This window comes from Lagenorhynchus albirostris, chromosome 16 (genome assembly GCF_949774975.1).
Source record: "Lagenorhynchus albirostris chromosome 16, mLagAlb1.1, whole genome shotgun sequence".
Classification (NCBI taxonomy): Eukaryota; Metazoa; Chordata; class Mammalia; order Artiodactyla; family Delphinidae; genus Lagenorhynchus; species Lagenorhynchus albirostris.
Window position 1 is genome coordinate 7437544 of NC_083110.1, and position 570635 is coordinate 8008178.

At 46.0% G+C, this 570635-nt stretch overlaps 3 protein-coding genes and 1 pseudogene across 5 annotated transcripts; all 4 read left to right on the top strand.

Annotated features, from left to right (window-relative positions):
- The first annotated feature begins 41008 nt into the window (after positions 1-41008).
- Positions 41009-116960, top strand: ACTN2 (actinin alpha 2). Its single transcript, XM_060127098.1, has 21 exons — positions 41009-41196; positions 74563-74677; positions 75592-75711; positions 76598-76684; positions 80947-81034; positions 82838-82916; positions 85858-85939; positions 90252-90337; positions 91896-91988; positions 93569-93799; positions 96270-96417; positions 98271-98421; positions 102740-102848; positions 104527-104667; positions 106610-106792; positions 109300-109434; positions 110356-110535; positions 111316-111462; positions 113413-113478; positions 114388-114546; positions 116732-116960. Exons 1-21 carry the CDS (start codon positions 41071-41073, stop codon positions 116888-116890), a joined length of 2685 nt encoding a protein of 894 aa, XP_059983081.1. The 5' UTR covers positions 41009-41070; the 3' UTR covers positions 116891-116960.
- Positions 116961-129672: 12712 nt separating this feature from the next.
- On the top strand, positions 129673-425335 carry MTR (5-methyltetrahydrofolate-homocysteine methyltransferase). Of its 3 annotated transcripts, XM_060125740.1 has the most exons (33): positions 129673-129706; positions 138275-138489; positions 144145-144234; positions 146277-146346; positions 148113-148205; positions 149563-149669; positions 158056-158115; positions 158881-158975; positions 162094-162194; positions 163307-163368; positions 164465-164532; positions 168658-168737; positions 171763-171875; positions 175089-175229; positions 176382-176567; positions 190782-190961; positions 193713-193829; positions 194143-194283; positions 200200-200289; positions 201679-201831; positions 205102-205209; positions 207190-207290; positions 215645-215712; positions 216292-216412; positions 224812-224893; positions 413386-413484; positions 414793-414868; positions 417402-417557; positions 419071-419267; positions 422142-422342; positions 423035-423227; positions 424683-424795; positions 425249-425335. In XM_060125740.1, the coding sequence occupies exons 1-33, from the start codon at positions 129673-129675 to the stop codon at positions 425333-425335; spliced, it is 3798 nt and encodes a 1265-aa protein (XP_059981723.1). The 3 variants fall into 3 exon arrangements, with proteins under 3 accessions (XP_059981723.1, XP_059981724.1, XP_059981725.1); XM_060125741.1 differs by lacking the exon at positions 201679-201831; XM_060125742.1 differs by lacking the exons at positions 215645-215712; positions 216292-216412.
- A 953-nt stretch (positions 425336-426288) lies between these two features.
- On the top strand, positions 426289-430427 carry LOC132506832 (large ribosomal subunit protein eL34-like; annotated as a pseudogene).
- A 108348-nt stretch (positions 430428-538775) lies between these two features.
- Positions 538776-539205, top strand: LOC132507351 (mitochondrial import inner membrane translocase subunit Tim8 A-like). The gene has a single exon (XM_060126614.1). The coding sequence runs from the start codon at positions 538776-538778 to the stop codon at positions 539067-539069; it is 294 nt and encodes a 97-aa protein (XP_059982597.1). The 3' UTR covers positions 539070-539205.
- Positions 539206-570635: the final 31430 nt, after the last annotated feature.

Consider the following 570635-nt stretch of genomic DNA (forward strand, 5'->3'; position numbering starts at 1 on the left):
TCCATTAAGCTTGTATAGCACTGGCTGTGAACGTCCTCTGAGGTTAAGATACCGTTCAGGCAACCCGCGTCATCACTTTCCATTCCTTCCGGCGCCTGGAGTCCCATTTTAGCTGCGGGGATCATGCAGTGTGTCTATCACGTCACTTGCAGAGATACCAGAACTGTTTTGCGTCTACTGTCCAGTGCCCCCACTCCAACACCCCGTGTCATGTACCGTGTGTGTGATTTAGAAGAAGGGCATCTGAGCAGAAGGCTTTGCCTGCAGCAAACTTTTCAAAAAGAAAGTGTGAGACATAGAGAACAAACTTATGGTTACCAAAGGGGTAGAGGGGGGAGGGATAAATTAGGAGAGTGGGATTAGCAGATATACACTACTAAATATAAAACAGATAAACAACAAGGTCCTACTGTATAGCACAGGGAACTATATTCAATATCTTGTAATAAACTATAATGGAAGTATATAGTTATAAGATATATATATAACTGAATCACTGTGCTGTACACCTGAAACTAACACAACATTGTAAATCAACTATACTTCAATAAAAAAAAAATACAAAAAGGAAGTGTGAGCAAGGCAATTTCTCAGTGTTCAGCAACAAATTCAGTCCAAATACCTAGGTAGCTGTAACCCACATCACCTTTTCCCTACAATAAGAGACAGTAGGATAAAAAGTCCCCCTCTGAGTAGCCAGGGCTCCAACTGTCCTTCAAGTCCTCCTGAAATTCCATCAAGATTACCATCCCATGGGTAGCAGCAGGGATTTTTAGTAACCTATTTTTCCACCCGGGAATATCTCTTTAGGACAATCACTTTCACTTCATTGCTATTCAGTTCCAGACGCAGAAACGTAAAGACGGAAATCCAGAAATAAAATCGGAGGGACAAAGAAAGCAAGCAATGGAACAAAATACTTTCTGAGAGTTACATGGACTTTGTGGAATTTCCTTTCTTAATAATCCTCAGGATCATCAAAAATAGGTCCCGGCTGCCCTTTTGGGTCCTGCAAAGTTCTCGGTCTTGTACCCCTCCTAACTTGAATACCAAGCTGGGCAGGTGGGAGCCCTCAGGGCAGGGGTCCCTTACAGAGCAGCTGCACAGAAGCTTCAGGAGCTCAGGGTTGCCAGCACTCCCTTAGCTGGTTGCCAGGTTTCCAGAGTGCTAGAATAGTAAACAGTTGTTTCTCAGAAACAGAGATGGGGTTATCCACAGCCTCACATGCTAAATTTAAATTTAATGAAGCTCTTTCCTAACAACCCATATCAGTGATTTTCAGCCGGGCTGGTGGTGAGACAAGATCCATCTCCAGGGGGTTGGGGGAAGGAACCAGCACGTGTACTTTGAGAAAGTTCCCCAGGCGACTCTGTATCCCACCTGCAAACCCCAATGCCTCTTCAGAAAACCACTGGCACAGATCTTGGATGCTGGTGGAGGGCCTCTCTAGCTTCTTCTGCAATTTGCCCACAATGCTCCTGACATTTCGGAGTTAACTTCTGAAGCACTTAAGGAAGATGACCTAAGCCTCCCTCCCCCAATGCTGCCCTGTGAACTTTCTCACACTTAGGAGTGCGTAGCTAAGGAGGCTGAATAGCATACAGAGAATGAGGTGGGTATAATTCAATATTGACAACAATTGACTGAATGTCTTAGGTTTATTCCTTGGAGCTGCCGAAGATTTCAAATGGAAATTTGGATGTCATCAATCACGTCTTCCATAATCCCTGCAGAACACGGATGGTTGCATAGCCTGAAGCCAAGGGCTGACGGTGGAGGCAGATGCATCCTTCTACTGTCCCATCTCAGACACATCTTCCTGCTCCATATCCTTCTCTCGCCACGAGCTTGGGAGGGAAGCTTCCTTCTTGCAGAGAAGGGAAGAAGGAAAGCACAGGCAACATTTATTTGACCCATGACTGAAAAGACCCTATGACTTTCTGAATCCAAATGCATATTAGGGAAACCAAAATGGGCCTGTAACTACAAAACTGCCGGTCGTTTTCTGTTTGGTAAGCCGTTAAGAGCTGCACATAATCGTGGGGAAGACTGTTCCTTGGTTCTGAGGTTAACACTTGAATTGACCATTTAGTTATGCAAATAAAAGGCAAAGCTGCAAATTGGAAAATGAGACCATGGCAGACACCTCTCGATGGCTAACCCAGGGCTTCCCAACTAAAGACCACATTTATGCTGCACTGGTTCTCAAAGTGGTCCTGGGACCCTTTCAGGGGGTCTGTGAAGCTGGAACTATTTCTTCCAACACGAAGACAGTACTTGCCTTTGCCACTCCCATCCCTTCACGAGCGTACAGTCACATTTTCCTGACGTTATATGACATGTGATAATGAAACATTGCAGGAGCCGATAGAAGAATCCAGCTGTCTTCTATTAAGATACGTAATAGGGTTTCCCTGGTGGCGCAGTGGTTGAGAGTCCGCCTGCCGAGCCAGGGGACACGGGTTCGTGCCCCGGTCCAGGAAGATCCCACATGCCACAGAGCAGCTAGACCCGTGAGCCATGACCGCTGAGCCTGCGCATCCGGAGTCTGTGCTCCGCAATGGGAGAGACCACAACAGTGAGAGGCCCGCGTACCGCAAAAAAAAAAAAAAAAGATACATAATAAAGAGATGTGCAAAAAAGGCAAAACAATGCTACTGTGCCCACCCATTTTTTTTTTTATTTTTTTGGGAAAATAGAGTTATGGGGCTTCCCTAGTGGCTCAGTCGTTAAGAATCTGCCTGCCAATGCAGGGGACACAGGTTCAAGCCCTGGCTTGTGAAAATCCCACATGCCACGGAGCAACTAAGCCCGTGTGCCACAACTACTGACCTGTACTCTAGAGCCTGCGAGCCACAACTACTGAGCTCGCGTGCCACAACTACTGAAGCCTGCGCGCCTAGAGCCCGCGCTCCACAACAAGAGAAGCCACTGCAATGAGAAGCCCGCGCACCACAACAAAGAGTAGCCCCAGCTCACGGCAACTAAAGAAAGCCTGCACACAGCAACAAAGACCCAAAACAGCCAAAAATAAAAACAAATAAATTAATTAAAAGAAAAAAATCATTTAAAAAAAGTTATGTTTCATAAAAATATTTTTTTTTAAGATGTTGGGGGTAGGAGTTTATTGATATATTTATTTATTTTTGCTGTGTTGGGTCTTCGTTTCTGCGCGAGGGCTTTCTCTAGTTGTGGCAAGCAGGGGCCACTCTTCATCGCGGTGCATGGGCCTCTCACTATCGCAGCCTCTCTTGTTGTGGAGCACAGGCTCCAGACGCGCAGGCTCAGTCGTTGTGGCTCACGGGCCCAGTTGCTCCACGGCATGTGGGATCCTCCCAGATCAGGGCTCGAACCCGTATCCCCTGCATTAGCAGGCAGATTCTCAATCACTGCGCCACCAGGGAAGCCCATAAAAATATATTATTTGTGTGAAACCTATATTATGGGTTTGTTACTGTTATTCTAAAATGAATTAAGAAATATTCTTAACATTTCTGAGTTTTCTTTTTAAAATTATTATTGTGATAAAATATACATCACAATTTAACATTTTAACTGTTTTAAGTGTGCAAGTTCAGTGGCATTAAGTACATTCATATTATTGTAGAACCATCACCACTATCCATATTCAGAACTTTTTCATCATCCCCAAATAAACTCTGTCCCCATGAAACAATAACTTGCCAATAGCCCTTTCTCCCAGTCCCTGGTAACCACTATTCAACTTTGTTTCCATAAATTTGACTATACCAGGTACCTCATGTAAGTGGAATCATACAGTGTTTGTCATTTTCTGTCTGGCTTCCATCACTTAACGTTTTCAAGATTCATCTGTGTTGCATCAGAATTTCATTCCTTTTTAAGGCTGAATAATATACCCGTGTAAGTACATACCACAGAATTTCTCAGTTTTTATATCTGCTATGGTAAATATTGAGAGATATAAGCCACAGAAATAAAAGCTCTTTATGGTTCCACTATAGAAAGTGGGGAAAACAAACAGGAAATAGGTATTTGCGTTCCTGACTTACCTTGCATCCAGCATCCTTGCATCCAGTGGCCATGTGTCTGAGTTCTCACCAATGAGACCTAAAAGTAGGTGAGAGTTGTTTCTGAGAAAGCTTCTGCTTCCTCCCAAAAGGTCCAGGTAAGAGACAAGGACATGCTGACGTGACCCTGTCCTCTCCCTCTTGCCTGGAATGCCTGGGCTGAGGCAGCTGTATTGCAACTGTGAGGGGCCGCACACAGGAAAACTGGCTGCTCAACGTGCAAGATCCTTCATGCTGCATGGCACGGCCTAAAAAAAAAAAAAAAAAAATCTAGGCACTAGGTAGGACTGACGTTTCCATGTAATTTGGTATTGGAAAAAGGAAATATTATAGAAAGAAAAAAATCACTGGACAAAGAAAGAAGATTAAGGGGTTTCTTTTAGGTTAATAATAAGAGACAGACTAAAAGCTAATTCTCAAAGCTATGGGAATATTCTTTTGTCCATAAGGATTACCATAAATAACAGGAAAAATGGAACTTGAATACTTATTTTATTGTAGCTAAAGACAGCACTGAAGGAGAAGGAGGAAGGCGAAGAGGAGGAGGAAGAGAAGAAAAAGAGTAAGAAGAAGAAGAAAAGGGTAAGAGGAAGCAACAAGCAGAAGCAGAAATGATGCATCTAATGTGTAGTAAAATTACATTTTAAATATAACTAGTAATATATGCTAATATGCTATATATATATGTACATTCACAATCAGTATGTAATTATAATTTCCTAGATCATTTGCCATTTATGTCTAATTAGAAAATATTTAATTATAATATGTATAATTACATGTATAAATTAATAGCTTTCCTGAATTTATGGAATTACTAAGAAATGCAATTATACAGAGATGTCGTTTCAGCATACTATTGGAATGCACATGAATGCGTGACTAAGCAAAGTGAATGTTTTCTCTTTCCAATCTGCTTTTCAACATTTGATTAAATGAGGTGACATAAGCAATGCACACTGCATTGTGTTGGCACATAGTACGTGCATGCTTCATAAACTTTAGCTGTTTATGTTCTAATCTTGGGATTAACCAATCAATATGCATTTCCTGAATGGCTCAGTTACTATTGTACACTTCAGATTTGGAGGACGAAAAAGCCAATTCATAATCTATAAGGTTATTATTATTCTTTTAAATTTACTTATTTTATTTATTTTATTTTTGGCTGTGTTGGGTCTTCGTTGCTGCGCACGGGCTTTCTCTAGTTGCGGCGAGCGGGGGCTACTCTTGATTGTGGTGCGCAGGCTCCTCATTGTGGTGGCTTCTCTTGTTGTGGAGCACGGGCTCTAGGCACGCAGGCTTCAGTAGTTGTGGCACACAGGCTTTAGTAATTGTGCTGCACGGGTTTAGTTGCTCTGCGGCATGTGGGATCTTCCTGGACCAGGGCTCGAACCCATGTCCCCTGCCTTGGCAGGCGGATTCTGTGCCACAAGGGAAGCCCTACAAGGTTATTTACAATCTACCTTCTGCTTTTAGAAGTGATTCCTTCATCTTCAATGTTCTTGTAGCATTTTGCTTATACCTCTAGTGTGGTTTTTCATTCTTATTTTTGTATTATATTTTTTTGCATGTGTATCTCCTTTATTTGAATCTAAATTCCTTGAAGTCAAGCATACAGCACCATTACCTGTGATTTGCACATAGGAATAACTCAATAAATGTTTTTTGAATATAAAAATTTGATTTACAGAGTCAAACTTTATAGATGACTTTTGATACATTTTTTTCACGCCACATGTACAATGTCCTAAAAGAATATAGTTACCGGGCTTCCCTGGTGGCGCAGTGGTTGACAGTCTGCCTGCCAATGCAGGGGACACGGGTTCGAGACCTGGTCTGGGAGGATCCCACATGCTGCGGAGCAACTAGGCCCATGAGCCACAATTGCTGAGCCTGCGCGTCTGGAGCTTGTGCTCGGCAACAAGAGAGGCTGCGATAGTGAGAGGCCCGCGCACCGCGATGAACAGCGGCCCCCGCTTGCCGCAACTGGAGAAAGCCCTTGCGCAGAAACGAAGACCCAACACAGCCATAAATAAATAAATAAATAAAATTAAAAAAAAAAGAATATAGTTACCAAATTACAAGTTTTCTTCTGATACTTATTCATAAGGTAAGGATACACAAGTGCGAGATTTTCATTTACAGTTGAAAGTGTAAATCTTGACAAAAGGGTGAGATCACGATTGAATTAAGTTTAAAAAAAATTTTGGGGCTTCCCTAGTGGTGCAGTGGTTGAGAGTCCGCCTGCTGATGCAGGGGACACGGGATCGTGCCCCGGTCCAGGAAGACCCCACGTGCCGCGGAGCAGCTGAGCCCGTGAGCCATGGCCGCTGAGCCTGTGCGTCCGGAGTCTGTGCTCCGCAACGGGAGGGGCCACAGCAGTGAGGGGCCCGCGTACCCCCCAAAAAACACAACAAAAACAAAAATAAAAACAAACAAACAAACAAAAATTTTGGTGGGGAGGGATAAATTAGGTGTTTGGGATTAACAGATACAAACTACTATATATAAAATAGATAAACAACAAGGACCCACTCTATAGCACAGTGAGCTATAGCCAATATCTTGTAAGAACATATAATGGAAAAGAATCTGAAAAAGAATACATATAAAGAATATATATATATATAAATGAATCACTTTGCTGTACACCTGAAACTAACACAACATTGTAAATAAACTATACTTAAAACAACAAACTTTGGTACGTTATACCATGGAATAACAATACAGCAATTAGAAAAGAATGCAGAATATCTACATGGCCTGGTGTAAAAGACCTCTAAGACATGCCATTAAGCAATGCTCCTTCTAAGCGTCCCTCTTCGTATTCACAGTAGTCCACTCTTCTAGTGACACAGGCTCACCTCCCTTTTTTTTTTCCGATAGGCGGGCTTCTCACTGCAGCGGCCTCTCCCGTTGCGGAGCACAGGCTCTGGACGCGCAGGCTCAGCGGCCATGGCTCACGGGCCCAGCCGCTCCGCGGCATGTGGGATCTTCGCGGACCGGGGCACGAACCCGCGTCCCCTGCATTGGCAGGCGGGCTCTCAACCACTGCGCCACCAGGGAAGCCTCTCACCTCTCTTTGTCTCCTCACATCTAGAGTCGCGTAGTCCTTTCTTCAAGATCTGCCATCTTAATTCCAATCCATAGCACAGCACTCACGTTGAAGTACTACAGTCTGTTGGTTTCTAGTTTCTTCCTGTTCTTCTAGTCCATGGTGGGTCTTCCTAAGATGTGACTTCACATGCATCATCCTTCACCCACCAATATTTTTTTTCAGAAGCCTGCATTTAACAGGTTTAGCCAGCAGTCAAGACTTTGAATAATTTCACTGCTACCTAAACTGGGGTTTTAATATTATCTCCCACTATGTACTTGAGTTGTTTTCTAGACAAACTCAATTAGGTTTTGCTCCCAACAGTCCACTCTTGTTCCTGGGATTCTAGGGACCATGCTGCCCTCCTCCCTGTTGAGTGCTGTAAGAGGGCATTAGACCCCGTTTCAGAGCATCTGGTCTCTGTTCTCCATTCTGTCATTTACTAGCAGTGATGTTGGCCGGCAAATCCAAGTCCTTGGATTCTACTGTCTCACCTGTGAGACAGACAGATGATTTTCACCTTGCCAACCTCTCCAGGTTGCTATGAGGAGTAACTGAGCTATGTCTGCAGGGGTTTTAGAAAGTGTAAATAACAATACAGTGGTAAGATTTAATAACTAATAAAAATGCAGACTAATAAGAAAATGAGGAGCAATTGAGCTATGTCTGTAGTGTAAAGAACAATACAAATGTAAGATTTAATAACTAATAAAAATGTAGGGGTTTTAAAAAGTATAAATAACAATTTTAAGAGATGAAATCTAATAAATAAAAGTGTCTTCAACCAAAAATTTCTCAGCTTTTAATAATCACTTTCTTATGGTCAATGTACCTGATTCAGCTGCTTCATGGTGTATTTATTTTTTGTAAATATCTTCTCTTTCCCAACTAAATTTTAGCCTTGTATGGAAGAAAATACACTGTGTCCTCTTTGTAAATCCCAACATGTAACACAATCCCTGCATGCAAGGAGTGCTCCATCAATAGGGTACTTGTCCCTACCATAACCATTAACAGCCTCTCCTTTCATTTTCAGATGTATCCCAGTTTGGACAACAAATTTTCTGGTCACTCTATGAATAAGTGATTGTGGATGGTGATCATGGTGCAGAAGCATCCTTCACGCTGCCTTTTATCTGGCTTCTTTTTCCACTCTTCCTTTCCTTTCTCCATGTCACAGCCAGATTTTTGATGTTTGTTTTTGAAAACAAAACAACAGCATTCATTAGCGGTTCTTTCACACAGAAAGATAGAATTGTAATTTTCCTTTCAAGTCCAGCAGTATGTTAGGATGAGAGAAGCATCTCCTGACAAGCTGTATGCAAAATATGGTTGTTCTCTTTTCGGCTTAGCTGATGGAGACAAGGGCAGAAGCAGGTTGGCACAGAGGCAACCCGGAACAAACTCGATATTCTTCAAGTAGCCTGAGCTAACCCTTTGAGCCTGAATGTAAGCACAGTGTAAAATCAGCAGGTGACACAATAAGACAGCAATTAATTCTCTGATATTTTAAAACATCATTATAATGACTGGCACAAGGAAGATGTGCTTTCGGATGTCAATTATCATTGGTATCAAAGGGATTAAGAAATTAAAATTCTATTTAGTCCTTAAGCAGTCATTTAAGATGTGATCCACCCAAGCAATGTGATTTGAGGATTTAGAGTCTGGTTTCAATCCCTCTGAAAATAGCAGACATTGCTTTGATCTGAATTTAGCATGGCCCTTTTGGCAATAGGCACAATTTGTGAGAAATCTCTGGCAGTGGTGGAGGCCATTTTATCCTCCATGTGCAGAGGGCTGCCTTTGAGTTGGGTACCTGTGTGAGTCTAAGAACCCTTCATGTGAGACTTGCACTCAGTTCAGACTTGGAGGAGACAAAACTGTTACAGGACGGGAGGATTCAGAATTGACTCTTGTGGCCAGATTTCCCCTCCTGGAGTATGTATATTTTTGGCACAAGCAATGTTATGGTAGTGTTCAGTATGCTTAGATACATTTTGAAAAGCACAAAGTTTCAGAGGTGAGTGGTATGTTCAATTAACCCTGTGCGGCAGAATAAAAGCCAACTCTTTGCTGGAACCTAAATAATATCTTGTTGCTTTGGAAGATAAATCTTACCCCAGGTACCAGCATGCTGATATAAATGTTAATCCTCTTGTAACTCGGTTTGATTGAATTTTGATTCTGGGTTCTATTTTTGGTCACCTTCTTCTGGAAAATGTCTTATGTGCCCCACAAACATCATGTAAGACCCACATTCTGAAGTGGATCTCAACCTATGCTCCTGCAAAAACTCTGTTGCTCCAATGCTGAACTCAAGTGTCCTGCTGGTAAATTCAAAGAATGGTAACTGTTTCTTAACTTTCAGAAAATGGTAATTTAATGGATAGGATTCTCTCAACTTCAAATTATTTTTTTCCCCTACTTTTCTTCACACTTAAGAACTTGGGTAGGGCTTCCCTGGTGGCGCAGTGGTTGAGAGTCCGCCTGCCAATGTAGGGGACACGGGTTCGTGCCCCGGCCCGGGAAGATCCCACATGCCGCAGAGCATCCGGAGCCTGTGCTCTGCAACGGAAGAGGCCACAACAATGAGAAGCCCACGTACTGCAAAAAAAAAAAATCAAAAAAACAAAACTTGGGTGGACCAAAGACAAAATGAATAAAAATTTAGCAAATAAATAAAAATTCACGCACTTCCTGTTTTCCTTTTTTAAGTTCATATTGATTGTTGCAATTTTACATGCATCTATTAAACAGAGTTATCCTTTCTTTTAGTCAAATTATCTTGGTTTTGGTGAAGGATTTGAATACTCGGTATGTATCAGAGCCTAGCACAGTGCAGACACTCAGTAAATGTTTGTTGAATGTCTGATTATGGGATGAATACATCATGGTCTTCCAGGAAAGCACCATGGGATTCTGCAAAGAGTATCCTGTCTCCTGAAGAAGTTGGTGAAATCACCCACCAACCAAAGGCAAGACACTGTTCTAGGCCCCTGGAGAGACAAAGAAGAGCTAGATAGTTTCCACCCTTTGGAGAATTGTTAATCTTTGGCAAAGTTTGATTGGTAAAATATGGCAAGAATACAGATTACTGTACTACCATATAAAGAAAGATGGATGTCTTGGATGGACCTAGTGATTATCATACTAAATGAAGTAAGTCGGAAAGAGAAAGACAAATACCATATGATATCACTTATATGTGGAATCTAAAATATGGCACAGATGAATTTATCTATGAAACAGAAACAAACTCAGGGACACAGAGAACAGATTTGTAGTTGTCAAGGGGGGAGGGGCCGGGTAGGGAACCATTGGGAGTTTGGGATTAGCAGATGCAAACTACTGTATACAGGAAGGATAAACAACAAGGTCCTACTGTATAGCATGGAGAACCATGTTCAATATCCTGTGATAAAACATAATGGAAAAGAATATGAAAAAAGAAGATTTGTTTATAAACCATAAAATTGAATCTAAAAGAGAGATTTAAATGTTCCTATGCACTTGTCTGGACTATGAAAATTCCTTAACTGTGGAAAATTACTATAATATTTCTCCTTCAAAAGGAAAAAAAAAAAGAAAGATGGGTGTCAGAAGAGAGGTATTTTTCAATGGCAGAGTGAATAATTATATCTGATTGGAGATGATCAGAATAGATTTCACGGTGGTTCTAGTACTTAAACTGCACCCTGAAGGACAAACTGGATGTTGCTGAGTGAACTTAAGATGTGTAGAATGAAATGCAGGGGCAAAAGCAAAAAGTGAAGAAGCATGAAGGGCAGATCCAGCAAACCTTGAGTTCTATTTGGTGTGTGTGAATTACAGTGAATTGGGACCCTTCTGTGTGGAAAGTCCTACAGGCCTGGGTTGGGGTTATGGTTAATTAGGAAAGCAATGGAAACCCAAGAAGGTTTTGAATGGGGAAGGTGATGTTACCAGAGCTGTTCTTTAGGAAAGTCAGTATGTATGGAATGGATTTGTTCCCCCCAGGAAGCAGGTATGATCGCACAACCATCCAGCGAAGAAATGATGATTAATAGCAATGCTATGTTCTTTTGAGTTCTTTTTTTTTTTTTTGCGGTACGCGGGCCTCTCACTGTTGCGGCCTCTCCCGTTGCGGAGCACAGGCTCCGGACGCGCAGGCTCAGCGGCCATGGCTCACGGGCCCAGCCGCTCCGCGGCATGTGGGATCTTTCCGGACCGGGGCACGAACCCATGTCCCCTGCATCGGCAGGCGGACTCTCAACCACTGCGCCACCAGGGAAGCCCTCTTTTGAATTCTTATCACACAGCCATACCAAGGTCAATAGGCAGTAAGTATTAATTCTTGACAATGATCTGTACTGTTACCCGCAAGGAGGTAATAGCTAACAGACCTGTCTAACATCCCCACGACTTTGGATCCTTAGAAATGGCCTTTGTTTAAAGTCTGGGTAAGTTGTGCTGGCCCAACTGCAAGGAGCGCCACGCACTTCAGGACACCACAAATTTATATGGTGATGACAACAAGAAGCTGTAAAATGTCCTTAAGCAGGGGATCCCTTTTCTAACTTGCACAGTCTCCTGTATGCACAAAGTGGGGTGGCGGGTACATGATCCTTCAGAGGAAAAGACGCTTACATTTCTTGGTAATTTTAGAGGGGCTGCTCCACGTTTGCTGAAAGCTAACTAGTGCCTTTCATTTCTAGTTTGCTAACATCCTATCATCCCAGAAACTCTTTACTAACCCTGGTAACTCAAACACCGGCTGAATCACTCCATTCTTAGTGAGCGTGTCCTGTCCTCTTCCTACCACCTTGAGACCAAGAATCTTTCTCAGTCAGTCCAAGAAAATCTTAATTTAGGCAATGGCTCTTCCAATCTCCCATGCTTTTTGTCCTCTTGCCAAAACTTATGTAGGTTATCTGCTTCTAGCAGTTAAATGCCAGTTACCCCAGAGAAGCAGAAGAAACAGATTTTGGCTCTACACTTCCCTGCACTGTTGACATGCACAGTAATAGGACTGTATAAAACCCAAATGCTATTATTAGCTCTGACCCCCTGCCTCCCCTTCCCCCAAAAAATAAATAAATAAAACTCAAGTCAAGAGGCATTCCAGGGTAGACATAAAAAAGGAAGTGGATGTCTTCATTTTATTACTCCAACCATGATCCAGTCAGTTGGCTTGGCCATGTAGTTGGTCTTACTTGGGTATTTTCAGGTCAGGCCCCTAAAGCATCTGTCCTCTTAGGGATAAGATAATGTTGCAGCCCAGTCTGAGAGACAGGCTGGGCAGACAGCACTTGCCTGTTATGATTCAAAGGGTGAAGTCTTCCACCCTCAAAAAATATGTCTATTTATATAATAATATCGCTTTCTCCCTGTAAGTACAGTTACCCTTGAACAACACAAACAGTGAGGGGTGCCCACCCTCTGCTACAGTTGAAAAATCCACGTACAATTTATAGTTGGTCCTCCATATAGGCAGTTCCTCCATGTCTGTGGTTCCTCCGTATCCCTGGTTCTGAATCCCTGGATTCAACCAAGCATGGGTCTGGACCATGTAGTACTTTAGTATTTACTACTGAAAAAAAATCCATGCATAAGTGACCCACGCAGTTCAAACACATGTTGTTCAAAGATTAACTGTATTCACCTTCTGAAACGTAGGCATTCCTGCTACAACCTGTTAAGGCTTTTCTGCCTGGGGCAGTGAGGAAGGCCCAGCCCATCTGGTGAACAGAGGAGAGGAAGGAGCAAAAGAAGGGGGAGGATAAGACTGGACCTCACCTTGCCCTAATTTTGCCAAGGGCTTGCCCACGTATGCACGTGGATTAGCAGACTGGCAAAATGCCTGTAACTAGAAGAACAATTTTTCAATAAGCCTGTTTCTTGGGGTGGAGAAGCAGCTGAAAAGTTCTTAGTGGTTTTTTAAGATGCCTTTTCCAAATGACATTTGTTCATTACCCAAAGTTTATTTGTAAAACCGAAACTATGAACAGGACCGGCTACGTAATGTATGGGGCCCAATGCAAAATGAAAATGCAAGGCCTCTTGTTTGAAAATTTAAAATTTCCAGTGGTTGGTGAGAGCAGAGCATTAAACCAAGCATGAGAGCTTCTGAGGGGAGGCGGGGAGCCTGGGGTGCTGCCCAGGTTGTGTGCCCATGAAGAGGCTTTATTCACCAACCCTCCTTGGACCAGTTTTCTCCACTGCCGAAATCTAGTGTTCTCAGGGGTGAGGTCCCTAGAAAGTGGCATCAGTGACATCCAGGAACTTGTTGGACATGCCCATCTTGGGCTCCTGTCTGTGATTTTATCAACCTTCCAGGTGATTCTGTCTCATGTTCAAGTTTGAGAACCACTGCCACGTGATGGAATTCGATGTCTAAAATGATGGATCTCGGTAAGTCAGACGGAGAAGGACAAATACTGTATGATATCACTGCTATGTGGAATCCAAAATATAAAACAAATTAGTGAGCATAACAGAAAAGAAACAGACTCACAGATACACAGAACAAACTAGTGGTTACCAGTGAGGAGAGGGAAGGGGGAAGGGTCAAGGTAGGGGGAAGGGATTGAAAGGTACGAACTATTATGTATAAAATAAATAAGCTATGAGGGTATATTGTACAACACAGGGAATATAGCCAATATTTTATAATAACTATAAGTGGAGCATAACCTTTAAAAATCATAAATCACTATGTTGTACACCTGTATAATATTGTACATCAACTATATTTCTATAAAAAAATTAAAATAATAAAATGAAATAAAATACAATACCATGGGGCTTCCCTGGTGGCACAGTGGTTAAGAATCCGCCTGCCAATGCAGGGGACACAGGTTCGAGCCCTGGTCCGGGAAGATCCCACATGCCGCGGAGCAACTAAGCCCGTGCACCACAGCTACTTAGCCTGTGTTCTAAAGCCCGCGAGCCACAACTACTGAGCCCATGTGCCACAACTACTGAGTCCACGTGCCACAACTACTGAGCCCGTGCGCCTAGAGCCCGTGCTCCACAATGAGAACCCACCGCAATGAGAAGCCCGTGCACCGCAACGAAGAGTAGCCCCCGCTCGCCGCAACTAGAGAAAGCCCGCACACAGCAACGAAGACCCAACACAGCCAAAAATAAATAAATAAAATAAATAATAAAATACAATACCATGTAAAAATAAAATAAAATGATGGATTTCGGAATGGAAGCAATCTTAGGGATCATGTGGCCTAACTATCTTGTATTGAGGAAATGAAGCAGAGCAGGGCCTAGAGTTCGTGGTTAACTTTTTTTTTTTTTTTTTTTTTGCGTATGTGGGCCTCTCACTGTGTGGCCTCTCCCGTTGCGGAGCACAGGCTCTGGACACGCAGGCTCTGCGGCCATGGCTCACGGGCCCAGCCGCTCCGTGGCATGTGGGATCTTCCCGGACCGGGGCACGAACCTGTGTCCCCTGCATCGGCAGGCGGACTCTCAACCACTGCGCCACCAGGGAAGCCCCCCGGGGTTAACTCTTTACTCATCCGCTGAATAATTTTTAGAGCACCAAATGGTCTACGTCCCAGTCAAGCCAGCTCATATCCCAATTTTAAAGATGAGGAAATCAAAATGCCAAAAGTGTTCAATGAGCCGACGAATGGAGCTGGGATTAAAACCCTGAGTTCTTAAATCTCCTACCCACTGTCCTCTGCTTGGCCTACAGGTAACATGATACAGGTGAGCTAAGCGGCTAGCCACTCTCCACCAGCATCAAAACCCAACACCGAGACCCATGGGCCCAGCAAATGTGCAGCTCAGAGTGGCTCAGTTCAGTGTCACGACAAGGACTGATGGGGGCCTTGGCTGTTTTGAAGAAGCTGGTATTTGTGCTTCATGCTGTGTGTACTCGTGGATCTCAGCACTGGCACAGAAGTGAGCCTTGGAGTTTTCTACCCTAGTCTAAGCAGCCAGCAGGAGAGGGATGCAGCCTAAGTCCTCTGCACTCAGAGGTTCTTCAGGAGGCCTGTAATACCCTCCTCTGTATCCTCAGGTCTGCCCCTTGCATTCCTGGCATTCAGTCACTTTGAAAGCTTTGGCCCCAGCTTATCATTTTTTCCATTCTTAGGCCAAGGCTATTTGTAGTTTCTCCACCTGTCACCATGTGTGTGCGGCTGCAAATGGCGAGTGCAGCTTCATGCAGCACACGATCCCAGCTCGAGCTCATTTAGAACACCATGCTTTCTTTGAATGTTCCATTTGAGGGACACTTTATGAACCTTCACAGCTTTTCAGCTGTGCCGTTTCACCTGGGTTGTGTGATACATATTGAGTTAGGTATATATGAAGTTAGTTTCACTTAGGGTCTGAATTATTTCCCATTTTTTTTTTTTTTTTTAAGGTACGCGGGTCTCTCACTGTTGTGGCCTCTCCCGCCATGGAGCACAGGCTCCGGACACGCAGGCCCAGCGGCCATGGCTCACAGGCCCAGCCGCTCCGCGGCATGTGGGATCTTCCTGGACCGGGGCACGAACCCGTGTCCCCTGCATCGGCAGGCGGACTCTCAACCACTGCGCCACCAGGGAAGCCCTATTTCCCATTTTTAAATGAGAAATCTTTGACTTACTAATTGCAAAATATGCTCATGATTAAAGAAGCTACTGTACAAGTCCAAACCATATAAACGTTATAAAAGGATTATTGCAGAAGGAATACCAATGGAAAGAAAGCAGAAAAGCATAGTGGAATACAAAGTAAGAACACAATTTTCAAAGCGCAATTTATAGCGTGAATGGAAAATAGCCACCAATGCAATAATTAAAATGGAAAATTATGGAGAGTATTAATTAAAAAAGAAAATAGAATGTATCACAGATCTAAATGAAAAACTCCTGGAAGATAACACAGAAAAAATCAAGGTGACCTTGGTTTGCTGATGAGTTTTAAGTACAACACCAAAAGTGCTATCTATGAAAGGAAGAAATGAGTTAACATAGAAAACAAACATGGTTACCAAAGGGGAAGGGGGAAAGGGATAAATTAGGAGTTTGGGATTAACATATACACATAACTATATATAAAACAGATAACCAGCAGGACCTACTGTAGAGCACAGGGAACTATACTCAATACTTTGTAATAACCTATAAGGGAAAAGAATCTGAAAAAGAATATATATATATATATATATCTGAATCACTGTGCTGTACACCTGAAACTAACACAATATTGTAAATTAACTCTAGTTCAATAAAAAAAATTTTTTAAAGAAATAAGTTGGACTTCATTAACATTAAAAAAAACCTTCTGGGGCTTCCCTGGTGGCACAGTGGTTGAGAATCTGCCTGCCAATGCAGGGGACACGGGTTTGAGCCCTGGTCCAGGAAGATCCCACATGCCACGCAGCAACTAACCTGTGCGCCACAACTACTGAAGCCCGCGTGCCTAGAGCCCGTGCTCCGCAACAGGAGAAGCCACTGCAACGAGAAGCCCGCACACTGCAATGAAGAGTAGCCCCCGCTCGCCGTCAACTAGACGTCAAAGCCCGTGCATAGCAACGAAGACTCAATGCAGCCAAAAATAAAATAAATAAATAAAATACTTTTAAAAAAACCTTCTGTTTAAGTTACTATTAAAAGAATGAAAAGGCAAGCCACACACTGGGAGAAAATATTTGCAAAAGAGATCTCTCATAAAAGACCGTTATCCAAAATATAAAAAGAACTCTTAAAACTTAACAATAAGATCTGAACAGATACCTTAAGAAACAAGATATACAGATGGCAAATAAGTGTATGAAAATATGTTTTATATCATATTGTCATTAGGGAATTGCAAATTAAAACAATAATGAGATACCACTACATACCTGTTAAAATGGCTAACATCTAAAACACTGACAACACAAATGCTGGTGAGAATGTGGAGCAACAGGAACTCTCGTCATTGCTGGTGGGAACGCAACATGGTGCAGCCACTTTGGAAGACAGAGTTTCTTACAAAACTAAACATACTCTTACCATATGATCCAGCAGTAGTGTTTACTATTTACCCAATAATTTAAAAACTTATGTCCATATGAAAACCTGCATATGAGTGTCTGTAGCAGTTTTATTCATAACTGCCAAAAGTTGGAAGCAACCAAGACATCCTTCAGAAGGTGAATGAATAAACAAATTATGGTACATTCAGATAGTGGAATATTATTCAGTGATAAAAAAGCAATGAGCTATCAAGGCATAAAAAGACATGGAGAAAGTATAAAAGCATGTTACTAAGTGAAAGAAGCCAGTCTGAAAAGGCTACATCCTACATGACTATTTATGACATTCTGGAAAAGGCAGAAGTATTGAGATAGTAAAAAGATCAGTGGTTGACAGGGATTTGGGGGGAGAAGGCAATAAATAGGTGGAGCACAGGGTATTTTTAGGTCAGTGAAACTATTCAGTATTATTCTGTAATGATGGACACAAGTCATTATACACATCTGTCAAGAGCCAAAGACCGCAGTACCAAGTATGAACCCTAATGTAAATGATGTACTTTAGTTACTAATAGCATATTAATGTTGGTGCATCAATTGTAACAAATGTACCACACCAATCGCAAGATGTTTGTATTAGGGGAAACTAGTATTAATAGGGGAAATAGGTGAGGGAGTAGATGGGAACACTCTGTACTTTCAGCTCAATTTTTCTGTAAACTTAAAACTGCTCAAAAAATGTCTATTAATTAAAAGATTATATAAACTTACAATAGAATAAAGGATTAACCAAGCCTGAATTGCCTACCTCTGGATTTCTTGTTATGTGGGGCTATACATTTTCCTTGTTTAAGTGACTTCTAGTCAAATTTCTATTACTGGTAGCCAAAAGTGCCCCAACATAAAGTTTTTGTTTGTTTTTGGTGGTGTTTCAGAATTATGCCTTTTACACCACTCTGTATTGCTTTAACACATTCATTCTCAATGAAGGGGTGAAAAAATCTTACTCTTTTTATGTGTAAAGCACAGATATACATACAGTGTCTAAACAGATTTACAGATTTTCTCTCATATTTTAATTTCATGGAGAAGGGACAGGTTTAGGGGGAAAAAGACCAAAGAAGACTCCTGGGGATATAATAATGAAAAAGTGGTTGAGAAGCTCTGCTTTCACAGAAAAGACTGGAAATTTAGATAGCAGCATGATGTACTAAAAAGAACATTTAATTTGGTGTCAGAACACCAGCTATACGACCTCCATAAAGACACCTAAATCCTCTGGCCACATTTTCTCTGTCTAAAATATGGGATTGCACTAATGATCTCTAAAGGTGTATTCAAGTTTCAACAGTCTATAATTTTTTTTAATTTTTACAAATGTGACATTTTCTACCATTAGAATACAGTGTTATCGAAAGCAATCTCAGTGCTAACAGCACCATGTAACCTTAGAGTGAAGGAAACAATAGAAAAATAAAATCATGTTGTCTACACTGGAATTGATAACTCTTCTTAGTTTTCTGTCTACAGGAGCCTCTTCAAGATGAGCACTGACTAGAAAACTTTATCTTGCTGATGGAGATAGGGCTCTGAGAGCCAACTGCAACTGGTCCAAGGGTGATTGATGTGCGACAGGGCTGTTGCCAAGGTATGTGACAGCTCGCCTCTCTTCCCACTTCCACCCTCCCCCCACCCCCAAACACACAGACATAGACACAGTCACGCGCACATCCTTTTGCCTCAACCGATATGCAGCTGGAGACTGTGCTTTCTGATGAAGGTAGAAAAAAAGAGGGAGCAGAAATCAAAAAGAGAAGGGAAAGGATGGACCAGCTTCTGTTTATAAACTCAGGTGTGTGCAGGGGACTGGAAGTACTCTAGGTGGGAGAATGAATCCTGGAAGTTGAAAGAACTCTTCAAGAACAGAGCCTCTGCGTGCAAGCAGAGCTATGTGGTATTCCAGATGAGAAGGTTGGAAAGGAAGCCCATCCCCTGGCCTCTGCGCAGAACCCGACAGTGCTCTGACATCCCAAGTCCTGGAAGCACTGGGGCTCGGAGGTTGGTGGTCCACGGATGGGCAATCAGTGAAAGTGTCTTTCAGGGCCATTCCACCAGCCAAGAGGCCAAGGAAAGGCAGGCCTGGCACTGGGAGGAAGTGAAGGTAACAAATTGCTTTATGAGCACTTGACAATCACTCTTTAAATTCTCCAAAAACAGCTGGGAGATGTTTTGAGGGGGGCTGAGACCCTGTTGTTATGCATATGAATGCTGTTGAGTCAGTCAGTACGTGGGTTAAGAATGATACCCTGAAATGGTACAGATGAACCTATTTGCAAAGCAGAAATAGAGACACAGATGTAGAGAACAAATGTATGGACACCAAGGGGATAAATGGGGGGGTGGAATGAATTGGGAGATTGGAATTGACATATATACACTACTATGTATAAAACAGTTAACTAGTAAGTACCTGCTGTATAGCACAGGGAACTCTACTCAGTGTTCTGTGGTGACTAAATGGGAAGAAAATCCAAAAAAGAGGGGATATATGTACACATATAGCTGATTCACTTCGCTGTACTGCAGAAATTAACACAACATTGTAAAGCAACTATACCCCAATTAAAAATAAATAAATAAAGGCAATGTAAGGAGAAAAAAAAAAGAATGAAAGAATGATAACCTGTTTAATGGGTCCAGAGCTTTAATTTGGGAAGATGAAAACCTTCTAGAGGTGGATAGTAGTGATGGGTACACAACAAAGTGAATGTAATTTGTGCCATTGAAATGTATACTTAAAAATAGTTAAAATAGTAAATTTTAAGTTTTAAAACAATAAAAAAAGACCTGCAGAAATGCTGTCAATCATCTTGTATTGCCAGAGTCTTCTTTTTAAATAAAATTAATAAAACAGATGTATGCCAATCACTTTGCTGTAGACCTGAAACACTGTAAATCACCTATACGTCAATTAAATAATTAATAAAACAGAGGTCTGGGAAAGGAAAATTTGATTAATATTTCTGGGACTTTCTCCTCTGTAAAAATGATCTCCAATTTCCTCCAAGCTCGAAGATACCAAGCTTCATAGTTCTGTGACTTAATTTGACAGGGATGTTTGCAAAAGAGGAAGGTTGGATGGATAATGAAGCAAAAATGAAATGGAAGCAAAAATGAAATGGATAAAGCATTTTCTGCTTTATCATTTCAAGGTGGGCTCAGCTCAGCTGTAGTTCTAAATGTCTCCACAGTCTATTGATAGAAGCAGACTTCCAGGGAACGAGACACAATTGTGAAGGGGCGAGTTTTTCTCTCTTGCCATTTGTGGTACTTTCTGCCCTTTTTGGGCAGCACTGCTGAACTCTCTCATACCCCTCGACCCCCTCCCTCTCCCTCTCAGCAGATGTCCTTGCTTCCTCCACTTCATTGGTGACTCTAAAAAGCCATCAGACAGAAGCGCCTCATCTTCTGGGGACCATGCCCATAGCCACCCAGTATCTGTGCATGTCTTCACCATCCCCCCACCCTGGGAGCCCCTGCCTCATCCTCATGTGCTCCAATCCCATTCCCTTCCTTTTCACACACACCTTCCTCTCTATTTCTCATTTCTTCCTCGAATGCTTCCTCTCTTGCTCTCTTCTGGATTGTTTCCGTCCACATTCAAATTTGCTCTAATATGTTCTACTTTTCTGTTTTCCTTTCTTTTTTCTTGCCTTATAATGGATAAAATGTTTTCTTTTTTCCTCAATCCAATTTTTCCCCTTTACTACTTTGAAAGTTATAAACCATATTTCTATTCTGTTAGTAGTTAGATGGGAATTACAACATGATAAATGCTAACTTCTAAAGTTATACAACATATTTAACTTCCTCCTGGACCATGCAAGGACTGTAGACCACTGTAATGCGGAGCACCTGTTCCTGATTTATATGCTATTGTCCTCATGCCTTTAAATATACATGACAGGGATTTCCCTGGTTGCCCAGTGGTTAAGAATCCTCCTGCCAGTGCAGGGGACACGGGTTCGAGTCCTGGTCCGGGAAGATCCCACATGCCGTGGAGCAACTAAGCCTGTGCACCACAACTACTGAGCCCACATGCCTAGAGCCAGTGCTCCGCAACAAGAGAAGCCACCGCAATGAGAATCCACCACAATGAGAAGCCTGTGCACAGCAACGAAGAGTAGCCCCTGCTCACAGCAACTAGAGAAAGCCCACGCACAGAAACAAAGACCTAATGCAGCCAAAAATAAATACATAAATACATAAATAAATAAAAGAAAACAGAAACAGACTCACACATAGAAAACAAAGTTTTGGTTACCAAAGGGGAAAGGGGGAGGGAGGGAGGGATAAATTAGTAGTATGGGATTAACAGACACACACTACCATATATAAAACAGATAAGCAACAAAGATTTTCTGTATAATACAGCAAACAATATTCAATATCTTGTAATAACCTAGGGTGGAAAAAAATCTAAAAAAAATGTATGTATATAACTGCATCACTTTGCTATAAACCTGACACTGACAGTGTATTGTAAATCAATTACACTTCAATTAAAAAATTAATTAAGTTGAATTAAAGGCTTGTTACTGAACCGGGTTCATTTACCTGACACACAGCAAGCTGAACGCCGAGATGCCAAGGTCTGCAGCAGATAAAAGGTTTATTCACGAGGCAACCAAGCGAGGAGAAGAGAGAACAAATATCAAATTGTCCTCCGCCAAGGCACAGAGCTCAGGATATTGATGGGCTGAGGCGCAGGATGGGCTGAGGCGGCGGGGGCCCGTGGCAAGGTGAATGTAAGTAAGAAAAAGGTGAGGTAATCATGGTTTTGCGCAGGTGCAATTAAGCTACAGGCATCTTCACAGAACACGTATTCAGAAATTTGGACATTAGCATAATCTGAGTGTGGAGCTTCCAGCCCTCTGTTGTCAAAAGTTCAAAAGGTCAAAAGGTCATTGAGCGGGGCTTCCCTGGTGGCGCAGTGGTTGAGAGTCCGCCTCCCGATGCAGGCGACGCGGGTTTGTGCCCTGGTCCAGGAAGATCCCACGTGCAGCGGAGCGGCTGGGCCCGTGAGCCATGGCCGCTGGGCCTGCGCGTTCGGAGCCTGTGCTCCGCAACGGGAGAGGCTGCGACAGTGAGAGGCCCGCGTACCAAAAAAAAAAGGGTCATGGAGCGGACACTCGCGCATGCCCGGTTGGGGGGGGGGTCGGTGGTCCTAACCAGTTTTAACCGGCTCAAGCTCCAACTGGACACAGCTGACTCCAGGTTCCTAAAAATCAGCTCAGGCAAACATTGTTTCTGCCACGTGACGCTTGGAGGACAGGAAAGTCTTTTGTAGCAACAATTAAAGCGAGCTTGATCTGTGAAGGCAGGTCACAGGTGGAAGAGATCTCACTGATGATTGATTGCCGTCAGTTTCAAGCTCCCAAGATCCATAACCTTAATTACATCTGCAAAATCCCTTTTGCCGTGTAACATAACATTGTCACAGGTTCTAAGGACTGAGGTATAGACATTTGAGGGGAAGGATATTATTTGATTTACCAAAGTATATTTTCATCTGTGTTTAATCTGTTGTTAAATTCCTTTGGGTTTTGTTTTTTTGTGGGGGGGAGGGAGGTGTTTGGCATGTGGGATCTTATTTCCCCAACCAGGGGTCAAACCTGCACCCCCTGCAGTGGAGGCAGGGAGTTTTTACCACTGGACCGCCAGGGAAGTTCCTCCTTTGGGTTTTAATTTTCCCTTATTGTAGGCTTATTTTTTTTAACTTTTAATTTATTTCATTATTTTGCAGTATTTAAAATTATTTTACAGTCCTTTATATCTTCATGTTTTTAATTATCTTTTATTTCTTTAAACATAGGAAGCATATTTTATTTTATATTCTGATTTTGTTCATTCCAGTATCTGAAATGTTAGTCTGATTTTGATACCTAATTTTTTTCCTGCAGATTTTTTTTTTTTCTGCCTTCCTTCCTTTGGTGTTTTGGGAGTTTCGAACATGAGCTCAGAATCCTTTGAAGCTGATTGATGGGAATTTTTCAACCCCAGTGTTTAAGGTGTCTGGTCTTCCAGACAGCATTTGGATTTACTTCTACCAGGAGACTGTGGGCACTAGCGATTGATAGCCCTTTATATTTTGTTTTGTTTTGTTTTGTTTTGCTTTGTTTAAAATGTATTAAGGCATCATTAACATATAATAATGTATACACATTTAAAATGTGTAATTCAATGAAGCTGACATATGTATACACCTGTAAAACCATCATCACAGTCACCATAATGAACCCCTCCAAAAGTTTTCTTGTGCCCTTTGTAATGTCTCATTTCTGCCCTTCCTCACCCCCAGGCAAACACTGATCTGCTTTCTGTCTCCATAGTTTGCATTTTCTAGAATTTCACAGAATTTCATAGAAGTGGAATCATGCAACATGTACTCTTTTTTTTTGGTCTGGCTTCTTTCACTTGGCATAATTACTTTGAAATTTAGCCATATTATTATGTGGACGAAGTGTTCATTTCTTTTTAGTACTGAATAGTATTCTCTTGTATGTATATTAGTTTCCTGGGGCTTCTGCAACAAATTACCACAAACCAGATGGCTTCAAACAACGGAAATGTATTCTTCCCATAGTTCTGGAGGCTAAAAGTCTGAAATCCAGGAAGACCACTCTATTTCCACGGGCTTTAGGAGAGAAACTATTCCTTGCCTTTTCCTGCTCCTGGGGAAAGTCTCCATTCCTTTACATGTGACTGCATCACAATCTCTGCCTCTGTGGTCACAGTGCCTTCGCCTCTTCTGTTTGTCTTCTCTTCCTCGTGTCACTCTTATCATGTTACTTACGGTGGTATTTAAGGCTCATCTGGATAATCCAGCATTATCTTTTCTTCACAAAATTCTTAACTGAATCATAAAAACAAAGACCCTTTTCCCAAATAAGGTAGCATTCAGAGGTTTCAGGCATTAGACTTGGGTGTCTTTGGGGGGCAATTTTTCAGCCTACTGCAGAATGGATAGACCACAATTCTTTTATCTGCTCACCTGTTGATGGACATTTAGTTTATTTTCAACTTTTTGGCTACTACAAATACTGTAAGGACATTCATGTATAAGTCTTTGTATGTACATATTCATATTTCTTGGGTAGATATGGAGGAGTGGATTGATTGGAAGACATGGTAGGCATATATTTAACTTTTAAAGAAACGTCCAAACCATTTTTCATCAGCAATGTCTGAGAGTTCTGTTTCTTCCACATCCTGGCCAACACTTGGTATAGTAAGTCTTTTTAATTCCAGCCATTCTAACACGCATGTGATGTTATCTCATTATGCTTCTGATGTGTATTTCCATAGTAACAACTGATGTCGTGCATATTTTATGGTGCTTAGTTGCCACCCCTATACTTTTATTGGTGAAGTGTCTGTTTAAATATTTTGCCCTTTTTTTATGGGATTGCTGGTATACCTAAATATAGGTATTTTACCGATAGGATTTGTAAATATTTTCTCTCCTGTGTAATTTGTCTTTTCATTCTCTTACCAGTATCTTCTGAAAAACAGACTTTCCTAATTTTGAGGAAGCCCAATTTGTCAATTTTTTCCTTTCATGGATAATGCTTTTGGTGTCATATCTAATATAATAATGCCAGCTCATTAATGCATTTACAGAGATGTTTTAAAATAGTACGTCCAGTCTCTTAATTGATTTATTGTATTGAACTTCTTTCAATCCCAGGCTCCCATTAGAAAAATTCTGACATTTCCTGGATGAGAGAATGAAGAGGATGGAAGAAGCCTTCCCATCATTTCATAAACCTCACTGTGCAGGTAATTACCTCTCTCTATAAACAAAACCCATCCTATCAACTTCTCGAAGGTACTTTGTTCTACTATCAATAGAGTCAGGATTATCCCCTTTCTTTCTTTCTTTTTTTTTTTTTTTTTCTGTACGCAGGCCTCTCACTGTTGTGGGCTCTCCCATTGTGGAGCACAGGCTCCGGATGCGCAGGCTCAGCGGCCATGGCTCACGGGCCCAGCCGCTCCGCGGCATGTGGGATCTTCCCGGACCGGGGCACGAACCCGTGTCCCCTGCATTGGTAGGCGAACTCTCAACCACTGCGCCACCAGGGAAGCCCTAACTGCTTTCTTAAAAGTTGCTTCTCTGTAATAAACGTTTACAAAGTTCTTTTGCATATATTATTTCATTTGCTCTTCATAATACCCCTGATGAAGTATGCAAGGCAGGAATTATTCACATTTTACAGCTGGGGAAGCTGGAGCTTGGGGGATAATTTGTCCAGCATCACACAAATAATAAGTAATAATTCTGGGCCTTGAATCTAAATTCTTAAGTCCTGATAATGTGAAATGTGAATTTGATCCGAACAGTAAGTAATTTGTTTATATATGCTTCTAATTTATGTTTTTAAAGTGTAAACACATTAATGTAATGTTAATATAAATATAATACATAAATAATATAACTATAAATAAATAAAAATAAATAATATACATATAATGTTAATATAATTAGGGTGTTTGTGATCAACACTACAGCACAGAGTGTTTAAACACAGTGCTTCTCAAACTCTAAGCCAGTAGTGGATCTTGTTAAAATGCAGAGTCTGATTCACAAGGTCTAGTCTAGGGTTTGACCCACAAGCTCTGCTGTATAATAAGCCCCCAGGTGTAGCTGAAGGTCTGCAGACAGACCACTCTTTGAGTAGCAAGCGTTTCACAATTTTTGCAAACAAGAACTTATGGTGTGAGGGGCAGTAAAGTGTGGTTAAAATGTCCTGGACGAGCGACCAGGTAATTTTGGCTCTGATCTTAAAAAAGCCACTTGGGGACTTCCTTGGTGGTTCAGTTGTTAAGACTCTGCACTACCAATGCAGTGGGCGCGGGTTCAATCCCTGGTCGGGACGACAAAAAAAAAAAAAAGGCACTTGACTGCTCCCCATACCCTTCCCCAGTGTGCGCCTCCCCAGCCCCGAGACCTTGGTGGCCATTTGACTGAGGCAGTGGCTCGCCCCCCCCCAAGTTCACATGGTGGCGCAGCACTGTGCATGCAGGCACCATTAAAATAAATAAAAAACAATGAAAAGCCCAACCAACCAACAACAACGAAAAGCCATTTTCAGGATGCTATCACTTGAAGTGATAGTAGAGATTTTATAACCCAGGTTTTTCTTTTTTACATGGATGGAAATCTAGCTGAGAGAGGTAACTAAAGCTGCCTGAGGTCTCAGAGCAGGACCAGAAAAGCTGGGCCAAACTGGCTCTAGTACCAGTTCTTTTTCTGCCACCACACATGGCCTCTCCAGACACCAGTGCTGATTAGCCCTAGGGCAGGCCCCTAAATCCATCAGCCTCAGTAAGTATATCCTCACCTGTAAAATGAGAGGGTTAGACATGATCACTATGACCCCACTACCTCTAATACTCTCTGAAAGTTGTATCTCCTTTACTTCTCATGTTGGAAAAGAATAGAAGGACAAGAGATGGGTCCCCCCTCCTACTGTAGCAATTTAGACCTAAGGCAATTAACTCAAGCACAAAGTGTTGTTTAAAATAAAATTTCAAGTGGGAATGTACTCTTTCCACTGTTAGGAGAAAGTCCCCTGATTCTCAGTCTCTGTCAAGTGAGAAAATTGTTTTGCCTTTTGCCTTGAAGCACTTGTGTTATTTTCAGCTCAGTTGCCTTAAGGACTAAATTTTAGGGTGGGCTTGGAACTTGGCTTCTTTTTTGTGTCAAAGAGATAACAAAAACTCATCACCCTATTCCTTTGTCATTGCCAGACCTCCCAGGAGGGAGCTTTACTAGCCCTTCAGTTGTGGTCTTCCTACATTTCCTCCACTGCTTGACTTTTTATTTTGTTTAAACTGTCAGGGTCCATTACTAGGGATTGGGAAAGAGACAGTGGAATTGGTCTTTAGAAGATGTATTTGAAGATTTCTTTTAGATGAAGGAAATAAAAAATTCCTAATGATTTTATAACTTTCTAGAAAAAAAGCATATTTGTACGAACATTCAGAAAAAAAGAAACTGTATTACTCAATCCCACATACAAAATAAAGAAAAAGGAGACTAAAATAGAATAGAAAGTTTTCTGGCTTTTTGCCAAAGAAAACCAGCTAGCCTTTTGGTATATTTGGTAGATCCATGCAACCTGATTAAATTCAAACCAACAATAGCTATTTTGAATCTCTACTAATGAAAGTAGGATGCCATTAAAAAAATGATGGTCAAATCAATGAGCAAATCTGCCCACAACTAGTTAATGCTGCAGTCAGGATTCAAACATAGATCTTTCTGATTTCAAACTCCTTAGCTATTGTGGCATACTGCTTTTCTCAAGGCAGTAATCTCAGTCTATCTCATTTTAACTGGTATATTCTGATCCAAGCTAGGCAAATATCCTCTGATGCAATTTTTTTTTTTTTTTTTTTTTTTTTTTTTTGCGGTACACGGGCCTCTCACTGCTGTGGCCCCTCCCGTTGTGGAGCACAGGCTCCGGACGCGCAGGCTCAGCAGCCATGGCTCACGGGCCCAGCCGCTCCACGGCATGTGGGATCTTCCCGGACCGGGGCACGAACCCGTGTCCCCTGCATCGGCAGGCGGACTCTCAACCACTGCGCCACCAGGGAAGCCCTGATGCAATTTTTTTTAATTTTACTTTTTAAAAAAAAGTATAGTTGATTTACAAAGTTGTGGCAATCTTTGCTGTGCAGCAAAGTGACTCAGTTACATGCATAGAGACTTTTTTTTTGTACTCTTTTCCATTATGGTTTATCACAGGGTATTGAATATAGTTCCCTGTGCTATTCAGTAGGACCTTGTTGTTTATCCACCCTATAAATAAAATAGTTTACATCTGCTCATCCCAATCTCCCAGCCCTTCCCTCCCGCTTCCCCTTGGCAAGCACAAGTCTGTTCTCTATGTCTGTGAGTGTGTTTCTGTTTTGCAGATAGGTTCATTTGCGCCATATTTTAGATTCCACATATAAATGATATCTTATGGTATTTGTCTTTCTTTCTGACTTACTTCACTTAGTATGATAATCTCTAGTTGCAGTCTGATGCAATTTTGAATTTAGTGATTCTCCCCAAGAGAGCGTAAGGAAACCCAAGGCAAAAGAATTTACCAGACCTGTGCTTGGGGAAAAGTAGGTTCAACTCTTGTTCTTGAATGACCCACTTCCCTGGACCACTCCAATTTAGGAATACTCCCATACAAGTGAGAAACTTCCAGAAGTTCCTCTGTTCTCTGAATCAGCTCTGTTGCAGCCGAACAATCAGGACAAGGCAGGTCAAGAAGGTCACTCCTTTATTCAGCAAATATTTTTTGAGCAGGTTCTAAGTACCAAGGACCTCGGTGGGTGCTGGGGATACGAAGAAGAAAGCAAATTGCTCTTACCTTCAAGGAGCTCACAGACTAAAGGGGAGAGAATCACAAATGAAGGGCTACACAGTAGAATCATTTAGTAGCTGTGATGGGAGTTTGTACAAATGCATGGGTGTAAAGGAAGATGGGACTCAGGTCTGATCAGGTGAGACAAGGCAGACCTTACAGAGGAGGTGGGGTTTGAGCTGAGATGTGAAAGTTGAGCAGGAGTTTTCCAGGTACCTAAGCTGGAGTCGGTATTTAGGGAGAAGGAAAAACACATGCAAAGGCATGGATGCCTGTTAGAGCCCTGAGGGTGAGAATCTAACATGAGGTGGTGGGGTGAGGCAGAGCAGGAAGTAAGAGCAGACACATCACAGGAGGGCTGGGGCAGGCCCTGAGGAGGGGCCTCGTGTACTGCACTGGACAGTGTAGACCTGGTCTATAAGACAGGGGGGAGCTACTGGAGAATTTACTAAGGGCTCATAATTGGATTATCATGTTAGAAAGATGCAAAATTCAGGCCCTGGCACCCTGTAGAACCATAAATCTGCCAATGGCATTAGAGAGTTTTTTTTTCTTTTTTTTCCTGTACGCGGGCCTCTCACTGCTGCGGCCTCTCCCGGCATGCGGGATCCCCCCGGACCGGGGCACGAACCCGCGTCCCCTGCATCGGCAGGCAGACTCCCAACCACTGCGCCACCAGGGAAGCCCCCATTAGAGAGCTTTTAAGGAATTATTCCAGCCATTACCCAAGTTCTATCAAAATTACGAAGTACATAAAAGTCTTCGCCCACCTTTCTCACTTCCTTCTTCTCTTCCAGCACTGTGTTCTGTCCTTTACCATCTAACATCCTACATCCCACCCACCCAGGCATTCCCATTTTCCAAAAGTCCAAATTAAACCTTGCTACCTAGTACCTAAACTCAAATTCACAAGACCATCTCAGACATTGCCTCAATAAAACAGTTGTCACAAATGGATGTTTATGAACAGGTAGACTTAACACTGTGTCCTCCGGCCTTCTACCATCCCCCCACCAGGTGTGGGAGAATGCTGTCCTGGGGTGAACTTGGCTTGACTGAATCCAGAAGGGCAATTCTGGCAGGGAGAGGGTCTCTTCTCTGGAGATTACCTATCAAAAATTGTAAATGTGCTCTTTGACACAGAAATTCCATTTTTGTGAACCTACCCTACAGATACAGACAAATGTCCATGTGTAGGGGGTTGATTAAGGAAATTATGGAACATCTCTAAATGTTGATGTCTGTGATTTAGAAATGAAAAGCAAGTTGCAAAAGTGATTTCTTTTCTGGAAGAAAATTACATATGTCTATAAAATGTTTGTATTTAGAAGAAAACACTCCAAGCTCTTCATATCAGCAAACCATGGCAAATGGGTAGGGGGTGGAAAGATGCGGGGACTTCGACTATTTATTTCATACCATTTTGTACTATTTGTATTTTTACAGGGAGTACGTCACATTTATAATAAATGATAGCCTTTATTACTCCAGCTGTGTTCTCGCCAGCTCAGAGAACAATGCATCATCTAGAACTGAATGTCACATCTATTAATCCAGTTTAACTTTGCATTTGATTTTTTTGGTCCGCCTACAGTTGGCTTCTATTGAACTTGCTGTCAGTTAAGACACCTAGGTCTTTTTCACAGAAGCAGAAAGCAGTGTGGGTAAAAAAACAAGAGATAAAATTCAGTCCAATTATTGTTACTTATTGTTAAGAACAGACTTAAAACAACATGAAATCCTTGGCATTTCCAACATTTATTCATGCATCAACCCACATTCTCTTTCCTATTGATGATGTTTACGGTTTCCTTGAGTTACCATGAGGTTCAGAGTCTCTTAAGAGAGTGAAAAATGGCAGGTGGGTGGTGTGTGCAGGTAGAGCTACTTGACTGTGCTGGGGGTATTTCAATTTGTTTGTTTTTTTTTATAAATGTACATTTAAAAATGTGATGCTTTTCCATAAATTTTTTTAATTTAAATAAGATTAAACTATATGAATGATTGTACAATTCCTTTTTTTAATGTAATACTATCTTGGATATGTTTCTATATCACTGCATGTAGATCATTCTTCCTAAAGGCAGCATTGTCTCAATAATGTTGATTTAACTTCTTGACAATCAATCTTTTTTTAACTGAAGTGTCGTTGGTTTACAATGTGTTGTTAGTTTCTGGTGTACAGCAAAGTGATTCAGTTATATATATATGTGTATGTGTGTGTGTGTGTGTGTGTGTGTGTGTATTCTTTTTCAAATTCTTTTAAATACTGAACTATTGAATATACTTCCCTGTGCTATACAGTAGGTCCTTGTTATTTATTTTATATATATGGTGTGTGTTTGTGAATCCCAAGCTCCTAATTTGTCCCTCCCCACCTTTCCCCTTTGGTAACCATAAGTTTGTTTTCTATAACTATGAGTCTGTTGTATAAATAAGTTCATTTGTATCATATTTTAGATTCCACATATAAGTGATATCATATGATATTTGTCTGTCTCTTTCTGACTCACTTCACTTAGTATGATAATCTCTAGGTCCATCTATGTTGCTGCAAATGACATTATTTCATTCTTTTTTATGGCTAATATTCCATTATATATATATATATATATATATATATATATATATATATATATATATACACCACATCTTCTTTATCCATTCATCTGTCCTTGACCAATCTTTACATGTAGGTGGGAGGAGTTGGGGAGAAGGGGCCAAAGGAAGGGTAGAGATTTTATAAATTTTATTGTTTAAAAATGCTAACCATCATCTGAGCCTTCAGCAAGTTGTAATCTTTTTGCTGGTGGAGGGTCTTGCCTTGATGTTGATGGGTGGTGGTGGCCGAGCCTGGGGTGGCCGTGGCAATCTCTTACAATAAGACAACAAGGAAGTTTGCCATCAATTGACTCTTCCTTCCATGAACAATTTCTCTGCAATGCTGTTTGATAGCATTTTACCCACAGTAGAACTTCTTCCAAAATTGGAGACAGTTCTTTCAAACCCTGCCGCTGCTCTACCAACTAAATTTGTGTAATATTTAAATCCTTTGTTGTCATTTCAACAATTTTCATAGCATCTTCACCAGGAGTAGATTCCATCTCAAGAAACCACTTTCTTTGCTCCTCCGTAAGAAGCAACTCCTCATCTGTTAAAGTTCTATTGTGAGATTGCAGCAATTCAGTCACATCTTCAGGCTTCACTTCAAATTCTAGTTCTCTTCAATTACTTCCTCCACTGAAATCTTGAACCCCTCAGAGTCATCTATGAAGGTTGGAACCAACTTCTTGCAAAGTCCTGTTGTTGATATTTTGACCTCTTCCCATGAATTATGAATGATCTTTATGGCATCTAGAATGGTGAATCCTTCTCAGGTTTTCAATTGACTTTGTCCAGATCCATCAGAGGAATCACTATCTATGGCAGCTATAGCCTTAAAAAATATATTTCTTAAATAATAAGACTTGAAAGTTGAAATTACTCTTTGATCAATGGGATGCAGAATGGATGTTGTGTTAGCAGGCACTAAAACAACATTAATCTCATTGTACATCTCCAGCAGAGCTCTTGCATGACCAGGTGCATTATCATTGAGCAGTAATGTTTTGAAAGGAATGTTTTTTTTCCTGTGCAGTGCCTCAACAATGGGCTTAAAATATTCAGTAAACCATGTTGTCAACAGATGTGCTGTCATCCTGGCTTTACTGTTCCATTTATAGAGTCAGAGAAGATTTAGCATAATTCTTAAGGCCCCAGGATTTTTGGAATGGTAAATGAGCACTGGCTTCAGCTTAAAATCATCAGCTGCATTAGCCTCTAACAAGAGAGTCAGCCTCTCCTTTGAAAATTTGAAGTGAGGCATCGACTTCTCCTCTCTTGCTATGAAAGTCCTAGGTGCTGTCTTCTTCCAATATAAGGCTGTTTCATCTACATGGAAAACCTATTGTTTAGTGTAGCCACCTTCATTAATTCTCTTAGCTAGATATTCTGGATAACTTGCAGCAGCTTCTAGATCAGCCCTTGCTGCTTCACCCTTTACTTTCATGTTATGGAGATGGCATCTGAGAAGAAGCTTCCTCACTTCTCTCAGCCATAGAATTGAAGAGTTAGGGCTTTGCTCTGGATTAGGCTTTGGCTTAAGGGAATGTTGTGGCTGGTTTTTTCTTTTATCCAGACCACTACAACTTTCTCTGTCTTAGCAATAAGGCTGTTTCACTTTCTTATCATTCGTGTGTTCACTGCGGCAGCACGTTTAATTTCCTCCGAGAACTTTTCCTTTGCGTTCACAACCTTTGCTCACTGCTTGGCACAAGATGCCTCGCTTTTGGCCTGTCTTGGCTTTTGACATGCCTCCCTCCCTAAGCTTAATCATTTCTAGCTTTTGATTTAAAAAAAGAGATGTGCAGCTCTTCCTTCCACTTGAACACACTTAGAGGCCACTGTTGGGTTTAAGTGGCCTGATTTCAATATTGTTGTGTCTCAGAGAATAGGAAGGCGTGAGGAGAGGGAGAGGGATGGGGAAATGGCCAGTAGGCAGAGTAGTCAGGAAACACACACAACATTCACTGATTAAATTTGCCATCCTGGGCACAGTTCATGGCACCTCAACACAATGACAACAGGAACATCAAAGATCACTGATCACAGATCAGCATAACAAATATAATAATAATGAAAAAGTCTGAAATATTGAATTACCAAAATGTGACACAAAGACACGAAGTGAGCAAATGCTGTCAGAAAAAAATGGCACCAATAGACTTACTCAGTGCAGGGTTGCCACAAACCTTCAATTTGTTAAAAAAAAAAAAATGCAGTCTCTGCAAAGAGCAACAAAGTGAAGCACAAGAAAACAAGGTAAGCTGGTAGTATATCCTCTCAGGTGAATTATCTGTTCAAGCCATTTGACCATCTTTTTACTGGGTTGATTGTTTTCTTAGTGTTGCATGAAGAGAGTTTTAAAAATATATTTTGGATATAAGCTCTTTGTTGGATATGTGATTTGCAAATGTCTTTATTCTTTTTATACATAACCAGTTCAGTTTGCTAATAATTCATTGAGGACTTTTGTATCTAAGTTCATGAGGGAAACTGGTCTAGTTGGAAGAGACCAATTGGAATAGACTAATTAGAATAGTTTTCTCTCTCTCCCTTTTTTTTTGCACTGTCTTTGTCTGGTTTGGGTACCAAGATAATGCTGGCTTCATAAAACGAGTTGGGAAGTGTTCCTGCCTCTTCTATTATCTGGAAGAGAATGTGTAGGATTAGAGGTATTTCTGTTTTAAATTCTGTTAAAATTTGCCAGTGAAGCCATTTAGATCAGGATATGTCTTAATACAGTTGATTTTTTGTATATTGATCTTGTATCCTGCAACTTTGATAAATTAACTTATTAGTTCTAGTAACTTTTTTGATGATCCCATTGGATTTTTTGCATAGATGATCATTGTCCGTGAATAAATACAGTTTTACGGGACTTCCCTGGTGGTGCAATGGTTAAGAATCTGCCTGCCAATGCAGGGGACATGGGTTTGATCCCTGGTCCAGGAAGATCCCACATGCTGCGGAGCAACTAAGCCCGTGCACCACAACTACTGAGCCTGTGCTCTAGAGCCCGCGAGACGCAACTACTGAAGCCTGCGTGCCTAGAGCCCGTGCTCCGTAACAAGAGAAGCCCCCGCAATGAGAAGCCCGTGCACCGCAACTAGAGAGAGCCCGGGCACAGCAATGAAGACCCAACGCAGCCAAAAATAAATAAATAAAATAAATAAATTTTACTTCTTTTCCAATCTTGATGACTATTTCTTTTTTTTTGCCTGATTGCCCTGGGTTAGAATCACCAGTACAATGTTGAATAGAAGTTGTGAGAGCAGACATTAACAGTTTTGTTCCTGATTAGTTCCTGATTTTAGGGGGAAAGCATTCAGTTTTTCAAAATTAAGTATGGTGTTAGCTATAGTGTTTTTTTTTAAATAGATGCCCCTTTTCAGGTTCAGAAAGTTCCCTTCCATTCCAATTTGCTGAGGGTTTTATCAGTAATGAATGTTGGATTTTGTCAAATTTTTTTGTATCTATTGAGATGATCATATGGTTTTTCTTTTTAGTCTGCTTATATGATAAATTAAATTAATTGATTTTTCAATATTTAAATCAACCCTGAATTCCTGGAATAAATCCCACTTGATCATCAGGGATTGAATTGGTAAAATTTTGTTGAGGATTTTTTTTTTTTTTTTTGCGGTACGCGGGCCCTCTCACTGTTGTGGCCTCTCCCGTTGCAGAGCACAGGCTCCGGACCCGCAGGCTCAGCGGCCATGGCTCACGGGTCCAGCCGTTCCGCAGCATGTGGGATCTTCCAGGACCGGGGCACAAACACGTGTCCCTTGTATCAGCAGGCGGACTCTCAACCACCGCGCCACCAGGGAAGCCCCTGTTGAGGATTTCTGCATCAATTTTCATGAGAGATATTGATCTGTAGTTTTCCTTTTTTTGTAACATCTTTACCTACCTTTGGTATCAGATCAATACTGGTCTTATAGAATGAGTTGGGAAGTAGTCCCTTCTCTTCAGTTTCCTGGTTATGTATAACCAGGTCTTCCCTGGTGGTGCAGTGGTTAAGAATACATCTGCCAACGCAGGGGACACGGGTCCGAGTCATGGTCTGGGAAGATCCCATATGCCATGGAGCAACTAAGCCCGTGCACCACAACTACTGAGCCTGTGCTCTAGAGCCCACGAGCCACAAATACGGAAGCTCGTGTGACACAACTACTGAATCCCACGCGCCTAGAGCCTGTGCCCCACAACAAGAGAAGCCACTGCAATGAGAAGCCCGCGCACCGCAATGAAGAGTAGCCCCAGCTCGCCGTAACTAGAGAAAGCGCGTGCGTAGCAATGAAGACCCAACACAGCCAAAATAAACAAATAAATAAATAAAATTAAAAAAAATGTTTGATTGAATTCACTACAGAAGCCATCTGGGCCTTAAGAGTTTTTGTGTGCCTGTGATGGAGGAGAGGGGTGTTTTAAACTACAAATTGAGTTTCTTTAACAGATACAGGGCTATTCCAATTTTTTACTTCTTCTTGAGTGAGTTTAGTAGCTTGTGTCATTAAAGGAATTTGTCTATTTCATCTAAACTGTTGACTTTATTGGAATATAGTTGTTAATAGTATTAATAATAGTTGTTATTATATTTTAATGTATATAGAATTGGTAATGATGCGACCTCTTTCATTCCTGATACAGATAATTTGTGGTTTTTCCCTTTTTTTTTTCCTGATCAACAGTGTGGCCTGAAGTGTATCAATTTTATTGATCTTCTCAGAGGACCAGCTTTAAGTTTACTGGGTTTCTGTTTTATTTATTTTATTGATTTCTATATTGATCTTTATTATTTCCTTTCTTTTGCCTACTCTGCTCTTTTTTCTAGTTTTCAAGGTGGAAGTTGAGGTTACTAATGTAAGATCCTTCTTCTTTTTTAATATAGGCATTTAGTGCTATAAATTTCCCCCTAAGCACTGCTTTAATGGCACCCCACAACTTCTGATATAAAGTGTTTTCATTTTCATTCAGTTAAAAAATGCTTTCTAATATCCCTTCTGATTTTTCCTTTCATCCTTGGATTACCTAGAAATGTGTTATTGAATTTCCAAATATCTGGGGATCTTCTAGAGGTCTCTGTTTCTAATTTAATCCTATTGTGGTCTGAGACCATACTCTGTAAGACTTATATCCTTTTAAATTTATTGAGAGTTGTTTTATGGCCCTGAATATGGTCTATCTTGCTGCTCATGCTGGTTTTCCATAATTCCTAAGTCCTATTGGGGTGATTCAAAGGACCCATAATGGAAGCCTGCACACACTGTGGGTTTCATTAGAGGAAGACTGAGCTTGGGGACTCATGACTTTCATTGCAAGCAGAAGCAAGAGTGTTCTTTGCTCAAAGGGGTGAACATTACCTCATCTGTCAAGATTGCTCATTGCAAATACAACCGGGTGAAATTGCCTGGATAGAGTGGCCAGGGTTCTGCAATTCTGGCATACCTGCAAGAATGTGCAGGCATACTCAGGACCCATGGTGGATTACCCCCCAACAAGGTCACTGAAGTTCTTTTGATTCTTCTGGATTATTTTTTTCTTTCTGTATTTCATTTTGGATAGCTTCTATTTTTTTTAACTTATTTATTTTTGGCTGTGTTGGGTCTTTGTTGCTGCTGGCGGGCTTTCTCTAGTTGCGGCGAGTGGGGGCTACCCTTCGTTGACAGTGTGCGGGCTTCTCATTGCGGTGCCTTCTCTTGTTGTGGCACACGGGCTCAGTAGTTGTGGCTCACGAGCTCTAGAGTGCAGGCTCAGTAGTTGTGGCACACGGGCTTAGTTGCTCTGCGGCATGTGGGATCTTCCTGGACCAGGGCTCGAACCCATGTCCCCTGCATTGGCAGGCGGATTCTTAACCACTGCGCCACCAGGGAAGCCCCTTGGATAGCTTCTATTTCTATGCTTTCAAATTCACTGATCTTTTCTTCTGCAATCTCTAACCTGCCCTTAATCCCATTTGGTGTATTTTTCATCTCAGATATTATAGTTTTATTACTGAAGTTTCATTTGGATCTTTAAAAAAAAGAATCTTCCATATTTCTCTTTAACTTTTTGAACATATGGAATACAGCCGTAATAACTGTTTTAGCGTCCTCGTCTGTTATCTCTAACATCTATGTCAGCCCTTGATCAGTTTTGATTGATTTGCTATTTTCATTATGGGTTGTGTTTTCCTGCTTCTTTGTATAGGTGGGAATCTTCGGTTGGGCGCCAGATATTTGTAATTTTTACCTTGTAGAGTGCTGGATATTTTTGTGTTCTTATAAATCTTGAGCTTTGTTCTGTGATGTAGTTCAGTTGCTTGGAAACCGTTAACTTAACTTGCAAACAAGTTACTTGGAAAACAGTTTTATCCTTTTGGGTCTTGCTTTTATGATTTCATGATTGTTTTATGATTTTTTAGGCCAGTTTAGAGCAGTGGTCATTCTAGGACTAGTCTACGAATAATTAATTCCATACCACTACCAATCTAGGAATAATTCATTCTACACTATTGAAGCAAGACCTTAAGTCCTCTACTCAATGCTCTGGGAATTAAACGTTTCTGCAGTCCTGTGGTTGAAGCAGGCACCCACCTGGCCCTGTGTGAATGCCATGCACTGCTCCCTCTAATCCTCTCAGATGGCTCTTTCCTCGGACTTGGGTGGCTTCTTCACAAGCATGCTCTGATCAGTACATGCTCAGGTGGGACACTCCGAAGATCTCCAGAGCTCTCTCTGTGTGTGGCCCTCTCCTCTCTGATACTTTATCCTCTGAATACTAGCTGCCTTCTTCCCATACTCTCAGCTTCATGTCCTCAACTCAGGGAGCCCTCCGGACTCTACCTCAATGGTCTTGTCTACAAGCCAAGGCTATAAACTGAGGCAGTTATAGGACTCTCCCCATTTGTTTCCCATCTCTCAGCACTCCTGTCCTTCATTACATGATTTCTGGTGTATTGGAAAACCATTGCTTCATATGCTTTGTCTTTTTTTTTGCCCCCACAATTGTTTCAAGAGGAAAGGTGATTCCAGTCATTACTCCATCTTGGCCAGAAGTAGAAGTTGCTTTATTAATTTGACTTTAGCTGTTATGTCTTCAAGTTTGTTTGTTTGTTTCCTGTCCTCCCACTTCAGGGACTCCAATTACACAAATATTAGGCTGCTTAAAGTTTTCCCATCTCACTCATCCTCTGCTTATATTTTTAAGTCTTTTTCTTCCTCTCCATGTTTCATATTGCATTGTTTCTATTGCTAAGTCTTCGAGTTCATTCATCTTTTCTTGTCTACCCTGTAGTTAATCCCATTCAGGGTATTTTTAATCTCAGATGTTGTACTTTTCATCTCTAGATATTCAATTTGGGTCTTTTTTATATCTTCCATGTCTCTACAGAGCATGTTCAATCTTTCTTTTAGCTTCTTAAATACATGGAATACAGTAATAGCTGCTTTTAGTGTTCTTTTCTACTAACTCTATCAATCATGTGCCAATTTTGGATCAGTTTTTTTTTTTCTTGTTGTTTTTTGCCATGCCACGGGGCATGTGGGATCTTAGTTCCCTGACCAGGGATTGAACCTGTACCCCCTGCATTGGACGCATGGAGTCTTAACCACTGGACTGCCAGGGAAGTCCCTGGATCAGTTTTGATTGATTGTTCTCCTCATTAGAGATCATACTTTCCTGTTTCTTTGCACACTTGGTAATATTTGATAGATGCCAGAAACCGCAAAATTTACCTTAAGTGTTGAATGTTCATGTATTACTACGTGTTCAGCTTTGTTCTGGGACACAGTTACGTGACTCGGAAACAGTTTGACCCTTTCAGGTCTTGCTTTTGCGCTTTTTCAGGTAGCACCAGTACATCGTTTAGTTTAAGCCTAATGCCCCTTCCCCCACTCCCCCACTTCTGAACACTCTATCTAATTAATGCCCTGTGAATTATGAATGGAAACAGGAACTATTCCCAGCCCTTTGGAAATTCTAAGAATCATTCCTTCTAATCTTTTTGGGTGCTTCCTTCCTTGGCCCCAGGTGTTTTTCTCCCACACATTCACTGATAAGACTCAAGGGAGACCCTCTGCAAATCTCCAGGGTTCTCTCTCTCTTTGCAGCTCTCTCCTCTTCTGCAACTGGCCTTGCAAACTCTACCTGCCTCTGTCTCTCTGAACTCACAGTTGAGGGAGACCATTGAGCTATGCCTGGATTCCCCTTATTCTGGTACATCTTGGAAACCTTCTCCAGGCAATAACCTGGGGCAGAGTGCTCAGGTCATTTGTTTTCTGCCTCTCAGGGATCATCATCTTTCATTGCCTGATGGTCAATGTCTTAAAAAGCTTTGCTTAATATATTTTCCTCCAGATTTTAGTTGTTTCAGGCAGCATTGTAAATCTGGTGTCTTTTAATACATCTCATCTGGAACCTGAAGTCCCCACAATTTTTGAAGCCTAACATTAACAGTTTTTGTAATTGCTGGTCCAGTTTCTAATAATTAAATTTACTCATAAACTTGTTTAGAGATTATAATTTTAATCCTAATTTAAACTTTAAATTTTAATTTTAAATCCAAGCAAATTAGCTCAGTCACTGTTTCTAAGGATACTTATTTTGTCAACAAATACTTGAGCACCTAGTGGTTTCTGGGGATTACAGCTGTGAACAGGACAAGAGCCCTGGCCTCATGGAGTTCATATTCTAGTGGGCATGTTTTAAAAAAATGTTAGCATGATGTATTTGCTAATTTGTCAAAGTTTTTTTGCAGAAAGCTCAAAAAAATAAAACTAAGTGATGTAAAAATTCTAAGGAACAATGATGAATCCAGACATACTTTTGGCTTGAAATCTGTCAACAAAGTAGTAGACCTGAACCACAGTTGTGTAGCAGCGGTGGGCAACTTTTATTCAATTTGGACATAAGTTGCACGAGGCAAGTGCCCTGCCTGTCAGCTGGCCTCTGGATTCCCGGTGTCTAACACATATGTGATAAAAAAATTTCAACCTCCTCTTCAAGGGACCTCATCTTGGTTCCTATAGGGGCATAAGGCACAGGAAACAGCCAGCCAGGACGTTAGGGAGGAAAAGCCTTAAGTGCAACACATCAGGGGAGATGGAAATGTAACATGAAGCTGGCTGCTTGTCCTCAGTTGTCAGTTGTTTTAAGACTGGCAAGTGAGAGCAGACACTTCCTGCCTTTGGTTTGGTTCCTGACTTTTTAACATGGCTGGGCCAACTCCCTTGCCTCGGTTTCCGCAGGTGAGGGCAGGGAGGAGAGGAGGAAGAAAGGGGATGCCGTAGCTTCTAAACTTTACTTTTTAGGGGTGTATGTGTGTGGTATCTATGAATATGTGGGAATATATGGAAAACGTGAATACACTGGACAACTTGGATGTGCTGGGGGTGGTCAGGAGCCCAGGCCGTGTGTCCCTTCTCTGATCCGCGAACATCCACTCACCCGGGTAACCCACCTGGGCGCCCGCAAGTCCAGCCGCGCAGCGAGGCAGACGGTGGGTGGGAGGCGTGGGCTGGTGCCGGCGGCCTCAGCTCGCAGCGCCGGAGGTTTGGGGCAGCACCGGGAACGCTGACGCGAACCCCGGCCCCGCTGCCCGCCAGCAAGTGCTCGGAGGGGCGGGGGCGGGGGCGGGGGCGGGGGCGGGCGGAGACCCGGGCGGGGCGGGGCGGGGCGGGGGGGGGTGGGGGCGCGGCCGGGCGGCCACGTGACGGGCGGCGCGGGTATTAAGCGGGGCGGCCGCTGCTCCGCAGCCCGAGCTGGTGCTTCGCCCGCGACCCAGCGCCCAGGCGTGCCGCCCCGAGAGGACCGCGCGAAGGTCACCCCCGCGCCCGCCAGCCCGTCCGCCGCCCGCGCCTCCGCCGAGCCCCGCGCGCCTCGCCGGCCCCGCCGCGTCTCCGCCCGCCCGTCCGACCGCCCGAGCCCCGCGCGCCCCGCCGCAGCCCCGGCCACCCGAGCGCCATGAACCAGATCGAGCCCGGCGTGCAGTACAACTACGTCTACGAAGATGACGAGTACATGATCCAGGAGGAGGAGTGGGACCGCGACCTGCTCCTCGACCCGGCCTGGGAGAAGCAGCAGAGGAAGGTCAGCCAGGGCCGCCTGCCCGCCGTCTGCGGGCTGGACCCGCGTGTCTGTGTGTCGCCTTCCCCGGGGGGCGACCGCCCGGGGGCGCCGCCGACCGTGTGGACTAGCGGGAGGGAGCTTGATGGAGGGTCGTGTTGTCCCATGTCCTCGTAGCCGGGAAAAGTCCAGGGACAGGCACGGACCTGGGCGTCGTGAGTGCGCGCGCGCACGATTGTGCGTGGGTGCGCGCGTGTGTCACATAAGAGTCACAAAACGAACAATGTTAGGGGAAGAACAGTGCAGCCGTTTCTGTTTTAACCTGCATTAGACCAGAATGTGAAAGTCTCAGGTCTGCTCCTGACCCCTTGAGTCTGTGACCTTGGCCACAGAGTTGTGTCTTCTGGTCCCGTTGTGTCCCATTTCCCCCTAACCCGTCTTTCTCCAAGTAAAAGAGGTCAAAAGAACATCGACTTCGTTCCGATTTTCACAGAGCTGCCCCAGAGAGTAATTGAAAATCATTTATTACATGTTTTGGGGTTCCCTGGAGAGAGATGCTGTAAGAACACTAGACATTCACCGATAAATTAATAGTTATTTCACACTCTGTTTACGGTTCATTGAGGTGAGCGCACAGGGACGTGGGAGTCAGCCAGCTCTAAAAGTTCCCTTCCCATCTTGGTTGGCGCTCTCTGGGGGCCCAGTGGAACATTCCACTATCTCAAGGTTTCTTCTTGATCCCCTTGGCTAGAATTCTAGGGACTGCTCACCAGGAGGCTAAATCTTGCCTCCTGTTTGGGCACAGAGCCTGGCCGGGTCAGGGATGCCAACCCAGACCTGCTCACCCAACCTTATGATGACAGTGTCCTGGCAAAAGCAAAGTGCCCTCTGCTTTTCCCCCCTATTTTTCTCGGGGTGGGGCAAAGTGGGTTTCCCTTCTAAGGGCCTGCCATTAAGTGGATAACGTCTGTTGACCATCTGTGTGCCTGGGATTGCTCTGTGTAGCTGCCACTGTGGGGGATTATCTGATAGTGCCTGGTGAATGTGTCTGACTATAGGAAACACATACTCCCAACAAACAGTGTTAGCTGAAGGAGAGAGGTCCCACATTTGGATAATTATCAGATAACCATTTTAGGGTTGGTTTTTTTTTTTGTTAAATAACCATGATATTTTCGAATCAAGATTTTTCTTTTGTTGTCTATTCTCTTTTAAAACCACTTACTATTATTGTTTTAAAGCTCTAATTTAGCTACATTTCATTCTCCCCCTTAGTTCCATCATCCCTGCCTTCTTGGAAACAGTAGAATGGGAGTGATAAGTAGAAGTTGAGTCTATAAAGGAGAATAAAATTTCAAACCTTCTACAATTTTTTAAACACCTGGCTTGAAGATTATTAATGTGTTGTTATTATTAGTTCGTCATCTGAGCTAATTGCTGCATCATCAATGAGAAAGAAGTTAAATAGTTGCTTTAATTTTTAACAGTGAGTGTTTCTTTTTAAAAATTTTCCCCACAATTTTGATTACTACATTTTTTCATGGATTTTTAAAAAAGTCTTAAGTCTTTGTTGCAGAGATTGCTTTTTTTTTTTTCCTCATGAGGAAGAGCAAAATAGCTAAGGAATTGGACAGGTAGTCTGCCCATCATTTTTGAAAGTAATAGTCTAATCACAGTGGTTTCTGTTGATTTTTTAAAATTTCAGTACAGGATAGAGTTAATTTTAGTTTCCAAAGACAACATTGATATATGTCTTCTGTCATATACATATAATTTTAAAATTATTTTTAATATATGATATATAATTATATATATTTTTAAATTCACAGTATTTTTGGATATAATTTCATTGTGATTTTTTTAAAGTTTGGGGTTCCTGCGTGAATATATTATAATTGTATAGCACTTGTATATTATATATTAAAAAACAGACATATGTCATCTTTTTCTCAGGTAGGTTGAGTGCTGTGTTGTGACTTTAGTGACAAACAAAACAGAGCCAAACATTACGTTAGGACACAGACCTGAACAGATCCAGAAGATCCTCTGTTTCTACTTTTGGTAGAGAACCCACTCAAGTCAGTAAAGTAATACTGAACTGTGAGGTCCGGGCAGGCAGAGCAGTAGCCTCTATTTATGTCCTATGAGCCAAACTGCTGGAACAGGACAGGGATAAAATGCCATTGTTTCTATTGTGGGCTACCTTTTCCACACTTGCCATTTCAATGATATGCTGGGTATGAGATCTGTCAACAGATGCTGGTAACACATGATGACGTCTGTAGCGTTATAATGGATGAGGGACCTAATTATATCCACAGTTCACAGAGTCTCATGGGCTGTGGTAAACCTTGCTCTGGTATGGAATGCCTTGCTACAGAAGGACTTAGTAAAACTGTAGTGCTGTGTGTGTATGTGATGGGAGATCTTTTTTTTTTTTTGCATAAAATTTACCATCTTAACCATTTTAAATTTTTTTTTTTTTTTTTGCATTACGCGGGCCTCTCACTGTTTTGGCCTCTCCCGTTGCGGAGCACGGGCTCCGGATGCGCAGGCTCAGCGGCCATGGCTCACGGGCCCAGCCACTCCGCGGCATGTGGGATCTTCCCGGACCGGGGCACGAACCCGTGTCCCCTGCATCGGCAGGCGGACTCTCAACCACTGCTCCACCAGGGAAGCCCAATCTTAACCATTTTAAAGCCTCCAGTTCAGGCGTGCTGTGTACATTCACATTGTTGTGCAATCAATCTCCAAGACTCTTCATCTTGCAGAATTAAACTCTGTATAAAACAATAACTTTCTATCCTCCCCATCCCCCAGCCCCTGGCAACCACCCTTCTACCTTCTGTCTCCATGGATTTGACCCCTGGGGACCTCATATGGATGGAATCACACACTATTTGTCCTTTTGCATCTGGCTTACTTCACTTAGCATAATGTCCTCAAGGTTCATCCACGTTGTGTCATGTGTCAGAATTTCCTTCCTTTTTAAGGTTGAGTAATATTTCACTGACTGTATGGACCACACTTTGTTTATGCATTCATTGATTGCTGCACACGTGGATTGCTTCTACCTTTTGGTTATTGTAAATAATGCTGCTGTGAACATGGGTGTACAAATATCTCTTCATGTCCCCGCTTTCGGGTTTTTTTTGTTAGATACCTAGAAGTGGAATTTCTGGATCTTGTGGCAATGATTGGTTTTCAATTTTTTGAGCACATGCAGTGCTTTTTCCAAAAGAAGGGCAATTTAGAAGATGTTGAATTTGGCATGAGTATGTACAGGCATTTCGAAGTGCTCTCCTCTTGCAGGGGTGTTTAAGAATATTTGTAGGCACATAAGTGAAGCTCTCTTTAGTGGACTTCTGAAACTTCTAGAGCTTTGGTGGTTAGAAGTAAGCTTCTCCTGGAAGCAAAGAGCACATTCAGCCTTTAATTCAACTGCGGCCTAATCGGGAGGTGACTTGTCAGAACAGCAATGCTGAATATGTGTGCTATCTCCGTGGGCACAGGGCGCTGTCCTTCACCACTCTGGGAGGCTAGAACAGACCTTTTAAGGAAATGACTGTGTGTTTCGATACATAAAGGGCCCTTACATCCTTCATCTGTATAGGGCTAGGTGATCGATACTCTTTTTCACCAGCTGTGGAGAGCATAAGAGAGTCGTTCATTTATTCCACATTCAGAATTCTGATTAGTTTTCATTGTTCCTAAAGAAATCCAAGTTCTTCCGCAGAGTCACAGTTTAGATGGAGCAGCTCACTGTTCTCCTCAGCACACCTGCTGCCTGTCCTGTCATCAGGCTGAAATGTTGCCACGTGGGGTCAGGCAGTGGGGAAGGACGCTTGTGTGGGAGCAGCTGTGCACAGGTTGGATTAAATAGAGGATCCAGAACCTGCCAGTTGCCCCTTTCCGTGTCTCAAGGAGCAACTGCTGGTTAAGGGTGCAGGTCAAGGCTCTTCTCCCCTGCACAGTGGAGTACGCTCTTGCGGGAATTTTCCCTGGGGAAAGAAAGGCACAAATCGTTCCAACGAGGTGAACGATTAACGAGCGGCCTGGGAAGTGTCTCAGATTCATGAGACCCAGATGAATCTCAGCTCTGCCTGGTACCCTCTGTTTGGCCGTAATCAAGTCACTAAGCCTTTGGAGTTCCATCTAGAAAATAAAGATAAGGGATTCCTGTCTTTCTTGCCTCACAGAGTTTTTCAGAATCAAATGGTCAAACTAGTTTACGTCGAAGGGGCTTTGTACGCTGTACAGGGATCTGTAAATGTTCAAATATTATTACTATCCTAGTGCAGCCTAATAATTAATTTCATCAGGTGGTGTCGTAGTAATTAGCACTGTGATTGAATTTGTGAGGTTGAAGAAGCACGTGATTTGTTCTTTAGTGACTTGGATTTACTTTTCAAAAAAATTGTGGTAAAATCGACATAACATAAAATTTACCATTTTAACCATTTTTAGGTGTACAATTCAGTGACATTAATACATTCACATTGTTGTGCAACCATCACCACCATCCATCTCCAGAACTTTTCCATCTCACCCCCAAGTTAAACTCTGTGTCTATTAAACAGTAACTTCCTAGTACCTCCTCCCCCCATGTACCTTTAAAGGTAGGGTTTACACGCTTCCACACTTAGAACAAGAAATTGTTTAATAACAAGTGCCAGGTGCTTGTTGTATAAAGAGCAAAAAATTTAGGAGATCAAGTAAGGAAAACCATTGTGGGTGAGGATAATGGGGAAACAGCTTTACAAGGGAGTAGAACTTGGGGTGGGCCTTAATTTGAGGAGTAACTAAATACTAGCTGGGTGGCGAGGAGAGAGAAACAGAACATTCCTGGCTAGAGAAATAGAGTGAACAGTCTAGGCTTAACTGAAGCTAAAGATACAGATTCAGATTTAGAGAGAAAATTGCATAGGTGATCCAGGGCCAGTTTACAGAGGACCTAGGATGCCAGGGTGAGTGTGGACTTCGTTCTTCAAGCAGTGCAGAGCTCTGGGAATATTTGAGCCAGGAAGAGCCATGCTTCAAGTAGAATATTGTTTGCAGACTAAATTGCAGTGGGTGAAGGGCTGAGGTGGGGAACCCAGGTAGAAGCCCATTATGGGAATGATACGTTTAAAGTGGTGAGGATTAGAAGCAGTGGTGAGGAGCCATCAATTTGAGAGTGATCAGGAGGGATTATAAAAAGTATTAAATAACCCCATGTTGTTGCATGGCAGGCTGTTGTATAAATCCAATTAAGCAGACATGATCTCATCATTAGAGCTCCTGGGCTTAAAACTCAAGATAGTGATATTGACAAGTAACAAACTAATGAGGAGTGTCTGCTTATCTAACCAGGAGAGGTGTCTGGGTGGAAGGCTGACCATTTACAGGATGTATCATTCAGTGCAGGGGCTGAGTGCTGAGGGGCAAGTTGTGTGTCCAGGTGGCCATTGCCTAAATGCAGGGCTGGAGTTTCAGGCAGCCTTTGATGTCCAGAGAGAGTTGCTGATGGGCAGGCTTGCAAAGGCAGAATCTTGTATGAGCCCTAAGAAATCTCTGCCCCCAGAAGGGCTGTTGTTCTCAAGATGCCCTTGGTTTGCTATGGAGAAGCACAGGTGCAGGAGTTGTAAGGTGGGGAAATCACTCTTTGTGATTTCTGCATCTTCTCTTAGGCACGGCGGTGTGTCCTGGGGTCTGCCCTACCCCTTCAGCCACATTCACCAAGGAAGAAACTTGAGCCCAAGATACGATTTTCCGGGAGCGTGGGAGGAGGAATAGAACTCTTAGCTGGGAAGCCTAAAGAACAGCAGCTTCAGAAAACTGTCAGAAAGCCCTACAGTCGGTTGCTGCAGCTGGGCTACAGAAAAGGTGCAGCTCTGGGGTGGGTGGAGGCACTCCCGTGATGAGCAGAGGAGTTGGTACGGAATACGTTGGAGGACAGTCAGAACTGTACCGCTGTTTCCGTGGGAACGGTACTAGTTCTTCCAGAAAGAACAGAAAGCAGAGATGAGGGGGAAAACGCTTGCTAACTACTGTGCTAGACTTGGTTCAAAAGAAGGAAAATCTTGAGTGCCAGAAATGTGTTTTTCTAAAGAAGCTGAGGAACATGTTTTACACAAGCACGTATCCGTCTGAGCACTTGCGCACTGGCCTCTGAGCCCACACCACACCTGTACCCCTCCCCACGATTTTCTTGATCAGAAACTGGATGTTTTCTCCTGCAGCCGTACTGAAGGGCAGAATAGAAGTGGAGCACAAGCATGGCTGTTTATCCTTTTCATTCCTTTGGCAGACGTTTATTACGGTCCCGCTAGAGGCCGGGGTTAGGGAATGGAGTTGACACCACCCCAGGCTTTAAGGAGCTTGCAGCTTAGTTCAAGAGACAGAAAGGGCAGTGAGAAGTACAGAGGAGGGACACCCAGTTCACCCTGGCCGGTGGAAGGGAGTGGAGAGCATTTCCAAAGCCCCTCCTGCATGGTCCCCTTTCCCGGTGCCTGGAAGCATCTTCCTCCCTGGCGCCCATGCAGGGAAGCTGGGAGTTACCCTTGAGGCTTCCCTCTCTCTCAGCTCCTGTGAGCCCACCTCCTAAAGTCCTCCGGACCCTGCCCCTTCCTCCCATCATGTGCTTTAAGGCCTTCAGGGCCTCTACACTTCCTGCCTGGATGGGGGTGGTGGCCCCTGCTTTGTCACCCTTCCACATACCATACTTGCCTTCAGGCTTTTTTCTGCCTGACGCTGCAGGAGGGATCTGTATAAAACACAAGCCTGGTCATGGTATTTCTGCTTAAAGCCCCTGTGTGGTTCTTTATTGCCTTCAGGAGGGTGTTGGGAGCCAGGCCTGAGCCAGCCTCTGTCTGATGCGCCTCTCCCCCTAGGGCTCCTGGAGCCCACGTGTTTGATTCTCCTCTTGGCTTATACCCGAGACTACCTCCTCTACCCGCCCTGGGAGTTCTTCTTCCTCGGGCCCCTCCTCTAGAACATGGGTCCCTGGGTGCTGTCCTGGTCTCCCCTATGAGCAGACACTGTCCTGTGGCCCCCTGGCCCTGCAACGGTCCTGCTTAGAGTCTGCACTCACATTTGTGAAATGCAGGAATTATAAGTCATATTTCTGAAAAGAATTTAGTACCATTAAATTTTTTTTTTGCAATCTTTGCAATTCCTTGAGCTACAAAAGTATTAACTCCAGCTCATACTTGTTTAATGCTCCTTAAAGAGCAAGTTCCCCAAACGATGGACTTCTCCGACTTAGCTCTTATTCTCAGACTGAGTCTACGAAGATAAGATGTTTAATTAAAAAAAAAAACAATAATTTGTAATTTAGAGATTTGGGGAATAAAATAAAATCATACATGTAGATTTATTTAAATGATACTAAAATGTGTCACCATATTAATGAACAAAGCTCTGGGAGCCCAAATTGGATTGGAAATGACTGTTTTGTCCAGATTGAAAACCTTTACCCACATCATAGAGAAAATTCCAAATTCATTTAGATTCAGAGAAGTATACATTTAAATTTGTTCTTCTCAATGTAAAACCTGGTAAGACAAAAACTTTTGGAAGACATGGTAGGCTTCACAGTAGCGGAAATGGAAAAGAGAGAAGAGATGCAGATGATTCTGCAGAGTATGTGGACCCTGGAAAAGAATTGGCCTGGGCGGTATTGATATAAGCCGAACCCAAGACTACAGAGTTAGCATGGCTTTGAGTTGTCTTGCTGTGTTTGTTTGTTTTTGCTAGGGGATAAATGTATTAGTCATCATTCCTAGAAATTTCTATATAATGAAAATAGATTCTCATTAGTCTCTGTTACAACCTTTTCATTAAAAGGCATGCTATCGCGGGAAAAACTCTTATTTTTTAGTGATTGTAAGGATCAAGTGGGCAAGTAAGTGAATAGGAGGTTGAGGGGAAATGAGAACAGTATTTGATATTGAAGGTATGACTGAGTCTTATACAGACAATTATAATTGAGATTGGCAACTCAAGAAATGCTCGGGAATTCCCTGGCTGTCCAGTGGTTAGGGCTCCACGCTTCCACTGCAGGAGACACGGGTTGGATCCCTGGTCGAGGAACTAAGATGCTGCATGCCACGCAGCACGACCAAAAAAAAAAAAAAAAAAAAAAAAAAAATCCTGTCTTTTAGAGTCATGAGGAGTCTTTAAGTTTCTTCATTATAGTCCAACAGGATGGGAAGATAATAATTATTTAGAAGGTAGGTAATCTAATCTCATTGTTTTTTATTAGGATTTTAAGATATTTTGTATGCATTAGGTTGAACCGTAGGAAATTTTTGACACTGACCATTTTGACCTCCAAAAATTGCAGTTTCTTACGGCTCAACCCAATAAAACCACTTTACCACTATTGTCCCACTATATTCAAGTTACTTGACCAAGACCACACCACAGCCAAGCCATAAAACTGAGTTCAGCTTGTTTCTAGTCTTACCTCTAATGCCTTTGGTATTCATTTGGGAAAATAAGGGGTGGTTAGGTTTTGTAGAAGTTAAAAATGTGAGGTTTGGATTGAGGGCTTGACAGCCCATGGAAATATCGAGAAGGAAGGTCAAGCCTAGAGATTTAGGTGTGGGAGTTATCTGCTCAGAGGCCATGGTTGAAACTGTAAGGAGGGGATAGTGGAAGATCTACCTGCCAGGTGCTGAGGTGAGCTTAACATCGAGGGCTCCCAGAGGAAGCAGTGATTACTGGAATGTGGAAGCCTCGCTTCTCTGGATGAAAACATGCATTTACTGGATGACTTAAAACTAGATGAACTGTTGAAATGTCTGATTTTCTTCCGGGAGAAATCTCACCTTGGTATTTCTCTGGAACTTCGCCAGTCCGTCTGAATCTGACATTTGAATCCGTTTAGTCGCTGGAACAGAAACCCAGGGCTTTGGCACCGTGGAATGGGAGATCTTTTAGCTCATGAGATAAGTTATGCTTGCAAAGGAAGTGAGAAGCTGTAAGAAACTATTTATGGCGGTGTGCTCAAGTCTGTGACATAAAATCCTTCTGCAGCTGGAATGGCCAAGGCTGGGCTTTATTGAGGAAGACTTTATTGAAAATTTGTAAGGATTACTGAAGAAAGTAGTTTCATTACTGAAAAGAATTGGTTTCATCTTAACATACCAAGTGTAGCATTCAACCACAAGGTGGGTTTCCCTTTTCTGTTTTATCATTTATAAAATTAAGAAAATAGGATGAGTGGTGGTCCTCATTTAGGGGTTTTGTTTTAAGGTTTAAAAAATATTATTGATATTTTGGGTGTATCAGTCATGAAAATAGTAAAAGACATAACAGAATTGCAATCAGTTTCGAGATTACCCATAGAGGGTAATATTTTCCTATTTTAAAACAAATCCATGTTGGAGGGGCGGCAAGGGTAAAGATCAGGTTGGGCTGGGACGTGAGGAGGGGATATTCGTTGGAAAAATGCAAACCATGTGTTTTACATTTTGTAAACTGTACAATTTCTATTCTGTTACTGCAGTTTATGAAATAGGAAGTATCTGAATATTTCATTGCATACCTTTCCTGTTAAATTTTGGGACAAAATGATGTTTATTTTCATTTTTTCAGTATAACAGCAAAACAAAAATATTCCAGTAAGACAGTAAAAGTGATACTTTAAGATATGGATTTTTTTCCAGTGGATTAAAAAAAGAATGGGAGGGGATTTGGCATATGGTTCCCAGTATCCCCAACTATTCAGTATATAGGGCAGAGCAGCTATTTATTGAGAATTTGCAGGCACTGTTTAGACCATATGTATTATTTTATTCGAACGTCACAACAGTCTTAGGAGATGAGTATTGTGATTCTCATTTCTCAACCAGGGAGGTTAAGTAACTTACCTAAGGGTGGTTGAGGGTGGGGAAGTGGCAGCTGGAACATGCACACAGAATTTTGTCTAAATTACAAGATATTCTCTCTCACAATCGAAATTTTATAACACATGGAGATGCTAATTATTTTATTGCACATTTTGGTCTGCAAGAGCCAGAGCTGAAGTTTGGATCCAGGATGCTTAACTCCAGAGGCAGTGCTTTTATTTTTATATTTTTAAAATTTATTTTGTTGAATTTTCGTTGATTTATAATGTTGCGTTAATTTCTGCTATACAGCAAAGTGATTCAGTTAGACATATATATCCTTTTCCATATTCTTTTCCACTATGGTTTATCACAGGATATTGAATATAGTTCCCTATGCTTATACAGTAAGACCTTGTGGTTTATCCATTATATATATATAATAGTTTGCTTCTGCTAACCCCAGACTCTCAATCTGTCTCCTTCCCCCTTGGCAGCCACAGGTCTGTTCTCTATGTCTGTGAGTCTGTTTCTGTTTTACAGATAAGTTCATTTGTGTCTTGTTTTACACTTCACATACAAGTGATACAATATGGTATTTGTCTTTCTCTTTCTGACTTATTTCACTTAGTATGATAATCTCTAGGCCCATCCATGTTGCTGCAAATGGCATTATTTCATTCTTTTTAATGGCTGAGTAGTATTCCATTGTATATATGTACCACATCTTCTTTATCCATTCCTCTGTTGATGGACATCTAGGCTGTTTATTGGCTATTGTGAGTAGTCAAAGGTGGTGCTTTTTAACCACTAAATTTTTCTGTTTTCGTTGCTTTTTTGCTCAGAGTTTTAACCAACAACCCAGAGAAAACACCTGGAATTCAGTATTCCTAAGTTTTCACTTATCCAAAACCTACTGCCCATGCATAAGGGTGTGTGTGTCTGAATTTTTAATTTCTAAATGGGTCCAGGGGGAGCATCTGATGAGAATGAGAAGACTAAATTTTGAGTTATGGAAAATACTGTCCTTCCAAGGTAACCCCAAGTGAGGGCCTAGCAATCACTCTGTCCCACAAAAGTGCCAGAGGAGGAGGAAAGGGACGACAGGAAGAGCCAACTACACCTCTCACATGGAGGCTTACAGGACATGCCATTAAGGGCACATCTTTGGAATTGCCTGCTGGTCTGTCTGACACAGTTCCAAAAAGAAGCCGGAGTTCAGGATGCCTAAGCATTTGAGTCAGTTCCCATTTGGAACTAGAAAAGGAGACTTCCAGTGGCAAGAGCATAGATTAGAGCCGTCCTCCTGCAGACGTGATGTCTTAGTGGACAGGGATGTTCTCCAAGATTTGGGCTCCACAGAGATTCGGCCAAAGGCAGTGCCAAGGACTCCCTTCACTTTACATTGAAAAAAATCCTGCCTTTCTTTTATTTATTTTTAACTTCTTATTATGGAAAATTTCAAACATATATAAAAACAGGACATATAGCGAATCCCTCTGAATCCCACTGGCCAAGGAAAACCAAAGTTTCATGAATAGGGGATGCCTGGTTCTTTTTTCCCCCAGCTTTATTGAGCTGTCATTGACAAATAAAACATTTTATATATTTAAAGTGTGCCACATGTTTTGATAAATGTATACATTGTGAAATAATTACCAGGGATGTCCAATACTAAAAGGAAAAAAAAAGTTTTTATGTTCAATAGATGCTTTATTCTCTAAACGAAATTTTGAATCAAAACTGCCAATTAAGCCTACAGTTGCCTTCCCTGTTTTGAAACATCAGTCTCCTCCCCCCCAGACCCCATGCTTCCTGCTACCCCTTTTGGCTGTCCAGGCCTCCTCCCTGCTCTGCTGGGATACCTCTCCTAACCCCCAGTTCTCCTAGTAATTTCTCATGCTGTTAATGTTACAACTGGCTATTTCTAAAAACCAAAGATTGCCAAGACCTGCTTTTCCAGAGATCATCAATATTTTAAAGGTGACCTTTCTAAGACAATAATGCTGTTATCTAATTCCAATGGTGAATTTCAGGCTCTGTAGGAGAAGAGGACAGAATTGTGCAAAGAAAGCACTCTTGGCAGAGGTAAAGCCTTTTAACATCCTGTAAACGGGGATGGTTAACTGCTGTTTGTGGCCCCTTGTAAAGTCAGTACTGATAGGGTATTTCTCTTCTCCTGCTGCAGACTGATCTGATAAACTGACCCCATAACCTCCTTCGGGTTTATTGGTCTAGCGCCCGCGACCACTGCTTTTACTTCTTTGAGTGGGGAGCCTGAATTTGAGACAGGAGGTGGGCACCGTGTCTGAAGAGGCTGAATTTGATACCTCTGCATCTTTGTTTCCTCCACCACCCCAGAGTGCAGGGAGGAAGGAGCAGAACACACGTGTTAAGTGTTCTTGGGGAAAGGTTATTTTTAGGGGCAGTTTTGCCAAGACTGCTTCTGCAGCTTTTCTTTAGGTACAGATCACATCCTCACCTGCTTAGGTATGTGAATTTCTAGGGGAGCCCTGGGAGGGATGGGGGCTGCTGCCTGCACGTAGCAGTTCCAGGCCACCCCCTTCCTTACAAAGATTCATTTTAGTTTGTTTCCCAGCTTTATTGAGATGTAATTGACATGTAATATTGTGTAAGTTGAAGGGTTACAACATCTTGCCCATCTTTCAGGTTCTCTATTCTTTTTTTTTAAGAAGATGTTGGGGGTAGGAGTTTATTAATTAGTTTATTTATTTTTGCTGTGTTGCGTCTTAATTTCTGTACGAGGGCTTTCTCTAGTTGTGGCAGGCAGGGGCCACTCTTCATCGCGACGTGCGGGCCTCTCACCATCGTGACGTCTCTTGTTGCGGAGTACAGGCTCCAGACGCGCAGGCTCAGTAGTTGTGGCTCACGGGCCTAGTTGCTCCGCTGCATGTGGGATCTTCCCAGACCAGCGCTCGAACCCATGTCCCCTGCATTAGCGGGCAGATTCTCAACCACTGCGCCACCAGGGAAGCCCAGGTTCTCTATTCTTTATGGAAGGAAATGAGGAAGGAGGGTGGACTGATTCCAGAGGTAGGGTGACCCCTCATCCAGGTTTGCCCAGGACAATCCCAGTTGTGGCTCTTGTCCCAGAGTAACTATAAATAGCATCACCTTTGACTCTCAGAAGTGGTCCAGTTCGAATTCTGTGGTCACTGTTCAGAGGAGATACACAAGGCCACCTCAGAGAAGGTTACCATAATATTGAGACCCAAATAATTTGTATATTGGACAGTAATGCCTTTTCTCAAAGTTCTGGCCTATTTCTGAACTTGAAAGAATGCAAATATTGGTGAAATGAGAGTTCTAAAACTTCGACAGTTTTAAATATCACTGTCTAGTAATTTCTGAATCTTCTAACTCACGAATCCTTTAGAAGACCAAGCCTTGTAGCCAGCGGTGGGAGTGAGCCCTGCGTCTGGAGGGTGTGGGACCACGGACCCCGCTGGATGCCTACTGTGGGCCAGGTTTCCCTCTGAAATGCACATTGTCGTCGTCCTTATGGTAGTTTGTATGCCGTCCGTGTGGTTTTATAAATAGTATATATACTCATATGCAGATAGCTTGCTATTAATATGTGCTAGGCTTTAAGGATGCTTATTTTGCACATCTAAAAAACTAAGGGTTAAACTTTATTGAGATATCTGGACCAATTTCCAAGGTTGGATCTCTGGGTTTGTCCTTATGACAGCTTAAGTCTTTTTCTAATAAAATTGTATATATCTTTAGACACTTGAAAGTCTGGAAGTGAAGTGGTGATAAATATATTTACTGTGGGACAAAATCGTGTTTCATGTAAAATTGTCCCTTCTGTCATGAGACACAGGTGGGGCTGTCACCATTCGAGTCCATTAAGGACTTGGTCGGGAAGCAGGGTGAATGTTGTCAGAAATACTTGGGGAGTGACAGTGGGTTCTATTGCTGTCTGTCACTGGTGTCTGGGTAACTGGATACTGAGGATTTCTCTGCTGCGGTCCTTGGACTTGGACAGTGTGTACCTTCTCCATGGGCATTTTAAAACTTCACATTGAAATAGGGATTTTAGTGTCAAACTTAAAAAAAGTCCTGAAGTAGCACCTCACCGACTGATTAACTTAAGAAATGTAAGCTTGCTGGAATGTATCCAATTTAAGTAGTTTTTCTTTTACAGGTAAAAAGATGGAGGCTGAGTGAAAGAAAGCTAGCTAACATAATTACAGATAACCAGGGAAGGGAGAAGAATCTAGCCTAACAAATTATATAGACTTTCCCAAACTACCTTTTTAAGATACATTTTCAAATAATCACATTACCCAAGTCATGTCTTCACTACAGAAAATATGGAGAAGAAATTTAAAAAGTCATACTGTAGGGAAAACTAGTGTTAACATTTTGCCATATTGCCTGCTAGATGACTTGACGCTGTACTAGAAAAGCATATATTTCTGTCTTTTATACTATAATATATAACTGTCTGAAATGGCTCAGGATACGAAGACTTTATTATCTATTTTTATGAACACTTTTTAGTCAGCATGAGCCCTAGGGAAGAACCTCTCGATGGAGGAAATCCCAGCCTGGTTCCCCCAGGGCGGAGTGGGCAGGAACTTTGGAAGTGACCGGCTTTCCTGGTTTTTAGCCCTTCTGTTTTCCAGAGCTTTCCGTGTATGTAGAGCAAAGCTGTAGACGGACCTAATTGGAGGCTGTTCCTCACTTAGAACTGTGCTCTGTCCAAACTGCCAACGCAGAGACTGGCGTATTATAGAGAGCTGTTCCCTTTGAAATGAACACTTGAATTTCTCTGTGCAGACAGCCATTTGTTTGGGTCCCTGAAAATAGTAACAGTATGGTGAACCTGAATTAAAGAATATTTATTTTGGTGTCTGGGTAGTACAAGCTGCTTCCCCGGTTGCTGGGATGGACCGGGGTTGGGGAGGGGGCCATCAGTGTGCTTTTCTTTAAACTTGAATTCATCCTCAAGAAGAGAATCGTGAAAGTACAATTAATGTTGCTTTTGCCTATAACCGAGCAACAGTTGGGTCTGCCCTGTCCCAGAGCCATGTCTTACACATAATTACCCAGGCTCCAAGGGAACAAGTTATTTTGGAAAGCATAACTTAGGATCAATCGTATGTGAGGCTGTTGGGAGCCTTAAATGCTTGCTTACCAGAAAGTCGTCAAAGGAATTCTCCACGGAGGTCATGCCAGCTTGGGGGAGGCAGGTGTGACCCCACAAAACTCCCAGCCAGCGGCTAAGTCAGGCTCTTGACCTCAGGAAATCTTTAAGCTCAGGTGACCAGGCACCAATAGCTTTCATGTGGTTCTTTGAGCTTACCGCTTTTTGTTTTTAATACTTTAGAGCAAAAATGACCAAAACTTTGATTCTGTAGAGATTTGATTTGGTTAGCGTATGCCTCCAATTGTTTAGGAAGTATCTGCATATTTCTAATCTTAACTTTTTTTTTTCCCATTTAACAGTTAAAATGGGGAAGTTTCATCAAGATCATTTAACTGTCCTTTAGAAGACAGAAGGCTGTAACTTTTTTTTTTATAATTAAGATTTTGTTTCAAGCATTGCAAAACATCCCTTGGAATTAAAGGAGAGGTAGTTTGGATTGCAAACTAGTATTGGGAGTCAGTGGCTCACAGAAGTGTTTGATGTCCTTGCTTAGGTTGCTTCCCTCTACCTTGAGGACTACAGAGATGCAGAGATGAGTAACTGCCCCTGAAAAATAAGAATTAGGAGAATGAGTAATAAGGACTCCTGTAAGTGGTAATAAAATGTTTGTAGGAAATTTCATGAGCTGGGAGGAAATTAACAGATGGAGGTACTTCAGCTTCCAGAGAAATGTAAGATTTTTTTATGAAACAGAAAAGTGCTAAATAATTCAACCCAAATCCAATATTATTTCTGGTGATCTGTATAAGAGGGAACACGGGGACGCACATTGGGTTTTAAATGAAAAAGGAATGCAGTAAGCTGAGACTTCAGACAGTTGTCATTTTCACAGGACAAGCAAAGTGTACTGTTATTAACATCAGCAAGTGATAGACCTCAGTTATTTTAGTGTATCATTCTTTTTGTAAAATTTTTGCTCATGTCCTTTTTTATTTTTTATTGAAGTATAGTTGATTTACAATGTTGTGTTGATTTCTGGTGTACAGCAAAGTGATTCAGTTATATATATATATAACTTATAACTATATACTTCCCTTATAGTTTATTACAAGATATTGAATATAGTTCCCTGTGCTATATAGTAGGACCTTGTCGTTTATCTATTTTATATATATTAGTTTGTATCTGCTAATCCCAAACTCCTAATTTATCGCTCCCCCACCCTCTTTCCCCTTTGGTAACCATAAATTTGTTTTCTGTGTATCATTCTTGTGCATTAATTACTATTTGTCTTCATCAAAATCAGTAAAATTTAGACCAGAATAGTGAATATTTTAGCACATGTGAATGTTGACCTCTTTTTAGAAGAAAGACTAAAACTATTGAAAGATAGTTCTTAAATAAAGGTAAAACCACGACTCTCATACAAGAAGAAAAATAAACACGTTAAAGATGTTATTTAACTTACTAATGAGAAAACTGGAGAGGTGTTCCAGCCAGTTCAAAAGAGACTCTGAAGAACAGTAACATTGATAGATCTACATATTGAAATTAATGTCCAAATGGTGGCAGATACTTTTCTGTGGGTGGAAGGAGGGTTGTCCCTGAACTGGACAGAATGCATTCCTTGTCTGAAGACAAGAATGACTTTGCATTACTCTTGATCATCTTTGGCTTAGATAGATGAGCTGTAGAAGAGCATAGAAGTGATGCCGTAGACAATGCACAACTTTCCCTTTGGAGCTCAGATGCTTCCCAACATAAAGTACCTCATTTAGCTGTTTCCTCTTTCCAAATTTCATAACTTTCTGTTACATCCTTTCTGGAAGTTACAGAAGAGACTCCACATAGTAGGCAGGTCATTCCTTTTTTATTTATTTACTTATTTATTTTTAATTTGGTTGAGACTGGGTCTTAGTTGCGGCAGGCAGACTCCTTAGTTGCAGCACATGGGATCCTTAGTTGTGGCATGCGGGATCTTTAGTTGCGGCATGTGAACTCTTAGTTGCACCATGTGGGATCTAGTTCCCTGACCAGGGATTGGACCCAGGCCCTCTGCATTGAGAGTGTGGAGTCTTATCCACTGCTCCATCAGGGAAGTCCCAGACAGGTCATTCCTTAAACCGGAATTAGTCCGGGCTAGACTTGGCTTTGTTAAAAAAACTGAAAAGCATTTTTGTCCTGTTAGGCAGCCTCAAGGGTTTTTATCACATTTCTTCATCTATTCTGAACATCCAGGGACTAAATGGAAGTCAGTCTTATGAGCCTGGTGATTGAAGCCTAAAATTCACGATGAAAACCAGACCTGGTTAAGACTGTCTTTTCAGAGGCTGGGAGAGCCATCTTTAACCTCCCCACTTCAGTCATCCATTAGCCTGATTCTATTTTTAGGTCCCCTCAGCAGTAAGGTTGCCTTTTACTTTTTATGAGGTGTTTTTTGGGAAACAAGATTACAGACTCCTTTTTTTTTAACGTTTAAGGATTCTCTAGTTAAGTTTGACACGATAATAATAATTTTCAAAAGCCTGGAACTTGAGCAAATAGAGATTTTTAGCTCCGCGCTGTTTTTTATTTTTTCAGTTTAAAAAATCTGATTGCTATCTCCTTTGATCTATTCCAGAAGGTCAAATAAGATGTTATTCAGCAAATAGTTACTGAGTGCCACTAGGTCCCGGGCACTGTCTAGAACACAAAACAAAAATCCCAGCTTCTCTGTGTGGCACTTTCACAGATATTTTTAGAATGTTCCAGGTGGTGGTGTCACCCATCAGGTATTTCTGAGAGGATTATTCCTGCTTCCCTACCAAGTCCTTAAAGAATTCTAAATGGTGACAGCCCTACTTGAGTTGTTTGTAGGCTTTGATATTCCTTAATTAGAAATTGTTAGATATTCTCACATTGCCTACAAAGAGGTCCTGAATCCTGCTTGAAGGCAGTATTTGTTGGGGATGAATAAGTGGGAAAAGGCTGCCTCTGTTTTTTTCTCTTTCTTTGTCTTTGAGTAATCAAATTTGTATTGATGAGTATTCCTGTTACTCAAGTTAAAAGCAGTATGTTGTTACTGTTGAGGCTCCAATTCATTTATGACTGAAATTGTCAAGTTTAAGCTTGAAGTATTAAAAATTTGAATGAGTGCTAGCTCTGTGTGCGTGAATACAGGTGTCCCTGCTTGGTGCTGATACAAAGGTGAATAAGGGAAGACTAGGGGCTTCTGTGTTCATTTTGTGGTTCTCTGATTCATAATATGTATGCCTGCGGGCATATAAAAGCCTGGGAAACCAGTTGTGGGCCTTCCATTTGCAATGGAATGCAGTGATATTTGTCTTCTAAAATTTTTTAAATTTATTTTATTATTTTACTTTATTTAAAAATATTTTTTGGCTGAGTTGGGTCTTCGTTGCGGTGCGCGGGCTGCTTCTTGTGGTGGCTTCTCTTGTTGTGGAGCACGGGCTTCAGTAGTTGTGGCATGCAGGCTGAGTAGTTGTGGCTCACGGGCTCTAGAGCGCAGGTTTAGTAGTTGTGGTGCACGGCCCTAGTTGCTCCATGGCATGTGGGATCTCCCCGGACCAGGGCTCAAGCCCGTGTTCCCTGCATTGGCAGGCAGATTCTTAACCACTGTGCCACCAGGGAAGCCTGGAATTTGTCTTTTTACACGAGTGAATTTTAAAGTTCATGGGAAAAATATTTTTACCCTCTATGAGCAAAAACTAGTGTTCTAAGCACCTTGTACCTTCAGGAAATTAAGATATGCCAGTGGGTGTCCTTGTTTCTTTTAATGGTGGGGTGAGTACTTGTGATAAACCAGCAAAGATGGAGACCTGGCATGGTTCTGGGTTCTTGGATCACAGACCTCCTTGTATCCTTCTCTGTGTACAGCAGTAGGCTATGAAATGTGCTGAGTGACAGCATGTTTATGTTCAGTTATCAGAGGTGGAATATCTCCTCTGTTCAAGTAGACATAAATTGTGACCATGGGCTGTCTTCATTTTTCTATGCGATGACTTACTTCCATTTCCATTGTAAGCACTTCAGGTTTCTTTGAATTGCCATCACCGACTGCTGGTATTTCTGTGTGTGTTCCTGTAGCATTTATATTTGCAAAATATTTTCCAGTCGCTTACAATTCATCACACTTCCCAGCCAACTCATCGAATTAGGTCCATGGTGCATTGCTTAGGGGAAGAAATAAGCCACATGATTAGCAGAGGCAAACTATTATATATAGGATGGATAAACAACAAGATCCTACTGTATAGAACAGGGAACTATATTTAATATCCTGTAATAAACCATAATGGAAAAGAATATGAAAAAACATATATGTATAACTGAGTCACTTTGCTGTACAGCAGAAATTAACACAACACTGTAAATCAACTGTACTTCAATAAAATGAAAAGAATACAGGATAAATCCAAGGAGAAACACGCTAAGACACATATTAATCACACTATCAAAAATTAAATACACAGAAAAAAATACTAAAAGCAGCAAGGGAAAAGCAACAAATAACATACAAGGCAATCTCCATAAGGTTAACAGCTGATCTTTCAGCAGAAACTCTGCAAGCCAGAAGGGAATGGCAGGACATATTTAAAGTGATGAAAGGGAAAAACCTACAAGAAAGATTACTCTACTCAGCAAGGATCTCATTCAGATTCGATGGAGAAATTAAAACCTTTACAGACAAGCAGAAGCTAAGAGAATTCAGCACCACCAAACCAACTTTACAACAAATGCTAAAGGAACTTCCCTAGGCAGGAAACACAAGAGAAGGAGAAGACCTACAATAACAAACCCAAAACAATTAACAAAACGGGAATAGGAACATACATATTGATAATTACCTTAAATGTAAATGGATTAAATGTTCCCACCAAAAGACACGGACTGGCTGAATGGATACAAAAACAAGACCCGTATAGATGCTGTCTATAAGAGACCCACTTCAGACCTAGGGACACATACAGACTGAAAGGAAGGGGATTGGAAAAAGATAGTCCATGCAAATGGAAATCAAAAGAAAGCTGGAGTAGCAATTCTCATATCAGACAAAATAGACTTTAAAATAAAGACTATTACAAGAGACAAAGAAGGACACTACATAATGATCAAGGAATCAATCCAAGAAGAAGATATAAGAATTGTAAATATTTATGCACCCAATATAGGAGCACCTCAATACATAAGGCAAATGCTAACAGCCACAAAAGGGGAAATTGACAGTAACACAATGATAGTAGGAGATTTAGCACCCCACTTTCACCAATGGACGATCATCCAAACTGAAAATAAATAAGGAAACACAAGCTTTAACTGATATATTAAACAACATGGACTTAATTGATATTTATAGGACATTCCATCCGAAAACAACAGAATCCACTTTCTTCTGAAGTGCTCATGGAACATTCTCCAAGATGGATCATATCTTGGGTCACAAATCAAGCCTTGGTAAATTTAAGAAAATTGAAATCATATCAAGGGATTTCCCTGGTGGCGCAGAGGTTAAGAATCTGCCTGCCAATGTAGGGGATACGGGTTCGAGCCCTGGTCTGGGAAGATCTCACATGCTACAGAGGAATTAAGCCCATGCGCCACAACTACTGAGCCTGTGCTCTATCTAGAGCCTATGAGCCACAACTACTGAGCCCGCTTGCCTAGAGCCCATGCTTTGCAACAAGAGAAGCCCATATACCGCAACGAAGAGTAGCCCCTGCTCACTGCAACTAAATAAAGCCCGCATGCAGCAACAGAGAGCCAAGACAGCCAAAAATAAATAATAAATAAATTAAAAAAATATAAGACATCATATCAAGTATCTTTTCCAACCACAATGCTATGAGACTAGATATCAGTTACAGGAAGAAAACTGTAAAAAATACAAACACATGGAGGCTAAACAATACTAAATAACCAAGAGATCACTGAAGAAATCAAAGAGGAAATAAAAAAGTACCTAGAAACAAATGACAATGAAAGCACAACAACGCAAAACCTATGGGATGCAGCAAAAGCAGTTCTAAGAGAGGAGTTTATAGCAATACAATCATACCTCAAAAAACAAGAAAAATCTCAACAACCTAACCTTACACCTAAAGCAATTAGAGAAAGAAGAACAAAAACCCCCCAAAGTTAGCAGAAGGAAAGTAATCATAAATATCAGATCAGAAATAAATGAAAAAGAAATGAAGGACACAATAGCAAAGATCAATAAAACTAAAAGCTGGTTCTTTGAGAAGATGAAATTGATAAACCATTAGCCAGACTCAGAGAAGAAGAAAAGGGAAAAGACTCAAATCAACAGAATTAGAAATGAAAAAGGAGAAGTAACAACTGACACTGAAGAAATACAAAGGATCATGAGAGATTACTACAAGCAACTCTATGCCAATAAAATGGACAACCTGGAAGAAATGGACAAATTCTTAGAAAAGCACAACCTTCTGAGAGTGAATCAGGAAGAAATAGGAAATATAAACAGACCAGTCACAAGCACGGAAATTGAAACTGTGATTAAAAATCTTCTAACAAACAAAAGTCCAGGATCAGATGGCTTCACAGGTAAATTCTCTCAACATTTAGAGGGGAGCTAACACCTATCCTTCTCAAACTCTTTCAAAATATAACAGAGGGAGGAACACTCCCAAACTCATTCTACGAGGCCACCATCACCGTGATACCAAAACCAGACAGGGCTTCCCTGGTGGCACAGTGGTTGAGGGTCGGCCTGCCAATGCAGAGGACACAGGTTTGTGCCTCAGTCTGGGAAGATCCCACATGCCGCGGAGCGGCTGGGCCCGTGAGCCACGGCTGCTGGGCCTGTGTGTCCGGAGCCTGTGCTCTGCAACGGGAGAGGCCACAACAGTGAGAGGCCCGCGTACGGCTAAAAAAAAACCAGACAAGAATGTCACAAAAAAAGAAAACTACAGGCTAATATCACTGATGAACATAGATGCAAAAATCCTTAACAAAATACTAGCAAACAGAATCCGACAGCACATTAAAGGATCATACACCATGATCAACTGGGGTTTATCCCAGGAATGCAAGGATTCTTCAATATACGCAAATCAATCAATGTGATACACCATATTAACAAATTGAAGGATAAAAACCATATGATCCTCTCAGTAGATGCAGAAAAAGCTTTTGAAAAAATTCAACACCCATTTATGATAAAAACCCTTCAGAAAGTAGGCATAGAGGGAAGTTACCTCAACATAATAAAGGCCACATATGACAAACCCACAGCCAATATCATTCCCAGTGGTGAAAAACTGAGAACATTTCCACTAACATCAGGAACAAGACAAGGTTTCCCACTCGCACCACTGTTATTCAACGTAGTTTCAGAAGTTTTAGCCGCAGCAATCAGAGAAGAAAAAGAAATCAAAGGAATCCAAATTGGAAAAGAAGAAATAAAACTGTCACTGTTTGCAGATGACATGATACTATACATAGAGAATCCTAAAGATGCTACCAGAAGACTACTAGAGCTAATCAATGAATTTGGTAAAGTAGCAGGGTACAAAATTAAGGCACAGAAACCTCTTGCATTCCTATACACAAATGATGAAAAATCTGAAAGAGAAATTAAGGAAACACTCCCATTTACCACTGCAACAAAAAGAATAAAATACCTAGGAATAAACCTACCTAAGGAGACAAAAGACCTGTATGCAGAAATCTATAAGACACTGATGAAAGAAATTAAAAATGATACAAACAGATGGAGAGATATACCATGTTCTTGGGTTGGAAGAATCAGCATTGTGAAAATGACTATACTACCCAAAGCAATCTGCAGATTCAACGCAATCCCTATCAAACTACCACTGGCATTTTTCACAGAACTAGAACAAAAAATTTCACCATTTGTATGGAAACACCAGAGACCCTGAATAGCCCAAGCAATGTTGAGAAAGAAAAATGGAGCTGGAGGAATCAGGCTCCCTGACTTCAGACTATACTACAAAGCTACAGTAATCAAGACAGTATGGTACTGGCACAAAAATAGAAATATAGATCAATGGAACAGGATAGAAAGCCCAGAAATAAACCCACGCACATATGGTCGCCTTATCTTTGATAAAGGAGGCAAGAGTATACAATGGAGAAATCACAGCCTCTTCAATAAGTGGTGCTGGAAAAACTGGACAGCTACATGTAAAAGAATGAACTCCCTAATGCCATACACAAAAATAAACTCAGAATGGATTAAAGACTTAAATGTAAGGCAGACATTATCAAACTCTTAGAGGAAAACACAGGCAGAACACTCTATGACATAAATCACAGCAAGATCCTTTTTGACCCACCTCCTAGAGAAATGGAAATAAAAACAAAAATAAATAAATGGGACCTAATGAAACTTCAAAGCTTTTGCACAGCAAAGGAAACCATAAACAAGACCAAAATACAGCCCTCAGAATGGGAGAAAATATTTGCAAATGAAGCAACTGACAAAGGATTAATCTCCAAAATATACAAGCAACTCATGCAGCTGATTATCAAAAAAACAAACAGCCCAATCCGAAAATGGGCAGAAGACCTAAATAGACATTTCTCCAAAGAAGACATACAGATTGCCAACAAACACATGAAAGGATGCTCAACATCACTAATCATTAGAGAAATGCAAATCAAAACTACAATGAGATATCACCTCACACCGGTCAGAATGGCCATCATCAACAAATCTACAAACAATAAATGCTGGAGAGGGTGTGGAGGAAAGGGAACCCTCTGCACTGTTTGTGGGAATGTAAATTGATACAGCCTCTATGGAGAACAGTATGGAGGTTCCTTAAAAAACTAAAAATGGAACTACCATATGACCCAGCAATCCCACTACTGGGTATATATCCTGAGTAAACTGTAATTCAAAAAGAGTCATGTACCCCAATGTTCATTGCAGCACTATTTACGATAGCTAGGACATGGAAGCAACCTAAGTGTCCATCGACAGATGAATGGATAAAGAAGAAGTGGCACATACATAGAATGGAACATTACTCAGCCATAAAAAGAAACGAAATTGAGTTATTTGTAGTGAGGTGGATGGACCTAGAGTCTGTCATACAGAGTGAAGTAAGTCAGAAAGAGAAAAACAAATACCATATGCTAACACATATATATAGAATCAAAAAAAAATAGGTTATGAAGAACCTAGGGGCAGGACAGGAATAAAGACACAGACGTAGAGAATGGACTTGAGGACACAGGGAGGGTAAGGTTAAGCTGTGACAAAGTGAGAGAGTGGCATGGACATATATACACTACCAAATGTAAAATAGATAGCTAGTGGGAAGCAGCCGCATAGCACAGGGAGATCAGCTCTGTGCTTTGTGACCACCTAGAGGGGTGGGATAGGGAGGGTGGGAGGGAGACAGAAGAAGGAGGAGATATGGGGATATGTGTATACGTATAGCTGATTCACTTTGTTATACGGCAGAAACTAACACAACATTGTAAAGCAATTATACTGCAATAAAGATGTTAAAAAAATTAAAAATAAAATGAAAAGAAAAAAAAGGAAAGTTATAAGCCACAGGAGAGATGAGCTGACTTACCCACACCAGATGCTGAGCTGGTCACAGAGCCAGGCTTTGGATTTTAGGGTCGCTGTTTTTTAGGGACTGCTAAACTGAGCTGTTGCATGCCATGTTATTCAGCAGGATCTTGGAGACTAAGCAGAGATTTGTGGGTGGAGAAGAAAGGGCTGCCTACCGTGTCGTTAGCTGCCTGGTTATGCCAGTTATGAGAACAGGAGGGCCCCAAAAGGGCTTCCGAGATATCTGGTAATTGCTTGTAGCACATGCAGCATCCTTAGAAGGAACACTCTTCTACTTACGTATTTCTTGCTTTGATTCAATTTTTTAAATGTCTGTAGTTGAGAAGTGTACTTGGGTGCTTGGTAACCTTGAAGGTTTGGAATGTTTTCAACATCAGATGATGATTCAGCGTTCACTGTGCTGAACAGTCGGTGACAACTGTTGAGTGACTGCTGGGTCCAGAGAACTATCCTAATGTTAGTATAAACTCCAGCAGAAACACCATTTTTTTTTTGGCAATTTACATTAAAAAAATTTTGGGGTGTTTTTTTGTTTTGTTTTGTTTTGGCAGTACGTGGGCCTCTCACTGTTGTGGCCTCTCCCGTTGCGGAGCACAGGCTCCGGACGCGCAGGCTCAGCGGCCATGGCTCATGGGCCCAGCCGCTCCGCGGCATGTGGGATCCCCCCGGACTGGGGCACGAACCCGCGTCCCCTGAATCGGCAGGTGGACTCCCAACCACTGCGCCACCAGGGAAGCCCCTGGTGTTTTTTTTTTTTTAATTGAAGTATAGTTGATTTACAGTGTTGTGCTAATTACTGCTGAACAGCAAAGTGGTTCAGTTATACATATATATTCTTTTCCATTATGGTTTCTCATAGAATGTTGAATATAATTCCCTGTGCTCTACAGTAGGACCTTGTTGTTTATCCATTCTATGTATAATAGCTTACGTCTGCTAATCCCAACCTCCCACTCCATCCCTCCTCCAACCCCCTCTCCCTTGGCAACCACCAGTCTGTTCTCTATGTCTGTGATCCTGAGAAACACCTTTTATTTAAAGATGGTTGAGTGTCTGAATCTTTCAATTTAAGGTCATTCTGCTGATTTTTCTGATGTGACGCTGGAGTGGACCATTTTTCTGGGCGTTGTGGCATTGTCCAGGCTCACCCAGTGCTATTCCCCCTGTGATTTGTGGGTCAGGGTCTTTCTGGCTGAGGGGTGGTGAAGCTTTGTGGTGAACCAGCACATCTGCTTCTGCCAGCCACATGGTTTGCAGGAATTTCTGCCCTCTCAGAGGAGCGGCTCCCTGCCCTTCAGGAGGGCAGTGTGTCCTTTCTTAAACGCTGGAGCTGCCCCCCTTCTCCCTTACAAAATGTGTGCATCTTTCTAGATACCTGCACCCCTGCCTTACTTTTTGAATATTTAAAAAGAACAAGGAAAGCAATTAGGAGGGATCCTGGCAAATTGAGAATTTGTGAAGTGGAAAAGAAGACACTGTTCTAATGATTATTGTAAATAGAAAAACAAATGGAGCATTTTTAGAAAATCAACTTAACAGAGCTGTGGTTTTCAACAGTTTTTCATGGGAGGCTGTTCAGAACCACTGTGATAATAGGTCGTGTGGCCCGGCTGGCCTTTGTATTTCTTCTCCTCCTGATAACCTTTTGAATTGTTTCATTAAGTTGATCATGGCAATTTTTTGGTAGCTGGGAAGGTGTCAGGACGTGAAGGACAAATAATTGCATGGTGTCAGAGTCAGAAATAGAATCCGAGTTTGAGCCACGACTGTGGGCAGGACTGGGCTCCACCTGCCCTCCCTGCTCCCTCTCAGGGACCACTACCCCTGCTTACCTGGGGCTCAGTTGTCCCACCCCTAGGATGCAGGCCAGGAATTCCCATGCTAGCCACTCGATGTCTTTACTCTCTGAGAACAGTAAGTGATAAGCAAACTCAAAATTGTAGAACACTCTGATGGTGCCCCAAACCTGTTTAGACCTGGTAGACAATGCTGTTTTTCTTTTTTTTTGGATGTATAGTTGATTTACAGTGTTGTGTTTCAGGTGTACAGCAAAGTGATTCAGTTATACGTATACATGTATCCATTCTTTTTCAGATTCTTTCTCATATAGGTTATTACAGAATACTGAGTAGAGTTCCCTGTGCAATACAGTAGGTCCTTGTTGATCATCTATTTTATATATAGTAGTGTGTCTATGTTAATCCCAAACTCCTAATTTACCCCTCCCCCCAATCTTTCCTCTTTGGTAACCAGAAGTCTGTTCTCTATGTCTGTGAGTCTGTTTCTGTTTTGTAGATAAGTTCATTTGTATCATATTTTAGATTCCAGATGTAAGTGATACGATATTTGTCTTTCTCTTTCTGACTTACTTCACTTATTATGATCATCTCTAGGTCCACCCATGTTGCTACAGATGGCATTATTTCATTCTCTTTTATGGCTGAGTAATATTCCATTGTATATGTACCACATCTTCTTTATCCTTTATTCTGTTGATGGACATTTAGGCTGCTTCCGTGTGTTGGTTATTCCAACTGACATTTTTCTCAACCACCATGTTTCAGGGGTTGAAGAGCATTTTCTGGATCTCTTAGATTATGTTCAGGAAGATAACGGGGCAGCGACCACTGATTGTTTGAGTATCCTTCAGACTTATCCCAGGAAAACAGAATACTATAAGTCACAGGCACATGGCCTTAACCCCCAGGCCCTCTTCTTCTGCTCCCTGTGTTTGGAGAGTTTCAGTACCATGACCAGAGAGGGTCCTGTATGAGCAGGGAGACCAGTCTGCACCCACAGGACTGTCCATCCTGGCCAGTGACTCATGGGTTATGATTCTGTATGTTTCAGGAAGAAATGCTACTATTTGCTCCCATTGCCTAAGGAATATACAAAGTGAGACAGTGACTCCCATGCCCTTCCGTCTTTTCCTCTGTGACTTGAACACTTGTTCCCTTAGCTTTTTTTTTAATATATACATATATATTTATTTATTTTTATTGAAGTATAATTGATTTACAGTGTTGTGTTAATTTCAGGCGTACAGCAGAGTGATTCAGTGATACATATATATCTATTTTTCAGATTCTTTTCCCTTAGAGGTTATTACAAAATATTGAGTATAGTTCCCTGTGCTATATAATAGGTCCTTGTCGGTTACCTATTTTATATATAGTAGTGTGTATTTGTTAATCCCAAACTCCTAATTTATCCCTCCCCCCACCGTTTCCCCTTTGGTAACTGTAAGTTTGTTTTCTATGTCTGTTAGTCTACTTCTGTTTGGTATATAAATTCATTTGTATCACTTTTTATTTTTAGATTTTACATGTAAGCAATATCATGATATTTGTCTTTCTCTGTCTGGCTTACTTCACTTAGTATGATCATCTCTAGGTCCATCATTCCCTTTGTCGTGCACGTCTTTGAAGGGTGAGAAGGACTGGAAGCATCAGTCTTTCCTGTCTGCGGGTAGGCGGTTCATGCTTTCCCATCCTGGTTCTCTTTGTGTGGCTCTGAGAGGTTTTTTTCTTTTTTTTGTTTGTTTTTTTGCGGTACGCGGGCCTCTCACTGTTGTGGCCTCTCCTGTTGCGGAGCACAGGCTCTGGACGTGCAGGCTCAGCGGCCATGGCTCATGGGCTCAGCCGCTCCGTGGCATGTGGGATCTTCCCGGACCGGGGCACGAACCCGCATCCCCTGCATCGGCAGGCGGACTCTCAACCACTGCGCCACCAGGGAAGCCCCTGAGAGGTTTTTTTATGTGCTTGTTTTCAAGATGCAAAAAGTGTATGTATTTCTCACTAGGTGAACAGGGGCAGGGAAGAAACTCTTCTCTAGGAGAGAGGTAGAGGAAGATTTGAGTTGGAAGCAAGGGAGGAGGTTGGAGGACCTCAGATGTGATGAGGCAGCTTCTGAGGTGAGCGTTGGGCTGGGGAGACGTTGGCCTCTTTCCTTGAGGGTCTCTGTCTGGTTTGTAACACCATGTCTTTTTTTTTTTTTTTTTTTTTCCGGTACGCGGGCCTCTCACTGCTGCGGCCTCTCCCGTTGTGGAGCACAGGCTCTGGACGCGCAGGCTCAGCGGCCATGGCTCATAGGCCCAGCTGCTCCACGGCATGTGGGATCTTCCCGGACCGGGGCATGAACCCGTGTCCCCTGCATCGGCAGGCGGACTCTCAACCACTGCACCACCAGGGAAGCCCAACACCGTATCTTTTAAGAAAGGACACCTGCCTTCCTAATCTGGTTTGAACCAAGGAGCCTCCCTCCAAAACCACGTGGACCTACATTGGTTCCATTTGATTTCTCCCAGATTTAGTTCACAGGGAACTTGAAGATGCATGTTGCCATCAAAGAGCAAGAAAATCCACAAAGAAATCTTTTTTTTAAAAAAATTAATTTATTTTATTTTTGTCTGCACTGGGTCTTCTTTGCTGTGTGCAGGCTTTCTCTAGTTGTGGCGAGTAGGGCCTACTTTTTGTTGTGGTGCGAGGGCTTCTCATTGCAGTAGCTTCTCTTGTTGTGGAGCATGGGCTCTAGGCGCGTGGGCTTCAGTAGTTGTGGCACACGGGCTCTAGAGCACAGGCTCAGTAGTTGGTGGAGCACGGGCTTAGTTGCTCCGCGGCATGTGGGATCTTCCTGAACCAGGGCTCGAACCCGTGTCCCCTGCATTGGCAGGCGGATTCCCAACCACTGCGCCACCAGGGAAGTCCCCACAAAGAAGTCTTTTAGGTACAATATGTGGGATTTTGTTGCTGCTGTGATGGCTTTTGTTTTTATCTCCTCCACGATTAGCGGGATTTTCACAGAAGCTGAGGACAATGGGGAAGGCCTAGGAACAGTCTCTGTAGGCCGTGGTAATAGAAACTGTAAATAGAATGAAAATTAAAGTCTAATAAAGCTTAAAATTCCTTTTCAGAGTGCACTGGCTTCTTTGCAAGCTATTATCACAGAGCCTTGGGGTCCTTTTTCGCATTTGAGTTGGTTAGTCAACCACCTTTATTGGCTCTTTGGAATACTCATTAAAGAAAGCGAAACTTCATTAGGCTTAACTGACAAAATTGACCTGGTAGATTCAGTTCATTCTCTGGATTTGCACAGCTAAATAATTACCTGTGGTAAGTTACCTTCATCACATGCATACCTATAAAAAGGTGGTATCCAGGGGCTTCCCTGGTGGCGCTGTGGTTGAGAGTCTGCCTGCCGATGCAGGGGACACGGGTTCGTGCTCCTGTCCGGGAAGATCCCACATGCCGTGGAGCGGCTGGGCCCGTGAGCCATGGCCGCTGAGCCTGTGCATCTGGAGCCTGTGCTCCGCAACGGGAGAGGCCACAACAGTGAGAGGCCCGCGTACGGCAAAAAAAAAAAAGGTGGTATCCAGCAGATATTCACAGTGTTCCATAGTGGGGGTCAGGAAACCTGCATTGATTTCATGAAAAGCTTTGGGGTTCTATCCAGAAGTGCTTCTGATACTTATATTATGAAGGGGCTTAAATAACATGGTAATAAGGTAATTTATACCAGCAATATTTGCCTTTTTTTTTTTTTTTTTTTTTTTGTGGCACGCGGGCCTCTCACCGTTGTGGCCTCTCCCATCGCAGAGCACAGGCTCTGGACGCGCAGGCTCAGCGGCCATGGCTCACAGGCCCAGCCGCTCCGCGGCATGCGGGATCCTCCCGGACCGGGGCACAAACCCTCGTCCCCTTCATCGGCAGGCGGGCTCCCAACCACTGCGGCACCAGGGAAGCCCTGCCCATTTTTAATTAGAGTATAGATAAAGATAATTCAGTAAATATTTTATATCATTATATTTTTTTCTCTGTCAGTTCCATAACCCACTGTTCTCTTGTGCCTTCCCCAAAAGGTTATGTATATGGTTAGTCTCGGTATTGTGAAAAAAAAAGAAAAACAAACAGAAAACCTTTAAAGTAGTTTTGCTTGCTGAAAATGGGGCCTGGGAAGTTTTTCACTGTATGAACTTAGTTATCTGGAAGCAACCTAAATGTCCATCCAAGGAGCTAGTTAGAAAATAAATGTGGTATAGTCACGAGAGTGGAATACTATGCAGCCACAAAGAGGAATGCTCTTTGCTGATATTGAATGACCCTAGGTTATAGTTTTCTTAGAAAATATAAAAAAGCCAGGTGCAGAACAATGTGTATATTATGATTTGTGTTAAAGGGATAGAAAAAAGATGTGTGTGCCTTTGTGTTTACGTATGTATACAATATTGTTGAAGAGAAACACAAGACACTGAATCTCTTTGTTGTTCCCTCTGGGGAAGGGAACTCAGTGGCTGGAAACAGGAGTGAGAGGGAGGCTTTCCACTTTATACCTTTTTGTACCACTTGAATTTTGAACCCAGGTAATAATAGACTCTTGTTAATAATCTTAGCTTCAAAAAACAAAATTTGATTATGTATAGTAGCACTGTCCAATAGAACTCTCTGTGATGCTGGAAGTGTTCCGTACACATCTGCACCATCCAGTACAGATGTGCTTGTACACATGTGGCTTTTGAACACTCGAAAGATGGCTTGTACAGCTGGAAAACTAAAATTTTAATTTCCTTTCATTTTAATTAATTACATTTAAATAGCCAAGTATGGTTACTGGCTACCATATTGATTGGGTGCAGACCTAGAGTATATGACTTAGAGTATCTCTTCTGTTTAGACCTGACTAAAGTTTAGATGTGTTTTAGGAGAAATAACTATTAGTTTTGGCTCTCACAATAACATTTATTATTGGAAATCCAAGAAAATACCTATATTTTCTTTTTGTCCTAGAATTTAATGCCATCACATATTTCTTTTTCTTAAATTTATTTTATTGAAGTACAGTTGATTTACAGTGTTGTGTTTATTTCTGCTGTACAGCAAAGTGATTCAGTTATACATCTATATTCATTCTTTTTCATGTTCTTTTCCATTATGGTGTATCACAGGATATTGAATATAGTTCCCTGTGCTATACAGTAGGACCTTTTTTTTTAACATCTTTATTGGAGTATAATCGCTTTACAATGGTGTATTAGTTTCTGCTTTATAACAAATTGAATCAGCTATACGTACACATATATCCCCATATCCCCTCCCTTTTGCGTCTCCCTCCCACCCTCCCTATCCCACCCCTCTAGGTGGTCACAAAGCACTGAGCTGATCTCCCTGTGCTATGCGGCTGCTTCCCACTAGCTATTTTACATTTGGTAGTGTATATATGTCCATGCTACTCTCTCACTTCATCCCAGAGTAGGACCTTGCTCTTTATCCATTCTCTATATAATAGTTTGCATCTGCTAACCCCAAACTCCCAATCCATCCCTCCCCCAGCTCCCTTCCCCCTTGACAACCAGAAGTCTGTTATCTGTATCTGTGAGTCTCTTTCTGTTTTGTAGATCAGTTCATTTGTGTCCTATTTTAGATTCCACATATAAGTGATATCATATGGTATTTGTCTTTCTCTTTCTGACTTACTTCACTTAGTATGATCATCTCCAGGTCCATCCATGTTGCTGCAAATAACATCACATATTTCTTGAAATAAGTGCCCATCAGTCAGATTTGAAAATCCTTTTTATTACCCAGAAAAATCATTTTTATGGAAAACTGTGTCTTTTTGTAGTCTTACTTGCAAAAACTCTTATTTTTGAGAGGTTCATCTTCTCATCTATAACACAAACCCTGTTTGTCTCGCTGCAGCGTAATGTGCGGGCACTTTGTTCCGGAGCCCAGCAGCTGTTGTGTGACAAGGGCACAGTTTGCATTCTTAGCCAGCAGCTGCCAGAAGCATTTCTAATCTGGTTTTGGCAGGAAATAGTGCACAAGTGGAAACCAAGTTAAAAGAAGTTTGAAAAATAAACAGAATGACTTTGTATGCCACTTAGTATAGAGTTCATCTTTCTGCTTAATATTGCCCTAGTTATTTGTTAACATGACTAGCCTCTGAGCCCTTCCAGGGCAGGGCTGTATCTAATTGTCTTTGAAATCCGGGGTCTAGCCCGGGACCTGGAATATGCCAGTAGGAGTTCATTATTATTGCTACTACTACTATTATTATTATTAATGATTGACTATACTGCAAATTTGTTTAATTGATTCAGTTACTAGCTTAAAACTGTTGTTCATCCAGGATAAACTAGTTGTAGATAATTAGTGGTTACGGGTCCCTCTTCTCTTCCCCTTTCTCCTGCACAATGCCGCCCACCCTCTGCTCTAAAGTACGACATTTTGAACATTCTTTAAGCATAATTTATTCATCCATTCTGCAAGCACACTGATTTCTGTTGTATGCAGGGAATAAGCACATCCTACTTTCCTACAGAATAAGAGGTTTTCAGAAGGCAAAGGCATAGGTGTAAACATGGTATCTTTTAAAAAAAATTTTATTAGTCTTTTAATTGAAGTATAGTTGATTTACAATGTTGTGTTAGTTTCAGGTATACAGCACAGTGATTCAGTTATATATATATTTTTTATATATATATATATATATATATTCTTTTCCCTTATAGGTTATTATAAAATATTGAGTGTAGTTCCCTGTGCTATACAGTAGGTCCTTGTTGGTTATCTATTTTATATATAGTAGTGTGTATATGTTAATCCCAAATGTGTTACCTTTCTAAACTGAAGGCAAAAATTCCTCAGGTGGTTAGACCCAAAAAATGATTTTTTTTTGGTCTCTAAAGAAGAAAGTTTATTAAAATCTTACCTTCAGGGCTCAAGTCATGCTTTCCATCCAATTCGGTCTGCTCTCTCTCAAAGGTCCAGGATGCCCCAGCCTCCTGTTCTCCCCACGATGTGTAAGATGTCAGGCATGGTCCATGTGGAGGCGCTCTGAGTGCTGATGGGGCTGTGCTCAGCACTGTTTGCTTCTTGTTGCAGACCTTCACTGCCTGGTGTAACTCCCACCTCAGGAAAGCTGGCACTCAGATCGAGAACATCGAGGAAGACTTCCGGAATGGCCTTAAGCTCATGCTGCTTTTGGAAGTCATCTCAGGTGAGTCTTAAACATTTTTCATATATGTTATACCCAATCTTGCATGTACTTCTACGTCCGAGCAGTAGATACGCATCTGTTTTTTTTTTTTTTTTTTTTTTAAAAGAGCTCCCTTTGAACCTGGCTGGGGGAGATGGTATTATTGGCAAAGCAAACCTTTCCAAAGAGTGGTCTGCCTGGAGTTATTTTTCTGTTCTAAAAAAGGAGTGAATTCTGTTTAAAATTGACTTATTAAAATCATGTTTCTACCACCCACTTCAAAACAGAATAAGAGAAGAGAAAATGACAGTTATATGACTGCCCACCAGGCTGCCCTCTCCACTAAGTCCAGCTAGTGTGTATTCCAGAAATTGTCTTTCATGCCGAAGGCCAGTGTACATGTTGGCTTAACTCTGAAAACAGGAGTTCAAGTCCCAGAGGGGTTATCCTTTGCCCTAAATGTCAGCTGGCTGGTTTAGACTGTGGACTGGAGAGTGGATCGGGCTTAATTAAAGAGGTGTGAGTGGGAAGGATGAGGGCAGGGTGGCCCTGATCCAGGTATCTCCGTAACTCCACATCTGAGATGAACCCTGTGATTTGAACGAAGCTCCCTGACTCTCTCCCACAGCTGGTCAGCACCTCTGAATGCTGCAGGGGCACCAGCCAGCTTCTTTCTTACTCATTCGTACTTTGGCTCAAAGACCAAACCGGACTCTCCCAGCAAATCTGAAAAGCATATGGCCTTAATAGCACAGCTCCCCTCTGGTCCATTTGACCTTGAAAGTACTGTGACTTACAGAAACCGAGAACACATAAGGAACAGTCAAATAATGATTCCCATTTAAGGAGGGCACGGACTCTGAATTTTGGCATCTTGATTCTGCATCAAGGGTCTCCTTTCTCTGTGTCTACATGATTCTTTCTTCATCCAACAGGGGAAAGGCTGCCCAAACCTGACCGAGGAAAAATGCGATTCCACAAAATCGCTAACGTCAACAAAGCCTTGGATTACATAGCCAGCAAAGGCGTGAAGCTGGTGTCCATCGGGGCGGAAGGTAAATGGGGTGTGATGCGAATGACCCTGACCGCGCACAGACCTCCCCGTGGGGCAGTGGGCCTGCAGCTGGATGCCTGCTTCCCTGCCCCCTTCCTTCCCCCCATCTCCTGGGTCAGCCTCTCTTGACAGGCTCTCCGCAGGCACCATGAACGGGAGACAAGGCTCTAGGATCATTTGTACATAATAGAGTCAAGGGAGTTCCCTGGTGGTCCAGCGGTTAAGACTCTGAGCTTCCACTGCAGGGGCCGCAGGTTCGATCCCTGGTTGGGGAACTAAGATCACACATGCTGCATGGTGTGGCCAAAAAAAAGGAGTCAAATATGATGCTGTCTTTTTCAAACTGATCATCCAAATGAGAAAGAACTTGTACATCCCAGTGACTCTTAATAAGAACTAGTAGGAAGGATCTCCATTCTCTGTGGGAGACTGGGAATCCGGGTGAGTCTGGCAGGAGCTGAGACTGCCCTGCCTCTCAATCTTTACAACTGAGCCCGAGAACCTGCCGACTGGGGAGCTCGGGAAGAGGGTAAAGATGGGTAAAGATGACCCAGTGTTCTCTCTGTTTGATTATTTAGAACCTTGGCTCATCTAGTCTGTAAACCTTGGAAACCCCTGGGTTGTTTTCAGTGACTTTGCATATGCAAGCTTTGTGTTCATCATTAACTCATAACTCATTTAAACTGTAGACATTTGGTTATGAATACCACATTTAGAACTAGACACGCTGCGACACTTACACAAACAGAAACTGGTCTTTGCATAGGTATATCTTCCAGTAGCTCTGAAGTCAAAACTTTACAGGAGACTCATAACTTATAGGAAAACTTTATGTGCTGATTATGTTACCTTTACCCTCATTTGTTGCTGTTTCTTCTTACCTAAAGAAATTGTCGACGGCAACGTGAAGATGACGCTGGGTATGATCTGGACCATCATCCTGCGCTTTGCTATTCAGGATATTTCCGTTGAAGGTAAAGGACAGGGTTAAAAACCTGATCGTATTAAGATACTTAGCGTAATCTGTAAATTGAGCTGATGAAGTTGAGTTTGGATAGGCTTTTGTAAAATTGAACAATCACTGACAGGATTGAATGAAAGATACGCGACTTGGGTTTTCACAAATTTTCTATTTGTATGAGAAAAAGACCCCAGCAATGCTGTTTCATTCATGGGGTTGGAATCATTTTGGAAAAGATGAGTACATGTTCAGAACAGAAGTCACTTTTTAAAATGAGCATTTTTTGAGCTTCTTTATGACTTATTATACTAGTAGGTTCACGACTGTAACAGTTCTTTAGACTTAGATCTTGAAACACTTGAAACGCTTTCCTTCAGGTGCTGAAAGATAATCGATTGAAATCTGAGTTTGTTCATTTGTTCTTTCTTTTTTTCTCTCTCTCCCCTCCCTCTCTCCCTTCCCCCCCCCCCATTTTTTAAACAAAATATCTATTGTCATTGTGTCTTTTGGCCCAATAACTGTTCCATCATTGTAACATAACCCTAATCCTCAGCACTGCCACTGAAGATGCAGCTCTTTAGTCTTTTACGCCCACTGCACTCCAAAATATTTTGATGAATTCAGCACTGTCAAAAGTGTCAAATTGACATTCTTAAAATTAGAACTTGGCCTATTTAGCACTCAAATCAGAAAAGGTATAGCTGCAGAACATAGTTAGGACTTCCCTGGTGGCACAGTGGTTAAGACTCTGCGCTCCCAATGCAGGGAGCCTGGGTTCGTTCCCTGGTCAGGGAACGAGATCCTACATGCATGCTGCAACTAAGAGTTCGCTTGCCACAACTAAGACCCAGCACAGCCAAATAAATAAATAAATATGAAAAAAAGAAGAAAAGAATGTACTTAAGGGTGGTCTGACTTATCCAACCAGGCAGTCTCCTCTAACTTCGTCACCTAGAAGGCAACCACGCACCCGAATGGTCAGGGCTGGGAGCGTGGGTCATAATTCTGTCCAGGAATTTACTTATGCCCTCTAAAAATCAAACTAAGATATAATGATATTAAAACCTCAAGAATTTAGGCTCAGAAATAACAGCCAGCTCGAATTTATGAAGAGTCTGAATTTGAAAACTTTCTTACAATGTACTCTTATTAAAGTACATTTCTTTCATGCTAGTGAAAATAATAATCTGCTTTTTAAAAGTTCCTGCTTTATTAAAAAAGAATAGTTTGTAATCATTTAATCAGTTTTATATACTTAGGCATTTAAATATTTAAGCAGTTGAGCCCACTTGATAGAACAAATATTATTTTTTAAAAATCTTGTTCATACCACTGCATTTGCTACACTAGCAAATCCTTTTCCCACAAATATTACAGAGGTGAGCTTGACCTCAGGTTTTCTTCTGATTGGTTACAGATTTCAAATTGTGATAATACTAATTGAAAACTTAATTCTATTTCAAATGTAACTATGAATGGTGTGATCCATTAGAGGTTCCCCAATTTATTATTTATGTGCCCAAGATAAGATAATTAAAGCATAGTATTTCATGAAACATTATGATAGAAAGATATACTAATCTGCTCTTCAAAAGACTAAGAAATAAACATTCAAACGTGTGATGTCACTGACAAGGTGCTTAAATCTCTTCAAGCAGAAGTCTTCCAGTGTCCCACACAGCAGATGAGTTAGTTTGCTAACTTATATTTTTATTTGTTTTACTTCTGTGGGGTCATTTCTTAACAACCTCACTTAATTTCTGTAAATCTACAGAAAAATTGTCTAATTTATTTTGATGATGTATATTATGTAGGAAAATGACATTGTCATTAAACTGAATTCTTTTGAGGAGCCAGTCTCCGTCAACAGAATGATGGACCTCTTCGAAGAAGGGAAATGAGAGGTTGACATACCTGTTGGTGAGGGCGGTGCAGAGATGCCCAAGTAGATGGGGCTTCTTGGTGCATCCTATGGTTTTTCATGATGGAATAACCAATGACATTACCTATTTATGACATGCTTTTTATACCCACCATCAGGGTTCTGTGTGTGGACTTCTCAGGTTTAACCTATACCTGCGGGGGCAGGGCAGAGGTACCACAGTCATGTACTATTTGGCACAGGCTTGTAACCTTTTGCTGAATGCCTCAGAATGGACTTGGGGTGGGAGAGAGTCAGCTTTGTTAGAGTAGCCAATTCAATAAGGAAAAAACTTTGTTCAACATTCATAGCATAAGAGTGTTCAGACGTATTCAGAAAGAAATGAAGTGAAACTCAATGACTTATAAATCTAAGCTTAAGTGGCAGTTGTAAGCTTGTATTGATCTACTTTACCTCTGTTTACTTTTCTAATCTAAGTGCCATTTAAACTTTATAAAAAAGTTTGGATTATTTCCTCCTGTTATACTTTTTCTTACTAATTCCGTTCGCCAGGACCCCAAAGGCAGGCAGTTGTGTGTATAGCAGAACAGCTGGGTATGGAGTTCCATATTTCGATATCTATACCAGTTAATATTTTAATAAAGTCTTAGAACTTTCAGTCGTTTTCCTTAACAGGAATTTGGTAGATAAGAGACATGATCGGGAATCATTCAAATTATTCTTAGAGCATGTGGAAGTTTGCGAGGGGCGGGGTGGATATATCATATGGGTTATGGGTCAAAGAAAAGTCTGAACAAGAAATGGAGAATTGAGATAAATAATTACAGAATACTTACTTTGATTTGAAAAAATCAACTTAAGCTGTTACTGAAATGGAAGGCCAGGTCCCAATGTTGGTTAGGAGTCCACATGTTCATAGGAGCTTTCTAAATTGTTAAGATGTAAATACAAGCAGAATCCCAGTTATGTAAGTGGCTTTGCAGAGCTGTTTGGTTGTATAAAACTTTGAGTCCTCTAACAAGCAAGTGCCAAGATGGTGTTAGAAGTTGTCTTAGTCTGTTCAGGCTGCCATACAAAATACCATAGACTGGGTGGCTTAAACAACAGAAATTAATTCTCTCACAGTTCTGGAGCCTGGAAGATCAAGATCAGGGTGCCAGCATAGTTAGTCTCTGGTGAGGGCTCTCTTCTTGGCTTGTAGATGGCTGCCTTTTCTCTGTGTCCTCACACGGCAGAGAAAGAAAGGGAAGGGAGAAGGAGAGTGGAGGGAAGAGAGAGAGAGAGGGAGAGGGAGAGAGAGAGAGATTGAGCAAGCACTCTGCTGTCTCTTCTTAAAAGGGCACTAATTCCATCATGAGGGCCCCACCCTCACAACCTCATCTAACCCTAATTACCTCCCAAAGGCTCCATATCTAAATATCATCACATTGGGGGTTAGGGCTTCAGTCTATGAATTTTCGGGGGACACAGACATTCCATCCATAGCATAAATGCAAGAGATTTGTTGGGGGAAATGCCTGTGGAGGATAAGGGTGGGGAGAAGCAGGAGATGGCAGAGCCCCTTCAGGCATAGTGCCTGGCTGACACCCGTGCTGGGGAAGGAAGAGCTTGAGAAAGAAGAATCTCATTCTGCAAAGTGGTCCTCAGGCAGGGTCAGCGGGCCAATGGGGAGTTCTTCAGCCTCAGTTGCTCTCAGAGGAGTCCCATGTGTGGCAGGCATGGCCCAGCTCTGGTGCCCCTCCCTCACTCAGTCTGTGGCTGGAGGAGCCCTGAAGAAGTGTGGCCTCTGGGGAATGCAGGGGAGGATTCAGAGTGTGGTAGCTGGGACATCAGTTCTGTCCTGTGGTCCCTGCAGCAGGACATCTGAGCAGCACGTCTTCATGGCTGCCACAGGGGTGGTTGCTTTCTTAACTTGGTCAGAACCCAAGTGGCCAAACTTGGAATTTGCCAATAAAAGCCTTCAAGTATTTTAAAATCAGTGGGTAAGGGAATACATTTCAGACACAGTGGCCTCTGTGAATTCCAGTTACCTAAGAATATAAATTATAATTGAGATAAATGACAGGATAGTTAGGTCATAAATTATGCACATTAAAACAAATTTTCATCCGAAAGGTACGTTAGCAGTAACCCTGAAGTCCAGTTTTGTATTCATCATGTCATAACTTGCTGTAGCTCCTGCACTGTCCTTTTCAAGTCCCTTCAAGTGGCCTCAGAAGTCAGTCCCTGGGAGCAGGGTTCCAGCTCCATCCTCTTGCAGAGACTGGAGAAGAGAGGTTGCCTTTGGTGTTGGCCCCCTGGGAGGTCTCTTTAGCAAGTGGCTAGAAGTTGGGTGAGTGAGCAGTGAGGGTGAGTGTTTCCCTGTGGACACTTTTTCTTGGCTGTCATTACAGAAACCTCTGCCAAAGAAGGTCTGCTGCTTTGGTGTCAAAGGAAGACCGCTCCTTATAGAAATGTGAACATTCAGAACTTCCACACCAGGTGCGCAACCAGGGCCCTGGGGTCCTGGTATTCTCTTTGGAATCCGGGTTGGCAGGGAGAACAATGTTTATTTACTCCTGTGTCTCCTCCTGTCTGACACGCGTTTTCTGTATGTAGTAGAGCTCAGGCTCTGGAATGATTGATGTTTAGGGTCTCTCAGGGGAAAACGCTGGATTAAGGTTTGGGAGGCTGGCACTGTTATAAGTGAGTGTCATGCAGGGATGCGGCAGGGATGGATTCTCAGTGACAAGGAGACACCGTAGCAGGGTCTGCGTATCCTACATACGAGCTCCACCCCGTCCCTCCTCTCTGTCGTGCCCAAAAGATGCTTCATCAGTCAGCTTTGTAGGCTGGGATTGGAGAGAAGTAGGCAAATCATGTTTGAAAAACTGTAGGGAACTGGATGAAGGAAATCCAGATATAACCTCAGAGCATGATATTGTCCCTTGCTTCAGTCTTTTTCTCGCACAGATCTTTTGTCAGGTGTTTATATTTTCTCCCTCTGTGTGGTGGGTTACCCGTGAATATAAATGGGTCCCTGGCCCCCATAGATCAGAGAAAAGAAATGAAGGATATGGGGCTTCCCTGGTGGCGCAGTGGTTGAGAGTCCGCCTGCCGATGCAGGGGACGCGGGTCTGTGCCCCGGTCCGGGAGGATCCCACATGCCGCGGAGCGGCTGGGCCCGTGAGCCATGGCCGCTGAACCTGCGCGTCCGGAGCCTGTGCTCCTCAACGGGAGAGGCCACGACAGCAAGAGGCCTGCGTACTGCAAAAAAAAAAAAAAAAAAAAAAGAAATGAAGGATATGGACGAGCTACCAGGACAGACTGGGGAGGTAATCTAGGTAGATAAGTATTATTAGGCCCTGAGCCACTCCCTGAGTGCACACAGGTGAGGAGGAGGCTTCCTGTTCGTACATCACATGCCATCGGGGTGTGGGACCTGCTGGGTAGAATGTCTTAGGGCCCAGCCTGGTCTCCCACTCACCTTCTTGCTTTTCTTCTTCTGGCCCAAGATGGGCCCGAGCCCTTCAACAGTGTGGCCCCAGGGGCCTCCTTCTTTCCCGACCCTTGGAGGCATAGGCTCCTGGCCTTCAGTGAACCCGCCGCTCATCACTTGGGAGCTCGTAGCCTGGGGGTGTCTGGGAACAGTGAACGCTGGTGTCTCTGGGCAGACAGACTGGAAATCCAAACCCTCCCTGCTAAGTCCCTGAGCTGCTTACACATCTTTGCCTTTAAAAGAAGAAATCCAAAACAAAAAGGAACCTTATGAAGAAAGATAGAGGAGAACCGGAGAGTACTGAGTATACTAAGGAGTGTGCTCTTGGAGGAAAGTGTGTCCTGGGCATTTCTGGGTGGATGTCCTTGTGTCTGTCTGTTGGGCAGACTCTGGGGGTCAGGTCTAGAATGGAGACTTGGAGAAGAGAGGAGAAAGCCGGGCCTGCTGGGCACTGAGCGAGGTGGGGGACAGTAGGGGGCATCTTCCCTCCAGTCCCTGCCAATTCTCCCAGCACAGCAGGGACCGGGGCAGGACATGGCGGGGGTGTGGGGAGGTTAGGGGGAGTCCCCAGCAAGGCTGGGCCTGAAGCTGTAGATGGAAAGGAGACTGGTAGGGGGGTGGCAGACCCTGGGAGGGAGGCGAGAGTCCAGGGAAGGGGCCAGGGTGTCACTGGGTGGGGGAGGGAGGGAGGTACCTGGGGCCCCAGGTCCGAGATTTCAGGCCAACGTCTGACCAAGGTCAACCCCTTGCTGCTGCCTGTCCATTAACCCGTGTTCCTGTTCCTCCCGACCGTGACCGTCGTGCAGCTGGAAAGACGGCCTTGGACTCTGTGCACTCATCCACAGACACCGGCCCGACCTCATTGACTACTCAAAGCTGAACAAGGTCATTTGCGGGGCCCGGCATGCTGTGTCTGCCCTGCCCCCAGCATGTCGTCCTGGAAGTGAGCCCACTGGCATTGAACTCACACCAACACCTAGGCTGCTGCCAGCATGCCCTCCCAGCTAGCCTGGCACGGGATGAAAACAGGAAGGGTGGCGGGAAAGTACTCACCTGTTATAATTAGGGCAGGACAAGACCCAGAGCCAAGTCACCTTTCTGCCCACATTACGATATGTTTGTTGACTTGGCCTGATCTCCTACGAAAGCTGTTACACATGTTTCTCAGAGACTTTACCTTCCCAGGTTGTAAATATGAGAAGTGAAGTGTCTGTTTTGCTGCAGGGCGGGCAGGCTGGGGGGAGAAAGGTTCAAATACCCCAAACCTTCTTTTTAAATTCCTTTTTCTGAAGAATTTAGTTGCTGACATATTTACTTAGAGTTGATTAACTTGTTTCTCGCACAAGGGATGCTTATCTTGCTATTGATACAAGGTATGAGTTGCACCCTTAGAAAAGAAGTTTGGGGGATTTTTTTTTTCTCTCTCTTTTCAGAAAATTCAACTTAGGGAACTTATGTTTTCAGCTGAGGAAACTTTCATTCTCCCTTTAAGCTTAAGCTGTATTGTGCTTAAGTTTCAAATAGTCTGCACATTCTTTCTTTAAAAGTAGTTTGCACATGGGATCTGTGATGGAGAAAAGAAATCCTGGCCCCTTCTAAATCTTGTGGTGGACAGTCCATCTGTCCTAGAAATAATGCCGTGTAAAGACTTAAGATGGAAAGTGTTGCCCGCCCCATGACCATTCCTGCCAGGAGTAGTGGGGCACATTTCCTCTGGTTGCTGGTGTGCTTCCTTGGCCGTGCACCTCGTGTCGCTGTGTTTGGTGTGGAATCCGGCCCTGCTGCATGCTGCCCTCCCCGTGTGGCACAGGGGGTAGTAGGAAGAGTGTCCTGGCTTTTGCCACCTTTGCAGTTGTCACGTGCTCACCACCCTTCCCCTGGCCTCTCTCCGCTGACGACAGGATAGCACATGAAAAATGTACTTGTATCCTGAAGATGAGAGCTGCCGTACACGAATGGAAGGTTGCCTAAGGGAACGAGGCAGCCAGAGTTGCTTGACTTCCCCAAGCATATATTCTCATCCCTGAGTTATTTTGAAACGTTTCAAACATAGAGACGGTGTATATTTTTTTCAGTTACTCTTTAGCTCATTTGCAGAATGAAGGGATTATACTAGATAGACCTCATTTTATTAGCAGTTTATAACGGTCAGTTTCTATCACAAAAGGTCAACAGATGGGGTAATTGGCCACCTATGATGGGTGGAAAAATGATAATAATTAACCATAGCAGTGAATACTTCTATAGCTCTAGATTAGACACTGTTAATAAATAAGTATATATGTTTATTATATATATGTATTAATATGTGTTACATATGTGGATATTACATATATTAACGTTTTATATACATATATGTATGTTAATATTAATACATATATTTTATGTATGTTATACATACACAGTCATTCAATCTTCAAAATGTACAGTAAACTATATAATATCATGCATCTAGAAAGGAGGTACTAATTATCCCAGTTTTCCAGATGAAGAAGGGAGGAATTCTTTAATCTTCCCACGGTCACATACCATAGCTGAGCCAAGAAAACACTTAATTGCTACATTTTGTCTAAGTTACAGTGTAAATGAGATAGCTTTCACAAAGACTCAGAATCATTACTCTGTTTTTAATGCTGAAAATTTTCTTATATATTAAGAACAAAAAGAAACTTGTACTCAGCTATTTGGTTTTCTAAACATTTGCATAAAATATGCAGGTAAGACTCACCTTATTATATGGCTGCTTTTAGTGAAATGATTATATGCTTTGTTAAAATAACATGGAGTTGAAGAAACATTTTGCCTGAAATGATAGTAAACTCTGAGAGGCCAGGAAGCTTGCTTTGGTTTCTTCCTTGAGCACCGAATGTTTTTGAAGCCTCTATGTTTTAGATGTTTCACTGTATTAAAATGATTGTGCTTATTGCAAATCATTGCAGTTTCTGAAATGTTTAAATGGCTTTGATGTTAAAATTCATTACAGTCATCCCTGTACTAACACTACTTTTCATTTTGATTTTTCTGTCTTACATACCCCCATCCCATTTCAGATTCACAATACTTAATCTCTTTAGAAGATTAAAACAGGAAATGTTAAATACCTCTTTTAATTTTTCAGTATTTCATTTACACACCTCTGGTTCAATGTATTTTGTTACGTTACATATATATTTAACCAGCTTTACCGTGGGAGGCAAACGCAATCGGACGAACAAAAATTTCTTCACAATTTTCTTTTATAATGTTAAGTTTCTTTCATTTCTTGTGGTCTTTAACATCCTAGAAACCTAACTTTTGCTCTTTGTAGCCATCTTGTAATATTCTTTAGTGACCTAAAAGTTTCACCTAAACATGCTGAAAGCAGCGTGTTTTCTTATATTTAAAACAAAAATAAACAAAGTTAGTGTGGTACTAAATATTCTCCATGATCACCTTCCAGATGTGGAAAATGTATGTTTCATGCTTCCTTTTGGAATCATCTAGATTTTTGTTACCCAGAGTTGAAGCTCAGCGCTGAGGTATCCAGGTGTTTTTCCATCCATGAGAAAATACCTCACAACTTTCCTTCTAGCTGCACAGTATCTGTTCTCTTCAACCTTTTGCTCACGTTTTATGAAGTTGGAGTGTGCATGGATTGGGTGATTCTCATGTCATTTTTGATATTTCTCTAAATGTTTGAAATGTTTGGGAAAATATAAGAAGGAAGATCTTATCCTATTATGGTTATGTGTGGATGGGAAAGTTTCCTCCCCAGAATGAGGTATATAAAAAACAGTCGTAAGTCCTGTTATATGCTAAAAAGCTGGTTGTGCTGTTTTCCATGCAGGATGACCCAATAGGAAATATCAACTTGGCCATGGAAATTGCAGAGAAGCACCTGGATATTCCCAAAATGTTGGATGCTGAAGGTGAGATGAAAATTGTGTTTTTTGGCTTACAGAAAATCTGTTGCCTCCCTATGTGACGACCACACATAAAGACCTGTAAACGTTATAGCCAGGTTACATCTGAGGGACTTAGGATTCCTAAGAAGTTTCTGTCATTGGCCTCGTGAATATTAGAGAATTTCTTATGTAGCTTTTGCTCAAAATTATTTTCTAGAATCCTGCTCAAAACCAAGCCAGCAAAACTACAATGAAAGGGTTGGGTAAAAGGTTCAGCTTTGGCAAAGAAACAGAATGCTTTGGTTTGTGATTTTCAATGGAAAGCTTCCTGTTTTTATTTTAACAACATTTTTTCTTTTTAAACCACATAGAAATTTAACAAATAAATCTCCTTGCTCTGTAAGACTCCACAAGGAAAAAAATGCTTCCTTCCAACTGGAAGTCATAGAAACTCAATCTAGACTATGGAGCAGTCATTCATCATGTGCTTCTCAAACTTTCACGTTGCATTTTTAATTTGTCCAAATTAAATTTAGTTTTGTTAGAGCTGGAACCTCTCAATGTTTTGCAGCTTTAGCGGCCCTCATGCTGGAGAGTAGTTTCAGTGCCTCTTGTGCCCTTTATCTGAGATGAGTTCATGGGAGTTTCGCCCTGGCACAGCATTTAAAGCACAGATACGTGGAGACCATTCCTTCGTTTCACTTATGCATGAGTCACCGCTCACTCAGCAGATGCGCTTACCGAGCACCTACTATGTATAAGACCCTGGAGATGCTGCAGGAGATAATGTGATGTATAAGGCAGGGCCCGGCCCTCAAGGACTTACATTACTGTGCTCGTTGTTAATCTTATTATTCTTTATCGGCTCCTTGCTTCTGCTAATTAGCATTGTTGGGGAAAAGCGAAGACCTTGATTCTAGTCAGTTGTCAGTCTTCTGTTCCTCCTTATTTTTGGTGACTGCATCATGGCTGCTGTACCAAATCACCACAAAGTAGGTGGCTTTTGAAACAACAGAAGTTTATTCTCTTGTAGTTCTGTAAGCTGTAACTCTGAAATCAGGGTGTTGGCAGGGCCATGCTCCCTCCGAAGTCTGTAGAGAAGGACCTTTCCTTGCTTCTTCCAGCTTCTAGAAGCCCCAGGTGTTCTTTGGCTCGTGGTAGCATCACTCCAGTCTCTGACTCTGTCTTTACATGGTCATCTTCCCTCTGTGTCTGTCTCTGTGTCTTTTTCCCGCTACTTATGAGGACACCAGTCATCATGGATTAAGGCCACACCTCATTCCAGCACAACCTCATCTTAACTTGATCACGTCTGCAAAGACCTACTTCCGAATAAGGTCCCATTCACAGGTACCAGGAGGTAGGACTCCACCTATCATTTTGAGGGACACAGTGCACCTGAGACAGTAGTCTGTCGATTAGGATTCTAATTTTGCCCGTTTGTTAATTTAGCCATTTTATCAAACACCTGTATTATTGGGTGTTGAACACACTTGAATATGCTCTTCAGAATCTACTTTTTTCAGAAACTCTTTAGAGGGAGAAAGACAATAAAACAGTGAAGTTGCCACATAGGAAAATACCTTTTCCTTCTTGTCTGTCCTCTCTATGCTAAGTTTGCATTTGGGTGCTCTGCTCTGTCCTTTGACCTTTCCACTCGATAAATAACTACCCAGAGTTTACCACTTGAGTCAACAGCTAGGCTACTGAAGACAGGAGAAAACAGGCGACATTTAGTAAATTCATCTCTCCGTCCATTGATGCCTCCCTGATTTCCTGCAGTTGAGGGTGAGCTCAGGATTACTGTCGTTATTACTCTGGGAGGCTCACCATCCTCTTGTTCCTGGGTTTCCCTTAGTCTCTGAGTCCTGGTCTGGGCGTGTGTTCTGTTTATCCTCTGAGTGGATGGGATGCGTTAGCACTCTATTCATTTCTTGCTCCCTTGTGACACATCCTAGTCTCTTATTACTTTTCTTTTTCTTTCCTTTTTAATGGCTCAGAAAAATGCTTGCATACGATATTATTTTCTTTGCAGAGCAATTTCTGTAAGAGTCTTCTGGTGAAAGAGTTATGAACTTGACTGACTTGGGTGAGGGGCGAGCTGTGGTATAACCAACTCCCCAGTAGATCAGCCCCCCATTTGTTAATTACCCTTTGCATCTTTGCCACCTGCACCCGGACTTACCTTCCCCACAGCTTCCTATGAATGTGTTCTTACTTCTCCTGCTCTTTTACTGTAATGTCTTATACTGATCTCCTCCCCTCAGATCACTCAATCCCTTTGGCGAATCCTTGCCTCTCCACCGCCTGCTGCGGTTGACCTTACTTCCTGGCATTTGTGATAGTCTCTGAATCCTAAATGGGGATTTTGAAGTGGCTAATTGGGCTGCTCACCCATAAACCTGTAGTGAAAACTGGTGAAACTCTTCCTCATCTTAACTACCTTGCATGCTTTTTTTTTTTCTTTTTCTTTTTTTCTTTGCGGTATGCGGGGCCTCTCACTGCTGTGGCCTCTCCCGTTGCGGAGCACAGGCTCCGGACACACAGGCTCAGCAGCCATGGCTCACGGGCCCAGCCGCTCCGCGGCATGTGGGATCTTCCCGGACCGGGGCACGAACCCGTGTCCCCTGCATCGGCAGGCGGACTCTCAACCACTGCGCCACCAGGGAAGCCCCCTTGCATGCTTTTTAAAAGGTTATGAAAACTGTTTCTCTATTTTCCTCCCTCCGGTGAGTACTGGTTGTAGATTTGTGGGTGCCCGTGTTCTGTGTGGACTTGCAGGAAGGACCTTTGCTGACCCCTGGGCCCTCCATCTGTCCAGAGAGCGAAAGTGCTGTTGTGTGCACTCTGCGGAATTCTGGAGGTCCAGCTCGGCCATGGATGTGACTTCCTTGCTAGTTTAGGGCTCTTCTGAGCTGGCTGTGCCCTTCTCTTTGGTGGTTCTTAGAAGTGCACACAGAGTAATGACTTTGCAAATGTGACTTCTTTGATTTGAGCCAAAGTTTGAGCAACACAAGTGTGTGGGGCTGCTGAAGGAAGATTCATGACCTTGGCCTCTCTGAGGCAGCCCTTAGCAGGAGCCTGCTGCTCTCGGAACATCCGAGCAGTTAACCTTTTTTCCACACAGATTTAGTATACACCGCCAGACCCGAAGAGTCGTAATGACTTATGTCTCCTGTTACTATCATGCTTTTGCTGGTGCACAGAAGGTGAGGAGGTAGAACACAAGTCATCACTCATCCTTTACCTCTGTGTCTTGATTTTTCTTCAATTGTTTTTCTCTTTTCCCCCCACCGACTCCTCTGAGTAAGGAGACCCCGTCTGGTTCTGAGGAGGCAGTCGTTTGTCTTTTTCAGTCCAGTTTTCTTTGAAACTCACTTCCTGTCCATGCAGTAGTATGCCATTCATCTTTGGTTTCCAGAAGATTCCATGCTGTTCCACATCCCCACATCCTTTCTATCAATATCCTCTGGAAACCCAACGACTGGGTGTCACCTTAGGGAATTACGAGGCACCTTTTTAATGGCATTCTGTCCAGTGACTGAACTGAATCTGAAGTTAGAACGTAATTCAGCCGAAACTGGAGTGAGGCCAAGGTGAGGAAGGAAGGGTGTGTGTTCCCGTGGTTCTGTTTTCTCTCTTCCCGGTAGCTGTCTCAGCAGCTCATACAAATAGTGGCAAGAGTCATAGTTAATAAGTACAAGCCGTGTAGACCCTCCTCTTTAGATGCTTTGTTACTCTGGGTAGCTTCTAGCAATGGCATGGCAAGTACGTACAGAAGGATTAGGAAACATGCCATCTTCAATGAACTTCATCCCCACACAAGCCAGGGCTGTGCACGGAGCAGAAAGCCAAGGATTATGAGGGTGGGGGCGGGGTGTGGCATCCGAGATGGGGCCAGAGAGGTCTGCGTGTGTCCCCGCATCTTGCAGAGGGCCACGCCTTGCTCACAGCCAAAGTGGCAGATGACCTGATCCAGTCAAAAGACAGGAAGACGGGGCCGCCCGGGTCCTTAGGAAGTGGTCACCAGCTCTGATAGGCAGCCCACGGGTTCCCATAGGAATGTCTCGCCTACACTTTAGAAAAACAGCCATCCAGGGTAGGGGAGGAGGGAAGCCCTTGGTTTGATGATGTGAAAACAAAAAAACATGCTGGTTGAAAGCTTTCTGTTCACGAGTGTGTCAGTTCTGTACAGGCTTCCTGCGGGTCAGGGTTGTGGGCCCGAGGAACACAGAAAGTCAAGTGTAAACCAGTTCGTTCTTCCCTTTGTTCACCCTGGTTTCTGCTCTTCATCTGTGCGTGTGTCTGTTTTCTCTGTTATTTTTCCCTCCCTCAGACATTGTGAACACTCCCAAACCCGATGAAAGAGCTATCATGACATACGTTTCCTGCTTCTACCATGCTTTCGCGGGCGCGGAGCAGGTATTTAACCCTCGTCCGTCCGGTTGCCGTGCTGCCCTTGTGCATCGGTTTTAGTTGTGTGGGTGTGCGCGTGCATACCTGGGTGTGTGTGCGTGCACTTCACGTCTTACCTTGGACTCTTTCTAAGTGGCTTGTGATGACCTAATATGGCAAGTTCCAAACTGCGAATGCTTTTTTAGTTAACAGCTTTACCCTTAGACGGTTCTGAAGTGTTCTTAGCTCTCTGGCTTTCTAAGATATTGCTCTTATCTCATTAATCAATGGTGGGAAACATTTGTGCTTCAGGAAAAAACAAGGGCCATGAAAATTGAGCCACACTGATTGAGCGGTGAAGGGGGACTTGGACCAGGAGAAGTGAACGCCTTTCCAGGGCCCTTGTCCCATTCTCCGCCTGGAGATTGCCTTCACTGTTCAGTGACGTGTTCAAGCATCTTGCGAGATGAATCTTAATTTAACTGAAATAGTGAAAGTCTAACAGTGTTAAAACCTCAAAAAAATTTATACTCCTTAAGATAAACAGCCTGAGGGACATCATGGGTGGATGTCCCTCTGCTTTCCCGCGTTCCCCTGTTTCTGCTTCCTGTCCCTCCCCCTATCTCTACTTGCAGAGTCCTGAGAGATGGGGTTGGACAGAGTATGTGTCATTTCTGTGATCTCTTTAAGACCATCACTGGGGGACTTCCCTGGATGTCCAGTGGTTAGGACTCCGCGCTTCCTCTGCAGGGGTTGCAGGTTCGACCCCTGGTCGGGGAACTAAGATTCCACAAGCCACCTGGCGGGGCCAAAAAAAAAAAAAAAAAAAGACCATCACCAGCAAACAATGATAACTGGAAATCGGCCCCTACTAGGGCTTCAGAGGCAAGGCTGGGGGCCAGGCTGCAGGCCCGGAAGCCGGACGGATCTCATGGTCATGGTTTAAGGCGCTTGGCCCCTCCCGGCCTCAAGCTCCCCACAAAACAATGATCGGGAATTATTGATACCTCAACAGCTACTCACATGGGTTAAACAAAGTATTAAAGCAGGTTCTGCCCCGTGGAAGGATCCCATCTAGCACATTCGATGTATTCATTTCAGGAATGAATACGTAGAGGCCCTCGTGAACTCAGTGCAATGACAGATATACATTCAGGATCCAGTCCTGTCTGCTTTGATTTCCAAAGGCTAATGTAACTCAGAGAGTTCTCTCCCTGTAGTTGTGAGGTTGGCAGGGGGCTCAGGTGGACGCCCAGGGACCATTGTTTCCTCAGCCCATCAGTTTCTGTTACTAACTTGCTTGATGTTTCACAAAGCTTGTGTTTGCGACTAATGCTATTTCCCTGTTACTCCCTACAGTATATTCAGCCTGCCATGTAAGTCTGTGTGAAAACGGTCCCAAAGGTGTGAAATGACCCATAGTGTGAACAAGCTGTGCCCTCAGGCTTACCCCACCCGAACCCAGAACCTGCACCACTTACAGCACATGCTGCCTCCCTGGTCACCCCCTGCCCTGCCACCTTCCACCTTGTGTATGCACGTCCCTGTCGACAGAGCCGTCCTGTTTACCTATTGTGTTTTACAGGCCGAGACAGCGGCTAACAGGATATGTAAGGTTCTTGCTGTGAATCAAGAGAATGAGAGGCTGATGGAAGAATATGAGAGGCTAGCAAGTGAGGTAAAGGAAACGGGTCCCCGCAGTCCTGTCCATCCCCACCCTGAGGGTGAGGCACAGAGGGTGAACACGCATTGTCAGTGTTGGGTTTTTTCTTTTTGCATTTTTCATCTCAGACAGAATAAAAGTAGGAAAGTACACTCGCTCTCAGGGGTTGTTCATCTTGCTTAATTACTGGCACAAAGGTAGTGCTGCTGGTCTTTCCAAGTATTGCAAGGCACAGAGGTAGTTTGCATGTTACAAAACGTAGAATGTGATTCCATCCTCAGCTCTGCACCTCCGGGGTCGGGCTCCCCTAGATGACATTGTGTTCCTTGTTTTTTTCCTGCTTCGTCGGCTACTGACATCACGTAGGGTGAGCTCTGTATTCAGAATCCCAGCTCCACGCGGTGACTCAACATCTAAGGAACATGCCAGTGAGACAAGGCTCAGCCTTGTGTGTGTATTTAAATACCTAGAGGGAACCTCGGGAGAGGCAGAGCCCCTCCGTCCAAGACATTTGAGCATGAGTTTCCAGGATGCCTTTCTACAGCTCTTCAGCTAGATTTCTCAGTTAGAATAGCACTTTCCATGTGGCTTTTCTTTTTGTTCTTATTATAGTATAAATCTTAACTAAGCAGGATCTGAGTGAGGTCCATAGCCACCTTCTCTCTGGATTGAACTCAATCACAGAGACAATGTCAGAGACCAAATTAATGTTTGCTCTGACTTACTTTGGCTGATACTTGGTCTGTACTGTGCAAAGCATCAGGACACTGGGAATCAGTCTTCCCCAGTAGTGGTGTATATTAGTCCAAGCTAATGATACTGTTTATGTTTCCTGCTGCTATGGTAGAATTCCATTTGGCAACATTGTTTAATGCCAGTGATCGACATCAGGGTTGAAGTATGACCAGGACCGAAGGACAGATGCTCCTCAGTGATGATAGCCTTTCTTTTCTTACTTGGTCCTTCATTTATACCCCTCAAACAGACTATGCAGGGCCTTAGTAAGGCCTTGGTAGTAATTCAGGAGAAGGGGGCGTACTTCATCCTTGGAGTCACTGCCATTTTCACTTTCATCCTGTGGCTTTCCTTGAAAGCTAGCTATTAAAATAAAATATACTTTGGCATTGAGTCAGTCTCAGATTTAGGATACTTTCATCTCGTAAGTAGACCCGTTAGATTTGAGCTGATTTAAACCAGAAATACATTTTGAGTTAAACCCAGTTCTTTCCTGATTTTATTCCACCATGTTCCACCACGTGAGGTTTTTGTTTTCTCATTTGAAAGCTCCATCCAGCATTTGTCTGCTAATGTCTGGTCCCCGAGTTTCCTGTAAATGTCCCATTTTTGTAAAACATGACTCGTGCTGACTCTGAATTTTCGACCTGTGCGTGGTGTCATGGGGGCGATGGTGAGTGGCCCTGGGAGGGCACAGAAGTTTGTATTTATGCCCTCCTTCCAGTCAGACTTCTGTAATCTCGGGAGCATTCAGTCAATCCATTCCCAATCGTTCCGTGCCTCTGTTTTTTAACCGGGGGCGGGGGGCAGTTTGCTGGTGTTGTCAGCAGTTTTTTTGTGTGCGTGTGTCTTGGGAACAGCTTTTGGAATGGATTCAGCGCACGATCCCCTGGCTAGAGAACCGGACCCCTGAGAAGACCATGCAGGCCATGCAGAAGAAGCTGGAGGACTTTCGGGATTACCGCCGGAAGCACAAGCCGCCCAAGGTGCAGGAGAAGTGCCAGCTGGAGATCAACTTCAACACGCTGCAGACCAAGCTGCGCCTCAGCAACCGGCCCGCCTTCATGCCCTCCGAGGGCAGGATGGTGTCGGTGAGGAGCCCCCTGGCCCCGGGGGCAGCCCCCGCTTTTCTTTGTTCTTTTCCCAAAGTCCTTCCTCTGATGGGCCACTGAGAAGAGGCACTGACTGTAATTCTGGCCCTGTGACCACTTCCTTCTGGATACTTTTCCCCCTGCCGTCATGCAGTTCTTGACCCTCGCTGCTCTTGGTGCCTCACGCAGGACAGGCCTCTGACAAACACCTAATGATGACGGTCCCCTTCCTCTCCTCCCCGCCTCTAGGTGGACCAGCATCTAGATCACAGGCCCTCTGTTCCCTCCTGTTACCATCTCCCCGATTCACCTTCTCCAGGCCTCAGTCCCATATTTACATCCCTCTTTGCATCATCAGTTTCTCCCGCTCTGCTGAAGCTTTCACATCCGCATAGGAAGCGCTCTAGCATCTGCCAGACGAAAATGAAAACCTCCTGTGACTCCACACCTCCCTGCAGCACCTGTCCTGTTTCTCGTCTCCCCTTTGTGGCAGGACATCTAGAGAGAGTTCTTTATGGTACTGGTTTTTGGTCACTTCCCGTTCCTTTATGTCTTTTGCTCTTCAACCTGCAGTAAGTAATCCGGCTTCCGTCCACCCTAAGACAGACTGTTCTGTTCAAAGGCAACGGCGTTCGTGTTGACAACCTAGTGGTCACTTTTTTTTTTTTTTTTTTTTTTGCGGTACGCGGGCGTCTCACTGTTGTGGCCTCTCCCGTTGCGGAGCACAGGCTCCGGACGCGCAGGCTCAGCGGCCATGGCTCACGGGCCCAGCCGCTCTTTCGGCATGTGGAATGTTCCCGGACCAGGGCACGAACCCATGTCCCCTGCATCGGCTGGCAGACTCTCAACCACTGCGCCACCAGGGAAGCCCCCTAGTGGTCACTTTTATTTTCATATTCGCTGTAGCTGTAACCATGGCCTTCTTCTTGAAACTTCTTCCACCCTTGAACTTAGCTGAGTTCCTCCCACCTGACCACCGAGTCCTTCCCGTCGCTGTTCACAGCTTTGCCTCCTCCTGTCCCTGGGCTGTATGTAGGTGGATGGTTTGTGGGTACAGGGATGCTGACCTTCTTCTCTGTCTTGATACCTGCAGGTGACCTCATCCAGGCCCGTGGCTTTAACTACCAGCTGTAATGGCAACACCTCCCAAATTTTACATCTTCAGCTCTGATTTCTCCCCCAGTTCCAGGTTCATAGAGCCGCTTGGATGTCTCAAAACCTAACATCCAAGAGTCCTCCCGCAGTGATCTCTGTCTTAGTAAATAGCATCACCATCCCCTAAGTTACTAAAGCCCCAACCCCAGGTGTCATCACTGATCCTCCTAGTCTGTCCCTTTCTTGTGCCTGGTTCCTCAGCCAGTGCCACTGGCTCTGCGTCCAGATTATATCTTAAGTCTGAGCAGCTCTTCAGCTGCTGCCACCTATGCTAAGCCACCAGTGTCTCTCCTTCAACCTTGCAGTAACCCTCTCACTTGCTTTTCTTGTTCTTTTTCCCCTAAAATGCATTCTCTACGTAGCAGCTGCCGTCATCTTTTTAAAATATAAATCAGAGCGTGTCTCCTTTCTTCTCAGAACCTTCCAGTGACTTCCCGAAATACTTAGAGTAAGATCCAGATTCCTTATCTGGGATCCGATGTGGTCTGACCCCACGGCCACCCTGCTGACCATGTCTCTGGCTGCTCTACCCCTCACCCACTGTGCGGGCGCCGCGCCTGCTGTGGTCCTTCCCCTACGTGGAGTGCACCCCGTCCTCGGGCCTTTAGCTTGTCCCCCACTTCATCACATACCTGGCTTTTCCATGAGTGAGGTCTGGGCTCCAATGCCACCTCCTCAGAGGGGTCTCCTCTCAGTAACCCGCCTAAAGGAACTGCCCCGACCGTGCTCTCATCAGCATCCCTTGACCGTGATTTGTTTTTCCTTCAGAGTGTATCGCTATCGGAAATAGGAATTACACTTGTTGTTGAACGCCTTATTTAATGTCTTTCTCCCCCAACAATCATGAAAGCTGCACAGGGGCCCAGGGAACTTTACAGGTGCTGTTGTTCACTCTTATATCGAAGGCTCTCACTGTGCCTGGCACGTGCGTGATGCCGGGGAGACAGTTAATGGCTGACTGAACCCAGTCGCTGAGTCAGAGTCGTTTTGGGCTGAGTCACTGTGAGGCTTCGTCTTCTCGTAGCCAGAAAATTAAAGCCCCGTTAGCCTTTGTCCACATCCGGAGAAGCATCAGGTTAAATGTTCGCCGATGAGAACCGTGATCTTAGTCCTAAAAGGGTGCAGTGGTAATGAAGATGTTTAGAAGCCAAAACATTTCAATGGCTATTTGGGGCGGGTGTGGAGGCACAGGGGTGAGGGAAAGACAAGAAGACACAAAGGAAAACACTGTTGGACGTGGTGGAGGGGATTCGTAGAGAGGCCCAGGAGGCCAGGGCGTAACGGACGCGCCTTCGCCGGTCCCCACCCATCCCAGGACATCGCGGGCGCCTGGCAGCGGCTGGAGCAGGCGGAGAAGGGCTACGAGGAATGGCTGCTGAATGAGATCCGGAGGCTGGAGCGCGTGGAGCACCTGGCAGAGAAGTTCCGGCAGAAGGCGTCCACGCACGAAACCTGGGCCTACGGTGAGTCCACAGGATGCGGTGGGGCTCCTGGAGAATCGGGCCTGAGCTATGGACAGAGCCCCACGTGCAGTGACCACTGTCCCTGTGACCCTGTGGGCAGCTGCCCTCGCCCCTCTCTCGTCTGCTGTCCCAGGTACTGCGGTTCTTCAAGAGGTGGGTGTGGGGAATTCCCTGGCGGTCCAGTGGTTAGCACTCGGCGCTTTCACTGCCGTGGCCCGGGTTCAATCCCTGGTTGGGGAACTAAGATCCCGTAAGCAGCGTGGCATGGCCAAAAAAAAAAGAAGAAAGAAAAAAAATGGAGGTGAGTATGAAGATGGATGTTTTTATAAAACAGGACTCACAATGCGTTCTTCCCACACTTACCTGCATAGGTATCCGCCTCCTCCTGACTCCCCCACTTTCTTCTATCTGATTCCACAAGCATCTGTTTATTCCCTAACTGCGGGTCAGACAGCCCTGGCCCAGACACTAGCTTCTGCTGATAGAAGGTTTATTAAGTGCCGCAAAGCAACATAATTGCCCACTTAGAAAATCTGCTTGGAAAGGAAGAACACGAGGTGTGATTTTCTATAGTCTTAACTCCTTTGTTTCACTGAGATTCATCTACTCCTTTCAGGCCTTGCAGACATTTCCATGGCCGTGATACTATGGTCATGATTTTTTTGGCTCTGCTGTTTGCTGAGGTTAAAGAACAAAACATTCACCTCATTGCATGGTAATCTATTTCGAGAGAGGGCAGGGAGGTTCCCCTCATCCCTTGGGTCCCTTTTGCTTTCTTGCTGCTTGATTGTTGGCGTTGCTCAGCGAGACGGTCACAGGCACAGACATGCAGTTGATACTTCCCAGCTGTGGGCCTTGGATGCATTCTCACCTCTCAGGGCCTCAGCGTCCTCTCCAAAGTGGAATAACAGTCATACCTCCCTCACAGGGTTTTGATGAAGACTAAATGAGTTTGTTTTTATAAAGTAGTAAAATTGGTATCTGGCAGATGGTAAGTGCTGTGTTGTCATTAAACATGTGAACATTTGCTTTCCATGTCTAGCTTTGTGGAATTAAATTCTTAAAGGTCATCAACCAGGGAATAAAAATGGGTCCAGTTATATAACCACAGCAGTTGCTTAACTTAGGAAGTATTTGTGGGGAAATAGGTGGAGTTTCGGAGAGAAATTTTTCTAATGTTATTACATAAAAAATCACAAGCTGGGGGCTTCCGTGGTGGCACAGTGGTTGAGAGTCCGCCTGCCGATGCAGGGGACACGGGTTCGTGCCCCGGTCCGGGAAGATCCCGCATGCCGTGGAGCGGCTGGGCCCGTGAGCCATGGCCGCTGAGCCTGCACGTCCGGAGCCTGTGCTCCGCAACGGGAGAGGCCACAGCAGTGAGAGGCCCGCGTACCGCAAAAAGAGAAAAAAAAAAAATCACAAGCTGCACTTAACCACATTAAAAGAATAAAGCTTTCAAACAAAAAGAATTGGAGTAAAGGTTGAGCCCATGGGCAGGCAAATAGAGTACAAGTGTTTTACCTAATAATTCCAGGTAATTTCTGTGAGCTAATAATTACTAACTTAACTGAGCATCTCACGGGAAAGTCAGATACTTGTTTCTTAGGTTTATCACAGACTTGTTATTTAGAAGGTGCTCAGCCTGCTTTCCGCCCTGTATTTGTAGACACGAGCTTTCAGAACACAGAGGGACTCGGGGCCTTAGCAGAGTGACAGCCTGAATTCCAGTTGAAATGTGGCCTCTGCCTCTCGGGGCTGTCCTTTCCTCCTTTCGGTTCTATGGAATCACCCAGTACTTTGCATAGAGGCTGAAGTGTGACAGCACTCACATTCCCTTGCTACAACCATTGCAGGCAAAGAGCAGATCTTGCTGCAGAAGGATTACGAGTCGGCGTCTCTGACCGAAGTCCGGGCTCTGCTGCGGAAGCACGAGGCATTCGAGAGCGACCTGGCGGCGCACCAGGACCGCGTGGAGCAGATCGCGGCCATCGCGCAGGAGCTCAAGTACGTGCTCTGTGTGGGTGCCAGTGCTGACATTGAGCCCTGGGTCCAAGCGAGGACTCGGTGGAGAGCTTCCCCAGGCATTCCCAGAGAGGGGCAGGGGAGCTTGCCTTTCCTGTCCTGTCTTAGATGTATCCGTAGAACCAAGCCAGAGGACCCTGTGATGGGATTGGTCCTGTTTTTTGTTTTAATTGAAATATAGTTGATTTACAGTGTTGTGTTTGATAGTTTCAGATGTACAGCAAAGTGATTCAGTTATACATATATATATCTATTCTTTTTCAGATTCTTTTCCCTTCTAGGTCATTACAAAATACTGAGTATAGTTCTCTGTGCTATACGGTAGGTCCTTGTTGACAACCCAATCAAAAAATGGGCAGAAGATCTAAATAGACATTTCTCCAAAGAAGACATACAGATGGCCAACAGGCACATGAAAAGATGCTCAACATTGCTAATTATTAAAGAAATGCAAATCAAAACTACAATGAGGTACTAACTCATACCAGTCAAAATGGCCATCATCAAAATGTCTACAAATAATAAATGCTGGAGAGGGTGCGGAGAAAAGGGAACCCTCCTACACTGTTGGTGGGAATGTAAATTGGTGCAGCCACTAGGGAAAACAGTACGGAGGTTCCTTAAAAAACTAAAAATAGAGTTGCCATATGATCCTGCAATCCCTGGGCATATTTCTGGAGAAAACTAAAATTCAAAAAGATACATGTACCCCTGTGTTCATAGCAGCACTATTTACAGTAGCCAAGACATGGAAGCAACTAAATGTCCATTGACAGATGTCCATTGACAGACGAATGGATAAAGAAGATGTGGTACATATATACAATGGAATACTACTCAGCCATAAAAAAGAGTGAAATAATGCCATTTGCAGGAACATGGGTGGACCTAGAGATTATCATACTAAGTGAAGAAGTGAAGTAAGCCAGACAGAGAAAGACAGATATCATATGATATCACTTATATGTGGAGTCTAAAAAAAAAAGTCCTTTTTTTAAAATAAATTTATTTATTTTATTTGTTTATTTTTGGCTGCGTTGGGCCTTTGTTCTGTGCGCGGGCGCGGGCTTTCTCTAGTTGCAGCAAGTGGGGGCTACTCTTGGTTGCAGTGTGTGGGCTTCTCATTGCAGTGGTTTCTCTTGTTGCAGAGCATGGGCTCTAGGCGCGTGGGCTTCAGTAGTTACGGCGCATGGGCTCAGTAGTTGTGGCTCACGGCCTCTAGAGCGCGGGCTCAGTAGTTGTGGCGCATGGGCTTAGTTGCTCTGCAGTATGTGGGATCTTCCCTGACCAGGGCTCGAACCCGTGTCCCCTGCATTGGCAGGCAGGTTCTTAACCACTGCGCCACCAGGGAAGCCCTTTTTTTTATATATAAAGAGATGCACTGACTTCCTCTCTGGTGCTTTGATTGTGGTAGCATCCCTGTGTCCTCCCATTGGGCAGCACCCCCAGCCCCAGCACAGGCAGCTTCGTATCCAAGAGAATGAGAAACAAGTAACAGGACAGAGCACGGCTCGCAAAGGTGGCCTCACCCAGGCCTGGGTGCAGGAGACGGGACCACATTGCCCGCCCAGAAACCAAAAACAAGACACCTCTGAAAGAAGAAACATTAAGGCCCCACTTTTCTTTGTTGTCAAATAAGTGCCATTTCTTTTTCATGCTTTTTATTTTATGGGAGGAGCTAGCATGAGGTTGAGCCCAGGCTGGTTTACCCAGTGGGAGTTGTAGGTCCTGCTGGTCCAGGTGGTGCTGCCTCTGGCTGTGGCCACCCTCTGGGAGAGGGGCCTCCCTGCAGTGTTTCTAAGCTTTTTTTTTGCTTTCTTTTTTTTTTTTAAGACCCTTGCTTCTTTTTGATAAATACAGAATTTCATTCCCTACTTCTCTCTCATTATAACCACGGATATATATGCACAATTTTTAGAGCCTGTCACATAATGATAACTTTAAACAACCAATAATACATGTTTATCATGATATGTTACATTTTAAGACCCCCATGTTGCTCATTCTTAACCAGAGCAAATGCCTTAATTAACAGAGATGGCCTCTTTTAAGAGTGTCTTCCTATTTGGCCTTGCCTAAATATATTCTTAATTATTTGTCATCTTCATATCTAATTTGTTCGCTGTGTTTGTGGCCTTACTCTTAGTTCTCATGCTTCTTGCATGTTGGCTGTTTGGCTGCTTGTTAACAATTACAAATAAAATAAGGGGGAGAAACTCAAGCAGTTGAATGCTCTATCATAGCTCCCATAAGTAATTTGGAATGGTTTTAAGTGTTGCCCTTAAAACTTAAGTAATAATTTTATATTATTATTATTCTCGGTTATCCTCAATGCGTATTTCTTTACACAGTCGAGAGAGGAACCACAGAATTTAAAGATGTGCTCATCTTACTGTTATTAGTCTCCCTTTCCTTTTTACCTTTTCTAAAATAACAAACATGTTTGTGCAGTTCTTAAAGTACAAAAAATAAAAACAGGGCTTCCCTGGTAGCGCAGTGGTTAAAAATCCGCCTGCCAATGCAGGGGACACGGGTTTGAGCCCTGGTCAGGGAAGATCCCACATGCCGCAGAGCAACTAAGCCTGTGCACCACAGCTACTGAGCCTGCACTCTAGAGCCCGTGAGCCACAACTACTGAGCCTGCGTGCCGCAACTACTGAAGCCTGCGCGCCTAGAGCCCGTGCTTTGCAATAAGAGGAACCACCGTAATGAGAAGCCTGCTCACCACAACGAAGAGTAGCCTCCGCTCACTGCAACTATAGAAAGCCCGCGTGCAGCAACGAAGACCCAACACAGCAAAAAATAAATAAATAAATTTATTTTAAAAAAATAAAAATAGTATGCACAGTTATGCAAACCCTAAGTTCTTGAAAGCAAGTAGGTATAGAGCTAGTACGTATGAATTAGAGAAGAGGGAAAAATGTACACCCTAAAGATAACCACGGAGAGATTAGCATTGATGTCTCCATTGTGTATCAGTAGACGGTTCCTAGGTTTTTGTTTTTGAAATCTTTCTGTTCTTTAATAGTTGCATTTTGAAGGGCCATGGCCTTTTCACTTTGTATTCAAGGCTGTGCACATTGCTGGTGTATTTTGGTTGGTTTTGGTTACCTGGTTATAAAAATAAGCACAGAATCTCAATCCATCTCAATTAGTGAAATGTGTGTATGTAGAAAGCTGCTCTTAAGAACTGGACAGGCTTTCATTAGGTGATAGGGAGCTTCTTACCCACTGAAATGACACTCAGATCACAACTGTATGCATCTTCTTTATTCAGTAAAAGAAACAGTAACATTCAATAAGGACAAGCTAATATCACTTAAGAGAAAAAAACAAGTAATAAACAACCATTGCCTTCATTTAGAGTTGGAAGAAGAAATAAACTTAAGCTTCAGGGAAATGGATTTGGATGGATAGGAGGGAGTTTCCTAAAAGCCTCACCTTGGACCATTTTTGAAGGAGAAGTCTCCTGAAGATGTCTTTAAACCTCCCTGAGTCTTGCTTTCATCTTAACTAAAAGGGTGATTACATTTTGTCCAGGATTCAAACTTTTTACCCCCAGAGATAACAGGTTAACCATCTAGTCGAGAATCTGCTTGAATGGTAAGTTCAAGTTACTTCACGTCACCAAGATCCCGTTAGGATGTACAGACGGGGCTGGAGAGGAAGAGGGACTACGGAGTGAGAAATCATTTTGTTCCTGCTCTCACACGATAGGCATAAGACGAGTTGGAATCTTTGTCAGAAGAGGAAGGACTCTGTCCTGCCAGGGTCAGCAGCCCAGTGCCCCTCCTGGACGTGGTGCCCCATCCAGCCCTGTGCCCTTTGAGGGCAGCCGAGGACACGAAGGGGTGCAAGCTGATCCCTCCCTCCCTCCCTCCCTCCCGCATGACTCATTTGATGTTCCCATCCCCGTGGCTTCAGCACAGCCCCTGGGACTGTCCTCCAGGTCAGATACTTGGCTTCATTTACAGGTACATCACCACTTAAAAATAATGCACTCCGGAGGCCTGGCCAAGAAAACAAAGGGAGAATAGAGTTAGCCTACTGTGTCGAAAAGACAGCGTTTCTCTCTGTTTAGAAATCTGCTGACCACCAAGAGTTTTACTAATTCTTCTCATGATGTGAGGGAATAGTGATCATGTTTGCGATGGTGATGATGAACAAAACCCTGAAATACCCTGCCAGTTCCCCATCAGATCTTTTTTTTTTTTTAAATTATCATCTGTTTATTTTGAGCCCATGTCCACTTTTCTTCACGTCATCTGGGAAAGTCAATCTTTATTTTCCCTTCTGATAGTGAACTGGACTATCACGATGCTGTGAACATCAATGATCGGTGCCAAAAAATCTGTGACCAGTGGGACAGGCTGGGAACGCTCACTCAGAAGAGGAGAGAGGCCCTGGAGGTGAGTCTCCAAGCCACCTGTTGGCACGAAATCTTTTAATAGGGGCTCTTTCAGTAAGTCACTGTTACTTTGTTTTTCTGTGGTATGGTGTGTATAAATCGAAACAGATTATCTAGGGAAGGGAGCTTCTACAGAGAACATGAAAAGTAGGAGAAAGAGGGAAATGGAAAGTTGGTAGTTTTGTACTGTAATTTATCCATACGGCAGTGACGCATCCTTTTGAATTAAAGAAACAAAAGTCCAGTAGTAGTAATGAGATAACGGTATAAACTCATTTTGTGTGAAGTAGTAATGGCAGATAATTCCCCCAGAGTCCTTATCTGAGAGTAAATTGAGCCATGAATGAGTCAGGAAATCAGGAGGAACGGAAGTTGAGATGTGCAAAGGGAAAATGGCAACACATGTTGAAGTAAGGAAAAATGGATATGAAACAGAATCAGGATGAATTTGGCCTTGTTCAAGTATAAGGCTTGGAGAAACAGCTGTTTTTTAGCTGAACCTCATCGTCTCTCACCACGGAAGACTCAGACGACATGACAGAAAGAAGCAGTTAGCAGTCTTCTGAGTCTTTTCACCCTGACTCTGATGAAACTTTTAACACATGTGATACCAAGCTTCCTGGATGCCAGCCAGCGGTTAACATATCCACCTAAAGAAAAAGGCTGAGAGAAAGGAAGGACCAGGCATATAACAGAGACAGCTCAAATATTTTAGAACAGGAGGAAAAATGAATCTAATTATGGAAGACTTGAAGATACCAGACGCTTCCATGCCAGCTCCCCGCCCTGTCTGCCATAGGAAACGCGTAGTGCCATTCTCGGTGGCTTAAAGCCTTGTGCTTTCATGTGCTCAGAAAGGCAAAGAGGGTCTCTGTGTGAAATCCTGAATGAGGATTTAAGAATATGGAACTGTAGTTCCTTCCGTCTTCTCTAGGCGACTTTTGGGAAAGGCACACTGTTGATTATAAAATGAGGAAGATACCGTGAATTTCCTGTGAACCAGCACGGTTAGGGAATCAGGTCCTATAACTTACAAAGTACTGCTTTAGCTGAAATCAAGTGCCTCTATACCCTATGTGGAGTCTCAGTTTTCAAAAGAGTAGCATGTGGAGGAGGATTTTAAATACTTTCCGAACAGTGTGACTCTGGATGTTGTTAAATCCATCTCTGATGCACAGGGCACTTCGGAGACCTGCAGGGCTCAGCCTCATCATTTGAACATCAGTTCATCTTTTGTATACACAAGCTAATGATGAGAGGATTGCGACCATCAAAACGTCAGATAGGGTTTCCCTGGTGGCGCAGTGGTTCGGAATCTGCCTGCTAATGCAGGGGACACGGGTTCGAGCCCTGGTCTGGGAAGATCCCACATGCCGCAGAGCAGCTGGGCCCGTGAGCCACAGTTACTGAGCCTGCGCGTCTGGAGCCTGTGCTCCGCAACAAGAGAGGCCGCGATAGTGAGAGGCCTGCGTACCGCGATGAAGAGTGGCCCCCGCTCGCCACAACTAGAGAAAGCCCTCGCACAGAAACGAAGACCCAACACAGCCAAAAATAAATAAATAAATACATTAAAAAAAAAAAGTCAGATAATAGTTTACTGCTCTGGAGTGCATCTTTACATGTTCAGAGAATTTTTATGATTTAACCTATGATAACACTGGTTTCTCTTTGATCTCCAGAGAACTGAGAAATTGCTGGAAACCATTGATCAGCTTCACCTGGAGTTTGCCAAGAGAGCTGCTCCTTTCAACAACTGGATGGAAGGCGCCATGGAGGATCTGCAAGACATGTTTATTGTCCACAGCATTGAGGAAATCCAGGTAACTGAAGCCAGCTCTGTGCTCTCACTGTACCAGAAATGAATCGTAATTTTAAAAACTTAGAGTTCTCTTTTTGGTTTTGTTTCGTTTTTTAACTTAAAAAAAAAATGTGGTTAGAAAACCCATATTACCCTTTGGCCTTTAGCTTAAAAATGTGTATACCACTCTTTAATGCAACTAAATTAACATCAGCCAGATAGTGGTGACTACATCTAAAAGGGTCTGTTCTTTAAAACGGAATGTAGAATCATACGAGCAAGACAGACATATGCTCTTGGGGTTAGTCACAGCAGGTTATGAGTTTACTGGCTGCTGAGTTAACTACTTTGCAGATGTTTGCATATTACCCCTCGTTAAGATCTATAGGGTTTTGCCGGATCGTAAAGCATAAGAAGCCACAAATCAGTACCCTCTGCTTCCCACCAGCCAAAATGTTCTGCTTTTGATTTTTGCTGGAGCTTCAGATTGTAAATAAGACCTCTAAGTGATCGAGTTAGGGAGGAGCGTTCCTCTCCAATAGCCAGGACCCAATATATTAGAGACCATTATATACTGAATTTGACGTATAATGGAATATAGAGAAAATACTTTTAGATTCTCTTTTTTCTGTAAAATAGATAGGTCATCGAAAAGAATCCAGATGTAAAGGAAATACTGAAGGTTGGGATTTGAACCCATATCTCCCTGCCAAGGGCCATTCTAGAAGGCTTTGCAGCGGGGTGTAAGAGGCAAGAAATTTGTTGAACATTGCCTTTGTCTTCTGAAAGAGGCTGTGATGGTGTTTCTTGCATAGACTCTTAAGCAGAGGTTGGCAACCTAAAACCATTTATTTTTGGAAAAAGTGAGATGTCTAAGTATGCCTTGGAAGCCATACTTGATGCATGAAGTAGTTTCTCTGTTTAGTGAAAGGTGTGCTAGCAGCTGATCTGTTGTAGCATCTGAACTGAGTGTTAGCTTCGCCCTGGAAGGTGGTCCATGTGGCACCTTCCTACAGCTGAGTATAAAGGGCTGCTGTCTTATACTTTAGGGTCCAAGGGTATAGGGTTGTTAAGTGGAGGTTTTATAAAGCCTGAGGGGAAGGAGTTGGTTTCTGTGGCCTTTTCTTTTGGAGAAAGGGATGTACTTCCTGGTGATCTTTAGGTATAAAGGCAGCAAATGTGAAAAGGTTCTTTTCTTGGGCTATAGGTAAACTTGGTCATTAGAAAGGGCAGCTAATTTAAATTCTTTTTTTTAAGTGTTACTGGGACACAGCCACACATTTATTTTTTTTTTATTTTTATTTTTGGCCACGTTGGGTCTTCGTTGCTGTGCGCGGGCTTTCTCTAGTTGCGGCAAGCGGGGGCTGTTCTTTGTTGTGGTGCACGGGCTTCTCATTGCGGTGGCTTCTCTTGTTGCAGAGCACAGCCTCTAGGTGTACAGGCTTCAGTAGTTGTGGCACGCAGGCTCAGTAGTTGTGGCTCACGGGCTCTAGAGCACAGGCTCAGTAGTTGTGGCGCACGGGCTTAGTTGCTCCGCAGCATGTGGGATCTTCCCGGACCAGGGCTCGAACCCGTATCCCCTGCATTGGCAGGCAAATTCTTAACCACTGCCCCACCAGGGAAGCCCTGATTTAAGTTCTGTATGTCAGTGGCGAGTAAGACCTAAACAATAGCTGGGGATCATATAAGATGAAATCAAACATAGTTTTTTAAAAAGAAAACAATTATTTTTTGAAGACTTTGGATTAATAGCCACCAAGGAGTCATCAGGAGATCTTTTTTACCCCTTTCGAGGAACTTGACTTTTGTGCACCAGGTAGCTTTTCTAAAGACATCCAGAATTTGTCTTCCACTGGAGATTCCCGCAGTTATAAAGTCATTTATACGCATGCTGAAGGGAACAGCAAGCCTGTAAAATTCACACTGAAGTAAGTCGGGTTTTCTCCTCTCTGTCTCTGGCTTAGAGCTTGATCACCGCCCACGAGCAGTTCAAGGCTACACTGCCCGAGGCCGACGGCGAGCGGCAGTCCATCCTGGCCATCCAGAACGAGGTGGAGAAGGTGATCCAGAGCTACAGCATCAGGATCAGCTCGAGCAACCCCTATAGCACTGTCACCGTGGACGAGATCCGGTCCAAGTGGGACAAGGTGGGCGACTGAGGGGGGAGGGGGCGAGGCTAACGTTCTCGAAGCCGAGGTGGAGGGAAGAGGTGAAGCCCTGGGGGAGTTAGAGTGACTGTGTGACATTGCCTCACGATCAGGGTTGTCTTCATAGACATGTTAAAAGGGAAACTGAGGCATAGTAACAATTTTAAGTGTTTGAGCAAAAATCGATTCGAATTGGGCAGCATCCAGTCTAGCTGGCAGAAAGGGACTCCAAGGAGCTGAACAAAATGAAAGGCTTTTATAGGCAGAAGGGAGTAGGAACAGGGAAGTTATCTGGCCAAAAAAAGGCAGATTGGTTATTGCAGAGTTACTTTCCTTTAGGGGAGGGAAGGGGTCCACCCAGATGACTGATTGACTAAGATTCCGTTTCTGGGAGAGTGGAAACTGTAATTAAGTTAAATCTTGGTCTGGTGGAGTGGGATTTAGCACTCGACTCTATTTTGGGCTTGTTTTTAACAGATGAAATATGTTATACTCTTAAATCCATTCAGCAGCTTCTGTGATTTGTAAGGAAAGAAAGTAGAAATGATTGTCCTTAAGGAAAACCTTATCAATGTTGGCAAACTCAGTACAGGTTATGATGCTAATACCATAAAGGAAACTATTTTTAAAACCCCAACTGAAAATTTGATGGTATCAGCTTGCCGCTAGTACTTCGTTAAAGAATTTTTAGAATATGGGATAGACATGTCCCAAGTGTGTGTGAATTTTAAATGCGGGAAAATTACTTAGAAAACTGTATCTGGGGAACCAAAGGACTTCCTGCTAATTTGCTGCCTCTTATATTTGGGGAAACCGTACAGACTTAATTATAGTCCAATGGGATCATTTGAGCCTTTTTGTCTCATTCTTAAAAAAGATTTATTTTCTTGTTTAAATTGAGGCACGATCATCTTAGTATGCTACTACATAGTCTTTAAGAAATCCACCACATGCATTTGAGGTGGCTTGCTATAAAAACACACATTCAGTAATCGTTTAGTTATAAACGATGCAAAGAGGAAAAAAAAATACAGGTATGGGAGTGTTCATCTGAGAGACCATAATTAGTTATTGTGTTTGACCTTAAAATTAGCTCTGTTCGTGTGACAGCCGGAGTGAAGAAGGAAACGTGTTGAGCTAAGTAGTTTCCTTGAAAAAAATAGGGAAATGTGTCATTTCTTAAAGTGAGACAAACTTTTCTCTTGTCACGAAGTTATAAAGCAAAATTTGCCAGAGGGAGTTTTGTAAAAGGTACGTTGAATAATAATGTCTTTAGCAGCAGTTTTGCCAACACACAGAAAAGCCTTCTTGAAGTAGCTCTTTTGTCTGCGGATTCAAAAAGAACTGAGACGTAGCATTAAAGTGTAAATCACAGGGTACAAATGGAATGGAAAAGATGTAGGCAGGGTAGGATACTTTCCTGTGGTCCAACATCATATAGGACTGAGCTCCTGAAACTGGCAGGGGTTCTCAACTTTTTTTGTGTCTTGGATCACTTGGTAGTCAGGGAAGCCCGTGGATCCCTTCTGATAATAACATGTGTAAATTCATAAAAAACATTTAAGGTTACAAAGGAAATAAATTACATTAAAAATAGTTATTAAAGGGCTTCCCTGGTGGCGCAGTGGTTGAGAGTCTGCCTGCCGATGCAGGGGACACGGGTTCGTGCCCCGGTCCGGGAAGATCCCACATGCCGTGGAGCGGCTGGGCCCGTGAGCCATGGCCACTGAGCCTGTGCGTCCGGAGCCTGTGCTCCGCAACGGGAGAGGCCACAACAGTGAGAGGCCTGTGTACTGCAAAAAAAAAAAAGTTAGTAAAATATTTTTTACATATATTTGTGTAACTGAATCACTTTGCTGTACACCTGAAATTAACACAACACTGTAAATCAATGGTACTTGGATAAAAAATAAATTTTAATGAAGGCTATATACTACCACATTTTAAACCATGATCTAATAGCAGGTCTAATAATTGTGAGTAGTGATGAATGTATATGATATTTTGAGAGGCAGGCAGTAACTAATATATATGAGAATGTCTGTGATTTCTATTGTGATAAAGTCACAGTGGATTTGGTGCCCGCATTCATAATCAAAGGAAATGCTCATTTTCCATTAGGGGTGGTGAAAATAAGGATGCCACTTTTCCTTCATTCAAGTTCACAGATTCTCTGCACCCTGGACCCAGCTCCCCGTAGGGTTAGTACTGCAGGCCAAGAGCCCCTGGCTAGAGGAACGGTCAGTGTCCCTCTTGCAGACTTAGCCAGTCTTTCAGCAGGCAGTGGAGGCACTGGGTGGCAGTCGAGGCTAGACTGAGCTCTTCCTTTAGTCCCTAAAGTAGGGACCCCACTCCCCTTCCCCTCCCTACCTCTCCTCCCCTCCCCACCACTCTCCCTCCCTCTCTCTCTGCTCCCACCCCTGCCCTCCAGCCACCACCACCGATCTTGGTCCCTCCTCCTAGACCACAGCTGGCCTCTAACCCCTGTTGCCCTTGAACCCTGGCAGGTGAAGCAGCTCGTGCCCATCCGGGACCAGTCGCTGCAGGAGGAGCTGGCCCGCCAGCATGCCAACGAGCGTCTGCGGCGCCAGTTCGCTGCACAGGCCAATGCCATTGGGCCCTGGATCCAGAACAAGATGGAGGTGGGTTAGTGACCTTCAGAGGGAGCCTGTCACAGCCTCCAAATCGGTCCCTGAGCTGACACGACGACCTGTCTCCACTCAGTGCCGTGAGAGCACCATCCAGGTCTCCGTGGGCCTTACTCTTGATGGCCCCTGAGCTCTTGCAGCCTGGGCGCCCATGAGCGTCAGTGCGGGGCGGGGGGCAGGGAGGGCACCTGTGCACCAAAGTTGAGGCTGTTCTTGCTGCCATCCATTCATCCTGTCCTTAAGGATGGTGACGGGGCTCTTCCTCAGTTTTCAGCCTCTGCAGGACCTAGAGTTTTAAACCGTCCGTCCCTAATGAGTCACAAATACTTGGCATTTTCAGAACATTCAGGGAAAAGTAATCTTTGAATGACACTGATTGCTGGGTTCATTTTATCACCAAGAACAGCCAAGAGACATTTATTGGCCTATTTATTCTTCTCCCAGCCTCCCTTTTGGTGATAAAATGTTAACTTTTTTCTTAAGAGGAGGACATCTAAAAATCTAGGAAATTCTTTTGACCGGTGATGAAGCAAGCATCCAGTGGTCCGAAATCTCCCTGGCAGCTGCATTCGTGCAGACCATCCCCTGGCCTCCTGCAGAAGAGGCAGCTCCAGCCTGGGGAGGCTTCTTTGTTCACTGGAAGAGGCCTAAATGGCTCCTTTCTTACCTGTCTTGCTTTGCTTTTATGGATCTTGGTGGGTTTGTTTTGTTTTTTCCCCATTCTCTAGACAGACTAGAAATAGAGCTTGCTTCATGCGGCAGTACTACCCTGTTTCCCACTTTATCTGAAAAAGCAAGTGTCTCTAGCTGCCGCCTGATGCCGGCGTGGCATTGGAAGCAGAAGCAGGAAGGCCCCCGTAGTAACCTGAAAGGCCGGCTCACCTTGTTTTCTTCTCCTGTTCATGCCTCCACCAGGAGATTGCCCGGAGCTCCATCCAGATCACGGGAGCCCTGGAGGACCAGATGAATCAGCTGAAGCAGTACGAGCACAACATCATCAACTACAAGAACAACATCGACAAGCTGGAAGGTGACCATCAGCTCATCCAGGAGGCCCTGGTCTTCGACAACAAGCACACTAATTACACCATGGAGGTACAGCCACTGCACAGGCCTGCGGTGCTCTGGTTTCTGGTTGTGACCACTTCGCCTTCTCAGGGTGCTTTCCTCCCACGTTGGTCTCCATCTGTTCCTGTTTTGTTCTATAAGTATGAAAGGGATCATTAAACCTTTCCTGTTACTGTATGTGAAAAAGCTTTGTGAACTAGATCAAGCGCTACATAGTTGTTAATTATCATCACCATCCTCAACAACTTTATCATCATCATTATCACAACAATGAACTGAAATTGGACTATTACGTTTTGGCCAGTTTGATCCAATTTGATCTTGCAATTTGGCCAGTGGGTATAATCCAGGGCCCATCCTGCTATTTGGTAAACGCTAATGACAAATAATACACTGTACATTGTATATTTTATCTTTACAGTGCCAGTTGTCACTGCTAGAACCCCGGTCTCACTTCTGAGTATTTCCCAATAGAATCTCGAAAAAAGTGGAAAAGTAGAATTAAAAAAAAAAAAAGCATAGGGAAGCCCTACTTATCTCCCTTTGGGTTGACTCAGCTCGGTGCTTTGTGACCGCCTGGAGGGGTGGGATAGGGAGGGTGGGAGGGAGGGAGACGCAAGAGGGAAGAGATATGGGAACATATGTATATGGATAACTGATTCACTTTGTTATAAAGCAGAAACTAACACACCATTGTAAAGCAATTATACTCTAATAAAGGTGTAAAAAAAAAAAAATGAAAATGAGGAGGCAAGATTGACCTGCTGGGAGGACCTGGAGCTGATCGTTTGATGTTTCCCTCGGTAGCACATTCGTGTGGGCTGGGAGCTGCTGCTGACGACCATTGCCAGAACCATCAACGAAGTGGAGACCCAGATCCTGATGAGAGATGCGAAGGGCATCACCCAGGAGCAGATGAATGAGTTCAGAGCCTCCTTCAACCACTTCGACAGGGTACCTCACTCCCTCTAGTTATTTGAAAGGCACCACTGGGGACATCAAAAGATGTATTTGAAATAGTATTCATGCTATTATTTTAAGTTTTAATGTCCTTAAAGGTTATGGGGAAACAGGACGATTAAGGCCAAAGGAAAAGAGCCTCTGACATGAAGTGTGCTAAGTAAGCTCTGATGTCGCTGAAGGTGACACAAAGTCTGGGTTTGTGGGCTGTTTTATACAGAGCACTTAACGAATGCCTTTGCAGTTGGGATCAACACTAGATTTGTTCTAAGTGAAAGTGTATCCTTACCAAAATGTGGTTTTGGGATTTAGGACATTTTCTAAGTACGTAAATACAAAGCTGTAATGAACTTTTCCTAATTAACTATTTAGGTGAAGCACCTGATGAAAATTAGCCTACTCTTTTGCCATAAAATTTAAGTTTCTTTTTTAATTAACAAAATTATTCACGGAATGTTGAAGGAAAATGCACCAACAAAATGGGGAGCATATAAAAAGTTAAGTGCAGCTCTTAAAATATTATCTAGTGTTTTGATTTGAATACAATTGAGTAAAACCAGTTCTTCACAAGAAAATGCCCAGTTTGCTTATCATCTAGTTAAAAGTGACTCCTAAGGCCACATTCCATTCCTTAAAAGATCCGTAACAAAGTAAGTATATTTCATTACTTTGCTTGGGACCCTGTTTATGGTTTACAGATATCAGTTAAATGGTTCTTAAAATGCCTCTGCTCTAGACCAGCCATATTCAGGCCTATCAAAGAGTTCAGAAAGTAGACTTCTGATCAGGGAGCTGAGGCATAAATAAAGAATTATACACAGAGGTGGACATTAAAGTTAGCTTGGCTTCAGCACAACTGTACTGTACAAAACACGCTGTAACACTGACCTGACTTCCTTCAGGTTGAGTCATTTTCCTCCTGTGGAGGGAAATAATTGATCATCGTCCCTACACACATCCACCCGGGCTTATGCGAAGACAGCCCTCAATCGTTTGGGCCACCTCATAGGAAAAAAACCCCAAATTTATTTGAATCTAGGATAACGAGACTGTCTTTTGCAACAAAAGTTCAAAGGCAGACAATGCAGAACCTGCCAAGTTTAATAGTTTAAATTAAGGATTTTTGTGTCTTGGAGGGACATGGGCCTGAGAGTAGCTGCGGGGTAACTTTCCAGTGTGAGTCCTAGCCATGCTTTAATCTTTGGGGGAATTTTACAAGTGAGGACTGCCTGGGGCCACGAGAGCGTGAGGATTTCTCAGAACACTTAGAGTGTGTTCAGCCATCGGTGGGTGGCAGTGGGCAGCTCCTGACGAGGTCATTTTCTCTGGCACTGGGTAGTCCCTCCTGCTTTCTTGAATGTGTGGTCTCCTTTCATTCTTGACTGCTGTTTACCCTCCTTTCCTCCTTTCTCCTTTTTAAGAAATTATTTTTTAACATCCCTGTGTCGGGTCTGTCCTTCCTCTAAGTCAGTGATGGCATTTACAAATTATTTGGCAAATCTCAAAGTGTCCCTTCTTGTATTGGATTTTGTTCCCTGGTCAAGTAGAGTTTTTTATTTTGCCTCTAACTCTCAACTTCTTTTTATTTATTTATTTATATAATTTATTTATTTGGCTGCTTTGGGTCTTTGTTGCTGCGTGCGGGCTTTCTCTAGTTCTGGCGAGCGGGGTCTACTCTTCATTGCAGTGCGCAAGCTTCTCACTGCGGTGGCTTCTCTTGTTGCAGAGCACGGGCTCTGGGCATGTGGGCTTCAGTAATTGTGGCTCGTGGGCTCTGGAGCGCAGGGTCAGTAGTTGTGGCGCACGGGCTTAGTTGCTCCGCGGCATGTGGGATCTTCCCTGCCCAGGGCTCGAACCTGTGTCCCCTGCATTGGCAGGCGGATTCTTAACCACTGCTCCACCAGGGAAGCCCTCAACTTCTTTGTTCTTTGTATTTGTCGGCAGAGGAAGAATGGCCTGATGGATCATGAGGATTTCAGAGCCTGCCTGATCTCCATGGGTTATGACTTGGTAAGACAGAAGTTGAAAATTTTACTACCGTGTGATATTCTATTGAGCTTAGATTTGTATTATAGGAGACAACTGCCTTAAACTATGGCAGCTCATTTGGGGTTCATTGACTTACATTGTCTAGGGTAACATTTTTGAAGGTTTGCCTGGTACCATATAAAAATAACTTCACAGAGCCAGAACATATATTTTCATTCAGTCATCGGTCAGCTGGTTTTTTCCTAGTGAAGGACGAGAACATAAACTTTCCTGATGATTTTTAAACAGCTTTAAGTGAGAGATAATTCACATACCATACAATTCACCCATTGAGAGTATACACTTCAGTGTCTTTTCTTGCTGATTTTAAAGTATTTTTTCCTCTAGTATTTTAGAAGATAAAAAGTTTTTAGTAAAAATCAGCTAAGAAATCTTACATTTCCCTGTGGGCTGTGAGTGTGCCCTTATACCCTCACTTCTCTATTACCTGCTGATGTGTAATGTTGAACATAAGCTGCTTTGATTCCTCTCAGAACTGTCAAATAAGCATCATGAGAACCCTTTTCTGACCTGCCTTCTCTTTTGCAGTATTATTCTTCTCAACTGTAGTCTGAGAAAAGGCCTAACCCTCTTTGAATTCCTCTTCCATAACTATATTAAGTCCCAACGGCAACATGGGTTAGAGAGAGGAAGGAATTCTGACATTCAGGAGCTTCTGGGTTGATGCTACAGCAACGTTTAAAAATCATTTGACGGCAGTAAACTTAAGTCACCCATAAGGGGAATGTGTTCCAAAAGTGGAAGGGAAGTGCAGGGACTATGTAAGTTTTCAAGCAGAAAGGAACTTGCATGCCAACAGGTAAAAGCAGGAGAACGGCACTGCTGAGAGTTGTCGGTTGAAGTAAATGTTTCTTTGCAACCTTGCCTCAGGGTGAAGCTGAGTTTGCCCGCATCATGACCCTGGTGGATCCCAACGGGCAGGGCACCGTCACCTTCCAATCCTTCATTGACTTCATGACCAGAGAGACGGCCGACACCGACACCGCCGAGCAGGTCATCGCCTCCTTCCGAATCCTGGCTTCCGACAAGGTCTGCATCGACATGTTTTCTTCTGCTTTTGTGACAGCCCACTGCTTCATTCTAATCAAAAAGGAAACAGCATTGCAAATAATAACCATTTTGATGTATTGCATTTTGTATCACGACAGCACTGAATTCAGAAATCACGTAAATATAACAGTGATGCCCCTAGAACAGGTTAAACACAGACATTCTGTCCTGGCATTTGTGCTTGTCCTTATGGGGAGTTTTATAGAAGGAACCAAGAGTATGTATTTTGCAGTTTTTTTGTGTGTTTTTCTGGTTCGACCCTACTTCACATTCTGGGTTGGTAGATATGACTCTGAAAGAAGGAACAATGCAATTCAGATGTTATAAAACTGAGAACCTTCTCTCAAGGATCAATGACCCTGACACTGTGCCCCGCCCCTGGAGCAAAGTTAAATAGAGCCATTCATTCATTTAAAAAATTGGCTACTTTTTCATTATCTGAAGCCTAGAAATTAAGTAGGAGTTTAATTGCAAATACAGAATTTTTAAATCTCTTTCCCAAAACAATATAAAAACATCTCAGTATGTATAAACTCAATTTGGGCTATGATTCCTTTACCCTGTGTTCTAGCTGAGAGGGAAAGGAAGTTAGGATTCTAAAACACATCAGCATGGGACTTGCCCTGCAGTCTACTGGTTAAGACTCCACCTTCCAATGCACGGGGTGTGGGTTTGATCCCTGGTTAGGGAACTAAGATCCTACATGCTGTGCAGTACAGCCAAAAAAAAAGAAATGCATCAACATGGCCATGTTTATTACCTTAAAAAACCCTTATCAGACAAGATAAACTATGTTTAAAATAATTACGTTTGTTTTAAAATGAATCCTTTATCATGGGGATAGGGGTGGAGGGGAGGAAGTCCAACTGATGTAGGAGATAATAAACCAAGGCTTATTTAACCCCCCAAAAAACCCTACTATAAATTACAATATGATATTTGCTATTTATCTTGACCAGCCAATCTTTTTTTTTTAAATAAATTTACTTATTTATTTACTTTTGGCTGTGTTGGGTCTTCGTTGCTGTGTGTGGGCTTTCTCTAGCTGCGGTGAGCGAGGGCTACTCTTGGCTTCTCTTGTTGTGGACCACGGGCTCTAGGCGGGCAGGCTTCAGTATTTGTCATACGTGAGCTCAGTAGTTGTGGCTCATGGGCTCTAGAGCGCAGGCTCAGTAGTTGTGGTGCATGGCTTAGTTGCTCCACAGCATGCGGGATCTTCCCGGACCAGGGCTAGAACCTGTGTTCCCTTCGTTGGCAGGTGGATTCTTTTTTTTTTTTTTTTTTGTGGTATGCGGGCCTCTCACTGTTGTGGCCTCTCCCGTTGCGGAGCACAGGCTCCGGACGCACAGGCTCAGCGGCCATGGCTCACGGGCCCAGCTGCTCCGTGGCATGTGGGATCCTCCCGGACCGGGGCACAAACCTGTATCCCCTGCATCGGCAGGCGGACTCTCAACCACTGTGCCACCAGGGAAGCCCAGCCAATCTGTTTTACGAGAATTACCCTATTTCCTCTTGGACATTTGACATGAAAAAGAAAAAAAAAAAAGACTCCATTGTTCAATGTCAGTTTTGTTTTGTTTTAGAAAGAGCTTTTCTCCAGTGGTAACATGCTGCTAGCTTTTAATAAACTGTGTAGGAAAGTGACTCCATTTTCTAAAAGCGCACATCACATTATTTAAAAAAACAACCACATTGATAATTTCAAATTAAATAATCCTGCGTTTTCATCAACATATGATGTAAACCAGCCTACCCTTAATCTTTCTGGTATGAAATTTACCTCATAGTATTTTTCACTTGCATTATGGCTCAGTTCAAGAAGTGCTGATGGTACTGCTCCCTTTGCCTTCATGGAGTATATTAAATTTCCTGCTGGCTAGATGATGAATTACAAGTAAAACTCAGCCTTTTGTTGGTTGTCCAGTACTGTGCACATTAGATACCCTGCCTTTAGTCCTGTTTATTTTTAATTTATTTCCTTTAATTTTTATTTCATATTGGAGTATAGTTGATTAACAATGTTGTATTAATTTCAGGTGTACAGCAAAGTGATTCAGTTAGTCCTTTTTTAAAATTACACAAATGCAAGCAGTGTATTTAAACCATTTATGTTCCTGTGTTTTCTGCAGTTGATTTTGCAAACACACGTGTATTTTTTTTCCAGCCGTACATCCTGGCGGAGGAGCTGCGCCGAGAACTGCCTCCTGACCAGGCCCAGTACTGCATCAAGAGGATGCCCGCCTACTCGGGCCCAGGAAGCGTGCCTGGCGCCCTGGATTACGCCGCCTTCTCCTCCGCGCTGTACGGGGAGAGCGATCTGTGAGGCCGGGGTTCTGTAATCGCTGGTCCCAGCAGGACGCAATAAAATCTCGTTATAGTTTGTTTCTTGGAAACTTTGACAAGCTTTATTCAGTTAAGAGAGAGAAAACTTTTTTTGCAGCTCAGTTATTGCCAGCAATGTAATATGGCTGAGGTTTTTCCAGTAGATGACATAGCGTACTTAACAAATAAGTTTATTTCTGAGATTCTAGCCAAATGCAATGACATATCAGGGGTTTTGTTGGTTTCTTTGATAAAGCAAAGCAAATTACTTGAGTAGTGTGAAATTAGGAAGACCCAGGGACAGAAGAAATGTACAAAATGGGAAAATTCCAAAATACCCAAGATTCAAGAGCAGAAAAATAATAGCAAATGTTTGATACTTTAAAAAATATTCTTCATATATATAATATGCTTATATGGTTATCCCTAGGGGGATATATTTGGGATACCGGTGTTTTACTTTCTTGCTTATCCAAAGATTAGCTATGTTTAAGATAAATGGTACTGTCACCTCTTTAGCTGAATTTAATATTGTGAGATGGAACTTCCAGGGAATAGAAACAGACTACCCAAAAGATCTTTAGTACTTAAAACATTTTAGATAGAAATTATAGTCAGCTCTTCATTATTTAGGACTATGTAGTCTAATTAGTGGGTTTCAATGCCTTACTCATCCTCCAAAGTAGGGACCTCAGGAAACATGGAAGTCAGTTTAATTGCTGGGGAAGAAGATGGAATCACTAGGTAAAATGAGTTTTTTAGGATTATTTATTGATTCCAGGTTTCTGTACTTTGTCTAGAGCTTGTTAGTATGCTAGGTTCTCAAGAGATGACCGTACATAAGTGCTCTGTTTTTAAACAAACAGGTGTTGATAGTAGTTCATAACGGGGACAAGTCAAAAACTGGTACCTTTATAAGCTCTCCAGGCAGAACTTCTCCTTATACCTTGAGTTTTATGATATGGTGAAGAGAAGGCATTGGAAGGGAAGAGTTAGTACGAAAGGACTAGTTCTCAACAACAGTAGAGGTAAGTTCTTTCACTGTAGAACCTTTACATACTTCAGGTGAATTCATTTCGTGTAGTAGGAGTTCCTAGATGTTTCTGCCAGCACTCAGAGCATGTTCCCGGGGTGATTGGATGATGCATCCTAACACATCCTGAGTCTGGCTCTGTCCGCGTGGAAGCCCCATGCAGAAGATGCCAGTGGCTCCCACCATCAGCTAGATCTGTCAGTGTGCGTTCATTTTCCTGCTTGTGCTACCGTATGCTGTACCTCCCCTGTTTTTCCATCTTGTTGACAGCTTGTAGAGAATAAAGCAGGCATTCTTTTTATATCTGAGTCCTTTATGATCAGGACATGAATTATAAACAAAAACAGTTATAAACAGCAATTAAAGTGTCACTAGAAAAGCAGTAATGTGTTACCTACAGTTTGTTTCCTCAGATTTTTGTAGATTTCCACCAGTAGTTGGAAATGTGATATTTTCCATTCATGACTGTCTGGTAACTTAATACCTTTACACAGTTGGCCCTCTTAGAACCTTCAACCTTTATAAATTTCATTTAATTTGCTTCATTTTATTAAGTAGTTGATAGTTTACAAATTCCTGAAATATCTAAGTCCTTGAGTTCAGTGCCAAACACTTTTGGGGTGCCATTTAGATGAACTGTGACTCCTTATTTTACTTCAAGCAGGTGCTATATTCCAGCCATAAACATTAAGGAAAAAATGGGAAGTTGTTCTGCCTTTGAGGCTACTAGGGGGATTTGTGGTGTTTTAGAATGGGTATAGGTAGTTCATCTACCTAAAACTTTAATTTCTTTACGACATTCAGGCAAGAGAATGGATCAATACTGTCTGCTAATAAATGAAAAAAGGAAATAAACTCTGAAAACACTTAACATGTTTATACTCTCATTTTAGAATTTATTTTTATTTCTGAAGCTGAATTATTAAACTTAATTTGTAAAAGAAAAGGAATCCCTGTTTTTTATTATTTCAAAGAATAACCAGCTTCTTTGGTTAACCACAGACTTTTCTCATGTAAAATTTCCATCATCATTAAAAACTCTCATTTGGTTTAGTATTTGCCTTCCTTAAATTATTAGAGACTGGCTTGTTGGGTAAAGGGTAAATTTGAGATGAGGAATTAAGGTTTGACTCAGTTAGAGGTGAGTGATAAATGGATTAGGAAACTAAATGGATTAGGAAGACATTTTTACCCAGGAGATCACTTCAGAGTCCCCAGTAGGTATTTTGATTAGGATCAGAAAACCCATCTGAGGTGTCTCTGTTCTTCTGCCTCTGCCTTAGGCCACACCCTTATCTCCTATTTGGACTATTGCAACAGCCTCCTTAAAATCATGTCTTAGTTTTCTTCCGTGGATCTTGGAATGCTTGTTATTACCATGCATGAAAGAATATTCTGTCGTAAAACCACCTCAGCTCTCTATGGGGGTGGAAGGTGGGTGTTGGTCTTTGCCTCTCTCCTGGGCACTCCACCTGCACACCGCTCACTGTCAAACATTTTCATCAAGCACCTCCTTCATGTACCAACCAGCCCTCCTCTTATCTGGCCGAGATCAACCTTGAGAAAGCTGACAGCAAGCTCAGGAGTATCCATCATGTCTATTTTGCCAGTGAGCTGCCCTGCAGACAGCCCTCACCCAGGGGCCATGGTCCCTGGGAAATTTCTGGGGACCTAAGCCCTGGGGCAGAAAAAGACAGACAAGCTTTGGCCAGTGGTGGGCACTGGCATAAAGCAGGTGCAAGCACTGACTGAGGCCATATGTCCCTTGCTTAAAAAAAAGAAAGAAGCTTAAGAGTTGAGACATTATCATTTATTCAACAAAGATTTATTGAGCTCCTGCTGTATGCAGGCACTGTGATAAAGAGTGGGGATCCAAAGATAAATAAGGCATGGTCCCTGTCTTTAAAGAACTTGCAGTCTGGGCTTCCCTGGTGGCACAGTGGTTAAGAATCTGCCTGCCAATGCAGGGGACACGGGTTAGATCCCTGGGCCAGGAAGATCCCACATGCCGTGGAGCAACTAAGCCCGTGCACCACAACTACTGAGCCTGTGCTCTAGAGCCCATGAGCCACAACTACTTGGCCCACGTGCCACAACTACTGAAGCCCGCGCGCCTAGAGCCTGTGCTCCGCAACAAAAGAAGCCACCGCAAGGAAAAGCCTGTGAATCACAATGAAGAGCAGCCCCCGCTTGCTGCAACTAGAGAAAGCCGGCACACAGCAACGAAGACCCAACGCAGCCAAAGATAAATAAAATAAATTAAAAAAAAAAAGAACTTGCAGTCTACTGGGGATAAAGAACTTCGATTCTATAATCTCATTGGACACCGGACTTTTAAGGAAAGACTTCCCAGCAAGGAGGGGATTTAAAGAAACAGGATCTATTTTTCCCCTTGTGGGAGCCAGACATTTAAGGAAATCTTTGTAAGGTCAAAGACTGACTGCAGAAACAATGGAAGAGAAACTTCAGTGATTGTATCTAATAAGGAATACAAACTTTGCAAAATTAGTTTGGAAAATTCACATGGCTCTAGACCTCAACAAGCAAAAACTAGCAATCCCTGTGGAGTTGGAGAATTAGATTACCAGAATTACCAAAACATTATACTCAGAATGTTCAGTTCTCAACAAAAAAATTACAAAACATACTAAGAAACAGGAAAGTATGATCCATTCATTGGAAGTAAAGAATTGGACAGCAATCATCCCTGAGTAATTCAGATATTAGAATTATTAATCAAAGACATTTAATCAACTATCTTAAATATGTTCAAAGAGATAAAGGAAACCATGGACAGATGAACTAAAGGAAATCAGGAAAATGGTGTATGAATAAAAGGAGGGTATCAATAAAGATATAGAAATGATCAAAAAGAACCACACTGAAATTCTAGTGTTGAAAAGCACAATAACTGAATTGAAAAACTCACTAGAGGGATTTAATAGAAGATTTGAGCCGACAGAGGAAAGGATCAGCAAAGTTGAAGATAAGACATTTGAAATTACCCAGAAAAAGAATATGATAATATGCAACACCTCTGCATGATAAAAACATTCAATAAACTAGGAATAGAAGGAAACTTCCTTAATGTGATAAAGGCCGTATGAAATGAAAAACACATAGCTAATATTATACTCAACATTGAAAGACTGAGGGCTTCCCTGGTGGCGCAGTGGTTGAGAGTCCACCTGCCGATGCAGGGGACATGGGTTCATGCTCCGGTCCGGGAAGATCCCACATGCTGCGGAGCGGCTGGGCCCACGAGCCATGGCCGCTGAGCCTGCGCGTCTGGAGCCTGTGCTCCACAATGGGAGAGGCCACAACAGTGAGAGGCCCACACACCGCAAAAAAAAAAAAAAAAAAAAAAAGACTGAAAGCTTTTCCTTTAAGATCAAGAACAAGACAAGGGTTCCTTCTTTCACCACTTCTATTAAACAAAGAATTGGAAGTTGTAGCCAGAACAATTAGGCAAGAAAAAGAAATAAAAGACATTCAAATTGGAAAGAAAGTGAAATTATCTCTGTGCTACAGATGATATGATTTTGGATGTAGAAAATCCTAATGAATCCACAAAAACATTGTTAGAGCAAATAAATGAATTCAGCAAGGTTGCAGATACAACTGATTTTGAGGTGTTGACGTTGTATTTCTACACACTTGCAATTAACAATCTGAAATGGGATTTATGAAGTAATTCCATTTACAACTTCATTAAAAAGAATAAAATACTTAGGAATAGATGTAACCAAGGAGGTGAAAGACCTGCACGCTGAAAACTATAAAACATTGCTAAAAGAAATTAAGGAAGACCAAATAAATCTCGTGCTCATGTCCTGGAATATTGTGTGATGTCAATATTACCCAAGGCAATCTATAGATTCAATGCAATCCATATCAAAATTCAAATGGCATTTTTTTTTTTACAGAAACAGAAAGAGTCCCCCTAAAATTTCTATGAACTCTCAAAGAACCCCAAATAGCCAAAACTATCTTAAAAGAGAGAAAAAGAGCACAAAGTTGAAGGACACACACTTTCTGATTTCAAAACTTACTACAAAGCTAAACGGTGTGGTACTGGCACAAGAACAGACAGACAGGCCAATGGAATAGAGAACTGAGGAATAATTCAATGTGGAAAAGATAGTCCTTTCAACAAATAGTGCTGGGAAAATTTGGATTCCACATGCAAAAGAATAAATTTGGACTTTTATGTTACACCCTGCACAAAAATTAACGAAAAATGGATCAAAGACCTAAACTTAGTAGCTAAAACTCTAAAAATCTTAGAAGAAAACACAGGGGAAAATTTTCATCACACTGGATTTAGCAATGACTTAGATATGACACCAAAAGCACAAGTAATAAAAAAAATAGATAAACTGGACTTCAACAAAATTAAAAGCTTTTATGCATTAAAGGACACTATCAAGACAGTGAGAAGATAACCCACAGAATGGGAGAAAATATTCACAAATCATGTATCTGATAAGGGATTAATATCCAGAATACACAAATAATTTCCACAATACAACAACAAAAAATAAACAACCCAATTCAAAAGCGCGCAAAGAATTTAAGTAGATATTTTTCCAAAGAAGATATACAAATGGCCAATAAACACATGAAAAGTTGTTTAACGTCACTAATCATTAGGGAAATGCAAATCAAAACCACAATGAGGTACCATTTTACTCCTATTAGGATGGCTACTAACAATAAAATGAAAAATAACAAGTGTTGGCAAGGATACAGAGAAATTAGAACCCTTGTATATTGCTGGTAGAAATGTAAAATGCTGCAGCCACTATGGAAAACAGTCTGTTCCTCAAAAAGCTATACCAATACCACCAAAATCCACTTAATTATATGCCTTAAATAGGTGAACTGCATGATATGTGAATTATATTTCAATAAAGCTGTTAAAAAAAAAGAAGACAATGCGGCAATCGGCTTCAAGGGGAAAAGGTTGTGTATCAGGAATTTCATAGGCAGCCAGTTAGTTGTGCATGTAAATGAACAGTAGAAAGACATTTTACATATGGCAGAGTTTAGAACGTCTGTTATCTATGTGCCCTTCAAAAAATTACTTGCAGCCAAGTAATAGCCTTTTCCTTCCTACCCATTTGTCTTAGTCCGTTTGGGCTGCTCTAACAAAATACCATGGGCTAGGTAGCTTATTAACAACAGATATTTCTCACAGTTCTGGAGGCTGAGAAGTTCAAGATCATGGTGTCCGCATGGTCAGGTGAGAACCCTGTTCTTGGTTGCAGACTTCCCTTTATATCCTCACACGGCAGAAGGGACAAGGGAGCCCTGCTGGGCCTCTCCTATAAGACCCCAAATTCCATTCCTGAGGGTTCCACCCTCATGACCTAGCCACTTCCCAAAGCCCCATCTGCTAGTACCATCACATTGGGCATTAGGATTTCAACATACGAATTTGAACACAAACATTCAGCCCATAGCACCATTTTTTGTAGTCCAAACTCACCTCCTTCCATGAATCTTTCTCAGTTCTTCATGTTTTGAATGAACTTTACTTCCTTTTCCCTAGTCAGTAGCTTTTCATTTGTATTTCCGTTATTCCATTTATTATGATCTGCTTTGTCTTATTCATTCATAATTTGTCCTGAAATGTCTTTGAGGAAGGAATCTTATCTTGAACATCTTTATATTCCCCAAGGCACCTGACCTGGTTCTTATCCACTTCAGGTATTTAATTGGCACTTGTTTTATTGAATTTTCTGAAGTTCTGCTGTCAGTATTAATTATACATTTTGATAATCTGAACAAGGCCATAGGCTTCAGTTTCTTTGAAATTAATTTAATTCCTAATAACAAAAATTCCAAGATGGAACACACTGCAGAACTAATCCTGCAATATACCTTAATGATTGACAAATAGAATGAAAGAATAATTGGTGATTAAATATTTACTTGAAGAAAAATACATTATTTAATTTTAATGTTTTCAGGCTATAGTTCATTTCTGTGCAACATCCAAATTGATAGTTTTATAATAACATTTATATTAAGGTTCTTAATACCAACTGGCTAGCCAAGTGTAAAAGGTACCTCACATCGTTTTATAAGTACATGATACTTATACGTGGCTATTTTTTTTTTTAAGTAGCTATTCTTAATCATACACCAGGTATAGTATTTTTCCACTTTAAATGTGAAGAGCAATACCAACATGGTTGTCTGTCACCAGAGAAAGACTAGCTTTCTAAAAAGACCCAGGCAACAGTTGAATGGCTTTGAAGACTAGTGCTATCAAACCAGGACAACCTGAGGTATGCAATCTCCATTACAGATACCAGCTGCACTTTCATCTCAGGAACAGGGTTAAAGATCCCAGCAACCAGGTGAGCATTCCCAAGTTCCCTAGTCTATGCCTCCAATCCTAACCAGTACTCGGCCCCAAACCCCACATTTGCTGACAGACAGGTGTCTCTTCACCAGGATTAATACCTTTAACCAAATTACACTTGACCTGGGGATTATTTTGCTTTATTTAATGTTAACCTTAGTGAGATTTATCTTACCATTGGCTAATTATGGAATCATATTTCCAATCTTAGAGAATGATTATAGCTTTCAAATTACATCCTGGTGAAGACAAAATAAAACAAAAATCTCTCTTTCTGCCAGTAAAGCGTCTGCTATGAAAGCTGAGCTAGCGGTGTTCATTTAATAATGTCCAAAAAATGATGACTGCAATATTTCTCCAGTAATTTATTCTTGCAAACATTATTTCCTCACATGCCACCATGTGCCAGGTATTAAATGTTTCTGTAGCTATAGCTAGGACCAAACCAGAAAAAGTCTGTACTAAAATAAGACTTTCTTAAACTGAATCAAAGACTTAAGTAAGCAAGGCAAAAGAGCAGGCAAGGCACCTGGCCTACCAGAGCTCAGGAATGTCTTGTACTAACACTCTGGGGATGATGTTTGGTGACCTTTAAACATGAACCCTTTAAACATTAAAGTTTTATCTGTTCCCAAAAGCCAAGTAGGAATATCTCCCATTGAAAATGTAGTATATTTAAAATTCCATGGTTTCATGAATGAAGATAGCATTTGTTTAATTCTAACGACGTGGCAACATTTTATAAACTCGTGTTATTCTGTAAGTTAAGGCCAGGGAATCTGAGTAACAATGGAAATTGCAAGCAATTCCATGTGTCCACTTTTCTGCAGAGAGGGCTCTTTCATCAGCTATTCAAGGGCAAGTACTGGCTTACAGATAAAGAAGAGGAATGCTGAAACGAGTTTTCCTGGGATTGAGGCCCAACTGTACCACCTCTTAGAAGTGTGACCTTGGGCAAGTTGTTTAACTTCTCTCTCTCTTCTTTTTTTTCCTTTTTCTTCTTGATTAGTTAAGTGAAGCAGTGGGGGTGGGGAAGGAACAAAGAAATCTGTACCTGGCTGTGATCAATGAATTGTAAACACTGTTACACTCTTGCACTCTGGCCAGCCAACATCTCTTTACTTTGGTTTTCTCATCAGTAAACAAGGATGATAACAGAAACTAGCTTATAAAGATCCTCCTCCGTGGCACTAATCTTGTTTTATAATGATATATTTGATTATCATTTGTCATACCCTCTAGGCTGCAGGACCTGGATCTGTTTTGTCTCATTATTTTAGCTTCAATGCCTGGCACATAGCATTGTCAATAAATATTTGTGAAATAAATAAATGCCCCAACAATTCATAGGATTTCAACAATTAGATCTTTAAAAGCCAGTATAACAAGAACTCTTATCTTTTAATGAGTTTGATAATGTCCCCCAAACCACAAAATTTCTAGGTTTCAACTTGATTATCTTTTTTTTTTTTGCCACGCCACGCAACTTGCAGGAACTTAGTTCCCTGGTCAGGGACTGAACCCCGGCCAAGGCAGTGAAAGCACCAAGTCTTAACCACTGGACCGCCAGGGAATTCCCCAAAACTTGATGATCTTAATTGCACTTCACCTTCCAGTCTGAGCCAGAAAACAATACTGGCTAGTTCACTTAATTCTTTTAAATCACCTGTATATTGAAATTTTAAAAGAAAACCAAAGCAAAATACTAACTGGTTTAGGTTGCTGAACTTGAGATTAGTTTAGATCGCATTGAACTTTAACCAGTTTCCTTTTTGGTTATGAGAAAAGAATTCGTTCTTCATGTACTCTTTTCAATTTAAAAATTATTTCTGGGACTTCCCTCATGGTGCAGTGGTTAAGAATCCGCCTGCCAATGCAGGGGACATGGGTTTGAGCCCTGGTCCGGGAAGATCCCACATGCTGTGGAGCAACTAAGCCCGTGCACCACAACTACTGAAGCCCGCACGCCTAGAGCCTGTGCTCCACAACAGAAGCCACCACAGTGAGAAGCCTGGGCACCGCAACGAAGAGTACCCCTGCTCACCACAGCTAGAGAGAGCCCACGCACAGGAACGAAGACCAAATGCAGCAAAAATAAATAAATATAAAACAATAAAATAGCACCCATATTAAATGAAGTGTAGGTTAAAAAAAATAAAAAAAATAAAAATTATTTCTGATTTCCCTCCATGTTTAGGACACAAATTTCCAGGATTCAAAGACAGAACTTTAAAAAGTGTTTGTCAGAGCACTTTCCCCTCCTTATACCTCATTTATAAGTCAGATAGATTAGCAATTATCAATTTAGCTCTCAATTCAACATCTTAAGTACCAGATTCCTGTCTATTAAACAAAAATACTTGACTACTCTTAGGCAAAACCAAAAGAAAAAAAAATAGAAAAAAAACAAAACAAATTAAAAAACCAACCCCTCACAAACAATAAGAACAACACCCCCCCCGAAACCAAAAAATCCAAGTCAAAGAAGAAAAAAGCAAAAAACAGAACACATTGCATTTTCTGAGAAAGTTTTAAAATAATTCTTACAATTACCTACAGGGGAGAATCCTTCCTTGTCTCTTCCAGCTTCTGATGTTTGCTGGCAATCCTCAGCATTCCTTGGTTTTCTCGACGAAAAATTGATTAGTCGATCTAAGAAAGAAACAGAAATTTTTATTTGAGCCAAATTTGAGGATTATAACCGGGGAAAAGCATCTCGGAAAGCTCTGAGAACTGTACCGCCCGTTAGAAGTAAAGGCACTGTTACCTAAGTTGTTTGAGACAGAGGGCTGTACATCAAATGACCTATTATTGACAGTTTACATAATCCAGATCTGCAAGTACAAGGTGGTGGGTCATGTGACCCCTTACAAGCTCAGGAAGGAATGTTATCTTTTAAGGAGTTGTCTTGGTGCTGGGAGAATGTTGCTCTTTATGGTTGAGCAGCATCCTGCTGATGTGGAAGGTTTGGTCCATGCATAATGTAGACACAATGCACAGTGACGGGAGAGAGGAGGCCAAAGGGCAGAGAAGAATTTTGTATGTTTAAATTTTTCTTGTCTGGCCATAAACTATGAATTTTACTTCACAGTTTGTAGCTGCATCACACCAACATCTGCCTTCACTGTCACATGACTGTTTTCTTCTTGTGCATCTCTCTCCTTTTCCTATAAGGATGCCACTCTGCTCCTGTATGATTTCATGTTAATTACATCAACCACCACCCTATATCCAAATTTATTCACATTCTAAAGTACCGGAGTTTAGGACTAACCTCAACATATCTTCCTGGGAGGACACAATTCAACCCACACGAGTATTCTTGGAACTTTTAAGTTGTGTGAGTTTTTGTAGTAGGAATTCACTGCCGCATTAGGCATCATGTATCCCTTAAATCTTGTTCCCCTTTTACAACTAAGAAAATAGTGAATTTGGTCAGTTTTATCTGAGAAAGTAAACTTCTGATGACTTGCTAACAACAGAGACTGATATACAATACCTGGAATTTTTACTAGGATAGGGGATAGTAAATGACTAGGTGCTTTTAAGATTACTTTTCAAGAGAGACATCAACAAACTTGGAGAGAGAGGTGAAAAATTTTAAACTAGCCCTTACAATCTTAACAAGACCTTCAGCTACTCAGGGATATCCCCTCCCTCTCACACTCTTGTTTCATTCTCTCCCCACTCACTCCATTTTCCCCCCTCCAGGTATTACCGTCCTTGGTAAGGATGCTATACACATTACTATAATTTTGTAGATTTAAACAATTGAGGTACAATTACATACAGGAAAATGAGAAGGGCAAGCAAACTTGTGCTCTTTCTGAAAGTTAGTAGGCTTCATTATTTTGTCTCTATTTTATTTTATTTATTTATTTTTTGCGGTACGCGGGCCTCTCACTGCTGTGGCCTCTCCCGTTGCGGAGCACAGGCTCCGGACGCGCAGGCTCAGCGGCCATGGCTCACGGGCCCAGCCGCTCCGCGGCATGTGGGATCTTCCCAGACAGGGGCACGAACCCGTGTCCCCTGCATCGGCAGGCGGACTCTCAACCACTGCGCCACCAGGGAAGCCCTATTTTATTTTTTCTAGATTCATTTGCTTTTCCTCCTAGCATGCTTAGCCGTACACAGCTGTCTTTTATTTTCAAATTCTCTCAAGTGCTGTGTTCTACCTGCGAGTTTCTCCCAACTGGAATGGCCTTAGCTGGCACACACCTTTCCTTCAGAACTCAGCGTCTTCTTCGAAACCTTCCCTTGGGTTTCTGAGTTCCTTTGGCACAATGTATGTGATTCTTTTTATTTTTCCCTGTTCAATTACTAGTCTTAACCAGACTGAGTTCTTCCTCTTAAGACAAAGGTGGGGGGTGTGATGTACCTTGTCTGTCTTTGCATTCCAAGTGTGTAGCCCAAAGCCTGACACATAGTGCGCGCTCAATAAAAGTTTATTGTCAGTAAGTGACAATTAACACGCATATATGTACTTCATAGTTTTCCCTGCGCGTTCACATGATCTTATTTGATCCCTACTACAACCTTATAAAATAGTAATTATCACCACCCTATCATTTCCTATTTTATTAAGTGTAGAGTAGAGACGAAGAAGTTAAGTAGAAGTTAAGTATCTTGCCCCGCGCCAGTCAACAGTAAAGCGTGACTCGCACCTGGTTTTCCAAGACTCCCAAGTACCGGGCTCTTGACATCATACAACATGTTGAGGTCAGCGCCAACTTCACACCAGGATTTAAACTTGGGGAGACCCGCTGCGGCCGCACTTTCGGACGCAGGGCTGAGATGCGCAAAGCCTCAGAGGGGCACCTGGGACCCTGGACTACATCTCCCAGAAACCCCTGGGGGCAAAGCCTCAGGTGAGTGGTTGAGATCTAGCAGCCCATAGAGCCGCGACGAGCTCCTACAGACCAATCACGGGCCTGAAGGGCGGGTCCTCCCACGCTGAGGCTGGATTGCGCGCAGAAACTAACAGTATTCTGAGTTTCCCCAAACCCTGAGGGGACTCAGAGTCTCGGCCGGCGCCTCGGCCGCCACGTCGTCCTCCTCTTCGGGTCTATCCCGCGCCCTCCCGGCGACCCGGCCTCCGGTCGCGCGGGTCTAGCCGCCAGGCCCTTGCCGAGGACAGGCCAGGTGGCCGAGAAGAAAGCACGTGCTTGAGCAGTGGTCTGGGCCAGGGGTCCGCCTGTCGTCGCCGCGCCGCGCCAGGGTCCTGAGGGGAGGCCCCTCCCTCAGTGTCCCCCGGACTCCGGCCTTCTGTGAACCACTGGCCCCGCGCTGGCTGGCGTGGCTCTGGGCCGTCACGTGTGGAGGGAGGGTGCGTCTTCCCCGCCGCGTCCCCGGGCCGAGGAGGAGAGGACTCCGCAGCATGTCCCCCGCGCTCCACGACCTGACGCCATCCGGTAACGCTACGACCCGCTCTCCGCCCTTCGGTGGTTTATTGCCTCCTAATCCCTGGGGTGATTCAGTCACCACCGGAGACACCTGGTTAGGTTTCCCCGTGGGCGGGCGGCGCCTTTGAACTTGCGGAGGAGCCCTGAGGTACCACGTTTTCTTGCTGCGTTCCTTCCCTCCACCCACTTCCCCCTTCCTCCCCAGGCAAACAAACCATCAAATCCGTAGAGCACACCCCCTACTCGCAATGCCCCCGAAACACATTCTGAACGTCAAGGTAACTACACTTTGCAGTTTGACGTAGCGTATTCCTGCAGGGCCCTATAGAAGTTTTGCATGATTGAACATTCTCATTCAGCATATGTTTACTGAGCACCTAAGCCAAAGAAGGTTCAGGCGCTGAGAGGTAAGGAAGCCCAGAGAACTATTTAAAACTGCGTTGAAGTTTTATTTTACACTTCGGGGTTAGAGCAGTAGTGCTGCAAACTCCAGTGTGCATAGAATCACTATGTTAAAATAGATTAGCAGGTACACAGTAGGTCGGGATGTGGAGTAATAATCCTGAGTGATTTTGATGTTGGTGGCTCCGGCATCAACAATGAGGGGAAAAAAACGAACAAACTAGTTTAGCACAAGAACAGAATATATTTTCAGCTTTAAAATGAGCTCTGGGCCTTTAATGCCGTCCCTGATTATAATTTGTGGACAAATACACCCATAAAAACATGTGAGGTATGAAGTAGAAAATGAAGAAACAAGAGAATCAGTAATAAGGATGGAACAGTAGCAATGCTATGACAGATGATGCTGTTCAGCTCAGGGAGGAGCGTGAAGACTGAATTCATAACTCAGAAATTTTTCAGAGGTGAGCTGGTGACCCTTTAGATTGTAAGGTCCTGATAAATGGGACCGTTAGAATTGTTCATGAAACAAGTGGAACTATGACTGAGAAACATTTGATCACTGTTGCTATAAAGTAAGACCTGTATCTCTCACAGGGGTGTCATTTATTTATTTGAACAATATCTCTTACCGATGACTTCTGGCACTCCCCTCCCCGTTGAATTAAAATAGGAGGTAAGTGATTTCCCTTATCCAGCAGCAAAATGCCTCTAAAGATTTAGAATAGTTTGAATACTGAGTGATCTTTGTACAGCAGATGAAAGGAAAATTGTTGAGTATTTGAATCTAGCTCAGCTCCCTGACCCCAAGGCTCACTTCTGCAGCTTCTCTCTGTGTGGGCAGCCTGTATGTTGGGGTGAGAATCAGGTTTTAACTTCCTAAAAACCCTTACTTAGTTACTTATTGGTGTCCAGTCTTAGTGAAGCTCTTTAATGAAGAACTGGGAATTCTTGAATCTCGAGGTCAGGCCTTAAGCCTAAATGTCCATGACCTCAGACCATGGTTGTACCCGCTTAGGAAAGAGGCTGGTGGGCTAGCAAATACTTCTTGTGAGAAAAGTTTAACTACAGCTTCTAAACATTTCTTAGTTTCATCCTTGCTATCTATGTTATCTGGAACTCAGTTGTTAAGTGATTAATGAAAGAATGACTAAATGAGCCAGGGAATTGATATCAGCCAGTTACCTGATTCTAATTCTTCCCTGTCTTATTAAAATCAAAGCGGAAATAGTATTATTTCAGAAATGGAACATTGCACAAGCAGAGAGATGTCTACAAAGTGTAGCAAGTTGGTGCAACCTAGAAGTTAGAGATTCAAAAATGAAGTATCTTGCAAGGGACTTATAGGGCAGCAGTAAGATAGTCTTTAATATAGTAAAGTCAGGAAACTGCTGAGAATGTGTTGGGATCATTTGTTTACAATGCAGAAAATGAAAACTTCTTTTCCTTGCTCTGTGTGTTCCCCAGTTAGTGCAGTGGATATGGGAGTCCTAAATAAATCAGCTACATGGGATCATTCTGTCCCCGGAGGAAATGTGTTCCTGACACTAATTTATTACCTAAAATCCTGTGTATTAGGGGTTTATTTGTTTATGCCTTCATCTTGTCATTCTTCAGGATGGTTCTTAAAGGTGATAGTATCTGACTTACCCACCTCAACATCTAATTGGTGTTTTAACCAGTTAACCCATGTTTGTTTATTCTTTGGAACACTTATTATGAATCACAGTATTATTACTGGGAAATAAAACGTTAGTGGTAGAAAAAAAATCACCCAAATAAAATACATTGGCTAGGTCCTCTCAAACTGGGAAAAATACTGTGATCTCTTAGGCTTGCTAGACAAGGACTCTCTCTTCTGGACTGCATATCTATATAATACATATATATGTTAAACTTAAAGGTATTTCTGAGACACTGTTGTAACTAGTCAGTTAAATGAAGGACCTGCAAAACTTCTACTGTGAAAGATGTTAGGGAGAATCTGCTCTGTTTAGAACCTGACTGGTCAGGAGTAAAATGTACAGAATGTACAGAATGTTCTAGGGCTTCCCTGGTGGCGCACTGGTTGAGAGTCTGCCTGCCGATGCAGGGGACACGGGTTCGTGTCCCGGTCTGGGAAGATCCCACATGCCGCAGAGCGGCTGGGCCCGTGAGCCATGGCTGCTGGACCTGTGCATCCGGAGCCTGTGCTCCACACGGGAGAGGCCACAACAGTGAGAAGCCCACGTACCACAAAAAAAAAAAAAAGTACAGAATGTTCTAGACCTAATGAACTGAATACAGATAAATACCAGAGGTTTGATTTGTTGTTTTTGTTGTTTATGGGAGAGCAGCATTTCAACAAATGCTCACCCTGCCAAGGGAAAGGAGAATTGTTAAGGTGACTTACTCTTATGAGAAGGTTCTGGAGGAGCAATGGTGATTAGAAGCCAGTGAAAGATAATCCCCTATTGGAAAGTCTTGCGGAACACATAAAGATTAGAACAGTGAACACTTATGCTAACAAATATGGGAGGAGGATCTTTTAGTTTCTCTTATGGTAAATCTTACGTTATCCCCCAAAGGATAAATAATCATGTGGAAAATGTAGATGCATTGGATTTTTAAGGACCTCAGTTGCAGAGGAGTTTTGTGTTCAATCCTTACAATTTCCACTCGTATTTTTTTTATTATGTGTTCCCTTTTGCCTCTATTTTCTGTTCACAATTCTCTTGCTCCTGTTTCACATATTTCCACGTATTTGTACATTTCCTTGTAGACTCTAGTCTGTGTATGTATTTTTAATTCATATAAATATAAACCTGGTAGTTAGTCATTTCTAACTTTCTCCCTCAATATTCTGTCCGTACAGTAGAGCAACACAGAGGTAGATCTGGCTACCACCCAGTAGTATTCTGCATGAGCATCCTGCACATTTGACTTTGCCATTTCCCAAGCTTGTCTGCAACTTGCCACTTCTATAAACATCCTCTGATTTGTTCTCTGTGGATCGATGGAGACTTTGGGTAATACCAGGAGTAAGATTGTTGGGTTTTCCTCATGCTTAATTTTACTGACTCCTGCTAGGCTGCTCTCCACAATGGCTGTATCTGTCTATGTTCCAAAAAGCAAGAGTTCAGATTTCCTTTGGCATTATCCAGTCTTCTAATTATTGCCCATCCATTGTGTATATATTGGTTTTGTCTTGTTTTAATTCCTGTCTTTTTGATAGTTAATGAGTTGGAGCATCTCTTCATATACTTGTTGATTATTCAATTTTTCCTTCTCTTGGTTTGCTTATTCACATCTTTTGCCCATTTTTCTATTTGATTTCTTATTGATTTGTAGGAGCTCCTGGTACATAATAGATGTTAGTCCCTTTCACTTACACCTTTTTTTTTTTTTAAAATTTTTTTTCTTTGGCCGTGCTGTGCTGCTTGTGGAATCTTAGTTCCCTGAGGCGGAATCTTAGTTCCTGCTTAGTTCCATGAGCAGGAATCGAACCTGGGCCCCCAGCAGTGGAAACGCGGAGTCCTAACCACTGGACTGCCAGGGAATTCCCAGTCCCTTTCAGTTATAGACATTGCAGAATCTTCCTCCAATTCATAATCTGTTTATTACTTTTGTCTGTGGTGACTTTCATTTAACAGAAATTCTTAGTTTTTATGTAATCAAATTCACCTTTTTTTTTTTAACATTATAGGTTGAGCTTTTTGAGTCTTTGGAAGTCTTTCCCTATGCTAAGTAATAAAGATATTCTATATTTTACTTTCCTTATTTTATGATATTGTTTTGTAGTATATCATAGTATTTGGTAGGCCAAATAATCTCTTCCTACTTTTTAAAAGTTAACTTAGCTCTTTCTGGACTTTTAGTCTTCCACATAAGTTACAGAGTAAGTTTATCAAGTTTCTCATAAAAATTCACATATTTTGTCTAGAGTTTACAAAAAACCTTTGATCTCTTACATATGTGATGACTCTTAACAAGATATCACAGTTTGTATGTGTGGGGATGGGTTGTTTTATGGTAAATAGTGAACTATCTTTTTTTTTTCTGGCTTTGCCACGCGGCATGCGGGATCTTAGTTCCCTGATCAGGGATCGAATCTGTGCCCCCTGCAGTGGAAGCCCAGAGTCCTAACCATTGGACGGCCAAGGAAGTCCCTATAGTGAACTGTCTTACAGATTGAAAACAATCTATATTTCTGATTTGAGGAGTGAATACAGTGGAGGCCTCATGAAAAAATGCTTAGACTTCTTATGAAAATGGGAGAAGTGAGGTGCACTCCATTGTCAGATTTGCAGTGAGTAGAGAAAAGCCAAACCAACACTGATGAGCTAGACCAGGGTGGGAGGAGGTGGGGCATTTCTTATGTTGTTAAGTTAATTTCTCCTTTCTTCTTCCTGTCTCCTTAAGCATCTGTGCACGTGGTCAGTGGAGGAGATAGAAGGACAAAGACATGTAAATAATATGATACTGATTGACTATTTTGCTGATGCGAAAGGCATATTTCATTGTGGAAAAGACTGGGGTTTTTTTCCTAGAAGGTTTGAATACTTTTTAAATTTCAGATGCATCACTTACTCCCCCCCCCCCCACCATGTCCACACCCTGTGCGCCCACAGTTGGGTGATTCAGTCACACCTACTTAAGCTCACATGCTCTTATTTCAGGGTGGATTGCAGCTGCATTCTTTTAAGAAAAAAGGAACTCAGTTGAGCATATAGGTTAAAGTTTTTAATCTTCTCTCTTCTTATTCCCCATCTGAAAGGATCTCCATTTAAAAGTTTTCACCGAGTATTGTCTTCCCTCTGCCACATTCATGTTCATTTCCAAACCTGTAAACATGCCATCCCTGCTTCCTGCCCCAAGATGAACAGAGCTGATAGCTTCAGGCTTATGTGATGCTTTTTCATGGTCTGCTGGACACTGTAGTATATAGAAAGCAACCTTTAGAGTTTCAAGCCCAGCTCCACTTTTTATCAGCTATGCAATAATAATGACATAGTAAGAGTCATTAACATTTACGGGCTGTTTATGTGAAGGATATATGTCTCATTTCATGACTTGTGTGATTTGAAAGTCCCAGCTGTTAACATCTGAAATTTGCTTTCAAACACATTGTTTCATTCTCTTATCACACTTTCTGTGATAAAGGCGGGGCATATCTTGTCCAAAACCCCATAGCTACTTATGAGAGTGAGGACTAAAACCCCAATTTCTTGGCTTTTTTTGTCGTCACCATTAACTTAATCATGTCAAATTCAGGGTGCTTATTAGCTGATAGGACAACCACATCATGGGGTGTCCAAATTAATGCCACACCTGAATTGCCTTTTTTGACTTTAGCTGGAAATGACTGGACCACTGCCGGATTGCCTACCAATCTTTCTATTATACATGTCTCAATAAGCCCTGCTTTTCTTCACATTCCCAGGAAGTGATTTTTTTCCTTTGGTACTTGAAGTACTACTGGTCAGATCATTGGATCTTAACTTCGTTCCTTTTTCAGAAAGAGTTTTCTTTCACCTGTCAGTTCAATAAACAGAATTAGCCAGTGAGTTGGTTTTGGAAAGGAATAGTAAACCCTGAAATAAGCATAATGTCCTTTGGGAAAGAAACCAGATATTGGCAAATTTGCCTTGCGGGTTGCTAGAGCAAACCTTTCTGAAGCCTATTAGGAGTAGATCAGTCAAAATAGCTCTGTAGCCATCATTTAGCTCCTGTTTCTGTATTGAGTACCTAAGACTCTGGACAGTAAGACAGCGCTGGCTTGTAAATTTGCACCCAATGCCAGCTTACAAATCTTCATACATTACTGGTTTGGGTTTTAGATGACCTTCTCTTCTTTCTCATCTTTCCTCACTTTTTTGCTGTCTCAATTAAGGAAAGAGTTACTGAACACTTAGGTGCCAGGTACTGTCCTTGGTATTGCTAGGGACAGCGATCAGTTGGTGTAGTCACAGTCTTTTCCTCCAAGAGGCTCAAATAGCTTAGAGCCAGCTGCATTTTATTCCAGCTTTGTTCCTCTTTTAGGGAGCACAGAAGGCCATGTTGACAGCAGAGGTGGGTGTCATTGTGATTTGTGGTGAATAACTTGTAAGTTTGGTGGGCAGTAAGGGATTTTTTTTTTTTTTTTTGCGGTACGCAGGCCTCTCACTGTTGTGACCTCTCTGGTTGTGGAGCACAGGCTCCGGACGCGCAGGCTCAGTGGCCATGGCTCACGGGCCCAGCCGCTCTGCGGCATGTGGGATCTTCCCGGACTGGGGCACGAACCCGTGTCCCCTGCATCGGCAGGTGGACTCTCAACCACTGTGCCACCAGGGAAGCCCGGCAGTAAGGGATTGGTGAAGGTTTTTGAGCAAGGGAAGCAGCTGGTTTAAACTTGTACTTTAGGAAGATGAATCTGGTCGTGGTGCATAGGATGGGTTGGAATGTAGGGTGACCAGGTACAGTCACCCCGGTGGTCATAATCTCTTACCTTTGTAGGACACTTGATTTTTTACAAAGCATCTTCATATCTGATCCCATTTAACCCGTAAGACAACTCCATGAGGTAGGATGAGCAGGTATTGTTATTCTCAGTTTTCATGGATGCAAACTGAAGCTCAGAGAGGATCTGTGATGGCTGGGATGTGTAGTAAGGGCTTGAAGAAAGGGTGGCACTGGGGATGGAAGGTGGGCCCAATGTGAATGCTTTTTTGGTTTTTGGGGGTTCTTTTGGCCATGCCACTTGGCATGTGGAATCTTAGTTCCCCGACCAGGGATCAAACCCATGCCCCCTTTCTGTAGTGGAAGTGCGGAGTCTTAACCACTGGACCACCAGGGAAGTCCATGAATGGCATTTTGGATGCCAGATCTATAGGGCTTGAGATCTGAGTAGATGCTGGTTATCAGGGCGAGTGAGGAGTCAGTTGACACTGAGGTTGTCAGGTCAGGCTTCTGGGAAGGGTGGTGCCATTCACAGAAACAGGAAGAGCAGACAGGAAATTTGGCAGGTTTGGATTTGGATAATAGATTGAGGGGCAGGTGGGTATTCTAGGGGGCCGTCACAGGTGGACACCTTGAAATCTGGGTTGGAGCCAGTGTTTGAGAATTCGAAGGTCGTGGGTGCCTTTGGAGAGTAATTGCGGTAGAGAGGCAGAGGAGGAAGCCACAGCGAGAAGACAGGTTGAGCTAGAGCTGCCCGGGGTTGGCGGGGGTGGGGGGGTGGGGGGCGGAGTTGGAAGGGAGGAGCAGTGGGAGGTGTGGGTGGAGCTGGTCAAGTGCTCTTCTTTAGGTGCAGAGGGAGCCGAGCTGCAAGAGGATTTTGAGGTGGAGGGGGATGAATTTGAGGAGCTCCCCAAAGAAGACTCTTTTGTACAGGATTAGGTGAAATCACCTGTGAGTGAAAAGGATGAGAAGGATTTGGTGCCAAAAGCAAGCAGAGGTTTGGGACAGCAGGTGTGGGAAGTGTTGAGAGCGCCGAGAAAAGGTGAACCAAACGAGAGGCTCCATGTTAGGAATTTTCAGTGACTCCAAACAGCATGGTTTTGTGGCTTTCCAGTAGTTCTTGGAGACCATAAAGTAGGATTGGAAGGAGTAGGCCTTGGGGCTTTTGAGGACTGGGAATTAGGAGAAGTCAAGGGCACAGGGAGAGTTGAGAATCTCCAGGGTGTTAAGCAGCCATCGGTCCGGAGGTGGAGCAGGGGTGAGGAAAACCCTGTGTGTAGGCTACGTGAGTTCTGGCAGTAGGTGGGAGAGACCGTCAAAGTTAACAGTCTAAATGGCAGTTTGGAATTATTGATGGCTTTCAATTATCAAGCTAAATCTCCTTATTGAGGGGACACATGCACAGAACCAACAGAGAGCCCTGAAGATGTTCTCCGGCAGGTGGCCTGGCCTTGTTAACACTGGGCTCTTTGCTGCCTGTTTTGCTCATCTTCGAAACAGGAACAACTGGAGCCTACTTTAACCTTGGTGTCGTGCTTTACCAGTGATTCTGTGCTTTGTAGAGTGTCCTATTTCATTAAGCATTGTTATTTAAACATTCTGGGGCAGCATTTTTCAAATGCCTCAAGGTTACAAGCACATGTTTTATGAGCCCCATTTACTCCCTGTTGTGAATTAGTATAATTTAGTCTACACTCCCTCTCCACACACATTTTCCCCCTTTCATTTTGTAAAGTCCGATTTTCACTTTCTTTAAAGCAGGAATGAAGAAGACCCTGCAGGATGAGATTGACGCCATCCTGCGGGAGAGGATTATGGTGCTTGATGGAGGGATGGGGACCATGATCCAGCGGCACAAGCTGAGTGAAGACGACTTCCGAGGACAAGAATTTAAAGATCACGCCAGGCCCCTGAAAGGCAACAATGACATTTTAAGTATAACTCAGCCCGATGTCATTTACCAAATCCATAAGGTAAAGCATCCCCAGGTTCTTATATTTTCATCCTGTCATTCCGAAAGGCCTTTGGTGTCCTGAGGGCAGACCACTGGGCCAAGTGCTCTGGGGGAGAGAGAAGAAAGGGGTGATTTGTTCAGACAGAGGTGGCTTATTCAGAAAGCAGGTTTTGGGCACCATGTAAAAGTCGTATTGAGCATTCAAGATAAGGAAATGAGGACGGCAGGTTTTCTGCCTTTGAGGCATTTCAACGACAGTGAAACACCATAAAATCCTGGACAAATTAGGGTTTTTACCTACACTAACTTATTTAAGTCACCACAACAGCCCTGATGAAGTAAAACTGAAAGGTAGTTGTTACTCTCATTTTGTAGATTTGGAAACTGAGCACCTCAGAGTTTAAATAACTTGCCTGACGTTACAGAGGTTTACTGACTTGAAAACCCGTGTTCTTTCATGCCATTTTCCTGTCTTTAATAAAAATGACTAGCCTTGGTCAGGGAACTAAGATCCTGCAAGCTGTGTGGCATGACCAAAAAATAAATAAATTAATAAAAATGGCTAGCCAACATAAAGAAATCAGAAACAAGTAACTGAGTATTGCTAGACTTTTAAAATTTAAAAATAAGTGTAGGACTAAATTGTTTCATAGGTTATCATGGGAATTTCATAGGATTATGACTAGAAGAGATAATAAGGTGATTTAATCTGTTTTTCTGGTCTGCATTCAATTTGAAGGACAAACATATTTACCAGGGAAGTGAGAAAGTCTTATCTTTTGGAGAAGGGCATTGTTATAGGTGTTTCAGACTTTTTTTAAAAAAATTGAGGCATAATTGACAAAGAACATAACATTGGTTTCAGGTGTACAATGTCATGATTTGAAATTTGTATATATTGTGAAACGGTCACCATAGTAAGTCTAGCTAACATCTGTTACCCTACACAGTTGCAATTTTTTTTCCTTGTGATGAGGATTTTTAAGATCTACTTTCTTAGCAACTTTCAAATATACAATACAGTAGTATTAAACATAGTCACCATGTTGTACATTACATCCCCATGACTTATTTATTTTATAACTGGAAGTTTGTACCTTTTGACCCCTTCATCCATTTCCCCTCCCCTCCACCCTCCACCTCTGGCAACCACCTTCCTTTTTTATAGCTCAGTTATATTCCATTGCATATACATATAACATTTTCTTTATTCAGCCATCAGTGGACACTTAGATTGTCTCCATATGTTGGCAACTGTAAATAATGCTGTAGTGAACGTGGGGGTGCATCTATCTTTTTGAGTTAGTGTTTTTGTTTTCTTTGGATATTACCCAGAAATAGAATTGCTGGATCATATAGTAGTTCTATTTTTAATTTTTTGAGGAACGTGCATTCTGTTTCCCATAGTGGCTGCACAAATTTATATTCCTGCCAACAGTGCGAGAGGATTCCCTTTTCTCCACCTCCCCACCAACACTTGTTATTTCTTATCTTTTTGATAATAGGCATTCTGATAGGTGAGAGGTGATACCATGTGGTTTTAATTTGCATTTTCCCTGATGATTAGTGATGTTGAGCATCTTTTCATGTACCTGTTGGCCATCTGTATGTCTTCTTTGGAAAAATGTCTATTCAGATCTGCCCATTTTGTTTTTTTGGCCGTGCTGTGAGGCATGTAGGATCTTAGTTCCCTGAGCAGGGATCGAACCTGCACCCCCTGCAGTGGAAGTGTGGTGTCTTAACCACTGGACTGCCAGGGAAGTCCTGTCTTCTGCCCATTTTTGAATTGGATTGTTTGGATTGTTTTTTGCTACTGTGTTGTATGAGTTCTTTGTCTATTTTGGATATCCTTATCAGACACATGATTTGCAAATATTTTCTCCCATTCAGTAGGTTGCCTTTTCATTTTGTTGATGGTTTCCTTTGCTATGCAGATGCTTTTTAGTTTGATATAGTCCCACTTATTTATTTTTTGCTTTTGTTGCCTTTCAGACTCTTCTTAGAGAAAAAAAAACTCAAATGAATCAGTGATTAAATGATTCATTGAGGGTGGAAAGGACCCTTCTCTTGGGTGGTCAAGACTTTGTTCTAGATAAGATGCAGAACGGTTTTCATTTGAAGAAGAACTAGGAATGCCTTTCCTTTGGTCATGATGGAAATTGTAGTTGCTGGAAGATTTTAAATTGGTCCTTGAAGAGTTTTGGTTCTACGAGTTTTTCTGCGAGGCCTGAGACTATGTAGTCAAATTGCATTATAAAATTCCAGTATATTGTGGACTGGGAATGCCATCATGGGTATGAATTGCTTGGCGTGGTTACAAACATCAGTTCTTATTATGCAGTTGGTAAAATCACCACCCTCCCCCAACCCCCGACACCCAGGCCAGCCCATGATGTGTGGCTTTGTCCTCAGTCAAGTGGATTATCACTAGAGTATGAGCTTCCTGAGGGCAGGAATTTGGGCCTGCTTTTCACTACTGAATCCCTACTGCCTAAAACAGTATCTTGCACGTAGTAAGTCAGTAAATTTTTTTTAAAATAAATTTTATTTATTTATTTATTTTTGGCTGCGTTGGGTCTTTGTTGCTGCACGGAGGCTTTCACTAGTTGCAGCAAGCAGGGGCTACTCTTCGTTGCGATGCACGGGCTTCTCATTGCGGTGGCTTCTCTGGCTGTGGAGCACGGGCTCTAGGAGCGCAGGCTTCAGTAGTTGTGGCTCGGGCTCAGTAGTTGTGGCTCGCAGGCTCTAGAGCGCAGGCTCCGTAGCTGTGGCACACGGGCTGAGTTGCTCCGCGGCATGTGGGATCTTCCGGACCAGGGCTCAAACCTTTGTCCCCTGCATTGGCAGGTGGATTCTTAACCACTGCGCCACCAGGGAAGTCCCAGTAAATGTTTTTTGAGGGAACGAATCTTTGTCCTGTGAGTTAGATAGGCATGTAGATAGAACAGCAAGTTTCCCAAGATAGGGACATGAAGCAAAAATGACTGTAAATACCATAAGGTGTAACCTAGCTGTCCCATTCGTGGGGGAATATTGACTAGCTGGAATTCTCTGGATGTAGAGACCGTGTCGTGTTCATGGATGAGGAAGGGAAAAAGACTGGGTTATTTTCACACTTAGTTATTTCTAGTGGAGTTACTGACCATAGAGCTGATCCCCTGATACTTAATTTTAATGGAATGGCCAGGTCCTATTTGAAGTGCAAGTGTCTGACACTAAGCTTTTTTGATTGTAATGTAAGTGCCTGACATTAAGCTTTTGGTTGCGGAGGCATCGTTTCAGAGGCATCCATGTCAATTAACACCCTGCCAGTTGTGTGACACATCTGCTAGCTAAACAGCCAGACCAGGAACCAGGCTTCTCCCAGCCATGAAATACCCTTTTTAGAAAGGGAATTTTCATAACCTCGATGAATTACCCTGCTTTTTCCTTCCTGAGCCCTAATTTCTGCTGTTAGGTTTTAAGTTCTCCAATAAAGAGTGAACCCACAGAACCGTAGGCACCCCTGCATTGACCCCAATAAAGGCAGAACCCCCGGTTTTCTCGGTCATTCCTGCCCAACCCCCGCCTTCCCCCAGCTACCTCACTGTATGGCCCGGGCATGCCTGTGAGTAATAAACCTTGATTTTTTCCAAAAGTTCCCTGATGGTTGTTGCTGAGGTGAGTCTTGCAATCATAATAAGAACCAGTAGCGCCAGTGTAGCTGTGGCATTGGCTCGGTCCTGGCTCAGCACAGGCGGTAAGGGCCTATGTGAGTGCATCAGGCATTCCTAGCCCATCACTGTTGATAGGCTGAGACCAACAGGAACCTATATTTAAAACACCTGTTGGTAGCCTGTGGCCTTGCTGTCATTAATGACCTCCTTTAATCTTGACAGCTTTCTATTGATTCATGGGAAAACTGAGGAGAAATTAAGTAGCTTGCCCTTATCACACGTATTTTAAATTGGTGAGAATAGGCTTAGAATCTCAGGGGTGTCATATCCGGGGCTCATGAGTGGGATATTGTTCTGGGAAAAAAGGTGGAGAGAAAGGGTGAAGAGCTAGAAGAAACACCTTTTAAACTTTGTATTATTTAAAATTTTAAATCTACACACAATTGGAGAAAATAATAACTAGGAATTTAGAAATATTTTTTCCCTAATTGTAAAGACAATATGTGTTCATCGTTACAAAAATAAAATGTCTAGCTAGATGCTATAGAAAGCATAAAGGAGAAAATTAAAACCACCTATGATATCGATACCAAGACATAATTGCCATTCACATATTTTAATTTATATTTCAGTCTAGTTTTCTGTGTTTGGATTTTTAAAATTAAATTGGGATTATTATTGCTTCATACTATTTTATAATTTGCATTTTTTACTTAATACCATGAGCCTTAAATATCCTGAGACATGGTTTTAATAACTTTATTATAATCTATTCTACGTATATACCATCATTTACTTAAGTAACCTTATTCTTAGGCATTAAGGTTGTTTTCAGTTTTTCTTGCTCTTTGTTGAAAAACTGAATTTTAATTTGTTCTTATAAAACAGAACCCATAGATAAGAATAAATTCCCTTTTTACCACTACTCCAAATTTCTATTTTTTCCCCAGAGATAACCACTTATACTAGTTGATGTATGTCTTTCCAGATCATTTGTTATGCATTTATGTATATGTATATATTATGTATGTACATGTATACATATAGATATCTGTAGAAAACTCAGTACAATTTGTGTGTATGTATGTTTTAAACTTAATGGTGTCATGGTTTACATATCAGTCAATTTTGTTTTTCTACTCAATACTTTTGGAGATTTTCCGTGTTAGTGTATGTACATATATGTGCACACTGTTTTTTAGCTGCCACATAGCATGTAATAAAATGGACATATTATAGTTTATTTAGTCATTTCCCTAGTGATAGATAGTTGGGATGTTTGTGACTTATTATAAATGTGTGAATCTTGGTTTTCATTTCCCAGCTCTTCTGCAAACAGTGTCCATCTGCTTAGGTGGGGTTGGGCTTACTCACTATTGGAAAATCAAGAGATTCCAGAATTTTCATCGGATTGAGGTTGAGATTGTGTCCAAAGAGTGAAACAAGGCAGAAATGTTTCAAACAGGGAGAACCGGAGGGCACCGAGGTCCTCAGGGTTTCGTAAGGGTGCAGATGTGGCTCAGAGGGACCAGGAGCTGTGCACTGAAACAACGGTGGTCAGAATCAAGACTGCAGAGATAGTGCCCTTCTCAGCGGGGTTCTCACTGTGCTGAAGCAGAGAGCTGGCAAAGGAACAGAAGGACTGTTCCTTGGCCATCGTGTGCCAGAAGCTTGGTGTGTGACCTGTACCATCACCCGGCCACCCGGTGAAGTAGGGTTAGGGTTATACTATTTTCCAATGAGGAAACTGAAACTCAGAGTTTAAAGAACTTGACCCAATTCACACCACAAGTGAACTTTGTCTGAATTCAAGTTCTGTGTTTATTTGTTCATATCACAGGCCTTTCTGTGAAATCCTTAGGTCTTTTTGCATCCCCAGCCTCTATCTAGTACAGTGCCTTGCACTTAGTAAGTGGTCAAAAGATGTTTGGTGGCCTTGGTGAGGAAAAGACTAGTTTATTGTTGGGGGACAGGGATTCTAAAATTCATAGCATTGACATTACTTTCTCTTGTGGCAGGATTACTTGCTGGCTGGGGCAGATATCATTGAAACAAATACTTTTAGCAGCACTGCTATTGCCCAAGCTGACTATGGCCTCGAACACTTGGTAAGGATTTCATTTTTCCTTGTATCTAAGATATTCATGAGCGTTTGCTGCATTGGTAATTGCTAGTGAGAAAACCAGCCAAAGCTGCAGAGTCAAGCTAATGCCTAGTTATCTATTATTTGTGGTCAGATGGGGAAAATGGTTAGAATCGCTTCTGCTTATACACACAACAGCCCATTCATTTTCCAGCTGCTTTCTTTATGGGCAAGTAATAATCAAATAAAAACGATACTCATTATGCAGTGACTTGAATAAAAGCATAATGATTGGCCATGTGCACAGTTCTGTGAAGCCTTTTTAAGTTGGGGGCCAGATTTGGTTTCCTTTCTTTAAAAAATTGTGGAAAAATACATGTAACATAAAATTTACTATTTTAACCAATTTTAAGTGTACAGTTCAGTGTCATTAAGTACATTCACATTGTTGTGCTACCATTACCACCATCTGTCCGTGGAACTCTTTTCACCTTGTAGAACTTAGACTCTGTACCCATTAAACAATAATTCCCAATTTTCCCTTCCACCTCAGCCCTTAGAAACCACCATTCTACTTTCTGTCTCTATGAATTTAACTCCCCTAGCTACCTTATCTGAGTGGATCATACAGTTTTTGTCCTTTTGTGACTTATCTTGTTTCACTTAGTTTAATGTCCCTAAGGTTCACTGATGATGTAGCATGTATCAGAATATCGTACTCTTTCGAGGTTGAATAATATTCCACCGTATGGATATGCCACATTTTGTTTATTCATTCATCCGCTGAGGGACATGGGCTGATTCCACCTTTTGGCTCCTGTGAACAATGTTACTATGAGCATGGTGTACAGATAATCTGTTCTTCATCCCTGCTTTCATTTCCTTTGAGTATCTATACATAACCAGAAGTAGAGTTGCCGAATTATACACTAATTCAATGTTTAATTTTTGGCGAAACCACCATACTGTTTTCCACAGTGGCTGCATCATTTTGTATACCCACCAGTAGTGTACAAGGTTTCCAGTTTTTACACATCTTTGCCAGCATTTGTTTTGTTTTTGTTTTTTCCTGATAGTAAGCATCCTAGTGGGTGTGGGGTAAAGGATTTCATTTCTTTTTAGTCAACAGGATGCTTCCATATTCAAGTTTTGTAAATGGTTAATGATGAAAATATATGGTAGATGCTGAGGTCCCCATTTCTGGGTGGGATTTTTCCAGAACTTGCCTCTGTGTTCATGCACATAGTTCTGAGTTCTCTGACACTGTTTTCCCTTATGGTGATGGGGCTTTGTGAAATCACTTGCCTTGTGGGTTATCAAGGGAATTATTTGAGGGCAGGAGTTGGCAAACATTTTCCGTTAAGGGCCAGACAGTAAATATTTTAAGCTTTGTTGGCTAGTACTGTCTCTTTTGCAACTACTCAACGCTAGCATTATAGTGCAAAAGCAGCAACAGACAATACGTAAATGAATGGGCTTGAGTGTTTTTCGGTAAAACTTGCTGGCACTACTTTGTATGTTTCTGCATGCTTGCTTTATTTCCTAGTGAGAGGGTTCGTGGCCCTTCTCCAAATTCTCAAGAGTTTCATAATCTACAAAAACTTGAGACCCACTGATTCCCACCATTGTACGGTGTAGGAAGCCAGGACCTGGAGGAGTTCCTAAGGGAACCACCCTGGCAGGTAGTGACAGAGCTGGTTTTAGAACCCACGTCTTCTGTCTCTGAAGCCCCTGCTTTTTCCATTACTATGCTTTTTTCTTCTAACTCAGAATATTTCACTACATCAGCTTATTCTGACATGCCAGACGTCCGGAGATTGCCCTTTTTGCCAGCTGGCTCATGGTTCTGTGGAAGACCGTAAAAGCAGTTCCCAAAGACTCTTGCCTTTCCTGTTGCCCTCAAGGCTGGGGCTGCTGGTAGGCCTTTTTGACTAAGATTTCATTCAGACCTCAAACTAATTCACTCCACCTTTCCTTACTGAATAAAACTGTGTTTTAGAAGGTCATGAATTCCTTATTTTATGGAGGGAAAGAAGGACAAACTAACATTTGCAGTTGATGTGTTAGGCCTACAGGATGAACAAGTGCTCTGCGGGAGTGGCCAGAAAAGCAGCTGAGGAGATAACTCTCCAGACAGGTAAGGAACAGTTTTCTCCTTTTTTTTTTTTTTTTTTTACAAAGATGTTTCCTTTGACATCCTCAGCTATAATATACTGTCCTTACTGCCCCTTTTCCTTTTGCGACAGTTGGCCTACAGCAGCACTGCAGACACCATCACGTACTTGTTTGTAGGTTACTTCTCTGCAGTTTCATAGTCAAGCATTCAGTGTCCCTCTGAATTGACTCTGTTTCCTTGGGCCTTGGGCTCAGGGTTTACGCTGTGTTTACTCTACTGGGTGTTTTATCCTAACTTTGTAGGTAGAACTGTGACTTCCTTGTACATTTACAGCTAAAATGATTTGTCTCCCTTTGGAAGTACGTCTTTTGGTTATTGAGGCACAGCTGTTTTGGTTACATTGGTGATCATTAAGATATTTGATCTTCTCGCTTGAAAGCTTCCCTCACCCCTGTGATTTTGCCTTATTTAGGTAAAGAAAGATTGTCTTTTGAGCATCTTCTACTTCATACCACTAGTGTCTTTGAAGGCGCTGTGTACCACACAAAGAGGGTGGCATGAGAATCAGTCTTACTGGGATTTGAAAAGTGCCTCCCTGAAGTAACTAGCCTCCTGGCTGGCTGCCATAAGAACACTTGGGCACCAGCTGCAGGGGAGGCTTTGAGGGTGGGAAAGGAATGGAAGAAATACCTGCCCCTTAAGATTTGGAAACGTGAAATTATTGCCAACAGGGAAGATGTAAAGCAAAATTGTTGGGAAGTTAGACACAGCATACTGATGAAGACTGAAGCAATTTATAGGAGCTCCGTTTCTGAGAGATAATGTTGAAATCAGAAGGGCATAGACTGTTGCCCCAACAAAGTCACAGGTCAGAGGCTATCAAACCAGCTAAAGCAGGGAAAGACAAGGACGTTTTTCTTACACCCATGTTATTGTTCAGCTTTGGGGAAGATAAAGAATATCGGGGCTTGTAAGCTGTTCAAAGGCTGGGCTATCAGCTAGTGGGTAGTTTGCTCCAGTTAGATGGTAAAGCATAACCACCTGGTTAAAACCACCAAAGGTGATGAGCACTGCGGCCCTGCCCTGTGTTCCCATATGTAAGAAACACAATATCTCCGGCTCCTTTAGAAGCACCTAGACTCTAGCCTAGAGGAAAGCTTATTAAAACATTCATGAAAGAGTTTTAATGTGAGATTTGATCTGCTTCATACTTGAATTTCAGGCTTCATAATTGTTAATCGTGATTTAATATTTTCCCCCAGCAAAGGCCCTGTAGTACAGCAGTGGAGAGCATTTCAAGATCAATGCTACTGTGAAGAACTTTTGCAAAACCTATGTTCACGACCTTCAGGGTTTCTTAAGATTAGGGAGAGAGAGCATTTGTTCAAGCATAGCTATGGTGATAGGAAAGGATTGCTAACTGAAATTCTTTGAAGCCACATGTGTGAGAATTCAGAGTTTTTGACTTGGCGGTAACATGTGCACATACTTTATATTTCATAATTTCCTCAGTGGGATCCAGGACAGCCTCATAATCAAACATCTGTTTGCAGTAAAATCTATGAATCGTCCACTAAGTGAGGTAAAGACTATAAATAGCCTCTTGTAGTTTAGGAGAGGTCAAGTTTTGTTGTCAAATGAATTAAGGAAAAAAGTGGGGCTTTTGTGCTTTTTGGATTTCAGAGTTACGGACAAAGGATTGTATACCTGTGTTCTAGGGGAAATCTGATAGCGTATTAACTTATGAGCTGTTTAGGGATTTCACACTTGTTTTTCTTTTCCTAAAGGAATTAAGAGGTATGTGGCAGGAGCTCTGGGTCCAACTAACAAGACACTCTCTGTGTCCCCATCTGTGGAAAGACCAGATTACAGGAACATCAGTGAGTATGAGATATAATCATTGACCTTGGGCAAGTACCTCTGTGTTTCAGTAATCTATAAATCTGTAAAATGGGGCCAATACCAGCATCTACTTAAGGATTATTGTGACTTAAGGGCTTACAGCAGTCCCTGGAATGTAGTAGACATTAAGATAAAAAGTGAGCTAGTATTAGTCATAGTATTAGTATTACTCATTTTGAGCCTGCTTTCAAAGGTGCATGTTGTTGTGTTTGGGCTTCTTTATGAGCTGCGGAAATGAAACCAATCAAAATAAAACTTTAAACTGAGAAGTTGAGCAAATATAGATACCAGGCCTTGGTCAGTTATAGGATAACCCACTAGACTCCCACTTTATTTATCAGAAAACAGTCTAAGCTATATATGCATGCTAGCATTGTAAACGTTGTAAACCACCATCTGTAAGCATACTTGCATTGAGAGTGTATGAAAAGTCTAGAAATCTAGGGCAATTTCTTAAGCATCAGACTACAAAAAAACAAAAAGTATTGAATGATTAGAGCAGAATAGTAATGATGCTACGCGTGGTAATGAGTTCTGTGTAGAAGGCAAGTTCAGGCAAGTGTGGATTGTAGGTTTTGGTGACAGATACCACACTTTCCACCGGGGGTTGCTCATTCTGGGCTGACGTGTGGCAGTGAGGAGCTAACGTTTCCTGTCTCTTGTGCTGAATAGGATGAAGTAGGCTTCTCTATTGAATATATGAGCATCTTTTCTTTCTTGGGTGAGAGATCAAATGGGGAGAGGGGTGACCTCTCAGATGGAAGTAGACATTTCTAACAAAAATTTTATCTAGGAGTGATTAGACACTTTTGTGTTTGAGAGTGAAATTGCCCCCCAGGCAGGTTTCTTCTCTGACAGAGTTGGTGTCAGAGGGCAGGAGCAAAATCTACAGGACCGCAGACTTTTACCTTAGAGGGTGTGAGAGAATGTGATGCAACCGGTGTTGTATCCAGATCAGTGTGACACGTTTCTCCTGTTGTTCCTCACACTCATCCCTGAATTGATTAACACCATCCCTGGAAAGATCTATATTAAAGATCTTAAAAGTAAGAGCCAGGGCTCAAGAAATCAAACACCTTTCCACCCAGCCACTCATTCTCGGCTCACACATGGGAAGTGAGCCCGTGTGCTAAGTGCTTAGGAGCATCTGTGTTCAATTTGCTGGTTTAACTTGCATCACTGCCATGTTTCTTACAAAAGGTGGTGTTGCCCTTAAATTATGTATTATAAACCAGCAGTGGTCAGTTCACCTGGCACCAGGCCTGAACTCAGCGTGTCCTGGGCTTTCAGAGGATGTCCATGACTAATATCCTGGGTGTGGTTTGTTTTTTGCAGCATTTGATGAACTCGTTGAAGCATACAAAGAGCAGGCCAAAGGGCTTCTGGATGGTGGGGTTGATATCTTACTCATTGAAACTATTTTTGATACTGCCAATGCCAAGGTGAGTTAAAGGAGAAAAAAGGGGCTGGGCTGGGCTGGGGGCTGGGGTGCATCCCCTAACGTAGTGAGGAGATTGTAATAGCCATTATTAAAGTTAAAGCAAATTCCTTGATTCCATTTTCTTCTTTTTTTTTTACATCTTTATTGGAGTATAATTGCTTTACAACAAAGTGAATCAGTTATACCTATACATATGTTCCCATATCTCTTCCCTCTCTCTCCCTCCCACCCACCCTCCCTATCCCACCCCTCTGTGTGGTCACAAAGCACCGAGCTGATCTCCCTTTGCTATGCGGCTGCTTCCCACTAGCTATCTGTTTTACGTTTGGTAGTGTATATATGTCCATGTCACTCTCTCACTTTGTCACAGCTTACCCTTCCCCCTCCCCATGTCCTCAAGTCCATTCTCTAGTAGGTCTGTGTCTTTATTCCTGTATTACGCCTAGGTTCTTCATGACATTGTTTTTTCTTAAATTCCATATATATGTGTTAGCATATGGTATTTGCCTTTCTCTTTCTGACTTCACTCTGTATGACAGACTCTAGGTCCATCCATCTCATTACAAATAGCTCAATTTCATTTCGTTTTATGGCTGAGTAATATTCCATTATATATATGTGCCACATCTTCTTTATCCATTCATCCAATGAGGGACACTTAGGTTGTTTCCATCTCCTGGCTATTGTAAATAGAGCTGCAATGAACATTTTGATACATGACTCTTTTTTTTTAAATTTTTGCCGTACATGGGCCTCTCACTGTTGTGGCCTCTCCGGTTGCGGAGCACAGGCTCCGGACGCGCAGGCTCAGCGGCCATGGCTCACGGGCTCAGCCGCTCTGCGGCATGTGGGATCTTCCCGGACCAGGGCATGAACCCGTATTCCCTGCATCAGCAGGCGGACTCTAAACCACTGCGCCACCAGGGAAGCCCACATGACTCTTTTTGAGTTATGGTTTTCTCAGGGTATATGCCCAGTAGTGGGATTGCTGGGTCGTATGGTAGTTCTATTTGTAGTTTTTTAAGGAACCTCCATACTGTTCTCCACAGTGGCTGTACCAATTCACATTCCCACCAGCAGTGCAAGAGTGTTCCCTTTTCTTCACACCCTCTCCAACATTTATTGTTTGTAGATTTTTTGATGATGGCCATTCTGACAGGTGTGAGATGATATCTCATTGTAGTTTTGATTTGCATTTCTCTAATGATTAATGATGTTGAGCATTCTTTCATGTGTTTGTTGGCAGTCTGTATATCTTCTTTGGAGAAATGTCTATTTAGGTCTTCTGCCCATTTTTGGATTGGGTTGTTTGTTTTTTTGTTATTGAGCTGCATGAGCTGCTTGTAAATTTTGGAGATTAATCCTTTGTCAGTTGTTTCATTTGCAAATATTTCCTCCCATTCTGAGGGTTGTCTTTTGGTCTTGTTTATGGTTTCCTTTGCTGTGCAAAAGCTTTGAAGTTTCATTAGGTCCCATTTGTTTACTCTTGTTTTTATTTCCATTTCTCTAGGAGGTGGGTCAAAAAGGCTCTTGCTGTGATTTATGTCATAGAGTGTTCTGCCTATGTTTTCCTCTAAGAGTTTGATAGTTTCTGGCCTTACATTTAGGTCTTTAATCCATTTGGAGCTTATTTTTGTGTATGGTGTTAGGGAGTGATCTAATCTCATACTTTTACATGTACCTGACCAGTTTTCCCAGCACCACTTATTGAAGAGGCTGTCCTTTCTCCACTGTACATTCCTGCCTCCTTTATCAAAGATAAGGTGACCATATGTGCGTGGGTTTATCTCTGGGCTTTCTATCCTGTTCCATTGATCTATATTTCTGTTTTTGTGCCAGTACCATACTGTCTTGATTACTGTAGCTTTGTAGTATAGTCTGAATTCAGGGAGCCTGATTCCTCCAGCTCCGTTTTTCATTCTCAAGATTGCTTTGGTTATTTGGGATCTTTTGTGTTTCCATACAAATTGTGAAATTTTTTGTTCCAGTTCTGTGAAAAATGCCAGTGGTAGTTTGATAGGTATTGCATTGAATCTGTAGATTGCTTTGGGTACTAGAGTCATTTTCACAATGTTGATTCTTCGTATCCAACAACATGGTATAACTCTCCATCTATTTGTATCATCCTTAATTTCTTTCATCAGTGTCTTATAATTTTCTGCATACAGGTCTCTTGTCTCCTTAGGTAGGTTTATTCCTAGATATTTTATTCTTTTTGTTGCAATGGGAAATGGGAGTGTTTTCTTGATTTCACTTTCAGATTTTTCATCATTAGTGTATAGGAATGCCAGAGATTTATGTGCATTAATTTTGTATCCTGCTACTTTACCAAATTCATTGATTAGCTCTAGTAGTTTTCTGGTAGCATCTTTAGGATTCTCCATGTATAGTATCATGTCCTCTGCAAACAGTGACAGCTTTACTTCTTCTTTTCCAATTTGGATTCCTTTTATTTCCTTTTCTTCTTTCATTGCTGTGGCTAAAACTTCCGAAACTATGTTGAATAAGAGTGGTGAGAGTGGACAACCTTGTCTTGTTCCTAATCTCAGTGGAAATGGTTTCAGTTTTTCACCATTGAGGATGATGTTGGCTGTGGGTTTGTCATATATGGCCTTTATTATGTTGAGGAAAGTTCCCTCTATGCCTATTTTCTGGAGGTTTTTTAATCATAAATGGGTGTTGAATTTTGTTGAAAGCTTTCTCTGCATCTATTGAGATGACCATATGGTTTTTCTCCTTCAATTTGTTAATATGGTGTATCACATTGATTGATTTGCGTATATTGAAGAATCCTTGCATTCCTGGAATAAACCCCACTTGATCATGGTATATGATCCTTTTAATGTGCTGTTGGATTCTGTTTGCTAATACTTTGTTGAGGATTTTTGCATCTGCTTTCATCAGTGTTATTGGCCTGTAGTTTTCTTTCTTTGTCACATCCTTGTCTGGTTTTGGTATCAGGGTGATGGTGGCCTCATAGAATGAGTTTGGGAGTGTTCCTCCCTCTGCTATATTTTGGAAGAGTTTGAGAAGGATAGGTGTTAGCTCTTCTCTAAGTGTTTGATAGAATTCGCCTGTGAAGCCATCTGGTCCTGGGCTTTTGTTTGCTGGAAGATTTTTAATCACAGTTTCAATTTCAGTGCTTGTGATTGGTCTGTTCCTATTTTCTGTTTCTTCCTGATTCAGTCTTGGCAGGTTGTGCTTTTCTAAGAAGTTGTCCATTTCTTCCAGGTTGTCCATTTTATTGGCATAGAGTTGCTTGTAGTAATGTCTCATGATCTTTTGTATTTCTGCAGTGTCAGTTGTTACTTCTCCTTTTTCATTTCTAATTCTATTGATTTGAGTCTTCTCCCTTTTTTCTTTTCTTTTTTTTTTTTTGTGGTATGCGGGCCTCTTTCTGCTGTGGCCTCTCCCGTTGTGGAGCACAGGCTCTGGATGCACAGGCTCAGCGGCCACGGCTCACGGGCCCAGCCACTCCGCGGCATGTGGGATCATCCCGGACCGGGGCATGAACCCGTGTCCCCTGCATCAGCAGGTGGACTCTCAACCACTGCGCCACCAGGGAAGCCCCCAGTCTGTGTCTTTTGGTGGGAGCATTTAATCCATTTACATTTAAGGTAATTATCGATATGTATGTTCCTATTCCCATTTTGTTAATTGTTTTGGGTTTGTTATTATAGGTCTTTTCCTTCTCTTGTCTTACTTGCCTAGAGAAGATCCTTTAACATTTGTTGTAAAGCTGGTTTGGTGGTGCTGAACCCTCTCAGCTTTTGCTTGTCTGTAAAGATTTTAATTTCTCCATCAAATCTGAATGAGATCCTTGCTGGGTAGAGTAATCTTGGTTGTAGGTTTTTCTCCTTCATCACTTTAAATATGTCCTGCCAGTCCCTTCTGGCTTGCAGAGTTTCTGCTGAAAGATCAGCTGTTAACCTTATGGGGATTCCCTTGTGTGTTATTTGTTGTTTTTCCCTTGCTGCTTTTAATATGTTTTCTTTGTATTTAATTTTTGTCAGTTTGATTAATATGTGTCTTGGCGTGTTTCACCTTGGATTTATCCTGTATGGGACTTTCTGTGCTTCCTGGACTTGATTAACTATTTCCTTTCCCGTATTAAGGAAGTTTTCAACTATAATCTCTTCAAATATTTTCTCAGTCCCTTTCTTTTTCTCTTCTTCTTCTGGAACCCGTATAATTTGAATGTTGGTGCGTTTAATGTTGTCCCAGAGGTCTCTGAGACTGTCCTCAGTTCTTTTCATTCTTTTTTCTTTATTCTGCTCTGCAGTAGTTATTTCCACTATTTTATCTTCCAGGTCACTTATCCGTTCTTCTGCCTCAGTTATTCTGCTATTGATCCCTTCTAGAGTATTTTTAATTTCATTGATTGTGTTGTTCATCGTTGCTTGTTTCATCTTTAGTTCTTCTAGGTCCTTGTTAAATGTTTCTTGTATTTGGCTATTCTATTTCCAAGATTTTGGATCATCTTTACTATCATTATTCTGAATTCTTTTTCAGGTAGACTGCCTATTTCCTCTTCATTTGTTAGGTCTGGTGGGTTTTTATCTTGCTCCTTCACCTGCTGTGTGTTTTTCTGTCTTCTCATTTTGCTTATCTTACTGTGTTTGGGGTTTCCTTTTTGCAGGCTGCAGGTTCGTAGTTCCCGTTGTTTTTGGTGTCTGTCCCCAGTGGCTAAAGTTGGTTCAGTGGGTTGTGTAGGCTTCCTGTTGGAGGGGACTAGTGCCTGTGTTCTGGTGGATGAGGCTGGATCTTGTCTTTCTGGTGGGTAGGTCTATGTCTGGTGGTGTGTTTTGGGGTGTCTGTGGCCTTATTATGATTTTAGGCAGCCTCTCTGCTAATGGGTGGGGTTGTGTTTCTGTCTTGCTAGTTGTTTGGCATAGGGTGTCCAGCACTGTAGCTTGCTGGTCGTGGAGTGAAGCTGGGTGTTGGTGTTGAGATGGAGACCTCTGGGAGATTTTCGCCATTTGATATTAACGTGGAGCTGGGAGGTCTCTTATGGACCAGTGTCCTGAAGTTGGTTCTCCCAGCTCATAGGCACAGCACTGACTCCTGGCTGCAGCACCAAGAGCCTTTCATCCACACGGCTCAGAATAAAAGGGAGAAAAAGTAGAAAGAAAGAAAGAAAGGAAGAGGGTAAAAGAAAATAAAATAAAGTAAGGTAAAATAAAATAAAGTTATTAAAAAGTAATTATTAAGAAAAAAAATTTTTTTAATGTAAAAAAACCACAAAAACAGATGGATAGAACCGTAGGACAAGTGGTGAAAGCAAAGCTATACAAAATCTCACACAGAAGCATACACACTCACAAAAAGAGGAAAAGGGGAAAAAATAATACATCTTGTTCTCAAAGTCCACCTCCTCAACTTAGGATGATTTGTTGTCTATTCAGGTATTCCACAGGTGCAGGGCACATCAAGTTGATTGTGGAGCTTTAATCTGCTGCTTCTGAGGCTTCTGGGAGAGATTTTCCTTTCTCTTTGTTCGCACAGCTCCGAGGTTTCAGCTTTGGATTTGGCCCCGCCTCTGCGTGTAGGTCACTGGAGGGCGTCTGTTCTTCGCTCAGACAGGATGGGGTTAAAGGAGATGCTGGTTCGGGGGCTCCGGCTCACTCAGGCCTGGGGGAGGGAGGGGCACGGATGCGGGGCGAGCCTGCGGCGGCAGAGGCTGGCGTGACCAGCCTGAGGCGTGGTGCGTTCTCCCGGGGAAGTTGTCCCTGGATCCCGGGACCCTGGCAGTGGCGGGCTGTACAGGCTCCCCGGAAGGGAGGTGTTGAGAGTGACCTGTGCTCGCACACAGGCTTCTTGTTGGCGGCAGCAGCAGCCTTAGCGTCTCATGCCTGTCTGTGGGGTCTGCGCTTTTAGCCGCGGCTTGTGCCCGTCTCTGGAGCTCCTTTAAGCAGCGCTCTTAATCCCCTCTCCTCGCGCACCAGGAAACAAAGAGGGAAGAAAAAGTCTCTTGCCTCTTCGGCAGCTCCAGACTTTTCCTGGACTCCCTCCTGGCTAGCCGTGGTGCACTAACCCCTTCAGGCTGTGTTCACGCCGCCAGTCCTCTCCCTGCGCTCTGACCGAAGCCCGAGCCTCAGCTCCCAGCCCTGCCTGCCCTGGCGGGTGAGCAGACAAGCCTCTCGGTCTGGTGAGTGCTGGTCGGCACCGATCCTCTGTGCGGAAATCTCTCTGCTTTGCCCTCCACACCCCTGTGGCTGCGCTCTCCTCCGTGGCTCCGAAGCTCCCCTCCTCCGCCACCCGCAGTCTCCGCCCGCGAAGGGGCTTCTAGTGTGTGGAAACCTTTCCTGCTTCACGGCTCCCTCCCACTGGTGCAGGTCCCGGCCCTATTCTTTATTTTATTTATTTTTGCTGTGTTGGGTCTTTGTTTCTGTGCGAGGGCTTTCTCTAGTTGCGGCAAGCAGGGGCCACTCTTCATCACCGTGCGCGGGCCTCTCACTGTCACGGCCTCTCTTGTTGCGGAGCACAGGCTCCAGACGCGCAAGCTCAGTAGTTGTGGCTCACGGGCCTAGTTGCTCCACGGCATGTGGGATCCTCCCAGACCAGGGCTCGAACCCGTGTCCCCAGCGTTAGCAGGCAGACTCTCAACCACTGCGCCACCAGGCAAGCCCCCATCCCTATTCTTTTGTCTCTGTTTATTTTCTTTTCTTTTGCCCTACCCAGGTACGTGGGGAGTTTCTTGCCTTTTGGGAGGTCTGAGGTCTTCTGCTAGCATTCAGTAGGTGTTCTGTAGGAGTTGTTCCACGTGTAGATGTATTTCTGGTGTATCTGTGGGGAGGAAGGTGATCTCCGCATCTTACTCTTCCGCCATCTTCTTCGCCAAGCCCATTTTATTCTTGAATATTTTTAACTGAGTCCAGTAGAATGAAGGAAACTTCAAAAGGTTATGTTTCTAACTTTTAAAAAATGGTTTTTTAATTATGAAAGTAAATATTTTCATATATAGCTACTATATGTACATAGATGCATAGGTAATAAATATATACGCATGGTTCTAAAATTCAGAAGACACAGAAATGGGAATTCCCTGGCGGTCCAGTGGTTAGGACTTGGCGCTTTCACTGCCAAGGGTCCGGGTCCTATCCCTGGTTGGGGAACTAAGATCCCGCTAGCCGTGCTGCTCGGCCAGAAAAGAAAAAAAAAGACACATAAATGTATGGAGTAAAAAGTAAATATCCTTCTGTTTCCTATTCCCTGGGTATTCGGCCGTCTTCCCCATGGACCACTACTCTCACTGGTGTGAGGGTCCTGACAGGGATTCCATGCAGATAAAAGTGTGCGTGACGCGTGTACATATGTGTATGTGATTATATTCTTTGTATATGTACAAAGGTACATAAGTGTGTAGAATAAAAAGTAGATATCCTCATACATAACGTTTTTGCACAGTGTCTCTGAAGATAAATTTCTACAAGTGAAATTGCAAGGTTTAAAGGGTCTGGGCACTGTTAATTTTGAGTTTTAGTGTCAAATTCCCTCTAAGATTGTACTCATTTATCCTCCAGTCAGCAAGCAGTGCACAGTAGTGCTGCTTTCACCACACCCTCTCTGTTGAACTTTTTTTTTTTCGGTACGCGGGCCTCTCACTGTTGCGGCCTCTCCGGTTGCGGAGCACAGGCTCCGGACGCACAGGCCCAGCGGCCATGGCTCATGAGCCCAGCCGCTCCACGGCATGTGGGATCTTCCCGGACCGGGACACGAACCCGTGTCCCCTGCATCAGCAGGCGGACTCTCAACCATTGCGCCACCAGGGAAGCCCTCTGTTGAACTTTTTGATCTTTTACAATCTGATAGCTGAAAAATACTACCTCACTATAGTTTTAATTTGTGCTGTCGGCCCTCTGTGTCAGTGAGTTCCGATGTGGAACGGCCTTGAGCATTGGAGGACCTTGGTGTCTGGTCCCGGAACTTAATAAAACATGGACGGTACAGATTGACACAGGATTTGTGCCTTTACAACCCATTCTAGCTCATACTCTTTTTTGCAATGACATACACTGTTGGTTCATGTACCTACCATGTATATATGAGGCTGTGGAAAGCAGAGGCTTCTTATTTATCTATTTTTAATTTTGACTGAGCAAAAGAAGAAAGAGTAGCTCTTCAGCCCTTCCTCAGAGGAAGTATTAGTTCATGGAGGGACTTTCAGTCAGCATTTGTTTTGTTGTAACATGTACAGTGTTACCCTTGAGAAAGGGGCCCTGGGGTTGTGCGTTATCAGGAGGACGTGTTTCTCCTTCTCCTCCCCAGAGAACGTGATGTGTATCTTATCTGAAGAGGTCTGGGTAAGGGAGCATTCTGATCAGACATTTAGGCTGACCTGTGTCACAGTCTTTCAGAAACAAAGGTGTCCTTTTTCTCCCTGACAGGCAGCCTTGTTTGCAGTCCACAAACTTTTTGAAGAGGAGTATGCTCCCCGGCCTATCCTTGTAAGTTCTCAAATATTTGCATGATGAATTTTGGTTTTTATTAATACTGTCATTTTGAGGGTGGGGTTTTTGTTTTCCTGCCATGGAACTATTGATAGTATCTTTTAGGAACCAGCTTCTTGCTTGGTTCACCTCCCTTCTTCCACCACCTCTAGATCAATAGCAGTCTTATTCGTGGAAATGTACAGAAAATGAATGTAGCAGTGGTTTGTGGAAGGCAGGCTATTCCAAAGAAGCCTGGCTGAACTTGTTCCCCAAAGCCAAAGGCTCACTCTCATTAGGGCCTGAGGGCAGATGGACTGGTGTGCTGACCGTGAAGCATCCAACACCAGAGACAGCATGCTGCCAATTCATTAATGCAACAGGCAGGCCCCCATTGCTTGGTGAGAATAGAATAGAGTCAAACAGGGGTGTTAGATGAATCAGATATTGAACAGCAGGAGACCAGGATAACCTGAGGTATCTGTGGGGAAGTCTTCTCCAGTGGGACTGGAGGTGTGAATCCTAAAGCTTTTCTGGACACTGCTTTTGTCTCCGTGACTTTCCCTTTTCTCTGTTTCTGTGGCTTTCCAACCCCTCCCCTGGGCACTTTGCATTCATCTGTTCTGACCGTTAAAGAAAACAGTGCTGCTTTGGAGTTTGAGTGCCACAGTTCTCTTCCTTGTAAAAAAACAAAGAAAGTCAGCTTACTCATTTTATTTTGTTTCTGTGACTGTATTCATACCTCAAGTCTATGCTGTTGACAGTTTACTTTGTTCAATTCAGATTTCAGGGACAATTGTTGATAAAAGTGGGCGGACTCTCTCTGGCCAGACCGGGGAGGCGTTTGTCATCAGCGTGTCTCATGCAGACCCACTCTGGTGAGTGATGATTCTTTTCTGACTCCATTCCTTTTGGGGGGATCTCTTCTGATGACTACAGACTGTGACCCAGGAGGGGATTGCTTCTCTATATTTCTATGGTACCACTTGTATGAGATGTTGTCTTTCCTTGAAGTACATTCTGACTGCCCTGAGGACGTCAGAAGACACTGCCTAAATGGGTCGATTTGAGGGAGGGGGAGAGTTCTCATACGCCCTGGGCCCACCAGAAAGTTGCTTTTTTGTCTGTAAGTTTCCCCCTTATAGTTTAAGACTGGCTTGGCCTGCTAACAACACTTTAAATCTATTATCAGCACTTAAAAATTTTGCAAGGTGTTTTCACTCCCTGCTTGTGGAACAACCAGAAGTAGTGTAGTTTGAAATAAGGTGGGAATTCTAAAGCTCAGATATTTATCTTTAAAATTAACGTGGCTTTTACATTCTAGTTTGTAACATCTCTCTATTTTTCTGATCAAAATGGTTTAACTTCTGTACCATGAGTGAGATGGAAGCTCCAAGAGTCTATACAGTTTCCTCCTGTGCCTTTTCCGTGCACGTTCTACTCCTGCCTGGAGGCCATGCCTGCCCTGCAGGGTCACCCCGCCACGTGAGCCTTTCAGACCCATCTCTAGGGTCCTCTCTGGGGACCCTTCCCTCTCTTACCAGCCCAGGTCGATGTTCTTCTCAGAGCACTCTATTCACTGTTATTATAGCCTTGGCCATAAAAATAAGAGTCGTAGATATTTATTGAGAGTTTGCTGTGTGCCAGGCTTGGTTCTAAGTGCTTTATGAGAGTTCTTTCTTTTAATTTTGGCAACAACACCTTGAGGTAGCTTCTCCTCTTCAGATCTTTTGCTTATTGTTTTAGTTGGGTGGTTTTCTTATTGTTGAGTTTGAAAAATTAAAGAAAATATTTTGGATACTGCATATGTGTTTTGCAAATATTTGTTCCTAGTCCGTGGCTTGTCTTCTCATGCTCCTAACCATATCTTTTGTGGAGCAGAAGTTTGTAATTTTAGTGAAGTCCAGCTTATCATTTTTTTTTCTTTCTTTCTTTCGTGGATCCTACTTCTGGTGTTGTATCTAAAAACTCATCTCCAAACCCATGGACACCTTGATTTTTCTCCTATGTAATTGTTATATATATATTTATATCTTTAATAGTTTTGCAACTTGCAATTAGGTCCGTGATCCATTTTGCGTTAATTTTTATGAAAGATGTAAGATCTTTGTCTAGATTAATGTATTCAGATGTGAATGTCCAGTTGTTCCAGTACTGTTTGTTGAAAATACAATCCTTTCTCCATTGGATTGCCTTTGCTCGTTTGTCAAAGATTAGTTGACTGTATTTGTGTGATTCTGTTCCTGGACTCTGTTCAGCACCATTGATCTGTTTGTCTGTGCTCTCTCATCAATACCAGAGATTCCTTTAGCTTTTCAGTGAGTGTTGAAGTCAAGTAGTACCAGTGCTTTGACTTTATTCTTCTACAGTAGCTAATTGTATTAGCTATTCTGGGTTGTTTGCTTCATCATGTAAACTTTAGAATCAGTTTGTTGATATCCACAAAATAACTTGCTGGAATTTTTACTGGCATTTTGTAACTGTATATAAAATTGGGAAGAATCGACATCTTAACTATATTAAGTCTTCCTGTTGATGAACATCGGATAGATCTCCATTTATTTAGATCTGCCTTGATTTCTTTCATCAGAGTTTTGTAGTTATACACAAGTATTTCATTTATTTTGGTGCCATTGTAAATAATGTGTTTCGTATTTCAAATTTCAATTGCTCATTGCTGGTATATAGGTCAACAGTTGACTTTTGTATATGAAGCTTGTGCTTTACAACCTTGGTTCTAAGAATTTTTTAGATGATTCTTTAGAACAGATAGTCTTATCTGTGAACAAAGACAAATTTATTTCTTCCTTTCCAATCTGTATACCTTTTATTTTCCATCTTCTCTTATTGCCTCACCTAGGACTCCCAGCATGATGTTTAGCAAGAGGTGAAAGCGGGCATCCTTGTCTTGTTCCCGATCTTGCGGGGAAAGCATCTAGTTCTGTATCATTAAGTATGATGTTAGCTATAGGTTTTTTATAGACCTTCTTTATCAAGCGGAGGAAGTTCCCCTCTATTCCTAGTTTACTAAGAGTTTTTATCAGGAATGGGAGTTGGGTATTTGTTAAATAAACTTTTTATTTTGGAATAATTTCAGATTTACAGAAAAGTTGCAAAGATAGTACAGAGAATTCCCATATGCTCTTCATCTAGTTTTTTCTAAGAGACATCTTGCATTAACTGTGGTACTTTCGTCAAAACTAAAAGTATATTACTATTAACTAACTCCTGACTTTATTCTGGTTTCAGGTTTTTCCACTAATGTCCTTTCTCTGTTTCAGGATCTAATCTAGTATATCACATTGCACTTAGAAATCATAGTCAAAGAAAAAAAGTAAAATGTGAAAAAATAAAAGATGACATAGTCCTGTCACTTCATAGTTAATTCTTGAATTCCTGAAGACTTCAGCAGCTCCCACTGAGTGTGATTTTGGAGGGGTTTTAGCAGCTCTGCTTTGATCTATTTTATTTTAGTCTGCAGTAAGTTTCATTTGCAAAACAGAGAGCCCCTTGGTTACAAATTAATTTATAAGAGGACAAATTCTAAGTGCAAGGTCACGTTGCAATTCAGTTGGAGCAAGGACTGAGTCTTGGTCTTCAAGACCCCCGAAGTGGCTTCCATGTGCCATTAATGTTCCTTCTACCTCCAAGATTTTCCTTTTTCTTTCTCTTAAGTATTGCTTTCCAGTGTTTATTAGCAGTGGTAGTTCGCAGACATTTCTGTTTCATGGTATACCATTAACTAAACGGTGAACTTATTTAAGGAGTCACATCCGTAGGCAGCATCTAATGTTGGAGACATGGGCAGAAATATTTAGTGTTGCAGGGAACTTCAGTGAGTTGGCTTTGACTGGAGCTGAATAAACTTGCTTTGAATCAGGAGACTTACTATCTGCTTGGTTTTAAATGTACTCCTTTCTTTATCATAACTTTTTATATGTATAAATATTTAGAATAGAAGAGGGTACTTCTAATACCTTCTTTTTGTTTTTCCAGCATTGGATTAAATTGTGCTCTGGGTGCAGCTGAAATGAGACCTTTTATTGAAACAATTGGAAAATGTACAACAGCCTATGTCCTCTGTTATCCCAACGCAGGTGTGTGTTTCAAGGGAGTCACACATAGGAAATGCAAATACACAAGACCTGGGTAGATAGGATAACAGATCTGGATTAAAAGAGTTTGTTTTGCAGGTCTTGGTATATAGTTGACTTTCAATAGGAATTTTCTAAATGAAGAGTATTCGGGTCTAGACCACTGTTTCCCTCTAGACTTGAAGGAACAGTTTGGCTCAGCCTGAAAGAGTCAGAAGTGGACAGAACTTGGGGGCATGAAGTCTAGTCATAACTTATCTGGCCAGAGCCTTGGAATTGGTGACAGTCCTTGCCATGTGGGCGTGGCCAAAGAGATGAGTGCAAAGAACGTGAGAGAGAGAGCCCTCTTCTTTGTTCCACTGTATCGACAAAAGAGCCTGTTACTTTTCTCCTTTTTAAAAGTTAGGACTTAATGGTATATAAAAATTCCTAAGATAAATGTAGACAATTTTCAGACTATCCATTTAATATTGGTAATCCATTCTGGGTTAACCAGATTTCCTGGTGAATGTTTCTGAGCACCAGTTAACTACTTGGGGCTAAAAATCATTTTCCAGCCTTCTTTCTCCAAATATGTACATTTTAATGTGCAGTAAATTTTATTTCCCACCAGGAGTAAGATAACTGGAAGGGGATAATAAATAAAACAGGAAATTGCAAAATTAGATGCTAAAGTCTTACTTGGGAAAACTTACTTGAGAGGAGATGGGTTGTGTTTTGCTTGTTTTTAATTGCATGTCTGGTGCTCATTAGTTCAAAGCATGTGTGGTACTCTTCCAACCCCTACCCCTAGGCGTCTAGGAGACAAGAATGAATTTCCTATACAGAAAAGGGAGGGATAGGGGTAGGGAAATTCTGTCTCATGTAGCAGTGATGCTTTTCTTTCAAATAGAAAAGAAATAATGGATGTTTATTTTCCTCTGTGATTTTATTGTTGTTGTCTGGTATGGAGTCTCTGTACTTATTATGTTTAATGTTAAGAATTCTTACTTGTTTTTGCAAGTAATCACGATTTAATTATAAATATTTTTGTAACATTTTAACCTAAAGCCTTTACAAATACTATGTCATTTGTTAAAGTAATCTCCAGTAATGGCTGAAATATACTTTCTTAGGTCTTCCCAATACCTTCGGTGAATATGATGAAACTCCGCACGTGATGGCCATGCACTTAAAGGTCAAGAATCCTCTTTCACTTCGTTTTTAAGAGATAGAGAAATGGAATTTTTGATTTAGAATATCTAGAAGTAGACTTTTCCCCTAAAGAAATCCCAGTGTATATATAAAAAATAAAAGCTTAAGATGAATTAAAATGATGGAGGCAGAGGGAGGGGCTCACTGTCAGCATCCTTCTCCACAGTGGGTACTAGTGGCTATTGGGAAATTCTCAGAGAGGTCCAGCCCAAACTAACTGAAACTCGGCTCTCCTCTGCAGCCCTCCCAGGTGGTCCCCTCCACCCCGCAGACTGCTGGGTGGAGTCTATGTCTCCTAGCTCCCCACTGTCACCTCCCCCATTCTCCTTCTCTCACATACACCTCCCATCTTTGAATCCCAGGTCACGAAACCATACTACCCATGACCCCTCCTTATCACTAACCCCTGGATCTCTTTTCCCTCATTCCTTGAATTTTTAGCTTCTGGCTTACCGACATTCTCTCCTAAACTATTTCTCATTTAATTCTTATGTTTTCAGTACCTTATGTAGATGCTCTTTTCAATACTCTGACTTCTCACTTCCTTGACTTCCTCTCTCTCGGTTATCTTGTGCTTCTTTCAAACCAGCTGTGGTTAAACTCCAGCTTTCAAACCAACTGTGGTTGAACTCCAGACCTGCACTGTGCAATATATGTAGCCACATGTGTAGCCTCTACCACATGTGGTCATTGGAGCACTTGAAATGTGGCTGTTGTGACTGAGGAACTGAATTTTTAATTCTTTAAACATTTGAATTTAAATTTAAAAACTGAATACGTATTATTGGAAAATGAATTACTTAGCTCCCATTCATTCTGCTCAGCATATGGGTAAAAAAAAACTTTATCGTGATCAGATAGGCAAATATCTCATTGCATTTCATAGTATCTGAACTGGTCTCTGCTTTTAACCTTATGTCTAAGGCTTATCAAAGCTTGATATCTAGAGTTAAGTATGTTTAGCTCTCTTTTAAATGGAAAATTAGTTATTCAGGAAATGCAGATTTTCTGCTGAATTGGTAGTGGTGAGCTTAGAATTCAGATGAACTCTCTGAAACTTTTTCTTTTCCTAAATGCAGGATTTTGCTATGGACGGCTTGGTCAATATAGTTGGCGGGTGCTGTGGTACGACACCAGATCATATCAGGTGATAATCCTTTCTAAGTATTTTACCTTTTGTTATGGGATGAATTGTGTCCCCAAAATTCATAGGTTGAAGCCCTAATCCCCAATTCCTCTGAATGTACCTGTATTTAGAGGTAGGGCCTTTAAGGAGGTAATTAAGGTAAAATGAGGTCATATGAATGGATCCTGATCCAATGTGACTGGTGAGGACACAGGCACACACAGGAAGGGGCCATGTGAAGACCCAGGGAGAAGATAGCCAGCTACAAACCAAAGAGAGGTCTAAGAGGAAACCGGTCCTACTGACACCTTGACCTGAGACTTCTAGCCTCCAGAACTTGAAGAAATAAATTTTGCTGTTTAAACTACCTAGTCTGTGGTATTTCGTTATGGCAGCCCTAGCAAACTAAGATACTTTATATTATGAAAAATTCCAAAAATTAAAGTAGAAAAATAATAAAATGAACCCCCATGCACCTATTGCATAGTTTCCATAATTTTCAGCATTTTGCTATTCCTATTTATTCTCCAACTTTTTTTTCCCTTAGACTATTGTAAAGCAAATCCTACATATCTTTTTTTTTAAATTAATTTTTGTTGGAGTATAGTTGCTTTACAATGTTGTGTTAGTTTCTGCTGTACAGCAAAGTAGATCAGCTATACGTATACATATATCCCCTCTTTTCTGGATTTCTTTCCCATTTAGGTCACCAGTGAGCATTGAGTAGAGTTCCCTGTGCTATATAATATGTTCACATCAGTTATCTGTTTTATACATAGTATCAATAGTGTATATGTGTAAATCCCAATCTCCCAATTCATCCCACCTCCCCTTCCCCCTTGGTATCCGTACGTTTGTTCTCTATGTTTGTGTCTCTATTTCTGCTTTGCAGATAAGATCATCTGTACCATTTTTCTAAATTCCACATATATGCATTAATATACGATATTTGTTTTTCTCTTTCTGACTTACTTCACTCTGTATGACAGTCCCTTGGTCCATCCGTGTCTCTGCAAGTGACCCAATTTCGTTTCTTTTTATGGCTGAGTAATATTCCATTGTATATATGTACCACATCTTCTTTGTCCATTCTTCTGTTGTTGGACATTTAGTTGCTTCCATGTCCTGACTATTGTAAATAGAGCTGCAATGAACATTGTGGTACATGACTCTTTTTGAATTATGGTTTTCTCAGGGTATATGCCTAGTAGTGGGATTGCTGGGTTTTGTGGTAATTCCATTTTTAGTTTTTTAAGGAGCTTCTGTACTTTTTTCCATAGTGGCTGTATGAATTTACATTCCCACCAACAGTGTAAGAGAGTCCCCTTTTCTCCACACCCTCTCCAGCATTTGTTGTTTGTAGATTTTTTGATGATGGCCATTCTGACTGGTGTGAGGTGATACCTCATTGTAGTTTTGAAGCAAATCCTAGATATCTTAACACTCTACCTTTAAATACCTGAATAATATTCCAGTGCTCAAAGAGGGACAGCCGATATTTCTTGTGGGCAAATACCTGCCTCCACTAGATTCTCTCATGAAAGGAAGAGACAATAAGCAACAAGCACCTTGAGGTCAACAGGAGCGTCTTCACCTCGCCTGACACAGTCACTGCTTAACCCATGTTGTAGAGTGAGGGCATGAAGGAAGGGGGTGGGAGACAAGGGCATGGCGAAGGGTGTGTTTAAGTCCCTGCAGTTTCGTGGTTTATAAGAAGATTGGAAAGATTGGAATTGAGTGGAATAAAACACAGTTGAGGACTGTTTGTATTTGTTTTTTTTCCCTAGAGTGACTGATGATCATATTTTGAGCCAGTCTGCTTGCATGCCTATAATACGTTCACTGTACTGAACTGCCTAATGTTGCACTGAGTTTGTTGACTTCCATGATAGACTCTGTGAAGAGTCTCTATAATTTTTTAAACATAACATCTTTTAAATAATATCTGAAAGTTATCAGTAGTTGAGGATAGCTTATCTTTGGATCTCTTTTTGTTTTTAAGATTATCTCCTTCTTTATAAAAAGAGTTGTGTTTTTTGTTTCTTAACATTTTTATTGGAATATAATTGCTTTACAATGGTATGTTAGTTTCTGCTTTATAACAAAGTGAATCAGTTATATATATATACATATGTTCCCATATCTCTTCCCTCTTGCATCTCCCTCCCTCCCACCTTCCCTATCCCACCCCTCTAGGTGGTCACAAAGCACCGAGCTGATCTCCCTGTGCTATGTGGCTGCTTCCTACTATCTATTTTACATTTGGTAGTGTATATATATCCATACCACTCTCTCACTTTGTCACAGCTTACCCATGCCACTCTCTCACTTTGCCACAGCTTACCCTTCCCTCTCCCCATATCCTCAAGTCCATTCTCTAGTAGGTCTGTGTCTTTATTCCCATCTTACCCCTAGGTTCTGTTTTTTTTTGCCGTACGCGGGCCTCTCACTGCTGTGGCCTCCCCTGTTGTGGAGCACAGGCTCCGGACGCGCAGGCCTAGCAGCCATGACTCACGGGCCCAGCTGCTCCACAGCATGTGGGATCCTCCCGGACCGGGGCACGAACCCACATACCCTGCGTTGGCAGGCAGACTCTCAACCACTGCGCCACCAGGGAAGCTCTCTTAGATTCCATATATATGTGTTAAGCATACGGTATTTGTTTTTCTCTTTCTGACTTACTTCACTCTGTATGACAGACTCTTGGTCCATCCACCTCACTACAAATGCTCAACATCATTAATCATTAGAGAAATGCCAATCAAAACTACAATGAGGGGCTTCCCTGGTGGCGCAGTGGTTGAGAGTCCGCCTGCCGATGCAGGGGACACGGGTTCGTGCCCCGGTCCGGGAAGATCCCACATGCCGCGGAGCGGCTGGGCCCGTGAGCCATGGCCGCTGAGCCTGCGCGTCCGGAGCCTGTGCTCCACAACGGGAGAGGCCACAACAGTGAGAGGCCTGCGTACTGCAAAAAAAAAAAAAAAAAAAAAAACTACAATGAGATATCATCTCACACTGGTCAGAATGGCCATCATCAAAAAATCTAGAAACAATAAATGCTGGAGAGGGTGTGGAGAAAAAGGAACACTCTTGCACTGTTGGTGGGAATGTAAATTGATACAGCCACTATGGAGAACAGTATGGAATTTCCTTAAAAAACTACAAATAGAACTACCATACGACCCAGCAATCCCACTACTGGGCATATACCCTGAGAAAACCATAATTCAAAAAGAGTCATGTACCAAAGTGTTCATTGCAGCTCTATTTACAATAGCCAGGACATGGAAGCAACCTAAGTGTCCATCATCGGATGAATGGATAAAGAAGATATGGCACATATATACAATGGAATATTACTCAGCCATAAAAAGAAACGAAATAGAGATATTTGTGAAAGAGTTGTTTTAAAAATACCTGTGTGTGTGGGTTTGTGTGTGTATGTCTATCTATCTCTGCATATATATTTGCTGCTTTTACTTTGCCATTCACATACTCATTTGGGGGGCAGTAGAGTGAGCAGTTCATTCTGGTCCTGATAAATTTAGTAGAGCAGCCAGATTTTTCCAGGCTGATCAGAAGACATATTTCATCAAAGCTGATAAGGTTCAAAAGAGTATGAATAATTAAAACAAATTTTTAGGAGTAATAATTTTGGAGTTTCAGTGATGTATTACTCTTTACCCTCCTTACCATATATGTGTGCTTGAAGAAAACAGACCTAAAGGATTTAATTTCCTTCACTCCTGGCACCTCCTCTCCTATTTGCTTTCCTTCTCAACAATGAAGCCTTTTTTTCTTTTAAATTACCATGTGGATTTGATGGAGTTAAGGATATCTTCAGGTTTGGGAAGGGGTGGAGGAGATTTGCTATTAGCGTTTGTGCAAACCATCACGTCTGTAGGTTCACATCTGTGAGCACAGAACTTGGTACAATCAGTGCACAGCAACGGGGCAGATACAGAAATGTTAAAGATTATAGATTCATTTTCTGCATTACTGAGAAAACTGAAAAGCACAGTTGCTGCTTTACATTTGGAACTAGGTATATAATTATATTAAACAGACTTAATTTCATAGGTGGAAATTAGTTTAATTGAATTTTGTTTGGATTTAATGGATATTGTGTTTTCTCTTTTAACTCAGAGAAATTGCTGAAGCTGTGAAAAACTATAAGCCTAGAGTTCCACCTGCCACTGTTTTCGAAGGGCATATGCTACTGTCTGGTAAGTCATAAAGACATGATTTTTTATGATTTCAGAAATCGTTTGTAGATTGTTAGTATGTTTAGTCTACGTGGTAGTGATATTTCTGCCACAGAACTTGTTTATTAGGTCAAAGAAGTGTACATATTTTTCTTGGTACTTAAATGAATTCTAGTAAAGGACGCTTTGGTTTTTTTTAGGGGTGAGAGCGGGAAGATACTGACTTCAGGGAAATGTGAATGAAAGCACAGGTAGTGGCCTTGGTCAAACGTATTGTGCACTGCTTTGAAAACGTACATAGGCCACAGCCTAACACTTTTAATCATCAGATTTGCTGCTAGTTCCTAAAAAATCTAGCCCAGGCTTAAGGTTTTTTAATGATGGTAGCCTCTTCCTAGAAAATTTTGTTTGCTTCTATAACATTATTGTCATGCTCTTATGTTGGCTGTGTGTTTAGGTTTTACAAAGAGTTGTGATATTTATTATTCTGTTTTGTTCTCAACAGCCCTGTGGAGTAGGCAGCTTCCCTTTTTCAGAATGAGCTCTGATATTCACAAAAGGAACATTAGTAAAATAGATTATCATGCCAACTATTAGAAAAATAACTTTAAATTTTATATTTTTCCCATAATACTTTAATGATGTATTCTTAGATAGTATCTTTAAGCAAAAAAAAAAAAAAAGTGTATACAGATTTTGAGAGAACCTGCAAATAGCACACATATGGAATTATGCACCCTAATAATGGAGAATTTAATGTTTCTCTAAATTGATGTATTTTTGTTCCATATGCTCTCCTAAGAAAAATGAAATAAAATGACAGTGAAATAAAATAAAAGTGACAGCAAAAGTAATACCCACTTTTCTCACTCAGAACATATTGTATAGAATTACTCCCAGTGAGTGAAAATAAAGTTGGGTTAGAAATATGCCTCTTCAGGCTACCCTTTTTTTCCTTTTATACTCTAGAAGCCGGGATGAGATTAGAAGAAGAGGGATTTGTGATTTATGACACACTCCCTACCCTGAAAAAGTGGCTTTTGTCAGAGAAAGGTGTGGTAGGATAGTTTCTTTTAACCTTAGATCTTAAAGCTATTAATTGACTTCAGCCAAGGACTAAGTTGAAATTGTTAGCCTTTGCCAAAATGGAAACATGAAAGAACCATTTAGTTATGATTTTTAAAGAGTTTATGTGTAAGAATGAAAGAATTCTTTCTTCTGATTTGAATTTCATGTGCTATTTCTAAATTGTTTTAAAAATCACCTTCAATCAGATTTTAAAAGAATGGCACCAAATATACTCTTTTTAATTGTTCTTTTATAAATTGCAGACTTGAGAACAATGTAAATTTTTTTTAACTTATTTATTTATTTTTAAATTTTTGGCTGCGCTGGGTCTTCGTTGCTGTGCGCAGGCTTTCTCTAGTTGCAGAGAGCGGGGACTACTTTTCGTTGCAGTGCAGTGGCTTCTCTTGCTGTGGAGCACGGGCTCTAGGTGCTCGGGCTTCAGTAGTTGCAGCACGTGGGCTCAGTAGTTGTGGCTCGCGGGCTCCAGAGCGCAGGCTCAGTAGTTGTGGTGCACGGGCTTAATTGCTCTGCAGCATGTGGGATCTTCCTGGACCAGGGCTTGAACCCGTGTCCCTGCATTGGCAGGCGGATTCTTAACCACTGCACCACCAGGGAAGTCTGAGAACAATGCAGTTTTTGTGTCAGATACTTCACATTCATAATAGATCAGAAATGCTTTGTGTGAAATGCTTTTAGGGCAACACCACAGGTTCTCTTCGCCATTTAAATGCTGGCAGCCCTGCTTGTCTTCCCTGGGAACGCCAGGGTCTGACTAAGGGTCGACATGGAGGGGAGGGGCTGTGAGGATGTTACCAATGGGAAAGGAAATCACAGCCCAAACTGGAAAGTGATAGTCTTCCCAGTTGGGGAACAGAAGACCTGGAATAGTTTTGTAATTACCTATCTTCATTATTTTCCTCTCCCTCATGTCTGTTTCTTCCTCAACCAATGCTTTGGGAAAGGACTCAAAAGCCATTTCCTTTTATTAACAAGAACAACTGGTGCTAATTTTATAAGCTTGATAACGCTTATCAATGTTACCTAGTCTCATTTTTACAGTAACATTGTGAGGCAGATACTTCTGCTGTCTCTATTTTATAAGCTTAGAGGCTCTGCGAGAAGTGCCCCAGAGTGTTCACTGAGTCGGCTGTGCAGGACTCAGACCCTAAGGCTGGCTTCCCGAGAGCCTGCTTGTAACCATCTAGCAAGACTTCTGCTCCTAATACTGTAGATACAATGAGTAGAACAAAACCAGTTAAAGGCCTTTTCCTGTAGCGGTACTGTATGCTGCATGTTGCTTTTTTACCTCAGTGTAATGTGTCCACATTAATTATCTGATATTTGCCCCTAAATCAGCCTGTAATAGTGGAGATGATATTGTTCCTTTGCAAATAAGGAAGGAGGAGCAGAAAGCCCAGGTGGCTTGCCCAGAGTCAGCCATCTCCCATGGCTCAGCCCAGGTCCTTCCTCGTGACCCTGTTCGGCCTTGCTGGTTACTCGTTCTTGGCTTCTGGATCAAAGAGACGAGATAAAGCTCTAAACACACTGTTGGTGGGATTAAGAACGCTTGCTCCATCAGGCTTCAAGCCGATGTCTGAATGGACAGCTGTAGAGCAGTCCTTAGATTCTAACTTCATGGTTTTTGCCCCAGGCTCTTGGTTACATAAGAATATGATGATAATTTTTCCTTGTTTCTCAGAGCTGATATGATTCAGCTCTTGAGAGAAATTTGCAATTTAAAACCCTGAAACATTTCTTCTTTTGAGAGTTCTGGTTATAAACATAGAGCCTTTTGTTGTGTTTAAATATCCCTAGGGGGGATGGCCATGACCCTTTTTACACGTTGGGTCTCCTTAGCTAGTCAGACGGGCTGTGGCACAGAAACTTCTTTTCTTTTTCATGAAAACATTTATTTTCTGTCTGTCTCATGTCGTTACATGCATTTTCAGAAAATTTTCAAAATGCTTCTCCTTTCAAGGTCTAGAGCCCTTCAGGATCGGCCCTCACACCAACTTTGTTAACATTGGAGAGCGCTGTAACGTTGCAGGATCCAGGAAGTTTGCTAAACTCATCATGACAGGAAATTATGAAGTGAGTATCTAAATAAGACCCTCGGAGGCATCTGCCAGGCTTTTGGCTAAGACAGCACGCAAGTGAAACAGCTCTGCCTTTGATAATCATTAGCAGAGCTGCTGGGAAGTGTGAGCAGAACGGTAGAGTGTGTTTGTAGCTGGCAGAGCTGGTGGGAGGATGAGGCTTCGAAAAGTCATAGCTGCCCTTGTCAATATTTTTCAAAAAAATTCATCCAGGGTATGAAGTGGGATGAGATGGGAGGCACCCGGGTTCTAGCTATTTCTGTTAATAGTGAAATACATTTAAAAATTTGAGGATACTCTTCATTTTGGCTTCTCACAAATCTTTCCAAGAAAAGGGAAAGCCAAGACAATTCCTATTCATTTCCTCATGACCACATCAGACACTGACTAATGTGGTATTATTGATTCTGTTCACTGTAAAATAAGCTAAACACAAAGCTTGCAAGGTAGTTTCACCATAGGATTCTTAAACTCGGTCACTGTAAGGATGAGCAAAATTTAATCCAAATAGAGCCCACTCTAAAAATCTGGACAAATTTGTTTTTCTTATGCAAATACAAAGTTAAAAATGGAGGAACCTGATCTAAGCTTTAATGATAGCCTTTGCAACCTTTAGGAAATAGATCTTCCAGCAACCAGTATCAAAGCAGACTTAGTTCTAATCACAAAGAAAGGGCTCATTTATCGTCCTTTATGGACTTGTTAATGACTGCTTTGTGGCCTCCCTCAGCGATCTCCTCTGCAGGTAAGTCAGTAGGGCCTGGTTACCTGGTTCCTGACAGTTCCTGTCAGTCCTATTCTCTTCGTTCCCACTGCTGCCTAGCCAGCACGTGCTGCTGCCATGGTCCTCCCCAGTTTAGAAGCTTTCACGGGGTGGCTTATTTTGCACATGGGATAAAACCCAAACTCCTTTAGACCATCATCCACATAGACACCAAACTGCCTTCCATCCTGATCTGTCATCTGAACATTCCAGGAGGCTTGCTTCTGCCTCCAGGCCTTTGTTCCTGTTTGTTCCCTTCTGCAGTCCTGATGACCCTTCATGGTTGTTTAGGGTTCTTCAGTTGGCAGTATTTCTATTTCTGTTTTGATTCTTAAGACCATTCTGTGGTGTCCCTTTCAGCTCTCAGATTTGATACATTTGCTACTGAGAGCAGACGGCATTTTAGGAAGAAGCAAACAAGTCGGAGTGATATCTGTCGTCTTATAAGGTCTTACTATTGAATGTATGCCAGTCACTGTGCTGAGCGCTGTACAGCATTGCTCGTGTAATCTTTACAGACCTGTGAGATAGGTGCTGCTATTATCCCCATTTTACAGGTGTGCAGCTGGAGGCTTGGGGGAGGTTAAACCACTCGCCTACTGTTTGAGAGCAAGTGGATGAGAGACCCTAAGTCCTCAAAGCCCGTACCCTTCACCGCTCTGCTGTCTTGGCTTGGAGGACACGGGAAGGAGGCCGGGAAGTAGGAGGGGGTTGGGGAGGAATGGCTCCTCACTGGATTCCAGTTCCCCATAGTTAGTGACCCCTCAAGGCTCTGTGGTGGAGAAGGTCCATTCCTGTCTTTGTGCCCAACTTGTACACCTTTAAACAAATCACTTCATCTCTTGGAGCCTATTTGGGAAGGTTGGACCGCTGAGCTGTGATTCTGTGGCTCTTCTGATGTAGAAAGGTCAGGCATTGGCATCTGTGTTGCGTGTCTTTTGACCCCTGGTCTAACCAGGTCGCTTGCTATCCCCCCTGTGCTCCCTCCAGTCCATTTCCCAGGGGCAGCTGAAGCTGCTCCCTCTCAGGTAGCTTTCTCCACTTCAGTCTTCAGAGATCTTGCCCTTCCTGGTGTTTAGGCAGGACATTTGACTCGTACGTTGTATGGCAGTGCCCGTAGCTTTTCATGTGCTACATCATATGCCCCCAACTAGATGAAAGCCCTTCAAGAACAGGGACTGTGACTTATACCTCTTTTTATTCTTTATGGTATTAATATTTAACATACTGCTGATACCGAAAACATTTTTTGCTGAATTTTATTGCGATCCTTTTTCTCTGTGTAACCTTGTGTCATTATGAGTGGTCTTTCCTTGCGGCCTATGCCAAAGTGTCTCATGCCTATTCTTTTACAGTGATTGCAAAAATTTCTATTTGGTTTCTTTGGCTAAGAAAAAATTAGGACAACATCAGAATCTACAGTTGATTTTACCCCTGCTTATTTTATGACACTATGAAGTGTGCAACAAAGACTTAAAGTCTCTGCTGTACCAGTCAGTTAGAAAGCCTTATTGAACATGTCTCTTTTGCCCAGTATTGTTCAAATGAGAGTGGGAGATACCTAAGACCTTTCTAGATTTCCAAACGCTTAAAATCTATTTCGGAGAATAAGCTAATACTCGTGAAATTGTGAGGAAATGATAATGTAATACACCATGTGATAATGTTTATAATAGTTATAGATGTTTAGAGGCAGCCGGTCATTGCGGAATAAGCAGTGTTTCCCAAAGTATGTTCTCTGGAACACTGATCCTACAAGATATTCCTTAAATGACCGTAAGTGGGAAATGCTGTGTATTGTATCTTGTCCTTGGAGATTTACGGTGTATAATAGTGTATCAAAGGATTTGAAAATCCTTTTAGCACAGAAGAAGTTTATTTATACGCATATTTCATGTAACTTCTATCAACAGCCTACAATGACTGCTTTGCGTGTTTCGGCAAACACTGAAGAGTTAGATAAGTTTCGGACTGTTTCTCTAAGGACTTTTTTTGGAGGAGATGGGACTTGAGCTGGATCTTAAACAGTACAGGAAGGAAGGGGATTGTGTTGGAAGCAGAGGGAACATCATGTGTGACACAGAGCTGGAAACAGATTTGGCTGGGTGGAGGGTGCCGGGAGTGGGCGATGGGCGAGAAGTTCAGTTGCATGAGAAGATGGGGCAGGTCCCAGAGGGCCTGGAACACCAGGCTGAGGGCTAGAGGCTCTTTGCAGGAAGAGTCGAGCTTCGCTGGGTTCTGAGGAGCGACCCGCTGTGATGGAAGCAATGTGTAAGAAAGCTTCATCTGGGATGGTTGAGAGCAGGCTCAGGGTCGGGGGTGCTGGCCAGGCAGTCTAGTGGAATCTAAAAGGACTGCCTGCTGGGGGTGGTGAAGGACTACATTTGTCAGCCTTCTCTTAGTCACCCTCTCCCAATGCTCGTTCCCCTTGAATTCCATCCTCAGGAAGCTCTGAGCGTTGCCAAAATGCAGGTGGAAATGGGAGCCCAGGTGTTGGATATCAACATGGATGATGGCATGCTGGATGGACCAAGTGCAATGACCAGATTCTGCAACTTCATCGCTTCCGAGCCTGACATTGCCAAGGTCGTACAAAACCTTGATTCTTCAAGGGAGTTTACATGTGCTCCTCTGTCGCTCATTTAACTTTGTCACTTGTCCCTTTGTCTGTCATGTCATACACTGGTTTTCTGTTGTCCTGTGTTGAAAGCCCAGTGGTTTCTGATTGTCAGTTTTCTCACTTAATGGCAGCCTTTCGATAGAAACCAGACTTTAGAGAGAGATGTGACTTCAGGGTGGCTGTTTCCAAGGCTTCTGGAGTTGGTCACAAGGATTGACTGAGTTTCCTCTGATGTCTGGCTAGGCTAAGAACCAACTTTTCATGTCTCTGAAGGATATACTTTCTGTTCTTACCGAATCATTAGTTCTCTTCCTATCACAGACAAGGGAACTCTGTTAATCCTTCCTTATTGCAGGAAGAAGAGACCTTTTTAGGTTTATCAGAGTGAGACAGACTTATAGAACAAGATTAAATCAAGGTGTTAATGTCAGCTTTTACATTTGTTCTTTAAAAGATGAAAGTTAATTTTTGTGTCCATCTTTTCAAAAATTTTAGATCGATTCTAAAAACTTTCAAAAGTCTCACTTCACTTCTCTACCATTGAATTTGTGATGAGTGATTTTTGAAGTTGGTTTTATTGTTGGTGTTGTTGTTTGAAAGACACCTCCTATAGTGCTTTAAGAGATAGGGCTGTCATTTTTTTGTTAAGCTTCATTCAGCAAATGTGTAAGTTAGAAGTCTTGTGGTAAGCAGTGAATTACATTAACCTGTCCTTCATTTGTCTTCAACTCCTCACTTAAAAGCCTCCACGGTCCTCTGGGAGTAAATATTTTGTGAATTTAAGGTGCAGAGAAGCTAAATGACTTGTTCAAAGTCTGAATCAGACGGGGAGCCTGTGAAATGACTTCAGTGCTTTCATTCTGATGTTTAGCTGTGATCTTTTGAGTTATCAGTTTCTGGCCCATGCATGGGGTCTCTTGTGAGACTGGAATTACTCCAAGTCTTTTGGGATTTAGGAACAAGGGCTTAAAATCAGATTAAAATCGTATCTCTGTCACACTACTATTATTTGTTTCTTGTTTCCCTAAGGAAGAAAGAGGGAATATCTGGGGGTCCTTGGAAGGGGATTTGTGGTAACTTACAGTCTTTCTGTGATCACCTTACCCTTCTGACCTCAGGTGCCCTTGTGCATCGACTCTTCCAATTTTGCTGTGATTGAAGCTGGGTTAAAGTGCTGCCAGGGGAAGTGCATTGTTAACAGCATCAGCCTGAAGGAGGGAGAGGATGACTTCTTGGAGAAGGCCAGAAAGATTAAAAAGTTTGGAGCTGCTGTGGTGGTTATGGCTTTTGATGAAGAAGGACAGGTGAGTGATTTCTTTTGCTCTCGCTCCATTGTGTTACACAGGCTTAGAGCAGTGGAAGAGAACTGAGTCCAGAACAAATGTGTTTACCATATATATCATATGTGTGTGTATACACACACACAGAGCCATACCTCAGAGATACCACGGATTCCGTTCCAGGCCACTCTAATAAAGCAGATATCACAATAAAGTGAGTCGCATGAATTTTTTGGTTTTCCAGTGCATGTAAAAATTATGTTTACACTATACTGTAGTCCATTAAGTGTGCAATAGCATTATGTCTAGGAAAACAATGTACATACCTTAATTAAAAATACTTTATTGCTAAAAAATGCTGACCATCATCTGAGCCTTCAGGGAATTGTAGTAGTAACGTCAAAGATCACTGACCACAGATCACCATAACAAGTAGAACAATAATGAAAAAGCTTGAAATATTGCGAGAATTACTAATACGTGACACAGAGACATGAAGTGAGCAATGCTGTTGGAAAAATGGTGTCGATAGATTGCTCGAGGCAGGGTTGCCTCAAAGCTTCAATTTGTAAAAATGCAGTATCTGTGAAGTGCAATAAAGGCCAGTAAAACGAGGTATGCCTGTAGATATACATGTGTGTATGTGTGTATACACAAGTACATACACACATGTGCATACATACTTTATATATGTATACATATATATGTGTGTGTGTGTGTGTGTATATTTCATATATATATATATGAAAATTACATAAGACACAGTAAGGTTTTTACATCAGTTGAGAAAGGAATTATTCAGTAAACGCTATTGGAATAACTGACTGCATTTGGAAGAAAAAGAGCCCCATTTCCCACCATATCCCAATATAAAATATACATCAATTAAAGATCTAAATGTAAAAAAAATCTAAAGAATATATGAGAAAATATTCACTGAAACTTGGGAAGCCAGAAAGAAAACTGATAGACTTATTTACCTAAAAATGTAAAACTTTGTATGACAAAAGATACGGTATTATTTGCAGCATGAGTAATAGCAGTGGGTTAATATCCCTACTCTGCAAAGAGTTTCTATAAATCAGAAAGTAAAATGCCCTAATCAAGTCAGTAGAAGAATGAACAAAGGAAAAGAACAAGTGATTTTTAGAAAAAGAAACACAAATAGCCAATAAACCTATGAGAAGTTACTATACTTACTAATAATTATATTATATTTCTATAAATAAAAAATGAAGCAATAATGAGATATTAATTTCCTTTATCAAATAGAGGAAAAAAGGGGAAAAATTGAGAAATGTCAACTCCAATGTTTTCTGTGCCACAGAATCAGGGAGGGGCGATGGGAGGCTTCAAACACAGTGATTGTTTAACCTGGGTGATGGGTGTGTGGTGATTACTGTATTGTTGTTTTATAATGTTATAAATACTTTCATATCTCTTCCGTATTTAATTTGATTAAATATTAATTTTAAAAAATCCATACCTTATAATTCAGCCTTCTTCTGGGAATCTTTATTAGGTTGAGTATGTGTTCATATTCATTGTAGCACTGTAGTAGCAAAACATTGAGAAGGCTCTAAATGTCCATTAATAGGGGAATACTTAAATCTGCCTACATGTCATATAGAATACTGTGTAGCAGTTAGAAAGAATGAGGTGATGGAACCATGTCTAGAATATATGTATGTACATATACATATGTTTGTATATATGTGTGTGTGTGTCTCTCTCTCTATGTATATGTATATATATATATATTTTGGCCACGCCATGTGGCATGCAGGATCTTAGTTCGCCAACCAGGGATCAAACCTGTGCTCCCTGCAGGGGAAGCACAGTGTCTTAACTACTGGACCACCAGGGAAGTCCCTAAAATATATTGTAAAGTAAAAAAACAAACAAACAAACAAAAAAACAAGTGGCACGATCCTGGTTTTATTTAATAAAAAAGGATTTATATGAATATATGTGTGTCTGTAAACAGAGAAAAAAATTTGGTTGTTAACTGGAGGGTAGAGCTGAATTGACTTATTTATATAATTGATAAGTGGTGGGGTTATATGTTATTTTTCTTTTCTTTGTTTTCTCGTGTTTTTGAAGTAAAACTTTTTTAACAGAAGTGTCTTGTTTTTGTGCAAAAGATGTATTTTCTCCATGAAAAAAATTCACATAGTCCAGAAGAGGACAAAAGAGAGTTAATTTTGATAACAAACATGTATTGAACCTTTAGTTGCACCAAGCAAGCACACTCACATGTTAAATCAGTTTTTCTTCCCAACATATAAATGTTGGGTATATATTATTATTTTTGTATTTCATGTGAGTAAGCCAAAGCACAAAGACTTTACCTGACTGTTGTCGTGCTCAGATTCAAACCCAGGAGATCTGGGTCTGTGCTAAATGGTTGGGTGAAAGAATCCAGGGTGAGGCTGTCAGGGAAGAGTTGGCTATTTTAGAGAAGGTGGTCTTGAAAAGCCCCTCTGACGGGGAGATGTTTGAAAACCTGAATAAAATGAGAAAGCCACGTGGCCATTTAGGGGACGAGAAGAGGTTCTAGAAAATTGAACATTTTGTATGAACTGCTGTTCTTTAATGCTTGCCCTGACTCAACAAAATGTTGACGTCTTCCCGTCTTAGTAAATATGGATTATAACTCCATCTTTTATGGTTGCATTATATTCCAGTATGTATGGTTTACTTAGTCTATTATTGCATAAAATTTTAGTAGGATGAACAGTGGCCAGTGAATATACTAATTCGTGCAGCCGTTTTCCTCTCGTAGAGTGATTTTCTTAGTTCATAGAAGTGGTCAAAGGCTGGGTCAAAGGGTGTGCACATTTGACATTTTAACACACATCGTTAAATTGTCCTTCTGAAAAGTTGTATCTAGTCATCTTCCGCTACTAGTTCAGTGTGGTAAGACCATTTGACATAATTTTTATTTTTACCAAAGGTGTATATGCAGTGAAAGAGACAAATAGTTCTTTTTATGAAAAACAGAAGCCTTAAGCCTCCAGGTCCCCAGAGGCAACCACTTACAAGTTAGCTGATTCTTGTATCATTTACCTCCTTAACTTCAAATTACAGTTTTAGTTATTATTTGTTGTCTTTCTATACTGGCTAAGGATTTAACTTTTTCTCCATCTTCTACTCCCCACTCCACACATCTTTACTTTTAATCCCCCCGTCCTTCCAATATAGTTAATTTCAGTTGTAACTGTTTTTGGCACTTACATTAAGCTGTGTAAAAGCTGAGCCATGTAGTATACCATGATTCCTTTTCCTTTCCTGCACCCTCTTTCTTTTCTATGAAGTTAATACCTATCTTTGCATTTGCTTTGCTTCTTATGTATTTTCAGACTGTTCCCTAGTTGTGTAAATGTCCAATATCCAGTGTATCCAAAGACACTAAGTAGACTGTTGTTTTAATTTCTTGAAGAATTATCTCTCCAAGTCTCCTGACATAATCTGGAAAGGCTGCTCAGTGGGCCAGCCGCACAGCTGTCACTGCAAGATATCCCTCCCCATCATGTGGACAGTTCTTCTCACCTCTCTCTTAGGTGTTTAGATCTCATAATTTCCTCATTCTTGGTTTAATCTCTCATTTAGTGAACTGTATCCTCTGGTTAGCTTCTTATGAAAGAAGACATGGCAGTAAATATTTTTGAAACCTTTCATGTCTGAAAACGGCTTTATTCTACTTTTATACTTAATTAACAATTGTGTGGGTATAGGAGTACAAGCTTGAAATTATTTTCTCTATGTTTTGAACTCATTGATCCATTGTCTTCTAGTTTCCATTGGTATTGGTAAGAAGTCCAGTGCTATTCTAACCCTTGATTCTTTTTGTGGAACCTATTTATTGTCTCATTTTCTCGATGCTTCTTTGATCTTCTGTGTCCATGGTATTCTGAAATCTAGTGATTATGAGCCATTCCTTGTGCTGGGCACTCAGTAGGCCTTGTCAGTCAGGAAACTTAGAGCCGCAGTTGCAGGAAGTTTCCTTGAATTGTTTAGCCTCTCTTGGCCTGTGTATTATTCAGAAACTGGATGTTTTAGAAAGATCGCCTAATTTTCTTATCTTTTCCCTCCTGTTTTTCAGTGCTGACATTTTGTTCTACTCTATGTGAGATTTCTGCATCTGTGTTTATGTCTGCTTTTTCCAGGAGCTCTTTTTTGTTACCTAAATGTTCTTTTTCAAATTTCTATAGCAGCCTGTTATTGTTTAATGGAGGCAGATGTCTTCTCAAATTCCTTCAAATATATCTTGAGCACCTAGTATGTGCCAGGCCCTGAGGAGATAGCAGGGAACAAACCTAGTCCCTGCCCTTGTGCAGTTTATGTTCTTAGGGGGCAAAGGGAATAAGAAATGAAAAAACATAAAGATACACACACACACACACAAACCCCTGGATGGTACTGAATACACTGAAGGGATATGGAAGGGATAAGCGTGATAGAAGTACCAGGATGAGGGTGGGGGATGCTCTTTTATATAGGATGGTTTGGGACGGAACAGAGGGGAGAAGAGGAGATTGAGAAGTTCTGAGGTTAAAAAGGCAGCTGCGGGCTTCCCTGGTGGCGCAGTGGTTAAGAATCTGCCTGCCAATGCAGGGGACACAGGTTCAATCCCTGGTCCGGGAAGATCCCACATGCCACAGAGCAACTTAGCCCGTGCGCCGCAACTACTGAGCCTGTGCTCTAGAGCCCGCGAGCCACAACTACTGAGCCCACATGCCACAACTACTGAAGCCTGCGTGCCTAGAGCCTGTGCTCTGCAACAAGAGAAGCCACCGCAGTGAGAAGCCTGCGCACCGCAATGAAGAGTAGTCCCCGCTCGCTGCAACTAGAGAAAGCCCGCGCAGCAACAAAGACCCAACGCAGCCAAAAAAAAAAAAAAGGCAGCCACCAAATCTCGTGAAGGGCCTTGGAGACCACTGTTAACACTTTGGCTCTTCCTGTGAGTGAGCTGGGAAGCCGCTGAAGGGTTTTGAGCAGAGGAGCGACCATGGTCCGATTTATGTTTCAAAACCACTCTTGTTCTTCGGGGAGAATGGTCTGCGGGGCCAAGCAGAGCCACTGGAGGTTGTTGCTGTAGCGCAGATGAGGGATGATGGTGGCCGGGACCAAGGCGGGAGCAACAGAAAACATGAGGAGTCATCCATTTCTAGATGTGTCTTTAAGGTAGAGCCAGTAGAATTTGCCTTCGCGTTGGTTGTGAGCAGTGAAAGGAGGAGGAGTCACAGATAATATTCAGCTTTTCAGCCTGGGCGTCGAGGTAGGAGGGCAGTGAGCAGCCGATCTGGGACGGGCTGAGGAGAAGTTCCTGTTGGGACGGGCCGAGGAGAAGTTCCGCTTTGGCTGTGTGTTTCCAGTGGTGTGCTCAGGATGTGGTTGTGGAGATGAGTGTGGGCTTCATGGGCAAAGTCTGGCTTGAAGATAGGATTGCCTTACTTGGGAATTATTTCTTCCTAGATGATATTTAAAGCAGTGAGACTGACTTCACCAAAGGAATGACAGGAGAGAAGAGGCCCTAGGACTAAGCAAGTCTTGGAGCCACAGTGCTTCGTGGTCAGGGAGAAGAGGAGACGCCATCAGAAGAACTTGGGAAGGAGCGGCCTGTTTGGTAGGAGAGGAACCAGAGGGGAGAGTTCACCTGGAAGCCATGTGAAAAGAAAACTTCTGGAAGGGCATGACGAGCTATTTTAAAGAGCTGTGGGTAGATCAGGGAGGAGGAGATCAAGAATTTACCCTTGGATTTAGAAATGGGGTAGTTTATGATCTTGCTGTGCTGTTTCCAAGGAGATGAAAGCTTAATCGCAGTGGGTTCAAGAGAGAAGAGGAGAATTGGGGGCAGCAGGTATAAACCATTTTGGGGGAGTTTTGCCAGAAAGGGGAACAGAAATAAGGTGGAAACCAGAGATGGATATGAGGTTAAGAAAGGGTGTGTATTGTGTGTGTGTGTGTGTGTGTGTGTGTGTGTGTGTGTGTGTGTGTGTGTGAAGACAGATGATGTGACAGTATGTGTTTGTAAGCTGGTGGGAGTGACCTGGTAGAGAGAAGGGGAGGAATTGGTGCGCAGGAGAAAGGGAGCACTTGCTCAGTCCATGACCTTGTGGGTCGAGGGGCTGGCAGCCAGTGTGCAGGGGGTGGGGCAGCGTGCTCACAGCGCAGCAGCAGCAGGCAGGGCTGGGAGTGCTGGGGGTGTGTGTGGTTTGACTGCTTCTATTTTCTCAGCGAAGCAGGAGGCAAGGTCAGCCCTGAGAATGAGAATGGCATGTTGTTTGCTTCGTGTACTGGTGCTTTACCAGAAGTGTGAAACAGAAGCACTCCCATGGGGAAGGGTGGTCACTGCCTGTGCTGTTAAAACACATACACACCCCTGGGCTCCACCCGTGAGTTTCTGACTTATGTGGTCTGGGGTGAGACCTGGCTTCGGTAATTTTAAAGCCTTAGACGTGATTCTCCTGTATACTCTGGCTGAAAACCACCAGCAGAGTTTATCTCATTTAGTCCTCGTAGTAACCATGTGGGGTAGCTGTTGCCCCATTTTACAGTGAGCCAAGGTCAAATGGCTAGGACGTCATGGAGCCCTGGTCTGCCTAGTTTGAAGACTGATGCATGCTTCCAAATCCTGTGTTATCTCCCCTGCAGAGTGCTTGATCTTGGCTGAGAACAAGCTTTCCCAATTTAGATTTGAATGAGTCCACAAATAAAAAGCAAATGTAGGGGGAATTTTTTAACTTGCTAGTTATGAGAGAAACACACATTAGAGCAATATTAAAGTGACATTTTGTGCTTATTAAGTTAGCAAAAGCAAAATTTAAAATGATCAAGATCTGTGCTGGTACAGCAGTGGTAAACAGAAGGCCTCATTCATTGTAAAGTATAGTAAAAACTGAGACAGTCCTTTTGAAAGACCCCATAATGCCTATCGAGAGTCATGAAAATGTTCATACCCTTTGAGGTAATGATCTCATTTCTGGGAAAGTATCCCAATAAAAACATTCAGCAGCATAAGAATTCTATGTATGCCAAGGTTTTTCACCAGCTTTTTATTGAAGATAAAACAACCTAAATGCCCAACTGGAGAGAAAGTGATAACTTAGGTTATCATTCTGTTGTAATATTATCCAGAGTATTTCAATATTAATTATGAAGATTATGGAGCAGCATGACAGTGCTTACAAGATATAAATAAAAAATTAAAAACCAATAGTTATATAGACACTGTATACGCAACTACATAAAAACCACATTTGATAAAGATTGGAGGATAATGCTATTAAGGAGAATAGCTGTTAGAGTAAAGGTGGTGGGATTAAAGGTCCCTTTTCAAAAACTGCTTTTCCTGATTAAAAGTAATTTTTCTATATAATTATAGACCTACATATGCTCGTTGAAGGATTGTAGTATTGAAAATTATAAAGAACAAAGTAAAAAACTCATATACTTGAATAGTTCAGAAATCAGCAATACAGATATTTTGATGCAAAGGCATTTCTTCTATTAATTGAGTTCGTAACACCTTTGAGTGTAACAATCAGGTAAGAACCAAGATTTGCTTTGCTTGGATGACACCACTTGTTATAAGGAGAAAACAGCTCTCTTAAATGGAAGACCACTGTTGCAACTAAACAAAGCAGAGGAACATACAACGTGCTTATGTTCCAGTACATGGCGACTGTCTTTGCTTTATGTTTGTGATCCATAGTGCAATGAAAACTGCAAGGTCAAGGCCAGATATGACAGGGAGGACTGGCCCCGAGCCTGGATTAGAAGGCATATAAGGAAGCACTTCTGTGTTTTTTGTTGATGTTAGTAGTTTTGATCAGCTGTTACTTTTAACTCTAAATAACAACAACAACAAAATATATATATATATAATATATATAATAATATATAAAATACGAAGAACACTTTCACTATTGAAATTTCTATGGGAAGAATTATTACTACTCACCTCCAGATTTAATTTTCCTTTTCTAATTGAAGTGATTATTTTTATGGCAATTTTTGCTAATGTAAGTTTTCTTAGAAATACAGTGATCACATAGTAGAATAGACTATATTATTTTTGTTTGCATGTGTGTAAACTATGTAAAAGAATAATCAATATCATCCTATAAAAGATCCATTATGTTCAGCACATTTTCCTATGTTAAAATGATTTGAACATAATATTCTAATTTATGGAGAAATAAAACTCCATTAGGATATTGATTAAAATGTAATAAATCCTAACCTAGAAAATAATGAGGAATTGGTATCTGGGAGACATTCAGGAACATGATATATCTTTCTGGTTACTATTCAATCAAGTTTTATACTTTTTCTTAAATAGGAAACCTCAAAAACATTCCTAGGTATTTGTGTTGTTTTGTTGTTGTGATTTTGGCTTTTTTTTCCTTGGTAGTAATTTTTTAGAGTTTTATTACATAACATCTTCTTTTTAAAATTTAGATAAGTTGACACTGTTTTCGAGTTGAATATCTTATATTTTCCAGTAGGTTATGCACCATAGTATGATAAACACATAGTTGTAGGAAACCAAAATCAATAGTTTGCCCTTTATTTTTTTCCTTGGTGAAGGTAGTTGACCCACGCCTAGGAGTTGATTCTCAGAGTTTCCGCTCTAACGCTCTCCCAGCTTTGTTAAAATCTGACATATATTTCTGCATTTCAGGGGCCTCCTTTTTAGTGACTATAGAGAGGTCACCCCTCTCTGGTTAAGATGCCATGATTGAGTATTTATCTCCTTGGACCTTTCTTTATAAGGTAGTTATATTTTAAATTCTCACTTTGTAAGAAGGAGACTTGTCCAGTTTGCCTTCAGAGGTAGGAGTTTGTGGTACGGATATGAGGAACATAGGCTCTGAGCCACGCCTGGTCTCAAGACGTCCATGCCTGAGGTGTTCATTTGTCCTACAGGAATAACAGCACAGCATACAGTAGGCATACCTCCTACGCTGAGGGTCCCCGCTCCCTGGCATGTGCCTGGCACCCCTCGCTGTGAGAGAGAAGATTTGAGTGGGTTCATTTGCCCCTGCTGGGATGTGGCGTTGCTTCATCCAGGCCTTAGTATTTGGCTTTGCAGAGTAGGATTTTCCAGCAAACAGCCTCTCTCTGCAGGTTGTAGAGAAAAGCCATGAGCACCTGCTGGCTCATGATAATGACCTTGCAGATGAGTCTGGTTTCTGGTCTCCTCACCTGCTGTATCCCCTGTGGTTCCTCTAAACCAGTAGTTCTCAAGTGGGGGGGGGGGTGATTTTGCCACCCCAGGGGACATTTGGCGATGTCTAGACAGATTTTTTATTGTCATGACTGGGTTGTTGGGAGGGGATGTGCTCCGTCATCTAGTGGGAGCGGGCAGCGATGCTGCTGAAAGCTCTCCAATGCATAGGGCGGCCCCCGCAGCAAAGAATGCTCTGGTCCAGATTGTCAACAGTATCAAGGTTGAGTAACCCAATTCTTAACCCAGGGCAGCTTCTTTTCTGCTACCCGTTTTTCTCTCTGATGTTGTCTGGCTGATGGGGAAAGGACAAATATGGTTTTCGTATTTTAATCCTCTGTGCCAAGCCTTGGGCTCTGGGCACTGAGGATAAATAATGGTTAGCAGAACGCCCAGCTCCTTGCAAGATTCAGTGCCTTTCAGAGGTTTTGGTGAAAGTGGAAGAAAGACCTGATGAAGCAGGGAAAATCTAGCATGGTGGGATTCCAGAAAGATCTGAAGGGCAGGGAAAGAGTTCATAGTTAAAGCTCGATTGTTAAAAGGAAGGCAAAACTAGATAGGTTATGGGTCTTTTCTAAATATTTTTGGGTATTGGTTTTAAATACATCTCTGGATAGTAGGTCAGTCTTTTTCTTTGCTCTTCCTATGAGCTGTCTCTTTCTACTGTATCCCCTTCCTAGCTCTCCCTTTGAATGTACTAAAGCCGACCAATCCTCCACTCTCTCCAGGGATCGATAAACATATTAAGAATTTCCTTCTCTTTCCTCCCTTTCACCCCGCACAGAATTTGCATCCTCTCCTAGAAGGTGACATTTAAAACAACTTGACTTCTTTAAAGAGTTCAGAAGTTTTCAGTGTGGTGGCACCTGCAGTTTCTAGTTTGCAACTGATACCCCTTTTTCCTCACCAGATCGCCTCTCGGTGTCGATTCCACGTCTGAAATCCTATCCATTTCCTCTATAATCCTGAGTTCCTGGCATCCACATTCTGCCTTAAATGTGAGTTCTTACAGGGGCACAGCCTCCGTTCTTTCAGGAGAAGGGTGAGCCAGGAGGCGTTCCAAGGTGACCTTGCGTCTCCTGCAACCCCACTCAGTGCTCTGCCCTGTCCTTCATCCCATGCCTCACTTCTGTCTGCAGGCCTGCGGCTTCTGCCGGCCTCTGGGTGTCCTAACCTTCAGCTGCTTACGCCCACACATTTACCCCAGTAGGGAAGTCACTCCAAGGATTTCTGAACCAATCCCTTGCCCTGAGTGATTTTAAGCCAACGGGTCTCTTGTCCTGTGTTTTCCCTTGGAAACTTCCCTTCTTCAGCTTTTTTCTTTCTGACTTTTCGGTGCCTTTCTGATGGTGGCACACACGTCCCTTTCTGTCACTTCCGTTTTGAACTCTGCTGTGTTCCGTGGCCCACTTTAAGCTGGTTCAGTCAAGTTTGAAACCTTTAACTTGCCTCTGAAGTTGGTCCCGTTCCTTCTCTGTTCTTGTCAGGGTGCATTTTCACAGAACCTAGGTGTCTTTGATCCTTTTTCTTTCTTTCTCATAGTATCAGCCTTGATAACTAAATCAAAAATTGTTTTATGCTTATCTCATTTTTCCCTAAGTGATAATCTAGCAAAACCTGAGCAATGGATTTCTTAACTGAAGCCTCCTACCTACTGATGGCTGTCTAGCTTTACTACAGCTTAAGAATAAACCTGATAAATCATAAAATCATAAAAGATAGATTTGCAGTATTTTCACTGAGCTTTCTTCTACCTCAGGCTGAGAAGGTGCATCTCGCTCTTTAGTGGTTCTCACCTGGGCTGTATGTTAGTATCGCTAAGGGGCCCTTTAAAAATACTGTTGCTTAGGTCTCATCTCAGGATTCTGATTGAACTGGTCTTGAGTGAGGTTCAGGTATTAGTATTAGAAAACGAAAATCCCTCCGGGTTATTAAAACATGCCACCAGAGTTGAGAGCTTCTGCATCTTTGAAATCCTCAAGCCTTGAAGCTTATTAGTATGTTTATCTCACAGCCCTGGCTGAGGAACAGGACAAAGAGAACCTTGGAGAATCTAACATGATATGCTCCTGGCAAAGGCCTGTCCATTGAAACTCTGTGCATTCTGAGATTTGCTTTTTATTCAACAGACAGTAGCTGCTTGTCTATTAATGTGGCAGGTAGTGTACTAGGTGCTGGGAGAACAATTTGACAGGGGCCTCATCCTTGCAGAGCTGATAGTTGATGATTCAGTTCTGACCTAGAAATGAATTCCTGTCCTGTGAGATGTCATTCATGGCTCAGAGAAAGAAAGGACCAGGACCTACCAACCAAACTAGGTGATGAAGAAATGCTAACAGCACTGGTAGCCCCAAACCCCCGTGCCTTTTCTCTTAGTGAGCTTAGCTGGGCCATGAACCTAGAACCTAGAACTCTGGCTCTCTGTGAAGGGGGAAATAAAGTCCAAGACTAAAGGTGACCCTGGGTGACCTGCTCTTGACCACTTTCTTCTGGGCCCACATCTTGATCTTAACCTTATCACTAACTGAAGGAAGAAGTAAGAAGTTTGTTGAAGACATTCAGTTAAGGAAGATGAGAGCCTGCCACCTTCCCTGAAGCCTGGAGCAGTGGGGCTGCAGAGCCTGCTCCTTGTGGTCCTTTCCCTGGGTCCCTTGGTCTGCTAAGTCGTGGGAGCACATCCCCAGCAGGAGGTAAACTCTAACCCCAGCAGCTGCAGGAAGCAGGGATAGATTAGACATCACGGAGAACAGTTGAAAAAGAACACCAAAGTAGGTGAGCAATCAGAAGCCTAGATCTGAGTGAGTTATTTTTATAATTCCCCCGCCACGCCTTTCTCTGGAGGCTGGGGCCTCACTGAATGTCCTTGAACTACAGCAGTATCTGCACCCCTCATCCCTGCGGTCGCCTGAGAACTCCCTCTAGAGGTCAGGATGTGTGTGATCAGCAGCTTATTTACCATACTTCATGTTCACATCTGGTCAAGGGTATCCTCCCTCGCAAGTAGTCAGCCTGGAAGATTCAACACTTAATTCAGTGGTGTTGGACAATTTTCAAGAACATTTTGCACATTTATTCCGAACTGTATGTGACTTATTTTATTGGAACCACTGTAGTGATAGCAAGTATTCATTTTTTCTTCAGAGCAGATTTGTTTTTTTTCTACAAACAGAAATTATTCAGCATGAAATTTGTTGAATAAGCCTCGCGTTGAGGTTGTAAATTTGACCTGAAGACAGTTTCCATGACCAAGTTCAGAAATGCCTTGAGTCAGGGCTTCCCTGGGGGCGCAGTGGGTAAGAATCCACCTGCCGATGCAGGGGACATGGGTTGGATCCCTGGTCCGGGAAGATCCCACATGCTGCGGAGCAACTAAGCCTGTGTGCCACAACTACTGAGCCTGTGCTCTAGAGCCCACAAGCCACAACTACTGAGCCCACGAGCCACAACTGCTGAGCCCGCATGCCACAACTACTGAAGCCTGCATGCCACAACTACTGAAGCCCGCACACCTAGAGCCCATGCTCTGCAACAAGAGAAGCCACCACAATAAGAAGCCCGTACACTGCAAGGAAGAGTAGCTCCTGCTTGCCACAACTAGAGAAAGCCCGTGCACAGCAACGAAGACCCAACGCAGCCAAAAATAAATAAATAAATAAATAAATAAATAAATAAATAAATAATAATAAAAAGAAATGCCCTGAGATAAAGCCTCATTCATTCATTCATTCAACAGTAATATTGAGCACATCCTCTGGCAGGCACTGCCCTAGGCTTTGGGGATACAGCAAGACTGATTCTAGCTCACGATGACGAATTAATAATAAATAATAAAACAAAAAATAATAAACAAGTTGCCAAATAAATATATTTTCTAGAAGGAGAGATACCATGAAAAAGAGTGGAGGATGCAAGAGGGGTGGCAGGGGCCTGGTTTAGAGATGGAGATTAAGGAAGGCTTCTCTGAAAAGGGGACATTTGGGTGGAGACCTGAGTGATGCAAAGCACAAAGCCATGTCACAGTGTGTCCCGGGCAGTGGCAGCAATGAATAGAAAGGTTCTGAGGGAGGACAAGCTTGGTGGGTTTCAGGAACATCAAGGGAGCAGTGTGGGGAGAGTGGAGTAGATGAGGGGGCAATGATAGGAAACAGAATTGGAGGCATGGGACCTGATTCTAAGGATATTGGGAAGCAAGAGGAGGACTGGGATTTGCTGGAGTCAGTGCTTGGCTTTCTAGGGTCACTGTTTTGAAAAGTAATATTAATTTATATTTATGACTTGAGGCACAAGTTAGTTAGCTAATGTTATGGTGGGTGGGGTTGGAGGTGGGGAATAAATAAACATCTTTGAATCTGTGTAGACTGTTACTGCAGGAAGGTCCAAGAAAGCCTGGGTGATGGGTTAGGACACTGCAGGCAGGTCCAGGAGAGAAAGGGCACGTATTTTTAAATTTATTCTTTAGTAGTATTTGAATTTTTATCATATGTGTTTTTTGGTTTTTTTTCTTTTTTTGTTTTTTTGCGGTATACGGGCCTCTCACTGTTGTGGCCTCTCCCGTTGCGGAGCACAGGCTCCGGATGCGCAGGCTCAGCAGCCATGGCTTATGGGCCTAGCCGCTCCGTGGCATGTGGGATCTTCCCGGACGGGGGCACGAACCCGTGTCCCCTGCATCGGCAGGCAGACCCTCAACCACTGTGCCACCAGGGAAGCCCCCCATATGTGTGTATTTTTAAGAAGCCTGTTTATTAGCATACCATACGTGTATGTAAGATTTGATCTTTACAGAAGTAGTGTAGCTGTTGTGTCCACGAAAACACAAAGGGACTTTAAACCAATTCCTCCTTGGAGATAATTTGATAAACATTGAGAGGCTGCTTGGCATTTGGATTTCTATGAAATCCAAGCATTGATACTTAAGCGCTTTTAACAAGTGAATTGTCCTTCTGTTTTCATAGATAACACCTCATTTTTCTATTTCAAATTACATCTTTTACTCCTTTCCCCAGGCAACAGAAACAGACACCAAAATCAGAGTGTGCACCCGGGCCTACCATCTCCTTTTGAAAAAACTGGCCTTCAATCCAAATGACATCATCTTTGACCCTAATATCCTCACCATTGGTACTGGGATGGAAGAACACAACTTGTATGCTGTTAATTTTATCAATGCAACAAAAGTCATTAAAGTGAGTATGAGTATTTTTCTCCTTTCTACCCAAGACATTGCTTAGATTTATCACATGGCTCCAGTGAATAGTTTGAGCTAACATACATTTATTGGCAAGGAATATTGACATTCTTATTCTTAGGTAGTAAATTGGTTTTCTGAAATTTAGGGACTTTTATTGTTTTTCTTTTATATGTTATTTTATACTGTGAAGTAAAACACACATACCAGGAAATATAGAAAAAATAATAGAGTATGATAAATAATTAATTATGAAGCATATAATAGCTTTCACTTTCACTTGCGTCCTGAAATGGAGCATGGGTAGTGCCCCCATGGCTCTCCCTTTCTCATTACACCCTCATTCTGAATTTTATGCATGTTTCAACAGGCTGAGTTTTATGATTCTACTTTGTTGCTTTTCTTTAAAATTTTATCACTTCTGTATACACAATCTGAATTATCCATGGATTTTGTATCTGCAAATTCACCTACTCACTAAAATTTATTTGTGACCCCCAAATCAATGCTGATGGTGCTTCTGCATCATTCACAGGCATATGCATGTGCAGAGTGGTGAGAGAGCTGAGTGCCTGACCTACGTGTTCAGATGAGTCAACAGGGTTGAACCTCTTGGTTCAGCCCTCATTCCGTAAACAAGTGCCCTTTTCATGGTCTGTTTAGTGCCATGTTTTTCACATTTTTGAGCTTTTTCTTGGTGATTGATTTCTGTATTTAAATGGCTCCCACGCATTGTGCTGAAGTGTTATTTAGTGTTCCTATGTGCAAGAAGGCTGTTATGTGCCTTATGGAGAAAATATGTGTGTTAGATGAATTTTGTTTAGACACGAGTTGTGGTGCTGTTGGCTGTGAGCTCAGTGGTAGGCAATCAACAATATATACTAAACAAGATGTCTTTAAATGGAAACACATATAAAACAGGGTTATATGTTGATCAGTGATGATAATTTTGGGACCAGAGGTTCACGAACCTAACCCTGCATTTCCCATTGGAGCAGTGGTTTTTATCCCCAATTTGCAGTGTTCGCAGTGACTTCATAGAACATAACTATCACAAATAATGAGAATTAACTGTGTAAACAGTATAGTTTTGCCTGTTTTTGAGCTTTAAGATTCTAATGCCTTTTTTCCTCACCCAGTCTCATTTTAACGATTCACCTGTGTTGTTGTAGCTGTACTTTGTCATTTTAATTAATGTATAATATTCCATCATATACCTGTTTCATAATTAACTGTTCTGCTGTTGATAGACATTTGGTTTTCTTTTTAAATGTTTTATTTTTGGCTGCGTTGGGTCTTCGTTGCTGCCTGCGGGTTTTTCTCTAGTTGCGGAGAGCAGGGGCTACTCTTCCTTGCAAGTGTGCGGGCTTCTCATTGTGGTGGCTTCTCTTGTTGCAGAGCATGGGCTCTAGGCACGCAGCCTTCAGTAGTTGCAGCGCATGGGCTCGTAGTTGTGGCTCACAGGCTCTAGAGTGCAGGCTCAGTAGTTGTGGCGCACGGGCTTAGCTGCTCCGTGGCACATGGGATCTTCCTGGACCAGGGCTTGAACCCATGGCCCCTGCATTGGCAGGTGGGTTCTTAACCACTTCCCCATCAGGGAAGTCCCTAGATGTTTGGTTTGTTTCCAATTTGGTTATGTTATGAGCAAGGCTGCTGTGAGCGTTCTTGTATATATCTCTTGCATGAGCTTCCCTATAAAATATACCCAGGGGCTTCCCTTGTGGCGCAGTGGTTGAGAGTCCGCCTGCCGATGCAGGGGACGCGGGTTCGTGCCCCGGTCTGGGAAGATCCCACGTGCCGCGGAGCGGCTGGGCCCGTGAGCCATGGCCGCTGAGCCAGCGTGTCCGGAGCCTGTGCTCCGCAACGGGAGAGGCCACAGCAGGGAGAGGCCAGCATAACACACACACACACACACACACACACACACACACACACACACACACAAAATACCCAGAAGTGGAAGGGTTGGGTCACAGTAGCAGACATTGACCAGCTCTCTCCCAAAATGCTTGAGCAAGTTTGTACTTTAACCAACAGTAAGTAAGAGTTCCTGTTGTTCCACACGCATACTGATGCTTGATATGTCATAAGGTGTGGTGGGAACCTCAATTTGCTTTTGCCCTTTTAAACTTAGTCAGGTTTATAGTGAACCTGGGAGTTTGTTCATTTAGGCAGTGGAAGCCTTCTAGTAGCTTGTGCCTTCTGTGAATGACCAACTACTCTCTGTTTGTTCTCTCTGTCTGTCTCTCTCTCTGTTATCTGTCTCTGTTTCTTTCTTTTTCTGTTATTTATCCAGCAAAGTTTTTTTCTTTTTAGCTGTGCGGTGCGGCATGCAGGATCTTAGTTCCCCAACCAGGGATCGAACCCATGCCCCCTGCAGTGGAAGCACAGAGTCTTAACCACTGGACTGCCAGGGAAGTCCCTCTCCAGCAAATATTTTATGACATACTCACCATGTATTGTGGCCCTATCATGGTCCCTGTAGAAGTATACAGAGATAAAGCAGAATTTTTTATTTTCCCTTAGGGAGATTAGCGTCTAGTAGGAAAAACTATGAAGCACTGCCTTTGTGATGTCCTGATATGCAAGGTGTGGTCTACGTCTAGCTAAAAGAAGCTCTGAATTACTTTGAACTCTATATGTTTGGTTTTTTTTTTAACTTTCCACTGTTATAAATAAAGCTTGAGGGATGTGATGGCTGCTTTTGGCAAAGTAGGGAAATCTTTTCACATTTAAAAATTTTTTCCAGGAAACGTTACCTGGAGCCAAAGTAAGTGGAGGTCTTTCCAACTTGTCCTTTTCATTCCGAGGAATGGAAGCCATTCGAGAAGCAATGCATGGGGTTTTCCTTTACCATGCAATCAAGGTATAGTGGAACACCTGTTTACCTTTTGACACCAACTTGTACTTAGGGCAGGGGTTTACAGACTTCGGCCCACAGACTAACGCTGCTCTGCTTTATTCACAGAGTTCTGTGAATACAATTTTATTAGAACAAAGTCACACACTCTCACTCGTATCCTGTCTATGGATGCTTTTTTGCTACAGCAGCAGAGCTGAGTGGTTGCGACAGAAGCTATGGCCTACAGTATTTTCTATCTGGTTCTTCACAGAAAGAGTCGCTGACTCCGATTTAGAGTATCCCTAGAAATCCTCATTTTTCTTTTTATTGCCCTTAGTTTGGTATGGACATGGGGATAGTGAATGCTGGAAACCTTCCTGTGTATGATGACATCCACAAGGAACTTCTACAGCTCTGTGAGGACCTCATCTGGAACAGAGACCCTGAGGCCACCGAGAAGCTCTTACACTACGCCCAGGTAGGGAGAGGTGTTCCGATGGATGGCTTTTCCTATCTTTGAATCTTTCATTCACTTAGTGTTATTAGACCTTCATTGTAGAATAGAAGCAAGGATCCAGCCATGTCTTTGAATCATTGAAGGTTTCTACAGAGAGTTCTAGAGAAGGTGTTTTCATTAGGACAAGAGAAGCAGGCCTTACCTATCTGCTTTAGTATTCTTAATTTATATTTCTTTAAGTTTATTTTAAAATGTAAAATTAATTTTTCTCATACCAAAGTAATACATATTAACTCTAGAAAATGTACAAAATACTGGTAAGCAAAAGAAGAAAATAAAAATTACTCATAATCCTACTACCCATTTTTAACCACTGTTGAGATTTTGTTACAACCTTCTAGTCATGGTTTTGGTTTTTTTCAATACGAATATGTGCTAATAGGTGTGTCCACACACACACACACACACACACACACACACACACACACACGTACGTGCACACTCACACACATTTTTTATAAAAATGTTAACTATATTCTCAGTGCTTTTTTGATAACCTGTTTGTTTAGCAGTATACTGGGAACATCTTTCCATTTTATTGGGTATTTTTCTACCTCATAATGTAAATTGGCTACTTTGGACATTTCCTTGTGTGGCTGTGTGATTACCTGGTTCCCATTGTTACAGCTTTATATTTGTATTTATACCTGTTTATATTAGGATCTAGTCCAATTGTGGCACAGTTCTACAGTTCAGGGCTTGAGGTCTGTACACATTTGATCTATAGACATGAGAATAATTTTAGTTAATCCAAAAATCAGTTCCTTGTTTCCGTTTATTATGTGTTCGGCAGTCCTAGGTGTATTAAGTATCTATTATGGGTGCTGCTTCCTAGAACTCAGTTTAAGGAAAGATGAGATCTTTACCTCAAGAAAACTTACTTTTTAATTTATTTCAGAAAGTGATAGCAAGGAAAGACATTTTTCTCACAAAGCACGTTGGGAAAGTGGCAGAATGCTTTTGTGTGTGTTGCCACCTGTGTTAATGTTTTCCATGTTAAAATCTGAATTCATCCCTGGCAGAACTGCTAACTTTTCCTCTTCCTTCGAAGAGTACTGAAATGTTCTGGAAGAAGGATAGGACAATTTAGGATTAACTGCATCCTTGATTTATCAGCCTCACGGGAGACAAGATTTAGATTTATGAAACCGCTCCTGTTAGCCTTAGGTTCATTCAGCAAAGCTGAGTGGAGTTCAGACTCAGTGCCAGTGAGCACATGACCCTCCTCTCAGTTCCTTGGGACATTTCTGATTTCTCATGTGGACCCAGGACAGAATGTCTTGACGGTTGCAAATATAATCAAGTTCTGCTTCACAGCTCATTACATAAGAAACAGTGCCTAGCTTTCCTTCACTATTTCCATGATTGTTTCTACTCAGGTAGACAAAGTGCTTAGCCCAAGACGTGAGTGTGAAACACTGTTCAGTTTTTGTCTTAGTCTGCCTTCAACTTAGTGGGGGATCCTTCATGAATCACTGACTAAAACAGGGTTCTGCTGAAGGCCAGAAGGGCATCATAGCTTCTATATCAGGAAGTTACACTAGAGCGTTCTTAATTAACCCATAAAGTGATGTGCTATTTCATCTTCTCCACTGTTCAGATAAGACAGCTCTCGCTTAGGAAAGGTAGGGCTCCATAAGCCTATTCTTATATACGGTTTTGCTGGTTTTATATTTCATATCAGTCATTCTTTTCGGTCTTTGTTCACTTTCAGTATTTGCTTACAAGTTTTTGTTTCTGTATATCTTGCTGAGCTGCCGAGGGATTTTGCCCCTGGGGCACAGCTGAAGGTTAATGGGGAAATCTTCATCACAATTGCAAGGGTTCAGGCTTCCCTGGTGGTGCAGTGGTTAAGAATCCACCTGCCAAGGCAGGGGACACGGGTTCGAGCCCTGGTCCGGGAAGATCCCACACGCCGCGGAGCACCTAAGCCTGTGCGCCACAACTACTGAGCCCACGTGCCGCAACTACTGGATCCCGCATGCCGCAACTACTGAAGCCCGTGCACCTAGATCCCATGCTCCGCAACAAGAGAAGCCACTGCAATGAGAAGCCCATGCACCGCAACGAAGAGAGCCCCCGCTTGCCACAACTAGAGAAAGCCTGCGCGCAGCAACGGAGACCCAATGCAGCCAAAAAGAAATTAAGAAAAAAAAATTGCAAGGGTTCAACAATCCATCTTATAAACAAGTGCCTCCCTCTTCATGTAAGCATGAGGACTTATCACAAGCCATTGACCCCTCTGTCAAGTAGGCTGTCTGCATTCAAGGTGACTTCTGTCACCAGTAAGGAATTAATAACCAAAACAGGTATGCTTTCATCACTGCCAGGAGTCGTCAGCTCTGTAGCCATTCCTCAGGATACACCGAGTGCAAAGGGAGCGTGAAAAGCAGGAATACTATGAGACAAATAAGGGTTGAGGAATTATTTTCTATATAAGAGAATGATTATTTCTTTTTGTTATGAAATGATGAACTCTGCACCCAAGTTTCATCTGATAGATTATTCAATATTATTATTAAAAAGGGTGGAAAGAGTCCTGTCTCTGATCTTCCTAAGCTCTGTAATGGACTTTATTGAAAAATAATTCCCCTGATTTGGTGCAGGCTGACCTGTGGCGAGTAAGTTCCAGGTGTCATGAGACCATGCAATTCCCGTGGAGTTTGTTTATTAGGCAGTACTCTTTGGGCATGAACGGGGAGGATCTCTGCTCTGGGTGGGATGGCTCTTGAATGGCCTCAGATTGTGAGAATACACAGGTCCCCAACTTACGATGGTGCGAAAGCAGTAAGCACTCAGTAGAAACCGTACTTTGAATTTTTGAATTTTGGTCTTTTCCCAGGCGAGCGATATTCAGTACCATCCTCTCTCCTGATGCTGGGCAGCGGCGACGAATCACAGCTCCCCGTCAGCCTGCCATCACGAGGGGAACAACCACTACACTTACAACCACTCTGGACCCACACAGCCGTTCTGTTTTTCACTTCTAGGACAGTATTTTTTTTTTTTTTTTTTTAGATTCCAAATATAAGTGAGATCATACAGTATTTGTCTTTCTCTGTCTGACTTATTTCACTTAGCATGATGCCCTCAAGTTCCATCCATGCTGTTTCAAATGCGGGATTTCCTCTTTTTTATGTCCGAATAATATTCCATTGTATATATATACACCACACTTTCTACAGCCATTCATTCACTGATGAACACTTAGGTTGTTTTCACATCTTGGCTATTGTAAATAATGCTGATATATATATATATATATTTTTTTTTTAATTGCCATCTTCTTTAAGATTTTTCAGCATGCGAGAGAGACATTGGTCTCTTCACATGTGACAAAGCCCTGCGGCATTCAGTTACCCCAGACCTCAACCCTGGAGCTCCCCCCAGGCCCTTCCTTCTTTCCTACCACACTGTCCATTACTTGATGCCTTTATGTTTACGCTTTCCTCCTCTTCCTGTTCCTACCGCTGTAGTTCAGGCCTTCAGCATGGACTGTTAAAATATTCTCCCCCTTCTAGGGTTCTCTTAAAGATACTACTTTGATGGGAATTCCCTGGCGGTCCAGTTGTTAGGACTCGGTGCTTTCACTGCCAAGGGCCTGGGTTCAATCCCTGGGTGGGGAACTAAGATCCCACAAACCATGTGGCCAAAAGAAAAAAAATTACTACTTTGAATGTTACTCCGCAGCTTCAGAACTTTGTATTGTGTCATTCCCCCACCTCCACCCCTACCTACCACCACTGCCTGGAAGGTTAAGTCCAAACTCCAGAGCATGGATTTCTGGCAGTCTGTGACTTGGCCTCTACTATCCTGCCCAAACATTGGTCTGGAAAATCCGTTCTTGTTCAGGATTAGATCATTCAGCTAATATTTACTCATTTTTGTTTTGTGCTTTCTGTACTTAGAGGATCTAAGTAGTAAGAGAGACGTACCCCTACAGAGCCTGCAGCTTAGTGAGACATGCAAAAGTGTGTAGAGGCAGTTGTCATTGAGTGTGGTGGGTAGGTGCTGTGACAGGGCATGTATAGGATGCTCTAGACTGCTTAGGAAGGGCACTGAACCCAAAGGTAGAGGTGGTCAGGGAAGGCCTCCCAGAAATGCTGGGTCAGGTGAGACCTGAAAGCTCAATAGGAGTTAGGCAGGCTAATGTTTGGGGTTGGATTGTACTGGTATTCGCTGCCAGAGGAGGAGGATTTGCATCCAGCTGGGGCCTGGCATCTGGTAGGTGCTGAATAAATGTCAGGTGAACGGAAGTGAAGGCCCGGGGGTGAAAGAGCTGATGGAGAGTGTAAGGAGTTGAAACGTTCAAGACGGCTGAGCTCCTCAGGAGTGGCAGAAGATGAAGCTGGGAGGAAGTCAGGTCAGGGCATTGTATGGCGTGGAGAGGAGTCGGTACCGTATCTGGAGAGAAATAGGGAACTTACAGTGAATTTTTTCCCATGGGCACAGTTTGATCAGGTTTGCATTTTGGAAAGGCCCCTCTGGCTACAGGGTGGAAGATGCATTGGAGACCAGGGTGATCCTGGGCTGTGGAGACCAGTTAGCTGCTTGCACTAGGAAAGTGGAAGCGGGGTAGAGAAAAAAATTGAGACAATGTAATCATTAGGACTAGGCGATTGAATGAATGTGAGGAATGGATGGAGAGTCAAGAGTGATACTGAGGTTTATGGTTTGGGCAACTAGTGCCATCAGTCGAGATGGAGGAAACAGATAATGCCATTCACCTTCCATACCATGATCATTGTGCTTTTGTCCCTTTGCTGAATCTGTCAGCTTCTTCGAAGTCTCTCTTCACCACTCCAGTTTGCGATGATATGCAAAATTCCTAGCCTCGTCTGTGTCATCTCCTCATTCAGCCCTTGGCACGTGCTTTCTCTTTAGCTTACCTTTCTTTGTGTATTTCCATCTCCCTTATGATACGGCAAAGTCCCCGAGAGCACAGTCTTGCACCTCGCAGTGTGCCCGCCTCCGGGATGATTTCTGACTTAGCTTCATTACAGCCTCTCTGTACATATCTGTGGGTAGTGATGGTCCTTGTTGAGAACTTTAAAAGCTCATCAGATATGAGGTTTAGCTAGCTTCTCTTACTGTCCTGGAAATCTTTGGTCCTAAGATGCTATCTTTTAGGAAAAAAGGAAAGAAAAAAAATGGAGCCTCACTCTGTCTCTCTACTAAGCATTCCAATTGTAGTGGTGATCATTTTGTGATTATAGAAATATTGAAGCGCTATGCTGTGCACCAGGAACTAACATAGTGTTGTAGATCGATTATGCTTTAAAAACAAACAAACTCGTAGAAAAAGAGATCAGATTTGTGAATACTAGAGGCAGGGATGGTGGGAGGGAAAATAGGGTGAAAGCAGTCAAAAGGTACAGACTTCCTTGTAAGATAAGTAAGTACTAGGGGTGTAATGTACAACATGATAAATATAATTAATGCTTCTGTATATTATATGTGAAAGTTGTTAAGAGAATAACTCCTGAGAGTTCTCATCACAAGAAAAAATGTCTTTTTCTTTTATTTTGTATCTATATGAGATGATAGATGTTCACTAAACTTATTGTGGTAAACATTTCATGATGTATGTAAGTCAACTCATTATGCTGTATACCTTAAACTTACACAGTGCTGTATGTCAATTCTATTTTAATAAAACTGGAAGGAAAAAATTTTTTTAAAAATAAAAGTTCAAATCCTAAAAGACTTCTCTCTTTCCATCTCTCCTTACCTCAAACATTTACCAAGATCTTAATTCATGCTGGGTACTCTACTAGGGCCTTGAAATGTAAAAGAAGAATAAGGCATAGTTTGTTTCTGCCCATTAGCTGAGTAAGTGACCTGTTGTATTATCTCTCTGTCCAAATTTCAATCCAGACTCAGGGCAAGGGAGGGAAGAAAGTCATCCAGACTGATGAGTGGAGGAATGGCCCCATCGAAGAACGCCTTGCATATGCTCTTGTGAAGGTGAGTGTGGGCTGGAGGCTGGGGCTCGTCCTGAGGGCTGATGATGTGGCTGGAGGGGAGGTGCTGACAGCAGCTGACAAAGGAGGTTCCCTGGACCACCCTGGGTGATTTTGCCCTCCACGCCCCCTGCCTCCAGCACTTTTGGTAGTATCTAGACATACTTTTGGTTGTCCCACCTGGGGGTGGAAGCTTTTACTGGCATCCAGTGGCCAGGGGTGCTGCTGAACTGACCATCCTACATGCACAGGATAGGCCTGCACCACAGAGAATTATTCAGTCCAAACTGTCAGTTATGCCGAGGTTGAGAAATGCTGTCCGAGACCAAGTTGCTGTCGTTTGGTCAACAAGCGAATCCTGGCTCTTCTGCTATAATTGGAATTTTAGGCCAAATAAATAATCTCTTGGCTTCAATTTCCTCATTTGTGAGTCTGGAAAATTTCAGAGTTTTTTTTTTTTAAATTAATTAATTTATTTTGGCTGTGTTGGGTCTTTTGTTGCTGCACATGGGTTTTCTCTAGTTGTGGTGAGCGGGGCCTACTCTTGGTTCGGTGCGCGGGCTTCTCATTGCAGTGGCTTCTCATTGCGGAGCACGGGCTCTAGGCACGCAGGCTTCAGTAGTTGTGGCTCACGGGCTTAGTTGCTCTACAGCATGTGGGATCTTCCCAGACCAGGGGTTGAACCCGTGTCCCCTGCATTGGCAGGTGGATTCTTAACCACTGTGCCACCAGGGAAGCCCCAGAGTTCTTTTTTTGCCTCTAGAATTTAATTTTTAATTTCTTGGACTTTTGAGATTCACCTACTTCAGGTGGTGGAACTAGTCAGCCACCTCTAAGGATCCTTGAACTGGGGATGCTGGAGGATTAGGGCCTGACCAGTGAAGGCAGGACAGGTCAGTAGAAGCTTCATGGACTGAACTTCGTCTAAGTGTCCTGCCCATTGTTATTCCTCCCCCCACCCAGCCCTGTAACATTACAGTGAGAAAACATACTGTTTTCACAGGAGATATTTGTTAATATATAACCTGTTAAACCACTAGGAAAAAAAAGTGTATTTTATTATGAATTTGAACTTATTAGTACTCCTTCTGTCACTAATTTTTCACTTTTACTCAATATTTACTTTATATCGATAAAGCCAGCTAAGCACTTTACACGGGTTATCTCATTTAATCCTCAGAATAACCACATGAGGTTGGTACTGTGTGATATATTAATCGAGGAAACTGAGGTTTAATGAATTGTCTAAATTAGTGATAGGAGCCAGGGTTTGAACAGTCTGATTCCAAAACTCATAATCTTAAGTATTTCCATGATTTATTCTTTGTTGGCTATTTGAACTTAAGCCAATTTTTTCTGTGATATTTTTCCTATTTTTTTTTTGTGTGTGTAGGGCATTGAAAAATACATTATTGAGGATACTGAGGAAGCCAGATTAAACCAGGAAAAATATCCCCGACCTCTGAATATCATTGAAGGGCCACTGATGAGTGGCATGAAAATTGTTGGTGATCTTTTTGGAGCTGGAAAAATGTTTCTACCTCAGGTTGGCAAATGATGGGGGGAAATTTTCACAATTGAAAGAAAAAGCCTTTATCTTTTAAGTTTGGGTAAGTTTGGGTATATTTCTCAGGTTTTAATTTTGACAAGAGCTCAAGGGCATTGAGATGTGATTCTGGTCATTCTTTCTCTAAATTCATTTTTAGGAGTAGTCTGGAAAAGTCCATCTAGGCTGGTGTGGAGGTTAGAGGTCATCTGGATATTCCCAGCATTCTAGTCTTCATGTTCTGGGCTTCTGTATCACTTCTTACCCTAACACATGTCTCTCCTCCACCCCCAAATTGAAATAAAACCCAAGTTATACAGAGCGCATTAAGTCAGATAGAGAAAAACAAATACCGTATATTAACGCATATATGTGGAACCTAGAAAAATGGCACAGATGAACCGGTTTGCAAGGCAGAAATAGAGACACAGATGTAGAGAACAAACATATGGACACCAAGGGGGGAAAGTGGCGGGGGGGTGGTGGTGGTGGTGGGATGAATTGGGAGATTGGGATTGACATGTATACACTAATAAGTATAAAATGGATAACTAATGAGAACGTGCTGTATAAAAATAAACTAAATTAAAAAAAATAAAACCCAGGATTAATGTAAAATTATCATATTAAGAGTTGATTTGACCAGCCAGTGCTCATCCTTAAGGATGACTATTTTGAAAAGGTCATTACCATTTTAAATAGTGATATACATTAAATGATATATTTCAAGTAAAACCAGTACTCCTACTCTTATTTTGACTTACAGCAGCTACTGACCACATCAGTTAATAAATCATGTTGAGCCTTCTGGTCTGTGAGGCATACAAAAAATAAGTCCCTGTTCTTTTTTTTTTTCTTATTTAACTTTTTTTAAAAATTATAGTTGATTTTTTAAAAACTCATTCTACATTTAATTATTCATTGCCCATTTCCCCCGTTTCCTTCATAGCATTCATCTTTTCGTATAGCTTTATTGTTTTATAATTAATATACAATAAACTGCACGTATTTAAAGGATGCAGTTTGATAAGCTTTAACATGTCTGCACCTGTGAAACCATAATCACACTCAAAATAAAGGGCGTTCAGTTGTCCTGTCTTAGTCTCCCCCCATCTGGGGCAGTTCCTCAGTCTTTATTTGTCATGATGTTGACTTATTATTTTAACTTTTTATTTTTGAGTTAACTTTAGACTTACAGACAAGTTGCAGATGTAGTTTAAAGTGTCCATGTATCCCTCACTCCACTTCTGCCCCTAATGTTAACATTTTCACTTGATCATAGTACAGTTATCAGAACCAGGAAGTTAGCATTGGTATAATACTGTTAACGGAAGACCTTATTCAGATTTCACCAGTGTTTTCGCTGCTGTTCTCTTTGTGTTCCACAACCCCACGTTGCTTTTATCCTGCCTTTTCTAACAGTTCCTGAGTCTTTCCTTGTGACCTTGACTTTTGAAGAGTATAGTACAGTTTGATAACGGTAGCCTGTCCCTCAGTTTGAATTTGATGTTTTTTCATTTTTGGCAAGAATAACACAGTATAATGCTGTGCCCTTCTCGGTGGATCATATCAGGAGGCCCATCATGTTGCTGTGTCTCATTACTGGTGAGGTTAACTTTGATCATTTGGTTAATGGTGCCTGCTATGTTTCTCCACTGTAAATTTACTTGTGGGGAGAAACTTTGAGACTATGCAAATATCCTGTTTCTCATCCTACTTCTACTCATGAATTTTAGCATACGCTGATGAATTTTATAAAAGGCCCTGTTCTTTTTTGTCTATTTAATAAATTTGACATGTTATGTTTTGTAAATTTAAAGTGCACAGTGATACATTTACATATTGTAATATGATTGCCATTGAAGCGATTTTTATCACACTGTATCATTATAGTACAATATTATTGTCTATATTCATTATACTGTGTGTTAGATCTCTATGGCTTATTTACTTGTTACAAGTTTGTACCCTTAAATACCATCAGTCTTATCTTCCCATCCCCTATCCTTTGGTAACCACCATTTTACTCTGTTTTATTTTGTTTTTTCTTTCCTGTTTGCCTTTTTTTTTTTTTTTTCCTGTTTGCCTTTTTCAGGTTCCGCATGTAAATGATATCATACAGTACTTATCTATCTCTATCTGATTTATCTTGCTTAGTATAATGTACTCAAGGTCCATCTGTGGTTTTTGCACATGGCAGGATATCCTCTTTTATCATGGCTGAATTATTATTCATTCATTATATGTATATTCATTATACATTCCATTGTATATATATGTACCACATCTTTTTTATCCATTCATCTGTTGATGGGCGTTTGGGTTGTTTCCATATCTTGGCTACTATAAATAACGCTGTGATAAACATGGATGTGCAAATATCTTATCAAAATCCTGTTTTCATATCCTTTGGGTTTATACCCAGAAGTGGAATTGCTGGATCGTGTGGTAGACCTATTTTTAATTTTTTAAAGAACCTCCATATCGTTTTCCATATAGTTGGACTAATTTACATTCCCACCAGCAGTGCATAAGAGTTCTCTCTTCACCACATCCTCACCAGCACCTGTTGTTTCTTATCTTGATGATGGCCATTCTAACAGGTGTGAGGTGATAGCTCAGTGTGGTTTTGATTAGCATTTCCCTGATGATTAGTGGTGTTGAGCATCTTTTCATATGCCTACTGGCCATTTTGATATCCTCTTTGGAAAAATGTCTTTTTCGTTCTTCTGCCCACTTTTTAATCAGAATATTTGTTTTTTTGTTGTGAAGTTGTGTTAGTTCTTTATATATTTTGGAAATTAATCGCTTATCCAATATATGTTTGCAAAATTCTTCTCCAATTCTGTAAGCTTTAAAAGGTTCTTTTTTGCATAAGCCTTAATTGTAAGTGAATTGTAACAGTGGGAATTGAGAAGAAAAGGCTGACAAGGGGCTCTTGGAGGAGAAGCTTGACACCTGAAGGATGTATAGAACTTGGAGATGTGATGGAGGGCCTTCTAGGCAGAGAAAAAATAACGTGCAGAAGTTCAGAGGACAGAAACTGCAACATTTGGCTTCTAGCCTTATTTTCCTTCTGCTCTACCTCATTCATTGACTTTCCTCACGGGGGTCTCCTTCCTTACCCCACCCACTGTCATAAGTGGACTCCAGGGTGGCTGACCTGAGGACAAAGCATGCATAATAATTTGTGCTAAAATTTCACAAGTGGCCAGTAGCAATCATCCAGGTGTTCTGGTAAAGATGCCTGACTCTGTGTATTTACCCCAGGTTATAAAGTCAGCTCGGGTCATGAAGAAAGCCGTGGGTCACCTTATTCCCTTCATGGAAAAAGAGAGAGAAGAAACCAAAGTGCTTCCTGGCACGATAGAAGACAAGGTGAGTCATTTTGTCCGAGCCCGTGGGCCCTGTGGGGATCGGCTCTGCACACTCTTACTGGGGTGTGGGTAGGGACCTAAGCCATCAGGCTTGGCTGTGTTTGTCATTGAAGATGAAAGGGAGGAATGATCCAGCTCTTTTACCAAATATCAGAATACCCTGGGATTTTTCCCATAAATGTGGCTTCATGAAATTTTTAATAGGAACATAATTTTTCAAACAAAGCCCATGATTTCAAGACAAAAGCAGTTTGTTCATTCATCTACTGACTATTTACAAAGCTCCTACTGCGTGCCAGGTACTATGCTCGACACTGTAGCTAAAAAAGATTGGTCCCTACCCTTGAGATGCTGTTTAGTTTTGGATAACCTCTTAACCTCTTAACTGAATATTTCCTGTGTGCTGGTCATGTTCTTGTCACCACTTCTGGATTCAGACCCATTCTTGTTGGCTGTACCACCACAGTAAATCATTAAGCTTTTGACCTTGTTTAGCCCCCTGTGAAGCTCAGGCAGCTTTGGCCCCTAGGATTCTGAATTCTAAAATTGATCTGAGTTTGTGAATGGCTCTTGCATAGTGTTTATAAAAATCCCGTTTGCCTTGTGTGCCTTCTTCTTTTCTTTTTCTCTTTTCTCCCTCCCTGCCTCCCTCCCTCCCTCCCTCCCTGCCTCCCTCCCTCCCTGCCTCCCTGCCTCCCTCCCTGCCTCCCTCCCTGCCTCCCTCCCTGCCTCCCTCCCTCCCTCCCTCCCTGCCTCCCTCCCTCCCTCCCTCCCTGCCTCCCTCCCTCCCTCCCTCCCTGCCTCCCTCCCTCCCTCCCTGCCTCCCTCCCTCCCTCCCTCCCTGCCTCCCTCCCTCCCTCCCTCCCTGCCTCCCTCCCTCCCTCCCTGCCTCCCTCCCTCCCTCTCTGCCTCCCTCCCTCCCTCCCTGCCTCCCTGCCTCCCTCCCTCCCTCCCTCCCTGCCTCCCTCCCTCCCTGCCTCCCTCCCTCCCTCTCTGCCTCCCTCCCTCCCTCCCTGCCTCCCTGCCTCCCTCCCTCCCTCCCTCCCTGCCTCCCTCCCTCCCTCCCTCCCTCCCTGCCTCCCTCCCTCCCTCCCTCCCTCCCTGCCTCCCTGCCTCCCTCCCTGCCTCCCTCCCTCCCTCCCTCCCTCCCTGCCTCCCTCCCTCCCTCCCTCCCTGCCTCCCTCCCTCCCTCCCTCCCTGCCTCCCTCCCTCCCTCCCTCCCTGCCTCCCTGCCTCCCTCCCTCCCTGCCTCCCTCCCTGCCTCCCTCCCTCCCTCCCTGCCTCCCTCCCTCCCTCCCTCCCTGCCTCCCTCCCTCCCTCCCTCCCTCCATCCCTGCCTCCCTCCCTCCCTCCCTCCCTCCCTCCCTTTTTCCGAGGGAGGGAGTGCTGCCAGTCTGGAGCCACAGTGTTGAAGCCCCCCTGCACTGGTCTGTTGTGGTCCTTCCCATTCTGACAGGACACGTGCGATTCACCGGCTCCTTCCTCTCCCTTTACTGCTAATAGTGAATGCTTATCAGACAGGTTTTGGGGGTTAAGGATATGATCTTCAGCGATGGGACTGTTTTGTATTTGAACTTAAACTGTCCTTTGAGGTGATGGAATGCATGATCTTGGTTGAAGCCCCCTGAGCTAACCAGCTGGGTGGGCTTCCTTCGAGCTGCTGGGGCTTACAGCCGCCTTCTCACAGAGCATGGGACCTGGCTTCTGGGTCCATCTTCTTTTTTTTTTTTTTTTTTTTTGGCCATGCCACGTAGCATGTGGGATCCTAGTTCCCCAACCAGGGATCAAACCCACACCCCCTGCATTGGAAGCCTGGAGTCCTAACCACTGGACCACCAGGGAAGTCCCCTGGGTCCATCTTTGAGGTTGCCTTGGTTGTATTGAATTGCTTTCTGTGCTGATACCTGTCTGGCTTTGGAGAACTGGGTGATCTGCTCTGAAGTGACCACAGGGATGCTTAGCTGCTTGGCTTCCTCTCCAGGACCCTTACCAAGGTACCATTGTGCTGGCTACCGTGAAAGGCGATGTGCACGACATTGGCAAGAACATAGTTGGAGTAGTCCTTGGCTGCAATAATTTCAGGTGAGTTAAGACCTGTCGTTTTCACCCCCTTTCTTATTTAAAGTAAAAGCATTAACAGGACAATTCTTTACTGGGTGCGAAGGGCAGGGTAGGTCAGTAGATGTTAGAGGTTATTTTTAATTTCTTTTGCTTCACTGTGTTTTCAAATTTTCTACATTGAACATACCTTTTCAAATGAAGGAAGTTAGTAATTATTTAATGTTGTATGTTCAGTAAGGACAAAAAAATAGAAAAAACTATTCAAGCAGTGTCAAAACAACAAGAGGCCTCTGGGGATTTGACCTCCGGCCAGAGGCTAGAACATTGGGTCCCACCCCATGGCCCATGACATTGAGCATATTTCCGTTTTCCTCTCGATGAACTGCCAGATTTTTAGAGCCAAGATCTTATTAAGACCTTGGCTAAATAGAGTTTTATAAGAAGGCTTTGACTGTACAGTTCTTTTTGCTTTGCTTAGAACAGAACCAGGCATGCATCCTGGTGTTGATGAAGCTAGTTTTTGAATGTTGTATACAAGTAAAATCCCTTTCTTATATCTTTCATTATAGTTGAATGATTATTCAGCGCAAATTTATTTCTATGTGAGAGCTCATGACCCACAGTAAGAGCATGTTTTGCTCAGGTTTCAACATATTCTTTGTAATGAAAAGCCTAATATAACTAATGTCTTCTCTGGCCCATGTCCAACCAACAGTCTCTGAGTCATGGACTTCTTTCCAATGTGCGTTTTTCTCTGTAGAGAAGAGAGACTTGACTGCAGCTACAGCCGGGCCCCCTTGGAGTTGTCTTTGCCCACTGTTGGATAATAATTACCCTCTAAGCCCCCTGCCTACTCTCAGAATATTTATCCATGTCTGCGTTCAAGGCTAATTAAATGCAGCTAAGAACCACTCAGAAAGGCTGGAGATGGAGGAGCAGTGTGAGGGCGGCACCTTCTTCCCTCTGACTGTCTTCACAGGCACTTCCGTTTGGCTGCCTGTTCACTGTCAAAGACTTAGCATTCTCTCCTGGTCCTGGAAATGAGGAATATTGTTCTTGGAATATATTAATTTTTTTAAGATAAAAATACTGGAGATACAGTGGAGGTTGTTATAATGAGATTTTACCTATAGGATAAGTATTTGGACGAGAAATAAGTATTTGGATGAGGTATTTGCTTCCTAAAATCTCTGACATTTCTTCTGTTGTCTCATCTTTTCAAACCCTATGTTGTTGGTTTCTATTTGCATTCATCGTAATTAGTTCAAGTTCAGTTACGCAGATAAATGTTTATAGATCATCTACTACATGCCATGCATTGTATCAGAGACACCAAAGTGATTTAGTTGACTTTTCTCCATTCAAGAACTTTACTGTTTATCAGGCTAAAAAGCAGGAACATGTTCAGTGGTGATAGTGGGACAAGAACTATTGAAAAGGCAATTTGTAGACAAACTCTCTACAGCAATTCTTGAGATATCATTGTCGTGTGTTTATCATTTTTTATTATGAAAAATGGACAAGTAGTTGAGAGAATCATACCAGGAATGTATTTTCCTCCAGTTAAAACATTTTAAGGGACTTCCCTGGTGGCGCAGTGGTTAAGAATCCGCCTGCCAATGCAGGGGACGTGGGTTTGATCCCTGGTCCGGGAAGATCCCACATGCCGCGGAGCAACTAAGCCCGTGCACCACAACTACTGAACCTGTGCTCTAGAGCCAGCGAGCCACAACTGCTGAAACCCACGCGCCTAGAGCCTGTGCTCCTCAACGAGAGAAGCCACCGCAATGAGAACCCTGCTCACCGCAACGAAGAGTAGCCCCTGCTCGCCACATCTAGAGAAAGCCCGCGTGCAGCAACGAAGACCCAAAGCAGTCAAAAAAAAAAAAAAAAAAAGAGGCCAGGGAAAACTGTGACCAGCATACCCAGTTCCTCTGGCTTGTGCACTGGGGGCCGCTTATCTGGAGTAACTGGAGAAACGTCTTCTGATGAAATTCTATTCTTTTTGCAAAAAAAAAAAAAAAAGTTAATGTGCAAACTTTTTCTATCAGGTCAAACACTCCTTTGGGTCTTATGTCTTATAACACATAGACTCTTGGCACTGGTGGGTTTAATGTTATGACATCAGCTAGTAGACAGGTGCCCCTGATAGCTGCTTTATATAGTTAAATGTATGCTTTTGCTGAGTATCCATGTTCCAGCTGATGCCTGGGTGAATCACCCAGCTAGTGAGTGAGTCTACAAACCATCCAGTACCAGATATTAATGCAACTTTCTCATTCCTGGTTCTTTGTCGTTGATGCAGTAAATCTCATGAAGAGACATGTTCTTTGTGGGGGAAAAAAGAAGTAAAGAGGACTGAAAGTGATAGTTCTGTCTAGACAGAAAACACATTTTTTATGGGGATGATGCAATAGAATTTGCAGATTTGAGAATTTAAATGGATCTGGGGATGTGTCCACCAAGAGTTTATTAATACCGAACATTTGTTTTTTGCTTCACAATTTATATAGTGCTTTTATATAACTGATTTTTCTTTTTCTTTGTTTTTTGGTATTCTTTTCCTGATTCCTTCCTTCCTTCCTCCCTCCCTCCCTCCCTCCCTCTTTCTTTCTTTCTTTCTTTCTTTTTGTTCATCCTTTTTATGGTTTTGATCCTGCTTTGCCTGCCTCAATTATTGTATTTCTCATTTTACACAGCTAGCAAGTGGCAGGCTGTACTCAGGGCTTCTGAATCCAAAAGTCGGGATTCTATGTTATGTCAGTTTAGCTTCCAGTATTTATTCCAGTTATAAACAACTTTAACTGTAATGTATAATACTAATATGCTAGTTAAATTCCTCTGAAGAAATAATTTAGAATACTTAAAAACATTTTTGATCAGATATTTGATTACATGAAAGTTGATTTTAGATATACTCTTTAATAATAATTATATAAAGAGACAAATGTGGACTTTTCCCATTTAACAGATAATGCACACTGTTTAACTGGGTAAGAAAAAGTAGGATATATTAACAGAAATGTTAAAATTAGATATACATCTAGTACTTTAAAAAATATGGATCTGATGAAGCAAATAATGAGGCATATTTTCATTTTAACCAGTGGTTCTTAATATAATTGTCTAGTATGGGTAAATAATATGCAATATATGGCTAAGAAGGGGACACTTTGAAACTGTATAATGTTAGAGCTTTCAGCTGAGTGAGGAAAACAACTGTATCTAAGTCAAGGGCGCACTAGAGACTTCTCCTAGCACCTCAACATGCTCTCTTTATAATTATTCGGAGGCTTTCAACTGTGTGTGTGTCTGTCTGTCTGTGTCTGTCGTTTTCTAGCTTAATTGAGATATAATTGACATATAACATTGTTTAAGGTGTAAAACGTTGATTTGATACACTTATATATTGCAGTATGATCACCACCATAGTGTTAGCTAACACCTCCATCACATCACATAATTACCATTTCTTGTTTGTGGTGAGCACGTTAAGATCTACTTTCTTAACACTCTCAAGTATATCATACAGTATTGTTAACTCCATTCATAGTGCTGTGTATTATATCCCTAGAACTTACTCATCTTCCAACTGGAAGTTTGTACCCTTGACCAGCATCTCCCCATTTCCCCACCCCTCAGCCCCTGGTAACAGCTGTCCTACTCTCTGTTTCTGTGAGTTCAGCTGTTTTAGATTCCCTGTGTAAGCATATCCTACAGTATTTGTCTCTCTCTGTCTGACTTATTTCACTTAGCATAATGCCCTCATAGTCCATCCATGTCATAATGGCAGGATTTCCTTCTTTCTTATGGCTTCTTATGGTTCCATCGTATGCATGTATCACTCCTGCTTTATCCATTTATCTGTTCTTAACCACAGCTTGGAAACCTTATAGGGGCTGCAGACTGGTACGGTACTCCCATCTAGTGGTGGTACCTGTGAATTGCAGGATCAGAAGAAGCTGCCGCCTTTAACTTCATTTCACATGACAGTAAATATGAGGCACCCTAAGTGGATGCAGATGCAAAGCTAGCTTTATATTCCATTTTAATTCCTTCTGGAGAGTAAAAGGGGCTTTATATATTACAATATTTATTTTCTAAATTGTATGAATTCTTAAATAGTATTGGATGCCTTTGCTAAGGCATTTAGTGCAGCTTACATTTTTTTCTGTATTAGAAACTCAAATTAAATGCCTGCATTTACAGCTCTGTTATAAGCACTTTAGAAAGATGATTATAAAATACAAAATTTTCCATAACATCATTTTTATTTTCTTTAATCTCTCATGTGGCAAAATATAAGAATGTGTATAAGAGGCCTACAGACACTGGGTATAGCTCAGAGTGCAGAAGGGAAACCAAGGGAAAGCCAAGGGAGGTGGAGAGCTATATGGGGGACACAGGGAGTTGTAGTAAAGGGGAGAGAAAATGGGAAGAGATGGTGGGAAGAATGGCAGCCGCCATGGAAGGCAGGGATGGGATTGACCCAGGCTTCAGATCCTTTCCTTCAGCCAGGGTTCCCCAGGGCCAGTTGTTTGTGATTCTGGACCTTCATAGTACTAGTTTCTGCCTGGGTGGCCCTCTTTTTTCCTTCATCCAGCTAATACCTACGTATTTTTTCAAAATGCAGCTGGAATCACCCTCCTGGGGTGCTTCTAGTTGTTACCGAGATTAGATGGTCTCCCACAGCACACTGTAAATGCCTCCTCTGTGGCACTTGTCACACCATATTCTAATTCAGAATATGAATTAGAATTCATATTCTAATGAACTCACATGTGCTCAGAAACTGATTTCTCAACTCACACATGCTCAGAAACTGATCCCCTTCTTCTGGGGTGGGGCTGGGGACAACCTGAGGCCTAGATTGGTTGTCCCTAGTGGTGAGCAGCCTCCTTCCTGTATCCCAGTGCCATAAATACTACTTTCTATGCATGGAAAACGTTGGGAAGTGCTCCTCTAAACAGTGATATATTTGACTGTCTCCCAGCAAGACCTCTTAAGGCAGCCTAATACGTTGGAAGTTGAACTTGTACCCCAGACCCCTGGCTCACTGTTTCCAGACCTCTTCTTACCTGCCTGACTGCCGGTTGTCACTCTCTTGCTGATTTCTCCTTCTCTGTGTGACCCCTGAACGGGGGAGTGCTCCGAGGCTCAGCCCTGGGACCTCTTCTCTGTCTGTCCTCACTACCTAGGTTAGTGCTTCTTGGACTGTAATGTGCCTTCTGACCACCTGGGATCTTGATAAAGGTCAGATCAGGTTAAAGTAGGTCTGGTCAGATAGTCTTAGATCATCTCATTCAGTCTCATGACTTTTTTTTCTTGCTCCTCTCCCCTTTCATCTCCCCTCCCCTTCCCCTCCTCTCTCCCCACCTTCCCTCCCCCCTTTCTCCCCACCCTCCACCCGCTTTTGGCAATTTATTTTTCTACATCTTTTACACACGGTCTGAGGACTTTTTAACACCATCTAATATGCTGTCAAGTCCCAGGTTTTATCCCCAGCATGAATCTGTCACCTGGACTCTAGGCTTACCTATCCAGACGACTACCTAAGGGCTCCATTTGGATAGCTAAAGAAACAATATTTTGAAAATCGAACTAATCGCTGCCATTAAGATGCCCTCTACGGGGCTTCCCTGGTGGTGCAGTGGTTAAGAATCCGTCTGCCCATGCAAGGGACACAGGTTTGAGCCCTGGTCCAGGAAGGTCCCATTTGCTGCGGAGCAACTAAGCCTGTGGGCCACAACTACTGAGCCTGTGCTCTAGAGCCCACGAACCACAACTACTGAGCCCACTTGCCACAACTACTGAAGCCCGTGCACCTAGAGCCCGTGCTCCGCAACAAGAGAAGCCACTGCAATGTGAAGCCCACACGCTGCAACGAAGAGTAGCCCCTGCTCGCCGCACCTAGAGAAAGCCCGCACGCAGCAACGAAGACCCAACGTGGCCAAAAATAAATAACTAATAAAAATTAAAAAAAGAAAAAATGATGCCCTCTTCTCCCCCTCTGACCTTACTCCCTACAGCTTTCTCCTTCCTCCATTTCTGTCCAGCCACGAGGTCGCCTTAGTTTTCCTCAAACAAAAGCAAGCATCACACGATGTTCCTGAACGATACAGTGCCTAAAACAAGAAAAAGAATTGAGAGCAAGATGATTCTTGCCATCATACTGATGATTTTTAATTGAATTTTTAAAATATATGCAATGCTGAAAGCAGTCAGCTTTGAAATACATGCCTCTTTATCTTGATATAAAAGCTATTTTAAATATGCTATTTTGCTTAGTTTTATAGGCTGTATTTAGTCACAGTTTAACAAATCTAGTTGCCAGACTGAGTGCAATGTGCTAAAAAAAAAAAAAAAAAGGGTTCCACCTCGCCCCTGTTATAACCTGCAGGCCCCATCATCAACACTTACAGCATTTGTTCTCTACTGGCTTAGTGCTAACAGACCTGAATAGAGTTAGCATTGATTTGAAATTGTGTACTTACTGAGGATTCCATATATGCTAGTTTATTTTTTTTTAATTTAAGTAATATGGCAACAAGCTAGAAAATCTAACAGTATGAGAAGGTATATAGTGAGAAGCAAGGCTCCTTCCTGCCCCTGGTGTCCAACTACACCCACCTGTTAGCAGCTGACATGATGTCAGGTAGTAGTTCTTAAGCATTGATTTTTTTTTTATTTAAAATTATTTTGCCTATTTAGTTTTAAGAATTGTTGACATTAGGAAGCAAGTGAAAACGCGTACTGTAATTTTTTAAACATCTTTGTAACAAATACTTATGATCAAATTAAATTGTCAAAATGACTGACATTCCGTGTACTCTCTAAATCTAGAAGAGTAGTTTATAGAACATTTTCAAGGGCAGAAGTCCCATTTTCTCCGAGTTCCAGAAAGCTGTCTCCTCCCTGAGTTACAGTTCCTTGGCGTTACTCTGTCCTCTGAGCGTAACAGGCTCCAGGCTTCCTCTGCCCAGTTGCGTCCCCCTTCTCATGTGCCTGCCCAGGGTCAGCTCTTCCTTTGAGTCTCACTCCATCTCTAGTGGTTACCTGCTCTCTGATTCAGTCTCCCTCTCCCTCAACTTAAGTCACCAGATTCCTTCTCGTCAGCTTTTCATGTGCAGGAACTGACCTCTTCTTGCTTATCCTCCTAGTTGGCTTCAATGTAGGGTATACTGTTCAGTTGATATTTATTGAGTCAACTTACCCAGCATCTTTATTGGCCTACATGGCTAAGAAGATGGATTTTGGTGTCAGATCCTGGTTCAAACCTCAGCTCTGCTACTGATTAGTTGTTTGACTGGACAAGATGCTTAACTTCTGGGCCCACACTTCTCTGGGCCCTTCCTCATTAAAATGTAAAAATCATGTTTTCAAGAATTTTAAAAATAGAGAGTATTAATTGGTAAAACCTGCCTCAAAATCGAGTTTAAAATATGAATCAAGCATCGTAAAAATATTTATATTCTTTAATGCAATAATGCCATTTGTATTAACCATCCAGTGTATATATTTGGATAAACGCATGAAGTAAAATATGAAAACAAACCACAGAAAATGGGCCCCATGGTAGTGCTTCCATGTAGAGTTCCTTTGAGGGTTAAACAAGATTGTTTATGCAGAAGGCTTAGCATAGTGGAAACAACCCAGGTGTCCATTGACAGATGGATGAATAAACACCATGTGGCACATTCATACAATGGAATATTATTCAGCCTTAAAAAGGAATGAAGTTCTGACACAGGCTACAACGTGGAGCATCCCTGAAGTCATTATGCTAAGTGATATAAGCCAGACACAAAAGGACAAATAATGTATGATTCCACTTGTGTAAATATCCAGACTAGGCAAATTCATAGAGACAGAAAGTAGAGTAGAGGTTACCAGGGGCTGGGACGGGCCGATCAGGGATTGTTGCTGAGGGATTACAGAGTTTCTTTTGGGGCGATGAAAGAGTTTCGAAAACAAATGCTGGTGATGGTTGCACAACATTGCAACTGACTGATTAGTGATGCTGAATTGTACTTAGGTTAAAATGGCAAATTATGTGTTATATTTTTACCAGAGCTTAGGAAATAATAGTGTCCTCTATCAAAAATTATTGAATTGTCTACTTTAAATAGGTGGATTAGATGCTCTGTGGATTAAGTCGGCAAAGGTGTTTAAAAAAGCTCAGCATAGTCCCTGACCCATAGTCAGTTCCTAATAAATGGCAGTCGTCGATGAGTTGGTGGTTGATATTTAGTGAGCTTTTCAGTGTGATTCCAGTTTACGTTAGAGCAGTATTTAATGGCTAAATAAAAATGTTCGTCTAGCTTTTTCCTAATGGGTTCTCATTAATTTTCTCACATCTTATTTCTGTGCCCCAGAGTTATTGACTTAGGAGTCATGACTCCATGTGACAAGATACTGAAAGCTGCTCTCGACCACAAAGCAGGTACTGTGCAGCCGTGCTCCTGGGCATTTCAGTAAATACCATTTCCTCCCATTGTCTGTCTATCGTTGAATAGCCATGCCCCAGCCCATGTGGGATGGTGGGACATTCAGACATTCAAGTGCTAGCTCTGCCTGGGGGTGCTGTCATTGCCGTTTATAATGGAGGTAGAAGGGGTGAGCAGGTAACCGTGAAACTCGTCTCTAGCTATGAGGAAGGGGAATGGGGACAGGCTTCTTAAAAGAGAACAGTTTTATTAGACTTTTTTCCTCTGTGTGTAGTTGCTTTTATGTTTCTTCTGACACTGTGACACATTGAGTCTGGGAAATCATGAACTAACAATTGTGTGGCTTCCCAAAACTGTGGCAAGCATATTATTGCAACTTGAAGTTGCAAATCATATTTACTCCTGAAAGCAAAAAATAAATTGAAAACCCCAGTCAGAAGAGAAGCCTCAGAATTAGAAATTGGGAATTTATCTTCTGTCTTGTGGTCTTTATTACAAAGTTTTGAAAATGAGTCTCATACTTTTCCTCTCATCCTCCTTCTCACTGTCCTTTTTTCTCTTTTTTAAAATAATAGATATAATTGGCCTGTCAGGACTAATCACTCCTTCCCTGGATGAAATGATTTTCGTTGCTAAGGAAATGGAGAGATTAGCTATAAAGATTCCGTTGTTGATTGGAGGAGCTACCACTTCGAGGTAAGTCATGCTACTGAGCTTTGTGCTTCCCTTAAATTCTCTTAAATGCCAGCGTTTAAAAACAGTGATAAAACCTGACTTTTTTTTTATGCATAGTGCATTGGCTTCTTATTATATAAATACATGAACTTTCCAGCCTTCACACCACGAGAGCCAGAATCATTTGGGGGCCTGCTGCAGGAAACTCCTCTGTCATCTACCCCCTCTCCCTGTTTTTGGATTCCTTTGGCCTGCAGTCCTCTTTTCCTTCATCTTCTCACCTCCCATTCAGTTCCTGAGACTTCTAACAAACACTTATCCTCTTGAAATCAAACTGAGTGGAGAAGCTGTGTTTTTTGGTACAAAAACACTGCTTGAACTTTAGCCCACTCTCTGTCTTGAAGCAGGTATCTGACTGAATAATTACAGGTTCTCTTGAAGAAACTCCGACCTTGTAATAGTTGAGATAGAAAGCTGAGAGAATGAATAGAGAGAATGAATCAGAGGATCACTTTGTGAAGTTGTTTCTGAAAGAGAGACCTTTGGGGAACCTTTGGGTCAAATAATTTAAAGAGAAAGTTCAAATTCGGTCACATGATTATTATTCAGTTTGTCGGATTTCTCCTGGGGTCACGATCATAATGATATTTGGTGAGAGGTATGTTAATTATGGGTATTAGACTTTAAAAAAATCTTTATTTTATATTGGAGTGTAGTTGATTAACAATGTTGTGTTAGTTTCAGGTGTACAGCAGAGTGATTTAGTTGTACATACACGTAGATCCATTCTTTTTCAAATTCTTTTCCCATTTAGGTTGTTAGGTAATGTTGAGCAGAGTTCCATGGATATTAGATTTCTCATGACACATTCCTTATACCCCATGTAGTTCACTTTGGCAGGGAGCAGTGCCCAGGAGGAGCATTGACCTTGATGGTCACACAAGCATGCAGTTTACTTTTCTGATACAATATACAGTAGATGTGGGACGAAGCTATTCCAGAGTTCCTTTCACTCTGGAAACAACTGTATGTTAAGCCATTTATATTAGGGATCTCCACAGAAACAGGATCAGTAAGGGGTGTGTGCGTGCGTGTGCGTGTGCGTGTGTGTGTGTGTGTGTGTGTGTGTGTGTGTGTGTGTATATCTATACAGGGGGTGTGGGGGAAGGGAGGGAGAGTGATTGATTTTAAGGAACTGGCTTATGCGATATGGGGGCAGGTATGTCTGAAATCTACAGGGAACGTGGGCAGACTGGAGGCCAGGCAAGAGTTGCTGTTGTATCTTGAGTCCACAGGCAGTCTGGAGGCAGAAGGCCTTCTTCCTCTGGTGACTGCAGCCTTTTCTCTGAAGGTCTTTAATTGATTGGATGAGGCCCACCCACACAGAGGACAATGTGCTTTACTCAGAGCCTACTGATTTAAATGTTAATCATATCTAAAAAATACCTTCACAGAAACATCTAGATTGTTGTTTGACCAAAAACTGGGTACCATGGCCTACCCAAATTGGCACATAAAATTGACCATCCTTCCATTTATAACCTGAATGGACCATGTTCATGAATAGTCAGGGTTCTATGTCATGTATCCACTAATTACTTTTCATACTTGAAGGACTCAGTAGTGTGGCTGTTGTTGCTCACATTAGAAAACTAGGTTTGTTTTTCCACGAAGGACTTACCCACTAGGATACTGGCAGATCGTTCTCTAGGGATATGACCAACCATCGATAACTGAGGTTTCAGTGAGCATGGTTGTGGGCAATTGATGATTATAGTGTGAATATTCATTAGCTTAGCAAAGAGAATGGTAAGGGAATCTACAGATTATTGTCAAAATGAAAGACCTTTTAAAATCATGGTTGTAAAAGAGGATAAATAAATACTTAAATGAGCAGATGTAATGAAATGCATTATGAGTTATGTAAATGTGATGCTGGTTTCCAAATGAGAACCACTTTATGTGGACACTGCACTCGGGAATTCAATACCAGGAAACCACATATTGCTACTTGTGCAAGTTGGAATGTTACCAATAGTTAATTCTACTGTATCTCTTACCAAGTAAGAGCCACCAGATTAAAGAGGTTTCTTAAAAAATAACCGGAAGTAACATGACTAACCTCTCAGGATACATCATTGGCAAACTTAGCCATAAAGGACTCTTATGGCTATGACTCTATACCAGTTATAACCTGGTATATCAAGTTAAAATTAATCAGATCAGAAATCACCCACAGTCTTAGTGCTATTGTAGAATATCTATTCTCATCATCTGGGAAACTAAATGTGTTCCTCCAAGGAGAGAGAAATCTGGATCCCATGACCTCCCAAGGTCTCTTTAACTCTCTGATGTTTTGTTTCTCGATGAGCTTTTCTGGTTCTATTCTCTTCCATGCCTGTTGCAGTTTCTGAAAAATTATTTAGAAAATAAAAGCCAGTAGTGGTGCTTCCAGGTAACCATCCCCTTCTCCATTGTGGTGCAAGGGCAGCCTTTGAAAAACAGATTCTTGTGCAGCCTCCAGGAATGTCAGTGTAAAATTCCCCCTTCTGCCTTCATTTTAAAGTGGTGACAGTGGGTGAGGTCTCAGACCTGGAGGCTTGCTTCGTCAAGCCCTCTTATTTAAGTAAGCACTTTTGCTAAGTATAGCACTCATGTAGAAAAGTACACAAGTCACAGGTAAACAACTTGATGAATTTTTTTAAAAATGAAACCACCCATGTAATAACCCCCAGATCAAGAAATAGAACATTAATGACACTCTGGGAACTTCACTGGATCCCCCGACCTAGTCATTCTATCTTCTATCACCACAGTTTGGTTTTGTCTGCATTTCAACTTTGTGTAAGTGGAATCCTACTGTACGTATTCATTCTTCTGTGTCTCGCTCAACATTATGTCTTTAAGGCCTAAACTCATTATTACAGTAGTGTTTTTGTTTTTTTTCCCATTGTGGTATAATATTGCATTGTATTATGCCCTCTGGCTTATTTATCCATGCTAGTGTTGGTGGACATTTGGGTTTTTCCAGTTTGGGGCTATTACACAGAATGCTGCTATGTATGTGTTTCTGCCCTGAAGCAGACTTGCTGGGTCACAGAATATGCATATGGTCATCGGCATTAGATATTTTTTCTAAAGTGATTGTATTAATTTATACTCCCACCGGCAATTATGAGATTTCCAATTATTCCACGTCCTTTTCAGTTTTATCCATTTTAGTGTGTGTGTAACAATATCTTGCTAAGGTCTTCATTTGTATTTCTCTACTGACTAATGATGTTGAGTACCTTTTCATGTGTATATTGACCACTTGGATATGCTTTTTAAATCTTTTTTTTTTAATTAGGTATTCTGCCCTTTTTTTTCTTTTACTGATTTGTATGCATTCTTTATATTGGAGACAAGACTCTTTATCAGAAATATGTATTGCAAATAGAGTTTTCCAATATGGCTTACCTTTTGCTGTCTTAGTGGTATTTTGGGTAACAAAAGTTCTTCATTTTCATGAAGTCTGATTTATTGATCTCTTTATGGTTAGTGCTTTTCGCATCTGTGTAAGAAGGCTTCTACCCTAGGAGAGTCAGCTTTGCTAGAAAGCATTCGGGAGTTTGAATGTCTCAGAAGTCATCTGAGAACGCTTATCGTCACCTCCTACAGACCTGTGGAGGGCTCAGCAGACGCCCAGTTCTTTCCTTTGCTGTTTTTGAGCAAATGGAGGCTCAGGACTTCCAAATTCTCATGAAAGCAGATCTGTGAGGGGAATAGCAGCATGGCTTTTCCAAACCTCAGGGGCCTGAGGTAGGTAGCGTGAGAGAATTAGAACTGTTACCCCCAAGACACGAAATGAGGCTTGAGGATGGATCCTTGGAGAGGTTGAAAGGGTTATACAGATTTGGGGTCATATGTGGGTAGAAATCTGTTTGGAATGGCCCTTTTTAACCTGTAGCTATAAGAGACTAGAAAACTGAATTTTCTCCTGTCTGTAATACAGATGGTTTTGTATCACAAACTAGAAATGACTTTAATGGAAATCTGGCCCTTTTAGCTACAGAACTTCTCAAGGGCACAAGTCTGGCAGTTAGCTCTCAATTTTTAACTGGTTTAAAGCCAATAACTGCAAAGTGTCTTTTTCAATTATCTTTTGTGTAGTTTAAACTTGGAGAATTCAACAGGAAGTCACATTGCTCAAAGCTGGAGGTAATTTTCTGAGTTTTCTGTTTTTTTTTTTTAACTGCTATGAGGTAAGATGCTGAATTACATAACTGATAATATTTTCCTCTGTATAGGATTTCAAGGAATGAATTTTACATGCTAATCTCACTCCTGATTCCATCTTTTTTTAAAATAAATTTATTTATTCAATTTATTTATTATTTTTGGCTGCGTTGGATCTTTGTTGCTGCGTGCGGGCTTTTACTTTGTTTACTGCGAGCGGGGGCTACTCTTCGTTGCGGTGCGTGGGCTTCTCATTGCAGTGGCTTCTCTTGTTGCGGAGCACAGGCTCTAGGCGTGCGGGCTTTAGTAGTTGTGGCTCCCGGGCTTCAGTACTTGTGGCTTGAGGGCTCTAGAGCGCAGGCTCAGTAGTTGTGGCGCAAGGGCTTAGTTGTTCTGTGGCATGTGGGATCTTCCTGGACCAGGGCTCGAACCCGTGTCCCCTGCATTGGCAGGCGGATTCTTAACCACAGCGCCACCAGGGAAGCCCTCCTGATACCATCTTAATTTTCCCATCCTTATTTCCCATTTTCTCTCATTTTTTCTCATCAAATTTTAAGTTTTGGTTATGCTGCATTTATGTAAAACACTAGTTCTGAGATAGGGTATGACATGAAATAAGTGCTTGTTCTTTTCTTTTTTTTTTTATTGCGGTACCACGGGCCTCTCACTGTTGTGGCCTCTCCCGTTGCGGAGCACAGGCTCCGGACGCGCAGGCTCAGTGGCCATGGCTCACGGGCCCAGCCGCTCCGCGGCATGTGGTATCCTCCCGGACTGGGGCACGAACCTGTGTCCCCTGCATCAGCAGGCGGGCTCTCAACCACTGTGCCACTAGTGAAGCCCGGAGTGCTTGTTCTTTTTCAGAGTGTTAAAAAAGATCTTCTAAGGCTAACATGATCATGCCTATTTGGCTGGTGTGGGAGGTGACTAATTAAATCCTAAATGTTGACTAGTGACTTAGCAGAGATGGATTTGAGATTCAGCCTCAGCGTTTAGCCCTTTGCCCTAGGTCCGTAGGAAGGGGAGGAGAGTTTCTACTGTTTTGCATCTTTTCAGACTTCAGAAAGAAATCTTTCAGCTGGAGAAGTTCATGTAAACGGGAGCTTAGAAAAAAGTGGAATCATTGTCAAACTGGAAGCATTCTTTTTTTTGTTTTTTAAGTAATGATGTGGTATTTTTGTTTTTATTTTTTGCGGTACGCGGGCCTCTCACTGTTGTGGCCTCTCGCGTTGCGGAGTACAGGCTCCGGACGCGCAGGCTCAGAGGCCATGGCTCACGGACCCAGCCGCTCCGCGGCATGTGGGATCTTCCCAGACCGGGTCACAAACCCGTGTCCCCTGCATCGGCAGGCGAACTCTCAACCACTGCGCTACCAGGGAAGCCCCGATGTGTTTTTTTTGTTTTTTTTTTCGGTACGCGGGCCTCTCACTATTGTGGCCTCTCCTGTTGCGGAGCAACAGGCTCCGGACGCGCAGGCTCAGCGGCCATGGCTCACGGGCGCAGCCGCTCCGCGGCATGTGGGATCTTCCCGGACCGGGGCACGAACCCGTGTCCCCTGCATCGGCAGGCGGACTCTCAACCACTGCGCCACCAGGGAAGCCCTGATGTGGTATTTTGTTTGTTTGTTTACTTCGGCTGCACTGCGCGGCATGGGGGATATTAGTTCCCCGACCAGGGATGGAACCTTCACCCTCTGCAGTGGAAACGCAGAGTCTTAACCACTGGACTGCCAGGGAAGTCCCCGGAAGCACTCTGATAGCTGGGCAAGCTCAAATTTCATACCTGTGCTCATCCAGCTTGGGCAGTGTTTACGTTGGAAAGGAGCACTTTGATTTGTTTTGTTTTGTCTTTTTAAATCATGAAATCCATCCATTTCTTCTCAGTTCCCTTTCCCAGAAGATCATCAAAGAGAGAATGGCCAGAATTACACTGAGAACCCTTGGATACTTACTAAATATCAATTATATTGATTTAAACATTGTAAATTTTACTGGCTGTCCTTAAAAGATATGTCACTGAAGTTACGTCAGGCTTAAAACATTGTTTCCTGGGGGAACTTCATGCAGAAGAAAGACTGAGGTATATTTGTGTGTCTCAAGTTACTAAGGAAGCATCTGAGGAAGGGGACGCATAAAGAGTCTAACTTGTGTTTTGAAACTGGAAGCAACATCTTCTTTATAACTTTTCCTACTGTTTGAAAGTCTTCACCCCCTCATAGACTACCCAAGATATTTTCAGAATCTTCGGTCCCCAAACACACAATAGGCACAAAACGGGTCCTGAGGAGGCAGTGGTGTTCGTTAGGCTGCTCCAGGGCCGAGATGCAGCTCCCCCTGCTGGTGGGCCTCCCAGTCCAGAAGGCATCTCCTGCGCTAACTGGCCTAGGCCTCAACTTGCATCTCACAGCCCAGTTCTGGTGGATTATGGCTTTAGACCTTTGCTTCCTATTTATGCACAGAAATATGCTTAGAAAGGGGACAGGTGAAATGTTAGAGGCCTTGTCTGTCTCATTATGAATAAGTCTTTAGAGCCTTCCCTTAGAAGCCTCTTAAAAACACTCACACAAATAATGCACCTTTAATATTCTCTTGGTTTTTACAAATTACCTCAGTAATCCACACTTATTAGAACATGTCAAACAATTCAGAGGAATGGAAAGTAAAATTTAGTCTCTCCCTTCCCACTTTCAGTCCCAGTTCTAACCTTCGTATAACCAGTGCTGACTCTTTGATGTCTGTTTCTCTGTGTTTTCTAAATGTACAGACACTTACATACAAGTTGATTGGTTGGGGCAGGTTGAGGGTGGTAGCGTTTTGTTTATTTTTGGCTGCATTGGGTCTTCGTTGCTGCGTGCAGGATTTCTCTGCTTGTGGCAAGCGGGGGCTACTCTTCGTTGTGGTGCACGGGCTTCTCACTGCGGTGGCTTCTCTTGTTGCGGAGCATGGGCTCTTGGCGTGCGGGCTTCAGTATTTGTGGCACGTGGGCTCAGTAGTTGTGGTGCACGGGCTTAGTTGTTCCGCAGCATGTGGGATCTTCCCGGACCGGGGCTCGAATCCGTGTCCCCTGCATTGGCAGGCAGATTCTTAACCACTGTGCCACCAGGGAAGCCCTGTTTTGTTTCTTTTTTAAATAAAATTGTATTAAACATACTGTTTTGCTACTTTAGTTTTTCCTTATAAAGTAGCATATTCTGGACATCTTTCCAAATGAAAATACATTTTAGTTGAGGGGAAAGAATATGAAAGTATCTGACTTGGGGAAAGTTGCTGCTACATTAAGGGGGAAGGAAGGAGAAGAAAAGACTGGGAACACTGTCCATCTTGTGGAAACTACTGTTGTCACCCTTTTATGTGGAATTGTGGCAAAGTTCACACTTCTGTCCCAGCTTCAGGGTCCTGGTTTAACTACAGTAGCGGAGGGTGTATACATTTTCAGTTCTCACTTTAATATGTTATGTTCCGTAATGAAATAGCAGATGTGTAGCCTATGCTATTGCTATAAACATTCAGCAATCAGAGGGCAATTTTGCGGTAAAATTAGGTAATTTTAAGGATTAAAGGGTGTTTCTTCCTCAGAACTGACATTTTCAAGTTTGGCAAAAGGGATTTGGGGCTGAGCTAGTGTTAGGATAAGATATTGTTGCTTTGGCCTCTCTGTGTTACTTTGTGTTGAATTTATTTACGGTCCAAGACTCCTTTGTACAAGTACAAGGTGGGCTTGAGGTGGAGAGGTGTTATTGTCTCCCGGGGGCAGGGAGCAGCAGCTGGGAAGTGGTGACCCGTGGCCCCTGCCAGTGTCTGGTTCTCCAGGGCTCCTGGCTGGAGGCCTAGCTCATCTGCAGGAAGAAACGCCACTTGGCCTTTATGACAGCAAAGTGCTGTTCCTGGGCCGGTCCGTTCCCTTACTTCAGACAGGCTGCTAGTACAGAGAGCTGAGGACACCATCCTTCTCATTTTCTCCTAGGTTTCCTTGTAGTCTGGGCCAAAAATCCATGCCTTTTTCCCCATGGCTTCCCCTTCTTAGGGTGGGGAGAAAGTCATTCTCATTTTCCAAGGGAAATTTGGAGTTCAATATTTATAAGTACCTTGAAATCTTTCTCTGGAAGGCACTGTAGAATCACATTATCTCTAATGGTTCTGAACAAGACTTGTGTAGGAACTGTCAGCCCTGACGGATGTGTTTTTCTCCCTGACGCCTCTTTTCAGAACCCACACAGCAGTTAAAATAGCCCCAAGATACAGCGCGCCTGTGATCCACGTCCTGGACGCATCTAAGAGCGTGGTGGTGGTAAGTGTGGGCCTCACGTTATTTCAGAGCTCCTGTGAAGGCAAAACAGAGAGCGCTGAGAGTTAGAGCTGCTATGAAGGGGCAACAGAGAGCGCTGAGATTTAGTCAGAGCTGCTGTGAAGGGGCAACAGAGAGCGCTGAGAGTTAAACTGATCTGAAGGGGCAACAGAAAGCACTGAGAGTTAGAGCTGATCTGAAGGGGCAACACAGAGCGCTGAGATTTAGTCAGAGCTGCTATGAAGCAGCAACAGAGAGGGCTGAGAGTTATAGCTGTTGTGAAGGGGCAACAGATAGCTGTGAGAGCTAGTTAGAGCTGCTGAGACCGGGCAACAGAGAGAGGTGAGAGTTAGAACTGCGTTGAAGGGACAACACAGACCGCTGAGATTTAGTCAGAGCTGCTCTGAAGGGCAACAGAGCTGCTGAGAGTTAGAGATGCGTTGAAGGGGCAACAGAGCACGCTGAGGTTTACAGCTGCCGTGAAGGGGCAACGGAGCGTGCTTAGAAGTAGAGCTGCTCTGAAGGAGCAAACAGACCACTGCTGTGGAGGGGAAACAGAGAGCGCGGAGATTTAGTCAGAGCTGCTCTGAAGGGCAACAGAGAGCGCTGAGAGTTCGAGCTTCGTTAAAGGGGCAACACAGAGTGCTGTGAGTTAGAGCTGCACTGAAGGGGCAAATGAGAGCGCTTAGCATTAGAGCTGCTGTGAAGGGGCAACAAAGAGCACTGGAAGTTAGAGCTGCTGAGAAGGGGCAACTGAGAGCACTTAGAGTTAAAGCTGCTTTGAAGGGGAAACAGAGAGCGTAGAGAGTCAGGGCTGCTGTGAAGCAGAAACAGAGTGGTGAGAGTTACAGCTGTTGTGAAGGGGCAACACACAGCGCTGAGATTTAGAGATGCTGTGAAGGGCAACAGACAGCGCTGAGAGAGCTTCTGTGAAGGGGCAGCACAGCGTGCTGAGATTGAGTCAGAGATGCACTGGAGGGACAACAGCAAGCGCTGAGAGTTAGAGCTGCGTTAAACGGGCAACACAAATCGCTGTGAGTTATAGCTGCATTGAAGGGGCAACTGAGAGCGCTTAGAGTTAGAGCTGCTGTGAAGGGGCAACACAGGGCCCTGGAGAGTTAGTCAGCGCTCCTGTACCAGATATCGCTGAGAATTAGAGCTGCTGTGAAGGGGCAACACAGAGCGCTGAAATTAAGCGTTCCTGAGAAGGGGCAACACATAGCACTGAGAGTTAGAGCTCCTGTGAAGGGGCAACAGATAGTGGTGAGAGACAGTTAGAGCTGCCGTAAATGGGCAGCAGAGAGAGGTGAGAGTTAGAACTGCGTTGAAGGGGAAACACAGAGTGTTGAGATGTAGTCAGACCTGCTCTGAAGGGGCAACAGAGAGCGCTGAGCGTTAGACCTGCTGTGAAGGGGAAACAGAGCGGCGAGATTTAGAGCTCCTGTGAAGGGGAAACAGAGAGTGGTGAGAGTTACAGCTGTTGTGAAGGGGCAACACACAGCGCTGAGATTTAGAGCTGCTGTGAAGAGGCAACGGAGAGTGCTGAGTTATTGCTGTTGTGAAGGGGCAGTAAAGAGTGGTGAGAATTAGAGCTCCGTTGAAGGGGCAACACAGAGCGTTGAGAGTCAGGGCTGCTGTGAAGCAGAAACAGAGAGTGATGAGAGTTACAGCTGCGGTGAAGGGGAAACAGAGAGTGGAGAGAGTTAGAGCTGTTGTGAGGGGCAACACACAGCGCTGAGAGTTAGAGCTGCTGTGAAGGGGCAACAGAGCTCCCTAAGGTTTAGAGCTGCTGTAAAGGGGCAACTGAGAGCGCTTAGAATTAGAGCTGCTCTGAAGAAGCAAACAGAGCGCTGAGAGTTAGAGCTGCTGTGAAGGGGAAACAGAGAGTGGTGAGAGGTACAGCTGTTGTGAAGGGGCAACACACAGCGCTGAGATTTAGAGCTGCTGTGAAGCGGCAACACAGATCACTGAGATTTAGTCAGAGCTCCTCTGAAGGGGCAACAGAGCGCTCTGAGAGTTAGAGCTGCTATGAAGCTCGGTGAGGTTTAGAGCTGCTGTGAAGGGGCAACTGAGAGGGCTTAGAATTAGAGCTGCTCTGAAGAAGCAAAGAGCGCTAAGAGATTGAGCTGCTGTGGAGGGGAAACAGAGAGCGCTGAGATTTAGTCAGAGCTGCTCTGAAGGGCAACAGAGAGCGCTGAGAGAGCTTCTGTGAAGGGGCAACACAGAGCGCTGAGATTTAGTGAGAGCTGCACTGAAGGGGCAACAGCGAGCGCTGAGAGTTAGAGCTGCGTTGAAGGGGCAACACAGAGCGTTGAGAGTCAGGGCTGCTGTGAAGCGGAAAGAGAATGGTGAGAGTTAGAGCGGTTGTGAAGGGGCAACACACAGCGCTGAGAGTTAGAGCTGCTGTGAAGGGGCAACAGAGCTCGCTGAGGTTCAGAGCTGCTGTGAAGGGGCAACTGAGAGCGCTTAGAATTAGAGCTGCTGTGAAGAAGCAAACAGAGCGCTGAGAGATAGAGGTGCTGTGGAGGGGAAACAGAGAGCGCTGAGATTCAGTCAGAGCTGCTCTGAAGGGCAACAGAGAGCGCTGATAGTTAGAGCTGCATTAAAGGGGCAACAAAGAGCGCTTAGAATTAGAGCTGCTCTGAAGAAGCAAACAGCGCTGAGAGACAGAGGTGCTGTGGAGGGGAAACAGAGAGCGCTGAGATTCAGTCAGAGCTGCTCTGAACGGGCAACAGAGCGCTCTGAGAGTTAAAGCCGCTGTGAAGGGGCAACAGAGAGTGTAGAGAGTCAGGGCTGCTGTGAAGCGGAAACAAGAGATTGGTGAGAGTTAGAGCTGCTGTGAAGGGGAAACAGAGTGGTGAGAGTTACAGATGTTGTGAAGGGGCAACACACAGCGCTGAGTTTTAGAGCTGCTGTGAAGGGGCAACACAGAGCGCTGAGATTTAGTCAGAGCTGCTCTGAAGGGCAACAGAGTGCTCTGAGAGTTAGAGCTGCTCTGAAGGGGCAATAAAGAGTGCTGAGAACTAGAACTGCATTGAAGTGGCAACACAGGGCGCTGAGAGTTAGAGCTGCTATGAATGGGCAACAGTGAGCGCTGAGTTACAGCTGTGTTGATGGGCAACCCAGAGCGTTGAGAGTGAGGGCTGCTGTGAAGCGGAAACAGAGTGGTGAGAGTTAGAGCTGCTGTGAAAGGGAAACAGAGTGGTGAGAGTTCCAGCTGTTGTGAAGGGGCAACACATAGCGCTGAGAGTTAGAGCTGCTGGGAAGGGGCAACACAGAGCGCTGAGATTTAGTCAGAGCTGCTGTGAAGAGGCAACAGCGAGTGCTGAGCGTAGAGCTGCGTTGTAGGGGCAAGAGAGAGCGATGAGGTTTACAGCTGCTATGAAGGGGCAACTGAGAGCGCTTAGAATTAGAGCTGCTCTCAAGTAGCAAACAGAGCGGTGATAGTTAGAGCTCCTGTGAGGCGGCAGTATAGCGCTCTGAGAGTTAGAGCTGCTGTGAAGGGGCCACAGAAAGAGCTGACATTTAGTCAGTGCTACTCTGAAGGGCAACAGAGCGTGCTGAGAGTTAGAGCTGCTGTGAAGGGGCAACTGAGAGCGCTTAGAATTAGAGCTGCTCTGAAGAAGCAAACAGCGCTGAGAGATAGAGGTGCTGTGGAGGGGAAACAGAGAGCGCTGATATTCAGTCAGAGCTGCTCTGAACGGGCAACAGAGCGCTCTGAGAGTTAGAGCTGCTGTGAAGGGGCAACTGAGAGCACTTAGAGTTAAAGCCGCTGTGAAGGGGCAACAGAGAGCGTAGAGAGTCAGGGCTGCTGTGAAGCGGAAACAGAGATTGGTGAGAGTTAGAGCTGCTGTGAAGGGGAAACAGAGTGGTGAGAGTTACAGCTGTTGTGAAGGGACAACACACAGCGCTGAGATTTAGAGCTGCTGTGAAGGGGCAACACAGATCGCTGAGATTTAGTCGGAGCTCCTCTGAAGGGGCAACAGAGCGCTCTGAGAGTTAGAGCTGCTGTGAAGGGGCAATAGAGAGCGCCGAGAGTTAAAGCTGCCTTGGGGAAACAGAGAGCACTGAGATTTAGTCAGAGCTGCTCTGAAGGGCAACAGAGAGCGGTGAGAGTTAGAGCTGCGTTAAAGTAGGAACAGAGAGTGCTGTGAGTTATAGAGCTGCATTGAAGGGGCAACTGAGAGCGCTTAGAGTTAGAGCTGCTGTGAAGGGGAAACAGAGAGAGCTCTGAGAGAGCTGCGTTGAAGGGGCAACACGGTGTGCTGCGAGATAGAGCTGGTGTGAAGGGGCAACACAGATCGCTGAGATTTAGTCGGAGCTCCTCTGAAGGGGCAACAGAGCGCTCTGAGAGTTAGAGCTGCTGTGAAGGGGCCACAGAAAGCGCTGAGATTTAGTGCTACTCTGAAGGGCAACAGAGCGCGCTGAGAGTTACAGCTGCTGTGAAGGGGCAACACAGCGCGCTGAGATTTAGTCAGAGCTGCACTGAAGGGGCAACAGCGAGCGCTGAGAGTTAGAGCTGCGTTGAAGGGGCAACACAGAGCGTTGAGAGTCAGGGCTGCTGTGAAGCGGAAACAGAATGGTGAGAGTTAGAGCTGTTGTGAAGGGGCAACACACAGCGCTGAGAGTTAGAGCTGCTGTGAAGGGGCAAGAGAGCTCGCTGAGGTTCAGAGCTGCTGTGAAGGGGCAACTGAGAGCGCTTAGAATTAGAGCTGCTGTGAAGAAGCAAACAGAGCGCTGAGAGATAGAGCTGCTGTGGAGGGGAAACAGAGAGCGCTGAGATTCAGTCAGAGCTGCTCTGAAGGGCAACAGAGAGCGCTGATAGTTAGAGCTGCATTAAAGGGGCAACAAAGAGTGCTGTGAGTTAGAACTGCTGTGAAGGGGCAACAGAGCTCGCTGAGGTTCAGAGCTGCTGTGAAGGGGCAACTGAGAGCACTTAGAGTTAAAGCCGCTGTGAAGGGGCAACAGGGAGCGTAGAGAGTCAGGGCTGCTGTGAAGCGGAAACAGAGATTGGTGAGAGTTAGAGCTGCTGTGAAGGGGAAACAGAGTGGTGAGAGTTACAGCTGTTGTGAAGGGACAACACACAGCGCTGAGATTTAGAGCTGCTGTGAAGGGGCAACACAGATCGCTGAGATTTAGTCGGAGCTCCTCTGAAGGGGCAACACAGCGCACTGAGATTTAGTCAGAGCTGCACTGAAGGGGCAACAGCGAGCGCTGAGCGTTAGAGCTGCGTTGAAGGGGCAACAGAGCTCGCTGAGGTTTACAGCTGCTGTGAAGGGGCAACTGAGAGCGCTTAGAATTAGAGCTGCTCTCAAGTAGCAAACAGAGCGGTGAGAGTTAGAGCTCCTGTGAAGGGGCAATAAAGAGCGCTGAGAGTTAAAGCTGCCTTGGGGAAACAGAGTACGCTGAGATTTAGTCAGAGCTGCTCTGAAGGGCAACAGAGTGCTCTGAGAGTTAGAGCTGCTCTGAAGGGGCAATAAAGAGTGCTGAGAATTAGAACTGCATTGAAGTGGCAACACAGGGCGCTGAGAGTTAGAGCTGCTGTGAAGGGGCAACGGAGAGCGCTGATTTATTGCTGTTGTGAAGGGGCAGTAAAGAGTGGTGAGCATTAGAGCTGCGTTGAAGGGGCAACACAGGGCGCTGAGAGTTAGAGCTGCTGTGAAGGGGCAACCGGGAGCGCTGAGAGTTAGTCAGACTGATCTGAAGGGTCAACAGAAAGCACGGAGAGTTAGTCAGAGCTGCTCTGAAGGGCAACAGAGCGCGCTGAGAGTTAGAGCTGCTGTGAAGCTCGGTGAGGTTTAGAGCTGCTGTGAAGGGGCAACTGAGAGGGCTTAGAATTAGAGCTGCTCTGAAGAAGCAAAGAGCGCTAAGAGATTGAGCTGCTGTGGAGGGGAAACAGAGAGCGCTGAGATTTAGTCAGAGCTGCTCTGAAGGGGCAACAGCGAGCGCTGAGAGTTAGAGCTGCGTTGAAGGGGCAACACAGAGCGTTGAGAGGGCTGCTGTGAAGCGGAAACAGAATGGTGAGAGTTAGAGCTGTTGTGAAGGGGCAACACACAGCGCTGAGAGTTAGAGCTGCTGTGAAGGGGCAACAGAGCTCGCTGAGGTTCAGAGCTGCTGTGAAGGGGCAACTGAGAGCGCTTAGAATTAGAGCTGCTGTGAAGAAGCAAACAGAGCGCTGAGAGATAGAGCTGCTGTGGAGGGGAAACAGAGAGCGCTGAGATTCAGTCAGAGCTGCTCTGAAGGGCAACAGAGAGCGCTGATAGTTAGAGCTGCATTAAAGGGGCAACAAAGAGTGCTGTGAGTTAGAACTGCTGTGAAGGGGCAACAGAGCTCGCTGAGGTTCAGAGCTGCTGTGAAGGGGCAACTGAGAGCGCTTAGAATTAGAGCTGCTCTGAAGAAGCAAACAGCGCTGAGAGATAGAGGTGCTGTGGAGGGGAAACAGAGAGCGCTGATATTCAGTCAGAGCTGCTCTGAACGGGCAACAGAGCGCTCTGAGAGTTAGAGCTGCTGTGAAGGGGCAACTGAGAGCACTTAGAGTTAAAGCCGCTGTGAAGGGGCAACAGAGAGCGTAGAGAGTCAGGGCTGCTGTGAAGCGGAAACAGAGATTGGTGAGAGTTAGAGCTGCTGTGAAGGGGAAACAGAGAGTGGTGAGAGTTACAGCTGTTGTGAAGGGACAACACAGAGCGCTGAGATTTAGAGCTGCTGTGAAGGGGCAACACAGATCGCTGAGATTTAGTCGGAGCTCCTCTGAAGGGGCAACAGAGCGCTCTGAGAGTTAGAGCTGCTGTGAAGGGGCAATAGAGAGCGCCGAGAGTTAAAGCTGCCTTGGGGAAACAGAGAGCACTGAGATTTAGTCAGAGCTGCTCTGAAGGGCAACAGAGAGCGGTGAGAGTTAGAGCTGCGTTAAAGTAGGAACAGAGAGTGCTGTGAGTTATAGAGCTGCATTGAAGGGGCAACTGAGAGCGCTTAGGGTTAGAGCTGCTGTGAAGGGGAAACAGAGAGAGCTCTGAGAGTTAGAGCTGCGTTGAAGGGGCAACACGGTGTGCTGCGAGATAGAGCTGGTGTGAAGGGGCAACACAGATCGCTGAGATTTAGTCGGAGCTCCTCTGAAGCGGCAACAGAGCGCTCTGAGAGTTAGAGCTGCTGTGAAGGGGCCACAGAAAGCGCTGAGATTTAGTGCTACTCTGAAGGGCAACAGAGCGCGCTGAGAGTTACAGCTGCTGTGAAGGGGCAACACAGCGCGCTGAGATTTAGTCAGAGCTGCACTGAAGGGGCAACAGCGAGCGCTGAGAGTTAGAGCTGCGTTGAAGGGGCAACAGAGCTCGCTGAGGTTTACAGCTGCTGTGAAGCGGCCACTGAGAGCGCTTAGAATTAGAGCTGCTCTCAAGTAGCAAACAGAGCGGTGAGAGTTAGAGCTCCTGTGAAGGGGCAATAGAGAGCGCCGAGAGTTAAAGCTGCCTTGGGGAAACAGAGAGCACTGAGATTTAGTCAGAGCTGCTCTGAAGGGCAACAGAGAGCGGTGAGAGTTAGAGCTGCGTTAAAGTAGGAACAGAGAGTGCTGTGAGTTATAGAGCTGCATTGAAGGGGCAACTGAGAGCGCTTAGAGTTAGAGCTGCTGTGAAGGGGAAACAGAGAGAGCTCTGAGAGTTAGGGCTGCGTTGAAGGGGCAACACGGTGTGCTGCGAGATAGATCTGGTATGAAGGGGCAACAGAGAGCGCTGAGATTTAGTCAGAGCTACTCTGAAGGGCAACAGAGCGCGCTGAGAGTTAGAGCTGCTGTGAAGGGGCAACACAGCGCACTGAGATTTAGTCAGAGCTGCACTGAAGGGGCAACAGCGAGCGCTGAGCGTTAGAGCTGCGTTGAAGGGGCAACAGAGCTCGCTGAGGTTTACAGCTGCTGTGAAGGGGCAACGGAGAGCGCTTAGAATTAGAGCTGCTCTCAAGTAGCAAACAGAGCGGTGAGAGTTAGAGCTCCTGTGAAGGGGCAATAGAGAGCTCTGAGAGTTAAAGCTGCCTTGGGGAAACAGAGTGCGCTGAGATTTAGTCAGAGCTGCTCTGAAGGGCAACAGAGTGCTCTGAGAGTTAGAGCTGCTCTGAAGGGGCAATAAAGAGTGCTGAGAATTAGAACTGCATTGAAGTGGCAACACAGGGCGCTGAGAGTTAGAGCTGCTGTGAAGGGGCAACGGAGAGCACTGATTTATTGCTGTTGTGAAGGGGCAGTAAAGAGTGGTGAGCATTAGAGCTGCGTTGAAGGGGCAACACAGGGCGCTGAGAGTTAGAGCTGCTGTGAAGGGGCAACCGGGAGCGCTGAGAGTTAGTCAGACTGATCTGAAGGGTCAACAGAAAGCACGGAGAGTTAGTCAGAGCTGCTCTGAAGGGCAACAGAGCGCGCTGAGAGTTAGAGCTGCTGTGAAGCTCGGTGAGGTTTAGAGCTGCTGTGAAGGGGCAACTGAGAGGGCTTAGAATTAGAGCTGCTCTGAAGAAGCAAAGAGCGCTAAGAGATTGTGCTGCTGTGGAGGGGAAACAGAGAGCGCTGAGATTTAGTCAGAGCTTCTCTGAAGGGGCAACAGCGAGCGCTGAGAGTTAGAGCTGCGTTGAAGGGGCAACACAGAGCGTTGAGAGGGCTGCTGTGAAGCGGAAACAGAATGGTGAGAGTTAGAGCTGTTGTGAAGGGGCAACACACAGCGCTGAGAGTTAGAGCTGCTGTGAAGGGGCAACAGAGCTCGCTGAGGTTCAGAGCTGCTGTGAAGGGGCAACTGAGAGCGCTTAGAATTAGAGCTGCTGTGAAGAAGCAAACAGAGCGCTGAGAGATAGAGCTGCTGTGGAGGGGAAACAGAGAGCGCTGAGATTCAGTCAGAGCTGCTCTGAAGGGCAACAGAGAGCGCTGATAGTTAGAGCTGCATTAAAGGGGCAACAAAGAGTGCTGTGAGTTAGAACTGCTGCGAAGGGGCAACAGAGCTCGCTGAGGTTCAGAGCTGCTGTGAAGGGGCAACTGAGAGCGCTTAGAATTAGAGCTGCTCTGAAGAAGCAAACAGCGCTGAGAGATAGAGGTGCTGTGGAGGGGAAACAGAGAGCGCTGATATTCAGTCAGAGCTGCTCTGAACGGGCAACAGAGCGCTCTGAGAGTTAGAGCTGCTGTGAAGGGGCAACTGAGAGCACTTAGAGTTAAAGCCGCTGTGAAGGGGCAACAGAGAGCGTAGAGAGTCAGGGCTGCTGTGAAGCGGAAACAGAGATTGGTGAGAGACCTGCTGTGAAGGGGAAACAGAGAGTGGTGAGATTTAGTCAGAGCTGCTCTGAAGGGCAGCAGAGAGCGCTGAGAGAGCTTCTGTGAAGGGGCAACACAGAGCGCTGAGATTTAGTGAGAGCTGCACTGAAGGGGCAACAGCGAGCGCTGAGAGTTAGAGCTGCGTTGAAGGGGCAACACAGAGCGTTGAGAATCAGGGCTGCTGTGAAGCGGAAACAGAATGGTGAGAGTTAGAGCTGTTGTGAAGGGGCAACACACAGCGCTGAGAGTTAGAGCTGCTGTGAAGGGGCAACAGAGCTCGCTGAGGTTCAGAGCTGCTGTGAAGGGGCAACTGAGAGCGCTTAGAATTAGAGCTGCTGTGAAGAAGCAAACAGAGCGCTGAGAGATAGAGCTGCTGTGGAGGGGAAACAGAGAGCGCTGAGATTCAGTCAGAGCTGCTCTGAAGGGCAACAGAGAGCGCTGATAGTTAGAGCTGCATTAAAGGGGCAACAAAGAGTGCTGTGAGTTAGAACTGCTGCGAAGGGGCAACAGAGCTCGCTGAGGTTCAGAGCTGCTGTGAAGGGGCAACTGAGAGCGCTTAGAATTAGAGCTGCTCTGAAGAAGCAAACAGCGCTGAGAGATAGAGGTGCTGTGGAGGGGAAACAGAGAGCGCTGATATTCAGTCAGAGCTGCTCTGAACGGGCAACAGAGCGCTCTGAGAGTTAGAGCTGCTGTGAAGGGGCAACTGAGAGCACTTAGAGTTAAAGCCGCTGTGAAGGGGCAACAGAGAGCGTAGAGAGTCAGGGCTGCTGTGAAGCGGAAACAGAGATTGGTGAGAGTTAGAGCTGCTGTGAAGGGGAAACAGAGTGGTGAGAGTTACAGCTGTTGTGAAGGGACAACACACAGCGCTGAGATTTAGAGCTGCTGTGAAGGGGCAACACAGATCGCTGAGATTTAGTCGGAGCTCCTCTGAAGGGGCAACACAGCGCACTGAGATTTAGTCAGAGCTGCACTGAAGGGGCAACAGCGAGCGCTGAGCGTTAGAGCTGCGTTGAAGGGGCAACAGAGCTCGCTGAGGTTTACAGCTGCTGTGAAGGGGCAACTGAGAGCGCTTAGAATTAGAGCTGCTCTCAAGTAGCACACAGAGCGGTGAGAGTTAGAGCTCCTGTGAAGGGGCAATAGAGAGCGCTGAGAGTTAAAGCTGCCTTGGGGAAACAGAGTGCGCTGAGATTTAGTCAGAGCTGCTCTGAAGGGCAACAGAGTGCTCTGAGAGTTAGAGCTGCTCTGAAGGGGCAATAAAGAGTGCTGAGAATTAGAACTGCATTGAAGTGGCAACACAGGGCGCTGAGAGTTAGAGCTGCTGTGAAGGGGCATCGGAGAGCGCTGATTTATTGCTGTTGTGAAGGGGCAGTAAAGAGTGGTGAGCATTAGAGCTGCGTTGAAGGGGCAACACAGGGCGCTGAGAGTTAGAGCTGCTGTGAAGGGGCAACCGGGAGCGCTGAGAGTTAGTCAGACTGATCTGAAGGGTCAACAGAAAGCACGGAGAGTTAGTCAGAGCTGCTCTGAAGGGCAACAGAGCGCGCTGAGAGTTAGAGCTGCTGTGAAGCTCGGTGAGGTTTAGAGCTGCTGTGAAGGGGCAACTGAGAGGGCTTAGAATTAGAGCTGCTCTGAAGAAGCAAAGAGCGCTAAGAGATTGAGCTGCTGTGGAGGGGAAACAGAGAGCGCTGAGATTTAGTCAGAGCTTCTCTGAAGGGGCAACAGCGAGCGCTGAGAGTTAGAGCTGCGTTGAAGGGGCAACACAGAGCGTTGAGAGGGCTGCTGTGAAGCGGAAACAGAATGGTGAGAGTTAGAGCTGTTGTGAAGGGGCAACACACAGCGCTGAGAGTTAGAGCTGCTGTGAAGGGGCAACAGAGCTCGCTGAGGTTCAGAGCTGCTGTGAAGGGGCAACTGAGAGCGCTTAGAATTAGAGCTGCTGTGAAGAAGCAAACAGAGCGCTGAGAGATAGAGCTGCTGTGGAGGGGAAACAGAGAGCGCTGAGATTCAGTCAGAGCTGCTCTGAAGGGCAACAGAGAGCGCTGATAGTTAGAGCTGCATTAAAGGGGCAACAAAGAGTGCTGTGAGTTAGAACTGCTGTGAAGGGGCAACAGAGCTCGCTGAGGTTCAGAGCTGCTGTGAAGGGGCAACTGAGAGCGCTTAGAATTAGAGCTGCTCTGAAGAAGCAAACAGCGCTGAGAGATAGAGGTGCTGTGGAGGGGAAACAGAGAGCGCTGATATTCAGTCAGAGCTGCTCTGAACGGGCAACAGAGCGCTCTGAGAGTTAGAGCTGCTGTGAAGGGGCAACTGAAAGCACTTAGAGTTAAAGCCGCTGTGAAGGGGCAACAGAGAGCGTAGAGAGTCAGGGCTGCTGTGAAGCGGAAACAGAGATTGGTGAGAGTTAGAGCTGCTGTGAAGGGGAAACAGAGAGTGGTGAGAGTTACAGCTGTTGTGAAGGGACAACACACAGCGCTGAGATTTAGAGCTGCTGTGAAGGGGCAACACAGATCGCTGAGATTTAGTCGGAGCTCCTCTGAAGGGGCAACAGAGCGCTCTGAGAGTTAGAGCTGCTGTGAAGGGGCAATAGAGAGCGCCGAGAGTTAAAGCTGCCTTGGGGAAACAGAGAGCACTGAGATTTAGTCAGAGCTGCTCTGAAGGGCAACAGAGAGCGGTGAGAGTTAGAGCTGCGTTAAAGTAGGAACAGAGAGTGCTGTGAGTTATAGAGCTGCATTGAAGGGGCAACTGAGAGCGCTTAGAGTTAGAGCTGCTGTGAAGGGGAAACAGAGAGAGCTCTGAGAGTTAGAGCTGCGTTGAAGGGGCAACACGGTGTGCTGCGAGATAGAGCTGGTGTGAAGGGGCAACACAGATCGCTGAGATTTAGTCGGAGGTCCTCTGAAGCGGCAACAGAGCGCTCTGAGAGTTAGAGCTGCTGTGAAGGGGCCACAGAAAGCGCTGAGATTTAGTGCTACTCTGAAGGGCAACAGAGCGCGCTGAGAGTTACAGCTGCTGTGAAGGGGCAACACAGCGCGCTGAGATTTAGTCAGAGCTGCACTGAAGGGGCAACAGCGAGCGCTGAGAGTTAGAGCTGCGTTGAAGGGGCAACAGAGCTCGCTGAGGTTTACAGCTGCTGTGAAGGGGCCACTGAGAGCGCTTAGAATTAGAGCTGCTCTCAAGTAGCAAACAGAGCGGTGAGAGTTAGAGCTCCTGTGACGGGGCAATAGAGAGCGCCGAGAGTTAAAGCTGCCTTGGGGAAACAGAGAGCACTGAGATTTAGTCAGAGCTGCTCTGAAGGGCAACAGAGAGCGGTGAGAGTTAGAGCTGCGTTAAAGTAGGAACAGAGAGTGCTGTGAGTTATAGAGCTGCATTGAAGGGGCAACTGAGAGCGCTTAGAGTTAGAGCTGCTGTGAAGGGGAAACAGAGAGAGCTCTGAGAGTTAGAGCTGCGTTGAAGGGGCAACACGGTGTGCTGCGAGATAGAGCTGGTATGAAGGGGCAACAGAGAGCGCTGAGATTTAGTCAGAGCTACTCTGAAGGGCAACAGAGCGCGCTGAGAGTTAGAGCTGCTGTGAAGGGGCAACACAGCGCACTGAGATTTAGTCAGAGCTGCACTGAAGGGGCAACAGCGAGCGCTGAGCGTTAGAGCTGCGTTGAAGGGGCAACAGAGCTCGCTGAGGTTTACAGCTGCTGTGAAGGGGCAACGGAGAGCGCTTAGAATTAGAGCTGCTCTCAAGTAGCAAACAGAGCGGTGAGAGTTAGAGCTCCTGTGAAGGGGCAATAGAGAGCTCTGAGAGTTAAAGCTGCCTTGGGGAAACAGAGTGCGCTGAGATTTAGTCAGAGCTGCTCTGAAGGGCAACAGAGTGCTCTGAGAGTTAGAGCTGCTCTGAAGGGGCAATAAAGAGTGCTGAGAATTAGAACTGCATTGAAGTGGCAACACAGGGCGCTGAGAGTTAGAGCTGCTGTGAAGGGGCAATAGAGAGCGCCGAGAGTTAAAGCTGCCTTGGGGAAACAGAGAGCACTGAGATTTAGTCAGAGCTGCTCTGAAGGGCAACAGAGAGCGGTGAGAGTTAGAGCTGCGTTAAAGTAGGAACAGAGAGTGCTGTGAGTTATAGAGCTGCATTGAAGGGGCAACTGAGAGCGCTTAGAGTTAGAGCTGCTGTGAAGGGGAAACAGAGAGAGCTCTGAGAGTTAGAGCTGCGTTGAAGGGGCAACACGGTGTGCTGCGAGATAGAGCTGGTGTGAAGGGGCAACACAGATCGCTGAGATTTAGTCGGAGCTCCTCTGAAGGGGCAACAGAGCGCTCTGAGAGTTAGAGCTGCTGTGAAGGGGCCACAGAAAGCGCTGAGATTTAGTGCTACTCTGAAGGGCAACAGAGCGCGCTGAGAGTTACAGCTGCTGTGAAGGGGCAACACAGCGCGTTGAGATTTAGTCAGAGCTGCACTGAAGGGGCAACAGCGAGCGCTGAGCGTTAGAGCTGCGTTGAAGGGGCAACAGAGCTCGCTGAGGTTTACAGCTGCTGTGAAGGGGCAACTGAGAGCGCTTAGAATTAGAGCTGCTCTCAAGTAGCAAACAGAGCGGTGAGAGTTAGAGCTCCTGTGAAGGGGCAATAGAGAGCGCCGAGAGTTAAAGCTGCCTTGGGGAAACAGAGAGCACTGAGATTTAGTCAGAGCTGCTCTGAAGGGCAACAGAGAGCGGAGAGAGTTAGAGCTGCGATAAAGTAGGAACAGAGAGTGCTGTGAGTTATAGAGCTGCATTGAAGGGGCAACTGAGAGCGCTTAGAGTTAGAGCTGCTGTGAAGGGGAAACAGAGAGCTCTGAGAGTTAGAGCTGCGTTGAAGGGGCAACACGGTGTGCTGCGAGATAGAGCTGGTGTGAAGGGGCAACAGAGAGCGCTGAGATTTAGTCAGAGCTACAATGAAGGGTCAACAGAGCGCTGAGAGTTAGAGCTGCTATGAATGGGCAACAGTGAGCGCTGAGTTACAGCTGTGTTGATGGGCAACCCAGAGCGTTGAGAGTGAGGGCTGCTGTGAAGCGGAAACAGAGTGGTGAGAGTTAGAGCTGCTGTGAAAGGGAAACAGAGTGGTGAGAGTTCCAGCTGTTGTGAAGGGGCAACACATAGCGCTGAGAGTTAGAGCTGCTGGGAAGGGGCAACACAGAGCGCTGAGATTTAGTCAGAGCTGCTCTGAAGAGGCAACAGCGAGCGCTGAGCGTTAGAGCTGCGTTGTAGGGGCAAGAGAGAGCGATGAGGTTTACAGCTGCTGTGAAGGGGCAACTGAGAGCGCTTAGAATTAGAGCTGCTCTCAAGTAGCAAACAGAGCGGTGAGAGTTAGAGCTCCTGTGAAGCGGCAATAGAGCGCTCTGAGAGTTAGAGCTGCTGTGAAGGGGCCACAGAAAGCGCTGAGATTTAGTCAGTGCTACTCTGAAGGGCAACAGAGCGCGCTGAGAGTTAGAGCTGCTGTGAAGGGGCAACACAGCGCACTGAGATTTAGTCAGAGCTGCACTGAAGGGGCAACAGCGAGCGCTGAGCGTTAGAGCTGCGTTGAAGGGGCAACAGAGCTCGCTGAGGTTTACAGCTGCTGTGAAGGGGCAACGGAGAGCGCTTAGAATTAGAGCTGCTCTCAAGTAGCAAACAGAGCGGTGAGAGTTAGAGCTCCTGTGAAGGGGCAATAGAGAGCTCTGAGAGTTAAAGCTGCCTTGGGGAAACAGAGTGCGCTGAGATTTAGTCAGAGCTGCTCTGAAGGGCAACAGAGTGCTCTGAGAGTTAGAGCTGCTCTGAAGGGGCAATAAAGAGTGCTGAGAATTAGAACTGCATTGAAGTGGCAACACAGGGCGCTGAGAGTTAGAGCTGCTGTGAAGGGGCAACGGAGAGCACTGATTTATTGCTGTTGTGAAGGGGCAGTAAAGAGTGGTGAGCATTAGAGCTGCGTTGAAGGGGCAACACAGGGCGCTGAGAGTTAGAGCTGCTGTGAAGGGGCAACCGGGAGCGCTGAGAGTTAGTCAGACTGATCTGAAGGGTCAACAGAAAGCACGGAGAGTTAGTCAGAGCTGCTCTGAAGGGCAACAGAGCGCGCTGAGAGTTAGAGCTGCTGTGAAGCTCGGTGAGGTTTAGAGCTGCTGTGAAGGGGCAACTGAGAGGGCTTAGAGTTAGAGCTGCTCTGAAGAAGCAAAGAGCGCTAAGAGATTGTGCTGCTGTGGAGGGGAAACAGAGAGCGCTGAGATTTAGTCAGAGCTTCTCTGAAGGGGCAACAGCGAGCGCTGAGAGTTAGAGCTGCGTTGAAGGGGCAACACAGAGCGTTGAGAGGGCTGCTGTGAAGCGGAAACAGAATGGTGAGAGTTAGAGCTGTTGTGAAGGGGCAACACACAGCGCTGAGAGTTAGAGCTGCTGTGAAGGGGCAACAGAGCTCGCTGAGGTTCAGAGCTGCTGTGAAGGGGCAACTGAGAGCGCTTAGAATTAGAGCTGCTGTGAAGAAGCAAACAGAGCGCTGAGAGATAGAGCTGCTGTGGAGGGGAAACAGAGAGCGCTGAGATTCAGTCAGAGCTGCTCTGAAGGGCAACAGAGAGCGCTGATAGTTAGAGCTGCATTAAAGGGGCAACAAAGAGTGCTGTGAGTTAGAACTGCTGCGAAGGGGCAACAGAGCTCGCTGAGGTTCAGAGCTGCTGTGAAGGGGCAACTGAGAGCGCTTAGAATTAGAGCTGCTCTGAAGAAGCAAACAGCGCTGAGAGATAGAGGTGCTGTGGAGGGGAAACAGAGAGCGCTGATATTCAGTCAGAGCTGCTCTGAACGGGCAACAGAGCGCTCTGAGAGTTAGAGCTGCTGTGAAGGGGCAACTGAGAGCACTTAGAGTTAAAGCCGCTGTGAAGGGGCAACAGAGAGCGTAGAGAGTCAGGGCTGCTGTGAAGCGGAAACAGAGATTGGTGAGAGTTAGAGCTGCTGTGAAGGGGAAACAGAGTGGTGAGAGTTACAGCTGTTGTGAAGGGACAACACACAGCGCTGAGATTTAGAGCTGCTGTGAAGGGGCAACACAGATCGCTGAGATTTAGTCGGAGCTCCTCTGAAGGGGCAACACAGCGCACTGAGATTTAGTCAGAGCTGCACTGAAGGGGCAACAGCGAGCGCTGAGCGTTAGAGCTGCGTTGAAGGGGCAACAGAGCTCGCTGAGGTTTACAGCTGCTGTGAAGGGGCAACTGAGAGCGCTTAGAATTAGAGCTGCTCTCAAGTAGCAAACAGAGCGGTGAGAGTTAGAGCTCCTGTGAAGGGGCAATAAAGAGCGCTGAGAGTTAAAGCTGCCTTGGGGAAACAGAGTGCGCTGAGATTTAGTCAGAGCTGCTCTGAAGGGCAACAGAGTGCTCTGAGAGTTAGAGCTGCTCTGAAGGGGCAATAAAGAGTGCTGAGAATTAGAACTGCATTGAAGTGGCAACACAGGGCGCTGAGAGTTAGAGCTGCTGTGAAGGGGCATCGGAGAGCGCTGATTTATTGCTGTTGTGAAGGGGCAGTAAAGAGTGGTGAGCATTAGAGCTGCGTTGAAGGGGCAACACAGGGCGCTGAGAGTTAGAGCTGCTGTGAAGGGGCAACCGGGAGCGCTGAGAGTTAGTCAGACTGATCTGAAGGGTCAACAGAAAGCACGGAGAGTTAGTCAGAGCTGCTCTGAAGGGCAACAGAGCGCGCTGAGAGTTAGAGCTGCTGTGAAGCTCGGTGAGGTTTAGAGCTGCTGTGAAGGGGCAACTGAGAGGGCTTAGAATTAGAGCTGCTCTGAAGAAGCAAAGAGCGCTAAGAGATTGAGCTGCTGTGGAGGGGAAACAGAGAGCGCTGAGATTTAGTCAGAGCTGCTCTGAAGGGGCAACAGCGAGCGCTGAGAGTTAGAGCTGCGTTGAAGGGGCAACACAGAGCGTTGAGAGGGCTGCTGTGAAGCGGAAACAGAATGGTGAGAGTTAGAGCTGTTGTGAAGGGGCAACACACAGCGCTGAGAGTTAGAGCTGCTGTGAAGGGGCAACAGAGCTCGCTGAGGTTCAGAGCTGCTGTGAAGGGGCAACTGAGAGCGCTTAGAATTAGAGCTGCTGTGAAGAAGCAAACAGAGCGCTGAGAGATAGAGCTGCTGTGGAGGGGAAACAGAGAGCGCTGAGATTCAGTCAGAGCTGCTCTGAAGGGCAACAGAGAGCGCTGATAGTTAGAGCTGCATTAAAGGGGCAACAAAGAGTGCTGTGAGTTAGAACTGCTGTGAAGGGGCAACAGAGCTCGCTGAGGTTCAGAGCTGCTGTGAAGGGGCAACTGAGAGCGCTTAGAATTAGAGCTGCTCTGAAGAAGCAAACAGCGCTGAGAGATAGAGGTGCTGTGGAGGGGAAACAGAGAGCGCTGATATTCAGTCAGAGCTGCTCTGAACGGGCAACAGAGCGCTCTGAGAGTTAGAGCTGCTGTGAAGGGGCAACTGAGAGCACTTAGAGTTAAAGCCGCTGTGAAGGGGCAACAGAGAGCGTAGAGAGTCAGGGCTGCTGTGAAGCGGAAACAGAGATTGGTGAGAGACCTGCTGTGAAGGGGAAACAGAGAGTGGTGAGATTTAGTCAGAGCTGCTCTGAAGGGCAGCAGAGAGCGCTGAGAGAGCTTCTGTGAAGGGGCAACACAGAGCGCTGAGATTTAGTGAGAGCTGCACTGAAGGGGCAACAGCGAGCGCTGAGAGTTAGAGCTGCGTTGAAGGGGCAACACAGAGCGTTGAGAATCAGGGCTGCTGTGAAGCGGAAACAGAATGGTGAGAGTTAGAGCTGTTGTGAAGGGGCAACACACAGCGCTGAGAGTTAGAGCTGCTGTGAAGGGGCAACAGAGCTCGCTGAGGTTCAGAGCTGCTGTGAAGGGGCAACTGAGAGCGCTTAGAATTAGAGCTGCTGTGAAGAAGCAAACAGAGCGCTGAGAGATAGAGCTGCTGTGGAGGGGAAACAGAGAGCGCTGAGATTCAGTCAGAGCTGCTCTGAAGGGCAACAGAGAGCGCTGATAGTTAGAGCTGCATTAAAGGGGCAACAAAGAGTGCTGTGAGTTAGAACTGCTGCGAAGGGGCAACAGAGCTCGCTGAGGTTCAGAGCTGCTGTGAAGGGGCAACTGAGAGCGCTTAGAATTAGAGCTGCTCTGAAGAAGCAAACAGCGCTGAGAGATAGAGGTGCTGTGGAGGGGAAACAGAGAGCGCTGATATTCAGTCAGAGCTGCTCTGAACGGGCAACAGAGCGCTCTGAGAGTTAGAGCTGCTGTGAAGGGGCAACTGAGAGCACTTAGAGTTAAAGCCGCTGTGAAGGGGCAACAGAGAGCGTAGAGAGTCAGGGCTGCTGTGAAGCGGAAACAGAGATTGGTGAGAGTTAGAGCTGCTGTGAAGGGGAAACAGAGTGGTGAGAGTTACAGCTGTTGTGAAGGGACAACACACAGCGCTGAGATTTAGAGCTGCTGTGAAGGGGCAACACAGATCGCTGAGATTTAGTCGGAGCTCCTCTGAAGGGGCAACACAGCGCACTGAGATTTAGTCAGAGCTGCACTGAAGGGGCAACAGCGAGCGCTGAGCGTTAGAGCTGCGTTGAAGGGGCAACAGAGCTCGCTGAGGTTTACAGCTGCTGTGAAGGGGCAACTGAGAGCGCTTAGAATTAGAGCTGCTCTCAAGTAGCACACAGAGCGGTGAGAGTTAGAGCTCCTGTGAAGGGGCAATAGAGAGCGCTGAGAGTTAAAGCTGCCTTGGGGAAACAGAGTGCGCTGAGATTTAGTCAGAGCTGCTCTGAAGGGCAACAGAGTGCTCTGAGAGTTAGAGCTGCTCTGAAGGGGCAATAAAGAGTGCTGAGAATTAGAACTGCATTGAAGTGGCAACACAGGGCGCTGAGAGTTAGAGCTGCTGTGAAGGGGCAACGGAGAGCACTGATTTATTGCTGTTGTGAAGGGGCAGTAAAGAGTGGTGAGCATTAGAGCTGCGTTGAAGGGGCAACACAGGGCGCTGAGAGTTAGAGCTGCTGTGAAGGGGCAACCGGGAGCGCTGAGAGTTAGTCAGACTGATCTGAAGGGTCAACAGAAAGCACGGAGAGTTAGTCAGAGCTGCTCTGAAGGGCAACAGAGCGCGCTGAGAGTTAGAGCTGCTGTGAAGCTCGGTGAGGTTTAGAGCTGCTGTGAAGGGGCAACTGAGAGGGCTTAGAATTAGAGCTGCTCTGAAGAAGCAAAGAGCGCTAAGAGATTGAGCTGCTGTGGAGGGGAAACAGAGAGCGCTGAGATTTAGTCAGAGCTGCTCTGAAGGGGCAACAGCGAGCGCTGAGAGTTAGAGCTGCGTTGAAGGGGCAACACAGAGCGTTGAGAATCAGGGCTGCTGTGAAGCGGAAACAGAATGGTGAGAGTTAGAGCTGTTGTGAAGGGGCAACACACAGCGCTGAGAGTTAGAGCTGCTGTGAAGGGGCAACAGAGCTCGCTGAGGTTCAGAGCTGCTGTGAAGGGGCAACTGAGAGCGCTTAGAATTAGAGCTGCTGTGAAGAAGCAAACAGAGCGCTGAGAGATAGAGCTGCTGTGGAGGGGAAACAGAGAGCGCTGAGATTCAGTCAGAGCTGCTCTGAAGGGCAACAGAGAGCGCTGATAGTTAGAGCTGCATTAAAGGGGCAACAAAGAGTGCTGTGAGTTAGAACTGCTGTGAAGGGGCAACAGAGCTCGCTGAGGTTCAGAGCTGCTGTGAAGGGGCAACTGAGAGCGCTTAGAATTAGAGCTGCTCTGAAGAAGCAAACAGCGCTGAGAGATAGAGGTGCTGTGGAGGGGAAACAGAGAGCGCTGATATTCAGTCAGAGCTGCTCTGAACGGGCAACAGAGCGCTCTGAGAGTTAGAGCTGCTGTGAAGGGGCAACTGAGAGCACTTAGAGTTAAAGCCGCTGTGAAGGGGCAACAGAGAGCGTAGAGAGTCAGGGCTGCTGTGAAGCGGAAACAGAGATTGGTGAGAGTTAGAGCTGCTGTGAAGGGGAAACAGAGAGTGGTGAGAGTTACAGCTGTTGTGAAGGGACAACACACAGCGCTGAGATTTAGAGCTGCTGTGAAGGGGCAACACAGATCGCTGAGATTTAGTCGGAGCTCCTCTGAAGGGGCAACAGAGCGCTCTGAGAGTTAGAGCTGCTGTGAAGGGGCAATAGAGAGCGCCGAGAGTTAAAGCTGCCTTGGGGAAACAGAGAGCACTGAGATTTAGTCAGAGCTGCTCTGAAGGGCAACAGAGAGCGGTGAGAGTTAGAGCTGCGTTAAAGTAGGAACAGAGAGTGCTGTGAGTTATAGAGCTGCATTGAAGGGGCAACTGAGAGCGCTTAGAGTTAGAGCTGCTGTGAAGGGGAAACAGAGAGAGCTCTGAGAGTTAGAGCTGCGTTGAAGGGGCAACACGGTGTGCTGCGAGATAGAGCTGGTGTGAAGGGGCAACACAGATCGCTGAGATTTAGTCGGAGCTCCTCTGAAGGGGCAACAGAGCGCTCTGAGAGTTAGAGCTGCTGTGAAGGGGCCACAGAAAGCGCTGAGATTTAGTGCTACTCTGAAGGGCAACAGAGCGCGCTGAGAGTTACAGCTGCTGTGAAGGGGCAACACAGCGCGCTGAGATTTAGTCAGAGCTGCACTGAAGGGGCAACAGCGAGCGCTGAGAGTTAGAGCTGCGTTGAAGGGGCAACAGAGCTCGCTGAGGTTTACAGCTGCTGTGAAGGGGCAACTGAGAGCGCTTAGAATTAGAGCTGCTCTCAAGTAGCAAACAGAGCGGTGAGAGTTAGAGCTCCTGTGAAGGGGCAATAGAGAGCGCCGAGAGTTAAAGCTGCCTTGGGGAAACAGAGAGCACTGAGATTTAGTCAGAGCTGCTCTGAAGGGCAACAGAGAGCGGTGAGAGTTAGAGCTGCGATAAAGTAGGAACAGAGAGTGCTGTGAGTTATAGAGCTGCATTGAAGGGGCAACTGAGAGCACTTAGAGTTAAAGCCGCTGTGAAGGGGCAACAGAGAGCGTAGAGAGTCAGGGCTGCTGTGAAGCAGAAACAGAGATTGGTGAGAGTTAGAGCTGCTGTGAAGGGGAAACAGAGTGGTGAGAGTTACAGCTGTTGTGAAGGGACAACACACAGCGCTGAGATTTAGAGCTGCTGTGAAGGGGCAACACAGATCGCTGAGATTTAGTCGGAGCTCCTCTGAAGGGGCAACAGAGCGCTCTGAGAGTTAGAGCTGCTGTGAAGGGGCAATAGAGAGAGCCGAGAGTTAAAGCTGCCTTGGGGAAACAGAGAGCACTGAGATTTAGTCAGAGCTGCTCTGAAGGGCAACAGAGTGCTCTGAGAGTTAGAGCTGCTCTGAAGGGGCAATAAAGAGTGCTGAGAATTAGAACTGCATTGAAGTGGCAACACAGGGCGCTGAGAGTTAGAGCTGCTGTGAAGGGGCAACGGAGAGCGCTGATTTATTGCTGTTGTGAAGGGGCAGTAAAGAGTGGTGAGCATTAGAGCTGCGTTGAAGGGGCAACACAGGGCGCTGAGAGTTAGAGCTGCTGTGAAGGGGCAACCGGGAGCGCTGAGAGTTAGTCAGACTGATCTGAAGGGTCAACAGAAAGCACGGAGAGTTAGTCAGAGCTGCTCTGAAGGGCAACAGAGCGCGCTGAGAGTTAGAGCTGCTGTGAAGCTCGGTGAGGTTTAGAGCTGCTGTGAAGGGGCAACTGAGAGGGCTTAGAATTAGAGCTGCTCTGAAGAAGCAAAGAGCGCTAAGAGATTGAGCTGCTGTGGAGGGGAAACAGAGAGCGCTGAGATTTAGTCAGAGCTGCTCTGAAGGGGCAACAGCGAGCGCTGAGAGTTAGAGCTGCGTTGAAGGGGCAACACAGAGCGTTGAGAGGGCTGCTGTGAAGCGGAAACAGAATGGTCAGAGTTAGAGCTGTTGTGAAGGGGCAACACACAGCGCTGAGAGTTAGAGCTGCTGTGAAGGGGCAACAGAGCTCGCTGAGGTTCAGAGCTGCTGTGAAGGGGCAACTGAGAGCGCTTAGAATTAGAGCTGCTGTGAAGAAGCAAACAGAGCGCTGAGAGATAGAGCTGCTGTGGAGGGGAAACAGAGAGCGCTGAGATTCAGTCAGAGCTGCTCTGAAGGGCAACAGAGAGCGCTGATAGTTAGAGCTGCATTAAAGGGGCAACAAAGAGTGCTGTGAGTTAGAACTGCTGTGAAGGGGCAACAGAGCTCGCTGAGGTTCAGAGCTGCTGTGAAGGGGCAACTGAGAGCGCTTAGAATTAGAGCTGCTCTGAAGAAGCAAACAGCGCTGAGAGATAGAGGTGCTGTGGAGGGGAAACAGAGAGCGCTGATATTCAGTCAGAGCTGCTCTGAACGGGCAACAGAGCGCTCTGAGAGTTAGAGCTGCTGTGAAGGGGCAACTGAGAGCGTAGAGAGTCAGGGCTGCTGTGAAGCGGAAACAGAGATTGGTGAGAGTTAGAGCTGCTGTGAAGGGGAAACAGAGAGTGGTGAGAGTTACAGCTGTTGTGAAGGGACAACACACAGCGCTGAGATTTAGAGCTGCTGTGAAGGGGCAACACAGATCGCTGAGATTTAGTCGGAGCTCCTCTGAAGGGGCAACAGAGCGCTCTGAGAGTTAGAGCTGCTGTGAAGGGGCAATAGAGAGCGCCGAGAGTTAAAGCTGCCTTGGGGAAACAGAGAGCACTGAGATTTAGTCAGAGCTGCTCTGAAGGGCAACAGAGAGCGGTGAGAGTTAGAGCTGCGTTAAAGTAGGAACAGAGAGTGCTGTGAGTTATAGAGCTGCATTGAAGGGGCAACTGAGAGCGCTTAGAGTTAGAGCTGCTGTGAAGGGGAAACAGAGAGAGCTCTGAGAGTTAGAGCTGCGTTGAAGGGGCAACACGGTGTGCTGCGAGATAGAGCTGGTGTGAAGGGGCAACACAGATCGCTGAGATTTAGTCGGAGGTCCTCTGAAGCGGCAACAGAGCGCTCTGAGAGTTAGAGCTGCTGTGAAGGGGCCACAGAAAGCGCTGAGATTTAGTGCTACTCTGAAGGGCAACAGAGCGCGCTGAGAGTTACAGCTGCTGTGAAGGGGCAACACAGCGCGCTGAGATTTAGTCAGAGCTGCACTGAAGGGGCAACAGCGAGCGCTGAGAGTTAGAGCTGCGTTGAAGGGGCAACAGAGCTCGCTGAGGTTTACAGCTGCTGTGAAGGGGCCACTGAGAGCGCTTAGAATTAGAGCTGCTCTCAAGTAGCAAACAGAGCGGTGAGAGTTAGAGCTCCTGTGAAGGGGCAATAGAGAGCGCCGAGAGTTAAAGCTGCCTTGGGGAAACAGAGAGCACTGAGATTTAGTCAGAGCTGCTCTGAAGGGCAACAGAGAGCGGTGAGAGTTAGAGCTGCGTTAAAGTAGGAACAGAGAGTGCTGTGAGTTATAGAGCTGCATTGAAGGGGCAACTGAGAGCGCTTAGAGTTAGAGCTGCTGTGAAGGGGAAACAGAGAGAGCTCTGAGAGTTAGAGCTGCGTTGAAGGGGCAACACGGTGTGCTGCGAGATAGAGCTGGTATGAAGGGGCAACAGAGAGCGCTGAGATTTAGTCAGAGCTACTCTGAAGGGCAACAGAGCGCGCTGAGAGTTAGAGCTGCTGTGAAGGGGCAACACAGCGCACTGAGATTTAGTCAGAGCTGCACTGAAGGGGCAACAGCGAGCGCTGAGCGTTAGAGCTGCGTTGAAGGGGCAACAGAGCTCGCTGAGGTTTACAGCTGCTGTGAAGGGGCAACGGAGAGCGCTTAGAATTAGAGCTGCTCTCAAGTAGCAAACAGAGCGGTGAGAGTTAGAGCTCCTGTGAAGGGGCAATAGAGAGCTCTGAGAGTTAAAGCTGCCTTGGGGAAACAGAGTGCGCTGAGATTTAGTCAGAGCTGCTCTGAAGGGCAACAGAGTGCTCTGAGAGTTAGAGCTGCTCTGAAGGGGCAATAAAGAGTGCTGAGAATTAGAACTGCATTGAAGTGGCAACACAGGGCGCTGAGAGTTAGAGCTGCTGTGAAGGGGCAATAGAGAGCGCCGAGAGTTAAAGCTGCCTTGGGGAAACAGAGAGCACTGAGATTTAGTCAGAGCTGCTCTGAAGGGCAACAGAGAGCGGTGAGAGTTAGAGCTGCGTTAAAGTAGGAACAGAGAGTGCTGTGAGTTATAGAGCTGCATTGAAGGGGCAACTGAGAGCGCTTAGAGTTAGAGCTGCTGTGAAGGGGAAACAGAGAGAGCTCTGAGAGTTAGAGCTGCGTTGAAGGGGCAACACGGTGTGCTGCGAGATAGAGCTGGTGTGAAGGGGCAACACAGATCGCTGAGATTTAGTCGGAGCTCCTCTGAAGGGGCAACAGAGCGCTCTGAGAGTTAGAGCTGCTGTGAAGGGGCCACAGAAAGCGCTGAGATTTAGTGCTACTCTGAAGGGCAACAGAGCGCGCTGAGAGTTACAGCTGCTGTGAAGGGGCAACACAGCGCGTTGAGATTTAGTCAGAGCTGCACTGAAGGGGCAACAGCGAGCGCTGAGCGTTAGAGCTGCGTTGAAGGGGCAACAGAGCTCGCTGAGGTTTACAGCTGCTGTGAAGGGGCAACTGAGAGCGCTTAGAATTAGAGCTGCTCTCAAGTAGCAAACAGAGCGGTGAGAGTTAGAGCTCCTGTGAAGGGGCAATAGAGAGCGCCGAGAGTTAAAGCTGCCTTGGGGAAACAGAGAGCACTGAGATTTAGTCAGAGCTGCTCTGAAGGGCAACAGAGAGCGGTGAGAGTTAGAGCTGCGATAAAGTAGGAACAGAGAGTGCTGTGAGTTATAGAGCTGCATTGAAGGGGCAACTGAGAGCGCTTAGAGTTAGAGCTGCTGTGAAGGGGAAACAGAGAGCTCTGAGAGTTAGAGCTGCGTTGAAGGGGCAACACGGTGTGCTGCGAGATAGAGCTGGTGTGAAGGGGCAACAGAGAGCGCTGAGATTTAGTCAGAGCTACAATGAAGGGTCAACAGAGCGCTGAGAGTTAGAGCTGCTATGAATGGGCAACAGTGAGCGCTGAGTTACAGCTGTGTTGATGGGCAACCCAGAGCGTTGAGAGTGAGGGCTGCTGTGAAGCGGAAACAGAGTGGTGAGAGTTAGAGCTGCTGTGAAAGGGAAACAGAGTGGTGAGAGTTCCAGCTGTTGTGAAGGGGCAACACATAGCGCTGAGAGTTAGAGCTGCTGGGAAGGGGCAACACAGAGCGCTGAGATTTAGTCAGAGCTGCTCTGAAGAGGCAACAGCGAGCGCTGAGCGTTAGAGCTGCGTTGTAGGGGCAAGAGAGAGCGATGAGGTTTACAGCTGCTGTGAAGGGGCAACTGAGAGCGCTTAGAATTAGAGCTGCTCTCAAGTAGCAAACAGAGCGGTGAGAGTTAGAGCTCCTGTGAAGCGGCAATAGAGCGCTCTGAGAGTTAGAGCTGCTGTGAAGGGGCCACAGAAAGCGCTGAGATTTAGTCAGTGCTACTCTGAAGGGCAACAGAGCGCGCTGAGAGTTAGAGCTGCTGTGAAGGGGCAACACAGCGCACTGAGATTTAGTCAGAGCTGCACTGAAGGGGCAACAGCGAGCGCTGAGCGTTAGAGCTGCGTTGAAGGGGCAACAGAGCTCGCTGAGGTTTACAGCTGCTGTGAAGGGGCAACGGAGAGCGCTTAGAATTAGAGCTGCTCTCAAGTAGCAAACAGAGCGGTGAGAGTTAGAGCTCCTGTGAAGGGGCAATAGAGAGCTCTGAGAGTTAAAGCTGCCTTGGGGAAACAGAGTGCGCTGAGATTTAGTCAGAGCTGCTCTGAAGGGCAACAGAGTGCTCTGAGAGTTAGAGCTGCTCTGAAGGGGCAATAAAGAGTGCTGAGAATTAGAACTGCATTGAAGTGGCAACACAGGGCGCTGAGAGTTAGAGCTGCTGTGAAGGGGCAACGGAGAGCACTGATTTATTGCTGTTGTGAAGGGGCAGTAAAGAGTGGTGAGCATTAGAGCTGCGTTGAAGGGGCAACACAGGGCGCTGAGAGTTAGAGCTGCTGTGAAGGGGCAACCGGGAGCGCTGAGAGTTAGTCAGACTGATCTGAAGGGTCAACAGAAAGCACGGAGAGTTAGTCAGAGCTGCTCTGAAGGGCAACAGAGCGCGCTGAGAGTTAGAGCTGCTGTGAAGCTCGGTGAGGTTTAGAGCTGCTGTGAAGGGGCAACTGAGAGGGCTTAGAATTAGAGCTGCTCTGAAGAAGCAAAGAGCGCTAAGAGATTGAGCTGCTGTGGAGGGGAAACAGAGAGCGCTGAGATTTAGTCAGAGCTTCTCTGAAGGGGCAACAGCGAGCGCTGAGAGAGCTGCGTTGAAGGGGCAACACAGAGCGTTGAGAGGGCTGCTGTGAAGCGGAAACAGAATGGTGAGAGTTAGAGCTGTTGTGAAGGGGCAACACACAGCGCTGAGAGTTAGAGCTGCTGTGAAGGGGCAACAGAGCTCGCTGAGGTTCAGAGCTGCTGTGAAGGGGCAACTGAGAGCGCTTAGAATTAGAGCTGCTGTGAAGAAGCAAACAGAGCGCTGAGAGATAGAGCTGCTGTGGAGGGGAAACAGAGAGCGCTGAGATTCAGTCAGAGCTGCTCTGAAGGGCAACAGAGAGCGCTGATAGTTAGAGCTGCATTAAAGGGGCAACAAAGAGTGCTGTGAGTTAGAACTGCTGTGAAGGGGCAACAGAGCTCGCTGAGGTTCAGAGCTGCTGTGAAGGGGCAACTGAGAGCGCTTAGAATTAGAGCTGCTCTGAAGAAGCAAACAGCGCTGAGAGATAGAGGTGCTGTGGAGGGGAAACAGAGAGCGCTGATATTCAGTCAGAGCTGCTCTGAACGGGCAACAGAGCGCTCTGAGAGTTAGAGCTGCTGTGAAGGGGCAACTGAGAGCACTTAGAGTTAAAGCCGCTGTGAAGGGGCAACAGAGAGCGTAGAGAGTCAGGGCTGCTGTGAAGCGGAAACAGAGATTGGTGAGAGTTAGAGCTGCTGTGAAGGGGAAACAGAGAGTGGTGAGAGTTACAGCTGTTGTGAAGGGACAACACACAGCGCTGAGATTTAGAGCTGCTGTGAAGGGGCAACACAGATCGCTGAGATTTAGTCGGAGCTCCTCTGAAGGGGCAACAGAGCGCTCTGAGAGTTAGAGCTGCTGTGAAGGGGCAATAGAGAGCGCCGAGAGTTAAAGCTGCCTTGGGGAAACAGAGAGCACTGAGATTTAGTCAGAGCTGCTCTGAAGGGCAACAGAGAGCGGTGAGAGTTAGAGCTGCGTTAAAGTAGGAACAGAGAGTGCTGTGAGTTATAGAGCTGCATTGAAGGGGCAACTGAGAGCGCTTAGGGTTAGAGCTGCTGTGAAGGGGAAACAGAGAGAGCTCTGAGAGTTAGAGCTGCGTTGAAGGGGCAACACGGTGTGCTGCGAGATAGAGCTGGTGTGAAGGGGCAACACAGATCGCTGAGATTTAGTCGGAGCTCCTCTGAAGGGGCAACAGAGCGCTCTGAGAGTTAGAGCTGCTGTGAAGGGGCCACAGAAAGCGCTGAGATTTAGTGCTACTCTGAAGGGCAACAGAGCGCGCTGAGAGTTACAGCTGCTGTGAAGGGGCAACACAGCGCGCTGAGATTTAGTCAGAGCTGCACTGAAGGGGCAACAGCGAGCGCTGAGAGTTAGAGCTGCGTTGAAGGGGCAACAGAGCTCGCTGAGGTTTACAGCTGCTGTGAAGGGGCAACTGAGAGCGCTTAGAATTAGAGCTGCTCTCAAGTAGCAAACAGAGCGGTGAGAGTTAGAGCTCCTGTGAAGGGGCAATAGAGAGCGCCGAGAGTTAAAGCTGCCTTGGGGAAACAGAGAGCACTGAGATTTAGTCAGAGCTGCTCTGAAGGGCAACAGAGAGCGGTGAGAGTTAGAGCTGCGATAAAGTAGGAACAGAGAGTGCTGTGAGTTATAGAGCTGCATTGAAGGGGCAACTGAGAGCACTTAGAGTTAAAGCCGCTGTGAAGGGGCAACAGAGAGCGTAGAGAGTCAGGGCTGCTGTGAAGCAGAAACAGAGATTGGTGAGAGTTAGAGCTGCTGTGAAGGGGAAACAGAGTGGTGAGAGTTACAGCTGTTGTGAAGGGACAACACACAGCGCTGAGATTTAGAGCTGCTGTGAAGGGGCAACACAGATCGCTGAGATTTAGTCGGAGCTCCTCTGAAGGGGCAACAGAGCGCTCTGAGAGTTAGAGCTGCTGTGAAGGGGCAATAGAGAGAGCCGAGAGTTAAAGCTGCCTTGGGGAAACAGAGAGCACTGAGATTTAGTCAGAGCTGCTCTGAAGGGCAACAGAGTGCTCTGAGAGTTAGAGCTGCTCTGAAGGGGCAATAAAGAGTGCTGAGAATTAGAACTGCATTGAAGTGGCAACACAGGGCGCTGAGAGTTAGAGCTGCTGTGAAGGGGCAACGGAGAGCGCTGATTTATTGCTGTTGTGAAGGGGCAGTAAAGAGTGGTGAGCATTAGAGCTGCGTTGAAGGGGCAACACAGGGCGCTGAGAGTTAGAGCTGCTGTGAAGGGGCAACCGGGAGCGCTGAGAGTTAGTCAGACTGATCTGAAGGGTCAACAGAAAGCACGGAGAGTTAGTCAGAGCTGCTCTGAAGGGCAACAGAGCGCGCTGAGAGTTAGAGCTGCTGTGAAGCTCGGTGAGGTTTAGAGCTGCTGTGAAGGGGCAACTGAGAGGGCTTAGAATTAGAGCTGCTCTGAAGAAGCAAAGAGCGCTAAGAGATTGAGCTGCTGTGGAGGGGAAACAGAGAGCGCTGAGATTTAGTCAGAGCTTCTCTGAAGGGGCAACAGCGAGCGCTGAGAGAGCTGCGTTGAAGGGGCAACACAGAGCGTTGAGAGGGCTGCTGTGAAGCGGAAACAGAGATTGGTGAGAGTTAGAGCTGCTGTGAAGGGGAAACAGAGAGTGGTGAGAGTTACAGCTGTTGTGAAGGGACAACACACAGCGCTGAGATTTAGAGCTGCTGTGAAGGGGCAACACAGATCGCTGAGATTTAGTCGGAGCTCCTCTGAAGGGGCAACAGAGCGCTCTGAGAGTTAGAGCTGCTGTGAAGGGGCAATAGAGAGCGCCGAGAGTTAAAGCTGCCTTGGGGAAACAGAGAGCACTGAGATTTAGTCAGAGCTGCTCTGAAGGGCAACAGAGAGCGGTGAGAGTTAGAGCTGCGTTAAAGTAGGAACAGAGAGTGCTGTGAGTTATAGAGCTGCATTGAAGGGGCAACTGAGAGCGCTTAGAGTTAGAGCTGCTGTGAAGGGGAAACAGAGAGAGCTCTGAGAGTTAGAGCTGCGTTGAAGGGGCAACACGGTGTGCTGCGAGATAGAGCTGGTGTGAAGGGGCAACACAGATCGCTGAGATTTAGTCGGAGCTCCTCTGAAGGGGCAACAGAGCGCTCTGAGAGTTAGAGCTGCTGTGAAGGGGCCACAGAAAGCGCTGAGATTTAGTGCTACTCTGAAGGGCAACAGAGCGCGCTGAGAGTTACAGCTGCTGTGAAGGGGCAACACAGCGCGCTGAGATTTAGTCAGAGCTGCACTGAAGGGGCAACAGCGAGCGCTGAGAGTTAGAGCTGCGTTGAAGGGGCAACAGAGCTCGCTGAGGTTTACAGCTGCTGTGAAGGGGCAACTGAGAGCGCTTAGAATTAGAGCTGCTCTCAAGTAGCAAACAGAGCGGTGAGAGTTAGAGCTCCTGTGAAGGGGCAATAGAGAGCGCCGAGAGTTAAAGCTGCCTTGGGGAAACAGAGAGCACTGAGATTTAGTCAGAGCTGCTCTGAAGGGCAACAGAGAGCGGTGAGAGTTAGAGCTGCGATAAAGTAGGAACAGAGAGTGCTGTGAGTTATAGAGCTGCATTGAAGGGGCAACTGAGAGCACTTAGAGTTAAAGCCGCTGTGAAGGGGCAACAGAGAGCGTAGAGAGTCAGGGCTGCTGTGAAGCAGAAACAGAGATTGGTGAGAGTTAGAGCTGCTGTGAAGGGGAAACAGAGTGGTGAGAGTTACAGCTGTTGTGAAGGGACAACACACAGCGCTGAGATTTAGAGCTGCTGTGAAGGGGCAACACAGATCGCTGAGATTTAGTCGGAGCTCCTCTGAAGGGGCAACAGAGCGCTCTGAGAGTTAGAGCTGCTGTGAAGGGGCAATAGAGAGAGCCGAGAGTTAAAGCTGCCTTGGGGAAACAGAGAGCACTGAGATTTAGTCAGAGCTGCTCTGAAGGGCAACAGAGTGCTCTGAGAGTTAGAGCTGCTCTGAAGGGGCAATAAAGAGTGCTGAGAATTAGAACTGCATTGAAGTGGCAACACAGGGCGCTGAGAGTTAGAGCTGCTGTGAAGGGGCAACGGAGAGCGCTGATTTATTGCTGTTGTGAAGGGGCAGTAAAGAGTGGTGAGCATTAGAGCTGCGTTGAAGGGGCAACACAGGGCGCTGAGAGTTAGAGCTGCTGTGAAGGGGCAACCGGGAGCGCTGAGAGTTAGTCAGACTGATCTGAAGGGTCAACAGAAAGCACGGAGAGTTAGTCAGAGCTGCTCTGAAGGGCAACAGAGCGCGCTGAGAGTTAGAGCTGCTGTGAAGCTCGGTGAGGTTTAGAGCTGCTGTGAAGGGGCAACTGAGAGGGCTTAGAATTAGAGCTGCTCTGAAGAAGCAAAGAGCGCTAAGAGATTGAGCTGCTGTGGAGGGGAAACAGAGAGCGCTGAGATTTAGTCAGAGCTGCTCTGAAGGGGCAACAGCGAGCGCTGAGAGTTAGAGCTGCGTTGAAGGGGCAACACAGAGCGTTGAGAGGGCTGCTGTGAAGCGGAAACAGAATGGTGAGAGTTAGAGCTGTTGTGAAGGGGCAACACACAGCGCTGAGAGTTAGAGCTGCTGTGAAGGGGCAACAGAGCTCGCTGAGGTTCAGAGCTGCTGTGAAGGGGCAACTGAGAGCGCTTAGAATTAGAGCTGCTGTGAAGAAGCAAACAGAGCGCTGAGAGATAGAGCTGCTGTGGAGGGGAAACAGAGAGCGCTGAGATTCAGTCAGAGCTGCTCTGAAGGGCAACAGAGAGCGCTGATAGTTAGAGCTGCATTAAAGGGGCAACAAAGAGTGCTGTGAGTTAGAACTGCTGTGAAGGGGCAACAGAGCTCGCTGAGGTTCAGAGCTGCTGTGAAGGGGCAACTGAGAGCGCTTAGAATTAGAGCTGCTCTGAAGAAGCAAACAGCGCTGAGAGATAGAGGTGCTGTGGAGGGGAAACAGAGAGCGCTGATATTCAGTCAGAGCTGCTCTGAACGGGCAACAGAGCGCTCTGAGAGTTAGAGCTGCTGTGAAGGGGCAACTGAGAGCGTAGAGAGTCAGGGCTGCTGTGAAGCGGAAACAGAGATTGGTGAGAGTTAGAGCTGCTGTGAAGGGGAAACAGAGAGTGGTGAGAGTTACAGCTGTTGTGAAGGGACAACACACAGCGCTGAGATTTAGAGCTGCTGTGAAGGGGCAACACAGATCGCTGAGATTTAGTCGGAGCTCCTCTGAAGGGGCAACAGAGCGCTCTGAGAGTTAGAGCTGCTGTGAAGGGGCAATAGAGAGCGCCGAGAGTTAAAGCTGCCTTGGGGAAACAGAGAGCACTGAGATTTAGTCAGAGCTGCTCTGAAGGGCAACAGAGAGCGGTGAGAGTTAGAGCTGCGTTAAAGTAGGAACAGAGAGTGCTGTGAGTTATAGAGCTGCATTGAAGGGGCAACTGAGAGCGCTTAGAGTTAGAGCTGCTGTGAAGGGGAAACAGAGAGAGCTCTGAGAGTTAGAGCTGCGTTGAAGGGGCAACACGGTGTGCTGCGAGATAGAGCTGGTGTGAAGGGGCAACACAGATCGCTGAGATTTAGTCGGAGGTCCTCTGAAGCGGCAACAGAGCGCTCTGAGAGTTAGAGCTGCTGTGAAGGGGCCACAGAAAGCGCTGAGATTTAGTGCTACTCTGAAGGGCAACAGAGCGCGCTGAGAGTTACAGCTGCTGTGAAGGGGCAACACAGCGCGCTGAGATTTAGTCAGAGCTGCACTGAAGGGGCAACAGCGAGCGCTGAGAGTTAGAGCTGCGTTGAAGGGGCAACAGAGCTCGCTGAGGTTTACAGCTGCTGTGAAGGGGCCACTGAGAGCGCTTAGAATTAGAGCTGCTCTCAAGTAGCAAACAGAGCGGTGAGAGTTAGAGCTCCTGTGAAGGGGCAATAGAGAGCGCCGAGAGTTAAAGCTGCCTTGGGGAAACAGAGAGCACTGAGATTTAGTCAGAGCTGCTCTGAAGGGCAACAGAGAGCGGTGAGAGTTAGAGCTGCGTTAAAGTAGGAACAGAGAGTGCTGTGAGTTATAGAGCTGCATTGAAGGGGCAACTGAGAGCGCTTAGAGTTAGAGCTGCTGTGAAGGGGAAACAGAGAGAGCTCTGAGAGTTAGAGCTGAGTTGAAGGGGCAACACGGTGTGCTGCGAGATAGAGCTGGTATGAAGGGGCAACAGAGAGCGCTGAGATTTAGTCAGAGCTACTCTGAAGGGCAACAGAGCGCGCTGAGAGTTAGAGCTGCTGTGAAGGGGCAACACAGCGCACTGAGATTTAGTCAGAGCTGCACTGAAGGGGCAACAGCGAGCGCTGAGCGTTAGAGCTGCGTTGAAGGGGCAACAGAGCTCGCTGAGGTTTACAGCTGCTGTGAAGGGGCAACGGAGAGCGCTTAGAATTAGAGCTGCTCTCAAGTAGCAAACAGAGCGGTGAGAGTTAGAGCTCCTGTGAAGGGGCAATAGAGAGCTCTGAGAGTTAAAGCTGCCTTGGGGAAACAGAGTGCGCTGAGATTTAGTCAGAGCTGCTCTGAAGGGCAACAGAGTGCTCTGAGAGTTAGAGCTGCTCTGAAGGGGCAATAAAGAGTGCTGAGAATTAGAACTGCATTGAAGTGGCAACACAGGGCGCTGAGAGTTAGAGCTGCTGTGAAGGGGCAATAGAGAGCGCCGAGAGTTAAAGCTGCCTTGGGGAAACAGAGAGCACTGAGATTTAGTCAGAGCTGCTCTGAAGGGCAACAGAGAGCGGTGAGAGTTAGAGCTGCGTTAAAGTAGGAACAGAGAGTGCTGTGAGTTATAGAGCTGCATTGAAGGGGCAACTGAGAGCGCTTAGAGTTAGAGCTGCTGTGAAGGGGAAACAGAGAGAGCTCTGAGAGTTAGAGCTGCGTTGAAGGGGCAACACGGTGTGCTGCGAGATAGAGCTGGTGTGAAGGGGCAACACAGATCGCTGAGATTTAGTCGGAGCTCCTCTGAAGGGGCAACAGAGCGCTCTGAGAGTTAGAGCTGCTGTGAAGGGGCCACAGAAAGCGCTGAGATTTAGTGCTACTCTGAAGGGCAACAGAGCGCGCTGAGAGTTACAGCTGCTGTGAAGGGGCAACACAGCGCGTTGAGATTTAGTCAGAGCTGCACTGAAGGGGCAACAGCGAGCGCTGAGCGTTAGAGCTGCGTTGAAGGGGCAACAGAGCTCGCTGAGGTTTACAGCTGCTGTGAAGGGGCAACTGAGAGCGCTTAGAATTAGAGCTGCTCTCAAGTAGCAAACAGAGCGGTGAGAGTTAGAGCTCCTGTGAAGGGGCAATAGAGAGCGCCGAGAGTTAAAGCTGCCTTGGGGAAACAGAGAGCACTGAGATTTAGTCAGAGCTGCTCTGAAGGGCAACAGAGAGCGGTGAGAGTTAGAGCTGCGATAAAGTAGGAACAGAGAGTGCTGTGAGTTATAGAGCTGCATTGAAGGGGCAACTGAGAGCGCTTAGAGTTAGAGCTGCTGTGAAGGGGAAACAGAGAGCTCTGAGAGTTAGAGCTGCGTTGAAGGGGCAACACGGTGTGCTGCGAGATAGAGCTGGTGTGAAGGGGCAACAGAGAGCGCTGAGATTTAGTCAGAGCTACAATGAAGGGTCAACAGAGCGCTGAGAGTTAGAGCTGCTATGAATGGGCAACAGTGAGCGCTGAGTTACAGCTGTGTTGATGGGCAACCCAGAGCGTTGAGAGTGAGGGCTGCTGTGAAGCGGAAACAGAGTGGTGAGAGTTAGAGCTGCTGTGAAAGGGAAACAGAGTGGTGAGAGTTCCAGCTGTTGTGAAGGGGCAACACATAGCGCTGAGAGTTAGAGCTGCTGGGAAGGGGCAACACAGAGCGCTGAGATTTAGTCAGAGCTGCTCTGAAGAGGCAACAGCGAGCGCTGAGCGTTAGAGCTGCGTTGTAGGGGCAAGAGAGAGCGATGAGGTTTACAGCTGCTGTGAAGGGGCAACTGAGAGCGCTTAGAATTAGAGCTGCTCTCAAGTAGCAAACAGAGCGGTGAGAGTTAGAGCTCCTGTGAAGCGGCAATAGAGCGCTCTGAGAGTTAGAGCTGCTGTGAAGGGGCCACAGAAAGCGCTGAGATTTAGTCAGTGCTACTCTGAAGGGCAACAGAGCGCGCTGAGAGTTAGAGCTGCTGTGAAGGGGCAACACAGCGCACTGAGATTTAGTCAGAGCTGCACTGAAGGGGCAACAGCGAGCGCTGAGCGTTAGAGCTGCGTTGAAGGGGCAACAGAGCTCGCTGAGGTTTACAGCTGCTGTGAAGGGGCAACGGAGAGCGCTTAGAATTAGAGCTGCTCTCAAGTAGCAAACAGAGCGGTGAGAGTTAGAGCTCCTGTGAAGGGGCAATAGAGAGCTCTGAGAGTTAAAGCTGCCTTGGGGAAACAGAGTGCGCTGAGATTTAGTCAGAGCTGCTCTGAAGGGCAACAGAGTGCTCTGAGAGTTAGAGCTGCTCTGAAGGGGCAATAAAGAGTGCTGAGAATTAGAACTGCATTGAAGTGGCAACACAGGGCGCTGAGAGTTAGAGCTGCTGTGAAGGGGCAACGGAGAGCACTGATTTATTGCTGTTGTGAAGGGGCAGTAAAGAGTGGTGAGCATTAGAGCTGCGTTGAAGGGGCAACACAGGGCGCTGAGAGTTAGAGCTGCTGTGAAGGGGCAACCGGGAGCGCTGAGAGTTAGTCAGACTGATCTGAAGGGTCAACAGAAAGCACGGAGAGTTAGTCAGAGCTGCTCTGAAGGGCAACAGAGCGCGCTGAGAGTTAGAGCTGCTGTGAAGCTCGGTGAGGTTTAGAGCTGCTGTGAAGGGGCAACTGAGAGGGCTTAGAATTAGAGCTGCTCTGAAGAAGCAAAGAGCGCTAAGAGATTGAGCTGCTGTGGAGGGGAAACAGAGAGCGCTGAGATTTAGTCAGAGCTTCTCTGAAGGGGCAACAGCGAGCGCTGAGAGAGCTGCGTTGAAGGGGCAACACAGAGCGTTGAGAGGGCTGCTGTGAAGCGGAAACAGAATGGTGAGAGTTAGAGCTGTTGTGAAGGGGCAACACACAGCGCTGAGAGTTAGAGCTGCTGTGAAGGGGCAACAGAGCTCGCTGAGGTTCAGAGCTGCTGTGAAGGGGCAACTGAGAGCGCTTAGAATTAGAGCTGCTGTGAAGAAGCAAACAGAGCGCTGAGAGATAGAGCTGCTGTGGAGGGGAAACAGAGAGCGCTGAGATTCAGTCAGAGCTGCTCTGAAGGGCAACAGAGAGCGCTGATAGTTAGAGCTGCATTAAAGGGGCAACAAAGAGTGCTGTGAGTTAGAACTGCTGTGAAGGGGCAACAGAGCTCGCTGAGGTTCAGAGCTGCTGTGAAGGGGCAACTGAGAGCGCTTAGAATTAGAGCTGCTCTGAAGAAGCAAACAGCGCTGAGAGATAGAGGTGCTGTGGAGGGGAAACAGAGAGCGCTGATATTCAGTCAGAGCTGCTCTGAACGGGCAACAGAGCGCTCTGAGAGTTAGAGCTGCTGTGAAGGGGCAACTGAGAGCACTTAGAGTTAAAGCCGCTGTGAAGGGGCAACAGAGAGCGTAGAGAGTCAGGGCTGCTGTGAAGCGGAAACAGAGATTGGTGAGAGTTAGAGCTGCTGTGAAGGGGAAACAGAGAGTGGTGAGAGTTACAGCTGTTGTGAAGGGACAACACAGAGCGCTGAGATTTAGAGCTGCTGTGAAGGGGCAACACAGATCGCTGAGATTTAGTCGGAGCTCCTCTGAAGGGGCAACAGAGCGCTCTGAGAGTTAGAGCTGCTGTGAAGGGGCAATAGAGAGCGCCGAGAGTTAAAGCTGCCTTGGGGAAACAGAGAGCACTGAGATTTAGTCAGAGCTGCTCTGAAGGGCAACAGAGAGCGGTGAGAGTTAGAGCTGCGTTAAAGTAGGAACAGAGAGTGCTGTGAGTTATAGAGCTGCATTGAAGGGGCAACTGAGAGCGCTTAGGGTTAGAGCTGCTGTGAAGGGGAAACAGAGAGAGCTCTGAGAGTTAGAGCTGCGTTGAAGGGGCAACACGGTGTGCTGCGAGATAGAGCTGGTGTGAAGGGGCAACACAGATCGCTGAGATTTAGTCGGAGGTCCTCTGAAGCGGCAACAGAGCGCTCTGAGAGTTAGAGCTGCTGTGAAGGGGCCACAGAAAGCGCTGAGATTTAGTGCTACTCTGAAGGGCAACAGAGCGCGCTGAGAGTTACAGCTGCTGTGAAGGGGCAACACAGCGCGCTGAGATTTAGTCAGAGCTGCACTGAAGGGGCAACAGCGAGCGCTGAGAGTTAGAGCTGCGTTGAAGGGGCAACAGAGCTCGCTGAGGTTTACAGCTGCTGTGAAGCGGCCACTGAGAGCGCTTAGAATTAGAGCTGCTCTCAAGTAGCAAACAGAGCGGTGAGAGTTAGAGCTCCTGTGAAGGGGCAATAGAGAGCGCCGAGAGTTAAAGCTGCCTTGGGGAAACAGAGAGCACTGAGATTTAGTCAGAGCTGCTCTGAAGGGCAACAGAGAGCGGTGAGAGTTAGAGCTGCGTTAAAGTAGGAACAGAGAGTGCTGTGAGTTATAGAGCTGCATTGAAGGGGCAACTGAGAGCGCTTAGAGTTAGAGCTGCTGTGAAGGGGAAACAGAGAGAGCTCTGAGAGTTAGGGCTGCGTTGAAGGGGCAACACGGTGTGCTGCGAGATAGATCTGGTATGAAGGGGCAACAGAGAGCGCTGAGATTTAGTCAGAGCTACTCTGAAGGGCAACAGAGCGCGCTGAGAGTTAGAGCTGCTGTGAAGGGGCAACACAGCGCACTGAGATTTAGTCAGAGCTGCACTGAAGGGGCAACAGCGAGCGCTGAGCGTTAGAGCTGCGTTGAAGGGGCAACAGAGCTCGCTGAGGTTTACAGCTGCTGTGAAGGGGCAACGGAGAGCGCTTAGAATTAGAGCTGCTCTCAAGTAGCAAACAGAGCGGTGAGAGTTAGAGCTCCTGTGAAGGGGCAATAGAGAGCTCTGAGAGTTAAAGCTGCCTTGGGGAAACAGAGTGCGCTGAGATTTAGTCAGAGCTGCTCTGAAGGGCAACAGAGTGCTCTGAGAGTTAGAGCTGCTCTGAAGGGGCAATAAAGAGTGCTGAGAATTAGAACTGCATTGAAGTGGCAACACAGGGCGCTGAGAGTTAGAGCTGCTGTGAAGGGGCAACGGAGAGCACTGATTTATTGCTGTTGTGAAGGGGCAGTAAAGAGTGGTGAGCATTAGAGCTGCGTTGAAGGGGCAACACAGGGCGCTGAGAGTTAGAGCTGCTGTGAAGGGGCAACCGGGAGCGCTGAGAGTTAGTCAGACTGATCTGAAGGGTCAACAGAAAGCACGGAGAGTTAGTCAGAGCTGCTCTGAAGGGCAACAGAGCGCGCTGAGAGTTAGAGCTGCTGTGAAGCTCGGTGAGGTTTAGAGCTGCTGTGAAGGGGCAACTGAGAGGGCTTAGAATTAGAGCTGCTCTGAAGAAGCAAAGAGCGCTAAGAGATTGTGCTGCTGTGGAGGGGAAACAGAGAGCGCTGAGATTTAGTCAGAGCTTCTCTGAAGGGGCAACAGCGAGCGCTGAGAGTTAGAGCTGCGTTGAAGGGGCAACACAGAGCGTTGAGAGGGCTGCTGTGAAGCGGAAACAGAATGGTGAGAGTTAGAGCTGTTGTGAAGGGGCAACACACAGCGCTGAGAGTTAGAGCTGCTGTGAAGGGGCAACAGAGCTCGCTGAGGTTCAGAGCTGCTGTGAAGGGGCAACTGAGAGCGCTTAGAATTAGAGCTGCTGTGAAGAAGCAAACAGAGCGCTGAGAGATAGAGCTGCTGTGGAGGGGAAACAGAGAGCGCTGAGATTCAGTCAGAGCTGCTCTGAAGGGCAACAGAGAGCGCTGATAGTTAGAGCTGCATTAAAGGGGCAACAAAGAGTGCTGTGAGTTAGAACTGCTGCGAAGGGGCAACAGAGCTCGCTGAGGTTCAGAGCTGCTGTGAAGGGGCAACTGAGAGCGCTTAGAATTAGAGCTGCTCTGAAGAAGCAAACAGCGCTGAGAGATAGAGGTGCTGTGGAGGGGAAACAGAGAGCGCTGATATTCAGTCAGAGCTGCTCTGAACGGGCAACAGAGCGCTCTGAGAGTTAGAGCTGCTGTGAAGGGGCAACTGAGAGCACTTAGAGTTAAAGCCGCTGTGAAGGGGCAACAGAGAGCGTAGAGAGTCAGGGCTGCTGTGAAGCGGAAACAGAGATTGGTGAGAGACCTGCTGTGAAGGGGAAACAGAGAGTGGTGAGATTTAGTCAGAGCTGCTCTGAAGGGCAGCAGAGAGCGCTGAGAGAGCTTCTGTGAAGGGGCAACACAGAGCGCTGAGATTTAGTGAGAGCTGCACTGAAGGGGCAACAGCGAGCGCTGAGAGTTAGAGCTGCGTTGAAGGGGCAACACAGAGCGTTGAGAATCAGGGCTGCTGTGAAGCGGAAACAGAATGGTGAGAGTTAGAGCTGTTGTGAAGGGGCAACACACAGCGCTGAGAGTTAGAGCTGCTGTGAAGGGGCAACAGAGCTCGCTGAGGTTCAGAGCTGCTGTGAAGGGGCAACTGAGAGCGCTTAGAATTAGAGCTGCTGTGAAGAAGCAAACAGAGCGCTGAGAGATAGAGCTGCTGTGGAGGGGAAACAGAGAGCGCTGAGATTCAGTCAGAGCTGCTCTGAAGGGCAACAGAGAGCGCTGATAGTTAGAGCTGCATTAAAGGGGCAACAAAGAGTGCTGTGAGTTAGAACTGCTGCGAAGGGGCAACAGAGCTCGCTGAGGTTCAGAGCTGCTGTGAAGGGGCAACTGAGAGCGCTTAGAATTAGAGCTGCTCTGAAGAAGCAAACAGCGCTGAGAGATAGAGGTGCTGTGGAGGGGAAACAGAGAGCGCTGATATTCAGTCAGAGCTGCTCTGAACGGGCAACAGAGCGCTCTGAGAGTTAGAGCTGCTGTGAAGGGGCAACTGAGAGCACTTAGAGTTAAAGCCGCTGTGAAGGGGCAACAGAGAGCGTAGAGAGTCAGGGCTGCTGTGAAGCGGAAACAGAGATTGGTGAGAGTTAGAGCTGCTGTGAAGGGGAAACAGAGTGGTGAGAGTTACAGCTGTTGTGAAGGGACAACACACAGCGCTGAGATTTAGAGCTGCTGTGAAGGGGCAACACAGATCGCTGAGATTTAGTCGGAGCTCCTCTGAAGGGGCAACACAGCGCACTGAGATTTAGTCAGAGCTGCACTGAAGGGGCAACAGCGAGCGCTGAGCGTTAGAGCTGCGTTGAAGGGGCAACAGAGCTCGCTGAGGTTTACAGCTGCTGTGAAGGGGCAACTGAGAGCGCTTAGAATTAGAGCTGCTCTCAAGTAGCACACAGAGCGGTGAGAGTTAGAGCTCCTGTGAAGGGGCAATAGAGAGCGCTGAGAGTTAAAGCTGCCTTGGGGAAACAGAGTGCGCTGAGATTTAGTCAGAGCTGCTCTGAAGGGCAACAGAGTGCTCTGAGAGTTAGAGCTGCTCTGAAGGGGCAATAAAGAGTGCTGAGAATTAGAACTGCATTGAAGTGGCAACACAGGGCGCTGAGAGTTAGAGCTGCTGTGAAGGGGCATCGGAGAGCGCTGATTTATTGCTGTTGTGAAGGGGCAGTAAAGAGTGGTGAGCATTAGAGCTGCGTTGAAGGGGCAACACAGGGCGCTGAGAGTTAGAGCTGCTGTGAAGGGGCAACCGGGAGCGCTGAGAGTTAGTCAGACTGATCTGAAGGGTCAACAGAAAGCACGGAGAGTTAGTCAGAGCTGCTCTGAAGGGCAACAGAGCGCGCTGAGAGTTAGAGCTGCTGTGAAGCTCGGTGAGGTTTAGAGCTGCTGTGAAGGGGCAACTGAGAGGGCTTAGAATTAGAGCTGCTCTGAAGAAGCAAAGAGCGCTAAGAGATTGAGCTGCTGTGGAGGGGAAACAGAGAGCGCTGAGATTTAGTCAGAGCTTCTCTGAAGGGGCAACAGCGAGCGCTGAGAGTTAGAGCTGCGTTGAAGGGGCAACACAGAGCGTTGAGAGGGCTGCTGTGAAGCGGAAACAGAATGGTGAGAGTTAGAGCTGTTGTGAAGGGGCAACACACAGCGCTGAGAGTTAGAGCTGCTGTGAAGGGGCAACAGAGCTCGCTGAGGTTCAGAGCTGCTGTGAAGGGGCAACTGAGAGCGCTTAGAATTAGAGCTGCTGTGAAGAAGCAAACAGAGCGCTGAGAGATAGAGCTGCTGTGGAGGGGAAACAGAGAGCGCTGAGATTCAGTCAGAGCTGCTCTGAAGGGCAACAGAGAGCGCTGATAGTTAGAGCTGCATTAAAGGGGCAACAAAGAGTGCTGTGAGTTAGAACTGCTGTGAAGGGGCAACAGAGCTCGCTGAGGTTCAGAGCTGCTGTGAAGGGGCAACTGAGAGCGCTTAGAATTAGAGCTGCTCTGAAGAAGCAAACAGCGCTGAGAGATAGAGGTGCTGTGGAGGGGAAACAGAGAGCGCTGATATTCAGTCAGAGCTGCTCTGAACGGGCAACAGAGCGCTCTGAGAGTTAGAGCTGCTGTGAAGGGGCAACTGAAAGCACTTAGAGTTAAAGCCGCTGTGAAGGGGCAACAGAGAGCGTAGAGAGTCAGGGCTGCTGTGAAGCGGAAACAGAGATTGGTGAGAGTTAGAGCTGCTGTGAAGGGGAAACAGAGAGTGGTGAGAGTTACAGCTGTTGTGAAGGGACAACACACAGCGCTGAGATTTAGAGCTGCTGTGAAGGGGCAACACAGATCGCTGAGATTTAGTCGGAGCTCCTCTGAAGGGGCAACAGAGCGCTCTGAGAGTTAGAGCTGCTGTGAAGGGGCAATAGAGAGCGCCGAGAGTTAAAGCTGCCTTGGGGAAACAGAGAGCACTGAGATTTAGTCAGAGCTGCTCTGAAGGGCAACAGAGAGCGGTGAGAGTTAGAGCTGCGTTAAAGTAGGAACAGAGAGTGCTGTGAGTTATAGAGCTGCATTGAAGGGGCAACTGAGAGCGCTTAGAGTTAGAGCTGCTGTGAAGGGGAAACAGAGAGAGCTCTGAGAGTTAGAGCTGCGTTGAAGGGGCAACACGGTGTGCTGCGAGATAGAGCTGGTGTGAAGGGGCAACACAGATCGCTGAGATTTAGTCGGAGGTCCTCTGAAGCGGCAACAGAGCGCTCTGAGAGTTAGAGCTGCTGTGAAGGGGCCACAGAAAGCGCTGAGATTTAGTGCTACTCTGAAGGGCAACAGAGCGCGCTGAGAGTTACAGCTGCTGTGAAGGGGCAACACAGCGCGCTGAGATTTAGTCAGAGCTGCACTGAAGGGGCAACAGCGAGCGCTGAGAGTTAGAGCTGCGTTGAAGGGGCAACAGAGCTCGCTGAGGTTTACAGCTGCTGTGAAGGGGCCACTGAGAGCGCTTAGAATTAGAGCTGCTCTCAAGTAGCAAACAGAGCGGTGAGAGTTAGAGCTCCTGTGACGGGGCAATAGAGAGCGCCGAGAGTTAAAGCTGCCTTGGGGAAACAGAGAGCACTGAGATTTAGTCAGAGCTGCTCTGAAGGGCAACAGAGAGCGGTGAGAGTTAGAGCTGCGTTAAAGTAGGAACAGAGAGTGCTGTGAGTTATAGAGCTGCATTGAAGGGGCAACTGAGAGCGCTTAGAGTTAGAGCTGCTGTGAAGGGGAAACAGAGAGAGCTCTGAGAGTTAGAGCTGCGTTGAAGGGGCAACACGGTGTGCTGCGAGATAGAGCTGGTATGAAGGGGCAACAGAGAGCGCTGAGATTTAGTCAGAGCTACTCTGAAGGGCAACAGAGCGCGCTGAGAGTTAGAGCTGCTGTGAAGGGGCAACACAGCGCACTGAGATTTAGTCAGAGCTGCACTGAAGGGGCAACAGCGAGCGCTGAGCGTTAGAGCTGCGTTGAAGGGGCAACAGAGCTCGCTGAGGTTTACAGCTGCTGTGAAGGGGCAACGGAGAGCGCTTAGAATTAGAGCTGCTCTCAAGTAGCAAACAGAGCGGTGAGAGTTAGAGCTCCTGTGAAGGGGCAATAGAGAGCTCTGAGAGTTAAAGCTGCCTTGGGGAAACAGAGTGCGCTGAGATTTAGTCAGAGCTGCTCTGAAGGGCAACAGAGTGCTCTGAGAGTTAGAGCTGCTCTGAAGGGGCAATAAAGAGTGCTGAGAATTAGAACTGCATTGAAGTGGCAACACAGGGCGCTGAGAGTTAGAGCTGCTGTGAAGGGGCAATAGAGAGCGCCGAGAGTTAAAGCTGCCTTGGGGAAACAGAGAGCACTGAGATTTAGTCAGAGCTGCTCTGAAGGGCAACAGAGAGCGGTGAGAGTTAGAGCTGCGTTAAAGTAGGAACAGAGAGTGCTGTGAGTTATAGAGCTGCATTGAAGGGGCAACTGAGAGCGCTTAGAGTTAGAGCTGCTGTGAAGGGGAAACAGAGAGAGCTCTGAGAGTTAGAGCTGCGTTGAAGGGGCAACACGGTGTGCTGCGAGATAGAGCTGGTGTGAAGGGGCAACACAGATCGCTGAGATTTAGTCGGAGCTCCTCTGAAGGGGCAACAGAGCGCTCTGAGAGTTAGAGCTGCTGTGAAGGGGCCACAGAAAGCGCTGAGATTTAGTGCTACTCTGAAGGGCAACAGAGCGCGCTGAGAGTTACAGCTGCTGTGAAGGGGCAACACAGCGCGTTGAGATTTAGTCAGAGCTGCACTGAAGGGGCAACAGCGAGCGCTGAGCGTTAGAGCTGCGTTGAAGGGGCAACAGAGCTCGCTGAGGTTTACAGCTGCTGTGAAGGGGCAACTGAGAGCGCTTAGAATTAGAGCTGCTCTCAAGTAGCAAACAGAGCGGTGAGAGTTAGAGCTCCTGTGAAGGGGCAATAGAGAGCGCCGAGAGTTAAAGCTGCCTTGGGGAAACAGAGAGCACTGAGATTTAGTCAGAGCTGCTCTGAAGGGCAACAGAGAGCGGAGAGAGTTAGAGCTGCGATAAAGTAGGAACAGAGAGTGCTGTGAGTTATAGAGCTGCATTGAAGGGGCAACTGAGAGCGCTTAGAGTTAGAGCTGCTGTGAAGGGGAAACAGAGAGCTCTGAGAGTTAGAGCTGCGTTGAAGGGGCAACACGGTGTGCTGCGAGATAGAGCTGGTGTGAAGGGGCAACAGAGAGCGCTGAGATTTAGTCAGAGCTACAATGAAGGGTCAACAGAGCGCTGAGAGTTAGAGCTGCTATGAATGGGCAACAGTGAGCGCTGAGTTACAGCTGTGTTGATGGGCAACCCAGAGCGTTGAGAGTGAGGGCTGCTGTGAAGCGGAAACAGAGTGGTGAGAGTTAGAGCTGCTGTGAAAGGGAAACAGAGTGGTGAGAGTTCCAGCTGTTGTGAAGGGGCAACACATAGCGCTGAGAGTTAGAGCTGCTGGGAAGGGGCAACACAGAGCGCTGAGATTTAGTCAGAGCTGCTCTGAAGAGGCAACAGCGAGCGCTGAGCGTTAGAGCTGCGTTGTAGGGGCAAGAGAGAGCGATGAGGTTTACAGCTGCTGTGAAGGGGCAACTGAGAGCGCTTAGAATTAGAGCTGCTCTCAAGTAGCAAACAGAGCGGTGAGAGTTAGAGCTCCTGTGAAGCGGCAATAGAGCGCTCTGAGAGTTAGAGCTGCTGTGAAGGGGCCACAGAAAGCGCTGAGATTTAGTCAGTGCTACTCTGAAGGGCAACAGAGCGCGCTGAGAGTTAGAGCTGCTGTGAAGGGGCAACACAGCGCACTGAGATTTAGTCAGAGCTGCACTGAAGGGGCAACAGCGAGCGCTGAGCGTTAGAGCTGCGTTGAAGGGGCAACAGAGCTCGCTGAGGTTTACAGCTGCTGTGAAGGGGCAACGGAGAGCGCTTAGAATTAGAGCTGCTCTCAAGTAGCAAACAGAGCGGTGAGAGTTAGAGCTCCTGTGAAGGGGCAATAGAGAGCTCTGAGAGTTAAAGCTGCCTTGGGGAAACAGAGTGCGCTGAGATTTAGTCAGAGCTGCTCTGAAGGGCAACAGAGTGCTCTGAGAGTTAGAGCTGCTCTGAAGGGGCAATAAAGAGTGCTGAGAATTAGAACTGCATTGAAGTGGCAACACAGGGCGCTGAGAGTTAGAGCTGCTGTGAAGGGGCAACGGAGAGCACTGATTTATTGCTGTTGTGAAGGGGCAGTAAAGAGTGGTGAGCATTAGAGCTGCGTTGAAGGGGCAACACAGGGCGCTGAGAGTTAGAGCTGCTGTGAAGGGGCAACCGGGAGCGCTGAGAGTTAGTCAGACTGATCTGAAGGGTCAACAGAAAGCACGGAGAGTTAGTCAGAGCTGCTCTGAAGGGCAACAGAGCGCGCTGAGAGTTAGAGCTGCTGTGAAGCTCGGTGAGGTTTAGAGCTGCTGTGAAGGGGCAACTGAGAGGGCTTAGAGTTAGAGCTGCTCTGAAGAAGCAAAGAGCGCTAAGAGATTGTGCTGCTGTGGAGGGGAAACAGAGAGCGCTGAGATTTAGTCAGAGCTTCTCTGAAGGGGCAACAGCGAGCGCTGAGAGTTAGAGCTGCGTTGAAGGGGCAACACAGAGCGTTGAGAGGGCTGCTGTGAAGCGGAAACAGAATGGTGAGAGTTAGAGCTGTTGTGAAGGGGCAACACACAGCGCTGAGAGTTAGAGCTGCTGTGAAGGGGCAACAGAGCTCGCTGAGGTTCAGAGCTGCTGTGAAGGGGCAACTGAGAGCGCTTAGAATTAGAGCTGCTGTGAAGAAGCAAACAGAGCGCTGAGAGATAGAGCTGCTGTGGAGGGGAAACAGCGCTGAGATTCAGTCAGAGCTGCTCTGAAGGGCAACAGAGAGTGCTGATAGTTAGAGCTGCATTAAAGGGGCAACAAAGAGTGCTGTGAGTTAGAACTGCTGTGAAGGGGCAACAGAGCTCGCTGAGGTTCAGAGCTGCTGTGAAGGGGCAACTGAGAGCGCTTAGAATTAGAGCTGCTCTGAAGAAGCAAACAGCGCTGAGAGATAGAGGTGCTGTGGAGGGGAAACAGAGAGCGCTGATATTCAGTCAGAGCTGCTCTGAACGGGCAACAGAGCGCTCTGAGAGTTAGAGCTGCTGTGAAGGGGCAACTGAGAGCACTTAGAGTTAAAGCCGCTGTGAAGGGGCAACAGAGAGCGTAGAGAGTCAGGGCTGCTGTGAAGCGGAAACAGAGATTGGTGAGAGACCTGCTGTGAAGGGGAAACAGAGAGTGGTGAGATTTAGTCAGAGCTGCTCTGAAGGGCAGCAGAGAGCGCTGAGAGAGCTTCTGTGAAGGGGCAACACAGAGCGCTGAGATTTAGTGAGAGCTGCACTGAAGGGGCAACAGCGAGCGCTGAGAGTTAGAGCTGCGTTGAAGGGGCAACACAGAGCGTTGAGAATCAGGGCTGCTGTGAAGCGGAAACAGAATGGTGAGAGTTAGAGCTGTTGTGAAGGGGCAACACACAGCGCTGAGAGTTAGAGCTGCTGTGAAGGGGCAACAGAGCTCGCTGAGGTTCAGAGCTGCTGTGAAGGGGCAACTGAGAGCGCTTAGAATTAGAGCTGCTGTGAAGAAGCAAACAGAGCGCTGAGAGATAGAGCTGCTGTGGAGGGGAAACAGAGAGCGCTGAGATTCAGTCAGAGCTGCTCTGAAGGGCAACAGAGAGCGCTGATAGTTAGAGCTGCATTAAAGGGGCAACAAAGAGTGCTGTGAGTTAGAACTGCTGCGAAGGGGCAACAGAGCTCGCTGAGGTTCAGAGCTGCTGTGAAGGGGCAACTGAGAGCGCTTAGAATTAGAGCTGCTCTGAAGAAGCAAACAGCGCTGAGAGATAGAGGTGCTGTGGAGGGGAAACAGAGAGCGCTGATATTCAGTCAGAGCTGCTCTGAACGGGCAACAGAGCGCTCTGAGAGTTAGAGCTGCTGTGAAGGGGCAACTGAGAGCACTTAGAGTTAAAGCCGCTGTGAAGGGGCAACAGAGAGCGTAGAGAGTCAGGGCTGCTGTGAAGCGGAAACAGAGATTGGTGAGAGTTAGAGCTGCTGTGAAGGGGAAACAGAGTGGTGAGAGTTACAGCTGTTGTGAAGGGACAACACACAGCGCTGAGATTTAGAGCTGCTGTGAAGGGGCAACACATATCGCTGAGATTTAGTCGGAGCTCCTCTGAAGGGGCAACACAGCGCACTGAGATTTAGTCAGAGCTGCACTGAAGGGGCAACAGCGAGCGCTGAGCGTTAGAGCTGCGTTGAAGGGGCAACAGAGCTCGCTGAGGTTTACAGCTGCTGTGAAGGGGCAACTGAGAGCGCTTAGAATTAGAGCTGCTCTCAAGTAGCACACAGAGCGGTGAGAGTTAGAGCTCCTGTGAAGGGGCAATAGAGAGCGCTGAGAGTTAAAGCTGCCTTGGGGAAACAGAGTGCGCTGAGATTTAGTCAGAGCTGCTCTGAAGGGCAACAGAGTGCTCTGAGAGTTAGAGCTGCTCTGAAGGGGCAATAAAGAGTGCTGAGAATTAGAACTGCATTGAAGTGGCAACACAGGGCGCTGAGAGTTAGAGCTGCTGTGAAGGGGCATCGGAGAGCGCTGATTTATTGCTGTTGTGAAGGGGCAGTAAAGAGTGGTGAGCATTAGAGCTGCGTTGAAGGGGCAACACAGGGCGCTGAGAGTTAGAGCTGCTGTGAAGGGGCAACCGGGAGCGCTGAGAGTTAGTCAGACTGATCTGAAGGGTCAACAGAAAGCACGGAGAGTTAGTCAGAGCTGCTCTGAAGGGCAACAGAGCGCGCTGAGAGTTAGAGCTGCTGTGAAGCTCGGTGAGGTTTAGAGCTGCTGTGAAGGGGCAACTGAGAGGGCTTAGAATTAGAGCTGCTCTGAAGAAGCAAAGAGCGCTAAGAGATTGAGCTGCTGTGGAGGGGAAACAGAGAGCGCTGAGATTTAGTCAGAGCTGCTCTGAAGGGGCAACAGCGAGCGCTGAGAGTTAGAGCTGCGTTGAAGGGGCAACACAGAGCGTTGAGAGGGCTGCTGTGAAGCGGAAACAGAATGGTGAGAGTTAGAGCTGTTGTGAAGGGGCAACACACAGCGCTGAGAGTTAGAGCTGCTGTGAAGGGGCAACAGAGCTCGCTGAGGTTCAGAGCTGCTGTGAAGGGGCAACTGAGAGCGCTTAGAATTAGAGCTGCTGTGAAGAAGCAAACAGAGCGCTGAGAGATAGAGCTGCTGTGGAGGGGAAACAGAGAGCGCTGAGATTCAGTCAGAGCTGCTCTGAAGGGCAACAGAGAGCGCTGATAGTTAGAGCTGCATTAAAGGGGCAACAAAGAGTGCTGTGAGTTAGAACTGCTGTGAAGGGGCAACAGAGCTCGCTGAGGTTCAGAGCTGCTGTGAAGGGGCAACTGAGAGCGCTTAGAATTAGAGCTGCTCTGAAGAAGCAAACAGCGCTGAGAGATAGAGGTGCTGTGGAGGGGAAACAGAGAGCGCTGATATTCAGTCAGAGCTGCTCTGAACGGGCAACAGAGCGCTCTGAGAGTTAGAGCTGCTGTGAAGGGGCAACTGAGAGCACTTAGAGTTAAAGCCGCTGTGAAGGGGCAACAGAGAGCGTAGAGAGTCAGGGCTGCTGTGAAGCGGAAACAGAGATTGGTGAGAGACCTGCTGTGAAGGGGAAACAGAGAGTGGTGAGATTTAGTCAGAGCTGCTCTGAAGGGCAGCAGAGAGCGCTGAGAGAGCTTCTGTGAAGGGGCAACACAGAGCGCTGAGATTTAGTGAGAGCTGCACTGAAGGGGCAACAGCGAGCGCTGAGAGTTAGAGCTGCGTTGAAGGGGCAACACAGAGCGTTGAGAATCAGGGCTGCTGTGAAGCGGAAACAGAATGGTGAGAGTTAGAGCTGTTGTGAAGGGGCAACACACAGCGCTGAGAGTTAGAGCTGCTGTGAAGGGGCAACAGAGCTCGCTGAGGTTCAGAGCTGCTGTGAAGGGGCAACTGAGAGCGCTTAGAATTAGAGCTGCTGTGAAGAAGCAAACAGAGCGCTGAGAGATAGAGCTGCTGTGGAGGGGAAACAGAGAGCGCTGAGATTCAGTCAGAGCTGCTCTGAAGGGCAACAGAGAGCGCTGATAGTTAGAGCTGCATTAAAGGGGCAACAAAGAGTGCTGTGAGTTAGAACTGCTGCGAAGGGGCAACAGAGCTCGCTGAGGTTCAGAGCTGCTGTGAAGGGGCAACTGAGAGCGCTTAGAATTAGAGCTGCTCTGAAGAAGCAAACAGCGCTGAGAGATAGAGGTGCTGTGGAGGGGAAACAGAGAGCGCTGATATTCAGTCAGAGCTGCTCTGAACGGGCAACAGAGCGCTCTGAGAGTTAGAGCTGCTGTGAAGGGGCAACTGAGAGCACTTAGAGTTAAAGCCGCTGTGAAGGGGCAACAGAGAGCGTAGAGAGTCAGGGCTGCTGTGAAGCGGAAACAGAGATTGGTGAGAGTTAGAGCTGCTGTGAAGGGGAAACAGAGTGGTGAGAGTTACAGCTGTTGTGAAGGGACAACACACAGCGCTGAGATTTAGAGCTGCTGTGAAGGGGCAACACAGATCGCTGAGATTTAGTCGGAGCTCCTCTGAAGGGGCAACACAGCGCACTGAGATTTAGTCAGAGCTGCACTGAAGGGGCAACAGCGAGCGCTGAGCGTTAGAGCTGCGTTGAAGGGGCAACAGAGCTCGCTGAGGTTTACAGCTGCTGTGAAGGGGCAACTGAGAGCGCTTAGAATTAGAGCTGCTCTCAAGTAGCACACAGAGCGGTGAGAGTTAGAGCTCCTGTGAAGGGGCAATAGAGAGCGCTGAGAGTTAAAGCTGCCTTGGGGAAACAGAGTGCGCTGAGATTTAGTCAGAGCTGCTCTGAAGGGCAACAGAGTGCTCTGAGAGTTAGAGCTGCTCTGAAGGGGCAATAAAGAGTGCTGAGAATTAGAACTGCATTGAAGTGGCAACACAGGGCGCTGAGAGTTAGAGCTGCTGTGAAGGGGCATCGGAGAGCGCTGATTTATTGCTGTTGTGAAGGGGCAGTAAAGAGTGGTGAGCATTAGAGCTGCGTTGAAGGGGCAACACAGGGCGCTGAGAGTTAGAGCTGCTGTGAAGGGGCAACCGGGAGCGCTGAGAGTTAGTCAGACTGATCTGAAGGGTCAACAGAAAGCACGGAGAGTTAGTCAGAGCTGCTCTGAAGGGCAACAGAGCGCGCTGAGAGTTAGAGCTGCTGTGAAGCTCGGTGAGGTTTAGAGCTGCTGTGAAGGGGCAACTGAGAGGGCTTAGAATTAGAGCTGCTCTGAAGAAGCAAAGAGCGCTAAGAGATTGAGCTGCTGTGGAGGGGAAACAGAGAGCGCTGAGATTTAGTCAGAGCTGCTCTGAAGGGGCAACAGCGAGCGCTGAGAGTTAGAGCTGCGTTGAAGGGGCAACACAGAGCGTTGAGAATCAGGGCTGCTGTGAAGCGGAAACAGAATGGTGAGAGTTAGAGCTGTTGTGAAGGGGCAACACACAGCGCTGAGAGTTAGAGCTGCTGTGAAGGGGCAACAGAGCTCGCTGAGGTTCAGAGCTGCTGTGAAGGGGCAACTGAGAGCGCTTAGAATTAGAGCTGCTGTGAAGAAGCAAACAGAGCGCTGAGAGATAGAGCTGCTGTGGAGGGGAAACAGAGAGCGCTGAGATTCAGTCAGAGCTGCTCTGAAGGGCAACAGAGAGCGCTGATAGTTAGAGCTGCATTAAAGGGGCAACAAAGAGTGCTGTGAGTTAGAACTGCTGTGAAGGGGCAACAGAGCTCGCTGAGGTTCAGAGCTGCTGTGAAGGGGCAACTGAGAGCGCTTAGAATTAGAGCTGCTCTGAAGAAGCAAACAGCGCTGAGAGATAGAGGTGCTGTGGAGGGGAAACAGAGAGCGCTGATATTCAGTCAGAGCTGCTCTGAACGGGCAACAGAGCGCTCTGAGAGTTAGAGCTGCTGTGAAGGGGCAACTGAGAGCACTTAGAGTTAAAGCCGCTGTGAAGGGGCAACAGAGAGCGTAGAGAGTCAGGGCTGCTGTGAAGCGGAAACAGAGATTGGTGAGAGTTAGAGCTGCTGTGAAGGGGAAACAGAGAGTGGTGAGAGTTACAGCTGTTGTGAAGGGACAACACACAGCGCTGAGATTTAGAGCTGCTGTGAAGGGGCAACACAGATCGCTGAGATTTAGTCGGAGCTCCTCTGAAGGGGCAACAGAGCGCTCTGAGAGTTAGAGCTGCTGTGAAGGGGCAATAGAGAGCGCCGAGAGTTAAAGCTGCCTTGGGGAAACAGAGAGCACTGAGATTTAGTCAGAGCTGCTCTGAAGGGCAACAGAGAGCGGTGAGAGTTAGAGCTGCGTTAAAGTAGGAACAGAGAGTGCTGTGAGTTATAGAGCTGCATTGAAGGGGCAACTGAGAGCGCTTAGAGTTAGAGCTGCTGTGAAGGGGAAACAGAGAGAGCTCTGAGAGTTAGAGCTGCGTTGAAGGGGCAACACGGTGTGCTGCGAGATAGAGCTGGTGTGAAGGGGCAACACAGATCGCTGAGATTTAGTCGGAGCTCCTCTGAAGGGGCAACAGAGCGCTCTGAGAGTTAGAGCTGCTGTGAAGGGGCCACAGAAAGCGCTGAGATTTAGTGCTACTCTGAAGGGCAACAGAGCGCGCTGAGAGTTACAGCTGCTGTGAAGGGGCAACACAGCGCGCTGAGATTTAGTCAGAGCTGCACTGAAGGGGCAACAGCGAGCGCTGAGAGTTAGAGCTGCGTTGAAGGGGCAACAGAGCTCGCTGAGGTTTACAGCTGCTGTGAAGGGGCAACTGAGAGCGCTTAGAATTAGAGCTGCTCTCAAGTAGCAAACAGAGCGGTGAGAGTTAGAGCTCCTGTGAAGGGACAATAGAGAGCGCCGAGAGTTAAAGCTGCCTTGGGGAAACAGAGAGCACTGAGATTTAGTCAGAGCTGCTCTGAAGGGCAACAGAGAGCGGTGAGAGTTAGAGCTGCGATAAAGTAGGAACAGAGAGTGCTGTGAGTTATAGAGCTGCATTGAAGGGGCAACTGAGAGCACTTAGAGTTAAAGCCGCTGTGAAGGGGCAACAGAGAGCGTAGAGAGTCAGGGCTGCTGTGAAGCAGAAACAGAGATTGGTGAGAGTTAGAGCTGCTGTGAAGGGGAAACAGAGTGGTGAGAGTTACAGCTGTTGTGAAGGGACAACACACAGCGCTGAGATTTAGAGCTGCTGTGAAGGGGCAACACAGATCGCTGAGATTTAGTCGGAGCTCCTCTGAAGGGGCAACAGAGCGCTCTGAGAGTTAGAGCTGCTGTGAAGGGGCAATAGAGAGAGCCGAGAGTTAAAGCTGCCTTGGGGAAACAGAGAGCACTGAGATTTAGTCAGAGCTGCTCTGAAGGGCAACAGAGTGCTCTGAGAGTTAGAGCTGCTCTGAAGGGGCAATAAAGAGTGCTGAGAATTAGAACTGCATTGAAGTGGCAACACAGGGCGCTGAGAGTTAGAGCTGCTGTGAAGGGGCAACGGAGCGCGCTGATTTATTGCTGTTGTGAAGGGGCAGTAAAGAGTGGTGAGCATTAGAGCTGCGTTGAAGGGGCAACACAGGGCGCTGAGAGTTAGAGCTGCTGTGAAGGGGCAACCGGGAGCGCTGAGAGTTAGTCAGACTGATCTGAAGGGTCAACAGAAAGCACGGAGAGTTAGTCAGAGCTGCTCTGAAGGGCAACAGAGCGCGCTGAGAGTTAGAGCTGCTGTGAAGCTCGGTGAGGTTTAGAGCTGCTGTGAAGGGGCAACTGAGAGGGCTTAGAATTAGAGCTGCTCTGAAGAAGCAAAGAGCGCTAAGAGATTGAGCTGCTGTGGAGGGGAAACAGAGAGCGCTGAGATTTAGTCAGAGCTGCTCTGAAGGGGCAACAGCGAGCGCTGAGAGTTAGAGCTGCGTTGAAGGGGCAACACAGAGCGTTGAGAGGGCTGCTGTGAAGCGGAAACAGAATGGTGAGAGTTAGAGCTGTTGTGAAGGGGCAACACACAGCGCTGAGAGTTAGAGCTGCTGTGAAGGGGCAACAGAGCTCGCTGAGGTTCAGAGCTGCTGTGAAGGGGCAACTGAGAGCGCTTAGAATTAGAGCTGCTGTGAAGAAGCAAACAGAGCGCTGAGAGATAGAGCTGCTGTGGAGGGGAAACAGAGAGCGCTGAGATTCAGTCAGAGCTGCTCTGAAGGGCAACAGAGAGCGCTGATAGTTAGAGCTGCATTAAAGGGGCAACAAAGAGTGCTGTGAGTTAGAACTGCTGTGAAGGGGCAACAGAGCTCGCTGAGGTTCAGAGCTGCTGTGAAGGGGCAACTGAGAGCGCTTAGAATTAGAGCTGCTCTGAAGAAGCAAACAGCGCTGAGAGATAGAGGTGCTGTGGAGGGGAAACAGAGAGCGCTGATATTCAGTCAGAGCTGCTCTGAACGGGCAACAGAGCGCTCTGAGAGTTAGAGCTGCTGTGAAGGGGCAACTGAGAGCGTAGAGAGTCAGGGCTGCTGTGAAGCGGAAACAGAGATTGGTGAGAGTTAGAGCTGCTGTGAAGGGGAAACAGAGAGTGGTGAGAGTTACAGCTGTTGTGAAGGGACAACACACAGCGCTGAGATTTAGAGCTGCTGTGAAGGGGCAACACAGATCGCTGAGATTTAGTCGGAGCTCCTCTGAAGGGGCAACAGAGCGCTCTGAGAGTTAGAGCTGCTGTGAAGGGGCAATAGAGAGCGCCGAGAGTTAAAGCTGCCTTGGGGAAACAGAGAGCACTGAGATTTAGTCAGAGCTGCTCTGAAGGGCAACAGAGAGCGGTGAGAGTTAGAGCTGCGTTAAAGTAGGAACAGAGAGTGCTGTGAGTTATAGAGCTGCATTGAAGGGGCAACTGAGAGCGCTTAGAGTTAGAGCTGCTGTGAAGGGGAAACAGAGAGAGCTCTGAGAGTTAGAGCTGCGTTGAAGGGGCAACACGGTGTGCTGCGAGATAGAGCTGGTGTGAAGGGGCAACACAGATCGCTGAGATTTAGTCGGAGGTCCTCTGAAGCGGCAACAGAGCGCTCTGAGAGTTAGAGCTGCTGTGAAGGGGCCACAGAAAGCGCTGAGATTTAGTGCTACTCTGAAGGGCAACAGAGCGCGCTGAGAGTTACAGCTGCTGTGAAGGGGCAACACAGCGCGCTGAGATTTAGTCAGAGCTGCACTGAAGGGGCAACAGCGAGCGCTGAGAGTTAGAGCTGCGTTGAAGGGGCAACAGAGCTCGCTGAGGTTTACAGCTGCTGTGAAGGGGCCACTGAGAGCGCTTAGAATTAGAGCTGCTCTCAAGTAGCAAACAGAGCGGTGAGAGTTAGAGCTCCTGTGAAGGGGCAATAGAGAGCGCCGAGAGTTAAAGCTGCCTTGGGGAAACAGAGAGCACTGAGATTTAGTCAGAGCTGCTCTGAAGGGCAACAGAGAGCGGTGAGAGTTAGAGCTGCGTTAAAGTAGGAACAGAGAGTGCTGTGAGTTATAGAGCTGCATTGAAGGGGCAACTGAGAGCGCTTAGAGTTAGAGCTGCTGTGAAGGGGAAACAGAGAGAGCTCTGAGAGTTAGAGCTGCGTTGAAGGGGCAACACGGTGTGCTGCGAGATAGAGCTGGTATGAAGGGGCAACAGAGAGCGCTGAGATTTAGTCAGAGCTACTCTGAAGGGCAACAGAGCGCGCTGAGAGTTAGAGCTGCTGTGAAGGGGCAACACAGCGCACTGAGATTTAGTCAGAGCTGCACTGAAGGGGCAACAGCGAGCGCTGAGCGTTAGAGCTGCGTTGAAGGGGCAACAGAGCTCGCTGAGGTTTACAGCTGCTGTGAAGGGGCAACGGAGAGCGCTTAGAATTAGAGCTGCTCTCAAGTAGCAAACAGAGCGGTGAGAGTTAGAGCTCCTGTGAAGGGGCAATAGAGAGCTCTGAGAGTTAAAGCTGCCTTGGGGAAACAGAGTGCGCTGAGATTTAGTCAGAGCTGCTCTGAAGGGCAACAGAGTGCTCTGAGAGTTAGAGCTGCTCTGAAGGGGCAATAAAGAGTGCTGAGAATTAGAACTGCATTGAAGTGGCAACACAGGGCGCTGAGAGTTAGAGCTGCTGTGAAGGGGCAATAGAGAGCGCCGAGAGTTAAAGCTGCCTTGGGGAAACAGAGAGCACTGAGATTTAGTCAGAGCTGCTCTGAAGGGCAACAGAGAGCGGTGAGAGTTAGAGCTGCGTTAAAGTAGGAACAGAGAGTGCTGTGAGTTATAGAGCTGCATTGAAGGGGCAACTGAGAGCGCTTAGAGTTAGAGCTGCTGTGAAGGGGAAACAGAGAGAGCTCTGAGAGTTAGAGCTGCGTTGAAGGGGCAACACGGTGTGCTGCGAGATAGAGCTGGTGTGAAGGGGCAACACAGATCGCTGAGATTTAGTCGGAGCTCCTCTGAAGGGGCAACAGAGCGCTCTGAGAGTTAGAGCTGCTGTGAAGGGGCCACAGAAAGCGCTGAGATTTAGTGCTACTCTGAAGGGCAACAGAGCGCGCTGAGAGTTACAGCTGCTGTGAAGGGGCAACACAGCGCGTTGAGATTTAGTCAGAGCTGCACTGAAGGGGCAACAGCGAGCGCTGAGCGTTAGAGCTGCGTTGAAGGGGCAACAGAGCTCGCTGAGGTTTACAGCTGCTGTGAAGGGGCAACTGAGAGCGCTTAGAATTAGAGCTGCTCTCAAGTAGCAAACAGAGCGGTGAGAGTTAGAGCTCCTGTGAAGGGGCAATAGAGAGCGCCGAGAGTTAAAGCTGCCTTGGGGAAACAGAGAGCACTGAGATTTAGTCAGAGCTGCTCTGAAGGGCAACAGAGAGCGGTGAGAGTTAGAGCTGCGATAAAGTAGGAACAGAGAGTGCTGTGAGTTATAGAGCTGCATTGAAGGGGCAACTGAGAGCGCTTAGAGTTAGAGCTGCTGTGAAGGGGAAACAGAGAGCTCTGAGAGTTAGAGCTGCGTTGAAGGGGCAACACGGTGTGCTGCGAGATAGAGCTGGTGTGAAGGGGCAACAGAGAGCGCTGAGATTTAGTCAGAGCTACAATGAAGGGTCAACAGAGCGCTGAGAGTTAGAGCTGCTATGAATGGGCAACAGTGAGCGCTGAGTTACAGCTGTGTTGATGGGCAACCCAGAGCGTTGAGAGTGAGGGCTGCTGTGAAGCGGAAACAGAGTGGTGAGAGTTAGAGCTGCTGTGAAAGGGAAACAGAGTGGTGAGAGTTCCAGCTGTTGTGAAGGGGCAACACATAGCGCTGAGAGTTAGAGCTGCTGGGAAGGGGCAACACAGAGCGCTGAGATTTAGTCAGAGCTGCTCTGAAGAGGCAACAGCGAGCGCTGAGCGTTAGAGCTGCGTTGTAGGGGCAAGAGAGAGCGATGAGGTTTACAGCTGCTGTGAAGGGGCAACTGAGAGCGCTTAGAATTAGAGCTGCTCTCAAGTAGCAAACAGAGCGGTGAGAGTTAGAGCTCCTGTGAAGCGGCAATAGAGCGCTCTGAGAGTTAGAGCTGCTGTGAAGGGGCCACAGAAAGCGCTGAGATTTAGTCAGTGCTACTCTGAAGGGCAACAGAGCGCGCTGAGAGTTAGAGCTGCTGTGAAGGGGCAACACAGCGCACTGAGATTTAGTCAGAGCTGCACTGAAGGGGCAACAGCGAGCGCTGAGCGTTAGAGCTGCGTTGAAGGGGCAACAGAGCTCGCTGAGGTTTACAGCTGCTGTGAAGGGGCAACGGAGAGCGCTTAGAATTAGAGCTGCTCTCAAGTAGCAAACAGAGCGGTGAGAGTTAGAGCTCCTGTGAAGGGGCAATAGAGAGCTCTGAGAGTTAAAGCTGCCTTGGGGAAACAGAGTGCGCTGAGATTTAGTCAGAGCTGCTCTGAAGGGCAACAGAGTGCTCTGAGAGTTAGAGCTGCTCTGAAGGGGCAATAAAGAGTGCTGAGAATTAGAACTGCATTGAAGTGGCAACACAGGGCGCTGAGAGTTAGAGCTGCTGTGAAGGGGCAACGGAGAGCACTGATTTATTGCTGTTGTGAAGGGGCAGTAAAGAGTGGTGAGCATTAGAGCTGCGTTGAAGGGGCAACACAGGGCGCTGAGAGTTAGAGCTGCTGTGAAGGGGCAACCGGGAGCGCTGAGAGTTAGTCAGACTGATCTGAAGGGTCAACAGAAAGCACGGAGAGTTAGTCAGAGCTGCTCTGAAGGGCAACAGAGCGCGCTGAGAGTTAGAGCTGCTGTGAAGCTCGGTGAGGTTTAGAGCTGCTGTGAAGGGGCAACTGAGAGGGCTTAGAATTAGAGCTGCTCTGAAGAAGCAAAGAGCGCTAAGAGATTGAGCTGCTGTGGAGGGGAAACAGAGAGCGCTGAGATTTAGTCAGAGCTTCTCTGAAGGGGCAACAGCGAGCGCTGAGAGAGCTGCGTTGAAGGGGCAACACAGAGCGTTGAGAGGGCTGCTGTGAAGCGGAAACAGAATGGTGAGAGTTAGAGCTGTTGTGAAGGGGCAACACACAGCGCTGAGAGTTAGAGCTGCTGTGAAGGGGCAACAGAGCTCGCTGAGGTTCAGAGCTGCTGTGAAGGGGCAACTGAGAGCGCTTAGAATTAGAGCTGCTGTGAAGAAGCAAACAGAGCGCTGAGAGATAGAGCTGCTGTGGAGGGGAAACAGAGAGCGCTGAGATTCAGTCAGAGCTGCTCTGAAGGGCAACAGAGAGCGCTGATAGTTAGAGCTGCATTAAAGGGGCAACAAAGAGTGCTGTGAGTTAGAACTGCTGTGAAGGGGCAACAGAGCTCGCTGAGGTTCAGAGCTGCTGTGAAGGGGCAACTGAGAGCGCTTAGAATTAGAGCTGCTCTGAAGAAGCAAACAGCGCTGAGAGATAGAGGTGCTGTGGAGGGGAAACAGAGAGCGCTGATATTCAGTCAGAGCTGCTCTGAACGGGCAACAGAGCGCTCTGAGAGTTAGAGCTGCTGTGAAGGGGCAACTGAGAGCACTTAGAGTTAAAGCCGCTGTGAAGGGGCAACAGAGAGCGTAGAGAGTCAGGGCTGCTGTGAAGCGGAAACAGAGATTGGTGAGAGTTAGAGCTGCTGTGAAGGGGAAACAGAGAGTGGTGAGAGTTACAGCTGTTGTGAAGGGACAACACACAGCGCTGAGATTTAGAGCTGCTGTGAAGGGGCAACACAGATCGCTGAGATTTAGTCGGAGCTCCTCTGAAGGGGCAACAGAGCGCTCTGAGAGTTAGAGCTGCTGTGAAGGGGCAATAGAGAGCGCCGAGAGTTAAAGCTGCCTTGGGGAAACAGAGAGCACTGAGATTTAGTCAGAGCTGCTCTGAAGGGCAACAGAGAGCGGTGAGAGTTAGAGCTGCGTTAAAGTAGGAACAGAGAGTGCTGTGAGTTATAGAGCTGCATTGAAGGGGCAACTGAGAGCGCTTAGAGTTAGAGCTGCTGTGAAGGGGAAACAGAGAGAGCTCTGAGAGTTAGAGCTGCGTTGAAGGGGCAACACGGTGTGCTGCGAGATAGAGCTGGTGTGAAGGGGCAACACAGATCGCTGAGATTTAGTCGGAGCTCCTCTGAAGGGGCAACAGAGCGCTCTGAGAGTTAGAGCTGCTGTGAAGGGGCCACAGAAAGCGCTGAGATTTAGTGCTACTCTGAAGGGCAACAGAGCGCGCTGAGAGTTACAGCTGCTGTGAAGGGGCAACACAGCGCGCTGAGATTTAGTCAGAGCTGCACTGAAGGGGCAACAGCGAGCGCTGAGAGTTAGAGCTGCGTTGAAGGGGCAACAGAGCTCGCTGAGGTTTACAGCTGCTGTGAAGGGGCAACTGAGAGCGCTTAGAATTAGAGCTGCTCTCAAGTAGCAAACAGAGCGGTGAGAGTTAGAGCTCCTGTGAAGGGGCAATAGAGAGCGCCGAGAGTTAAAGCTGCCTTGGGGAAACAGAGAGCACTGAGATTTAGTCAGAGCTGCTCTGAAGGGCAACAGAGAGCGGTGAGAGTTAGAGCTGCGATAAAGTAGGAACAGAGAGTGCTGTGAGTTATAGAGCTGCATTGAAGGGGCAACTGAGAGCACTTAGAGTTAAAGCCGCTGTGAAGGGGCAACAGAGAGCGTAGAGAGTCAGGGCTGCTGTGAAGCAGAAACAGAGATTGGTGAGAGTTAGAGCTGCTGTGAAGGGGAAACAGAGTGGTGAGAGTTACAGCTGTTGTGAAGGGACAACACACAGCGCTGAGATTTAGAGCTGCTGTGAAGGGGCAACACAGATCGCTGAGATTTAGTCGGAGCTCCTCTGAAGGGGCAACAGAGCGCTCTGAGAGTTAGAGCTGCTGTGAAGGGGCAATAGAGAGAGCCGAGAGTTAAAGCTGCCTTGGGGAAACAGAGAGCACTGAGATTTAGTCAGAGCTGCTCTGAAGGGCAACAGAGTGCTCTGAGAGTTAGAGCTGCTCTGAAGGGGCAATAAAGAGTGCTGAGAATTAGAACTGCATTGAAGTGGCAACACAGGGCGCTGAGAGTTAGAGCTGCTGTGAAGGGGCAACGGAGAGCGCTGATTTATTGCTGTTGTGAAGGGGCAGTAAAGAGTGGTGAGCATTAGAGCTGCGTTGAAGGGGCAACACAGGGCGCTGAGAGTTAGAGCTGCTGTGAAGGGGCAACCGGGAGCGCTGAGAGTTAGTCAGACTGATCTGAAGGGTCAACAGAAAGCACGGAGAGTTAGTCAGAGCTGCTCTGAAGGGCAACAGAGCGCGCTGAGAGTTAGAGCTGCTGTGAAGCTCGGTGAGGTTTAGAGCTGCTGTGAAGGGGCAACTGAGAGGGCTTAGAATTAGAGCTGCTCTGAAGAAGCAAAGAGCGCTAAGAGATTGAGCTGCTGTGGAGGGGAAACAGAGAGCGCTGAGATTTAGTCAGAGCTTCTCTGAAGGGGCAACAGCGAGCGCTGAGAGAGCTGCGTTGAAGGGGCAACACAGAGCGTTGAGAGGGCTGCTGTGAAGCGGAAACAGAGATTGGTGAGAGTTAGAGCTGCTGTGAAGGGGAAACAGAGAGTGGTGAGAGTTACAGCTGTTGTGAAGGGACAACACACAGCGCTGAGATTTAGAGCTGCTGTGAAGGGGCAACACAGATCGCTGAGATTTAGTCGGAGCTCCTCTGAAGGGGCAACAGAGCGCTCTGAGAGTTAGAGCTGCTGTGAAGGGGCAATAGAGAGCGCCGAGAGTTAAAGCTGCCTTGGGGAAACAGAGAGCACTGAGATTTAGTCAGAGCTGCTCTGAAGGGCAACAGAGAGCGGTGAGAGTTAGAGCTGCGTTAAAGTAGGAACAGAGAGTGCTGTGAGTTATAGAGCTGCATTGAAGGGGCAACTGAGAGCGCTTAGAGTTAGAGCTGCTGTGAAGGGGAAACAGAGAGAGCTCTGAGAGTTAGAGCTGCGTTGAAGGGGCAACACGGTGTGCTGCGAGATAGAGCTGGTGTGAAGGGGCAACACAGATCGCTGAGATTTAGTCGGAGCTCCTCTGAAGGGGCAACAGAGCGCTCTGAGAGTTAGAGCTGCTGTGAAGGGGCCACAGAAAGCGCTGAGATTTAGTGCTACTCTGAAGGGCAACAGAGCGCGCTGAGAGTTACAGCTGCTGTGAAGGGGCAACACAGCGCGCTGAGATTTAGTCAGAGCTGCACTGAAGGGGCAACAGCGAGCGCTGAGAGTTAGAGCTGCGTTGAAGGGGCAACAGAGCTCGCTGAGGTTTACAGCTGCTGTGAAGGGGCAACTGAGAGCGCTTAGAATTAGAGCTGCTCTCAAGTAGCAAACAGAGCGGTGAGAGTTAGAGCTCCTGTGAAGGGGCAATAGAGAGCGCCGAGAGTTAAAGCTGCCTTGGGGAAACAGAGAGCACTGAGATTTAGTCAGAGCTGCTCTGAAGGGCAACAGAGAGCGGTGAGAGTTAGAGCTGCGATAAAGTAGGAACAGAGAGTGCTGTGAGTTATAGAGCTGCATTGAAGGGGCAACTGAGAGCACTTAGAGTTAAAGCCGCTGTGAAGGGGCAACAGAGAGCGTAGAGAGTCAGGGCTGCTGTGAAGCAGAAACAGAGATTGGTGAGAGTTAGAGCTGCTGTGAAGGGGAAACAGAGTGGTGAGAGTTACAGCTGTTGTGAAGGGACAACACACAGCGCTGAGATTTAGAGCTGCTGTGAAGGGGCAACACAGATCGCTGAGATTTAGTCGGAGCTCCTCTGAAGGGGCAACAGAGCGCTCTGAGAGTTAGAGCTGCTGTGAAGGGGCAATAGAGAGAGCCGAGAGTTAAAGCTGCCTTGGGGAAACAGAGAGCACTGAGATTTAGTCAGAGCTGCTCTGAAGGGCAACAGAGTGCTCTGAGAGTTAGAGCTGCTCTGAAGGGGCAATAAAGAGTGCTGAGAATTAGAACTGCATTGAAGTGGCAACACAGGGCGCTGAGAGTTAGAGCTGCTGTGAAGGGGCAACGGAGAGCGCTGATTTATTGCTGTTGTGAAGGGGCAGTAAAGAGTGGTGAGCATTAGAGCTGCGTTGAAGGGGCAACACAGGGCGCTGAGAGTTAGAGCTGCTGTGAAGGGGCAACCGGGAGCGCTGAGAGTTAGTCAGACTGATCTGAAGGGTCAACAGAAAGCACGGAGAGTTAGTCAGAGCTGCTCTGAAGGGCAACAGAGCGCGCTGAGAGTTAGAGCTGCTGTGAAGCTCGGTGAGGTTTAGAGCTGCTGTGAAGGGGCAACTGAGAGGGCTTAGAATTAGAGCTGCTCTGAAGAAGCAAAGAGCGCTAAGAGATTGAGCTGCTGTGGAGGGGAAACAGAGAGCGCTGAGATTTAGTCAGAGCTGCTCTGAAGGGGCAACAGCGAGCGCTGAGAGTTAGAGCTGCGTTGAAGGGGCAACACAGAGCGTTGAGAGGGCTGCTGTGAAGCGGAAACAGAATGGTGAGAGTTAGAGCTGTTGTGAAGGGGCAACACACAGCGCTGAGAGTTAGAGCTGCTGTGAAGGGGCAACAGAGCTCGCTGAGGTTCAGAGCTGCTGTGAAGGGGCAACTGAGAGCGCTTAGAATTAGAGCTGCTGTGAAGAAGCAAACAGAGCGCTGAGAGATAGAGCTGCTGTGGAGGGGAAACAGAGAGCGCTGAGATTCAGTCAGAGCTGCTCTGAAGGGCAACAGAGAGCGCTGATAGTTAGAGCTGCATTAAAGGGGCAACAAAGAGTGCTGTGAGTTAGAACTGCTGTGAAGGGGCAACAGAGCTCGCTGAGGTTCAGAGCTGCTGTGAAGGGGCAACTGAGAGCGCTTAGAATTAGAGCTGCTCTGAAGAAGCAAACAGCGCTGAGAGATAGAGGTGCTGTGGAGGGGAAACAGAGAGCGCTGATATTCAGTCAGAGCTGCTCTGAACGGGCAACAGAGCGCTCTGAGAGTTAGAGCTGCTGTGAAGGGGCAACTGAGAGCGTAGAGAGTCAGGGCTGCTGTGAAGCGGAAACAGAGATTGGTGAGAGTTAGAGCTGCTGTGAAGGGGAAACAGAGAGTGGTGAGAGTTACAGCTGTTGTGAAGGGACAACACACAGCGCTGAGATTTAGAGCTGCTGTGAAGGGGCAACACAGATCGCTGAGATTTAGTCGGAGCTCCTCTGAAGGGGCAACAGAGCGCTCTGAGAGTTAGAGCTGCTGTGAAGGGGCAATAGAGAGCGCCGAGAGTTAAAGCTGCCTTGGGGAAACAGAGAGCACTGAGATTTAGTCAGAGCTGCTCTGAAGGGCAACAGAGAGCGGTGAGAGTTAGAGCTGCGTTAAAGTAGGAACAGAGAGTGCTGTGAGTTATAGAGCTGCATTGAAGGGGCAACTGAGAGCGCTTAGAGTTAGAGCTGCTGTGAAGGGGAAACAGAGAGAGCTCTGAGAGTTAGAGCTGCGTTGAAGGGGCAACACGGTGTGCTGCGAGATAGAGCTGGTGTGAAGGGGCAACACAGATCGCTGAGATTTAGTCGGAGGTCCTCTGAAGCGGCAACAGAGCGCTCTGAGAGTTAGAGCTGCTGTGAAGGGGCCACAGAAAGCGCTGAGATTTAGTGCTACTCTGAAGGGCAACAGAGCGCGCTGAGAGTTACAGCTGCTGTGAAGGGGCAACACAGCGCGCTGAGATTTAGTCAGAGCTGCACTGAAGGGGCAACAGCGAGCGCTGAGAGTTAGAGCTGCGTTGAAGGGGCAACAGAGCTCGCTGAGGTTTACAGCTGCTGTGAAGGGGCCACTGAGAGCGCTTAGAATTAGAGCTGCTCTCAAGTAGCAAACAGAGCGGTGAGAGTTAGAGCTCCTGTGAAGGGGCAATAGAGAGCGCCGAGAGTTAAAGCTGCCTTGGGGAAACAGAGAGCACTGAGATTTAGTCAGAGCTGCTCTGAAGGGCAACAGAGAGCGGTGAGAGTTAGAGCTGCGTTAAAGTAGGAACAGAGAGTGCTGTGAGTTATAGAGCTGCATTGAAGGGGCAACTGAGAGCGCTTAGAGTTAGAGCTGCTGTGAAGGGGAAACAGAGAGAGCTCTGAGAGTTAGAGCTGAGTTGAAGGGGCAACACGGTGTGCTGCGAGATAGAGCTGGTATGAAGGGGCAACAGAGAGCGCTGAGATTTAGTCAGAGCTACTCTGAAGGGCAACAGAGCGCGCTGAGAGTTAGAGCTGCTGTGAAGGGGCAACACAGCGCACTGAGATTTAGTCAGAGCTGCACTGAAGGGGCAACAGCGAGCGCTGAGCGTTAGAGCTGCGTTGAAGGGGCAACAGAGCTCGCTGAGGTTTACAGCTGCTGTGAAGGGGCAACGGAGAGCGCTTAGAATTAGAGCTGCTCTCAAGTAGCAAACAGAGCGGTGAGAGTTAGAGCTCCTGTGAAGGGGCAATAGAGAGCTCTGAGAGTTAAAGCTGCCTTGGGGAAACAGAGTGCGCTGAGATTTAGTCAGAGCTGCTCTGAAGGGCAACAGAGTGCTCTGAGAGTTAGAGCTGCTCTGAAGGGGCAATAAAGAGTGCTGAGAATTAGAACTGCATTGAAGTGGCAACACAGGGCGCTGAGAGTTAGAGCTGCTGTGAAGGGGCAATAGAGAGCGCCGAGAGTTAAAGCTGCCTTGGGGAAACAGAGAGCACTGAGATTTAGTCAGAGCTGCTCTGAAGGGCAACAGAGAGCGGTGAGAGTTAGAGCTGCGTTAAAGTAGGAACAGAGAGTGCTGTGAGTTATAGAGCTGCATTGAAGGGGCAACTGAGAGCGCTTAGAGTTAGAGCTGCTGTGAAGGGGAAACAGAGAGAGCTCTGAGAGTTAGAGCTGCGTTGAAGGGGCAACACGGTGTGCTGCGAGATAGAGCTGGTGTGAAGGGGCAACACAGATCGCTGAGATTTAGTCGGAGCTCCTCTGAAGGGGCAACAGAGCGCTCTGAGAGTTAGAGCTGCTGTGAAGGGGCCACAGAAAGCGCTGAGATTTAGTGCTACTCTGAAGGGCAACAGAGCGCGCTGAGAGTTACAGCTGCTGTGAAGGGGCAACACAGCGCGTTGAGATTTAGTCAGAGCTGCACTGAAGGGGCAACAGCGAGCGCTGAGCGTTAGAGCTGCGTTGAAGGGGCAACAGAGCTCGCTGAGGTTTACAGCTGCTGTGAAGGGGCAACTGAGAGCGCTTAGAATTAGAGCTGCTCTCAAGTAGCAAACAGAGCGGTGAGAGTTAGAGCTCCTGTGAAGGGGCAATAGAGAGCGCCGAGAGTTAAAGCTGCCTTGGGGAAACAGAGAGCACTGAGATTTAGTCAGAGCTGCTCTGAAGGGCAACAGAGAGCGGTGAGAGTTAGAGCTGCGATAAAGTAGGAACAGAGAGTGCTGTGAGTTATAGAGCTGCATTGAAGGGGCAACTGAGAGCGCTTAGAGTTAGAGCTGCTGTGAAGGGGAAACAGAGAGCTCTGAGAGTTAGAGCTGCGTTGAAGGGGCAACACGGTGTGCTGCGAGATAGAGCTGGTGTGAAGGGGCAACAGAGAGCGCTGAGATTTAGTCAGAGCTACAATGAAGGGTCAACAGAGCGCTGAGAGTTAGAGCTGCTATGAATGGGCAACAGTGAGCGCTGAGTTACAGCTGTGTTGATGGGCAACCCAGAGCGTTGAGAGTGAGGGCTGCTGTGAAGCGGAAACAGAGTGGTGAGAGTTAGAGCTGCTGTGAAAGGGAAACAGAGTGGTGAGAGTTCCAGCTGTTGTGAAGGGGCAACACATAGCGCTGAGAGTTAGAGCTGCTGGGAAGGGGCAACACAGAGCGCTGAGATTTAGTCAGAGCTGCTCTGAAGAGGCAACAGCGAGCGCTGAGCGTTAGAGCTGCGTTGTAGGGGCAAGAGAGAGCGATGAGGTTTACAGCTGCTGTGAAGGGGCAACTGAGAGCGCTTAGAATTAGAGCTGCTCTCAAGTAGCAAACAGAGCGGTGAGAGTTAGAGCTCCTGTGAAGCGGCAATAGAGCGCTCTGAGAGTTAGAGCTGCTGTGAAGGGGCCACAGAAAGCGCTGAGATTTAGTCAGTGCTACTCTGAAGGGCAACAGAGCGCGCTGAGAGTTAGAGCTGCTGTGAAGGGGCAACACAGCGCACTGAGATTTAGTCAGAGCTGCACTGAAGGGGCAACAGCGAGCGCTGAGCGTTAGAGCTGCGTTGAAGGGGCAACAGAGCTCGCTGAGGTTTACAGCTGCTGTGAAGGGGCAACGGAGAGCGCTTAGAATTAGAGCTGCTCTCAAGTAGCAAACAGAGCGGTGAGAGTTAGAGCTCCTGTGAAGGGGCAATAGAGAGCTCTGAGAGTTAAAGCTGCCTTGGGGAAACAGAGTGCGCTGAGATTTAGTCAGAGCTGCTCTGAAGGGCAACAGAGTGCTCTGAGAGTTAGAGCTGCTCTGAAGGGGCAATAAAGAGTGCTGAGAATTAGAACTGCATTGAAGTGGCAACACAGGGCGCTGAGAGTTAGAGCTGCTGTGAAGGGGCAACGGAGAGCACTGATTTATTGCTGTTGTGAAGGGGCAGTAAAGAGTGGTGAGCATTAGAGCTGCGTTGAAGGGGCAACACAGGGCGCTGAGAGTTAGAGCTGCTGTGAAGGGGCAACCGGGAGCGCTGAGAGTTAGTCAGACTGATCTGAAGGGTCAACAGAAAGCACGGAGAGTTAGTCAGAGCTGCTCTGAAGGGCAACAGAGCGCGCTGAGAGTTAGAGCTGCTGTGAAGCTCGGTGAGGTTTAGAGCTGCTGTGAAGGGGCAACTGAGAGGGCTTAGAATTAGAGCTGCTCTGAAGAAGCAAAGAGCGCTAAGAGATTGAGCTGCTGTGGAGGGGAAACAGAGAGCGCTGAGATTTAGTCAGAGCTTCTCTGAAGGGGCAACAGCGAGCGCTGAGAGAGCTGCGTTGAAGGGGCAACACAGAGCGTTGAGAGGGCTGCTGTGAAGCGGAAACAGAATGGTGAGAGTTAGAGCTGTTGTGAAGGGGCAACACACAGCGCTGAGAGTTAGAGCTGCTGTGAAGGGGCAACAGAGCTCGCTGAGGTTCAGAGCTGCTGTGAAGGGGCAACTGAGAGCGCTTAGAATTAGAGCTGCTGTGAAGAAGCAAACAGAGCGCTGAGAGATAGAGCTGCTGTGGAGGGGAAACAGAGAGCGCTGAGATTCAGTCAGAGCTGCTCTGAAGGGCAACAGAGAGCGCTGATAGTTAGAGCTGCATTAAAGGGGCAACAAAGAGTGCTGTGAGTTAGAACTGCTGTGAAGGGGCAACAGAGCTCGCTGAGGTTCAGAGCTGCTGTGAAGGGGCAACTGAGAGCGCTTAGAATTAGAGCTGCTCTGAAGAAGCAAACAGCGCTGAGAGATAGAGGTGCTGTGGAGGGGAAACAGAGAGCGCTGATATTCAGTCAGAGCTGCTCTGAACGGGCAACAGAGCGCTCTGAGAGTTAGAGCTGCTGTGAAGGGGCAACTGAGAGCACTTAGAGTTAAAGCCGCTGTGAAGGGGCAACAGAGAGCGTAGAGAGTCAGGGCTGCTGTGAAGCGGAAACAGAGATTGGTGAGAGTTAGAGCTGCTGTGAAGGGGAAACAGAGAGTGGTGAGAGTTACAGCTGTTGTGAAGGGACAACACACAGCGCTGAGATTTAGAGCTGCTGTGAAGGGGCAACACAGATCGCTGAGATTTAGTCGGAGCTCCTCTGAAGGGGCAACAGAGCGCTCTGAGAGTTAGAGCTGCTGTGAAGGGGCAATAGAGAGCGCCGAGAGTTAAAGCTGCCTTGGGGAAACAGAGAGCACTGAGATTTAGTCAGAGCTGCTCTGAAGGGCAACAGAGAGCGGTGAGAGTTAGAGCTGCGTTAAAGTAGGAACAGAGAGTGCTGTGAGTTATAGAGCTGCATTGAAGGGGCAACTGAGAGCGCTTAGGGTTAGAGCTGCTGTGAAGGGGAAACAGAGAGAGCTCTGAGAGTTAGAGCTGCGTTGAAGGGGCAACACGGTGTGCTGCGAGATAGAGCTGGTGTGAAGGGGCAACACAGATCGCTGAGATTTAGTCGGAGCTCCTCTGAAGGGGCAACAGAGCGCTCTGAGAGTTAGAGCTGCTGTGAAGGGGCCACAGAAAGCGCTGAGATTTAGTGCTACTCTGAAGGGCAACAGAGCGCGCTGAGAGTTACAGCTGCTGTGAAGGGGCAACACAGCGCGCTGAGATTTAGTCAGAGCTGCACTGAAGGGGCAACAGCGAGCGCTGAGAGTTAGAGCTGCGTTGAAGGGGCAACAGAGCTCGCTGAGGTTTACAGCTGCTGTGAAGGGGCCACTGAGAGCGCTTAGAATTAGAGCTGCTCTCAAGTAGCAAACAGAGCGGTGAGAGTTAGAGCTCCTGTGAAGGGGCAATAGAGAGCGCCGAGAGTTAAAGCTGCCTTGGGGAAACAGAGAGCACTGAGATTTAGTCAGAGCTGCTCTGAAGGGCAACAGAGAGCGGTGAGAGTTAGAGCTGCGATAAAGTAGGAACAGAGAGTGCTGTGAGTTATAGAGCTGCATTGAAGGGGCAACTGAGAGCACTTAGAGTTAAAGCCGCTGTGAAGGGGCAACAGAGAGCGTAGAGAGTCAGGGCTGCTGTGAAGCAGAAACAGAGATTGGTGAGAGTTAGAGCTGCTGTGAAGGGGAAACAGAGTGGTGAGAGTTACAGCTGTTGTGAAGGGACAACACACAGCGCTGAGATTTAGAGCTGCTGTGAAGGGGCAACACAGATCGCTGAGATTTAGTCGGAGCTCCTCTGAAGGGGCAACAGAGCGCTCTGAGAGTTAGAGCTGCTGTGAAGGGGCAATAGAGAGAGCCGAGAGTTAAAGCTGCCTTGGGGAAACAGAGAGCACTGAGATTTAGTCAGAGCTGCTCTGAAGGGCAACAGAGTGCTCTGAGAGTTAGAGCTGCTCTGAAGGGGCAATAAAGAGTGCTGAGAATTAGAACTGCATTGAAGTGGCAACACAGGGCGCTGAGAGTTAGAGCTGCTGTGAAGGGGCAACGGAGAGCGCTGATTTATTGCTGTTGTGAAGGGGCAGTAAAGAGTGGTGAGCATTAGAGCTGCGTTGAAGGGGCAACACAGGGCGCTGAGAGTTAGGGCTGCTGTGAAGGGGCAACCGGGAGCGCTGAGAGTTAGTCAGACTGATCTGAAGGGTCAACAGAAAGCACGGAGAGTTAGTCAGAGCTGCTCTGAAGGGCAACAGAGCGCGCTGAGAGTTAGAGCTGCTGTGAAGCTCGGTGAGGTTTAGAGCTGCTGTGAAGGGGCAACTGAGAGGGCTTAGAATTAGAGCTGCTCTGAAGAAGCAAAGAGCGCTAAGAGATTGAGCTGCTGTGGAGGGGAAACAGAGAGCGCTGAGATTTAGTCAGAGCTTCTCTGAAGGGGCAACAGCGAGCGCTGAGAGAGCTGCGTTGAAGGGGCAACACAGAGCGTTGAGAGGGCTGCTGTGAAGCGGAAACAGAATGGTGAGAGTTAGAGCTGTTGTGAAGGGGCAACACACAGCGCTGAGAGTTAGAGCTGCTGTGAAGGGGCAACAGAGCTCGCTGAGGTTCAGAGCTGCTGTGAAGGGGCAACTGAGAGCGCTTAGAATTAGAGCTGCTGTGAAGAAGCAAACAGAGCGCTGAGAGATAGAGCTGCTGTGGAGGGGAAACAGAGAGCGCTGAGATTCAGTCAGAGCTGCTCTGAAGGGCAACAGAGAGCGCTGATAGTTAGAGCTGCATTAAAGGGGCAACAAAGAGTGCTGTGAGTTAGAACTGCTGTGAAGGGGCAACAGAGCTCGCTGAGGTTCAGAGCTGCTGTGAAGGGGCCACTGAGAGCGCTTAGAATTAGAGCTGCTCTGAAGAAGCAAACAGCGCTGAGAGATAGAGGTGCTGTGGAGGGGAAACAGAGAGCGCTGATATTCAGTCAGAGCTGCTCTGAACGGGCAACAGAGCGCTCTGAGAGTTAGAGCTGCTGTGAAGGGGCAACTGAGAGCACTTAGAGTTAAAGCCGCTGTGAAGGGGCAACAGAGAGCGTAGAGAGTCAGGGCTGCTGTGAAGCGGAAACAGAGATTGGTGAGAGTTAGAGCTGCTGTGAAGGGGAAACAGAGAGTGGTGAGAGTTACAGCTGTTGTGAAGGGACAACACACAGCGCTGAGATTTAGAGCTGCTGTGAAGGGGCAACACAGATCGCTGAGATTTAGTCGGAGCTCCTCTGAAGGGGCAACAGAGCGCTCTGAGAGTTAGAGCTGCTGTGAAGGGGCAATAGAGAGCGCCGAGAGTTAAAGCTGCCTTGGGGAAACAGAGAGCACTGAGATTTAGTCAGAGCTGCTCTGAAGGGCAACAGAGAGCGGTGAGAGTTAGAGCTGCGTTAAAGTAGGAACAGAGAGTGCTGTGAGTTATAGAGCTGCATTGAAGGGGCAACTGAGAGCGCTTAGAGTTAGAGCTGCTGTGAAGGGGAAACAGAGAGAGCTCTGAGAGTTAGAGCTGCGTTGAAGGGGCAACACGGTGTGCTGCGAGATAGAGCTGGTGTGAAGGGGCAACACAGATCGCTGAGATTTAGTCGGAGGTCCTCTGAAGCGGCAACAGAGCGCTCTGAGAGTTAGAGCTGCTGTGAAGGGGCCACAGAAAGCGCTGAGATTTAGTGCTACTCTGAAGGGCAACAGAGCGCGCTGAGAGTTACAGCTGCTGTGAAGGGGCAACACAGCGCGCTGAGATTTAGTCAGAGCTGCACTGAAGGGGCAACAGCGAGCGCTGAGAGTTAGAGCTGCGTTGAAGGGGCAACAGAGCTCGCTGAGGTTTACAGCTGCTGTGAAGGGGCCACTGAGAGCGCTTAGAATTAGAGCTGCTCTCAAGTAGCAAACAGAGCGGTGAGAGTTAGAGCTCCTGTGAAGGGGCAATAGAGAGCGCCGAGAGTTAAAGCTGCCTTGGGGAAACAGAGAGCACTGAGATTTAGTCAGAGCTGCTCTGAAGGGCAACAGAGAGCGGTGAGAGTTAGAGCTGCGTTAAAGTAGGAACAGAGAGTGCTGTGAGTTATAGAGCTGCATTGAAGGGGCAACTGAGAGCGCTTAGAGTTAGAGCTGCTGTGAAGGGGAAACAGAGAGAGCTCTGAGAGTTAGAGCTGCGTTGAAGGGGCAACACGGTGTGCTGCGAGATAGAGCTGGTATGAAGGGGCAACAGAGAGCGCTGAGATTTAGTCAGAGCTACTCTGAAGGGCAACAGAGCGCGCTGAGAGTTAGAGCTGCTGTGAAGGGGCAACACAGCGCACTGAGATTTAGTCAGAGCTGCACTGAAGGGGCAACAGCGAGCGCTGAGCGTTAGAGCTGCGTTGAAGGGGCAACAGAGCTCGCTGAGGTTTACAGCTGCTGTGAAGGGGCAACGGAGAGCGCTTAGAATTAGAGCTGCTCTCAAGTAGCAAACAGAGCGGTGAGAGTTAGAGCTCCTGTGAAGGGGCAATAGAGAGCTCTGAGAGTTAAAGCTGCCTTGGGGAAACAGAGTGCGCTGAGATTTAGTCAGAGCTGCTCTGAAGGGCAACAGAGTGCTCTGAGAGTTAGAGCTGCTCTGAAGGGGCAATAAAGAGTGCTGAGAATTAGAACTGCATTGAAGTGGCAACACAGGGCGCTGAGAGTTAGAGCTGCTGTGAAGGGGCAACGGAGAGCACTGATTTATTGCTGTTGTGAAGGGGCAGTAAAGAGTGGTGAGCATTAGAGCTGCGTTGAAGGGGCAACACAGGGCGCTGAGAGTTAGAGCTGCTGTGAAGGGGCAACCGGGAGCGCTGAGAGTTAGTCAGACTGATCTGAAGGGTCAACAGAAAGCACGGAGAGTTAGTCAGAGCTGCTCTGAAGGGCAACAGAGCGCGCTGAGAGTTAGAGCTGCTGTGAAGCTCGGTGAGGTTTAGAGCTGCTGTGAAGGGGCAACTGAGAGGGCTTAGAATTAGAGCTGCTCTGAAGAAGCAAAGAGCGCTAAGAGATTGTGCTGCTGTGGAGGGGAAACAGAGAGCGCTGAGATTTAGTCAGAGCTTCTCTGAAGGGGCAACAGCGAGCGCTGAGAGTTAGAGCTGCGTTGAAGGGGCAACACAGAGCGTTGAGAGGGCTGCTGTGAAGCGGAAACAGAATGGTGAGAGTTAGAGCTGTTGTGAAGGGGCAACACACAGCGCTGAGAGTTAGAGCTGCTGTGAAGGGGCAACAGAGCTCGCTGAGGTTCAGAGCTGCTGTGAAGGGGCAACTGAGAGCGCTTAGAATTAGAGCTGCTGTGAAGAAGCAAACAGAGCGCTGAGAGATAGAGCTGCTGTGGAGGGGAAACAGAGAGCGCTGAGATTCAGTCAGAGCTGCTCTGAAGGGCAACAGAGAGCGCTGATAGTTAGAGCTGCATTAAAGGGGCAACAAAGAGTGCTGTGAGTTAGAACTGCTGCGAAGGGGCAACAGAGCTCGCTGAGGTTCAGAGCTGCTGTGAAGGGGCAACTGAGAGCGCTTAGAATTAGAGCTGCTCTGAAGAAGCAAACAGCGCTGAGAGATAGAGGTGCTGTGGAGGGGAAACAGAGAGCGCTGATATTCAGTCAGAGCTGCTCTGAACGGGCAACAGAGCGCTCTGAGAGTTAGAGCTGCTGTGAAGGGGCAACTGAGAGCACTTAGAGTTAAAGCCGCTGTGAAGGGGCAACAGAGAGCGTAGAGAGTCAGGGCTGCTGTGAAGCGGAAACAGAGATTGGTGAGAGACCTGCTGTGAAGGGGAAACAGAGAGTGGTGAGATTTAGTCAGAGCTGCTCTGAAGGGCAGCAGAGAGCGCTGAGAGAGCTTCTGTGAAGGGGCAACACAGAGCGCTGAGATTTAGTGAGAGCTGCACTGAAGGGGCAACAGCGAGCGCTGAGAGTTAGAGCTGCGTTGAAGGGGCAACACAGAGCGTTGAGAATCAGGGCTGCTGTGAAGCGGAAACAGAATGGTGAGAGTTAGAGCTGTTGTGAAGGGGCAACACACAGCGCTGAGAGTTAGAGCTGCTGTGAAGGGGCAACAGAGCTCGCTGAGGTTCAGAGCTGCTGTGAAGGGGCAACTGAGAGCGCTTAGAATTAGAGCTGCTGTGAAGAAGCAAACAGAGCGCTGAGAGATAGAGCTGCTGTGGAGGGGAAACAGAGAGCGCTGAGATTCAGTCAGAGCTGCTCTGAAGGGCAACAGAGAGCGCTGATAGTTAGAGCTGCATTAAAGGGGCAACAAAGAGTGCTGTGAGTTAGAACTGCTGCGAAGGGGCAACAGAGCTCGCTGAGGTTCAGAGCTGCTGTGAAGGGGCAACTGAGAGCGCTTAGAATTAGAGCTGCTCTGAAGAAGCAAACAGCGCTGAGAGATAGAGGTGCTGTGGAGGGGAAACAGAGAGCGCTGATATTCAGTCAGAGCTGCTCTGAACGGGCAACAGAGCGCTCTGAGAGTTAGAGCTGCTGTGAAGGGGCAACTGAGAGCACTTAGAGTTAAAGCCGCTGTGAAGGGGCAACAGAGAGCGTAGAGAGTCAGGGCTGCTGTGAAGCGGAAACAGAGATTGGTGAGAGTTAGAGCTGCTGTGAAGGGGAAACAGAGTGGTGAGAGTTACAGCTGTTGTGAAGGGACAACACACAGCGCTGAGATTTAGAGCTGCTGTGAAGGGGCAACACAGATCGCTGAGATTTAGTCGGAGCTCCTCTGAAGGGGCAACACAGCGCACTGAGATTTAGTCAGAGCTGCACTGAAGGGGCAACAGCGAGCGCTGAGCGTTAGAGCTGCGTTGAAGGGGCAACAGAGCTCGCTGAGGTTTACAGCTGCTGTGAAGGGGCAACTGAGAGCGCTTAGAATTAGAGCTGCTCTCAAGTAGCACACAGAGCGGTGAGAGTTAGAGCTCCTGTGAAGGGGCAATAGAGAGCGCTGAGAGTTAAAGCTGCCTTGGGGAAACAGAGTGCGCTGAGATTTAGTCAGAGCTGCTCTGAAGGGCAACAGAGTGCTCTGAGAGTTAGAGCTGCTCTGAAGGGGCAATAAAGAGTGCTGAGAATTAGAACTGCATTGAAGTGGCAACACAGGGCGCTGAGAGTTAGAGCTGCTGTGAAGGGGCATCGGAGAGCGCTGATTTATTGCTGTTGTGAAGGGGCAGTAAAGAGTGGTGAGCATTAGAGCTGCGTTGAAGGGGCAACACAGGGCGCTGAGAGTTAGAGCTGCTGTGAAGGGGCAACCGGGAGCGCTGAGAGTTAGTCAGACTGATCTGAAGGGTCAACAGAAAGCACGGAGAGTTAGTCAGAGCTGCTCTGAAGGGCAACAGAGCGCGCTGAGAGTTAGAGCTGCTGTGAAGCTCGGTGAGGTTTAGAGCTGCTGTGAAGGGGCAACTGAGAGGGCTTAGAATTAGAGCTGCTCTGAAGAAGCAAAGAGCGCTAAGAGATTGAGCTGCTGTGGAGGGGAAACAGAGAGCGCTGAGATTTAGTCAGAGCTTCTCTGAAGGGGCAACAGCGAGCGCTGAGAGTTAGAGCTGCGTTGAAGGGGCAACACAGAGCGTTGAGAGGGCTGCTGTGAAGCGGAAACAGAATGGTGAGAGTTAGAGCTGTTGTGAAGGGGCAACACACAGCGCTGAGAGTTAGAGCTGCTGTGAAGGGGCAACAGAGCTCGCTGAGGTTCAGAGCTGCTGTGAAGGGGCAACTGAGAGCGCTTAGAATTAGAGCTGCTGTGAAGAAGCAAACAGAGCGCTGAGAGATAGAGCTGCTGTGGAGGGGAAACAGAGAGCGCTGAGATTCAGTCAGAGCTGCTCTGAAGGGCAACAGAGAGCGCTGATAGTTAGAGCTGCATTAAAGGGGCAACAAAGAGTGCTGTGAGTTAGAACTGCTGTGAAGGGGCAACAGAGCTCGCTGAGGTTCAGAGCTGCTGTGAAGGGGCAACTGAGAGCGCTTAGAATTAGAGCTGCTCTGAAGAAGCAAACAGCGCTGAGAGATAGAGGTGCTGTGGAGGGGAAACAGAGAGCGCTGATATTCAGTCAGAGCTGCTCTGAACGGGCAACAGAGCGCTCTGAGAGTTAGAGCTGCTGTGAAGGGGCAACTGAAAGCACTTAGAGTTAAAGCCGCTGTGAAGGGGCAACAGAGAGCGTAGAGAGTCAGGGCTGCTGTGAAGCGGAAACAGAGATTGGTGAGAGTTAGAGCTGCTGTGAAGGGGAAACAGAGAGTGGTGAGAGTTACAGCTGTTGTGAAGGGACAACACACAGCGCTGAGATTTAGAGCTGCTGTGAAGGGGCAACACAGATCGCTGAGATTTAGTCGGAGCTCCTCTGAAGGGGCAACAGAGCGCTCTGAGAGTTAGAGCTGCTGTGAAGGGGCAATAGAGAGCGCCGAGAGTTAAAGCTGCCTTGGGGAAACAGAGAGCACTGAGATTTAGTCAGAGCTGCTCTGAAGGGCAACAGAGAGCGGTGAGAGTTAGAGCTGCGTTAAAGTAGGAACAGAGAGTGCTGTGAGTTATAGAGCTGCATTGAAGGGGCAACTGAGAGCGCTTAGAGTTAGAGCTGCTGTGAAGGGGAAACAGAGAGAGCTCTGAGAGTTAGAGCTGCGTTGAAGGGGCAACACGGTGTGCTGCGAGATAGAGCTGGTGTGAAGGGGCAACACAGATCGCTGAGATTTAGTCGGAGGTCCTCTGAAGCGGCAACAGAGCGCTCTGAGAGTTAGAGCTGCTGTGAAGGGGCCACAGAAAGCGCTGAGATTTAGTGCTACTCTGAAGGGCAACAGAGCGCGCTGAGAGTTACAGCTGCTGTGAAGGGGCAACACAGCGCGCTGAGATTTAGTCAGAGCTGCACTGAAGGGGCAACAGCGAGCGCTGAGAGTTAGAGCTGCGTTGAAGGGGCAACAGAGCTCGCTGAGGTTTACAGCTGCTGTGAAGGGGCCACTGAGAGCGCTTAGAATTAGAGCTGCTCTCAAGTAGCAAACAGAGCGGTGAGAGTTAGAGCTCCTGTGACGGGGCAATAGAGAGCGCCGAGAGTTAAAGCTGCCTTGGGGAAACAGAGAGCACTGAGATTTAGTCAGAGCTGCTCTGAAGGGCAACAGAGAGCGGTGAGAGTTAGAGCTGCGTTAAAGTAGGAACAGAGAGTGCTGTGAGTTATAGAGCTGCATTGAAGGGGCAACTGAGAGCGCTTAGAGTTAGAGCTGCTGTGAAGGGGAAACAGAGAGAGCTCTGAGAGTTAGAGCTGAGTTGAAGGGGCAACACGGTGTGCTGCGAGATAGAGCTGGTATGAAGGGGCAACAGAGAGCGCTGAGATTTAGTCAGAGCTACTCTGAAGGGCAACAGAGCGCGCTGAGAGTTAGAGCTGCTGTGAAGGGGCAACACAGCGCACTGAGATTTAGTCAGAGCTGCACTGAAGGGGCAACAGCGAGCGCTGAGCGTTAGAGCTGCGTTGAAGGGGCAACAGAGCTCGCTGAGGTTTACAGCTGCTGTGAAGGGGCAACGGAGAGCGCTTAGAATTAGAGCTGCTCTCAAGTAGCAAACAGAGCGGTGAGAGTTAGAGCTCCTGTGAAGGGGCAATAGAGAGCTCTGAGAGTTAAAGCTGCCTTGGGGAAACAGAGTGCGCTGAGATTTAGTCAGAGCTGCTCTGAAGGGCAACAGAGTGCTCTGAGAGTTAGAGCTGCTCTGAAGGGGCAATAAAGAGTGCTGAGAATTAGAACTGCATTGAAGTGGCAACACAGGGCGCTGAGAGTTAGAGCTGCTGTGAAGGGGCAATAGAGAGCGCCGAGAGTTAAAGCTGCCTTGGGGAAACAGAGAGCACTGAGATTTAGTCAGAGCTGCTCTGAAGGGCAACAGAGAGCGGTGAGAGTTAGAGCTGCGTTAAAGTAGGAACAGAGAGTGCTGTGAGTTATAGAGCTGCATTGAAGGGGCAACTGAGAGCGCTTAGAGTTAGAGCTGCTGTGAAGGGGAAACAGAGAGAGCTCTGAGAGTTAGAGCTGCGTTGAAGGGGCAACACGGTGTGCTGCGAGATAGAGCTGGTGTGAAGGGGCAACACAGATCGCTGAGATTTAGTCGGAGCTCCTCTGAAGGGGCAACAGAGCGCTCTGAGAGTTAGAGCTGCTGTGAAGGGGCCACAGAAAGCGCTGAGATTTAGTGCTACTCTGAAGGGCAACAGAGCGCGCTGAGAGTTACAGCTGCTGTGAAGGGGCAACACAGCGCGTTGAGATTTAGTCAGAGCTGCACTGAAGGGGCAACAGCGAGCGCTGAGCGTTAGAGCTGCGTTGAAGGGGCAACAGAGCTCGCTGAGGTTTACAGCTGCTGTGAAGGGGCAACTGAGAGCGCTTAGAATTAGAGCTGCTCTCAAGTAGCAAACAGAGCGGTGAGAGTTAGAGCTCCTGTGAAGGGGCAATAGAGAGCGCAGAGAGTTAAAGCTGCCTTGGGGAAACAGAGAGCACTGAGATTTAGTCAGAGCTGCTCTGAAGGGCAACAGAGAGCGGAGAGAGTTAGAGCTGCGATAAAGTAGGAACAGAGAGTGCTGTGAGTTATAGAGCTGCATTGAAGGGGCAACTGAGAGCGCTTAGAGTTAGAGCTGCTGTGAAGGGGAAACAGAGAGCTCTGAGAGTTAGAGCTGCGTTGAAGGGGCAACACGGTGTGCTGCGAGATAGAGCTGGTGTGAAGGGGCAACAGAGAGCGCTGAGATTTAGTCAGAGCTACAATGAAGGGTCAACAGAGCGCTGAGAGTTAGAGCTGCTATGAATGGGCAACAGTGAGCGCTGAGTTACAGCTGTGTTGATGGGCAACCCAGAGCGTTGAGAGTGAGGGCTGCTGTGAAGCGGAAACAGAGTGGTGAGAGTTAGAGCTGCTGTGAAAGGGAAACAGAGTGGTGAGAGTTCCAGCTGTTGTGAAGGGGCAACACATAGCGCTGAGAGTTAGAGCTGCTGGGAAGGGGCAACACAGAGCGCTGAGATTTAGTCAGAGCTGCTCTGAAGAGGCAACAGCGAGCGCTGAGCGTTAGAGCTGCGTTGTAGGGGCAAGAGAGAGCGATGAGGTTTACAGCTGCTGTGAAGGGGCAACTGAGAGCGCTTAGAATTAGAGCTGCTCTCAAGTAGCAAACAGAGCGGTGAGAGTTAGAGCTCCTGTGAAGCGGCAATAGAGCGCTCTGAGAGTTAGAGCTGCTGTGAAGGGGCCACAGAAAGCGCTGAGATTTAGTCAGTGCTACTCTGAAGGGCAACAGAGCGCGCTGAGAGTTAGAGCTGCTGTGAAGGGGCAACACAGCGCACTGAGATTTAGTCAGAGCTGCACTGAAGGGGCAACAGCGAGCGCTGAGCGTTAGAGCTGCGTTGAAGGGGCAACAGAGCTCGCTGAGGTTTACAGCTGCTGTGAAGGGGCAACGGAGAGCGCTTAGAATTAGAGCTGCTCTCAAGTAGCAAACAGAGCGGTGAGAGTTAGAGCTCCTGTGAAGGGGCAATAGAGAGCTCTGAGAGTTAAAGCTGCCTTGGGGAAACAGAGTGCGCTGAGATTTAGTCAGAGCTGCTCTGAAGGGCAACAGAGTGCTCTGAGAGTTAGAGCTGCTCTGAAGGGGCAATAAAGAGTGCTGAGAATTAGAACTGCATTGAAGTGGCAACACAGGGCGCTGAGAGTTAGAGCTGCTGTGAAGGGGCAACGGAGAGCACTGATTTATTGCTGTTGTGAAGGGGCAGTAAAGAGTGGTGAGCATTAGAGCTGCGTTGAAGGGGCAACACAGGGCGCTGAGAGTTAGAGCTGCTGTGAAGGGGCAACCGGGAGCGCTGAGAGTTAGTCAGACTGATCTGAAGGGTCAACAGAAAGCACGGAGAGTTAGTCAGAGCTGCTCTGAAGGGCAACAGAGCGCGCTGAGAGTTAGAGCTGCTGTGAAGCTCGGTGAGGTTTAGAGCTGCTGTGAAGGGGCAACTGAGAGGGCTTAGAGTTAGAGCTGCTCTGAAGAAGCAAAGAGCGCTAAGAGATTGTGCTGCTGTGGAGGGGAAACAGAGAGCGCTGAGATTTAGTCAGAGCTTCTCTGAAGGGGCAACAGCGAGCGCTGAGAGTTAGAGCTGCGTTGAAGGGGCAACACAGAGCGTTGAGAGGGCTGCTGTGAAGCGGAAACAGAATGGTGAGAGTTAGAGCTGTTGTGAAGGGGCAACACACAGCGCTGAGAGTTAGAGCTGCTGTGAAGGGGCAACAGAGCTCGCTGAGGTTCAGAGCTGCTGTGAAGGGGCAACTGAGAGCGCTTAGAATTAGAGCTGCTGTGAAGAAGCAAACAGAGCGCTGAGAGATAGAGCTGCTGTGGAGGGGAAACAGCGCTGAGATTCAGTCAGAGCTGCTCTGAAGGGCAACAGAGAGTGCTGATAGTTAGAGCTGCATTAAAGGGGCAACAAAGAGTGCTGTGAGTTAGAACTGCTGTGAAGGGGCAACAGAGCTCGCTGAGGTTCAGAGCTGCTGTGAAGGGGCAACTGAGAGCGCTTAGAATTAGAGCTGCTCTGAAGAAGCAAACAGCGCTGAGAGATAGAGGTGCTGTGGAGGGGAAACAGAGAGCGCTGATATTCAGTCAGAGCTGCTCTGAACGGGCAACAGAGCGCTCTGAGAGTTAGAGCTGCTGTGAAGGGGCAACTGAGAGCACTTAGAGTTAAAGCCGCTGTGAAGGGGCAACAGAGAGCGTAGAGAGTCAGGGCTGCTGTGAAGCGGAAACAGAGATTGGTGAGAGACCTGCTGTGAAGGGGAAACAGAGAGTGGTGAGATTTAGTCAGAGCTGCTCTGAAGGGCAGCAGAGAGCGCTGAGAGAGCTTCTGTGAAGGGGCAACACAGAGCGCTGAGATTTAGTGAGAGCTGCACTGAAGGGGCAACAGCGAGCGCTGAGAGTTAGAGCTGCGTTGAAGGGGCAACACAGAGCGTTGAGAATCAGGGCTGCTGTGAAGCGGAAACAGAATGGTGAGAGTTAGAGCTGTTGTGAAGGGGCAACACACAGCGCTGAGAGTTAGAGCTGCTGTGAAGGGGCAACAGAGCTCGCTGAGGTTCAGAGCTGCTGTGAAGGGGCAACTGAGAGCGCTTAGAATTAGAGCTGCTGTGAAGAAGCAAACAGAGCGCTGAGAGATAGAGCTGCTGTGGAGGGGAAACAGAGAGCGCTGAGATTCAGTCAGAGCTGCTCTGAAGGGCAACAGAGAGCGCTGATAGTTAGAGCTGCATTAAAGGGGCAACAAAGAGTGCTGTGAGTTAGAACTGCTGCGAAGGGGCAACAGAGCTCGCTGAGGTTCAGAGCTGCTGTGAAGGGGCAACTGAGAGCGCTTAGAATTAGAGCTGCTCTGAAGAAGCAAACAGCGCTGAGAGATAGAGGTGCTGTGGAGGGGAAACAGAGAGCGCTGATATTCAGTCAGAGCTGCTCTGAACGGGCAACAGAGCGCTCTGAGAGTTAGAGCTGCTGTGAAGGGGCAACTGAGAGCACTTAGAGTTAAAGCCGCTGTGAAGGGGCAACAGAGAGCGTAGAGAGTCAGGGCTGCTGTGAAGCGGAAACAGAGATTGGTGAGAGTTAGAGCTGCTGTGAAGGGGAAACAGAGTGGTGAGAGTTACAGCTGTTGTGAAGGGACAACACACAGCGCTGAGATTTAGAGCTGCTGTGAAGGGGCAACACATATCGCTGAGATTTAGTCGGAGCTCCTCTGAAGGGGCAACACAGCGCACTGAGATTTAGTCAGAGCTGCACTGAAGGGGCAACAGCGAGCGCTGAGCGTTAGAGCTGCGTTGAAGGGGCAACAGAGCTCGCTGAGGTTTACAGCTGCTGTGAAGGGGCAACTGAGAGCGCTTAGAATTAGAGCTGCTCTCAAGTAGCACACAGAGCGGTGAGAGTTAGAGCTCCTGTGAAGGGGCAATAGAGAGCGCTGAGAGTTAAAGCTGCCTTGGGGAAACAGAGTGCGCTGAGATTTAGTCAGAGCTGCTCTGAAGGGCAACAGAGTGCTCTGAGAGTTAGAGCTGCTCTGAAGGGGCAATAAAGAGTGCTGAGAATTAGAACTGCATTGAAGTGGCAACACAGGGCGCTGAGAGTTAGAGCTGCTGTGAAGGGGCATCGGAGAGCGCTGATTTATTGCTGTTGTGAAGGGGCAGTAAAGAGTGGTGAGCATTAGAGCTGCGTTGAAGGGGCAACACAGGGCGCTGAGAGTTAGAGCTGCTGTGAAGGGGCAACCGGGAGCGCTGAGAGTTAGTCAGACTGATCTGAAGGGTCAACAGAAAGCACGGAGAGTTAGTCAGAGCTGCTCTGAAGGGCAACAGAGCGCGCTGAGAGTTAGAGCTGCTGTGAAGCTCGGTGAGGTTTAGAGCTGCTGTGAAGGGGCAACTGAGAGGGCTTAGAATTAGAGCTGCTCTGAAGAAGCAAAGAGCGCTAAGAGATTGAGCTGCTGTGGAGGGGAAACAGAGAGCGCTGAGATTTAGTCAGAGCTGCTCTGAAGGGGCAACAGCGAGCGCTGAGAGTTAGAGCTGCGTTGAAGGGGCAACACAGAGCGTTGAGAGGGCTGCTGTGAAGCGGAAACAGAATGGTGAGAGTTAGAGCTGTTGTGAAGGGGCAACACACAGCGCTGAGAGTTAGAGCTGCTGTGAAGGGGCAACAGAGCTCGCTGAGGTTCAGAGCTGCTGTGAAGGGGCAACTGAGAGCGCTTAGAATTAGAGCTGCTGTGAAGAAGCAAACAGAGCGCTGAGAGATAGAGCTGCTGTGGAGGGGAAACAGAGAGCGCTGAGATTCAGTCAGAGCTGCTCTGAAGGGCAACAGAGAGCGCTGATAGTTAGAGCTGCATTAAAGGGGCAACAAAGAGTGCTGTGAGTTAGAACTGCTGTGAAGGGGCAACAGAGCTCGCTGAGGTTCAGAGCTGCTGTGAAGGGGCAACTGAGAGCGCTTAGAATTAGAGCTGCTCTGAAGAAGCAAACAGCGCTGAGAGATAGAGGTGCTGTGGAGGGGAAACAGAGAGCGCTGATATTCAGTCAGAGCTGCTCTGAACGGGCAACAGAGCGCTCTGAGAGTTAGAGCTGCTGTGAAGGGGCAACTGAGAGCACTTAGAGTTAAAGCCGCTGTGAAGGGGCAACAGAGAGCGTAGAGAGTCAGGGCTGCTGTGAAGCGGAAACAGAGATTGGTGAGAGACCTGCTGTGAAGGGGAAACAGAGAGTGGTGAGATTTAGTCAGAGCTGCTCTGAAGGGCAGCAGAGAGCGCTGAGAGAGCTTCTGTGAAGGGGCAACACAGAGCGCTGAGATTTAGTGAGAGCTGCACTGAAGGGGCAACAGCGAGCGCTGAGAGTTAGAGCTGCGTTGAAGGGGCAACACAGAGCGTTGAGAATCAGGGCTGCTGTGAAGCGGAAACAGAATGGTGAGAGTTAGAGCTGTTGTGAAGGGGCAACACACAGCGCTGAGAGTTAGAGCTGCTGTGAAGGGGCAACAGAGCTCGCTGAGGTTCAGAGCTGCTGTGAAGGGGCAACTGAGAGCGCTTAGAATTAGAGCTGCTGTGAAGAAGCAAACAGAGCGCTGAGAGATAGAGCTGCTGTGGAGGGGAAACAGAGAGCGCTGAGATTCAGTCAGAGCTGCTCTGAAGGGCAACAGAGAGCGCTGATAGTTAGAGCTGCATTAAAGGGGCAACAAAGAGTGCTGTGAGTTAGAACTGCTGCGAAGGGGCAACAGAGCTCGCTGAGGTTCAGAGCTGCTGTGAAGGGGCAACTGAGAGCGCTTAGAATTAGAGCTGCTCTGAAGAAGCAAACAGCGCTGAGAGATAGAGGTGCTGTGGAGGGGAAACAGAGAGCGCTGATATTCAGTCAGAGCTGCTCTGAACGGGCAACAGAGCGCTCTGAGAGTTAGAGCTGCTGTGAAGGGGCAACTGAGAGCACTTAGAGTTAAAGCCGCTGTGAAGGGGCAACAGAGAGCGTAGAGAGTCAGGGCTGCTGTGAAGCGGAAACAGAGATTGGTGAGAGTTAGAGCTGCTGTGAAGGGGAAACAGAGTGGTGAGAGTTACAGCTGTTGTGAAGGGACAACACACAGCGCTGAGATTTAGAGCTGCTGTGAAGGGGCAACACAGATCGCTGAGATTTAGTCGGAGCTCCTCTGAAGGGGCAACACAGCGCACTGAGATTTAGTCAGAGCTGCACTGAAGGGGCAACAGCGAGCGCTGAGCGTTAGAGCTGCGTTGAAGGGGCAACAGAGCTCGCTGAGGTTTACAGCTGCTGTGAAGGGGCAACGGAGAGCGCTTAGAATTAGAGCTGCTCTCAAGTAGCAAACAGAGCGGTGAGAGTTAGAGCTCCTGTGAAGGGGCAATAGAGAGCGCTGAGAGTTAAAGCTGCCTTGGGGAAACAGAGTGCGCTGAGATTTAGTCAGAGCTGCTCTGAAGGGCAACAGAGTGCTCTGAGAGTTAGAGCTGCTCTGAAGGGGCAATAAAGAGTGCTGAGAATTAGAACTGCATTGAAGTGGCAACACAGGGCGCTGAGAGTTAGAGCTGCTGTGAAGGGGCAACGGAGAGCACTGATTTATTGCTGTTGTGAAGGGGCAGTAAAGAGTGGTGAGCATTAGAGCTGCGTTGAAGGGGCAACACAGGGCGCTGAGAGTTAGAGCTGCTGTGAAGGGGCAACCGGGAGCGCTGAGAGTTAGTCAGACTGATCTGAAGGGTCAACAGAAAGCACGGAGAGTTAGTCAGAGCTGCTCTGAAGGGCAACAGAGCGCGCTGAGAGTTAGAGCTGCTGTGAAGCTCGGTGAGGTTTAGAGCTGCTGTGAAGGGGCAACTGAGAGGGCTTAGAATTAGAGCTGCTCTGAAGAAGCAAAGAGCGCTAAGAGATTGAGCTGCTGTGGAGGGGAAACAGAGAGCGCTGAGATTTAGTCAGAGCTTCTCTGAAGGGGCAACAGCGAGCGCTGAGAGTTAGAGCTGCGTTGAAGGGGCAACACAGAGCGTTGAGAGGGCTGCTGTGAAGCGGAAACAGAATGGTGAGAGTTAGAGCTGTTGTGAAGGGGCAACACACAGCGCTGAGAGTTAGAGCTGCTGTGAAGGGGCAACAGAGCTCGCTGAGGTTCAGAGCTGCTGTGAAGGGGCAACTGAGAGCGCTTAGAATTAGAGCTGCTGTGAAGAAGCAAACAGAGCGCTGAGAGATAGAGCTGCTGTGGAGGGGAAACAGAGAGCGCTGAGATTCAGTCAGAGCTGCTCTGAAGGGCAACAGAGAGCGCTGATAGTTAGAGCTGCATTAAAGGGGCAACAAAGAGTGCTGTGAGTTAGAACTGCTGTGAAGGGGCAACAGAGCTCGCTGAGGTTCAGAGCTGCTGTGAAGGGGCAACTGAGAGCGCTTAGAATTAGAGCTGCTCTGAAGAAGCAAACAGCGCTGAGAGATAGAGGTGCTGTGGAGGGGAAACAGAGAGCGCTGATATTCAGTCAGAGCTGCTCTGAACGGGCAACAGAGCGCTCTGAGAGTTAGAGCTGCTGTGAAGGGGCAACTGAGAGCACTTAGAGTTAAAGCCGCTGTGAAGGGGCAACAGAGAGCGTAGAGAGTCAGGGCTGCTGTGAAGCGGAAACAGAGATTGGTGAGAGTTAGAGCTGCTGTGAAGGGGAAACAGAGAGTGGTGAGAGTTACAGCTGTTGTGAAGGGACAACACACAGCGCTGAGATTTAGAGCTGCTGTGAAGGGGCAACACAGATCGCTGAGATTTAGTCGGAGCTCCTCTGAAGGGGCAACAGAGCGCTCTGAGAGTTAGAGCTGCTGTGAAGGGGCAATAGAGAGCGCCGAGAGTTAAAGCTGCCTTGGGGAAACAGAGAGCACTGAGATTTAGTCAGAGCTGCTCTGAAGGGCAACAGAGAGCGGTGAGAGTTAGAGCTGCGTTAAAGTAGGAACAGAGAGTGCTGTGAGTTATAGAGCTGCATTGAAGGGGCAACTGAGAGCGCTTAGGGTTAGAGCTGCTGTGAAGGGGAAACAGAGAGAGCTCTGAGAGTTAGAGCTGCGTTGAAGGGGCAACACGGTGTGCTGCGAGATAGAGCTGGTGTGAAGGGGCAACACAGATCGCTGAGATTTAGTCGGAGCTCCTCTGAAGGGGCAACAGAGCGCTCTGAGAGTTAGAGCTGCTGTGAAGGGGCCACAGAAAGCGCTGAGATTTAGTGCTACTCTGAAGGGCAACAGAGCGCGCTGAGAGTTACAGCTGCTGTGAAGGGGCAACACAGCGCGCTGAGATTTAGTCAGAGCTGCACTGAAGGGGCAACAGCGAGCGCTGAGAGTTAGAGCTGCGTTGAAGGGGCAACAGAGCTCGCTGAGGTTTACAGCTGCTGTGAAGGGGCCACTGAGAGCGCTTAGAATTAGAGCTGCTCTCAAGTAGCAAACAGAGCGGTGAGAGTTAGAGCTCCTGTGAAGGGGCAATAGAGAGCGCCGAGAGTTAAAGCTGCCTTGGGGAAACAGAGAGCACTGAGATTTAGTCAGAGCTGCTCTGAAGGGCAACAGAGAGCGGTGAGAGTTAGAGCTGCGATAAAGTAGGAACAGAGAGTGCTGTGAGTTATAGAGCTGCATTGAAGGGGCAACTGAGAGCACTTAGAGTTAAAGCCGCTGTGAAGGGGCAACAGAGAGCGTAGAGAGTCAGGGCTGCTGTGAAGCAGAAACAGAGATTGGTGAGAGTTAGAGCTGCTGTGAAGGGGAAACAGAGTGGTGAGAGTTACAGCTGTTGTGAAGGGACAACACACAGCGCTGAGATTTAGAGCTGCTGTGAAGGGGCAACACAGATCGCTGAGATTTAGTCGGAGCTCCTCTGAAGGGGCAACAGAGCGCTCTGAGAGTTAGAGCTGCTGTGAAGGGGCAATAGAGAGAGCCGAGAGTTAAAGCTGCCTTGGGGAAACAGAGAGCACTGAGATTTAGTCAGAGCTGCTCTGAAGGGCAACAGAGTGCTCTGAGAGTTAGAGCTGCTCTGAAGGGGCAATAAAGAGTGCTGAGAATTAGAACTGCATTGAAGTGGCAACACAGGGCGCTGAGAGTTAGAGCTGCTGTGAAGGGGCAACGGAGAGCGCTGATTTATTGCTGTTGTGAAGGGGCAGTAAAGAGTGGTGAGCATTAGAGCTGCGTTGAAGGGGCAACACAGGGCGCTGAGAGTTAGAGCTGCTGTGAAGGGGCAACCGGGAGCGCTGAGAGTTAGTCAGACTGATCTGAAGGGTCAACAGAAAGCACGGAGAGTTAGTCAGAGCTGCTCTGAAGGGCAACAGAGCGCGCTGAGAGTTAGAGCTGCTGTGAAGCTCGGTGAGGTTTAGAGCTGCTGTGAAGGGGCAACTGAGAGGGCTTAGAATTAGAGCTGCTCTGAAGAAGCAAAGAGCGCTAAGAGATTGAGCTGCTGTGGAGGGGAAACAGAGAGCGCTGAGATTTAGTCAGAGCTGCTCTGAAGGGGCAACAGCGAGCGCTGAGAGTTAGAGCTGCGTTGAAGGTGCAACACAGAGCGTTGAGAGGGCTGCTGTGAAGCGGAAACAGAATGGTGAGAGTTAGAGCTGTTGTGAAGGGGCAACACACAGCGCTGAGAGTTAGAGCTGCTGTGAAGGGGCAACAGAGCTCGCTGAGGTTCAGAGCTGCTGTGAAGGGGCAACTGAGAGCGCTTAGAAATAGAGCTGCTGTGAAGAAGCAAACAGAGCGCTGAGAGATAGAGCTGCTGTGGAGGGGAAACAGAGAGCGCTGAGATTCAGTCAGAGCTGCTCTGAAGGGCAACAGAGAGCGGTGAGAGTTAGAGCTGCGATAAAGTAGGAACAGAGAGTGCTGTGAGTTATAGAGCTGCATTGAAGGGGCAACTGAGAGCGCTTAGAGTTAGAGCTGCTGTGAAGGGGAAACAGAGAGAGCTCTGAGAGTTAGAGCTGCGTTGAAGGGGCAACACGGTGTGCTGCGAGATAGAGCTGGTGTGAAGGGGCAACAGAGAGCGCTGAGATTTAGTCAGAGCTACAATGAAGGGTCAACAGAGCGCTGAGAGTTAGAGCTGCTATGAATGGGCAACAGTGAGCGCTGAGTTACAGCTGTGTTGATGGGCAACCCAGAGCGTTGAGAGTGAGGGCTGCTGTGAAGCGGAAACAGAGTGGTGAGAGTTAGAGCTGCTGTGAAAGGGAAACAGAGTGGTGAGAGTTCCAGCTGTTGTGAAGGGGCAACACATAGCGCTGAGAGTTAGAGCTGCTGGGAAGGGGCAACACAGAGCGCTGAGATTTAGTCAGAGCTGCTCTGAAGAGGCAACAGCGAGCGCTGAGCGTTAGAGCTGCGTTGTAGGGGCAAGAGAGAGCGATGAGGTTTACAGCTGCTGTGAAGGGGCAACTGAGAGCGCTTAGAATTAGAGCTGCTCTCAAGTAGCAAACAGAGCGGTGAGAGTTAGAGCTCCTGTGAAGCGGCAATAGAGCGCTCTGAGAGTTAGAGCTGCTGTGAAGGGGACACAGAAAGCGCTGAGATTTAGTCAGTGCTACTCTGAAGGGCAACAGAGCGCGCTGAGAGTTAGAGCTGCTGTGAAGGGGCAACACAGCGCACTGAGATTTAGTCAGAGCTGCACTGAAGGGGCAACAGCGAGCGCTGAGCGTTAGAGCTGCGTTGAAGGGGCAACAGAGCTCGCTGAGGTTTACAGCTGCTGTGAAGGGGCAACGGAGAGCGCTTAGAATTAGAGCTGCTCTCAAGTAGCAAACAGAGCGGTGAGAGTTAGAGCTCCTGTGAAGGGGCAATAGAGAGCTCTGAGAGTTAAAGCTGCCTTGGGGAAACAGAGTGCGCTGAGATTTAGTCAGAGCTGCTCTGAAGGGCAACAGAGTGCTCTGAGAGTTAGAGCTGCTCTGAAGGGGCAATAAAGAGTGCTGAGAATTAGAACTGCATTGAAGTGGCAACACAGGGCGCTGAGAGTTAGAGCTGCTGTGAAGGGGCAACGGAGAGCACTGATTTATTGCTGTTGTGAAGGGGCAGTAAAGAGTGGTGAGCATTAGAGCTGCGTTGAAGGGGCAACACAGGGCGCTGAGAGTTAGAGCTGCTGTGAAGGGGCAACCGGGAGCGCTGAGAGTTAGTCAGACTGATCTGAAGGGTCAACAGAAAGCACGGAGAGTTAGTCAGAGCTGCTCTGAAGGGCAACAGAGCGCGCTGAGAGTTAGAGCTGCTGTGAAGCTCGGTGAGGTTTAGAGCTGCTGTGAAGGGGCAACTGAGAGGGCTTAGAATTAGAGCTGCTCTGAAGAAGCAAAGAGCGCTAAGAGATTGAGCTGCTGTGGAGGGGAAACAGAGAGCGCTGAGATTTAGTCAGAGCTTCTCTGAAGGGGCAACAGCGAGCGCTGAGAGTTAGAGCTGCGTTGAAGGGGCAACACAGAGCGTTGAGAATCAGGGCTGCTGTGAAGCGGAAACAGAATGGTGAGAGTTAGAGCTGTTGTGAAGGGGCAACACACAGCGCTGAGAGTTAGAGCTGCTGTGAAGGGGCAACAGAGCTCGCTGAGGTTCAGAGCTGCTGTGAAGGGGCAACTGAGAGCGCTTAGAATTAGAGCTGCTGTGAAGAAGCAAACAGAGCGCTGAGAGATAGAGCTGCTGTGGAGGGGAAACAGAGAGCGCTGAGATTCAGTCAGAGCTGCTCTGAAGGGCAACAGAGAGCGCTGATAGTTAGAGCTGCATTAAAGGGGCAACAAAGAGTGCTGTGAGTTAGAACTGCTGCGAAGGGGCAACAGAGCTCGCTGAGGTTCAGAGCTGCTGTGAAGGGGCAACTGAGAGCGCTTAGAATTAGAGCTGCTCTGAAGAAGCAAACAGCGCTGAGAGATAGAGGTGCTGTGGAGGGGAAACAGAGAGCGCTGATATTCAGTCAGAGCTGCTCTGAACGGGCAACAGAGCGCTCTGAGAGTTAGAGCTGCTGTGAAGGGGCAACTGAGAGCACTTAGAGTTAAAGCCGCTGTGAAGGGGCAACAGAGAGCGTAGAGAGTCAGGGCTGCTGTGAAGCGGAAACAGAGATTGGTGAGAGTTAGAGCTGCTGTGAAGGGGAAACAGAGTGGTGAGAGTTACAGCTGTTGTGAAGGGACAACACACAGCGCTGAGATTTAGAGCTGCTGTGAAGGGGCAACACAGATCGCTGAGATTTAGTCGGAGCTCCTCTGAAGGGGCAACACAGCGCACTGAGATTTAGTCAGAGCTGCACTGAAGGGGCAACAGCGAGCGCTGAGCGTTAGAGCTGCGTTGAAGGGGCAACAGAGCTCGCTGAGGTTTACAGCTGCTGTGAAGGGGCAACTGAGAGCGCTTAGAATTAGAGCTGCTCTCAAGTAGCACACAGAGCGGTGAGAGTTAGAGCTCCTGTGAAGGGGCAATAGAGAGCGCTGAGAGTTAAAGCTGCCTTGGGGAAACAGAGTGCGCTGAGATTTAGTCAGAGCTGCTCTGAAGGGCAACAGAGTGCTCTGAGAGTTAGAGCTGCTCTGAAGGGGCAATAAAGAGTGCTGAGAATTAGAACTGCATTGAAGTGGCAACACAGGGCGCTGAGAGTTAGAGCTGCTGTGAAGGGGCATCGGAGAGCGCTGATTTATTGCTGTTGTGAAGGGGCAGTAAAGAGTGGTGAGCATTAGAGCTGCGTTGAAGGGGCAACACAGGGCGCTGAGAGTTAGAGCTGCTGTGAAGGGGCAACCGGGAGCGCTGAGAGTTAGTCAGACTGATCTGAAGGGTCAACAGAAAGCACGGAGAGTTAGTCAGAGCTGCTCTGAAGGGCAACAGAGCGCGCTGAGAGTTAGAGCTGCTGTGAAGCTCGGTGAGGTTTAGAGCTGCTGTGAAGGGGCAACTGAGAGGGCTTAGAATTAGAGCTGCTCTGAAGAAGCAAAGAGCGCTAAGAGATTGAGCTGCTGTGGAGGGGAAACAGAGAGCGCTGAGATTTAGTCAGAGCTGCTCTGAAGGGGCAACAGCGAGCGCTGAGAGTTAGAGCTGCGTTGAAGGGGCAACACAGAGCGTTGAGAGGGCTGCTGTGAAGCGGAAACAGAATGGTGAGAGTTAGAGCTGTTGTGAAGGGGCAACACACAGCGCTGAGAGTTAGAGCTGCTGTGAAGGGGCAACAGAGCTCGCTGAGGTTCAGAGCTGCTGTGAAGGGGCAACTGAGAGCGCTTAGAAATAGAGCTGCTGTGAAGAAGCAAACAGAGCGCTGAGAGATAGAGCTGCTGTGGAGGGGAAACAGAGAGCGCTGAGATTCAGTCAGAGCTGCTCTGAAGGGCAACAGAGAGCGGTGAGAGTTAGAGCTGCGATAAAGTAGGAACAGAGAGTGCTGTGAGTTATAGAGCTGCATTGAAGGGGCAACTGAGAGCGCTTAGAGTTAGAGCTGCTGTGAAGGGGAAACAGAGAGAGCTCTGAGAGTTAGAGCTGCGTTGAAGGGGCAACACGGTGTGCTGCGAGATAGAGCTGGTGTGAAGGGGCAACAGAGAGCGCTGAGATTTAGTCAGAGCTACAATGAAGGGTCAACAGAGCGCTGAGAGTTAGAGCTGCTATGAATGGGCAACAGTGAGCGCTGAGTTACAGCTGTGTTGATGGGCAACCCAGAGCGTTGAGAGTGAGGGCTGCTGTGAAGCGGAAACAGAGTGGTGAGAGTTAGAGCTGCTGTGAAAGGGAAACAGAGTGGTGAGAGTTCCAGCTGTTGTGAAGGGGCAACACATAGCGCTGAGAGTTAGAGCTGCTGGGAAGGGGCAACACAGAGCGCTGAGATTTAGTCAGAGCTGCTCTGAAGAGGCAACAGCGAGCGCTGAGCGTTAGAGCTGCGTTGTAGGGGCAAGAGAGAGCGATGAGGTTTACAGCTGCTGTGAAGGGGCAACTGAGAGCGCTTAGAATTAGAGCTGCTCTCAAGTAGCAAACAGAGCGGTGAGAGTTAGAGCTCCTGTGAAGCGGCAATAGAGCGCTCTGAGAGTTAGAGCTGCTGTGAAGGGGACACAGAAAGCGCTGAGATTTAGTCAGTGCTACTCTGAAGGGCAACAGAGCGCGCTGAGAGTTAGAGCTGCTGTGAAGGGGCAACACAGCGCACTGAGATTTAGTCAGAGCTGCACTGAAGGGGCAACAGCGAGCGCTGAGCGTTAGAGCTGCGTTGAAGGGGCAACAGAGCTCGCTGAGGTTTACAGCTGCTGTGAAGGGGCAACGGAGAGCGCTTAGAATTAGAGCTGCTCTCAAGTAGCAAACAGAGCGGTGAGAGTTAGAGCTCCTGTGAAGGGGCAATAGAGAGCTCTGAGAGTTAAAGCTGCCTTGGGGAAACAGAGTGCGCTGAGATTTAGTCAGAGCTGCTCTGAAGGGCAACAGAGTGCTCTGAGAGTTAGAGCTGCTCTGAAGGGGCAATAAAGAGTGCTGAGAATTAGAACTGCATTGAAGTGGCAACACAGGGCGCTGAGAGTTAGAGCTGCTGTGAAGGGGCAACGGAGAGCACTGATTTATTGCTGTTGTGAAGGGGCAGTAAAGAGTGGTGAGCATTAGAGCTGCGTTGAAGGGGCAACACAGGGCGCTGAGAGTTAGAGCTGCTGTGAAGGGGCAACCGGGAGCGCTGAGAGTTAGTCAGACTGATCTGAAGGGTCAACAGAAAGCACGGAGAGTTAGTCAGAGCTGCTCTGAAGGGCAACAGAGCGCGCTGAGAGTTAGAGCTGCTGTGAAGCTCGGTGAGGTTTAGAGCTGCTGTGAAGGGGCAACTGAGAGGGCTTAGAATTAGAGCTGCTCTGAAGAAGCAAAGAGCGCTAAGAGATTGAGCTGCTGTGGAGGGGAAACAGAGAGCGCTGAGATTTAGTCAGAGCTTCTCTGAAGGGGCAACAGCGAGCGCTGAGAGTTAGAGCTGCGTTGAAGGGGCAACACAGAGCGTTGAGAATCAGGGCTGCTGTGAAGCGGAAACAGAATGGTGAGAGTTAGAGCTGTTGTGAAGGGGCAACACACAGCGCTGAGAGTTAGAGCTGCTGTGAAGGGGCAACAGAGCTCGCTGAGGTTCAGAGCTGCTGTGAAGGGGCAACTGAGAGCGCTTAGAATTAGAGCTGCTGTGAAGAAGCAAACAGAGCGCTGAGAGATAGAGCTGCTGTGGAGGGGAAACAGAGAGCGCTGAGATTCAGTCAGAGCTGCTCTGAAGGGCAACAGAGAGCGCTGATAGTTAGAGCTGCATTAAAGGGGCAACAAAGAGTGCTGTGAGTTAGAACTGCTGCGAAGGGGCAACAGAGCTCGCTGAGGTTCAGAGCTGCTGTGAAGGGGCAACTGAGAGCGCTTAGAATTAGAGCTGCTCTGAAGAAGCAAACAGCGCTGAGAGATAGAGGTGCTGTGGAGGGGAAACAGAGAGCGCTGATATTCAGTCAGAGCTGCTCTGAACGGGCAACAGAGCGCTCTGAGAGTTAGAGCTGCTGTGAAGGGGCAACTGAGAGCACTTAGAGTTAAAGCCGCTGTGAAGGGGCAACAGAGAGCGTAGAGAGTCAGGGCTGCTGTGAAGCGGAAACAGAGATTGGTGAGAGTTAGAGCTGCTGTGAAGGGGAAACAAGAGTGGTGAGAGTTACAGCTGTTGTGAAGGGACAACACACAGCGCTGAGATTTAGAGCTGCTGTGAAGGGGCAACACAGATCGCTGAGATTTAGTCGGAGCTCCTCTGAAGGGGCAACACAGCGCACTGAGATTTAGTCAGAGCTGCACTGAAGGGGCAACAGCGAGCGCTGAGCGTTAGAGCTGCGTTGAAGGGGCAACAGAGCTCGCTGAGGTTTACAGCTGCTGTGAAGGGGCAACTGAGAGCGCTTAGAATTAGAGCTGCTCTCAAGTAGCACACAGAGCGGTGAGAGTTAGAGCTCCTGTGAAGGGGCAATAGAGAGCGCTGAGAGTTAAAGCTGCCTTGGGGAAACAGAGTGCGCTGAGATTTAGTCAGAGCTGCTCTGAAGGGCAACAGAGTGCTCTGAGAGTTAGAGCTGCTCTGAAGGGGCAATAAAGAGTGCTGAGAATTAGAACTGCATTGAAGTGGCAACACAGGGCGCTGAGAGTTAGAGCTGCTGTGAAGGGGCATCGGAGAGCGCTGATTTATTGCTGTTGTGAAGGGGCAGTAAAGAGTGGTGAGCATTAGAGCTGCGTTGAAGGGGCAACACAGGGCGCTGAGAGTTAGAGCTGCTGTGAAGGGGCAACCGGGAGCGCTGAGAGTTAGTCAGACTGATCTGAAGGGTCAACAGAAAGCACGGAGAGTTAGTCAGAGCTGCTCTGAAGGGCAACAGAGCGCGCTGAGAGTTAGAGCTGCTGTGAAGCTCGGTGAGGTTTAGAGCTGCTGTGAAGGGGCAACTGAGAGGGCTTAGAATTAGAGCTGCTCTGAAGAAGCAAAGAGCGCTAAGAGATTGAGCTGCTGTGGAGGGGAAACAGAGAGCGCTGAGATTTAGTCAGAGCTGCTCTGAAGGGGCAACAGCGAGCGCTGAGAGTTAGAGCTGCGTTGAAGGGGCAACACAGAGCGTTGAGAATCAGGGCTGCTGTGAAGCGGAAACAGAATGGTGAGAGTTAGAGCTGTTGTGAAGGGGCAACACACAGCGCTGAGAGTTAGAGCTGCTGTGAAGGGGCAACAGAGCTCGCTGAGGTTCAGAGCTGCTGTGAAGGGGCAACTGAGAGCGCTTAGAATTAGAGCTGCTGTGAAGAAGCAAACAGAGCGCTGAGAGATAGAGCTGCTGTGGAGGGGAAACAGAGAGCGCTGAGATTCAGTCAGAGCTGCTCTGAAGGGCAACAGAGAGCGCTGATAGTTAGAGCTGCATTAAAGGGGCAACAAAGAGTGCTGTGAGTTAGAACTGCTGCGAAGGGGCAACAGAGCTCGCTGAGGTTCAGAGCTGCTGTGAAGGGGCAACTGAGAGCGCTTAGAATTAGAGCTGCTCTGAAGAAGCAAACAGCGCTGAGAGATAGAGGTGCTGTGGAGGGGAAACAGAGAGCGCTGATATTCAGTCAGAGCTGCTCTGAACGGGCAACAGAGCGCTCTGAGAGTTAGAGCTGCTGTGAAGGGGCAACTGAGAGCACTTAGAGTTAAAGCCGCTGTGAAGGGGCAACAGAGAGCGTAGAGAGTCAGGGCTGCTGTGAAGCGGAAACAGAGATTGGTGAGAGTTAGAGCTGCTGTGAAGGGGAAACAGAGTGGTGAGAGTTACAGCTGTTGTGAAGGGACAACACACAGCGCTGAGATTTAGAGCTGCTGTGAAGGGGCAACACAGATCGCTGAGATTTAGTCGGAGCTCCTCTGAAGGGGCAACACAGCGCACTGAGATTTAGTCAGAGCTGCACTGAAGGGGCAACAGCGAGCGCTGAGCGTTAGAGCTGCGTTGAAGGGGCAACAGAGCTCGCTGAGGTTTACAGCTGCTGTGAAGGGGCAACTGAGAGCGCTTAGAATTAGAGCTGCTCTCAAGTAGCACACAGAGCGGTGAGAGTTAGAGCTCCTGTGAAGGGGCAATAGAGAGCGCTGAGAGTTAAAGCTGCCTTGGGGAAACAGAGTGCGCTGAGATTTAGTCAGAGCTGCTCTGAAGGGCAACAGAGTGCTCTGAGAGTTAGAGCTGCTCTGAAGGGGCAATAAAGAGTGCTGAGAATTAGAACTGCATTGAAGTGGCAACACAGGGCGCTGAGAGTTAGAGCTGCTGTGAAGGGGCATCGGAGAGCGCTGATTTATTGCTGTTGTGAAGGGGCAGTAAAGAGTGGTGAGCATTAGAGCTGCGTTGAAGGGGCAACACAGGGCGCTGAGAGTTAGAGCTGCTGTGAAGGGGCAACCGGGAGCGCTGAGAGTTAGTCAGACTGATCTGAAGGGTCAACAGAAAGCACGGAGAGTTAGTCAGAGCTGCTCTGAAGGGCAACAGAGCGCGCTGAGAGTTAGAGCTGCTGTGAAGCTCGGTGAGGTTTAGAGCTGCTGTGAAGGGGCAACTGAGAGGGCTTAGAATTAGAGCTGCTCTGAAGAAGCAAAGAGCGCTAAGAGATTGAGCTGCTGTGGAGGGGAAACAGAGAGCGCTGAGATTTAGTCAGAGCTGCTCTGAAGGGGCAACAGCGAGCGCTGAGAGTTAGAGCTGCGTTGAAGGGGCAACACAGAGCGTTGAGAATCAGGGCTGCTGTGAAGCGGAAACAGAATGGTGAGAGTTAGAGCTGTTGTGAAGGGGCAACACACAGCGCTGAGAGTTAGAGCTGCTGTGAAGGGGCAACAGAGCTCGCTGAGGTTCAGAGCTGCTGTGAAGGGGCAACTGAGAGCGCTTAGAATTAGAGCTGCTGTGAAGAAGCAAACAGAGCGCTGAGAGATAGAGCTGCTGTGGAGGGGAAACAGAGAGCGCTGAGATTCAGTCAGAGCTGCTCTGAAGGGCAACAGAGAGCGCTGATAGTTAGAGCTGCATTAAAGGGGCAACAAAGAGTGCTGTGAGTTAGAACTGCTGTGAAGGGGCAACAGAGCTCGCTGAGGTTCAGAGCTGCTGTGAAGGGGCAACTGAGAGCGCTTAGAATTAGAGCTGCTCTGAAGAAGCAAACAGCGCTGAGAGATAGAGGTGCTGTGGAGGGGAAACAGAGAGCGCTGATATTCAGTCAGAGCTGCTCTGAACGGGCAACAGAGCGCTCTGAGAGTTAGAGCTGCTGTGAAGGGGCAACTGAGAGCACTTAGAGTTAAAGCCGCTGTGAAGGGGCAACAGAGAGCGTAGAGAGTCAGGGCTGCTGTGAAGCGGAAACAGAGATTGGTGAGAGTTAGAGCTGCTGTGAAGGGGAAACAGAGAGTGGTGAGAGTTACAGCTGTTGTGAAGGGACAACACACAGCGCTGAGATTTAGAGCTGCTGTGAAGGGGCAACACAGATCGCTGAGATTTAGTCGGAGCTCCTCTGAAGGGGCAACAGAGCGCTCTGAGAGTTAGAGCTGCTGTGAAGGGGCAATAGAGAGCGCCGAGAGTTAAAGCTGCCTTGGGGAAACAGAGAGCACTGAGATTTAGTCAGAGCTGCTCTGAAGGGCAACAGAGAGCGGTGAGAGTTAGAGCTGCGTTAAAGTAGGAACAGAGAGTGCTGTGAGTTATAGAGCTGCATTGAAGGGGCAACTGAGAGCGCTTAGAGTTAGAGCTGCTGTGAAGGGGAAACAGAGAGAGCTCTGAGAGTTAGAGCTGCGTTGAAGGGGCAACACGGTGTGCTGCGAGATAGAGCTGGTGTGAAGGGGCAACACAGATCGCTGAGATTTAGTCGGAGCTCCTCTGAAGGGGCAACAGAGCGCTCTGAGAGTTAGAGCTGCTGTGAAGGGGCCACAGAAAGCGCTGAGATTTAGTGCTACTCTGAAGGGCAACAGAGCGCGCTGAGAGTTACAGCTGCTGTGAAGGGGCAACACAGCGCGCTGAGATTTAGTCAGAGCTGCACTGAAGGGGCAACAGCGAGCGCTGAGAGTTAGAGCTGCGTTGAAGGGGCAACAGAGCTCGCTGAGGTTTACAGCTGCTGTGAAGGGGCAACTGAGAGCGCTTAGAATTAGAGCTGCTCTCAAGTAGCAAACAGAGCGGTGAGAGTTAGAGCTCCTGTGAAGGGGCAATAGAGAGCGCCGAGAGTTAAAGCTGCCTTGGGGAAACAGAGAGCACTGAGATTTAGTCAGAGCTGCTCTGAAGGGCAACAGAGAGCGGTGAGAGTTAGAGCTGCGATAAAGTAGGAACAGAGAGTGCTGTGAGTTATAGAGCTGCATTGAAGGGGCAACTGAGAGCACTTAGAGTTAAAGCCGCTGTGAAGGGGCAACAGAGAGCGTAGAGAGTCAGGGCTGCTGTGAAGCAGAAACAGAGATTGGTGAGAGTTAGAGCTGCTGTGAAGGGGAAACAGAGTGGTGAGAGTTACAGCTGTTGTGAAGGGACAACACACAGCGCTGAGATTTAGAGCTGCTGTGAAGGGGCAACACAGATCGCTGAGATTTAGTCGGAGCTCCTCTGAAGGGGCAACAGAGCGCTCTGAGAGTTAGAGCTGCTGTGAAGGGGCAATAGAGAGAGCCGAGAGTTAAAGCTGCCTTGGGGAAACAGAGAGCACTGAGATTTAGTCAGAGCTGCTCTGAAGGGCAACAGAGTGCTCTGAGAGTTAGAGCTGCTCTGAAGGGGCAATAAAGAGTGCTGAGAATTAGAACTGCATTGAAGTGGCAACACAGGGCGCTGAGAGTTAGAGCTGCTGTGAAGGGGCAACGGAGAGCGCTGATTTATTGCTGTTGTGAAGGGGCAGTAAAGAGTGGTGAGCATTAGAGCTGCGTTGAAGGGGCAACACAGGGCGCTGAGAGTTAGAGCTGCTGTGAAGGGGCAACCGGGAGCGCTGAGAGTTAGTCAGACTGATCTGAAGGGTCAACAGAAAGCACGGAGAGTTAGTCAGAGCTGCTCTGAAGGGCAACAGAGCGCGCTGAGAGTTAGAGCTGCTGTGAAGCTCGGTGAGGTTTAGAGCTGCTGTGAAGGGGCAACTGAGAGGGCTTAGAATTAGAGCTGCTCTGAAGAAGCAAAGAGCGCTAAGAGATTGAGCTGCTGTGGAGGGGAAACAGAGAGCGCTGAGATTTAGTCAGAGCTGCTCTGAAGGGGCAACAGCGAGCGCTGAGAGTTAGAGCTGCGTTGAAGGGGCAACACAGAGCGTTGAGAGGGCTGCTGTGAAGCGGAAACAGAATGGTGAGAGTTAGAGCTGTTGTGAAGGGGCAACACACAGCGCTGAGAGTTAGAGCTGCTGTGAAGGGGCAACAGAGCTCGCTGAGGTTCAGAGCTGCTGTGAAGGGGCAACTGAGAGCGCTTAGAATTAGAGCTGCTGTGAAGAAGCAAACAGAGCGCTGAGAGATAGAGCTGCTGTGGAGGGGAAACAGAGAGCGCTGAGATTCAGTCAGAGCTGCTCTGAAGGGCAACAGAGAGCGCTGATAGTTAGAGCTGCATTAAAGGGGCAACAAAGAGTGCTGTGAGTTAGAACTGCTGTGAAGGGGCAACAGAGCTCGCTGAGGTTCAGAGCTGCTGTGAAGGGGCAACTGAGAGCGCTTAGAATTAGAGCTGCTCTGAAGAAGCAAACAGCGCTGAGAGATAGAGGTGCTGTGGAGGGGAAACAGAGAGCGCTGATATTCAGTCAGAGCTGCTCTGAACGGGCAACAGAGCGCTCTGAGAGTTAGAGCTGCTGTGAAGGGGCAACTGAGAGCGTAGAGAGTCAGGGCTGCTGTGAAGCGGAAACAGAGATTGGTGAGAGTTAGAGCTGCTGTGAAGGGGAAACAGAGAGTGGTGAGAGTTACAGCTGTTGTGAAGGGACAACACACAGCGCTGAGATTTAGAGCTGCTGTGAAGGGGCAACACAGATCGCTGAGATTTAGTCGGAGCTCCTCTGAAGGGGCAACAGAGCGCTCTGAGAGTTAGAGCTGCTGTGAAGGGGCAATAGAGAGCGCCGAGAGTTAAAGCTGCCTTGGGGAAACAGAGAGCACTGAGATTTAGTCAGAGCTGCTCTGAAGGGCAACAGAGAGCGGTGAGAGTTAGAGCTGCGTTAAAGTAGGAACAGAGAGTGCTGTGAGTTATAGAGCTGCATTGAAGGGGCAACTGAGAGCGCTTAGAGTTAGAGCTGCTGTGAAGGGGAAACAGAGAGAGCTCTGAGAGTTAGAGCTGCGTTGAAGGGGCAACACGGTGTGCTGCGAGATAGAGCTGGTGTGAAGGGGCAACACAGATCGCTGAGATTTAGTCGGAGGTCCTCTGAAGCGGCAACAGAGCGCTCTGAGAGTTAGAGCTGCTGTGAAGGGGCCACAGAAAGCGCTGAGATTTAGTGCTACTCTGAAGGGCAACAGAGCGCGCTGAGAGTTACAGCTGCTGTGAAGGGGCAACACAGCGCGCTGAGATTTAGTCAGAGCTGCACTGAAGGGGCAACAGCGAGCGCTGAGAGTTAGAGCTGCGTTGAAGGGGCAACAGAGCTCGCTGAGGTTTACAGCTGCTGTGAAGGGGCCACTGAGAGCGCTTAGAATTAGAGCTGCTCTCAAGTAGCAAACAGAGCGGTGAGAGTTAGAGCTCCTGTGAAGGGGCAATAGAGAGCGCCGAGAGTTAAAGCTGCCTTGGGGAAACAGAGAGCACTGAGATTTAGTCAGAGCTGCTCTGAAGGGCAACAGAGAGCGGTGAGAGTTAGAGCTGCGTTAAAGTAGGAACAGAGAGTGCTGTGAGTTATAGAGCTGCATTGAAGGGGCAACTGAGAGCGCTTAGAGTTAGAGCTGCTGTGAAGGGGAAACAGAGAGAGCTCTGAGAGTTAGAGCTGCGTTGAAGGGGCAACACGGTGTGCTGCGAGATAGAGCTGGTATGAAGGGGCAACAGAGAGCGCTGAGATTTAGTCAGAGCTACTCTGAAGGGCAACAGAGCGCGCTGAGAGTTAGAGCTGCTGTGAAGGGGCAACACAGCGCACTGAGATTTAGTCAGAGCTGCACTGAAGGGGCAACAGCGAGCGCTGAGCGTTAGAGCTGCGTTGAAGGGGCAACAGAGCTCGCTGAGGTTTACAGCTGCTGTGAAGGGGCAACGGAGAGCGCTTAGAATTAGAGCTGCTCTCAAGTAGCAAACAGAGCGGTGAGAGTTAGAGCTCCTGTGAAGGGGCAATAGAGAGCTCTGAGAGTTAAAGCTGCCTTGGGGAAACAGAGTGCGCTGAGATTTAGTCAGAGCTGCTCTGAAGGGCAACAGAGTGCTCTGAGAGTTAGAGCTGCTCTGAAGGGGCAATAAAGAGTGCTGAGAATTAGAACTGCATTGAAGTGGCAACACAGGGCGCTGAGAGTTAGAGCTGCTGTGAAGGGGCAATAGAGAGCGCCGAGAGTTAAAGCTGCCTTGGGGAAACAGAGAGCACTGAGATTTAGTCAGAGCTGCTCTGAAGGGCAACAGAGAGCGGTGAGAGTTAGAGCTGCGTTAAAGTAGGAACAGAGAGTGCTGTGAGTTATAGAGCTGCATTGAAGGGGCAACTGAGAGCGCTTAGAGTTAGAGCTGCTGTGAAGGGGAAACAGAGAGAGCTCTGAGAGTTAGAGCTGCGTTGAAGGGGCAACACGGTGTGCTGCGAGATAGAGCTGGTGTGAAGGGGCAACACAGATCGCTGAGATTTAGTCGGAGCTCCTCTGAAGGGGCAACAGAGCGCTCTGAGAGTTAGAGCTGCTGTGAAGGGGCCACAGAAAGCGCTGAGATTTAGTGCTACTCTGAAGGGCAACAGAGCGCGCTGAGAGTTACAGCTGCTGTGAAGGGGCAACACAGCGCGTTGAGATTTAGTCAGAGCTGCACTGAAGGGGCAACAGCGAGCGCTGAGCGTTAGAGCTGCGTTGAAGGGGCAACAGAGCTCGCTGAGGTTTACAGCTGCTGTGAAGGGGCAACTGAGAGCGCTTAGAATTAGAGCTGCTCTCAAGTAGCAAACAGAGCGGTGAGAGTTAGAGCTCCTGTGAAGGGGCAATAGAGAGCGCCGAGAGTTAAAGCTGCCTTGGGGAAACAGAGAGCACTGAGATTTAGTCAGAGCTGCTCTGAAGGGCAACAGAGAGCGGTGAGAGTTAGAGCTGCGATAAAGTAGGAACAGAGAGTGCTGTGAGTTATAGAGCTGCATTGAAGGGGCAACTGAGAGCGCTTAGAGTTAGAGCTGCTGTGAAGGGGAAACAGAGAGCTCTGAGAGTTAGAGCTGCGTTGAAGGGGCAACACGGTGTGCTGCGAGATAGAGCTGGTGTGAAGGGGCAACAGAGAGCGCTGAGATTTAGTCAGAGCTACAATGAAGGGTCAACAGAGCGCTGAGAGTTAGAGCTGCTATGAATGGGCAACAGTGAGCGCTGAGTTACAGCTGTGTTGATGGGCAACCCAGAGCGTTGAGAGTGAGGGCTGCTGTGAAGCGGAAACAGAGTGGTGAGAGTTAGAGCTGCTGTGAAAGGGAAACAGAGTGGTGAGAGTTCCAGCTGTTGTGAAGGGGCAACACATAGCGCTGAGAGTTAGAGCTGCTGGGAAGGGGCAACACAGAGCGCTGAGATTTAGTCAGAGCTGCTCTGAAGAGGCAACAGCGAGCGCTGAGCGTTAGAGCTGCGTTGTAGGGGCAAGAGAGAGCGATGAGGTTTACAGCTGCTGTGAAGGGGCAACTGAGAGCGCTTAGAATTAGAGCTGCTCTCAAGTAGCAAACAGAGCGGTGAGAGTTAGAGCTCCTGTGAAGCGGCAATAGAGCGCTCTGAGAGTTAGAGCTGCTGTGAAGGGGCCACAGAAAGCGCTGAGATTTAGTCAGTGCTACTCTGAAGGGCAACAGAGCGCGCTGAGAGTTAGAGCTGCTGTGAAGGGGCAACACAGCGCACTGAGATTTAGTCAGAGCTGCACTGAAGGGGCAACAGCGAGCGCTGAGCGTTAGAGCTGCGTTGAAGGGGCAACAGAGCTCGCTGAGGTTTACAGCTGCTGTGAAGGGGCAACGGAGAGCGCTTAGAATTAGAGCTGCTCTCAAGTAGCAAACAGAGCGGTGAGAGTTAGAGCTCCTGTGAAGGGGCAATAGAGAGCTCTGAGAGTTAAAGCTGCCTTGGGGAAACAGAGTGCGCTGAGATTTAGTCAGAGCTGCTCTGAAGGGCAACAGAGTGCTCTGAGAGTTAGAGCTGCTCTGAAGGGGCAATAAAGAGTGCTGAGAATTAGAACTGCATTGAAGTGGCAACACAGGGCGCTGAGAGTTAGAGCTGCTGTGAAGGGGCAACGGAGAGCACTGATTTATTGCTGTTGTGAAGGGGCAGTAAAGAGTGGTGAGCATTAGAGCTGCGTTGAAGGGGCAACACAGGGCGCTGAGAGTTAGAGCTGCTGTGAAGGGGCAACCGGGAGCGCTGAGAGTTAGTCAGACTGATCTGAAGGGTCAACAGAAAGCACGGAGAGTTAGTCAGAGCTGCTCTGAAGGGCAACAGAGCGCGCTGAGAGTTAGAGCTGCTGTGAAGCTCGGTGAGGTTTAGAGCTGCTGTGAAGGGGCAACTGAGAGGGCTTAGAATTAGAGCTGCTCTGAAGAAGCAAAGAGCGCTAAGAGATTGAGCTGCTGTGGAGGGGAAACAGAGAGCGCTGAGATTTAGTCAGAGCTTCTCTGAAGGGGCAACAGCGAGCGCTGAGAGAGCTGCGTTGAAGGGGCAACACAGAGCGTTGAGAGGGCTGCTGTGAAGCGGAAACAGAATGGTGAGAGTTAGAGCTGTTGTGAAGGGGCAACACACAGCGCTGAGAGTTAGAGCTGCTGTGAAGGGGCAACAGAGCTCGCTGAGGTTCAGAGCTGCTGTGAAGGGGCAACTGAGAGCGCTTAGAATTAGAGCTGCTGTGAAGAAGCAAACAGAGCGCTGAGAGATAGAGCTGCTGTGGAGGGGAAACAGAGAGCGCTGAGATTCAGTCAGAGCTGCTCTGAAGGGCAACAGAGAGCGCTGATAGTTAGAGCTGCATTAAAGGGGCAACAAAGAGTGCTGTGAGTTAGAACTGCTGTGAAGGGGCAACAGAGCTCGCTGAGGTTCAGAGCTGCTGTGAAGGGGCAACTGAGAGCGCTTAGAATTAGAGCTGCTCTGAAGAAGCAAACAGCGCTGAGAGATAGAGGTGCTGTGGAGGGGAAACAGAGAGCGCTGATATTCAGTCAGAGCTGCTCTGAACGGGCAACAGAGCGCTCTGAGAGTTAGAGCTGCTGTGAAGGGGCAACTGAGAGCACTTAGAGTTAAAGCCGCTGTGAAGGGGCAACAGAGAGCGTAGAGAGTCAGGGCTGCTGTGAAGCGGAAACAGAGATTGGTGAGAGTTAGAGCTGCTGTGAAGGGGAAACAGAGAGTGGTGAGAGTTACAGCTGTTGTGAAGGGACAACACACAGCGCTGAGATTTAGAGCTGCTGTGAAGGGGCAACACAGATCGCTGAGATTTAGTCGGAGCTCCTCTGAAGGGGCAACAGAGCGCTCTGAGAGTTAGAGCTGCTGTGAAGGGGCAATAGAGAGCGCCGAGAGTTAAAGCTGCCTTGGGGAAACAGAGAGCACTGAGATTTAGTCAGAGCTGCTCTGAAGGGCAACAGAGAGCGGTGAGAGTTAGAGCTGCGTTAAAGTAGGAACAGAGAGTGCTGTGAGTTATAGAGCTGCATTGAAGGGGCAACTGAGAGCGCTTAGGGTTAGAGCTGCTGTGAAGGGGAAACAGAGAGAGCTCTGAGAGTTAGAGCTGCGTTGAAGGGGCAACACGGTGTGCTGCGAGATAGAGCTGGTGTGAAGGGGCAACACAGATCGCTGAGATTTAGTCGGAGCTCCTCTGAAGGGGCAACAGAGCGCTCTGAGAGTTAGAGCTGCTGTGAAGGGGCCACAGAAAGCGCTGAGATTTAGTGCTACTCTGAAGGGCAACAGAGCGCGCTGAGAGTTACAGCTGCTGTGAAGGGGCAACACAGCGCGCTGAGATTTAGTCAGAGCTGCACTGAAGGGGCAACAGCGAGCGCTGAGAGTTAGAGCTGCGTTGAAGGGGCAACAGAGCTCGCTGAGGTTTACAGCTGCTGTGAAGGGGCAACTGAGAGCGCTTAGAATTAGAGCTGCTCTCAAGTAGCAAACAGAGCGGTGAGAGTTAGAGCTCCTGTGAAGGGGCAATAGAGAGCGCCGAGAGTTAAAGCTGCCTTGGGGAAACAGAGAGCACTGAGATTTAGTCAGAGCTGCTCTGAAGGGCAACAGAGAGCGGTGAGAGTTAGAGCTGCGATAAAGTAGGAACAGAGAGTGCTGTGAGTTATAGAGCTGCATTGAAGGGGCAACTGAGAGCACTTAGAGTTAAAGCCGCTGTGAAGGGGCAACAGAGAGCGTAGAGAGTCAGGGCTGCTGTGAAGCAGAAACAGAGATTGGTGAGAGTTAGAGCTGCTGTGAAGGGGAAACAGAGTGGTGAGAGTTACAGCTGTTGTGAAGGGACAACACACAGCGCTGAGATTTAGAGCTGCTGTGAAGGGGCAACACAGATCGCTGAGATTTAGTCGGAGCTCCTCTGAAGGGGCAACAGAGCGCTCTGAGAGTTAGAGCTGCTGTGAAGGGGCAATAGAGAGAGCCGAGAGTTAAAGCTGCCTTGGGGAAACAGAGAGCACTGAGATTTAGTCAGAGCTGCTCTGAAGGGCAACAGAGTGCTCTGAGAGTTAGAGCTGCTCTGAAGGGGCAATAAAGAGTGCTGAGAATTAGAACTGCATTGAAGTGGCAACACAGGGCGCTGAGAGTTAGAGCTGCTGTGAAGGGGCAACGGAGAGCGCTGATTTATTGCTGTTGTGAAGGGGCAGTAAAGAGTGGTGAGCATTAGAGCTGCGTTGAAGGGGCAACACAGGGCGCTGAGAGTTAGAGCTGCTGTGAAGGGGCAACCGGGAGCGCTGAGAGTTAGTCAGACTGATCTGAAGGGTCAACAGAAAGCACGGAGAGTTAGTCAGAGCTGCTCTGAAGGGCAACAGAGCGCGCTGAGAGTTAGAGCTGCTGTGAAGCTCGGTGAGGTTTAGAGCTGCTGTGAAGGGGCAACTGAGAGGGCTTAGAATTAGAGCTGCTCTGAAGAAGCAAAGAGCGCTAAGAGATTGAGCTGCTGTGGAGGGGAAACAGAGAGCGCTGAGATTTAGTCAGAGCTTCTCTGAAGGGGCAACAGCGAGCGCTGAGAGAGCTGCGTTGAAGGGGCAACACAGAGCGTTGAGAGGGCTGCTGTGAAGCGGAAACAGAGATTGGTGAGAGTTAGAGCTGCTGTGAAGGGGAAACAGAGAGTGGTGAGAGTTACAGCTGTTGTGAAGGGACAACACACAGCGCTGAGATTTAGAGCTGCTGTGAAGGGGCAACACAGATCGCTGAGATTTAGTCGGAGCTCCTCTGAAGGGGCAACAGAGCGCTCTGAGAGTTAGAGCTGCTGTGAAGGGGCAATAGAGAGCGCCGAGAGTTAAAGCTGCCTTGGGGAAACAGAGAGCACTGAGATTTAGTCAGAGCTGCTCTGAAGGGCAACAGAGAGCGGTGAGAGTTAGAGCTGCGTTAAAGTAGGAACAGAGAGTGCTGTGAGTTATAGAGCTGCATTGAAGGGGCAACTGAGAGCGCTTAGAGTTAGAGCTGCTGTGAAGGGGAAACAGAGAGAGCTCTGAGAGTTAGAGCTGCGTTGAAGGGGCAACACGGTGTGCTGCGAGATAGAGCTGGTGTGAAGGGGCAACACAGATCGCTGAGATTTAGTCGGAGCTCCTCTGAAGGGGCAACAGAGCGCTCTGAGAGTTAGAGCTGCTGTGAAGGGGCCACAGAAAGCGCTGAGATTTAGTGCTACTCTGAAGGGCAACAGAGCGCGCTGAGAGTTACAGCTGCTGTGAAGGGGCAACACAGCGCGCTGAGATTTAGTCAGAGCTGCACTGAAGGGGCAACAGCGAGCGCTGAGAGTTAGAGCTGCGTTGAAGGGGCAACAGAGCTCGCTGAGGTTTACAGCTGCTGTGAAGGGGCAACTGAGAGCGCTTAGAATTAGAGCTGCTCTCAAGTAGCAAACAGAGCGGTGAGAGTTAGAGCTCCTGTGAAGGGGCAATAGAGAGCGCCGAGAGTTAAAGCTGCCTTGGGGAAACAGAGAGCACTGAGATTTAGTCAGAGCTGCTCTGAAGGGCAACAGAGAGCGGTGAGAGTTAGAGCTGCGATAAAGTAGGAACAGAGAGTGCTGTGAGTTATAGAGCTGCATTGAAGGGGCAACTGAGAGCACTTAGAGTTAAAGCCGCTGTGAAGGGGCAACAGAGAGCGTAGAGAGTCAGGGCTGCTGTGAAGCAGAAACAGAGATTGGTGAGAGTTAGAGCTGCTGTGAAGGGGAAACAGAGTGGTGAGAGTTACAGCTGTTGTGAAGGGACAACACACAGCGCTGAGATTTAGAGCTGCTGTGAAGGGGCAACACAGATCGCTGAGATTTAGTCGGAGCTCCTCTGAAGGGGCAACAGAGCGCTCTGAGAGTTAGAGCTGCTGTGAAGGGGCAATAGAGAGAGCCGAGAGTTAAAGCTGCCTTGGGGAAACAGAGAGCACTGAGATTTAGTCAGAGCTGCTCTGAAGGGCAACAGAGTGCTCTGAGAGTTAGAGCTGCTCTGAAGGGGCAATAAAGAGTGCTGAGAATTAGAACTGCATTGAAGTGGCAACACAGGGCGCTGAGAGTTAGAGCTGCTGTGAAGGGGCAACGGAGAGCGCTGATTTATTGCTGTTGTGAAGGGGCAGTAAAGAGTGGTGAGCATTAGAGCTGCGTTGAAGGGGCAACACAGGGCGCTGAGAGTTAGAGCTGCTGTGAAGGGGCAACCGGGAGCGCTGAGAGTTAGTCAGACTGATCTGAAGGGTCAACAGAAAGCACGGAGAGTTAGTCAGAGCTGCTCTGAAGGGCAACAGAGCGCGCTGAGAGTTAGAGCTGCTGTGAAGCTCGGTGAGGTTTAGAGCTGCTGTGAAGGGGCAACTGAGAGGGCTTAGAATTAGAGCTGCTCTGAAGAAGCAAAGAGCGCTAAGAGATTGAGCTGCTGTGGAGGGGAAACAGAGAGCGCTGAGATTTAGTCAGAGCTGCTCTGAAGGGGCAACAGCGAGCGCTGAGAGTTAGAGCTGCGTTGAAGGGGCAACACAGAGCGTTGAGAGGGCTGCTGTGAAGCGGAAACAGAATGGTGAGAGTTAGAGCTGTTGTGAAGGGGCAACACACAGCGCTGAGAGTTAGAGCTGCTGTGAAGGGGCAACAGAGCTCGCTGAGGTTCAGAGCTGCTGTGAAGGGGCAACTGAGAGCGCTTAGAATTAGAGCTGCTGTGAAGAAGCAAACAGAGCGCTGAGAGATAGAGCTGCTGTGGAGGGGAAACAGAGAGCGCTGAGATTCAGTCAGAGCTGCTCTGAAGGGCAACAGAGAGCGCTGATAGTTAGAGCTGCATTAAAGGGGCAACAAAGAGTGCTGTGAGTTAGAACTGCTGTGAAGGGGCAACAGAGCTCGCTGAGGTTCAGAGCTGCTGTGAAGGGGCAACTGAGAGCGCTTAGAATTAGAGCTGCTCTGAAGAAGCAAACAGCGCTGAGAGATAGAGGTGCTGTGGAGGGGAAACAGAGAGCGCTGATATTCAGTCAGAGCTGCTCTGAACGGGCAACAGAGCGCTCTGAGAGTTAGAGCTGCTGTGAAGGGGCAACTGAGAGCGTAGAGAGTCAGGGCTGCTGTGAAGCGGAAACAGAGATTGGTGAGAGTTAGAGCTGCTGTGAAGGGGAAACAGAGAGTGGTGAGAGTTACAGCTGTTGTGAAGGGACAACACACAGCGCTGAGATTTAGAGCTGCTGTGAAGGGGCAACACAGATCGCTGAGATTTAGTCGGAGCTCCTCTGAAGGGGCAACAGAGCGCTCTGAGAGTTAGAGCTGCTGTGAAGGGGCAATAGAGAGCGCCGAGAGTTAAAGCTGCCTTGGGGAAACAGAGAGCACTGAGATTTAGTCAGAGCTGCTCTGAAGGGCAACAGAGAGCGGTGAGAGTTAGAGCTGCGTTAAAGTAGGAACAGAGAGTGCTGTGAGTTATAGAGCTGCATTGAAGGGGCAACTGAGAGCGCTTAGAGTTAGAGCTGCTGTGAAGGGGAAACAGAGAGAGCTCTGAGAGTTAGAGCTGCGTTGAAGGGGCAACACGGTGTGCTGCGAGATAGAGCTGGTGTGAAGGGGCAACACAGATCGCTGAGATTTAGTCGGAGGTCCTCTGAAGCGGCAACAGAGCGCTCTGAGAGTTAGAGCTGCTGTGAAGGGGCCACAGAAAGCGCTGAGATTTAGTGCTACTCTGAAGGGCAACAGAGCGCGCTGAGAGTTACAGCTGCTGTGAAGGGGCAACACAGCGCGCTGAGATTTAGTCAGAGCTGCACTGAAGGGGCAACAGCGAGCGCTGAGAGTTAGAGCTGCGTTGAAGGGGCAACAGAGCTCGCTGAGGTTTACAGCTGCTGTGAAGGGGCCACTGAGAGCGCTTAGAATTAGAGCTGCTCTCAAGTAGCAAACAGAGCGGTGAGAGTTAGAGCTCCTGTGAAGGGGCAATAGAGAGCGCCGAGAGTTAAAGCTGCCTTGGGGAAACAGAGAGCACTGAGATTTAGTCAGAGCTGCTCTGAAGGGCAACAGAGAGCGGTGAGAGTTAGAGCTGCGTTAAAGTAGGAACAGAGAGTGCTGTGAGTTATAGAGCTGCATTGAAGGGGCAACTGAGAGCGCTTAGAGTTAGAGCTGCTGTGAAGGGGAAACAGAGAGAGCTCTGAGAGTTAGAGCTGCGTTGAAGGGGCAACACGGTGTGCTGCGAGATAGAGCTGGTATGAAGGGGCAACAGAGAGCGCTGAGATTTAGTCAGAGCTACTCTGAAGGGCAACAGAGCGCGCTGAGAGTTAGAGCTGCTGTGAAGGGGCAACACAGCGCACTGAGATTTAGTCAGAGCTGCACTGAAGGGGCAACAGCGAGCGCTGAGCGTTAGAGCTGCGTTGAAGGGGCAACAGAGCTCGCTGAGGTTTACAGCTGCTGTGAAGGGGCAACGGAGAGCGCTTAGAATTAGAGCTGCTCTCAAGTAGCAAACAGAGCGGTGAGAGTTAGAGCTCCTGTGAAGGGGCAATAGAGAGCTCTGAGAGTTAAAGCTGCCTTGGGGAAACAGAGTGCGCTGAGATTTAGTCAGAGCTGCTCTGAAGGGCAACAGAGTGCTCTGAGAGTTAGAGCTGCTCTGAAGGGGCAATAAAGAGTGCTGAGAATTAGAACTGCATTGAAGTGGCAACACAGGGCGCTGAGAGTTAGAGCTGCTGTGAAGGGGCAATAGAGAGCGCCGAGAGTTAAAGCTGCCTTGGGGAAACAGAGAGCACTGAGATTTAGTCAGAGCTGCTCTGAAGGGCAACAGAGAGCGGTGAGAGTTAGAGCTGCGTTAAAGTAGGAACAGAGAGTGCTGTGAGTTATAGAGCTGCATTGAAGGGGCAACTGAGAGCGCTTAGAGTTAGAGCTGCTGTGAAGGGGAAACAGAGAGAGCTCTGAGAGTTAGAGCTGCGTTGAAGGGGCAACACGGTGTGCTGCGAGATAGAGCTGGTGTGAAGGGGCAACACAGATCGCTGAGATTTAGTCGGAGCTCCTCTGAAGGGGCAACAGAGCGCTCTGAGAGTTAGAGCTGCTGTGAAGGGGCCACAGAAAGCGCTGAGATTTAGTGCTACTCTGAAGGGCAACAGAGCGCGCTGAGAGTTACAGCTGCTGTGAAGGGGCAACACAGCGCGTTGAGATTTAGTCAGAGCTGCACTGAAGGGGCAACAGCGAGCGCTGAGCGTTAGAGCTGCGTTGAAGGGGCAACAGAGCTCGCTGAGGTTTACAGCTGCTGTGAAGGGGCAACTGAGAGCGCTTAGAATTAGAGCTGCTCTCAAGTAGCAAACAGAGCGGTGAGAGTTAGAGCTCCTGTGAAGGGGCAATAGAGAGCGCCGAGAGTTAAAGCTGCCTTGGGGAAACAGAGAGCACTGAGATTTAGTCAGAGCTGCTCTGAAGGGCAACAGAGAGCGGTGAGAGTTAGAGCTGCGATAAAGTAGGAACAGAGAGTGCTGTGAGTTATAGAGCTGCATTGAAGGGGCAACTGAGAGCGCTTAGAGTTAGAGCTGCTGTGAAGGGGAAACAGAGAGCTCTGAGAGTTAGAGCTGCGTTGAAGGGGCAACACGGTGTGCTGCGAGATAGAGCTGGTGTGAAGGGGCAACAGAGAGCGCTGAGATTTAGTCAGAGCTACAATGAAGGGTCAACAGAGCGCTGAGAGTCAGAGCTGCTATGAATGGGCAACAGTGAGCGCTGAGTTACAGCTGTGTTGATGGGCAACCCAGAGCGTTGAGAGTGAGGGCTGCTGTGAAGCGGAAACAGAGTGGTGAGAGTTAGAGCTGCTGTGAAAGGGAAACAGAGTGGTGAGAGTTCCAGCTGTTGTGAAGGGGCAACACATAGCGCTGAGAGTTAGAGCTGCTGGGAAGGGGCAACACAGAGCGCTGAGATTTAGTCAGAGCTGCTCTGAAGAGGCAACAGCGAGCGCTGAGCGTTAGAGCTGCGTTGTAGGGGCAAGAGAGAGCGATGAGGTTTACAGCTGCTGTGAAGGGGCAACTGAGAGCGCTTAGAATTAGAGCTGCTCTCAAGTAGCAAACAGAGCGGTGAGAGTTAGAGCTCCTGTGAAGCGGCAATAGAGCGCTCTGAGAGTTAGAGCTGCTGTGAAGGGGCCACAGAAAGCGCTGAGATTTAGTCAGTGCTACTCTGAAGGGCAACAGAGCGCGCTGAGAGTTAGAGCTGCTGTGAAGGGGCAACACAGCGCACTGAGATTTAGTCAGAGCTGCACTGAAGGGGCAACAGCGAGCGCTGAGCGTTAGAGCTGCGTTGAAGGGGCAACAGAGCTCGCTGAGGTTTACAGCTGCTGTGAAGGGGCAACGGAGAGCGCTTAGAATTAGAGCTGCTCTCAAGTAGCAAACAGAGCGGTGAGAGTTAGAGCTCCTGTGAAGGGGCAATAGAGAGCTCTGAGAGTTAAAGCTGCCTTGGGGAAACAGAGTGCGCTGAGATTTAGTCAGAGCTGCTCTGAAGGGCAACAGAGTGCTCTGAGAGTTAGAGCTGCTCTGAAGGGGCAATAAAGAGTGCTGAGAATTAGAACTGCATTGAAGTGGCAACACAGGGCGCTGAGAGTTAGAGCTGCTGTGAAGGGGCAACGGAGAGCACTGATTTATTGCTGTTGTGAAGGGGCAGTAAAGAGTGGTGAGCATTAGAGCTGCGTTGAAGGGGCAACACAGGGCGCTGAGAGTTAGAGCTGCTGTGAAGGGGCAACCGGGAGCGCTGAGAGTTAGTCAGACTGATCTGAAGGGTCAACAGAAAGCACGGAGAGTTAGTCAGAGCTGCTCTGAAGGGCAACAGAGCGCGCTGAGAGTTAGAGCTGCTGTGAAGCTCGGTGAGGTTTAGAGCTGCTGTGAAGGGGCAACTGAGAGGGCTTAGAATTAGAGCTGCTCTGAAGAAGCAAAGAGCGCTAAGAGATTGTGCTGCTGTGGAGGGGAAACAGAGAGCGCTGAGATTTAGTCAGAGCTTCTCTGAAGGGGCAACAGCGAGCGCTGAGAGTTAGAGCTGCGTTGAAGGGGCAACACAGAGCGTTGAGAGGGCTGCTGTGAAGCGGAAACAGAATGGTGAGAGTTAGAGCTGTTGTGAAGGGGCAACACACAGCGCTGAGAGTTAGAGCTGCTGTGAAGGGGCAACAGAGCTCGCTGAGGTTCAGAGCTGCTGTGAAGGGGCAACTGAGAGCGCTTAGAATTAGAGCTGCTGTGAAGAAGCAAACAGAGCGCTGAGAGATAGAGCTGCTGTGGAGGGGAAACAGAGAGCGCTGAGATTCAGTCAGAGCTGCTCTGAAGGGCAACAGAGAGCGCTGATAGTTAGAGCTGCATTAAAGGGGCAACAAAGAGTGCTGTGAGTTAGAACTGCTGTGAAGGGGCAACAGAGCTCGCTGAGGTTCAGAGCTGCTGTGAAGGGGCAACTGAGAGCGCTTAGAATTAGAGCTGCTCTGAAGAAGCAAACAGCGCTGAGAGATAGAGGTGCTGTGGAGGGGAAACAGAGAGCGCTGATATTCAGTCAGAGCTGCTCTGAACGGGCAACAGAGCGCTCTGAGAGTTAGAGCTGCTGTGAAGGGGCAACTGAAAGCACTTAGAGTTAAAGCCGCTGTGAAGGGGCAACAGAGAGCGTAGAGAGTCAGGGCTGCTGTGAAGCGGAAACAGAGATTGGTGAGAGTTAGAGCTGCTGTGAAGGGGAAACAGAGAGTGGTGAGAGTTACAGCTGTTGTGAAGGGACAACACACAGCGCTGAGATTTAGAGCTGCTGTGAAGGGGCAACACAGATCGCTGAGATTTAGTCGGAGCTCCTCTGAAGGGGCAACAGAGCGCTCTGAGAGTTAGAGCTGCTGTGAAGGGGCAATAGAGAGCGCCGAGAGTTAAAGCTGCCTTGGGGAAACAGAGAGCACTGAGATTTAGTCAGAGCTGCTCTGAAGGGCAACAGAGAGCGGTGAGAGTTAGAGCTGCGTTAAAGTAGGAACAGAGAGTGCTGTGAGTTATAGAGCTGCATTGAAGGGGCAACTGAGAGCGCTTAGAGTTAGAGCTGCTGTGAAGGGGAAACAGAGAGAGCTCTGAGAGTTAGAGCTGCGTTGAAGGGGCAACACGGTGTGCTGCGAGATAGAGCTGGTGTGAAGGGGCAACACAGATCGCTGAGATTTAGTCGGAGCTCCTCTGAAGCGGCAACAGAGCGCTCTGAGAGTTAGAGCTGCTGTGAAGGGGCCACAGAAAGCGCTGAGATTTAGTGCTACTCTGAAGGGCAACAGAGCGCGCTGAGAGTTACAGCTGCTGTGAAGGGGCAACACAGCGCGCTGAGATTTAGTCAGAGCTGCACTGAAGGGGCAACAGCGAGCGCTGAGAGTTAGAGCTGCGTTGAAGGGGCAACAGAGCTCGCTGAGGTTTACAGATGCTGTGAAGGGGCCACTGAGAGCGCTTAGAATTAGAGCTGCTCTCAAGTAGCAAACAGAGCGGTGAGAGTTAGAGCTCCTGTGAAGGGGCAATAGAGAGCTCTGAGAGTTAAAGCTGCCTTGGGGAAACAGAGTGCGCTGAGATTTAGTCAGAGCTGCTCTGAAGGGCAACAGAGTGCTCTGAGAGTTAGAGCTGCTCTGAAGGGGCAATAAAGAGTGCTGAGAATTAGAACTGCATTGAAGTGGCAACACAGGGCGCTGAGAGTTAGAGCTGCTGTGAAGGGGCAATAGAGAGCGCCGAGAGTTAAAGCTGCCTTGGGGAAACAGAGAGCACTGAGATTTAGTCAGAGCTGCTCTGAAGGGCAACAGAGAGCGGTGAGAGTTAGAGCTGCGTTAAAGTAGGAACAGAGAGTGCTGTGAGTTATAGAGCTGCATTGAAGGGGCAACTGAGAGCGCTTAGAGTTAGAGCTGCTGTGAAGGGGAAACAGAGAGAGCTCTGAGAGTTAGAGCTGCGTTGAAGGGGCAACACGGTGTGCTGCGAGATAGAGCTGGTGTGAAGCGGCAACAGAGAGCGCTGAGATTTAGTCAGAGCTACAATGAAGGGTCAACAGAGCGCTGAGAGTTAGAGCTGCTATGAATGGGCAACAGTGAGCGCTGAGTTACAGCTGTGTTGATGGGCAACCCAGAGCGTTGAGAGTGAGGGCTGCTGTGAAGCGGAAACAGAGTGGTGAGAGTTAGAGCTGCTGTGAAAGGGAAACAGAGTGGTGAGAGTTCCAGCTGTTGTGAAGGGGCAACACATAGCGCTGAGAGTTAGAGCTGCTGGGAAGGGGCAACACAGAGCGCTGAGATTTAGTCAGAGCTGCTCTGAAGAGGCAACAGCGAGCGCTGAGCGTTAGAGCTGCGTTGTAGGGGCAAGAGAGAGCGATGAGGTTTACAGCTGCTGTGAAGGGGCAACTGAGAGCGCTTAGAATTAGAGCTGCTCTCAAGTAGCAAACAGAGCGGTGAGAGTTAGAGCTCCTGTGAAGCGGCAATAGAGCGCTCTGAGAGTTAGAGCTGCTGTGAAGGGGCCACAGAAAGCGCTGAGATTTAGTCAGTGCTACTCTGAAGGGCAACAGAGCGCGCTGAGAGTTAGAGCTGCTGTGAAGGGGCAACACAGCGCACTGAGATTTAGTCAGAGCTGCACTGAAGGGGCAACAGCGAGCGCTGAGCGTTAGAGCTGCGTTGAAGGGGCAACAGAGCTCGCTGAGGTTTACAGCTGCTGTGAAGGGGCAACGGAGAGCGCTTAGAATTAGAGCTGCTCTCAAGTAGCAAACAGAGCGGTGAGAGTTAGAGCTCCTGTGAAGGGGCAATAGAGAGCTCTGAGAGTTAAAGCTGCCTTGGGGAAACAGAGTGCGCTGAGATTTAGTCAGAGCTGCTCTGAAGGGCAACAGAGTGCTCTGAGAGTTAGAGCTGCTCTGAAGGGGCAATAAAGAGTGCTGAGAATTAGAACTGCATTGAAGTGGCAACACAGGGCGCTGAGAGTTAGAGCTGCTGTGAAGGGGCAACGGAGAGCACTGATTTATTGCTGTTGTGAAGGGGCAGTAAAGAGTGGTGAGCATTAGAGCTGCGTTGAAGGGGCAACACAGGGCGCTGAGAGTTAGAGCTGCTGTGAAGGGGCAACCGGGAGCGCTGAGAGTTAGTCAGACTGATCTGAAGGGTCAACAGAAAGCACGGAGAGTTAGTCAGAGCTGCTCTGAAGGGCAACAGAGCGCGCTGAGAGTTAGAGCTGCTGTGAAGCTCGGTGAGGTTTAGAGCTGCTGTGAAGGGGCAACTGAGAGGGCTTAGAATTAGAGCTGCTCTGAAGAAGCAAAGAGCGCTAAGAGATTGTGCTGCTGTGGAGGGGAAACAGAGAGCGCTGAGATTTAGTCAGAGCTTCTCTGAAGGGGCAACAGCGAGCGCTGAGAGTTAGAGCTGCGTTGAAGGGGCAACACAGAGCGTTGAGAGGGCTGCTGTGAAGCGGAAACAGAATGGTGAGAGTTAGAGCTGTTGTGAAGGGGCAACACACAGCGCTGAGAGTTAGAGCTGCTGTGAAGGGGCAACAGAGCTCGCTGAGGTTCAGAGCTGCTGTGAAGGGGCAACTGAGAGCGCTTAGAATTAGAGCTGCTGTGAAGAAGCAAACAGAGCGCTGAGAGATAGAGCTGCTGTGGAGGGGAAACAGAGAGCGCTGAGATTCAGTCAGAGCTGCTCTGAAGGGCAACAGAGAGCGCTGATAGTTAGAGCTGCATTAAAGGGGCAACAAAGAGTGCTGTGAGTTAGAACTGCTGTGAAGGGGCAACAGAGCTCGCTGAGGTTCAGAGCTGCTGTGAAGGGGCAACTGAGAGCGCTTAGAATTAGAGCTGCTCTGAAGAAGCAAACAGCGCTGAGAGATAGAGGTGCTGTGGAGGGGAAACAGAGAGCGCTGATATTCAGTCAGAGCTGCTCTGAACGGGCAACAGAGCGCTCTGAGAGTTAGAGCTGCTGTGAAGGGGCAACTGAAAGCACTTAGAGTTAAAGCCGCTGTGAAGGGGCAACAGAGAGCGTAGAGAGTCAGGGCTGCTGTGAAGCGGAAACAGAGATTGGTGAGAGTTAGAGCTGCTGTGAAGGGGAAACAGAGAGTGGTGAGAGTTACAGCTGTTGTGAAGGGACAACACACAGCGCTGAGATTTAGAGCTGCTGTGAAGGGGCAACACAGATCGCTGAGATTTAGTCGGAGCTCCTCTGAAGGGGCAACAGAGCGCTCTGAGAGTTAGAGCTGCTGTAAAGGGGCAATAGAGAGCGCCGAGAGTTAAAGCTGCCTTGGGGAAACAGAGAGCACTGAGATTTAGTCAGAGCTGCTCTGAAGGGCAACAGAGAGCGGTGAGAGTTAGAGCTGCGTTAAAGTAGGAACAGAGAGTGCTGTGAGTTATAGAGCTGCATTGAAGGGGCAACTGAGAGCGCTTAGAGTTAGAGCTGCTGTGAAGGGGAAACAGAGAGAGCTCTGAGAGTTAGAGCTGCGTTGAAGGGGCAACACGGTGTGCTGCGAGATAGAGCTGGTGTGAAGGGGCAACACAGATCGCTGAGATTTAGTCGGAGCTCCTCTGAAGCGGCAACAGAGCGCTCTGAGAGTTAGAGCTGCTGTGAAGGGGCCACAGAAAGCGCTGAGATTTAGTGCTACTCTGAAGGGCAACAGAGCGCGCTGAGAGTTACAGCTGCTGTGAAGGGGCAACACAGCGCGCTGAGATTTAGTCAGAGCTGCACTGAAGGGGCAACAGCGAGCGCTGAGAGTTAGAGCTGCGTTGAAGGGGCAACAGAGCTCGCTGAGGTTTACAGCTGCTGTGAAGGGGCCACTGAGAGCGCTTAGAATTAGAGCTGCTCTCAAGTAGCAAACAGAGCGGTGAGAGTTAGAGCTCCTGTGAAGGGGCAATAGAGAGCGCCGAGAGTTAAAGCTGCCTTGGGGAAACAGAGAGCACTGAGATTTAGTCAGAGCTGCTCTGAAGGGCAACAGAGAGCGGTGAGAGTTAGAGCTGCGTTAAAGTAGGAACAGAGAGTGCTGTGAGTTATAGAGCTGCATTGAAGGGGCAACTGAGAGCGCTTAGAGTTAGAGCTGCTGTGAAGGGGAAACAGAGAGAGCTCTGAGAGTTAGAGCTGCGTTGAAGGGGCAACACGGTGTGCTGCGAGATAGAGCTGGTATGAAGGGGCAACAGAGAGCGCTGAGATTTAGTCAGAGCTACTCTGAAGGGCAACAGAGCGCGCTGAGAGTTAGAGCTGCTGTGAAGGGGCAACACAGCGCACTGAGCTTTAGTCAGAGCTGCACTGAAGGGGCAACAGCGAGCGCTGAGCGTTAGAGCTGCGTTGAAGGGGCAACAGAGCTCGCTGAGGTTTACAGCTGCTGTGAAGGGGCCACTGAGAGCGCTTAGAATTAGAGCTGCTCTCAAGTAGCAAACAGAGCGGTGAGAGTTAGAGCTCCTGTGAAGGGGCAATAGAGAGCGCTGAGAGTTAAAGCTGCCTTGGGGAAACAGAGTGCGCTGAGATTTAGTCAGAGCTGCTCTGAAGGGCAACAGAGTGCTCTGAGAGTTAGAGCTGCTCTGAAGGGGCAATAAAGAGTGCTGAGAATTAGAACTGCATTGAAGTGGCAACACAGGGCGCTGAGAGTTAGAGCTGCTGTGAAGGGGCAACGGAGAGCGCTGATTTATTGCTGTTGTGAAGGGGCAGTAAAGAGTGGTGAGCATTAGAGCTGCGTTGAAGGGGCAACACAGGGCGCTGAGAGTTAGAGCTGCTGTGAAGGGGCAACCGGGAGCGCTGAGAGTTAGTCATACTGATCTGAAGGGTCAACAGAAAGCACGGAGAGTTAGTCAGAGCTGCTCTGAAGGGCAACAGAGCGCGCTGAGAGTTAGAGCTGCTGTGAAGCTCGGTGAGGTTTAGAGCTGCTGTGAAGGGGCAACTGAGAGGGCTTAGAATTAGAGCTGCTCTGAAGAAGCAAAGAGCGCTAACAGATTGAGCTGCTGTGGAGGGGAAACAGAGAGCGCTGAGATTTAGTCAGAGCTGCTCTGAAGGGCAACAGAGAGCGCTGAGAGAGCTTCTGTGAAGGGGCAACACAGAGCGCTGAGATTTAGTGAGAGCTGCACTGAAGGGGCAACAGCGAGCGCTGAGAGTTAGAGCTGCGTTGAAGGGGCAACACAGAGCGTTGAGAGTCAGGGCTGCTGTGAAGCGGAAACAGAATGGTGAGAGTTAGAGCTGTTGTGAAGGGGCAACACACAGCGCTGAGAGTTAGAGCTGCTGTGAAGGGGCAACAGAGCTCCCTGAGGTTCCGAGCTGCTGTGAAGGGGCAACTGAGAGCGCTTAGAATTAGAGCTGCTGTGAAGAAGGAAACAGATCGGTGAGAGATAGAGCTGCTGTGGAGGGGAAACAGAGAGCGCTGATATTCAGTCAGAGCTGCTCTGAACGGGCAACAGAGCGCTCTGAGAGTTAGAGCTGCTGTGAAGGGGCAACTGAGAGCACTTAGAGTTAAAGCCGCTGTGAAGGGGCAACAGAGAGCGTAGAGAGTCAGGGCTGCTGTGAAGCGGAAACAGAGATTGGTGAGAGTTAGAGCTGCTGTGAAGGGGAAACAGAGAGTGGTGAGAGTTACAGCTGTTGTGAAGGGACAACACACAGCGCTGAGATTTAGAGCTGCTGTGAAGGGGCAACACAGATCGCTGAGATTTAGTCGGAGCTCCTCTGAAGGGGCAACAGAGCGCTCTGAGAGTTAGAGCTGCTGTGAAGGGGCAATAGAGAGCGCCGAGAGTTAAAGCTGCCTTGGGGAAACAGAGAGCACTGAGATTTAGTCAGAGCTGCTCTGAAGGGCAACAGAGAGCGGTGAGAGTTAGAGCTGCGTTAAAGTAGGAACAGAGAGTGCTGTGAGTTATAGAGCTGCATTGAAGGGGCAACTGAGAGCGCTTAGAGTTAGAGCTGCTGTGAAGGGGAAACAGAGAGAGCTCTGAGAGTTAGAGCTGCGTTGAAGGGGCAACACTGTGTGCTGCGAGATAGAGCTGGTGTGAAGGGGCAACACAGATCGCTGAGATTTAGTCAGAGCTCCTCTGAAGGGGCAACAGAGCGCTCTGAGAGTTAGAGCTGCTGTGAAGGGGCCACAGAAAGCGCTGAGATTTAGTGCTACTCTGAAGGGCAACAGAGCGCGCTGAGAGTTACAGCTGCTGTGAAGGGGCAACACAGCGCGCTGAGATTTAGTCAGAGCTGCACTGAAGGGGCAACAGCGAGCGCTGAGAGTTAGAGCTGCGTTGAAGGGGCAACAGAGCTCGCTGAGGTTTACAGCTGCTGTGAAGGGGCAACTGAGAGCGCTTAGAATTAGAGCTGCTCTCAAGTAGCAAACAGAGCGGTGAGAGTTAGAGCTCCTGTGAAGGGGCAATAGAGAGCGCTGAGAGTTAAAGCTGCCTTGGGGAAACAGAGTGCGCTGAGATTTAGTCAGAGCTGCTCTGAAGGGCAACAGAGTGCTCTGAGAGTTAGAGGTGCTCTGAAGGGGCAATAAAGAGTGCTGAGAATTAGAACTGCATTGAAGTGGCAACACAGGGCGCTGAGAGTTAGAGCTGCTGTGTAGGGGCAACGGAGAGCGCTGATTTATTGCTGTTGTGAAGGGGCAGTAAAGAGTGGTGAGCATTAGAGCTGCGTTGAAGGGGCAACACAGGGCGCTGAGAGTTAGAGCTGCTGTGAAGGGGCAACCGGGAGCGCTGAGAGTTAGTCAGACTGATCTGAAGGGTCAACAGAAAGCACGGAGAGTTAGTCAGAGCTGCTCTGAAGGGCAACAGAGCGCGCTGAGAGTTAGAGCTGCTGTGAAGCTCGGTGAGGTTTAGAGCTGCTGTGAAGGGGCAACTGAGAGGGCTTAGAATTAGAGCTGCTCTGAAGAAGCAAAGAGCGCTAAGAGATTGAGCTGCTGTGGAGGGGAAACAGAGCGCTGAGATTTAGTCAGAGCTGCTCTGAAGGGCAACAGAGAGCGCTGAGAGAGCTTCTGTGAAGGGGTAACACAGAGCGCTGAGATTTAGTGAGAGCTGCACTGAAGGGGCAACAGCGAGCGCTGAGAGTTAGAGCTGCGTTGAAGGGGAAACAGAGAGAGCTCTGAGAGTTAGAGCTGCGTTGAAGGGGCAACACGGTGTGCTGCGAGATAGAGCTGGTGTGAAGGGGCAACACAGATCGCTGAGATTTAGTCGGAGCTCCTCTGAAGGGGCAACAGAGCGCTCTGAGAGTTAGAGCTGCTGTGAAGGGGCCACAGAAAGCGCTGAGATTTAGTGCTACTCTGAAGGGCAACAGAGCGCGCTGAGAGTTACAGCTGCTGTGAAGGGGCAACACAGCGCGCTGAGATTTAGTCAGAGCTGCACTGAAGGGGCAACAGCGAGCGCTGAGAGTTAGAGCTGCGTTGAAGGGGCAACAGAGCTCGCTGAGGTTTACAGCTGCTGTGAAGGGGCCACTGAGAGCGCTTAGAATTAGAGCTGCTCTCAAGTAGCAAACAGAGCGGTGAGAGTTAGAGCTCCTGTGAAGGGGCAATAGAGAGCGCCGAGAGTTAAAGCTGCCTTGGGGAAACAGAGAGCACTGAGATTTAGTCAGAGCTGCTCTGAAGGGCAACAGAGAGCGGTGAGAGTTAGAGCTGCGATAAAGTAGGAACAGAGAGTGCTGTGAGTTATAGAGCTGCATTGAAGGGGCAACTGAGAGCACTTAGAGTTAAAGCCGCTGTGAAGGGGCAACAGAGAGCGTAGAGAGTCAGGGCTGCTGTGAAGCAGAAACAGAGATTGGTGAGAGTTAGAGCTGCTGTGAAGGGGAAACAGAGTGGTGAGAGTTACAGCTGTTGTGAAGGGACAACACACAGCGCTGAGATTTAGAGCTGCTGTGAAGGGGCAACACAGATCGCTGAGATTTAGTCGGAGCTCCTCTGAAGGGGCAACAGAGCGCTCTGAGAGTTAGAGCTGCTGTGAAGGGGCAATAGAGAGAGCCGAGAGTTAAAGCTGCCTTGGGGAAACAGAGAGCACTGAGATTTAGTCAGAGCTGCTCTGAAGGGCAACAGAGTGCTCTGAGAGTTAGAGCTGCTCTGAAGGGGCAATAAAGAGTGCTGAGAATTAGAACTGCATTGAAGTGGCAACACAGGGCGCTGAGAGTTAGAGCTGCTGTGAAGGGGCAACGGAGAGCGCTGATTTATTGCTGTTGTGAAGGGGCAGTAAAGAGTGGTGAGCATTAGAGCTGCGTTGAAGGGGCAACACAGGGCGCTGAGAGTTAGGGCTGCTGTGAAGGGGCAACCGGGAGCGCTGAGAGTTAGTCAGACTGATCTGAAGGGTCAACAGAAAGCACGGAGAGTTAGTCAGAGCTGCTCTGAAGGGCAACAGAGCGCGCTGAGAGTTAGAGCTGCTGTGAAGCTCGGTGAGGTTTAGAGCTGCTGTGAAGGGGCAACTGAGAGGGCTTAGAATTAGAGCTGCTCTGAAGAAGCAAAGAGCGCTAAGAGATTGAGCTGCTGTGGAGGGGAAACAGAGAGCGCTGAGATTTAGTCAGAGCTTCTCTGAAGGGGCAACAGCGAGCGCTGAGAGAGCTGCGTTGAAGGGGCAACACAGAGCGTTGAGAGGGCTGCTGTGAAGCGGAAACAGAATGGTGAGAGTTAGAGCTGTTGTGAAGGGGCAACACACAGCGCTGAGAGTTAGAGCTGCTGTGAAGGGGCAACAGAGCTCGCTGAGGTTCAGAGCTGCTGTGAAGGGGCAACTGAGAGCGCTTAGAATTAGAGCTGCTGTGAAGAAGCAAACAGAGCGCTGAGAGATAGAGCTGCTGTGGAGGGGAAACAGAGAGCGCTGAGATTCAGTCAGAGCTGCTCTGAAGGGCAACAGAGAGCGCTGATAGTTAGAGCTGCATTAAAGGGGCAACAAAGAGTGCTGTGAGTTAGAACTGCTGTGAAGGGGCAACAGAGCTCGCTGAGGTTCAGAGCTGCTGTGAAGGGGCCACTGAGAGCGCTTAGAATTAGAGCTGCTCTGAAGAAGCAAACAGCGCTGAGAGATAGAGGTGCTGTGGAGGGGAAACAGAGAGCGCTGATATTCAGTCAGAGCTGCTCTGAACGGGCAACAGAGCGCTCTGAGAGTTAGAGCTGCTGTGAAGGGGCAACTGAGAGCACTTAGAGTTAAAGCCGCTGTGAAGGGGCAACAGAGAGCGTAGAGAGTCAGGGCTGCTGTGAAGCGGAAACAGAGATTGGTGAGAGTTAGAGCTGCTGTGAAGGGGAAACAGAGAGTGGTGAGAGTTACAGCTGTTGTGAAGGGACAACACACAGCGCTGAGATTTAGAGCTGCTGTGAAGGGGCAACACAGATCGCTGAGATTTAGTCGGAGCTCCTCTGAAGGGGCAACAGAGCGCTCTGAGAGTTAGAGCTGCTGTGAAGGGGCAATAGAGAGCGCCGAGAGTTAAAGCTGCCTTGGGGAAACAGAGAGCACTGAGATTTAGTCAGAGCTGCTCTGAAGGGCAACAGAGAGCGGTGAGAGTTAGAGCTGCGTTAAAGTAGGAACAGAGAGTGCTGTGAGTTATAGAGCTGCATTGAAGGGGCAACTGAGAGCGCTTAGAGTTAGAGCTGCTGTGAAGGGGAAACAGAGAGAGCTCTGAGAGTTAGAGCTGCGTTGAAGGGGCAACACGGTGTGCTGCGAGATAGAGCTGGTGTGAAGGGGCAACACAGATCGCTGAGATTTAGTCGGAGGTCCTCTGAAGCGGCAACAGAGCGCTCTGAGAGTTAGAGCTGCTGTGAAGGGGCCACAGAAAGCGCTGAGATTTAGTGCTACTCTGAAGGGCAACAGAGCGCGCTGAGAGTTACAGCTGCTGTGAAGGGGCAACACAGCGCGCTGAGATTTAGTCAGAGCTGCACTGAAGGGGCAACAGCGAGCGCTGAGAGTTAGAGCTGCGTTGAAGGGGCAACAGAGCTCGCTGAGGTTTACAGCTGCTGTGAAGGGGCCACTGAGAGCGCTTAGAATTAGAGCTGCTCTCAAGTAGCAAACAGAGCGGTGAGAGTTAGAGCTCCTGTGAAGGGGCAATAGAGAGCGCCGAGAGTTAAAGCTGCCTTGGGGAAACAGAGAGCACTGAGATTTAGTCAGAGCTGCTCTGAAGGGCAACAGAGAGCGGTGAGAGTTAGAGCTGCGTTAAAGTAGGAACAGAGAGTGCTGTGAGTTATAGAGCTGCATTGAAGGGGCAACTGAGAGCGCTTAGAGTTAGAGCTGCTGTGAAGGGGAAACAGAGAGAGCTCTGAGAGTTAGAGCTGCGTTGAAGGGGCAACACGGTGTGCTGCGAGATAGAGCTGGTATGAAGGGGCAACAGAGAGCGCTGAGATTTAGTCAGAGCTACTCTGAAGGGCAACAGAGCGCGCTGAGAGTTAGAGCTGCTGTGAAGGGGCAACACAGCGCACTGAGATTTAGTCAGAGCTGCACTGAAGGGGCAACAGCGAGCGCTGAGCGTTAGAGCTGCGTTGAAGGGGCAACAGAGCTCGCTGAGGTTTACAGCTGCTGTGAAGGGGCAACGGAGAGCGCTTAGAATTAGAGCTGCTCTCAAGTAGCAAACAGAGCGGTGAGAGTTAGAGCTCCTGTGAAGGGGCAATAGAGAGCTCTGAGAGTTAAAGCTGCCTTGGGGAAACAGAGTGCGCTGAGATTTAGTCAGAGCTGCTCTGAAGGGCAACAGAGTGCTCTGAGAGTTAGAGCTGCTCTGAAGGGGCAATAAAGAGTGCTGAGAATTAGAACTGCATTGAAGTGGCAACACAGGGCGCTGAGAGTTAGAGCTGCTGTGAAGGGGCAACCGGGAGCGCTGAGAGTTAGTCAGACTGATCTGAAGGGTCAACAGAAAGCACGGAGAGTTAGTCAGAGCTGCTCTGAAGGGCAACAGAGCGCGCTGAGAGTTAGAGCTGCTGTGAAGCTCGGTGAGGTTTAGAGCTGCTGTGAAGGGGCAACTGAGAGGGCTTAGAATTAGAGCTGCTCTGAAGAAGCAAAGAGCGCTAAGAGATTGTGCTGCTGTGGAGGGGAAACAGAGAGCGCTGAGATTTAGTCAGAGCTTCTCTGAAGGGGCAACAGCGAGCGCTGAGAGTTAGAGCTGCGTTGAAGGGGCAACACAGAGCGTTGAGAGGGCTGCTGTGAAGCGGAAACAGAATGGTGAGAGTTAGAGCTGTTGTGAAGGGGCAACACACAGCGCTGAGAGTTAGAGCTGCTGTGAAGGGGCAACAGAGCTCGCTGAGGTTCAGAGCTGCTGTGAAGGGGCAACTGAGAGCGCTTAGAATTAGAGCTGCTGTGAAGAAGCAAACAGAGCGCTGAGAGATAGAGCTGCTGTGGAGGGGAAACAGAGAGCGCTGAGATTCAGTCAGAGCTGCTCTGAAGGGCAACAGAGAGCGCTGATAGTTAGAGCTGCATTAAAGGGGCAACAAAGAGTGCTGTGAGTTAGAACTGCTGCGAAGGGGCAACAGAGCTCGCTGAGGTTCAGAGCTGCTGTGAAGGGGCAACTGAGAGCGCTTAGAATTAGAGCTGCTCTGAAGAAGCAAACAGCGCTGAGAGATAGAGGTGCTGTGGAGGGGAAACAGAGAGCGCTGATATTCAGTCAGAGCTGCTCTGAACGGGCAACAGAGCGCTCTGAGAGTTAGAGCTGCTGTGAAGGGGCAACTGAGAGCACTTAGAGTTAAAGCCGCTGTGAAGGGGCAACAGAGAGCGTAGAGAGTCAGGGCTGCTGTGAAGCGGAAACAGAGATTGGTGAGAGACCTGCTGTGAAGGGGAAACAGAGAGTGGTGAGATTTAGTCAGAGCTGCTCTGAAGGGCAGCAGAGAGCGCTGAGAGAGCTTCTGTGAAGGGGCAACACAGAGCGCTGAGATTTAGTGAGAGCTGCACTGAAGGGGCAACAGCGAGCGCTGAGAGTTAGAGCTGCGTTGAAGGGGCAACACAGAGCGTTGAGAATCAGGGCTGCTGTGAAGCGGAAACAGAATGGTGAGAGTTAGAGCTGTTGTGAAGGGGCAACACACAGCGCTGAGAGTTAGAGCTGCTGTGAAGGGGCAACAGAGCTCGCTGAGGTTCAGAGCTGCTGTGAAGGGGCAACTGAGAGCGCTTAGAATTAGAGCTGCTGTGAAGAAGCAAACAGAGCGCTGAGAGATAGAGCTGCTGTGGAGGGGAAACAGAGAGCGCTGAGATTCAGTCAGAGCTGCTCTGAAGGGCAACAGAGAGCGCTGATAGTTAGAGCTGCATTAAAGGGGCAACAAAGAGTGCTGTGAGTTAGAACTGCTGCGAAGGGGCAACAGAGCTCGCTGAGGTTCAGAGCTGCTGTGAAGGGGCAACTGAGAGCGCTTAGAATTAGAGCTGCTCTGAAGAAGCAAACAGCGCTGAGAGATAGAGGTGCTGTGGAGGGGAAACAGAGAGCGCTGATATTCAGTCAGAGCTGCTCTGAACGGGCAACAGAGCGCTCTGAGAGTTAGAGCTGCTGTGAAGGGGCAACTGAGAGCACTTAGAGTTAAAGCCGCTGTGAAGGGGCAACAGAGAGCGTAGAGAGTCAGGGCTGCTGTGAAGCGGAAACAGAGATTGGTGAGAGTTAGAGCTGCTGTGAAGGGGAAACAGAGTGGTGAGAGTTACAGCTGTTGTGAAGGGACAACACACAGCGCTGAGATTTAGAGCTGCTGTGAAGGGGCAACACAGATCGCTGAGATTTAGTCGGAGCTCCTCTGAAGGGGCAACACAGCGCACTGAGATTTAGTCAGAGCTGCACTGAAGGGGCAACAGCGAGCGCTGAGCGTTAGAGCTGCGTTGAAGGGGCAACAGAGCTCGCTGAGGTTTACAGCTGCTGTGAAGGGGCAACTGAGAGCGCTTAGAATTAGAGCTGCTCTCAAGTAGCACACAGAGCGGTGAGAGTTAGAGCTCCTGTGAAGGGGCAATAGAGAGCGCTGAGAGTTAAAGCTGCCTTGGGGAAACAGAGTGCGCTGAGATTTAGTCAGAGCTGCTCTGAAGGGCAACAGAGTGCTCTGAGAGTTAGAGCTGCTCTGAAGGGGCAATAAAGAGTGCTGAGAATTAGAACTGCATTGAAGTGGCAACACAGGGCGCTGAGAGTTAGAGCTGCTGTGAAGGGGCATCGGAGAGCGCTGATTTATTGCTGTTGTGAAGGGGCAGTAAAGAGTGGTGAGCATTAGAGCTGCGTTGAAGGGGCAACACAGGGCGCTGAGAGTTAGAGCTGCTGTGAAGGGGCAACCGGGAGCGCTGAGAGTTAGTCAGACTGATCTGAAGGGTCAACAGAAAGCACGGAGAGTTAGTCAGAGCTGCTCTGAAGGGCAACAGAGCGCGCTGAGAGTTAGAGCTGCTGTGAAGCTCGGTGAGGTTTAGAGCTGCTGTGAAGGGGCAACTGAGAGGGCTTAGAATTAGAGCTGCTCTGAAGAAGCAAAGAGCGCTAAGAGATTGAGCTGCTGTGGAGGGGAAACAGAGAGCGCTGAGATTTAGTCAGAGCTTCTCTGAAGGGGCAACAGCGAGCGCTGAGAGTTAGAGCTGCGTTGAAGGGGCAACACAGAGCGTTGAGAGGGCTGCTGTGAAGCGGAAACAGAATGGTGAGAGTTAGAGCTGTTGTGAAGGGGCAACACACAGCGCTGAGAGTTAGAGCTGCTGTGAAGGGGCAACAGAGCTCGCTGAGGTTCAGAGCTGCTGTGAAGGGGCAACTGAGAGCGCTTAGAATTAGAGCTGCTGTGAAGAAGCAAACAGAGCGCTGAGAGATAGAGCTGCTGTGGAGGGGAAACAGAGAGCGCTGAGATTCAGTCAGAGCTGCTCTGAAGGGCAACAGAGAGCGCTGATAGTTAGAGCTGCATTAAAGGGGCAACAAAGAGTGCTGTGAGTTAGAACTGCTGTGAAGGGGCAACAGAGCTCGCTGAGGTTCAGAGCTGCTGTGAAGGGGCAACTGAGAGCGCTTAGAATTAGAGCTGCTCTGAAGAAGCAAACAGCGCTGAGAGATAGAGGTGCTGTGGAGGGGAAACAGAGAGCGCTGATATTCAGTCAGAGCTGCTCTGAACGGGCAACAGAGCGCTCTGAGAGTTAGAGCTGCTGTGAAGGGGCAACTGAAAGCACTTAGAGTTAAAGCCGCTGTGAAGGGGCAACAGAGAGCGTAGAGAGTCAGGGCTGCTGTGAAGCGGAAACAGAGATTGGTGAGAGTTAGAGCTGCTGTGAAGGGGAAACAGAGAGTGGTGAGAGTTACAGCTGTTGTGAAGGGACAACACACAGCGCTGAGATTTAGAGCTGCTGTGAAGGGGCAACACAGATCGCTGAGATTTAGTCGGAGCTCCTCTGAAGGGGCAACAGAGCGCTCTGAGAGTTAGAGCTGCTGTGAAGGGGCAATAGAGAGCGCCGAGAGTTAAAGCTGCCTTGGGGAAACAGAGAGCACTGAGATTTAGTCAGAGCTGCTCTGAAGGGCAACAGAGAGCGGTGAGAGTTAGAGCTGCGTTAAAGTAGGAACAGAGAGTGCTGTGAGTTATAGAGCTGCATTGAAGGGGCAACTGAGAGCGCTTAGAGTTAGAGCTGCTGTGAAGGGGAAACAGAGAGAGCTCTGAGAGTTAGAGCTGCGTTGAAGGGGCAACACGGTGTGCTGCGAGATAGAGCTGGTGTGAAGGGGCAACACAGATCGCTGAGATTTAGTCGGAGGTCCTCTGAAGCGGCAACAGAGCGCTCTGAGAGTTAGAGCTGCTGTGAAGGGGCCACAGAAAGCGCTGAGATTTAGTGCTACTCTGAAGGGCAACAGAGCGCGCTGAGAGTTACAGCTGCTGTGAAGGGGCAACACAGCGCGCTGAGATTTAGTCAGAGCTGCACTGAAGGGGCAACAGCGAGCGCTGAGAGTTAGAGCTGCGTTGAAGGGGCAACAGAGCTCGCTGAGGTTTACAGCTGCTGTGAAGGGGCCACTGAGAGCGCTTAGAATTAGAGCTGCTCTCAAGTAGCAAACAGAGCGGTGAGAGTTAGAGCTCCTGTGACGGGGCAATAGAGAGCGCCGAGAGTTAAAGCTGCCTTGGGGAAACAGAGAGCACTGAGATTTAGTCAGAGCTGCTCTGAAGGGCAACAGAGAGCGGTGAGAGTTAGAGCTGCGTTAAAGTAGGAACAGAGAGTGCTGTGAGTTATAGAGCTGCATTGAAGGGGCAACTGAGAGCGCTTAGAGTTAGAGCTGCTGTGAAGGGGAAACAGAGAGAGCTCTGAGAGTTAGAGCTGCGTTGAAGGGGCAACACGGTGTGCTGCGAGATAGAGCTGGTATGAAGGGGCAACAGAGAGCGCTGAGATTTAGTCAGAGCTACTCTGAAGGGCAACAGAGCGCGCTGAGAGTTAGAGCTGCTGTGAAGGGGCAACACAGCGCACTGAGATTTAGTCAGAGCTGCACTGAAGGGGCAACAGCGAGCGCTGAGCGTTAGAGCTGCGTTGAAGGGGCAACAGAGCTCGCTGAGGTTTACAGCTGCTGTGAAGGGGCAACGGAGAGCGCTTAGAATTAGAGCTGCTCTCAAGTAGCAAACAGAGCGGTGAGAGTTAGAGCTCCTGTGAAGGGGCAATAGAGAGCTCTGAGAGTTAAAGCTGCCTTGGGGAAACAGAGTGCGCTGAGATTTAGTCAGAGCTGCTCTGAAGGGCAACAGAGTGCTCTGAGAGTTAGAGCTGCTCTGAAGGGGCAATAAAGAGTGCTGAGAATTAGAACTGCATTGAAGTGGCAACACAGGGCGCTGAGAGTTAGAGCTGCTGTGAAGGGGCAATAGAGAGCGCCGAGAGTTAAAGCTGCCTTGGGGAAACAGAGAGCACTGAGATTTAGTCAGAGCTGCTCTGAAGGGCAACAGAGAGCGGTGAGAGTTAGAGCTGCGTTAAAGTAGGAACAGAGAGTGCTGTGAGTTATAGAGCTGCATTGAAGGGGCAACTGAGAGCGCTTAGAGTTAGAGCTGCTGTGAAGGGGAAACAGAGAGAGCTCTGAGAGTTAGAGCTGCGTTGAAGGGGCAACACGGTGTGCTGCGAGATAGAGCTGGTGTGAAGGGGCAACACAGATCGCTGAGATTTAGTCGGAGCTCCTCTGAAGGGGCAACAGAGCGCTCTGAGAGTTAGAGCTGCTGTGAAGGGGCCACAGAAAGCGCTGAGATTTAGTGCTACTCTGAAGGGCAACAGAGCGCGCTGAGAGTTACAGCTGCTGTGAAGGGGCAACACAGCGCGTTGAGATTTAGTCAGAGCTGCACTGAAGGGGCAACAGCGAGCGCTGAGCGTTAGAGCTGCGTTGAAGGGGCAACAGAGCTCGCTGAGGTTTACAGCTGCTGTGAAGGGGCAACTGAGAGCGCTTAGAATTAGAGCTGCTCTCAAGTAGCAAACAGAGCGGTGAGAGTTAGAGCTCCTGTGAAGGGGCAATAGAGAGCGCAGAGAGTTAAAGCTGCCTTGGGGAAACAGAGAGCACTGAGATTTAGTCAGAGCTGCTCTGAAGGGCAACAGAGAGCGGAGAGAGTTAGAGCTGCGATAAAGTAGGAACAGAGAGTGCTGTGAGTTATAGAGCTGCATTGAAGGGGCAACTGAGAGCGCTTAGAGTTAGAGCTGCTGTGAAGGGGAAACAGAGAGCTCTGAGAGTTAGAGCTGCGTTGAAGGGGCAACACGGTGTGCTGCGAGATAGAGCTGGTGTGAAGGGGCAACAGAGAGCGCTGAGATTTAGTCAGAGCTACAATGAAGGGTCAACAGAGCGCTGAGAGTTAGAGCTGCTATGAATGGGCAACAGTGAGCGCTGAGTTACAGCTGTGTTGATGGGCAACCCAGAGCGTTGAGAGTGAGGGCTGCTGTGAAGCGGAAACAGAGTGGTGAGAGTTAGAGCTGCTGTGAAAGGGAAACAGAGTGGTGAGAGTTCCAGCTGTTGTGAAGGGGCAACACATAGCGCTGAGAGTTAGAGCTGCTGGGAAGGGGCAACACAGAGCGCTGAGATTTAGTCAGAGCTGCTCTGAAGAGGCAACAGCGAGCGCTGAGCGTTAGAGCTGCGTTGTAGGGGCAAGAGAGAGCGATGAGGTTTACAGCTGCTGTGAAGGGGCAACTGAGAGCGCTTAGAATTAGAGCTGCTCTCAAGTAGCAAACAGAGCGGTGAGAGTTAGAGCTCCTGTGAAGCGGCAATAGAGCGCTCTGAGAGTTAGAGCTGCTGTGAAGGGGCCACAGAAAGCGCTGAGATTTAGTCAGTGCTACTCTGAAGGGCAACAGAGCGCGCTGAGAGTTAGAGCTGCTGTGAAGGGGCAACACAGCGCACTGAGATTTAGTCAGAGCTGCACTGAAGGGGCAACAGCGAGCGCTGAGCGTTAGAGCTGCGTTGAAGGGGCAACAGAGCTCGCTGAGGTTTACAGCTGCTGTGAAGGGGCAACGGAGAGCGCTTAGAATTAGAGCTGCTCTCAAGTAGCAAACAGAGCGGTGAGAGTTAGAGCTCCTGTGAAGGGGCAATAGAGAGCTCTGAGAGTTAAAGCTGCCTTGGGGAAACAGAGTGCGCTGAGATTTAGTCAGAGCTGCTCTGAAGGGCAACAGAGTGCTCTGAGAGTTAGAGCTGCTCTGAAGGGGCAATAAAGAGTGCTGAGAATTAGAACTGCATTGAAGTGGCAACACAGGGCGCTGAGAGTTAGAGCTGCTGTGAAGGGGCAACGGAGAGCACTGATTTATTGCTGTTGTGAAGGGGCAGTAAAGAGTGGTGAGCATTAGAGCTGCGTTGAAGGGGCAACACAGGGCGCTGAGAGTTAGAGCTGCTGTGAAGGGGCAACCGGGAGCGCTGAGAGTTAGTCAGACTGATCTGAAGGGTCAACAGAAAGCACGGAGAGTTAGTCAGAGCTGCTCTGAAGGGCAACAGAGCGCGCTGAGAGTTAGAGCTGCTGTGAAGCTCGGTGAGGTTTAGAGCTGCTGTGAAGGGGCAACTGAGAGGGCTTAGAGTTAGAGCTGCTCTGAAGAAGCAAAGAGCGCTAAGAGATTGTGCTGCTGTGGAGGGGAAACAGAGAGCGCTGAGATTTAGTCAGAGCTTCTCTGAAGGGGCAACAGCGAGCGCTGAGAGTTAGAGCTGCGTTGAAGGGGCAACACAGAGCGTTGAGAGGGCTGCTGTGAAGCGGAAACAGAATGGTGAGAGTTAGAGCTGTTGTGAAGGGGCAACACACAGCGCTGAGAGTTAGAGCTGCTGTGAAGGGGCAACAGAGCTCGCTGAGGTTCAGAGCTGCTGTGAAGGGGCAACTGAGAGCGCTTAGAATTAGAGCTGCTGTGAAGAAGCAAACAGAGCGCTGAGAGATAGAGCTGCTGTGGAGGGGAAACAGCGCTGAGATTCAGTCAGAGCTGCTCTGAAGGGCAACAGAGAGTGCTGATAGTTAGAGCTGCATTAAAGGGGCAACAAAGAGTGCTGTGAGTTAGAACTGCTGTGAAGGGGCAACAGAGCTCGCTGAGGTTCAGAGCTGCTGTGAAGGGGCAACTGAGAGCGCTTAGAATTAGAGCTGCTCTGAAGAAGCAAACAGCGCTGAGAGATAGAGGTGCTGTGGAGGGGAAACAGAGAGCGCTGATATTCAGTCAGAGCTGCTCTGAACGGGCAACAGAGCGCTCTGAGAGTTAGAGCTGCTGTGAAGGGGCAACTGAGAGCACTTAGAGTTAAAGCCGCTGTGAAGGGGCAACAGAGAGCGTAGAGAGTCAGGGCTGCTGTGAAGCGGAAACAGAGATTGGTGAGAGACCTGCTGTGAAGGGGAAACAGAGAGTGGTGAGATTTAGTCAGAGCTGCTCTGAAGGGCAGCAGAGAGCGCTGAGAGAGCTTCTGTGAAGGGGCAACACAGAGCGCTGAGATTTAGTGAGAGCTGCACTGAAGGGGCAACAGCGAGCGCTGAGAGTTAGAGCTGCGTTGAAGGGGCAACACAGAGCGTTGAGAATCAGGGCTGCTGTGAAGCGGAAACAGAATGGTGAGAGTTAGAGCTGTTGTGAAGGGGCAACACACAGCGCTGAGAGTTAGAGCTGCTGTGAAGGGGCAACAGAGCTCGCTGAGGTTCAGAGCTGCTGTGAAGGGGCAACTGAGAGCGCTTAGAATTAGAGCTGCTGTGAAGAAGCAAACAGAGCGCTGAGAGATAGAGCTGCTGTGGAGGGGAAACAGAGAGCGCTGAGATTCAGTCAGAGCTGCTCTGAAGGGCAACAGAGAGCGCTGATAGTTAGAGCTGCATTAAAGGGGCAACAAAGAGTGCTGTGAGTTAGAACTGCTGCGAAGGGGCAACAGAGCTCGCTGAGGTTCAGAGCTGCTGTGAAGGGGCAACTGAGAGCGCTTAGAATTAGAGCTGCTCTGAAGAAGCAAACAGCGCTGAGAGATAGAGGTGCTGTGGAGGGGAAACAGAGAGCGCTGATATTCAGTCAGAGCTGCTCTGAACGGGCAACAGAGCGCTCTGAGAGTTAGAGCTGCTGTGAAGGGGCAACTGAGAGCACTTAGAGTTAAAGCCGCTGTGAAGGGGCAACAGAGAGCGTAGAGAGTCAGGGCTGCTGTGAAGCGGAAACAGAGATTGGTGAGAGTTAGAGCTGCTGTGAAGGGGAAACAGAGTGGTGAGAGTTACAGCTGTTGTGAAGGGACAACACACAGCGCTGAGATTTAGAGCTGCTGTGAAGGGGCAACACATATCGCTGAGATTTAGTCGGAGCTCCTCTGAAGGGGCAACACAGCGCACTGAGATTTAGTCAGAGCTGCACTGAAGGGGCAACAGCGAGCGCTGAGCGTTAGAGCTGCGTTGAAGGGGCAACAGAGCTCGCTGAGGTTTACAGCTGCTGTGAAGGGGCAACTGAGAGCGCTTAGAATTAGAGCTGCTCTCAAGTAGCACACAGAGCGGTGAGAGTTAGAGCTCCTGTGAAGGGGCAATAGAGAGCGCTGAGAGTTAAAGCTGCCTTGGGGAAACAGAGTGCGCTGAGATTTAGTCAGAGCTGCTCTGAAGGGCAACAGAGTGCTCTGAGAGTTAGAGCTGCTCTGAAGGGGCAATAAAGAGTGCTGAGAATTAGAACTGCATTGAAGTGGCAACACAGGGCGCTGAGAGTTAGAGCTGCTGTGAAGGGGCATCGGAGAGCGCTGATTTATTGCTGTTGTGAAGGGGCAGTAAAGAGTGGTGAGCATTAGAGCTGCGTTGAAGGGGCAACACAGGGCGCTGAGAGTTAGAGCTGCTGTGAAGGGGCAACCGGGAGCGCTGAGAGTTAGTCAGACTGATCTGAAGGGTCAACAGAAAGCACGGAGAGTTAGTCAGAGCTGCTCTGAAGGGCAACAGAGCGCGCTGAGAGTTAGAGCTGCTGTGAAGCTCGGTGAGGTTTAGAGCTGCTGTGAAGGGGCAACTGAGAGGGCTTAGAATTAGAGCTGCTCTGAAGAAGCAAAGAGCGCTAAGAGATTGAGCTGCTGTGGAGGGGAAACAGAGAGCGCTGAGATTTAGTCAGAGCTGCTCTGAAGGGGCAACAGCGAGCGCTGAGAGTTAGAGCTGCGTTGAAGGGGCAACACAGAGCGTTGAGAGGGCTGCTGTGAAGCGGAAACAGAATGGTGAGAGTTAGAGCTGTTGTGAAGGGGCAACACACAGCGCTGAGAGTTAGAGCTGCTGTGAAGGGGCAACAGAGCTCGCTGAGGTTCAGAGCTGCTGTGAAGGGGCAACTGAGAGCGCTTAGAATTAGAGCTGCTGTGAAGAAGCAAACAGAGCGCTGAGAGATAGAGCTGCTGTGGAGGGGAAACAGAGAGCGCTGAGATTCAGTCAGAGCTGCTCTGAAGGGCAACAGAGAGCGCTGATAGTTAGAGCTGCATTAAAGGGGCAACAAAGAGTGCTGTGAGTTAGAACTGCTGTGAAGGGGCAACAGAGCTCGCTGAGGTTCAGAGCTGCTGTGAAGGGGCAACTGAGAGCGCTTAGAATTAGAGCTGCTCTGAAGAAGCAAACAGCGCTGAGAGATAGAGGTGCTGTGGAGGGGAAACAGAGAGCGCTGATATTCAGTCAGAGCTGCTCTGAACGGGCAACAGAGCGCTCTGAGAGTTAGAGCTGCTGTGAAGGGGCAACTGAGAGCACTTAGAGTTAAAGCCGCTGTGAAGGGGCAACAGAGAGCGTAGAGAGTCAGGGCTGCTGTGAAGCGGAAACAGAGATTGGTGAGAGTTAGAGCTGCTGTGAAGGGGAAACAGAGAGTGGTGAGAGTTACAGCTGTTGTGAAGGGACAACACACAGCGCTGAGATTTAGAGCTGCTGTGAAGGGGCAACACAGATCGCTGAGATTTAGTCGGAGCTCCTCTGAAGGGGCAACAGAGCGCTCTGAGAGTTAGAGCTGCTGTGAAGGGGCAATAGAGAGCGCCGAGAGTTAAAGCTGCCTTGGGGAAACAGAGAGCACTGAGATTTAGTCAGAGCTGCTCTGAAGGGCAACAGAGAGCGGTGAGAGTTAGAGCTGCGTTAAAGTAGGAACAGAGAGTGCTGTGAGTTATAGAGCTGCATTGAAGGGGCAACTGAGAGCGCTTAGGGTTAGAGCTGCTGTGAAGGGGAAACAGAGAGAGCTCTGAGAGTTAGAGCTGCGTTGAAGGGGCAACACGGTGTGCTGCGAGATAGAGCTGGTGTGAAGGGGCAACACAGATCGCTGAGATTTAGTCGGAGCTCCTCTGAAGGGGCAACAGAGCGCTCTGAGAGTTAGAGCTGCTGTGAAGGGGCCACAGAAAGCGCTGAGATTTAGTGCTACTCTGAAGGGCAACAGAGCGCGCTGAGAGTTACAGCTGCTGTGAAGGGGCAACACAGCGCGCTGAGATTTAGTCAGAGCTGCACTGAAGGGGCAACAGCGAGCGCTGAGAGTTAGAGCTGCGTTGAAGGGGCAACAGAGCTCGCTGAGGTTTACAGCTGCTGTGAAGGGGCCACTGAGAGCGCTTAGAATTAGAGCTGCTCTCAAGTAGCAAACAGAGCGGTGAGAGTTAGAGCTCCTGTGAAGGGGCAATAGAGAGCGCCGAGAGTTAAAGCTGCCTTGGGGAAACAGAGAGCACTGAGATTTAGTCAGAGCTGCTCTGAAGGGCAACAGAGAGCGGTGAGAGTTAGAGCTGCGATAAAGTAGGAACAGAGAGTGCTGTGAGTTATAGAGCTGCATTGAAGGGGCAACTGAGAGCACTTAGAGTTAAAGCCGCTGTGAAGGGGCAACAGAGAGCGTAGAGAGTCAGGGCTGCTGTGAAGCAGAAACAGAGATTGGTGAGAGTTAGAGCTGCTGTGAAGGGGAAACAGAGTGGTGAGAGTTACAGCTGTTGTGAAGGGACAACACACAGCGCTGAGATTTAGAGCTGCTGTGAAGGGGCAACACAGATCGCTGAGATTTAGTCGGAGCTCCTCTGAAGGGGCAACAGAGCGCTCTGAGAGTTAGAGCTGCTGTGAAGGGGCAATAGAGAGAGCCGAGAGTTAAAGCTGCCTTGGGGAAACAGAGAGCACTGAGATTTAGTCAGAGCTGCTCTGAAGGGCAACAGAGTGCTCTGAGAGTTAGAGCTGCTCTGAAGGGGCAATAAAGAGTGCTGAGAATTAGAACTGCATTGAAGTGGCAACACAGGGCGCTGAGAGTTAGAGCTGCTGTGAAGGGGCAACGGAGAGCGCTGATTTATTGCTGTTGTGAAGGGGCAGTAAAGAGTGGTGAGCATTAGAGCTGCGTTGAAGGGGCAACACAGGGCGCTGAGAGTTAGAGCTGCTGTGAAGGGGCAACCGGGAGCGCTGAGAGTTAGTCAGACTGATCTGAAGGGTCAACAGAAAGCACGGAGAGTTAGTCAGAGCTGCTCTGAAGGGCAACAGAGCGCGCTGAGAGTTAGAGCTGCTGTGAAGCTCGGTGAGGTTTAGAGCTGCTGTGAAGGGGCAACTGAGAGGGCTTAGAATTAGAGCTGCTCTGAAGAAGCAAAGAGCGCTAAGAGATTGAGCTGCTGTGGAGGGGAAACAGAGAGCGCTGAGATTTAGTCAGAGCTGCTCTGAAGGGGCAACAGCGAGCGCTGAGAGTTAGAGCTGCGTTGAAGGGGCAACACAGAGCGTTGAGAGGGCTGCTGTGAAGCGGAAACAGAATGGTGAGAGTTAGAGCTGTTGTGAAGGGGCAACACACAGCGCTGAGAGTTAGAGCTGCTGTGAAGGGGCAACAGAGCTCGCTGAGGTTCAGAGCTGCTGTGAAGGGGCAACTGAGAGCGCTTAGAATTAGAGCTGCTGTGAAGAAGCAAACAGAGCGCTGAGAGATAGAGCTGCTGTGGAGGGGAAACAGAGAGCGCTGAGATTCAGTCAGAGCTGCTCTGAAGGGCAACAGAGAGCGCTGATAGTTAGAGCTGCATTAAAGGGGCAACAAAGAGTGCTGTGAGTTAGAACTGCTGTGAAGGGGCAACAGAGCTCGCTGAGGTTCAGAGCTGCTGTGAAGGGGCAACTGAGAGCGCTTAGAATTAGAGCTGCTCTGAAGAAGCAAACAGCGCTGAGAGATAGAGGTGCTGTGGAGGGGAAACAGAGAGCGCTGATATTCAGTCAGAGCTGCTCTGAACGGGCAACAGAGCGCTCTGAGAGTTAGAGCTGCTGTGAAGGGGCAACTGAGAGCACTTAGAGTTAAAGCCGCTGTGAAGGGGCAACAGAGAGCGTAGAGAGTCAGGGCTGCTGTGAAGCGGAAACAGAGATTGGTGAGAGTTAGAGCTGCTGTGAAGGGGAAACAGAGAGTGGTGAGAGTTACAGCTGTTGTGAAGGGACAACACACAGCGCTGAGATTTAGAGCTGCTGTGAAGGGGCAACACAGATCGCTGAGATTTAGTCGGAGCTCCTCTGAAGGGGCAACAGAGCGCTCTGAGAGTTAGAGCTGCTGTGAAGGGGCAATAGAGAGCGCCGAGAGTTAAAGCTGCCTTGGGGAAACAGAGAGCACTGAGATTTAGTCAGAGCTGCTCTGAAGGGCAACAGAGAGCGGTGAGAGTTAGAGCTGCGTTAAAGTAGGAACAGAGAGTGCTGTGAGTTATAGAGCTGCATTGAAGGGGCAACTGAGAGCGCTTAGAGTTAGAGCTGCTGTGAAGGGGAAACAGAGAGAGCTCTGAGAGTTAGAGCTGCGTTGAAGGGGCAACACGGTGTGCTGCGAGATAGAGCTGGTGTGAAGGGGCAACACAGATCGCTGAGATTTAGTCGGAGGTCCTCTGAAGCGGCAACAGAGCGCTCTGAGAGTTAGAGCTGCTGTGAAGGGGCCACAGAAAGCGCTGAGATTTAGTGCTACTCTGAAGGGCAACAGAGCGCGCTGAGAGTTACAGCTGCTGTGAAGGGGCAACACAGCGCGTTGAGATTTAGTCAGAGCTGCACTGAAGGGGCAACAGCGAGCGCTGAGCGTTAGAGCTGCGTTGAAGGGGCAACAGAGCTCGCTGAGGTTTACAGCTGCTGTGAAGGGGCAACTGAGAGCGCTTAGAATTAGAGCTGCTCTCAAGTAGCAAACAGAGCGGTGAGAGTTAGAGCTCCTGTGAAGGGGCAATAGAGAGCGCAGAGAGTTAAAGCTGCCTTGGGGAAACAGAGAGCACTGAGATTTAGTCAGAGCTGCTCTGAAGGGCAACAGAGAGCGGAGAGAGTTAGAGCTGCGATAAAGTAGGAACAGAGAGTGCTGTGAGTTATAGAGCTGCATTGAAGGGGCAACTGAGAGCGCTTAGAGTTAGAGCTGCTGTGAAGGGGAAACAGAGAGCTCTGAGAGTTAGAGCTGCGTTGAAGGGGCAACACGGTGTGCTGCGAGATAGAGCTGGTGTGAAGGGGCAACAGAGAGCGCTGAGATTTAGTCAGAGCTACAATGAAGGGTCAACAGAGCGCTGAGAGTTAGAGCTGCTATGAATGGGCAACAGTGAGCGCTGAGTTACAGCTGTGTTGATGGGCAACCCAGAGCGTTGAGAGTGAGGGCTGCTGTGAAGCGGAAACAGAGTGGTGAGAGTTAGAGCTGCTGTGAAAGGGAAACAGAGTGGTGAGAGTTCCAGCTGTTGTGAAGGGGCAACACATAGCGCTGAGAGTTAGAGCTGCTGGGAAGGGGCAACACAGAGCGCTGAGATTTAGTCAGAGCTGCTCTGAAGAGGCAACAGCGAGCGCTGAGCGTTAGAGCTGCGTTGTAGGGGCAAGAGAGAGCGATGAGGTTTACAGCTGCTGTGAAGGGGCAACTGAGAGCGCTTAGAATTAGAGCTGCTCTCAAGTAGCAAACAGAGCGGTGAGAGTTAGAGCTCCTGTGAAGCGGCAATAGAGCGCTCTGAGAGTTAGAGCTGCTGTGAAGGGGCCACAGAAAGCGCTGAGATTTAGTCAGTGCTACTCTGAAGGGCAACAGAGCGCGCTGAGAGTTAGAGCTGCTGTGAAGGGGCAACACAGCGCACTGAGATTTAGTCAGAGCTGCACTGAAGGGGCAACAGCGAGCGCTGAGCGTTAGAGCTGCGTTGAAGGGGCAACAGAGCTCGCTGAGGTTTACAGCTGCTGTGAAGGGGCAACGGAGAGCGCTTAGAATTAGAGCTGCTCTCAAGTAGCAAACAGAGCGGTGAGAGTTAGAGCTCCTGTGAAGGGGCAATAGAGAGCTCTGAGAGTTAAAGCTGCCTTGGGGAAACAGAGTGCGCTGAGATTTAGTCAGAGCTGCTCTGAAGGGCAACAGAGTGCTCTGAGAGTTAGAGCTGCTCTGAAGGGGCAATAAAGAGTGCTGAGAATTAGAACTGCATTGAAGTGGCAACACAGGGCGCTGAGAGTTAGAGCTGCTGTGAAGGGGCAACGGAGAGCACTGATTTATTGCTGTTGTGAAGGGGCAGTAAAGAGTGGTGAGCATTAGAGCTGCGTTGAAGGGGCAACACAGGGCGCTGAGAGTTAGAGCTGCTGTGAAGGGGCAACCGGGAGCGCTGAGAGTTAGTCAGACTGATCTGAAGGGTCAACAGAAAGCACGGAGAGTTAGTCAGAGCTGCTCTGAAGGGCAACAGAGCGCGCTGAGAGTTAGAGCTGCTGTGAAGCTCGGTGAGGTTTAGAGCTGCTGTGAAGGGGCAACTGAGAGGGCTTAGAGTTAGAGCTGCTCTGAAGAAGCAAAGAGCGCTAAGAGATTGTGCTGCTGTGGAGGGGAAACAGAGAGCGCTGAGATTTAGTCAGAGCTTCTCTGAAGGGGCAACAGCGAGCGCTGAGAGTTAGAGCTGCGTTGAAGGGGCAACACAGAGCGTTGAGAGGGCTGCTGTGAAGCGGAAACAGAATGGTGAGAGTTAGAGCTGTTGTGAAGGGGCAACACACAGCGCTGAGAGTTAGAGCTGCTGTGAAGGGGCAACAGAGCTCGCTGAGGTTCAGAGCTGCTGTGAAGGGGCAACTGAGAGCGCTTAGAATTAGAGCTGCTGTGAAGAAGCAAACAGAGCGCTGAGAGATAGAGCTGCTGTGGAGGGGAAACAGCGCTGAGATTCAGTCAGAGCTGCTCTGAAGGGCAACAGAGAGTGCTGATAGTTAGAGCTGCATTAAAGGGGCAACAAAGAGTGCTGTGAGTTAGAACTGCTGTGAAGGGGCAACAGAGCTCGCTGAGGTTCAGAGCTGCTGTGAAGGGGCAACTGAGAGCGCTTAGAATTAGAGCTGCTCTGAAGAAGCAAACAGCGCTGAGAGATAGAGGTGCTGTGGAGGGGAAACAGAGAGCGCTGATATTCAGTCAGAGCTGCTCTGAACGGGCAACAGAGCGCTCTGAGAGTTAGAGCTGCTGTGAAGGGGCAACTGAGAGCACTTAGAGTTAAAGCCGCTGTGAAGGGGCAACAGAGAGCGTAGAGAGTCAGGGCTGCTGTGAAGCGGAAACAGAGATTGGTGAGAGACCTGCTGTGAAGGGGAAACAGAGAGTGGTGAGATTTAGTCAGAGCTGCTCTGAAGGGCAGCAGAGAGCGCTGAGAGAGCTTCTGTGAAGGGGCAACACAGAGCGCTGAGATTTAGTGAGAGCTGCACTGAAGGGGCAACAGCGAGCGCTGAGAGTTAGAGCTGCGTTGAAGGGGCAACACAGAGCGTTGAGAATCAGGGCTGCTGTGAAGCGGAAACAGAATGGTGAGAGTTAGAGCTGTTGTGAAGGGGCAACACACAGCGCTGAGAGTTAGAGCTGCTGTGAAGGGGCAACAGAGCTCGCTGAGGTTCAGAGCTGCTGTGAAGGGGCAACTGAGAGCGCTTAGAATTAGAGCTGCTGTGAAGAAGCAAACAGAGCGCTGAGAGATAGAGCTGCTGTGGAGGGGAAACAGAGAGCGCTGAGATTCAGTCAGAGCTGCTCTGAAGGGCAACAGAGAGCGCTGATAGTTAGAGCTGCATTAAAGGGGCAACAAAGAGTGCTGTGAGTTAGAACTGCTGCGAAGGGGCAACAGAGCTCGCTGAGGTTCAGAGCTGCTGTGAAGGGGCAACTGAGAGCGCTTAGAATTAGAGCTGCTCTGAAGAAGCAAACAGCGCTGAGAGATAGAGGTGCTGTGGAGGGGAAACAGAGAGCGCTGATATTCAGTCAGAGCTGCTCTGAACGGGCAACAGAGCGCTCTGAGAGTTAGAGCTGCTGTGAAGGGGCAACTGAGAGCACTTAGAGTTAAAGCCGCTGTGAAGGGGCAACAGAGAGCGTAGAGAGTCAGGGCTGCTGTGAAGCGGAAACAGAGATTGGTGAGAGTTAGAGCTGCTGTGAAGGGGAAACAGAGTGGTGAGAGTTACAGCTGTTGTGAAGGGACAACACACAGCGCTGAGATTTAGAGCTGCTGTGAAGGGGCAACACATATCGCTGAGATTTAGTCGGAGCTCCTCTGAAGGGGCAACACAGCGCACTGAGATTTAGTCAGAGCTGCACTGAAGGGGCAACAGCGAGCGCTGAGCGTTAGAGCTGCGTTGAAGGGGCAACAGAGCTCGCTGAGGTTTACAGCTGCTGTGAAGGGGCAACTGAGAGCGCTTAGAATTAGAGCTGCTCTCAAGTAGCACACAGAGCGGTGAGAGTTAGAGCTCCTGTGAAGGGGCAATAGAGAGCGCTGAGAGTTAAAGCTGCCTTGGGGAAACAGAGTGCGCTGAGATTTAGTCAGAGCTGCTCTGAAGGGCAACAGAGTGCTCTGAGAGTTAGAGCTGCTCTGAAGGGGCAATAAAGAGTGCTGAGAATTAGAACTGCATTGAAGTGGCAACACAGGGCGCTGAGAGTTAGAGCTGCTGTGAAGGGGCATCGGAGAGCGCTGATTTATTGCTGTTGTGAAGGGGCAGTAAAGAGTGGTGAGCATTAGAGCTGCGTTGAAGGGGCAACACAGGGCGCTGAGAGTTAGAGCTGCTGTGAAGGGGCAACCGGGAGCGCTGAGAGTTAGTCAGACTGATCTGAAGGGTCAACAGAAAGCACGGAGAGTTAGTCAGAGCTGCTCTGAAGGGCAACAGAGCGCGCTGAGAGTTAGAGCTGCTGTGAAGCTCGGTGAGGTTTAGAGCTGCTGTGAAGGGGCAACTGAGAGGGCTTAGAATTAGAGCTGCTCTGAAGAAGCAAAGAGCGCTAAGAGATTGAGCTGCTGTGGAGGGGAAACAGAGAGCGCTGAGATTTAGTCAGAGCTGCTCTGAAGGGGCAACAGCGAGCGCTGAGAGTTAGAGCTGCGTTGAAGGGGCAACACAGAGCGTTGAGAGGGCTGCTGTGAAGCGGAAACAGAATGGTGAGAGTTAGAGCTGTTGTGAAGGGGCAACACACAGCGCTGAGAGTTAGAGCTGCTGTGAAGGGGCAACAGAGCTCGCTGAGGTTCAGAGCTGCTGTGAAGGGGCAACTGAGAGCGCTTAGAATTAGAGCTGCTGTGAAGAAGCAAACAGAGCGCTGAGAGATAGAGCTGCTGTGGAGGGGAAACAGAGAGCGCTGAGATTCAGTCAGAGCTGCTCTGAAGGGCAACAGAGAGCGCTGATAGTTAGAGCTGCATTAAAGGGGCAACAAAGAGTGCTGTGAGTTAGAACTGCTGTGAAGGGGCAACAGAGCTCGCTGAGGTTCAGAGCTGCTGTGAAGGGGCAACTGAGAGCGCTTAGAATTAGAGCTGCTCTGAAGAAGCAAACAGCGCTGAGAGATAGAGGTGCTGTGGAGGGGAAACAGAGAGCGCTGATATTCAGTCAGAGCTGCTCTGAACGGGCAACAGAGCGCTCTGAGAGTTAGAGCTGCTGTGAAGGGGCAACTGAGAGCACTTAGAGTTAAAGCCGCTGTGAAGGGGCAACAGAGAGCGTAGAGAGTCAGGGCTGCTGTGAAGCGGAAACAGAGATTGGTGAGAGTTAGAGCTGCTGTGAAGGGGAAACAGAGAGTGGTGAGAGTTACAGCTGTTGTGAAGGGACAACACACAGCGCTGAGATTTAGAGCTGCTGTGAAGGGGCAACACAGATCGCTGAGATTTAGTCGGAGCTCCTCTGAAGGGGCAACAGAGCGCTCTGAGAGTTAGAGCTGCTGTGAAGGGGCAATAGAGAGCGCCGAGAGTTAAAGCTGCCTTGGGGAAACAGAGAGCACTGAGATTTAGTCAGAGCTGCTCTGAAGGGCAACAGAGAGCGGTGAGAGTTAGAGCTGCGTTAAAGTAGGAACAGAGAGTGCTGTGAGTTATAGAGCTGCATTGAAGGGGCAACTGAGAGCGCTTAGGGTTAGAGCTGCTGTGAAGGGGAAACAGAGAGAGCTCTGAGAGTTAGAGCTGCGTTGAAGGGGCAACACGGTGTGCTGCGAGATAGAGCTGGTGTGAAGGGGCAACACAGATCGCTGAGATTTAGTCGGAGCTCCTCTGAAGGGGCAACAGAGCGCTCTGAGAGTTAGAGCTGCTGTGAAGGGGCCACAGAAAGCGCTGAGATTTAGTGCTACTCTGAAGGGCAACAGAGCGCGCTGAGAGTTACAGCTGCTGTGAAGGGGCAACACAGCGCGCTGAGATTTAGTCAGAGCTGCACTGAAGGGGCAACAGCGAGCGCTGAGAGTTAGAGCTGCGTTGAAGGGGCAACAGAGCTCGCTGAGGTTTACAGCTGCTGTGAAGGGGCCACTGAGAGCGCTTAGAATTAGAGCTGCTCTCAAGTAGCAAACAGAGCGGTGAGAGTTAGAGCTCCTGTGAAGGGGCAATAGAGAGCGCCGAGAGTTAAAGCTGCCTTGGGGAAACAGAGAGCACTGAGATTTAGTCAGAGCTGCTCTGAAGGGCAACAGAGAGCGGTGAGAGTTAGAGCTGCGATAAAGTAGGAACAGAGAGTGCTGTGAGTTATAGAGCTGCATTGAAGGGGCAACTGAGAGCACTTAGAGTTAAAGCCGCTGTGAAGGGGCAACAGAGAGCGTAGAGAGTCAGGGCTGCTGTGAAGCAGAAACAGAGATTGGTGAGAGTTAGAGCTGCTGTGAAGGGGAAACAGAGTGGTGAGAGTTACAGCTGTTGTGAAGGGACAACACACAGCGCTGAGATTTAGAGCTGCTGTGAAGGGGCAACACAGATCGCTGAGATTTAGTCGGAGCTCCTCTGAAGGGGCAACAGAGCGCTCTGAGAGTTAGAGCTGCTGTGAAGGGGCAATAGAGAGAGCCGAGAGTTAAAGCTGCCTTGGGGAAACAGAGAGCACTGAGATTTAGTCAGAGCTGCTCTGAAGGGCAACAGAGTGCTCTGAGAGTTAGAGCTGCTCTGAAGGGGCAATAAAGAGTGCTGAGAATTAGAACTGCATTGAAGTGGCAACACAGGGCGCTGAGAGTTAGAGCTGCTGTGAAGGGGCAACGGAGAGCGCTGATTTATTGCTGTTGTGAAGGGGCAGTAAAGAGTGGTGAGCATTAGAGCTGCGTTGAAGGGGCAACACAGGGCGCTGAGAGTTAGAGCTGCTGTGAAGGGGCAACCGGGAGCGCTGAGAGTTAGTCAGACTGATCTGAAGGGTCAACAGAAAGCACGGAGAGTTAGTCAGAGCTGCTCTGAAGGGCAACAGAGCGCGCTGAGAGTTAGAGCTGCTGTGAAGCTCGGTGAGGTTTAGAGCTGCTGTGAAGGGGCAACTGAGAGGGCTTAGAATTAGAGCTGCTCTGAAGAAGCAAAGAGCGCTAAGAGATTGAGCTGCTGTGGAGGGGAAACAGAGAGCGCTGAGATTTAGTCAGAGCTGCTCTGAAGGGGCAACAGCGAGCGCTGAGAGTTAGAGCTGCGTTGAAGGGGCAACACAGAGCGTTGAGAGGGCTGCTGTGAAGCGGAAACAGAATGGTGAGAGTTAGAGCTGTTGTGAAGGGGCAACACACAGCGCTGAGAGTTAGAGCTGCTGTGAAGGGGCAACAGAGCTCGCTGAGGTTCAGAGCTGCTGTGAAGGGGCAACTGAGAGCGCTTAGAATTAGAGCTGCTGTGAAGAAGCAAACAGAGCGCTGAGAGATAGAGCTGCTGTGGAGGGGAAACAGAGAGCGCTGAGATTCAGTCAGAGCTGCTCTGAAGGGCAACAGAGAGCGCTGATAGTTAGAGCTGCATTAAAGGGGCAACAAAGAGTGCTGTGAGTTAGAACTGCTGTGAAGGGGCAACAGAGCTCGCTGAGGTTCAGAGCTGCTGTGAAGGGGCAACTGAGAGCGCTTAGAATTAGAGCTGCTCTGAAGAAGCAAACAGCGCTGAGAGATAGAGGTGCTGTGGAGGGGAAACAGAGAGCGCTGATATTCAGTCAGAGCTGCTCTGAACGGGCAACAGAGCGCTCTGAGAGTTAGAGCTGCTGTGAAGGGGCAACTGAGAGCACTTAGAGTTAAAGCCGCTGTGAAGGGGCAACAGAGAGCGTAGAGAGTCAGGGCTGCTGTGAAGCGGAAACAGAGATTGGTGAGAGTTAGAGCTGCTGTGAAGGGGAAACAGAGAGTGGTGAGAGTTACAGCTGTTGTGAAGGGACAACACACAGCGCTGAGATTTAGAGCTGCTGTGAAGGGGCAACACAGATCGCTGAGATTTAGTCGGAGCTCCTCTGAAGGGGCAACAGAGCGCTCTGAGAGTTAGAGCTGCTGTGAAGGGGCAATAGAGAGCGCCGAGAGTTAAAGCTGCCTTGGGGAAACAGAGAGCACTGAGATTTAGTCAGAGCTGCTCTGAAGGGCAACAGAGAGCGGTGAGAGTTAGAGCTGCGTTAAAGTAGGAACAGAGAGTGCTGTGAGTTATAGAGCTGCATTGAAGGGGCAACTGAGAGCGCTTAGAGTTAGAGCTGCTGTGAAGGGGAAACAGAGAGAGCTCTGAGAGTTAGAGCTGCGTTGAAGGGGCAACACGGTGTGCTGCGAGATAGAGCTGGTGTGAAGGGGCAACACAGATCGCTGAGATTTAGTCGGAGGTCCTCTGAAGCGGCAACAGAGCGCTCTGAGAGTTAGAGCTGCTGTGAAGGGGCCACAGAAAGCGCTGAGATTTAGTGCTACTCTGAAGGGCAACAGAGCGCGCTGAGAGTTACAGCTGCTGTGAAGGGGCAACACAGCGCGTTGAGATTTAGTCAGAGCTGCACTGAAGGGGCAACAGCGAGCGCTGAGCGTTAGAGCTGCGTTGAAGGGGCAACAGAGCTCGCTGAGGTTTACAGCTGCTGTGAAGGGGCAACTGAGAGCGCTTAGAATTAGAGCTGCTCTCAAGTAGCAAACAGAGCGGTGAGAGTTAGAGCTCCTGTGAAGGGGCAATAGAGAGCGCCGAGAGTTAAAGCTGCCTTGGGGAAACAGAGAGCACTGAGATTTAGTCAGAGCTGCTCTGAAGGGCAACAGAGAGCGGTGAGAGTTAGAGCTGCGATAAAGTAGGAACAGAGAGTGCTGTGAGTTATAGAGCTGCATTGAAGGGGCAACTGAGAGCACTTAGAGTTAAAGCCGCTGTGAAGGGGCAACAGAGAGCATAGAGAGTCAGGGCTGCTGTGAAGCAGAAACAGAGATTGGTGAGAGTTAGAGCTGCTGTGAAGGGGAAACAGAGTGGTGAGAGTTACAGCTGTTGTGAAGGGACAACACACAGCGCTGAGATTTAGAGCTGCTGTGAAGGGGCAACACAGATCGCTGAGATTTAGTCGGAGCTCCTCTGAAGGGGCAACAGAGCGCTCTGAGAGTTAGAGCTGCTGTGAAGGGGCAATAGAGAGAGCCGAGAGTTAAAGCTGCCTTGGGGAAACAGAGAGCACTGAGATTTAGTCAGAGCTGCTCTGAAGGGCAACAGAGTGCTCTGAGAGTTAGAGCTGCTCTGAAGGGGCAATAAAGAGTGCTGAGAATTAGAACTGCATTGAAGTGGCAACACAGGGCGCTGAGAGTTAGAGCTGCTGTGAAGGGGCAACGGAGAGCGCTGATTTATTGCTGTTGTGAAGGGGCAGTAAAGAGTGGTGAGCATTAGAGCTGCGTTGAAGGGGCAACACAGGGCGCTGAGAGTTAGAGCTGCTGTGAAGGGGCAACCGGGAGCGCTGAGAGTTAGTCAGACTGATCTGAAGGGTCAACAGAAAGCACGGAGAGTTAGTCAGAGCTGCTCTGAAGGGCAACAGAGCGCGCTGAGAGTTAGAGCTGCTGTGAAGCTCGGTGAGGTTTAGAGCTGCTGTGAAGGGGCAACTGAGAGGGCTTAGAATTAGAGCTGCTCTGAAGAAGCAAAGAGCGCTAAGAGATTGAGCTGCTGTGGAGGGGAAACAGAGAGCGCTGAGATTTAGTCAGAGCTGCTCTGAAGGGGCAACAGCGAGCGCTGAGAGTTAGAGCTGCGTTGAAGGGGCAACACAGAGCGTTGAGAGGGCTGCTGTGAAGCGGAAACAGAATGGTGAGAGTTAGAGCTGTTGTGAAGGGGCAACACACAGCGCTGAGAGTTAGAGCTGCTGTGAAGGGGCAACAGAGCTCGCTGAGGTTCAGAGCTGCTGTGAAGGGGCAACTGAGAGCGCTTAGAAATAGAGCTGCTGTGAAGAAGCAAACAGAGCGCTGAGAGATAGAGCTGCTGTGGAGGGGAAACAGAGAGCGCTGAGATTCAGTCAGAGCTGCTCTGAAGGGCAACAGAGAGCGGTGAGAGTTAGAGCTGCGATAAAGTAGGAACAGAGAGTGCTGTGAGTTATAGAGCTGCATTGAAGGGGCAACTGAGAGCGCTTAGAGTTAGAGCTGCTGTGAAGGGGAAACAGAGAGAGCTCTGAGAGTTAGAGCTGCGTTGAAGGGGCAACACGGTGTGCTGCGAGATAGAGCTGGTGTGAAGGGGCAACAGAGAGCGCTGAGATTTAGTCAGAGCTACAATGAAGGGTCAACAGAGCGCTGAGAGTTAGAGCTGCTATGAATGGGCAACAGTGAGCGCTGAGTTACAGCTGTGTTGATGGGCAACCCAGAGCGTTGAGAGTGAGGGCTGCTGTGAAGCGGAAACAGAGTGGTGAGAGTTAGAGCTGCTGTGAAAGGGAAACAGAGTGGTGAGAGTTCCAGCTGTTGTGAAGGGGCAACACATAGCGCTGAGAGTTAGAGCTGCTGGGAAGGGGCAACACAGAGCGCTGAGATTTAGTCAGAGCTGCTCTGAAGAGGCAACAGCGAGCGCTGAGCGTTAGAGCTGCGTTGTAGGGGCAAGAGAGAGCGATGAGGTTTACAGCTGCTGTGAAGGGGCAACTGAGAGCGCTTAGAATTAGAGCTGCTCTCAAGTAGCAAACAGAGCGGTGAGAGTTAGAGCTCCTGTGAAGCGGCAATAGAGCGCTCTGAGAGTTAGAGCTGCTGTGAAGGGGACACAGAAAGCGCTGAGATTTAGTCAGTGCTACTCTGAAGGGCAACAGAGCGCGCTGAGAGTTAGAGCTGCTGTGAAGGGGCAACACAGCGCACTGAGATTTAGTCAGAGCTGCACTGAAGGGGCAACAGCGAGCGCTGAGCGTTAGAGCTGCGTTGAAGGGGCAACAGAGCTCGCTGAGGTTTACAGCTGCTGTGAAGGGGCAACGGAGAGCGCTTAGAATTAGAGCTGCTCTCAAGTAGCAAACAGAGCGGTGAGAGTTAGAGCTCCTGTGAAGGGGCAATAGAGAGCTCTGAGAGTTAAAGCTGCCTTGGGGAAACAGAGTGCGCTGAGATTTAGTCAGAGCTGCTCTGAAGGGCAACAGAGTGCTCTGAGAGTTAGAGCTGCTCTGAAGGGGCAATAAAGAGTGCTGAGAATTAGAACTGCATTGAAGTGGCAACACAGGGCGCTGAGAGTTAGAGCTGCTGTGAAGGGGCAACGGAGAGCACTGATTTATTGCTGTTGTGAAGGGGCAGTAAAGAGTGGTGAGCATTAGAGCTGCGTTGAAGGGGCAACACAGGGCGCTGAGAGTTAGAGCTGCTGTGAAGGGGCAACCGGGAGCGCTGAGAGTTAGTCAGACTGATCTGAAGGGTCAACAGAAAGCACGGAGAGTTAGTCAGAGCTGCTCTGAAGGGCAACAGAGCGCGCTGAGAGTTAGAGCTGCTGTGAAGCTCGGTGAGGTTTAGAGCTGCTGTGAAGGGGCAACTGAGAGGGCTTAGAATTAGAGCTGCTCTGAAGAAGCAAAGAGCGCTAAGAGATTGAGCTGCTGTGGAGGGGAAACAGAGAGCGCTGAGATTTAGTCAGAGCTTCTCTGAAGGGGCAACAGCGAGCGCTGAGAGTTAGAGCTGCGTTGAAGGGGCAACACAGAGCGTTGAGAATCAGGGCTGCTGTGAAGCGGAAACAGAATGGTGAGAGTTAGAGCTGTTGTGAAGGGGCAACACACAGCGCTGAGAGTTAGAGCTGCTGTGAAGGGGCAACAGAGCTCGCTGAGGTTCAGAGCTGCTGTGAAGGGGCAACTGAGAGCGCTTAGAATTAGAGCTGCTGTGAAGAAGCAAACAGAGCGCTGAGAGATAGAGCTGCTGTGGAGGGGAAACAGAGAGCGCTGAGATTCAGTCAGAGCTGCTCTGAAGGGCAACAGAGAGCGCTGATAGTTAGAGCTGCATTAAAGGGGCAACAAAGAGTGCTGTGAGTTAGAACTGCTGCGAAGGGGCAACAGAGCTCGCTGAGGTTCAGAGCTGCTGTGAAGGGGCAACTGAGAGCGCTTAGAATTAGAGCTGCTCTGAAGAAGCAAACAGCGCTGAGAGATAGAGGTGCTGTGGAGGGGAAACAGAGAGCGCTGATATTCAGTCAGAGCTGCTCTGAACGGGCAACAGAGCGCTCTGAGAGTTAGAGCTGCTGTGAAGGGGCAACTGAGAGCACTTAGAGTTAAAGCCGCTGTGAAGGGGCAACAGAGAGCGTAGAGAGTCAGGGCTGCTGTGAAGCGGAAACAGAGATTGGTGAGAGTTAGAGCTGCTGTGAAGGGGAAACAGAGTGGTGAGAGTTACAGCTGTTGTGAAGGGACAACACACAGCGCTGAGATTTAGAGCTGCTGTGAAGGGGCAACACAGATCGCTGAGATTTAGTCGGAGCTCCTCTGAAGGGGCAACACAGCGCACTGAGATTTAGTCAGAGCTGCACTGAAGGGGCAACAGCGAGCGCTGAGCGTTAGAGCTGCGTTGAAGGGGCAACAGAGCTCGCTGAGGTTTACAGCTGCTGTGAAGGGGCAACTGAGAGCGCTTAGAATTAGAGCTGCTCTCAAGTAGCACACAGAGCGGTGAGAGTTAGAGCTCCTGTGAAGGGGCAATAGAGAGCGCTGAGAGTTAAAGCTGCCTTGGGGAAACAGAGTGCGCTGAGATTTAGTCAGAGCTGCTCTGAAGGGCAACAGAGTGCTCTGAGAGTTAGAGCTGCTCTGAAGGGGCAATAAAGAGTGCTGAGAATTAGAACTGCATTGAAGTGGCAACACAGGGCGCTGAGAGTTAGAGCTGCTGTGAAGGGGCATCGGAGAGCGCTGATTTATTGCTGTTGTGAAGGGGCAGTAAAGAGTGGTGAGCATTAGAGCTGCGTTGAAGGGGCAACACAGGGCGCTGAGAGTTAGAGCTGCTGTGAAGGGGCAACCGGGAGCGCTGAGAGTTAGTCAGACTGATCTGAAGGGTCAACAGAAAGCACGGAGAGTTAGTCAGAGCTGCTCTGAAGGGCAACAGAGCGCGCTGAGAGTTAGAGCTGCTGTGAAGCTCGGTGAGGTTTAGAGCTGCTGTGAAGGGGCAACTGAGAGGGCTTAGAATTAGAGCTGCTCTGAAGAAGCAAAGAGCGCTAAGAGATTGAGCTGCTGTGGAGGGGAAACAGAGAGCGCTGAGATTTAGTCAGAGCTGCTCTGAAGGGGCAACAGCGAGCGCTGAGAGTTAGAGCTGCGTTGAAGGGGCAACACAGAGCGTTGAGAGGGCTGCTGTGAAGCGGAAACAGAATGGTGAGAGTTAGAGCTGTTGTGAAGGGGCAACACACAGCGCTGAGAGTTAGAGCTGCTGTGAAGGGGCAACAGAGCTCGCTGAGGTTCAGAGCTGCTGTGAAGGGGCAACTGAGAGCGCTTAGAAATAGAGCTGCTGTGAAGAAGCAAACAGAGCGCTGAGAGATAGAGCTGCTGTGGAGGGGAAACAGAGAGCGCTGAGATTCAGTCAGAGCTGCTCTGAAGGGCAACAGAGAGCGGTGAGAGTTAGAGCTGCGATAAAGTAGGAACAGAGAGTGCTGTGAGTTATAGAGCTGCATTGAAGGGGCAACTGAGAGCGCTTAGAGTTAGAGCTGCTGTGAAGGGGAAACAGAGAGAGCTCTGAGAGTTAGAGCTGCGTTGAAGGGGCAACACGGTGTGCTGCGAGATAGAGCTGGTGTGAAGGGGCAACAGAGAGCGCTGAGATTTAGTCAGAGCTACAATGAAGGGTCAACAGAGCGCTGAGAGTTAGAGCTGCTATGAATGGGCAACAGTGAGCGCTGAGTTACAGCTGTGTTGATGGGCAACCCAGAGCGTTGAGAGTGAGGGCTGCTGTGAAGCGGAAACAGAGTGGTGAGAGTTAGAGCTGCTGTGAAAGGGAAACAGAGTGGTGAGAGTTCCAGCTGTTGTGAAGGGGCAACACATAGCGCTGAGAGTTAGAGCTGCTGGGAAGGGGCAACACAGAGCGCTGAGATTTAGTCAGAGCTGCTCTGAAGAGGCAACAGCGAGCGCTGAGCGTTAGAGCTGCGTTGTAGGGGCAAGAGAGAGCGATGAGGTTTACAGCTGCTGTGAAGGGGCAACTGAGAGCGCTTAGAATTAGAGCTGCTCTCAAGTAGCAAACAGAGCGGTGAGAGTTAGAGCTCCTGTGAAGCGGCAATAGAGCGCTCTGAGAGTTAGAGCTGCTGTGAAGGGGACACAGAAAGCGCTGAGATTTAGTCAGTGCTACTCTGAAGGGCAACAGAGCGCGCTGAGAGTTAGAGCTGCTGTGAAGGGGCAACACAGCGCACTGAGATTTAGTCAGAGCTGCACTGAAGGGGCAACAGCGAGCGCTGAGCGTTAGAGCTGCGTTGAAGGGGCAACAGAGCTCGCTGAGGTTTACAGCTGCTGTGAAGGGGCAACGGAGAGCGCTTAGAATTAGAGCTGCTCTCAAGTAGCAAACAGAGCGGTGAGAGTTAGAGCTCCTGTGAAGGGGCAATAGAGAGCTCTGAGAGTTAAAGCTGCCTTGGGGAAACAGAGTGCGCTGAGATTTAGTCAGAGCTGCTCTGAAGGGCAACAGAGTGCTCTGAGAGTTAGAGCTGCTCTGAAGGGGCAATAAAGAGTGCTGAGAATTAGAACTGCATTGAAGTGGCAACACAGGGCGCTGAGAGTTAGAGCTGCTGTGAAGGGGCAACGGAGAGCACTGATTTATTGCTGTTGTGAAGGGGCAGTAAAGAGTGGTGAGCATTAGAGCTGCGTTGAAGGGGCAACACAGGGCGCTGAGAGTTAGAGCTGCTGTGAAGGGGCAACCGGGAGCGCTGAGAGTTAGTCAGACTGATCTGAAGGGTCAACAGAAAGCACGGAGAGTTAGTCAGAGCTGCTCTGAAGGGCAACAGAGCGCGCTGAGAGTTAGAGCTGCTGTGAAGCTCGGTGAGGTTTAGAGCTGCTGTGAAGGGGCAACTGAGAGGGCTTAGAATTAGAGCTGCTCTGAAGAAGCAAAGAGCGCTAAGAGATTGAGCTGCTGTGGAGGGGAAACAGAGAGCGCTGAGATTTAGTCAGAGCTTCTCTGAAGGGGCAACAGCGAGCGCTGAGAGTTAGAGCTGCGTTGAAGGGGCAACACAGAGCGTTGAGAATCAGGGCTGCTGTGAAGCGGAAACAGAATGGTGAGAGTTAGAGCTGTTGTGAAGGGGCAACACACAGCGCTGAGAGTTAGAGCTGCTGTGAAGGGGCAACAGAGCTCGCTGAGGTTCAGAGCTGCTGTGAAGGGGCAACTGAGAGCGCTTAGAATTAGAGCTGCTGTGAAGAAGCAAACAGAGCGCTGAGAGATAGAGCTGCTGTGGAGGGGAAACAGAGAGCGCTGAGATTCAGTCAGAGCTGCTCTGAAGGGCAACAGAGAGCGCTGATAGTTAGAGCTGCATTAAAGGGGCAACAAAGAGTGCTGTGAGTTAGAACTGCTGCGAAGGGGCAACAGAGCTCGCTGAGGTTCAGAGCTGCTGTGAAGGGGCAACTGAGAGCGCTTAGAATTAGAGCTGCTCTGAAGAAGCAAACAGCGCTGAGAGATAGAGGTGCTGTGGAGGGGAAACAGAGAGCGCTGATATTCAGTCAGAGCTGCTCTGAACGGGCAACAGAGCGCTCTGAGAGTTAGAGCTGCTGTGAAGGGGCAACTGAGAGCACTTAGAGTTAAAGCCGCTGTGAAGGGGCAACAGAGAGCGTAGAGAGTCAGGGCTGCTGTGAAGCGGAAACAGAGATTGGTGAGAGTTAGAGCTGCTGTGAAGGGGAAACAAGAGTGGTGAGAGTTACAGCTGTTGTGAAGGGACAACACACAGCGCTGAGATTTAGAGCTGCTGTGAAGGGGCAACACAGATCGCTGAGATTTAGTCGGAGCTCCTCTGAAGGGGCAACACAGCGCACTGAGATTTAGTCAGAGCTGCACTGAAGGGGCAACAGCGAGCGCTGAGCGTTAGAGCTGCGTTGAAGGGGCAACAGAGCTCGCTGAGGTTTACAGCTGCTGTGAAGGGGCAACTGAGAGCGCTTAGAATTAGAGCTGCTCTCAAGTAGCACACAGAGCGGTGAGAGTTAGAGCTCCTGTGAAGGGGCAATAGAGAGCGCTGAGAGTTAAAGCTGCCTTGGGGAAACAGAGTGCGCTGAGATTTAGTCAGAGCTGCTCTGAAGGGCAACAGAGTGCTCTGAGAGTTAGAGCTGCTCTGAAGGGGCAATAAAGAGTGCTGAGAATTAGAACTGCATTGAAGTGGCAACACAGGGCGCTGAGAGTTAGAGCTGCTGTGAAGGGGCATCGGAGAGCGCTGATTTATTGCTGTTGTGAAGGGGCAGTAAAGAGTGGTGAGCATTAGAGCTGCGTTGAAGGGGCAACACAGGGCGCTGAGAGTTAGAGCTGCTGTGAAGGGGCAACCGGGAGCGCTGAGAGTTAGTCAGACTGATCTGAAGGGTCAACAGAAAGCACGGAGAGTTAGTCAGAGCTGCTCTGAAGGGCAACAGAGCGCGCTGAGAGTTAGAGCTGCTGTGAAGCTCGGTGAGGTTTAGAGCTGCTGTGAAGGGGCAACTGAGAGGGCTTAGAATTAGAGCTGCTCTGAAGAAGCAAAGAGCGCTAAGAGATTGAGCTGCTGTGGAGGGGAAACAGAGAGCGCTGAGATTTAGTCAGAGCTGCTCTGAAGGGGCAACAGCGAGCGCTGAGAGTTAGAGCTGCGTTGAAGGGGCAACACAGAGCGTTGAGAGGGCTGCTGTGAAGCGGAAACAGAATGGTGAGAGTTAGAGCTGTTGTGAAGGGGCAACACACAGCGCTGAGAGTTAGAGCTGCTGTGAAGGGGCAACAGAGCTCGCTGAGGTTCAGAGCTGCTGTGAAGGGGCAACTGAGAGCGCTTAGAATTAGAGCTGCTGTGAAGAAGCAAACAGAGCGCTGAGAGATAGAGCTGCTGTGGAGGGGAAACAGAGAGCGCTGAGATTCAGTCAGAGCTGCTCTGAAGGGCAACAGAGAGCGCTGATAGTTAGAGCTGCATTAAAGGGGCAACAAAGAGTGCTGTGAGTTAGAACTGCTGTGAAGGGGCAACAGAGCTCGCTGAGGTTCAGAGCTGCTGTGAAGGGGCAACTGAGAGCGCTTAGAATTAGAGCTGCTCTGAAGAAGCAAACAGCGCTGAGAGATAGAGGTGCTGTGGAGGGGAAACAGAGAGCGCTGATATTCAGTCAGAGCTGCTCTGAACGGGCAACAGAGCGCTCTGAGAGTTAGAGCTGCTGTGAAGGGGCAACTGAGAGCACTTAGAGTTAAAGCCGCTGTGAAGGGGCAACAGAGAGCGTAGAGAGTCAGGGCTGCTGTGAAGCGGAAACAGAGATTGGTGAGAGACCTGCTGTGAAGGGGAAACAGAGAGTGGTGAGATTTAGTCAGAGCTGCTCTGAAGGGCAGCAGAGAGCGCTGAGAGAGCTTCTGTGAAGGGGCAACACAGAGCGCTGAGATTTAGTGAGAGCTGCACTGAAGGGGCAACAGCGAGCGCTGAGAGTTAGAGCTGCGTTGAAGGGGCAACACAGAGCGTTGAGAATCAGGGCTGCTGTGAAGCGGAAACAGAATGGTGAGAGTTAGAGCTGTTGTGAAGGGGCAACACACAGCGCTGAGAGTTAGAGCTGCTGTGAAGGGGCAACAGAGCTCGCTGAGGTTCAGAGCTGCTGTGAAGGGGCAACTGAGAGCGCTTAGAATTAGAGCTGCTGTGAAGAAGCAAACAGAGCGCTGAGAGATAGAGCTGCTGTGGAGGGGAAACAGAGAGCGCTGAGATTCAGTCAGAGCTGCTCTGAAGGGCAACAGAGAGCGCTGATAGTTAGAGCTGCATTAAAGGGGCAACAAAGAGTGCTGTGAGTTAGAACTGCTGCGAAGGGGCAACAGAGCTCGCTGAGGTTCAGAGCTGCTGTGAAGGGGCAACTGAGAGCGCTTAGAATTAGAGCTGCTCTGAAGAAGCAAACAGCGCTGAGAGATAGAGGTGCTGTGGAGGGGAAACAGAGAGCGCTGATATTCAGTCAGAGCTGCTCTGAACGGGCAACAGAGCGCTCTGAGAGTTAGAGCTGCTGTGAAGGGGCAACTGAGAGCACTTAGAGTTAAAGCCGCTGTGAAGGGGCAACAGAGAGCGTAGAGAGTCAGGGCTGCTGTGAAGCGGAAACAGAGATTGGTGAGAGTTAGAGCTGCTGTGAAGGGGAAACAGAGTGGTGAGAGTTACAGCTGTTGTGAAGGGACAACACACAGCGCTGAGATTTAGAGCTGCTGTGAAGGGGCAACACAGATCGCTGAGATTTAGTCGGAGCTCCTCTGAAGGGGCAACACAGCGCACTGAGATTTAGTCAGAGCTGCACTGAAGGGGCAACAGCGAGCGCTGAGCGTTAGAGCTGCGTTGAAGGGGCAACAGAGCTCGCTGAGGTTTACAGCTGCTGTGAAGGGGCAACTGAGAGCGCTTAGAATTAGAGCTGCTCTCAAGTAGCACACAGAGCGGTGAGAGTTAGAGCTCCTGTGAAGGGGCAATAGAGAGCGCTGAGAGTTAAAGCTGCCTTGGGGAAACAGAGTGCGCTGAGATTTAGTCAGAGCTGCTCTGAAGGGCAACAGAGTGCTCTGAGAGTTAGAGCTGCTCTGAAGGGGCAATAAAGAGTGCTGAGAATTAGAACTGCATTGAAGTGGCAACACAGGGCGCTGAGAGTTAGAGCTGCTGTGAAGGGGCATCGGAGAGCGCTGATTTATTGCTGTTGTGAAGGGGCAGTAAAGAGTGGTGAGCATTAGAGCTGCGTTGAAGGGGCAACACAGGGCGCTGAGAGTTAGAGCTGCTGTGAAGGGGCAACCGGGAGCGCTGAGAGTTAGTCAGACTGATCTGAAGGGTCAACAGAAAGCACGGAGAGTTAGTCAGAGCTGCTCTGAAGGGCAACAGAGCGCGCTGAGAGTTAGAGCTGCTGTGAAGCTCGGTGAGGTTTAGAGCTGCTGTGAAGGGGCAACTGAGAGGGCTTAGAATTAGAGCTGCTCTGAAGAAGCAAAGAGCGCTAAGAGATTGAGCTGCTGTGGAGGGGAAACAGAGAGCGCTGAGATTTAGTCAGAGCTGCTCTGAAGGGGCAACAGCGAGCGCTGAGAGTTAGAGCTGCGTTGAAGGGGCAACACAGAGCGTTGAGAATCAGGGCTGCTGTGAAGCGGAAACAGAATGGTGAGAGTTAGAGCTGTTGTGAAGGGGCAACACACAGCGCTGAGAGTTAGAGCTGCTGTGAAGGGGCAACAGAGCTCGCTGAGGTTCAGAGCTGCTGTGAAGGGGCAACTGAGAGCGCTTAGAATTAGAGCTGCTGTGAAGAAGCAAACAGAGCGCTGAGAGATAGAGCTGCTGTGGAGGGGAAACAGAGAGCGCTGAGATTCAGTCAGAGCTGCTCTGAAGGGCAACAGAGAGCGCTGATAGTTAGAGCTGCATTAAAGGGGCAACAAAGAGTGCTGTGAGTTAGAACTGCTGTGAAGGGGCAACAGAGCTCGCTGAGGTTCAGAGCTGCTGTGAAGGGGCAACTGAGAGCGCTTAGAATTAGAGCTGCTCTGAAGAAGCAAACAGCGCTGAGAGATAGAGGTGCTGTGGAGGGGAAACAGAGAGCGCTGATATTCAGTCAGAGCTGCTCTGAACGGGCAACAGAGCGCTCTGAGAGTTAGAGCTGCTGTGAAGGGGCAACTGAGAGCACTTAGAGTTAAAGCCGCTGTGAAGGGGCAACAGAGAGCGTAGAGAGTCAGGGCTGCTGTGAAGCGGAAACAGAGATTGGTGAGAGTTAGAGCTGCTGTGAAGGGGAAACAGAGAGTGGTGAGAGTTACAGCTGTTGTGAAGGGACAACACACAGCGCTGAGATTTAGAGCTGCTGTGAAGGGGCAACACAGATCGCTGAGATTTAGTCGGAGCTCCTCTGAAGGGGCAACAGAGCGCTCTGAGAGTTAGAGCTGCTGTGAAGGGGCAATAGAGAGCGCCGAGAGTTAAAGCTGCCTTGGGGAAACAGAGAGCACTGAGATTTAGTCAGAGCTGCTCTGAAGGGCAACAGAGAGCGGTGAGAGTTAGAGCTGCGTTAAAGTAGGAACAGAGAGTGCTGTGAGTTATAGAGCTGCATTGAAGGGGCAACTGAGAGCGCTTAGAGTTAGAGCTGCTGTGAAGGGGAAACAGAGAGAGCTCTGAGAGTTAGAGCTGCGTTGAAGGGGCAACACGGTGTGCTGCGAGATAGAGCTGGTGTGAAGGGGCAACACAGATCGCTGAGATTTAGTCGGAGCTCCTCTGAAGGGGCAACAGAGCGCTCTGAGAGTTAGAGCTGCTGTGAAGGGGCCACAGAAAGCGCTGAGATTTAGTGCTACTCTGAAGGGCAACAGAGCGCGCTGAGAGTTACAGCTGCTGTGAAGGGGCAACACAGCGCGCTGAGATTTAGTCAGAGCTGCACTGAAGGGGCAACAGCGAGCGCTGAGAGTTAGAGCTGCGTTGAAGGGGCAACAGAGCTCGCTGAGGTTTACAGCTGCTGTGAAGGGGCAACTGAGAGCGCTTAGAATTAGAGCTGCTCTCAAGTAGCAAACAGAGCGGTGAGAGTTAGAGCTCCTGTGAAGGGGCAATAGAGAGCGCCGAGAGTTAAAGCTGCCTTGGGGAAACAGAGAGCACTGAGATTTAGTCAGAGCTGCTCTGAAGGGCAACAGAGAGCGGTGAGAGTTAGAGCTGCGATAAAGTAGGAACAGAGAGTGCTGTGAGTTATAGAGCTGCATTGAAGGGGCAACTGAGAGCACTTAGAGTTAAAGCCGCTGTGAAGGGGCAACAGAGAGCGTAGAGAGTCAGGGCTGCTGTGAAGCAGAAACAGAGATTGGTGAGAGTTAGAGCTGCTGTGAAGGGGAAACAGAGTGGTGAGAGTTACAGCTGTTGTGAAGGGACAACACACAGCGCTGAGATTTAGAGCTGCTGTGAAGGGGCAACACAGATCGCTGAGATTTAGTCGGAGCTCCTCTGAAGGGGCAACAGAGCGCTCTGAGAGTTAGAGCTGCTGTGAAGGGGCAATAGAGAGAGCCGAGAGTTAAAGCTGCCTTGGGGAAACAGAGAGCACTGAGATTTAGTCAGAGCTGCTCTGAAGGGCAACAGAGTGCTCTGAGAGTTAGAGCTGCTCTGAAGGGGCAATAAAGAGTGCTGAGAATTAGAACTGCATTGAAGTGGCAACACAGGGCGCTGAGAGTTAGAGCTGCTGTGAAGGGGCAACGGAGAGCGCTGATTTATTGCTGTTGTGAAGGGGCAGTAAAGAGTGGTGAGCATTAGAGCTGCGTTGAAGGGGCAACACAGGGCGCTGAGAGTTAGAGCTGCTGTGAAGGGGCAACCGGGAGCGCTGAGAGTTAGTCAGACTGATCTGAAGGGTCAACAGAAAGCACGGAGAGTTAGTCAGAGCTGCTCTGAAGGGCAACAGAGCGCGCTGAGAGTTAGAGCTGCTGTGAAGCTCGGTGAGGTTTAGAGCTGCTGTGAAGGGGCAACTGAGAGGGCTTAGAATTAGAGCTGCTCTGAAGAAGCAAAGAGCGCTAAGAGATTGAGCTGCTGTGGAGGGGAAACAGAGAGCGCTGAGATTTAGTCAGAGCTGCTCTGAAGGGGCAACAGCGAGCGCTGAGAGTTAGAGCTGCGTTGAAGGGGCAACACAGAGCGTTGAGAGGGCTGCTGTGAAGCGGAAACAGAATGGTGAGAGTTAGAGCTGTTGTGAAGGGGCAACACACAGCGCTGAGAGTTAGAGCTGCTGTGAAGGGGCAACAGAGCTCGCTGAGGTTCAGAGCTGCTGTGAAGGGGCAACTGAGAGCGCTTAGAATTAGAGCTGCTGTGAAGAAGCAAACAGAGCGCTGAGAGATAGAGCTGCTGTGGAGGGGAAACAGAGAGCGCTGAGATTCAGTCAGAGCTGCTCTGAAGGGCAACAGAGAGCGCTGATAGTTAGAGCTGCATTAAAGGGGCAACAAAGAGTGCTGTGAGTTAGAACTGCTGTGAAGGGGCAACAGAGCTCGCTGAGGTTCAGAGCTGCTGTGAAGGGGCAACTGAGAGCGCTTAGAATTAGAGCTGCTCTGAAGAAGCAAACAGCGCTGAGAGATAGAGGTGCTGTGGAGGGGAAACAGAGAGCGCTGATATTCAGTCAGAGCTGCTCTGAACGGGCAACAGAGCGCTCTGAGAGTTAGAGCTGCTGTGAAGGGGCAACTGAGAGCGTAGAGAGTCAGGGCTGCTGTGAAGCGGAAACAGAGATTGGTGAGAGTTAGAGCTGCTGTGAAGGGGAAACAGAGAGTGGTGAGAGTTACAGCTGTTGTGAAGGGACAACACACAGCGCTGAGATTTAGAGCTGCTGTGAAGGGGCAACACAGATCGCTGAGATTTAGTCGGAGCTCCTCTGAAGGGGCAACAGAGCGCTCTGAGAGTTAGAGCTGCTGTGAAGGGGCAATAGAGAGCGCCGAGAGTTAAAGCTGCCTTGGGGAAACAGAGAGCACTGAGATTTAGTCAGAGCTGCTCTGAAGGGCAACAGAGAGCGGTGAGAGTTAGAGCTGCGTTAAAGTAGGAACAGAGAGTGCTGTGAGTTATAGAGCTGCATTGAAGGGGCAACTGAGAGCGCTTAGAGTTAGAGCTGCTGTGAAGGGGAAACAGAGAGAGCTCTGAGAGTTAGAGCTGCGTTGAAGGGGCAACACGGTGTGCTGCGAGATAGAGCTGGTGTGAAGGGGCAACACAGATCGCTGAGATTTAGTCGGAGCTCCTCTGAAGGGGCAACAGAGCGCTCTGAGAGTTAGAGCTGCTGTGAAGGGGCCACAGAAAGCGCTGAGATTTAGTGCTACTCTGAAGGGCAACAGAGCGCGCTGAGAGTTACAGCTGCTGTGAAGGGGCAACACAGCGCGCTGAGATTTAGTCAGAGCTGCACTGAAGGGGCAACAGCGAGCGCTGAGAGTTAGAGCTGCGTTGAAGGGGCAACAGAGCTCGCTGAGGTTTACAGCTGCTGTGAAGGGGCCACTGAGAGCGCTTAGAATTAGAGCTGCTCTCAAGTAGCAAACAGAGCGGTGAGAGTTAGAGCTCCTGTGAAGGGGCAATAGAGAGCGCCGAGAGTTAAAGCTGCCTTGGGGAAACAGAGAGCACTGAGATTTAGTCAGAGCTGCTCTGAAGGGCAACAGAGAGCGGTGAGAGTTAGAGCTGCGTTAAAGTAGGAACAGAGAGTGCTGTGAGTTATAGAGCTGCATTGAAGGGGCAACTGAGAGCGCTTAGAGTTAGAGCTGCTGTGAAGGGGAAACAGAGAGAGCTCTGAGAGTTAGAGCTGCGTTGAAGGGGCAACACGGTGTGCTGCGAGATAGAGCTGGTATGAAGGGGCAACAGAGAGCGCTGAGATTTAGTCAGAGCTACTCTGAAGGGCAACAGAGCGCGCTGAGAGTTAGAGCTGCTGTGAAGGGGCAACACAGCGCACTGAGATTTAGTCAGAGCTGCACTGAAGGGGCAACAGCGAGCGCTGAGCGTTAGAGCTGCGTTGAAGGGGCAACAGAGCTCGCTGAGGTTTACAGCTGCTGTGAAGGGGCAACGGAGAGCGCTTAGAATTAGAGCTGCTCTCAAGTAGCAAACAGAGCGGTGAGAGTTAGAGCTCCTGTGAAGGGGCAATAGAGAGCTCTGAGAGTTAAAGCTGCCTTGGGGAAACAGAGTGCGCTGAGATTTAGTCAGAGCTGCTCTGAAGGGCAACAGAGTGCTCTGAGAGTTAGAGCTGCTCTGAAGGGGCAATAAAGAGTGCTGAGAATTAGAACTGCATTGAAGTGGCAACACAGGGCGCTGAGAGTTAGAGCTGCTGTGAAGGGGCAATAGAGAGCGCCGAGAGTTAAAGCTGCCTTGGGGAAACAGAGAGCACTGAGATTTAGTCAGAGCTGCTCTGAAGGGCAACAGAGAGCGGTGAGAGTTAGAGCTGCGTTAAAGTAGGAACAGAGAGTGCTGTGAGTTATAGAGCTGCATTGAAGGGGCAACTGAGAGCGCTTAGAGTTAGAGCTGCTGTGAAGGGGAAACAGAGAGAGCTCTGAGAGTTAGAGCTGCGTTGAAGGGGCAACACGGTGTGCTGCGAGATAGAGCTGGTGTGAAGGGGCAACACAGATCGCTGAGATTTAGTCGGAGCTCCTCTGAAGGGGCAACAGAGCGCTCTGAGAGTTAGAGCTGCTGTGAAGGGGCCACAGAAAGCGCTGAGATTTAGTGCTACTCTGAAGGGCAACAGAGCGCGCTGAGAGTTACAGCTGCTGTGAAGGGGCAACACAGCGCGTTGAGATTTAGTCAGAGCTGCACTGAAGGGGCAACAGCGAGCGCTGAGCGTTAGAGCTGCGTTGAAGGGGCAACAGAGCTCGCTGAGGTTTACAGCTGCTGTGAAGGGGCAACTGAGAGCGCTTAGAATTAGAGCTGCTCTCAAGTAGCAAACAGAGCGGTGAGAGTTAGAGCTCCTGTGAAGGGGCAATAGAGAGCGCCGAGAGTTAAAGCTGCCTTGGGGAAACAGAGAGCACTGAGATTTAGTCAGAGCTGCTCTGAAGGGCAACAGAGAGCGGTGAGAGTTAGAGCTGCGATAAAGTAGGAACAGAGAGTGCTGTGAGTTATAGAGCTGCATTGAAGGGGCAACTGAGAGCGCTTAGAGTTAGAGCTGCTGTGAAGGGGAAACAGAGAGCTCTGAGAGTTAGAGCTGCGTTGAAGGGGCAACACGGTGTGCTGCGAGATAGAGCTGGTGTGAAGGGGCAACAGAGAGCGCTGAGATTTAGTCAGAGCTACAATGAAGGGTCAACAGAGCGCTGAGAGTTAGAGCTGCTATGAATGGGCAACAGTGAGCGCTGAGTTACAGCTGTGTTGATGGGCAACCCAGAGCGTTGAGAGTGAGGGCTGCTGTGAAGCGGAAACAGAGTGGTGAGAGTTAGAGCTGCTGTGAAAGGGAAACAGAGTGGTGAGAGTTCCAGCTGTTGTGAAGGGGCAACACATAGCGCTGAGAGTTAGAGCTGCTGGGAAGGGGCAACACAGAGCGCTGAGATTTAGTCAGAGCTGCTCTGAAGAGGCAACAGCGAGCGCTGAGCGTTAGAGCTGCGTTGTAGGGGCAAGAGAGAGCGATGAGGTTTACAGCTGCTGTGAAGGGGCAACTGAGAGCGCTTAGAATTAGAGCTGCTCTCAAGTAGCAAACAGAGCGGTGAGAGTTAGAGCTCCTGTGAAGCGGCAATAGAGCGCTCTGAGAGTTAGAGCTGCTGTGAAGGGGCCACAGAAAGCGCTGAGATTTAGTCAGTGCTACTCTGAAGGGCAACAGAGCGCGCTGAGAGTTAGAGCTGCTGTGAAGGGGCAACACAGCGCACTGAGATTTAGTCAGAGCTGCACTGAAGGGGCAACAGCGAGCGCTGAGCGTTAGAGCTGCGTTGAAGGGGCAACAGAGCTCGCTGAGGTTTACAGCTGCTGTGAAGGGGCAACGGAGAGCGCTTAGAATTAGAGCTGCTCTCAAGTAGCAAACAGAGCGGTGAGAGTTAGAGCTCCTGTGAAGGGGCAATAGAGAGCTCTGAGAGTTAAAGCTGCCTTGGGGAAACAGAGTGCGCTGAGATTTAGTCAGAGCTGCTCTGAAGGGCAACAGAGTGCTCTGAGAGTTAGAGCTGCTCTGAAGGGGCAATAAAGAGTGCTGAGAATTAGAACTGCATTGAAGTGGCAACACAGGGCGCTGAGAGTTAGAGCTGCTGTGAAGGGGCAACGGAGAGCACTGATTTATTGCTGTTGTGAAGGGGCAGTAAAGAGTGGTGAGCATTAGAGCTGCGTTGAAGGGGCAACACAGGGCGCTGAGAGTTAGAGCTGCTGTGAAGGGGCAACCGGGAGCGCTGAGAGTTAGTCAGACTGATCTGAAGGGTCAACAGAAAGCACGGAGAGTTAGTCAGAGCTGCTCTGAAGGGCAACAGAGCGCGCTGAGAGTTAGAGCTGCTGTGAAGCTCGGTGAGGTTTAGAGCTGCTGTGAAGGGGCAACTGAGAGGGCTTAGAATTAGAGCTGCTCTGAAGAAGCAAAGAGCGCTAAGAGATTGAGCTGCTGTGGAGGGGAAACAGAGAGCGCTGAGATTTAGTCAGAGCTTCTCTGAAGGGGCAACAGCGAGCGCTGAGAGAGCTGCGTTGAAGGGGCAACACAGAGCGTTGAGAGGGCTGCTGTGAAGCGGAAACAGAATGGTGAGAGTTAGAGCTGTTGTGAAGGGGCAACACACAGCGCTGAGAGTTAGAGCTGCTGTGAAGGGGCAACAGAGCTCGCTGAGGTTCAGAGCTGCTGTGAAGGGGCAACTGAGAGCGCTTAGAATTAGAGCTGCTGTGAAGAAGCAAACAGAGCGCTGAGAGATAGAGCTGCTGTGGAGGGGAAACAGAGAGCGCTGAGATTCAGTCAGAGCTGCTCTGAAGGGCAACAGAGAGCGCTGATAGTTAGAGCTGCATTAAAGGGGCAACAAAGAGTGCTGTGAGTTAGAACTGCTGTGAAGGGGCAACAGAGCTCGCTGAGGTTCAGAGCTGCTGTGAAGGGGCAACTGAGAGCGCTTAGAATTAGAGCTGCTCTGAAGAAGCAAACAGCGCTGAGAGATAGAGGTGCTGTGGAGGGGAAACAGAGAGCGCTGATATTCAGTCAGAGCTGCTCTGAACGGGCAACAGAGCGCTCTGAGAGTTAGAGCTGCTGTGAAGGGGCAACTGAGAGCACTTAGAGTTAAAGCCGCTGTGAAGGGGCAACAGAGAGCGTAGAGAGTCAGGGCTGCTGTGAAGCGGAAACAGAGATTGGTGAGAGTTAGAGCTGCTGTGAAGGGGAAACAGAGAGTGGTGAGAGTTACAGCTGTTGTGAAGGGACAACACACAGCGCTGAGATTTAGAGCTGCTGTGAAGGGGCAACACAGATCGCTGAGATTTAGTCGGAGCTCCTCTGAAGGGGCAACAGAGCGCTCTGAGAGTTAGAGCTGCTGTGAAGGGGCAATAGAGAGCGCCGAGAGTTAAAGCTGCCTTGGGGAAACAGAGAGCACTGAGATTTAGTCAGAGCTGCTCTGAAGGGCAACAGAGAGCGGTGAGAGTTAGAGCTGCGTTAAAGTAGGAACAGAGAGTGCTGTGAGTTATAGAGCTGCATTGAAGGGGCAACTGAGAGCGCTTAGGGTTAGAGCTGCTGTGAAGGGGAAACAGAGAGAGCTCTGAGAGTTAGAGCTGCGTTGAAGGGGCAACACGGTGTGCTGCGAGATAGAGCTGGTGTGAAGGGGCAACACAGATCGCTGAGATTTAGTCGGAGCTCCTCTGAAGGGGCAACAGAGCGCTCTGAGAGTTAGAGCTGCTGTGAAGGGGCCACAGAAAGCGCTGAGATTTAGTGCTACTCTGAAGGGCAACAGAGCGCGCTGAGAGTTACAGCTGCTGTGAAGGGGCAACACAGCGCGCTGAGATTTAGTCAGAGCTGCACTGAAGGGGCAACAGCGAGCGCTGAGAGTTAGAGCTGCGTTGAAGGGGCAACAGAGCTCGCTGAGGTTTACAGCTGCTGTGAAGGGGCAACTGAGAGCGCTTAGAATTAGAGCTGCTCTCAAGTAGCAAACAGAGCGGTGAGAGTTAGAGCTCCTGTGAAGGGGCAATAGAGAGCGCCGAGAGTTAAAGCTGCCTTGGGGAAACAGAGAGCACTGAGATTTAGTCAGAGCTGCTCTGAAGGGCAACAGAGAGCGGTGAGAGTTAGAGCTGCGATAAAGTAGGAACAGAGAGTGCTGTGAGTTATAGAGCTGCATTGAAGGGGCAACTGAGAGCACTTAGAGTTAAAGCCGCTGTGAAGGGGCAACAGAGAGCGTAGAGAGTCAGGGCTGCTGTGAAGCAGAAACAGAGATTGGTGAGAGTTAGAGCTGCTGTGAAGGGGAAACAGAGTGGTGAGAGTTACAGCTGTTGTGAAGGGACAACACACAGCGCTGAGATTTAGAGCTGCTGTGAAGGGGCAACACAGATCGCTGAGATTTAGTCGGAGCTCCTCTGAAGGGGCAACAGAGCGCTCTGAGAGTTAGAGCTGCTGTGAAGGGGCAATAGAGAGAGCCGAGAGTTAAAGCTGCCTTGGGGAAACAGAGAGCACTGAGATTTAGTCAGAGCTGCTCTGAAGGGCAACAGAGTGCTCTGAGAGTTAGAGCTGCTCTGAAGGGGCAATAAAGAGTGCTGAGAATTAGAACTGCATTGAAGTGGCAACACAGGGCGCTGAGAGTTAGAGCTGCTGTGAAGGGGCAACGGAGAGCGCTGATTTATTGCTGTTGTGAAGGGGCAGTAAAGAGTGGTGAGCATTAGAGCTGCGTTGAAGGGGCAACACAGGGCGCTGAGAGTTAGAGCTGCTGTGAAGGGGCAACCGGGAGCGCTGAGAGTTAGTCAGACTGATCTGAAGGGTCAACAGAAAGCACGGAGAGTTAGTCAGAGCTGCTCTGAAGGGCAACAGAGCGCGCTGAGAGTTAGAGCTGCTGTGAAGCTCGGTGAGGTTTAGAGCTGCTGTGAAGGGGCAACTGAGAGGGCTTAGAATTAGAGCTGCTCTGAAGAAGCAAAGAGCGCTAAGAGATTGAGCTGCTGTGGAGGGGAAACAGAGAGCGCTGAGATTTAGTCAGAGCTTCTCTGAAGGGGCAACAGCGAGCGCTGAGAGAGCTGCGTTGAAGGGGCAACACAGAGCGTTGAGAGGGCTGCTGTGAAGCGGAAACAGAGATTGGTGAGAGTTAGAGCTGCTGTGAAGGGGAAACAGAGAGTGGTGAGAGTTACAGCTGTTGTGAAGGGACAACACACAGCGCTGAGATTTAGAGCTGCTGTGAAGGGGCAACACAGATCGCTGAGATTTAGTCGGAGCTCCTCTGAAGGGGCAACAGAGCGCTCTGAGAGTTAGAGCTGCTGTGAAGGGGCAATAGAGAGCGCCGAGAGTTAAAGCTGCCTTGGGGAAACAGAGAGCACTGAGATTTAGTCAGAGCTGCTCTGAAGGGCAACAGAGAGCGGTGAGAGTTAGAGCTGCGTTAAAGTAGGAACAGAGAGTGCTGTGAGTTATAGAGCTGCATTGAAGGGGCAACTGAGAGCGCTTAGAGTTAGAGCTGCTGTGAAGGGGAAACAGAGAGAGCTCTGAGAGTTAGAGCTGCGTTGAAGGGGCAACACGGTGTGCTGCGAGATAGAGCTGGTGTGAAGGGGCAACACAGATCGCTGAGATTTAGTCGGAGCTCCTCTGAAGGGGCAACAGAGCGCTCTGAGAGTTAGAGCTGCTGTGAAGGGGCCACAGAAAGCGCTGAGATTTAGTGCTACTCTGAAGGGCAACAGAGCGCGCTGAGAGTTACAGCTGCTGTGAAGGGGCAACACAGCGCGCTGAGATTTAGTCAGAGCTGCACTGAAGGGGCAACAGCGAGCGCTGAGAGTTAGAGCTGCGTTGAAGGGGCAACAGAGCTCGCTGAGGTTTACAGCTGCTGTGAAGGGGCAACTGAGAGCGCTTAGAATTAGAGCTGCTCTCAAGTAGCAAACAGAGCGGTGAGAGTTAGAGCTCCTGTGAAGGGGCAATAGAGAGCGCCGAGAGTTAAAGCTGCCTTGGGGAAACAGAGAGCACTGAGATTTAGTCAGAGCTGCTCTGAAGGGCAACAGAGAGCGGTGAGAGTTAGAGCTGCGATAAAGTAGGAACAGAGAGTGCTGTGAGTTATAGAGCTGCATTGAAGGGGCAACTGAGAGCACTTAGAGTTAAAGCCGCTGTGAAGGGGCAACAGAGAGCGTAGAGAGTCAGGGCTGCTGTGAAGCAGAAACAGAGATTGGTGAGAGTTAGAGCTGCTGTGAAGGGGAAACAGAGTGGTGAGAGTTACAGCTGTTGTGAAGGGACAACACACAGCGCTGAGATTTAGAGCTGCTGTGAAGGGGCAACACAGATCGCTGAGATTTAGTCGGAGCTCCTCTGAAGGGGCAACAGAGCGCTCTGAGAGTTAGAGCTGCTGTGAAGGGGCAATAGAGAGAGCCGAGAGTTAAAGCTGCCTTGGGGAAACAGAGAGCACTGAGATTTAGTCAGAGCTGCTCTGAAGGGCAACAGAGTGCTCTGAGAGTTAGAGCTGCTCTGAAGGGGCAATAAAGAGTGCTGAGAATTAGAACTGCATTGAAGTGGCAACACAGGGCGCTGAGAGTTAGAGCTGCTGTGAAGGGGCAACGGAGAGCGCTGATTTATTGCTGTTGTGAAGGGGCAGTAAAGAGTGGTGAGCATTAGAGCTGCGTTGAAGGGGCAACACAGGGCGCTGAGAGTTAGAGCTGCTGTGAAGGGGCAACCGGGAGCGCTGAGAGTTAGTCAGACTGATCTGAAGGGTCAACAGAAAGCACGGAGAGTTAGTCAGAGCTGCTCTGAAGGGCAACAGAGCGCGCTGAGAGTTAGAGCTGCTGTGAAGCTCGGTGAGGTTTAGAGCTGCTGTGAAGGGGCAACTGAGAGGGCTTAGAATTAGAGCTGCTCTGAAGAAGCAAAGAGCGCTAAGAGATTGAGCTGCTGTGGAGGGGAAACAGAGAGCGCTGAGATTTAGTCAGAGCTGCTCTGAAGGGGCAACAGCGAGCGCTGAGAGTTAGAGCTGCGTTGAAGGGGCAACACAGAGCGTTGAGAGGGCTGCTGTGAAGCGGAAACAGAATGGTGAGAGTTAGAGCTGTTGTGAAGGGGCAACACACAGCGCTGAGAGTTAGAGCTGCTGTGAAGGGGCAACAGAGCTCGCTGAGGTTCAGAGCTGCTGTGAAGGGGCAACTGAGAGCGCTTAGAATTAGAGCTGCTGTGAAGAAGCAAACAGAGCGCTGAGAGATAGAGCTGCTGTGGAGGGGAAACAGAGAGCGCTGAGATTCAGTCAGAGCTGCTCTGAAGGGCAACAGAGAGCGCTGATAGTTAGAGCTGCATTAAAGGGGCAACAAAGAGTGCTGTGAGTTAGAACTGCTGTGAAGGGGCAACAGAGCTCGCTGAGGTTCAGAGCTGCTGTGAAGGGGCAACTGAGAGCGCTTAGAATTAGAGCTGCTCTGAAGAAGCAAACAGCGCTGAGAGATAGAGGTGCTGTGGAGGGGAAACAGAGAGCGCTGATATTCAGTCAGAGCTGCTCTGAACGGGCAACAGAGCGCTCTGAGAGTTAGAGCTGCTGTGAAGGGGCAACTGAGAGCGTAGAGAGTCAGGGCTGCTGTGAAGCGGAAACAGAGATTGGTGAGAGTTAGAGCTGCTGTGAAGGGGAAACAGAGAGTGGTGAGAGTTACAGCTGTTGTGAAGGGACAACACACAGCGCTGAGATTTAGAGCTGCTGTGAAGGGGCAACACAGATCGCTGAGATTTAGTCGGAGCTCCTCTGAAGGGGCAACAGAGCGCTCTGAGAGTTAGAGCTGCTGTGAAGGGGCAATAGAGAGCGCCGAGAGTTAAAGCTGCCTTGGGGAAACAGAGAGCACTGAGATTTAGTCAGAGCTGCTCTGAAGGGCAACAGAGAGCGGTGAGAGTTAGAGCTGCGTTAAAGTAGGAACAGAGAGTGCTGTGAGTTATAGAGCTGCATTGAAGGGGCAACTGAGAGCGCTTAGAGTTAGAGCTGCTGTGAAGGGGAAACAGAGAGAGCTCTGAGAGTTAGAGCTGCGTTGAAGGGGCAACACGGTGTGCTGCGAGATAGAGCTGGTGTGAAGGGGCAACACAGATCGCTGAGATTTAGTCGGAGGTCCTCTGAAGCGGCAACAGAGCGCTCTGAGAGTTAGAGCTGCTGTGAAGGGGCCACAGAAAGCGCTGAGATTTAGTGCTACTCTGAAGGGCAACAGAGCGCGCTGAGAGTTACAGCTGCTGTGAAGGGGCAACACAGCGCGCTGAGATTTAGTCAGAGCTGCACTGAAGGGGCAACAGCGAGCGCTGAGAGTTAGAGCTGCGTTGAAGGGGCAACAGAGCTCGCTGAGGTTTACAGCTGCTGTGAAGGGGCCACTGAGAGCGCTTAGAATTAGAGCTGCTCTCAAGTAGCAAACAGAGCGGTGAGAGTTAGAGCTCCTGTGAAGGGGCAATAGAGAGCGCCGAGAGTTAAAGCTGCCTTGGGGAAACAGAGAGCACTGAGATTTAGTCAGAGCTGCTCTGAAGGGCAACAGAGAGCGGTGAGAGTTAGAGCTGCGTTAAAGTAGGAACAGAGAGTGCTGTGAGTTATAGAGCTGCATTGAAGGGGCAACTGAGAGCGCTTAGAGTTAGAGCTGCTGTGAAGGGGAAACAGAGAGAGCTCTGAGAGTTAGAGCTGCGTTGAAGGGGCAACACGGTGTGCTGCGAGATAGAGCTGGTATGAAGGGGCAACAGAGAGCGCTGAGATTTAGTCAGAGCTACTCTGAAGGGCAACAGAGCGCGCTGAGAGTTAGAGCTGCTGTGAAGGGGCAACACAGCGCACTGAGATTTAGTCAGAGCTGCACTGAAGGGGCAACAGCGAGCGCTGAGCGTTAGAGCTGCGTTGAAGGGGCAACAGAGCTCGCTGAGGTTTACAGCTGCTGTGAAGGGGCAACGGAGAGCGCTTAGAATTAGAGCTGCTCTCAAGTAGCAAACAGAGCGGTGAGAGTTAGAGCTCCTGTGAAGGGGCAATAGAGAGCTCTGAGAGTTAAAGCTGCCTTGGGGAAACAGAGTGCGCTGAGATTTAGTCAGAGCTGCTCTGAAGGGCAACAGAGTGCTCTGAGAGTTAGAGCTGCTCTGAAGGGGCAATAAAGAGTGCTGAGAATTAGAACTGCATTGAAGTGGCAACACAGGGCGCTGAGAGTTAGAGCTGCTGTGAAGGGGCAATAGAGAGCGCCGAGAGTTAAAGCTGCCTTGGGGAAACAGAGAGCACTGAGATTTAGTCAGAGCTGCTCTGAAGGGCAACAGAGAGCGGTGAGAGTTAGAGCTGCGTTAAAGTAGGAACAGAGAGTGCTGTGAGTTATAGAGCTGCATTGAAGGGGCAACTGAGAGCGCTTAGAGTTAGAGCTGCTGTGAAGGGGAAACAGAGAGAGCTCTGAGAGTTAGAGCTGCGTTGAAGGGGCAACACGGTGTGCTGCGAGATAGAGCTGGTGTGAAGGGGCAACACAGATCGCTGAGATTTAGTCGGAGCTCCTCTGAAGGGGCAACAGAGCGCTCTGAGAGTTAGAGCTGCTGTGAAGGGGCCACAGAAAGCGCTGAGATTTAGTGCTACTCTGAAGGGCAACAGAGCGCGCTGAGAGTTACAGCTGCTGTGAAGGGGCAACACAGCGCGTTGAGATTTAGTCAGAGCTGCACTGAAGGGGCAACAGCGAGCGCTGAGCGTTAGAGCTGCGTTGAAGGGGCAACAGAGCTCGCTGAGGTTTACAGCTGCTGTGAAGGGGCAACTGAGAGCGCTTAGAATTAGAGCTGCTCTCAAGTAGCAAACAGAGCGGTGAGAGTTAGAGCTCCTGTGAAGGGGCAATAGAGAGCGCCGAGAGTTAAAGCTGCCTTGGGGAAACAGAGAGCACTGAGATTTAGTCAGAGCTGCTCTGAAGGGCAACAGAGAGCGGTGAGAGTTAGAGCTGCGATAAAGTAGGAACAGAGAGTGCTGTGAGTTATAGAGCTGCATTGAAGGGGCAACTGAGAGCGCTTAGAGTTAGAGCTGCTGTGAAGGGGAAACAGAGAGCTCTGAGAGTTAGAGCTGCGTTGAAGGGGCAACACGGTGTGCTGCGAGATAGAGCTGGTGTGAAGGGGCAACAGAGAGCGCTGAGATTTAGTCAGAGCTACAATGAAGGGTCAACAGAGCGCTGAGAGTCAGAGCTGCTATGAATGGGCAACAGTGAGCGCTGAGTTACAGCTGTGTTGATGGGCAACCCAGAGCGTTGAGAGTGAGGGCTGCTGTGAAGCGGAAACAGAGTGGTGAGAGTTAGAGCTGCTGTGAAAGGGAAACAGAGTGGTGAGAGTTCCAGCTGTTGTGAAGGGGCAACACATAGCGCTGAGAGTTAGAGCTGCTGGGAAGGGGCAACACAGAGCGCTGAGATTTAGTCAGAGCTGCTCTGAAGAGGCAACAGCGAGCGCTGAGCGTTAGAGCTGCGTTGTAGGGGCAAGAGAGAGCGATGAGGTTTACAGCTGCTGTGAAGGGGCAACTGAGAGCGCTTAGAATTAGAGCTGCTCTCAAGTAGCAAACAGAGCGGTGAGAGTTAGAGCTCCTGTGAAGCGGCAATAGAGCGCTCTGAGAGTTAGAGCTGCTGTGAAGGGGCCACAGAAAGCGCTGAGATTTAGTCAGTGCTACTCTGAAGGGCAACAGAGCGCGCTGAGAGTTAGAGCTGCTGTGAAGGGGCAACACAGCGCACTGAGATTTAGTCAGAGCTGCACTGAAGGGGCAACAGCGAGCGCTGAGCGTTAGAGCTGCGTTGAAGGGGCAACAGAGCTCGCTGAGGTTTACAGCTGCTGTGAAGGGGCAACGGAGAGCGCTTAGAATTAGAGCTGCTCTCAAGTAGCAAACAGAGCGGTGAGAGTTAGAGCTCCTGTGAAGGGGCAATAGAGAGCTCTGAGAGTTAAAGCTGCCTTGGGGAAACAGAGTGCGCTGAGATTTAGTCAGAGCTGCTCTGAAGGGCAACAGAGTGCTCTGAGAGTTAGAGCTGCTCTGAAGGGGCAATAAAGAGTGCTGAGAATTAGAACTGCATTGAAGTGGCAACACAGGGCGCTGAGAGTTAGAGCTGCTGTGAAGGGGCAACGGAGAGCACTGATTTATTGCTGTTGTGAAGGGGCAGTAAAGAGTGGTGAGCATTAGAGCTGCGTTGAAGGGGCAACACAGGGCGCTGAGAGTTAGAGCTGCTGTGAAGGGGCAACCGGGAGCGCTGAGAGTTAGTCAGACTGATCTGAAGGGTCAACAGAAAGCACGGAGAGTTAGTCAGAGCTGCTCTGAAGGGCAACAGAGCGCGCTGAGAGTTAGAGCTGCTGTGAAGCTCGGTGAGGTTTAGAGCTGCTGTGAAGGGGCAACTGAGAGGGCTTAGAATTAGAGCTGCTCTGAAGAAGCAAAGAGCGCTAAGAGATTGTGCTGCTGTGGAGGGGAAACAGAGAGCGCTGAGATTTAGTCAGAGCTTCTCTGAAGGGGCAACAGCGAGCGCTGAGAGTTAGAGCTGCGTTGAAGGGGCAACACAGAGCGTTGAGAGGGCTGCTGTGAAGCGGAAACAGAATGGTGAGAGTTAGAGCTGTTGTGAAGGGGCAACACACAGCGCTGAGAGTTAGAGCTGCTGTGAAGGGGCAACAGAGCTCGCTGAGGTTCAGAGCTGCTGTGAAGGGGCAACTGAGAGCGCTTAGAATTAGAGCTGCTGTGAAGAAGCAAACAGAGCGCTGAGAGATAGAGCTGCTGTGGAGGGGAAACAGAGAGCGCTGAGATTCAGTCAGAGCTGCTCTGAAGGGCAACAGAGAGCGCTGATAGTTAGAGCTGCATTAAAGGGGCAACAAAGAGTGCTGTGAGTTAGAACTGCTGTGAAGGGGCAACAGAGCTCGCTGAGGTTCAGAGCTGCTGTGAAGGGGCAACTGAGAGCGCTTAGAATTAGAGCTGCTCTGAAGAAGCAAACAGCGCTGAGAGATAGAGGTGCTGTGGAGGGGAAACAGAGAGCGCTGATATTCAGTCAGAGCTGCTCTGAACGGGCAACAGAGCGCTCTGAGAGTTAGAGCTGCTGTGAAGGGGCAACTGAAAGCACTTAGAGTTAAAGCCGCTGTGAAGGGGCAACAGAGAGCGTAGAGAGTCAGGGCTGCTGTGAAGCGGAAACAGAGATTGGTGAGAGTTAGAGCTGCTGTGAAGGGGAAACAGAGAGTGGTGAGAGTTACAGCTGTTGTGAAGGGACAACACACAGCGCTGAGATTTAGAGCTGCTGTGAAGGGGCAACACAGATCGCTGAGATTTAGTCGGAGCTCCTCTGAAGGGGCAACAGAGCGCTCTGAGAGTTAGAGCTGCTGTGAAGGGGCAATAGAGAGCGCCGAGAGTTAAAGCTGCCTTGGGGAAACAGAGAGCACTGAGATTTAGTCAGAGCTGCTCTGAAGGGCAACAGAGAGCGGTGAGAGTTAGAGCTGCGTTAAAGTAGGAACAGAGAGTGCTGTGAGTTATAGAGCTGCATTGAAGGGGCAACTGAGAGCGCTTAGAGTTAGAGCTGCTGTGAAGGGGAAACAGAGAGAGCTCTGAGAGTTAGAGCTGCGTTGAAGGGGCAACACGGTGTGCTGCGAGATAGAGCTGGTGTGAAGGGGCAACACAGATCGCTGAGATTTAGTCGGAGCTCCTCTGAAGCGGCAACAGAGCGCTCTGAGAGTTAGAGCTGCTGTGAAGGGGCCACAGAAAGCGCTGAGATTTAGTGCTACTCTGAAGGGCAACAGAGCGCGCTGAGAGTTACAGCTGCTGTGAAGGGGCAACACAGCGCGCTGAGATTTAGTCAGAGCTGCACTGAAGGGGCAACAGCGAGCGCTGAGAGTTAGAGCTGCGTTGAAGGGGCAACAGAGCTCGCTGAGGTTTACAGATGCTGTGAAGGGGCCACTGAGAGCGCTTAGAATTAGAGCTGCTCTCAAGTAGCAAACAGAGCGGTGAGAGTTAGAGCTCCTGTGAAGGGGCAATAGAGAGCTCTGAGAGTTAAAGCTGCCTTGGGGAAACAGAGTGCGCTGAGATTTAGTCAGAGCTGCTCTGAAGGGCAACAGAGTGCTCTGAGAGTTAGAGCTGCTCTGAAGGGGCAATAAAGAGTGCTGAGAATTAGAACTGCATTGAAGTGGCAACACAGGGCGCTGAGAGTTAGAGCTGCTGTGAAGGGGCAATAGAGAGCGCCGAGAGTTAAAGCTGCCTTGGGGAAACAGAGAGCACTGAGATTTAGTCAGAGCTGCTCTGAAGGGCAACAGAGAGCGGTGAGAGTTAGAGCTGCGTTAAAGTAGGAACAGAGAGTGCTGTGAGTTATAGAGCTGCATTGAAGGGGCAACTGAGAGCGCTTAGAGTTAGAGCTGCTGTGAAGGGGAAACAGAGAGAGCTCTGAGAGTTAGAGCTGCGTTGAAGGGGCAACACGGTGTGCTGCGAGATAGAGCTGGTGTGAAGCGGCAACAGAGAGCGCTGAGATTTAGTCAGAGCTACAATGAAGGGTCAACAGAGCGCTGAGAGTTAGAGCTGCTATGAATGGGCAACAGTGAGCGCTGAGTTACAGCTGTGTTGATGGGCAACCCAGAGCGTTGAGAGTGAGGGCTGCTGTGAAGCGGAAACAGAGTGGTGAGAGTTAGAGCTGCTGTGAAAGGGAAACAGAGTGGTGAGAGTTCCAGCTGTTGTGAAGGGGCAACACATAGCGCTGAGAGTTAGAGCTGCTGGGAAGGGGCAACACAGAGCGCTGAGATTTAGTCAGAGCTGCTCTGAAGAGGCAACAGCGAGCGCTGAGCGTTAGAGCTGCGTTGTAGGGGCAAGAGAGAGCGATGAGGTTTACAGCTGCTGTGAAGGGGCAACTGAGAGCGCTTAGAATTAGAGCTGCTCTCAAGTAGCAAACAGAGCGGTGAGAGTTAGAGCTCCTGTGAAGCGGCAATAGAGCGCTCTGAGAGTTAGAGCTGCTGTGAAGGGGCCACAGAAAGCGCTGAGATTTAGTCAGTGCTACTCTGAAGGGCAACAGAGCGCGCTGAGAGTTAGAGCTGCTGTGAAGGGGCAACACAGCGCACTGAGATTTAGTCAGAGCTGCACTGAAGGGGCAACAGCGAGCGCTGAGCGTTAGAGCTGCGTTGAAGGGGCAACAGAGCTCGCTGAGGTTTACAGCTGCTGTGAAGGGGCAACGGAGAGCGCTTAGAATTAGAGCTGCTCTCAAGTAGCAAACAGAGCGGTGAGAGTTAGAGCTCCTGTGAAGGGGCAATAGAGAGCTCTGAGAGTTAAAGCTGCCTTGGGGAAACAGAGTGCGCTGAGATTTAGTCAGAGCTGCTCTGAAGGGCAACAGAGTGCTCTGAGAGTTAGAGCTGCTCTGAAGGGGCAATAAAGAGTGCTGAGAATTAGAACTGCATTGAAGTGGCAACACAGGGCGCTGAGAGTTAGAGCTGCTGTGAAGGGGCAACGGAGAGCACTGATTTATTGCTGTTGTGAAGGGGCAGTAAAGAGTGGTGAGCATTAGAGCTGCGTTGAAGGGGCAACACAGGGCGCTGAGAGTTAGAGCTGCTGTGAAGGGGCAACCGGGAGCGCTGAGAGTTAGTCAGACTGATCTGAAGGGTCAACAGAAAGCACGGAGAGTTAGTCAGAGCTGCTCTGAAGGGCAACAGAGCGCGCTGAGAGTTAGAGCTGCTGTGAAGCTCGGTGAGGTTTAGAGCTGCTGTGAAGGGGCAACTGAGAGGGCTTAGAATTAGAGCTGCTCTGAAGAAGCAAAGAGCGCTAAGAGATTGTGCTGCTGTGGAGGGGAAACAGAGAGCGCTGAGATTTAGTCAGAGCTTCTCTGAAGGGGCAACAGCGAGCGCTGAGAGTTAGAGCTGCGTTGAAGGGGCAACACAGAGCGTTGAGAGGGCTGCTGTGAAGCGGAAACAGAATGGTGAGAGTTAGAGCTGTTGTGAAGGGGCAACACACAGCGCTGAGAGTTAGAGCTGCTGTGAAGGGGCAACAGAGCTCGCTGAGGTTCAGAGCTGCTGTGAAGGGGCAACTGAGAGCGCTTAGAATTAGAGCTGCTGTGAAGAAGCAAACAGAGCGCTGAGAGATAGAGCTGCTGTGGAGGGGAAACAGAGAGCGCTGAGATTCAGTCAGAGCTGCTCTGAAGGGCAACAGAGAGCGCTGATAGTTAGAGCTGCATTAAAGGGGCAACAAAGAGTGCTGTGAGTTAGAACTGCTGTGAAGGGGCAACAGAGCTCGCTGAGGTTCAGAGCTGCTGTGAAGGGGCAACTGAGAGCGCTTAGAATTAGAGCTGCTCTGAAGAAGCAAACAGCGCTGAGAGATAGAGGTGCTGTGGAGGGGAAACAGAGAGCGCTGATATTCAGTCAGAGCTGCTCTGAACGGGCAACAGAGCGCTCTGAGAGTTAGAGCTGCTGTGAAGGGGCAACTGAAAGCACTTAGAGTTAAAGCCGCTGTGAAGGGGCAACAGAGAGCGTAGAGAGTCAGGGCTGCTGTGAAGCGGAAACAGAGATTGGTGAGAGTTAGAGCTGCTGTGAAGGGGAAACAGAGAGTGGTGAGAGTTACAGCTGTTGTGAAGGGACAACACACAGCGCTGAGATTTAGAGCTGCTGTGAAGGGGCAACACAGATCGCTGAGATTTAGTCGGAGCTCCTCTGAAGGGGCAACAGAGCGCTCTGAGAGTTAGAGCTGCTGTAAAGGGGCAATAGAGAGCGCCGAGAGTTAAAGCTGCCTTGGGGAAACAGAGAGCACTGAGATTTAGTCAGAGCTGCTCTGAAGGGCAACAGAGAGCGGTGAGAGTTAGAGCTGCGTTAAAGTAGGAACAGAGAGTGCTGTGAGTTATAGAGCTGCATTGAAGGGGCAACTGAGAGCGCTTAGAGTTAGAGCTGCTGTGAAGGGGAAACAGAGAGAGCTCTGAGAGTTAGAGCTGCGTTGAAGGGGCAACACGGTGTGCTGCGAGATAGAGCTGGTGTGAAGGGGCAACACAGATCGCTGAGATTTAGTCGGAGCTCCTCTGAAGCGGCAACAGAGCGCTCTGAGAGTTAGAGCTGCTGTGAAGGGGCCACAGAAAGCGCTGAGATTTAGTGCTACTCTGAAGGGCAACAGAGCGCGCTGAGAGTTACAGCTGCTGTGAAGGGGCAACACAGCGCGCTGAGATTTAGTCAGAGCTGCACTGAAGGGGCAACAGCGAGCGCTGAGAGTTAGAGCTGCGTTGAAGGGGCAACAGAGCTCGCTGAGGTTTACAGCTGCTGTGAAGGGGCCACTGAGAGCGCTTAGAATTAGAGCTGCTCTCAAGTAGCAAACAGAGCGGTGAGAGTTAGAGCTCCTGTGAAGGGGCAATAGAGAGCGCCGAGAGTTAAAGCTGCCTTGGGGAAACAGAGAGCACTGAGATTTAGTCAGAGCTGCTCTGAAGGGCAACAGAGAGCGGTGAGAGTTAGAGCTGCGTTAAAGTAGGAACAGAGAGTGCTGTGAGTTATAGAGCTGCATTGAAGGGGCAACTGAGAGCGCTTAGAGTTAGAGCTGCTGTGAAGGGGAAACAGAGAGAGCTCTGAGAGTTAGAGCTGCGTTGAAGGGGCAACACGGTGTGCTGCGAGATAGAGCTGGTATGAAGGGGCAACAGAGAGCGCTGAGATTTAGTCAGAGCTACTCTGAAGGGCAACAGAGCGCGCTGAGAGTTAGAGCTGCTGTGAAGGGGCAACACAGCGCACTGAGCTTTAGTCAGAGCTGCACTGAAGGGGCAACAGCGAGCGCTGAGCGTTAGAGCTGCGTTGAAGGGGCAACAGAGCTCGCTGAGGTTTACAGCTGCTGTGAAGGGGCCACTGAGAGCGCTTAGAATTAGAGCTGCTCTCAAGTAGCAAACAGAGCGGTGAGAGTTAGAGCTCCTGTGAAGGGGCAATAGAGAGCGCTGAGAGTTAAAGCTGCCTTGGGGAAACAGAGTGCGCTGAGATTTAGTCAGAGCTGCTCTGAAGGGCAACAGAGTGCTCTGAGAGTTAGAGCTGCTCTGAAGGGGCAATAAAGAGTGCTGAGAATTAGAACTGCATTGAAGTGGCAACACAGGGCGCTGAGAGTTAGAGCTGCTGTGAAGGGGCAACGGAGAGCGCTGATTTATTGCTGTTGTGAAGGGGCAGTAAAGAGTGGTGAGCATTAGAGCTGCGTTGAAGGGGCAACACAGGGCGCTGAGAGTTAGAGCTGCTGTGAAGGGGCAACCGGGAGCGCTGAGAGTTAGTCATACTGATCTGAAGGGTCAACAGAAAGCACGGAGAGTTAGTCAGAGCTGCTCTGAAGGGCAACAGAGCGCGCTGAGAGTTAGAGCTGCTGTGAAGCTCGGTGAGGTTTAGAGCTGCTGTGAAGGGGCAACTGAGAGGGCTTAGAATTAGAGCTGCTCTGAAGAAGCAAAGAGCGCTAACAGATTGAGCTGCTGTGGAGGGGAAACAGAGAGCGCTGAGATTTAGTCAGAGCTGCTCTGAAGGGCAACAGAGAGCGCTGAGAGAGCTTCTGTGAAGGGGCAACACAGAGCGCTGAGATTTAGTGAGAGCTGCACTGAAGGGGCAACAGCGAGCGCTGAGAGTTAGAGCTGCGTTGAAGGGGCAACACAGAGCGTTGAGAGTCAGGGCTGCTGTGAAGCGGAAACAGAATGGTGAGAGTTAGAGCTGTTGTGAAGGGGCAACACACAGCGCTGAGAGTTAGAGCTGCTGTGAAGGGGCAACAGAGCTCCCTGAGGTTCCGAGCTGCTGTGAAGGGGCAACTGAGAGCGCTTAGAATTAGAGCTGCTGTGAAGAAGGAAACAGATCGGTGAGAGATAGAGCTGCTGTGGAGGGGAAACAGAGAGCGCTGATATTCAGTCAGAGCTGCTCTGAACGGGCAACAGAGCGCTCTGAGAGTTAGAGCTGCTGTGAAGGGGCAACTGAGAGCACTTAGAGTTAAAGCCGCTGTGAAGGGGCAACAGAGAGCGTAGAGAGTCAGGGCTGCTGTGAAGCGGAAACAGAGATTGGTGAGAGTTAGAGCTGCTGTGAAGGGGAAACAGAGAGTGGTGAGAGTTACAGCTGTTGTGAAGGGACAACACACAGCGCTGAGATTTAGAGCTGCTGTGAAGGGGCAACACAGATCGCTGAGATTTAGTCGGAGCTCCTCTGAAGGGGCAACAGAGCGCTCTGAGAGTTAGAGCTGCTGTGAAGGGGCAATAGAGAGCGCCGAGAGTTAAAGCTGCCTTGGGGAAACAGAGAGCACTGAGATTTAGTCAGAGCTGCTCTGAAGGGCAACAGAGAGCGGTGAGAGTTAGAGCTGCGTTAAAGTAGGAACAGAGAGTGCTGTGAGTTATAGAGCTGCATTGAAGGGGCAACTGAGAGCGCTTAGAGTTAGAGCTGCTGTGAAGGGGAAACAGAGAGAGCTCTGAGAGTTAGAGCTGCGTTGAAGGGGCAACACTGTGTGCTGCGAGATAGAGCTGGTGTGAAGGGGCAACACAGATCGCTGAGATTTAGTCAGAGCTCCTCTGAAGGGGCAACAGAGCGCTCTGAGAGTTAGAGCTGCTGTGAAGGGGCCACAGAAAGCGCTGAGATTTAGTGCTACTCTGAAGGGCAACAGAGCGCGCTGAGAGTTACAGCTGCTGTGAAGGGGCAACACAGCGCGCTGAGATTTAGTCAGAGCTGCACTGAAGGGGCAACAGCGAGCGCTGAGAGTTAGAGCTGCGTTGAAGGGGCAACAGAGCTCGCTGAGGTTTACAGCTGCTGTGAAGGGGCAACTGAGAGCGCTTAGAATTAGAGCTGCTCTCAAGTAGCAAACAGAGCGGTGAGAGTTAGAGCTCCTGTGAAGGGGCAATAGAGAGCGCTGAGAGTTAAAGCTGCCTTGGGGAAACAGAGTGCGCTGAGATTTAGTCAGAGCTGCTCTGAAGGGCAACAGAGTGCTCTGAGAGTTAGAGGTGCTCTGAAGGGGCAATAAAGAGTGCTGAGAATTAGAACTGCATTGAAGTGGCAACACAGGGCGCTGAGAGTTAGAGCTGCTGTGTAGGGGCAACGGAGAGCGCTGATTTATTGCTGTTGTGAAGGGGCAGTAAAGAGTGGTGAGCATTAGAGCTGCGTTGAAGGGGCAACACAGGGCGCTGAGAGTTAGAGCTGCTGTGAAGGGGCAACCGGGAGCGCTGAGAGTTAGTCAGACTGATCTGAAGGGTCAACAGAAAGCACGGAGAGTTAGTCAGAGCTGCTCTGAAGGGCAACAGAGCGCGCTGAGAGTTAGAGCTGCTGTGAAGCTCGGTGAGGTTTAGAGCTGCTGTGAAGGGGCAACTGAGAGGGCTTAGAATTAGAGCTGCTCTGAAGAAGCAAAGAGCGCTAAGAGATTGAGCTGCTGTGGAGGGGAAACAGAGCGCTGAGATTTAGTCAGAGCTGCTCTGAAGGGCAACAGAGAGCGCTGAGAGAGCTTCTGTGAAGGGGTAACACAGAGCGCTGAGATTTAGTGAGAGCTGCACTGAAGGGGCAACAGCGAGCGCTGAGAGTTAGAGCTGCGTTGAAGGGGCAACAGAGCTCGCTGAGGTTTACAGCTGCTGTGAAGGGGCAACTGAGACCGCTTAGTATTAGAGCTGCTCTCAATTAGCAAACAGAGCGGTGAGAGTTAGAGCTCCTGTGAAGGGGCAATAGAGAGCGCCGAGAGTTAAAGCTGCCTTGGGGAAACAGAGAGCACTGAGATTTAGTCAGAGCTGCTCTGAAGGCAACAGAGAGCGTTGAGAGTTAGAGCTGCGTTAAAGTGGGAACAGAGAGTGCTGTGAGTTATAGAGCTGCATTGAAGGGGCAACTGAGAGCGCTTAGAGTTAGAGCTGCTGTGCAGGGGAAACAGAGAGCTCTGAAAGTTAGAGCTGCGTTGAAGGGACAACACGGTGTGCTGCGAGATAGAGCTGGTATGAAGGGGCAACAGAGAGCGCTGAGATTTAGTCAGAGCTACAATGAAGAGCAACAGAGCGCGCTGAGAGTTAGAGCTGCTGTGAAGGGGCAACAGAGCTCGCTGAGGTTCAGAGCTGCTGTGAAGGGGCAACTGAGAGCGCTTAGAATTAGAGCTGCTCTGAAGAAGCAAACAGCGCTGAGAGATAGAGGTGCTGTGGAGGGGAAACAGAGAGCGCTGAGATTCAGTCAGAGCTGCTCTGAAGCTGCAACAGAGCGCTCTGAGAGTTAGAGCTGCTGTGAAGGGGCAACTGAGAGCACTTAGAGTTAAAGCCGCTGTGATGGGGCAACAGAGAGCGCAGAGAGTCAGGGCTGCTGTGAAGCGGAAACAGAGATTGGTGAGAGTTAGAGCTGCTGTGAAGGGGAAACAGAGTGGTGAGAGTTACAGCTGTTGTGAAGGTGCAACACACAGCGCTGAGATTTAGAGCTGCTGTGAAGGGGCAACACAGAGAGCTGAGATTTAGAATTGCTGAGAAGGGGCAACACATAGCGCTGAGAGTTAGAGCTCCTGCGAAGGGGAAACAGATAGCGGTGAGAGTTAGAGCGGCTGTGATGGGGCAACAGAGAGGGCTGAGATTTAGAGCTGCTGTGAAGCGGCAACACAGACCACTGAGGTATAGTCAGAGCTCCTCTGAAGGGGCAACAAAGCGCTCTGAGAGTTAGAGCTGCTGTGAAGGGGCCACAGAAAGCGCTGAGATTTAGTCAGTGCTACTCTGAAGGGCAACAGAGCGTGCTGAGTGTTAGAGCTGCTGTGAAGGGGCAACACAGCGCGCTGAGATTTAGTCCGAGCTGCACTAAAGGGGCAACAGCGAGCACTGAGAGTTAGAGCTGCGTTGAAGGGGCAACAGAGCTAGCTGAGGTTTACAGCTGCTGTGAAGGGGCAACTGAGAGCGCTTAGAATTAGAGCTGCTCTCAAGTAGCAAACAGAGCGGTGAGAGTTAGAGCTCCTGTGAAGGGGCAATAGAGCGCTGAGAATTAAAGCTGCCTTGGGGAAACAGAGAGCACTGAGATTTAGTCAGAGCTGCTCTGAAGGGCAACAGAGAGCGGTGAGAGTTAGAGCTGCGTGAAAGTGGCAACAGAGATCTGTGAGTTATAGAGCTGCATTGAAGGGGCAACTGAGAGCGCTTAGAGTTAGAGCTGCTGTGAAGGGGAAACAGAGAGAGCTCTGAGAGTTAGAGCTGCGTTGAAGGGGCAACACGGTGTGCTGCGAGATAGAGCTGGTGTGAAGGGGCAACAGAGAGCGCTGAGATTTAGTCAGAGCTTCAATGAAGGGTCAACAGAGCGCTGAGAGTCATAGCTGCTATGAATGGGCAACAGTGAGCGCTGAGTTACAGCTGTGTTGATGGGCAACCCAGAGCGTTGAGAGTGAGGGCTGCTGTGAAGCGGAAACAGAGTGGTGAGAGTTAGAGCTGCTGTGAAGGGGAAACAGAGTGGTGAGAGTTCCAGCTGTTGTGAAGGGGCAACACATAGCGCTGAGAGTTAGAGCTGCTGGGAAGGGGCAACACAGAGCGCTGAGATTTAGTCAGAGCTGCTCTGAAGAGGCAACAGCGAGCGCTGAGCGTTAGAGCTGCGTTGTAGGGGCAAGAGAGAGCGATGAGGTTTACAGCTGCTGTGAAGGGGCAACTGAGAGCGCTTAGAATTAGAGCTGCTCTCAAGTAGCAAACAGAGCGGTGAGAGTTAGACCTCCTGTGAAGGGGCAATAGAGCGCTCTGAGAGTTAGAGCTGCTGTGAAGGGGCCACAGAAAGCGCTGAGATTTAGTCAGTGCTACTCTGAAGGGCAACAGAGCGCGCTGAGAGTTAGAGCTGCTGGGAAGGGGCAACACAGAGCGCTGAGATTTAGTCAGAGCTGCTCTGAAGAGGCAACAGCGAGCGCTGAGCGTTAGAGCTGCGTTGTAGGGGCAAGAGAGAGCGATGAGGTTTACAGCTGCTGTGAAGGGGCAACTGAGAGCGCTTAGAATTAGAGCTGCTCTCAAGTAGCAAACAGAGCGGTGAGAGTTAGAGCTCTTGTGAAGCGGCAATAGAGCGCTCTGAGAGTTAGAGCTGCTGTGAAGGGGCCACAGAAAGCGCTGAGATTTAGTCAGTGCTACTCTGAAGGGCAACAGAGCGCGCTGAGAGTTAGAGCTGCTGTGAAGGGGCAACACAGCGCACTGAGATTTAGTCAGAGCTGCACTGAAGGGGCAACAGCGAGCGCTGAGCGTTAGAGCTGCGTTGAAGGGGCAACAGAGCTCGCTGAGGTTTACAGCTGCTGTGAAGGGGCAACTGAGAGCGCTTAGAATTAGAGCTGCTCTCAATTAGCAAACAGAGCGGTGAGAGTTAGAGCTCCTGTGAAGGGGCAATAGAGAGCGCTGAGAGTTAAAGCTGCCTTGGGGAAACAGAGTGCGCTGAGATTTAGTCAGAGCTGCTCTGAAGGGCAACAGAGTGCTCTGAGAGTTAGAGGTGCTCTGAAGGGGCAATAAAGAGTGCTGAGAATTAGAACTGCATTGAAGTGGCAACACAGGGCGCTGAGAGTTAGAGCTGCTGTGAAGGGGCAACGGCTAGCGCTGATTTATTGCTGTTGTGAAGGGGCAGTAAAGAGTGGTGAGCATTAGAGCTGCGTTGAAGGGGCAACACAGGGCGCTGAGAGTTAGAGCTGCTGTGAAGGGGCAACCGGGAGCGCTGAGAGTTAGTCAGACTGATCTGAAGGGTCAACAGAAAGCACGGAGAGTTAGTCAGAGCTGCTCTGAAGGGCAACAGAGCGCGCTGAGAGTTAGAGCTGCTGTGAAGCTCGGTGAGGTTTAGAGCTGCTGTGAAGGGGCAACTGAGAGGGCTTAGAATTAGAGCTGCTCTGAAGAAGCAAAGAGCGCTAAGAGATTGAGCTGCTGTGGAGGGGAAACAGAGAGCGCTGAGATTTAGTCAGAGCTGCACTGAAGGGGCAACAGCGAGCGCTGAGAGTTAGAGCTGCGTTGAAGGTGCAACACAGAGTGTTGAGAGTCAGGGCTGCTGTGAAGCGGAAACAGAATGGTGAGAGTTAGAGCTGTTGTGAAGGGGCAACACACAGCGCTGAGAGTTAGAGCTGCTGTGAAGGGGCAACAGAGCTCGCTGAGGTTCCGAGCTGCTGTGAAGGGGCAACTGAGAGCGCTTAGAATTAGAGCTGCTGTGAAGAAGCAAACAGAGCTCTGAGAGATAGAGCTGCTGTGGAGGGGAAACAGAGAGCGCTGATATTCAGTCAGAGCTGCTCTGAAGGGCAACAGAGAGCGCTGCTAGTTAGAGCTGCATTAAAGGGGCAACAAAGAGTGCTGTGAGTTAGACCTGCTGTGAAGGTGCAACTGAGAGTTCTTAGAGTTAAAGCCGCTGTGAAGGGGCAACAGAGAGCGTAGAGAGTCAGGGCTGCTGTGAAGCAGAAACAGAGATTGGTGAGAGTTAGAGCTGCTGTGAAGGGGAAACAGAGAGTGGAGAGAGTTAGAGCTGTTGTGAAGGGGCAACAGAGAGCGCTGAGAGAGCTGCTGTGAAGGGGCAACACATAGCGCCGAGATTTAGTCAGAGCTGCACTGAAGAGGCAACAGCGAGCGCTTAGCGTTAGAGGTGCGCTCAAGGGACAACAGAGAGCGATGAGGTTTACAGCTGTTGTGAACGGGCAACTGAGAGCACTTAGAATTAGAGGTGCTCTGAGGGAGCAAACAGAGGGATGAGAGTTAGTCAGAGCTCCTGTGAAGGGGCAATAGAGAGCACTGAGAGTTAGAGCTGCTGTTAGGGGCAACACAGAGCACTGGAAGTTAGAGCTGCTGAGAATGCGCACCAGAGAGAGCTCTGAGAGTTAGAGCTGCGTTGTAGGGGCAACACAGAGCGCTGAGAGAGAGAGCTGGTGAGAAGGGGAAACAGAGCGCTGAGATTTAGTCAGAGCTGCTACGACGGGACAACAGAGAGGGTTGAGTGTTATGTCTGCTGTGAAGGGGCAACAGAGAGGGCTTGCGAGTTAGAGCTGCGTTGATGGGGCAATACAAAGCGCTTGAGAGTTAGTCAGCGCTCCTCTGAAGTGGCACCAGGGATCGCTGAGAATTAGAGGTGCGTTGAAGGGGCAACATAGAGCGCTGAGAGTTCGAGCTGCTGTGATGGGGAAACAGCGCTGAGAATTAGAGCTGCTGTGAAGGGGCAACACAGAGAGCTGAGATTTAGCGTTGCTGAGAAGGGGCAACACATAGCGCTGAGAGTTAGAGCTCCTGTGAAGGGGCAACAGATAGCGGTGAGAGTTAGAGCCGCTGTGAAGGGGCAACAGTGAGCTCTGCGAGTTAGAGCTCTGTTGATGGGGCAACACAGAGAGTTGAGAGTCGGGGCTGCTGTGCAGGGGAAGCAGAGTGGTGAGAGTTAGAGCTTCTGGGCAGAGGAAACAGAGTGGTGAGAGTTAGAGTTGCTGTGAAGGGGTAACAGAGATCGCTGAGAGTTAGAGCTGTTGTAAAGGGGCAATGAAGAGAGTGCTGAGCATTAGAGCTGCGTTGAAGGGGCAACACAGGGCGCTGAGAGTTAGAGCTGCTGTGATGGGGCAACAGAGAGCGCTGACATTTAGTCAGAGCTGCTCGGAAGGGACAACATAGAGCGCTGAGTGTTTGTCAGAGCTGTTGTGAAGGGGCAACAGAAAGCCCTGAGATTTATTCAGAGCTGCTGTGAATGGGCAACAGTGAGCGCTGAGAGTTAGAGCTGTGTTGAAGGGGCAACAAAGAGCGCTGAGATTGAGTCAGAGCTGCTCTGAAGGGGCAACAGCGAGCGCTGAGAGTTAGAGCTGCGTTGAAGGGGTAGCAGAGCTCGCTGAGGTTTAGAGCTGCGTTGAAGGGGCAACAGAGAGCGCTGAGGTTTACAGCTGCTGTGAAGCGGCAGCTGAGAGCGCTTAGAATTAGAGGCACTCTGAAGGAGCAAACAGAGTGGTGAGAGTTAGAGCTCCTGTGTAGGGGCAACAGAGAGCCTGAGAGTTAGAGCTGCGTTGAAGGGGCAACACAGAGGGCTCTGAGTTGAGGGTATTGCCCAAAACCTTCTATTGGTTTTTGTTTTTAACATTTTTATTGGAGTATAATTGCTTTACAATGGTGTGTTAGTTTCTGATTTACAACAAAATCAATCAGTTATATATATACATATGTTTCCTTATCTCTTCTCTCTTGCGTCTCCCTCCCTCCCACCCTCCCTATCCCACACCTCCCTGTGGTCACAAAGCACAGAGCTGATCTTCTGTTTAATTGTACTAGGGAAATGTGAAAAAATATCCTTGTGCTCGTGTCGTGGTCACTGCGGGTGTGTGCATTGCCGGAAGGAGGACGGGTGTGTGTGTCCTGTGTTTTCCGGCACCACCCCCGAGCCAGCTGCAGCACTGCTGGCCTGAGTAATAGGAAGGGTGCCAGGACACTTGGACCTTGACACCAACCCAGAGAGATTTCGGCCATTGACAAATATTTACAAACATGAATGGGCACTTCTTAACTCTGTGCCAGAGATGAAACGAATGCAGAATTTTTTAATCAATTTTATTTGAAGTATAGTTTTTTACAACGTTGTGTTAGTTTCTGCTGTACAGCAAAGTAATTCAGTTATGCATATATATGCATTCTTTTTAATAATCTTTTGCATTATTTATATATTTTTAACATGTTTATTGGAGTATAATTGCTTTACAATGGTTTGTTAGTTTCTGCTTTATAACAAAATGAATCAGTTATACATATACATATGTCCCCATATCTCTTCCCTCTTGCGTCTCCCTCCCTCCCTCCCTATCCCACCCCTCTAGGTGGTCACAAACCACTGAGCTGATCTCCCTGTGCTATGCGGCTGCTTCTCACTAGCTATCTATTTTACATTTGGTAGTGTATATATGTCTGTGCCACTCTCTCACTTTGTCACAGCTTACCCTTCCCTCTCCCCTTATCCTCAAGTCCATTCTCTAGTAGGTCTGTGTCTTTATTCTTGTCTTGCCCCTAGGTTCTTCATGACCTTTTTTTTTTCTTAGATTCCACATATATGTGTTAGCATATGGTATTTGTTTTTCTCCTTCGACTTTTACTTCACTCTGTATGACAGACTCTGGGTACATCCACCTCACTACAAATAACTCAATTTCGTTTCTTTTTATGAGTAATATTCCATTGTATATATGTGCCACATTTTTTTTTATCCATTCATCTCTTTTTTTGTTTTGTTTTGTTTTGTTTTTTTCGGTACGCGGGCCTCTCACTGTGTGGCCTGTCCCGTTGCGGAGCACAGGCTCCAGACGCGCAGGCTCAGCGGCCATGGCTCATGGGCCCAGCCGCTCCGCGGCATGTGGGATCTTCCCGGACCGGGGCACGAACCTGTGTCCCCTGCATCGGCAGGCGGACTCTCAACGACTGTGCCACCAGGAAAGCCCCCTCATTGTAGTTTTGATTTGCATTTCTCTAATGATTAATGATGTTGAGCATTCTTTCATGTGTTTGTTGGCAATCTGTATATCTTCTTTGGAGAAATGTCTATTTAGGTCTTCTGCCCATTTTTGGATTGAGTTGTTTGTTTTTTTTTATATTGAGCTGCATGAGCTGCTTATAAATTTTAAAGATTAATCCTTTGTCAGTTGCTTCATTTGCAAATATTTTCTCCCATTCTGAGGGTTGTCTTTTTGTCTTGTTTGTGGTTTCCTTTGCTATGCAAAAGATTTGAAGTTTCATTAGGTCTCATTTGTTTATTTTTGTTTTTATTTCCATTTCTCTAGGAAGTGGGTCAAAAAGGATCTTGTTGTGATTTATGTCAGAGTGTTCTGCCTATGTTTTCCTCTAAGAGTTTGATAGTGTCTGGCCTTACATGAAAGTCTTTAATCCATTTTGAGTTTATTTTTGTGTATGGTGTTAGGGAGTGTTCTAATTTCATACTTTTACATGTACCTGTCCAGTTTTCCCAGCACCACTTATTGAAGAGGCTATCTTTCCTCCACTGTACATTCCTGCCTCCTTTATCAAAGATAAGGTGACCATATGTGCGTGGGTTTATCTCTGGGCTTTCTATCCTGTTCCATTGATGTATATTTCTGTTTTTGTGCCAGTACCATACTGTCTTGATTACTGTAGCTTTGTAGTATAGTCTGAAGTCAGGGAGCCTGATTCTCTTTTGCATTATTGAATATAGGACATTGAATACAGTTCTCTGTGCTATACAGTAGGACTCTGTTGTCTATCTATTCTCTATATAAAAGCTTACATCTTCTAACCCCCTCCCCCTTGGCAAACACCAGTCTGTTCTGTATGTCCATGATTCTGTTTTTGTTTCATAGATAAGTTCATTTGTGTCCTATTTTAGATTCCACATATAGGTGATATCGTATGGAATTTGTCTTTCTCTTTCTGATTTACTTCACTCAGTATGAAAATCTCTTGGTCCATCCATATTTCTGCAAATGGCATTATTTTGTTCTTTTTTATGGCTGAGTAGTAAGGAATGTAGAATTTTTTTTAATGACCCATTTCCAGGTAGAAAAACGTTTAATCTGGAATGGGCCAGTTGACCCTACCCAAGGGCAGAAAAGCATTCACAGATATATGTTGAAAACACAGAATTTGGTAAATATAATAAAGAACTTACCTAAGTGGTTTTTCCTGCTTTTCTCCATCAGTGAAGCCTAACATCGTCTCTTCTTATGTGTTTCATTATTTTCACTGAATAATGGGATATAATAGGTTGTGGGAATCTGAGTGACCATGTGGTGCAGTGGTTTCCAAGTTTGTTTTAGCCACAGAAACCTTGTTTGCAAGTGATGTCTCCCCTGAAAACTCAGTAGTATACAAAGGAGAGCAGCCCCTTCCACCCCTCATCCCATTCCTGGTTCTCATTGGAAGAGCGCAATTTAAGCACCATTAATCTAGTCCAACCTTCACATTTGCAGGCGAGGGGCCTGGTGACTTGTGACACTACCAGGCACTGTCACGCAGCCTGGACCAGGGCGACACATTTCCTGAGCCATTTTCCAAAGGAATTCTTTCAGATCTTTGAATTTACTTATATGAAAATTATACAATAATCAGTAACATTATTAAATATTTATAGTGTACCCAGCACTGTGCTAAGTGCTTCACATGGATTTTTTATTTTATCCTCATGAGGTAGATACTTTCATTATCCCCATTTTAGAGGTGAGGAAACAGAAACGAAGAGATTAGTAACTCTTGAGGCCACACATCCCTGAAGCAACAGGTGTGGATTTGAATGCAGGTGCTCTTACTCTGTGAGGCATTAGTTAAACTTGTTTCCATTAATATCTAATGTCCCCTTTATTAAGAAAGATAAAATTAAATCGGGCTGGAGTCATAAAATTGCAGTTATTTAAATTGCCATTGAGATAGACTAACGTGCAAATAAACTACATTTCTACAACTCAATTTAAAAATAATTTTTTGGATCTTATGTCGTAAAGAGGTTATGTCAGGTCCATGATTGAGTAACCAGTGAGCCTCTCTTTAAGGCTTATTCCTGTTTTCAAATGCTAATGAATGACTGTGAACATTTCCTGTTTGGAGACCAGGCCGTTGGTCCCGTTTGCATGCACAGTGGTAACACTGACCCCACAGGTCGGGGAAGACTTTAGCTGGGAATGACTTGGTCCCTTGATTCTCTTCTGAGGACACTCCTCCACTGTCTGGAAGAGCTAAAGCCCCGTGGACCCAGCTGGAAGCCAGCAGAGGATGAGGCGTGGGTGTCTGTGCCTTTTACCGTTCGGTCCAGCCAGGCAGTCGACAGTAGTTGGCTCTTCTCATATACAAAGAAACAGCCACCTTTTGAAATTACTCAGACATAAGTCTGATGGCAAATCATTTGGGTAATTGCCAGTGACACATTTCGGGAGTCAGTGGTACAGTGTGTTTAGGTTGATTTGTTTAGATTGATTGATGGTTCAGAGTCTTTTGATCTCACTGCAGTGATCATGACGCAGGTTTACACTCTAGCTACTGTGTCAAGTATTTATTTGAAAGGTTCCAAAATGTGGCAATTATGTACATAATAGTTGGAGATTTAGACCGGATGATGGATGCCCCCTTACTTTCTTTCCTTTTTTTAAAAAAAATAAAAAACAAGGTGTGAATATTCAGTCCTCTTTAAATTAGAAAATAAATTTTCAACATATTCCCAACGTAAATTGTGCTGCAATTTGCCGTGAGAAAGAAAAAAGAAAAAAAAGGAAAAGTTCTACTATGTCTGATGGTTGGCAAGAAAACACAGGATGGACTCTGGTTTTGTGATGGAAGGACCACATAGATTAGCCCATATAATTGGCCATGAGCTTGTTTCCATTGAGCAAGTCAGCCTGGGCAGGGAGGGGCCTGTCACCGCAGCTCTGGCAGCAGGAGCTCCACGGGGGGTGTGGAAGGGACCAGCCAACAGCAGCAACCCCTTCCATTTACCCAGTAGTTCTTGTATTGGATGCTGTCAAGTTCTGGAAATCGGGGAGTTACTTTCTCAGAGTTTAAATTCTAGCAGAACGCAACAGTGTTTTAAAACAGTGATTGCATGTACTTTGGGGGAGCTCAGGAGTAGACATCCTTTCTTGTTTTCATGAGCTCTGCTGGATTTCCTAAATGAGGACTCCATTGAGGTGAGGTTCACGTAAGACTGGGAATTACTCTAGTATGCATACCCTTTGGGAGCCTGTTTTTAGGCTTATCACAATGGCCTTTACTGATTATATTTCTTAATAAAGTGATTTGGTTTTATACTAACTTACAGGTGATTGGATTTTTATTAGAGATACTCAGACAATTCACACAGAATTATAGACATTTAAAGCTGATGGGCACTTTAGCCATCACCCAGCCGAACTTCCTCCATTTCAGATAATGGTATTGAACTTCCCTGCCTTTTTGTGTGTTAGAAAATCCTGCTGGAGGATGCAGGGTTGGGGCAGTGCTGTGATTTTGGAACTGATGTGAACAGCAGCAGCCATTTCCTCTTCCTTCGTGATTTTATTTTGAGCTTTGGTGGCACCTGTTCTACCTATTTGATAATCATAGTCATAAATACTATTTAGCTGATTCTAGTTTTACAGTTTACTGAGTAGCCTCACTTTTCTCAGATGATCAGTTTCCTTTCTTATTTTAGCACAAGCTCATGGTTGACTGTGAAGATCAGCCTCATTCCATCAGCAAACATTTTGTGAGGATGCACCTTCTATGTGCTGGGCCCCACGTTAGAAGCCAGGGGCACGAAGGTGGTTAAGGTGCAATCCTACCCTCACAGGGCCTGTCCTCTAGTCAGGGAGGTAGATGCCTAGGCAGATGCTGGAAGCCTGTGGTAAATGCAGTGATGGAGAGATGAACAGAGTATCTTTGAAACCCTGAAGAGGGGGTACCTAACCAGTGTGTTTTGGGGCCCCAAGACCACCCCCAGTTTCAGTGATTTGCTAGGACTCACAGAACTCAGAAACACTGTTATACTCACAATCACGGTTTATAACCATGAAAGGATACAGATTAAAATTGAGTGGAATCTAGAGAAGGCCAGGCACCAGCATCCAGGTGTCTCTTCCCTCGGAGTCATACGGACAGAGCTTAATTCTTCCACTAATGATGTGTGACAGCATGTACAGAGTGTTGCCAACCAGGGACGCTCGCCTGAGCCCTAGTGTCTTGGGCTTTTATTGGAAGCCAGTCACATAGGCAGGGCATACTCACCTGTCTGAGTACCTTAGGGGGTTCTCAGGCTTCAACCCCTCCAGAGGTTAGATAGCACGTAAGCCAAGTTCCCCCATAATTCACATCATCAGCATAAACTTTCTGGGATGGCCTGAGGCCCCAGGTAGACAAAGACATTCTTTATCAGGCAGGATATTCTGAGGGCTTAGAGTTTATCTCCCAGGAGCGGTCAAAGTCCAGTCTCTTCTTTGTAACGTGCAACATTGGAGCATCCCAGGCCTGCTGAGTTAACCCTTTACTGTAAAGCCAGGCAGGCATTAGCACAACTGGTGAAGGGAGAGGAAATGATGTTAGTATGGGAAGGCTTCCTGAAGGAGGTGACCCTAGGACTGACCAGTATTACTCATGTTTTATCTTCTTTCGCTGCTCTATGGTTATCGAACTTTGATCTTGCATTTTCAGTGTTCTCAACTGTTAGATGAGAATCTAAAAGATGAGTACTTTGAGGAGATCATGGAAGAATATGAAGATATTAGACAAGACCATTATGAGTCTCTCAAGGTAAGTGACAAAAACAGGTCCCCGTTTGTTTGGGTAATAAAACGATCCTACAGTTTTTTGTTTTTTGTTTTTTTTGGCCGCGTCAGGTCTTAGTTGCGGCACGCAGGATCTTCATTGCGGCACGCGGGCTTCTCTACTTGTGGCCCATGGCTCCAGGGTGCACGGGCTTGGTAGTCGCGGTGCGCGGGCTCTCTAGTTGTGGCGCACGGGCTTAGTTGCCCCACAGCATGTGGGATCTTAGTTTCCTGACCAGGAATTTAACCTGCATCCCTTGCATTGGAAGGCGGATTCTTAACCACTGGACCACCAGGGAAGTCCGATCCTACAGTTTTTAATGTGAATTTCCTGTTTGGAGGAGGGGAAGGTTTGGGATCATTTTGGGGAAGTCCTACTTTCTAGTTCACATCAGCGTTCTTCAGTGTTCCCAGTAATTTTGGGTTATATTAAGGTTAATTTTATTTATTCCTCCAAACATGTACTGAGTAAGAAGTAGGTGTTGGGTGCTGTGCTGGCTGCCACTTATGAGAATGAATAAAACATGAGCTCATAGGCAGCAGGGAGATGGGGACTGAGTGTACTGGGGTGGCACCCACAGATCCTTATGCTTGAGGAAATAATGGAAGAGAATGAAGACATTAGACAGGACCAGTGTCAGTCTCTCTGCCTGATCGCCCGAAGCTCTCTGTGCAGAATAATGTTTCAAGAACTGGCCCTCTGTAGACTAGCTTCAGGAGATGCATGGAGACTAGGCATGATGACTCCTTAGAGGTCGTTGGGATATTTCTTCCTGGTTATCTGCTTGCTGGGCCTTGTGTATGGGGAGGCGGGGGGTGTATTTCAGGGGTGGCCAGGTAAGTGAAATGGGATAACAGACAGCGAGACGGGAACAAGTTTCTGAGGCGTCAGCTGGACCAGGGCACTTTGGTTGGCCTTCCCCTTCCTTAGTTTGCCTACGTTTGGCTGTTTCTTGGTTCTGCCTTCTGGGCCTCAGGGCAGTCGGTGGCCACCAGTTAATCCCAGCCTCAGGTGAAGTACAGGCAGGAGGCCTCACGGTGAAGGCTGCAGGTCCGCCTTGCATTTACGTATCCATACGTAACGGGTGCTCATTGCATCTTTACTCTCTATTGTTCTGGTGCTGATGTGAAGCCATATTGGATGAAAAAGGAAGAGCTTTCTAGGATATGAATTTTCGTGAATAGAAGCATATTTTTTCTTGCAAAACTTATTTACTAGCTTCCTTGGGCATGCTTTCATAGTAGCAGCTGAAACGCTGAGTCTCTGACTGAATAACTTTTCCTTTTTTCATAGGAAAGAAGATACTTAACTTTAAGGCAAGCTAGAGAAAGCGGTTTCCATATTGACTGGCTGTCAGAGCCTCCCCCAGGTCTGTATGGCTATTGGTTAGAGAAAAGTGCATGTGATAACTGTGCGCTGAAGAGATGTTTGCATTTACTGAGCAGTAGAATCAAACAGGCAGCTAAAAACTCTTAATTATGTTCAGTGATGATCAAAAATAAAAGTCTACAGGTGCCATTTATGGAGAACTAAACACTGTCCTGAGATTGACCTGCAGCGGCTCTGAGTCCTTGACACAGGAAATGCTATTATCCCCACTTTTACTTGAAGAAACTGAGTCTCGGGTAATAACTTGGGAGGTTACTAGCATTCTATCTCTGATCTGTCTTCTAAACCCATACTCTTGCCTCTGTGCTTTGTTTGAGTGGGCCTCCTTCAGGTTGAAGCCAGTTCTAGAGACCTGCCTGGGTGGTGCTGTCACTACCTTGGCCTAGGTCCCAGGCGGGCCCAAGTGCAGATGTGGAATGTCTGAAATTGCAAATGCCTGTGCATTGAACAGACCTTAAAACATAGCAGTGAAGCAGGCTCTCCTATTTTTGTTCACTCTCATTCTCTCTTGGATGCTTCCCTCTTTTGATTTCTTTCATTTGGTTTCTTGCCCTTCTGATTTCTAGCCACTTTTCTTGCCTTGCATAGGTGTTCATGAAGGAATAAAATGTGTAAGACATTTTGACAGGTTCAAAGAGGCATGTGATACGAATGCAAAATCGAGACAGGGTGAACAGGGGTTATATTAATTGAATCTGTATTTCCAAGGTAACATCTCAAATCCACTTTCATTGCTCACGACCCCCGTGTTCTGCACACACTCAGCAGAGTGGATTAAATTGGAAACGTAGATGAGCTGGGTTCTAGATTCAGTCCTGCTGAGTTCAGTGCGGTTTAGTGAGAAGAAGGCAGATGGGGACCTGGGAGGCTTGGGTTCTGATCCCAAGTGACCTTGAGCATATTGCTTCCATGTTTGACAGTTTCTAATATGTAAAAAAGAAGCTACTTTATGGAAATGTGAGGATAAAAATAAGACATGTAAACCTTAGAAAAAATATAAATCACTATATAGTCCAAACTATTATTTTCTCTTTTCCTTTCAGTATGAAATTGGAAAAATATCACAAGGGGGAGCCCATTTTAGCCAGGCCAAGCGTCCAAAATACATGTCAGTGGCAATAGTCCACCGAAGGCCTGCAGCACCAGGTGGCAGTGGTGACACTTTTCAAGTGGCTGTTTAAGCCCCATGTAGGGCCCCTAAGGACAACCCAGCCTTAGCGTAGTTGCAAGAAGTCAATAAAGAGAGAAGGAAAGGTTCTTCACTCTAGGTCTTTGGTGGTAAAACCTCAAACACATCTCCAACTCTGGCCGACAAGCTCATTCAAGAATAACACCCTTGAGTGACCCGGAAGCAGAGCGTTTCCCTGACTTTCCAGGCAGGGTGGCACTTCAGTCAGGAGAATAGCTGTAATTTCTTTTTCATTACCAAACAAACCAGCATAATGGAATATTTACAAAGCAAGGATTGTCCTGTATAATAAAAAGATGACCAGGAACACATGGGGGAAAGCTACCATGAACTATGTCAAAAGGTAGAGATTTCCAGGCAAAATTAAGAAGCTGCACATACTTTTCTTTTCCTGTACTTTCACCTCTCACTGTTACTGTCTAACGAGGGAAAAACACTCTTGAGACTTCCGTGTTATCCCTGAGCACCTGAGCGTGGTGCTTTAGTTTAAGTTCTCTGATCCTTATTTGCAGATCAGGAAACTGAGGGCGTGAGGGCTGGGAAGCGGGCAGCGGAGTGGTCACCTTGGACCCCAGCCTAACCAACCGGGACTTGGTGGCGCGGGGCAGTACTGGTGCCCCAGGAAGCCCAGTGGCACCGTCTGTCTCTGAAGTCTTCACCAGTATTTCACTTAGGATCTTTTTTAGATTCACAAGGAGGCGTAAAGAAGACTGTATTGAACATTCGTGTATCTCCACCAGGCACTTAAGGAATAAGCTACTGCCCACTTAAAAAAGACAAAACCATACATGTGGGAATTACTGTGAGCCCCTCCCTGCCCTGCAGGATCCTGAATTTGATGCCTCATTTCCGTGCATTTCCGCAGACTTCGATTATGTGCATATGTTCAGTAGGCAATAAATACATTGATCGATTATTGATTCATGTTTTTAAACTTTATGGAAGTGGCCTGTTACATGTGTCTTTCTCCAGTGCTCTTTCTTTTAGTATCATCTTCATTTGTACAAGTGAGATCAACCCCAGTCTGTCTTGTTTCTTGGGCGGGGGTGTTGGTGGGGAGGGTTGAGGGAAGAGTTTCCAAGGGCGGTGCAGTCAGTCAGCTGCAGGGGAAGAAGAGGTTTTTTTAAGATGTGCTGGCGAATTACTCCTTCTCCTCAGTAATTTCAAGTTCCCCTCTTTGTAAAACAACTCCTCCGGGTGACAGGAGGGAGGCGGAGCGTGGGAGCCAACAGAGCGGGTAGGCCTCCCACAGGCGGCACCAGGCATGAGTGGCACTGAGCCCCAGGCCGGCGCCAGGGTTCACGCCTCTCACTCTGTCCTGTAGTGAAGCCCACATTCCTTGGGACTCGGGTCTTTGAAGACTACGACCTGCAGAAGCTGGTGGACTACATTGACTGGAAGCCTTTCTTCGATGTCTGGCAGCTCCGGGGCAAATACCCAAACCGAGGCTTTCCCAAGATATTTGACGACAAAGCTGTAGGTTAGTTCAGTAAGTCCTTCCATCCTACTCTGGTATCCGAGACATGGTCTTGGGACTTTGAAGACAAGAATAGATGGTGAGCAGCGGGGTGGATTATGCAGGAGAGAGTTTACTGTTATGACATGATGAAGGGTACTGTTCCATCCGCTCGGCTCTTTGACAGTTTGTAATCTGCTGGGTTGGTCCTTATTTACTGACTACATTTCGCATTTCATTTATCCATTCTTTACTAAATGTTTATTGACATTGGTTACATGGTGGGCACTGGGGATAAACAAAAGAAAAATGTATCAAAAAGAAGATGTATCATCGCTGCCGTCTGGTACCCGGCTGGCTGGTGCAGCATTGGAGGGTGATTCCCGTACAGCAGGACGAGCTCCTGCTGCGGGACCAAGGCCCAGCTTCTGTGGACACAGGGAAATGAGTCAGACCTCAGAGTGGGACATCAGGAGAGGCTTCCTGGAGGAGGTGGTGTTTGAACTGCTTTTTGAAGATTAGTGGGAGCTACTGGTCCTGGGACTGGGAATGTGAGGTGGTGATGAAGAAAAGGACACTCCAGGCCGAGGAGACCGAGTGGGAAGGCACAGACACGTGGGCTGATTTGGGGACCGGCAAGGAGGCTATTGTGCCGCTGGGGAGGGGCTGGGGGTGACAAGCTAGTTGATAGATAAACTGCTAGCCCTGCGTCTCGCTGTCAGCGCTGCCCCCAGAGACATGGGACCGAAACACTAAGCCCTTCAAAGGGTTCTGTAACAGCCAGCTCAGAGCGAGGTGGGGGGTGGACTGGTGGGTGTGTGGGGTTAGGGCTGCGGGGAGCCTGGGAGAGTGGCCCTTGCCCACTTCCTGGGGGGGCCCTGGGGTGCGTGTTAGGTGCTGTGACTCAGCGGCTCCCAGGCTAGCCGAGGTGCAGCAGTGGGCAAGGGCCTCTCATTCTGATCTGCTCCCGAGTGATCACAGATGAGCAGTCGAGTGGCTGAAGCAGGGCTGGCCAGGCCTGGACAGAAAGCCTAACCCTAACCCCGCTGGCTCCCGCCGGAACCAGGTGAGGGCCTGATGGGCCCTGGGCTGGGCCATCCAGGAGGAGCACTGAAGTCACACTCCACTCCTCAGGCTGTTCTGCACCCCCAGGGGTCACGGCGAGGTCAGGGGAGCTGTCTGTGCACGAGGAACGTGGTGGTGGAAGGGTCTGGCCTGCCTTGTCTCGCTCTCTGTCTGACACATTGCTGCGCGGAGCCAAGAGCTGGCTCTCTGCCTTTTGTTAAATGGAAAAATAAGTGGCTTGAGCTGGCGAAGCAGACTGTGTGCGGGAGCTGCACTTAGCAGAACTGCTGAACCCTTAGCTCATGCCCCTGGGGTTGCTGATGGCAAACACTGATTTTTAAAGTATTTGAGGGGAAAAGAGAGGGGTGAAGAGAGAAGATGACTGAGGAGAGGTAGTAGTTTTAAAAAGAAGCATGCTTTGCTGGTTATTATTGGCATCTCTAAGTGAATTCTTACGATATTTTCCTAACAGGTGAAGAAGCCAAAAAAGTCTATGATGATGCCCAAAATATGCTGCAGGCACTGATTAGTCAGAAGCAGCTCCACGCCAGGGGCGTGGTTGGGTTCTGGCCAGCGCAGAGCAGCCAGGACGACATCCACCTGTATGCGGAGGGCGTGGCACCCCAGGCCGTGGAGCCCATCGCCACCTTCTACGGACTCAGGCAGCAGGTGCGGAGGCCGTGTGACCAGCGGACACATTGCCCTACTCTTTGTTTTAAGCACTCACAAAACATAAATAAGAATGGTGTAAGTTTGAACTTTGTGTAAGCATAGCTCTGCCCCACCTCACCCCAAATGACCAGTCACAGCCCCGAGCTCAAGGCATTTGTGATATAGAGAAGGGGCCAGTGTGGGTTTAGAAGCTGGGCCTCTCGGGCACCAGCAGGAGGGAGGTGTTTCCTGTCGGGGTTGGATGGGTGAGGAGAAACATTGCTGCTGCCTCGGGGGGTCATGCACAGGTGGACATTCACTTGCTCAAGAACATTGGTTTGCATCCGGGCCTGTCATTAAAATAGGCTGGCGGCTCCTTTCTCAAGGCGAAGACGGGGGGGCGGGAGCAGACATTCGCTGGATGTCTACCAGGGGCCAGCTGCTTAGCAGGGCACTTAATGGACCATCTTGTTTCATTTCCACACAACCTGTTGTCGGGCAGTTTATATGTTTCCATTTTGCAGAGGTGAAAACGAAAGCTGATGGAGAGTGCGCTGAGCTGTGCAGCTCGGAGGGGAGAGCCCAGCCTGTCCACACCCCAATGGCTGTTCTCTCATGCCACTGGCTTCTCCCGGGTCATAGAACAGGCTCTCCTCCACACGGCTCCCTCTCCTATGACCCCACCTTTAAACATGCAAATCTGTAAGCATGTCCCTTTAGCTGCTATAAAAAATGAGCTGGGGCTTCCCTGGTGGCGCAGTGGTTGAGAGTCCGCCTGCCGATGCAGGGGACACTGGTTCGTGCCCCGGTCCGGGAAGATCCCACGTGCCGCGGAGCGGCTGGGCCTGTGAGCCATGGCCGCTGAGCCTGCGCGTCCGGAGCCTGTGCTCCGCAACGGGAGAGGCCACAGCAGTGAGAGGCCTGCGTACCGCAAAAAAACAAACAAACAAAAAAAACTGCCCTGATCAAGAATCGGAGCCAGAATTCACCAGTCATTAACAAAGGACAGTAGCAAGTGCTTCTCGCATGGTCTTATTACCATTTTCAGTCATTCAGGAGTGATAGTATTGCTTTTAATCATAATCACAATGTAATTCATAATGTCAGATGTTTTAACTATAACAACGTCTGAGGGAATCCTTAAACTTGGGACATTAAACAGTACCATAACAAGTTAAACAGGGACAGCTACACCATTACTGTGTGCACCCAGGCCCGGTACATCCTCAGTCTCTGCACCCAGGCCTGGTGCATCCTCACTCCGTGCACTCAGGCTCAGACACCTCAGAACACAAGAGGATTCTAATGTTAAGTCCTAGCCCCTCCTCACTAGGGAACTGGTGACTTTTCTTTTAAAGAAGTAATTAAGGTCAGAAACCTCCACCCTGGGCTGAATTTCCATCCTTCAAGTCCTTTGTCCTCTGACCTCTTTTTACATCCAACACCATTCATGTCCAAGCAGTCTGTGAGGGACTGTATTAGGGCATTTAATATAATGACTTTTCAAAGTACGTGTGTTACCTACCCAGATAGCTATTTCTAAGGATGTGCTTTTTTCCAGTACGCTGGAAAATTCTGGCTGCAGTGACTTACTGCTCCGGGAGTCTTCTGTTCTGAGTGGCTCTGATCGCTGTCTATTTTAAAGAGCTGTGTGGCTCTGTGACCTGTCTCTCCTTGTGGTGCTGGGAAACTTTGTATCTCCTGGCTTTTGTTAGCAAAGAGCAGTTGTTGGGCAGAGTACAAGTGGAAGGCAGCTCCTCCCTGCATAGCTGGCCCTGGCTCTGTGACATTTCCACTTGCCTTTATCAAATACCTTCTTGTCTGCAGCCGCTTAACTGTTTTTTGCCCAGTGTCGATTAGACTGTACTTGTTTCCAGAGCTGGCAAGCAAATAGCTGTGAAGCTTCTGGGTTGACTGCTCATTAATTGATCTGTCCTAAGCAGTGTTGTGTAGTGGTCAAGAGCATTGGTTGTGGATCAGACCCATGGGCCTGCCACTGTCTGACCTTGAACTAGTTCTTCAAGCTCTCGCTGCCTTGGATTTCTTGTATAAAATGGAGCTGGTGGTGTCACTTACTTCACAAGGTTGTTGAGAGGATTGGATTAGTTAATTCGTATAAAGCACCAAGACCAGTGCCTGACACAGTCAGCACTCAGTAAATATTAGTCATTTGTTATTTACCTTCTCAGCAAACGTGTTGATTGTGAAGTATGTGTAAGACCTTATTTGTCAGCTCAGTAGCAGGGATAAGTCAGTCATCAGCTGAAGATGGAAAGCAGGCGAGGATGGCCACCTGGCCTGAGGAGAGAACCCCAGAAGCAGATCCTGCTCAATTTTTTGATTGGTTTCAGGCCACCCCGGAAGTGTCCTTAGCCATCCCCTGACCCACCGCCCGTGGTAGACAGCACGTGGCCCTGTGTTGCTGACCTTAGCCGTTTGTTGAACTGCTTCTGTCGATGTAAAGTAGAGGCTTACACACTTAGTGGACCCCTTTTGAACATAACTTTAGGATTTAATGTGGGTCTTGAATTGAAAACACTTTTGGAGGAAAAGAAAACCTTTTTATATGAATATTTAGGGTTCCAGTTCCTGTAGGCATTCAGTAAATGTTTGGCCAGTGTGTGAATGAGCGAGTTAACTGGTTTCTCAACTGTGTATGTCATTTCATGTCATATCTTTCTAAAAATCTCGTTCCATTTATTTATTCAACACATGTTTATTGAACACTCACTACATATCAGGCGCTCTCCTAAGTGCTGGGGAGGTAACAGTGAACAAAACAGACAGCTCCATTTGAAGCTGTATTCCTGGGAAGGTGCCCGATTGCTCTTCTCTGTGTGTTGGTGCCAATTCCATGCTAATGGCCACTCTGCCCACTCCTTGTGTTTCAAGGCCGAGAAGGACTCTGCCAGCGCAGACCCCTACCTCTGCCTCTCGGACTTCATCGCCCCTCTGCACTCGGGTATCCCTGACTACCTGGGTCTGTTTGCCGTCGCCTGCTTTGGGGTGGAGGAGCTGAGCAAGGCCTACGAGGAAGAGTGTGACGACTACAGCAGCATCATGGTCAAGGCGCTGGGGGACCGGCTGGCCGAGGTAGAGCCGTGGTGCCCTGAGGCCAGAGTGCGCATGCACGTGTGCGTGTGTGTGTGTTTGGCTCTAACAGCACACATACTCTTAAATCCTGTATTTTCGAGTCACTCTCACGCCTCATCTTTGGGCACAGAGTACCCTTCAGCGATGCTGTAGTTGGAGTGGCCCGTGGAGCCTTGACTTCATTGTCTTGGTTCTGGTGTCGCCCTGTGCTTGTGATTTGATGTTTTCCAGAGGACCCTGCAAAAAGCCAAACAGGTTCTGTTTCAGAGCTTCTCGTTCTGATGTTGGGCTCGCCTGTAGATCCCTCATCTTCCTCTGTCGGGTGGGGCAGCCTAAGCTGTGGGAGCCGCTCCCCTTTTCCCGAGGCTCACAGCAGAGTCACTGGCTGCTGTCATGGTCCCCGCTCCTCCTTCTGGCCACCACAAGCTGTAGCCTGAGCGTCAGAGAAAGGTCTGAAGGGCCTCGGATCCTCGGATCATTGAATATGATCCTTGAGAGCCTGGGCTGAGGCCAGAACTGAGCCGCGGAGCAGCTGATGACAGTACAGATGAGTTGAGCCCCCGGCCCATCCCTCTTGCCGGTTCCCCCACCTGCTGTCGGGTCAGGGAGGTGTGTTTGTGGGCGGGACGGAGGGCAGGAGGGAAGGCAGGAGAAGGGCTCCCGCCTCCGTCCGACGGTGTGTTCCGCCCCAGGCCTTCGCCGAGGAGCTGCACACGCGTGTCCGCAGGGAGCTGTGGGGCTACTGTGGCGGCGAGCAGCTGGCCGTGGCCGACCTGCGGAGGCTGCGCTACGAGGGCATCCGGCCGGCGCCCGGCTACCCCAGCCAGCCTGACCACACTGAGAAGCTGACCATGTGGAGGCTGGCGGACGTGGAGCGGCACACAGGTCAGCACCGGGCAGGCGCGCATCCTGCCTCATGTTACACACACGGTAGCGGAGGGAAGGCGTGCGGATGGAGCAGGTGGGGGACACAGAGAGGCTTACAGTGAGATCCCTGATCCCGTCGTTTCTCACTTCCAGCAGTGTGTTCTAGTCCTTCACCTCCATATTATTATTATTATTTATTATTATTATTTTTTTGCGGTACGTGGGCCTCTCACTGCCGTGGCCTCTCCTGCTGCGGAGCGCAGGCTCCGGACGCACAGGCTCAGCAGCCATGGCTCACGGGCCCAGCCACTCCGCGGCATGTGGGATCTTCCCGGACTGGGGCACGAACCCGTGTCCCCCACATCGGCAGGCGGACTCTCAACCACTGCGCCACCAGGCAAGCCCATATATTATTATTATTTTAACAGGAGAAAAAGAAACTCATTTCAATTCGTGCACATGGAGGCCCTGTAGAATTATTGTTGAGTAGTGTTCTATTATCACCATTTTCAGGTTTATCAGTTTTCATTATTTTCTTTTCACCTACAATAGATGGGAGCTTAGCTGACTCACACCAGCCCGTACATCCCCTGCCCCATTTTCCTATTACACGTGTGTTACTGTTTTCAGTCTCTCCACTATTGAGTGACGTTTGTAACCTTTAATAATGTATTTCACGTCGCTCTCTCCTTTCACCACTTCTAGGAGTGTCTCTGGACCCTCGTCTCACAGAATTCCCACCCTTCCCTTCCGCTCCCTCTCTCTTTACTTCTGCACCACTGTGAACACAGTGTACTGTTTTCAGTGGCGTTCATCAAAAGCGTGCCATCCACGCCGAAGACGTTAAAGGAATGTAGATGGACATGAAGAGCTATGAGGCTCATTGAATCTGGGCTGGCAGGGATGGCAGCGGCTCCAGGAGACAGGAGACGGGGACTTGGGGACCCGTTTCTGCCGTAAGCCAGCTGGGCGACCTTTGGCAAAGCACCGAGCCTTTACGTCGCTCCGTTGCCTTGTCCAGAAAGTGAATGGCGTAGACTAGATAGCCTTGATGTGGGCTCATCCTCAGTGGGGCCTGGCTGTCTGTCATTCCCCTAGTGGCCTTGGCCTCACAGGTGCGCTTGGAGGTCCAGGTGGTGTCCCCATCTGCAGGGTTGGAGTCCTTGTCTAGAAGGCCCAGGCGTAGCCTCCACGGCTGACCTTGGAGGGCAGGCATAAGAATGTAGAGAGTCTTTTCCAGGCCTCTCCCCCCAGGTTAGAGGAGATCTGCACACCCTGAATTTGTTCATCCCTTCGGCGGGAATTTGCTAGACGAGTCTGCCCACATCTTTCATGCTGTCTCACATGTCCACCTGGAAGGCACAAGCTCACTCTCATTCACTTGTAAACAAGAATATGCTGGGAGCCTACCACTCGGCAGGCCTGTCTCAGCACTGAATAAACGAACGTTTCTCCCCATGCTGCTCTCCCCAGGCATCAGGTTAACAGAATCGCTGGCCATGGCACCTGCTTCAGCGGTATCCGGCCTTTACTTCTCCAATTTAAGGTCCAGATATTTTGCCGTGGGGAAAATTTCCAAGGATCAGGTAGGTTAGCTGTTTCATTGTGTGTGGCATCCCTAGAGGCCTGTCTCATTTTGAATGGAACTGTTAGACCTGTTTTATTTTACATGTGAGTGAGAAGAAAATGAGAGGGAAAGGATGAAGAGATGTACTCCGGTTTATGTCTTGATTTGATTTCAGCCCACTGCCCCATTTCTCACCCTGCCGTTTACACAGAGACCAACCCTCCCACACCCCTGCCACACACACACCCCAGCCAGGCTCTCAGCCTGAGGTAATTACGACATGTTGTTTTTCTGCCCGGAAAATAAGGCACCTCGATGAATAGATAAATATCTGTCTTCATTTAACTCAGTGGATTACTATTAAGGCAAAAGACATAAAACGTACTTAATGTATCTTGGCGAATGCTGTGGAAACTTGAGTTCACAAAGTCTTATCATTTTGGTTTAATAAACTGCTTTTAATCTTTTGCAGATTGAGGATTATGCTTTGAGGAAGAGCATGTCTGTGGCCGAGGTTGAGAAATGGCTGGGACCCATTCTGGGATATGATACAGAATAACTTTTTTTTTTTTTTAACCTTGTCTATACTTGTTTCCTCGAAGAAACACAGTCAAAAGTGCCTTAATAATAACAGCACAGCGGCCGCGAGCCTGTCTGCATCTGGTTCACCTTTGTGCCGCTCCAGGTTGTGGACGTTTGGTGGGACCTTGTGGAAGAACAGAGTGTTCCTACAGTTCTTGGAAAACAAGCAGCTGTTTCCCAGGGGACTTTGAATGAAGAGCAGTGAGCAAGATCCGGGGGGGTCCCCGGTCCCTCGGGACTAGGACAAGCCAGAGATGGAGGTCTTTTGCATTTCAAAGCAAGTCAACTTGCTTTTTTCATTTTTACCCCAGACCTAGGAGACCATTTCTTCCTTTCTTTCTTTTTTCTTCTTTTCTTTCTTTCTTCTTTCTCAGAGAAAAGGCTGAAAGTCAGTTGAATAGGGGTATGTGACCCTGTGGCAGAGTGATGCTGTGAGCAACGGGGCATTTTGTCCTGAGTGGTTAGAGCGGTTACTCTGACAGGGGAGAAGCATCACTCTGCTCTTTCTCCTGAGACCTCCTTTTCTGAAGCCTCGATTAGACGCCTGCAGAAGTCCCTGTGGCCAGAGGCATGCTCTCCCCGCCAGCTTATCAGAGGTACTCAGGCTGCTGCTGGCCCTGGCAGGTCAGATACAGTCACGTTCTCCAAGCATTTTGTCCTCTCGTGAGCTCATATTCCCTCACCCTGAGGGGGGAAAAAGGAGGTGGGCGGAGAGAGTGGCCGCTAAGGGTAGTGAACAGCCTTGGGTTGTTTTCCGGAACTGAGTAGGCTCTCGGCTCAGCTGCGTGTCCATGCAGCGTGGATAGGTGAGCGGCATCACTCCACTCAGTTCTTCCTTTTTGGCGCTGCCCCAGCTCCAGACTCGCACGATATGGGAACAGCATGTGGACTTGTTTGTGGTCATCGCAGGGAGATGGTTAAGAACCAGGGCTTTGAAGTCAGACACACCCAGATTCGCGTTTCAGGTTTGCCGCGTTCTTGCTGTGCGACTGAAGTATCAGCACGATTTTCTCATCTATGAAATGGAGACAAGAGAGACTAGCTCCTCTCTCACAGGCATGAGGTGTGGATTAAAGGAGGTGATGCACGTAGGCAGGTAACATGGGCTGCGGCGCACAGTGAGAGCTTGATGGACGGCAGCTTCTGTAGAGATCTCTAGGGGGTCCCCGAGCTCAGCACAGGGTAGGTGCTCATGGAAAGGGAATAAGAGATTAATGGAGGTGAAAAGATACTGGGGAAATGCATATGGGAACGACCGTGTTGAATATACTAGGTACCCTTTCTGGGATTAGAGCTCCATTGAACACAGCGACTGGAGAGAGAAGCTACTGTCTATGTCATAGGCACCATCAGCCTTCATTGTCTGCGAGACAGTGCCCCCTCCCCTCATGATGTAAGCTGGCCTTGCCCCAAAGCAGTTATATCAAATATACACTCAGGTACATTGGAGGTGAAAGGGGAAAAAAACCTTAGCAAACGATAATCCTGCATAACTGTAGCATATACATGTTTACCTGCAGAGTAACATGCCTTCTTAGGCATCGCTTGCCCTTAAAGTGAAGAGAATTATATGCTTTCTTTAGGTCCATTTAATCTGTGCTAGATTGAGACGGGGACTCATTTTCCCCGAGACGCTCAGGTGGAGGACTTATTTTCTCTTCCATAGCAGGTATGTTATTCTGGGTGGTGGCACATCCTTCTTTAAGAAAGAATAACCCCCTCCAAATATTTTAATGTATTTTATCCGAATTACAGTTGCTAAGAGTCTCCCAGTTTCATTAAGTATGTACCATATCTTTTCTCAACTAGTTATGTGTTGGAATGGCTTCCTTAAATGTATTGTTGATCTAATCCCATGATGGATGCCTTTTATCTAAAGACAAAAACAGTTTGTGCAAGTTCAAGTGCCTATATGTTCATTAAAGAATATAGAACATAGCTTGAAAACCCCTTAGTTTATGTCAGGTGACCTCAAAGGCAGGAAGGTGACCATTCTGCATCCGGGGTCTTTTCTGTGTCTCTGCAGGTACGTCCAGAACCTCTCCTTGTCATCAACGTCCGTGGCTCTCACATCCACTCACTCACTCTCATCATTTCCATTAGGGATCCCATTTTTATTTTTTCCCTCTAAAGAAGCACTTGTTCGGAACCCTCCTCACTCTGCTGCCCACCCTGCTGTCTGTAACGTGGAGGCTGGTGTGTGGGATGGTGGTTGAGGTCAGGTCCTACAGCGCCCTGTTTCTCATCTGAGAGATTCTGCCGTCAGCCTCCCTCTATTCACAGCTGAGCTCGTTTAGAGAAGAGTCTGCCCTCTTTCCATTTCTCTCAGGCTTGTCCTCGACAAATATCCGAGTGTCTACTCTGTGCCAACCACCTTCTCCTCCCATACTCTCTTTAACTCAGTGAAGTTAGGTTTTTGTTGTTGTTGTTGTTTGTTTTTTTTACCCATCTCTTCTGTCATTAGTGCCCTCTTAATTGTTAGATCCCGTGGCCTTTCCAGTGATCTTTCTTCTCTGGGTTTGGGCAATATTAACCACTTCTTCAAAAATCTCCTTTGCCTGGTTCCCCCTTGACTTCACTCTTCTGATTTACCTTCCATGTTTCTCGTAATTTCTTAGCTACTTTCATAGTTTTCTCTTCCTCTGCCCGTTTAAAGCCTGGTCCTCATGAGCCTGTCACTAGTTAACTTCTTAGTCATACAGTTTCAGTGGGCAATCTATCCAGACTCCTCTGTGCTGAATCACACCAAAGACTCGGTGTGTCTCAAACCAGTGTCATCTTACTCTTCTCGAATTCTCAGTGTACTCAGCAACAAACCTCAAACACACCCCATCTTTTTCTTGGACTCTTGCAGCTATCTAAAAAATTTGCACATGAAAGACACACTTGTCCTCCTTTTAGTTGAGAAGGTAAAATACATGTTTGAGGCAGGCAGTGTTTAGGTTAAGGCTTGACTGGGGATTTGAAGGATAAAGATGAAGAAGCAAGGTAGAAACAAATGAAGAACCACAGTATCTTTGTTCATGAAGGTAGTAAGCGTATCAAACCTCCCAAAAATGATCTACAGATTCAATGCCATTTCCAGCAGAAATTCCAACAGGTTTTGTTGGATGTGACAGGCAGATATCTGAACATCTGTGGAATAGCAAAGGACGAAGATGGCGGGCTGCTTCTGACTATAATGAGGAGGTTGAGGGGACCTTTTACAAGACAGTAAGTTTTATTACAGAGTTTGTGTTGTATGTGGTGCAGAAGTAGGCGCTCTGAGCAGTGCAGCGAGCTAAGGAGCCTGAGAAATAGCCCAGGTGTATACGCTGCCCTTTGAGATGTGATGGGGTGGCACGGCAGGTCAGTGGGGGCAGGAAGCGCGGCTCCATAAGTAGTGCTAGAATAAGGGTTATCCTTATGGAAAACAATGGAATGGATTTCTGCCTCACACCTCACCTAGCAGTCAATTCCAAATACATTAAGGTTTTGATTACGAAAAGCAAATACTTAAATGTTTGCATGGAAAAAAACCTTAGGGCCGGAAAGAATCTCTTGAGACATATGCTAATCATAAAAGAAAAGATGATTAAATCAAATATATTAAAACTAGCACTTAAGTTAAGCTAACAATTTAGTGTAGTAGAAAGACAAACCAAGACTTGACATTTACGATACAGTTAACCGAGAAAGGAGTAGTAAGCAGAATATATAGAGAATTCCTATTTTTAAAAAAAACAACAGAAAATAGCCTTCCTCTTCCGGGGACGGTATCTAGAGGCATTCAGGATGGTCCAGCGTTTGACATACAATTGTAGGCTGTCCTACAATACAGTCTCTTAACAAAACCAGCCTGTCCCGAACCCCTGGTAATAGAATTGTTTACCTTTATACCAAGAAGATTAGGAAAACACCAAAATCCGCCTGTGGCGTGTGCTCAGGCCAACTTCAAGGAGTTCGCACTGTGAGACTTGAAGTTCTTGTGAGATTGTCTAAAACAAAAAAACATGTCAGCCGGGCCTGTGGTGGTTCCATGTGTGCTACATGTGTCCATGACAGGATCGAGCACACGTTCCTTACTGAGGAGCAGAAAATGGTTGTGAAAGTGTTGCAAGTACAAGCACAGAGTCAGAAAGCTTTATTTAGCTTTTGTATTTAAAAGTGAACCCTTTTTGAGTAATAAAAAAAAATTAGAAAGTACAAAAAAAAAAGAAAAACAGAAGAAACTTGAAAAGACATTTCACAAGAAGAGGAAATACATAGGGCTTATACATGAGTAGAAACTAGAAACCTTGGAGACATGAATTAAGACCACAATGAGCTTGCAGTTTATATCCATAAGATTTGTAAAATTAAGGAGTCTGACAGCACCAGGTGCTGAATGTGAGCTCATCATTGTGTGGATGTGTAGACAGGCACCTCGGCTTTAGAAAACAACTACACCTCACAGAGTTGAACATTTGCATACTTCAGGATCTAGCTTATGACTCCACCTCCCAGTTGTGTATCCAGTAAACTCTTACATTTGTGTACCAGCAGGTGTGTACAAAAATGGTTATAGTAACATCTTCATAATAGTTAATAACGGGAAAAACTGAAATGCCATTCTGTCTACAAGAGAATGTTTAAGTAAATTAGGTATATTCACACTACGGGATATTATTCTGTAGTGACAAGAGGTGAACTACAGCTATACCTGACAATAAGAATGAATCTCAGAAAATATTAAGAAAAAAAAAGCAAGTCCCAGGGTATGGTTGAGACTATTTTATTGAGCTCAAAACCAAGCAAAACCAAAGAGTACATTGTCTAAGCGTACATAAATGGCAAAACTATACTGTAAGAAACAAAGCAAAACAATGCTAAACCAAAATTTAACCTACTGCTTACCTCTGAGAGGGAAACAGAGGGAGCGGATAACAGAGGGACACATGGGTAGTTGCTGGTTATTAGTAATGTTCTCGTTCTTAGGTTGTATGGTAGGTTTATGGTTTATTATGCTTTATAACTCATGTATATCGTAGAATTCTGTATGTATTAAATATGTTGTATGTAATGTATTAAACATAAAAATAATAAAGGAAAAAGGGAATAATAAGCCAAAATCTGGGGTGGTGACTTTGTAGATAATGTTTTGTGTGTGTCAAATGTATTTTTAAAGAAAGGAAGGCCAGAGTGCACAGCAATGCAAAGGTGGGGACAGAGAGTGGAGCATCTGTGCCCTGTCCAGCCAGAGCTAAGCGTGGCTCCAGATACCGGGCTGTGGAGGATGATCGCCAGCGGCACCGTTGACGCGGGCAGGGAATGTAGGCGGGGAGGAGAAAGGAGCTCTGGACAAGTTTCCTGTGGCTGGATACCGGCAGTTGGACACCTGACTTTGGGATTTTGGAAGAATGGCGTTAGAACTGGGAGACTTCCACGTGGAGGTGGAGGTGCAGACGAGATCGCATCTGGAGAATCTGAAAAGAAGATGGAACTTGATTCTAGGACCAGGGACCGGGGAGGTGGGGAAGCCAATGGAGGAGCCGCCGTGTGGGGTAAAGGAGACCGGGAGAGGGGGCCACGTCAGGCAAAGCAAAGGAAGAGAGAGTTGAAGGCCTGGCCACGGAGCCTGGTGCTGCCGAGAGCTCTGGGAACTCGACCCCTCTCACAGGTGACCCTCGCTAGAGCAGTTTCAGGGGCATTGTGGGGACTAGCTGTGCTGGGTTGAAGACGGGGAGGAGAGGCAGGTTACTTGGTTATCTTAAGAGGGTGGGATGGGAAGGTAGAATTGAGTGGTTATTTATTTAGCTTTTATGTTTGTTTATTTATTTATTTATTTTTGGCTGCGTTGGGTCTTCGTTGCTTGGAGCGGGCTTTCCCTAGTTGCGGCGAACAGGGGCTACACGTTGCGGTGGCTTCTTTTGTTGTGGCGCACGGGCAATAGGCACACAGGTTTCAGTAGTTGTGGCTCACGGGCTCTAGAGCGCAGGCTCAGTAGTTGTGGCACACGGGCTTAGTTGCTCTATGTCATGTGGGATCTTCCTGGACCAGGGCTCGAACCCATGTCCCCTGCATTGGCTAGCAGATTCTTAAGCACTGCGCCACCAGGGAAGTCCCTTTTTAAATATTTATTTTTTTATTTATATTTTATTTTTGGCTGTGTTGGGTCTTCATTGCTGCACACAGGCTTTCGCTAGTTGCAGCGAGTGTGGGCTACTCTTGGTTGTGGTGCGTGGGCTTCTCATTGCGGTGGCTTCTCTTGTGGAGCACGGGCTCTAGGTGCGTGGGCTTCAGTAGTTGTGGTACACGGGCTCAGTAGTTGTGGCTCATGGGCTCTAGAGCACAGGCTCAGTAGTTGTGGCACACGGGCTTTGTTGCTCTGCAGCATGTGGGATCTTCCTGGACCAGGGCTCGAACCCAAGTCCCCTGCATTGGCAGGTGGATTCTTAACCACAGTGCCACCAGGGAAGTCCCAGAAACCTGCCCATTGTTTTCAAACTTCACATCCAGTTTGTTCTCACACCCAGATAGTTTTACCCACTAAATACCCCTGCCTGGCTTAGGGTCTCATCATTTCTCCTCTGGACCCCTCTGCCACAGTCTCTGGGTTAGTTTCCCAGCTTCCTACAGCTGTAAGAGTGAGCTCTGTGATTCTTTAAGCCCACCCCAATCCTTCTGCCTAAACAAGCCCCCCTTCCTCCCATTGCCTTGAATATACCCGAAGTCCTCAGACGTGTGCAAAGCTCTCCACATTCTGACCCCGCTCCACACGCTCCAGCAGCCCTAAAATGCTGCCGTTTCCCCACATGTCCTGACAGAGGTGTCTGCTTGCCTTGTCCCCTCCACCAGAAATTACCTCACCCCAACTCCACCCTGGGGCTTCAGGAAAGCTTCCCAATCCTCCCCTCCCCTCCCCCCCCCCAGGGCTAAGTGAAGTCACACCTCATCCTACCTCCTTAATAGCATCATGCGTATTTCACAGTGCTCTTGTGGTAACAGTAATCTATCTCTCCCTTAGATTGTGATCCTGAAGGGTAGGTTTGGAACCTTGTTCATCTTTGTCGTGTCTAAAATAGCACTTGGTTCATGATAGGTGCTCAGTAAAGGTTGGCTTGAAAGAGTTGATGAGCAGATGCTTTCCTGGGAACAGTGGTTTGTAAGGAGAGCAGACTGAGAGCCCCACGAGGGCAAGGGCCGTGCTTCTCTGACTGGGCTCAGAGTCCCCAGAGCCTAACTCAGCCCCTGCCATGTAGTTCGGTACATGGGTTTTTTAAGTGAGCAGAGGGGAAGCCATGATGATTTTCTCTTGCTCAGAAAGAGGCTCTGGGGCATCAAAGCCCTAGCACCCTCCACACCCATCTTCACAATTTTTTTTTTTACTGCCCATGAAGGCAACACACTGGCAGCCCTGCAGAAAAACCATCTCACTACAATAGCTTATCAATGGCTTACTTGCTATTGATCAGCTCTGGGTATTGTCAGATTACAGAACAGAGAGTATATTATGATTCTGTGTGTGTGTGTGTGTGTGTGTGTGTGTGTGTGAAGGAAATACATGGCAGTGAAAATGTCTACAAAGATACACAAAATATCTTTTTTTAAAAATTTATTTTATTTATTTTTGGCTGCGTTGGGTCTTCGTTGCTGTGTGCTGGCTTTCTCTAGTTGCAGCAAGCGGGGGCTACTCTTTGTTGCGGTGTGCGGGTTTCTCATTGTGGTGGCTTCTCGTTGCGGAGCATGGGCTCTAGGCTTCAGTAGTGGTGGCACGTGGGCTCAGTAGCTGTGGCTCGTGGGCTCTAGAGCACAGGCTCAGTAGTTGTGGCACATGGGCTTAGTTGCTCCTTGGCATGTGGGACCTTTCCAGACCAGGGCTCGAACTCATGTCCCCTGCATTGGCAGGTGGATTCTTAACCACTGCACCGCCAGGGAAGCCCCACAAAATATCTTAAGTGGTTCCCTCTGGGCAATAGGACTGGGGAACCAGGGGTGAGGGCCTCATGGTTTGGATATTTCTCACTCTTTCTGCACTGTTTTGAATTTTTACAACAAAGATATAAACATTACTGTACTTTTAAAAAGGTTAGCTCGGCAACAAATCCAACTTGAAATAGATGCTATTTTGAATAATCTGAGTGAAAAGTTAGCACTTAAGTGAACTAACCCCTAAACTTGGTCACATCTCTCAACACTTGGAGTAGCTAATTCCATTTACATTCTCCCTTCTGCAAATGGAATTTTCAAAGATATCTTTTGCCTCCTCCCTTGCTTTTAAGTATTATTATAGCCTTTTGGAGACTCATAAAACAAGCAATCTCTGGAACTGTTGTCTAGGAAAGGATCTTGGATTAAATGATTTTTGAGAACCTTGAGAGCAGATATGCCATGAAATGGAAGAAACAAAAACCAGACAGACTCATGAATGATGTTTATCACAGTCTTTGCCTTCCGTAACGCAAATACATGTGGCAACCTACAGAGTATGAAGCTTGCAGCAGCTGAGAAAAGAACTTTGAACTTTTTATGGTTCTGTTTGTTCTTTCACCCAGAGAGAAACCAGAATAGAGAAAAGTGACATTTCATTCCAGATTATCTGAAAGAAATTCAGTGGTTACCTGTCTTTAATCATGAGACATAATCCTCTTTGAGGAAAGAAGAGGCATTTATTTTGTGCGTGTTTTCAGTGCAAATATGTGAAATCCAGTTGTCTTGGCGAATAGTGTTAAATATCATTAATTAAAAATACTTTAGGTCTCAGGAGATACAGGGACCAAGTGGCAACGACAAAGACATGTGAACTGCCCCTGCCGAAAATGAGCGCACGAGACAGATAATAAGTGTTTCCAAGGCTTTTGGCTACGTTTGCATCTTCTTATCTCAATTTATGCAGAATTTATGGATGATGGTGTTTGAGATGAAAGACTGAGGAAAATTCAGAAGAGACTGATGTTAATGAAGGTGAACTCTCCTTGGAGATTAAGTATAAAACACCTCAACCTAGAGGATAAATATGTTTTACACAAACATTTGTTGGCGGAAGATTGGCTGGGTTGATCTTAGCAAAAGCAAAGGAAGATGATACAGATGCGGAGATTTCTATATATGACAGCCTCTCCTGGAGTATGATGAAAGGATTTCTTCCTCCCCCTAGTGTAAAGCTAGCCTCCTCAAGTGTTATAACCAAGATCAGCTTCTTCTCAAGGAAGATGGCAAACAGAAGAATTGAAAGAAATCTAAGTACCTGGCAACAGAGGACCAGTATTGAAATCTAGACCAAAGCATTGTCTGCTGTATTTGCAAAACTCTTTATTTTCACTGATGAACCTTTAATAGCTCAGTAAGATACTTTTTCTGAAACTCGTATTTCATGTAATTTGGCTTATTAATATAGGTTATATTTGAATAATGAGTATAAAATCCAGATTTTCAGTTTCACTTACTTGAATGCAGAATGCATGAATACACATAAACACCCTGAGGTTCTGAGTGAAAAGCACGTTAATTTAAAAATCTCATAATACATACTGTAATATATAAAATTCAGCCACCACAAAATATATAGTACACACTAAAGTCATCATCTTTAGCTGTTTCTTAGAATTACTTGCTATTGAGATACTAAACTCAATATATTTAGAATGAAATCATAGATATTGCTGTTAAACCAGTGATAAGATTCAAAAGCAGCAAATTTATTTTAAAAGGAAATGCATATGTAGATCAGTGTCTTTCAAGCCTGGACCCCTTTAAAAGAGTACATGTTCTCACAGACAATCCCCCCTCCCCTGCAGCATGACTTAAAATAGTTTTATTATGACATTGCTTGCATGTGTACTGTCATAAAATCAGGGATAAATTCCTCAAGCTTATTTTACCTATACTGATATAAAACCAGAATAGAGTTATACAAATACAATTACAAAACCAATAAAATTTAAACTCAGTGATCAGTGATACTCATAATGATGAGCCGAAAGTATTCCAGTATTCCCACAAGAGCCTTCATCATCCAAGACTCATGAAAATTCAGTATAGCTTCAGTATTAGGTACATTTTACCATGCGAATTACGGTATTTGAAGGCTGGCCACCCAAGGATGATAAGGGTGATTCCTTTCCTTTAACCAGCAAATAGATTAAGAGAAATTCTTCCCCCGTTGTCAGATAACAGAGTGTCTTCTGCTCTCATCTGTGGCAAAAGAGCCAAGCCTGACATGGTTTAAACTAGAGAGAGAGAGAGAGAGAGAGAGAGAGAGAGGGAGGGAGGGAGTCATGACGGGGTGTCAGCACAGACCCTGGAAGCTGAAGGGGCTGGTGCCTGGCAGGGCTGAGTCACTTAGCACCCTTGACATGGAGGGGGAAGGAAAACGCTAATTTTAGATGGTTTGTATCAGATTAGTAGGAGGATCTGACTTCAGAAAGCACAGTAATTATTGGGTTTTATTAAGTGAAAAGTGAGGTTTGGCTTTGGATGCCACCGTTAAATTTTGACTCACAAAGTGTGTGGTGGGGAGGTTGAGATTTCTGGATGGTGGAGAGCAAAAAAGAATTTTACAAAGGGTTTGGCAATATAAGTAGCCAGCATTTGTGGGCACATTTGAGGGTGGGGAGCCAGGGGAAATATAGGAAAGAATAACGGAGTCATGACTGCCTTAAAAATGGGGAGAGAGTGGAAAGGATTCTAGTGGGACCAAGCCTTCCTTCTGTAGGGAAAAGACGTGGGTGCTTACTCTAGTGGGATGGGTGTGTTGCCAATCGCTTTGCTTTTACGAATACAGGCCACTTTGCTGACTCCTGAAAGGTAAAAATCTGAAAAACTTTGATTATTTTGTACTGCTAAAATTTGCTATAATAGGGGAAAAACCATTTACATCTACCTTTTAAACTTTTTTTCCCATGAGCTCAAACAATGCTGATGATATTAGAGAGAGAAAATGCTGATTGCACAAATTACCTCTCCTTTTGCTTTGGCTGAGATCCCCAAGAGGGGAAGAATTTACTGTCATATGGCACTTGTGCCTTCATTCGTATTCATTCAATCCATTCATTTATACGTTCATTTATCAAACATTTATTGGGCCAGGTCCTGTTCTAAGGGCTGGGTATACAATGAGTCACATTCCTGGGCCTCATGGAGAGTAGTAGTGAACTGACTCCCTCCAGTACTTTGTATCATTCACGTCTTGAACATCCTTCACTGCAGATTCAAAAGCAGAGGAGGTGGGGCTTCCCTGGTGGCACAGTGGTTGGGAATCCGCCTGCCAATGCAGGGGACACAGGTTGGATCCCTGGTCCTGGAAGATCCCACATGCCGCGGAGCAGGTAAGCCCGTGCGCCACAACTACTGAGCCTGCACTCTAGAGCCTTCCAGTGCAGAGGGTGCGGGTTCGATCCCTGGTCCAGGAGCTAAGATTCCACATGCCTCAGGGCCAGAAAACCAAAACATAACAACAACAATAAAAAACAGAAGCAGTATTGTAATATTGTAACAAATTCAATAAAGACTTTTAAAAAATAATTAAAATAAACTTAAAAAATAAAAGGGCAAGAGCCATCTCTTCTGCTTTCTTTGCATGTTTTGAAACTTTGAAGAGATTGAGGAGAGCAGATGTTAGGTGTTTGTTAATGAACCGTCTGGCCTGAGATGAATGGTTTTGTCTTTCAGTGGACAAGTGTGTGATTAGCTGTAGCGTAAGTTCTGTACTCTTCACCAATGCCTTCCCCCCACACCTCCAACAATTACTAGCTGGGTGACAGTGGGCAACCTACATGGCCTTGATAAGCTGCGGCTTCTTCCTCTCTAAGATGACAGTGATGCTGACACTCACCTGGCGGGATAGAGCAGGAGCTGGGATGAAGTCCTCCACAGAAGGCATCCAGCATGTGCCTGGCTTAACATAAAAAAACCTTCATTAACCGAAGAATGATAATGAAGACCCTTGGGAGATGTTTGATTTTCTCCATGCTTTACGGAAAAATGAATGCAACACCACATCAGACATACCTCATTTATAGACAATGTGTGTGACTCTAATTATGAATACCAGAGGCACAAGGGGAGTTCAGGGGCAAGCAATGTAATAGTGGTGATATGGGGAATTTTCCAGAGGAAGCTATAAATATCACGGATGAGCCAACTGGGTGCAAATCAAGGCCATTGCTAATTAAGAGAAGGTGATTTGGGTTTTGTCAAGTATCTTATCAAATGTAGCATCACATTTCTGTACATTAACCTTCTCTTTATAGAAATTTTATTTTAATTTTGACGGGATTGAGTCCTGAATAGACATAAGTGGGAAACTTGTTTTGGTTCTACAATTATAGACAATATTCCTGTTACAGGTTTGACGTTTTACAAATGGATTATTCCAGTCATGAGGAGAATTATCAGACATGATGGGTAGTTTAGTGAAATCCACAGCACACCTGGAAAAGCACCCCAAATACACTATGTTATATTTGCATTATTTTAAAAGTTCATATGAAAATAGGTAGCATTTTTCATTATAAAACTTGTTCATTGCAAAAAGCTTGTAAACTATATAAAAGTATGCAGAGGAGAACAATTCATAATTCTATAATCCCCGTTTAGCTAGTATTAATGTTTTATTATATTTCTTTCCATAGTCTTTTCTTGTTTCTTTCCTTCTGTCCATCCATGTGTGGGTAAGCTGAGTAGTGGCCCCCAAAGATATCCACGCCCTAGTCCCCAGAACCTGTGAATATTACTTTATATGACAAAAGATGTGATTAAGAATCTTGAAATGGGGAGATTATTCTGGCTAATCCAGTGAGGCCTAAGTGCAGTCACACCTGTCCTTAGAAGAGGGAAGCGGGGGAGATTTGACACAGAAGAGGAAGGCGAAGTCACCACTGAAGCAAGACACTGTGCCACTGGCTTTGGAGGTGGAGGAGAGGGCCATGAACCAAGGAAAGGAGGCAGCTCCCAGAAGCTGCAAAAGCAAGGAAATGGATTCTCTCCAGAGCCTCTGGAAAGAGGGCAGTCCTGCTGACACCTTGATCCTGGCCCAGTGATACTGATTTCTGACCCACAGAACTGTAAGAGAATAAATGTACGTTGTGTAAGCCACCAAGTTCATGGTTATTTGTTATAGCAGTGACAGGAAATGAATATACGATGAATGTATCAATTTTTATACCTATCAATCTACTTACCACATACCTTTTATAATATGACTTATATGTTACTGTATATATAAAACTATACATACATAGTATATATACTACACGTACATATCATACACATACACATATTGTATATATCCATGTACCAGTGTTATTTTTTATTTGGTTAAAATATACATAACATAAAATTTACCATCTAAATCATTTTAAGTGATTAAGTGCCACAGCTCTGTGGCATTAAGTACCTTAACATTGTTATGCAACCATCACCACCATCCATCTTCAGAACTTTTTCACCTTCCCCAACTAACACTGTATACACATTAAACAGTCACTCCCCATTTCCTCTCCCCCTACTCCCAACCCTTGGCAACCACCATTCTACTCTCTGTTTCTATGAATCTGCCCCTCTAGGTACCTCATATATTTGGAATCATACAGTATTTGTCCTTTTGTGACCATCTTGTTTCACTTAAGAATAATGTCTAAAAGGTTCATCCATGTTGTAGCATGTGTCAGAATTTCCTTCCCTTTTAAGGCTGAATTATATTCCATTGTATTAATACACCACATTTTGTATACCCATTCATTAATTGATAGAGACTTGGGTTGCTTCCACCTTTTGGCTATTTTGGGTAACGCTACTATGAAGGTTGTGTACAAATATCTGATTGTGCCCCTGCTCTCATATCCTTTGGGTATATAGCCAGAAGTGGAATTGCTGAATCATTTGGTAATTCTATGTTTAATTTTTTGAGGAATTGCCATACTGTTTTCCACAGCAGCTGTACCATTTTACATTATCACCTATAGTGCTCAAGGGCTCCAGTTTCTCGCCAACATTGGTTATTTTATTTTTGATAATAGCCATCCTAATGGGTGTAAAGTGATGTCTCATTACGGTTTATACATATCTATTTTTATATTACTTTTTTCCCACCTTGTTTTTTTTTTTTTTTTTTATTTGCGGTACGCGGGCCTCTCACCGCTGTGGCCTCTCCCGTTGCGGAGCACAGGCTCCGGACGCGTAGGCCCAGCGGCCATGGCTCACGGGCCCAGCCGCTCCGCGGCATGTGGGATCCTCCCAGACCGGGGCACGAACCCGTGTCCCCTGCATCGGCAGGCGGACTCTCAACCACTGCGCCACCAGGGAAGCCCCCGCCTTGTTTTAAATCAAATTCTTCAAAGATTTTTTTAAGCCTATGTAACAATCTATTCTAAATACATGCTATAACTTATATAACCATTCCTCCTTGTGGAACGTTTGGCTCTTTCTAACTTTTTACCATTGTAGGTTACAAAAGTGTGAGCATAAATGAACACTACTACACCTTTGTCCACATCTCTAAGAATGTCCTAAGAATGAATTACTCAAAGGAGCATTACATTGAAAACTGTTGGTGTGTTTAACGAAATTACTTTCCAAAAGGCTGTTTCAATCTGCAGGCTGTGAGAGTGCTGAGTAGCACATTTTTACACGTATTTTTTTTTTTTTCAGGTGCAGAGTATCTTTACAGATGAGAATACCTGTGAACTTGAACATCCATAGAAGCAGAATCCACTTGCTTATTTGGGTACAAAAGGCTAATTTTTTTTGTCAATGTTGGGTTGGATTGTTGGTTTTAAAGACAGTTAGACTTGATTTATCTTTAGATTCTCAAGAGACAAAACTTCCACATGAAAAAAAAAGGCAGTTTTTTTTTAATTTTTGAATTTTATTTTATTTTTTTATACAGCAGGTCCTTATTAGTCATCAGTTTTATACACATCAGTGTATACATGTCAATCCCAACTGCCCAATTCATCACACCACCAACACTACCCCCCTGCCGCTTACCCCCTTGGTGTCTATACGTTTGTTTTCTACATCTGTGTCTCAATTTCTGCCCTGCAAACCGGTTCATCTGTACCATTTTTCTAGGTTCCACATATATGCATTAATATACAATATTTGTTTTTCTCTTTCTGACTTACTTCACTCTGTATGACAGTCTCTAGATCCATCCACGTCTCTACAAATGACCCAATTTCGTTCCTTTATATGGCTGACTAATATTCCATTGTATATATGTCCCACATCTTCTTTATCCATTCATCTGTCGATGGGCATTTAGGTTGCTTCCATGACCTGACTATTGTAAATAGTGCTGCAATGAACATTGGGGTGCATGTGTCTCTTTGAATTATGGTTTTCTCTGGGTATTATGTCCAGTATATATTGTGGGATCATATGGTAATTCTATTTTTAGTTTTTTAAGGAACCTCCATACTGTTCTCCACAGTGGCTGTATCAATTTACATTCCCACCAACAGTGCAAGAGGGTTCCCTTTTCTCCACACCCTCTCCAGCACTTGTTGTTTGTAGATTTTCTGATGATGCCCATTCTAACTGGTGTGAGGTGATACCTCATTGTAGTTTTGATTTGCATTTCTCTAATAATGATGTTGAGCAGCTTTTCATGTCCTTCTTGACCATCTGTATGTTTTCTTTGGAGAAATGTCTATTTGGGTTTTCTAACCATTTTTGGATTGCATTGTTTGTTTTTTTCTATTGAGCTGCATGAGCTGTTTATATATTTTGGAGATTAATCCCTTGTCAGTTGCTTCATTTGCAAATATTTTCTCCCATTCTGAGGGTTGTGTTTTTGTCTTGTTTATGGTTTCCTTTGCTGTGCAAAAGCTTTGAAGTTTCATTAGGTCCCATTTGTTTATTTTTGTTTTTATTTCCATTACTCTAGGAGGTGGATCAAAAAAGATATTGCTGTGATTTATGTCAAAGAGTGTTCTTCCTATGTTTTCCTCTAAGAGTTTTATAGTGTCCAGTCTTACATTTAGGTCTCTAATCCATTTTAAGTTTATTTTTGTGTATGATGTTAGGGAGTGTTCTAACTTCATTTTTTTCCATGTAGCTGTCCACTTTTCCCAGCACCACTTATTGAAGAGGCTGTCTTTTCTCCATTGTATATCCTTGCCTCCTTTGTCATAGATTAGTTGACCATAGGTGCGTGGGTTTATCTCTGGGCTTTCTATCTTGTTCCATTGATCTATGTTTTCTGTTTTTGTGCCAGTACCATACTGTCTTGATTACTGTAGCTTAGTACTATAGTCTGAAGTCAGGGAGTCTGATTGCTCCAGCTCCGTTTTTTTCCCTCAAGACTGCTTTGGCTATTTGGGGTCTTTTGTGTTTCCATTCAAATTGTAAGATTTTTTGTTCTAGTTCTGTAAAAAATGCCATTGGTAGTTTGATAGGGATTGCATTGAAACTGTAGATTGCTTTGGGTAGTATAGTCATTTTCATAATATTGGTTCTTCCAATCCAAGAACATGGTATATCTCTCCATCTGTTGATATCATCTTTTTTTTTTTTTTTTTTTGCAGTACACGGGCCTCTCACTGCCGTGGCCTCTCCCGCCGCGGAGCACAGGCTCCGGACGCGCAGGCTCAGCGGCCACAGCCCACGGGTGCAGCCGCTCTGCGGCATGTGGGATCCTCCCAGACTGGGGCATGAACCCGCGTCCCCTGCATCGGCAGGCGGACTCCCAACCACTGCGCCACCAGGGAAGCCCTGTTGGTATCATCTTTAATTTCTTTCATCAGTGTCTTATAGTTTTCTGCATACAGGTCTTTTGTCTCCCTAGGTAGGTTTATTCCTAGGTATTTTATCCTTTTTGTTGCAATGGTACATGGGAGTGTTTCCTTAATTTCTCTTTCAGATTTTTCATCATTAGTGTATAGGAATGCAAGAGATTTCTGTGCATTAATTTTGTATCCTGCAACTTTACCAAATTCATTGATTAGCTCTAGTAGTTTTCTGGTGGCATCTTTAGGATTCTCTATGTATAGTATCATGTCATCTGCAAACAGTGACAGTTTTACTTCTTCTTTTCCAATTTGTATTCCTTTTATTTCTTTTTCTTCTCTGATTGCTGTGGCTAGGACTTCCAAAACTATGTTGAATAATAGTGGAGAGAGTGGACATCCTTGTCTTGTTCCTGATCTTAGAGGAAATGCTTTCAGTTTTTCACCATTGAGAATGATGTTTGTTGTGGGTTTGTTGTATATGGCCTTTATTATGTTGAGGTAGGTTCCCTCTATGCCCACTTTCTGGAGAGTTTTTATCATAAATGGGTGTTGAATTTTGTCAAAAACTTTTTCTGCATCTATTGAGATGATCATATGGTTTTTATTCTTCAATTTGTTAACATGGTTTATCACATTGATTGATTTATGTATATTGAAGAATCCTTGCATCCCTGGGATAAATCCTACTTGATCATGGTGTATGATCCTTTTAATGTGTTGTTGGATTCTCTTTGCTAGTATTTTGTTGAGGATATTTGCATCTATATTCATGAGTGATATTGGTCTGTAATTTTCTTTTTTTGTAGTATCTTTGTCTGATTTTGATATCAGGATGATGATGGCCTCATAGAATGAGTTTGGGAGTGTTCCTGCTCCCCAAGTTTCTGGAAGAGTTTGAGAAGGATGGGTGTTAGCTCTTCTCTAAATGTTTGATAGAATTCACTTGTGAAGCCTTCTGGTCCTGGACTTTTGTTTGTTGGAAGATTTTTTTTTTTTTTCAGTACGTGGGCCTCTCACTGTTGTGGCTCCTCCCATTGCGGAGCACAGGCCCTGGACGCCGAGGCTCAGTGGCCATGTCTCACGGGCCCAGCCACTCTGCGGCATGTGGGATCTTCCCAGACCGGGGCACGAACCCATGTCCTCTGCATCAGCAGGTGGACTCTCAACCACTGCGCCACCAGGGAAGCCCTGTTGGAAGATTTTTAATCACAGTTTCAATTTCATTACTTGTGATTGTTCTGTTAATATTTTTTGTTTCTTCCTGGTTCAGTCTTGGAAGGTTATACATCTCTAAGAGTTTGTCCATTTCTTCCAAGTTGTCCATTTTATTGGCATAGAGTTGCTTGTAGTAGTCTCTTAGGATGATTTGTATTTCTGCGGTGTTTGTTGTAACGTCTCCTTTTTCATTTCTAATTTTATTGATCTGAGTCCTCTCCCTCTTTTTCTTGATGAGTCTGGCCAGTGGTTTATCAATTTTGTTTATCTGCTCAGAGGACCAGCTTTTAGTTTTGTTGATCTTTTCTATTGTTTTCTTTGTTTCTATTTCATTTATTTCTGCTCTGATCTTTATGATTTCTTTCCTTCTCGTAACTTTGGGTTTTGTTTGTTCTTCTTTCTCTAGTTCCTTTAGGTGGAACGTTAGATTGTTTATTTGAGATTTTTCTTGTTTCTTCAGGTGGGCTTGTATAGCTATAAACTTCCCTCTTAGAACTGCTTTTGCTGCATCCCATAAGTTTTGGATCGTCATGTTTTCATTGTCATTTGTCTCTAGATATTTTTTGATTTCCTCTTTGTTTTCTTCAGTGATCTCTTGGTTATTTAGTAACGTATTGTTTAGCCTCCATGTGTTTGTGTTTTTTACGTTTTTTTCTTTAATTCATTTCTAATCTCATAGGGTTTTGGTCAGAAAAGATGCTTGATATGATTTCAGTTTTCTTAAATTTACTGAGGCTTGATTTGTGACTCAAGATGTGATCTATCCTGGAGAATGTTCCGTGTGCACTTGAGAGGAAAGTGTAATCTGCTGGTTTTGGATGGAATGTCCTATAAATATCAATTAAATCTATCTGGACTGTTGTGTCATTTAAGGCTTCCGTTTCCTTATTTATTTTCATTTTGGATGATCTGTACACTGGTGTAAGTGAGGTGTTTAAGTCCCCCACTATTATTGTGTTACTGTCGATTTCCTCTTTTATAGCTGTTAGCAGTTGCCTTATGTATTGAGGTGCTCCTATGTTGAGTGCATATATATTTATAATTGTTATATCTTCTTCTTGGATTGATCCCTTGATCATTGTGTAGTGTCCTTCCTTGTCTCTTATAACATTTTTTTTTCTCATTCTAGTTTTTTTTTTAACATCTTTATTGGGGTATAATTGCTTTACAATGGTGTGTTAGTTTCTGCTTTATAACAAAGTGAATCAGTTATACATATATATATGTTCCCATATCTCTTCCCTCTTGTAACATTCTTTATTTTAAAGTCTGTTTTATCTGATATGAGTATTGCTACTCCAGCTTTCTTTTGATTTCCATTTGCATGGAATGTCTTTTTCCATCCCCTCACTTTCAGTCTGTTTGTGTCCCTAGGTCTGAAGTGGGTCTCTTGTAGACAGCATCTAGATGGGTCTTGTTTTTGTATCCATTCAGCAAGCCTGTGTCTTTTGGTTGGAGCATTTAATCCATATACATTTAAGGTAATTATTGATATGCATGTTCTTATGGGCATTTTCTTAATTGTTTTGGGGTTTTTTTTTTGTAGGTCCTTTTCTTCTCTTGTGTTTCCTGCCTAGAGAAGTTCCTTTAGCATTTGTTGTAGAGCTGGTTTGGTGGTGCTGAATTCTCTTAGCTTTTGCTATAACAAAATTGGTATAGAGGACACATATCTCAATGTAAGAAAAGCCATTTATGACAGAGCCGCAGCCAACATCATACTCAATGGTAAAAAACTGAAAACTTTTCCTCTAAAACCAGGAACAAGCCAAGGATGACCACTCTTGCCATTTCTATTTAACATAGTAATGGAAGTCCTAGCCATAACAATCAAACAAGAAAAAGAAAGAAAATGCATCCAAATAGGAAGAGAAGTAAAACTATTACTATTTGCAGATACTATATACAGAAAACCCTGAAGTTTCTACCAAAAAAACTATTAGAACTAATGAATTCAGTAAAGTTGCAGGATACAAGATCAGTGTACAGAAATCTGCTGCTTTTCTATACACTAATAATGAACTTATCAGAAAGAGAAAACAATCCCATTTATAATTGCATCAAAAATAATAAAATACCTAGGAATAAAGTTAACCAAGGAAGTGAAAGACCAATATTCTGAAAACTATAAGATGCTGATGAAGGAAATTGAAGACAGTACAAATAAATGGAAAGATATCCCATGTTCATGGATTAGAGGAATTAATATTATTAAAATTTCTGTACTTCCCAAAGCAATCTACAGATTTAATGCAATTCGTATCAAGGTGCCCATGACATTTTTCACAGAACTTGAACAAATAATCCTAAAATTTGTACAGACCACAGAAGACTTGAAATAACCAAAGCAATCTTGAGAAAAAGGAAGGAAGCTGGAAGTATCATAATTCCTGATTTCAATCTATACTACAAAGCTACAGTTATCAAAACAGTATGGTACTGGCACAGAAACAAATAAAAAACAAACACATAGATTAATGGAACGAAATTAATTAAAGAGCACCCAGAAATAACTTCATGTACATATGGTCAATTAATCTACAACAAAGGAGACAAAAATATACAATGGGGAAATGACAGTTTTTTCAATAAGTGGTGTTGGGAAAACTGGACAGCCACATGTAAAAGAATGAAATATGAAAATTTTCTCACATTACATACAACAATAAATTCAAAATGGACTAAATACCAAATTGTAAACCAGAAAGCCTAAAACTCCTAGAAGTAGACATGGCCAGTACAGTCTTTTACATAAGTTTTAGCAATATTTTTTTTGGCTCTGTCTCCTCAGGCAGGGGAAATGGAACCTGAAACTTAAAAGCTTTGCACAGTGTAGGAAACCATCAATAAAATGAAAGACAACATACTAAATGGGAAAAGATATTTGCAAATGATATGTCTGATAAGGGGTTAATAATATCCAAAATATATAAACAGCTCAAACAGCTCAATATCAAAAACCAAATAAACCAATTAAAAAATGGGCAGAAGACCTGAATAGACATTCTCCAAAGAAGACATACAGATGGACAATAGGCACATAAAAAGGTGCTTAACGTCATGAATCATCAGGGAAATGCAAATCAAAACCACAATGAGATATCACTTCATACCTGTCAGAATGGCTATCATCAAAAAGACAATAAATGTTGGCAAGGATGTGGTGAAAAGGGAACCCTAGTAAACTATTGGAGGGAATGTAAATTGGTACAGCCACTGTGGAAAACAGTATGGAGGTTCCTCAAAAAGTTAAAAATAGATCTAATATGTGATCCAACAATCTCATTTCTGGGTATTTAGCCAAAGGAAATAAAATCATTATCTTGAAGAAATATCTGTACCTCCAAGTCCTTATATTCAATGTAGCATTCAATGTAGCATTCAATGTAGCATTATTTGCAATAGCTAAGGTATGGAAACAACATAAGTGTCTGTTGACAGAAGAATGAATAAAGAAAGTTTGAGATACACACACACACAGGAATTTTATTGAGTCATAAAAAAGGAAATCCTGCCATTTGCAGCAACATAAACAAAACTTGAGGGCTAAGTTAAATAAGCCAGACAGAAATAGACAAATACTGCATGGTATCACTTATTAGTGGAATCTTTAAAAAAAAAGATCAAACTTATAGAAACAGAGAGTGGAATGGTGGTTGCCAAGGGCTCAGAAGTGGGTAAATGGGGATAAAGGGTACAAACTTTCAGTTATAAGATGAATAATGTGTGAGGATCTAATGTATAAAATGGTGACTATTGTTATAATACTATAGTGTACAACTGAAATTTGCTAAGAGAGTAGAACTTAAGTGTTCTCACACACACACAAAAAGGTAACTGTATGAGGTGATGGATGTGTTAATTAACTTGATTGTGGGCATCGTTTCACAATGTATTGGCTTGGCCAAAAAGTTCGTTCGGATTTTTCAGCACAAACTTTTTGGCCAACCCAATATATGTACATCAAATTGTCACATGTACACTTTTTATATATTACAATTTTATATGTCAATTATACTGCAATAAAGCTGAAACAAACACTACTTTCATTAGTAAAACATATGTTTTTCACTGTTGGAGAAAACAGTTACAGGTATGGAAAGGAGGCATGACTATTGCCAAAGCTGGCACTCTCTGGTAACTCTTTTTAATCTGAATTTTTTTAAATATCCAGGAATTTAGATACACTTTTAATAAATAGGAATTTATTGTAAAATAAATCAGAATTTTGATAGTGACATCTTTTTTCACTCTTTTTTTTTTTTTTTTTTTTTTGTGGTACGCGGGCCTCTCACTGCTGTGGCCTCTCCCGTTGCGGAGCACAGGCTCCGGATGCGCAGGCTCAGCGGCCATGGCTGACGGGCCCAGCCGCTGTGTGGCATGTGGGATCCTCCTGGACCGGGGCACGAACCTGCGTCCCCTGCATCAGCAGGCGGACTCTCAACCACCGCGCCATCAGGGAAGCCCTGATACTGACATCTTTTGACATATGTTGATTCTTGCTTAGGATTATTCTAAGACCATATCCCAGGTATTTAATAGATTTTGCTTTGCTTTGGAGTTTTCAAAGAAAATACACGTTAAAAATTCTTTCTTACAGAAAGGAAAAGTGATTTTCAAAATATATGCATGGAACAAGAGGAATTTTCTGTCAGAAATAAGTAGGTATAGTCCTCGGTGAAGGCTGAATTGTCTGGTGTTTCCACTTTAAGCCTCTTAGCTACATTTCTGTTTCTGTAGAACGAGAGAAGATCCCAGAGAAGTAATTTTTCTTCCTTTGTAGAAACTTCCTTATCTGGCAGAAAATGGTAACTCATCAAACCTGCAGCAGAAGGCAACTTTTCAACTCAGTCAATATGATCAACATTAAGCAACCATCAAATGAAGGATTGGGAGTGATAACCTTAAAAATCCTGCTAGGCACCTAGTTATTGATTCTCTGTTCAGCCTGATGCATGAAGGTGCAAAGGCAACGAGTGATTGGAGAAAACACAAACCTGCCTGCCTGCCTGCCTGCCTGCATCGGGCTGAGTCAGGCAGGACTTCCAGCCAGAAAGCATCATCTTTGGTTTTACCCAAAACATAGTTCTTTCATCCCAATCCATCAGAATCTGATTCTAGCAGGAGGTCTGCTCTTCCTTGCCTTTCCTTGGGATTCTCAGAAAAGCCCAAAGTACAATTTACAATAAAACTTAATTACTTTTAGCCTGGCTGTTCATATGCTTGGGACTATTTGGAGGATGAAGCTTGTGACTTATACCAAGAAAAAAAAATTGGTGTGTTTAATAGTATGAAGGAGCTTGTAGAAAGGGCTTAAATTATTTTGGAGATTAAATTCTTTTCAGGGGCTTTAGAAGCACTGATTCATATTAAAATAATAAATGTGCTAATTACATTTTAATCATTTCACCTCATTAAGCCAATACCACAAAACCTCTCATTAGCCACACCACCACTTTCACAGGTGAGAATGATTATAGCTCTTGTGCAGAGACTCCTGGAGTCCATCAGCTGGCAACAGGCTGAGCTACCCTTGACCAGAATCAGAAAGGAAGAGATCTTCCTGGCAGCATCCTTCTCCCACTGCTACAGGTGTTCAGTGCCCTTAGGTTTTCTGCATTAACATTTCTGAAAGCTTTCCTTGCCCAGTTACCTTAAAAAGGATCAAGTAAATAAGTGATGCTTTATTATAGCCCTTGTAACTTCCTGTTACAATGACTTATTCATGTTTCTCTCCCTACTAGACTGTCACTTCTAGTCAATAAATTTTCATTGAATAAATTAATGTGTGATTGATGAAAGTTATAAATGACCGGTACTGTTTTGCCTATTTCAGAGTAATTAAAATGTAATGAACTAGACTATAAGCCCCTGGTGGACCAAGAATAGGTCTTACTGAAGTTGCGTCCTGGAGGATAACACAATGGCTGGCACAAAATATTTGCTCAATAAATAATAATGAAAAGATCATGACAATCTCTTAACCTCAAAGGAGCAAGCTCTAATTGGAGAATTCTGACCTTGGACGAGTACAGACTTGGATGGGCGTTTTTCGAGTTGCTCCTTGGAGTCACATGTCCCCACTGGGATCCCCAAAGGGGGAAATACCTGTGTGAATAACTGCCTTTGACTCCGACCCAGCTGAACTACAGCAAACAGCTCCCTGACAGTTGTGAATTGGCTCTCACTGGACGTGTCCAGGGAGAGTCAGGATGCGTTGAAGTCATTGGACCAGAGTCCCTCCATCCAGAGGATCACATGAGCACCGAGCCTCCGTGGGTCATGTTCTAATTTACTCCGTTATTCACAGAGTGACAACAGAGGACTGTCGTTATCATCCAACGAGGGCTCTGCATTACCAAAGAAGCAATGAGAATGTCTTCCAACGCAGAGTTTGAAATGCTTGTCGCAGCTGGGTGGGATGCCCAAGCACATAAATCAATTCCCGTCTTAATTAGTCAGGGTCTGCTGAACACCTTGAAATTGGAAAGAGACATGTAACAAAAGTTACATAACAGACCTCCAGCTGCAGCCGGTCCCCTGCCAGCCCCTGAAAATCCTTTTAGTAACTTTGTTCGGATGAGCCACCTTTTCTGTCTCAGGTGAAGGTAAACAATTAACAAGAAAACATCTCAAAACCTATCCTCCTGCTAGCGGATGTGATTTGGCTGAGTGTTGTGTATTTACTTGAGTTGATTTAAAGAAGGGAAAAGACACTCATCTGGTAGCAGGCAAATCTGGGAAGTGTTGAGAGGGTGTGATCATTTTACAAAACAGTCCAGCCGGTTTACACTCTTGGTTTAGAAAAAAAAAATTCTTTCCTCTTCATTCCAAAGTTAAAGGTTTGTTTTGGAAATGGAAGCAAACTTCATGACTCACTCTTGTTCCTGTCGAATACTGACATGGAGATGAAGGAATAAAGAGAGAAACGAACGGGTGATGAAGGAAAATCAAAAGACTGGTGTCTTGTGGGTGAGGGAGGGAGTTAGTCCTCCCGTCTTCCCACCTTTGTAAACTTCATGCTTTGACAGTGGGCACCAAGTCTTCCTCAAAGCCTTGAGGCTTAGAAACCTGTCTGGAAGGTTTGGGGGAGGGGCTTGTGCACAGGGAAGAGCAGCGTTCACATCAAGGACGTTTCAAGCCCCACCTTTTGTATTTCACCAGAGAGAGGAAATTTGCTTTAAGCGCCTGTGAAGACACCACAGAAGGCACCCTGCGGGGTCAGATGGGGACACAGGTGTGTTTCTAGGGGAACTTGTGCCACAGGGAGACGGAGAAATGCGTGTGGGGGTAAGAGAGCGAGGACAGCAAGAGCTAGTGAAGACCGATGAAGGATGAAGGAAGAGGAACTGGTGCAGAATGGGGAGAAGAGAGGGGAGAGACACGGATATAATCCTCTCTGTCTCTCTTTCTCTGCCCTTGGATGCTCAGTGACCTTCGTTGGAGACACCACAGCCCCCCAGCCCATCCCCGCGTCAGCCAGGTACCCCTCCACACTCAGGCCCCCAATCCTTGCCCCTCTCTTTCTCTCACACCCACACCCGATCCATCAGTACGTGCAGTTGCCTCTCTCAGCAAATGTACCCCCGTTGAGAAGCCCAGCTCCTTCTCATGCCCCTCTGGCTCCCTGGACCCATCTCCTGAGTCACGGCCATGGTCTCCTAATGGCACTTGTGCTCCCACTCTTGCCCCTGCATCCTGCGCTCTGTTTGGCGTTCACTACAAGCCTTGTGGCTCAAAACCCTTCCATGACTTCTCTCCCCCAGAATCAGGTCTAAACCCTGTGGGAGCCAGCACCTGGGTCTGTCCTCATCTTCCAGCGTGCTCTCAGCCCCAGCCTCCCTGGTCCTGCTCTCTCCTGCTGGAATGTTCTCCACACAGAGGGTCTCGTGACTCCCTCCCCAGCGAGATTCAGGTCCCTGCTCAAATATCACCACTTGGAGAGATGTTACTGGCCGCCTCATAAAAGGGCAGCTCCTCTCTCCTCCACCCCATCACGGTCTAGCCTGCTGATCGGCTTTCTTCTAACACACATCGCTACTTGGTATTCTAGTCCATGTCGGCGACTGTCTGTCTCCTATATTAGAGCATCAGCTCCACGAGGGCAAGCATACCACTTTGTCTGCTGCTGTACCTTCCATACTTCAATCGTGTCCAGCACACGACCAGTGTCCAATCAATGCATGTCGAATGGTCATAAGAATGAACCACTGCACCGTGCACAGCTGCTTCTCTTTTCTTCGGGTTTTGGGTCTGAACATCTGCGTGTCACTCTCTTCCCTCCTGTGCCCCCGCACACTGCCTCCCACTTGGGGAGACCCAAATGCCCGGAAGAAAAGCAACTGTTGTCTTGTGTGCTCCTTCTGCGTGCCAGTCACTGAGAGCTGCCTTTTGGCCTGTTAGTATTTACTAGGTAACTACCTGGGCAATGACCATGTCTACTGGCTGCCTTTATTAATATGAAGTGGGACTGGGTGATGGGGCTCTGTTTAGGGCAAGGTCTCTGTTAAGAGCTGGGATTCCCAGGGCTCTTGAAGACAGCCACCCATCTGTCAGTCATGCTGTTCACTTTGGTGTCATATCTAAAAAACTGTTCTGTTTCTTTACAATGAATGTTTCATCATCAAAGACTCACCTCCTCTACCTGAGAACGCCTTGGGCTAGTGGACTTCCCTCTTGGGAGGGATTTCTTCATCCCAAGCAGGAAGTGCACCGGGGCTCCCGGGTATGCCCAGATGAAAAGGGCAGGCTCCACACCTTGCACACCCCCAGCTCGTGCTTCACTAGCCCTTCACAGCTCTGCCCACTTCAATTTCGGCCCTGACAGCTTTTCACTTACAGTTCAGTACCGCTCCTGAGCGTCCAATGTGGCTGACAGACGAGGGCATGCCTTTGTTTATTGGGGGTGTGGTGGCAGGTTCGCAGAGCTGATATTGACTTTAATTAGCACCCTGCAGGCTGTGAAACTCCACGACTTGAAGCTAGTGACACCAAAACAGTTTGAGAATCTTCGGAATCCATCCAGCCCATTCTGGAAACCACAAGAGAAGCCACTATGACCATCCCCCGGAGGGGGTTTCTAAAATTGTTTTGTTGAAATAGTGACCTTGATGTTAAATGGTTCCACTTTACTTCTCCCACTGCCCCCAAGTCCTCTGATCATGAAGCATTTTGTGTATATGCTGTAGGATTTAAACTCAGAATACAACTTGGTAGGGTGGGACAAAAATAATTAAATGTCCATCCCAGCTTGAAGTTTAGTCTGATCTGATCATTTGGTTTTGTCCAGCGCCTGACTAAAAGTGCTCCGTCTCTCAGATATGTTTTCTGCACCCTTCTCTCTCTAGGATGGTATATAGAGCGGGTGAGGCTTAACACACATCTCGTGTGGCGGGGGGGATCCGGGTGCTTAGCAGTGCTCTGGTCTTTGGGGGTGATGTTTCTTGTCCATCTGGGAGCTGCTCACTTTGCTAGCATTTGCAGCTGAAACCTACAGCTGCATAACTTGTGAATTGGTCTCTCTCTCCCTGGTGAGGGTCCAGCCAGGACGTAGCCCTTCTGAAGTGTATATATGTCAATGCCACTCTCTCACTTTGTCCCAGCTTACCCTTCCCCCTCCCCGTGTCCTCAACTGCATTCTCTACGTCTGCGTCTTTATTCCTCTCCTGCCCCTAGGTTCTTCAGAACCAGTTTTGTTTTTTTTTTAGATTCCATATATATGTTAGCATATGGTATTTGTTTTTCTCTTTCTGACTTACTTCATTCTGTATGACAGACTCTAGGTCCAACCACCTCACTACAAATAACTCAATTTCGTTTCTTTTTATGGCTGAGTAATATTCCATTGTATATATGTGCCACATCTTCTTTATCCATTCATCCGTTGATGAACATTTAGGTTGGTTCCATGTCCTGGCTATTGTAAATAGTGCTGCAATGAACATTGTGATACATGTCTCTTTTTGAATTATGGTTTTCTCAGGGTATATGCCCAGTAGTGGGATTGCTGGGTCATATGGTAGTTCTGTTTGTAGTTTTCTTAAGGAACCTCCATACTGTTCTCAATAGTGGCTGTATCAATTTACATCCCCACCAACACTGCAAGAGGGTTCCCTTTTCTCCACACCCTCTCCAGCATTTATTGTTTGTAGATTTTTTGATGATGGCCATTCTGAGAGGTGTGAGGTGATACCTCATTGTAGTTTTGATTTGCATTTCTCTAATGATTAGTGATGTTGAGCATCCTTTCATGTGTTTGTTGGCAATCTGTATATCTTCTTTGGAGAAATGTCTATTTAGGTCTTCTGCCCATTTTCGGATTGGGTTGTTTGTTTTTTTTGATATTGAGCTGCGTGAGCTGCTTGTAAATTTTGGAGATTAATCCTTTGTCAGTTGCTTCGTTTGCAAATATTTTCTCCAATTCTGAGGGTTCTTTTTTGTCTTGTTTATGGTTTCCTTTGCTGTGCAAAAGCTTTTAAGTTTCATTAGGTCCCATTTGTTTATTTCTGTTTTTATTTCCATTTCTCTAGGAGGTGGGTCAAAAAGGACCTTGCTGAGATTTATGTCATAGAGTGTTCTGCCTATGTTTTCCTCTAAGAGTTTGATGGTGTCTGGCCTTACATTTAGGTCTTTAATCCATTTTGAGTTTATTTTTGTGTATGGTGTTCGGGAGTGTTCTAACTTCATTTTTTTCCATATAGCTGTCCAGTTTTCCCAGCACCAGTTATTGAAGAGGCTGTCTCTTCTCCATTGTATACTCTTGCCTCCTTTATCAAAGATAGGGTGACCATATGTGCATGGGTTTATATTTGGGCTTTCTATCCTGTTCCATTGATCTATATTTCTGTTTTTGTGCCGGTACCATACTGTCTTGATTACTGTAGCTTTGTAGTATAGTCTGAAGTCAGGGAGCCTGGTTTCTCCAGCTCCATTTTTCTTTCTCAAGACTGCTTTGGCTATTCGGGGTCTTTTGTGTTTCCATACAAATTGTGAAACTTTTTTGTTCTAGTTCTCTGAAAAATGCCAGTGGTAGTTTGATAGGGATTGCATTGAATCTGTATATTGCTTTGGGTAGTATAGTCATCTTCACAATGTTGATTCTTCCAATCCAAGAACATGGTATATCTCTACATATGTTTGTATCATCTTTAATTTCTTTCATCAGCGTCTTATAGTTTTCTGCACACAGGTCTTTTGTCTCCTTAGGTAGGTTTATTCCTAGCCATTTTATTCTTTTTGTTGCAATGGTAAATGGGAGTGTTTCCTTAATTTCTCTTTCAGATTTTTCATCATTAGTGTATAGGAATGCAAGAGATTTCTGTTCATTAATTTTGTATCCTGCTACTTTACCAAATTCATTGATTAGCTCTAGTAGTTTTCTGGTGGCATCTTTAGGATTCTCTATGTATAGTATCATGTCATCTGCAAACAGTGACAGTTTTACTTCTTCTTTTCCAATTTGTATTCCTTTTATTTCTTTTTCTTCTCTGATTGCTGTGGCTAAAACTTCCAAAACTATGTTAAATAATAGTGGTGACAGTGGGCAACCTTGTCTTGTTCCTGACAAGGAACAAGTGGTATGGTTTCAGTTTTTCACCATTGAGGACGATGTTTGTTGTGGGTTTGTTGTATATGGCCTTTATTATGTTGAGGTAGGTTCCCTCTATGCCCACTTTCTGTAGAGTTTTTATCATAAAAGGGTATTGAATTTTGTCAAAAGCTTTTTCTGCATATATTGAGATGATCATATGGTTTTTATCCTTTGATTTGTTAATATGGTGTATCACATTGATTGATTTGCATATATTGAAGAATCCTTGCATTCCTGGGATAAACCCCACTTGATCGTGGTGTATGATCCTTTTAATGTGCTGTTGGATTGTTCGCTAATATTTTGTTGAGGATTTTTGCATCTCTGTTCATCAGTGATATTGACCTGTAGTTTTCTTTTTTTGTGACATCTTTGTCTGGTTTTGCTATCAGGGTGATGGTGACCTCATAAAATGAGATTGGGAGTGCTCCTCCCTCTGCTATATTTTGGAAGAGTTTCAGAAGGATAGGTGGTAGCTCTTCTCTAAATGTTTGATAGAATTCGCCTGTGAAGCCATCTGGTCCTGGGCTTTTGTTTGTTGGAGGAGTTTTAATCACAGTTTCAATTTCATTACTTGTGATTGGTCTGTTTATATTTTCTATTTCTTCCTGGTTCAGTCTCGAAAGGTTGTGCATTTCTAAGAATTTGTCCATTTCTTCCAGGTTGTCCATTTTATTGGCATGTAGCTGCTTGTAGTAATGTCTCATGATCCTTTGTATTTCTGCAGTGTCAGTTGTTACTTCTTTTTCATTTCTAATTCTATTGATTTGAGTCTTCTCCCTTTTTTTCTTGATGAGTCTGGCTAATGGTTTATCAATTTTGTTTATCTTCTCAAAGAACCAGCTTTTAGTTTTATTGATCTTTGCTATTGTTTCCTTCATTTCCTTTTCATTTATTTCTGATCTGATCTTTATGATTTCTTTCCTTCTGCTAACTTTGGGGGTTTTTGTCCTTCTTTCTCTAATTGCTTTAAGTGTAAGGTTAGGTTGTTTATTCGAGACGCTTCCTGTTTCTTAAGGTAGGATTATATTGCTATAAACTTCCCTCTTAGAGCTGCTTTTGATGCATCCCATAGGTTTTGGGTCGTCGTGTTTTCATTGTCATTTGTTTCTAGGTATTTTTTGATGTCCTCTTTGATTTCTTCAGTGATCTCTTGGTTATTTAATAGCATATTGTTTAGCCTCCATGTGTTTGTATTTTTTACAGTTTTTTTTCCTGTAATTGATGTCTAGTCTCATAGCATTGTAGTCAGAAAAGATACCTGATATGATTTCAATTTTCTTAAATTTACCAAGGCTTGATTTGTGACCCAAGATATGATCTATCCTGGAGAATGTTCCATGAGCACTTGAGAAGAAAGTGTATTCTGTTGTTTTTGGATGTAATGTCCTATAAATATCAATTAAGTCCATCTTGTCTAATGTGTCATTTAAAGCTTGTGTTTCCTTACTTATTTTCATTTTGGATGATCTGTCCATTGGTGAAAGTGTGGTGTTAAAGTCTCCCACTATTATTGTGTTACTGTTCGATTTCCCATTTTATGGCTGTTAGCATTTGCCTTATGTATTGAGGTGTTCCTATGCTGGGTGCATAAGTATTTACGATTGTTATATCTTCTTCTGGGATTGATATCTTGATCATTATGTAGTGTCCTTCTTTGTCTCTTGTAATATAGTGTTTATTTTAAAGTCTATTTTGTCCGATACGAGAATTGCTACTCCAGCTTTCTTTTGATTTCCATTTGCATGGAATATGTTTTTCCATCCCCTCACTTTCAGTCTGTATGTGTCCCTAGGTCTGAAGTGGGTCTCTTGTAGACAGCATATATATGGGTCTTTTTTTGTATCCATTCAGCCAGTCTGTGTCTTTTGGTGGGAGCATTTAATCCATTTATATTTAAGGTAATTACCGATATGCATGTTCCTATTTCCATTTTCTTAATTGTTTTCGGTTTGTTATTGTAGGTCTTTTCCTTCTATTGTGTTTCCTTCCTGGAGAAGTTCCTTTAGAATTTGTTTTAAAGCTGGTTTGGTGGTGCTGAATTTTCTTAGCTTTTGCTTATCTGTAAAGGTTTCAATTTCTCCATCAAATCTGAATGAGATCCTCACTGGGTAGAGTAATCTTGGTTGTAGGTTTTTCTCTTTCATCACTTTAAATATGTCCTGCCACTCCCTTGCAGAGTTTCTGCTGAAAGATCAGCTGTTAACCTTATGGGGATTCCCTTGTGTGTTATTTGTTGTTTTTCCCTTGCTGCTTTTAATATGCTTTCTTTGTATTTAATTTTTGATAGTTTGATTAATATGTGTCTTGGCGTGTTTCTCCTTGGATTTATCCTGTATGGGACTCTCTGTGCTTCCTGGACTTGACTATTTCCTTTCCCATATTAGGGAGGTTTTCAACTATAATCTCTTCAAATACTTTCTCAGTCCCTTTTTTTTTTTCTCTTCTTCTTCTGGGACCCCTATAGTTCGAACGTTGGTGTGTTTAATGTTGTCCCAGAGGTCTCTGAGACTGTCCTAAATTCTTTTCATTCTTTTTTCTTTATCTGCTCTGTGGTAGTTATTTCCACTATTTTATCTTCCAAGTTATTTATCCATTCTTCTGCCTCAGTTATTCTGCTATTGATCCCTTCTAGAGAATTTTTTTTTTTTTTTTTTTTTTTGCAGTACGCGGGCCTCTCACTGTCGCGGCCTCTCCCATTGCGGAGCACAGGCTCCGGACGCGCAGGCTCAGCGGCCATGGCTCACGGGCCCAGCCTTTCCGCAGCATGTGGGATCTTCCCAGACCGGGGCACAAACCCGTGTCCCCTGCATCGGCAGGCGGACTCTCAACCACTGCGCCACCAGGGAAGCCCGAGAATTTTTAATTTCATTTACTGTGTTGTTCATCATTGTTTGTTTGCTCTTTAGTTCTTCTAGGTCCTTGTTAAACGTTTCTTGTATTGTCTCCATTCTATTTCCAGTTTTTTGGATCATCTTTACTATCATTACTCTGAATTCTTTTTCAGGTAGACTGTCTATTTCCTCTTCACTTGTTTGGTCTGGTGGGTTTTTACCTTGCTCCTTCATTTGCTGCGTATTTCTCTGTCTTCTCATTTTGCTTAACTTACTGTGCTTGGGGTCTCCTCTTCGCAGGCACTGTCTATGGTGTCTGCCCCCAGTGGGTAAGTTTGGTTCAGTGGGTTGTGTAGGCTTCCTGGTGGAGGGTACTGGTGCCTGTGTTCTGGTGGATGAGGCTGGATCTTGTCTTTCTGGTGGGCAGGGCCACTTCTGGTGGTATGTTTTGGGGTGTCTGTGAACTTATTATGATTTTAGTCAGCCTCTCTGCTAATGGATGGGGTTGTGTTCCTGTCTTGCTAGTGGTTTGGCATAGGGTGTCCAGCACTGTAGCTTGCTGGTCATTGAGTGGAGCTGGGTCTTAGCGTTGAGACAGAGATCTCTGGGAGAGCCGTCGCCAATTGATATTTCATGGGGCTGGGACGTGTCTGGTGGTCCAATGTCCTGAACTCGGCTCTCTCACCTCAGAGGTTCAGGCCTGACACATGGCTGGAGCACCAAGACCCTGTCAGCCACGTGGCCAGGTACGTGGAGATTTTTTGTCTTTTAGGAAGTCTGAGGTCTTCTGCCAGCGTTCAGTAGGTGTTCTGTAGGAATTCTTCCACATGTAGATGTATTTGTGATGTATTTGTGGAAGAAGGTGATCTCCACGTCTTACTCCTCCGCCATCTTGAAGGTCCTCCGGGATGTTTATATTTACAAGGGAAATCTCCATTCGTAAGGTTGTACCAGGAAGAGGATAATGACTCAATCATTGGAAATGCTTATCAATGGAGAAAACAGCAAGTTAAACCTGCATAACAACACGCTTGTTTTCTGTGCTTTGCTTGATAACCTCCCATAACTGGCCCCCCCAGCCCCCTGCCAACATCTCCTTTTGTCTTTAGGTGGAGGTGGTATTTAAGGTGGTGGCTTGGGCCATTTCGGGGAACTATTCAGTTACATGTTACTAAGTTTCTATTTTTCTTCTACTAATCTGTCTTTTATTATGGGGGCATCTCAGCCTAGAACCTAGAAGGTTAGAGGGAAAATTATTTTTCCTCCCCTACAATGTACTTCACTTGAACTGAGGAAAGCCCAGCCAACATGTGCCCAAGGGCTGCTCACCTGACCATCCTGTGTGGCAGGTTTGCTCTGCTGTGGTGGCATCGAGGTTGGTCCAGGGAAGCCTCCTACTGGGCCTTTTTCCAGAGCCCCAAATGAGGAGAGAGGAAGAGTGTCCTTTTGTTCTTCTTCCCATTGCCCCCCAGAGTGGAAAGCAGGGATTTTCTTTTTATCTTCCTTTGGGCACTGTATTAGTTTGCTAGGTCTGCTGTAACAAGTACCACAAACCAAGTAGCCTAAAAACAGAATATTTATTGTCTCCCAGTTCTGGAGGCCAGAAGTCTGAGATCAAGGTGTTGGCAGGAGTGGTTCCTTCTGAGGGCTGTGAGGGAAGGGTCTGTCTCCAGCCTGTCTCTTGGCCTATAGATAACCATCTTCATTTTCATATGTCAGTCTCCCTGTATAGCTGTCTGTGTGCAAATTTCCCCCTATAAAAGGACACCAGTTGTGTTAAATTAGGGTCTACCCTATTACCTCATTTTAATTTGATTACTTCTGCAGTGTGTCAGTTTAAGACATGTTCTGAGTCATAAACTGGGGTTTAAGGACTTCAAAATATACATTTGGAAGGAGGACACAGTTCAACTTCTAACTATTCCGCTTCTACCGTAGAGGAACACAAGCTGTAGGGTTATCCCCACCCTCTAGTTATTACGGACAAATGGATTTGCCTTTTCTTCATTCAATGGATGACTCCATCCGGACTTGATGGTTAATATTCCAGTGGAGGAGAGAAAGATATCTTAAAAATCCTCTATTAAAGCTGTAGCCTGGTTGCAACACTATTGCCTTAGTAGTTAATCCTACTTTACCTGTGGAAAGCTGAATATGAAACTAAGTCTTTCTCTCTGCACTTTTTCTGTGACATTTTTAATCTTCTCCCAAACATCCCCTTCTTCCAATTTGTGCCTGGATGCTCTGGACTGGCTGGGAGAAGGTCATGCAATTAGGAAGGTAAGAAATCAAGTATTACCAGGTTTTAAAATATTATCTCTATTTCAGTAAACTGTTGGGTGAAGGCAGTAGTCTTTGAAAAGAAGACAATCTTCTTGCTCTTTCATTTGCCAGGCTGATTTTTAACCAAGTAGTTATTAAAACCCATAGATCTTGGTTTACGATGATATTAATTGAAGAGAGAATCTGATATTCAGGTTGGAGAGAGAGAGATATGAAATCAGAAAAAAAAATGTAATTCGGGGGAGGAATTGATTGAGGAAGTTAAAGAAATAAGTTCAGCTTAAGACAAAACTTTAAAAGCAAATAGAGACCAAAGATGAAGTGGTTGGACATCTTGACTTACGTTTTCTCCTCTGCCTCCCCTCCTTCCTCAGTTCTGTCTTCTCTCCCCACTCCTTCTCTCTCTTTAATTTTCCTTCTGCAGAGCCTGTCTTTAGGCCCTAGAACTGAGGATGGAAATGATTAGTACTTAGATGAACTACCTGTAAGTTAAAAGGGTTATTATGCATTGATGCACAGAGCTAACTAAAATTTGCATTGCTTTTTCTTTCCATTTTTATTTAAAAACGGCCCATCAAAAGAAAACTTTTTTTGTTTCTGTTTTGTTTTTTTTGGCCTCGAGGCATGTGAGAATCTTAGCTCCCTGACCAGGGATCGAACCTGCACCCCCTGCATGGGAAGGTAAAGTTTTAACCACTGCACCACCAGGGAAGTCCCCAAAGAAAAGTTTTGCTCATATTCTTACTACTTTAAAACAACTAATTTCATTTTTCTGTAACACCCTCTTGGCAAGTCCATATACAGAAAAATTATATATATATATATATATATATATATATATATATTTTTTTTTTTTTTGCGGTACACGGGCCTCTCACTGTTGTGACCTCTCCCGTTGCGGAGCACAGCCTCTGGACGCACAGGCTCAGCGCCCATGGCTAACGGGCCTAGTCGCTCCGCGGCACATGGGATCTTCCCGGACTGGGGCACGAACCCGTGTCCCCTGCATCGGCAGGCGGACTCCCAACCACTGCACCACCAGGGAAGCCCCCATGTACAGAAATATTGCTGTGAAATTGTGAGCTTGGGCCACACACCAGCTATATCTTCTGATTATTTCACTGAACATTATATCACAAATATTTCTCATGTGATATCATAATAATCACAATTGACATCCCATAACATCATAACAAATCATAACATTTAAAATATTTACATGTCACAACATGCCGATTTCTCTTTTTTCCAAATTTCGAATTTTATTTATTTATTTATTTTTATACAGCAGGTTCTTATTAGTTCTCTATTTTATGCATATTAGTGTATACATGTCAATCCCAATCTCCCAATTCATCCTACCACCCCCACCACCCCTATGCTGATTTATCTTAATTAACCATTTTTCTCTGTGGCAAATGACAGCGTCTAGTTCTGCAGTTTAACAATAGGAACAGTCATTGAGCATCTGGGCTCTTTTTTCCCATTGAGTTGGTGGCCGTAGGGCACATTCCTTGCAGTGGAGTTGCAGGGTTAATGATTATAAACACTTCCTTGGCTTTTGATGTGTATTTATAGCATGTATTTAATTGTAAAATGAATGCTGAATTTTCCAAACAAACTGCCACACAAATAAAATTGTATCACATTGCTGGTTTTAAAATATAAACTGGCTCTTCTGTATTACATTCATAATATGGAAATGTATACTTCTGTTTACAGATAGGCCAACTTTATCAGTCTTCTTATGAAGAGTGTATTCTCAGCATTGGGGAGCTATAATATTATGCATGAGGGCAACATTTCTGTTCCCCCTCTGTCCCCTTCCAGCCTGCTGAGAACACTAGTAACTGCGTCTAGCTAGGTTCTGGCTGCATGACATGGAGCAGGGGAGGAGAGGTGATGTCTCAAGTGCACTAATGTCTTTTTTCAGAATATTCCTGTAGGCGGAAGGAGTGGGAAGTGTTGTCAAGGCCTGAGAAACAGGACCCAGCTGCTTCTCAGAGTTCTGTAAGGAGCGGGGAGGTTGCCTTGTGGGCTGCTGTCTTTCCTCTTTCAGGTGAAGCCACAGTTTAAATATCTCGCTAATGGAGTTCTCTGGAGGAGCAGAGATTTGATTTCCTCACTGTAGCCCTCTGCCAACTCTCAAATACTTTTAACAGCTGGCAGGGCTGCCACCGAATATGTCCAGAGATGGATTTAAAGGAGAAGGAAAATGGAAATGGCTCTTCCTTGCCTGCCTTCTTTCCTTTCTTTTTTATCTTTCTCTTACCTTTTTGAAGCATTAAAAAATTCAGAACATTTTCCTTTCAAGGAAGAGTCAACTTTAAACAGCATGCTTCAGAACAAGACGTATAGCTTTACAGGAGCAACGGGAAAGGTCCAGGTTCCAGGCCCCTCCCCAGAGCTGCATGCTGGCAGCTACCCCCCATCCCCGCCCCCCAGCCTTTACCAGCTAAGATTCACTAACCTGGAAGCTAGCACAGGAGCCAGTGAGCCATGGAGAGAGGGGCTTGGACTCACAGGACGACACCTGCTTTCTAACCAGCTGTGGAAGGAAAATACTATTGTTCATCTTGAAGTGGTAGGTGATGAGGCTGGGCTTGGCTCTGTTAAAGAAGTGACCATGTCTTTTTTTTTTTTTTTCCATTATGGTTTATCACAGGATATTGAATATAATTCCCTGTGCTCTACAGTAGGACATTGTTGTTTATCCATTCAATATATACTAGTTTGCACCTGCTAATCCCAAACTCCCAATCTATCCTTCCTCTTTCCCCGCTCCATCTTGGCAACCACAAATCTGTTCCCTATGTCCGTGAGTCTGTTTCTGTTTCGTAGGTAAGTTCATTTGTGTCCTAATTTAGATTCCACATGTAAGTGATAGTGTACGGTATTTGTCTTTCTCTTTCTGACTTACTTCACTTAGTATGATAATCTCTAGGTTCATCCATGTTGCTGCAAATGGCATTTTCATTCTTTTTTATGGCTGAGTAATATTCCATTGTGTATATGTACCACATCTTCTTTATTCGTTCATCTGTCGATGGACATTTAGGTTGTTTTCATGTCTTGGCTATTGTGAATAGTGCTGCTATGAACATAGTGGTACATGTATCTTTTTGAATTATAGTTTTATCTGGATATATGCCCAGAGGTGGCATTGCTAGATCATATGGCAACTCTATTTTTAGCTTTTTAAGGAACCTCTATACTGTTTTCCATAGTGGCTGCACCAACTTACATTTCCACCAACAGTGTAGGAGGGTTCTCTTTTCTCCACACGCCCTCCAGCATTTGTTATTTGTAGACTTTTTAATGATGGCCCTTCTGACCTGGGTGAGGTGGTACCTCATTGTAGTTTTGATTTGCATCTCTCCAATAATTAGCGATATTGAGCATCTTTTCATGTGCCTGCTGGCCATCTGTATGTCTTCCTTGGAGAAATGGAAATGACCATGTCTTCCTCCAGAAATGGCTCCAGATTAGATAGTCATGGCTGTATCCCCCATGCAGACTATAAACCACGTTGAATGAGGCTTAGAACAGTGCACATAGGAAGCCCTGGATAAAAATGTAGCACAATGGAATCCTATTCAACAATATAAATAAAGAACTACTGATACATGCTTACATGGATAAACCTCCAAAACATTATGCTAAGAGGAAAAAAAGCCAGACACAAAAAGCCATGTGTTATATGATACCATTTATATAAAATTTCCAAAAAAGGAAAAAACAGAGATAGGAAGTAGATCAGTGATTCCCTCAGGCTGGAGGCAATTGAAGATTGAACATAAACGCTATGGCAGAACTTGTTCAAGTGATGGGAAAGTTCTGGAACTCGACAGCAGTGATGTTGTACAACTCTGCACACTTATTAAAAATAACTGTATTGTGCACTTATAATGAATGTCTTTTTATGGAATGTAAACTATACTTCAGTAAAGCTATTACAAATGACACCTAAAAACAAATAAAATTCTCAAAGAAATAAAGGGAAGGTGTCACATCCCTAAAGCTGGTGATTATGAAATAAGAGCATGTAGCTTTGAAAAAAGACTATTTGGACATCTTGAAAACAGAAAATACAATTTTGCAAAAGCAACAGATTCTTCATTGGCAACGCTGGAAGTCAGGACATGAGGGAGGAATATCTTTAAGGTGCCGTGGGAAAAAGTGTAAACTGTACTTCTATATCTAGGCAAATAACCATTTACAAGTGGGAGCAAAATAAAGGCATTTTAAGTTATACGAAGTGTTTAAGAAGTTACCACCCATAGATTCCACTGAAAAACTACAAGAGGTTGTGTTCCCGTTAGAAGATGCTAGAATGCAGTGGCAAGAAGGGTCATACAAGAAGTAACAATGAGAAAAAGTAAGTAAAATGTATCCTTGCTTCAAAAACAGCCATTTATTAGAAATATGGACCTAAATTTGCAGAAAATATTGAGGCAGAAGACAGATGAGCCCCAGGGCAAACGGTTTGAGTTCGTTCCTTGTGGACCAATACTCTGAGAATGAGAATAACAGGACAATTGAGAGAGGAGGCTGGATTCTGCCCAGATAGAAGATAAGAGACCACATATTCCTCATTCTTGAAGTCAGGATACCTCCCTGACTACACATTCGCAGAAAGGCTCCTTGGAGGTCAAAAGGGGAGTGATGCTAAGTGGCTAAGTCTACCACAGGCCTCTTCGGTAGAATCCACCTTGGCTAAGAGATGCACTTGCACACATGGGAAAATCCTGAGATACACCAAATATGGACTCTGAATCAGACAAATCAAAATGATTTGGTCAAAGGAAACATGGAAGAAACGCCCCATATAAGTGATTTAAATTGCCACGGGGGTGCGACCGTGTCTCTGAACCCGCCTGTGTGTCTATCCACACGTACTGTACTCTTTTTCTCCTAATAAATACTTTACTTGTTTCACTACTTTCCGTCTTTGTGAGAATTCCTTTTCTGCAAAGCAATAGGGCCAGGGCCTTGTCACTGACCACTGGTCTAGTGGCTAGGATTCGGTGCTCTCACTGCCGCGACCTGACCTCCATCACTGGCCAGGAACCGAAACCCTGCTTCAAGCCACGGCAGGCCGAGGCCACCCGAGATTGGTATCAGTGTAAGATGTCGAGATGAAGGAAGTGGGGCTTGAAAGTCTGTGTACCTGAGGGAGATAAAACGTGTCTTATGAATCCTGCTGTATGCTGGGGGAACCTGTCAGACCACATGAAATTACATGTTTGTAAATAAAAAATGTCCCAATATTGGCAGTTTCACTTGGTTCAACTGAATCGATACTGCTTTACTCTATAGATGAGAAGAATAGAAATAGAATGGATGACTTTCAAATCAATACAGGGCGAAAAGGGGTATTTCACAGAGAAGGAAACAAAGATGTTTAAGTTGCTTTGGAAGGAGCCCTGGCCCAGCTGACTTCCAGGATTCACACTCTCGCTGGGACTCAGGCCTTTGGTGCCAAGAACCACCACTCCCTGCCCCCCTCACAGTGGTCCACACGGATGCTGCAAACCCCTCCCTTGGCAACCAGACATGTATGAGTGGTACAGACTGAGAAGCTGGTCACACACCCTAACCCCTGGGGGACCTCCAGGTTCCCTCCCCTCTGCTCTCCACGGGGCAGAAGCTCAGGGAATTCCCTGGCAGTCCAGTGGTTAGGACTCTGTGCTTTCACTGCCGAGGGCCCGGGTTCCATCCCTGGTCCGGGAACTAAGATCCCACAGGCCACAGCGGCCAAGAAATAAAATAAAAGTTTAAAAAAGGGGGGCAGAAGCTCAAATCCGTGGGAGGGGTAAAATGGAATCTTTGGCTACAAAGCACCCCCGCTCCCTTCCCCCCTCATACAAAGGGGTGGAGCTTCTTGTGGCAGGAGCTGAGGGATGGTCAGCCTCGTCCTGTGCTCTCAGGTGCTCTCAACAGGCAGGGACAGGCTCTGGTTTGGGAGGAGGTGGCCCTCCAGCCCCCTACCTCTCACAGGGCAAATGGAGGTCAGGGTGTGGGCCCCAAGAGGAGGGGCCTGGGTGGGGGGTGCCGAGAAGGCTTCTGCTGGAGACCTAAAGGTGCCCAAGGGGGCCCGTCCATGTACATCAGCCAGGGTTCTGCAGAGGAACAGAACTGGTAGGACGGAGAGAGAGCTGACTTTAAGGAACCAGCCCACAAGATTATGGAGGCTGTCGTCTGAAATCTTCAGGGTGGGCTGGGAGGCTGTATCAAAGGAAAAGATAACGTAGGGAATTGTTAACTCAGGTGATGCAAACACCAATCTTTGGGGATGAATTAAATTTCTTTGGATATTTTCTTTCTAATGGTCTATCCCTCTTTCCATGGAAAATGTGTAACTCTGGGATGTGTATACTGGACAGCAGAAAGACTTAGAATGGAGATTCCCAGGTATATGGGCAAGCTTTGCCTGTGACCGGCAGTGTGGCCTCGGCCAAACCCTTTCACCTTTTGGGGACATCTGTAAAGAGAGGGGCTTGGGCCATGGTCTTTAACTTCTTCTCCAGCTGTAATATCCCATGATTCTACATACAGGTGTTTGTGTACTAAGATACACAACAAAGCATGGCATTTGATAGTTGGCATCAAGCTGTATTTAGGTGAGAGCTACAGTGCAATGTAACTCAGCAATGGCACTGCACAGTCTGCAGCTGGAACATTAATCATTCCTGAGAGCAGATGCCTGGTTTTTAATGAATTTTGCCTCTTAGTGCTTTTTTGGGTGTATTGGTACCCCCCTTCTCTCCCCACCTACTTTTAGTCTGTACATAAGCAGAGTCTAAATTCTATTGACATAAAATATGTATTTTGAATTCTCCAGAAATTTCAGCTTATTTGGAAGTTCTGAATTCTACAACTTTTAAAAAATTTTATTTTATTTGTTTATTATTTTTGGCTGCGTTGGGTCTCATTGCTGCATGCAGGCTTTCTCTAGTTGCGGTGAGTGGGGGCTACTCTTCGTTGCGGTGCATGGGCTTCTCAGTGGCTTCTTTTGTTGTGGAGCACGGACTCTAGGCGCATGAACTTCAGTAGTTGTGGTGCGCAGGCTTCAGTAGTTGTGGCTCGCAGGCTCTAGAGTGCAGGCTCAGTAGTTGTGGCACACAGGCTTAGTTTCTCCGTGGCATGTGGGATCTTCCCGGACCAGGGCTTGAACCTGTGTTCCCTGAATTGGCAGGCAGATTCTTAACCACTTCACCACCAGGGAAGTCCCATCTACAACTTTTTTTGAATATTGCAGAATAATCCCCCTTCCCATCCACCAAGAATTCTTTTCAATGTTTCCATTTCAAATTTGAAATCATAAATTCAACACTATAAAGAAGAGGCTATTCCCCCAGGGAACATACCATGCACCTAATCTTATTTTGTAAGAGTTTAAAATTCATGGGAATTTGTTTGAGATGTCTCTGCTTCTAAAGTAGCCCAGGACTCAGCCTTGCCATCCTGTGGTCCGGGCAGGCTCCATCTGGCAATTCCAGGTTGGGACAGATGGTCTGAGAGAAGGTTGTGCCCATGGTTTGAAGGAGCAACTCCTCCCCTAGGTCATTGCTGCTCACATGCTGTGTTTCAGAGACACAGTCCCCAGGCCACAGAATGAGGAGAATGAGCATTTAAATCCATGGGTAAATGGGCCGTAGACTTACAACTGGATCTTTTCCAAACTCTAGTCTCTCCAAAAAGGAAAAGAAAAAAGAAAACACTGAACTAGTTTCCAGAACATCTGACCTCCTGCAGTTTATACTCTGCTTCTAACTAACTCTCTGGCCTTGAGTATGGCACCCAGCTTCTCTGGACATTAGTTTCCTCATGGGCAAATGAGAGCGATGGACTAAATTGGGAAAGGTAAATACACTACATGCACATTACTAACTGCCCAACCTGCGCAAGGTAGGAACATTCCTACCAGGTTCTTGTGAGGATAATGCGATTGTATAGTTGGCACTGTACCTGATACCCAGTTAGCGCTCAAAACACATGAGCCGTGGTCAAATTACGAGACTCAGTCATTCACAGTTCACATGTGTCTACATTGAATACATGCTTTAGATCTCAGACAATTTTCAGGGATATTTTTATCAATCAGATTTTGGTTTATTTATAATAGATTCTGGCAGGAATCTTAGAGATCATGTAGTTCAGCCTCCAGAAAAAATTCAGAATATAAGGCACGTGTTTCCATTTGTATTCCTTACGCAAAGCCAAGCCGCTGCTTGAGGAGTGGATATGTGACACATATGGACGTGAAATGGTTAAATAGCAAGTCCCAACGAGGGTAAGAGGGTAAGACAGTTTTCAAGTCAGCTGCTAGAGCCATGGCCCGGTGGTTGTGGTGAGCACAGCATACTCTGTGAACACAGGCCTTGTGAGTCAGGAGATTTTCCAGTAGCCTTCAGACTACTTTCATTACCAACAAGATCTGGGGCAGGGAGAGAAAGGGAGGCGGAGATAAAGAGGGAGGGAGGGGGGGAGAGAGAGATTGATTTTACTCCCCTAGGAAGAGAAGTTTGCAGTACAAACGTTGAAGATGACCATACTTTCTTCAATTCTAGGATTTTGACCAACGTTTGCAGCAAATAAGAGCAGATACAGCCAAAGCTATGGAGATGCTGTTGATAGAAATTCGAGATTTAGCATAAAGACCTTCACCTGTTGGCTGGGCTCTATCACTGGGCTTTCCCTGCATGTTTCCACGGTAACAGGTTTGAGTCCTTCCGCACTGGCCGCCAGAGGGAGCTAGTTAACCCGGGATGTTAGATCCTTGCCCGGCAGATCCCAAGGGGCCCACGAGACCCTCCCCTCTCCCTTCCTGAGTTTCCAGCTACCAGTTTTCTTCCATTTCCCAGCTGGGAGGGAGTCGGGCCCCTAAACCCAACCCGGTGGTCCTGAACTCCTCGGGCAGTTTTGGGCAGCTCCTGCTCTGCAGGGTCTGTGCCCTCCTCCCAGGCGTCCTGCAGCAGTTTTGGACCGAACTTCCTGGCTTCTGACCTTGGCACTCCTGTGACGCTGAGAATCCCTGCGGCTGCCGGCCAGGTTTGTTCCCAGACCGTACTCGGGTCAGGCCTCGGTGCTGACCGTGGCCTTGAGCGTGATTCCAGATTAGCTACCGCGTTGGATGCAGCGATGGCAACTACGGGCCCTGCTTGACTAGGAGGCATCTGTGTTCAGGTTAGTGGCCCCCCACCCCGAGAAATCCCCATCTGCGCTTCTGAATTACAGACCCAGAACCTGAGAATTCTCTGCAATTTACATATTAACTCTGACACAGAAAAGTGATGAGGCCTCTCTCAGAACCAGGGATGTAATTTGTGACTCCCCGTGCAAAAGGAAAGGATGGAGTCTCTTGTTCAAAAATTATAAAACATTTCAAATGGAGAGAATAGAGCATTAAACCAAGCACGGGGCCTTGGGAGCCAGTCCTGGCCTTACTGAAGGGGAAAGACACAGCCACATACAGCGACTGATTCAGAACTGGATCCAAAACCACCCTGTGGTCACCTGTTCTTTAGCGTTGCATGTTGTGTGCGTGACTATACACTTACGATAAATTTATTAAATGGTATACTAAAGGACCCTGCCTTTAGTTGCTAGCTCTGTTGCTGTCACTGGAAGCCCTGTACTGAAGAACCTCTTCAGGTATTGTTACAGTGAAGGGCCTACAATGGGTGGCTCTGAATGCCGCTGTGGCTGAGTTTCTGTTGCAGACGGGCCGGCTTAGCAGCCACCCTAATTCTTGACTAACACAGAAGGAGACTGGCCAGCGGGGAGGCCAGGTCACTGATGATCTTCAGGCTGTCGTTTGAAGGATATTTGGAATAAGTCCTTGAATGTGCTTTGGATTAATCCAGACCTCACTTTGGCAAGAAATAAAGCGGGGTCATATTGACTCAATCAGCAGATATTCTGCTCATCTGGGGAAGGCTCTGTATCAGGTGTTACAAGGACTAAAAAGAGTGTTACTGAACCGAACTTGGGTCTGCAGTAAAGACAATCTACTGACACCTGGTGGTGGTGACGGGAAGTCCAGCGTTTATTGCGGGCCCGAGCAAGGAGTCCAGATAATCTAGTGCTCAAAAGGCCCCAGTTCCCTGATGGGTTTCAGGGAAGGGTTTTTAAACGCAAGGTGAGGGAGAGGGTCTCAGGGTGTGTGATCAAGTCGTGCACAATTCTCTGATTGGCTGATGGTGAGGTAGCAGGGCCGTGTCACAGGGGTTCACATCATCAATCCTCAGGCTCCAGGAGGCCTGGGGGCTACATGCCCATGGTCATCATGTAGTTAACTTCTTCCATCTTATGGGGGTGTTAGTATCTGTAAAACAACTCAGGAATGTGCATCACACACTTATCTGTGTCCTTCAGGGAGGGACAAAAGACCTTGTGACTCTACTATATGGCTGATGTATTGTTTTGCTTGTTACCAGTTCTCCTGGCCCAATGCCATCTTTTGATATTACACATTCACATTCTTCCAATCATTAAGCCTTTTGCGGCTCAGGGGAGGCCTGGGAGACAAAAGACTTTCTACAAACAAGAGGTGGGTGGAGGACGTGGCGGGGGTTGGGGGGGAGGTTCTGCCCCCAGAAGGACCCATAGGGTCCTGCTTGGTTACAGGAGGACTAAGACACAGCCCTGGCTCTGAGGGGGGCCCAGTTACGGTCAGTAGGCTGCAATGTAAACCTGATGGGTTGGAGGGTAGTTTGGCCCTTTGTTCCTGGGAAAGTGCAGATCACACAGGCCAGTGCAGGCTGCAGAGTGGGGGAGCCATAGGGTTGGTCGCAGCAAACTTGGGAAGACAAAGAGGTTTGTCTTCAGTGGGACTCGATGGTATTAGGTTTGAGTCCAAGCTCCAGGGGTGACGCTTTCTCTCTTCCTTCCAGTCCAGGACATCAGCCTCCCATGTGCTCAACTCCTTTACAATTCTTTGCGAATCTTCTCCAGACCTTCCCTTCTTGGGAAGAACCTATTTCCCATTTCTACTCCAAACCTTAATGAGTTAGCAAAGAGCAGAGGATTAGGGATTTTATAAACAATGTATTATATTGAAATATAGTTGATTTACAATGTTGTGTTAATTTCTGCTGTACAGCAAAGTGTTTCAGTTATACATATGTATATTCTTTTTCATATTCTTTTCCATTATGGTTTGTCAAAGGATATTGAATATAGTTCCCTGTGCTATACAGTCTACAGTAGGACCTTGTTGTTTATCCATCATGTATATAATAGTTTGCATCTGCTAACCCCAAACTCCCAATCCATCCCTCCCCTACCCCCTCTCCCCCTTGGCAACCACAAGTCTGTTTTCTATGCCTGTGAGTCTGTTTCTGTGGATAAACTAATTTACATTAAGGACTGTATTCGTTTGCTAGGGCTGCCATAATAACATACGACAGACAGAGTGACTTAAACAACAGAAATTTATTTTCTCATAGCTCTGGGGGTGGGAAGTCCAAGATCAAGGTGCTGACAGTGTAGGTTTCCTCTGAGGACTCTCTCCTTGGCTTGCAGATGGCCACCCACTTGCTGCTTCTTCACACGGTTTTTCCTCTGTGCACGCACATCCCTGGCATCTCTCTGTATGTCCAAATGTCCTCTTCTTATGAGGACACCAGTCAGAATGGATTAGGGCCCACCCACATGACCTCATTTGACCTTCATTACCTCTCTGAAAGCCCATTCTCGAAATACCATCACATTCTCAGATTCTGGGAGTTAGAGCTTCAATATAAGAATTTGGGGGTGGTGGGGGGACACAGTTCAGTCCAGTCCGTAACAGAGTTAATGATAAAGGATCATCTCCTTCCAAAATGCCTTGCGTTTGTAAAGAGGATGCGGGAGGAGGGAGCACTGTAAGGAAAGGATTACTGGGTGAAGGATGGTAGATTTTAGCATCCCAGGACCAGTTGGGTGCAGGAGGGTGGAGAGTGTTGGCTGGGTATCTTCTTGGCATCCTTCACAGACCAACATATAGGCAGCCACCTGTTTCTGCCCACGAACACGGCTGGTGCTGGGTAGACAGACTGCATTTCATTTTCTTCCTGGATTCCAAAGAAATCAGCCAGTCTCACCTCCCTGCCTCTAAGGAACACCAGTATTTTTTAAATAGTTCCTCGAGTTGCAGCTGTTTCATCTCTGCCTGGAGAATTGAGCCATCGGCCTCACCAACTGTTGAGTCCTACAAGGAGAGGCATGACTTGGCCCCGAGAAGATAAGCAGTCCAGGGTGTTCGCCGGAGCAGGGCACAGTCTGAAACAGCTGCCACTCCTCAGGCAGAAGCCCATCCCTGCTCCAGCTGCGGCGGGTGTGGAGATAAATTGCTACGGTGTCTGTGTGGGCAAGAGAGACAGAAAAGGGCTTTTGAACTTCCTGTAAAAAGAGCAGGGTTCCTGCGGTGGGGCATTCAGAGACTCAGCGCTGGGATATGGAATATAGAACTGTTGGCAGGAAACAGAAAGCCGAGCCCCGTGGGGATCAGTTCCCTTCAAGGGAGGGTGTCAGGAGCTCCACCTGTCCCCCCGAGGAGACTGGACTTCTTCAAACGCTATCTGTGACTCATCCTTCTGTGCCTGGAAAGGACAGAAACTTTTCATTATCCCCTTGTTTGTGGAAAATAGGTTTGTGTGTGTTGGTACCACGCAGATATTTTAGCAACTGTAAACATGTGAATTCAGAGACCCCGCTGGAACTTTTAAAAGCAAAATACTTGCAAATCTCTTGCAAGTCAGAGGGGATTTCCTCGGCCCTTGCTGATCTGAGAGGAATGCCCTTTCAAGTCTAGATACACCTACAGGCAGCTAATTGGGGGCGTTAAGAAAGAGATGAAACCTTTTGCTTCAGCCGTTGTCCTTGGTCACAGAACATGATGCTCGTCACACAACCAGGCCATCGTAAGAAGGATAGCTTTCTTCTTAGTTTTCCTACAGCTCTCAAGCTATCATCCGGAGCCTGTGGTTTGTTTGTTTACATTTGCCACATGCCAGCAGCCTGCCAGGTGATGTCCCAGAATCCATAACTGACTGCAGCCTTTGCCAGTAGGATTCACCGGCTGAATTCCCCAGGGAGATGAAACCTGGAGAAGCTTTTCTCCATCTGCTGGCTGTGGCAATCAGAACTGTGCTGTGGAATGGTTTAAGTTCCGGGAAGGCTGGGCTTCAGACAGTCAGAGAGATGAGGGAGGTAGATTTTTCCCTGGGACACGATTTTTAGTCATTTGCGTGAGAAACTTCCACTGCTGCGTAGAGCTGCAGCTGTCTGTAACAAAGGAAGTGATAAAAGGTGCATTCTTGGGAATGAAAGCGATCCCCACCTTCAGCAAAGAGGAATAGGGAATAAGAATAGACATAGAAAAGATCCTAAGGGGAAAGCAAGATTCTGTGGTCCAAATTAAGGAAAGCAAAGGTCTCCTGGTGGCTTGGATTGAAAGAGGAGGGAAATGGTGAGAACGGGATGGAAAAGGCAAGTAAAAGGGACCTATGTCTGGATAGGCTATGTTGTACTGTGGTAACAACCCCAATGTTTCAGTGGCTTCAAACAACACAAGTTCGTTTCTTACGTGCACTAATTGTCCCTCTCAGATCAACAGGAAGCTCTGCCTCTCAGGAAACTGGGCTGGTGGAGGCTCCACCTTGACACTGAGGCAGGGAGACAGTAACACACCTTAAACTGATGTTGAGAACTGGCTCTTAAAGCTTCTACACAAAATGGACACATACGGCTGTGACATGTCATTGCCAAGGCAAGGCACCTGCTCATACCTGACTTCCAGGGGATGGGGAAGTGCAATCCTACTGTGCTTAGAAGGAGAGCCAGAAATTCTGGTGAAGAGCACTAAGGACTCCCATAGCAAACACCACAGATTGAGAGAAGGATGGGAGGGAGACAAGGGTGGGAGTGATAACCAGGGATAGGGGGCTAAAATCTTGAGGTCAGTCTAGCCTTGCTCCTGTAGGCTGTTGCATGGCCATAAGAATTCTCTCTCTCTCTCCCCCTCCTCCTCTCCCTTTCTCCCCCCATGCACACACACAGCCATGGAGTCTCATCAGCTAAGTAATGTCTCCTTAATTGATATCTCCTACTTTTGCCCCCCCATTCCCTGTCTCTTTCCCATCTGGGACACCGGCTCAACTATGTTAAAACTTTTCACAATGTCCTGTTTGTTTTTTATTTTATGTATTCTCCATCTTTTTTGTCTCTTTCATTCTAGATGTATATTTTTCTGGCCTAGCTTTTACTTTATAAATTCTCTCTTCTGCTACATCAAATCCAATGTTAAACCCATACGGTCTTAATTTCAGTCATAGTAGTTTTCCATATTAGAATTTCTGTCCTTTCTTGAAGTACTAACTCGTTCTCGCCCCAGAGCCCTTCATTGAAGACACGTCCACCTATTTTGTTGTTTCCTGTGACATGTTTGATGAGCCATGCAGCATCCTGACCATGTCGTTCCAAATTTACCAGGAATGTGTCTCAACACTGAGCTCCTTGACAAGGGAATTCAGCGGCAGAAATTTTCAAGGACAAACAGCTCTGGGCTCTAGAAATGGTGCCGTTTTCCTTCCCCGCAGCTCCAACTCTGGCAGTTGAGCTCCCAGATGGCAGCAGAACACAGGGCCCTCCTGGGAGCATTCTTAAATCTAATTCTAGGTTCTAGAATAAATACAGTCATTGCACAAGAAGCACCTGCAAGCAAACATCTTGTGTCCGTGAGGCTGAGGCTCTGTTGACTGCCAGCCCTGCTTCATGGGCATGTAATCCATCCAACTGAGGACAGGTAGGTAAGAAACATCTCATGGGAAACGAGTGGATGGTGAGAGAGGTAAAGATGAGTGACTTACTCAAGATCACTTGACAAGTGAGTCCCAAGTTTTTCTGGAAGAGCCTAACTTCCTATTCCCCACGGTCAGGATACGGAAGCCTGCCGTCAGCCAGCATGAGGGGGCTGATTCATCGATTAATTCGACAACTTTTGTGTGTGCGGTGAGGGAAATTTCTCATGCCGGGCACTGAGCGTACAGCTGTGAACAAGCTGATGTGGTTCCTGCTTTCACAGCACTTTCATTCTAGAGGGAGAGACGGACAATAAATAGGAAAATGAACAAGCAGCTTAGGGAGCAATGCTATGAAACCACCACGAAAGATCGGGAGCTGGAGCATTTTGCAGAGTGGTCAGAGGGGCGTCTCCGGGGAAGGGCCATCCAGAGCGCCAAGGTGGAAGGAGGGTGTGGGAGTGAGAAGGGGAAGAACACTTGGCATATTCTAGGAACGATCACAGTATCAGAGGCCTGGAGTGTGGTGAGCAAGGGGCAGAGAGGCAAAGATGAACCGGAGGCGAGCGGGGCAGCCAGACAGGGCAGGACTCTGGAAAACAGGTTAGGGACTTGGCCCTTACTCTGAGCACCGAGGGAAGGTGGTGAAGCTTGAGAAGCAGAGGTGGCCACAATTCGAGTTGCACTTTTATTTATTTATTTTTTAAATTTTTTTTGAATTTATTATTATTATTATTATTTTTTTTTTTTTGCGGTACGCGGGCCTCTCACTGCTGTGACCTCTCCCGTTGCGGAGCACAGGCTCCGGACGCGCAGGCTCAGCGGCCATGGCTCATGGGCGCAGCCGCTCTGCGGCATGTGGGATCTTCCCGGACTGGGGCACGAACCCGTGTCCCCTGCATCGGCAGGCGGACTCTCAACCACTGTGCCACCAGGGAAGCCCTAGTTTTTAAATTTTTAAAATAAATTTTAAATTTGTTTCTTTATTGAAGTATAGTTGATTTATAATGTGTTCATTTCTGCTGTACAGCAAAGTGATTCAGTTATACATATATATATATACACACACATTCTTTTTTATATCCTTTTCCATTATGGTTTAACTCAGGATACTGAATATAATTCCCTGTGCTATACAGTAGGACCTTGGTGTTTATCCATTCTATATGTAATTGTATCTACTAACCCCAAACTCCCATTCCATCCCTCCTCCAAGCCCCTCGCCCTTGGCAACCACAGGTCTGTTCTCTATGCCTGTGAGTCTGTTTCTGTTTCATATATAAGTTCATTTGTGTCCTAGTTTAGATTTCACATAGGAGTGATATCCTATGATATTTGTCTTTCTCTTTGTGACTTACTTCACTTATTATGATCATCTCTAGTTGCACCCATGTTGCTGCAAATGGCATTATTCTTTTTTTATGGCTGAGTAGTATTCCATTGTATATATGTACCACATCTTCTTTATCCATTCATCTGTCAATGGACACTTAGGTTGTTTCCATGTCTCGGCTATTGTGAATAGTGCGAGTTGTACTCTTAAAAGATCATTTTGGATCATATGTGGAAAATGTAGGCTTTGAGGGACAGAGTGGTGACGGGAGCTATTGCATCATTGAGAGATAATGGAGACGTGGGCAAGAGTGGGCAGAACCTCATTATATTTTGGGTGTAGAATTGGCAGGACCTACAAACGGTAGGATACTGGGGTGGGCAGGATGAAAGCAGGGAGGAATCAAGAATGTAACTTGTAAAGTTCTTGGCTTTATCAACTAAGCTGAGAGAGGAATCTTGCTGAGATGGGGAAGGCAAGGGGAGGAACTGGTTTGCAGGGTAGGAAATCCAAGAGTTCTGCTTTGCATTTTCCATCCAAATAGAGAGGTAAAGAAAGCTGTCAGATACAGACATCTGGCACTTAGAGGAGCAGTCTGGGTTGGAGACAAGAATTTGGGAGTCATCAAGATCTAAATGCTATTTAAGGAAACAGGAACAAACTTGACCACCAGGGAGGAAAGTGGAACTAAAAGAGTAGTGGGAAAGGAGATGTCAGCTCAGGGCTGAGCCTTGTAGCACTTAGGAATTTAAAGGTCTTACAGGGGAAGAGAAGGCCACAGAGCGACTATGTGAGTATATTGGTTTCCTATTGCACTGTAACCAATTACTATAGACACGGTGTTTACAGTAACACACAGCTATTCTCTTACAGTCCTGCAGGTCAGAAGTCCCAAATCAGTTTCACTGAGCTGAAACCACACTGTCTGCTGGATTGTACTCCTTGGATGGAGAGGCTCTATGGGAGAATCATTTCCTTGTTTTTTCTAGTTCCTAGAGCTGCACTCCTGGGCTCATCGTCCCTTTTTCCGTCTTCGAAGCCAACAGTGTAGCATCCTGCTCAGATGTGACTTTGCCTTTTTCTTCTGGAGTCATATCCTCTTTTCCCTCCCTCCCATAAGGCCTCTTGTGATTGCATTTAGGGCTCATTCAGATAATCCAGGAAAATCCCCTTTATCACAAGATCTTTAGCATAATCACACCTGTGAAATCACTTTTGCCACATAAGGTAACATATAGAGTCTGGGGATTAGGACACAGATATCTTTGGGGGACTATTTTCAGGCTACCACTTACTGTCCCCAACAAAGTATGAACCAAACAAGACAACACCCTAGGAGAACAGAACATCATAGAAGCTGAAAGGATAAGTTTTCAAGAAGGAGAAAGGGTCCTCTGAGTTTCGAGCTGCTGTGAGACTAAACAAGATGGGAGTAGAAAAGTGTTCAGTTGCTCTAGCATGAAAGAGACTGTTGGTGATTTTTGGTAAGCTCCTTGACATGGGTTTTGGCAATGATTTTTTTTGTATGTGACACCAAAGCAAAGGTAAACCAAAGCAAAAATAAACAAGTGGGACTACATCAAACTAAAAAGCTTCTGTACAGCAAAGGAAACCATCAACAAAATGGAAAGGTAACCTACTGAATGGGAGAAAATATTTGCAAACCACATATCCAATAATGGAGTAATATGCAAAATATATAAGGACACATACAACTCAATAGCAAAAAAACAAACTATCTGATTAAAAAATGGACAGAGGAAATGAATAGACATTTTTCCAAAGAAGACGTACAAATGGCCAACAGGTACATGAAAAGATGCTCAACATCACTAATCATCAGGGAAATGCAAATCAAAACCACAATGGGATAGCACCTCTCACCTATTAGAATGGCTGTCATTAAGGAGACAAGAGATGAGTGTTGGCGAGGATGTAGAGAAAAGGGACCCTCTGTGCACTGTTAGTGGGATTGTAAATGGGTGCATCCACTAAGAAAAGCAGTATAGAGGTTCCTCAAAAAATTAAAAGCAGAACTGTCATATGATCCAGAAATCCCAGTTCTGGTGTATATCCAAAGGAAATGAAACCACAATGTCAAAGAGTTATCTTCACTGCCATGTTTATTGTAGCATTACTCACAATAACCAAGGTATAGAAACAACCTAAGTGTCCATCAGGGGATGAATGGATAAAGAAAACACACACACACACACACACACACACACATACACACAATGGAATATTATTCAACCATTAGAAAGAAGGAAATCCTGCTGTTCACGAGAACATGGATGGGCCCTGAGGGCATTATGCTAAATGAAATAAACCAGACAAAGAAAGGCGAATACTGCATGGTAACATATAAGTGGAATCTAAAAAAAAAAATCGAACTCATGGTGATCTTGATAAACAGCAATTCCAGTGGAGTAGTGGTGACGGAGCCAGATGAGAGCGAGTTGAAGAGTGAATGTAGACCCTTCTGGTCAAGATGGTGGTATTTCACATGTTAAACCCCTCTTCTCTGCTCCAGCTCGCAGGCATGATAGGTGGACGTGGTAGGCAGATTCCCTCTCTTATTGCTGGGAGGCAGCTGCCCAGCCAGACTGCACTTCCCAGGCCCCTTGCTTCTAGATGGAGCCGTGTGGTTAGTTCTTGCCATTGGACTTCAGTAGCAGAGTCCATGTGCTGTAAATAGAGGAGACACAAGATGGAAGCTGCTTATATCTTCCGCAAATTACCACTAGGAGATAATTATCATTCAGGTGAGACACGCATTTCCATCGTGTTTAAGCCTTTACATACTTTTGCATTTGTTTGTTAATAAAGTTAACTAAGACACAAAACATAAAAGCAATGTTAAAATGATGTAAGTGCAGGGCTTCCCTGGTGGCGCAGTGGTTGAGAGTCCGCCTGCCGATGCAGGGGACACGGGTTCGTGCCCCAGTCCGGGAAGATCCCACGTGCCGCGGAGCGGCTGGGCCCGTGAGCCATGGCCGCTGAGCTTGCGCATCTGGAGCCTGTGCTCCGCAACGGGAGAGGCCACAACAGTGAGAGGTCCGTGTACTGCAGAAAAAAAAAAAAAAAAAAGATATAAGTGCAACCCCAAGTTGGACAAATAAAAAATATCTTTGTGGTCTTTACACACAGACAAAGTGAGTCTAAGGCTGCAGGCTCAAGGATCCAGGCTCTGAACCCATCACTTGGCCAAGGCAGCCTCAAGTTCCATTCTTTACAGAACCAGGAGCTGCGACTTCTCTAGAGTGACTTTTCCTGTGTCAAGCTGTGTTCTGGGGACAGCAGAGGGACTTGAGACAACCAGGAGTGAGCTCCTGGGCCAAGCCTCCTGCTGTTGGATCAGCAGTATCACCAAAAACAAGAGTATAGCTACCCATCTAAGGCTTGCTTTGAACTGGAGAGCCTGGTGGATTGGGTGGATGCAGTTAAAAATAACCAGGCAAGGGCCTCCCTTGTGGCACAGTGGTTAAGAATCCATCTGCCAATGCAGGGGACACGGGTTCAAGCCCTGGTCTGGGAAGATCCCACATGCCGCAGAGCAACTAAGCCCATGCGCCACAACTACTGAGCCCCTGTGCCACAACTACTGAAGCCTGTGCTCCTAGAGCCTGTGCTCTGCAACAAGAGAAGCCAGGACAATGAGAAGCCCGCACACCACACGAAGAGTAGCTCCCGCTCGCCACAACTAGAGAAAGCCCGCGTACAGCAATGAAGGCCCAACACAGCCAAAAAATAAATAAAATTTTTTTTAAAACCCTCATATTTAAAAAAGAACAAAAACAGGCATGAGCACTCTATCATTCTATCTTTATCATCTCTATCTCTGTCTCTATCATCTCTGTCTTTAGCTTTATCTCTATCTCCCTCTCTCTCTGCAGCTCTCTTTTTTTTCTGTAACTCTCTTTTGTTCTGTCTCTGTCTCTCTCACCCCTCCTACTGAAGATGAGTCTGTATATTAAAATTCCAGAGCACAGGAGCAAATAACATAATGAAAAAATAACCAACAAACTGAACAAATAGGAAAATTAATTCCTGAAGCACTTCAAACAGTAAAGTAACTTAAGTATATTTGTTTCCCCAAAGAGATAAAGGAAAGAATAACACCCATAAAGCCAGCATAAGAAATTATGAATGAAAAGCAAGAGTTAAGAAGCCATCTCAGAATTCGGAGTGCTCTTCCTGACCGGAGAGCTCTCCAGGCCTGGCCCACTTGTCCCTGATTTCTTGCTGCCCTTGGCCTGTGCTTCTCCACCAGTGGAAGTGAGGAAGGAAACCCAGAGTTGTGTGCTCCTGGCAAGACACCCACCTCTCCCTCACAGCATACCCCTCTAACACTCCTGTCTTTTTTCAGCATTACTGAGGCTCATTATGCTGACCTCAATCCCATAATAATCCTGGGTCATATAGGTTTCTCTTTCCCTTGATGAATAAGGCAACCCCCTCACTCCCTAGCCCACTCCCCTGATGTATTTTTTATCCATAGCACTTACCACCAACAGGTACAGTCTATGTTTTACTTTGTTTTGTTTACATATTTTACTCATTTTCTCATTTTACTTCAGAGACACGTAAGCCTGTGTATTTTATTACTGCCGAGTCTGCAGAGCTCAGGATGGTGCTGGGCACACTGTAGATGCTTAAATAAATGTTCTTCAGTGAATGAATTGAAAGCAGATGGAGATTTTAAAAACTAATTTAAAAGGAGCAATTATGAATTAAGGGAAGAAAACATTGAGTCACTGAAATAATAATTAAAATGTAGAGTGGGTAAATGCAAGACTAGATCCAACAGAAGAGAGAATTGATGAGTTGGAAGATAGTGTGAAGAAAGTGATCCAGAACATAGCTTAAAAATACAAAGACGGGGCCTTCCCCAGTGGCGCAGTGGTTGAGAGTCCGCCTGCCGATGCAGGGGACACGGGTTCGTGCCCCGGTCCGGGAAGATCCCACATGTCACGGAGTGGCTAGGCCCGTGAGCCATGGCCGCTGAGCCTGCAAGTCCGGAGCCTGTGCTCCGCATTGGGAGAGGCCACAACAGTGAGAGGCCCGCGTACCGAAGGAAAAAAAAAAAAATACAAAGACGTTGACATTACGAAAACAGATTGATAGGCTCCAAGACATGCCCAGTAGGAGTCAGAGAAGTAGAGACTGGAAGAGGCTCAGTATTCAGAGAGAATATCCCTGATTTGCAGAAAGATATGAATCCTTAAATCTTCAGATTGAAAATGCACAGTAGGTCTCTAGCAAGATAAATACAAATAAACCCATCCCTAGACACATTATAGTAGAACTGCAGAGTATCAAGGATAAAGGGAAAAATCTAAAAGGCTACCAGGGGGAAAAGAATGGCAGGCTGACAGCAGACTTCTGAGAGTTATAAAAGGTACCAGAAATCAGGGCTGAGGTGAGATAACTCACCCAAGTGCTCAGGAAAAATAACTGCAATCTATTCACAATTAAACTTTCAAGAAAGGGGTCTGTACCTAAGACATCTTCAGACATACACAGGCTAAGAGTTTATCACCCACAAAACCTTGCCGAAAGAATTGCTACTGAATCTACTTTAGCGAGAAGAAAAGGGAACCCAGATTAGGAGTGGAGTATAGCAAGAAGGGTAAGCACCCATGTCAGTAAAATGTGCTGGTAAAACAAATTAACTGTTGACCATTTCTAACAAGAATACCTAGTATTTTGTGCAAAAACAGGAGTGCAGTGAGGAAGTGATGACAGCATGTCAAGATAATTCTTTGACGAATTCATGTCGTGAAGAACCCCAGAAATGGGGTCACAGTAGGACTAGATGTGGGTCATTATCACATATTTATGCATTTCACATCCCCCATTCTTTTAGAATAATTTTGATTAGATTAATGTTCAGTAGAACAATATTCTGAATGTGTGTACTGTTTAGAGCTGAAACATGTAGGAAATGTGACTGTTTTTCCTTTTCTACAAAACCTTTCCCTGCAGGTAACCCTTGTTTTGAGTACTTTTTGTTCACTTGCTTATTTTTCTAAGTATTTTTAGTAATCCAATCTCACAGTCCATGAACACTTTTCTAAATCTCCTCTTAAAACATTTACCCACATCAAATAGTCTATCAGTTTCTCCTTCTTGAAAATGTCCCTCCTGTAGACTTCTTTCAGTTTGGGTGGGCCGCCTAGCTGCCATGCTGGGATCTCCATTTACCGTCGTTCTGAGGATCCCCGTTGGCCTTCCTCGCCTTGGGTCTTCTGGTTCCTGTATCCCACGTTTGGTTTTCTCCATCCTCTTTCTTGGGCCATGCTCCTGTTTTCCTCTGTATTTCTTTGCTTGGTTTATTGCCTTGTTTTGATTGAACCTATCCTCTGAGAGTGTCTGCCTGAGAAAAGCTGAATGGGAGTTTATGACATTATATATATATTTTTTTAGATGTTGGGGGTAGGAGTTTATTAATTTATTTATTTTTGCTGTGCTGGGTCTTCGTTTCTGTGTGAGGGCTTTCTCTAGTTGTGGCAAGCGGGGGCCACTCTTCATCGCAGTGCATGGGCCTCTCACTATCGCAGCCTCTCTTGTTGCGGAGCACAGGCTCCAGATGCCCAGGCTCAGTAGTTGTGGCTCACGGGCCTAGTCGCTCCACGGCATGTGGGATCCTCCCAGACCCAGGCTCGAACCTGTGTCCCCTGCATTAGCAGGCAGATTCTCAACCACTGCGCAACGAGGGAAGTCCTATGACATTACATTTTAATCACTGTGGTGGTATAATGTCTGGATATCTTATAGGGCGAGTCTACCAGCCCAGCCCAAACTTCCTCTTCTTCAAAGATACCATGGCCATTCCTGGCACTATATTTTCCCATAAGTTTCCATTCTTTTGCTTATTAGTCAACAAATATTTATGCAACAGCTGTTCTACAGGGACGTTTCTAGGCTCTGGGCACAGCAAAGAAGACAGACACATTTCCTTCTTTAATGGAGCTTAAGTCACATGGAGAAGACAGACAATGAACAACCACAATATATAAAAATATACCATAATGTCATTAAAAAATGAAGCAGAATTGAGGGATTCAGAGTGATAAGGATTGGAGGGGTGTTATTTTACCTAGGAAAGGCCTTTCCGTGGGGGTGATGTTTGAACAGAAACCCAAAGGAAGCAATGAGACCAGCCATGTGAAGATTGTGAGTATACCAGGTGGAAGGAACCTACATGACAAGGACTCTGAGATTTGAGGAACAGTAAGAAGGCCAGCGAATGGAGGGAGTTAGTAAGAAGGAGAGAATTAGGAGATAAGATCAAAAAGAGAGGTAGGTCAGGTCATAGAGAATCATGTAGGTACGATAAGGACTTTGGATTTTATCCAGGGTGCACTGTGCATCCAATTGGGGATCTTAGCAGTTGAAGGACACTTTTGATTTTTTAATGAAAAAAATTTTTGTTTGAAATAATTTTAGATTTACAGAAGAGTTGTATAGGTAGTAGAGAGAATTCCTGTCTACTCTTGGCCCACTCTGCTGCCCAGTTTTCCTCTCACATTTGGGTAATTCACAGGCACACAGGGGTTAATGTGTGGTTAGGACATGGTGACCTATGGAGTTCAGTGTAAGAATCTGGATTAAACACAGGTCGGGGGCTTCCCTGGTGGTGCAGTGATTAAGAATCTGCCTGCCAATGCAGGGGACACGGGTTCGAGCCCTGATCTGGGAAGATCCCACATGCTGAGGAGCAACTAAGCCCACGCGCCACAACTGCTGAGCCTGCGCTCTAGAGCCCGTGAGCCACAACTACTGAGCCCACGTGCCACAACTACTGAAGCCCGCATGCCTAGAGCCTGTGCTCCACAACAAGAGAAGTCACCACAATGAGAAGCCCGTGCACCCCAACGAAGAGTAGCCCTGCTCGCCGCAACTAGAGAAAGCCTGTGCGCAGCAACAGACCCAACACAGCCAAAAAATAAATAAATAAAATAATTAATTTAAAAAAATAGTAGGTCAGGATCTGCAGGTAGATCTCAAAGCTCTACCTACCTCTCCAGCCGATTTTTAATTTGCACACTCTCCCAACAGGAAGGGGCACATCCCTCAGCAGCATCCGCCCCGTCTGCTTTGCTCAGGGGCTCTCTTCCTGCAGCCCCAGGATGTCAAGGTTTCAGAAAAAGAAAAGTTCCTCATCACAAACCATCAGGATTTTCATAATTGTAAAGCTATGTTATTCTACCCTGCAGTTTTTCTCTCCGGGCTCAATGCCTCCCTAGGATTCTGGACACACTTCCTTCCTTCTTTCCTCCCTCCCTTCTCCTCTCCCCTCCCATCCTATCTTTCTCCCTCCCTCCTTCCCTTCCCCTTTCCCTTCCTTCCTTCCTGGGATTCACATGCTCAGTGATGGATTCTCTCTGCCATCTGCTGTTGTGGGTGAGAAGGTGGGAGGGCCCCACAAGTCATTGCCAGACCAGCTGCCTCACCTCGCTGGCAAAGGGAGGCCCGTCTGTGGCACCCTGGTGAGGAGTGTTCACGGTGATGATAGGAGAAATTTCATTTTCTAGTGTCACTCCACAGCTCACAGCTCACATCAATGGAGTTCTTTGCTTTCCTGGGTTTTGTCAGTCACAAACTCTGGGGGTTCTCTTCTCCCTCGTTCTGGTAGAAGAGGGGTAGGCATCCAAAGCTGGGAGAAGGGAGCTCTGTATTCTACAAATATAAAGACATAAAAAATGCCTCTCATCAAGATGAAGTGATGAGAAAATATGCAAAACCTGGGGGCAGAATTCCTTTTCAGGGAGGAAACATTATTTAGCAAAACCGCCTGATAAACCATTTGACCTGTGAAATGATAGATCACAGAGTATGGCTTGAATAGTCTAAGAGAGAGATAAAGACACTTTGAACGTCTCTGAATAACATACACTATTATATATAAAATAGATAAATGACAGGGACCTACTGTACAGCACAGGGAACTCTACTCAATCTTTTGTAATAACCTATAGGGGAAAAGAATCTGAAAAAGAATATTATATATATATGGAACTGAATCACTGTGCTATACACCTGAAACTAACACAACGTAAATTAACTATACCCCAATAGGAAAAAAAGAGAAATTTAAAAAAAGAAAAAAAAAAAGAATTTCAGAGAGCTAGTGGGAGGTATTTAAGAAGGAGATAGAGGAGGTCTGAAGAGAAAGAGGTGGCCCAGAAACATGGCAGAATGCTGGAGCCTGGGTAGAAGAGGTCACTAATGGGAAGAGCTGAAAAGCTCTGAAGAAAGGGGTCTAAAAATTCTACTCTAAATCATTAGCTAAACTGGATTACAGTGTAAACCCCTGTCCTAGCCTGCTGAATCCTCAACAAGATCTACTGTGCACCGTTATCATGTATAAATGGTATTTGTTGCCAATCAAGAAAAGGAGCTGCTTTTGCTCTCTGCTTCCTTTGCAAAGGTCTCCACGTGCAACCTTCCTGGTCACGAGGAAGACAGGGAATGGGAAGGGGCACACTGGTTTGTATCAAGCCCCATCTTCCCATCCCCATATTAATTTTTTCCATATTCGTTTTAAGAGCTTTGCATTTAGAAGGAAAATCATATCAGCTCCAGCTGCCGTTGTGTATATCACTGGGTAGGGAAGGAGTGAAAGCTCTATCAATGAGTATAAATTGATAAGATTTCTGATCCCCTAGTAGGAGCTACCAAAAAGCTCCAAAGAGGAAGAAGGGCTTAGACTTTAATGATGATTTTCCCATCAGGAAAAAGCCAGTTAGATATGAGAAATGAGGGGGCAGTCACTGGGTGCAAGGAATGAAAATGAGAAATGGATTTTGAGCTGAGTTTTATGAGGCTGCTAGCTTAGGTCTGAGCTAACTTGGCATTTTAAGAAAAATATCTGGGAAGAGGATCAGCAGCAGAGCAGACGTAGGTGGTACTAAATTCAATGGAGCTCCCATCACCGGAGAGATCAAAGACAGACTACAAAAGATTAGGGTGTTTGGTGGTCATTAGGCAGGAAATAATGAGAGAGGAGGAAACCATAAAAACTAATCTAATTATAAACTTTGTGCAGAATACACCAGTGCTGAAAAGATCACTGGGTCGGGTTGTGGGCGGGATGGTGATAAATTAGTAAACAAGGAAGGTTTTGCGCAGACTTTGCATCATAGCACAAACACCTAAACTCCTGGATCTCTCCCTCGACCCTATTAGGTTGGAGAGGGAAGTGCTAGTGAGATTAATTTCTTGGAGAATTTAGAACCAAGATGAGATGAAGATACCTTCCTGACATGTATGCTTCCAGTGGCTCCATAGAAAAGCCTTATCCTTTGTGGGGAGGAGCTATTCTTCTTGAGACATGGGGTTCCGTGGGAATGGGGTATGCTCCCTTACGGTTCCAGGGAAGGGGTGATTGCTTCTACTTCCATTCTCCCTGGAACTTCCTGCAGCCATAGAGACAGGGACAATGACGGGAGGGAAGGAGAAGCCTAGTGACAGGAACTTGTTTGTAGTACCCCGAGATGCAGCAGGAAAGGATTTATTCTGCAATAATTAGGTGCAAGAAAAGGCACTTAGATTTACTTTTTAAAACATTGCATTTAGGTTTAGCTCCAACTCCTATTTATCAGGATTTTGAGTAATTCAATCTCAGTCATGTATTTCGGGGGCAGGGGAGGTTGGGGGAGGCTACCACTTCCTAAAATCATTCAGGAGTTCTTGGGGGTTAAGACATAGGCTTCCCAGGACATTGGAAGGAAGGCTGTATCAGTTTCCTGCAGCTACTGTAACAAATTAACACAAACTTGGTGGCTTAAGGCAAAAGAACAGCTTTTCTCACAGCTCTCGTAGCCAGAAGTCCTAAAGCAAAGTTGTTAGCAGGGCCATGTTTCTTCTGAAGGCTGTAAGGGAGGATCCTTTCTGGCCTCTTCCAGCTTCTGGTGGCTGTTGACATTCCTTGACATCTGTTGGCTTGTAGCCACATCACTCCAGTCTCTCCCTCCATCTTCCCATCACCTTCTCCTCTGTGTCTTCTCTTTTCTGTCTTATCCCCTCTTTCTCTTATAAGCATACCTGTGATGGCATTTAGGGCTCTCCAAGATAATCTAGGGTCTCAAGATCCTTAACCACATCTACAAAGATCCTTTTTCCAATTAAGGTAACATTCACAGGCTCCAGGGACTTGACATGGATATGTTTGGGGGAGCCATTTTTAAGCCTACCACAAGGACCTTCTCGTTTTCAGTCTGCTTTTGCACTATTGAGATGCAACCCTGTCCCAGAGCACGTGGTCCTTTTCAAAGCTAGCACACAGAGATGTCCCAAGCCTTTGTGTTAATATCCTGTCATCCCAGGTCTCTGCTATTCAAGAAAACTCCACTCCCTCTCCCCTCTTCAGTCTCAGAGATCTTTCTCCAGGGCCTTGATGTCTCATTGCAAGCCCTGTCTCCATTCTCCACTGTTTACTCCTCCAAAAGAACTAGACTACCCGAGCAGACTGACCCTTGCTGGCGGCAGAGCGCAGCCTAGAGGGCTTGTGTGGGTTACTGGGGCCAGCCAAGAAAGATGTGAGCTGAGAAGTGATAGAAAAAGACTGAGCTCTAGAAAGACTAAAAGACACGGCAGTAAGGTGCTAGCCTATTTATCCTTGAAGGTGCTGGAAGACAAGCCCGCATGGATGACAGTTGCTTAGGATGGAAGAATAGGAACAAAGACAGGAAGATGATAATAATAGTGATAATAAATAATCTAGTAATAATAACAGCATCTACCAGATATTGACTATTAATTATTACTATACACTATGTTAAATACTTCTATAGACATGTCCTTAGTTCAACATCAGAACTTCCCATTTTACAGAAGAGAAAACTAAGACTCAGACAGATTGGGTAAGTTAGTCAAGGTCGCCCAGTTAATAAGGCAGAACCAGGATTGGTACTAAGATTTGTGTTTTTTCATAGGCTGTACTTCTTGGCTAATTATGAAGAATATTGCTTTCCTATGAAAGCCATTGTTTTGTTTAGCACATATAGCTAACTGATCCAGATATTTTCCTCACCGTCTTGATGGGTTCCAGGAACGTAGGAAGCCCTTTAATAATGTGATACGGGTACAACTCATCCAATATTCCCACTGAATCTCTGAACTTACTGCTTTTGCATCCTGAGAGTTTAAGCTCCTCTAGTCAAACAATGAAATTCCACAAATCACTGAGGAAAGTAGAAGCCCACATCTACAGAGCTTCTAGAAAACACTATTGGCTCTGCAAACATCATTTTTCCTTATCAGTAAGGGAGTATAAAATTCTTCCTATGTAAGAATAAAATGATGCTGCTAAGACTAATACTAATAAAGATATACATTTATTGGGAAATTCCTCACCGGCATCCTATGGTTGAGGTTCTGGAATGTACCTTTGTGGTTTTGTTTCTAGCTCTGCCTCTGACCCGCTCATGCAAAAGGCCATATGACAGAGCTGAGCATTGGGCTCCTATTAGCTTTAGTTGTTAGAAAAGGCTTCTATGATGGAGTAAAGGGAGGAGATGAAGAACCCAAGTGACCTCAAGCCTAAGTGCTGTGAGACTGGAGAAGTTAGGCTGTTAGGTTTTTTACAGCTTCTCAGAATATTGTTTTTTAAAAAATCCTTCCTTTATTTCTCATTTTAAAGATAAATGCTTTTTATGTGAGTTTGTGATTTAGAGAGAAATGGGAGAGGCCAAATTTGGGTCTGTTTTAAAACATGATTCTCGTGCCTGAAAATCACATAGTGGAAGAGTCTGAGCACCAAAGGCACTTTTGAGAGCCCTGGTCCAGTTCCCCCATCTGATGATTGAATGCCCTCCCTCCCTTTCAGGACTAAAGTGGAGAATAATGTTAATCTGTTAGATCAGTTTCATATTTTAGAGAGATCAATGAGAGTGAAATAATCTCCTAATTCATATTTGCTTTAAAACTTGTAAGAATACTTTTGGGTAGGAGACAAGTTGAAGCAAAACTGCAATGGATCGATGACAAAATAAAGATGATGTTGGGAATTTCCTGACGGTCCAGTGTTTAGGACTCCATGCTTCCACTGCAGGGGGCATGGGTTCAGTCCCTGGTCAGGGAACTAGGATCCCGAAAGCTGCTTGGCGTGGCCAAAAAAAAAAAAAAGAATCTAAATAAAGATGATGTCCCCTTGCTAAAAAGAAAAAAATTACAAAGGAGTATGATCCTAATGTCATTTTCTTTTAATGTGGTCATATATGTGAGTACATATTTGCAAAGCCTGGAGGAACCTACATTGAATGTCATTACGGCTTTACACTTGCTCAGTGGTGGGAAGATGGTTTTTTAAATTTTTCTTCTTTCTCTATTTTCCAAAATTTCTTAAATAAACATAGGCACTTCTAAACGCTTCTGACATGGACATTGACAACAAGAAATACAGAAAATAAGTAAGTTGCTGTCTCCTCTGGGGTGCTTCCTGTTTCCACTCAGATGCTCTGACCCCCTCTGGGGCCTATACAGGTGGAGTTGGTTTGGGAAAACCCACTTCCTGGCTTTAGGTATTGACTGTTTAAGTTCCAGAGACCCCAGGGGTGACCCTGTCGGTTGTAAATGAATCTTCATCTCTCAAACCTTACATCCAACCCATCTGCAAATCCTGCGTCCTCTACATTGAACAATATCCCCAGTCCTGTCTCTCCTCACCTCTCTCTACCTATAGCAATTCAGCCACCGCTTCCCTGGACTACACAACAGCCTCCTACCCGGTCTGCCTGCTCCTCCTTTTGCCCCTTCACTTCACTGACCACATGTGTAAAGGCAGGCAAAGTGAGCCTTTAAAGATGGGAATCAGATCACTTCACTCTCTTGCTCAGAACCCTCCAGGGGTCCTCGCCAAGCCCGACAAGACCCCAGCGTTCACTCCGTCTCCTCCTCATGCCTTCCCACAACTTCCACTTCCGGCCTCCTTGTTTTCTTCAGAGCCCCAGGGTTGCTCCTATCCTTGTGCTTTTCTTTTTCTACCTCGAAATATTTTCCTCCAGATACCCACCTCTTTTATCCTTTAGGTCTACATGTGCTCCAATGTCACTTCTAAGAGAAGCTGTCCCTGACCACTCCATACAAAACAGGACCTCCATCCCTGTCTCCCTTTTTTCGCTCTATTTTTCTTCAGAACACGTCTTTCTTCTGTGCCTGTAACAGTGCCTGGCACACAGCACTGAATATATCTTGTTGATTAAATAAATGAATGAATGAATAATTAATATATATTCACAATTAATGCTAAAATGGATCGAAGTTGTGCTTTTTGTTTCCTTCAGAGGAAAACCAATATGTACTTATCTTCTATCATAGAAAACAGTGAAATGAAGTAATTACTGAGTCTTTTACTCCCAGGGACAACTTTTACCTAAATGACCTAGAAAATTGAGATCAAACTATATTTTGACCCAAATATAACAAGAACTGCTTCAATTTCCTTCCTCATTTTGTCCATGACAGCCACGTCCTAGTTTGCTAAGATAAATTAGATTTCAGTCATGAAATACAGTCATGGATCCTCGACCTAACTAATGATAAGTAAATGGAGTTTTCATTTTATCTCTTTTTAAAATGAAACCTTAGATTTATACTCATAGCTGTTCGTGTACTTGAGACAAACATTTATACGCACCAAATTATTTAAACAGAGAGCTTTTAATTCTTAAGTAATCCTATTTATATAGTAAATGCTTTGCCTATCTATCTAAAGAGCTCCTGGTTCTTTGTTTATTCATTGTGTACGTGACCGAGGTCTGCCTCTTCCCTATTATGAGGGTATTTTTCTCAATTGTGCTTAAAAACATGGAATTTGTCTCATGTCCTCACCTGAGTCACATCCTTAGTGGCTATTGCTTTTCACCTCATGCTCTATTCCTTCAGTTCAAGACAAAAATAAAAAATAAAAAATTAAATAATGAACTGGAGAGAGATTTCATGTTCATGAATCAGAAGAATCGATCTTGTGAAGACATCAGTTCTTCCACCTTGATCTATGGATTCCACTCAATCCTAATCTAGATCCCAGAAGTTATTTTGTGGATATTGACAAATTGATTCTAAAGTTTACATGAAAAGGCGAAAGAACAGAATAACCAACACAATCCTGAAGAAGAAGGCAAGTTGAAAGGCTGACACTATTCAAGACTTACTATAAAGCTACAGTAATTAAGACAGTGTGGTACTGGTGAAAGAATAGACAACTAGATCAATGGAACAGGATGGAGAGCCCAGAAACAGACCCACACAAATATAGTCAACTGATCTTTGACATAGGAGCAAAGGCAATACAACAGAGAAGATTTTTTTTAACAAATGGTGTTGGAATAACTGCGTGTCCATATGCAAATAACAACAACAACAGACCAACCTGGACACAGACCATACAACTATCACACAGATTAACTCAAAATACATCTTAAACCTATGTACAAAATGCAAAACTGAGTAAGTTCAAGAAGAAAACAGGAGACAAGTCTAGTGACCTTGAATTTGGCATTGAGGTTTGTTTTGTTTTGTTTTATAACCACTGGACTCTGATCATTTATTGAGCATCCAACAAATAATTAGTTGTACCAGGCCTGTATGGGAAGAACTGAGGACTCAGTGGAGATGCACAGAGCCAAAGTCCCTGCACTGGTGGATCTACAGTGCAGAGGGCCATGTATTCTGGTGGATTTCATCTTTAGAAGGTGCTTGTTAGGAGTTTTAACCCCAAATCTCAAAGCTGGAAGAAACCTGAAGAGCTCAAGCTTAAATGACCCTCTATTTCACCTTCATCCCATGTAATGGGGGAATTCTCTCTGCAGCATACCCTCCTCTTCCCTGGGGCCTTACAGCCTCTGTGTGGCATTGAGTTTTTAGATCCACAAAAGAAAAAACTTGATAAGTTGGACTTTATTAAAATGAAAAACTTCTGCTCTGTAAGAGATACTGCCAAGGGAATTAAAAGACAAACCACAGAGTGGGAGAAAATATTTGCAAAACTCATATCTGATAATGACTTGTACCCCAAATATACAAAGAAATCTTAAAACTCAACAATAAGACAAAGGACCCATCTTTAAAAAAAAGGCAAAATATCTGAACAGATGCCTCATCAAAGAAGATATACAGATGGCAAATAAGTATATGGAGCGATGCTCAAGATTGTCATGAGGGAATTGCAAATTGAAACAATGGTGAGATACTTATTAAAATGGCCAAAATCCAAAAAAGTGATGGTAACAAATGTTGAAGTCTTTCTTAACGTGCATTTAGAATATATTGCATGTATTATATATCCTTGTGAGAGCTGAGAAAGAGGATATTTACACCACAAAAATAACTAATAAGATTACTCAAGAATGATAAAGAATTTCTACATATCAACAGGAAAAAGAAAAATAACCCAATATAGAAAAATGAGCAAAAAGTATAAAAATGTATTTCACCTAGTACAAACACAAATACACAAAAAGAGGTTAAGTGCTGGGGGATTGCATAGCATGTAAACAATTGGACACTATTTTATACCAATGTGATTATAAAAATTAAGAAGTCTGACAATGCCAAGTATTAGAGGCAAAAATGGTCATTGGAATCTCCTGTATATTGCCACTGGGAAGTTAAAATAGCACAACAACTTGGAGACTAATTTGGCATTACCCTGTCCATTTGAACGTTTGCATATTTGCAATTCCACATATAGGTAAATACCCAAGAGAATCCAGCACTTGTGCATCAAGACACATACACAAGACTGTTCATAGAATTCCTGTTCTAGATAGTTAAAAAAAGAAAAGAAAACAACTCAATGTCTTTTGACAGAGAATAGGTAAATAAATTGTGGCATAGCCGCACAATGGAACATCATACCACAGAGAAAATAGCTGAACTCCAACCAAATGCCACAACTTGGGTGAATCTTAGATATGTAACGTTAAATAACCAACAAAATTAAACAATCTATTGGTTAGACATACATATATATGGAATAAAACAAAATGAAAAAAGAAAAATGGGTAGGGGTTCCCCTGGCGGCGCAGTGGTTAAGAATCCACCTGCCAGTGCAGGGTACACGGGTTCGAGCCCTGGTTGGGGAAGATCCCACATGCCGTGGAGCAACTAAGCCCGTGCACCACAACTACTGAGCCTGCACTCCAGCCCGCGAGCCACAACTACTGAAGCCTGCGAGCCACAACTACTGAAGCCCGCGTGCCTAGAGCACGTGCTCTGTAACAAGAGCAGCCACCACAATGAGAAGCCCACGCACTGCAGCAAAGAGTAGCCCCTGCTCACCGCAACTAGAGAAAGCCCGTGCACAGCAACGAAGACCCAACACAGCCACAAAAAAAAAAAGAAAGAAAAAAAAGAAAAAAGGATATGAATGATAAACACAAATTCAAGGTATTAGCTTCCTGTAGGAGGCAAGCAGGGAAATGGGATAGTGGGTGAGCACACAGATAGGTATGTATCACTGGTAAATTTTTAACTCTTGGGTGAGATTAGCTTTGCAATGTTTGCTGTGTAATAAAAATAAATAATGCAAGTAAAATGGGCTATGTAAGGACCAATGGTGATTACATGTTGTAAGCCAAGGAGTATACGTGGTACAGTTCCATGCACTTAAGGTGCAACATTAAACAAAACAAAAGGTTACATTGAATTTTTTATGATCATGGAGACGAAATATCCAGCCTAGTCATGGGAATAAGAGTTGCATTTGGGGAAAGCACTGAGGCATTCGCCCAGCCGGAGGTGTGGGCGACAGCATTCCAGGTGGAAGCCTTCCTCTTCCTCAGAGTTTCTCCTCAAGCCCCAGGCTCCCCTTAACTTACACCCCCGCACCCAGTGCCTGTGGGGGAAGACCTCCCGGCCCATTGCTTGTCCTCAGTGCCCACGGTTCATTCATTTCTCATATCACCATGTTAGTTCCCTGTAGCCACTTACTTCTAAGTTCATATATGATTTTGGTGTTGCCTCAGAGCTTTATTAACTATTGTAATTTTCTGAGTGACCAACAATAAAGCAAAGTGGGCGAAGGCAAGAAGGCCAGGAAGCAAACTTTCTGGCCAAGACTCGCTCACCCTGACCATGTTTCTCATCGTTGTGCCTTTCGGTAAGAGAATACCTGATTTTTTTTTTTTCAACAAATGGAACCTAACAGGGAATCTGGAGGCTGGCATTTCCAGGGGTGATTAATGCACTGGTTCAACGAAGTCAGGACCCTGGATCAGCCCCTCTGTGCTGCTCTTGGCTTTCCCTTTTGGGTGCCGGAAGGTGGCTGCAGTGCCCAGCACCAGGTCCTTGCTTGGCAACACCGGAGCAAGAAGAAGCAGGAGGGGTTTTTCTCCTACGGCTCTCTCCTTACATCAGGGAGGAATATCCCATCAGAGAGGACGGCCACCATTCATGGCAGTGCTTCCCTTCAGGTGTCATAAGTGTGAATCAGTTCACATGCTTTTCTCAAAGCAGCAAAGAAGGGACAGGATTTCCATAACTCCTTTAGATCAGTCGTGATCACTCCTGGGTACCAGCCCAAGTCACCTGCTCCCTGACTACAACTGGGATTCAGTGAGCAAGGAAGGGGCAGGGCACGGTTGTGGGGAGAGCAAACAGCAGCCTCTGCCTCCCAAGGGCTCTCTTGTGTACTTCAAGGTCGGCATCATAGTGGTAATAAAAATGCTGTGTGTCTCATAGCACTTCACAGTTTGCAAAGCATTCACGTACACGGTTTCATGCGATTCTGGCCCAACCAGGAGAGATGCAAGATTGTCTCTGAAAGTGATGTGACAGAAAGGGAGGCTGAGGATGGTAGGTGGTAAGTGATTCACCCGTGGTCTTGCAGCCTCTCAGAGCTGGAAATAGAACAAGCGTTCCTCACACGAATGTCCACTCTCTTTCCCACTATTTCTTTCAATGGGCCCGTTGCAGAATAACTGGCAACTCATAGATGGAGCCGGACTGTAAGTTCTCTATGAATTTCCTCTACAAGCCGATGCCCTGCGTGCTCCCAGCAAATGTAAGTGATGGGTGGCTTGACTGAGCATAGGCACAGCTGCAGGGAAGGAGTGGGTGGCGAAGCAAAATTTTTACACAGACACGTCTTGTGCACAGTAAGTGATGCCCGCACAGAGGACGATATCCCGTAACAGAGGAGCAGATGGAGGTTGCAGATGTGTGAAGGCTGAGTTCAGCCCACGTGGAATCCAAGAGCTCTAAAAGGCGTCTGGGCAGTCCAACTATCTGTCAGATTCATCTTCTCGATGGGATCCAGCTTCTAACTTACTCTTAGTGATTTAAAGCAAATAAGATAGAGGTGATGGCTTTAAGGAAGCACTTGGGAACCCACAGATAACAAGGTAAGCATTTGATGACTTTTTTTTTTTTTTTTTTTTTGCGATACGCGGGCCTCTCACTGTTGTGGCCTCTCCCGTCGCGGAGCACAGGCTCCGGACGCGCAGGCTCAGCGGCCATGGCTCACGGGCCTAGCCGCTCCGTGGCATGTGGGATCTTCCTGGACCGGGGCACGAACCCATGTCCCCTGCATCGGCAGGCGGACTCTCAACCACTGCGCCACCAGGGAAGCCCTGATGACTTTTTAAAACAGAGGACTGAAGGCCGCGAGAGCTCCCAGGATTTATAACCAGCAAATCTCTTGTCATCACTTCCCATCTGGTCCTCAGGTCTGGTCCTCACTCCTAGGGATCAGCTGGAAAACTATCTGATAATGCACCCAGGCACTGCTAGTGGCAGTCTACGCTGGAAAATTCTTTTTCATATCAAGAAGCATAAAAATGTTAAAGCCACTTCAACCATGGACCCCACTCTTAAGACTTCACATGAAGGAAATAACTAAAGTGAAAGGAAAAAGCTATAGGTCTGGTGATGGCTGGTATTTTATTATTCATGTTAAGAGCTGGAGTTAAGAGCTGGAAGCCACCTGAACATTTGACAGCAGGAAGTAACCACGTGATCTCAATGAGATCTAAGCAACTGTTAAAAAAGTATAATCGTAAAGATGATGATTCATTCAAAAAATATTTATTGAATGCTTACAATATGCCAAGCACTATTTTAGACACTGAAACAGTGAACAAAAAGACCCTGCTGGGCTTCCCTGGTGGCGCAGTGGTTGGGAGTCCGCCTGCCGATGCAGGGGACACGGGTTCTGTGCCCCGGTCCGGGAAGATCCCACATGCCGCGGAGCGGCTGGGCCCGTGAGCCATGGCCGCTGAGCCTGCGCGTCCGGAGCCTGTGCTCTGCAGCGGGAGAGGCCACAACAGTGAGAGGCCCGCGTACCGCTAAAAAAAAAAAAAAAAAAGAAAGAAAAACAGACCCTGCTCTCTCTGTTTATTCTCTAGTGTGTATGCCAAAGGGGAGCTGATGCAACAAGAAAAAAGGTGATGATTCAGAAGGAAGTGAAAAATGCAGAAGAGAAAAATTGTATGTATAATATCATTCTTCCTACTGTATAGCACAGGGAACTCTACTCAATACTCTGTAACGACCTATATGGGAAAAGAATCTAAAAAAGAGTGGATATATGTATACATATAACTGATTCACTTTGCGGTACACCTGAAACTAACACAACACTGTAAATCAACTATGCTCCAATAAAAAAAACATGATTCTAGCTATGCCATGCATTCAATTCTATGAACAACGATGGAAGGAAGGAAGGAAAAAAGCTGATGGGATGATGCAATTATGAAGCATTTCTTTCCTTTATTGTTGTTCCAAGTGCAATTTTTTTTTTAAAATCAAAGTGGGGACAAAAATCATCTGATTTTTTTTTTTTTTTTAGCATTCACTCCTCTTTCAAGAGGTGTGTCTAACTCTGTAGAAGTCAAAGAAAAAATATAACGAAAACATGCTTGAGGAAGGAAGAAAGGAAGGAAAAAAGAAGGGAACTGGAGGGAGGGAGAGGAGAAAGAGAGGGAGAGAAATGAACAGATGCAGGTTTTATGCTTCCTTCTGACTTTCATCAGACCCCCTTTGGTTCACCCTGTCTCTCGAGGCTCCTGGTGAAAGAAGTCAAAGATCTAAAATGTCATTCTGACTTAAATTCTGATTTGTTTGGGTTAATACGAACCTTTATGTTGTCACTACCATAGTGGACTAGTGCAATCCAGTAAAAGCAAGTTTTCCAAACAACTGCAAACTTAGCCAGCACTTGGTTATGACCTGCAACCAAATTCAGTCACAACCTTTATTTATTTTTAAAATTTAATTAATTAATTAATTAATTAATGGCTGTGTTGGGTCTTCGTTGCTGTGCGCCGGCTTTCTCTAGTTGCGGCGAGCGGGGGCTACTCTTCGTTGAGGTGTGCGGCTTCTCACTGCGGTGGCTTCTCTTCTTGCAGAGCACGGGCTCTAGGCACGCAGGCTTCAGTAGTTGTGGCACGTGGGCTCAGTAGTTGTGGCTTGCAGGCTCTGTAGTTGTGGTGCATGGGCTTAGCTGCTCCTCGGCACGTGGGATCTTCCCGGACCAGGACTCGAACCCATGTCCCCTGCATTAACATGTGGATTCTTAACCACTTCACCACCGGGGAAACCCAGTCACAACCTCTAAATTGCAAGTCTAACCGTAACTGTGGAAGCCGTGTTTGTTTCCACGAATGCTCATGGTCCAAGTCTCAGCCACCCAGCCACCTTGACACAGATGACCCCATGTAGATTTGACTGTTGGTATTGGATGGCTGTGATGTGTGTTTCTTTAAAATATCTTTTTTTTAACTTTAAAAATTTTTATTGAAATAGAGTTGATTTACAATGTTGTGTTAGTTTCAGAGGTACAGCAAAGTGATTATGTATATTCACATATATACATGCATATAATATCCTTTTTTATTTTCCATTGTAGGTTATTACAAGATGTTGAGTATAGTTCCCTGTGCTATACAGTAGGTCCTTCTTGGTTATCTAGTTTATATATAGTAGTGTATATATTTTAAGAATTTGGGATTAAAATATCTTTCTGCTTGTTTTCTATATCCAGCAGTCATCTGTTCCAGGTTTTAGGCATTTCAGGTCATGAAGGAATCCAGAGCTTTTTGGGTAAAGAGTTAAGACTCTGAAGCCCCTTTCCCACTGCTCATCTTCTATCATCTGCTCCTTCTGTTCCGGCTACTTAGAATTCCTCCTGCTGCTTCACCTGCTAGGTCATTTGTCTTTAGGTCCTGCCTGAGCTCCCCTGTGGCATCGCCCTGCACTGCCGAACAGCTGCTGTTTCCGAGCTGGCTGCCTTTCTGTGAGCTACAAGATGGTCCTTGCAGGTGGCTGGTGCAGGAATTTTCAGCTTGCCAAATGCTTTGAGATAGGAAGCTAAAAATACATGTGTGCGTGTGTGTGTATATGATTATTCTCTGTGATTATGAGCAGCAAGTAAAAAGTGACAAAGGAAATGTATGCTGTTGAGGGCTGCTGCATCATTATCATCATCAAATAATATTTATTAAGCTGCTTCTCTATGGCTCGTGTTGAGGACTTGCAGCTTCCCATGAGATGAAGACTGGGCTTCTGTTTTCTTCCTCTCATTGCATCCAGCCTCCCACTGTGCTTCCCCCTCCACAAGCTCTTAGCTTAGGCGTTTTGTCTTGGTTTCTGTCCTGGGACTTGAACAACCAATGTTTTGAAGGAGAAAAGGAGTGCTATGGTCAGAGAGGGGTGGCTTCCCATGCAGAAGCACCCATCCTCGTGAAACTGCACTCCTCCTCGGATAGGACGCGAACCCAGCTGCACCTCAGTTTGGGACTTGAGCCTACGATCCCTGACTTAGGAGGGGACTCACACCCACTGTCTTTTAATTAAAACTGCTCACCTGGTCGCAGGACTTGCTGAAGCTCTGGTTCTTTGTCTCAATGCAGAAAGAATTCAGCAAGAGGCAAAGTGATAGGCAAAGACTGAGTTTATTAGCATAGGAAGCTTGGGAGAGATACGAGTGGGCAGGCATGGGAGCATCGCCCTGAGAACAACGAGGGCTACATTTTTATAATCCAAGGAAAAGTGGGGAAAGGAGGAGAGCACCTGCTTCCTCATTCTTTAGTATTCATCAAGGTTTACATCATTAGTTCCTCCTTTAACCCTATATGGTCTAACCGGAATTGTCACGGTGCTATTAAAATCATATGTATATTAGCAAAAGGGTGGTAACACATACTAACATATGGTAATTCATCTCAGGTTTCAGTATACTGTTCCCTTTCACCTAGTTTCTTTCCCTTTTCATCTATATTCCTGTCTTGGCTACATGCAGAAATGCTGTTCAAGGACTATTAACTCTCTGACTTCATGTAACAAGATTCAAACTCCATATCTGTTGTCTTGTGTTTTAACTATCAGGCCTTGCGGCTTGAGTGTGCCTGGCACTGGCTTTTACCTGGTCTTCCTTCAAAGTAGAGTAGATTGTTGCTAGGTTACTGGATTCTTTTCTTATGGGATCATTAGCTTACAGTAGTCTCCCAAACTCCCTTAAAAATTCCCTTCCTGTCTTTAATCTCCTAGTGGGATTTTTAAAAATAAATTTATTTATATTTTATTTTTGGCTGCATTGGGTCTTCGTTGCTGCATGCGGGCTTTCTCTAGTCGCGGCGAGCGGGGGCTACTCTTCATTGCAGTGCATAGGCTTCTCATTGCAGTGGCTTCTTTTGTTGTGGAGCACAGGCTCTAGGCACACGGGCTTCAGTACTTGCAGCATGTGGGCTCAGTAGTTGTGGCACACAGGCTTAGTTGCTCCACAGCATATGGGATCTTCCCGGACCGGGGCTCGAACCCATGTCCCCTGCATTGGCAGGCGGATTCTTTTTTTTTTTTTTTTAACATCTTTATTGGGGTATAATTGCTTTACAATGGTGTGTTAGTTTCTGCTTTATAACAAAGTGAATCCCAAAGTGGATATGGGAACATATGTTCTCATATCTCTTCCTTCTTGCGTCTCCCTCCCCCCCACCCTCCCTATCTCACCCCTCTAGGTGGTCACAAAGCACTGAACTGATCTCCCTGTGCCATGCGGCTGCTTCCCACTACCTATCTGTTTTACGTTTGGTAGTGTATATATGTCCATGCCACTCTCTCACCTTGTCACAGCTTACCATTCCCCCTCCCCATATCCTCAAGTCCATTCTCTAGTATGTCTGTGTCTTTATTCCCGTCTTACCCCTAAGTTCTTCATGACATTTTTTTTCTTAGATTCCATATATATGTGTGAGCATACGGTATTTGTCTTTCTCTTTCTGACTTACTTCACTCTGTATGACAGACTCTAGGTCCATCCACCTCAGTACAAATAACTCAATTTCGTTTCTTTTTATGGCTGAGTAATATTCCATTGTATATATGTGCCACATCTTCTTTATCCATTCACCTGATGATGGACACTTAGGTTGTCTCCATCTCCAGGCTATTGTAAATAGAGCTGCAATGAACATTTTGGTACATGACTCTTTTTTCAATTATGGTTTTCTCAGGGTCTATGCCCAGTAGTGGGATTGCTGGGTCATATGGTAGTTCTATTTGTAGTTGTTTAAGGAAGCTCCATACTGTTCTCCATAGTAGCTGTACCAATTCACATTCCCACCAGCAGTGCAAGAGTGTTCCCTTTTCTCCATACCCTCTCCAGCATTTATTGTTTCTAGATTTTTTGATGATGGCCATTCTGACTGGTGTGAGATGATATCTCATTGTAGTTTTGATTTGCATTTCTCTAATGATTAATGATGTTGAGCATTCTTTCATGTGTTTGTTGGCAGTCTGTATATCTTCTTTGGAGAAATGTCTATTTAGGTCTTCTGCCCATTTTTGGATTGGGTTGTTTGCTTTTTTGTTATTGAGCTGCATGCATTGCTTGTAAATTTTGGAGATTAATCCTTTGTCAGTTGCTTCATTTGCAAATATTTTCTCCCGTTCTGAGGGTTGTCTTTTGGTCTTGTTTATGGTTTCCTTTGCTGTGCAAAAGCTTTGAAGTTTCATTAGATCCCATTTGTTTACTTTTGTTTTTATTTCCATTTCTCTAGGAGGTGGGTCAAAAAGGATCTTGCTGTGATTTATGTGATAGAGTGTTCTGCCTATGTTTTCCTCTAAGAGTTTTATAGTGTCTGGTCTTACATTTAGGTCTTTAATCCATCTGGAGTTTATTTTTGTGTATGGTATTAGGGAGTGTCCTAATTTCATTCTTTTACATGTAGCTTTCCAGTTTTCCCAGCACCACTTATTGAAGAGGCTGTCTTTTCTCCACTGTATGTTCTTGCTTCCTTTGTCATAAATTAGGTGTCCATATGTGCGTGGGTTTATCTCTGGGCTTTCTATCCTGTTCCACTGATCTATATTTGTTTTTGTGCCAGTACCATACTGTCTCCATTACTGTAGCTTTGTGGTATAGTTTGAAGTCTTGGAGCCTGATTCCTCCAACTCCATTTTTCTTTCTCAAGGTTGCTTTGGCTATTCAGGGTCTTTTGTGTTTCCATATGAATTGTAAAATTTTTTGTCTAATTCTTTGAAGAACACCATTGATAGCTTGATAGGGATTCCATTGAATCTGGAGATTGCTTTGGTTAGTATAGTCATTTTCACAATATTGATTTTTCCAATCCAAGAACATGGTATATTTCTGCATCTGTTTATGTCATCTTTGATTTCTTTCATCAGTGTTTTATAGTTTTCTGAGTACAAGTCTTTCACCTCCTTAGGCAGGTTTATTCCTTGGTATTTTATTCTTTTTGTTGCGAAGGAAATGGGATTGTTTCCTTAATTTCTCTTTCTGATTTTTCGTTGTTGGTGTATAGGAATGCCAGAGATTTCTGTGCATTAATTTTGTACCCTGAAACCTTACCAGATTCATTGATTAGTTCTAGTAGTTTTCTGCTGGCATCTTTAGAATTTTCTATGTAGTATCATGTCATCCGCAAACAGTGACAGTTTTACTGCTTCTTTTCCAATTTGGATTCCTTTTATTTCTTTTTCTTCTCTGATTGCCATGGCTAGAACTTCCAAAACTATATTGAATGAGAGTGGTGAGAGTGGACATCCTTGTCTTTTTCCTGATCATAGTGGAAAGGCTTTCAGTTTTTCACCATTGAGTATGATGCTTGCTGTGGGTTTGTCATATATGGCCTTTATTATGTTGAGGTAGTTTCCCTCTATGCCCATTTTCCAGAAAGTTTTTATCATAAATGGTATTGAATTTTGTCAAAAGATTTTTCTGCATCTATTGAGATGATCATATGGTTTTTATTCCTTAATTTGTTAATGTGGTGTATCACATTGATTGATTTGCGTGTATTGAAGAATCCTTGCATACCTGGGATAAATCCCACTTGATCATGTTGTATGATCCTTTTAATGTTTTGTTGGATTCTGTTTGTTAGTATTTTGTTCAGGATTTTTCATCTATGTTCATCAGTAATATTAGTCTATAATTTTCTTTTTTTGTGATATCTTTTTCTGGTTTTGGTATCAGGGTGATGGTGGCTTCATAGAATGAATTTGGGAGTATTTCTCCCTCTGCAATTTTTTGGAAGAATTTGAGAAGGATTGGTATTAGCTCTTCTCTAAATGTTTGATAGAATTCACCTGTGAAACCATCTCGTCCTGGACTTTCGTTGGAAGAGTTTTAATTATGGTCTCAATTTCATTACTTGTCATAGATCTGTTTATATTTTCTAATTCTTCTTGGTTCAGTCTTGGAAAATTGTACCTTTCCAAGAATTTATCCTTCGTGGTTGTCCCTTTTATTGGCACATAGTTGTTTGTAGGATTCTCTTATAATCCTCTGTATTTCTGCAGTGTCAGTTGTCACTTCTCCTTTTTCATTTCTAATTCTATTGATTTGAGTCTTCTTCCTTTTTTTCTTGATGAGTCTGGCTAAGGGTTTATCAATTTTGTTTATCTTCCCAAAGAAACAGCTTTTAGTTTTATTGATCTTTGCTATTGTTTTCTTCGTTTGTATTTCATTTATTTCTGCTCTGATTTTTATGATTTCTTTCCTTCTAGTGACTTTTGGTTAGATTGTTTATTTGAGATTTTTCTTGTTTCTTGAGGTGAGATTGAATTGCTATGAACTTCTCTCTTAGAACTGCTTTTGCTGCATCCCATAGGTTTTGGGTCATCGTGTTTTCATTGTCATTTGTTTCTATGTATTCTTTGATTTCTTCTTTGATTTCTTCAGTGATCTCTTGGTTATTTAGTAGTGCACTGCTTAGCTTCCATGTGTTTGTGTTTTTTCCTGTAATTGATTTCCAATCTCATAGCATTGTGGTCAGAAAAGATGCTTGATATGATTTCAGTTTTCTTAAGTTTTCCACGGCTTGATTTGTGACCCAAGATGTGATCTGTCCTCGAGAATGTTCCTTGTGCACTTGAGAAGAAAGTGTATTCTGCCACTTTTGGGTGGAATGTTCTATAAGTATCAATTAACTCTGTGTGGTCTGTTGTGTCATTTAAAGCTTGGGTTTCCTTATTTATTTTCATTTTGCATGATCTGTCCATTGGTGTAAGTGGCGTGTTAAAGTCCCCTGCTATTATTGTGTTACTGTCAATTTCTCCTTTCATGGTTGTTAACATTTGCCTTATGTGTTGAGGTGCTCTTATGTTGGGTGCATAAACATTTATAATTGTTATACCTTCTTCTTGGATTGATCCTTTGACCATTATGTAGTGTCCCTCCTCATCTCTTATAACAGTCTTTATTTTAAAGTCTATTTTATCTGATACGAGTATTGCTACTCCAGCTTTCTTTTGATTTCCATTTGCATGGAATATCTTTTTCCATCCATTCACCTTCAGTCTCTATATGCCCCTAGGTCTGAAGCAGGTCTCTTGTGGACAGCACATATATGGGTCTTGTTTTTGTAGCCATTCAGCCAGTCTGTCTTTTGGTTGGGGCATTTAATCCATTTACATTCAAGGTTATTATCAATATGTATGTTCCTATTACCATTTTCTTAATTGTTTTGGGTTTGTTTTTGTGGGTCTTTTTCTTCTCTTGTGTTTCCCGCCTAGAGAAGTTTCTTTAGCATTTGTTGTAAAGCTGGTTTGGTGGTGCTGAACTCTCTCAGCTTTTGCTTGTCTGTAAAGGTTTTAATTCCTCCATCAAATCTGAATTAGATCCTTGCTGGGTAGAGTAATCTTGGTTGTAGGTTTTTCTCCTTCATCATTTTAAATATGTCCTGCCAGTCCCTTCTGGCTTGAAGAGTTTCTGCTGAAAGATCAGCTGTTAACCTTATGGGGATTCCCTTGTGTGTTATTTGTTGTTTTCCCTTGCTGCTTTTAATATTTTTTCTTTGTATTTAATTTTTGATAGTTTGATTAATATATGTCTTGGCATGCTTATCCTTGGATTTATCCTGTATGGGACTCTCTGTGCTTCCTGGACTTGGTTAACTATTTCCTTTCCCATATTAGGGAAGTTTTCAACTATAATCTCTTCAAATATTTTCTCAGTCCCTTTCTTTTTCTCTTCTTCTTCTGGGACCCCTATAATTCGAATGTTGGTGTGTTTAATATTATCCCAGAGGTCTCTAAGACTGTCCTCAATTCTTTTCATTCTTTTTTCTTTATTCTCCTCTGCAGTAGTTATTTCCAGTATTTTATCTTCCAGGTCACTTATCTGTTCTTCTGCCTCAGTTAGTCTGCTATTGATCCCTTCTAGAGAATTTTTAATTTCATTTATTGTGTTGTTCATAATTGTTTGTTTGCTCTTTAGTTCTTCTAGGTCCTTGTTAAATGTTTCTTGCATTTTCTCATTCTATTTCCAAGATTTTGGATCATCTTTACTATCATTATTCTGAATTCTTTTTCAGGTAGACTGCCTATTTCCTCTTCATTTGTTAGGTCTGGTGGGTTTTTGCCTTGCTCTGCTGTGTGTTTCTCTGTCTTCTCATTTTGCTTAACTTAACTGTGTTTGGGGTCTCCTTTTCGCAGGCTGCAGGTTTGTAGTTGCCTTTGTTTTTGGTGTTTGTCCCCAGTGGCTAAGGTTAGTTCAGTGGGTTGTGTAGGCTTCCTGGTGGAGGGGACTAGTGCCTGTGTTCTGGTGGATGAGGCTGGATCTTGTCTTTCTGGTGGGTAGGTCCACGTCTGGTGGTGTGTTTTGGGGTGTTTTTGGCCTTATTATGATTTTAGGCAGCCTCTCTGCTAATGGATGGGGTTGTGTTCGTGTTTGCTAGTTGTTTGGCATAGGGTGGCCAGCACTGTAGCTTGCTGGTCGTTGAGTGGAGCTGTGTCTTGGCGTTGAGATGGAGATCTCTGGGAGATTTTTGCCATTTGATATTACGTGGAGCTGGGAGGTCTCTGGTGGACCAGTGTCCTGAACTTGGCTCTCCCACCTCAGAGGCACAGCCCTGATGCCTGGCTGGAGTACCAAGCACCTGTCATCCACACGGCTCAGAATAAAAGGGAGAAAAGAAAGAAAGAAAGAAGGAAAGAAAGAAAGGAAGGAAGGAAGGAAGGAAGGAAGGAAGGAAGGAAGGAAGAAGGTAAAATAAAATAATGTTAAATAAAATAATGAAAATAAAAATAATTTAAAAAATTTTTAAGTAATAAAAAAAGAAAGAGAGCAACCAAACCAAAAAAGAAATCCACCAATGATAACGAGTGCTAAAAACTATACTAAAAAAACAACCAAACAAAAAAAACGGACAGACAGAACCCTAGGACAAATGGTAAAAGCAAAGCTATACAGACAAAATCACACACAGAAGCATACACATACACACTCACAAAAAGAGAAAAAGGGAAAAAAATATATATGTATCATTGCTCCCAAAGTCCACCTCCTCAGTTTGGGACGATTCGTTGTCTATTCAGGTATTCCACAGATGCAGGGCACATCAGGTTGATTGTGGAGATTTAATCCGCTGCTCCTGAGGCTGCTGGGAGAAATTTCCCTTTCTCTTCTTTGTTTTCACAGCTCCCGGGGTTCAGCTTTGCATTTGGCCCCGCCTCTGCGTGTAGGTTGCCTGAGGGCGTTTGTTCTTGGCTCAGACAGGACCGGGTTAAAGGAGCCGCTGATTGGGGGCTCTGGCTCACTCAGGCCGGGGCGGGGGGGTGGGGGGGAGGGCGGGGGGGGTGGGGGGAGGGCGGGGGGGGTGGGGGGAGGGCGGGGTTAGGAGTGCAGGGCGAGCCTGCGGGGGGCAGAGGCCGTTGTGACGTTGCAACAGCCTGAGGCGCGCCGTGTGTTCTCTCGGGGAAGTTGTCCCTGGATCCCGGGACCCTGGCAGTGGCGGGCTGCACAAGCTCCCCGGAAGGGCGGTGTGGATAGTGACCTGTGCTCGCACACAGGCTTCTTGGTGGCGGCAGCAGCAGCCTTAGCGTCTCATGCCCGTCTCTGGGGTGTGCGCTGTTAGCCGCAGCTCGCGTCCGTCGTCTCTGGAGCTCCTTTAAGCGGCGCTCTTAATCCCCTCTCCTTACACACCAGGAAACAAAGAGGGAAGAAAAAGTCTCTTGCGGGTCCAGACTTTTCCCGGACTCCCTCCCGGCTAGCTGTGGTGCACTAGCCCCTTCAGGCTGTATTCACGCCACCAACCCCAGTCCTCTCCCTGCGCTCCGACCGAAGGGCTGGTGAGTGCCGGTCGGCACCGATCCTCTGTGCGGGAATCTCTCCGCTTTGCCTTCCGCACCCTGGTGGCTGTGCTCTCTTCCGCGGCTCCGAAGCTTCCGCCCTCCGCCACCCGCAGTCTCCGCCCGCGAAGGGGCTCCTAGTGTGTGGAAACCTTTCCTCCTTCACAGCTCCCTCCCACTGGTGCAGGTCCCGTCCCTGTTCTTTTGTCTCTGTTTATTCTTTTTTCTTTTGCCCTACCCAGGTACGTGGGGGAGATTCTTGCGTTTTGGGAGGTCTGAGGTCTTCTGCCAGCGTTCAGTAGGTGTTCTGAAGGGGTTGTTCCACGTGTAGATGTATGTCTGATGTATCTGTGGGGAGGCAGGTGATCTCCGCGTCTTATCTTCTGCCATCTTGAAGCTCCTCTCTCTTCCACTTTCAGATGTCTGGAACTGGGTTCAAAAATGCGTCCTTTACTGTTTACAGTGGCTCCAGCTGACAGCAGAAAAATCTAGGCTGAGATCAAAGGGACACTGGAGTTTATGACTTTTACAAAGTTATGTTTTTCTTTTCATTATGAAAGAAAAAACAATTTCTGTCACTTTAAGCACTTAAGTGTCAAATATGGAATGGAAAAAAAAAAGACCCCTCTTTTTTCTGCCTCTGCATCCTAAGCCCTTATACAAACAGAACATTCTATGATGCTAAGGCAATGCCGTCCCATTCTCTCTGTTGAGAATGTCCTGCCCTAGCACTCTCTTTTACCTTTAATTTGTTGTTATTTCATCAGATTATTTTACAACATAGTTTAAAAGCAAGCATTTTAAAAGGCTTGTTGCTAGAGGAAGAGGTCCCCTGTTCCTTCTTTCTCAGAGGACAACACTTTCAACTCTTTTAGATGATTCTTTGGGTATAATACGCCTTCATATCTCTAAACAACATTTTTAGACAGACTTCTTGATTTTTCAGTTTTAGATAATATCAGTTTATAGCCCACTGTGGAGGATAAGGATGTGTTTCTCCTTCACCCTTTCCTCCACTGCAATCATCCGCCTATTTGGTCCCTCTACCCACACTTCCAAAAATATTCACTTATAACTTTGGTAAGAGTTTACTTTAACGTGACCTTTTAAATGCTATTCCAAGCTGAGCCATGGAGTAAACTGTAATTATTTAAACTTTCTTCCAAAGTATTTTGCTTTCCTTAGAGTAAATAATTGTCTTGTTTGCTTAGTTTCTATCTCTAATCCAACACTAATCACTAATTCAACCAGAAACTCTGTCAAATGTCTCAAGTCTTTCCCAACACATTCATTTTTTTATTTAATTTTAATTTTTTAAAATTTTGTTTTCATTGCTTTATAGCTCATTTTCTTTTTTAAAAAAAATTTTATTGGAGTATAGTTGATTTACAGTGTTGTGTTAGTTTCAGGTGTACCGCAAAGTGAATCAGTTATACATATACATATATCCACTCTTTTTTAGATTCTTTTCCCATATAGGCCATTACAGAGTATTGAGTAGAGTTCCGTGTGCTGTACAGTAGGTCCTTATTAGTTATCTATTTTATATGTAGTAGTGAGCATATGTCAATCCCAGTCTCCCAATTTATCCCTCCACCCACCCCCTTGCCCCCTGGTAAACATGAGTTTGTTTTCTCCATCTGTTACTCTGTTTCTGTTTACTCAATACGTTTAGATGCAACAGGTATTCTATCAATTTCATCTTCTTTCTGAAGGTAACCAGTGACACTAGCTCCTGAGCCTTTGAAGATGCTCTGATGTAAACTGGACTGATTTTTTTTACTTTCTCCAAAACTGGTTTAAGATTCAGCTTTCTCAGGTCTTCTGGGTAGTTATCACCCTTCCAACAGCTTTCCAGTTACCTCTTTTCTCTCACCTTCTTTTTTCATCGGAGTTTTTGTCTTCAACATTTTTTTCCCCTTTATTATCATTATAGATGGCAGCAAAGTAAATGTATGGGTTCAAAGTGCCATCCTGATTTTTTACACTGTCGTAGAGTTGATTTACAGCATTGTGTTAGTATCTGCTGTACAGCAAAGTGATTCATATGTTATACATATGTATATATTCTTTTTTTATATTGTTTTCCATTATGGTTTATCTCAGGGTATTGAATATAGTTCCCTGTGCTATACATTAGGACCTTGCTGTTTATCCATTCTATATATAGTAGTTTGCATCTGCTAACCCCAAACTCCCAGTCCGTCCGTTCCCCCACTTACCTCCCCCTTGGCAACCACAAGTCTGTCCTCTATGTCTGTGAGTCCATTTCTGTTTCACAGATAAGTTCGTTTGTGTCCTATTTTAGATTCCACATATAAGTGATCTCATATGGTGTTTGTCTTTCTCTTTCTGACTTACTTGGCTTGGTATGATAATCTCTAATTGCACCCATGCTGCTGCAAATGGCGCTCTTTCTTTCTTTTTTGTGGCTGAGTAGTATTCCATTGTTTATATGTATCACATCTTCTCTATCCGTTCATCTGTTGATGGAAACAATCTGTTTCCATGTCTTGGCTATTGTAAATAGTGCTGCTCGGAACATAGGGGTGCTTGTATCTTTTTGAATTATAGTTTTGTCCAGATATACGCCCAGGAGTGGGATTGCTGGATCATATGGCAACTCTATTTTTAGTTTTTTGAGGAATCTCCATCCTGTTTTCCATAGTGGCTGCACCAACTTACATTCCCACCAACAGTGTAGGAGGGTCCCTTTCCTCCACACCCTCTCCAGCCTTTGTTATTTGTAGATTTTTTAATCAAACTGCCATCGTGACAGAGTCTCCAGCCACCTGTCTTTACTGGGGTGACTTCCACCAGCTCGTCCCTCGAGCCTTCTCTGATTCTTCTCCAGAAGCCCTTTCCTGCCGTTCTGGGTTATGTGCTTCCATACATCCTCCTATGACATCACTGTGAACTCTGAGGTGGGCGGGGCTGAGGGGCCTGGTGGGGTAGTACCGACGGCCTTTTTACTGGAAGGTGAGGCACATATCCAGGCTGGAGCCCAGGGTATTCGGCCATCATGGTGTCTCTGGCCTTGGTTCTCTCTTGTAGGAAGAGCAAGGTCCCCAGAGCAGACACACAGGTGTTCTGGGCTCGCCAGTCTCCTCTGGAGCTGCCAGCTTCCTCAAGGTGCTCTGAGGAGAGGACACAGGGGGCATCACCATCGTTCATTATGATTGGCCATGAGGTCTTTGCTAGGCAGAGGTTTGGGGGTAGAATATTATGAGAAGCCCAGCACTGAGAAAGCATCTGTGACCCACGGATGTCCTTCTGTCCTCGTGATTGTTTTTCTGGCCCATTCAGTCACACCAGTTTGGTGACCCCATGCCCAGCTTCCCTGCATGGAGATGCAGAGCTGTCAGTGTCAGGAGCGCCCAGCCCCTCGTGTGGTTGTCACCTGCTCTACGTCCTTTGTCACCCTTCCCGCTGCTGACAGAACTGTGCTCATGAGCTTTGGCAAAGCTAACGCAGAGAGAAGAGCTTCCTGTCACTCAGCCACCTCTGTGCGGTGGCCTCTGTCTCCTCCCTGGCTTCGGCCCTTATGATATGCCAGTGTCCTCATTTCTCCCACGAACCTGAGGGTGACTGGCGTTCCGTGTCACTCGGTGACCTCACACGGCGCCAGGAGGGGAACGAGGTCCATTGTGCTGTGTTCTCTCTGACTTCGGGGCTGTCCTTTTCCCACCAGAACACTTTGGGGAAGAAAGCAGTTTTCCCCCAAACTCAGGGAAAAAACCACTGCCGGTTCAATAAAAAGCCTCAAAAAAAGCACCTTCAATAGAGCACCAAGAGTGAACCCTAACGTAAATAAACTCTGGACTCTGGGTGATGGTGATGTGTCAGTGTAGGTCTATCCACTGAACAAATGTCCCACCTGGGGGTGGTTGTTGACAGTGCAGCGGAGACTGTGCACGGGCGGGGGCAGGGGGCATATGGGAACTCTCTGTATCCTCCTCTCAATTTTGTTGTGAACCTAAAACTGTTCTAAAAAGTAAAATCTGAAGGAATTTTTAAAAGCACTGTCAATTCCCAAAGCAAGATTAAAAAAAAAAAAACGGTTTAAATTATAGGACTAAGTAAGGCTACTTGACTCCGTGCCTGGAAAACTGAACTGGCTCAGAAGAGCTCTGTCATTATTACCTCATTTGTGAGCGAATTAACCCAGACAGGCCGCAGACGTGCCCTGCTGCCCAGAACACTCACTGGGCTTAGGGCAGGCCCGGGGCGCCCTGGCTGTGCCTCGCAGGCTCTCCTGGCCACCACCCCTGAGCAGGGTTCCAGGTCTGTTGTTTCTGTTTACTCCCAAGGTGCAGAGGACACCAGTGTGCCCAGGAGTCCAGGCAGGGTCAAGGCAGCGGTGAGCCTGGATTAGCTTCTTTTCTCTCTATTCCCACTTGGGGGTTTTCTTCGAGGGAAAAGGAGCTGAGGTTTCTTGGCTACATGTCACCCCTTGCCCTGCCTCCCCATGGCTTTGTGAGGCCGATGGGCTTCCTGGTCCTGACTCTGTGTGGTCAGAGCCCATCCAGAGGGGTGGGTCTGAACCGAGAATCTGCCACTCACTCTGCGGTGCTGGAGGCTACGTCACTGAAACTCTGAGCATCCGTTTCCCTCTCTGCACACCTGGGGGACCTTGAGGGGCCTTCCAGCTCCAAATATTCTGTAGTTCTAATGGCTCTCTGACCGTCCAGGTGTAATGCGCCTTTATCCTGCCCTTTATTGGCAGGAGCGGAGACTTTTATTGATTTGGTTTGGTCTGAGGAGAAAGGAAGTCCAGGCACTTAGATTCTCCTCATTAATGTTTCATGTTCCTCAGGCAGCCATCCCTCCCATGACGGGAGAGGCCGGGCAACTGACTCTCTGATGCTTCTGAGCATCAGATATCAGCAGAGCTCCCCTACCTACTGGTCACTGGGTCCCAGGGGGTATCTGGGGTGGGGACGCCCTGGTCCCTCTGTCTTCCCAGAGGCAGCGTGGCTGAGACGAATTGGGGAGGGAGACGGGGTGTCGGGGGCTGGCGAGGGGGGCAGAGAAAATGGCTGGAATAATTGAATTGCCATTGTTCTCCCTGAGGTGAAGCCCCACCTACCTCCCTAGGCCCAGAGCTTGATGATCCTTTCCCAGCAGAGAATTTCTGAAGCCCAGGGTGGCCCAAGGCTTCCTCCAGGTAACAAATGGCCCCTTTGCCACTTGGATTCCTATTGGTTCCCTTCACTGGGTAGAGCTGCCTTCTGCCACGCGGGTAAGTTTTGACCTTTCCAAATCATCACTAGAGATATGGATGTGCGTCACCGTTTGCTATAAGCGGACTGTTTTCCCTTATCAAGAAGTCCTGTGGTCCTTGTTCCCCCGGGGCTGGGGTGCGAAGGGGCACACTCGCAATGGTGACCGCGACACCCTCTTCGTGCTTTGTCAAAGCACCTGTCACCCTGTTGCGAAAGTGCTGGTGTTAAATTCCCCGCACTGGACTGTGAGTGCTATAAAGGGAGAAATCTGCCTCCTTTGATTCCCAGGATCACCCTCCAGAGCCTGGCACCCAGGAAGTGCCCATTAAATAGTCGTCCAAAGGGTGGGAAATGAAGAGCAATAAATGTGAGCCTTGCTGGCGTCTTCCCTGGGGGTCCTGAGCTCCGGCACGTAGACTGAATTGTTACAGGTCATAGGCATTGATCCTGTAGGACTGTGGCGTCTGAGCACAGGGTAAAGGGGGGCAGGGCATCGGCCACATGGTGGTCCTTCCATGGGCTTCATTTGTGGCCTCTTGGATGCAGCGGGGAAAGGCCACAGTGAATTTCAAAATGATCTCCTTAGAGATCAGCTAGTACAGTTCCCTCATTGTCTCAAACAAGGAGGCCCAGAAAAACAATTTATCAAGTTCCCCACTGGTAAGAGCCCCCAACAACGTGCTTTGCAGTCCTATACTCCTTTCACCGTGTTACCCTGACTCCCTGTTGACTTGCTTCTTTTGAGAATAGAAATGGCATAGAATTTAAAGACTAGACATTGAAAAACAAGTACAGCAAGTGGGTAGTCAGGAGACGTCTAAGGGACCTGCTTCAGAACGCGGGTACTCACCTTTGCCCCGTCCACGGGCTATTCAGGTGATACAGCTGAAATTTTTCTGGGTAAAGACAAAGGAGACATAGGTCTATATTCCAGTATCTCCTCATTTCTTTCTCTTACACTTCTGATTTCCTGGTGAGTTTTTGTTTGTTTGCTTTGTTAAGTTTGCTATGTCCATTTTTTTCCAGTTTTTTAAAATTTATTTTTTATTGAAGTATAGTTGACTTACAGTGTTGTGTTCATCTCCGCTATACAGCAAAGTGGCTCAGTTATACACATAGGTACATTCCTTTTCACATTCATCTCCATTATGGTTTATCACAGGATATTGAATCTAGTTCCCTGTGCTGTACAGTAGGACCTTGTTGTTTAGCCATTCTATAGATACTAGTTTGCAACTGCTAACCCCAAATTCCCGATCCATTCCTCTCCCACCCCCCTCCCCCTTGGCAACCACAAATCTGTTCTCTAATGTTAGGTCCATTTTGAAAGAAAGTAAACTAATCCTCTCTCTCTCTCTCCTCCATTCTTCCCCGGGCCGGGTCTCTGCTCCCAGGGGAAGGCTGGCCCTTGAGCTGCATCCTTCCCTTCTTCCTGTGATTGCCAGTGAGGCCACTGAGGAAGGGGGAGGAGAGGGAAGATGAGGAAAAGGAGGAGAAAGAGAAGCAAACCAAGCACCATCCAGTCACCAAATGAGCGGGCCGGGCTGCCATGCTGCACAGCTCCTGGGAGCGCCATTGTCATTGTGGTGAACATGGACGGAGCCCCCTGGAGGTGTGCAGTGACAGCCACGTGCTCTGGGCAGCCCTGAGGTTAATAACATTGGAACAAAGGGCATTCTTTTCTGGTAAAGGGCCACCTTCCACAGACACCCACCAAATTGCCTTGCTTTTCCTCCTTCCATGAAGACTAGCGGGGGCTTCATCACGGACCTACATCTGGAGACAGCACCCTCAGAAGCGACTGAGTTCCTTCCTGTTCAGACATTTAGAATCTATGAGAACTTGACAGATGAATTCTCAAGGGAGTTTGGGGATCTTGACTGCCCGACACTCAGGCCCCGGGAAGGGGCCGAGGCTCCTTGTGCTTGGTATAACAATTGCCTTGTGTGGCTCTCAGCCTACAGGCAGAAGTGCTGTCAGCTGGGAATGCCTGAGGGACTCGCCTGGGACTGTGCGACCCATGTTGCGCCCACAGACATTTCCAGAGCCAAGGTTGTGGCTGGACTGGCCCTTGTGGTTCTCAGTATAATTGCATGACGTACCTCAGCAACCATCAGGGAGCTTCGAGGATCAAGATCTATAATTCACAGGTCTTGGAAGGTACACGGCACACCCAGGACCCACACAGTGAGGTCACGGGTAGAGAGAAAGAGTGTGGACCTGGGGCTCTGCCTTTGTGAGGATCCAAGGGTAGCGTGTCCAGGGTTAAAGGGCTTCACTCTTTATTGGCTAACGTGAGGCCTAAGAGTGCAAATTAGGATGCAGGCAGGGAGCAGTGGTCCCTCTAATAGTTATCTGGGTTCCCAGGCTTTCTGAGAGGGGGCTTCCTGGGTGGCAGTGGCCTAACTCCCCCTCTGCTTGTTTAGCTGGTAGCTGTATCACACGGCTGGCAGGGTGTTTGTTCGAGATGGATGTCCTGGGAAAGGGATGCCTCCACAATCAGAAGCTTAATGTCAGGCACTTACACTACAATCAAAAAGCTTAATGTCAGGCACTTACACTACTGTTCAATGCTGCCTTGCACATGGGACCTGACACAAAGTAACACGTATGGTGGCTTTTTGTGATGGATAAAGAGGAAGCTTGGGAGGGGCTGCAGAGGGGGAAGCGGGGAAGTGGGGAGGGGGGCAGGGCTCTGTGAAAGCCTCCTGTCTGCCCATCTGGGGCTCTCCTCTTCCAGGGACAGACTGAGGTCCTGCAGGGAAGTCTCGGATTGCCTCTGAGCAGAACCTAAGGGGAGCGTGGAGGCAGCTCTGAGAGTTTCCCACCTACCACCCCCCTTGGCAGGAGGGTGAATTACATTTTTTAGCTACACTGGATGATTGGTCTTAGTTTCTACTGTTGATACTTCTTGATAGTTTATGAATATTCCTTTTTCTCTTGCAACTCTGAAACGACATACCATTCTTTTAAAAAATTTTTATATTGGAGTATAGTTGATGTGTAATGTTGTGATAGTTTCAGGTGTATAGCAAAGTGAATCAGTTATACATATACATGTATCCATTCTTTTTCAGATTCTTTTCCCATATAGGTTTTTACAGACTATTGAGTAGAGTTCCTTGTGCTATACAGTAGGTTCTTATTGGTTATCTATTTTATATATAGTAGTGTATATATGTTAATCCCAATCTCCTAATTTATCCCTTCCCCCATTTCCCCTTTGGTAACTGTAAATTTGTTTTCCGTGTCTGAGTCTATTTCTGTTTCGTAAATAAGTTTATTTGTATCATTTTTTAAAATTAGATTCCATGTATAAGTGATATTAGATGATATTTGTCTTTCTCTGTCTGACTTACTTCACTTAGTATGACCATCCATGTTGCTGCAAATGGCATTATTTCATTCTTTATAATGGCTGAGTAATATTCTATTGTATATATGTACCACATCTTTATTCATTCATCTCTTGATGGACACTTAGGTTGCTTCCATGTCCTGGCTATTGTAAATAGTGCTGCTATGAATATTAGGGTGCATGTCTTTTCAAATTATGGTTTTCTCCGGATATACGCCCAGGAGTGGGATTGCTGGGTCCTATGGTAGTTCTATTTTTAGTTTTTTAAGGAACCTCCATACTGTTCTCCATAGTGGTTATACCAATGTACATTCCCACCAACAGTGTAGGAGGGTCCCCTTTTCTCCTCACCCTCTTCAGCATTTATTGTTCATACCATTCTTCAAGGAATGTCAACTCACATTTTACCCAAAAGAGTATTTCTCACTATTTTGACACACATAAGCTCCCCTGTATCATTCTGTGGCTATGCTTTCTGACCAGATATGAGGAATATTCTGAAGGGAAAAGCATACCAGAGAGTTGTTACCATTGAGAGGCTAAATATGTATAAACACTTTTAGAATCAAGTGATTTTTGTCAGGCTTTCAGGAATTCTTGCCTCTTTCCATTACAGTGTAACTGAAGGATAAATCTGCAATTACACAAGAACGCCCCAAGGAGTGCCCTGAGTTTATTTTATCCTCGTTTTTTTTTTTTTTTTTTTTTTGCGGTATGCGGGCCTCTCACTGCTGTGGCCTCTCCCGTTGAGGAGCACAGGCTCCGGACGCGCAGGCTCAGCGGCCATGGCTCACGGGCCCAGCCGCTCCAAAGCACGCAGGATCCTCCCAGACCGGGGCACGAACCCGCGTCCCCTGCATCGGCAGGCGGACTCCCAACCACTGCACCACCAGGGAAGCCCTATCCTCGTTTTTTAATACTGTTAAGTACTCTTATCATGTGGATTCTAATTTATTTTACAATTAAGTTTCCAGGAACCGAACATACTTAATTGTTAGTCTTTTCTTTAGTTCAAATCTTTATTTCATGTTTTTATTTTAAATACTAGAACTCTAAAATAAAACACAACACACCATATTTCACACATAGAATACTGGTTAGTTCATCTCTGAAAATGGAGTAGAATGATATCCTGTGTACAGCTCTATCCCAGGGCCTGCTTATAAAATATATTCAGTGACTGTTGAATGATTAAATAAATAAATGAATAAGTGAATGAATACAATGATGGTGATATAAAACATTAGATAAGTCACTTAACTATGATGCTTACTTTTAACTCTCTGTCTCCCTTCACTAGGATAAGGCCAGCATTTTTGTCTGATTTGTTCAGAGGTATATGCAAATTGCCTAGCACAATGCCTGGCACACAGAAGATACAGTAAATATTTTTTGAACAATTAATGAGTCTGAGGCTATAGACATAGATTATACTCACTCATCTCAGCCAGATGATTCTTCTTTTAAAATTTATTTTATTGAAGTATAGTTGATTTACAATGTTGTGTTAGTTTCTGGTGTACAGCAAAGTGATTCAATTATACAGATATGTAATAGTTTGCATCTGCTAATCCCAAACTCCTAATCCTTCCATTCCCATCCCACACTCACCTCCCCCTTGGCAACCACAAGTCTGTTCTCTATGTCTGTGAGTCCGTTTCTATTTCACAGATAAATTCATTTGTGTCCTATTTTAGATTCCACATATGAGTGATCTCATATGGCATTTGTCTTTCTCTTTCGGACGTTCTTCACTTAGTATGATCATCTCTAGGTCCATCCATGTTGCTACAAACGGCATTATTTCATTCCTTTTTATGGCTGATAAGTATTCCATTGTATATATGTACCACATCTTCTTTATCCATTCATCTGTTGGTGGACATTTAGGTTGCGTCCACGCACTGGCTATTGTAAATGGTTCAGCCAGATGATTCTTAAATTTGTATCTTTGGTCACAAAGGGAGTTGGGAGAAATATTTTAGATGTGTTAAAGGATGAGAACAGATTGCTAACTGTTCCTGGTCCCTTTACACAACTGCAGTCTGCCTATGAGAGCCCTCACTGGGCATGTGTGAAAAGCAGCAGCAGTCATCAGTATATGTATATACAGTTGTCAGGGACTCCTCCATATCACCTCTAACTTATTTGTTTTACAGTTTTTCACCTTGGATTTTTCACTTTTTGATTCCTCAAAACCGTGACTTCTAGTGAAAGCAGACACTTGAAGAGATATTTGCACACCCATGTTCATAGCAGCATTATTCACAATAACCAAAAGATAGAAGCAACCCAAGTGTCCATAGATGATGAATGGATAAACAAATGTGGTCTACATATATACAATGGAGTATTATTCAGCCTTAAAAAGGAAGGTAACTTTGACACAGGCTACAACATGGATGAACCTTGAGAACATTATGCTAAGTGAAATAAGCCAGATACAGAGGACAAATATTGTATGATTCTACTTTTATGAGGTGCCCAGAATAATCAAATTCATCCAGACAGAAAGCAGAATGGTGGTTGCCAGGGACTGGGGGAGGAGACAGAATGGGGAGTTAGTGTTTAGTGGGTAGATTCCCTAAGCTGAAAGGGTTGGGGAGATGAAAAAGTTCCGGAGATGGATGGCAGTGATGGTTGCACAGAAATGTGAATGTGTGAGCTGCGACTGAACCCTACCCTTAAGAATGGTTAAAATGGCAAATTTTGTTATGACTATTTTACCACAATAAAAATCCACTCACTTCTATCCATTTTGGCTCTGTGGTTAAACTCATGACCTTTATCTACCTGGTTTGAGGTCCTATTTTCGATAAATCTCCAGACACGGATCTCACCCTATGATCACTTTATCTCAGGTGTGAGTGGCAGGTTCTCATGGAGTTCTGAGCTACGAAATGTCAATGGCTTAATGCACACAACAATGTTATTTCTCACTCCCCAGAATCCGATGCAGTTATTCCCATTCGAGCAGCTCTTCAGGGAAACTCTTCTCCAGGTGGTGACTCAAGGTTTCTGGGTCCTTCCGTCTTTTAGCCCTATCAGTCTCTAAGGGCGTAGGGTCCTTCACTTCCATCTGCACAGAGGGAAGAGAAAGTTTAAGAATGGAAGACCATGAAGGATGCTTTATGGACAAGCCTAGAAATGGTAAATCACTTTCATTGGCCAGAACTCTGTCACATGGGCCCACCTAAATGCAATGGGGGAGGAGTTTGCAGCTAGAAAATGTAGTTTAGCTGTATATTCAGGAAGGAGAATAAAATATTACTCAGCCATGAGAAAGAAGGAAACCCTGCCATTTGCAACAACCTGGATGGACCTTGAGGGCATTATGCTAAGTGAAGTGTCAGAGAAAGGCAAATACTGTATGATCTCACTTGTACGTAGAATCTAAAAACATCAAATTCATAGAAACAGAAAGTAGAATAGTGATTACCAGGGTCTGAGAGGTGGGGGAAATGGGGAGATGCTGGTCAAAGGGTACAAACTTCCAGTTATAATGTAAGATGAATAAGCTCCAAGGAGCTAATATTCAGCTTAGGGACTGTAGTTAATGATACTGTATTGTGTACTTGTGAAGCCATCTAATCTCAGACTTTTCTTTGTTGGGAGGTCTTTGGTTACTGATTAAATCCCCTTACTTGTTACTGGTCTGTCAAGACTTTCTATTTCTTCATGATTCAAATTTGGTAGGTTATATGTTTCTAGATATTTATCCATTTCTTCTAGGTTATCCAATTCGTTGGCATATAATGTTTCATGGTAGTCTCATAATCCTTTGTATTTCTGTGGTATCAGTTTTCATTTCTCCTCTTTCATTTATAGTGGGGGGCTAGTTACAGGTGAGCCCAGTGGTACAGGCCAATGACAGGAGATGGGGTTGAATCCTGGCCCACACGTGCTTTCATTCGTCCTTGATGCAAGTTCTGGACTGTAGCTTCCTCTGCTTCATTTTTTTCTGTTCAAATATTCCACACATTTTCCACATTCCAGAATTCATCAACAATACTGCTTTACTGATAGCTAACTTTTTCCATTTGTTTTACTAGTTTGGGTTTGTTCCATTTGTGTCTCTTTCTTTTGCTCTCACATGAGTGGGATTCTGGGAGGCAAGGGCAGTAGTCCTTCCATTCCATTTATTCTCCATCTTGAACCTAAAGCCAGGAATTCACTTTTTTTTTTTTTTTTTAACAGTACACGGGCCTCTCACTGTTGTGGCCTCTCCCGTTGCAGAGCACAGGCTCCGGACACGCAGGCTCAGTGACCATGGCTCACGGGCCCAGCCGCTCCGCGGCATGTGGGATCTTCCCGGACCGGGGCACGAACCCGTGTCCCCTGCATCGGCAGGCGGCCTCTCAAACACTGCACCACCAGGGAAGCCCAGGAATTCACTTTTAAATGTTGTCTTGGTTTAACTCAAGGTCCAGCAATATTAGAGCTTTTTTTTTTTCTGGGTTTTGATTAACCATTCAGCATTATTCATGTACCCACCAAGGAGAGGTTGAAAAGGTTCGTTGAAGCAGAAAACAACTAGGAACATAGATTATAATTATTGTATTATTAAGCTCTTGCTGCAAATAGGAAGGAAATAAATATTTTAACAGAATCCATATGTCTATGTACACATATACCTTTGAGCCTATGTATAAATAATTAGGTGACTTGTACATTTGCATAGCATAGGCAAATGTACAAGCATATAAATATTATGAAGGCAGGGATTTTTGTCTGTTTTGTTCATTATTCTATCCCCAGTGCTTGTTATAAACTAAGTGGTCAATCAACATTAAGTGAACGAATGAGTAAATTTTACACAAACACACACACACACGCACACAGTCTCTCTCTTTCCCTCTCTGCTCTGCTTCTGGCTTATTGCCAAAAAGTGTTCTCTGCAGAGAAACTCAAACCCGTTAGGACATGTAGCTTTGGATAGGCTTTTCTTCTTCTAGCCAAACCATAATTGTATCTGTTGTAAAAGGCATTTTCTCTCATTCTTTGGAAGGTTGTCTTCATTTTTAACTGCTTTATAGTCCAAGTTCATTCCCCCTTTCCATACCACGTGTAGGTTTTCAATTTTACAAGCAGGTTGAAAGATGATTTTTCAGGATGTTAATAACTCTGTTTTGAGTATATAAAGGAGGAAAGCACTAGAAATTTTCCTTGTACATTTCTTAATGCTTTAGAATCCTCCTGGCAATTTAACAACTGTTATTTAAGCAGGTATGAAAAGTTATGTAGATTTTTTGGATGTATTTAAGACATATGTATCTCAATAATTACTGGTGTTAGTAATACCAGTTTGTACGCAGCACCCAGTATAACATTTTGTTAGTTCACTTTAGGTCATTCCTCTCAGGAATACACGTGACCATGTATTGATGATCCTCATAACATTCTTGGGCACTAAATATTGTAGCTTGAAGGTAATAAACGTCTCATATAGTAAATGATTTGCCATAAAAGAGAAGGACTAAAAATTCAGGAAAATGGAAGATTATAGTGCAAATATTATGAATTGCTATGACAATCTTTGAATTTCCACCCCATGCGTTATCTTTTCTATGATTTTAGCTCTTCTTTCAAGATGAGGTTGAGCTGGATTTTTTTTACCCCTCAAGCAGTGACTCTCAGCCTCTTTAAGACCTGGGCACCCAAACTAGGTTTTAAACTCCACAGAGGTCTGGGGCTTCCTGAATGCCAAGAGAACAGAGGGAAGGGTGACAGTGAGTTTAGTTTTTGAATTCCTGCTTGAACTCCACAGCACCAGAGGGGTCAGAGAAATTGCCTTCTAAGGGCTTAAGCAACTGAGCAAAAGATAAAACTTAATTGGAAATGGTATGGGGAGAGAGCAAAAGTGGGATGAGCAGGAAGGCATTCGGGGGGTGCCACTGATCTCTTTGGTTTCCCTGAAACCTCTTAGCATGTTACCTTTCCATCTTCTCATTCCCTCTCTCCGTCACCTTGTTCTTTCCAGGCTCTGTGTCAGTAACAGGAAAGGAAAGTTGGGGCGGGAGAGCTGCTGAGGGTTGAGATACCAAACTAGAGGCAGGAGGGGAAGGCGTGGTTCTTACTCAATCTATTCAGTACCGTCTCTCTTTCTCTGCTCTCTTTACTCGGCTCCCCCCACCCCCCCGCATTGCCAGCCTTTGCAAGTACAACCACAGAGGCTCTTTAATATAACGTTAAAAATCCAATTACTGGGGCTTCCCTGGTGGCGCAGTGGTTGAGAGTCCGCCTGCCGATGCAGGGGACACGGGTTCGTGCCCCGGTCCGGGAAGATCCCACATGCCATGAGCGGCTGGGCCTGTGAGCCATGGCCGCTGAGCCTGCGTGTCCGGAGCCTGTGCTCTGCAACGGGAGAGGCCACAACAGTGAGAGGCCCACGTACCGAAAAAAAAAAAAAATCCAATTACCGGAAGTCAGTTTGTCTACACAAAATAATTACGCGAGGTAAACAGCACATTCAGTCTCTAACCATCTGAGGGCTATAGGCAGGGAAGGCAGAAATGCTACAGGGCTGCATTGACAACCAACGTCCATCATGTGACTGTCCTTGTCCCACAGGTAAGCAGTAGGATTAGACTAAGCAACCTGACCTAGCTAATAGGGGCTAGAGAAGCCCGTGTTGAGATTAGGAACCCCCAGGGCAAAGCGATGAAGCTACAAATAGAAAGGTCTTCACACACGGTGACTGTGGCCACGGCTCAGAGAAGAGTCTCAGCACATAAGCAGTAGGGCTGTGACTGAAGTGTCGGCATATATGGTTCATGTTCCTAAAAAGGGTGTCATCTGGAGTCACAAAACAACTATGTATGTCTGAAATGAAAAATAGAGAAACGAAGTCACAACTAAAAGGACAGCAGCCCACTAATCAGCAAACTAAGTAAAACGCTGTCTGATTCTATGTCAGATGTGTTTTTTTTTTTAACATCTTTATTGGAGTATAATTGCTTTACAATGGTGTGTTAGTTTCTGCTGTATAACAAAGTGAATCAGCTATACGTATACATATGTCCCCATATATCCTCCCTCTTGCGTCTCCCTCCCACCCTCCCTATCCCACCCCTCTAGGTGGTCACAAAGCACCGAGCTGATCTCCCTGTGCTATGCGGCTGCTTCCCACTAGCTATCTACTTTACATTTGGTTGTGTATGTATGTCCATGCCACTCTCTTACTTCGGCCCAGCTTCCCCTTCCCCCCCTCTGCGTGTCCTCAAGTCCATTCTCTACTTCTGTGTCTTTATTCCTGTCCTGCCTCTAGGTTCATCAGAACCTTTTTTTTTTTTTAAGATTCCATATATATGTGTTAGCATATGGTATTTGTTTTTCTCTTTCTGACTTACTTCATTCTGTATGACAGACTCTAGGTCCATCCACCTCACTACAAATGACTCAATTTCGTTTATTTTTATGGCTGAGTAATAGTCCATTGTATATATGTGCCACATCTTCTTTATCCATTCATGTCAGATGTGTTTTAAAAGATGTTTTAAACAATTTCTCACATTATCTCACAACACTCCTATAAAGTAGGAGGGAAATTATTCCCACCCTCATTTGTCCGGTGGATCCACTAAGGGCCCTGCCCAGGTCATCTGGCAACTGTCTCCATCTTTGGGACTAAGGACCACCTGCTCACCCAGGTTGGGAACCTGCTCATTCCTGAGTCATTTAAATGTTGTGCCTCCCATTTCTCCGAATCGTCTATCAACATGGAACCTCACTGCAAACTGTCTTACTGGGCACCCCTGGACCTTTGGTTTTGATTTTGTGACGCCAACTAGATGCTAAGTCACCTGAAGGAAAGGACCAACCTTCTCTTCTCCCAGACCCCTTATTTACTCGGAACTGTGCTCTGGTGAACGCTCAACACATTTTAAGTGACTTGTCCAGAGCAGGAGACTAGAACACAGGTCTCCAATCCTCTCACCACAAAGCCACTGTTCTAGAAGTGACAGCACTTATGTCCGATTCAACGATATTTTCTATGTTTAGCCAGACAACATGACAATTCTATTAGTCAAGGAAAGTCAGAATTATGTCTTCTCACTGGAAACTCAAGGAAACTCGTTTGACTTAGTTGTTCTTATAACCAATTTGACCACATTTGGAGAAAGGGATTATTTGTATTCAAAGTCACTTCTTATACTTACAATATATTTGAGGCTTTTTTTAAAAAAAGGAGATTGACAGGGACTTCCCTGGCAACCCAGTGGTTAAGACTTCGCCTTTCAATGCAGGGGGTGCGGGTTCCATCCCTGGTCAGGGAGCTAAGACCCCACACGCCTCCAGGCCCAAAACCCAAAACATAAAACAGAAGCAATATTGTAAGAAATTCAATAAAGACTTTAAAAGTGGTCCACATCAAAAACTCTTAAAAAAAGAAAAGAGATTGACAAATGGAAACATTTTTCTCTGGTTCTGACTGTGATTAAAAGCCATCTAAATGTTAATATTGTCTACTGTCTAGATACGATCATCTGAAAATTGAGGTAACCTGGTCTGGCTTCATTTATCATTTATGTTTTCATTTTAGTCTATGTGCAATAACTTTGAGTACTGGTGGAGTCACACAGTTCCATACTTAGCTGTTTGGTATATAAATAGAACACTATCTTAAAAATAATTTGAACTGGGTGACTAACCCAACAGAGAGGTGAAACAACTTCTCATTAGCCCAAGTGGATTCTGCTGTGTTACTGAGACGGTGACAAGCTTCCTCGCCTCATCTCTGGTCACCCCACTTTTCTTTTGCCCAGCTTCCTGCAGCTGGGCCCTGGACCATTCTCCTGAAGCCCCAACACAGCTTCTGTTTCTCAGCTAAGCCACACCCGAGGCAGGAAGGTGTGAATAGTTCTCCTCCTCTTCTAGCAGTTTTCAGGATGAAGACAGTGAGGTGGGGTCCTGAGTGACAGCAGGGTCCCCAGGGGAAACAAACCAGCTTCCTTGGGTAGTAACTCCTCCCCGGACTCACCACTTTTCCTTGCAATGTTGGAAAATTCTCTGGAGTCGGTTTTGGCTGACCCTGCCCAGGCCTGTTCTCTGCCCTCTGGATCAGGAATTCGGTACAGTAGTTGGAACCTAGTAAATCCCAGATGAAGTGATTGGAGCCAGGCATCCCATGGAATGGTTTCCAACTGATTACTGAATGTTTAGGCTGTTCCTGTCCTTGATGCTAAGACCACTGTGCCTCCTCTGTCCCTAGGTTCCAGTGTCCCTGGGATGCTATACCTTGCCAGGAGGGCTGGACCTTAGAAGTCACCTTCCATAGCCTCTCCATGGTCCTGGCTCCTGGTTATCCCTGCCAGCTCCATATTGCTGGAAGCAGTTCACCATGCCTAGTGCCCATATACCAGTCATGACAAAGGTAAGACTGCATGTGTGAATGATAGCAGTAGTGACAATTACCGTTTATTGAGGACCAGTGGTATGCCAGACATTGTACTAGTGCTTGTCATACGTTTTCTCACTTAATTCTCACAACAAACTCATGAGGTAAGAATTTCCCCTCCGTTTGACAATTGCAGAATCCAAGTCAGTAGGTATAGGTACCTGGCAAGGATCTATAACAAGTAAATAAAAGTTGGAATTCAAATCCAGGGCCAACACTCTTAACTATTAAGATGTGTTGACTTCCAACAGGATTTTTGGACTTTCTTTCCTTCCCACGACTACCTTTTTTTTTTTTTTAAGACTTAGGAGTTAAAATGTGTGGGTCACATAAGTATGAGTTTATTTGCCTCATTTGCTTCATATCTTTGGCAAGGGTGGGGTAGGTCTTTTATTTATTTATTTATTTATAATATTTCCAAAGTCCTTGGTTCAGTGCTGTACACAGTTGGTCCACAGTAGAGGCTGACTAAATAATGATGGAGCCATGTTTCATAAACATAGAGGTAGCAGAGATAGTAGGACCCAGCTCAGACTCTGCCCCAGAATCTGGTCCCACCGGCAAAATCAAGTCCTTGACAGCACATCATTCTCTGTGGATGTGGCCATGCCTGCACCTATTGTCTACAAATAGTGGTTCAACCAACAACTGCCCTTCCTAGGCTGACATCTAGCCCTATATAAACATTTCTTTTTTAGAACCAGTTCTTAATTCCTACACCCTCTTGGTTTATTGCTAGTTCCTTGAGAAAATAATCTGTCGACATTCTCCAGTCATGGGATAATGACTCAGGCTAGGGATCCGGGCCATTTTCTGGGCAGTAGCTGGACTTCTGGCCCTGTCCTGTTAGGCCCCAAGCCAGCACGCCACAGAGAGGTGCTCCTTCTACCTCCCCACCACTGATGCCAGCCCTTCTGCTCCTTTCCTCCTGCCCACTCTTGCCTCTGCGGTTACCAGAGAAACCATAAAAATATTGCTCCACAAGCTCTAGGAACAAAATGTCAGTGCACTGTACTATTGTTTTAATTTAAAAACTTAAGTGTTTAATATAACTCCAGCCTGGAAGAAATCCCCTTACTGGCAGACAACTCCCTTGGAAAAGGAGAACTACAAAATCAGGAAGAACTCAGGAGCAGCAGTGAAACTTAGGCTTATTAAGAGCGCCTAAACTCCCATGTCTAGCCATGAAATTGTCTCACGTCTCCCTTGATTTTTTTTTCTAGGAGTAAAAAAATCTCAAGTTTATTTTGACCTGCAACTCTTTGAGGAACTACAAGGATGGTCATTTCATGGGTTCTCCTATTGTATGTAAAAGAAAATTCCAATTTTGGCTTAAGGCAAGTCTACATAGTTATAACTTAAAAGAATAAAGTGTTCGAATTTACCAGGTTTTGTTAAATATTTTAATAATTTAAAAAATTCCATAAGTTTAAGTGATAAGTTACACTATGCTAAAGTTTTCTCTTATCCTTCTCAGAATTCAAAGATATATTTATAGTTTTAATCAGTGTACCCATTGCTGTGTTCTTTGATCCCTTGATTACTGTATTGGTTTTTCTTTCTCTCTCTTTTTTTTTTTTTTTTGCTTTTTAGCTCTACCTCCATTTTATTAGTGTTACTTTTTGTGGTTGCTCTAGGATTGAAAAGATATATCTTTAACGTATCACAGTTCAAATCTTCAAATAGAATCCTAGCATTTCATACTTAGAATAAGACCCTTGTAACCGTAACTTCCAACCCGCCTCCCCGCCATTCATAGTCTATTGTTGTCAAACATTTTATATAACATCGTAACGTTATAAACTCCACAGTACCGTATTCTTAGTTTTGCTTTAAACAGTCAGCTAACACTTAAAGAAATTTAAAAATGAGAAAAATAAGAAAAAATGTTTATTACTCAAAAAAATCAGATCATGACACTTCCTTGCGTGAAACCTTTCAACACATTCCTGTTGCCCTTGGAATTTAATCCAAATTCAACATGCCCTGCAACTGAAATCTAATCAGGGGGAGGGAACACGTTTCAGTATCTAGTTCCATGCCCATTTCATGCAAAGTTCTCAGGAAATGGTACCTAGTTTCATCATTAACTTAATTTTTCTCTGTGTAATTTACATATCCTAAGGAGGAGTAATTAACCTAAATTGAGTGCCAAAAAACAAAATCCCTTCCTTCCTTCTTTCTTCTTTTTCCTTCTTTTCTGCTCCCCTCCCCCACCTCATTGCTGTAGTCTTCCAGAAAACGAAACAAAACACTCTGCCACATACTCGTGTAGGATTCTTGTTGGAGAATATGACCTTTTGGACTTGCGATGTACCTCATTTGTCTTGTTTTTAATAAGGTGTTTGGGAAAAGGTAGAGATTTTCTGCAAGTCGTTTTCTATCTTTTTTTCAAAGCTACTTTCTTCACTGTCAGGGCTCTGTTTTCTGGTGGGAGGGATTGGTTTGTTCCCTTCCTCCGAACACTGAATTTAATTGTCCTGTGATAGCTGTTGCACAGAACTACTCAGCACCCGTTTCTCTTACCAGTTCAGTGAACAACCCAGTATCTTTCCTTTCCTTGTGGGCTCTAATATGACTGCTTCTTATCCCAAACCTCATCTACCTCCGCCAATCCATGTGTGGGCTGTTGAAATTCTCCCTCCCTCCGTACTCACTGACCTAGTTTGACGTTTCCCCAGGGCTGCTAACTTTCCCTGCTCTGTCTGGAGGCTGTGCTCCTGGGAGTGGCATTACCCCTTGGGGTGCTCTGTCTCTGTCCCTGTCCTTGTTTCTCTGTCCAGCCTTTCCAACTATCCACTGAATTGTAAGAGCACAAACATCCTCAACCTTCATAACCTGATCCTCCTTCCAAACAGTCCCCCATACTACCCATTCCAGGAGAGTTATTCATCTCCTTAGTCACTCATTCATTCTTTCGTTCAATCAGTGTCCATTGACTCCCTCCTACGTGTACCCAAAACTGGGATGCTTTGGGTACAAAGAAGTAGATCCCTCCCAACAACCTGTTGGCCTTTCAGGGGTTATCATTGTCATTCTAACTTGGTTCTGCCTGTTCTACTTATGAGAAGTGGATAAAAAAGTTTCGGCTAGGTCCTCTTCTTTCCCTATATTGATGATACCACATGGCAAGGATGCTACCGCTCAATGGTTTCGCAACTCTCATATCAATCTGTAGATTGGTCCTGCTTGGTCTTCTTGGACCCCTGGTTTTCCCCAATACTCTCTGTCCCCTGGGACCTATGCTACTTAATCAGCACATTTTATTAAACAGCAGACACTTTCTTCTCGCAGAAGCTCAACTAGAGTCCGAACACAGAGTGGAGCAAACATTCCTCATGCCATCTCAGACTTTCTACTTAGAGGCTTCAACTCTATTATTGTTCGATAATTTGCCCCCTTTATCTTCTCTGTTCTCTCTTTTTAATCAATATTTTTTATTGAGGTATACAATGTTGTGTTTATTGAGGTTTACAATGTTGTGTTAATTTCTGCTGTACAGCAAAGTGATTCAGTTATACATATATACGTACCTATATATATATTCACTTTAATATTCTTTTCCATTATAGTTTATCATAGGCTATTGAATATAGTTCTCTGTGCTATATAGTAGGACCTTGTTGTTTATCTCTCTTTCTTGCCTAATCTCTTGGATTGAGCCCCCAGGTAATTCATCTTTCTCTCCTATTTTCCATCTCTTTTTGTTGTACTTCTAGGAAATCTCTTCAATTTTTCACTTACAACATTTCTATTGAAATTTTTATTTTGGTTAACATTTTGAATTTCTAAGAACTCTTACTTGTTTTCTTGTTATTCCTTTTGCAGAGGTACCTGTTTTTGTTTTAGCGGTGCAACATCTTATCATTTCTGGGGTGATATTCATTGTTGCTGTTGTTGTCATTATTTAGCTTAATTCTGCACCCTGTATTTTCTCTCCTTCTTGAAGTCCTTTTTTTTTCTCTGTTTGTTCTGGTTTCTCTTTTTCATGGTCGTGGCTTTCCTAAAAATATCTGCTTATCCCTAGCTTTGAATTCTTATTTAGGAATAAGGTTAGGGTAATTTAGGGGCCAAGCTCAGACTTCTGTGACACAGAGGCCCCCAAACTTCAACTGCCTGAATAAAATCGAAGTTGATTTATCTCTCTCATAGGCAGACTGGAGGTGAATGGTTCCAGCTCTTCTCTGCAAGGGCATTAGAGTCCAGCCAGAGTTGATTGTGGCAATCAGTCAGTGCCAAGAGTTGGAAGTGGCTCAGTGGAGAGAGGAGATAGAGAATGGAGAGACCCAACACATAACAAGAAGTTCCAACAGAGGAGAGAGGAGAAAATGAGTAGGGCTGGTGGCAAATGGAAACATAGGTAGGGAGACAGTCACCCACACCCAGCCAGCTGGAGGCTCGGGGCAGACCTCCAGTGTTGGGGTGGAGCCTGACAAAGGAGAGGTACCATATCAGTCTAGAAAGAGACAAAGGGTCAGAACAGGACTCAGGCACAGAGCCCAAGGTGCTGAACCCAGAATGACCTAGAACCTTAGTGACTGGAGGTTTGCTCTGTGAGGCCATAGCTGCTGAGTGCTTCTTGTCTTAGGCTCTGTGATAGACTGAATGTTTTCCTCTCAAAGTTCATATGCTGAAATCCTAACCCCCAGTGTGATGATATTAGGAGGAGGGTCCTTTGGGAGGTGATTAGGTCATGAGGGTGGAGCCCTCTTGGATGGGATTAGTGCCCTTTACTGAGACCCACCCAGAGAGCTCCGTCATTCTGTCCACCATGTGAGGACACAGTGAGAAGGCAGCCATCTGCCAATGAGGAAGAGGGCACTCAGAGATATGGGATCTGTCGGTACCTTGGTCTTGGACTTCCAGCATCCAGAACTGTGAGAAGCAAATGTTTATTGTTTAAGTCCTCCAGTCTATGGTATTTCTGTGATAGCAGCCTGAATGGACTAAGACAGGCTCAGATTGATTTAGGGAAGCAGGGAAGGGACCCAGCATCTGTGAGGGGTTTAAATGACTCCTACTATGGGGCTGTGGTTCCCTAAATAATAAGATGTTGTTGTTGTTGTTGTTGCCCATTGTTGGAAACAAGGAGGACTTTTTTTTCTATCTAAAGATATTTTATACTGAATAGATTAAGACTGATGAGCAAATAATTAAAATGCATTTTAAGGATACGCAAATTGGATTAGTATAAACTGAAAAAGGAATAAAAGATGGAGCTAGAGCAAGAAGACTGGACATTTTTACATATGCTTTATTAAGAACAAGATGGTAATTTCCATACATGGAAATAGAAGAATGTAAAATGAAAAACTAATTGACTAAGCAAAACACTTTCTAGGACATGGAATGTAAATGAGAATCTTGCAGGAATGAAAGTGGGGCAATTTACCAGGAGAAACATGCAGAATGCTGAAAGTTAGTAGGTAAAATGAGAAAACTAAAGCAAAGTTCCTAAAGGAAAATTGAAAGACTAAATATCTTAGTAGTGACATATATAAAGGAAAGTATTTTTACGTATTTGGTAAATTTTAAATGATGCCTATGGGATGGAGACATTAAGAAACCAATCTAGTTATCTATCCATTCATCTATGTTCTGTATTGGAACAGAGCTATGTGGTTTTACTTTGTAGGTATAAATTGAATCTAAAATAAGGAAAAAAAATCTGAGTCATGTGTATCCAAAATTTTGGTTATTTACAGTTTAAAGTACTGAGCAAGCACTGGTTCCATTTTAGAGAATCTGTGGAGGAGAAGTTTGGACATTACCAAAAATAATGTCACATATTTATGAAAAGAATAATCTAGATGTTTTTGGACTGATAAACACAACCTCCATATCTGGAAAGAGGCTGAAAGAAAATAATTGTGAAACTATTTTATAAATATTTTAGTAAGAGCAGTAGTAAACAGCATGGCTTTGTAAAGAACAAATCCTGTCAGACTAAAATAATCTCCTATGACAGAATGACAAGTCTTCTGGATTGAGGGGGAGGGAATAGATATTAACTATCATGACTTCAGCAAGGATTTTGATTTCTGTTTGGGAAGCAAATACATAAGATAATTTCAGGTAGTGATAACCAGTTACGAAGGAAATACAGCAGAAGAATGAGGAGAGAAGTGATGGGTGAAGGCTAGTGCCTTAGAAATGGTCATCGGGGAGGATTCTTGGAGAAGATGCTTGAGCTGAGATCCGAATAGTGATAAGTAGCCAGTCATGTATCAATCCAGGGGAGAATGCCCCATGGATGGAGCAGCTAGTGGGTGACCTTGGCCTGTCTGATGGGTGGAGAGAAGGCCAGTGGGGTTGAAATGCAGTGAAAAAAGAGGCGGGTAAACATGACAAGAGAATGAGTGACCTTGAGGGTATGTGACAAAGGATATGGATTTTCTTCAAAGGCAATGGGAAGAGGGCTGAGGGTTTTGGGCAGGGGAATGACGTGGTACAATTTACGTTGTAAAAGTCTCCATGGCTGTGGTGCAGGGTGGAGTAGATTGAACGAGAGGGGAAGCAGAAAGAGGATGTTGACGTAGAGGAGAGTGTCGAGGCCTGGACGAGGATGCCGCCAGTGGGCATTGTTAGGAGTGCTGGATCTGGAATATCTTTAGAGGTAGGACTTGGCATTGGATTAGATGCGGGGAATAAGGAAAGAGAGTTGATCCAAGGATGATGCCTGGGTCTTTGGTCTGATCAACTGTGCATCGTAAACTGAGATGGGAGAAGACTCAAGAAGGAGGGGTTTGGGGAAGAAATTTGGGAGTCGCCATCTCTGTGTGAGATATGTAGAATTTGACTGCCTGCTATCCATCTGTATGGAGGGATGGAGTAGGTAGTTGGATATAATTCCAGAGTTTAGGCGGAGAGGTTGGCAATTGGCGAGAAACCATTTAGAAATCACAGCATAGGGAAGATATTGAGATGACCTCATTGGGATCCTCACAATTTCTCTGTGAAGTAGTTATAAATATAACAGTAGATGAGTGGTGGGTATGATGTGGTCCAGGTGTGACAGGCATGTGTATAGAACCCAGCATCCAGGATGGACAAGAGCAACGAGGAGAACAGGTTACATCAATAAGAGGGATCCCTTGGGGCTTCCCTGGTGGCGCAGTGGTTGAGAGTCCACCTGCCGTTGCAGGGGACGCGGGTTCATGCCCCGATCCGGGAAGATCCCACATGCCGCGGAGCGGCTGGGCCCGTGAGCCATGGCCGCTGAGCCTGCGCGTCCGGAGCCTGTGCTCCGCAACGGGAGAGGCCACAGCAGTGAGAGGCCCGCATACCACACACACACACACACACACACACAAAATAAATAAATAAAATAAGAGGGATCCCAGGGCCAATCTCTGTCCCATGAGCATAGCCTTACCAGATTTAGCAAATAAAAATATTGCAGGGGACATAACTTATACTAAAAAAATTTATTCATTGTTTACCTAAAATTCACATTTAACCAGAGGGCCTGTATTTTGTCTGACAACCCTACTTCAACATCTACAAAATATTGAAACCTTCCGTATATCTTCCTTTTTTTCTCCATTCCATATGCCCCACGATCGTAGCTCTAACTTTTAGCCTGTTGGGTTATAATTGCTTTAAACCTCTTTCTCCTCTTGGACATTGTGTGCTTCCTGAAGGCAAGGCTGTGTGTCATGCATCTTTGTACAACTGTTATGTTGAAAGGCCAGAGCTGACTAGGGACCCATGGAAAGCAGCTTTATTCTTTTCTCTCACTATCTCTTTAAAACCATGTGAAGGCTTGCTTTGGGCCCAGTCCCCTGAATGAAACCTCAGATCCATAATTTAGAAGACACTTGTGTCCCTTTCAGTTGCAGGATAGTCTAGGGTTAATACTAGAATGTTTCCTAAGGGTGGTGGGCCATGAGGTTAGCTTCACTTTTTCCTACTTGGTTCCTCTCCTCCTCTGTCCTCCCCACAGGCAGCTTCTCCCCCTCCAGGTTGGAGGGGGTCGCTGAGAGTGAGGAAGAACAGAAGAAAGGATGGGGCTGAGTTACTTGCACTTGGCAAATAACTTAATGGATGTCTCTCCTCCCCTCCCTGTTCTCCCCCCATCCCCAGCCTCTTTGTGCTGGGCAGGAAGCCCCTGTTGGGCAGGCTCCTTTATTTTGTTTTATTTTATTTTACTTTTATTTTTTATTTGAAGTATAGTTAATTTACAATGTCATGTTAGTTTCAGGTGTACAGCACAGTGATTCAGTAACCTATATTATAATCTATTCTTTGTTCAGATACTTTTCCCTTATAGGTCATTACAAAATACTGAGTATAGTTCGCTGTGCTACACATTAGGTCCTTGTTGCTTATCTATTTTGTATATACTAGTATGTATATGTTAATCCCAAACTCCTAATTTATCCCTTTCCCTTTGGTAACTGTAAGTTTGTTTTCTATGTCTGTGAGTCTATTTCTGTTTTGTAAATAAGTTCATTTGTATCTTTTTTTTTAGATTCCACATATAAGTGATATCATATGATAGCTTTCTCTGCCAGGCTTACTTCGTTTTGTGTGATAATCTCTAGGTCCATCCATGTTGTTGCAAATAGCACTATTTCATTCTTTTTTATGGCTGAGTAATATTCCACTGTATATATGTGTATGTGTGTGTGTGTGCATATATATATATACACCACATATTCTTTATCCATTCCTCTGTTGACGGACATTTAGGTTGCTTCCATATCTTGTCTGTTGTAAATAGTGCTGCAATGAACATTTGGGTGCACGTATCTTTTCGAATTATAGTTTTCTCCAGATATATGCCCAGGAATGGGATTGCAGGATCATATGGTAGTTCTATTTTTAGTTTCTTAAGGAACCTCCATACTGTTCTCCACAGTGGCTACACCAACTTACATGCCCACCAACAGCGTAGAAGGGTTCCTTTTTCTCCACACCTTCTCCAGCATTTATTATTTGTAGTCTTTTTGATGATGGCCATTCTGACCAGGGTGGGGTGATACTACCTCATTGTAGTGTTGATTTGCATTTCTCCAGGCTCCTTTTATGAAGGATGCTAAGTTGCAGGAAAATAGACCTGTGGTCTGTGGACATGCAGTTAACTCCTGGTGTGACTGTGTCTTCCCCGGGGAAAGCCTCTCACTATCTGCCTTTCTCAGGCAGGAATCAGACAGGAATCTCCAGGGAACCTACTTCACACTTTCTGAGCAGTGTCCTCCAGCCACTCTCACTGACTTGAGGTGAGGGGGTCACCCTTGTCTTTCCTCCCCGCCTCTCCTCCCCCCAGACTGTGTGGATTTCTGGTGGTTCAGAAATATGACAGTCCTCCAGTTTTCTCCAAAGAAATTGTCTCTCAGCCCCTTCAGCCTCTACCCTTTTATATCCTCAAGGACTAAGGGCTTCAAAATCAGTTTCCAGGGGCTTCCCTGGTGGTCCAGTGGTTAAGACTTCGCCTTCCAATGCAGGGGGTGTGAGTTCCATCCCTGGCTGGGGAGCTAAGATCCCACATGCCTCGGGGCCAAAAAACCAAAACATAAAACAGAAGCAATATTGTAACAAATTCAATAAAGACTTTAAAATTGGTCTACATCGAAAACAAAATCTTAAAAAAAAATGTTTCCAGCACCTTCCTCTGCAATTCTTACGTAGGTCTTCTAGAATTTTTCTTCAGAATACGGGAGTCTTTGTCATTTCTTTTGTTGATTTTGGCTTTGGTGCCTTAGCAGAAGCTGAGGCAAAAGAGTACCATCTTACCATCTTTTGTTATATTTGTATTTTTAGCACCTAGCTCAGTGCCTGGTGTATGGCAGACTCTTGATAACTGTTTTTTGAGCAACTTCATTATTAACAAGAACATACAGTAAGGTCTTTCCTATCCTCCTTAATCACGAGGATCACTGTTCTTCCTATGCTCACCCCGCCTACAAATCTGAATGACACCTCTTTATTATTCAGCTTACAAGTCACTTCCTCCTTATGGCCCTCATTGGCTTAACCCCCCAATAGCCTCTGTCCTAAGTACCTGACACAGCACTGGATACCCCTGTAAGCTCCAGGAAGGCTGGCACTGCCTTGTTCACTCTGTATTCTGAGAAGAGAGCACAGTGCCAGGCAGTAAGTAATAATGAATGAATAAATGAATGGGTGGATTGGCACCAGTTGTAAAGCCTCCTAGATTGGGTTTCAGGAGTGGGTCTGTTCTGGACCACTGGCTTTCAGCCCTCATTAGAGCCCACCTGTATCAAGGGGAGGTGCTGGTTTGGGCAACCTCACCCTTCATGGCTGAATTAAGCTCCCATTAATTGGTCAGTACATCTGCTACCTGAAGTGTAACTATAGAATTGTGCCCAAGTACCACAGCACAGAAGTTGACAAATCACTTTGGTCATGAGGTTTCTAGCTCCTTTTCTCAAACTCACATTCTTTAGTCCATCAGCTTGAGAAATTTCACTGTGATCATGATATCCAATGACAAATTTAAAAACACTTCTGTTTGCATCATAGCGCCATATTCAGTTTGTGTCCAGTTAAGTGCTGTAGAAGTCAGTGTTAAATTTCTCCTGAATTTTATACTCTTCCAAAAGTATTACAACCTTGGATGTGTGTGTAACCCACTCTTCTCCCCAAAACCTCTACCCCAGACAGGCGGATCTCTTATAGTCAAATCAAATTGAAGCTAGAGTGTGGTATGAACTTGTGGTACAAAAAACAAATCCAATACATTATATGTAAAAGAAGTTCAGTATATGTGACAGGAAAATCTGAATAAACTGAAGATGAAAATAGGGAAAACGCTATTTTAGTAAATTACATAACTTTTTAAAAGGCTTTTGAGAAACACTTAAAGTAATGTCTATTTGGGGATTTAAGCAAATGATGTCCTGATTTGATGACATAAAATATATTTCTTTTCTTAAGGGATTGTAGACATTCTTGAGACCACCCTCTTAACCAAAGAATTGTAAAATTATGTACATATATCATATTAAAAAACAATTGTATGGAGGTTGAGGCCAAATCTGCTGGTTGCCTACCCAATGTTCACCTTCATTTTGTTTTTTTCCTTACCAAGGAGCCCTGATTTTCTTGAGGGCTGCAATGTAACCAGCTCAAACCTGTATTTCATAGCCTGTCATATAAAGAGAGGTGACTAAATTCTGGCTAATGAAATAGAAGTGAAAGTTTTTGGTGGGGATTCCAGGAAAGCTTCTTAAATGGTGGATTAACTCATATGGCTTTTGTCCTACTCTACACCCTCATTCCCATCTGGAACTTGGACCTGATGGCTGGTACTGAGCAGCCATTTTGCAACAATGAGACTTGATTTAATGAACTAAGGATAATGGAGCTGAAAGATAGAAGGAAGACGGCACATTAACAACATCCTGGAGCCACTGTGCCAGTTTTGGGCTGCCTAATTTTAGACAGTGTTACTCAAGAGAAATGATCCCCGTGTGTCTAAGCCCTTGCTCTTTAGGTCTTTATTACTTATAACCAAAATAATTCTAAAAGATATTGGGGATAAAAGTTTAGTACATTTGTGTTCTAGATGAGAACTTCCCAAAGAAACTCTTTATATTAATAACCATCATGGAAAAATTAGAAAAACCCTTACCTCTGAAGTTGTTGCACTGAACATACCATCTGACTGATTTTATTTTAGAGAATAGAAATAGTTTCAGTTTTATTTATTTAATTAATTAATTTTTAAAAAATTTATTTTTTAAATTTATTTATTTTTAATTAACTAATTAATTAATATTTGGCTGCATTGGGTCTTCGTTGCTACATGTGGGCTTTCTCTAGTTGCAGTGAGTGGGAGCTACTCTTCGTTGCAGTGCGCAGGCCTCTCATTGTGGTGGCTTCTCCTGTTGCGGAGCATGGGCTCTAGGCACGCAGGCTTCAGTAGTCGGGGCACACGGGCTTCAGTAGTTGTGGCTTGTGCGCTCTAGAGTGCAGGCTCAGTAGTTGTGGCACACGGGCTTAGTTGCTCCGTGGCATGTGGGATCTTCCCGGACCAGGGCTCAAACCCGTGTCCCCTCCATTGGCAGGTGGATTCTTAACCACCAGGGAAGTCCCTAATTTCAGTTTTAAATTTAGCAGTTTTAAATGTAAATTACATACTCACAGTTTAACAAGTGTGTCCATATTCCAGGCATTGTGCTCTGTAAGTTATATTCATTATCTCATGTAATGTTCATAGTAATCTTGTGAGGTATTGTTATTACCCTCATCTTATACATGGAGAAACAGAGGTTTAGACAATCAGGTAACTTCACAGTAAATGACAAAGAAGTGATTAGAAATGGGTCTGTTTAGCTCCAAAGCCCACATTTATGATGACTACCTTGCCCTGTTTCCTGGCAGAGGACCAGATAAGCATGGGTCTGTTTGTTTTAGCCATTTACCAAGGGTGGTATAACAAGAAATAAATATAATCCATCCAGTTGGACTTCCTAGAAAAACTCAACAGATAAAGAGAATTGATACTCATATGGAAGACTCCCAGTAGCCAGGAATTTGAAATGTACAGAGCAGGGAGATTCAGGTTAAATGTTAAAATGGGTAGCCACCTGGCCTCGTTGAAACCAGACTGAGTACACTAGATCCTTTTCCTGAAAAAAGTGATGGCTGTTCCCACTTGGAATGGGGCAGGATAGGTACTGTGTCTACTGGCCCCCTGACCTCATTGCCCACCATCCTCTCACTCCCTTGCTCTGCTCATTACGCTGCCCCTTCAAACATGCCATTGACCTCACAGATCTTGCACGTACCAGTCTCTCTGCGTGAAATGCTCTTCCTCTAGATCCTATGAGGTTCATTACCTCACTTGATTAAAGTCACTGCTGCCATGGGGCTTCATCAGAGATGCCTTCCTTGACCATTTTATCTACAAAACAGTCTCTTCTATTATTCTCAGTTCCCTTATCCTGCTTTATATTTCTTCATAGCACTGAATGCACCTGATGTATATATTTATCTGTATGTATCTACCTCCTGCCCTAGAATAAGCCCCATGGACATGGGGCCTGTGCTTTATTCACTAGGACAAGGTCTGGTACATAGTATATGCTCAATAAATATTTGCTGACTGAATGAATGAAGAGTGAGTTCTAAGAACCTGCTTCTGTCCTATGTTATTACATGAAAACCTGGAAGACACTAGATGGATTGGTCCTATTCTGGGACAGACTCTATATTCACAAAGGTTTTTGGGGTTACTTCTGCAATGTGAGCAACTAGTGAATGATCTCCATGCAGGGGAAGTGATAGACAGAAGAAGAGTGTTTTAACATGGAATCTTCTTAAAAGGAAAATGAAACTGGAGAGTCATGTGCAAAGTGGTAGCAGTGACTAGCAGCCACTTTGCACCTAAGAAGAAATTGATTCTTAATTATTACCTATGAAGAATGAACATGATAAAGGAGATACACTGTCTCTGCCTCTTGGTGGTTGTTAGTGCCTTTGTGGGTATACTATCCTTAGACACATAACTATAATCCTGGACGACATAGGATGAAGAGTTGTGATTCCCAGGAGAGAGAATCTCTGGCGAGAGTAACCCAAATCCCAGAAGTCGGTTTTGAATTACTCCTTGGAGGGTGGAACAGATTTTGACAGGATTTTCTGGCCCTAGCTGGCAGAAGAAACAGCATAAGAAAAGGCATGGCCGATTCATGCATACATATTATCTGGGAAACAGTAATTTGCTTTGGAGCCAAAACAAGGGAGTCCTTGGAAATAAATACTGAAAAGGTTTGCAGGAGGCTCTGTCTCAGTGGGCCTCTAATGCCAGGCTGAGGGGTTTGAATGTAATATGGTAAGTGTCTGGGAACCATTCTTCAATGGCTCCAGTTCTTACCCAGCGGGGAAGTGACAAGATGGAAACATTGTTATATGAGGTTATTCTGGTGGGAGTCTGGAAGATGACTCACAGTGGTAAAGAACAAAAGCCAGGAAGATTGGTTGCAAAGTTAGTGAAATAATTTGGGATGTAAAGACAAGAATCAGGAAGGCATCTTTTTACCCATAAAAAGACACTGATGTTGGGTGATGAAGGTAAGGGAATACCTTAGTCTGCTCAAGCTGCCTTAATAAAAATCCTAGAGGGCCGCAGAGACACGTGAAGGCCGGTGAGTCGGTGCGGAGTTCGTCTCGGCACGCGTGGCCGCATTGGGATGGAGTCCTCCTCGTCTTCCTCTGCAGCGGGTTTGGGCTCGGTCGACCCTCAGCTGCAGCATTTCACCGAGGTAGAGACTCAGAAGCAGCGCTTCCAGCAGCTGGTGCACCAGATGACGGAACTTTGTTGGGAAAAGTGCATGGACAAGCCTGGGCCAAAGTTGGACAGTCGGGCTGAGGCCTGTTTCGTGAACTGTGTTGAGCACTTCATTGATACAAGCCAATTCATCTTGAATCGACTGGAACAGACCCAGAAATCCAAGCCAGTCTTCTCGGAAAGCCTTTCTGACTGACCTGAGTATTACCTCTTTGGAAAAGGAAGGTAGTTCAAGAAATGAAGAGCAGTTGATGGGATGGTTGAAGAAAAGGCTGTGGGGGGATCGGCTCCCACCTTTGTCACTCTTGGGACATCCTGTCATCTGAGAATGAACAAAGACCGATTTTTGTGTGTGGGGGTGGTTTGAGGGTCAGATGTGTTTGGGGTTGCGTTTTTTAATGCTAATCTTGGGAAAACAATTGACAGGTGAATGGAAGACTCTACTAGATGTGTATTACTGCATGTGGGACGATGCTTTCCTCATAGTCTCATTAACTGCTCCCTACAATTTTAATAGTGGAACTGCTCTATAGTTTGATAGTGGGACCACATAGGTAATAATCTGTTATTTGTTGGATTCCTTTCAGATTTCTGGAGAGATCGATAGACATCTTTGTGTCTCTCAGAAAGGGCAGCAGTGGGGGAAAGAGTAATTTGGTACCTGACTGTAGGCCTCCTTATCTAGTGTTTGATTATCAGTGCTGGAAAAAAAATGTATGGAGTATTCATATAGTACATTTCACCTTTCTAGGTTATCTCCCTCCCTTATACTGTGATTCACTTAAATATCTATATGTAAAGTACAGTCTTGGGCTAGTACAGGTAGCCTGAGAGTCTAGAGGCCTTTAGTTAAAGGAATCTAGCCAGCGAACATAATTCTCATACTAAAGTGCCACAAGGAAGAAGTTAACTTACCCTGTACGTCAGGGTCCAAAAAGATTTAAAGATGTGCCTAAATGAAAAAATAAGTTATAAAGATTTAGGCCAGTCAAAAACTAACAGCAGTTTCAGGTAGAGGTGCATGCCTAATGTAAATCAGCATAGTTTCCATTTACTGCGTTCTCTTAATCACTGAAATAAAAGCTTCTACAAGAAAAAAAAAATTCCATAGACTGGATATTTTAAACAATAGAAAATTATTTCTTGCAGTTCTGGAGGCTGGGAAGTCCAGGATCAAGGTGCTTGAAAAGGAGTTTTCATTCTGAGTATACTCAGTATACTTCTTTTGGCTTGTAGGAGGCTGCCATCTCACTGTGTAATTGCATGACCTTTTCTTTTTTCCCCCTCTTCCTTTTTTCTTTTTTTAAAAAATAAATTTATTTATTTATTTTTGGCTGCGTTGGGTCTCCTTTGCTACACAAGGGCTTTCTCTAGTTGCAGCGAGCGAGGGCTACTCTTCGTTGTGGTGCGCAGGCCTATCACCAAGGTGGCTTCTCTTGTTGCGGAGCACGGGCTCTAGGTGCGCAGGCTTCAGTAGTTGTGGCACATGGGCTCAGTAGTTGTGGCTCGAGGGCTCTACAGTGCAGGCTCAGTAGTTGTGGCACACGGGCTTAGTTGCTCCACGGCATGTGGGATCTTCCCAGACCAGGGCTTGAACCTGTGTCCCCTGCGTTGGCAGGTGGATTCTTAACTACTGCGCCACCAGGGAAGCCCCTCTTCCTTTTCTTACAAGAGCACTAATCACATCATGGGCACATGATCCATCCATCCATCATGATCCATCTAAACTTAATTACTTCCCAAAGGCCCTACCTCCAAATATCATCATTTGGGGGTTAGGTGTCAGTGTATGAATTTTGGGGACCCACAGACATTCAGCCCATACTAGGAGGGAATCAAAGAGGACGATTAGGTTTTGGATCTGTGGGTTTTTGGAGCTGTGGTACAATATGAATAGTCAAACCAGGAGGAGGATCTGCCTTAGGGGGTATGTGATAGTCACAGTGACCTACTTGTGAAGACACTGAGGTGATTTGGGTTAGGAATGTCTTTGGGGAGCCCACACCTCCTCAGGCACACTTCTTTCAGTAGAGAAGGTGATTAATTAGCAAACTTTTTGTTATGTAGGGTCAACGCTCTCTGTGAAGTCAAGGGCTCTGTTGACCCCCAAAGATAGATCGCCTTCACTTTTGTCATCTATATTCAGTTCAGTCCTGACCCTGGATATCAGAAGACTAATTATAGTTTGGGGCTTCATAATTTTTAGATTGTAATTTTAAGATCAATCTAGGGAATTGATGAGGTAGTGATGAATAACGTTCAAGTCTGCAAAAATGGATTTCCCCTAAGAATCCAAACTATGGAGGAGGGCATGAGTTGGATTTTAATTTTTTTTTTAATTTTTAAAGCTTTTAAATGTTTTGGCCATGCCAGGCAACATGTGGGAATCTTAGTTCGCTGACCAGGCATCAAACCCGTGCCCCCTGCAATTGGAAGCGCACAGCCTTAACGACTGGACCGCCAGGGAAATCCCATGAGTTAGATTTTATTTCTGAGCTATAGTAATCCTTGTCTCCTTCTCCAGAACTCACTTGGCACTCCAAGAGCTAGCAGGACTCCTAAGGTTGGCTTGAAACCAGCAATCAATCTCCTGCGGCTGCCAGAGCCTTGTTTTTAGTTCCTGCTAGTCTAGACTCTTCTTGTGTTTTTCTTGCTGGGGTCTGGGAGGAGTAATAGCACAAAACGGTGATAAAGAGCTCAGGTTTGGCATCTTCAGACCCAGGCCTCACCACTCAGCAGCTGAGTAATCTTGTGTAAGTCTTGGTCTCTTTTTTTCTAAAATGGCATTTACTGTGGAGATGAAAAGAAATAATAAAAATAAAGTGCCTGGAGTGCAATAAATAGTCAATGAGCCTTTATCATCATCATCATCATCATCGTGACCCTTGACGTTATTTCCAGCCCTGTTGTCCTGGGGGCCAGCTTGCGGTGAGTACCTGGGATCTACCGGTGTTTATTTTTAGTTCAGGTGTGCATTGTAACTACAGTATTTTAGAATACATACAATAAAAGATGTAAACAAGACGGCGATTTCCTGAAATTTTGGTCTGTTAAGTTCTGAAATGCAATAAGAAGAAATGCTCTGAAACCTTCCCTGGAAATACTGAAACTGGAAATCTGAGTTAACGCGGAAAGGGCTTAATCTCTAGATGCGAGGGCTTCTCCAATAGTAATTTTATAATGACCCACTGACAATCCCAGAGGCTCTCACTTCCGCATTAAGGTCTTTAACTTATGTGATCTTAACGGAAAGAAGCTGAATTAAAATAACACTGAGTATTTTAGCTGACTTTCATAGAAACCTTGAAGAAGTTAATTTTCTAATGCTTGTGTACATCACCGGTGAACTTAGTTAAATTGGAAGGCAAAATGAAAAATTTTACATTTGTCTCAATTTCTTCTCCCTTAAGGATGTCTAAAGTTCTGCCAAATGAACAGTGGGCTCTGCTGGCCCGTTCTTGATTAGGTGACTGTAGAAAAAATATCTTAATTAAAAAAATAAAAAGAAATATGATTTTTTCCCCTCTCTTGCATGACATAAAATAGATCATAAAGAAAAACACTTCACAAACTTGGACTAAAAGTATGGAAATATCATCCTCTAAACTGTTTTATATTATGATTAGTAAAGTCCTGAAATGGAGTGTTATGGGAAACACAACACCTATTCCAATAAAGCAATATTAAGATGATAAATTTCAGTAACAAAAAGCAAAGTAGACTATTATATATAATATGCATTTAGAAAAAAGAAATATTTTGTAAAAGTTACAAACCTCATAGATATCAAGTATTGGATGCTTATGAAAGTTCTAAATAAACAAAATATTTTTTCTATTTTGTGAACCAGAGTTCTGTGTCTGTGAAAATGTGTACTTGCTAATCCCTTATAATTTAAGACTATAATAAGAATTAAAGACTTGAAACAGAAACTTTAAGCTGTATCCAAATTATATTTGTTTCTCTCAATTAAAATTATATTTAAAATTGAGATTAGTTCTCATTCTATCATTCTATGATCTTTTCAGTCAAAACCAATTTTTCTTGCTACAGTTGTTCATCAGAAGAAGAGACTAGGAAATCAGACATAAATGACACCAGCCAGAACAAATCTTAAAAAATACTGTGAGTAAAAAATTTCCATAGTTTTTAATAGCTTTAGTAGTTTTCTCATAAAAATTATTTCAATTTTTATAATCATTAAATATATGAAAAAATCAGAGTACCCCCAATAATATTACACCCATATACTCACCACCAGTGTTAAACCACTTGCTATATTTGCTTTAGTTCTCCTTTTAAAAATAAATATGTATCATTCTCAAACATGTTTTTATATATTTAGTACAGATTGGAGGTCCATAAACCTCACAGTATTCTATTTTTGTGTGTTTTTATTTTTCGGTACGCGGGCCTCTCACTGTTGTGGTCTCTCCCATTGCGGAGCACAGGCTCCGGATGCGCAGGCTCAGCGGCCATGGCTCATGGGCCCAGCCGCTCCGCGGCATGTGGGATCTTCCCGGACCGGGGCATGAACCCGTGTCCCCTGCATCGGCAGGCGGACTCTCAACCACTGCGCCACCAGGGAAGACCTATTTTTGTGTTTTAAAGTCCATAAAAAGGGTATGTTTTGTAACCATCCTCTTCTCTGTTTGCTGTCGAAGACTCTATATGGTGAATAATAATCATTGGGTACTTAGGCCATTTAGCATTATATATCACTTCTGTTGAGAGAATTAATAAAATACTAAATATAGCTCTTGTTAGAAAAGTTTACAGCCTAGTTAAAATGCCAAAACGAAAACCTGGTGAGTTAGAGTTTTTATAATAGTTTACCTAACATATGTGTAGGAGGGAGTAGTTCCACATACAGTACAGATGTTTGTTTTAATTAAGAATAAAATACTTGGAAAGGGGACAATTTGATATGTCATAAATTTGGAAGATCAAATTATTTAACATAAAATGAAGAATCAATTTCAGAATAAAGCCCTTCCTCATGGGGGACTTTGAGATCCCTGATTGCTCATTTAGTGGTTCCTAGGAGTAAAAATTCATGTAAACTATGCCTTAAGAGTTGGTTAGTCATTATGGATCAATATACAAGAATATGTCAAGTACTTTGGTAAGATGTTTACTATCATAAGATAGAGCAGACCATTACTAGTCTCACCAGGAGGGACAGTATTTATAGGCATATTCTTTATGTTATTCATTCGGCTGGAAATATGCAAAACTAGCTCGGTAAGTATAAAGTTCATGAAAGTTGAAAATAAGACGTTAAGGTGCATAGAACTTACAGGCAGATTTTAATAACTAATTATATGCTGCAAAATGTGCAGTGTAGGTAAATTGATGAAAAACCTTCACAGTGTCTGCATCTTCGGAGGACTGACATTTGCAACTTTTGTTTTGCATATCCTTATTTTTAAGTATCTTAAATGAACGAGTCGTGCACTAGGAGCAAGAGATAAGTGCTTTCTTATCCAAATTGTCTCAGACCCTGTATTTTCTTAGTCACAGCCGTTTGTTACACGGCAACTTGGAGGGTAACTGCACGGAGGATTGCGGGAACTAGATATTGATACCAGTGGTGAAACGCTCGAGTTTATTCAGAAATAAATGGCTTTATAGTGAGGACAGCAGATACCATAGTCCGAGTTTAGACCGCCTCAGTGATTCATACTGATATCATCCCATCCTTTATCGCAAGTCCTTGTTAAGGTTTGCATTTCTAATCTAGAGTATAAACTCCGGTCTGTTTATACTGCAGTGTCTGGCATAGGCATTCGCCATGTATTTGTTGAATGAATTTGTTAAAGTTCTGCGTACCATGCATTTTGCTTGGTTGATCTGTGAGAAGCATGGTGCACCGGCACTAGGTACTGAAGAATTCTCATGCTGATTAGGAACAGAGGTAATCCAAGTTTAAAATACCATGTGTTGTGTCACCTTTACTTGGAGGTGACTCACTCCGGGCATCCGGGTGAAAGATGATTCTCGCCTGTGATCCGAAGTGCTGTGGAAATTACCGCGGTAGCCCTTTCCAGGAGAAAGGAATGCCGAGTCCAGGTTTCGAAGGTCAGAAGGGGCAGGTGCAGCAGCCCAGGGGAACAGAAGGGCGCAGGTGGGAAGGCTGCCGGCTCGTCGGGTGCGCTTCGGCCGCGATACCCGGCGCGGCCAGTAAGCGGCGCTGGGCCTCGAGTTTGGAGGCCCCGAGGAGCGGGCTGCGGATTACCTGCAGCAGAGGGGAGCCGGCGAGCTCCTCCCCGCCCGCCCGCCCCCAGTCCCCGCCCCCAACGCGGCACTCAGCGCGGCTCCGCGGGCTCCACGCACTCGCTCGGAGGAGCCGGGGCAGAGCAGTCTGCCTGCTGCAGGCCGGACGCGCGAAGCAGGCGCGGCGGGGTTGCGGGGCCGCCTGCCCTCGTCCTCCGGGCCGGGTCGCTCTCCTCCCGCACAGTGCGGCACAGGGAGGCTCCCGCCTCGGCTGCCCCCGCCCGCGCCTCCTCCTCCGCTCTGCAGGCGGGGACCGCCTGGCGCTCGGCGCCCAGCAGCCGCGGCCCCCTCCCGCCCCCGGCTCCGGGCAGCAGCAGCAACAGCCGCCGCCGCCGCCGCCGCCGCCGCCGCCGCAGCAGCAGGAGACAGCGCGAGGGGCTGCCGCCGCCAGCGCCGCCGGGCTCCGCGGGGCTCGGGAGCCTGCCCCGGCCAGAAGGCGCGGAGCCATGGCCGATGGGGGCGAGGGCGAGGATGAGATCCAGTTCCTGCGAACTGTAAGTGCCGCGCGTCTCGGCTTCCCCGGGGAGCAGGGGGAGCCAGGGCATCCACCGACCGGGTCCGGGCAGTGGGACACGCGGGCGGGCCGGCGGCTGGCCCCGGGGATGCGGGAGGAGCCGGGCACCCCTCGGGGGGCGCAGGTGTGCGTGCTGGGGCGAGGGAAGGGAGGGTGCGTGTCCGTGCGCGCGTGTGTAAAGCCCGGGGACCGAGCGCGGCCGGAGCGCGGCGAGCGGGCGGGCGGCGCACGGGCTGGGTCCCGGGGCGCCTCGGAGCTGCGGGAGTCGGGGGACGCGGGGGCGGCCGGTCGGGCCTGTCCGGTCGGTGGGGCTGGGATCTTCCGGGCAGCCAGGGGCAGGGTGCAGACCCGGTGGCCCGTGGGGCGCGGGGGCCGGCGGGGACGCGGGCAGTCGCCCGGAATTCCGCCGCGGCGCGGTTTCTCGGGCTTGACCCGCGCACCATCACGCAACCCAGGGATTCGCCTACTTGGCGTGGCCGGGGCCGGGGAGGCGGGGCAGGATGTGCCCCCAAGTCGAGGTGCTGCGCAGGGGAGGGGGAGTCGCCTCCGTGGACACCGCGGTGCCTGGGGTTGGGGCCATTGGTGGTGCTGTGATTGCTCGCAGAACGTGGAAGGGATGGGAAGCGAGTGTGTGTGTGCGTGCACGCGCGCGCGGGGGTGGCGGGGGACAGCGCGAACGTGTCGTTCTCTAAATGTTGGCTTATTGAACGCTGAGTGCAGCAAAGTGTGTGCGTGTGTGTGGGTAAGGGCAGGGTGGCTGCCCGGAATTTCCACACTGGGTGGCAGCAGGGGAAGGTTGGCTCCACTCTAATACAGTTTTTTCTCCGTAAGTACCTATTGGCACTGCTCCTTCCTGTCGCTGATTTGTTCGAACGCTGCAGGTACTTCTCAGGCTAAGGCTTTGCTCACCTCGAAGCTGGGACTGGAGAGCCCCTTGGCAAAAGAAAATGCCATAACTTCTTGTCAGGAGCACCTGGTTAGCGTTTGCAGCATCCTTTTGGTCTTTCCTTTCCCTGCACTTGTATCCTCCTCTCTGAAGGATATTCCCTTACAGGATTCCCCGTCATCATCCCCCCCACCCCCAGGACTGCAGCTTCTCCTGGCTCTTCTTTCCCCAGCAGTGAAAAAGCTGCCACTGCCCAGTTACAGTTACCTCCACAATCACAGAAAGTAAAAGAGATATTTACGTTTTGAGATATTAACCAGATAGCAACTTTTAGGTGTGAAAGTAGCCTAGATGACGCATTTGGGGGCTGAACAAGTGAAAACAGTACATTTGTCCAAGAACATTTGTAAGTGGCCAGTTTTTCTATTTTGCTCTTCTAATTTTTTTTTTTTTTTGGCACTCAGTTTTGCTTTGCGGGGGTAGGGCGGGGAGCCTTTCGAAAGGATAAAATACAGGGTACACATCAGATGGCGACTGATTTGACCTACCAGCTGGGCATCATGCACCATTACATGTGCTGCTGGTGGTACTACCGGTCCACCACCCAACTCTGAAGAGCCAGTTCACCAAAACCTTGCTCATGGGGAATATTGTAAGCCTACTAGGAATACAGTTTACTTTTTTTTTTTTTAGTGGAAAACTGTCTATATGGTTTTTAAATAACTAATAAAAAGCCCTATGAAAAGATGTTTCTCAGTACCATGACATTTTTTGTTTGGGTGGATAAAATATTTAGTTGCTGTGTAATTCTTAAATTCATTTTTTTTTTCAAATGCCATAGGGTTAAAATTAGCTAGAAAATTTTGGAAGGCTCTGTGCACTCAAGGGCTTCCTGCAGGCTTAAATGTTAAGCTGAGCTCGTGGAGGTGGTGTTATCAGAATACTTAATGGGGGCCGAACTAATGTGCTTGCTGATGGGGTTCTGTACATATAAAGTAATGTTAAGTCTGTGCCCCTGGACAGCTGCCTGTCAGCCCCAGTGACACCTTTGATAAGTGGCTCCTGGGTAGAGATCTGGCAGCCCTGGGCTGGGATTTTTCTTTTAATAAAACATCCGTAGGTTGTTGTGCTGATGATAAATGACCTTGAAGGAAGTAGCATGGTGGAGCAGGGGAGTTCTTTTTGGTGTGGCATGAACATCTAAGAGGAAAACATGCCTTCCCCTCTGCATTTTACAGTTTCAGTGCAGAAATTCTCAAACCCTTTACTATTCCTCTGTCTGCTGCCTTTGCTCCTTTCCATTTTATTCTCTTAACCCGAGAATGTTGTTGGTTCAGAAATGTTAATGGAGTTAGGAATGGAGAGGATGTAGTTTTTAGCCGTAAATCCATCTGTGTTTTTTTCCTGGAGCATTTTTTTTTCCTCTGTTGCGTCCAGTCTTGTCAGTATGAGGTTCTTCTTCTAATTCTTTTTTTTTTGTTTTTAAGTAGCCCAGGGAGTATTAACAACCTGTACCTCTACGTAAAACGGTTACAGATTATGGATAAAGCTGTTGTGTTTAAAAAAAGTGTTAGTCATTAAGAGGCCATAATGGTGAATTTCACTGGCCATTTCATATATTCTGAGTAGAGCACCTTAAGTAGTCTCTTGGATTTTTATTCAAGCATCGCAGCTCACTGAAGAATCTTTGGAATCTTTCTGTCCACAGGAAGTTTTCTTCTTCATTCTTCTGGAAGAGGTTTGTAATCACTGTCAAGGGAAGCAGAGGTGAAATCTTTAATGGACTGTGTCCGTGAGTTCTGTCTGCTGCTGTGACTTAATTCTTCATTTGTGAATGAGGGTCTTTTCACTGTATTTAGCCGCTGCTGGTCCCTCTCCCAGCTCTTTTCCATTATGTAATTGTGAGTTTGCTAACATTCCTTTCAAATGGTTACACAGATGAAAGATCATCTTCCATTCAGTGGCTTTCCCACCAGCTAGAAGCAGGCCCACTCTGATGTGTTTATCTTTTTTTTTTTAATCTATCTATTTATTTATTTTGGCTGCGTTGGGTCTTCATTGCTGCACGCAGACTTTCTCTAGTTGCGGCAAGCGGGGGCTACTCTTCGTTGCGGTGCGCGGGCTCTAGGCGTGCGGGCTTCAGTAGTTGTGGCTCTCGGGCTCTAGAGCACAGGCTCAGTAGTTGTGGTGCACGGGCTTAGTTGCTCCATGGCATGTCGGATCTTTCCGGACCAGGGCTCGAACCCGTGTCCCCTGCATTGGCAGGTGGATTCTTAACCACTGCACCACCAGGGAAGTCCCTGATGTGTTTATCTTTGAGAGAAATTAAGAATACATATGTGTAAACTCTGGACGTGCTGGGACACTTAGAAGAATCCTATCATAAAATATGCCTTCAGCCCATAACGGATTTATTCACTGTCATTTCCAAACATATCCATGATTTGGAATGTGTTGTTTATTTTATTTTAAAAAATGTCCTTAACTTACCAATATAGCAATGAACTGGAATTCCTTGACTTTAAGAAAACCATGATGTAAAATAACCTTTGTCTGGAGTTGATTTTTCTAAGTACTTTGCCTTTCTTTCATTTGTGTAAGCACAGTGAAGTTACTCTGGGGATATACTGTGTCGTGTAATTTTGCGTTTATGCATAGGTTGAGACTTCAAACTTAGTCCTGGCTGCAAAAATTATTCTGATAGGAATGCTTTGAGCTTTCCTCTGGCCTTCCTTTGCAGAGTGAACTGTTTCACCATAGATTTCTTCCCAGTGCTTCCACATCTTGCTTGCTATTGATAGGAAGCATCTTAGAAAGGATTTAGCAGTTAATGGTAATAATCATAAAGTATAAATGCCACTGCACAACACGGTGAAATAGATCAGGCTGGAATGTGTAACCCCAGTTTGTAGAGGTCCAGGAAGGTTAATTGTACCAAGTCAGTTGCTCAGCAGTGCAGAACCAAGACTAAAACTCAGATCTTAGGATGATGTCCTTTCCAGGAGAGAAAGCCTGCTTTATCAGCTGCTGAAGCATGTTTTTGGTTCACAGGAGACAAACAGGGGACAATCAGTTTTCTTAGCCGTAGGAATGTCACAGAGTACAAACGAAAAGATTCTGGGTGAGCCCTTTTTGCTCCCCTGATACTGACGGCATGAGGATCTTTTGATAGATAAGCACTGTGGTATTTTTTCAAGGAACTGATGGAAAGCCCACCCAGGCTTATTTTTTCATGTATTTTTCTTAATCCAGAAATTAGTGTGTACACATTGGCAGGAAGGGCAGGATCTGAAACACTTAGGGCGCTAATTTATTTGACATTCCATCTTGTTTGTCCTTTGGCTTTAGATAAGTGTTTTTATCAAGGCTGAATTACCAGAGAAAGGATTACAACTCCTGGGTGACTGTGATTCTGTAAATAGCCCTTGGGGAAGAAGAAGATGTGATGAGGCACACATTTGTCTCCTGAAACCCTGACATTATGGAGATTTTTTGTTAATTTAGAAAAACATTTGTCAAACACTTTCTATGTGCATGGTGTGATAGTAGGTGTTAGGGAAGCATTCGAAATAAGGAAAAAAGTGGTCTGCAATTATAATTGCAAAGAAAAGATGTAGAGCCTGGCGTGGAACAGCTAGAAGGAAAAAGCACATGTAGAAACTCTAGGATATTTGGGTAGGAAGAGACCTTTGGAAAATGTTATCTGAGACCTTTGGAAAACGTTATCTTGTCTACTCCTGCGTCTCCCTCCCCTGTCATCTTGCAGATAAGGAAAAGCTCAGAGAGGGGAAATGATTTGGCCCAGTGTCACACTCCAGGTTAGTGGCTGTCTTGGTTTGGGCCCCTATAACAGAATACCACAGACTGGGTGGCTTAAACAGCAGACGTATATTTCTCATGGTTCTGGAGGTTGGAGAGGCCAAGATCAAGGTGTCAGCAGATCCAGTGTGCGATGAGGGCTCCTTCCTGGTTTGCAGATGGCTGTCTTCTTGTCGTATCCTCATTTGGCCAAAAGAGAAATCATCTCTCTTGTGTTTCTTCTTATAAGGGCACTAATCCCTTTCATGGGGGTCCCACTCTCATGACCTAATTACCTCCCTCACTTCCAGATACCCCACCTTGGGAGTTAGGATTTCAATATAGGAAACATGGGGGGACGCAAACATTCAGCCCATAATAGCAGCAGTAGAGTAATGCAAAGGGTGTGAAAAATCTCTGAAGAATTGCCAAAAAGCTAGTTCATCAGCACACCATTCTTCTTTGTAGAGTAGATCTAAACCCACCTGTCCCATTTTATGCTTATCGTCACCTTCACAGGGTTCACTGTCTAAATCTACCCTCTTGCCCTTCTAGCTGCTGACAAGGATGTTTTGTCCCTCCTTTCTAAAGCTGCAGTCCCTCATGTGTCCTTGATCTCAGCACAGTACTTGCTCGCTGGTCCAGGACTGGAATCTTGCATGAATTCCATCCTTTCTCTGCCTCCTTCTCCACTTGTTCCTTCTGGTTGATCTTGAAGCATGCTAATTTCTCCCATCTTAAAATTTCTTTGTTTGACTCTGAGACCATTATCTACCTGCTCAACTCCTCCAGATGTGGTCTCCACCCACTGCTTGTCTCCAAGCTGCCTGGTAATTGTTACCTAGCTTCTCTTGTCAAAATCACTTTAGTAGGTGATATTACCAGTGATCGCCTCGCTTCTGTGCGAAATCTAAACATTCCTCTCTACCCCTATTCCTTTAGCCCTCAGAAACTCTACTAATCTTGCTCTCCTTTTTGAAGCTCCTCTGTTTGGCTTTGGAGCTAGGATATATTGAGTTATTTTTATACATTTACGATCATGCTTTTTGGGGGTTCTTTTCACTCCGTCTACTCTTAGTCTTTGGTTGTCCCAAAAGATGCTGTCCTATTTCTAGTTCTTGCTCTTCTGCCTTCGTGAGCTTATCTGTGCCACAAAGTCTGGGATCCTTGGAATAACAGAGTTTGAAAAGCCTTAACAATCGCTTCATCCAGCTCTGGGAGCCAGAGGAATGCCAGGAACTTTCCCAAAGCCATTTCTTCCTGTAGAAGAAAGCCACCCAGATCTGACAGCCTTTGGGCTCTCATTTCCAGCTGCCACGGCCTCTGTGTTAACTCCCCTCCTACTTCTGGACACACTGTCCTGAGCACACATGTATTCTGTCCCCCGAGTGGCTCTTCCTCCTGGTGGCTCTGCGCTGGCCATGGCTTGGAAGCACCAGTGTGATCCACATCTCCAGAAGACCTAGGTCTGAGGCCTGAATCCACCAGGACCTAGCTTATGGACTTGAGAAAATGTTAAAAAATTCCTTAAAACCTAAAGATAATATTAGGCATCTCAGAGGGATTGTTTAAGATCATATGATAGAATTTATGTGCAAAAACCTGTTACAGAGCTCGGCTCATGGTACGTGCTCAGTGCATTTGTTTAGTTCTCTCTGATCCCTTCGTATCTAATTTGTCATCATCTCCTGTCGTGATTTCCCTGCCAACCTAGCTCAGGTTTAGATTTCTTTCGTACCCCAGTACTTGTTCTAGCCTTCATCCTTCCCCTCTCCTCCAGCCACTGAAGCCCCCCTTGAATTCTCCTGCCATTTGCATCCCCCTAATACCCTTGTGTTCTCGCCACCACTCCTCAGTTCCAGGTTCCTGTCACACCCAGTCTGACTTCTCTCCCAGGTTCAGGACCTTCTATAATCTGATTCTTGACACCTTACTTGGGTTCCCCATCCTGCAAAATCTCGGCCTTGTGAGGAGATACTGAGAGGAAGGTGGCTGACACAAGTGACTAAGGCGAGAAAGAGGGTAAAGTAAGGATGAAGTGAGTCTGAGTGATTGGGGCTGCCCGGGAGAGACCCTGGGTTCCTGTCAGAATCCGTACTCTTTTTCTTTTTTTTTTGTTCAGTTTATTTATTTATTTATTTATGGCTGTGTTGGGTCTTCGTTTCTGTGTGAGGGCTTTCTCTAGTTGTGGCAAGCGGGGGCCACTCTTCATCGCGGTGCGCGGGCCTCTCACTATCGTGGCCTCTCTTGTTGCGGAGCACAGGCTCCAGACCCGCAGGCTCAGTAGTTGTGGCTCACGGGCCCAGTTGCTCCGCGGCATGTGGGATCTTCCCAGACCAGGGCTCGAACCCGTGTCCCCTGCATTGGCAGGCAGATTCTCAACCACTGCGCCACCAGGGAAGCCTATCAGAATCCGTACTCCTCACGTGAGAAGCTTCTAGATGGTGAGGTGACTTCCAGGGCATCACAGGGGCATCCAGTGCAGCGGTTTTATCCACTTACTTTCATCCTTATTTTTAAATTTAATTTAATTATTACTTTTTTTTTTACTTTCATCTTTATTAATCATGGGAAGAACATTGGAACGGGGACTCTGCCAGTCAGTGGTTGTGTGACCTCGGGATTGGCGGGGTCCCATAAGAATCCTTTCAGGAACCGTACAGTGGGGACTTAGTTACCTCTGAGGGGCTCTCTGCCATGTTAAGAGTCCTGGGGTCAACCGGACTCAAACTATTTAGAAGAATGAGTGTAATAAAAACCTTGCCCTTGAACTGGACATGCGTACTTTGTTTTCTTTTTTTTTTTTTACAATATCATCCATTGTCATTTATTTGTAATAAGCAATCAAACAAATACATTAGATTCAGAATCTAGAAGCTGAAAGCTTATTTTACATATTATCTTTTTTTCCTTATTCTTTCAACACATATATATTTTGTACCTACGATGTGCTGTGTGTAACAAGAGCCTAAGCTATTACTGTGGATTAAAAAAATTACATGTAAATAATTGGCTGCTTAGAAGTTCACAGACAAATAAATGGCCCGTAGCACAGTGTAGAACATCACGTAATACATTTTGTGAACGCATGTTGGACGTGCACACTGTGAATGATGCTGGCGTCCGTGGATATTCTCATCCTGGTGGGTCACAGCATCGGCAGCTAAACTGTGATCGTCTTCCTCTCCATGGTCTCAGCTTTGAAGTGCTTCTCTGGCTTCCCGTTATTACTTGGGCCGGTGAAGACTTGACCCATATTTCTGGGGCTTCCTAAAATGTGATAGATAGTTGACCCAGATAAAAGGTGTTCTTCCTGCTTCCTGTGGCCCAGTAAAAGTCCTCTAGTGATGTTTCTGTAGTGAAGCGGAAACCTGAAGCTCTCCCTGTTGCTGACCTGGAGTGTTCAGAAGGACCGGCACGTGGTTACCTCCATGCCCGTTATCCAAACAGAGTTCTGTCCAGAGAGTGGGAGCCACTGACACATGTGCCCAGGTGAGACCTCCACTAGGTGGCTATGCCCAGGCACCTACTGTCACCAAGCGATCATCAGTATTTGCCAGTTTCCTGAAGAAAACCTCAAATCTCGCTGGGGACCTAAGGCAGTTGCAGGGCAAAGTGAGTGGAACAGCAGAAAGTGCTGTAGGAGCTCAGAGGATGATGGAGCCTTGCTGGGTCTGGGGAGGGTGGAGGCAGGAGTTTCCTGATCAGTGCTGTGAGTGACACTTGTCCACGGGGATAAACACTTCTTAGTGTGATTGTTGAGCCAGGGACACAGGCCCACCATCGCCGTCAACCTGGGAGGAAGGACGAGTCTATGTGGTCAATTTATTTTTTTCTACTACGGTAAGCACTTTTTTTTTTCCTTTAAGAAGTTTGTTATTTTAAAAGCTTTTTGGCACACTGGTTCCACTTCTAATGAAAATTTTAATTGTCTTATTTCCCTCTGAATTTAGAACCAGACTCGTAAAGTTCACATGAATCTGAATTTCACTCGTATTTAATACATAACCAAAGACGTAAAGTAAAAGATACATTTTGAGAGCACAAAGAAAAAGAGATTAGAGAAAAGGAAAAATTCCAGGAAATAAATCACATCCTTAGTGTTGAGTAAACTGGGCCCCTGTTAAAATAGGTACTGTGTGTCACACTGAGCTTCTAGCCGTTAAAAGTTGTGCTCACTTATTTTCCACAGTGGGTTTATGGTGATCAAAATATGACTTCTTTTAAATTTCACTAGAGTCTGTATTTATTTCACATTAAAAGAAATTTTGGACACACACACACACACACACACACACACACAAAAGAAAGATAGTAAGATAATACTCCATATTTCTTTTTATCAAATTTTGACCGTAAAGTACTTCAGGGACACGTACAATTATGAACCCATCGGGTAGAGCCCAGTTTCTTTCCCTGCCTTTCAGAGAAGAACAGCATATTGAAGGATGATTGGGGTACTTGAAACATTTAGCAGAGACACACGGTCGCCCACACTCACTGGATTGAATCCTCGGTGCTCTTCTACCTCTGGACACATCTGACATGATTTGAAACGTCCATAAAGCAGTGCCCACAGTTGGGAGTTACGATCAGCTTACAAGTTCTGGCTTATAGGTTCAGTGACACATGAGGAGAACATTTGCTCTTGAGTTACAGACAAATGAAAAAGCTGGGATGAATTGTTTCAGATTGATGGCTGTCAAAGACGTTTAAGGCATCCAGTTCCACTGCTGTCCTCTTTGTGACAGTAAAGGGGGCCATCATTTCCTGCAGATGGGGTATTATTATTGAGTTCAAAGGTCTTGCTGCTGCTACAGAGAACAGCATCACTCAGAAAAGCCCGCAAAATCAGCCTAGCTTGAGTCCTACTCACGCAAAAGAGGACGCATGAACGAGGAAAGAAGAGGGAATTGTGGTCTCACCCCTTCCCGCTTCACTGCCCTGTTTTCTTTCATTTCTCCCCGTGGGACTGCTTTAGTACCTCTCTCTCTATCTGTCTGATTGAGGTACAGTTCATATACACAGTTATGTTAGTTTCAGGTGTACAACATAATGATATATTTGTATGTATTGCAAAATGATCACCACAATGTCTAGTTAACGTCCATTACCACATGTGATGAGACCCTGTAAGATCTTCTCTTGTAGCAACTTTCAAATACACAGTACAGTAGTGTTAACTATAGTTACCATGCTGTAAGTTACGTCCCCAGGACTTAATTTATTTTATAACTAGAGGTTCGTACCTCTTGACCCCCTTCACCCATTTCACCACGCCCCCCCATCGCCCCTAGTAACCACCAGTCTTTTCTCTGTGAGTCTGGTTGTTTTGTTTTTGTTTTTAGATTCTATATATAAGTGAGATCATACTGTATTTGTCTTTGTCTGACTTATTTCACTTAGCATATACCCTCAAGGTCTGTCTGTGTTGTTGCAAATGACAAGATTTGATTCTTTTTATGGCAGAGTAATATTCCATTGTGTGTGTGTGTATACATATATATAATACCACATTTTCTTTATCCATTCATTCATCGATGGACACTTAGGTTGTTTCCATGTCTTGGATATTGTAGATAACGCTGCAGTGAACATGGGGGTGCAGATAACTTTTTGAGTTAGTGCTGTTGTTGCATTCAGATAAATACCCAGAAGTGGGGTTTTTAGATCATATGTTAGTTCTATTTTCATTTTTTGAGGAGCCTCCGTATGGTTTTCTGTAGTGGCTGCATCAGTTTACATTCACACCAGCAGTGCACAACGTTTTCTTTTCTCTGCATCCTCACCAACACTTGTTATTTCTTGTCTTTCTGATAATAGCCATTCTAACAGGTGTGACATGATATCTCAGTGTAGTTTTTTCTTGTGTGTGTGTAGTAATCTTGCTTTTATTTATTTTTTTTAAATGAATGGTTAATTTTATCTTTTCCAGTTTTATTGAGATATAGTTGACTTACAGTACTGTGTAAGTTCAAAGTGTACAGCATAATGATTTCACTTACATACATCATGAAATGGTTATCACAATAAGTTTAGTGAACATCCATCATCTTATACAGATACAAAAATCAAAGACATAGGAAGTAATTTTTTTACCGTGGGATGAAAACTCAGGATTTACTCTTAACAACTTTCATATATAACATACATCGCTGTAGTTTTGATCCATCATTCCTTTGGGTTCGTTTTGAAATATTTGTTGACTACCTACTATGTGCCAAGCACCAGGCTGGGTGCTGGGACCCAAGTATCTCTGAGCTTGTTCCTGAGTTTCTTATGTCTCTGGTGGGTGGGATGGGGAATGTGGAGAGAGTGAACGTGAGGTGGAGAACTGGTGTCGGAGAGGATGCTGAAGAGGGAGGGATCCATGCCTGGTAATTAGGATGGTCCAAGGCTTCATGGAAGGGGGCAGCATTTACAGGCGCAGAATTTTCAGACTGTAAAGGGACTTCTGGTCTACCTCCATGATTTGTGGTGATGGAAAATGAAAGGGCCTCAGGTCTGCTGGCTATCATTTATTTGGCTCGGGATAGCCACCATGCAAATTCTGGGAGCAATTCATTTAGTCCATAAAGCAGTTGACTGCTGTTGTACAGACCAAGAAACTGAGCTGCAGACAGTGAAATTACTTACTCAAGGGCAGTTCGTGAGTAAGTGATGTTGGCGGTGAGCCCAAGGTCTTTCTGATGCCCAAACCCTCTTCTTCCTTTCCCTCCTTCCTTGTTTCCTTCCAGTCGTCAGGGAAAATTATGAGAGACTGAATTTGGCCAGTAGAAAAAAAGAATTGAGGGTGCCCCGTCTACCTCACTCGCTCATTTGAGTTATCTCTGCCTTGCGTTTATCTTTGAGCCGTTTTACAACTCTGTAAGTTGTAGAGAACTGATGGTAATGGTTCCTGGATGTTGGATTCTTGATCAGAGAAAATGCAGATTGTATCTGGTGGAACGCAGGTGGGGATATGGAGCAGTTTGGCACTTAGCAAGCAAATTCGTTTCAGTTTTCCTGATGGGTGCATGTATTTGTATGTTCTTTGGATTTTCCATGGAACGTGTGGTAACATCATATTGGTTCTTGCATTTAATGATGAATTCAGTAAAATCTTAGACACGTGTTCATTTTACATTCGTTTGAGTGTTGTTTTTACCTGTAAAAAAAATACCTTTAATGTCACTCATATGCCCTTTAAAGATGGATGGGATTTTGATGAATTGGGCTGAGGAGGTGGGCAGACAGGGTCCCAGGGGAGAAGGGGTGTGAGTAGAGGCATTGGGTCGGTACTCTCTGTTTTCTCATCCCTGATGCTTGTTTTCACTTGTCTCTGCCCTGCTCTGTGTCCAGCAGGCTCCTGTTTCCGCTGGGCGCTGGGAGATGTCCCCTCCCCTTGTCCCCTCAGATTGAGGGCTGGTACCAGCTTCCCACTGGGGCTGGTCACTAGGTGTCTCTCCGCCTCTGTTGGGCCCTATCACCCTCCACGCCCACTCCTTGGTCCCTGCCTTAAATGCCTTTCAAAGAAGCCCTTTGAGATTTCTGTTTCCTTTCTTGGCAAGACTCTGATGGAAACATCCAGAAACACACGGAGCCATGTTTGGGAAAGAGACTCTGAGAGTGTGCGCTGGGGTAATCCCGGGAGGGTGGGAACCTTGAGGCCACCAGGGACAGGGATTTATGCTTAATTCACAAGGTAAGAAGAGGCCTTGAAGTGATTTTTTTTTTCCCTCCTCTCTAGGGAGGGAAATGGGTCAGAGCTGTCTGTTAGGAAGATTGATGTGGTAGCAATTTATAAGATAAATTGAGATATAGAGAGATCAGAGAGAGACCGGAGCTGAGAAGACTGTTAGGGACAGTCACCGTGGAGTTGGCGCAAGATGATTCAGTCTGAGTTTGCATGGTGTTTGTGGGAATGAAAAGGAGGGGGAGGTTTAGAGATGCCATGGGGGAAGGATGTACAGGACTGACTGGTAACTGATTCGATGTGAGGAGAAGAAAAAGACAAGGATGAGCTTAGGAGACTCGAAGAAACGTGGCCCAAGTGCAGGTTTTAAGGGAAGGCAGTGGGATTCGTTTGGGACATCCTGATTTTGAGGTACATTATGGACAGACGTGCATCCCCCTCCAAACGATACAGTAGGAGTCTTAACCCTCAGGACCTCAGAATGTGGTCTCCTGTGGAGACAGGGTCTTTACAGAGATAGTGAAGTTAAAATGAGGGCATAAGGGTGGGTCCTAATCCAATATGACCTGGTGTCTTTATAAAAAAGGGGAAATTTGGACTCAGACACATGAAGAGGGAAGCTGATGTGAAGACACACATGGAGCAGGCCACGTGAGGACAGATGCATTGGAGCCGTGCATCTCCGAGCCAGGAGATGCCGACGGCCTTCAGAAGCCAGGAGGGAGGCCTGGAACAGATTCTCCCTCACAGCCTCAGAAGGAACCAGCCCTGCTGACACCCCGATCTCAGACTTCTGGCCTCCAGAGCTGGGAGGCAATACATTTCTGTGAAGCTGTCCAGTTGCGGTGCTTTGTCAGAGCAGCCCTAGGAAACAATACAAAGGGCAAAGCTGCAAACCTGGATGTCGTGTTTGTAAGAGAGGATGGGCCTCGAGAGACCTAGGCCCGTCCTCTTAGGTCGCCATTGGTGTGATAGCAAAGCCACGAAAATGGGTAGGATCTCAGACAAGGAGCACGTAAAAACAGAGGTGGATGATGCAGGAGAGCTCTTTCCCCACCCATAGGTGAGAAGGAGGAAGAGCAGAGGTGGTAGCTTGAGGGGGGAGCAAGGTTGACAGAAAGTTACTGATTATTTCCCTTTAAAAAAATTTTTTTTTTAAACTTTATTTTTATTGGAATACAGTTGCTTTACAACGTTGTGTTAGTTCCTGCTGTACAGCAAAGTGAATCAGTTATAGGTATACATATATCCACTTTTTTGTTTCGCATGGGAGAGACCACAGTCTAGGTTATGGTGGAAAAGGTATAATTGTTGGAGCAAGAGCCTAGGTACGGGCCAGGCTAGAGACTGCCCCGTCCTACACCTGCCACCATAATTGGGCACACAAATAAACAGATGCATCCCCTCTTTTAGCGGATAATTACTTACTGCTTTACCTAATCTGAGAGCACACGCTATTTTGGTTTGGTTTTCAGTTAGCTTTGCAAAATTTCATTTTCTGCTGGGGACCTTGCAGCAGGCAATCAGAATTAGAGCTTCGCTGGTTCTAAGCTGGGCGCATTCTGTTCGGATGTTGCACAGTGTCGGTGATTAAATAATCCAGCTAGCATATCTCACTAGGACGAATGGGAGAAGTTCATCTTGCTAGTGGTTTTATTTTTTTCCCGTAGCTACTGATTCGGAAAGATTGCGGGGTTTGTATACGTATTTACAAATAACTTTTAGCAAATGGAATATATGAGAACAATTTTCTGACAGCTCAATCAGGGGAACATGTCAAAATATCTTAGGAAACAAAATGATTCTGCTGATAGCAGCTGCCCTTGGCTGTCCTACTGTGATGCATAGTTTAGCTGGCTAAGTAAATTTCTGTAATGTTTCAGAAAATTAAGCAATTTGCATTTTTCTGAGATATTTTAATTCCCATAAAACTTACATTTTAATGTAATTGGCAGTATACCGCATATACAATTTATAGCTTGCAAAGCTCTGTTTTTTAAAAAAATTTGAACAGTAAAGGTACATAGCATTTAAATGTGCAAATCCCAGTCGGTTTCTTACTAACACCAGTGATAGAAAAGTAAAAGCTTTCAACATATCTGTGCTTACCAACAAAGAATTATCTTAATCTCTTCGGTACCTCAGTCATTGCCCACCACACTTTATTACAAGGAAACTCCTTTTGAGATGATGGTTATGATAGGGTCTTCTCAGCTAGCCAGACCACATGCTGACCATGCATCCGGCAGAATTAAAAGCACGTCACCTTTTGCCCCTATCAAATTAGATACATTTTACTTTCCCTAATGTATATAGATATGTAATATATACATGTGTATGACAAATGTCAATTAAATTTCTATAGTCTGTAACTTTTTAAAACCTTTCTTCAATCAGTAATGTACTAGGTGAAGGGTTCAGTCATGTTCTTGGCTTCTCAGTCTCTTCTTGCCCACCTGTGCCCAGGGCTGCCAGGATTTGCTGGGCACGAGAGGTCCTCATAGTTTGAAGGTCAAGGAGTCTACGTTTCTACTGTTCCACGTGCGAGAATTAAGTTTTAGAATGGGCCCTCACTCAGACTTTCCCAGTCACATAGATTCAGTTCTCACCCCTTTCTTAGGGAATGAAATCACTCTCGTGCAAATGTAAAAGAGGGTTTGGGAAACTAAGGGAGGGAAAAGAGGGGTGGGACCGAATAATCTGGAGGCTTCTTCCTCTCTAACCCCTGGGACTCTACCATCTTTCCGCCTGGTTATACTGCTTATGGGTACTGGTCCAGAGAAGGGGAGATGAGGCAGTAACACTCAAGCACAAATTAGATGATGGGGAAATAGCTTCCCAACATTTTCATTATAGAATGATAAAGAAACGGCCCTATCTACTGTCGGTGGAACATCTTCTAGTTTTGGTCCTGCCAAGGACATTTTCTACAGAACAAAATTTTGAGAATTTCATATGATTGGCAGAACAAGAAATAGGGCATAAGTTCTAACAAACAAAAATATTGCTCTGGAAAGGCCCGAAGCAAGGCCATGTATGTCAGTAGAAAATGGTGCCAGTGATTCCGTAATGATACCAGTTTCCTGCAGTCACGCAGTGGGGATGGAGCAGAGAGATCACTTCTCCATTTCTCTCTACATGTGGGCAGACTGAAGCCCAGAGTTTTGTAAGAGGGGGTGCTATGTATATAGATAACCCAGATGACTGAGGATAAAGATACAGAAGTGGATTTTAAGATCTCAGCACTAGAGATGGTTTATGGTGTTGCCCTCTAATATGAATCATGGAGCAAACTAAAATCTGACCAAAAGAGCCTGCTAAATAAATCAAGGAGAAGGACTTGCAAGTCTTTGTGGAAGGGAGAAAATGAGTAATGGCACCTTCTTCCGCTTGTTCAGACCATCAGGAGTCAAGAACTCTGCTTAACATAGCGGGACAGCTTCCAAGCAGGGGGGCCCAATACTGTGGCTAAATGGAGTCTTTTTTTTTTTTTTTTTTTGACATGGTAAGTTTGTTTGTTTATTTATTTATTTATGGCTGCGTTGGGTCTTCCTTGCTGCATGCGGGCTTTGTCTAGATGTGGCGAGCAGGGGCTACTCTTCATTGTGGTGCGTGGGCTCCTCAGTGCGGTGGCTTCTCTTGTTGTGGAGCATGGGCTCTAGGCACGCGGGTTTCAGTAGTTGCAGCACACGGGCTCAGTAGTTGTGGCTCGCGGGCTCTAGAGCACAGGCTCAGTAGTTGTGGTGCGTGGGCTTAGTTGCTCCGTGGCATGTGGGATCCTCCTGGACCAGGGCTCGAACCCGTGTCCCCTGCATTGGCAGGGGGATTCTTAACCACTGCGCCACCAGGGAAACCCAGTGGAGTCTATTTTTAAGGTTAGATAAATTCAGCCAATTTTTATGGGCAGGGGAAAATTATTGCTCAACTGTTTTTGATAAGATTCTGTTATGCCATGAACTGAAATACTGAGAGCAGAACAGGTTTTCATATGAGTGAGGAAGAGAGAAGAAAAACTACTATAAATTATAGGAGACGGAGGCTATATTTTTGGGGGTAGGTGATGAATTAATAAGTTTTCAGGCTTTCATTTTTATTTACTTCCACAGTTGGCTTGTGGTTTCTCCAATTCATCATAAAGGCTATAAATATTGGATTGACCGTATGTTAGGCTGATGTTTTCATTGAATGGTGATATTATGAAGGTACTGGATGGGACCATGATTATCTATGTATGCATATTCCTGCATTCAACAAAGATGTATTCACTACCGCCTGTGCGTCAGGTGTTTGTGGGGTGCTCTGAGCTTGTCTTTTATTTGCGGTACGCGGGCCTCCCACCGCCGCGGCCTCTCCTGTCGCGGAGCACAGGCTCCGGACGCGCAGGCTCAGCGGCCATGGCTCACGGGCCCAGCCGCTCCGCAGCATGCGGAATCCTCCCAGACTGGGGCACGAACCCGCGTCCCCTGCATTGGCAGGCGGACTGCCAACCACTGTGCCACCAGGGAAGCCCTGAGCTTGTCTTAAAGGTTCCTTCTTTTGTATTTTAAAATAATTTCCATAGAGTCACTAATAAGTCTGCTAGACTGGAAAGAGCTGAGGCTAGAACCCAAGGGCTAACCTAAGATTTCCATCTTAGTCTCTGTCAAATAAGTTCTATGTTGTCTATAATCAGCCAGCCCACAGTTTTCCATTTTATCCAAGGGGAAATTAATGAGGATGATCAAATGCTGGCTGAAAGCTCTTGTATTTGCATCTGTAGAAATAGAATTTATACATAAATTTATGTATTATTTTTACCATGATGATGTTCTTAGCATTTCTAAATACATGTATGTAAGGCATTCTACTTGACTCCATGGAAATAATGAGATATATAAGACATAGTCCTTGCCTGCAAGCAACTCTTCCTAAGATTCATTTATTTGCCTTTTGTAGACTCTTTTCCTATTAATTTTTTAAGTAAATAAAAAAAACTTTTAAAATAAAAAATGTAGTATGTAACATTCACATACAGTAAGGTACATGAATCTTAAGTATACGGCTTGATGAACTTCTGCAACGTGAACACTCGTGTGTAACCATCACTCAGATCAGACCTAGAAGCCTCCCTCAGACCCACCCCCAGTAGTCACCTGCCTCTCCAGAGGTAGCTGGTATTCTGACTTCTAGCAAAATAGACTTGTTCTGCCTGTTTCTGCGCTTTACGTAAATGGAATAGTGTGATATGTGCTCTTTTGTGGTCTCTTCTGCTTAATGTTGTATCTGTGAGATGCATCTCACGGTGCTCATTAGTGTCATTGCTCAGTGCCACACCTTGTGGGTAGACATTGAGTTGTTTCCGGTTTTCATGATTATGAATAAAGCTGTTATTGATATTCTCAAACATTAAATATTTAAGCGAATGCCTGAAATTCAGGTATGTGTACATTCTGTTGGATATGTACCCGTGAGTGGAATTGCTGACTGGAGTGTACTTAATGCTCAGGGTTTTTTTAAAACCATTTTCTTAAGTTGAAGTAGAGTTAATTTACAATGTTGTGTTAGTTTCAGCTGTACAGCAAGGTGATTCAGTTATATATATATATATATTCTTTTTCAGATTCTTTTCCATTATAGGTTATTACAAGATATTGAATATAGTTCCCTGTGCTATACAGTAGGTCCTTGTTGTTTATCGATTTTATGTATAGTAACGTGTATATGTTAATCCCAAATTCCCAATTTATTCCTCCCCCCCTTTCCCCTTTGGTGACCATAAGTTTGTTTTCTGTGTCTGTGAGTCTATTTCTATTTTGTAAATAAGTTCATTTGTATCATTTTTTAAGGTTCTACATATAAGTGATATCATGTGATATTTGTCTTTCTCTGACTTCCTTCACTTAGTATGATAACCTCTAGGTCCATCCATATTGCTTCAAATGGCATTATTTCATTCTGTTTTATGGCTGAGTAATATTCCCTTGTATATATGTACCACATCTTCCTTATCCATTCATCTGTCAGTGGACACTTAGGTTGCTTCCATGTCTTGGCTATTGTAAATAGCGCTGTTATGAACGTTGGGGTGCATGTACCTTTTCGAATTATAGTTTTCTCTGGATGTATGCCCAGGAATGGGATTGCAGGATCATATGGTAGGTCTATTTTTATTTTTTTAAGGAACCTCCATACTGTTCTCCAGTGGCTGTATCGATTTACATTCCCACCAACAGTGTAGGAGGGTTCCTTTTTCTCCACACACTCTCCGGCATTTATTATTCGTAGACTTTTTAATGAACACTCAGCTTTCTAAACAGTTTTTTTTTCTACAAAGTGGTTGTACCAATTAATGCTCCCACCAGCAGTACTTAGTAAATGTTAGTTTCTAGAAAAATTAATCATTACGGTGTATTTCATTGTGGTCTTAATTTGCATTTCATAATGACTCATGATATTGAAAATGTTTTCATCTCTGTCGTGGACATTTGGATGTACTCCTGCGAAGCACCCGTTCAAGTGAGAGCCTATTTTAAAAATAAAGTTGTCTTTTATTAATTTCTTGAGAGCTTTTATATATTCTACCTATGAGCCTCTGGTCATGTATGTCTCTTGCAGATATCTTGTCTGATACTGTTGCTTTTTCACTCTTTTTAGTGGTGTTGAGCTGCAGCTTTTATTTTAGTGAATTTCAGTGTATCAGTTTTTTTGTTCATGGTTTGTGCTTTTTGTATCCTGTTTAAGAAATCTTGGCTTACCTACCCAAAGGCCATGAGGATATTCTCCCATGTTATTTTCTAGAGCTTTTTATTAAATCAACTTTGACATTTAAGTCTATGACCCAAATAGAATTGACTTTTTTGTTTGTGATTTGAGGTGGAGATCCCCTTGGATGTCCAACTGATCCAGCACCAGTTACTAAAAAAGACCACCCACTGCATTGCAGTAGTGTGTTTGTAGTAAATTAGGCAGGACTGTCTATTTCTGCACTCCCTATTCGGCTTCACGGGTCTCTCTGGCTTTTCTTGCTCCAATGTTATAAACTTTAAAGTGTTCTGGTTTTATATTGTCTTGTTATATGTTGGTGTTGGTCCTCTAACTTTAATCCTTCAAAATTTTCTTTGATTTTCTTGAATCTTTCATTTCTGTTTAAATTTTGGAATTACGTAGCTTGTACGTTTCCACAAAATAAACTGCTGGAATTTTTAATGAGATAGTATTGAATCTATATATTGTTTTGGGAAGAATTGACATCTTCCCAATGTTACTTCTTATTCACAATCTATGAATATGAGTTAACCTTCTATTTATATTTATGTATTAAATTTCTCTCAGTAATTACACTTAGTTTTCTAAGAGAGTATTGTACAGTTTTGGGATCAGTTTATTCCTAGGTGTATGATGTTTATTGATGGTAATGTAAATGGTATCATTTAATAATTGTTACCTAGAATACAAAAATATACTCGACTTTATGTATTGACCTTGTATCTAGCAACTTTGCTAAGTTCATTTATTAATTCTTATAGTTTATCTGTGGATTCTTTTAGATCTTCTGTGTATCCAGTCATGTCATCTGTGCATAATGACCATTTTATTCTTTGCTTCCCGATTTTTATTTTTTATTCTTGACTCATTGCACCGACCAGGACCTTAATAAATTTGAACTAGAAGATATGACAGATCTTTGATCCTTTCCCTCAGATTAAGGGAAAGCTTAGAGAATTTCATCAAGTATGATGTTTGCTGTGGTTTTCTAAGAGGTTTTGTTTTGCTGCTTTAAGCATCTGAACTCTGCTTGGTTTGGGAGCCTAACCCTGTGCACATACAGCTTAAAAATATGTGGGTTTAAATCTATCGTCTTACTGTTGTTCCATTAGTTCTTTGTACTTCTTTATTTTTTCATTTTTGAGTTCTTTTAGATTGATCATTTATTAATAAGCCTCTATTAGCTTGTGAGTTATACATTCTTTTATTATTCTTTTAGTGTTTATACTAGAGATTATAACATGTATCCTTAATTCATTAGCATCCACTTTAAATGAGTACTTTTATAGTTTTCTGGACAATGCACGGACCTCAAAGAAGTTTAATTTCATTTACCCCCCTCCTGCTTTTTGTGCTGTTGTGTTGGTGTATTTTATTTTAATTCTCTCTATATCTTTAAACTCCACAAGACATTATTATTGTTTTTAAAACAGTCATTATTCATTTAGAGTTACCAGTATGTTATACTGGCTTGTACCTTTCATTCCTTCCTTCATTACCATGCTTACATGTGAGATCATTTTTCTCCTGTCTGAAGAACTCCCTTAGGATTTCTTTTATCCTGGGTCTACTAACAATAAATCTGCTCAGTGTTTGTTTGAAAACATCTCTATTTCTCCTCATCTGAGTATAGAATTGGCAGTTGCTGGTGGTTTTTCTTTCAGCCCTTCCGGCTTTCATTGTTTGTATTTGAAAGGTCAGCTGTAAGTCTTATCGTTTTTTTAATTTTTTTTTTTTTTTTTTTTTTTGCGGTTCGTGGGCCTCTCACTGTTGTGGCCTCTCCCGTTGTGGAGCACAGGCTCTGGACGCGCAGGCTCAGCGGCCATGGCTCACGGGCCCAACCACTCGGCGGCATGTGGGATCTTCCCGGACCGGGGCACGAACCCGTGTCCCCTGCATCAGCAGGCGGACTCTCAACCGCTGCGCCACCAGGGAAGCCCTTTAATTTTTAAAGGAGATATTTTCATTCCTTTTATTCTGTTTGGTATTTGTATTTGTGGCTTGATATTCTTCATTCATTTTGGAAAATTCTTGGCCAGTATTTCTTCAAACATTCCTTCTGTCTCATTCTCTCTCTCTCGTCCCCCTTTTTGGGACTCCAATTATATGTATTTTGCTCCTTTTCCCCATGTCTTTTTTGCATTCTCATCTGTATTTTCACTCCTTTTTCTCTTTGTACTTCAATCTGGATATTTCCTTCTCACCTTTCCACCAGTTCACAAATCTCTCTGCTTTGTCCAGTCTGCTGGTGAACCCATCTACTGAATTCTTAAATTTTTAGTTATTTTATTTTTTAGTCATAAAATTTGCATTTGATTCATTTTCTAGATTTAAATTCTCTTGTGATATTCTTTCTGTTTTCGCCTGTCTTTAAAGATATTTATTATAGTAGTTTTGTAATATCTATCTTGTCCCTCTCCTCTTCCCTCTCCACACTGGTATCCACTAGGTTGTTTTCTACATTGGTGAGTCTGTTTTACTACATATGTTTATTTGTTTTATTTTTTATATTCCACATATAAGTGATAACACAGTATTTGTCTTTTTCTGTCTGACTTATTTCACTAGCGTAATACGCTCTAGGTCCATACACATCGTTGTAAATGGCAGAGTTTAAAAGACTACCATTCTTATACTGAATTGCTTTTGCAAAAAATTAGTTGGCCATACTTGGGTGGGACTATTTCTGGGTTCTGTAGTCTGCTCCATTCATCTATGTGTCTGTGTGTCCATCAGTACCACACAGTCTTGGATCCTGTAGCCACCTAATAAGTATTGAAATCAGGTAAAATGTTTCCTTCCACTTTATTCCTGTTTTCGAACATTGCTTTACCATTGTAGTTCCTTTGCCAATCCATGTACATTTTAGAATAGTCTTGTCTATATCTACCAAAATATCTGACTGGGATTTTGATAAGAATTGCATTAAACCTGTATATAAATTTGGGGTGAATAGGCATCTTGACTATATTGGGTCTTCCAATCTGTGACCACTATACCAGGTGTTTTTTTTTAAATTAATTAATTTATTTTTGGCTGTGTTGGGTCTTCGCTGCTGCCTGCGGGCTTTCTCTAGTTGCGGCGAGTGGGGGTGGAGCTTCTCTTGTTGCGGAGCACAGACTCTGGGTGCGCGGGCTTCAGTAGTTATGGCACGTGGGCTCAGCAGTTGTGGCTCGAGGGCTCTAGAGCGCAGGCTCAGTAGTTGTAGAGCATGGGCTTAGTTGCTCCCCAGCATGTGGGACCTTTCCGGACCAGGGCTTGAACCCGTGTCTCCTACATTGGCAGGAGGATTCTTAACCACTGTGCCACTGGGGAAGTCCAATACTAGGTGGTATTGATTTGGCTTACTGTGCCATTGTGGAAGGTTCTTCCTGCCTGACTCTCTTCTGTTAACATTCCACGCTTTATTCAGTGCATTATATTTCTTTATTTCTATTAGCTGAGTTTTTTTTTTAAATGGGCAAACGTTAATTTCACATCCTTTCTCCTTGATGATGACAGTGAACCTCCATTGCCTTGTTCTACATAGAGTTTGTGGTGTCATCAGTCACAGCATACAACTAAGTCACTAACAAATTCAGCCTTCTATGCCTTACTATATCCAAAACTTTGAACTTTTTGGTTAAGAATTATATATATATTTTAAAGACCTGTTCACAGCAATCTCAGTCAGTGGCACTAGTACTTGGCTTTCTTTCTGGGGCCATTTTCCTCAGAGGAGACAAAGTTTTTCTTTTTTTAATGCTTCTTGAAAATAAGCATATAAAGTATGGTGATTACAGCAAAGCCACACTGACACACAGAGGCTGGGTGACTCACTGGGTCTGACTTACCAGTCAGCAAAATTTGTGCCTTGGCAAACATACTAGTTTTATAGGTCATGAACTGTTGACATGGCTTAAGAACAGTTGAAGTTGCTATTGTTCCATATGTGTTATTGAAATTTTATTATGACAGATAAGATTTTGTTGGCTGTCTATTGGTCCCCTGCCAATGTGGCTGTCTGTGTAAATAGATTCTCTGTTTCAGTCTGCACTTCCATGTATTGCTGGTGGTTGGATGTCCTCTATTCTTAGGGATTGAAAAAAAGACTTCCCATTTGTTAATTTGGTGTCATCTACCTTGTTTTCCTATCATGATTACATTTGCCCTGACTTTTGCAAAAGCGGTTTTGGGTATGGGAATTTCTGTAGGAAAGTCCTTCCTCCGCCGTTATGATTGAAGCCAATAATTAAATGAATACTTATTCACCAAAATCCATTTTTACTTTGAGCATAAGTGGTTTCCCTGACTGTTCTCTGGCTTTTGATGTATAAAATGAACTTTCTGTTACTGTTATTAGAATCTCCTTGTACTGTGACCTTTAACTGACATTTTTCTTCTGACCTGCTCCTAGGTGAGGCAGTTGAGAAAAAATACATACAATGGAGACAAAATCTCTTGTGCCTCTTAAAGTTTAGCATAATTGTAGACGCTCCAGGAGACCTATCTTTTTCTGAGAAGAGCTTATTAAAGAAAGAAAAGTTTAATGATGGATGGGGAAAAATGGCTCCTTAGGACGTTATGGTCTTGAGCTGCGATTTTTTTTTTTTAACGGAGTGTTGGTGAATGTATGCTAGGTCCTAGAAAAATCCATGCAATAAATTGCAGCCTATCCCACTTACGCATCTTTTCCTGATAACCTGGCTGTATTTTGTGATGATAAAGAGAAAGCGGGTGAAGAATAAAGAGAACCACTCAAATGTTTAGCCATAGAATTTACAGGGAGTGATTTCATTAACAGGGCAATTAAAAAAATGTGTACATATATATAAATTTACTTCCTTAGGAATTTAATAATTTAAGAAATTATTTACGTCTATATATGTAATACATTTCAAAATAGGCACAACAACTTGGACATTTATAGCTCATATGATGGGTACAGAGCGCACTTTTGTACTGGACTTAATTATTAATGTCTGTCATCCAAATGGCTAAAAGTAGTCCAAAAAAATCAGGAATGTTTATATAATACTTAAGAGTGAAATATTTCCCAAGGAAAATCCTTGATGATGCTTTTTTTTCCTACAGTAACCTTTAGAAATTTTTATTATGCAGTCTTTCTTTTTTTAAAATTAATTAATTAATTAAATTTTTAAACATCTTTATTGGGGTATAATTGCTTTACAATAGTGTGTTAGTTTCTGCTTTATAACAAAGTGAATCAGTTATACATATACATATGTTCCCATATCTCTTCCCTCTTGCGTCTCCCTCCCTCCCTCCCACCCTCCCTATCCCACCCCTCCAGGCGGTCACATAGCACCGAGCTGATCTCCCTGTGCTATGCGGCTGCTTCCCACTAGCTATCTACCTTACGTTTGTTAGTGTATATATGTCCATGCCTCTCTCTCGCTTTGTCACAGCTCACCCTTCCCCCTCCCTATATCCTCAAGTCCGTTCTCCAGTAGGTCTGTGTCTTTATTCCTGTCTTACCCCTAGGTTCTTCATGACATTTTTTTATCAGTCAATACTTTTGCCTTTCACATTTTTTAAAAACCTAAGTGAAGTACTGAATTATCAGGACTGAATAATTTCATTTCCTTCAATGTTTTGGCAAAGTTCATTTTTTTCTTCTAATTCTTGTCAGGCAAGATTTTAGACAATGTTTATGTTTTATTTTCAAAATTATTTATTTCAGTTTTTTTTATTAGGCCATTGCTCCAGGAATATGTTTTACTTTAAGATTTTTCACTTTAATACTGGTTTCCCCTAACTTTTATTAGGAGAAGTTTTGCTTTTATTAGGAAGTTTTTCTTAAAAACTTACATTCAACATTGAAACGAACATCGAGTGTGGCGTGATGTTAATAAACATTTTCCTTTGC

Excerpts from the sequence above, each read along its gene's own strand:
- MTR (XM_060125740.1), top strand. The coding sequence starts at position 129,673 with ATGTCCCCCGCGCTCCACGACCTGACGCCATCCG. Across the intron at positions 149,670-158,055 it reads TTGATACTGCCAATGCCAAG|GCAGCCTTGTTTGCAGTCCA; the intron begins GTGAGTTAAAGG and ends TCTCCCTGACAG. Across the intron at positions 216,413-224,811 it reads GGAGGAGCTACCACTTCGAG|AACCCACACAGCAGTTAAAA; the intron begins GTAAGTCATGCT and ends GCCTCTTTTCAG.
- ACTN2 (XM_060127098.1), top strand. The coding sequence starts at position 41,071 with ATGAACCAGATCGAGCCCGGCGTGCAGTACAACTACGTCTACGAAGAT. Across the intron at positions 74,678-75,591 it reads GCTTTTGGAAGTCATCTCAG|GGGAAAGGCTGCCCAAACCT; the intron begins GTGAGTCTTAAA and ends TTCATCCAACAG. Across the intron at positions 113,479-114,387 it reads TCTCCATGGGTTATGACTTG|GGTGAAGCTGAGTTTGCCCG; the intron begins GTAAGACAGAAG and ends ACCTTGCCTCAG.
- LOC132507351 (XM_060126614.1), top strand. The coding sequence starts at position 538,776 with ATGGAGTCCTCCTCGTCTTCCTCTGCAGCGGGTTTGGGCTCGGTCGAC.